This window comes from Geotrypetes seraphini, chromosome 7 (assembly GCF_902459505.1).
Source record: "Geotrypetes seraphini chromosome 7, aGeoSer1.1, whole genome shotgun sequence".
Taxonomy (NCBI): Eukaryota; Metazoa; Chordata; class Amphibia; order Gymnophiona; family Dermophiidae; genus Geotrypetes; species Geotrypetes seraphini.
This window is the reverse complement of record NC_047090.1, coordinates 157025913-157602628: the sequence shown is the minus strand read 5'-3', so window position 1 is coordinate 157602628 and position 576716 is coordinate 157025913. Positions and strand designations below refer to the sequence as shown.

At 44.0% G+C, this 576716-nt stretch overlaps 4 protein-coding genes across 10 annotated transcripts in view; 2 read left to right on the top strand and 2 right to left on the bottom strand.

The window, feature by feature from the left end:
• Positions 1–12055, top strand: part of ZFYVE21 (zinc finger FYVE-type containing 21) — a 66165-nt gene extending 54110 nt beyond the window's left edge. Inside the window, 2 exon segments of the mRNA XM_033952246.1 lie at positions 9365–9507; positions 11242–12055. Coding sequence (XP_033808137.1) covers positions 9365–9507; positions 11242–11277 — 179 coding nt within the window. The 3' untranslated portion in view covers positions 11278–12055.
• PPP1R13B (protein phosphatase 1 regulatory subunit 13B) lies at positions 11588–211392 on the bottom strand. 5 transcript variants are annotated; one of them, XM_033952239.1, is made up of 18 exons: positions 210727–211392; positions 187090–187152; positions 164743–164890; positions 158891–159010; positions 153469–153545; positions 129849–129950; positions 100515–100689; positions 92016–92212; positions 79871–80035; positions 78669–78855; positions 64162–64328; positions 60872–61373; positions 44398–45149; positions 32296–32433; positions 32073–32206; positions 24806–24972; positions 16966–17165; positions 11588–14890 (listed from the first exon to the last, which is right to left on the bottom strand). In XM_033952239.1, the coding sequence occupies exons 1-18, from the start codon at positions 210733–210735 to the stop codon at positions 14849–14851; spliced, it is 3345 nt and encodes a 1114-aa protein (XP_033808130.1). In that variant the 5' UTR covers positions 210736–211392; the 3' UTR covers positions 11588–14848. The 5 variants fall into 5 exon arrangements, with proteins under 5 accessions (XP_033808130.1, XP_033808131.1, XP_033808127.1 ...); XM_033952240.1 differs by lacking the exon at positions 187090–187152; XM_033952236.1 differs by lacking the exons at positions 187090–187152; positions 210727–211392 and adding an exon at positions 186206–186397.
• Positions 211393–236671: 25279 nt separating this feature from the next.
• Positions 236672–554805, top strand: TDRD9 (tudor domain containing 9). Of its 3 annotated transcripts, XM_033952908.1 has the most exons (36): positions 236672–237115; positions 277103–277209; positions 278415–278512; positions 284737–284958; positions 296453–296575; positions 333452–333532; positions 341078–341242; positions 351070–351170; positions 357269–357330; positions 360312–360366; positions 363200–363284; positions 366352–366409; positions 371556–371660; positions 388384–388481; positions 392547–392678; positions 393784–393949; positions 394040–394103; positions 396072–396135; positions 399818–399862; positions 411485–411538; positions 413310–413426; positions 420187–420294; positions 429546–429646; positions 455073–455246; positions 457575–457683; positions 457911–458123; positions 473366–473455; positions 484150–484410; positions 492129–492281; positions 497378–497448; positions 509144–509253; positions 513977–514073; positions 514510–514648; positions 539089–539207; positions 551385–551457; positions 554342–554805. In XM_033952908.1, the coding sequence occupies exons 1-36, from the start codon at positions 236976–236978 to the stop codon at positions 554438–554440; spliced, it is 4059 nt and encodes a 1352-aa protein (XP_033808799.1). In that variant the 5' UTR covers positions 236672–236975; the 3' UTR covers positions 554441–554805. The 3 variants fall into 3 exon arrangements, with proteins under 3 accessions (XP_033808799.1, XP_033808800.1, XP_033808801.1); XM_033952909.1 differs by lacking the exon at positions 333452–333532; XM_033952910.1 differs by lacking the exon at positions 539089–539207.
• On the bottom strand, positions 255128–265756 carry RD3L (retinal degeneration 3 like). Its single transcript, XM_033952911.1, has 3 exons — positions 265694–265756; positions 261422–261727; positions 255128–256131 (listed from the first exon to the last, which is right to left on the bottom strand). Exons 2-3 carry the CDS (start codon positions 261718–261720, stop codon positions 255846–255848), a joined length of 585 nt encoding a protein of 194 aa, XP_033808802.1. The 5' UTR covers positions 261721–261727; positions 265694–265756; the 3' UTR covers positions 255128–255845.
• Positions 554806–576716: the final 21911 nt, after the last annotated feature.

Below are 576716 nucleotides of genomic sequence, written 5' to 3'. Positions count from 1 at the left end.
GTGGGTTCTCCTATATGGTTTTCCCTGGGAGAGCTACACACTTCTGAGCATATGCGAGTTTGAAATTTCTTTTTTTAATATTAAAATTTGTTTTAATTGAAATTTTAAGAGCAAACATATACATACATGTACAGCAACAAATTACAAATACAACTAAGCACTTTAATCAACAAGAACATTCTCTATAAAAGCTGACAATCAATGCAATTTTCACCCCTAAGCCATCCTACCCCACCCTCCCCACCCGACAAGTATAACATGCATAACCATATATCCACCAAATCCCCCACAGCCCCCCCCCCCCACAAGCAGACAGAGAAGACCAGACCCCTAGGCACCCATCAAAGAGAATTCAGAATGGCCCCAACTTTGTGCCAGCTGGAGGTGTGTGACCCATATTAGAAACGGCGTTTTGCCACTGCCATCTCCATCCTCCCCAAGGACACCAAGTGAGAAAGCAAATCCGCATGGGATGAAGCCACCTGATTTTTCCAACGATTAGTTATTAAACATTTTGCAGCCGCCATCCCCCAGCGGAGTAACCTGGTCTGCCAGGTATGTTCCTGAACATTGGCTAAGCCTATCAAGCAATTCTGAGGTGTCATCCCCACAGACATCCCGAGAAGGGCGGTCAACTTTTGTACCACAGAATTCCAAAAGGGGCGTATGAGTAAACAATCCCACCAAATATGCAAAAAGACCCCACAGACATGCCGCACCTCCAGCATCTATCAGTCACCCCAGGGAACATTCTATGCAGCCTCTCCGGCGTATAATACAACCAGGTCAAGACCTTATATGCATTCTCCTGCACCAAAGCACAGCTTGAAGCCCTATAAACTTCCGCACATATAACTCCCCAGGCTTTAGCCGTGAGGGTCACCCCCAGATCCCGTTCCCAATACTTCTGAAAAGAAAACTGCTTGGGAGAGAAACCCCTCCAGTACTGGTACACCACCGAAAGCGGTCGAGGCACCTTCTGGAGGAGCAACCACAGATTCTCTATATGTTCCATCTCCATAGGAGGCTGAGAGTCCCAACCATGGGCTAGCATAAAGTGTCGGACCTGAAAATATGCCAGATAGTCACCATTAGGCAATTCAAAGCGTGGCAAAAGACAAGATCCTAGTGGTCCCCAACAAGTCTCTAAAGGTGAGCAGCCCCTTGTGGGTCCACTGAGGAAAACCCGATGTTTCCATCCCGCCATAAAGTAGGGCTCCTCTTGTATAAACGCCAAAGAAGACACCGAGGCCCCAGATCCCAATTTAACCCGGAACCGGGCCCACACCTGCGCCAAATGTCTAACAAATGGATTAGCAATGCGCCAGAGCCAATTGTGTGGAGACCCAGACCCCCAGAGTTTGTGTTTCAGTAATCCCTTACCCCCATAATCTTGCTCCAACTTCACCCCCCATTTCCCAATCCAGCACCAGCTTCAACTGTGTTGACTGATAGTACCACCATAAATTGGGCACCCCTCTACCCCCTACTTCTCTAGCTGCCCACATAAGAGATTGGGACAATCAGGGAGGTTTCCTCTGCTAAATAAATCTCCGGAGGTCTGCTCCCAGCCTACGCAACTCCCCCAAAGGCACCAGTACCGGCAACGTTTGAAAGAGAAATAACCGGGGAGCACATTCGTGAGTTTGAAATTTCACTAGTTTAATTATTGTTAATGTGAAATGGCTGAGCACATGGTATAGATCAGGGATCTCAAAGTCCCTCCTTGAGGGCCGCAATCCAGTCGGGTTTTCAGGATTTCCCCAATGATTATGCATTGAAAGCAGTGCATGCACATAGATCTCATGCATATTCATTGAGGGAATCCTGAAAACCCGACTGGATTGCGGGCCTCAAGGAGGGACTTTGAGACCTTTGATAGAGATAAAGTATTGCCCTAGATAATGGTTACTGTGGATGGGCAGACTGGATGGGCTATTTGGCCTTTATCTGCTGCCATCATGATTCTATTTAGATAAGGGATTTGTTATATCTGAATTCTAATACTGTATGTCACCTTGAGCTTAATTTTTGAAAGAGGCTTAAAATACAATAATGAACCATATGCTCTGATATACCTTTAATTTTATAAATCAGCAAGTCATGCGTAATAAAACATTCTTACATGACGTAGTATAGACTGACTTTATATAGCAGATTGAATAACAAGAATGATGATGTTTGACAACCTTTCTATTAGAAAATGACACGGTGGCTGTTACCCGCAAAAACGGTGGGAGAAAAAAAAGTGGTCGCCACGGTGAATGGCCTTGTCTCCACAGTTAAGGGAGGGAACGCGTGCGGTCACCGATCGCACAGTCCAGCAGCCCCCTCCCTCTTTTTGTAAATCCGGGTTCAGACCGGATCCTAATGTAATGGATGTAAACCGCCTAGAACTCTTTGGGTATGGCGGGATATAAGAACATAATAATAATAATAATAATAATAATGATTGCCGCTGTCTAGGCATCTCCCTCCCTTCTCACCTTCGTAGCGATTTTTTTATTTTCTCTCAACAAGCAGTCGCATATAGCTTCCAGAAAGTTTTCCTCTGTTGCAACTGGAAACAGGCAGTTGCGTCAGAGGAGAAGTTTCCAGCAGCCACACGAAACTTCAAGGTTCCAGCTGCTTATTGAGAGAAAAATAAAAATCACCAGCAAAGGTAAGGGGGAGAGAGGGAGGGAGATATTCAGACTTCTCTGTGGCTGAGAATGGGGTGGTAAGCGAAGAGAAGTCAGCTTCCCAAATGAACGGCAAACCTGGAAATAGCAGGGCTTCCAAGCCCTTGAGTAATGGCTCTAAAATGTGCAATACAAATCCTCGCATAAATGCACTAAATGTAGACGTTTGCCTTAAAGATGACACTCTTGAGGCTGTTGTCTTAAAAAAAAGAGTGGGGAGAAGACAGAAAAGCACAGTTACTTACCGTAACAGGTGTTATCCAGGGACAGCAGGCAGATATTCTTGACTGATGGGTGACGGCACCGACGGAGCCCCGGTACGGACAATTTTAGAGTGATTGCACTCTAAGAACTTGGAAAGTTCTAGCAGGCCGCACCGCACACGCGCGAGTGCCTTCCCGCCCGACGGAGGCGCGCGGTCCCCAGTTAGGATAAGCCAGCTAAGAAGCCAACCCGGGGAGGTGGGTGGGACGCAAGAATATCTGCCTGCTGTCCCTGGATAACACCTGTTACGGTAAGTAACTGTGCTTTATCCCAGGACAAGCAGGCAGCATATTCTTGACTGATGGGTGACCTCCAAGCTAACAAAAAGAGGGATGGAGGGAAGGTTGGCCATTAAGAAAACAAATTTTGCAAAACAGATTGGCCGAAGAGTCCATCCCGTCTGGAGAAAGCATCCAGACAATAATGAAATGTAAAAGTATGAACTGAGGACCAAGTAGCAGCCTTGCAGATTTCCTCAATAGGAGTGGAACGGAGGAAAGCTACAGATTCATGCCATAGCTCGAACTTTATGGGCCGTGACAGAACCTTCCAGTGATAGTCCGGTCTGAGCATAACAGAATGAAATGCACGCTTCCAGCCAATTAGACAACGTACGTTTAGAAACAGGACGCCCCAATTTATTCGGATCAAAGGATAGAAAGAGTTGGGGAGATGATCTGTGGGGCTTAGTACGCTCTAAATAGTAAGCTAGAGCCCGCTTACAGTCCAAAGTATGCAGAGCCTGTTCTCCAGAATGAGAGTGAGGTTTCGGAAAGAAGACAGGCAGAACAATGGATTGGTTGAGATGGAATTCAGAGACAACCTTAGGGAGAAACTGGATGTGTACGCAGAACCACCTTGTCATGATGAAAGACTGTAAAAGGTGGATCAGAAACTAGTGCGTGGAGCTCACTGACCCTCCTGGCAGAGGTGAGAGCAATAAGGAAGAGAACCTTCCAAGTGAGAAACTTGAAAGAAGCCATGGCCAAAGGTTCAAACGGAGGCTTCATTAAGGCGGAGAGAACCACATTAAGATCCCAGATTACAGGGGGAGGTTTAAGAGGTGGTTTCACATTAAAAAGACCTCGCATGAATCTGGAGAACAAGGGATGAGCTGAAAGGAGTTTTCCATGGACTGGTTCATGAAAAGCAGCAATAGCACTGAGGTAGACTCTGATGGAGGTAGACTTGAGACCAGAGTCAGACAAAGAAAGAAGATAATCCAACAAAGTCTCCACTGCCAGGGAAGTGGGATTATGATGATGGATAAGACACCAGGAAGAAAATCGAGTCCACTTCTGATGGTAGCACTGCAAAGTGGCCGGTTTTCTAGAAGCATCCAGAATGGAACGAACTGGCTGAGACAGAAGAGAATCATGTGAAGTCAGCCAGAGAGATACCAAGCTGTCAGGTGCAGAGACTGGAGGTTGGGATGCAGAAGGGTCTCCTGATGCTGCATAAGCAGAGAAGGAAACAGTGGAAGAAGAATAGGTTCCCTGGAACTGAGCTGAAGTAGAAGGGAGAACCAATGTTGCCTGGGCCACCGTGGAGCAATCAGAATCATGGTGGCTCGTTCCCTCTTGATCTTGAACAAGGTTCATAACATGAGAGGCAGAGGAGGGAAAGCATAGAGGAACAGATTGGACCAATCCAGAAGAAATGCATCTGCTGCCAGACGTTGGGGAGTGTAGAGTCTGGAGCAGAAGAGGGGCAGCTGGTGATTGTGAGGAGCTGCAAAAAGGTCTATCTGAGGAGTGCCCCACTGAGTGAAGATGGACTGTAGAGTCAAAGGATCGAGTGTCCACTCGTGAGGTTGGAGAATTCTGCTGAGTTTGTCCGCTAAAGAATTCTGCTCTCCCTGAATGTAGACAGCCTTCAGGAACAATTGGTGATCTGTGGCCCAAGCCCAAATCTTCTGGGCTTCCTGGCACAAGAGGCGAGAGCCTGTCCCACCCTGTTTGTTGATGTAGTACATTGCAACTTGATTGTCTGTGCATAGCAGAAGGACCTGAGGAAAGAGAAGATGTTGGAAGGCCTTGAGGGCATAAAACATCGCTCTGAGTTCCAGGAAATTGATGTGATGCTTCATTTCCTGGGCTGTCCAAAGGCCTTGAGTTTGGAACTCATTCAAATGAGCTCCCCAGGCATAAGGGGAGGCATCGGTGGTGATGACAAGTTGATGAGGAGGTAGATGGAACAGAAGACCTCTGGAGAGATTTGAGGATATCAACCACCATTGTAGAGACTGACGCAGAGATGATGTCACAGATATGTGTCGTGAGCAAGGATCCGTCGCTTGGGACCACTGGGTAGCTAGGGTCCATTGAGGAGTGCGCAGGTGAAGACGTGCGAAGGGTGTGACATGGACTGTAGAGGTCATGTGACCCAAGAGTATCATCATTTGCTTGGCAGAGATGGAACGTTGTGGAAGTACCTGCTGACATAGAGATTGAAGAGTTTGAAGACGGTTGGACGGCAGGAACGCTCTCATCAGGACTGTGTCCAGCACCGCTCCAATGAATTGAAGTCTCTGAGTGGGGATGAGATGAGATTTGGGTAGATTGATCTCGAACCCCAGAAGTCGAAGAAACAGGATGGTTTGGTTGGTGGCCTGGAGTACTGTCTGAGAAGAATTGGCCTTTATCAACCAATCGTCCAGGTAAGGAAACACCTGAAGGTGGTGAGAGCGTAGAAAAGCAGCTACCACAATCAGACATTTGGTGAACACTCTTGGAGAGGAGGCAAGACCGAAGGGTAGCACCTTGTATTGGTAATGACGATGGTTGATCATGAAGCGGAGATACTGTCTGGAGGCCAGATTGACCGGAATGTGAGTATATGCTTCTTTGAGATCTAGGGAGCATAGCCAGTCGCCGTGATTGAGAAGAGGATAAAGAGTGGCTAGAGAAAGCATCCTGAATTTCTCTGTGACCAAACATTTGTTGAGATCGCGAAGATCTAGGATGGGTCTGAGATCTCCTGTTTTTTTGTGGACTAGAAAATAACGGGAGTAGAATCCCTGCCCCTTTTGATCTAGAGGAACTTCCTCTATGGCGTTCAGAAGAAGGAGGGATTGAACCTCTTGAAGAAGGAGGGAAGACTGAGGAGTGTTCAAAGCAGACTCTCTTGGCAGACTTTGGGCAGGAAGAGTCTGGAAATTGAGAGAGTAGCCGTGGCGGATGATGTTGAGGACCCACTGATCCGAGGTGATGATTTCCCAACGGCTTATGAAATGAGTAAGGCGTCCTCCTATGGGCTGTGGGAGGTGGACAGAAGGAGGAAGACTGGCTACGTCCTGGAGAACCAAGTCAAAAGGGTTGAGTGGATTTTTGTGAAGGAGGAGGTTTCACTTGTTGTTGCTGCTGTGCAGGTCTAGCAGCCTGCCTTTGCTGTTGCCTCTGACGCCTGGGTTGTTGCTGGGCCTGTGGTAAAGGACGAGCCACAAATCTACGTTGATAGGCCGACTGCTGGCGAAAAGGCCTGGTAGGTGGGGTCTTTTTCTTTGTCTTAAGGAGAGTGTCCCATCGAGTCTCATGAGCTGAGAGTTTTTGAGTAGTGGAGTCCATGGATTCTCCAAACAGCTCATCCCCTAAGCAAGGTGCATTGGCCAGTCGATCTTGGTGATTGACGTCGAGTTCTGAAACTCTAAGCCATGCCAGCCTCCGCATGGCCACCGACATAGCCGTGGCCCTAGAGGTCAGCTCAAATGTGTCATAGATTGATCTGACCATGAACTTGCGCAGTTGTAAGAGCGATGCAGAAGTCTGGCGGAAGGCGGATCTCTTACGATCAGGGAGGTATTTCTCAAAAGATGACAAAGTCTGAATGAGATGCTTGAGGTAGAATGAAAAATGGAAAGCATAGTTCCCTGATCTGTTTGCCAGCATCGCATTTTGATACAACCTCTTGCCAAACTTATCCATGGCCTTACCTTCTCTGCCAGGAGGGATAGAAGCGTACACACTAGCCCCCGTGGTGGATTCCACCAACAATGATTCATGAGGGAGTTGTGGTTTGTCAAAGCCCGGAATAGGTATGACCTTATATAAGGAGTCCAGTTTGCGGGGAGCTCCTGGGATGGTCAAGGGTGTCTCCAGATTTTTGTAAAAAGTCTCTCGCAAAATATCATGGAGAGGCAGTTTGAGAAATTCCCTTGGAGGCTGGTCAAAGTCCAGTGCATCGAGAAATGCCTTGGACTTTTTGGATTCAGCCTCCAAGGGAATAGAGAGAGAGTCGCACATCTCTTTGAGAAAAGAGGTGAAAGAAGTTGCATCAGGTTTGGAGGATGGATCTAAACCAGAAGGATCCTCGTCCCCTGACGAACACTCTCCCTCAGAGAGGAAAGGCTCCTCTGAATCACCCCACAGATCAGGGTCCCTCACTTGAAAGCTACGGTCCCGTGACTCCGGTGTGGAGGGTTCTAGGTGTCGAGTTTTGTGAGTCGACTTACCAGACCTCTGAGAAACGGTACCGGGAGATGTCATCGGGCGTGCCGGTGCCGAAGTTTGCACCACCAGGTGTAAAGACCTCGGTTCCGGAGCTAAAACTGGCATGGATACCGAGGAAGCTGTTTGTACCGGTACTGACAAAGTGGATGCCGATAAAAGAGGCTGTTCCACTGCTGGTACCGGTAGCTCAGACCGGACCGGGACTGGAAGGCTCGGTGTCAGAAGAGCAGGCAGGAGCTGCTGCAATTGCTCTTTGAGCTGTACTTGCAGGACGGCAGCAATTCGATCGTCCAGCGAAGGCACCGGTACCGCTTTTTTCTTCTGCGGTACCTTTGGTGCCGCTCTACACTCCAAAGAGGAACCCGAGGTCGAAGGGCTAATCTCAATCGGAGCGGAGCGCTTCCGCGGGCGCCTCGAGGTCGGCAGGATTGGGCTCGCTGCCACTGAGACCGGAGGACGCTCCAGCGGGGAAGGCTTCTTAGCCGGCTTACCTGAGGGATGCGACGCCGATGAGGTAGGTGCCGACTGCGTCGGGGCCGAAGTTGGGACCGGTGCCGCCGAATCCGACATCTCGGTACCAAATAAAAGTTGCTGTTGGATCTGGCGGTTTTTTAACGTTCTCTTTTTTAGAGTGGCACAGCGGGTGCAGGTGGATGCCCGATGGTCAGAACCCAGGCACTGTAAGCACCAGTTGTGCGGGTCAGTGAGGGAAATAGGCCTTGCGCACTGCTGGCACTTCTTAAAACCGGGTTGGGGGGGCATGAATGTGAAAACGGCTTCTGCCAAATCGAAGGCCGAGGCCTCGATGGTGGCAGCAGGCCCCGCCGGGGTGAACCTGAAAAAGAGAGGAAAAAAAAAGAGAATTTTTTTTTTTTTAAATATTATAAAAAAAGAAAAGAAAAAAGGGAAATACAAATTCCGAAAAGGTTTACGTGAGCGGGAAGGCGAATGAGAAAAAAGTTTTCAACAGCCGTTGAAAGTGCGTCTTCTTAGCTCCGCGGAAACTAAGAAACTGGGGACCGCGCGCCTCCGTCGGGCGGGAAGGCACTCGCGCGTGCACGGTGCGGCCTGCTAGAACTTTCCAAGTTCTTAGAGTGCAATCACTCTAAAATTGTCCGTACCGGGGCTCCGTCGGTGCCGTCACCCATCAGTCAAGAATATGCTGCCTGCTTGTCCTGGGATAAGTTAGAGAATCACTCAGAGTGCTCATTTTAATAGTAATGACCTTGTACTACATTTGCAAAGTACAGTCGGAGCCTGCTAGGAAGCATGGAAAAGACCACTGAGCCATTCTGAGAATTGGCAGGTAAAATACTTGGACGCTAAACCAGCAAGGACAGTTTTAGCTCCATTGTTAAAAATATGGTGGGTTTTGAGAATCTGGCCCTTAATATTTATTTGCAGCTAACCAGCCCCTTGGGCAGGGGCCATATACTGGGGCTGCTCCTAGAACCCTGCAATAGTGGGCCTTGAATTGGGGCACCAAGTATCACCCTTAAGCAACAACCCTACCTTCCCATTATTGGTGCTGTGAATAGAGGATCCCCAGCTAGTTCAGAAAGATTGAATTGAGCATCATCTACATACATTCTTGGCACCTGAGCTGCCAGCCCTTTTCCTATATCTATGCATAGGAACATGATCTTTAGGTACAATTGTCTACTATAACTGGCCCATCCAGATTGCTTAGTTATTCTGAGGTAATAATCACAGGTGTTGGAGACATCCATTAGAGGAAGGCAACATGTTTTCAGATGCAAGGAGTGGTTATCTGGGATCTAATAGAGGCTTGATTGATTTCCTCCTCTAATAGATTTCAAAAGAGATTTAGCTCAAAACTGATCTGGGCACTAGACTGCTGATTATATTACAGTATCTCCCTCTCTTCTAAATAGTTCATGTGGTTATGATCATACATCCAGAAAGCTGAATGTTTTAACATCTAGTTTATACTGATGTCTCTTTTTTCAGGTGGCAGTACTCGTGCTACTGGTATGCTTCTGCAGTACAAAGTGCCAGAGTCAGATGAACTTAAACAGATGAAGTTTACTACTTGTGAAAATTTGAACAGTAACAAAAAACTGTCAGCAACATGGCTTGTAGCCATGCACAAGGTAACAAAGAACATCTTCAGTGTGCTAAACTCAAATGTTTGTACCCTGTTTTTGGGGAGCTACTAATATATAGGTAGTAGAGCTAAAGAAAAATTGACTCATTACAGAACTACACACATGTAGTATGCTGAGTTATTTTGTGGAGTATATATCAGGTTACCTATAATAGTTTTTAAAGTGTAAAGTTTGGTTTATAAGGTTTTTCATAATTAAGCTAGATCTGAATTGAACTGATTGTTACAATGGTTTAATCCCAGAACCCAGTGCTTGCTGCGTTACTCAATGTATTTAAAAGATGAAGGACTTTTTTTCTGTTATAATCTTCAGTAATAGAATGAGTTGCCTTTAGATTTGTGATTAATGTTTTTAGGAACAAGGTTCCATTTTATTTGCTTGATCGCCTAAAGCAAAGCCATCAAGGTGGTGTATAAGCCAAAATTTACAACAAGGAGAAAAATACAATTAATAAAACTCTTGCTTATTTATAAAGGCATTTGAATGATTTACTTTCTCATTTTTTCCTATTGTTCTCAATTATATGTGATTTTATTAGTAATATGAATATAACACCTAGTAATTTATATATTAAAGATCAGATTTTTTTTTTCTTTTAATATGTAAACTGATTGGTTTTAGAATGTTTTATATGTTAGTTTTAATGTCAGGGTTTTGATTTTGTGTGTTCTCTTATCTGCATAGATTGCTAGGGCAAATAAAAATTTGCCCTAGCACAATACCTTGCAAATAATGCCACTGCCTTTCCTCACTAACTGTGGGCACCTTCCTTTTTCTACATTAGTTTCTTAGCAAGCAAGGACTGTCACTATTCTATCCTTAGTAGACAACCCCACTACAGGATTTCTGTTCTATCTATATCCAGGAGGAATCGGGAAACCGGGTGATGGGGTAGCTGAGAAGAGAGTATTGCTTGTAATTGATTGCTTCTTCCAACATACAGTCACAGCTGCTGCTCTGTATATGTTCCTTATATCTAGCTCAGCCTTGAGATAAGAAAAGCCAAATGCATATAGGAAGAAATGTTGATCGTGGTGTTTGCTGCACAAAACAGGGCCTAGCTATCCAGCCTGTTAATCCCCACACTACATTTGCTCAGAAAGGAGTTCCTGCAACTTTTAAAAGTCACCACTGGTACCTCCTGTTGGTCTGGACTTGTGTGACAGGCAGTTGTGACTTTTCAGGAAACATTCAAAGTAATATGCACCATTCAATGTCCTGTATCTTCTTTTCTTACTTTTTCTAAGTTTTTCAGGGCTTCAGACATGCCATTTGGTCACCACTCATTCTTTATGGCTGCCAAATATTTATTTATGGCTAGGGCTTCTTCACGAGCCCCTCTATATACTTATTTTTCCATGTTTTTTATTTTTCAAACCTTTAATGTGGTATATGTTAATATCAATAACTTAATGTCAATAACTTAATCTTTTAAAACTTATCTTAAATATTTCCGTTTGTCATATATGATAGGTCCCTTCCCGATAGGATAAGAAAAACAGACAAACGGAAATATTTAAGATAATGGCATGTCTGAAGCCCTGAAAAACTTAGAAAAAGTAAGAAAAGAAGATATAGGACATTGAATGGTGCATATTACTTTGAATGAATTATCAATGTCTCACTGCTGACTGCGTTGGTTACTGTTTTCAGGAAACATGGCATGGAAAACTATTCTCTACAACCAATATCAGTGTTCTCCTTTCTTTTTAACCACAGGCTGCAAAACTCCTTTATGAATCTCGGGACCAATAATCACAGCGATTCAAGAAGTGAAACACAAAGGCCAGCTCATTAACAACATCTTTTTGTACGAGTCATATTGAGATACTGTTTGTATAATAAACTTGTTCTCTTCCCCTTTATATTACAAAAGATAAACATTTTCAATTGCAGTTTGAATATTTTTCATATTACAAGGATAAATTTACCTAGTGTGCAATACAGATACTTTATTAATGCTTTGCTTTACTTTTTGGCTTACATTAAGAAATTTTGTATATTACTTTGTTATATCTTCTCAAAGTACAGAAGTCTCTGAGCTGTATTAGATGCTGTGTATCTGTTCAGTACAAGCAACAACCATTGTGTGTGTGTGTTTAGCTGCAGCAGACTACATGGGTTATGTTCCATTATCAAAAATTTGACAATTTAATCAAACATGTAAATAATTGTCTACTTTTATTTGTACTACCTTAACATTTGCCAATTTAAAGTGAAATAACTAATATATTTGAAGATATTTTTATGTATGGAAGATAGTTGAACTTATTTTGAATGTTAATCATTAATTCCAGCTTGCTTTGTAAACATAGATACATGCATTTAAACTGTATTAAAGAGATTCACAAAACAAAAATAGCTTTAAGATCCCCGTGATCTATATCGAGAAGAATATCTTCAGACAGAAAAAGAGCTTAGTGAAAGTTGTGTGATACAGTTTTTAAGAGTGGAATAGGCATAGGTTAAGATTTCAGAGCAATGTACACCCAGTTTTGACACTAAGCTGTAAATAAAACAGTTTGCTACTCCATGGATGTTTCTAGTGTATTTTATTATGCACATTTACAAAGTGTTAGATTAGCAGTATTCTAGAGGTTTTACAAGAACAGCTGTCACATTCATGTAGCAAATGCTTTAAACAATACTTTACTTTTCATCATAACCATACTATGTACAAGTAATGCAAACGTGATAAGCCAAGATATCGCATATAAATTATACACAAAACATTTTCATGAAAACACAGCCAAGTGGCTTAAGTTTTCCATGAGAGAATAAACACTTTTCAAGCACAAACTTATGAGAAGGAAATATTACTTCCAGTTCCGATAAAAACAATGTACAATTAAAACTCCAGTGAAGTGCTTTTTTGGTTTTAAATTACAATGTAAAAGTTTATTGCACAACTCTCACACTGGCTTTAAGGGGATAGTCAACCTACACCTGACCTTTCCACACAACAAACTGACTTCAAACTCTTTTTTCCAAAAATCAATCAATTCTGTGTTCACAACTCTCTAATGGCAGTTTCCAATTTTCTAAAACCTTGTTCAAAAGGTATGGTGAAAAATCAAGAGAACATTTTTCACAGAAGCATATACTAATGGATGTGAAAATCAGAAATATCTACACCAAAAGACAGTTACAATACTTTTTTCTATTCTAGAATGGCCCATTGCCTAGATACTGTAATCCATGAGGGTGGATCAGGTTAAGAGCTTTTAGTTATAAAATAGATGCTATATTTAATCTGAAACACAAATCATGAGATACTGACGGAAGTACAAGTAAAATCCAATAAGTGAAATATGATCATTGGGGAAATATACTTCTAAACAATTTCAGATAAGGGATTTAAAAATTGGATCATGCAGAAACTGCGACAAATCAAATCTGACAAAGCAACAATCCCACATAGCTTCAAATTTATTGTACTGGCAGGGATCTCTCTCCATAGCCTATCAGCACTGTGTGGCTACATGAAAGTGTCCTTACATGGCACAGGAGTTCATGCATAAACTACAAGTAAGGAAAGGTTGGAAGATCAGCATCTCTCATGGACTAATAGTGTTGGGGGGGGAGGGGGAAGTAAGACTGTAGGAGATAAAGGACTAACAACTGCAGTAAGTTCTTGGCATTTGCAACAAAAAATGGATCATAGTAAATTTAAGTGAAAAATGGATTTTTCCACAATCCATAACCACTAAGGAACATTTTATAGGGCCTCTAATTGTAAAAGATTATTGCTGAATGTACTTTTCCTTACTGTAAGGGATACATTTTTAATTATCTAGGACCTGGTATTCAGGGCAGCTGGCAAATATAGTAAAGCATTGGCACCTAACTTTATACTTTTAGCAGCCATCACTGCCACTTGGCCTGCAAAGTAGCACCCCTAATTTACACGGATAAGTTATCAGAACAGCTGAATTCACTTTCAGCCCCTACCCTGCCCCCAGCATATGGATAAATTTTATCCATAAAGTTATTCATATATCCTATGGAAACTGCATTTTTTTGTAAACAAGACTCTTGATTACTAGGCCTGAACATTTTACGTCTTCTGTATCTGAATTTATTCTATTGTAGAGAATATCTTCTGAAATCCACTTCATGAGTAATCTCACTCATCTCCCTTCACATATCATAACCTACATTCGGGTAGCTTCAAAACACACCTTATCAACAAAATAATCAATTTTTCTCCTTGTCTTACTTTTCTCCTTTCATCTTCCTTTCTCAACAATTGCACTTTCATTCTGATAAACACACAAAAACCTTCAATAATTTAACTTGAAAGACAAAAATCATGCCATGAACAGAACAGTAACAAATATTTAATGCAGCAGCTCAACTGCTGAAATTCTCAACCACACTTCATATCTTTAAACTCGTATCTATAGCATTTGCCATTGATTCACCACCCAGGCTCAAGGGGAAAAGACTGAAGCACTATCCTTCAGGCTCTTTGCTTGCCTCTGAAATTCGACATTGTAGCTGGCGTTGGCTTGCTCAGCTAGGTCTCACCATGCAGTAAGATAGTACAGGACTCCAAAGGCAGACATGGATTGGCACTTTTCCTTTATCTCTAAAAACTGTTTCAATGAATAAAATGGGTAGCTGATACCTGCTCTACTTTCAAAAACTTCTGACAGGACCACAAAGGCAAATTATTTTTTTCTTGGTGACCAAGTTAATGAACCTGCAGAATATCAGTACAGATATACGTTTGTTCTAAAACAGAGTTTCACAACTCAGTTCACAGGACAAACCCAGCCAGCCAGTCAGGTTTTTAGGATATCCATAATCAATGTGCAGGAGTCAAATTTTCATGCATTACCTATTCATTGTGGGTATCCTGAACATCTATATGGCTGAGTGTGTTCTAAGAACTTTGTTATAAAGTAAATCAAATCAGACATGACAGTTTATGGTTTACTCTGGCATCAAAACATACTGGAAAGCGTTTTCTGAACCTTGTATATGAGATAACAAGTAGCAGCTTTTAACACTTCCACCCTCTTCTAATATATGGCCAAGTCATTAGTGATTTTTAGGCTGACTGACCCCCTTAGCGATATGTCCTAGTGGCAAGCACCTTGCAAATTCACTAGTGTTTTATTTTAAAAAGTTGTAATGTAGCATGTAATCTGCAAATTTTTCAATTTAAATGTCATTTGAGAGGGAGAAAAAAAAGCACCATAGAAACAAAATTACAGCTTGAAATATTCTGCTGAAATGTTCTTCTGAAGTCTCCATTGTATCTTCATTTCCAATTACTGGCAAGATATTGCACAGCCAAAATATAGGCAGGGCTTGAAAATCAAGCAAGAGTTCTCTGTCTAGGCTTTATTCTTGGATATAGCTGTAAAATATTAAATCCAAAGTTACTGAAATTTGAACCACCACTAGGAAAAAATGTTCCAAGCACACTAAGCAGTATAATAGCATATGTTTTAGTTCAATCAGTTTTGAGAGGGAGCATAATCCATCTGAGCTCACAGAACAGATGATGAGAAGCAAAGGTTGACAGTTACCACTTCGAAAGCAAACTTACACATACTAAGAGAATCTCCCAGACTTCTGGTTTCTAGGTAAGAAGATCTAAGCTGGCATCATCACATGTAATCATCTATGGGTGGCTGCCTTATTCAACATCAGTTCAATCAATTGTGATGAATTTTTTTTGGACTTGTTTCCTGCTCTTTTTATACTTCCAACTCAATCGCACCCAGGTCTGGAACTTGTTGCTGAGCTTTTATTCACCGCTACTGATGGATTTTTTTCCTCCTGTCATGGACACTGAATCCAGCCTATAGGTGTCACCTATGCTTATTCCCCAGAGCTTGAGAATGCTATCTCCAGAGTTACTCCTAGCTAACTTCTGCACAAAATTTTTGAAAATTCACACAATATTTCAAAATTCTACAGTTTATTTGTAGTGTTTTGCATAGAATTCTATCCTGAGGTCTGGAATTCCTTCCTGTCTTTTTCTTTCTCAGGTTCCAGCCTCTTCAGTTCCCTCTCTCACCTATCTCTCTCTAAAACCTCTCTCATTTGCACCCTGAATCCCTTCCTTGGCCCCCCTCTCTCCACTGGCTAAGAATCTCTTCCTCCTTTCCCATCCCCTTTCTGGTCTTGGTCACTCTCTCTTCCTCTCTCTACTTCCCCCACTCCCACTTGCGGGTCTAGCATCTATGTTCCTTCACCCTACCAACCTCTCGCTTGTATCCTGAATCCCTTCTCTACTCCACATGGTCTGGCATCTCTCCCTCTATGGTCAAGCATCTCTTCCTTCTCACCCCCCACTTTCTGGCCTGGGTTTCCTTCTCACCCCCTTTCCCCTCTATGGGTCCAAGATCCATGTCTCCTCCTCCTCCTCCCCCCTACTTGAAGTCCAGGATCCATGTCCCCTCCTCTCCTCCCCCCACCCCCACCATAGGCCTAGCATCCATGTCCCCATCCCCTCCTCACCCATGCAGATCTGGCCTCTCTCCCTCTGACCAACCCCTCCCCTCCCATGGTGAGATCAGACATACCTGCGGGCCTTCCAGAGCAGCAGCAGCCGGCCAGCAGAGACAGCGCTGTGAATAGGCTGCCATGTTCTCTTATCCACAGAAAGTGATGCAGCAGAGGGAAGAGTCCAGCCAAATGCACCACGTTCATGGCGCTGCTTCTGCTGGCCAACTAACACCACTGCTGCTTCCTTGGGAGGCCCGCAGGTATGTCTCATTTCACTAGGGTAGGGGGGGTTAGAGCTGGTCAGAGGGAGATAAATCAGACCTGTACGGGAGAGAAGGAGGGGGCAGAATGGAAGGTTTGCACAGAATCCCGCCAGGAGTACAGAGTATCCCCAGTCCCAGCTGGCACAAAGAGTGGAAGGTTTGCTGGGGAGACTAAACCAAGGACTTTCTGTGTGACTGCACAACAGTTGCCATGGGGCTAGCTGAACTTTGATGTTTGTATTCAATGTTTTTTGTTTTGCGAAACTGCAGTGTTGCAAGCCACTTAAATCAATCAGCAGATTAATTTTCATAGAACCTTTGTATGTTAAAGCTAAACTTAACTTAAACTTGAGCTTGTTTAAACTATAAACACTGAGTAAGCTGTGCCATATTGTAACTTTTTAACAGGTTCTACAGGACTGACATAGCAAGATAAGAAAGCAAACAGGGAGCATTCACCTTTCTAGTATTTTACCAAATATTTTATATAGTGAATTCAGATCAACCACTTACTTAAACTGTATTAATTTAATAATCTTCATAGAAAATGTCCACTAATGCTAATATAAACCCAAATACTGAAGTTAAAGGAATCCAAAGGCAGTCTACATAAATATACAACATGAGAACTGCCATACTGGATCAGACCAAAGGTCTAACTAGTCCAATATCTCACAATTGTCTGCAAAGACAGACTTTCATGTAAAAGACTTACCCCCACTAGATTTTTGGGCACATAGCCTTCTTTATCATTCAGACGAGCCCACCACCAGTCAGTCTCCTTATCATCTTTGCGCCTCAGGATGGTAATGGTGTCTCCCTCATTAAATGACAACTCGTCACTGTTTTGGGCTTCATACTCCCACAGTGCATACACAGTTCCCTTGTTCATAACACCCAGCTTTTCTTGAACACCTGTTTAAAAGACAGAGCATGAAAAAATATGTCAGATGACTTGGAATACAGACAATTCAAACTTTGCAGTAATGGAAACTACATTTTTTTAAGTACTCAGGGCCAAGCAATCTTAAGATGATGATATACATTAATAAATTTGCACAATAAGAAGGAAGAGGCACAAAGCCCTAGCTCTGCCCTGCTAAGCAAGAACACTCTGCGGTAAATCACATTTCTAAGAAAAGCAAATTTTTCTAAGCATTCATTTGCTACTCTGGCAATCTATTTTATTTCCAAATCTATTTTATAAAAATGTTTGGAAGTTGCCAAGTTGGAATATGATGCTTAGAAAAGTTCATTTTCCTTGAAAATTATATATATATATAATTTTTTTTTTTTTTTGCAAATACACTCTTAGCAGGGCAGACCTATAGGATGATAAGGAGGACCCAGTTCCTGCTTCTTGCAGGAAACAATCTACACAGCTCATGAGAGGCATGCAGCATGCCTGGCTGTGCTTCTCAGCTAAAGATTTATGAGAATATGATGTCTACATGGCCTCTGAGAATCTAAAGTGCAACCAAATTGTTATAGGAAAGGGGAAAGAGAAAAAAAATGATTATTCTATGATTCAGTAGGAGAGTTGAGAGTGAGGAGTATGCTGTGTGAGGTGGTGTAACATAGTTTTGTTTTTTTTCCAATTCTTTATTCATTTTTCATCTTACTTCAAGTACACAATATTACATCAATTGAATCATACACATCACTTGAAATTCTTTCAATTGTCATCTTAAATATATAAATTATTTCCCTCCCCCACCCACCCTTTTCACAAATATTGTAATCAAAAAATATCATACATGCGTTATATTCATAGAATTAATTAAACCTATATTATAACTATATACCACACCCTTTCCCATAATTATAATTATACTTTCAGTGTTAATGTGAAGACATCCATCCAGTTATGGAGGAAAAGCTTATATGAAATAACGGATTTTAAGGAGGGCTTTAACTCTGCATGGAGTTCTAGGAAAAAAGCATTTCAGAGATGGTGAGCTGCGCTGAACCGTGAATCTCTAGTAGAAGTCAAAAGGATCTGTAAATGAGAGGGAATAATCAGTAAATCATGTGAAGAGGAATAGAGAAGAGAACAAGAAAAAAGAAGGTTGGTCTGAATGGAAAATCTAATGTGCAAGAATCAAAATTTTAAATGATATATATATAAAAATATGGGAAGCCTATGTCCTATTAAAAGTGGCACAAAAAATAACCCTTTGAACTATTGAAGCCAATAAGTCCAATCACAAATCCAACATACAATTGGCTAACATTCTTAATCCCTTGGGGAGAATGCTTGAACTGAAAACCTACTATGGTTACTGAAACTCTTTAAATAATGGACATCAGTATGAGCCCTTAGTATATAAATGAGGGAATGTGGGCTCGGGTAGTAACTCATAGGTAACTAACACCAGACATAAATCTAAATGAGAACTGCCCCATACATCATTTAGTCCTTTTTGTTATTATCAATCTAATCTTATTCAAAAAACATAATCAAACATTCACACCAAGGAAAAAATGAAAAAATACAGGATCAATAAAGGGCAGGATCTGCTCCCAGGCAATGGCTTGGGTTTACGATCCTGAACACTAGCTATAAGGTCACCCAGACCATGACTGAACAGGAGCTGATCCTTGTATGGCAACTGGCTCAATGTAGTCTTAGAAAATGAATCACCAGATCATTGCCAGATCTAGAGCATCCTGCGAGTCGAAACAGAATAGGCGTCAAGCTTGGTGAAAACGTTCAAGATGTCGAACAGGGCATCAGCCTTGTAATCCACTCCGGAGATGAGAAAATCTAAATCCCGAAGCACCACAGTGTTAGGATCATGGCGCTGCTTGGAGTGGCATGCCAGAGCCACAAAAGAGGAGGCCGTTGCTGCTTTGAACCCAGCCACGGCTGACTCAAACAGACACTTAAAGATAAAATCCACGCGTCAGTCCTGGACATCCTTCAGGACCCTCCCCCCCAAATGATAGGGAGAGATGTGCGCTTGGTGATATATGCCATCGAAGAATCTACCTTCAGAGAAGTAAAGCACTTGTTAAAGCCATCCGCCATGGGATAAAGCAGCGCCATGGCTCAAGCAAATTTCAAAGGACCTTCAGAAGTCTCCCAGATATCCATAAGAATCCAGACAACATCAGGATGATCAGGAAAAGAGGCAGACTGTGGCCCCTGGTCACTCATAAAGGAACATTCAGCAGCTTCAATTCCTACAGAGAATCAGAGATTAAATCCACAAGGTGTGCAAGTTTGAAGAACCTGCAGACAGTGGGGTCTTCCCCCAAATCACAGGCTCCACACCAGTCCAGATTCTGGAGATCCGCCAGATTCGCCATGTCCATGGCTGCCGCAGAGCTGCCCTGTGAAAGCAGAGGAATGGAAAGAGTGTTTGGCACAACTATGTGCACAGTCAACTTACTCCCTGGTACACTTGAAGGAAGACAAGAAGAAAGACCCTGGGGTCCCTTGGAGCAAGGGGTCCCTGTGACCAACACAGAAGCCGGTGGAAGGGAAACAGGCAGGGACTTTTTAACTACGTATGCATTATATAGCATGTGCACAAATTCCGGGAGAAAACCAGCCTCTGCGGCGGGAGCCAACTTCTGCACCTCAGATTTATGAGGTTTTTCGCTGGAGCTGTGCTTACAGTTCATCCCAGGGCCCCCTAACGCCAATTTTGCAGGAGTCAGGGCATAAGACACTTGAAGATCCTCCCCGGAGGTCAAAGGCACCACATTCAAGCAAATCTTGCCCTCCTCGCGGGTCGCAGCACACATTGAGCATGGCTGAACAACTGACAGCCATCCACCACAAATGGGGAGGTTATCTATGTGGTTTTCTTTCAAAAATGAAGCTGGCAAGTATGAAAAATAACTTTAAAATCAAATCTGGAAAAATCCAAAATGACCACTGAGGCCCTGTTTTGACTAAAAATAGCCCAGGAAAGCCAGAGAGAACTCGTGGGGGGCATAGGACATGCAGGGAAACCACCTAAAACCCCCATTTTAAAGACCCCCCAAATCTCTGATTTAAGCTGTTAGAATGCTCTCATATAACCATGTGTTCACAGGAAAACCTGAAACATTTTACTCACTGTGCTGAATTAGAGAAACTGCAAGCCGCTGAACACAACTTGCAGGGAGATCCTTTGCCTCAGTGAACTGGAAAACTGGATTTCAAGTCTTCTGACTGCCCCATCACTGATCACCACAGCCGGAGACCTCCACCACCCATGGACATGCCACGGAAATGCCTGGTAGAGAGACGCAGTCTGGGTCCCGCACCTTCACAGAACCATCTTAGCCTGTGCTATACCCACTAGCAGACGAACCTGGGGTGAGCTAGCTCCCAAGGGAAAGGTCTCGAAGCACCTATCTGATGTGCAGGCTGTCCAGGGGGCTTACTGCTGAGCAGGGAACCCCCCCCAGAAGCAGACATTCTCCAACAGTCTGCAATCTCCTGCAGTCAAGATGTCCCCGCAGGGAACCTCCACAGCACGAGGGCGAGAACCACAAACAAAAAATACTGAAATATCTTGAGGAAGCATTTCACTGGTTCAGAAATTTTTTTTTTCTTATCAAAGAAGAATAGAAAAGGAAAGTCCAAATGAAAATACAGTGGTGCCTCGCATAACGGACGCCTCGCACAGCGAACGCTGCGCACAACGAACTTTATGTCTTGATCCGTACAACGAACTTCGTTTCACACAACGAAGTCGCCCGAGCTGCATCCTTCCGCGCAGGCACTGCGCTTAACTGCCCTCTCTCCGCCTGGTTCCCTCTTGCCCCCCCGACTCCCCGACACGATCGGGGCAAGAGGGAGCTCAAGCCCTCTTGCCCCCCCGACTCCCCGACACGATCGGGGCAAGAGGGAGCTCAAGCCCTCTTGCCCCCCCGACTCCCCGACACGATCGGGGCAAAAGGGAGCCCAAGCCCTCTTGCCCCGCCGATTCCCCGACACGATCGGGGCAAAAGGGAGCCCAAGCCCTCTTGCCCCGCCGATTCCCCAACTCCCCGACAATATCGGGCCAGGAGGGAGCCCAAGTCCTCCTGGCCACGGCGACCCCCTAACCCCACCCTGCACTACATTACGGGCAGGAGGGATCCCAGGCCCTCCTGCCCTCGACGCAAACCCCCCCTCCCCCCACCGACCGCCCCCCCCCCCCAAGAACCTCCGACCGACCCCCAGCCGACCCGCGACCCCCCTGGCCGACCCCCTCGACACCCCCAACCCCCTTCCCCGTACCTTTCTGTAGTTGGCCGGACAGACGGGAGCCAAACCCGCCTGTCCGGCAGGCAGCCATCGACGGAATGAGGCCGGATTGGCCCATCCGTCCCAAAGCTCCGCCTACTGGTGGGGCCTAAGGCGCCTGGGCCAATCAGAATAGGCCCGGGAGCCTTAGGTCCCTCCTGGGGGCGGGGCCTGAGGCACATGGGCCCAACCCGACCATGTGCCTCAGGCCCTGCCCCCAGGAGGGACCTAAGGCTCCCGGGCCTATTCTGATTGGCCCAGGCGCCTTAGGCCCCACCAGTAGGCGGAGCTTTGGGACGGATGGGCCAATCCGGCCTCATTCCGTCGATGGCTGCCTGCCGGACAGGCGGGTTTGGCTCCCGTCTGTCCGGCCAACTACAGAAAGGTACGGGGAAGGGGGTTGGGGGTGTCGTGGGGGTCGGCCAGGGGGGTCGCGGGTCGGCTGGGGGTCGGTCGGAGGTTCTTGGGGGGGGGCGGTCGTTGGGGGGAGGGGGGGTTTGCGTCGAGGGCAGGAGGGCCTGGGATCCCTCCTGCCCGTAATGTAGTGCAGGGTGGGGTTAGGGGGTCGCCGTGGCCAGGAGGACTTGGGCTCCCTCCTGGCCCGATATTGTCGGGGAGTTGGGGAATCGGCGGGGCAAGAGGGCTTGGGCTCCCTTTTGCCCGATCGTGTCGGGGAGTCGGGGGGGCAAGAGGGCTTGAGCTCCCTCTTGCCCCGATCGTGTCGGGGAGTCGGGGGGGCAAGAGGGCTTGAGCTCCCTCTTGCCCCGATCGTGTCGGGGAGTCGGGGGGGGGGCAAGAGGGCTTGAGCTCCCTCTTGCCCCGATCGTGTCGGGGAGTCGGGGGGGCAAGAGGGCTTGAGCTCCCTCTTGCCCCGATCGTGTCGGGGAGTCGGGGGGGCAAGAGGGCTTGAGCTCCCTCTTGCCCCGATCGTGTCGGGGGTGCCAGGGACTACACGGAGTCACCCACCGTACCACCCGATTCGGGTAAGCGCAGGTATCGGTGGGTGGCTTATTTGCGGGGGGGTGCCTTATTTTACATTTTTTTCTTATTTGATGGCCCTGCCTTATCATCGGGGAAACACGGTAGAAAAAAAAAAATGAACAGTTAAGTCCCAGTTTTTGCCGCTGAGACTCTGCCCTCTCACTGTAAAATTAGACTCTACTTAGTCTGTCTTTAAATTTAAAAAATGTGTGTTGTTTTAAAAAACAATTATGTTTTTAGATGTATCTAAATAAAAATAATAACCAAAAATTTATCTTTTTTATGTCATCTTAGCATATTTTATGCTGCAGAACGAATTATTTTTTTTTACATGTATTCCTATGGGAAAACGCGTTTCACATAACGAACGTTTCACATAACAAACTTGCTCCTGGAACCAATTAAGTTCGTTGTGTGAGGCACCACTGTAGATTGATGTCGCATAGTCTGAACTGAAGATATAGAAAAAGCAACAAATTTTAGTATCTTTTATATTAGAATCTGACAGAGGCCTAGTAATGATTTTTACTTTTGACGGCATAATGTTTCTTTTCTGAGCCAATGCGTATGGATCCTTTGTAATGATGCGCCCCCACAATGCACCATAGGTCCTGGATCCAATGCCCTCAGAGGAGGTTCAACATGAAGTGAATTTAATGAGAGACAGACAGCTTAAAATATATTGTGTAGAAATGGCTTAATATTACAGAGATGCAATGCTTAGAGGACAGATATATCATATATATGCTTGGTACTAAAGTTCAAAAAAATACTGTATTCTATTTTAGAGGTAGAAATAGGCTTTTACAAGTACAGTTAGTTTTAGAGGCTGCTTCTCTGTGTGTAAATGAGAGAGAAAGAACAGTTTACCTGCATGAATGTGTGTCTCTGAATAGGTGAGAAGTGGTGGTGTGAGGGGCTAAGAGGGGAAAGAGAGGCAGAGAAAGCCAAGGGCCAAGAATTAAGAAAGCAAGAATCCAGAGAGAGAAAGAGAGAGAAACGCTCAGAGAGAGGGGTAAGCAAGGCTCCACAGAGACAGTTAAGGATTTGAACCTTCTACATTTTTAAGCTTGAGATGTGTTCAAAAAATAGCATCTATTGTTGTTACAATGGTAAGGGAAGGTGTGTGAGGTGTTAAAGACTGAAGGAGAAAAGAGAGAAATTGTCCCTTCTTGTACAATCACACTTTATTCTGGGACCAGTGGGTTATTTCCCTCTACTCGCCAGAGTCTGTAGGAAGCCTCAAAACTTCAGAGGCTTTCCCCCCCCCACCCCACCCCTTACATACCTCCTCCCCGAGTATGCTCCCCACTCTTTTCTTCCTAAAAGCCAAGGCTGTAGGGAAAAGGTCAAAGTCTGGTGGACTCATATCTGGACTGTAGGGAGCATGAGGTAACACCTCCCAGCCTTATTTGCGTAGTTTTTCAATGATGACATTCCCTATGTGTGGACAAGCATTGTCATGAAGAATGAGTGGCCCAGCCAAGAACAACTGAGGTCGGGTTTTGTGCATTTTTCTGCACATTTTTTGCAAAAAATTACGATAATACACTGCTGTGACACTTCTTCCAATGCTGTGATAATGATGCCTTCTTGATCACAAGCAAAAATCATTTGTTTGACTTTTGATTGAGCTCATCAAAATTTTTTTGGTCATGCGGAAGATGGAGCTCTCCATTCATCATTGAAAAACTGTGCAAATACGGCTGGGAGATGTTACCTCATGCTCCCTACAGTCCAGACATGAGTCCACCAGACTTTGACCTTTTTCCAAAGTTGAAACAACCTATGTGTGGGCATTGTTTTGCATCTCTGAAGAGCTTTCTTCCGCTGGTATCCGAGCCATTCAGCAACTGAACAAAAACGGTGTCTTCGAAGGAATAATGAAGCTTTCTGGACGTTGGGACTCGGTCATTGCAAAACAGGGAGACTATATTGAAGGATTGTAAAGAAATACTTTGAAAAACAAACAAACGTAAATAAAAAAAAATAAGTGTGCATTATTTATAAAATGACCCTCATATAAAGAATTTTAATAAACAAACATTATTTATTTGTTTAAACAATAAATAGCAGTTTAAAAAAACAAATAAGAAATCCTAATTAACTGGAGAGCTCTGCTCTTGCCCTCTGTTCACAGAGTAGAAAAAACATGAGGGACTTAGAAAACCACTGTGCACAGTAAAGGCTAGGCATGTTCAGAACTTTGCACCTAGTCCTAAACTGGGAGAGGTGTTCCATTCCAGCATCATGCAATGTCATATCCTATTTGTGTATTCAACTCAATCCTGCTTGTTGAAAGAACAGACTTCTCCTAAATACAGTTCTTTACTTTCGTCCAACATACCGTACAAGAACTGTGAACACTGAATATAGCCCTCCTCCATCTCTTCACACTTGTCAGCAGCAGTTTCTATGTCACTTATAGTTGTGGCAAAAAGAGCTGCCCCGGATTCCACCAGCAGTTTACAGAGATGAACACTGTTGCAAGAGGCAGCACAATGTAACGGAGTCCTGCAACAAAAAATAAAACAAAAAACCTTTGGTCAGTTTAACAGATTGAAAATCAATTATTTTACCTTTCTTCCACTAATGCCACACAACTACCTCATCCTCTATAATAAAACCCTAAGTGCGCATGCACACTTAGGAGGCCGTGTTCCCTGCCACCGTGATGTGTGTTTCCGTGGTCGTGTTCCATTCGCGCCATGTGCGGCTGTTTGCGACACGCAGCACATGGCGCACGTGGCAGTTTCAATGGCGGTTTGTCTCTTGCGGGTGCTGCAAGACGTTGGGCTGTCAGAAGAGGGAGTTAGTTGTTGATGAGCTAGTAAGAATTACACGATGTGCTACTGCTCCACAGGGAAGTTGAGGGGGAGAGGGAAAGGGGGCTGCTTTGGGGGGAGGGGTGTGCTGGGGGGCAGGCAGCAATCTGGGTTTGCTCTGGGGGGGAAACAGAAGGGGGCCACGGAGAGACAGGCAGGCATGGCGCAACAGAGAGACAGACAGGTAGGGGGCCAGGGAGAGAGACAGACAGACAGAAAAACAGACAGACAGACAACGGCCAAGGAGAGAGAAAGAATGACAGGCAGACAGGGGGCCAAAGAGACAGACATACAGTCAGCGGCAAAAGAGAGAGAGACAAAGAAAAAAAAAAAGACAGACAGCGGCCAAGGAGAGAGAAAGAAAGACAGACAGACAGACAGACAGACAGACAGACAGGGGGCCAGGGAGAGACAGACAGACAGACACAGCCAGCGGCAAAAGAGAGAGAGAGAGACAAAGAAAAAAAAAACAGACAGACAGCAGCCAAGGAAAGAGAAAGAAAGACAGACAGGGGGCCAGGGAGAGAGACAGACAGAGGCTTACGAGAGAGAGAGAGAGAGAGAGAGAGAAAGAAAGAAAGAAAGAAAGAAAGAAAGAAAGAAAGAAAGAAAGAAAGACAGACAGAGAGGGGGCCAGGGAGAGACAGAAAGAATGACAGACAGGGAGCCACAGAGACAGACAGACAGCGGCCAAGGAGAGAGAGAGAAAGAAAAAAAGACAGACAGCTCACATGGTAAGTTTTCATTAAATGTTGTGATCTGTTAAGTCTACACATCTATTCTAGCACCTGTTAATCACATTAGTAAACAGATATTCTTCCTGCTAAAGAATCTGAACCAAAAAGATAAATTAGATAAATAGGTAGAAAGCCAAAATAGATCAGTCAAAATAGAGATATCCAAGTGTTCACTGCTTTAGTGTCTCAGCAGAACGACACGCCGAAATGAGACACAGATGCAAGAAAGGAGTACTTAAAAACAGGGCTGGATGGGTTTTACATAAATGCATATTTAAAGGGCCATACCAACTAAAAATGCTTGGCATAGACATTTGATATGGAAGCAAAAACAAACAAAAAAAAAAAACACCTTTATAAAGCTATATTTATGAAATTATGATATCTTTCTCAACAGCTTAATCTCTATACAAAAAGTGGCTTGTATTATGTAAATAACTAAAATGCAAGTGAACTGATGGCAGACAAAAACCATTTATAATATATAAAATTAAAATAGGGCATTTGTTTAACTAAATATAAAGGTGAATAGGATAATACAGAGGATGGATACATTTGAAACATAGAAATATGATGCCAGATAAAGGCCAAATGGCCCATCTAGTCTGCCCATCCGCAATAACCATTATCTCTTTCTCTCTCCGAGAGATCCTATGTGCCTATCCCAGGCCCTCTTGAATTCAGATACAGTCTCTGTCTCCACCACCTCTTCTGGAAGACTGTTCCATGCAGTTACCACCCTTTCTGTAAAAAGTATTTCCTTATATTACTCCAGAGTCTATCACCTCTTAACTTCATCCTATGCCCTCTCATTGCAGTTTTCTTTCAAATGAAAGAGACTCGATTCATGCGCATTGACATTACATAGGTATTTAAACGTCTCTATCGTGATCTTATGTTATATCTCCCCTTTCCCACCTTTCCTCCAAAGTATATAGATTGAGATCTTTAACTCTGTCCCCATATGCCTTATCATGAAGACACCATTTTAGTAGCCTTTCTCTGGACTGACTCCATCCTTTTTATATCTTTTTGAAGGTGCGACCTCCAGAATTGTACACAAAATTCTAAATGAGGTCTCACCAGAGTATTATACAGGGGCATCAATACCTCCTTTTTCCTACTGGCCATACTTCTTCCCTATGCACCCTAGCATCCTTCTAGTTTTCACCATCACCTTTTCAACTTGTTTGGCCACCTTAAGATCATCACATACAATCACTCCCAAGTCCTGCTCTTCTGTCATGTACATAAGTTCTTCACCCCCTAAACTGTACCATTCCCTCAGGGTTTTGCAGCCCAAATGCATGACCTTGCATTTCTTAGCATTAAATTTTAGTTGCCAAATTTCAGACCATTCTTCAAGCTTTTCCAGGTACTTTCTTCATGTTATTCACACCATCTGGCATGTCTAATCTATTGCAGATTTTGGTATCATCCATAAAATTTTAAAGAAATACACTATAGTCTACTTCAGTATTAAGACCTATAGGATGGAGAGTATTTAAATCATGAATGATCCATTGTTCAACTTGTAGAAGTACAGGATCAATATCATCCCCTCTTGCACTAGATTGGATTATTCTGAAAACAAAAAACTTCAAATCATCAATCTCATGCTTAGCCATCAATCCAATGCCCTACTAATGGAGCTGAGATGATCTGTCTACTAATGTTACTGCAGTGTTCGATGATGCCGGTCTTAAGTCTCTTTGCTTTTCCAACATACAGTAATTTATATGAGTATTGTATTATATATATGACACTAGTGGAGTTAAAATTGGAAGAATGATGTAAATTGTAGTGCTGACTAGTTATTGGATGTATAAATTCTTTAATTTCCAAACTAAGAGGACAAACTGTACATTTGCCACACCTCTGGTGATCTAGAAGGAACTAATTTCTCTCGTAAATTTTTGTCTTTTGAGAATACAATGACAATGTATTTATTTTCCAGATAGATCTAATAATTTTTGGGATATCCTCTGATAAATATGTATGTCTCAGAGTACAAACAGTATCCGGTTGTGGTCTGATAGTAGGCTGGAGATGCTCTTCGGGGAGTGTGTGGTGCAATGGTTAGAGCTACAGCCCTAGCACCCTGGGGTTGTGGGTTCAAATCCTGCACTGCTCCTTGTAACCCTGGGCAAGTCACTTAGGCAAGAAAGGACTGGGTAGAGACAGCACAAACAGAAGACATTTAAAGTCCCGATTCAGATAAGTTTTTTGCAATTGCAATTGTGATGTTTTTTTGAATAATTTGAACAGCTACTATAAATGATTTGAATAGCTAGTATAAGCAGTACACATCGATGTTTACATTATAAGCAGTCAGGTTAGGACAGGAGGTTTTTGAGCCAGTGAGATTGTTACCCTTTCTAGCATGTCTGCTTAATACAATATATGCAGCATATGGGGTTATGAGGCTCTTTTCCTCCTTTAGTAAATTGATTTTGAAGCAAGACAAGGTAAACAAGATTCACCACACTTCAAAGTTCATAACAACTTTAAATTGACCAAAGAGAGCTATTGGCAGCGAATATTACTCTCTTTTTTTCTGTATATTTTGTTGCAAGTCACTTAATCCCCCAGTGCCCCAGGTACATTAGATTGAGTGTGAGCCCGCCAGAACAGATAGGGAAAAATGCTTGAGTACCTGAATACTTTGTAATCCATACAGAATTGTAGGATTATGCGGAATATAAATAATAAATAAATCTCTTAAAAGTGTTTTATTATAACAATTTTGAATAGTAGAGATGGGATATCCAAGTTGCTCAAATCTCCTTGCCATTACAATTGCATTCTCTTCAAAATCTGAAATATTTGTACAGATCCTTTTAAATCTTAAAAATTGTGAATACAGTAGATTCTTCTTGAGGGATGGGTTACGATTGCTATGCATTCCGATCTGTTTACCTCTATCATTTATGCTCTACTCACTTCCAAATTAGACTATTGTAACATTGTTTATGTTGGTTTGCCATAAGTTTCAATTAAGAAATGCAAACTATCCAAAATATTGCTATCAGAGTCCTTATTGATGCTCGAAGATATGATCACATTTCTCTTTATTTAAAGGAATTTTGCCTTATGCATAAGGCTTTAACGCTTGCATATAAAGCATTACAATCAGGTCAACCAGACTATTGAGGAAAATTATTAATTCCCTATAAGCCTTCTCGTAGCCTATGTTCATTGACTGCTCACCAACTTGCTTTACCTGCTGTTCATTTGGAACGTCTAGCATCTACACAGAAGTCTGCCTTTTTTGCTGCAATTTCTCGCCTGTGGAATTCCCTCCCAGCTATAATTGGTTCTGAATTATCTTATTTAAAATTCAGATCAATGGTTAAGACGCACCTTTTTGGTTCAACATTTTTATGAGAGGATTGGTGACTTAGGATCCTGTTTCTTTTTGGAAACTATTTAAACAACATTGGATTAAGATTAGAATAATCTTCATGACCACATTGAACTCATTAAGTCTCAGACCAGGGGAATGGTTCTTCTCATACGCAGATGTCATCTTTCTACTAATCCCTGTAAGTCTGAACCAAGCAAGTATGACTACAATATTGTCCAGAACACTAACTAAAGTGCCAGAATTAGCGGGGAAGTATCATCTCAAACGAAACACTGAAAAAACCAAACTATTATGATATTGTGATATACACACCTAATCCCATCTACTACTACTCTGACAACTGAAACCAGCTTCAACACTGAAAAAACCTCCAAAGTATTGGGAGTCACTAAATAGCTTAAGTTTTGAAGATCATGTTAACAACTTAGGGCTAGATTCACTAAGCAAACCGATTGTGTACTGATCGGTTTGCAACCCTGACCCGATTCACTAACCACGTGACCGATCTGATTCTGAACTGTGCATGCAAAATGAGGGTAAATGGCATGCAAAGTAGGAAGGAATGCAATTCACTAAACTTTTCCAGGAACACTGACTGGACCAGCTGATCCAAAAAGAAGCGACTGGTGGGGACCAGTCGCTCACAACCTTTTCTGCTCTCTGCCAACTTCTCCTGCCCTTTTTCAGCCCTGATTCTCCTCTTGCCACCCTGCTCTCTGATCCAACTTGCCACCCTGCACCCCGAATCTTGTCTTTCTGCCTCAACTCTCCTGCCCTTTCCTCGCAGTGCGAGCCTGTGGTTTTAACCCGCGGGTTAAAACCACAGGCTCGCAAAGTAGTAAAAACAGAAAAAAAGCAGCTCTTAGCTTCGTAAGCATGTGCAGACCATCTACAGATGGTCTACACATGCTTCAGGATCGCTCACTAGCAATCCATGTGGTCAGTGGGGGACGTTCCTCCGATCGCTCCCATTTGCATGCTGGACTTTAGAGAATTCGTCGGCCTGCCTGCAATCACCCATGGAAAGGAAGGTTAATGAATCTAGGCCTAAGTCCAAAAATCCTTTTTAACACTACAAAAACTAAGAAGGGTAAGACCCTACTTCTTCCAAAAGAATTACAGGATACTAGTGCAGTCAATAAGTCACTACTAGACTACTACAATGCTCTACTCTTAGGTATCTCCTTGAAATTAATGAAAAGAAACCCCCAACTCCAACTGATACAAAACACAGCAGCAAAACTCTTACTACAAATCAAGATTTGACCATGTCACACTACTGCTTATAGAACTACTCTGGTTACCAATAGAGACAGAATAGAATTAAAACTATGCTGCGTAGTATTTAAGCTGTTAGTTCACCCTTTCAACCTTGTGTCTAAAGGACAGTATAACATTATATTTTCAAACCCTCAGAGACGCCACCAGAAGATCACATCATCATGTCCCCTGGCTTTACGCACCTGATCCTCATCGGGTCTATATAGACCCGATGAGGATCAGGTGCGTAAAGCCAGGGGACATGATGATGTGATCTTCTGGTGGCGTCTCTGAGGGTTTGAAAATATAATGTTATACTGTCCTTTAGACACAAGGTTGAAAGGGTGAACTAACAGCTTCACCTTGGATAAATTAGTGATATTGCCTTGTGGAAATACAAGCCAGATATATCAATTGGCGTAGTATTTAAGAACATAAATGGTGATGTCCCTAATAGCTTCCCCAGATTTACTTAATTGTTAGGTAGATCTGCAGACCAATGTAACTCTATAAGCCTGACCCTATCATTCCCAACTCTGAAAGATATAAAATTCAAGACATCTCACAGCAAATCGTTCAACTACCAAAAAGCAAAAGTGTGGAATTCACTTCCCATCGAAATTCACACAACTACAGTATACACAGTGTTTTGCAAAAATATAAAAACAGGGCTTTTAAAGAAATCTCTGCTAGGGGTCCAAAGAAATTCAGACTAATAATACAAGTCACCTGAACCAAACACAGTGTTAGATTAAAGGAGTACAGTATAAATGACAGCTCAACTTCTCTTATGCTGTCATTACAATTTGGAATAATCTACCTGTTTACATTAGGACTGATAACAATTAAAGTTTTGTAAAAATTTGCAAATTTTATATGACTTCTTGTAATATTCATGTTATGATGATATTTTAATTATTGACTGCCTCTTTGAATGTAAATCGTCTTGAACCTTTTTTGTATAGTGCGATTAATAAATTGAGTATTAGATTAGATTAGATTAATGGTCAGCTGTTGTTTTTAACAATTAAATCACAGCTCTATTTCAAGTCAAACGACTGTTTGAAAATGAAGTGTTCTAACCAAATGTTCAATAATTCAGTGTTCAAACTCGCTGGGGGGAAAAATTGGGACCAAGTTGTTTATGACATATTACCTCATATGTTGTTTATGACATATTACCTCATATGTTGTTTATGACATATTACCTCAGACTGTATATATAATTTGATAACTTTATTGTAGCATGTATAATTCTTTGTAACATATTTAATTCTATACAAAATTCTATGTGACAATATGTTGCTCGTAACCCACCTAGAACTCTAAAGAGGATATGATGTGACAAGATTGTACATAGCATAACAAAATGTACTGTTTTAATTACAATTTGTTATTGCACAGCAAATGCTAGGATAATCTTACCACCCATCACTGTCAGCTGCATTCACATTCACACCAAAATCAAGCAGGAATTTCACAATATGATGATGGCCGGCACACACTGCATTATGAAGAGGAGTGATTCCTTCATCATTAGGTTTGCTGGGATCATCAACCTAATTAAGGATCAGAGTTTGTAAAAACATTACTTTTCATTAATAGTAAATCAATGTTTTTGAATATGCTGACTATCCTTGAGGTGTACCTCATATATGATCCGTTGTACCAAGTCAAATTCCCCTTCCAAAGAAGCATCAAGAAGAAGAGCCAAGGGACTGAATTTTACCCTCAGCCCATGTCCAGTTCGTTCAGAATTAGGTTTTTTCAAATTTGTGCGTTTGGTCTAGTTTGAAAGCAAAAAAAAAAAAAAAAAAATAAATAGTTTGACTGCATATTCTTAGGTAATATGAATATCCTGTACAATACATAAAATAGATCCAAGCAGTATCATGTTCCAACTGATAGCACAGGCCAGGATCAGAAATTATAAGACAAGATGTATTACAAAACAATTTAAATATCACAATGTATCTGAACAATATTTAGCATCATATAAAATTTAGATTTAGTAAGATGTTATGCTGGAGATGAGTACAGTATTCTGATACACTCTCCTATGAGTATCCAGATATCTGTATCCCTCCTAAGTCACACCAAGATCCTTGTTCACTATCGCCGAATGGCATGGTAAATGATGCTTCTCAAATCTGGATGTCTTCTAGACTCAGACTTTTTGTTAACCAGTTATACAAAAAGGGAGGTCTCCTATATTCTCAACCATGCTTTCTGAAAGGGAAGGTCCTGAGAAATTAATTTCTCTGACTAAATTGGTGAAGGAGAAGTGTTATTGTTTCTTGTACAGGACAGGGGTCTGAAGGGAAAGCAGTTTTCAGATTTGTAAACAGCTAACAATGGGCTAGATTCACTAAGCAAACCAATCGTGTACCACTTGGTTTGCGCTCACTTTCCGACTCCAGCTCGATTCACTAACCTTCCTCCAGACCCGATCCAATCTGTGCATGCAAATGAGTAAAAAGGCATGTAAATTTCTTTAACGCGTCGATTCATGAAACCATTTCGTCCAAATCGATTGGCCTTTCCTGTCCAAAAAGTTACAACTGCTGAGGACCAGTAGTTTATATCCTCGCTGACTATTTCTGCCTAGCAACTGATGCATGCATGTTAAGAACCCCATTAAATATATATATTTACCCGTCCAAAAATCCAAAATATATCAAAACTTTTAAATATATGTAAACATTCATGTACATAAGCATTAGAAATATTTTTTATTTTCTTTTTTTGGAATGCGCACAGCGAGCGCAGGAGTGAATCTTGGATTTGTAATGCGCATGGCAAGAAAATCACGGATTAACCCCATGCTCTCCTTGCGCATTGTACATTTCAAATATCAATGCCAAATAACAAAAAAAATTCAAAATCAAATAAAATTTTTATGGGCCAGCTATCCCTCCCCCCTTCCTTCCAGCTGGATTGTCGCGTGCATGTGACGTCAGGGTGTCGCTAGTGGTTGGTACTTGCTTCACGGCTGATAAAGCTTCACAGTCTCCTAGGATTCATAGGCTATATATAACAGTGCGTGATCCCAGCGCATTCAACAGCTGTTAACTATTATGCCTTCTAGCAACTTAACAGTATTTTTCCAGAGAGAAATGGATGGCGTTCGTCAGCTACACTATCTGCTTCTTTTGGAACACGAGTATGCCCAGGAAGATGAGGCTACAGCTAGAGAAATGAGAAGGCGAGCACTTCCCTGTAGGCGCATTCGGAGCCCGCTAATGACATCCGTGATTAAATCATGTCCCATTTCTACGCAGTGAAGTCCTAAAGAGCTAACGCATGCGTTATGAGCTTCAAAACCAACAAGGATACAGTGCGCAAGCGCGTCGATCGATCTTTCAGTGCTAATAGTGGCGTGTTTACGATTGGATCATTTGCATGGACAAGCTTTACAGAATCGATTGCCTACAATGACTCGGAAACGGATAGGACTCGAAGCGGATAGATTTTGGGATTTTAGTGAATCCTGCCTAATGTTATACGCCCTCTGGCCCAAAAAACATTTTTCACTAGGAGATAATTGAGTTATTGTGCGATCACTGCCCCCACCCCCAATTTGGTTATAGAGGTGAGATAAAGGCTGTCATTGAAACTGAATTAATTCCCTTTAATGAGATAATGCCTTTGAACTATATCTTATACAAGCATGACTCATTTCCTACATTAATCTGTTGAAGGAGATTAAAAATTAGTTGATACAAGGTACACACACACACAGCAGATGCTTCTAATTACATACGGACATGACAGTAACCTAACTTTAAATTAGCTGCTGATTTAACCACGAGGCTATACTACTCTCAGAAAATTCAGGCACAGGATCCTAGAAAAAGGGTAAAGTTAAATTTACATGACTAGTAGATTATTAGAAGAGCTCTATCATTATGCTGAACCCAGGTGATGATGCTGGCAAAATGTTTATTATTAATTCAACAATGTCTAAAAAATAGTACTGAGGATTTAGTTACCCCTCTGGACCTTTTATCCAAATTCAGACTTTTGCTTTTTCAATGGAAGATTAGGTCTTCACCTTCGATAATCTTTTTTCTGTTAGTCCCTGGAGGATTCAGTACGCTAGGTGTTCAATCCCTTCCTGCAATCCAGAAGTTGCAGAAATCCAAACACTTTTCTGAGCACATGCTCCACCCACCTTAGAGAGAGTTCAGTCCCAAAGCTAAGCAACATACCTGAATAAATCCATTTCAAGGAAGGGGGTACTGGGAAAGCTTCCCAGCAACATAAACAATTTGTGAACTAGGATGCTCTGCATGCAAGCCTCCTGGCCCAAGGGAGCGCTTCTTGTGCCCACTTGATGAATTATATACACCACTGCCGTGGTGTTGTCTGAGAATACTCACGTTGCTTTTCCTTCCAGAGTGGGCTGGAGAGTAAAGCAAGGGCAATTACCTGAAGCTCCAAGCAATTAATCGACTAACACCACTGATGAGCAGACCACTGCCCCTGAATGGAGTGGTCCACGTAGTGATCACCCCGACCTGAAAGGCTGGCATGAGTCATAAGGGTTAACCACTCTAAGATCTGAAGAAGCTTGTCCTGGTACAGAGCCTCCCCCAGAAGCCACCAGCGCAAGCTTCTGCATGCTGGTTCTGTCCAGGGGAGCGGCATTGGAAGGGGATGACGTTGCAGAGACCACTGAAAGAGGAGGGACTCCTGTAGAGGGCACATGTGCAGAGTGGCCCAGGGGACTGCCTACAATGAGACAGCCATGGACCCCAGAACCTGCAGATAATACCAGAGTGTGGGAGCTGAAAGGTTCAGGAGATTTCTGATCTGCTGCTGAAGTGGCTTGGGAAGATACTCCAAGATCTGTGACAGCATCTACTGGCTCTTCTTATCAACCCAAGCCCTGTAGCAGACACACCACCATCTCCACCACATGGGCACACTCGTGTCAAGATGGAGCCCGGATCAACCAGTTGTCCAAGAAAGGATGGACCTGAAAGCCCTGCCTGCAGAGAGAAACTGCTACAACTACCATCACCTTGGAGAAAGTGCAAGGAGCTGTCACAAGCCCAAAGGAAGAGTCACAAATTGTAAATGCTGTTGCAGAATATGGAAACGCAGGAACCTGCGATATTGTGGAAATATTGGAATATGGAGGTAAGCCTCCATGAGCTCCAAGGACGCTAGAATCTCCCCAGGAGAGACAGCAGTAATGACTGCACACAGTTTCAATTCAGAAATGAGGAATCCACAGGAAGCAAATGATTGACTCGAGATCCAGAATGGGCCTCCAGGCATCTGAGCCATTCTTTGGCATGATGAAGTATAAGGAGTATTTGCAGAAGCCCAATTTGTGTTCTAGAATGGGTTCTAGTGCTCAGATGTCCAAAAGACGCTGCAAAGTAGTGTGGACCTTTGACTCCTTTTCCGGCCAACCTGTCGACGAGTCCAGAAACAAATCCAGAGGTAGGCAAAATAAAACTATCTTGTGCCCCTCACTGATGATGCCCAGCACTCATTTATCTGAGGACATGAAAGTCCACTCCTGGTAAAACTGAGAAGTCGGCCCAATGGTGGGGCTGTTTAGGAGCAGTAGCTGCCTGGGATCTGGATGCCTGAGGATGTCTGGAATTGGAAGTGTTGTCACGAGGATTGTATCCATGGGAATATTTCTGGGAAGAAAAGCCTGAGGCTCCCTGATGAAAACGGTGGGAGGGACAACAATTACGACTGTCCCCTCCGAAAGTCCAGCGAGACTTGTTCACAGGGAAAAACTTGGGGTAATGATAAGCAACACTAGCCATGAGGTCACCAAGACCTTTCCCAAAAAGAAGCTGACCTAAGAAAGGAAGTCTGCTTAAAATGGCCTTAAAGGCAGCGTCCCCAGCCCAATGATGGATCCAAAGACATCAGCCCGCAGACACCGCATAAGCGGTAAGAACTCTAATGAGATTATAAAAGGCATCCATCATATAATCCACAGTCATCCACTTCTGCTGAGGGCACCCTGCACAATTTTGTGTGACAGGCAAGTGCCTCAAAGGTGGCTGCCATCACCTTGATGCCTGAAGAAGCCACTTCAAAAAGCTTTTATTTTTTTTTTTTTATATATAATATTCAATCTGCGATCCTAGGTGTCCTTAAACACTACTCCTCCATCACTAGGGAGGTACATGCACCTGGTACCCAGCACTTCGGTGGAATCCACCTTAGGTTGCACAAAAACTGCTATAAAGTAAGAGCCAGCAGATAAAACTTAGACATAAGTAGAGAGAGCCAGAAAGAGCAGTCTGGAGTACATAAGAACATAAGAAGTTGCCTCCGCTGAGGCAGACCAGAGGTCCATCTTGCCCAGCGGTCCGCTCCCGCAGCGGCCCATCAGGCCTATTGCCTGAACAGTGGTCTCTGACTAATTTTATAAATTACCTCTAATCCTATCCCTATAACCTACCTCTACTCCTATCTGTACCCCTAAATCCCTTTGTCCTCCAGGTACCTGTCCAGACCTTCTTTGAAGCCCTGTAGCGTGCTTCTGCTTATCACATCCTCCGGTAGCGCGTTCCATGTATCCACCACCCTCTGGGTGAAAAAGAACTTCCTGGCGTTTGTTCTAAACCTTTCCCCTTTCAATTTCTCTGAGTGCCCCCTTGTACTTGTGGTTTCCCATAATTTGAAAAATCTGTCCCTGTCCACTTTTTCTATGCCCTTCACAATCTTGAAGGTTTCTATCATTTCTCCTCTAAGTCGCCGCTTTTCCAGGGAGAAAAGCCCTAGCTTTTTCAGTCTGTCAGTATAAGAGAGGTCCCCCATACCCTTTATTAGCTTAGTTGCTCTTCTCTGGACTCTCTCAAGTACCGCCATGTCCTTCTTGAGGTACGGCGACCAGTACTGGACACAGTACTCCAGGTGCGGGCGCACCATTGCACGATACAGTGGCAGGATGACTTCCTTCGTCCTGGTCGTGATACCTTTCTTAATGATACCCAACATTTTGTTCGCTTTCCTTGAGGCTGTGGCGCACTGCACTGACGCCTTCAATGTTGTGTCTACCATCACTCCCAGGTCTCTTTCAAGGTTGCTCACCCCTAGCGGTGATCCCCCCATCTTGTAAGTGAACATCGGGTTCTTTTTCCCTACATGCATGACCTTGCATTTCCCTATGTTGAAGCTCATTTGCCACTTTTTGGCCCACTCTTCCAGTGTTGTCAGATCTTTTTGGAGATCTTCGCAGTCCTCCATGTTTTTGACCCTGCTGTATAGATTAGTGTCATCCGCAAATTTAATAACCTTACATTTTGTTCCCATTTTTCTGTAACCAGACCAAGAAGCTGTGGATGGGATGGAAAAAAAAGAGGACAGCACATTAGAACGGTCCTTGACAAAACACTGTGATGTGGAAAGTGGAGATTCCAATTTTAGCTCTTTCCATGTTTTTGACCCTGCTGTATAGATTAGTGTCATCCGCAAATTTAATAACCTTACATTTTGTTCCCATTTTTCTGTAACCAGACCAAGAAGCTGTGGATGGGATGGAAAAAAAAGAGGACAGCACATTAGAACGGTCCTTGACAAAACACTGTGATGTGGAAAGTGGAGATTCCAATTTTAGCTCTTTAGAACCTCAGCAATAAAATGGTGGACAGAGCCATGTTTAAAAGGTCTGCTGATGGAGGGGTGCTCACACAAATCTGGACTCTCAGTGTAACCGTGTTGACTAGTCCCAGCAGTGTTAGGAGACAAAAGCAGCATAATATCTGTATGGCATAATGCAATCAAGCTTTGCAATACCCAGACGAGAGGGCTCCTGAAAAAGGATCTCTGCAACTGGCACAACCGGTTTAGAAGAAACCAACACACCCACCGGCTGCATTCAATGAGCTGGGTCTCAAACCTAAAGTGAACCAGTCTTTGGACAACCATGTTTTATTGCTTCTAATAAAAGACTTGGCACTTTGTACATCACTTCTGCAGTTCCTTTTGGTTTTTGTTTTCCGGAAGGATGTAACAGAACTGCAGTTGTTGAAAGAAAAACCGTAAATGTTCTATCCTGTCAACAGTGATGAAATTCTTGGTTGTTGACTTCATTTTAAAAAGAAAAACCACACATTTGATACATATTAATCATGATATTCTTTTGTCTCACCTATTAAATCTAGCCATTTTTCCAAAGGTCTTGCAGTGGGTTTATTCTAACTGGAAAAATTCAGCAAGTATGATTCATGCCTCGTATCTTCATAGCTCCCACTAACCCACTTGTATACCACTCTGCCCTGTCTGCCACATTATTTAATATCTATCTCTGTCCAATATCTAAAGTAAATGATAATCTAGGAGTTATCTGTCATCTTTATGTTGACTGACTCCCAGAATTTTTAGTCCCAGTAACAACATTGCTGTGAAGCTAGTATCTAGATGAATACAGTCCATCGGTCAATAGATGATTTCAGATTAGCTTTTAACATTGTGAAGACCTAACTGACGGTACTGAGTTTAAGTCTTATCCATGAATATTCCTATTAACTATAAAGAGATTATGTACTTACCCTGGTAAGCTCTTTTTAGTAGATAGGCGAGACATTCCAGACAGATGGATAATATCCCCATAGCTGCGTGCATCTGCAGAAGGAATCCATTCCGGAGTTTTCCTTTTGTCTCTGCTGTACTTAACTGGACTTCTTAGCTCCACCTACAGTTAGTACCCAAGCACTGAAAGCACTGAAAGCCACCCAATACATGTGAAGCAGAGGCACCTATAGCAAAAAGTTTAGAAACAAACTGTTCTGCCAAGAAGTAAATCAAACAGTAATGGCAACTGCCAACAAAGGCTTCAAAGGAACTCAGAAACTACTCCCAGTCAACAGAGGGAGAAGCTAAGATGGCGGATGGTATATGACGTTGTTCTGACTGCTCTGAACATCGTTGTGGCTTTAGTTTGTTTTCTTACAGACAAATTACCTGAAAATGTTCTCATTGCACATGCCCCATACAAAGAGGAAGGGAATGGTTAAAGCTGCGATGTCGCAGGCTCTTTCCTCCTCTCCAATTCAGATGACACTTCCCCAAGTCATAGAGCGGCAGTCGGGGGCAGGAGTTCGCTGTGGAGTCAAGCGTGGGAACGCTTGACTCACTGGAACTGAACATCTCAGTATAGCCCTTGACAGTTGCTGTGCCTCCTTATCCTGAGGAGGTACGGAGCTTTGAGTCGTGCTCCGGGCAAGATCCAGGTGGAGCTTCATTTGCAGGAGGACTGCTGAGGGAGAAGAATGCCAAGGAGGTTGGAGAGCCAGCAGCAACATCAGCAGTTACATTGGAGATGTTTCTGGTAGCCATAAAGGCCTTGGATTTAATGGTGGGGAAAACAGCAAAGGTTATGGAGGTACTAGTAGCTAAAGTTGAAGCATTTTCCTTAAATATTTAAAATGTGCAGCAAGACACTATGGAAAAGATTCAATTGAAAACTGTGCCATTGAAAGAATCAAATATCAATAGTTATTAAAGAATATAAACTGTTTCAAGAAAGATTGAGCAAATAGAGAATTTTAACAGACATCTGAATCTTAGGGTATTAAATTGCCCAAAAATTATGGCTATTGAAAGCAGTGCATGCAAATAGATCTCATACATATTCATTGAGGAAATCCTGAAAACATGACTGGATTGCAGCCCTCAAGGACTGACATTTGACACCCGTGGTCTAAAATGTCTCACCTACTGAGCTGTAAAATAATTTCTTCCCATGTTAAGAACCTAGGCATCACGGTAGGTACAGCTCTTCTCTTGCTACTTTTACAAGTTAAAGGAATTATTAGATGCTTTTTTTATCTAGTTTGTAAACTTAAACCATTTTTGAATGCCCCCAATTTATGCCCTTCCTTTAACTGGGATCATGCTGTCTATCCATCTCTCGTTTATTCTGTACTTTTTACACTGGCTATCCATTCACTGGAATATTAAATTTAAAATTTTAGCTTTAACACATTATGTGCTAAATGGCAAATCAAAGTTAAGAGCTTATTTTTTCAATAAGAATTTAAACACTTATGAAGTGTGAGTTTATGTACCTGAAAAATAAAAGTCAGGGATGTTGAGATGCCATATAAATAATTATTCTATCAGTAATGGATTATTTGTAATTGATGAGACAGCCTTTTGTTTTGTGCATATTATGTTATTTTATGTATGTATCTGTTCCCACTTTGAATTGTGGAATAGATAGGAAATTCATATTTTAAATAACTTGATGCAAGAATAAATAAGAAATAAGAAGTCTTCTTAATGTTGATGCATCCCCAGGTATCCTAGGAGTCAATGCACATGAGCTTCTCCTTCTACTCTTGATGACTATAAAAACATAGGCATCCTCTTCTGACAGATGGCATAGCTAAGGATGCTGTGTTTGGGCTCATGGCATTTGGGGCACAGTTTGTGGGAATTGGTGATAAACATTATCTCAATGCACCATTCATACTTCTTGAAGTTTTTGGGTTGTTTTCTGCTTCTTAGATGTCAGTAAAATAGCAACAGTAAAATCAAATTGCCTGATAGCAATGCTCCCTCTTAAGGACTGACTTGACGTGAGCAAAAATTTTTCTTTGTGAGCGAAGAGCTTAGTTGACAAGAGCGATAAAATTTCCGCTACATTCCACTACAATGGTTATCACAAAACCAGAAGTGAGCGACCATGTAAAATCTGTGAGTGATGCTCCAAAAATGTATGAGCTATTGCTCACATGCTCAGCTTAGAGGGAATATAGCATGATAGTAACAAACAATCTCAGTCAACATTGCTGAATATATCAAAGCCAATGCAGATCACAGCTATGTCCACAAAAAACAACAACCAGTGGAATTTTAAAAATGACTGAAAAACCTAACTAGAGATTTCAAAGAGTACGGTAAGTTAAGGGTAGTGAAGAGTGGCTTGAGGTTGTGGGATTGAATTCCAATGCTTCTCTTTGTGACCATGGGCAAATCACTTAATCCTCCATTGCCCCAGATACAAAATAAGTATCTGTATATATGTAAACCACTTTGAATGTGTAACCCCAAAAAAAGAGGTATACAAGCCCATTCCCTTAAACTGCATTGCAAGATATTTTAATATTTTTAAGAAGAAAAATACAGAGATGAAAACAAATGTTCAGTGGGTTCTGCAGAAAATATGTACTGTGGTACCCTCTATATTGAAACCAGCTCAAGAGGGTTTGCACGTGTACGGTTCACCAATCTAGAAAGTTTTTTTTGTTTCCTACCATTTGGGTTCCGTCAGATGATAATCATCCATGTGTAAGGACCACATATTCTACTTGCTCCTGGAGAAAAACATGTCTATCTCAACAAAATCATTAAGATATGGAATACATTCACTTATAGGGGAACATTATATATAAAAAAAATCTTATGTTAGTTTATATCTTCCTTAGGTTAGTACTGACTTGGGTGTTGGTTGACTAAATGCTAGAGGGCAGTTTTGGTTAGCTGGGGTCATTCCTACAATACAGCAGATGTCCTCCAATGACCACAGTGCATCATCTCAGTGACAATGGAATAGAAGAGTGGCCTAGTGTTTAAAGCAATAACCTGAGGACCAAGAAAGCCATGGCTCAAATTTCACTTGCAGAAATTGAAACTGCAGGGGACTAATTCTCTCTCTAGGGTAGGAGAAACACATGCTCAGAAAAGTGTTTGGATTTCTGCAACTCTCGGATTGCGGGAAGGGATTGAACACCTAGAGTATGGAATCCGGAAGGGATGTAACAGAGCACTCTCCTTGTGACACTGGATAAGTCACTTTTTATCCTCCACTACCTTAGGAACCAATTTAGATTGTAAGCTCTGTGTGTAAATACCTATTGACCTGAAGTGTATGTTGCATGAAGCAAAGATTTGACAAGATGTGCCATTAAATCCATTTTGAGCAAAGTACTGATTACTGTGATAGACAATTTGGATATATGGAAATAAAGAGTCAACCACCATAATTTTAGGTAATATATTAGTTCAATAAAAAGGTATAGCTACAAGTTGGTCGTTAGCCCTTATTTCCACTAAATCCAAAAATCCAAGCACAAGTAGGTTCAACCTCAATGGACCTAAGCTTGAATATATTATAGTACAGGGGTGCCCATACTTTTTGGGCTTGCAAGCTACTTTTAAAATGACCAAGCCAAAATGATCTACCAACAATAAAATTTGAAAACCACAAAGCACACTGTATGCAGAGAAAATGTTAATATCATTTATATTCCGCGGGTTTTCAAAGAGGTCAAGGCAGATGACTTTATGCAATGTCACCTCAGGAACAACTATACAAAAATAGACAAATATACCCCCTCCTTTTTTACTAAACTGTGATAGTGGTTTTTAGCATTGAGCTGCACTGCACTGTATTGGTTTTTAGCATGGAGCTGCACTGAATGCCCCGCGCTACTCTCGATGCTCATAGGCTCCTTGCGCTAAAAAAACGCTACTGTGGTTTAGTAAAGGGGGACCATAGTGCAAAATATAGACTGCAGATATAAATTCTCAAAAAACTGACACATTTTGATCACTAAATTGATAATAAAATCATTTTTCCTACCTTTGTGGTCTGGTGATTTCATGAGTCTCTGGTTGCACTTTATTCTTCTGACTGTGCATCCAATATTTCTTTCCTTCTTTCAGCCTGCTGTATGCTTCCAGACCTCATTCCCTCCACCAACTTTATCTTCCTCTTTCCCTGCCCCCTCCCCTTTATTTCTTTCTGTCTTCCTGCCCCCCTTTCTTTCTGTCTTTCTCTCCCATGCCCCCTTTCTTTCTGTCTTCTTGTCCCCCTTTCTTTCTTTATGTCTCCCTGCCTGCTCCCAAGCCACTGCTGGGTCATCGGGGAACAGGCCTCCAAACCACCACCGCCCCAAGCTCTCCCTGCTTCCCCACACAGAAGCGTCGGGCCGACCAGATTTCATCTCCCCAACGTCATTTCTGAAATCAGAGAGGAAGTTCCTGGCCAGCCAGGCAGTGATTGGCTGGCCCAGAACTTCCTCTCTTGATGTCAGAATTGACGTCAGGTGGGGGAAGTTAGTCGGCTCGGCACTTCTGAGTTGGGAAGCAAGTAGAATGCGAAGGCAACACAATCGACTCGCGCTGCCTTTGCGATCGACCTTTTGGACACCCCTGTTATAGTACATATGAAGCCATTACAATTTCTTGAACTTAGGGCCTGTTTTACAAAGCCGCACAGCAACAGCCCCAAAGCCCTTTAAATCTCTATGGGCTTCAGGGCCGTTACCGTGCAGCAGCCACTAGCGCGGCTTTGTAAAAAAGGCCCTTAATATCAAAGAGCAGTCCCAACTGAAATTCAGTTAGAACTAAAGCATTCTATTTCTCGGGATCATTTTAAGATTGTAAATATGTTACATATTATATAATTGCAAAATAGAATTACATGCTCTTCATAATGGAACTGATACCTAGTTAATGACATCACTGAATATCACCCAGTGTAGAAATCAACTTGTATCATCATCAGAATTCAACAATGCAATCTTTTCTATAGTGTGATCTTTAGTAATACAGAATTACAACAGATGGAGGTGGGGGGAGGGGGGTGTCTAAATTATAAAAAAAAATTCTATGCTGTTCTTAAAAAAAATAAATTAGGATAAAATGGTCAAATAAGGTCCCACAGAGAATTAGGTAAATAAAATGGTCAAATAAGGTCCCACAGAGAATTAGGTAAATAAAATGAAGACTCTCAAAAATTTGATTACAATAATTAACTTACTGAAGGAACAGAGGGAAGGACAACTGGCAGTGAAGGTACTTCATCTTCTACTGGAGAAATAACCTCTGGTATGGGACTTGGGATTTCGGTAACGGGTGGCACAAAAGCAGGGTTGTTATTACTGTCTTCAGTTGTTTCAGGGGATTCAATAAGAATTTCAGTGCTGATCAATTCTTCAGTGGCTGGTGAAGGTAATTGATTATCATTGTCATCTGAGGAAGACTGCGGTTCTGGGAGAAGAGAAAGCCCAGGTTGCACAGATACAGCCTCCTCAGTATTGCCATTGGTGTTAGTATTGCCATTATCAACATCTGCCAAGATGCCCATAAAATCTGGTGGGTTGCTTGGTTGATAAAATGGTGGGGTCTCTATCCCTCCAGCAAGTGTATTAAAGCGTTGATAAAGCAATTTCTGTATATTGGGCCCACTTGGCCCTTCAGGTTCTGTAATTGAATTGCGTTTCTTCAAAGGGCGAGGAGCATTGGCCAGTTTCCTTCTAAGAATCTCTAGATCTGCATCGCTTTGATACCGCAGGGGTGAATGCACAATAGGTGTAAGTTTAGTAGGACTGAGAGGTCGAGGAATATTTTCTACTGTGCTGTTTTCAGTAGATAGTGGGATGTTTTCTAATCCTTGGTCATTCTCAGTACTTTCATTCTGAAGTTGTGGCAAGGGTGACGGCAACGATCCATGAAGGAAGGGCAAAGGTGACGAAGTAGCTGAGCCAGACTGTAACACAGGTTTTCCATATACTAGGGAAAAAATACAGAGGATACAATAATTAAGCATTTCTCTAAAATGTCATTTTCAATTAGACTGATCATTTTTCATAAACTCCATGGGAGATCTGCTACCCAGAAAAAAATGGCATCAGGAACCTGAATGATGCTTAAAGTCTGTAGCTGCAATGTATAATGGAAGATTAGGTTTTCACCTTCGATAATCTTCTTTATGTTAGTCCCTGGAGGATGCAGTACACTAGGTGTTCAACTGCAATCCAGGAGTTGCAGAAATCCTAACACTTTATCGAGCACATGCTCCTCCCATCTTAGAGAGAGAGTTAAACCAATGTTCCCTCTAAGCTGAGCGCATGAGCGATCGCTCACTATTTTCAGTGGCGTCGCTCATACTTTTTATCATGTCGCTCAATCGAGCGCAGGCGGAGGTGAGAGGAAGCAGCGGCACCGGTCTGCCCTGCTTACGCAGGACCGGCGAGATCAACATCAACAATTTCCTGCCAGTCTGCGCAGGACCGGCAAGATCAACGAGCTGTAGTTCGCACAGTCCGATAGTGTGCTCTCTCCCCTCCCAGTGGCTCTCCTTACTTACAAGCGCAGCGATTCAGGAAGGAAGCCTTGGGGCTTTTGCTGAGTCGCAGCCGTCTCTGATGATGCAACTTCCGCTTTCCTCAGAGGCGGTGCGACCCAACAAAGGACCCAAGGCTGCCTTCCTGAATCGCTGGACTGGCAAGTAAGGAGAGTTGCTGGGAGGGGAGAAAGCCACTGTTAGAGGCTAGGAAGCTGCTGGGCATGGTGAGAAAAAAAGGGACAGCTGCTACTGTGCCTGGAGAGGGATAAGGAGAGATGCTTCTGGGAGGGGAGGAGGGAAAGGAGTCTGGGAAGCTGCTGGGCAAGGGGAAAAAGGGACAGCTGCTATTGGACTTGGAGAGGGATAAGGAGAGATGCTGCTGGGAGGGGAGGAGGGAAAGGAGTCTGGGAAGCTGCTGGGCAAGGGGAAAAAGGGACAGCTGCTACTGGACCTGGAGAGGGATAAGGAGAGATGCTGCTGGGAGGGGAGGAGGGAAAGGAGTCTGGGAAGCTACTGGGCAAGGGGAAAAAGGGACAGCTGCTACTGGACCTGGAGAGGGATAAGGAGAGATGCTGCTGGGAGGGGAGGAGGGAAAGGAGTCTGGGGAAGCTGCTGGGCAAGGGGAAAAAGAGACAGCTATTACTGGACCTGGAGAGGGATAAGGAGAGATGCTGCTGCGAAGGGAGGAGGGAAAGGAGTCTGGGAAGCTGCTGGGCAAGGGGAAAAAGGGACAGCTGCTACTGGACCTGGAGAGGGATAAGGAGAGATGCTGCTGGGAGGGGAGGAGGGAAAGGAGTCTGAGAAGCTACTGGGCAAGGGGGAAAAGGGACAGCTGCTATTGGACCTGGAGAGGGATAAGGAGAGATGCTTCTGGGAGGGGAGGAGGGAAAGGGAAAGGAAGAGAGTTACTGCTTGGCAGAGGGAAGGGAGAAGAAAAAAGGAAGGAAACAGCTGGCAGGGAGATTAGAGGAGGGGAAGGGGAGAGACAGGAATGAGATGGGAAGGGGGGTCAGCAGAGAAATTGAGAGGGACAAAGATGTTAGATCTGGTGTAGGAGAGATAAAAATGAAGAGAGCAGTGAATCTTGAATGAATCATGTAAAAACGAGAGAGGGGCATATGCTGGATGGAAAGGGGAGAGGGGCATAGAAAGAAGACAAATACCATATGGAAGGGGGAGAGGTCAGACAGTAGATGGAAGGGGCAGATGCTGGATTGAAGAGACAGAGAAGGCAGACGCTGGAAGGAAGAGAGTGAAAAGAAGATGAAAGCAGAAACCAGAGACAACAAAAGGTAGAAACAAATAATTTTATTTCTATTTTGTGATTTGAATATATCAGATTTGAAATATATATCCTGCTAGAGCTGGTGTTAGACATAATTTGGGGACTGCAAAGTCCAGGTAGTGGCTTAGGGCTCTCTCTGACCAGGGGGGCAGTTGCCCTAGTTGCACTCCCCTAACCCTATTCCTGCTATGTGTGACTGTGGTATTCTGTTAGCATGATATTTCTGTGTAGCATTCTGTAATAATTTGGCTTATTCAGTTTTCTTGATAGTAGAGGGGATATATGTGAAGGGGAGGGGAGACAAGGGTTTTGTTGATCCTTGCTCTGTATTATTTTTATTTATAAAATGACAATTGTACAGAATATTGTTTCTTTTTATACTTTAATAAAATACATTCAGTATAAAATCATAACTGAGGCTTGTGCGGATGGGATCATATGGTTTGTGAGGACCGAGCTCATGGAGACGGGGCGGAAACGGGTTTTTGGAAAACTGAAAAGAATCGAAGAGAATATTTGTGAAGATTGAAGAACTAATGATATTACGTAATTTAAAAAACTTTAAGTAAATTGTTTTTCTTCTAAGTTTTGAGTATTTAACCCTCCCACAATCTCACAGGCACTCGTCCTCCACACCTGCTCATAAATTTGTGGAGTATGTAACTTGTCGCTCATGCATATTTTTTTTCGCACACACCTCATCAATCCTTAGAGGGAACATTGGTTAGAGCCCCTTGCAGTTCAGTCCCAAAGCCAAGCAACATACTTGAATAAATCCATGACATGGAAGGGGATACTGGGGAAGCTCCCCAACAACATAAACAATTTCTGGTCTGCTCTGCAAAACATGAAAATAAACAAAAAACTGGCTCAAAGGCAACACAGAAAAACACCAAGGAACAATGTAGAACTAACCTGCTGCGTGCAACGAGCACCCACATGAAACAGCCTTCGGCAATACGCATACTCACAAAAGAGTGAACTCCCCACAGGATCCGTCTTACTGGTTGGAAGATCTGCAAACCTGTAAGGAGAACAACCGAGGTAGAAAACAGGTGATTCAGAACAACTGAACTTACACAGAGAGGGCGGGCCATACTGAATCCTCCAGGACTAACAGAAAGAAGATTATCGAAGGTGAAAACCTAAACTTCCATTCTGTTATGTCCCTTCCAGATTCAGTATGCTATGTGAGTACCAAAGCAATGGCAGCGTCTGCCCGCAACACCAAGGTCCCAAAAGTGGCATCAGAGCAAGCCGCCACATCCACCTGGTAAAACCAGGTAAAGATATGAAGAGAGGACCAAGTAGCAGCCCTGTAAATTTCATCTGAATGAATCGCACGAGACTCCGCCCAAGAAGCAGCAACACTTCTAGTCAAGGGGACCTTAAGGGAAACTGGCGGCTGCTTGCCACGGGGTGATACAAGATGTGGAAATGGTCATACAAATCCATTGAGTGATCGAGGTCTTAGATGTCTACTGACCATATCAAGGTAGAACAGTAAGGACAAAGAGATGATCAGACAGCCAAAAATCATTAGTCCTCTCCATGTCCAGCTTGCGCAAGATCTGATCCTTTCACTTGGAGCCTGTGGGGTGAAACGCAGGCAAATGAACCTCTTGGTTGACATGGAAGGCGGAAACCACCTTCGGTAGAAAAGAAGGTACAGTACGGAGAACAATTCCCACATCTGTGATTCAGAGAAAGAGTTCCCTGCATGAGAGAGCTTGAAGCTCCAAAATACACCATGCCGAGACAATGATGACTAGAAAGACAGTCTTGATCGTTAGATCCAAAAGAGTACAATCCTTTAAAGCAGGGGTGTCAAAGTCCCTCCTCGAGGGCCAGAATCCAGTTGGATTTTCAGGATTTCCCTAATGAATATGCATGAGATCTATTAGCATATAATGAAAGCAGCGTTTCTTATGTCCCCTTTATGATTTACATGTCTACCACCATGGCATTGTCTGAGAACACTCGCACTGCTTCTCCTTCCAGAGTAGGCTGGAGAGCGAGAAACTGCAGGCAAATTGCCCAAAGCTCCAGATGATTGATCGACAAAGGCCTCTGACAAGGAGTCCACTGCCCCAGAATGGAGCTGTCCCCACAGTGAGCACCCCCAACCTGACAGGATGGCATCCATCATAAGCGTTATCCACTCTGAAATCTGAAAAAACTTGCCCTGGTAGAGCGCCTCCCCCTGAAGCCACCAGCGCAAACTGCTGCATGCTGGTTCTGTCCAAGGGAGCAGCACCTGAAGGTGATGATGTTGCAGAGACCACCGAGAGAGAAGGGACTCCTGCAGAAGGCACATAAATACTCTGGCCCAGGGGACTGCCTCCAAGGAGGCTACCATGGACCATAGCAACTGCAAATAATGCCAGGTAGTGGGGGCTGGAAGGTCCAGATCTCTGATCTGCTGCTGATTTTTCTGTCTGTGTGGCTTGGGAAGAAACACATGAACCTGCAGATTGTCAAAGAGAAGGCCTAGATACTCCAAAGCAGGGCTGCCCAATTCCAGTCCTCGAGATCTACTGGCAGGCCAGGTTTTCTGGATATCCACAATGAATATGCATGAGAGAGTTTTACCTGAACTGCCTTCTTGGTATGCAAATCTCTCTCATGCATGTTCATTGTGGATATCCTGAAAACCTGGCCTGCCAGTAGATCTCGAGGACTGGAACTGGGCAGCCCTGCTCCAAGGTCTATGACGGCATCAACTGGGTCTTCCTGAAGTTGACAAACCATCCGAAGTCCAGTAGATACCACCGTCTCCACCACATGTTCACACTCCTGTCAAGATGGAGCTCAGATCATTCAGTTGTCCAAGTTAAGGATGGACCTGGACACCCTGCCTGCAGAGAAAAGCCACTACAACTACCATCATCTTGGTGAAACTGTCGTGAGGAGCTGTCGTGAGCACAAAGGGAAGAGATATGAACTGGAAATGCTGTTGCAGAACATGGAAATGCAGAAACCTGTGATGCTCCAGAAATATTGGAATATTGAGGTAAGCCTCCATGAGATCCAAGGATGCTAGAAACTCTCCTGGAGAGACAGCAGCAATGTGTGTGCACGGTTTCTATTCAGAAATAAGGAATCCATAGGAAACGATTGACTGACTTGAGATCCAGAATGGACTTCCAGTCCTCTGAGCCTTTCTTTGGCATGATGAAGTATAAGGAGTATCTGCCGAAACTAGATCCATGTTCTGGAAGAGGTTCTAAGGCTCGGATGTCCAAGAGATACTGCAGGATAGTGCAGACCTTTGATTCCTTCTCCAGCCAACCTGCCGGCAAGTCCAGAAACAAATCCAGAGGCAAGACAAAATAAATCTACCATGCCCCTCCCGAATGATGTCCACCACCCATTGATCTGAGGATATGCGAGTCCACTCCTGGTAAAACTGAGAGTCAGCTCTTGATATGAGGAAGCCCCAACTGAAATCTGGCGTCATTGGGGCTCTTTAGCAGTAACTTCCTGGGATCTGGATACCTGAGGATGTCTGGAATTGGAATTGTTGTAACGGGGATCGTATCCCTGGAAATATCTCTGGAAGGACGAGCCTGAGGATCCCTGACGAAATCGACATGAGGAACGAAAATTACTACAGTCACTTCCCGAAGTCCAGCAAGACTTGTTCACAGGGAGTGACTTAGGGCAGCGATCAGAAACATTGGCCTTGAGGTCAAGACCTTTGCCAAAAAGAGGCTGACCCTTGAATGGAAGTCTGCTTAAATTGGCTTTGAAGGCAACGTTCTAAGTCCAATGACAGATCCAAAGAATCCGGTGCACAGACACCACATAAGCTGAGACTTTACTAAAAACTTGAATGAGATCATAAAGGGTGAACACCACATAATCCATATCGTCCATCACTAGCTGGGGACAAGCATCCACGTCTACAGAGGAGATGAGACCTTACTAAGAACTCAAATGAGATCATAAAGGGCGAACGCCATATAATCTACATCGTCCATCACCAGCTGGGGACAAGCATCCATGTCTACAGAGGGCACATTGCGCAATCTCATGTGACAGGCATGCACCGCAAAACAAGCTGCAGCCGCCACCTTGATATCTGAAGAACAAACTTCAAAAAGCTTTTTTTTAAATATAGCATCCACTCTGTGATCCAGGGAGTCCTTTAGCACTACTCCCCCATCGCTAGGGAGGAGTAATCTGTGCCACAACAGAATCCACCTTAGGTTGCTCAAAAAACTACTGAAAATCAGAAGCCAGAGGATAAAGCTTAGTCAGAGCTTTAGAGAGCCAGAAAGAGCTTTTTGATGTATCCCATTGTTCTGTAATCAGACCAAGAAGCTAAGGATGGGATGAAAAAAAGGAGAACAGCACATTAGAATGGTCCATGACCGAACAATGAGACGTGGAAGGTGGAGATTCCAATTGGAGCTCTTTCAGAACCTCAGCAATAAAATAGTGTACAGAGTCATGCTTAAAAAGTCTGTGGACGGAGAGATCCTCATCTAAATCCAGACTCTCAGGGCGACTGTGTTGACTAGTCCCAGCAAGGGTATCAGCCGGATCCAAAATAGAAGCAGTGTCAAGAGACACAAGAGGCATAGTATCTGCATGGCAAACAATGCAATCAAGCCCTGCCATATCTGAATGAGAGGGCACATGAAAAGGGAGCTCTGCTACTGGCGCAACCAGCGGAGAAGAAACAGATGTGCCCGCAGGCTACTTCAAACTAGCTGGGTCTGAAGAATACGCTTTCCAGAGGAACAGAACAAAATCCAGTGAAAATTCACACCCCTTGTCCATTGGAGGGCTTTGCTGAGGCGCCCGCATTGCACCAAAAGAGTTCCCAGACTTGTAACGCCGGCGTTTAGCGCCAGAATCCAGAATGGCCTCATAGCAGGATTTTTACCCAAAATCATGGACACACGCCAGTTCCCCAACCCTGGAGGACCCAAAGGAGGCAAAGCCAGAAGCTCCCGCCCCCTCCCTCAGCGTACTGCAGTATGTATGTACACAGTCACTGATCTGGTGCCAATTCAGCACAATCAATGCACACATTCAACAGATTAGGGGCTGGGGAGTCCATCCCAAATTATTTTTAATCAAAGCGAGGGGTTTTGAGGCAGAAATAAAACTTTGAAAAAAAGATTAATACAAATCTAAAATGGCTGCAACCAGAGAATTCACGCCAACAATGGCAGAAACAAACAAAATCTGAAAATTAAAAATAGTGATTTGGGGTTTGGGAAGGTGGGACCTGAACTATGCCCTCTGAAACTGTCAAAAATGAGTTTTAGAGAGTTTCACAGATCATCCATGAAATTCCCATAGGAAATAATGGAGGTGTATTCACAGTCTCTAAAGTGCTTGCCTGTCTGTACACTGCAGCTGAATGAAGGAAAAGGATTTTCTGCCTCAGAGCAGTTCCAAAATAAGCAGACTTGATCTTCAGACTGCCAGTCGGCCAGACAAAGACTGTAACACCTGCCCCCATGGATTCTCACCACGTGCCTAAGGGGCAGGAAATGCAGCCTACACCCAGAAACCCAGACAAGGTCAGAGGGCAAGTGAGCTCCCCCAGGGGAATGGACCCTAAATCCAGGAAGGGTGATACACAGCAGGCTCCACCGAAATTTCTCAGTGAAGCAGCAGTCTGGCTCTATGGGACTGTATCTTTTCCTCTAACAGAGGACTACCACAAAGGGGTCTCAAGGCACTCAAGTCATCGAAAAAGATGAACTTTAAGACTCAAGCTATTGAAAAAGATGAACTTTAAGTGAAAAAATAAGAAAAATATGCAGAGCAGAAGACTTCTGCATGGATTGCTTGCAGAAATTGAAAACTGCAGGGGGCTCTAACTCTCTCTCTAAGGTGGTAGGAGCATGTGCTCAGAAAGATTTCTGCAACTCCTGGATTGTGGGAAGGGATTGAACACCTAGGATACTGAATCTGGAAGGGAGTTAACAGAATGTCACTTGTAATTCCAGACTAGATGGCATCCCACTTTAAAAATCACAAATAAGCCACTGAAAAAAATCTGTTCGATAACTTAGGCTAGATTGATCAATCTTCCTAATTTGAATATTGAGAACAGGTGCCTGGAAAGCCATTCCCTTCTACAATGTAAGTCACATGCTAATCAGGGACATTATGGCATGTATGATTTAAAAGGTAAATTACATCTGCAGAAGTATGATTATCCAATTCCTACCAAGTGTACAGACTAGGAAATATTTTTGTCTCTGATATAACTTTCCATGAAAACATTTTCTTTTGTTGTTTGTTTTTTTAAACTAAATTTGGTATGGTACTTTCTTCTTGCTCCTTTGGGCTTCCAGGTCAAGTTACAATTATATGTATCTCTTCTCATTCTTAAACATTTGCAGCTATATTTATAATTATGATGAAAGAAGTGGAAAGAATAAGGAAAAAGGAAACTATTAATAGGTAATTTTAATGTGCCAGATGCTGATTGGGGTAACCCTATTGCTAGGGTCTCCCTAGAAGTAGGGAGATACTAGATTCTCTACAGGAAGAGCTGTTGCAGCAGTTGGTATAAAGAAACCCAAATTGGATGAAGCTATTACTGGACTTACCCCAAATTCTCTATATGTCGACCATATGTTGCAACACAAATCAATGTGCACAGTCCAATTGCATGTGCCAAACTTGTTTAAACAAGACCAAGAAAAGATAACATAGCTGGTTTTAGAAAGGTTTGGACATGTTCCTGTAGGAAAAGTCCATAGTCTTATTGAGAAAGACAGGGGGAAGCCACTGCTGCCCTGTATCGGTAGCATGGAATATTGCTACACCTTGGGTTTTTGGCCAGGTGCTAGTGACCTGGATTGACCACCGTGATGAACGGGCTACTGAGGCTTGAGGCCATTGGTCTGATCCAGTAAGATTATTCTTATGTTCTTAATCAGCACTGATAATTGGCAATTAACACAATATCTGATGCTAAAAGGCAATAATTAAAGTTACGCGCACAACTTGGTAGGTGCATTCTATAAAGCGATGCACATCATTTCTAGTGTGGGGAGGAGCACGAGTGTTCCTAAAAGGCGCACTTACAGAATACACCCGATCCGCACACAACTTAAGCACAGGCATTTTGGCCTGGTTTTTTCGTTGACCTAAGTGAGTATGCCTAGATGTTATGCCATGTATGGCCGCTAAGCAAAATTCTATATATAGCAGGAGCTTTTTATAGAATCATGCCAAGTGTTGTGTTGACATATGCTTATTATTTTGGCACCATTTATAGAATTTGGAAATTAGCGCTTATGAATAGGGCGTTTCTGATGTTATAGTAGGTGATCATCTGGCATCCAGTGATCACTGCATGGTGTGGTTTAAAAACAAGTATAAAGAGGGTTCATTCAAAAGCAAAGGTTCTAGACTTCAAGAAACTAACTTTGTTCAGATAAAAACTTAAAACTTAAGTTTTATTTAAAATTTGATATTCCGCTTATCAAACTTCTAAGCGGTATACAATAAAAAGTATAAAAACAGGGTTACATAGATTAAGACTTTCCATCCCTATCCATCCCTGACACCAATAGACTATTAGCAAAACTAGCCTTACGAAGCAGCCCCTTTGACAACTGTCCTCCATACCTTCTTTCTGCAGCTCCACATCATATCATTAACTGGCTCACCAACCTACTAAATAGTTCCCTGAAACAAGGGCATCTACCCAAAGAAATGGACAAAATAGCCTTAACCCCTATACCGAAAACAGCCCAAGCAGACCTCTCTATAGCATTCAACTACAGACCGATTGCTGGCATTCCGATTCTTACTAAAATCCTTGAGTCCCATGTCAGCAAGCAGCTAGCCTCGTACATAGAGCAACACTCATGCCTCCATACATCCCAATTCGGCTTCCGGAAAAAGCACAGCACCAAGCTCCTCCTCATCACTCTAATCACTAAAATCAAACAATTGCTAAGCTCGGGTCATCAGGCAATACTGCTTCAACTTCGACTCAGCACACCACCAATTACTCCTAACCAAACTCTCGGAAATCGGAACAGGACTGTACTAAAATGGTTTGCCGACTTCCTAAAAAATTGCGAATACTTGGTCAAAAGGCAAGAAACATACTCCAACCCTTGGAAGGCATTCTGTGGCGTCCCACAAGGCTCCCCATTATCCCTAATCCTATTCAATTTATTCATGAGCTCGCTGGGACACATCAAAATGGAAGATGAAACTGTATTATCTTATGCCAATGACATTCTCCTCCTCATCCCCATAACCAAAAACTATCCTATTATTGCCAAAAAATCTAAAAAAATATAGATAAAATTCAAACCTGGGCAACGAACAACAAGCTGAAACTGAACGCCACTAAGACCAAAGCCATTGGTTTCCGCACCGCACAACAGAATGTCATTTCTAACCTCTTCTCATCAAGGAAAAATCCACCAAGGTACTAGGATGCATCTGGGACAATACTCTCACAATGGAACCACAAATTTCTAACCTTCGGAAAAAGACCATCTACACTATGTGTCAACTGCGACTCACAAGACCATACTTCCACCCACACCATTTAGCTCTGATCTTTCAGATGATGGTCCTACCTCAACTGGACTATTCCAACTCTGCCTACCTTGGCATCAATACTACTCTCATCCACAAACTGCAACTCATCCAGAACACAGCTGTTAGACTAATCTACAAATTAAAGAAATTTGATTCAATCACAACCTTCATCAGGCAACTACATTGGCTCCCAATTTCATCTCAGATAATTATCAAATCATCATGTATCCTACACTAGATTCTATATGGAAACTCAGCTGCCTCTCTCATTCAACTATTCTCTACTGCTTGGTCAACATCAAAAAGAATCCTTAACAGGATCCAACTAAACCTGCCATCCACAAAATCCCTCCACTACAAACGAATTTTCCACTCTATGCTAACTTATCTGGGTGTAAAAACCTGAAATCACCTACCAGAAACCATCAGGAAAGAAACAAACTACACTATATTCAGAAAAAACCTGAAGACTCACCTCTTTGACAATTAACTGTCTTCAATTCTATATAGAACCCCCTACTTCTAGGTTCCTCCTCTTTCTTCTCCATGCCCCCTTCCCCCACTACTTTCCCCTTCCTCTTTGATCTGTCACTTTGAGCCTGTATAGGTATGTGCAACACACAAATAAGACTTATGGACCTACTGGTGCAGGGGGATAGCTGGGGAGAACTACATTTCAAATTAGGACAGAGAGCTATTTATGGGTAGTACAATAGGAGGGGGACCAGTCTGTAAATTATAGTTGTAAAAAAGTTTAAATTAGAGGTTGAAGGCGTCTTTGAATAGAAATGTTTTAAATTTTATTTTAAAGTGCTCTAGTATTGATTCTTCTCGCAGTTCTGTGGGCATAGAATTACAGAGTGTAGGGGCGGTGACTGAGAAGATGGTTGAACGCATTATGCTAATAAGACGCATTGATGGGATGGATAGGAGATGTTGGGTATTTGATCTTAATAATAATAATAACTTTATTTTTATATACCGCAATACCACAAACAGTTCAGAGCAGTTTACAGAGGAAGAGACTGTATACAAACAGTGATATTACAAAAAAACTTTCAAAATTACATTAACATGGTAAGATCAATCAATTTTTCCTGGAAGTGTTTTAGAAATACATCATGGTAGAAATGGAGTCAGAGAAATTTGTCAAACAGATAAGTTTTGATTGACTTCCTAAAAGTTTGGTAAGAAAGAGTGTTTGAGATAAAGTTGGTTAAACATTTATTCCATTTGCCTGCTTGGAATGATAATGTTCTATCGAGGAATCTCTTGTAGATACAGCCCTTCAAGGATGGGAAAGCGAATAAGTAGGCATTATGGCCCCGATCTCAAAGTGCGTCCCAATTGTAGGCAGCTGTAGGCGTTTTCTAAAAAAATGCTCCCCAGGCAGGCCACCTATATTGAAGGTGACTCCGGGAGTCTAGGGAGGGCCGCAAGCCCGCCTAAGCTCGCCTAAGGCTAGGCGGTAGCCTTAGGCAAACCTAGGCAGCCCTACGTTTCTCACTAGTAGGGCGGGAGACACTTACAATGTAGGCCAGCAAAATGCCAGTCTCCCCTTTCCTAGTGTTCGATCAAGGAATCTCTTGTAGATGCAGCCCTTCAAGGATGGAAAGGCAAACAAGTAAGCACTACATGTACAGGTTGTGCCTGGAAATTCGAAATGGTGAGACAGGTAGATTGGGGATGAACCTGTTATAGTTTTGAAGCAAAGGCAAGCAAACTTAAATATGACCCTTGCTTCCACAGGCAGCCAGTGTAGTTTTTTGTAATATGAGCTTATATGATACGATTTCTTGAGGCCAAAGACGAGACGGACTGCAGCGTTCTGGACAATTCTCAGTCGTTTGATGGTTTTCTTAAAAGATCTCAAGTATATGATATTGCAATAGTAGAGTACTTAAGATTAAAGATTGAACCAATAGTCGAAAAGAGGAAATCAAAGTAATGTTTAATGGTACGAAGTTTCCATAAGGTGAAAAAACATTTTTTAACCTGAGTGTTGGTGTGATCTTCAAAAGTCAGGCTTCGGTCCAAGATGACACCAAGGATTTTGATTGTAGAGTTAATTGGGTAGTCTGATCCATTTAATCTCAAAGATGTATTTGTGATCTTGTTATTGGGACTTGCCCAAAAAAACTTAGTTTTTACGAATTCAGTTTTAGTTTAAATTGTGTAGTCCTTTGTTCTACCTTGGTAAGGACAGATGAGATGAATTGTTTTGTCTCTTGGGTCAGTGAGGTTATGGGAATAATTATTTTGATGTCATCCACATATATATGATTTCAATTTTAAATCGTATAGCATATTTCCTAATGTTGCCATGTAGATATTGAAAAGTGAAGGGGAGAGTGGGGAGCTTTGAGGGGGTGAAGAACTTATGAGCATTATCGAAGAGCAGGACTTGGGTGTGATTGTATGTGATGATCTCAAGGTGGCCAAACAGATTGAAAAGGTGATGGCAAAAGCTAGAAGGATACTAGGGTGCATAGGAAGAAGTAAAGCCAATAGGAAAAGGGAGGCATTGATGACCCTTTATAAGACTCTGGTGAGACCTCATTTAGAATGTTATGTACAATTCTGGAAGCCGCACCTTCAAAAAGATATAAAAAGGATGGAGTTGGTCCAGAGGAAGGCTACTAAAATGGTGCATGTTCTTCGTCATAAGGCATATAGTGACAGACTTAAAGATCTCAATCTGTATACTTTAGAGCAGTGTTTCTCAACTCAGTCCTGGAGTTACCCCCTTGCCAGTCAGATTTTCAGGATATCCGTAATGAATTTGCATAAACTTGATTTGCATACACTGCCTCCATTATATGCAAATTTCTTTTATGCATATTCATTGTAGATATCCTGAAAACCTGACTGACAAGGGGGAAAGCATTACCAACATTAATTAACTAGCAATCTAATTTTAAATGTTTAAAAAAAAAAAAGACAGACCTAAAAGACCTCCTATCTTTTTGAAGAATTTGTTACGAATGATTCCTAAATATTGTAATACTTGTTTTTAATTTGTGAACTTCTTGGAGGTATTGACGGTATACAAATAAAGATTGTATTGTACACACACAAATCAGCACCCCATTCCAAGCAACCTCCCACAATCCCATCCCCTCTCACCCTCCCACCAAATCAGATAACCTTCTCACTTTCCTACCACACCACAACATATGAAGTAATGTCTGGTTATCTCTCCAGCCACACCTTCTAATTCAGTGCCTCTCAAACTTTTTTAGTTCCAGCACACTAAACGGAGCAAATGTTTTTCACGGCACATTAGAATTAAAATTTAAGATTGCAAAACCAACAAAAAAATTAAATTTGAGCATTATTTGTTTAAAGTTCTTTAAGCTATGTATGGGTAATTGTAACCACGGTGAAACTAAAGTGGATAGAATTGCTAATCAATGTGATGGATGTGCTTGTTTTTAAGTGCAAATTAACTCAAAATGCGGCTCGATAGTCAGCTGTTCTCTTTTTCTCAATTTAATTTCTGTCAAAGATGAAAATCCAAGTTTGCAAAGATAAGAAGATCCAAACAATAACAAAGCCTTAATTGTTTTGTTGCTCAAGTTAGGATAACTAGTTTTCAAGGACCAATCACATTAAAGGGATTCAAGACAAAGTTAGACAAGTTCCTGCTGAACCAGAACGTACGCAGGTAAGGCTAGTCTCAGTTAGGGCACTGGTCTTTGACCTAAGGGCCGCCGCGTGAGCGGACTGCTGGGCACGATGGACCGCTGTCTGACCCAGAAGAAGCAAATTCTTATGCTCTTATGTTGTATCCTTACACACAATGACACTCATTACATTGACAGACTTTTCCGTATACAATGTATATGTCATCTATTCTAGTGTATATTTATGAAGTGAATTTTTAAAAATAAAGTAAAATTCTGGAATCTCTCATGGCACACAACTGTGAGAGACACTGTTCTAGTTCTTGGAGATTGATACACCCTGTCCCTCTCCATTCTATTCTTTGCCAGTGAAACTCAGCCAACTGTTGGCAGACATCCACTCTCCCAGAGCCAAGTTCAGTCCCACTCAGGACATCCACCCCTGCCTTCTGCAGCACTTCCTTAGCTTCAGACAGGATGGACACCCTAGAATTGACTCTATTAACCATCACAACCAATCCAAAAGGGAAAGTCCAGCGTTATCTCAGATTAGTGCATATCAAGACTTTGATCACATCTTGGAAAGTTCTGCATCTCTGTGGTGTAGCAATCATCAAATCCTCAAACAATTCCACATAGACCCCATTCCAGTCCACATCTCCCATAGACTGTGCTCATTGTAGCAGTCGATCTTTCAAATTGAAGCTTTAGAAGCATTTAGAAGTATTTAATGGTCTGTCCTGCATACGATTGTATTTATGTTCTTATTTGTCATGTTACTATTATGCAGTTAACAAAATTGTATATTTTATGTCAAGTTATATCTGTTCACTGCCTTGGGTGAATCTCTTCATAAAAAGCAGTTAATAAATCCTAGTCAAATAAAAACTTTTGTTAACATTGCCATAAATAAAATATTCTATATCAGTAAACAAAATTTTGTTTTCAAAACTGGCAAACTGTTTTGGACACAATTTCTCCAGTTTCAATTTGCCAGAAGTATGCATTATTTCATTACAATGTGATCCATCTTCTCTCACATTTGTTCTGCATCTCTTCACAGTCTTACAAACTTGCTTTTAATGCTGTGATGCTAAAGCATAGAGCTTCCCACCCACCCAAAACCTCTCTCTGTAGTGTCCCACTTGGAAACAGGAAGTTCATTCACAGGAGGCAAGCAACTTTAAAAGCCAGTTCAGGGGACTGCAAGGGAAGGTAGAGAAAGAGAGATGATAGAGTGCAGAGGAGGGGGGGCATAAAAGAGAAAGAGATGCTGGAGTAGGGGGAAAAAGGAAAGGCACAGAGGTGCTGGGACCTGCAGGAGATGAAGTAAAGGGAGGGAGAGATTTAGGAAAAAGAACAGGGAACCCAATGTGTTGATCACATTAATAAATTTAATACAAGTTACATTTTTAATGCGTTAATAATATGTTAAAGGTGCAACCCTAGTATTTATATACAAAGTAAGAGTACAAACATTCATAGACCATTGCATAGTTTCCTTCTTTTCTACTGACTGTTCTGATATTAGCACCAATCAAACTAAAATTATTAACAAACTAAACCAATGTTTGTTCCTTCCCCTAGCAATGGGACGCATCTCTCCTGATTTCTCTAAGGGCCCAAATACATCAACTCTGCAAACATAATCCCCCTGCCCAGATAACCATGCTCCAGACAACGTTGCTTAGAAGGAAAAAAAAGCATACTCTACCTGCTTTAACAGACTTGTTTAATGTATTGTATCCAGCCTGTGGATAGTTCTTTGGTGGAGTTGCTTGCTGAAGATACATAGAATAAATGGAACTGGAGTTAACAGTCTGAGGTCCTTTTCTAGGTGACTGAGGCCTTGACCCTTTGTCAGTCAGAAAAGGTCTTATTGCCACAGTTAATGGAGGGTCAGACCTGCTGTCTCCACCTGGGAAAACAGGGGAACCAGTGTGCTGATATGTGGGGCTTGGCGGTACTGAAATTCTCTGCTGTATCTGTTGTGAGGAACTAGGCTGATGTACATTGTCTGAAGCAGGGAGTGGTTGAGGTCTTTGACGGTTTATCATACTGCTCCCAGTTCTCGGGAGACTGCTGTCCTTCCTTCTTTCAAGTGAGTTTGTACAGCTTGTTCCCAAAGAGACAGCACTTGGGTATGTCCCATAGTTATGTGGTAGCTGCTTACTTAAACCAGACATTGGTGGAGGTATTCTCCCCATATCAGGGCCCTAAACAAACAGAATAATTTAAATGAAAACTAAGAACCAGTAGGTCATGTTTTTAACATTCAGTTACATCTATTTGTTTTTTTAAATCTTACAGATATTATACCACAACAATGACATTGATGACTATGCTGAAATTTAGTCCCAGAAGATAAACAAAATGTCCACATTAACCTCGCTTTTAGACATCACACAATACTGCAAACACACGAATCTGAATCTGGAGCCATGTGAGAGCCTGCAGATAAGATCAGAAATATACTAAGCTGGCAATACAATTCTCCTTACAAATTCATGGCCAACTAATTTGGCATTGTCTATGAACATTTCTTTCTGAAACGTGCAACAGAAGGGTGTATATATTACTTCACTCTTAATACAGAATTCTGGAATGACTGGAACAACAGGTATTTATGTTGCTACACTCACTGAATCAATATGCTACTGCCAAAAGAAGATTTTTGTTACAGTGTCATCCTAAAGCCACATTTTCAAAACTATAAGTTGTGACCCAAATGGGTTTGCAAGTCCTCTACTGGGATCATGGCTATCTGAACTTGCAGCATTAGGTAAAAAAATGCAAGCACTGCAGCATCCTGTGGCCACAAAGTAAAGCATAAGAACTTATGAATAGCCATACTGGGTCAGATCAGTGATCCATCTAGCCCAGTATCCTGCTTCTAAAAGTGGCCAATCCAAGTTACAAGTATCTGGCAGAAACCCAAATAGGAGAAACATTCTATGCTACCGATCTCAAGGCAGACAGTGGCTTCCCCCATGTCTATATAGCAGACTATGAACTTTCTCCAGGGAGATGATGCGCAGGGATGGGGCCTAAGGCCACGATTGCGTAGCACCCCTCCTGTTCCCGAAGATGGGAGGATTGTCGAAGGAGCAGAAGGGACCAGGCATCCCTCCTGCTCCCAACTATTTTCAAGGCATAGGGGGGGGGGGGTGGACCCGACCGCCTGGGCCGACCATGGGTGGAAGACCTAGGAACAGGAGGGACTGAGCACCCCTCCTGCTCCCAATTTTAACATGGTCGTGCCGTTCATGTGTGGGTGGGCCGTGCCATGTCGGGCCATGCAGTGGGGGGGGAGTTAGTTGGTGGCAGGAGGGAGTGGGCATCCCTCCTTCTATATGTGGGTCACTGGGGGGGCCCTCGCGTTTGTTGGGGGGGGCAAAAATGAATAAAAAAAGACAGGCAGGCCTGTCAAAATACCTGCAGACCTGACGGTAACTCAGTTACCGACAGGTCTGCAGGAGTCGGGTTTGCCAATAGTAAAACCTGACTCAAAATAGCTAAGCAATTGTAAGTGAATCAATCGCTTGGCTATTTTGCATGGGGTTTTACTAATTTGAATAGGACAATTGGGATCAGATCACTACAGGCGTTAGTGAATAGTGCAGGAGGGAAATCTGGTCTTAAAGGGCTCGCAAATCGATCGGTACACGATCGGTTTGCTTAGTAAATCTAGCCCATAGTGGGGAACAACCTGGGGGTGCAAGAGAAAGAGAATGAACCAGGAGCAGGTTTGGCTGAGTCGGAGAGAGGACTCAAAGTTGGGTGGGTAAGAAAGAAAGTGAGCTGGAAGGGGAAATGGTAAAGACAAGAGAGGAAGGAAAGAAACAAGAAGGATGAGAGCAGATAGAGGAGAAGGGTGAAGCTGGCAGAAAGAGGAAAACAGGGGTACTTCAGACTATCTCCACCCTTCTGCTCAGTCTATGTAATAGAAGAGGTGCACCCAGTTAATTGATATTTATGCAGTCACATACCCGCCCCATTCACTCACACACACAGACAGACCCCAGCAGTATGATTGTTTACAACCCGCCACCCTCTCTAACATATTGTTCCCATGTACTCGTTACACATGCAGTCAAATGCTTACTTATTTACAACCTTTACAACCAAATCTACTTACTCACAGACATACATTTGAAGGCAAAGACCCCCAAATACACAACTGTAGACACTTTCCCAGTCTATCTACCCACAGCTTTCAACTAAAGAGAGACAAGCTGGTTAGATGGCTCAGTGGTTGTGCCGTGCCATAATCAGTTTAGGAAGCTGTGCACAGCTTGCAATCCCATGTCTGAGGAGTTCTGAAAGAAGAGAAAATTTCTCTGGGTAATTGAATATTATCTTGTTCTGTGCTTTGAGATTTAAAGACTAGGATAAAAGAGAAACTGTAGGCTTGGAAACACTTTTAAAAGAAATAAAAGGAAATATTTTTCCACTTAAGCTCTGGAACTTGTTGCCAGAGGATGTGGTTACAATGATTAACATATCTGGCTTTAAAAAAGGTTTGGACAAGGTCCTGGAGAAAGTTCATAGTCTGCTATTGAGATACATAGGAGGAAAGTCACTGCTTGTCCTAGGATCAGTAGCATGGAATCTTGCTATTATATGGGCTTCTGTCAGGTACTTGTGACTTAGATTGGCTACTTTTGGCCACAAGATACTGGACTAGATGGACCACTGGGCTGACCCAGTATGCCTCTTCTTACGTTCTTATATTATCACCTACTTTGCATTTTCAGAAAAGCTGAAGTGGGTTTAATAAAATGCATTAAACAAGTAGTTTACCACCACTTAAAAAATAACACAATCAACCTTATAAAAATGATTTTATAATTCAACAAATTAATCTAAATAAGCATAACTTTAGCAATCCATAAACCAGTTTCATAATGAAAACTGATCACAGTAGCATCCACTCAAATATAAGCAAAACCTGCACAGAAGTCATAATGTAGAGTAGCTAAACAAAAACTGCACGATGCATACCAGCTTATCGATAGTTCCTACCACTGAAGGCATAGGCTGATTGGAGATGGCCAAAGGTTTTAAAGCACTATCCATGCTAGACTCCTTCCAATCTGTATTAGAGATCAGAGATGGTTTCATTGAAGATGTTGCTCCTTGTTTAAGTGTTGGCCAATTTCCATCATTAGCTAAAAGAAAACATGATATATAGATATATATATATATATATAAGGCTAAAAAGGCTTAAAAAGTTCAGCTAACAGGCCCTGATATCAGTTACTTACCATAACAGGTGTTATCCAGGGACAGTAGGCAGATATTCTGATGGGTGACGGCACCGACGGAGCTCCAGTACGGACACTTTAGAGTGAATTGTACTCTAAGAACTTAGAAAGTTCTGGCTAGCCCGCACCGTGCATGTGTGAGTGCCTTACTGCCCGACGTAGGCGCGCAGTCCCTCAGTTAAGATAAGCCAGCTAAGAAGCCAACCTGGGGAGGTGGGTGGGTTGTGAGAATATCTGCCTGCTGTCCCTGGATAATACCTGTTATGGTAAGTAACTGTGCTTTATCCCAGGACAAGCAGGCAGCATATTCTCACTGATGAGTGACCTCCAAGCTAACAGAGATGGGATGGTAGGAGTGTTGGCCAAAGAAAATATAATGTGAAATACAAAATGGCCAAAGTGCCCATCCCGTCTAGAGAAAAAATCCAGACAGTAGTGAGAAGGGTAGATATGAATTGAGGACCCAGTGGCAGCTTTACAGAGTTCCTCAAAGAAGTAGGTAAAAGGAAAAACAACAAAAGCTGCCAGAACTCAAACTCAGGGGACTGGGACACGATATCCCGGTGCCAGTTCAGTCTGAGCATAGCAGAACGAAAGGCAGGCAATCAGCCAGGTGAAAATCGTTCTCATAAAAGCATCCCTTTTTGTGGAGCGGGATAACGTTGGCAGTTTTCCAGTCCAAGGGAACTTTTCCCTTGCTTAGGGAAAGATTGAAGAGCTCGGCTAACGGTTCTGCCAGGACATCTCTCAATTCTCGAAGTACTCTAGGGTGTAGATTATCTGGGCCCATAGCCTTGTTTACTTTTAGTTTTGATAGCTCGTGGTAGACGTTGCTCGTGGTAAATTCCATATCCCGGAATGGATCCTCCGAGCTCCCCATTGTCTGTAGCTGAGGTCCGGATCCTGGCACTTCGCAGGTGAAGATTGAGCAGAAGTATTATTGAATAGTTCTGCTTTGTCTGCGTCCGAGTCCGTAAAGTTACCGTCAGGTTTCTTTAGGTGACCAATACCGCTTGTGTTCTTCTTCCTGTCGCTAATGTATTTAAAAAAGGATTTCTTCCCTTTCTTAACCTGCCTAGCTATGTTTTCTTCCATCCGGAGTTTGGTCTCTCTGACTGTCGTTTTAACTTTTCTAGATTTTGCCAGATAGGTTTCTTTAGCTTCCGGTCATTGTGGTTGTTTGTAGGTTACGAAAGCTTTTTTCTTTTGCTTTACTAGTTCTGAGATCTCCGCGGAGAACCACTGTGGTTTATTTTTCCTGCGTCGTTTGCTCACGGTTTTTATGTATATGTTGGTTGCTTCTTGCAGGGTAGATTTCAGAGCCGACCATAGTACCTCTACATTGTCCGTCGTGCTTTGGTTTTGGTTCTGCTCATTCAGAATGACACACCTATTACACTAGAATAAGAGTTAGGAACAAAAAAATGTTATTGAAACAAAAATATTTTTAAAAAAGGAACTGATAATCTCCAAGGGGAAGCCATAATTATACATGTAAAAAACCACCGAGGTGAGAGAACACTAAGATGTATCCTCTCTGACCTGCAGAAAAACGAAGACTGAGGGACCAGCACTTACACGTTGGAAAGGAAGGCACCTGCACATGCACGATGCAGCACTGCTAGAAACTGCATAAATTTTGCTTGCAAGCATCTGTGCTGGGCTCCACTGGATGACATCACCCAGCTGTGAGAATATGAAGGCCTGCTTATCCTCAGCGAATGTGAAAGACATTTGGAAAATTCAACAGTGGCAAATTCAACAAGCTTTGCAATAATGTTTGCTGTCAAAAATATAATCTGTGTTAAGTTACATTTCATTATACTAAAAGGTATATTTAACTAGTAAAATAGAAATAACTGGGGAGGGGCACCCGAGTTGGCTCAGAGTACCACCTAGAGAGTCAATAATGTTCATATACAGCAACTATGAAGAAAGCTATACTGTTCAGTTACTAACTTTCATATTAGAATTTACAACAAACAAAATGAAATACAGTATACATCTGAGTCACTAAGAGCCAGCCCAGCAAGAAAAGGGGTATGGCAGCTGTGGGGGTTGGAGATGATAATGCACAGTGGGAAAGCATGTAAAGCATATCACATGGAATTATTTCCAATATTCTGTGCATCAGCATTTTGTTTGTGTGAGCATGTGTTTTCCTGTGACTAGGAAAAAAAGGGAAGAGGGGAGAAACAATCTAAAGGGAGCAATTCTCTAACTGCTATGTGTCTGTCATGATTGCATATTTATCCTTTGAAACAGCAACATATAAGTGTTTATCTTGTAAACGCAGAGAACCACATTACCTTATACATTATTTTTGGGCACATGTGTTATTATGATAAATACTAAAGTGAACTGCCAATGCTGAGTTATGCTCACAATTTGATTTTTTTCTGACCTAAAAAGACTAACTGAGGTCTTTTTCTCCATACTATTATTAAGTTTGTGTGCAGCACAGGCTTTTTAGGTAGTGAAGCTCCTGCCTTCATCTCATGAGTAGTGAATGTGATTGAAGTAGCACACAGTCTTCCTGTTTTTTTTGTAGTATAGCCAGACCAATTTTGAGGGCACCCAAGGGTGGACTGGGAAGGGTCAACATATTCTTCCAACTCCCCACCCCACATGCCCAAATGATACTTTTGTTGGCAGGGATGCCGAAGCCCCAACAGCCAATTCCTGAGTCACTTCCCTCCTCCTGGCTCTGTTTTTTTAACGCAAAAGTCAGCAGCATGACTCCAGCAACCGCCAGCTAATGCATTAAAGAAACAGTACCAGGAGGAAGGGAGTATGCCCAAAAGATACCTTTGTTGGCAGGGATGCTAAAGCCCCAACAGCCAGTTCCTGAGTCACTTCCCTCCTCCTAGCTCTGCTTTTTTTTAAAAAAAATTCTTTATTCAGTTTTAAAACACATACAATAAGTGGAATACAGAATAAATTAATCATTTTACAATATAGATATCACTTAAATTTTTCAAGAATCATACATATTAATACCCTTCCCTTCCCCAACCCAATCTTTTCCAACCTTGTTTACCTCCCACCCATCCCTCCTCCCTGGATGTGCATATTATCTAATAACAACCCATAACTATAGGGATTCTACAAAGGATGTCAATGGGCCCCAAATTAATTTAAAATTTTCACTATTCCCTAATATAAAAGCATTCATTTTCTAATATTTATATATTAGACATATACTTGCCCACCAGAATGTAAAGTTGAGACGATCCCAGTTTTTCCAGTTTCGTGTAATCAATTGTATAGCTGTACTTGTCATAATTAAAAAGAGACATCTTTTATGTTTATCTAGGGGATCTTTGATATGCAAAATGGTACCACAAATTATTATTTCATAAGTTAAAGGAATCTCAGAATTTAAAATATTAATATGTCCCCAAACTGATTTCCAAAAAATCAGAATTCTAGGGCAATAAAACAATAGATGGTCTAATGTTCCTATGTCTAGGTGACAATGCTAGCAACTATTAGATCTAGAATTATCTAACTTATTCAACCTAACTGGGGTCCAAAAAGAACAATGTAATAAAAAGAACCAAGTTTGTTTCATAGATGCTGATGCTGTACACCTCATCCTCCAAGACCAAGTACGTGGTCATCGAGATGCAGAAATATATTGCTTAATCTCAATGCTCCAAATATTTCTAAGAGCATTTTTGGGTTTCTTATTCATAAGTTCAGATACTAATTTATACCACTTGGCGGCTTGATGCCCTAACATATCTGCCTGGAAACAGGAATTGCAGACTATAAAATTTTTTTTAAATTATGCCATTCAGGGAACCCTTTCTGAATAGCCTGCTTCAGTTGCAACCATTTATAAAATTGAAATTTTGAGATACCAAAAGATTGTTGCAACCGTGAAAAATCCAGCAGTTTCCCATTTGAAATAACATCCTCTAATGTTGTTATGCCTGCTTGCATCCAATCTTTCCATGCAATTTTTGATCCGCCTATTTGTATCCTGTTTTTTAAAAAAAATCTTTATTTATTTTCATATCTTACAACAAGTGTATAATAATCAATCAGAAAAATTTTTAACAAATCACTTGACAATCTTACTTATAATCATTAAAATATAAAAGAATCCCTTCCCACCCACCCATTTATTAATAATAAAACAATTAGCAATTATTATCTTTCCCAATCCCACCCCACCTATATCTTATATAATTTCAAGGTGTTTAAGATGTCTGATCATTAGAATAAGTAATCAAAGGCCCCCAAATCTTTTTAAAATTATGATAAGCTGGGACTTTAGATCATTTAATTTTTTTTCTGTCCCTATATAAATGCCTTTTGGAAGTTAATTTGGTCCCAAATTAATTCATTGTTAGAAAATCATGTTGCCCTTTCATATGATACTATACTATTTGGTACATCTATGAGATTTAAAAGCCCAATTTCAGCAAATAATAATAAACTTTTATTAATATAGACCGGGGTTGCCATTCAACATATTACTGGAAACTGGAAAGATTATACTAAACTTAATTATACCTTTTGGTGGAATTCAGTATGTCATATTTACATAATGGAGAGAGTGCTTGCCTATTTGTATCTTGGAGTTCAGCCATAGTGATTGACATAAAGACTGTTCTATAGAAATTTCAGTTAATTTATTTATACATCTCAGGGTCTCCCAAGTATCCAAAATAATGTTATTATCCTTAGCATAACTGGGTAGTTTAATGTCTAATACATGAGATAAGCACATTGGGGATATAATTTTCCATTCCAAAATTAACCACTCTGGGTAATGTTCAATGAGGTCAGGCAGGATCCAGTACATACTCTGATGTAGAATATAGGCCTGATGATACCTATAGAAATTTGGAAAATTTACCCCTCCCTCCTCAATTGATTTTTGTAAAAATACTAAAGCTATTCTAGTAGTTTTGTCCATCCAACGAAAAAGTCAGCGGCATGCCTCCAGCAACCGCCAGCTAATGCATAAAAAAAAAAAAACAGTGCCAGGAGGAAGAAAGTGGCCCTGGAACTGGCTGGTGGGGCTTTGGCATCCTCATTAGCCATTTAAAGGGGGTGCTACAGGTCCAGAGGGGGCCCAAGTGCAATATGGGGGGGCTCAGGTCCCCAAGGCCCCCCCTGTAGCTAAGCCAATGAGCAGTTTATCAATATTTCTTATCATGCAGAAACTGAAATTGTTTTTCCCACAAAAATACATTGGGCCACTTTTTTTGTGGGGGGAAGCTTATTTTTGTTGAACTCCCGTCTGATCTAGCCCACTGAGACTGGAACTGGTTAGATTTGGGCATGCTGCAGAAAGAAAAGCGGACTGTCCTTGCCAGCTAGTAACAGCACTGATGTTGAGTCTCTTTAGCACTTGGATCAAAAAACATTTGCTAGATCTGCTCTGCCAGAGTGGGTTTAGGACAAGTGAAGGTGACATTAAAAGGAGTTAATGATGCAGGGAACATGTATGTGGGGGGGGGATGAACACAAGCATTTCTCAGATCCAACAACAGCTGTGTTTGTCTTAGACATGAAGGTTTTTATTTAATCTTGTTAATCGCCAGTCAAGATTTGGTTTCCATGGCCAGGCACCGATGGCTCTGTCCAGATTGGAAATGGAAGCCAACAACTGCTACATATAATACGGATTTAACATCAAAAGTCTCAAATTTATTCCCATTAGATGAGTTTCCATGTGTCATTTCACCCAGAATACCATGACATTAAATAGCAAAGATTTATCATTATCAACTTAGGCCAGGTGTAATCTCATGGCCTAGAAGCAGAAAGCTATTAATTTTGTTGATTGGATGCAATGCTGAAATTAAAACCTTAAACACAAACGCTTCAATTCCTTTAAGCTGCAACTAATATAGTGCAATTAGTAGTTTTTTTTCAAAGCAACTAATTACTGTGTGTAAATCTGTAAAAAGATAAAATTTAAGTTCACTAATGTGTTACTTAAAACTTCACTATAATGACAAAAACAAAAACCTTGTTTATAGATGTCTTTCTGGATGAGGAACGTCAGTCACTGACTGGTTAAATTATGTTTACTATTCTTTTAAACTATGTATAAAACATTTTTATTTGTATTTTTATTGTAAGGGAAATTCAGTAGAGGGAACCAATAAAGCACAGTTACTTACCGTAACAGGTGTTATCCAGGGACAGCAGGCATATATTCTCACACATGGGTGACGTCATCTACGGAGCCCCGGCGCGGACAGCTTTTCAAGCAAACTTGATAGAAGTTCAAGTTTGCACACTGCACCACGCATGTGCTAGCCTTCTTGCCCACTAGAGGGCGCATCTCCACCTCGTGGTCCTCAGTTCCATATCAAGCAAAGAAAGCCATCCCCGGGGAGGTGGGCGGGTTGTGAGAATATATGCCTGCTGTCCCTGGATAACACCTGTTACGGTAAGTAACTGTGCTTTATCCCAGGACAAGCAGGCATGATATTCTCACACATGGGTGACCTCCAAGCCAACCAGAAAAAAGGGCAGGTGGGAGGATGGCAATTTAGGAAAATAGGTTACGTAACACCGACTGGCCAAACCGGCCGTCGCTTCTGGACAAGGTGTCCAGGCAGTAGTGGGAGGTGAACGTATGAACCGAAGACCAGGTGGCAGCTTTACATATGTCCTCCATAGGAGTGGATCGGAGGAAAGCAACCGAAGCTGCCATCGCTCGGACCTTATGCCCCGTGACTCGACCCGAGAGCGGGAGACCAGCCTGAGCGTAGCAAAAAGAGATACAAGCAGCTAACCAGTTGGACAAGGTACGCTTGGAAACCGGATGTCCTACCCGATTAGGATCAAAGGACAAAAACAATTGAGGAACCTTCCGATGAGACTTAGTACGTTGGAGATAAAAAGCCAACGCCCTCTTACAGTCAAGCGAGTGAAGCGCCGCCTCACCAGGATGAGAGTGGGGCTTCGGGAAAAACACCGGAAGAACAATAGACTGATTGAGGTGGAAATCAGAGACAACCTTAGGTAGAAATTTGGGATGGGTGCGAAGAACCACCTTGTCATGATGAAACACCGTGAAAGGAGGGTCCGCAACCAAAGCTTGCAACTCACTAATCCTACGGGCGGACGTGAGTGCAATCAAGAAGACCACTTTCCAAGTGAGAAACTTAAGAGAAGATTTGTCGATCGGCTCAAAAGGGGGTTTCATCAGGTGAGCCAAGACCACATTAAGATCCCACACCACATGAGGAGGTTTCAGAGGAGGATGAACGTTCACAAGGCCCCTCATGAAACGAGATACCAGAGGATGCAAAGAGAGGAAACGCCCCTCGAGATGCCTATGAAACGCTGCAATGGCACTGAGATGCACTCTAACGGAAGTCGTCTTCAGACCAGAATTCGACAGATGCAACAGATAGTCCAGCACCGAAGACACGGGGACCGAAATCGGGTCCAGATGATTCGAGAAGCACCAGGATGAAAATCTGGTCCACTTCTGGGAATAACACAGCCTAGTCGAGACCTTCCGCGAGGCCTCCAAAATCTCCCGCACTGGCTGAGAGACCGGGACCGAAGTCAGGGAGAAAGGAACCAAGCCGTCAGATGTAAGGACTGAAGATTGGGATGTAACAGCGAACCCCAACTCTGAGAAAGCAGAGAGGGAAAGACCGGCAGAAGCAGAGGTTCCCTGGTGCTGAGTTGAAGCAGCAGGGAAAACCAATGTTGCCTGGGTCACCGAGGAGCAATGAGAATCATAGTGGCTCCCGTCGATTTGAGATGCACCAACGTTCTCAAGATCAGAGGAAAAGGAGGGAACGCATAAAGGAACCTCCCTTCCCAGTCGAGAAGAAAGGCATCGGCCTCGAGACGATCCCGGGAGTACATCCGAGAGCAGTAAAGGGGCAGTTTGTGAGTCTCGGGCGAGGCAAACAGATCCACCTGAGGCAGTCCCCAACGGTCGAAGACCTCGCGCAACACCCGGGAATTCAGTGACCACTCGTGCGGTTGCAGCAGACGACTGAGTTTGTCTGCCAGACAATTCATCTCTCCTTGAATGTAAACCGCACGGAAGAATATGTTCTGAGAGACAGCCCATTTCCAAAGGCGCAGGGCTTCCTGGCACAGAGGCCACGAGCCCGTCCCCCCCTGCTTGTTGACGTAATACATGGCCACTTGGTTGTCTGTCCGGACGAGCACCACTTGATCTCGCAGGAGATGACAGAAGGCCCGAGCAGCCAGAAAAATGGCACGAAGCTCCAGCACGTTGATGTGACATCGTCGATCCGCAGCCGACCATAGGCCCTGCGTTCGAAGACCGTCGAGATGAGCCCCCCACGCATACTCCGAAGAGTCCGTCGTCAGGACCTTGCGATGCGGAGGAACGCGAAAGAGCAAGCCCCCGGACAGATTGGTAGAGTTGGTCCACCAACGGAGCGAGCGTCTGAAAGACGGAGTCACAGTCAAGCGTCGAGATACTGGGTCGCGGTCCTGACGCCATTGCGAGGCCAAAGTCCACTGAGGTATCCTCAGATGCAACCGGGCAAATGGGGTCACTTGGACCGTAGATGCCATGTGCCCCAAAAGCACCATCATGCGTTGAGCCGACACTACCTGCAGTTGCGAAACCTGCCGGCCCAAGTGAAGCAGTGCCTCCAGCCGTGGAGAAGGAAGGAAGGCACGGAGGAGAACAGTGTCCAGCACGGCTCCTATAAACTGGAGGGACTGAGTCGGGCGCAAGTGAGACTTGGGAAAGTTCACCTCGAACCCTAGACCCTGAAGAAGCGTGATAGTCTGTTGGGTCGCTGAAATAACTCCTTCCCTGGTCGGGGCCTTGATCAGCCAATCGTCCAGATAGGGAAAGACCTGTAACCCCCGGGAGCGTAGAGCAGCCGCGACCACCACCATACACTTCGTGAACACCCGAGGGGACGAAGCCAGACCGAAGGGTAGTACTCGGTACTGCAGGTGCAACTCCCCGACTTGAAATCTTAAAAACTTCCGAAAGTCGGGATGTACCGGAACATGGGTGTACGCTTCCTTTAAATCTAGGGAGCACATCCAGTCCCCCTCGTCCAATAGGGGATACAGGATCGGAAGCGATAACATACGGAACTTCTCCCTGACCAGGAACTTGTTGAGCTTCCGGAGGTCCAAAATGGGGCGCAAGTCCCCGGTCTTCTTTGGGACCAAAAAGTAACGGGAGTAAAACCCCCTGCCCTTCTGATCGCGGGGAACCAATTCGACTGCCCGGAGGCTCAACAAGGCCCTGGCTTCGTCTCGGAGAAGGGCCAGCTGGCTCCGATTGGGCGGGCACGCCCCGGGAGGCATGTCTGGAGGCTGCCTGGAGAAGTTGAGTGAATAGCCCTCTGAGACGGTCCGGAGCACCCATGCGTCTGACGTAATCCCTGACCAAGCCCTGGCAAAAGCCGTGAGCCGACCCCCGATGGGGAGGGGGTTGGACGACATCGCGGCGGGGGCCAGCCCCCAGCCGCCCATCCCGTCAAAAGGACGGCGCTGGCTTGGATGCCCCCTGCGCAGCGGGCTTGGAGGGACCCCCCCTACCCTGTTGGGGTGGACGTCGGGATGGAGGTCTCGAAAAGGCCGGTGTCGATTTTTGAGGATACCGCCTAGGTGGTTGTCTAAATGGTCTCTGAGGCGACGGCTTAGGCTTCGGGCGCACCAGAGACGCTAGAGAACGCTCTTGGTCAGAAAGCCGCTTGGTAGCCGCCTCCAAGGAGTCGTCGAATAACTCCGACCCGATGCAGGGAAGATTGGCCAATCGCTCCTGCAGGTTGGGGTCCATCTCGAGGGTACGCAGCCACGCCAACCGGCGCATGGCTACCGCACATGCCGATACCCTCGAGGCAAGCTCAAATGCGTCATATACCGCATGAAACAGATAGAGACGCAGTTGGGACAGGTTTGACACAAAAGTGGCAAACCTATCCCTGTGCGAATCCGGGATCACCTCCTGAAAGTCTGGCAGATCCTTCACCATTGATCTGAGGTAAGAAGAATAGGCGAAAGCATAGTTGAGGACCCTCGTGGCCATCTGGGAATTAGCATATAGACGACGGCCGAATTTATCGAGGGTCCGACCCTCTCTCCCAGGGGGGACCGCAGCAGAGACCCTAGAAGGCTGCGAACGCTTGAGAGCCGACTCCACCAGGAGCGACTGATGGGAGAGCTGCCCCTTGTCAAAACCTTTAGGGGGAAGTGTCCGGTATTTTGATTCCATCTTGGTGGGCACTACCGCAACTGTAAGAGGGGTCTCAAGGTTCCGCAGCAAGGTCTGAAGGAGGACCTTGTTCAGCGGCAAGCGGGGGGACTCCCGCGGAGGGGCAGGAAGATCCTGCTCCTCCAAAAATTCTTTTGTATAGTGTGACCCCGCTAACAGGTCCACCCCCAGAGCCTTCGCCATGTCATGGACAAATTTTGAAAAAGAAGATGTCCGTGCGGGCGGAGAGGGTGTCCGAGACTTCCCAACGGAGCCGAAAGGAGAGGCTTGGCGAGAATACCTCATCTCCACACCGGATCCCGATCCCCACGAGGCACGGTCCCGTGACCTCGAAGGGGTTGGGGACACATCCCGCCTGAAAGACCCCTTGGGGGAACCCCCCGGGGTACGGGGTATGGAGGCCCGTCCCTTCGGCCCCAGCGAGGAGGCACGGGAAGTCTCCCGGAACGGGGACCGCAAGAGATCGGGGTTGTCGAGGCGGAGTTCCTCGACCCGCAAAGCCCCGCCCTCGGGCATCGTCGACCGACGACGCCTACGAGGCGAGGCCCGAGACCGTTTGGCCTTCTTCAGGCGGTGCTTCGCCCGAGGCTTGCTCGAGGGCGAGGAACCCCGGGAAGACCTCGCGGACGAGGACGAGGAAATCCGGCGTACCCGGCGCTGCTTGTCTCGGGGCCGCACACTAACCTCAGGCTGTCTCATCGAGGTCGGGTCCGAGGGGAGCGTCGAGGTCGAGGGAGCTTCGGCCGCTGAAAGGCCGGTGCCCGAGGCCGAGGTCGCCAACTGCGGGGCCACGGAGACCGAGGGCGTCGAGGCCGAAGCCTGCTGCAGGGTCTCAATGGCCCCGGACAGCTCCGAGGAAATTAACGCTCGGAGCAAGTCCTGGAATGCCGGGATCGTCAGACCCGGCAGCAACACCTGGGGATGCTCCTCAGAGGGCGACCTCGGTCTCGAGTATTCCCTCGGGGCTATCCCCTTAGACACCTTGGGTTGGGCAGAGGTCAGCGGTCCCGCCGACGAAGAGCCCGAGGATGGCTTCCTGATCGATCCTGAAACTGAGGAAGGAAGCGGAGACTTACCCGAGGCTTGTTTCTGCGAGGCAACCGGCTTCGAGGTAGCCGAGGGACCCGATGCCGGGGTCGAGGCCGAGGTCGAGGCCGGGGCCGGAGCCGAGGCCGAGCTCGAGGCCTTCCCCGTCGGGGTCTCGACGGCAAACAGATCCGCCATACGGGCCTTGCGACGTGTAAGGGCCCGTTTCTGGAAGGTGGCACACTTAGGGCATGATGCTGTCGGGTGTTGGGGCCCCAAGCACCTAAGGCAGCACCTGTGAGGGTCAGTGATCGACAAAAGCCGGTCACACCTACCACACTTTTTAAATCCCGTTACGGGCCGGGACATGGGCCCAAAACAAGGCCGGGAACAACCGAGGTTCCTCGGCCACGGCTACCGGGAGCCCCCGGAGCGAACGGAGGAAATTAATTTTTTTTTTTTTTTTTGAGAAAAGAAGAAAACAAAGAAAGAAAACACAGAAAACGCAGCGACCGCGTCGAAATTCCGCACACAGCCGCGGCGACAGAAGGCAAAATACGAGCACAATTATCCACAGGGCTTCTGGCTCCGCGGATGAAATTGAACTGAGGACCACGAGGTGGAGATGCGCCCTCTAGTGGGCAAGAAGGCTAGCACATGCGTGGTGCAGTGTGCAAACTTGAACTTCTATCAAGTTTGCTTGAAAAGCTGTCCGCGCCGGGGCTCCGTAGATGACGTCACCCATGTGTGAGAATATCATGCCTGCTTGTCCTGGGATAATAATGATGTACCACATTTGCCAATTACATCAATCCATTAAGACTATTTTCTGCTGGCAAGTCAGCAAATTTAAAATAAATTTAACTTTTTCAAAATTCAGTCCACTGTATTGTCCACCTATAGGTCAATTTTAACTTATTCAGCAGATCTGCACTAATTTGGAAGACTTTCAAACAGAAGCAGAGTTTTTGAAATCTAAATTGGTGAAGAGAGGTTATTCAAAAACAGTGATTCACAAAGCATATTTGCGTACTTTGTATGCCAACCGTGACTTACTTTTGAACAATACCAAAGCTCTTTTTTTTTTTTTTTAATTCTTTATTCATTTTAAAACTTTCATCAAGTGTACAAAAATTTATAATAAATAAAATAAATCTAAGCACTTGTGCATCTTATCATTATATCTTATAATTATAAATATGACCCTCCCCCTCCCACCCTCGAATCCCTCTATTTATTATATTTTCATATAATGGAAACCCACCCCCCACCCAACCCTAAATCTTACATAATTAATAGAAAAATATTAGAAAAATGGCAAACAATACCAAAGCTCTAATCAACAAGGTTGTTTATTGTCATACTCAACACATGCTTAGGCCATCGCAAAAATTATTCATCAACACTAGCATGTCCTTCAATTACATTATATCTTTCAAGAAAAACCATGCATTGCTTAAAACGCGGGAAGAATTTGGCTAATTATCTAGTCAAATCTACGTTTCATTCCACTCAGTCCCCTCAACAGGTTTTAGACAATCATACAGCTTGTGGCAGTTGCAACATGTGTAATATTACCTTAGAAGGGTGCACATGGACCCATCCCACTACTAACAGGGTTTATACATTGAGGAAGGTTACCACATGTGCCTACACTTATGTTTTACTGTATACATGACAGTATGTCCATGCAAACTGATATATATTGGTTGCACTATATGGGCTATTTGCACCAGACTTACTGAACACAAAAGTTGTCTTAAAACCAAAAGGCTTACAGCACCTATGGTCTCTAATCATATACAATTGAACCATCAGTTTTCTGACTTAAGATAGTGCATTTTGGAGCAGGTTTCCAAAACGTTTACGGGGGATACAGAATCTTTACTTTTAACACGTGAACAACGTTGAATATTTTATTTGAAATCATATTATCCTTATGGGTTGAACAAAAAAGTAGAGTGGTTGATCAAATAATGTTTCTACAAAGTTAGTTTTTGAATTTGCAAATTGATGTATGTAAAATATATATATATATATCTTCCCTTATTTCTTTAATTTTTTCATATATTTATTTACTGTTTTGTGCATATATAATAAAGTTTATTGTGCCAATGACGTCAACATGCTTTTCACAGGGAGTACACTGCCACGAACTTCCGTTTAAGGCAGGACGGTCAAGGAAGCCACTATAATTTTCTGATGCGAGACCAACTTAATTGCAGGACACATTGCAGTCAAATTGAAATACAAACTTTTGCTGGACAGTGGGATTAGTGTCTACCCTTGATGAAGAGACAAAACAGAGCACTCTGGCCCAGATGCACTACTAAAGCCAGCGATAAGACACTAAACCTGTTTTAACAGCTTTAGCGGTGATCGCATTTGCTGACCCAATGCAGGAAACGGCTCACCACGTGGTTTTCTGCACGATTGCTCATTCTCCGATCCGACCATACAAATAAGCTCATTAATATCAAAATGCCATGTAAACTAGTAGATTGATGCTCTAACATGGCTTCCTGATGCACCAAAAAAAAAAAAGTGGTCGGGGTAGCCATTCAGTGAGCAGCTCAGCACCGGGCAGGAGCGAGGAAAGTTCGCTCATGCCCGGTACACCATAGGGCTGCGAGCATGTGAGGCAGCCATTCAGGGAAGGGCTCAGCAAGGAAAGCTTGCTCTTGCCCGGTACACCGCTGGACCACCAGGGATTCTGGTAGGCCCAGCGGAGGCCTGCATCAAGTCCGAGAGGGGGGCAGGTGGGTGATGACCCAAATATAAGCTGAGTCCCCCATTTTTGGGCCATTTTGTGGGCCCAAAAATCTGTTTATATTCGAGTATATATGGTAGTCTGTTTTAAAAAAATAATTAGCTTCTTAAAATTAGCAGAACATTGATGTAATTGTGTCGCATCCATATTATATTCAAATGCCACTCTTCTAAGAGAATAGCTCATTTTAACCAAAAGGAAACCTAACCACCCATAAGACGAATATACAATTGCTTACCAGATTTTGTTCGGCTCTGAGATGCACTGGAGGCAATAGTAAGAGACTGTGGTTTTACAGGGTCTCCAGGTATAGAGTAGTTACTAGTATTGGGAACTTGTATGTAAGGCCCTACAGCTGCCACTGCAACTCTTCCAGATGCATTCAGGGTAGACTGAGGTGATGGTGTCCCATTAATGCGATTTAACTAAAAACAAGAAAACAAAAAAATGAATTTGTTTGATCTTGCAAAATAACAGCAAATCTTTGTTCATGGTTTCTATTATACGCTATAGTTAACAGTCATGTCCTTAATATACCAACATTAAAAAATGCTAACACTGTTTGGACAGCCAGTTTGATGTAAACCATTTAGCTACTCCCATTCATATTCCATCCAACAACTAAACACGTATAAAAAGTTAGACTAGCCTTCTGTACACTGACAGAGGTCCCCAAATCAATTCCTGATTGTGCCTTCTGTTCCCCAGTCAACTAGGGTTGCTTTGGAAACAGCATTCACAGCTCCTAATAGGTGAGAAAGAGTGATGCTCATTGCTAAAGTGATAAGTAATATCATGGGGTAGGTCACTAAGGTTATAGCCCCTCCAACAAAGCATCAGCAAATAGAGAATATAGGGCAGCGAACCAATCGGGTTTTCAGGATTTCCCCAATGAATATGCATGAGATCTATTTGCATGCACTGCTTTCATTGTATGCTAAAAGATCTCATGCATATTCATTGGGGAAATCCTGAAAACCCAACTGGATTGTGGCCCTCGAGGAGAAACTTTCATACCCCTGGTATAGGGGAAGGATTGGAAAGTGGTTTGTTTGGCCCCTCCAACCAAAAGCGTAGTGTTCCAATGCCCTTGTAAAAGGGTCATAATATGACCAGATTCAATGGCCATGATTGCAGCATCTCAGAAGGAGCCTTCAAGTTCAGGACCACCACTGAAATGAGTGCTGCTGATTAGGTAAGCTGAGGTAGGTAATGGAAGAGAAACTAGGGAAAAATCTTTGGGTAAATAACTAATGAAAACTCATATTGCCAGATTTTACCCCTGATTCTCACTGATCTGGAATTGCAAACAAAGCAAGAAAAAACAGATAAGAAAAAAAATTCTTGATCTCTTTATAAAATGCTATGACAAAGTTGTGCTGACATGTTATAGAAACCAGTATAATGTGAATTGTGGGCCCTTTAAACAGGTTATCTTACAGGAATGTTTTCTTTTTGACGTGCCTCAGCTTTTTTTTTGTACAGTCGCTCACGTAGTTCATTGATGCGCTTGTCCATCATAGACACCTCCATATTGCGTTTGTTAAGAAGTTCTTTCTGTTGCTGAAGTTTGGCATTCTGTTCTTGGTTAAGTCTGTTACGTATCTAAGGAGAAAGATTTTTTAAACATAGTAAAGCACTTTTATATTACAATTTAAGTTGCTGTTTTCAAATTTGAATATGTGCCACTGGGTTCAGTTACCAATTCAGGCTTCTGCCTCTTGAGCAATATTTGCTACAATAATTCCCATAGAAACATGTATAAAGCCCATACATGTCTAGAGCAGGGGTGCCCAAAAGGTCGATCGCTATCAACCAGTAGATTGCCTGGCTGGCCTGGAACTTCCCCTCTGACGTCAGAAATGACATCGGGGAGAGGAATGCTGGTCGACCCAACGCTTCTGCGTGGAGAAGCAGGGAAAGCTTGGGGCGGCGGTGGTTTGGAGGCCTGTTCCCCGATGGTGGCGGCAGTGGCTTGGGGGAGAGCAGGGAGAAAGAAAGAAAGGGGACAAACAGGGAAACAGAAAGAAAGGGGAGCAGGAAGACAGAAAGAAAGAAGGGAAAAATAAAGAAAGGGGGCATGGAGAAAAACAGACAGAAAGAAAGAAGAGGCAGGGAGAAAGAAAGAAAGGGGAGGGGGGCAGGGTGAAAGGAAGAAAAAGTTGGCAGAGGGAATGAGGTCTGCAAGCATACAGCAGGCTGAAAGAAGCGAAGAAATATTGGATGTACAGTTAGAAGAAGAAAGTGCAACCAGAGACTCGTGAAATCACCAGACAATAAAGGTAAGAAAAATGATTTTATTTTCAACTTAGTGATCAAAATGCGTCCGTTTTGAGAATTTATATCTGCTGTCTATATTTTGCACTATGGTCCCCTTTTATTAAACCGCAATAGTGGGTTTTAGCACAGGGAGCCTATGAGTGTTGAGAGCAGCGCAGGGCATTCAGCGCAGCTTCCTGCGCTAAAAACTGCTATTGCAGTTTAGTAAAAAGGGAGGGGTATATTTGTCTATTTTTGTATATTTGTTACTGAGGTGACATTGCATAGAATCATCTGCCTTGACCTCTTTGAAAAAATCCCGGAATATAAATGATAATTAACATTTTCTCTGCGTACAGTGTGTGACTTGTGTTTTTTAAAAATTTTATTGTTGGTAGATCATTTTGAATAGGTCATTTTAAAAGTAGCTCGCAAGCCCAAAAGTGTGGGCACCCCTGGTCTAGACATACAAAGGCAGATAATCAAAAACATTAAGCTGGCAACACTCATGTTTCCCCAACCATTTTGAAACACTGCCCAACTATGTTTCTCAACAGAGCACCTTGCCTAACCAGTTCTGGTTCTATAGTTTAGACAAAACCCAAAAAACTCTGTGGAGTGACGATGTTCCTAAATGGACTTTATTTGAAAGTGTCAAAGTTCCAAATGTACACTGAAATCATCCACATAAAATAATTCCATCCACATAAAAATAAATCATTCACAAAAGGACTTAGTCCGCTAGGGATACAGGACCCAACACGGTCCGCGTTTCGACAAAAAGTCTTCTTCAGGGGTCCCTGGGGGTCCTATAAAGGTGAGTACATGGGAAACAATTGTGTGGTGAGCCAGAAATGAGACACTGCTTGCATTTGCTATGCCTTCTCCAACATGGTCTAGAAAGAAGCCGGCAAGGATGGATCCGCATCTGAAACCGGACCCCTGCTTTGGCTGGAGATTCCACCGAGGCAGTGTAAATGTGCTTTGACTTGGAAGTCTTAGGCACTTTAAGCACCACTGCTGGAACTTTCTGCTGAGCTATCTGACCTGAGACAACAGGGAAAGATACAGCAGATGTCATTGAAGAAAGAGCCGCTGCAAACGATGAAGGTCTGATGAGGCTCGAGGTGGAAGCAGTAGAAGCAGGAGGAGTCTCCGTCGAAGGTGAGGCCGAGGACACCTTCGAAGTCGAGGGATCGGAGGAAGAATCCATCCCGAAGAGCTTCTCCACGAAAAGACGATGACGTTTAAGGGCTCGAGGTTGAAGAGTAGCACAGCGCTCGCACAACTTCGGTTGATGATCCGGCCCAAGGCACTTGAGGCACCGATGGTGTGGGTCCGTAAGGGAAATCGCACACTGGCACTGGCTACACTTCTTGAAGCCCGTTAAGGGCCGGGACATAGAAGGAAAAACAGCCGCTGGGTGGGAAGGCACTCACGCAGTGCAGTCGACTCGAAACTTCTAGCTTCTTCAAACAAGTCTGCTTGCGAGCTTCTGCATCCAAGCTCCGCTGATGACGTCACCCATATGTAAGAATAGCCTGCCTGCTTGCCCTGGGGTAATACTAAATCTAGGCATGATCACTGGAGTATGTTGGATCCCTCCCTCATTACAAGTATACTTGCAATTCAAGTGTTCAATCAAAATTTAAACTTCCAGCCCTGTATTAGTAATTATTAACAGCAACATAGAAAATGAAGTCAAAGGTGCATGTGGCTCGATGCAAAAGTAGTATCCTTATTTCAGTAGATAGAAGTACTTATTTTCCTTTTAGTTGCTATTACATTTTAACGGGGATGGGGAGAGAGAGAGAGAGAGAGAATCGTTCCCACTCCCTCTACTGCCATATCCAACATTTTTCCCTCTCTCTTCCCCTAGATCATGTACAGCATTTTTCACTATTGCCCACCAGCCCCATGCCCAACATTTCTCCTTCTATCACCCCTCTCCAGCACCATGGCAAACCTCTCCCTCCATCACTATGTCCAACATTCCTCCCCCTTGCATCCCCTTCAATCTGTCCCTCTGTTCCCTCTCCACTACCATATCCAACATTTCTCCCTCTCATCCTTCTCTTCCCCATGTATCTCTACCTCACTCCTCTTTCTCTCTCTCTATGCCCAACAATTTTCCTCTTTCTTCCTTTCCCCATGTGCACCATCTTTCCATCTTACTTACATACTCATCCCCAACAATTCCCCCTTTCTATACCCTCCCTTGTGTCCCAAGTTCATGCCTCCTCCCTTCCTTCTGTGTCCTGGGTTTGTGTCCCCCCTTCCTGCCTTCCAACCTTTATCCCAAATTCATGTCCCAACTTGCTCCTCCCCACCCCCTCTTTTCTCCCTTTGTAAAGAGAGTTGCAATAGTCAAATTTACTGATAACCAAAGAATATTTAAGGCTGGTGGATCAAGTATTTTTGTCAGAGATCTAATCATTCTTAGCTTATAGTTTTTAACAACTAAACTGATCTGGTCATGGTACAATAATTTTTGATCCAGTATAACTCCTAAGATCTTAACAGAGGATACTGATTGCAGGGTTATGTTATCTATTTGAATTGGAGAATGTACTGTTAGTCCTTCCTTCCATGGGATCAGCATTGTTTTTGTTTTGTTGATATTGAGGGCTAACATGTTGTCCTCTAACCATCGGCTAATTTGTCCTAGTTTGTAATTGAAATCAGAAATCGCGCTAGGGTTCTCAAGTGTCGCATGGATACAGGATTTGTATGTCATCAGCATATGCGTAAAGTGACAGACCGATGGATTGACCAAGCGTTATCAGAGGAGAAAGAAAAATGTTAAACAAAAGTGGGGACAATACTGATCCCTGCGGAATGCCAATATTTTTGGGCAGATAGTTAGAGACTGAATTATTAAAGATCACCTTCAACTTGCAATCAGTGAAATAGGTCAAAACATGATCTGAGACTCCGAATGAAGCAAGACTTTTGAGTAGTAATGAGTGGTTTATCGTGCCAAACACGGTTGAGAGATCTAGGGAAATAAGCATGATAGATTTATGATGATCCAAAAAAAATACAGTATATTGGAAGTTAAGCCTATCCTAGAGTGTTCGGTTGAATAGTTGATTCTAAATCCTGTTTGATTAGGATGTAATACTTGTGTTTTTTCAATTAAATCTGCCATTTGATTAAATACTAACTTTTCCGTTATTTTAGTGAGGAATGGAAGATTGGCTACTGGCCGGTAATTGGATTCATCATTTAGCAGGGCTGCATTATCATTCACAATTGCTGGAAAAATAATGGAAGTGTTGTTGAAAGAAAGGATAGTGAACTTTCTAGAATCTAATGGGTTACAGGATCCAAGACAACATGGCTTTACTAAAGGTAAATCGTGCCAAATGAACCTGATTGAATTTTTTGATTGGGTGACCAGAGAAATGGATAGAGGACATATGCTAGATGTAATTTACTTGGATTTCAGCAAAGCCTTTGACATGGTTCCTCATAGGAGGCTCTTGAACAAACTTGAATGACTGAAGTTAGGACCCAAAGTGGTGAACTGGATTAGAAACTAGTTATCGGGACAGACGCCAGAGGGTGGTGGTTAATGGAAATCGCTCAGAGGAAGGAAAGGTGAGTAGTGGAGTCCCTCAGGGTTCGGTGCTGAGGCCAAAAGTTAGAGGAATAATCTAATATCTGGCAACTAAAATTTAATGCAAATAAATGCAGAGTAATGCATTTGGGGATTAATAATCAGAAGGAACTGTATGTACTGGGAGGTGAGAGGCTGATATGCACGAATGGGGAGAGGGACCTAGGGTGATAGTGTCCGAAGATCTAAAGGCAAAAAACAGTGCGACAAGGTGGTGGCTGCTCCGAGAAGGATGCTGGACTGTATAAAGAGAGGCGTAACCAGTAGAAGAAAGAAGGTGTTGATTCCCCTGTACAAGTTGTAGGTGAGGCCCCATTGTGTTCAGTTTTGGAGACCGTATCTGGCGAAGGACATAAGACTTGAAGCGGTCCAGAGGAGGACGATGAAAATGATAGGAGGTTTGCATTAAAAGATGTATGAGGAGAGACTGGAAGCCCTGAATATGTATACCCTAGAGCAGGGGTGTCCAAGTCCCTCCTCGAGGGCCACAATCTAGTCAGCTTTCCAGGATTTCCCCAATGAATATGCATGAGATAAATTAGCATACAATGAAAGCAGTGCATGCAAATAGATCTCATGCATATTCATTGGGGAAATCCTGAAAACCCAACTGGATTGCGGCCCTCGAGGAGGGACTTTGACACCCCTGCCCTAGAGGAAATGAGGAATAGGAGAGATATGATTCAGACGTTCAAATACTTGAAAGGTATTAACATAGAACAAAATCTTTTCCAGAGAAAGGAAAATGGTAAAACCAGAGGACATAATTTGAGGTTGAGGGTTGGTAGACTCAAGAGCAATATAAGGAAATTCTTCTTTACGGAGAGGGTGGTGGATGGCTGGAATGCGCTCTCAAGAGAGGTGGTGGAGAAGAAAACAATGACGGAGATAAATAAAAAAAAAGCGTGGGATGAACACAGAAGATCTAGAATCAGAAAATAATAATAAATAGTAAAGAACTAAGGCCAGTACTTGACAGACTTGCACGGTCTGAGTCTGTATATGGCTATTTGGTTGAGGATGGGCTGGGGAGGGCATCAATGGATAGGATGGTGTAGATGTGCTGGAGTGAGCTTTGATGGAGACTTCAGTAGTTGAAACCTAAGCACAGTACTGGGCAGAACTTTGGATTCTTGCCCAGAAATAGCTAAGAAGAAAAAAAATAAAAAATTTTAGATTGAAATCAGGTTGGGCAGACTGGATGGATCAATCAGGTCTTTATCTGCCGTCATCTACTATGTTACTATGTTTTTAATTTATTTTTATAGATTGAAATGTATTTTTATTTTATCTTTTATTTGATTATTTTGCTATGTCAACTTTTTGCCATTCTGTTTTTTTTCTTTTCTTTTATATTCTTTACTCTGTATTATAAATTTCATATTCTTTCTTCCTCAGGCACTTAGCTTAGATTGTGAGCCTATTTGGGACAGAGAGGGAAGCTTAATGTGCCTTTAAAGCAGTTACTTACCGTAACAGATGTTATCCAGGACAGCATGCAGATATTCTCACAAATGGGTGATGTCACTGCCGGAGCCCCGGTGCAGACCACTTCAAAAGAGCAATGCCACTTTAAGACTTTCAGAAAGTTCGCGATAGCCCGCACTACAATATACATAAATTGATTGATTGTTATAATCCTATTATTATTTGTGTCCTTATATAACCCGCGCAGAACTGTAGATGCAGCAAGCTTTAAATCTTTAAATAAATAAATCAATCGGTAGTCCAATGCGAAGAGCCCCTGTAAGAAATTTGATAACGTCAGGGTGAAACACCAAAGACGAAGGGCGACACCGGACATGAAAACAAGACAGCCCAGCCACATGGACCCAAAGGGATGCTGCAGTGAGGCCCTGATCAAGACCAACATGGAGAAAAGTCAGCACTACCAAAAGTGGATCGGAAAACGGCTCAGCGTGGTCCTGAGCGCACCAATGTTGGAAAGTCTCCCACGTTGCAGCGTAAGCAGATAGAGCAGATAACTGCTTAGACATAAGCAGAGTGCCAAGGACCACAGTAGAAGAGCCCTTGCAAACTAAGGCTGCACGCTCAAGAGCCAAGCCGGAAGAGCAAAACAACCCAGGTCCTCCACGCAGATCGGACCCTGCTTATGTAGGACAGGAGAGACGCACAACCAAACGCCACTACTCTAGCAAAGACACAGCAGAGCTGTATACATTGGCCTGTGAGGCCAGTCTGGAGCCACTAGAATGACATGGCCCAGATGGACCTCGATCTACCAAAAGACTCAGCTTAGAATAGACTAACGAGGAAAGACATAAATAAGAATTTCCTGAGGCCGTGGCTACACCAGAGCATCGAAACCCTCGCTTCTGAGCTCAGGCCTTTGACTAAAGAATCGAGCTGCTTGCATGTGTCTCACCATGGCCATGAGGTCATAGTGGGACTGACCCCAGCTCCACAAAAGATTTTGGAATTCCGCCAAGGTCAGCGCCCATGCATCCTGAAGCAAGGGCTGTCTGCTGAAGAAGTAGGCCTGAACAATGTCAACTCCCACTACATGTGCTACTAAGAGCACCTGGAGGCGGCTTTCTGCACACAGAAAGAGAAGGCAGGCCTACAGAGTCAAAGAACTGCTGCTGGCACCTCCCTGGCAATTGACATAGGCTACTGTCGTTGCATTGTCAGAAAAAACTCTAACCGCTTGTCCCTCCAGAGTCTTCTGCTAGTGTACTAGTGCCAACTGAAGGCTCTGAGCTCCAACCAGTTGAGCAATCATTTCCATTGAGAAGGTGTCCAATACCACTGAATGGGATGCTGAGTGCAGCAGACTCCCCAGCCAGAAGACTGGTATCTGTCAGCACCATGACACAGGAGGTGATCCGCAGGGGTAAGTCCTTGCATAGCGATTGTGGGAGAAGCCATCAATAAAGCTGGCCTGAGCCTCCAGAGTCCACGGAACACTGGTCTGTAACATATTCCAGTGCGGAGCCCAGCAAAAGAGTAAGACAAGCTGGAAAGGATGAATGTGTGCTCTCATCCAAGGAACCACATCCAACATGGTAGCCAAGGATCTCATGACCTGAAGATAATCCCACGCTGAAGGAGCTGGAGAAGGGAAAAAAATTTGGGAATGCAGAATCAGTCCATGTCCCTGGAAGAAAGATGTGGCCCACAACCATGTCAAAGAGAACACCCAGGTATTCCAAGACTACTTGGGTGAGAGATTGCCCTATCTATAATACACAATCAACCAAGACAAGATGTACTTGAGGATCCATGGTACTTAAATAAGCCGCTAAGACCGCCATCACCTCAGCGAAGGCATGAGGAGTCATTGCTAGTCCAAAGAGCAGAGCCAACAATTGGCAATGATTGTGCAAGACGTGAAACCACAAGTAACTGCGGTGGGCTGGAAAAATCAGAATGTGCAAGCATACCTCCATGAATCCAGAGAGTCAAGGAACTCTCCAAGGGCCACTGCTGCTATAACAGATCGCACTGTTTCCATGTGAGAGTGCGGAAACTTGAGAACCTCATGTACATGCTGCAGCTCCAGAATAGGCCCCCAGTCGTCGGAGCCATTCAGTGGCACAAAAAAACAAATTTGGAGCATATGCCGGAGCCCGAAAGATCAGACGGCACCCGCTCTAGAACTTGAATATCCAGCAAGCACTGTTCAGTGGCCTGCACTTGGAGTGCCTTGTCTAGGTGCCCTGCGAGAGATTACACTAACCAATTGGTCAGAGGCCAGGTGAATTCCAACTGCAGCCCAACCAAATAAAGTCCAGAACCCACAGGTTGGACGTAATGAAAACCCAAGCTAGCAGGAACGCTGACAGCCCACCTCCTATCTGTAGAGGGGGATCCCCCAATCTGGTGCAGAGTTTGCCTTCTTGGCAGGGGGCACAGGATGGGATCCAGATGGCTGGGCATGTCTGTAGCCGGAGTACCGCTGCCAGGAGCTCTGGTCTCAGACGTGGCACTGGAATATGAGTGGGAATGCCTGGAGCTATGAAAATTAGAATGACCAGAATCCCTAGAGGGTGTGGGTCTGCTATCAGGCAGTGTCTTAGGGCAATTGAATATCACAGAATCCATGAGGTCAATCGGTTCTTGCCAAACAACTGCCCTGAAAGGAAAATCTCACCAAAGAAACCTTTGGAGGTGGAATCATTACATTACATTAGTGTCTTCTATTCCGCCAATACCTTTCGGTTCTAGGTGGATTACAAAAGAATGACATGGACTGAAGCTAAGGGGAGACAAGTCTTGGACAAATATCAGGAAGTTCTGCTTCACGCAACAAGTGGTGGACACCTGGAATGCTCTCCCAGAGGAGGTTATTGCGGAATCCACCTTTCTAGGATTTAAAAGCAAACTAGATGCACATCTCCTTACGAGAGGCATAGAGGGATATGGGTGACTAAAATTACGCCAGGTATACACCTGGCTGAGCCTCCGCATGTGCAGATCGACAGACTTGATGGAACGAAGGTCTGATCCGGAGATGGCAGTTCTTATGTTCTTATGAATTGGTCTGGGCATACCCAGTAAAATTACAAGATAGATAATTAGAAGAAGCATTAGGGTCCGGGGATATATTGAGAATATTAGTTTAACTTGACAAATTTCCTGAATAACTTGGTTTTTAATTCTCTCCTGAATCACCAACCCATTCTGTGGGCAGAAATGGAAAAAGCATAAGGTATATAAAGTGGCAGTCACATAAGCTGACCCAACCAAAAGAAGCTGAGGAGGATAATCTACAGCCTCACTCTCCAGGATGTGCAGGCAAAACAGATAGGCGCAAAGCAGCCTCCTGAAAGCCTGCTGCATCAAAAAGCCTCCGAATGACAACATCCACATGGCAGTCCTGCATATCTCTAAGAACTACATCACTTTCCTTGGGTAGAGAGGCGCAGTCATGCACCTGTGTAACCAAAGAATTCACTCTATGCTGATCCAGACCCTGCAGGCACTCCAGAGGGATTGGTACAAGTGAGACATGGTCCTTGCTAACATAAGAGCACATTCCAGATAGCCACATTGCTCTGATATTAACATGCTCTTATCAGGGTGCCAGAGAAAGGTGGAAGATTGTGAGCGCGCACCACAAAGCCTTGAGGAAGAAGAGGACTGAGCTGGCTGAATGACCAAATGCAATTCCTGCAGACTCATAAATAAGAATCAGCAAAGCCATAGACTGAAATAAATGAGGAACTGTGGGATCAACCCCAGGTCCTAAAGCCCCTGAAGGATTCGAAGATCCAGTATACAGTCCCTGGTCCCCCATCCTTGGAAGTGCTACACTTTGAAATAAGGGGTCAGCAAACTGATCACAGAATAAAAACCAGGATCAGGCAGATCAGGAATAGGGCATGTCCTGACTGAGAGTGGGGGAGTTTTTTGATTTACAACACGTCATTCTTTTGCTTTTCAAGCAGTTCCCCACTTCAGCTGACTTGGGAGTCAAGTGTGTGTTTCTTCCATCCAATTACATCTGTAGGTCTGCAGTTTAAATTGATGGTGTTCTGTTCGGTTCAGCGCCATTTCCTGCTTTGTCAATCCATGCTGTGCCGGATGATTGAGTCAGTCTCAGCGCAGTCCAGCTGTTCCTGAAGAAGGGGGTGTGCACCCCCAAAACGGAGTCCCGTTGGACGAATAATATCTTTGCTGGCTATTTGTTTCCACGGAGGAGCTAAGTACTTCCTGTTGGTATTCTTTGCTTTGCTGGATTTGGACGTTTTGGCCCCCTGGACAAGGGGCAGAGACAATTGTAGTGAATGGTAAAGTGTGTTTTTTTTATTTATTTATATCTTTTTTCACACTTAGCACTGTTGGGTGCACTTTATTGAAAAAAACACGGAGTAGAGCCCAGGGATGTTTCACAGTTAACACTCTTCTGAGTGTAAGCCAAGTGACAGCCTGTTCCACTGTGCTTTTCAGTGGGTGGCTGTGTGACTGAGGGCTCTCCCGTGTATTAAAAACTATTTGTAGATTGTAGTGTGTAGTGGTGTTGGTCCTACTCTTGTCTCTCTCCCTTGTCCAGTTACTATTCTTGGGGTTTGGGAGGTTTTTGCTTTTGTATTATTTGGTTTACCTTCCATTTTTTCGGGTTTTCTTGACTTCTTCTGACTGAGACAAGGACATGCCCAGAGAAGTAATACCACTGGATGCAAGGAAAGAACACCTGCTTTGAAACATTTCTTCTTTTTTTTTTTTTTTACAACTGTTTCAGAAACTTTGAGAAAGTCTCCGGTTCCTGGGGCACATAGTCACCCTCCAATGACTTAACCATGCGTTTCAGAGGCTGCAGATGGACTGCAGCTGTGCGCATGGAACTATAAGCCGTGCCAAACCCCCAAAATAAAGGCGGCTGCCCCTTTGGGTTAGCTGAGCATTTTATCACCTGCTTGACCAGGGGAGTCCCACGTGATACGTGGAGCAAGAATTCTCCTGAAGCACCTAATTTGTCCAATACTGGCAAGAATTCACATTAGGAGAGCCTAAGGACTCCATCCCAACAAGATTTGAGGCAAGAATTGCAGTATTGGAGAAGCAGGGAGCTTTTGATAAAAAGATCGCTACAATCCAAGAAGGTTGCCACTGTATTATGGTAACATAGTAGATGACGGCAGATAAAGACCCAAATGGTCCATCCAGTCTGCCCAACCTGATTCAATTTAAATTTTTTCTTCTTAGCTATTTCTAGGCAAGAATCTAAAGCTCTACCCGGTACTGTGCTTGGGTTCCCACTGCTGAAATCTCCATCAAAACTTACTCCAGCCCTTCCAGCCATTGTAGCCCTCTCCAGCCCATCCTCCCCCAAGCGGCCATATACAGACCATGCAAGTCTGCACAGTACTGGGCTTAGTTCAATCAAAAACACAATATTTTCCACACTTAGCAAAGTTAAAGAATGGCAATTTTAGGATTTTTAAGGTGGGGGAACACAGGGGGACATGCGGAAACCTTGAAAAACCCACTTTTCAGACCTCCCCCGATCCATCTCACAGGCCTTAACAGCCTATACTCACTGTGACTTGTTTGAGGCTGTGCTGCAGCCTGCCTCAGCTCTCTTACAATAGTTGAATTAGAGAATCACTGCAACATGCTGGGAAAGACTCTGCAAAGCTGATCTTCGGGCTGCCAGTCAGACCCCATGCCTGACAGCACCTCACCCCTGCGGACTGACGGACACACACACCAGGACGGGCAGAAGCGAGAAGATGTGGCCGGCACCCTGCAAGACACCGCTGAGCCTCCTAAGGGTGCCTAACAGCATGTGCTCAAGCTCTGCTTAACAGTAGGTGAGACAACTTCAGGGATGGCCCAGAGTTCCAAAGAAACTAAGCAGGCTGGCTAACAGGTATCCACTGGGATTGGCCCGTCAGCTACAGACAGAAGTCTGTGTGTTCTCAATGCAGGCAAAGTGAAAGAAACGCGCTAAGCATATGCTAAGCACAAGAATCCTGAAGTAAAAAGGACTAAAAAAAACAACACTGAATAAAATAATAAAATGTGAAGAGCAGAACAAACACACTCCTGCAGGCACGTGTGCAGAAGGGAAAAATTGTAGGTGGAGTTAAGGAGCTCAGTGAAGTACAGAAGAGGCACAGAAAAAAAATCCAAACTGGATTTCTTCTGTAGAAGGCCACACCAACAGTCTGCACCAGTGAATTCAAAACAGTTTGCTATTCTGAAAGGTTTTATCAGATGACAATGTTAATGGTTTACCTGTAGCTCTTGGTACAATTTTTTCAGTTCTAGTGCTGCAGGACCTGTCATCTGTCCATTGTAAGACTGGAATCCATTCAGTTTCCCTTTCCTTAAATCCTCTAACTGCTGAGTCAGTTGATCCACTTTTAGCACTGCAGCTTGAAGTTCCTGCTGCTTTTCCTGAAACAGGTCACTGATGTGCTCGATTTCTGTAGCTAAAATTCACAGAACTATTAATATAAGTATCAACGTCTGCCCAAAAATATGGTTTAACTACATACCACCATCAAATTAAGTAAATGTCTCATTTTATGTTTAAATATAAGTTAACACATGCAGTGAGGGATGTCTTTATTAAATATAAAATTAATTCTACGCATAGGATTACTTTCTAAGAGGCATGTTTCAGAGGACACAATAACAAGTTGCCTGGACAGTCCTGTAAAATAAAATGGGTGACTACAAATTCATAACTGATGTCACAATATATTATGACATCAGTACTCAACTGTACTCAGCGCCTTATAATTTGGCGCCTTATAATTTTGAAACTTAAACATATTAACTGTTTAAGTTCTACACATCCTCCATTATAAATAGTGGAAAACTATACATGATCCAATGTATAAAGCAGTGGGAGAATGTGCCACACTTATAATAGCATTCTTTGACAACAAAACTGTACCATCTAAGCCAGGGGTGTCAAAGTCCCTCCTCGAGGGCTGCAATCTAGTCGGGTTTTCAGGATTTCCCCAATGATATGCATGAGATCTATTAGTATACAATGAAAGCAGTGCATGCAAATAGATCTCATGCATATTCATTGGTGAACTTCTGAAAACCCAACTGGATTGCGGCCCTCAAGGAGGGGACTTTGACACCCCTGATCTAAGCAATATGTAATATTTCAGACATACAGGACATGTAGGGAAGTTACCCCATAACAGGTGCTCTTTGAAAACAGCAGTTCAGCCAAACCGAGTGAGTCATATGACTATGCATGATATTAAGTGGAACAAAATGTCATAGCTTTCTAGAAAGACTAGAAGTGTTTTCTATGCATTTATGGAGCTTCTCTAACTAAACATCCCCCCTTAATAACAAAAACCAAAAAGAAGAACCATCAACAAAAATCCTTTGGTATTTTATAAGTTTTCTTTTTCTAATAGGGAAAAAATAACCTGAAACCTTGAAATGAGCTATCCACCTCAAAAGGCCACAGAAAATGCTGTGCATACTGCCTACTTAAATTTAATGAATTTTCTCTTACTGAATATAAACCAAGATTTTTGGACCAAAAACATGGTCCAAAAATGGGGGGGGGTCTTGGTTTATATGCAGGTTAGCGCAGACCTGTCCCCCTCCCGAACCTATTTGCAGGCCTCTGACGAGCCTGCCGTGAGATCTGATTATCCAGTGGTGACCTGGATAGGAGTGATCCCTCCTGTCCCAGCTGATTCTAATTATTGTTATCTCCCTCTCGCCTCCCCCGCGTACCTTTAGTTTTCCTGGTGGTCCAGCGGTAAATTGCGGCAGAAGCAACCTTCCGTCACTCCTGCCTGTGCAAAACCACTAGCGGCTTTGATCGCCCCCTTTAGTATCCCTAGTGGTCCAGCGGTAAATCGCGGCAGGAGCATCTTCCTTCGCTCCTGTTCATGCAGAGCTGCTAATTGGCTGCTGCGAGTTCTCACGGGAGGCGGGAGGGAGATAACAATAATCAGAATCGGCTGGGACAGGAGGCAGGAGGGATTTCTCCTGTCCTGGCCACTGCTGGACCACCAGGTCTTACAACAGGCCCAGCAGAGGCCTGCAAGGCATCATGAGGGAGGGAGAGAGAGTACAGAATCTGGCAGGGAGAAAGGGAGGGAGTGAGTCAGGGGGCTAGATGCAAAGCAGCAAGGGAGGGAGAACAGGGTGCAGAGCCTGGCAGGGCACTGAACTTGAATACAACACGCCCCCCACTCCTTATATTTAAGTCAACCTTTTTTTCTCCTTTTTGGGGAAGGGGGGGTTACCTCGGTTTATATTCAGTTCAGTTTATATTCAAGTACATACAGTATATCAATATGGTGAGTGAATCTTCCTCTTAATAGGAGAACTAGTTAGGTCTTATTATGTTTGTGTTACTAATTGGTTGTAGGGATTCAATAACGTGTTTATACTGGTTAATGGTAAACAACCTTCACATAACAGGAGTTTATCTTGTATTAATATTTGAAAGCAAATACAGAGTCAAAGATAAATAAGTTTTTCAAGTATCTTTAAGCTATGGTGTAGTCACAGAGGCCAACCCCCCCCCCCAAGTTGGGCTCAGGGTCCCTCCAACACTATGGCAGCTAGTATTTGGCTGACAGGGGTGCTCAAGCACCAACAGCTCCCCACTAGAGCCCAGCCTGCGCTGCATGCGCAGCAGAAGTCAGCAGAGTACGTCCACGCTTGCTCAATTCATTTATGAACTGAACATGCATGTAAGTGCTGGGGGTCAGAGACCAGAGCAGCCTAACAATTTCTGCTGCTTAAACCACACTGGCTGGGGTCCATCAAGAGAACTTTGGCTGAAGGAGCTTGAGCATACCCGCCATCAAAAGTATGAGTTGGGTGGGAGGTTCGGCAATGGCGGTAGCAGCAGTGAAGCGAGAGGCTGCAATGAGAGGAGATGCTTGATCCCTCCAGTCTTTCCTCAGGAGACTCCAAAAATCAGCTTCTGGCTATGCTGCTGCTTTAAGCATTGCCTGCCCTCCTAAATATCATCAACCTTTAAATTAATAATCACATTTCACAGATCACAGGAAATGGTGGGGAGTGGGGGGAGGTAGATCAAAGCTGTGACTACCCTGGTTTTATAATGGAAGTATATAAGCAAAAAGCTACGTACTTCTAATGACAAGGTTACTGTTCTTATTGTAGGCCCAGAATTTACAAGGTAGGTACACTTAGTAAGTAGAAAACATGAGCCAAGGGTCAGGGACAGAGACAGAGAATACTGCCTGCATATGGAAAGGGAGAGCAAACAGTGAAAAACACAGAGGACTTTAATAGATGGCTCAAAGCCTGGTGTCATCAAGAAGGCTTCAGGTACATAGGAGGATGGGGAAATACATGGAAGGACAAGAAGCTACATTGCACTGATAGGCTACATATTACTACAGCAGGAAAAAGAAACCTTGCAGAGAAATTTAGACAATATGTTTCTAGGCATTTAAACTAGAAGGTGGGGGTGGTGTATGTATGAAGGACAATTATAGAGACCACCCCCGGCAAAAGAAAAGATGTGACAGTAGTAAAGATTCCAACATAAACAATATCAGAAACTCATTTCTTAGTATTGCAACGGAAAGTGAAAAGAAACAAAAATCCATACGAAAAAGGAGATTACCGCTGAAAAATAGCTGAAAAGTGATGACCACAAATGCTCGCAGTCTAAGCAACAAAGTTCATGATCTGTAAGCCCTGATATTAGAGGCAGAGGTAGATATTGTCGCTATCACAGAGACATGGTTCAGTGAATCCCATGGATGGGATGCAAACATACCGAGATATAATCTTTTTAGGAAGGACAGAGATGGTCAAAAAGGTGGAGGAGTAGCTCTCTATGTAAAGATCAATATCCAAGCGACCGAAAAGCAAAGGGACCTGGGGAAAGGAAGAAGCGATATGGATCGCTCTGAAAGGAGAAGATGGAACTTCTATCTACGTGGGTGTAGTCTACAGACCGCCGACTCAATCGCAGCAAATTGATAAGGATCTGATTGTGGATATCCAAAAGTTTGGAAGGAAAGAGGAGGTTCTGCTGTTGGGAGATTTCAACCTGCCAAATGCAGACTGGAATGTTCCGTCAGCGGAATCGGAAAGAAGTAGGGAGATTATGGATGCCTTTCAAGAGGCTCTGCTCAGACAAATGGTGATGGAACTCACAAGGGAAAAAGCGATATTGGATCTGTTCCTCACAAATGGAGAGAGTATCTCTAATGTTCGAGCGGGTGCTCACCTGGGAAGTAGCAATCATCAAATGGTTTGGTTTGATATAACGGCTAAAGTGGAGAGTGGCCGCACGTTACTTAAAGTCCTAGATTTCAAACGTACGGACTTTAATGCAATGGGAGAGTACCTGAAGAAAGAGATATTAGGATGGGAGGACATAAGAGAAGTGGAAAGACAGTGGTCTAAGCTGAAAGGAGTGATAAAAATTGCTACGGACCTTTATGTGAAGAAAATCAATAAAAACAAGAGAAAAAGGAAGCCGATATGGTTTTCCAAACTAGTGGCGGAGAAAATAAAGGCGAAAGAGTTGGCATTCATGAAATATAAAAAAACCCAAGAAGAGGAGTGCAGAAAGGACTACAGGGTGAAACTGAAAGAAGCCAAGAGAGGGATACGTCTGGCGAAAGCACAGGCGGAAGAACAAATGGCTAAAAATGTAAAAAAGGGAGACAAAAATTTTTTCAGATATATTAATAATGAAAAGGAGGAAGATGAAAAATGGAATTGCTAAACTGAAAGATGCTGGGAACCGATATGTGGAGAGTGATGAGGAAAAAGCAGATGTGCTAAACAAATACTTCTGTTCTGTGTTCACAGAAGAAAATCCTGGAGAAGGACCGAGATTGTCTGGCAAAGTTACATGAGGAAATGGAGTAGATTCTGTGCCGTTCACGGAGGAGAGTGTTTATGAGCAACTTGAAAAACTGAAGGTGGACAAAGCGATGGGACCAGATGGGATCCATCCCAGGATATTAAGGGAGCTCAGAGAGGTTCTGGCAAGTCCTATTAAAGAATTGTTCAACAAATCTCTGGAGACGGGAGTGATTCCTGGGGATTGGAAGAGAGCAGATGTGGTCCCTATTCATAAAAGTGGTCACAGGGATGAAGCAGGAAACTACAGGCCGGTGAACCTCACTTCAGTTGTTGGAAAAATAATGGAAGTGTTTCTGAAAGAAAGGATAGTGTACTTCCTTGAATCTAATGGGTTACAGGATCCGAGGCAACATGGCTTTACAAAAGGTAAATCGTGCCAAACGAACCTGATTGAATTTTTGATTGGGTGACCAGAGAGCTGGATCGATGACATATGCTAGTTGTAATTTACTTAGATTTCAGCAAAGCCTTTGATACAGTTCTTCATAGGAGGCTGTTGAACAAACTTGAAGGGCTGAAGTTAGGACCCAAAGTGGTGAACCGGATTAGAATCTGGCTGTCGGACAGACTCCAGAGGGTGGTGATTAATGGAAGTCGCTCGGAGGAAGGAAAGGTGAGTAGTGGAGTCCCTCAGGGTTCGGTGCTGGGGCCAATCCTGTTCAATATGTTTGTGAGTGACATTGCTGAAGGGTTAGAGATGATACCAAGATTTGTAATATAGACACCGAAGAGGGAGTGGAAAATATGAAAAAGGATCTGCAAAAGTTAGTGGAATGGTCTAATGCTGGCAACTAAAATTCAATGCAAAGAAATGCAGAGTAATGCATTTGGGGATTAATAATCGGAAGGAACCTTATATGCTAGGAGAGAAGCTGATATGCACGGACGGGGAGAAGGACCTTGGGGTGATAGTGTCCGAAGATCTAAAGGCGAAAAAACAGTGTGACAAGGCAGTGGCTGCTGCTAGAAAGATGCTGGGCTGTATAAAGAGAGGCATAGCGCCTGTAAAGGTCATTGGTAAGGCCCCACTTGGAGAATTGTGTTCAGTTTTAGAGACCGTATCTGGCGAAGGATGTAAGAAGACTTGAAGCGGTCCAGAAGAGGGCGACCTGATTTTACTCCAGGCTAATTCACTTACCTCTGCCGATCCGATTCCGATCTGCGCATGCAAATGAGGGTAACGGCATGCAAAGTAAGCAGGGACCCGGTTCACTAAAGAAATCTAGTAAACGACAACACAAGAAGCAACTGCTGGGGACCGACCCAGAAGAGAAGAAAACGGTTTCTTATTTTGAGACCACAGGTTAGGGGCAACTTTTGTTCTGAGATATCCCTGTAAGTGTATTTTGGTATATAAAGAGAATATTTATGTTTTCTATGAGCCACAGCAGTTATCCAAATTAATTTATCTCAGGATAATAAGTAATTACTTATTCAGCTTCTTTCAAATCCGTTCAGAGAATAGTTCAAGGGCAGTCTAGCCTCCTTCTAGTTTTCCTTATTATCTTTTTGATGGTTAATTTCAACAAACTTTTAGCTCCATCTCCATTAATTGTGGACTAACTATACTATGTAATGTAATATTTACCTTAGTATTATGATTTAGTATGTAATGTATGAACATATTTTTGTTTTACATGGTATTTTTTCCTTTGTTTTGACGGAGAATGTCAAAAATTATAAAATAAAAAAATAAAGAATTTTTTAAAAAGAGACATATAAGAGCACACTGAAACAGAAAAAGGAGAATGAGACACCATGGAAGTAAAAGAAAAAAGTAACAGTAAATAATGGCAGAAAAAGGTCTACATAATCTATCCAGTCTGCCCAACAACGAGGCCAGAGCCATGCCCACTACTCTGTATGGGCCCCAGTCACCCATATTAAAAAGCTGGTTGTCAAGTATCCACTAGAGGTGCTGCCTAATTCAGGGAAATTTTTTTTGATTCAATTCAGCTTACTGAATCAATTCAATTCTCCCTCCTAGCCCCCTGTGCAGCAGCTTTCTATACCTCCCATCCCCCTGTGCAGCACTTTACGACTGACACCCCCTCCCAGTGAACAGCCCTCCTCCACTGGTGAAGCCTGACATACCTCCAGGGCCTCCTAAAGCAGCAGCAGCAGTAGACTGCTAGCAAACACAGGATCTGAACAGGCTTGTTCAAGGCCTACCTCGCTAAGCTTCCCTCTGCTGTGTCAGTGATGTCATCAATGACATGGCAGAGGGAAGGCCTTAGCGAGGTAGGCCACGAACAAGCCTGTTCAGAGTCTGTATCTGCTAGCCATCTACCACTGCCACTGCTGCTTTAGGAGGCCCTGGAGGCCTCACTGGGGAGAGCAGCTGTTCATTGAACCGGCGAGTCCCATTTTGGGGGGAAACAAATTGATTCTCCAGTGAATCGATTCAAATTGGCAAATCGGACAGCACTAGTATCCACTATGTCAACCACATAGGCAGCAAAACATGATGAGGATGATACATGGTTATAACTAAGATTCCAATTATTACAGATAGTACCCAACTTACCAGTCTTTCCCTCCCACTGAGCTGCAGAGCACCCCCACTTGCAGTAAGTGACAATAATGATCTAAAAAGCTGGAGTTACTGAAGCTTCACCTGTCTTTTGCCATTCAGAAGATATAAATCAAAATATAGACCTCCAGATTGGAAATTTTTTTGAATTCTGGCAAGAATTTCCTGTCCCCACCAGATAACTAGTCTACAGTAAGGTTCTTCCAGAGGTAAAGAAAACAACTCTTATCTTTCTTTCTCATTCATCCTTTAAAAAATGTTGCATCTTGACAATTTTTGTACCTTGTAAGCATGCTGTGAGATGAAAAAGGTTGAAGCTCATTGTTCTATAAGAATAGGCCTTCAATAATTTTGAAAATGTCAATATACTTGATCCATATTATTCATTCTAGTATATGTTATATGTATTTTGATAATATTGTGCATTTTTCTTCTAAAAAATAAGTCATGGGACAATTTCCACAAGCTGCACTAAGGTGACAAAGTTCTAGTATTTGATATACAGTGGTACCTTGGTTTGCGAGCATAATTTGTTCCAGAAGCATGCTCGCAATCCAAAGTACTCGTATAGCAAAGCAACTTTCCCCATAGGCCGTAATGACAACTCGGATGATTCGTTCCACCCAACCCCCAAGCCGACACCCGAGCCAACCCCAGGAACCGGCAGTATTGCTCACCCCGAGGCCACCGGCGCTGCTCCCTCCCTTTGCGATCGCCTCCCCCCCCCACCCACTAGCCGGCCCTGTCCTTACCCGTGCGCTGCCGGTGTTAGAAAGTGTCTGCCGCTGATTTTCTGATGGGCTGCTGCTGGGCCTTGAGCATCTGCGCATACTCAAGGCCTTCTGGATCTCACCCTCTCCCAGATTCTCATGAGATCTCGAATATCATGAGAATCTCGAAGAGGGTGAGATCCAGAAGGCCTTGAACATGCGCAGATGCTCAAGGCCCAGCAGCAGCCCAGCAGAAAACCGGCGGCAGGCACTTTCTAATACCAGCAGCACACGGGTAAGGACAGGGTCGGTCAGTTGGGGAGGGGGGGGAGAGAGGTGATCACGAAGGGAGGGAACAGCGCCGGTGGCCACGGGGGGAGCAATACTGCCGGTTCCCAGGGTCAGATTGGGGCTCGCAAATCAAGTCAATGCTTGGTTTGCGAGTTACAATTTGCTCAAGTGTTTTGCTCATCTTGCAAAACATTCGCAAACCGCGTTACTCACAAACCGAGGTTTGACTGTACTTTATAATGCTGTATACAGTCAAGACAGTGGATATTTTTTTTTTTCACTTACAAATTCAATACATTTAAAATGTCCCAATGATTTTTACAGAAAAGACAAACAAAGGCTACGTACAAAGATTGCCATTCATAACTTTGCTGTAATCTACTTGTCCTCTCATGGCCCGTATTTTCTTCAGTTTGGACTCCTGGGTCTCTACACGTTCTTTAAGCTTCTGAAGTTTTTCACTTTCAGAGACAGACTGCAGTTGACGCCGTTCCTGTTGTTTGAGGTACCTTAAACGTTGCTCCTGTTGCAAAAGCAAGAAAGACTCATTTAAGACTATTAATTCAAGTCCAAGAATTCTTAAGCTTGCATGACTTCACATCAGCTTGCTTCTTCAGTGTAATCATCAGAATGCTGTCCTGCCTGATTAGAGCTTCCAATCTGACTACAGTGGAAGAACTCTGGATACCATAATAACAAAAACAAATGAAATCTTTTATAGACAAAAATCAAATCACTAGTTGAAAATAGTACTATAGCCCATTTCAACTTTTCTGAAAAATTTAAATTGCTTCTTTATTCAGAAATGCTTCTATGGTTGTTGCAAGAATTAATATTTTAGAAATGGTAGCTAGCTAAACAATTCCAGTTTGCACACTCAGCCCAACACATGCAAAACTTCCTTGACTACATTTCCTGCTGCAAACAACATTCTTCCTGCTGTTGCAGAATGGCTCCTATTAACCATTAACCAATTTCCCAAAGGAAACTAACAATGAACAGCAGAGGACTTTAGCCATGCTCAGATAAAAATCCATGAAATAAATATTTAATTTGCTCAAAAAACAGAACCAGTTAACAAAAGAAGTCAGAAATATCCATAATATTCTAATACTATTCCTATACCTGTTTGTTCACCACAGTAACGCACATGGACAAACGCATTCATGTAACAATTCAATACTCTTTACTCATGTTATTTGTACTATTAAATCTTTGTTACCATTATGTACTATTGTAGTACTATTTGTACAGCTTGGTTTGCGAGCATAATTCATTCCAGAAGCATGCTTGTAATCCAAAGCACTCATATAGCAAAGCGCATTTCCCTATAGGAAGTAATAGAAACTCAGACGATTCGTTCCACAACTCAAAAACTTTAATACAAAATATATACATACCGTATTTGCCGGCGTATAAGACGACTGGGCGTATAAGACGACCCCCCAACTTTTACAGTTAAAATATAGAGTTTGTTATATACTCGCCATATAAGACTACCCCTTCTTCCGCACACCTTCTGCACAACAAATAAAACTTAAAAGAACATCAGAATTAAGAGTTCTCTTTTTTAAAGTTGCACAGCGGGTGCAGGTCGACGCTCGATGGTCGGGACCAAGACACTGGAGACACCAATTATGAGGATCAGTTAGTGAAATTGGTCATGCACACCGCTGGCACTTTTTGAAGCCGGGTTGGGGGGGCATGAATGTAAAAACGGCTTCAGCCAAATCGAAGGCCGAGGCCTCGATGGTGGCTAAACTGAAAAGAAGGGAAAAAAACAAAATGTTTGTTTTTTTTTTTTTAAGAAAGAAAATAAAGAAAAAAGGAAAGGAAATAATATTTCCTCAACAAGTTTTCGCGAGCGGGAAGTTTCACAAAAATTCTCTCACAACGGCCGTTGAGAGAGACGCGTCTTCTTAGCTCCACGGAAACTAAGAAACTGGGGACCGCGCGCCTCTGTCGGGCGGGAAGGCACTCGCGCGTGCGCGGTGCGGCCTACCAGAACTTTCTAAGTTCTTAGAGTGCAATCACTCTAAAATTGTCCGTACCGGGGCTCCGTCGGTGCCGTCACCCATCAGTCAAGAATATGCTGCCTGCTTGTCCTGGGATAATAATTAATTCACTAAAGCTGAATAGAACAATAAACCCATGGGAGCTGCCATGCTATTTGTTTTCTAAACTGTTAACCAAACTGAAACTGTCAATGATAGAAGGAAGATAACACATAGAGAGAGAGAGCAAGTGCCGGGCAAGTCCCTAGCAAGTTTGCTGGCATGACAGTTTCCCTTTAAAAGCCTTCAAAAGCCTCCTGTTCGCCCCCGCAACTTCCTTAAGGGCTAGACTCCACACACGGCCGCATGTGCGAGAGACGTAGTATAAGAGAAAAGGGGGTGGGGCCAGAGCGCCGCTGCTTCCCGCTGCGCAGGAATGAAGGAGCTGGCACCCTTGTCCACACTGATGTCCCGCCATGGCCCCGCTGATGTCCCGGCAGGTTTACTAGTACCGTAAGCACCGTAAGGAGGTAAGGAAGGAGATGTTAGGGCATGTAAAGTAGAGAGGTGCGCGGGGACAGAAATCCCACCTGTCCCTTGCCAAAGTCCCACCCGTCCCCGTGAGGAATCCCTCCGTCCCCACCCGTCCCGCGCGAGGAATCCCCTACCGTCCCACCCGTCCCCCGCGAGGAATCCCTCCGACCCCGCCCGTGCCCTATAAATTTCAGAAATAGTTTATTTCATTTAATTATGCTACTGAATTAAAGGCTCTGGTAGAAACCCATTTACAAATAAGCAAAAAAGACTTTATTAATTTGAAAATATTAATTGGGAAGAATACATTACTTTGTAAACGGGTTTTCTACCAGAGCCTCTAATGGTTTATAAATTTTTATCAACACAACTAATATACTACTTTATCCTGAAGCAAAAAAAAAAAAAAAAGAAATAGAATTCTTTTCCTACCTTTGGTTGCCTGGTTTCTGCTTTCCTCATGTTCTCATTCAATTCCTTCCATCCACTATCTCTCTTCCTTCTGCATCTTCCATTTGCTCTGTTACTGTGCCTCTCCCTTTCTTCCCCCTTCCAAATTGGTCTGGCACCATCTCTTCTCTCCGCTCCACCATAGTCAGGCATCTGTCTTCTTCCCTGCCAGCGTCTTCTCCCTACTCTCTCTTCCTCAATTTACTTTGTGTCCTTCTCCCCCCCATCTTCCCCATGTCCTTTCAGCATCCTTCTCCCTCTCTGTCTTCCCCATGGCCTTTCAGCGTCCTTCTCCACCCCTTTGTCTTCCCCATGTGCTTTCGCATCCTTCTCCCCCCTCTGTCTTCCACAAGTGGCTTTCAGAGTTCTTCCCCCCCCCCCCCCGCCCTTCCCATGGCCTTTCAGCGTCCTTCTCCACCCCTTTGTATTCCCCCATGTGCTTTCAGCGTCCTTCTCCCTCCTCTGTCTTCAAGTGCTTTCAGAGTCCTTTCCCCCCCCTCCTGTCTTCACCATGGCCTTTCAGCGTCCTTCTCCCCCCCTCCTTCTCTACCCGCCCCGGGTGCAGCACAGCCGGCCAGGTCCCCTTACTTTGTTGGCACTTACCCCGACCGACAGACAACAGCCCCGGTCCGACAAACCTCCTGCCTTACCGCGAATCTAAATACCTTCTTACAGCTGCTGTAAGAAGGTAATTTAGATTCGCGGCTACAGGGCAGGGAGGAATAGTCGGACCCGGGCTGTTATCGGTCGTGTCGGCGAAGTGCCACAAAAGTAAGGGAACCTGGCCGGCTGTGCTGCAAACCGGGGCGGGGCGGGGCGGGCCGCCCCTCTCCCTTGGTAGCCACTCGAACTGCGAGGCTACTCTCCTTCTCCGTATCTGCCTGCCTGCAGCACAGAGCCGAACGGAAGTCTTTCCCGACGTCAGCGCTGACGTCGGAGGGAGGGGGGGCTTTGTTTAAGCTTTGTTTAAGCCCTCCCTCCCCTCCGACGTCAGCGCTGACGTCGGGAAGACTTCCGTTCGGCTCTGTGCTGCAAGCAGAGAAGGTAGGGAGAAGAAGAGCCGCGTACATCCAGAAGACTGAGTACATCCAGCCCCGCAGGAGCCCCGCGACCCTCGAGAGGCGTACCCCATGGGATCCCCGCGACCCTAGGGGGCGTCCCCACGGGATCCCCGTGACCCTAGGGGGCGTCCCCGTGCAGCTCTCTAATGTAAAGTAAGGGCATGTAAACAGTACCCGGCGTATAAGACGACCCCCGACTTTGGGGAGGATTAAGGTACTGAAAAGTCGTCTTATACGCCGGCAAATACGGTACTTGTATTTCAAGACCTCATCATTTAGAACAGTCACTACATTCCTGCAGCGTCAGAGAGACAAAAACTATCGCTCAGGTGTGATAATGTGACGTGTGTATACTGTATGTACTCGTATTTCAAGACTTGGTTTTGTTTAGAACAGTCACTACACTCTTGCAGTGTCAGAGAGAAAAAACCATCGGCTCAGTTGTGATGATGTGACGTGTGCATGCTGTATGTAATCGTATTTCAAGACTTTGTTTGTTTTAGAACAGTCACTACAACTCTTGCAGCGTCAGAGAGAACCATCGGCTCATTTGTGATGTGTGAATACTGTATATACTTGTATTGCAAGAATTTGCTTGTATATCAAGTTAAAATTTAATCAAATGATTTGCTTGTCTTGCAAAAACACTCGCAAACCAAGTTACTTGCAATCCAAGGTTTTACTGTAACTTATATTTAAAAAACAATTTAAGCATCCAATTCCCTATCAGAGTCAATAGCAAACTGAACCAGTAAAGTAGCAAGAAGCTAGGATCTCAGTTTCCAACCACTTCTCCAAGAAATTAGACAAATCCAAACTACAGTACTTATTTTGTTACTATTTGTACTATTGAAATATAGTTTTTTTCATTCTTGTTTTATCAGCAGATTTTAAAGCAAGTATTATTGTAACTAGACTTGTGAGTGACCTCGCCATCAGAAGAACCCTGCGTACGTCCAGAGGCTACAACAGGCAGTCCTGAGTTGAGGAACCTGGTCAGCAGAAAGGCAGGCAAACACACTGCCCGAGCAACATGAAAAGCCGAAACAACAGTCTAGAGCAGTGTTCTTCAAACATTTTTATACCCGTGGACCGGCAAAAATAAAAGAATTATTTTGTGGGACTGCAAACTACTAAGACTAAAATTCAAAAACCCCGTTTACACCCCCATCCTCCGCGAGCTCGGTCCCCACAAACCATCTGATCTCATCTGCACAAGCCGCAATTATGATTTATATTGAACGTATTTATTAAAGTATAAAAAGAAAACAATATTCTGAACAATTGTGATTTTATAAATACGAATATACAGAGCACGGACCAGCAAAACCCCTATCTCCCCTCCCCTTCACATATATCCCCTCTAACTATCAAGAAAACTAAACAAGCCAAGTTATTATAGAATGCTACATAGAAATATCATGCTAACAGAATACTGCATTCCCCAGTTATGTCTCTAGGCAGGATATATATTTCAAATCTGATATATTCTAATGACAAAATAGAAATAAAATTATTTTTTCTACCTTTTGTTGTCTCTGGTTTCTGCTTTCATCTTCTTTTACTCTTTTTCCTTCCAGCATCTGCCGTTCCATCCAATGTCTGCCCTCTCCCCCTTCCATATGTATCTGACTTCTTTCTATGCCCCTCTTCCCTGTCCAAGCCAGCCTGTTCCTCCTCTCTCCTTTTTACATCATTCATTCCTGCTTCACTGCCTTCTTCATTTTTATCTCTCCTACACCAGATCTAGCATCTTTATCCCTCTTTCATTTCTCTGCCAACCCCCTTTCCAGCATCAATGTCTCTCTACTTTCTCATTCCTCTCTCTCCCCTTTCCCTCATCTGATCTCTCCATTCCACCCTGACCCCCTTCCCCTCCTGTAATCTGCCTGCCAGCTGTTTCCTTCCTTTTTTCTTTCTCCCTTCCCTCCTTCCTTTTTTTCCTTCTCCCTTCCCTCCTACCTCTATCCAACATTAACTCTCTTCCATCCCTTTCCCTCCTTCCCTCCCAGCAGCATCTCTACCTTCTTCTCCCTTCCCTCCTCCCTCTATCCAACATTAACTCTCTTCCCATCCCTTTCCCTCCTCCCCCTCCAGCAGCATCTCTCCTTCTTCTCCTTCCCTCCTCCCTCTATCCAACATTAACTCTCTTCTCTTCCCATCCCTTTCCCTCCTCCCCTCCCAGCAGCATCTCTCCTTCTAACTCTCTCTAAGTCCAGTAACAGCTCTCTCCTTTATCCAGCAGCTTCCCTGCCTCCTACAGTGGCTGTCTCCCCTTCCAGCAGCTCTCAGTACTTGCCTGCAGGAAGTTGCAGGTAAATCACTGCCCTGGCAAGTAGGAGAGCTGGTGGGAGGGGAGGAAGTCACTGTGAAGGCTCCCCAGGATCTTGCTCGCACAAGCTGACCATCTCCCTCCACCTGCACCAGTATCTGCAGCTCTCTCCATTCTACTTGTAACTTCCCCGTGGCCCTCTTCAGCAACTCGGGCAGGGGCGGCGATCAAGACAGGCTGCCGACGTCGGGACCTTCACTCTCTGAGTCCCGCCTATTTTGTTTCAACTTCTATGTTTCCGAACAGGCGAGACTCGGAGAGGGAAGGCCCCGACGTCGGCAGAAATGTCTTAATTGCCTGAGGCTGGGAGGAACATTAGTGAGCAGGAACCGCAGTCAGCAGGAAATTTAACTGCCGACTTGATCTCGCCGGCCCTGTGCGGACCGACAGAAATTTTCTGCGGACCGACACCGGTCCGCGGACTGGTGGTGAAGAACTGTGGTCTAGAGCATCAAATCCAACAGAGAACATCTGAAAGAAGGCCAAAGAGAGCCTAGATAAAACTAGACAGCACCAGGCTAAGGTCCAAGGCAGGGATAGCAATGTTACTTACCGTAACAGTTGTTATCCAGGGACAGCAGGCAGCTATTCTCACTGGTGGGTGATGTCATCAGACAGAGCCCCGGTACGGACGTCTCACAAGCACGTGTTGCTTGTAGAAACTTAAAGTTTCTAGATGCCCGCACCGCGCATGCGCCGGTGCCTTCCTACCCGGAGATCCGGGCGTGTCATCCTCAGTTCAGGTAGCTAGCCTGAGAAGCCAACCCAGGGGAGGTTGGGTGGGACGTGAGAATAGCTGCCTGCTGTCCCTGGATAACAACTGTTACGGTAAGTAACATTGCTTTATCCCAGGACAAGCAGGCAGGTATTCTCACTAGTGGGTGACCTCCAAGCTAACCTCAGTGGGATGGAGGGGGGAGTTGGCGACTTAAGAGAATAAATTTTTCAATACTGTTTGGCCAAACTGTCCCATCCCGGTCTGGAGAGGGTATCCAGACAATAATGTGAGGTGAATGTGTGAACCGAGGACCAGGTGGCAGCCTTGCAAATTTCCTCGATTGGTGTTGATCTGAGGAATGCTACTGATGGCTGCCATTGCTCTGACCTATGGGCTGTGACCTTACAAGGAAGTGATAATCCAGCCTGGGCATAGCAGAAAGAGATACAAGCCGCCATCCAATTAGAGATGGTGCGCTTTGATACGGGTCTTCCCAACTTGTTAGGGTCGAAGGAGACAAAAAGTTGAGGAGTGGTTCTGTGTGGCTTGGTGCGATCCAGGTAGAAAGCCAAGGCACGTTTACAGTCTAGAGTGTGAAGGGCCGATTCTCCGTGGTGAGAATGAGGCTTAGGGAAGAATACTGGAAGTACAATGGATTGGTTGAGATGAAATTCGGAGACCACCTTAGGCAGGAATTTCGGGTGAGTGCGGAGGACCACCTTGTCATGGTGGAACACTGTGAATGGTGGGTCCGCCATCAATGCCTGGAGTTCGCTGACTCTGCGAGCGGACGTAAGGGCTACAAGGAAAAGCACTTTCCAGGTGAGATACTTCAGAGGGGCCCTGTTGAGTGGTTCAAACGGGGGCTTCATGAGATGGGAAAGGACTACATTGAGGTCCCAAACTACTGGGGGTGTTTGAGAGGAGGGTTAACATGGAAGAGTCCTTTCATAAATCTGGCGACCACCGATGGGCCGAGAGGGTTTTCCTTGTAGGGGCTGGTGGAACGCCGCAATAGCGCTCAGGTGGACTCGTATGGATGTGGACTTGAGCCCAGATTGAGATAGGTGTAGGAGATAGTCCAGCACGGAGGATAAGGAAGCTCGCTGAGGTTCCTTTGACTTAGAAACGCACCATGAGGAGAATCTGGTCCATTTCTGGGAGTAGCATTGTCGAGTGGCGGGCTTCCTGGAAGCTTCCAAGACCTCCCTCACTTCTTGTGGGAATTGGTGAGGGGTTACGTTGAGAGGAACCAAGCTGTCAGGTGGAGAGACTGCAGGTTGGGATGAAGTAGTGATCCTTGATGTTGAGTAAGTAGTAAGGAAACACTGGAAGTGGTACTGGTTCCCTGCTGCTGAGTTGAAGTAGGAGGGAGAACCAAGGTTGTCTGGGCCACCGAGGAGCTATTAGAATCATGGTGGCCCGTTCGAGTTTCAGCTATGACCAGAGTCTTCTGGATCAGCGGGAATGGTGGGAACGCATATAGAAATCGTTTCCCCCAGTTCAGTAGAAAAGCATCTGCCTCGAGGCGGTGAGGGTGTAGATCCTGGAGCAAAAACTGAGGCAGTTTGGCGTTTGTGGGGAGCCGCAAAAGAGGTCTATCTGAGGCGTCCCCCCATTGCGTGAAGATTTGGTGAAGGGGGCTGGAATTGGAGAGTCCATTCGTGCGTTTGTAGCAGGCGGGCTTAGTTTGTCTGCTAAGACGTTGTTCTCCCCCCTGGATGTATACTGCTCTGAGTAGGGTGTTGTGTGCGCACACGCCCAGGTCCCAGACATCGTAGAGCTTCCTGGCAAAGGAGGTGGGGGCCGAGCCCGGTGCCTCCTTGCTTGTTGATATAATACATGGCGGCCTGATTGTCTGTGCGAATGAGGATTACCATGTCGTGGAGTAGGTGTTGGAAAGCTTGGAGCGCATTGAAGATGGCTCTGAGTTCCAGTAGATTGATTTGGTGTAGTCTTTCTGCACTGGTCCAGAATCCTTGGGTGCGGAGACCCTCCAGGTGGGCCCCCCCATGCGTAATTCGACGAATCAGTTGTGAGAACTTTCTGATGGGGGGGAGAGTGCATCAGCAAACCTCTGGATAGATTCGAAGAGGTCATCCACCAAAGTAGAGACTGCCGAAGAGCAGGTGTGACTAAGATGCGTTTGGATATAGTGATCTGACGTCTGATTCCACTGTGATGCCAGGGTCCACTGGGGGATCCTGAGGTGGAGTCTGGCAAAGGGTGTCACATGTACTGTGGTAGGCCATATGGCCCAGGGAGCACCATCAGTTTGTCTCGCCGGTAGGGTTTGGCGAGTAGACACCGACTGGCAGAGATGAAGAAGAGACTCCATGCGTTGCCGAGGCAGGAATGCTCGGAGTCGGGTGGTGTCCAGGACCGCTCCGATTGAAGGGGAGGGACTGGGTGGGTTGTAGATGAGACTTGGAGAAGTTGATCTCGAAGCCCAAATTCTGGAGGAAGTAGGTTGGTAGCCAAGGCCGCCGAAGTGACCTCTGGGCTGACGGGGCCTTGATGAGCCAGTCGTCGAGTATGGGAACACCTGTAGACCCCTGACCCGGAGTGCTGCGGCCACTACCACCAGGCACTTTGTGAAGACTCTGGGGGATGAAGATAGGCCGAATGGTAGCACTCGATACTGTAGGTGCAGATTTCCCACCCGAATCTGAGGAACTTTCGGGAGGCCGGGTGAAATGGGGATGTGAGTGTAGGCCTCCTTGAGATCCAGGGAGCATAACCAGTCGTTCTGCTCAAGGAGGGGGTATAGAGAAGCCAAAGTCAACATGCGAAACTTCTCTTTGACCAGGAACTTGTTGAGGGCCCGAAGGTCTAAAAGAGTGGTCGCAGGAGTACCCCGTTTTCTTCGGGGACGAGGGAAGTACCGGGAGTAAAAACCCTCGGTTCAATTGGTCTGACGGGACCGGCTCGACAGCCCGAAGCTGAGATTAAAGGTTGGACTTCCTGAGAGAAGAAGGGCGGTCTGCGTCGAGTCTTGAAGGATACTCTCTTGGAGGATGGTCCGGGGGGACCCGGTGGAATTGAAGGAGAGTATCCTCTCTTATGATGGTTGAGGACCCATAGGTCCGTGGTTTATGGCCTCCCATCGATGGTAAAAAAGAATGGAGGCGGCCCCCTATGGTGAGAGGCCGAGGTATGCTCCCGGGGGGGGCGGTCAAAAGGGCTGGGGAGCCTTAGGTACAGCCGTGGCTGAGAGGTTTTTTGCTGTAGACTATCTGGGGAGGAGTTGTCTCTTCGCAGGCTGTCTCGCAGCAGGCGTTTGGCTGGGGCATGTAACGCCGCTGGTAAATCAGGGGTGGCCTTGGAAGGTCGAGACTGTTGAGGTTTGGGTTTGGGCCGCAGGATGGATTGAAAGGATTTTTCATGATCCGACAGCTTCTTGTAACAGTTTCGATAGACTCATCGAACAGGTCAGCTCCAGCACATGGTAACGTTGGCGAGTCATGTCCTGTAGGTTGGGATCCATATCGATGGTAACGGAGCCATGCCAGGCGACGCAATAGCTACCGGCGCTTGCGGCGGCGCGTGCCGAGAGTTCGAATGCATCGAAGGAGGATTGCATCAGCTGGAGGCGTAATTGGGGAGAGGGAGGCTACCACTTCCTCGAACTCGAATCGAGGCTTGGTTGTCTATGAACGGAGTGAAACTTAGCGGAGCACCGGCAAGAAGAACTACCAGATAGGAAGAGAAAAAAGAAGTTGTAGTTTAGCACCCGTGACGCCATCATGGAGTTTTGGTAGAATTTTCTACCAAATTTGTCCATTGTTCTCCCCTCTCGGCCCGGCGGTACAGAGGCGTAGACCTGGGAGGGATGAGAGCGTTTAAGGGAGGACTCGACCAGTAGGGATTGGTGGGGAGAGTTGAGGGCCCTCGAACCCCTTTATGGTGCACGATGCGGTATCGAGCATCGAGTTTGCTGGGGATCGCCGGTATGGAATACGGTGTTTCGAAGCACTGCATGAAGGTCTGGTCCAGTAATTTATGCAAGGGGAGCCGAAGCGACTCCGTTGGAGGGTTAGGTAAATGCATGGTGTCCAGATACTCTTTGGAGTATCGGGAGCCCGTGTCAAGGGTCACATCCAGATCATCCGCCATATTGTCGGAGGAATGATGAGAAGGACAATTGTTCCGCCAGCGTCGGTCATGTGGACGGGCTGGAGGAGGAGGGAGGCCTCCAGGTCCGTGGACATTGGGGAGTGACAAGGAGAATCGGGTACCGGTGTCTCCTCGTACTCCGGGCCCCTCGGGGGGACATCTCTGATGAGGAGTATCCCCTACGTTGCAGTTTTTTTCTGCGGTGACACCTCCGAATGGCGTGAGGAGTGCCAGGATGAGTGTCTCGATCGATGCCCGTCTCGGTGGCGGGACGGGGATCGGGATCGTCTGTGCATCGCATGGTCTCCCGAGGCCCCCAAGTGGATAGGGCTGGAAGCAGTGGATCGCAACTGGTTTGCGATGCGGGTTCTTGCGATGCTACCCAAGTCTGGTAAGGAGTACGGAAGAAGTCTTCCTGACTATGCCCAGGGCTTCGAGTATCGATCAGAGGTCTGGTCCCATGTTGGCGCGGGAGGCGTAATGGGTTCTAATGGCGGCATATCGGTAAGCGAGGCTTGCCGCACGGGCATCGCCGCCCTCCCCCGTTCGTCCTCGTCGGTTGTCGAGGTCGAACGGGGTGTGGGGGAGGGGGAGGGGTCGGACCGCCCCTTTGGACCGGTACCGGGAGGTCACCCTGTATGGCAGCGATGAGCCCGGGTCCGATGGTCTGCATGAGCTCAACGAATTGAGCTTCCAGCACGGACCGTAGCGAAGCCTGATAAGGAGGGATCCGCACCGAAAGGGGGTCCTCCTGCACGGACATCGCGCTCCTTCGAGGCCGAGTGCTTCTGCTTAGTAGCTTTCGGCACTTTGATGACCATTGGTGGCACTGTGGAAGGAAGAGGTACCTGAACCGAGGAGACCGTGGCAGGCACCGACGTCGAGCTCGTGGATGGTGTCGGGGTGAGCGATGCCGGTTTTCACCGCACTCGATGCAGGAGGGGTCGATGCCGGTTTCGCCCGAACCGGTGGAGGTAATCAGATGAAGTGGAGGCTGAGGGATTACCTTAGCTGCGTCCATCTTGAACATCGATTCCCACAATAGGCAACGCCGCTTGAATGAGCGTGCCGTAAGGGTAGAGCAAGGCCTGGACGATTTCGGGATGTGGTCAGGGCCCAAACACTGCAAACAGCGCCAGTGAGGGTCCGTGAGTGAAATCGCGCGTTGGCACTTGCTGCACTTTTAAACCCGTGATTGCCGGGACATAGGCCGGAAAATCTCCGCCGCGAGTTCGAAGCCAGTGGGCCTGAGCCACGTGGCGCGGGCCCGTTCGACCCGCCGGAGGAAATAAATCTTTCTTTTTTTTTTTTTTTTTTACTGAAAAAGAAAAGAACTGTTAACTGTAATTAAAAGAAAGCGAAAACGCGGACAAGGAAGGCAAATTTAACTGAATTCAGCTAGCGCATGAAGAAGTTGAACTTCTCAGCTCCGCGGAAAAGAAAGAACTGAGGAGACACGCCCGGATCTCCGGGTAGGAAGGCACCGGCGCATGCGCGGTGCGGGCATCTAGAAACTTTAAGTTTCTACAAGCAACACGTGCTTGTGAGACGTCCGTACCGGGGCTCTGTCTGATGACATGCACCCACTAGTGAGAATACCTGCCTGCTTGTCCTGGATAAAGGATGGACAACTGGCCATCTGACATGACAAACCACTGCAAGAATTGAGCGATATTTGGATGAGCTGCCAAAGAGGACCAACTGTCCTGGGATCTGAGTAAGAGAGTCTGGCTACTGGGATCCGCAGAGAAGCCACCATATGGCCAATATCTTTCCCTTGGGAAGAAAGGCAAGTATCAGCGAGATCAGAGCTGAATACGGATCCCCTGGTCTTAGACGCACCAATATTGGAAGGCCTTCCACACCTTAGCGTAAGCTGACCCCCTGGATGACTTCTTAGACTTTAGAAGAGCCTCAACAACAAGGGCAGAACATCTCATATGCCCAAAAGTCATGTGCTCAAGAGCCATGCCGGAAGAGCAAAAGCCCTGGAACTAGCATGGTAACTGGACCCTACATGAAAGGGACTGAAGAAGCGCTCAGCCCTAAGGCTGTGTACCACACGCCTGGGCGAACTAGCTGAAGCCACCAGCAAAACGCGGGCCAAGAAGAACCAAAATCCTCTGAAGGACACGGTCAACCAACGGCCCAGGAGTAAAAATATACAGGAGAAAACTCCTGCTGCCAGAACTGTACCAGCACGTTGAGCCATCCACTTCCGGACACGGAACTTTGACAGAAGAAGTAAAGCGTCTTCCTGTATCATGATGTGACCATGAGATGACATGGGAACTCCCCCAGCACTCCACAATCATCTGAAATGCCACTCACCTGATCCAGAGACCATCTGCTGAGGACGTCTGCTTGCACATTGTCCACTCTCACCACATACACTGCTTTCAGCGTCCAGGAGATGTTCCACTCAAGAAAAGAAGGTGGGCTTCCTGAGTCAGAGGAGCGCTCTTGGTCCCTCCCTGGCAACTGACATAGGCTACCTGCCCCCACATAGTTGGAGAAGACCTTGACAGCTCAGTCCTCATGGAGTCTTCTGCAACCTCATCTGAGCCAAACAAATGGCCCTGAGCTCCACCGGGCAAGATGGACCACTTTCTCTGTGAGGGTGTCCAACCCATAAACAACGACTGCAATGAGTACTCCAGCCTCAAAGGCTGGCAACTGCCATCACCATGATCCAGGAGACAATGAGGAGCGGTATGCCCTGCAAAGGGATTGTGGGCGAATCCACCAGTTCATGCTTGCCAGATCCTCTAGAGGCCATGGCAGACAAATCTTCAAGGCATCTCAGTGTGGCACCCAGCGAGAGCACAATGCATATTGAAGAGGACACATGTGCGCCCTCGCCCAAGAAGCCACATCCACTGTAGCAACCATGAAGCCTAGAACTTGAAGATAATCCCACGCCAAAGGAGCCGGTTCACTCCAAAAAGTGCAGAAATCTGGGCAAACAGTTTCTGTCTGCGAGTCTCGGACAGTTAGACACAACCCGGAACTGTATCGAAGAGGACTCCCAAGTATGCCAATGACTGCGTGGGCTGCAGACAACTCTTTTTGAGAATGACAATCCAGCCCAAGTACTCCAGCATCTGAAACACTTGCTCCACTATGCGATGTCCCTCGGCCAATGAGGAAGCTCTGATCAACCAGTCGTCTAGATAAGGATAAACTTACAGACCCATCTTCCTCAGGTAAGCTGCCACCACCACCACCATCACCTTGGTGAAGGTCCGAGGTGCTGTCGTCAGCCCATAGGGCAGGGCCAAAAACTGGTAATGCTGCTCCAGAACATGAAATGACAGAAAGTTGTGGTGGACCAGAAATATGGGCATGTATAAGTACACCTCCATAAGATCCAGGGAGGCCTTAAATTCCACCAGAGCTACTGCTGCAATGACCAACCGCACAGTCTCCATTCAGAAGTGGGGAATCCCGAGAGCTGCATTCACATGATGAAGATCTAGAATAGGCCTCCAATCTTCTAGCCTTTCTTTGACATGAGAAAGTATACAAAGTAATCTGCCACGAGTCTGAGAGGTCGCACGACACTGGCTCTCTAGCTTGAATATTCAGAAAGCGCTGAACAGTAGCTTGGACTCTGAGCAACTTGTCCAGTCATCTAGATGGAAAATCCACAAACCAATCTGACAGAGGCTGAGCAAATTCCACTTTGTATCCTGATCGAATAATGTCCAAGATCCACTGCTGTAATGCACATCCATGCAGGCAGAAACTTGAGAGCCGGCCCCCTATCCACAGAGGGGCATTCAGTGTCCTGGCGTCATTGTGTCTTTCTGGCAGGGTGTGCAGGATGGGCTGCGGAAGGTTGGTAACACCTGTAGCCCACATACCAACCTCAGAAGCTCTGGGAAAATCTCTGCAACATAGAATGTGCATACTGACTGGAGCATCTGGAGCCCCGAAAATTAGAACAACCAAAACCCCTGGTCTGAGTCTACTATCAGGCAGGGTCTTTGGGCGACAGTCCAATACCGAATCCATGAGGACATCCAGGCCTTTGCCAAACATTAACTGCCCCTTAAAAAGCAGCCTCGCTAAAGTCGCCTTGGAGAGTGGAATCACCAGTCCACTGTCTGACCTAGAGAATTCGGCAGGTTGAAATGGAGTATGCTGACACTTTTGCCAGCACTTTCAAAAGGCCATAAAGGCATCCACTATATAATCTGTCCCAGCCATCAGCAGCTGAGGAGGAAGCTCCACCACATCAGTCTCTAGCATGCGCAGCAGAGACAGGTGTGTGCGACAAAAGACGTCGCCACAGCAGCTTTCCTCAAATTGGCTGTTTCAAAAGTTTCCTGAAGACCACATCCATATGGCAGTCCTCCATATCAACACAACTCCCCCGTCACTGAGAAGAGAAGTGCACTTAATCATTAATAATAATAATAATTTTATTCTTATAAACTGCCAAAGCCATAGTAGTTCGAGGCGGTTTACAATAAGAGGAGCTGGACAATCAGCGAAGATAGGTACAAAGAAGGTTTTAAAGTACATGAAGCAGATACAGGAATAAAGAGCAGGAACCTGCTGCAACAATCAGCGAGAGTGAGGCACTAGGACAGACATCAATACAAGAAGGCCGAGAGTAGAGCGGGAATGAGAGATCGTGGTAAAAATCAGATGGAGTAAAGCGATAGGACAAAGGTGAGCAATTAGGATACAAATCGGTTGAACAAGTTTGTTTTTACTAGTTTTCTAAAAAGATCCACCTTGGGCTGCCCTCAAAAGCTGCTGACACTACTGCGCCAGTGAATACAAGTGGGAAATAGCTCTAGCACTCTTCAAAGTACCTTCCGGAGAGGTCAAACTGCTCAGAGGCCATAAAACTCACATCCAGATGCCAGGGAAAGGTCGGTGAGTGGTGAACACCCACTAAAAAGCCAGGAAGAAGTAGACGGAACCAGCTGAGTCAGTAACTTCAATTCCTGCGATGATTCAGCAGGAAGATAAGGCAGAGCCATAAACTTAATTAAGGGCAGGCCAGTAGGATCATTACCAGGATCCAGATCCCCAAAGGATCCGCGCATCCAGCACACAAGACCAGATCCCCACACAAGAGCTGTACTGTCAAACAATGGATCAGAGAGGTCAGGATCAGAATCCGGATCCCCCAAATCATGAGCAGGCAGATTAGCCAGATTCAGGCGGAGGCGAGGACTTGCCCGAAGGCATCACATCCTAGGGGGACAGGAGGCTGCTCAGAAGAATATGCTTTCTCTTTTTTTTTTTTTTTAACTCAGACTACAAAACATTACGATTTTAGAGAAGGTATCCGGCTCCTAGGGCTTAGAGTCACCCTTAGATGACTAAAAATCTGCATGTCTTAGGCAGTGGAGGGTCCACAGCCAGGCTGCCCAAAGAACTAGCCGTACTGAGCCCCAAAAGCAATGGAAAGCTGCCCCGCCGGACTGGCTGAGCATCTGATCACTAGCTTCTGTGGGGGGAAAGCTTAACCCAGTCACTACAGCTCCCCCACCAGATGCATCACAAAGCACATGGCGTAAGAACACTCTAAAAGCGCTAAAATTTGTGCAATCCTGGCATGGAATTCACAAGAGGAGACCCCAAGTAACTCCTTCCCAGCAGTTTTCCAGGCAAAAAAAATCAAAGTTTGAAGAAGCAGGAAGAAGAAGAAAAAAGATCGCTAAACATCCAAGATGGCCACCAGCACCAAATTCATGCCAAAAAATGCAACATTTTTCACACTTTCCAAAATCCAAAAAACGGTGATTTTAGTATTTTTCATGGAGGGGGAACACAAGGGAACATGCAGAAACTCAGATTGTAATCTTTCCCCGCCATCTCTCACAAGCTGCAGGATCCTTGTACTCACTGTGACCTGATACACTGGACTCCACCTGCTCACAGCTCTTTCTCAGTAGCTGTAGAAGAATTCACTGTCACAAATGCTGGGAATGCTCTCACAAAGTTGATTTTCGGGCTGCCCGTCAAACCTCCACTGTCTATGCCTCCACCCCAGCGGACCACCAGATAGGCACCAGGACAAGCGGAGGCCCAAAAACGCAGCTAGAGCACCCTGGCAGAACACCGCGAGCCACCTAAGCGTGCCTAACAGTCCGCTCAATCCCTGCTTAACAGAAGGTGAGACTAGTTTAGGGACGATCCTGAGCTCCAAGGAAAACTATGCATACTGGCTAACAAGTACCTCATAAGAGATCAGCCTGTTAGCTACAGACCGGTCTGTGAATTCTCAAGAAGACAAAGCTCCAAAATTGCTTCAAACACGAAATAACCTGAAAAGGGGACGGACATTACATCGAATTCAAAACAATAAAATGGGGAGAGCAGAACACACACAGCTGTAGACATGCTTGCAGAAGGAAAGACTGTAGAGAGCGCTAAAGCGATCAGTGGAGTACTACAGAGGCAGAGTGAAAAATCCAGAATGGATTTCTTCTGCAGAGCATATGAGTATGGGGAAATAACCCTATTGTCTAGAATGTCTCACCTATCGCACTGGAAATTATACTTTGATTACACAGTTGAATATTAACCTCTGCGTGTTTAATACTATTCACATTCACTATGCTCTAGCTATACTATTTTAGTAAAATGGGGTAGTCGGAGCTCTTTTTTAAAATTCTTTATTAATTTTCAAGCTTTGACAGTGTATTACAATCAGTGTTCCCTCTAAGCGGGCAGGTGTTGTGAGCAAACTTTTTTCACTTTGAGCTAAAAATATCGGGCGCCAGCAAGTTATGAGCCAAATAAATATGTTGTCAAAGTTGCTGATACATGAGGACGAGGTATTCAAAGGAATTTTAGGCCTACACGCTAAATTAAATAACGTTAAATAATATTTTTAAGAACACAAAACAACGCATTAATTCTTGAAAGTACAAAATTCTTTATTAAGATTGTTCTCTTCTGCCTTTTTCTGATTTCCAAAAATTGTAAACACTGTCTATGTTTACATTATTTCCTGTGGCTAAATAAAGTTTGATTCTAATTAGGCATTCCAAATGTTCTACTCTTAACTTATTACGAGTCTTTGTCTTTATAGCATTCATCAAGCTAAATCCTCTCTCATAATCGGCACTTGAAGCCTGAAAGGTGCCACACACGTCTAATAGAGCATTTAGTCCACTGAACTGTTTATGCTGCTGAGCAAAATTGTACATTTCCTGAAGCGTTTGTATAGCTCCTGCTTTTACTTTTTCAGCAATAATATATTTGAACTCCGAATATTCTGAAATAAGCTGCCTTTTGAAACAATGTTCATCATCTTTGTTCATTAACAGAAAATAACGGTTAGATAATCGTGAAAATTGTTCGTTTCCAAATGTAAATTTCTCTAAGTTGGACGGATTTGAGATACAGTCTTTGTCGAAAACACGCCAGTCCTCTAATTCATTGTCAGGAAATCTTTTGTCCATATGATCACAAGTTTGTGTAATAAATGTAAGAATATGATCTGTTTTAATTACAGAATTACAAGATGAAATGAGAGTTTCAACATTTTCATTGAAATGTGGTTTTTCTCCCAGATATTGAGATCTGAGTTTCCTTAATTTGGCTTTAGTGAACTGGAATGCATCCAAAGGTGCCAAACAACTCTTCTGAAGAAGCTTACACAGTGATCCAAGCTCCTCAAGAACATCGCAGAGAATAAATAGCGCAACTTTAAATTCCAGATTACTCAATTTAGTAAGGCAGTATTTGTGCACGGGATCATTGTCTTCTTCCACCTGTTCTTGACAATATTCTAACAGGATGTCATAATTTCTAACCACTGCACTTACAGCAAAGTGCCGAGACAGCCACCTAACATCATGTATAGCTTTAAATGAAATGACATCTGAGTCTGCAGCATTAGCAATATCCTCCAGTTTGGCTTTTCGTACGCTCGATCTACTGAAAATCGTATACACGGTGCGTATTAGAGTTTCGATCTCTTTCATGAATGGGATCGTTTTCCATGCATCGTCTATGCCTAGATCTTCGCGGTGAGCTACACAGTGTTGCTCTAGAAGATGAGGAACTGATTGACGTAACTTTGCAGCTACACCATTATGCTTCCCAAGCATGACTGATGCTCCATCGGACGTGAACATGACCATACGACTGAAATCTAAATCGTTCTCACTATAAAACTGCTTTATAGCATCAACTATAGCTGTGCTGTCACAAGCAGTTAGATGTTTGATGCCAGCAAAAACTGTCTCATGAATGTTGCTGCCACTTCTTCTAAATTTAATGTATATTATGAGCATTTTCGAAACAGAAATATCAGTACTTTCATCAATTATTAGGGTATGAAAAGGAGACCTCCGGATTTCTGTAAATGTTTCCCGTTTAACAATGGCATTTATGCAGTCAAGGAACTCGAAAGCATAGTTTTTGCTTCTCCAGCTATCAGGTATTTTTACGTATTTAGCCATGTGATTGTGAATTTCCTGGACGGATAGCATGGACGAATTCAACTTTACCGCTAGCAATATATTATCAATTAAAATGTTAACTCCCTCTGGACTTGATTTATATCTCTGTGCGTATTCGATTCTGTTGTTCCGACTATCGGGAGTTTCTTTCAAGAAATTCATTAGAAAACCTCGGCTTTGATTGTGAAGCTTTTGAACTGCTTCTAAATGAGAATTATGATTCAGATGACGCTTTAAATAATCAATTTTCCACTCAGACCAAGTCTTCCCTGTGCTCCATTCTCCGTTAACACCTGCTTTTCGGCATAGGGAGCAAATTAATGCGTTGTCCGTGTCGCTATATTCGAATATTTCTTTCATCGCCACTGTTTTCCGTCCACTCGCGTGCGGCAACGTGGTGTCAACCAAAAACTCGGTCAGCCATTCCTTCTTAAATTGGCTGCGCTTTTTCTTTGTGCTGCTACCAAACTCTTCATTCTCTTTACGCTTCGACATTTTCGAATGGATTTAAAAATTATTTGACTGAATCTATGGAAGATCGCAAAAGAAAGTTTATGCACACGCTTCAAACGATCGAAACTTGAAAAGAACTTGCTTCATGCATGTATAGATAAACAATGGCGCTCGTGCGGCCTCAGTTTTGTAGCGCATTACTAATTTACTAGTAGTAGTACCGTGTTTCCCCCGATGATAAGGCAGGGCCATCAAATAAGACAGCCCCCCCTTTTTAGACAAAAATATAAAATAAGGCACCCCCGCAAATAAGCCACCCACCGATACCTGCGCTTACCCGAATCGAGTGGTACGGTGGGTGACTTCATGTGGTGCCTAGTGCAGGAAATCACTCGCGTCTGCTCTGACCGCCTCTTCTTGCACGAAGTCGGGCCTTATCCAATCAGGAGCTGCATGTCAAAGCAGCTCCTGATTGAATAAGACCCGGCTTCTTGCAAGAAGAGGCGGTCGGAGCGTACGCGAGTCCGGCTGCCTCTCCTTGTTGGCGAGCTGAGTGGACCGTCGGGATCGACCCCCCGCACCCCCTAGGTACGCCTCTGCAAGTCTTGCCTTGCCCGGCTTTGCCGCTCTCTTCCGGTGTTACTCCCCCCCCCCCCCACCCGACTCTCCTCTCGCCGCCCTGCCATCTGCCGTACGCCTCTTCCGATCACCCCCCTCCCTGCTCGCACCCCCACCCCGATGTCCGATTCCTCCCCCAGCCTCCCCTTACCTTTGCGACGCGTTACATGGACTGCCAGCTCGCTGGGGCCAGCTGAGCCTGCCTGCAAGCACGTGTGTGCGCTGTGACGAGAAACTTGTGCGCTGCGATGTAATATTTTGTGCGCCAGCGCACGCCAGCGCAGCTTAGCGGGAACACTGATTACAATTAATATAACTTTAACAGATTGCATAAAATACACCATATTACACACATTATTAAAGAAAACATCCACTTCCCCCTCCTCCCAATTATTAATATATTAAATCATATTATTTATTACAATATTATATTTAAATATTTTTAAACTCTTCCAAATACTTTCCCCTCCCCTCCCCCCCCACCCTGGATATGTAAGAAAATATAAGAAATAAAAGATATATCTCTATTATTGTATGTTAACAAATGCAGTCAATAGGCTCCATACTTTATTAAACGTATTGCTAAGACCCAAGCATTCCGCATTCATTCTTTCATATTTATATGTATATTTATACACACTTGCCCACCAGAATGTGTAGTTAAGTCTGTCATAACATTTCCAGTTCCTTGTGATCATTTGAATGGCTATTCCTGTCATGATCAATAAAAGACGGCTCTTGTATTTATCCAAAAAGCAATGTTACTTACCGTAACAGTTGTTATCCAGGGACAGCAGGCAGCTATTCTCACTAGTGGGTGATGTCATCCGACAGAGCCCCGATACGGACATCTTGCAAGCATGTTTTGCTTGAAGAAACTCAGAAGTTTCGAGATGCCCGCACCGCGCATGCGCCAGTGCCTTCCCGCCCGATGCTCCGGGCGTGTCTCCTCAGTTCAGGTAGCTAGCAGAGAAGCCAACCCAGGGGAGGTGGGTGGGACGTGAGAATAGCTGCCTGCTGTCCCTGGATAACAACTGTTACGGTAAGTAACATTGCTTTATCCCAGGACAAGCAGGCAGGTATTCTCACTAGTGGGTGACCCCCAAGCTAACCTCAATGGGATGGAGGGAGAGTTGGCAACTTAGGAGAACAAATTTTGTAACACAGTTTGGCCAAACTGCCCATCCCGTCTGGAGAAAGTATCCAGACAATAATGAGAGGTGAACGTATGAACCGAGGACCAAGTGGCAGCCCTACAAATCTCCCCAATCGGTGTCGATCTGAGGAAGGCTACAGAGGCTGCCATTGCTCTGACCTTATGGGCTGTGACCTTACAGGGAAGGGGTAATCCAGCCTGGGCATAGCAGAAAGAGATACAAGCCGCCATCCAGTTGGAGATGGTGCGCTTCGATACAGGTCGTCCCAACTTGTTTGGATCAAAGGAGACGAAAAGTTGAGGAGCAGTTCTGTGTGATTTGGTGCGATCCAAGTAGAAAGCTAAAGCACGTTTACAGTCCAGAGTGTGAAAAGCTGATTCTCCAGGATGAGAATGAGGCTTTGGAAAAAACACTGGAAGCACAATGGATTGGTTGAGGTGAAATTCAGAGACCACTTTAGGCAGGAATTTCGGGTGAGTGCGGAGGACCACCTTGTCATGATGGAATACTGTGAAAGGTGGGTCCGCCACCAAGGCCTGAAGCTCACTGACCCTGCGAGCAGATGTGAGGGCCACCAGAAAAACCACTTTCCAAGTGAGAAACTTTAGTGGAGCCTTGCTCAGAGGCTCAAAAGGAGGTTTCATAAGCTGAGAAAGGACAACATTTAGATCCCAAACCACTGGAGGCGGTTTGAGAGGAGGATTGACATGAAAAAGTCCTTTCATAAATCTGGAAACCACAGGATGAGAAGAGAGAGGTTTCCCTTGTAGAGGCTGATGGAAAGCCGCAATAGCACTCAGGTGGACTCGTATAGATGTCGACTTGAGACCAGACTGAGACAGATGTAAAAGATAGTCCAAAACAGAGGATAGGGAGGCTCGCTGAGGCTCCTTAGAAATGGAAATACACCATGAAGAAAATCTAGTCCATTTTTGGGAGTAGCATTGACGAGTAGCAGGCTTCCTGGAAGCCTCCAAGACATCCCTCACCGCCTGGGAAAACTGGTGCGGAGTTACGTTGAGAGGAACCAAGCTGTCAGGTGGAGAGACTGCAGGTTGGGATGAAACAGAGACCCCTGATGCTGAGTAAGCAGTGAAGGAAACACTGGAAGTAGGTACGGTTCCCTGCTGCTGAGTTGAAGTAGAAGAGAGAACCAAGGTTGCCTGGGCCACCGAGGAGCTATCAAAATCATGGTGGCATGGTCGGACTTCAGCTTGACCAGAGTCTTTTGAATGAGAGGGAATGGCGGAAACGCATACAGAAAGCGATTCCCCCAATCCAGCAGAAAAGCATCTGCCTCGAGGCGATGAGGAGCGTAGATCCTGGAGCAAAACTGAGGCAGCTTGAAATTGTGGGGAGCCGCAAAGAGGTCTATCTGAGGCGTTCCCCACTGAGCAAAGATCTGATGAAGGGGCTTGGAGTGGAGTGTCCATTCGTGAGGCTGGAGAAGACGACTCAGTTTGTCCGCCAAGACATTGTCCTTCCCCTGAATGTAGACAGCTTTGAGGAAGGTGTTGTGGCGAACCGCCCAATCCCAGACTCTGAGAGCTTCCTGGCAGAGAGAGGCCGAGCCCGTGCCCCCTTGCTTGTTGACATAATACATGGCTACCTGATTGTCGGTGCGAATGAGGACCACCATGTCGTGAAGCAGATGTTGAAAAGCTTGAAGAGCATTGAAGATGGCTCTGAGCTCCAGAAGATTGATTTGATGGAGTCGGTCCGCACAGGTCCAGAATCCCTGAGTGCGAAGCCCATCCAGATGAGCCCCCCAGGCATAGGTCGAGGAATCGGTAGTGAGAACCTTCTGATGAGGAGGAGTGTGAAACAGCAAACCTCTGGATAGATTCGAAGAGGTCATCCACCAAAGTAGAGACTGACGAAGAGCAGGAATGACTATGATGTGTCGAGTCAACGGGTCTGACACTTTAGTCCATTGAGAAGCTAGGGTCCACTGAGGAATTCTGAGATGGAGCCTGGCAAAGGGCGACACATGATCTGTAGAGGCCATGTGGCCCAGGAGGACCATCATGTGTCTCGCTGAGATGGACTGGCGAGAAGATACAGACTGGCAGAGACGAAGAAGAGCATCCATGCGCTGAGGAGGAAGGAATGCTCGAAGCTGGATGGTGTCCAGTACCGCCCCGATGAAGGGAAGGGACTGGGTAGGCTGCAGATGAGATTTGGTAAAATTGATCTCGAAGCCTAGGCTCTGTAGGAAGCAGATCGTGGTCAAGGTCGCCGAAATGACCTTTGGAGCTGACGGGGCCTTGATGAGCCAGTCGTCGAGGTATGGAAATACCTGAAGACCCCTGTTCCGGAGTGCAGCGGCCACCACCACCAGACACTTCGTGAAGACTCTGGGAGACGAGGACAGGCCGAATGGAAGCACTCGATACTGCAGATGTAGATGTCCCACACGAAATCTGAGGAACTTGCGGGAGGCCGGATGAATGGGAATGTGAGTGTAGGCCTCCTTGAGATCCAGAGAGCATAACCAGTCGTTCTGCTCGAGGAGAGGGTAGAGAGAAGCAAGTGTCAGCATGCGAAACCTCTCCTTGACTAGGAATTTGTTGAGGGCCTTGAGGTCCAAAATGGGTCGCAGGTCGCCCATCTTCTTCGGAACAAGGAAGTACCGGGAGTAAAACCCCTGGTTCAGTTGGTCCGTCGGGACCGGCTCCACGGCAGGAAGCCGGAGCAAAGCCTGAGCTTCCTGGAGAAGAAGGGCGGTCTGAGTCAAGTTGGAAGGATACTCTCTTGGAGGGTGGTCCGGAGGGACCCGATGGAAATGAAGAGAGTATCCTTCCCTGATGATAGTAAGGACCCAGAGGTCGGTTGTTATGGCCTCCCAGCGATGATAAAAATGATGGTGGTGCCCTCCGATGGGAAAAACAGGGGGAGGCAGAACGAGGTTGGTTATGCCCTCGACGAGACAGTCAAAAAGGCTGAGTGGTCTTAGGGACAGCAGGCAATTGAGACTTAGGCTGACCCTTTTGGGGAGGCTGACGCTTCGCCGGTTGCCTCGCAGGAGGAGTTTGCCTCGGCTGATAACGCCTCTGATAAATCAACGGCGGACGAGAAGGTCGAGACTGCTGAGGCTTAGGCTTCGGCCGAAGGATAGATTGGAAGGACTTTTCGTGGTCAGACAACTTCTTCGTGACAGTCTCGATGGATTCGTCAAAAAGATCCGCCCCAGCACACGGGACGTTCGCCAGGCGGTCCTGAAGATTCGGGTCCATATCAATGGTCCGCAACCAGGCCAACCGGCGCATCGCCACTGAGCAGGCCGCCGCTCGGGCGGAGAGCTCGAACGCATCATAGGCAGATTGCATTAACTGAAGCCGAAGTTGGGACAGCGAAGCAACCACTTCCTCAAACTCAAACCTAGCCTGGGATTCGATGTATGGTGTGAACTTCCGAAGCACAGGTAGAAAAAATTCCAAGTAGGCTGCAAAGTGGAAATTGTAATTCAGGACTCGAGACGCCATCATCGAATTCTGATAGATGCGTTGACCAAACTTATCCATGGTTCTGCCCTCGCGGCCCGGAGGCACTGAAGCATAGACCTGGCCAGGATGAGACCGCTTGAGCGAGGATTCGACCAGGAGGGACTGGTGAGAAAGCTGAGGACCCTCGAAGCCTTTATGATGCACCGTGCGGTACCGCGCATCCAATTTGCCAGGGACCGCAGGGATAGAGTAAGGAGACTCAAAGCATCGCATGAAGGTCTGGTCGAGGAGCTTGTGCAGGGGAAGCCGCAAGGACTCTGCCGGAGGACGAGGCAAGTGCATGGTATCGAGATACTCCTTGGAATATCGAGACCCAGCATCGAGAGTAATGTCCATGTCATCCGCCATCTGCCTGAGGAACGATGAAAAGGTCAGTTGGTCTGCCGTCGCCGGTCTGCGAGACGGACTAGAAGAAGAAGAGGCTTCAGGCTCCAGAGAAGCCTGCGAGCAACAGGACGAGTAGAAAACCTCGGGGTCCTCGAACTCCGGGCCCGGAGGAGGAGACCCAGTCGAAGCAGCATACCCCAACCGAGGCAATTTCTTCTGAGGCAAGACGGTCGAGTGTCGAGAGGAATGCTTCGAAGAATATCTGGATCGATGCCCCTCCCGATGCCTGGAAGGGGATCGAGCCCGTCTGTGAGAAACTGGCTCAGACGCCTCCAAGGAGCAGATTGGACTCAAGGCCGTCGATCGCAGAGGCGGCAGAGTCGGAGGCTCCCCCGACGACGCCCAGGTTTGATAGGGGGTTCGGAAGAACTCGTCCTGCTTCCTGCTATGCCTAGGACTGGGTGGCCCCGAAGGTGGACGCCACACTGAGTCATGGGGCGGAGTAATCGGTTCCAAGGGAGGCAGGTCACTAAACGAGGCTTTCCTCGAGGGGATGGGCTCCAAGGGAGGCATATCACTAAGGGAGGCCCTCCTCGAGGGAATCGGTTCCAAAGGAGGTACAGCGCTAACGGAGATCCTCCTCGAGGACCCGGACACCGCTCGCCGCTCCTCCTCGCCGAGTAACGAGGTAGTGCGGCGAGGAGGAGGAGGAGGGGGCGGTCCGCCCCTCGAAGCCGAAGCTGGAAGGTCACCCTGGATGATGGCAATCAGCCGAGGCCCCATGGTCTGCATGAGCTCCACCAACTGAGCCTCCAGGATGGACCGCAACGAAGCCGATATGGAGGGATCCGCACCAAAAGGGGGCCCTTCCGCATGGTCTCCGCGCTCCTTGGGTGCTACGTGCTTCTGCTTGCCAGTCTTCGGCACCTTGAGCACCACCGGAGGAACTGTCGTGGTCGATACCTGCTCCGAGGAGACGGATGAAGGCACCGGCGCCGAGGCCGGGGCCGAAACCGGTGTGAACGACGCCGGTTTCAGGAGGCCCTAAGCAGCCGGGGAGGCAGAGGGCTTCGCAGAAGGAGTCGAAGCACCTGTCGATGTCGATGTCGAAGCTGCAGGATCCGATGAAGCTTCCATCTTGAACATGGACTCCCACAGCAGACAGCGACGCTTAAACGCTCTCGCTGTCAGAGTGGAGCAAGGCCGGCACGATTTCGGGAAGTGATCCGGTCCCAGACACTGTAAGCAGCGTCGATGAGGGTCCGTGAGCGAAATCGCGCGCTGGCACTTGCTACACTTTTTAAAACCGTTGATCGGCCGGGACAAAGGCCGGAAAAGCTCCGCCGCAAGGTCGAAGGCGCGGGGCCCCAGCCACGCGGCCGACCCGGGATCGGAAGGAAAAATTTATTTTTTTTTTTTGAAAAAGAAATCAAAGAAAGAAATAAATGCACAGGAGAGCCAAAAGAACTCAACCCGCGGCAAAAAAGAAGGCAAAAAAAGAGATTCAATGGGCGCAAATTGAAGATAGACTTCTCAGCTCCGCGGAAGAAAAAGAACTGAGGAGACACGCCCGGAGCATCGGGCGGGAAGGCACTGGTGCATGCGCGGTGCGGGCATCTCGAAACTTCTGAGTTTCTTCAAGCAAGACATGCTTGCAAGATGTCCGTATCGGGGCTCTGTCGGATGACATCACCCACTAGTGAGAATACCTGCCTGCTTGTCCTGGGATAACAGGCTTTACCTGTAACAACGTACCACAAATTATGGTTTCATAAGATAAAGGAATAGATGATTCAAGAATAATATTTATCTGTCCCCAAACTGACCTCCAGAAATTAAGTATCAGTGGACAAATATATAACATATGATCAAGGGTCCCAATATTAATATGACAATGTTAGCATCTATTAGACTTAGAATTATCTATTTTTTTGTAATCTAACTAGGGTCCAAAAAATCCTATGTAATAAAAATAACCATGTTTGTCTCATAGATGCCGACGCTGTACATTTCAACCTCCAAGTCCAAATTTGTGGCCATTGAGATACAGAAATGTACTGTTTTATCTCGATGCTCCAAATGTCTAAGACTATTTTGCGGTTTTTTATTCAAGAATTGAGAAATTAATTTGTACCACTGGACAGCCTGATGTCCTACTAGATCTGTTTGGTAGCAAAGGATCTGCAAGCTATAATAATTTTTTAAGTTTTTCCATTCAATGAACCCACTCTGGATGGCCTGCTTCAGCTGCAACCCCCAATATTGTTGAGATTGTAGAATGCCAAATAATTGCTGCAGCCGTGAAAAATCAAGCAATTTCCCATTAGACATAGCACCATCTAATGTCCAAATTCCTGCCTGCATCCAATTCTTCCAGGCGATCCCAGCACCGCCTACTTGAATCTGGGAGTTTAACCATAAAGACTGTAAAGTAGATTTAATTATAGGAACATCTGTAAATTTGTCAAGAAATTTAATTGTTTTCCATGTATCCAATAGAATTACATTGTCCTTAGCATATCTGGGTAATCTGATACTTAATACATGGGATAATCACATAGGGGACATAATTTTCCATTCCAAATATAGCCAGTCTGGGAGATGCTCCATGAGCTCAGGCAAGATCCAATACATTCCCTGACACATAATGTAGGCCTGAAGATACCTAAAAAAAATTGGGAAAATTTACCCCACCCTCCGTAATCGGCGTTTGTAATGATACCATAGCAATTCTAGCATTTTTTATCCAGCCAAATAAATTTAGTAAGAATACTATTTAATTTTTTATAAAAAGACCTCTGAAAGTAAACTGGTAACATACCCATTTGGTAACAAATTACAGGCATAATCATCATTTTTACTGTCTGAACTCTCCCCCATCAAGATAAATGTAGTGTGTTCCAATGCTCACACATTTCTGAGACCTTTAGCAGTATGGCTTTCTCATTTACTTGCATCGTTTCTTCCAATGTTCTCTGAATCCAAATACCTAAATATTTTATACCTCCTTCCTTCCACAGGAAAGAAAACTTTTCAAATAATCCCTTGGAACAGTGAACATTTAAAGGAAGGACCTCTGATTTACTCCAATTTATTTTATATCCTAAAAATTTCCCAAATCTCTCAATCAGCTCAAATAAATGTGGAATGGTTATTTCCGGATTCCTCAAATGAAGCAAAATATCATCTGCATAAGCAGAGACTTTGTATTCCCAACCTGCATAAGGAATACCCTGATCACGTAACACCCCTTTTAAAAGACGCGCACTGGCTCCCATTCTCCCACCAGATAACATATAAGCTATGCATACTCACCTTCAAAACCCTTCTTAATAAAACCCCAGCGTTTATTTACAAATTATTGATACCATATTCTCCAATCAGAACCCTGAGATCTAATGAACAGAATTTACTAACTATTCCATCCCTTAAGGTCATCAATACAAGACGACAATTTATTTTTTCTGTTACGGCACCTCAGTTATGGAACGCCCTTCCAATTTATTTAAGGGAAGAGCAGAATCTTGAGAAATTCAAAAGTAACTTAAAAACATTTCTCTTTAAAGACGCTTTTGATAATTAACGAAACTTACTGCAGCTCAGAATATTTTATTGTACTATATTACACTGTTTTTTGTTATTCATTTTGTATTTTTCCTTTTTTGTTCTACTTTCCTATAATGATTTGTATTTCATCTCCCCCCTTTCCTTGTGTTTTTAAGTTTGTAATCGTAATTTTTTTTTAATATTGTAAGTTAATATGTATTGTTTTGTTTTGTATTGCTTCCCAGAGATTGTAATTTTAATTTGTTCATCGCTTTGAAATACGATTAAGCGATTAATCAAAACAATTATTAAACTTGAAACTTAATTATTAAACTTGAAACTTTGTTGAATAGCTAATAACAAGGGCTCCAAAACAATATCAAATAGCCCAAACTGAGCAGTATACTGTCTTTCTGTTATAAACCATTTTACCTTGGCAACCAACATTTGTTGCTGATTTTCTATCTGCTGCTGTTGTCTTGTAGCCATGTCCTGGAGCTCTGATAGCGTAAGTTCAACACGTGGATTGCCAACCTAAAAAGAAAGCAAAGTGCTAATTTAAAACAATTGTGTGTGCCGTTAATTGCTGAAAGAACTAGGAGTCATGTATTAGCATCCCAAAGCCACTAGAGCAATAGTATCAGAAAAAGGAAGTGGTCTGAGTTTCTATTTCTTAGTTTAAACATCCCATATAATGTTAGAAATTTGGCAACTGCAGAACTCTTTAAAAATTGTTATGTTGGCTATTTTCCAATCTTTAGGTACCACAGACAATTCAACAGTAAGTTAAAGGTTACTAATAGTAGATAGTATACCTTCTGGTTCAGGTGATTTGCTGCTCTTTAGCTTGTTGAGTTTTGCCTATTACATCATCCAGATTTACCAAGTTTTTTTTCAGTTACTCTGAATAGTCACCTTTAAACACCATTTTTCACCTAGGTAACTGCCTTACATCCTCCCAATAAAGACTACCATATTTCCCCATATATAGGCCACCCCCATGTATAGGCCGCAGAAAAGGGCGACCTGTGTTTTAAAACCGGTAGATAAGCTGCCCCATGGTATTAGCCGCGGCTTATCTTATCGGTAATTTACCTGCTGGACAGCTGCCAGCTGCCTCCTTGAATCTCCAGCGGTGCAGGGCAGTTGCGATCTTTTCGTCATCCAGCCTGGCCCTGCACCGCTTGCTGAATGGCTGCCGTCAGTTCTGCACTAATGTTGATGACTCAGAGCCTGAAATGGTCCTATTACATCAAGAGCATTTTTAAAGCCGTTTTGGTACCGATTTTGACATGATGGCCAATATAAAGTCTAAGAGCTCAATGGCCCAGGAAGCTTGAGTGGAACAAAGCCTAAAAATAATTGATGTTCGTTGGATGAAAAAATGCTCAGAGTGGCCATAAAAAGTTGACAAAATAAACCAATAAAGAATCATAATAAAAAAATAATTATGACTAAAACTAAGAAAATGTAAAGGTTTGGTGTGCTGAAGAGAACACTGAAGACGCAGCTTTTCAACTCTGTAGAAAATGAAGAACTGCACATCCTGCAAGCAGACATCAGATAGGAAGGCACGCGCATAATATGGGCGCTGCCTTAAATTTAAAATGACAGTACACTTGTATATGTCCGTACTGAGTTCCATGAATGACATCACCACATGTAAGAATATGATGTCTGCTGACTATACTGTAGCTTTTTTCCTTTCAGTTGGATGTCACAGCATATTAGTTGAATTGATGAGCCTCTATTATTTCTCTTAATGATATTACTGCTACTACGACTACTAATCATTTCTATAGTGCTACCAGACATACACATCTGTACTGTACACATCATATGCAGGTACTTTTTCTGTCCCTAGTGGGCTCACAATCTAAGTATCAATACTTGGAGCAATGGAGGGTTAAGTGACTTGCTCAGGGTAACCAGAAACTAGGGTGGATAAAAATCAATTTAAATTTTAAAAAATCAGTTTAAAAAAAAAATTAATTTGGATTTCTTTTTAATAAAATGCTTTTATCTATCTAAAGATAGTTCTCTATTTAAGATGAATTATAGTTGGAGTAGTAAGATAGCGACGGGAAGGTCAGATGCTATCTGAGCTCTCGGGAAGATGGGCAAGAAAAGAAAGGATCAGGTCAAAGCACCTCACCCACCCACCCGGGAATAGCGTTGGCTCAGCCTTAGCCCAAACTTCCATTAGAAACATTTTGGCATCTATGGCTGGAGTTGAGAGTTCGGGAGACTCTACAGTGGTGGTTGGAGAGACCGCTCTAACAATGTTGGAAACTACACTGAGTCCCGAACAATGCGAGACCCCTCTGAGACCAGGTTTTGCGGATGTGTTGAAGGGAGCACCACGGAGTTCTGATGCAAAAGTGCATGAAGGGGCTTCTTGGTTGTGGCGGGATCCAATCGCCGCCAGGTGCGTCGACCTCACAGAGTTCCCCCCTGTAGTCTCTTGAAGAGAATCAGACAGTTTCTGGGGCTTGTCCAGGCACCCTAACAGCCGAAGATATGAGGTCGGATGGAATATCAAGCACATTAAAGAGGTATGATCAAGACATTGTCTCCCTAGGAGAGTTTTGTAAAGCCATTAAAAGAATGGAACGTTCAGTGAATTAACAATTAGATAAAATTGGTGAAGGGTTACTTCTCGTTCAAAACCAGGTTGGGAAACATCAAGAGCAACTAGATAAACATTCTGGGAGTCTACAAAAATTGGAAAAAGATCAAGAGAAATTTTTAGATTATCAGCAAGAACTAGTTAAACATAAAGTATGGAGACAATTGGAGACAACTGAGAACTTTAATAGAAGAATTTCAGACTGGTGAATTTTCTCAAAACTCCTCTCTTATCACTGATAAATGTGGTTAAAAATTACTTTGAAGAAATTTTGCAGATTCCTAAGGATTCTGTACCACCTGTAACCAGGGCTTTTTATCTAACCTCTGGTTTGATGGAGAAGGAAAAGAATGAAATGAAGAATGGGACGTCTAATTTAGACTTGAGGGGTTTTCTTGAAAACTCTCAGTCTTTGATTATAACTGCTAGGCTAACATTGATAGTGACTTATGCTCTAGAACCCGATATTGGATTTTGAGAATGTATTTTCGACATAAGGATGTTAAATTCTGTGGTTTAAATGTATTGGTTTTTCCTGATCTAGGAGGCAGCCAGCAGCTGTCCAGCAGGCAGACGTAAGGCCTTTTTGGGTCTATGTCAACAAGTTGTATCTTTGGGGGCTACTTATTTCCTTCAACTTCCTTGTAAGTGTATTGTGAAGTATCAAAGTCATACTTTTGTCTTTTTAGAACCAACACAATTGAAACATTTTCTGGAAGCTAAAATTGCTCCAATTTCAATTGCCATTTCCTCTCCTTTAGGTTAGTTCATATTGGATTGATAAGCACTCACTATATGTGAATTATCAGCTAGTCCTCTCTTTTACTTTTTATATTTATTCCTTTTTGAAAAGATTATCTCCTTTGTTCTTTTCATTTTCAACATTTTGCTTCTCTATTGTGGACTCAGACAAGCATTGGTATTTAATTGCTGATATGATTGTTTTCCTTTAAAGGTTTCATTGATGTATTGTCTTAATTCAGGTGTATACCTATGTATTTTCTTTTGGAAATTTGCAAAATAATAATAATAAAAACATGAATTATAGTCCAAAAATTATTCCTCATGAAATAAGGATTATTTTGTAATTATGTAGCAAGAGGCAGTATATTCATGAAATGTTTAAATTTCTTGGTTAAGTCTTGATGGGTGGAGTAATGTCCACAAAGATCCTGTTGTATGTGCTTGTATAACAGAAGGGAATGTCTTTCTTGCACAAACAATTGATACCTCAGCAAATGCACATACAGCAGAATACTTATCGGAAGTAACAGCAAAAAGCTATAATAAATGTGAACAAAAATTAAAATATATAGTGCACAGTTTAGTCACAGACAATGCTGCAAATGTATCCGAGAAGAAAAGAAATTTAGAAGAGCTTGATGAGAATACCAAGCTAATAACATATGGCTGCAGTATTCATTTGCTGCACCTCCTAGCCAAAGATTCCAGTGTCCCAGAAATAAAGACTAATGTTGTTGAAATTGCAATGAGGGGCATTCAATAATTTATCTACCTCAGTAGGAAAGAAAAGAGTTTTGAAAAAATTTTTGTTTTATTTTTCAATATAGTCCCCATGATAGCTTCATACACTTCATCCACTCTTCCTGCAATGACTTTAACCTCTCTGGAAAAGAATTATTTTATTTGACCTTCAAACTAAGACATCACAGCTTCCTTAACGTCTTCATCACTTGAAAAACCACTGTCCACAGAGAGATTTCTTCAAAATTCGGAACAGGAAACAATCCAAGGGAGCTAGGTCAGGACTGTAGGGTGGATGGCTCAGCTGCTGAAACTCACATTTTCGGATGGCAGCCTGTGATTGACAAGACAGGTGTACTGACACATTGTCATAAAGAAGCAGCATGCCTGCTGTGATTTTTCCTCTTCTTTTCTCCTTGACTCCCGCAAAGCAATCATTGTGTTGGCATAACTCTCCGCGGTTATGGTTGTCTTGTGTGGCATAAACTCCAGAAGCAAAAGCCCTTCATCATCCTAGAAGACAGTTGCCATGACTTTGCCTGCAGATTTATCTGTCTTGAACTCCATTTTGGACTCAGGATCTTCGTAATAGACCCAAGTTTCGTCTCCAGTCACCAAACGATGAAAAAAAAACTTCACTTGGTGTTCACAGAGCATCTCCAAGTTCTCCTGACAGCACTGGAGCCTCGTGGCCTTCTGACATGACCTCAGCATTCTTGGAATATATCTTGTACTAACATTGCACATGCCCAACTTCCCATTAATTATTTTCCAAATTGTACTTGTCGAGATATCCATTTCTTTAGCTATTCGGGAAATCTTAATTCGTCTGTCTGCCAAAATTAAATCCTCCACTTTCTTGCACATTTTTTCTGAAGTTGCTTTCACAGGCTGTCCAATGTGCTCCAACTACTTGCTTGTAGGATGATGAGGTAGACTCACCATAAACTGCAGTCATGTATTTATGAGATCTCTTTCACTTTTTCCCTTCTTTTGTGAGAAATTTTATCACTAAACGATGCTCCAAAACTAGCAGTTTCATACTTGATTCGCAAAAGGACTCTTCTGACATCCTGTTTCTTAGAATTTTAGAATGTTAAGAACATAAGAATTGCCGCTGCTGGGTCAGACTAGTGGTCCATCATGCCCAGCAGTCCGCTCACGCGGCAGCCCTCTGGTCAAAGACCAGCACCCTAAAAGACACTAGCCCTACCAGCGTACGTCCTTGTTCAGCAGGAACTTGTCTAACTTTGTACTGAATCCTTGGAGGGTGTGTTCCCTTATGACAGACTCCGGAAGAGCGTTCCAGTTTTCTACCACTCTCTGGGTGAAGAAGAACTTCCTTATGTTTGTACGAAATCTATCCCCTTTCAATTTGAGAGTGCCCTCTCGTTCTCCCTACCTTGGAGAGGGTGAATAACCTATCCTTATCTACTAAGTCTAAACCCTTCAGTACCTTGAATGTTTCGATCATGTCCCCTCTCAATCTCCTCTTTTCGAGAGAGAAGAGGCCCAGTTTCTCTAATCTTTTGCTGAACGGCAGCTCCTCCAACCCCTTAACCATCTTAGTCACTCTTCTCTGGACTCTTTGAGTAGTATCGTGTCCTTCTTCATGTACGGCAACCAGTGCTGGATGCAGTTCTCAAGGTGAGGGCGCACGGTACAGCGGCATGATAATCTTCTCTGATCTATTTGTGATCCCCTTCTTTATTATTCCTAGCATTCTGTTCGCCCTTTTTGCCGCCACCGCACATTGCACAGATAGCTTTATTGACTTGTCGATCAGAACTCCCAAGCCCTTTTACTGGGAGGTCTCTCCAAGTACCGCCCCGGACATCCTGTATTTGTGCCTGAGATTTTTGTTACCAACATGCATCACTTTACACTTGTCCACATTGAACCTCATCTGCCATGTCACAGCCCATTCCTCGAGCCTGATTATGTCACGTTGTAGATCTTCGCAATTCCCCTGTGTCTTCACTACTCTGAATAACTTTGTATCATCCACAAATTTTATCACCTCACTCGTCATACCTATGTCCAGATCGTTTATGAAGATGTTGAAGAGCCCGGGTCCATGCACCGAGCTCTGCGGCACTCCACTGGTGACGTTCTTCCAGTCCGAATATTGTCCATTTACCCCCACTCTCTGTTTCCTATGCTCCAGCCAGTTTTTAATCCACGTGAGTATTTCACCCTCAATTCCATTGCTCGCAATTTTCCGAAGTAATCGTTCATGTGGAACCTTGTCAAACGCCTTCTGAAAATCCAGATATACAATGTCGACTGGTTCGCCCTTGTCTATCTGCCTGTTTACTCCCTCGAAGAAGTGCAGCAAGTTTGTCAAACAAGATCTGCCTTTGCTGAAACTGTGCTGGCTGTTCCTCATCAGCCTGTGATCAATGATGCGGTCCTTTATCAGCGCCTCTACCATCTTTCCCAGTACTGAGGTCAGACTCACCGGCCTGTAGTTTCCCGGGTCTCCCCTCGAACCTTTTTTGAAGATCGGCGTAGCATTCGCCACCTTCCAGTCTTCCGGAGTCTTTCCCGTTTTGATTGACAGATTGGCTATTAGTTGAAGCAGTTCAGCTATGGTCCCTTTCAGTTCCTTGATGACCCTTGGATGGATGCCATCCAGTCCCTGGATCTATCGCTCTTGAGCCTATCAATCTGCCTGCATACCTCTTCTAGACTGACCGTTTTCACTTCCAGCATATAGCCTGATGGGTTCCGGTATGCTGTGTTATCCTCTTCGGTAAATAAAGACGAAAAAAATGTGTTCAGTTTGTTGGCGATTGTATTGTCCTCCTTTAGCGCTCCCTTTATTCCATGGTCATCCAACAGTCCCACCGCTTCCTTCGCAGGTCGTTTCCCCTTGATACATCGAAAGAACGGCTTGAAGTTTTTCGCCTCCTTGTCTATTTTTTCCTTGTAGTCTCCTTTGGCCCCTTTTACCGCCTTATGGCACTGAGCTGCAACTATGCATAAGTAACCTTGAGACATGTCACAACATGCACAGACTTATTTCAACACACTTGATACTTCCTTTCATACTCAGGTAGATAAATTATTGAATGTCCCTCGTAAATACTTCCATAATAATAATTTTGCTACAGCAGCTCTGAAAAGAAAGCACAGTTACTTACTGTAACGGGTGTTATCCAGGGACATCAGGCAGATATTCTCACATGTGGGTGACTTAATCCACGGAGCCCGATACGGACAGTGCTAAAGTGTACGGTCACTTTAAGCTTTTGTGAAGCTTCAAGACTGCCTGCACCGCACATGTGCAAGTGCCTTCCTGCCCGATGTCAGCTTGCAATTTAGTTCCATAAGCAAGCTAAGAAGTCAACCAGGGGAGGGATGTAATAATATCTGCCTGCTGTTCCTGGATAACACCTGTGATATACGTAATTGTGTTTTATCCTAGGTTAAGCAGTCAGCATATTCTCACATGTGGGTCTCCCTAGCTTACTAAACGGGATGGAGAGACAGTTGGCCATCAGGAAGAAAATGAATTATGTAACACTGCTTGGCTGAAATGATTATCTTGTCTGGAATAGGATTCTAGACAGTAGTGGGATGTAAATGTGTGAATTGAGGAATAAGTAGCTGCTTTGTGAATATATTCAATGGAAGTGGTGCAAAAAATATACCGATGCTGCCATAGTTCGAACCTTGTGTGCTATAACACGTTCCTCGAGCTGCAGCCCAGCCTGAGAATAGCAGAAAGAAATGCAGGCCACTAACCATGTGGAAATAGTTTGTTTGGTTACAGGCAGCACAATCTGTTACAGTCAAGAGATAAACAGTTGAGAAGACCTGTGGCTTAGTTATCTTATAGTAGTAAGCCAAGGCACGTTTACAGTCCGATGTACGAAGAGCAGTTTCTCCAGGGTGAGAATGAAGCTTTGGAAAGAACACAGGTAGCACAATGGATTGATTCAGGTGAAATTCCGTAACAACTTTCAGAAGGAATTTTGGATGAATTCTAAGAACCAATTAAACTTAACCCTGAAAAAAACAATATTTTTTGGCCAGTCCTTCTGGTAACATCAATGAAAAGGTACTCTACCTGAATGGTCAAACTTTCTCAATATCCACCACTATTAAAATTTAAGGAATTATTTTGGATCGTCACCTAACTTTGGATGACCACACAAATCTATTAACAAAAAAAAATGCTTTTCAATTTTGTGGAAACTTCGAACGATAAAGAAATTCTTTGACAGCGTATCTTTCAAGTTAGTGGTACAATCTTCCATCTTATCTGTTCTAGATTATTGTAATATAATATTTGGGATCTCACAAAAAAACTTTTAAAGAGATTAAAACTTATTCAGAACACAGCGGTTCATTTGAGTTTTGGCCTGAAAAAAAATGACCATGTTACTTCATTTTACAAACAGTTGCATTGGTTACCTTTCGAGGCAAGAATATTGTTCAAGTTTGGTTGTATTTGTTTTAAGACCTTATTTGGTCTGGCCCCTGTTTATCTGTCTTCGTGTTTCGAAGGATCACTCAAGGACATTATTTGTTTGTTTATCCAACCATAAAAACCTGCTGATAAAAGATCCACCTGCCTCTTATTATTCCGGTGTGACCGGTTTTCAAGATCTTCCACTTTGGCTTCCAGTTCAAGGAGACGTGAGGCTGTAGCTTGCGAATCTGTGGCGAGTACGTGTACCGTATCTTCCACCGAGTCAACTCGTTGTTGCACTTCCTGCAGATCTTTAGTAATAACTGTAACCGCTGATCCATACATCTAGTTTGTCTAGGATATGTTGAAGTTGTTTGCCCGTGTGTTCTTGCACAACTTGAACCTCAGTAGTGACCTCCACTACCCACGTGGAACTAAGCAAACGGAGTGGGAGAAGCCAGCATTGCTACATCTGCCATCTTAAGATCTAAGGCCTTCCCCTTCTCCCGATCCTTGCACGTTAATTTGGTCGCCATCTAGCCATAGGTATTGCGCGTAGAAAAGTTGCATGCTTCCCAGAGCCTCAGTGAACTCACCCAGATGAAATAATGGGGTGATGCTAAAAATGCAGGGTAATCTGGAGCCGATGCGACTCACGTCCTCACAGCTCCATGGCTCAACCGGAAGTCTTGCGATTGCAGTTTTAATTCCTGCAGAGATTCCGCAATGAGGTCTTCAAGATGAGCGGGATTTGAAAAATCTTCGCATTGTGAGATTGTCTGCCAGATCCCAGGACCCACTTGGATCTTAATTGCTAAGCTTTACCAGATTTGGCACATCTGTGGATGCTGCAGAACCTCCCTGCAAAAGCAGAGGAATCAAGAGATTACCTGATTCAAATGCAGGCAACACCCTCCTGTGCTCTGGGGTCCCTGCCAGAGAACAAATTGAAAGACCCGAGTCCAGCAGAGGCATAGTCCCCACAGACGGCCCAGATGCAGGTGGAGTGACAACAGGCATAGACTTCTTAAACAAGCATGCCTGATAGAGCATATGCCCAAAATCAGGGGGAAAAAAGGCTTCCTTGATAGGATCCACCCTGTGCAACCCAGAGTTGGAGCACTTGGAAGAATTCTGAGGCTTTTCGCCAGAAACGCGCTTGCGTTTCATTGATACACCGCCAGCGCTCTCCCCAGGGCTCCCGGACATGAGATTTGAAGGAATTGGGGGCAGAAGGTGCAAGCAGAGCCCCCCTTGAGGCGAAAGGCACCGCATCCGTGCAAACTTCACACACACCCATCGCGGGCTGAAGTGCTCATGGAGCATGGCTGCGCATCCGACAGCCATCCACCACAAATAAGGCATGAATCCATCCCATCCTGTCCTGTGGAGGACATCTGGGAAGTTTGGAGCAAAAACAAAGCTCTAACTATAGAAAATATAGCTTTATTCAAATCAGGAAAAATCCAAGATGGTCGGCTCGGGTGCCAAGTTTACACTAAAATAGCCCAGGAAAGGAACAGGAATCTCTAAAACAGTGATTTGGGGATTTTAGAGATGTGGAGGAGGAAGGCATGCAAGGAAACCACCCAAAAGCCCCTTTTTAAGACCCCCCCAAAATCGCTAAAACATGCCGTCAGTCTGTTCACTGTTTCATGTGCTGTATGAGAGAAGCTGCAGGCAATGCAGGAAACAGCATATAAAGAGATCTAAAGCCTCATGAAGCTGGAAAGCTGGATTTCAAGTCTTCTGACTGCCCCACATGCCCGACCACCTCTGTCGGTGACCTCCGCCATCCTCAGATACCTTGCTCAAATGCCTGGCGGAGGCACACAGTCCGGCTCCGATCCTGGTCGCACCTCCACAGAACCACTCAACCTGTGCTACACCCACTAGCGGACGAACCTTGGGTGAGCTAGCTCCTGATCCCAGGCACGAATAATATTCAAGTTCTCTTGCATATGTTTCAAGCTGATTCAGGGACTAGCTCCTACATACCTGCTTTCTCACTTCATTCTATACAGCCCTACGAGACAAACCAGAAACAGCAACCTATTTGCATACCCAAGCATTACCTTCCTGGATAGAACTTTTATGTACCAAGCAAACAAACAACAACACTGGTTAGACAGCTACATAAATGGAGCAAGACTGACATATAATGCCTTTAGAAAAGCCATAAAAACTGCCTTATTCAACAGAATTATCACCTAAAAAAAATATCTACACCGAACACTACATATGTCCACTCCTGCTTTTAAGTCTGAAATGTCTAACATTATATTTTGCTGCCTTTAAGATTCTGTTTGCTGTATTTCACTGCCTTTTGTAAGATTCTATATGCTGTATCTCTCTGCTTTTTTGTAAGACTATATATGCTCTTTGTAAGATTCTATATGCTGTTTCCCGGACTTTTTGTAAGATTCTATATGCTTTCTGTAAGTTTCTATATACTGTATCCCGGACTTCAACATATTGTAACTCGCTGAATGTCTAGCTCTCTTCAGTGTGAACCGCCTAGAAGTCTCACGACTATGGCAGTCTAGAAGAATAAAGTTATTATTATTATTATTATTACTGCCGAGCAGGGAACCCTCCAGAAGAGACGTTCTCCAACAGTCTGCGATCTCCCGCCACAAGGACGTCCCCTCAGGGAACCTCCACAGAACGAGGGCAAATCCGTGAAAGAAAACACAGAAAAAGAATACTGAAAAAAATACCAAAAGAAACACGAGCAGAAAAGATAAGCTCCTACAGGCTGGCTTGTAGGAAGACAAGACTGGTGTCCAGAGGGCATGCTCCAGGGTATACTATCAGAGAGAGAAGTTAAGGTTTCAATCATCTGAGGCATCCTACCGTTCCTGGCGAAAAGGGATGCACAATCCACTGGTCCTGGAATAAAGGGGGATTGTACAAGAGCTTGTGGTTGTGAGGAGACTCAAACAGGTCTATCTGAGGAGCCCCCCCAAAGCGAGAAGATATGGCTCAAGACTTTGGGAGTTGAGAGTCACTTGTGCAGCTGAAGAAATCTGCTGAGCTTGTCGGCCAGAGCATTCTGCTTCCCTTGCACATATATTGCCCTAAGAAACACATTTTGAGAAATTGCCCATTGCCAAATGTATACGGCATCTTGACAAAAAGGAAGAGAGCTCATGTTCCCTTGTTTGGCCACTGTTGGAAACAGGATATTGGGCTTGAAAGACCTTCGTTACGTTCCAGTATGATAATTCTTATGTTCTTAAAAAAAATTTTCAGGTGCTAAAAAAAAAGTTAGTTCAGCTATTAGATTTTCTAAAATATATTTTCAACTACTAATCCAAAGATTACTTTTCTTTTGCAATCACTGGTAGTATTCTGCTAAGAAGCAGACGTAGGTTAAGTTTTAGGAAAACTATAAAAGTACATAAAAACATAAGAATTGCCATACTGGGACAGACCAAAGGTCCATTAAGCCCAGTATCCTGTTTCTAACAGTGGCCACCACGTCCCACGTACCTAGTTAGATCTCAAGTAGTAAAAAGCACAGTTACTTACCGTAACAGGTATTATCCAGGGACAGCAGGCAGATATTCTTAACTGATGGGCGACGGCACTGACGGAGCCCCGGTACGGACAATTTTAGAGTGATTGCACTCTAAGAACTTAGAAAGTTCCAGTAGGCTGCACCGCGCACGTGCGAGTGGCTTCCCGCCCGACGGAGGCGCGCGGTCCCCAGTTAAGATAAGCCAGCTAAGAAGCCAACCCGGGGAGGTGGGTGGGACGTAAGAATATCTGCCTGCTGTCCCTGGATAACACCTGTTACGGTAAGTAACTGTGCTTTATCCCAGGACAAGCAGGCAGCATATTCTTAACTGATGGGTGACCTCCAAGCTAAGAAAAAGAGGGATGGAGGGAAGGTTGGCCATTAGGAAAATAAATTTTGTAAAACAGATTGGCCGAAGTGTCCATCCCATCTGGAGAATGCATCCAGACAATAATGAGATGTGAAAGTATGAACTGAGGACCAAGTAACAGCCTTGCAGATTTCCTCAATAGGAGTTGTTCTGAGGAAAGCTACAGACGCTGCCATAGCTCTAACCTTATGTGCCGTGACAGAACCTTCCAGTGTCAGTCCGGTCTGAGCATAACAGAACGAGATGCAAGCAGCAAGCCAATTGGATAACGTACGTTTAGAAACAGGATGTCCCAACTTATTTGGATCAAAGGATAGGAAAAGTTGATCAGACAATCTGTGAGGTTTAGTGCGCTCTAAATAATAAGCCAAAGCACGCTTACAGTCCAAAGTATGCAAAGCCTTTTCTCCAGGATGAGAATGAGGTTTCGGGAAGAATATAGGCAGGACAATGGACTGGTTAAGATGGAAGTCAGATACAACCTTAGGAAGGAACTTTGGATGTGTATGGAGAACCACCTTGTCATGGTGAAAGATTGTGAAAGGTGGATCAGCAACTAGTGCATGCAATTCATTGACCCTCCTGGCAGAGGTGAGAGCAATAAGGAAGACCACTTTCCAAGTGAGAAATTTGAAATGAGCTGTGGCCAATGGTTCAAAAGGAGGCTTCATTAAGGCGGAAAGAACCACATTAAGATCCCAGACCACCGGAGGGGGCTTGAGAGGTGGTTTCACATTGAAAAGTCCCCGCATGAATCTGGAAACCAAAGGATGAGCAGTAAGAGATTTTCCGTGAACTGGCTCATGAAAAGCAGTAATGGCACTGAGGTGGACTCTGATAGAAGTAAATTTGAGACCAGAGTTAGACAAAGAAAGGAGATAATCAAACACTAGTTCTACTGCTAGCGAAGTTGGATCATGATGATGCAGAAGGCACCAGGAAGAAAACCGGGTCCACTTCTGTTGATAGCATTGAAGAGTGGCCGGCTTCCTGGAAGCATCAAGAATAGAACGGACAAGCTGAGAAAGAAGTGAATGAGCCGAGGTCAGCCCGAGAGATACCAAGCTGTCAGGTGCAGAGACGGTAGGTTGGGATGTAGGAGGGACTGCTGATGCTGAGTAAGCAGAGAAGGAAACAGTGGAAGAAGTATGGGCTCCCTGGAACTGAGTTGAAGTAGAAGGGAGAACCAATGTTGCCTGGGCCACCGTGGAGCAATGAGAATCATGGTGGCGTGTTCCCTCTTGAGCTTGAACAAGATCCTCAACATGAGAGGCAGAGGAGGAAATGCATAAAGGAATAGATTGGTCCAATCCAGGAGAAACGCATCTGCCGCCAGACGGAGAGAGAGTACAGTCTGGAGCAAAATTGGGGCAGTTGATGATTGTGAGGAGCCGCAAATAGGTCCACCTGAGGAGTGCCCCATTGATCGAAAATGGATTGGATGGTCAGGGGATCGAGAGTCCATTCGTGTGGTTGGAGAATTCGGCTGAGATTGTCTGCCAAGGAATTCTGTTCTCCCTGAATGTAGACTGTTTTCAGGAATAAATGACGAGCTGTTGCCCAAGACCAAATCTTCTGGGCCTCCTGACACAACAGGTGAGAGCCCGTCCCACCTTGTTTGTTGATGTAGAACATTGCAACTTGATTGTTTGTGCAAAGTAGTAGAACTTGAGGAAAGAGGAGATGCTGGAAAGCCTTGAGGGCATAAAACATCGCTTGAAGTTCCAGGAAATTGATGTGATGTTTCTTTTCCTGTCCAAAGACCCTGAGTTTGGAATTTGTTCAAGTGAGCTCCCCAAGCATAGGACGCGTCTGTGGTGATGACTAGATGATGAGGAGGCAGATGGAACAGAAGGCCCCTGGATAGATTGTAAGATTTCAACCACCATTGCAAAGATTGTCGAAGAGACGATATCACAGATATGTGTTGCGAACAAGGATCCATCGCCTGGGACCACTGGGTAGCTAGGGTCCATTGAGGAGTGCGCAGGTGAAGACGTGCGAAGGGGGTGACATGAACTGTCGAGGCCATGTGACCCAAGAGTATCATCATTTGTTTTGCAGAGATGGACAGCTGTGAAAGCACCTGCTGACAAAGATGAAGAATTGTTTGAAGGCGATTGGGAGGAAGAAACGCCCTCATGAGAACAGTGTCCAAGATCGCTCCGATGAACTGAAGCCGCTGAGTGGGGATGAGGTGCGACTTGGGCAGATTGATCTCGAAACCCAGAAGTTGGAGAAAAAGGATAGTCTGGTTGATGGCTTGAAGGACTTCCTGAGATGAAGGAGCCTTGATCAACCAGTCGTCCAGGTAAGGGAAGACTTGAAGATGGTGAGAGCGTAGGAAAGCGGCCACCACAATGAGACACTTTGTGAATACCCTTGGAGAGGAGGCTAGACCGAAGGGTAACACTTTGTACTGGTAATGACAGCGATTGATCATGAAGCGGAGATACTGTCTGGAGGCCAGATTGACTGGGATGTGAGTGTAGGCCTCTTTGAGATCGAGGGAGCATAGCCAGTCGCCCTGAGTGAGAAGAGGATAAAGTGTGGCCAGAGAAAGCATTTTGAACTTTTCCTTGACCAAGCATTTGTTGAGATCTCGGAGATCTAGTATGGGTCTGAGGTCCCCGGTTTTTTTGGGAACCAGAAAGTAGCGGGAGTAGAATCCCTGCCCCTTCTGATCTAGAGGAACTTCCTCTATGGCGTTCAGAAGAAGAAGGGATTAGACCTCCTGAAGGAGGAGGGAGGACTGAGATGTGTTCAAAGCAAACTCTTTTGGAGGACTTTGGGAGGGAAGAGTCTGAAAATTGAGAGAATAGCCATGGCGAATGATGTTTAGAACCCACTGGTCTGAAGTGATGAGTTCCCAACGGCTGATGAAAAGGGAAAGACGTCCTCCTGTGGGTTGAGACAGAAGGGAAGATGATGGAAGACTGGCTAGGCCCTGGAGAATGGAGTCAAAAGGGTTGAGTTGACTTCGGTTGCACAGCAGGCTTTATTTGCTGCTGCTGCTGAACCCGAGGTTGATGACGTTGCTGCTGACGTGGACGCCTAGGCTGCTGAGGAGCAGATGGTAAGGGTCTAGCAGAGTATCGGCGCTGATAAGAAGATTGTGGACGAAAGGGTCGCGCAGGTGGAGGCTTCTTGTTCTTGAGAAGAGTGTCCCAGCGAGTCTCATGAGCCGACAGTTTCTGTGTGGTAGAATCGAGAGATTCACCAAATAACTCATCTCCAAGGCAAGGAGCATTGGCAAGGTGATCCTGGTGGTTGATGTCAAGCTCCGAAACCCTAAGCCAAGCAAGACAGCGCATAGCCACAGCCATCGCAGTAGCCCTCGAGGTGAGTTCAAAGGTGTCGTAAATTGAACGTACCATAAATTTCCGAAGCTGCAATAGGCTGGAAGTGCAGTGTTGGAAAGAGGAGAGTTTACGGTCAGGCAATTACTTCTCAAAGGAAGCCAGTTGTTGAATAAGGTGCTTCAAATAGAAGGAAAAATTAAATGCATAATTGCCTGAGCGGTTGGCAAGCAGAGCATTTTGGTATAAACGTTTGCCAAACTTGTCCATGGCCTTCCCCTCTCTGCCAGGAGGGACAGAAGCATAGACACTAGTGCCTGCAAATTTTTTAAGGGTGGACTCAACCAATAAAGATCCATGTGGTAATTGTGGTGTATCAAAACCTGGAATGGGAATTACCTTGTATAAGGTATCCAACTTGCGAGGAGCACCCGGGATTGTTAAGGGTGTCTCTAGATTTTTATAAAAAGTCTCCCTCAAAATGTCATGAAGGGGCAATTTAAGGAATTCCTTTGGAGGCTGATCAAAGTCCAAAGCTTCAAGAAATGCCTTAGATTTTTTGGATTCAGCCTCCAAAGGAGTTGAAAGAGAGTCACACATCTCCTTTAGAAAAGATGTAAAGGAGGAATGGTCCGGCTTAGAGGAAGGGTCCTGTAGAGAGGGGTCCTCCTCACCCGAAGAACCCTCATCCTCAGAGAGCAAGGGCTCTTCAGAATCATCCCAGAGATCAGGATCTCTTATCTGGGAACCTCGACCTCAGGAATCCGGCATCGAAGGCTCAGTATGTCGGGTCTTACGTGTTGACTTCCCGGACCGTAAGGAGGCCGCACCGGGAGAAGTCAAAGGTTGTCGATGCCAGGATTGATCAGAGATAGGCAATGACTCAGATGTTTGAACAGCCCGATGAAGACCTCTCAGTTCCGCAGTAAGTATCGGCATGGAAGCCGAAGAGGCAGAATGGACCGGTACCGACAGAGTGGAAGCCGACAATAGGGGCTGCTCCACAGCCGGTACTGGTGGCTCAGACCGGACCGGGGCAGGAAGGTTCGGCGCCAATAGAGAAGGAAGGAGTTGCTTCAACTGCTCTTTAAGTTGGACTTGAAGGACAGCCGCAATACGGTCATCCAAGGAAGGCACCGGTATCGCTTTCTTTTTCTGCGGTACCTGTGGTGCCGCTCGACGCCCAGAGGATGAGGAGGCTGAGGAGGATGCACTCACCTCTATAGGGGCGGAGCATTTACGGGGATGCCTCGAGGTCGGCAGGACTGGACTCTCTGCCACAGCGACCGGAGGACGCTCCAAGGAGGAAGGCTTCTTAGCCGGCTTACCTGTCGGGTGCGACGCCGGTGCGGTGTCATGCGGCGTCGATGAAGTGGCCGCCGGTTGAGAAGCAGTCGACACTGGTATCGATGGACCGAAAAGGAGTTCTTGTTAAATTTTCCTGTTTTTTAAAGTGCGCTTTTTTAAAGTAGCACAACGGGTGCAGGTGGAAGCCCTGTGATCCGGACCCAAGCACTGAAGACACCAATTGTGCGGGTCGGTCACCGAGATGGGCCTAGCACACCGTTGGCACTTTTTAAAACCAGGCTGAGGGGTCATGAAGGTGAACACGGCCTCCGCTAAATCGAAAGCAGAGGACTCGATGGTGACACCAGGCCCCGCCGGGGCGAACCCGAGAAAAACAAAAGAAATGAAAAGTTTTCTTCTTTTTTTTAAAAAGAAACAAATAAGAAGAAAAAAATAAAAGTTTTCTGAAGAAAAATACGCAAGCGGGAAGGCAAGGAAAAAATTCAACGGCCGTTAAAAAACACGCGTCTTCTTAGCTCCGCGGTAACTAAGAAACTGGGGACCGCGCGCCTCCGTCGGGCGGGAAGGCACTCGCGCGTGCGCAGTGCGGCCTACTGGAACTTTCCATACCGGGGCTCCGTCGGTGCCGTCGCCCATTAGTTAAGAATATGCTACCTGCTTGTCCTGGGATAACAAATTTTATGCTGCTTATCCTAGGAATAAGCAGTGGATTTCCCCAAGCCATCTCAATAATGGCCTATGGACTTCTCTTTTAGGAAATTATCCAAGCCTTTTTTAAACCCCGCTAAGCTAACTGATTTCACCACATTCTCTGGTGACAAAAAAGACAGCTGTCTCATTTCAAAGATGTACTGCATACAACCAATCTTTTCAAAAGTTGGCAGGTCTGTGTGCTTCTTGCAAAGAAGAGTAGTTTACAATGGAAATAATCTGTGACATGTACTTACTCAGCTGGGAAAGTTGCTGTGAGAATGTGCCACTCCCTGCATTTAGCACAGGCTTGCAATATTGGCAAAGAGCAAACAGAAGCTCTCTTGGTGTATACCAATCATTAAGGAAAATAACCATTAATTAAAAGGGTTATGATCTGTTTTAAAATGCAAGTAAAGCTATATTTTAGCATTACACACCTAGATACAGTGAAAATTGCAGTCTCTCTCTTCAGCTTAATAGTTTTTATTTTAACCAGGATTAGAATCAGATTCCATGAGCCTTCATCTACAACTACCTGGGAGATTATCCACAGTTGCCTCTCCTGCTAGTTTACTTAGTCCATTCATTACAGTAACAGTGCTTAGCTTAAGGCTATGCACCAATGGGCCCATGCACAAAAGATTTGCAGTAAAAAAACTCTACCACAAACCCAGTGTTAAAAAATCAGTGCGGTATGCTCAAAGTAATCAGCATGCAAATTCATGCTGCTTTAAAAATTGCAGCAGTAATTTGCTGCTCATTACTCTGAGCTAACTTTCCTTTCAGTACCTAAATACTGATTGGCTCAGACACTGAGGAGCTAGCTAAATTAAAGGTAGACAAATTTTAAAGCCACAGCACACTAAATGCGGGGCTGCAGATGGCGGGCATCCGGATGTGCACAGACGTCAACGTGATAACATCACGCGCATGTGGGAGGTCATCATGTAGACTTCCGAACATGCACAGATGTGCTCCAGTAATGGCCATGAGACTCCTATTGTCGCCGGTGGTTCTGGAGAGAGAAAGATGTGGGTAGGAGAGGTGCTGGCTGACTGCCTATAGGACATGCCTCTCACTGCAAGAGGCGCATCCTGTAAGCAGTCATCCAGTACCTCTCCTCATCAGGCGTCTTGAGACACACCTGGAATCTGCCGCGGCACACAGTTTGCATTACAAAAAAGAAAGTAAGGAAGAAGTAGGGAATTACAGGCCGGTAAGTCTGGCTTCTGTGGTAAGCAATTAATGGAAACGCTTTTAAAACAGAGAATGGTGAAGTTTCTGGAATCCGGTGGATTACAGGACCAGAGGCAACATGGATTCAAATCTGATCAACTGCTTTGACTGGATGGAGATCACTCTGGTAACATCCCTTTACTCAGTGGTGTGACTCAGGTTGTGTTCTTGGGCCTGTTCTTTTTAACATTTTTATAAGCAATATTGCTGAAGGGTTGTCAGGTAAAATTTGCCTCTTTGTGGATGATAGCAAAATCTGCAATAAAGTAGACTCCCCGAATGGTGTGAATAACATGAAGAAAGACCTAGCGAAGCTTGAAAATTGGTCTGAAATTTGGCAGCTAAAATTTAATGCTAAAAAATGGAAGATCATGTGGGAAATCACATGATCGACACTGGTATGGACACTTAAAGACACCCTCTCTGTTCGGCTTTGATATTATTGAGCACTTAATTGTCTATTTTCCAGCAGATTTTGTACTTTATTACCATAGGTACACATGCCTGTAGTCCTATGGCATCTAAATCAGCTAAATTTGATTCTTCTTTCACAATTCAATCGGCGACAAAATATCTGCCTATTTCTGGGAAGGCCCTGCGCAAGCTACTGCCGCCTGAGATCTGAACGACCTCTTCTGACTCCATCATGGCTGACATTAATTTACTCAAAGATCTCATGCAACAAAATTTACAGCATACCTCCAATATTAAGATTGAATTTGTTGCTGTAACCACCCAGCTTGCACAGTTCAAAGCTAGAATTGAACTTCTAGAAGAAAGGGCCACAGTGCACGATGAACAGCACATGTCCATACAGCGGAAACTAAATAAAATAGATATTCTTCAGTCAGAGTTGGAAGATATGAATAATCGGATGAGGAAGAAAAATGTCAGGCTGCTAGGATTACTTAAACTAGCTGAAGGTAAAGATCCCATCTCCTTTTTGCAAACTTTTCATCCTAATTTAATGAAACTTTCTTTAAATCTACCGCTCAAGACTGAACGAGTACATAGAGTGCCCGCTAAGATTGCAACAGGCAATCCAAGACCGTTAGGTGTTTCAATTGCTGCATTATTCTCATACCCTGCAAATACTACAAGCTGCAAAATCAATCTCTACTTGCATTATGAGGGTAAGAAGGTGTTTGTTTTTTGTCCCAATTTATCTAAAGCCACAGTAAAAAGCGCAAAATATTTTTGGATCTGCATTCAAAATTAAAAGCACTGGAAGTGCAATATGGTCTCTTACCAGGCCAGAATGCGTGTTGCCTGCCACAATGTTACCAAAACCTTTGAAGACCCTGCACTGCTGCAGAAATTCCTCCAAGACCACTCTGGTTGCTAATTTGGGTCTTTATCTTAGTAGTTCCTGCATAACCAATTTCTCTCTGAGCCACCTTCTTCTGTTTTATTTTTCTTTTCTTTTATTATTACAATTATTTTATTTTTGCTTAGCTGCATTATTTGCAGCTAAGTCTTTATTTTTCTCACCTATTTTGGTACTGTTGCAATTTTGAGCAGTGATCTTCAATATTTCTTGCTTGGACTAAACATCTTATATATAATAATGACTGTCCATTTTGCCTTCATCTTTCTACATACTTCCTCTGCGTATAAATCTAACTTTATTGAATGTTCAAGGATTTACTAATCCCATAAAAAGGAAAAAGAATCCTTTACTTGAAAAAATTGAAATCAGATATTTGCTTCCTTCAGGAATCACACCTAAATGACTCTGAAGCTGCAAAATTTACAAGTTGTTTCTATGTCAATATTATGCTTCTCCAGCAAAAGGCAAGAAAAATATTATGCTCATCTGTAAAGGATTCCCTTTCCAGCTAATATCCTACCACTGCAACGCAGATAGTCCATGTTAACTGGTCAATTTAAGGGGTCTTCCTAGACACTTATTAATGTTTATGCTCCTAACTCTGATGACCCTAATTTTTTTCAGAACCTGAACACTGCCTTACCTACATCACTAACAACTCATGTGCTTTTGGGAGGTGGCTAACTTCCCGCATTAATTCAATTCTGGATAGATCTTCCCAAAGCAGACCCAATAAATTGTGCATCGGATCCATCTTGAAAAGATATCACTATAAAAGGGAAGACAGAGCATCCTGAAAATGAGATTGCAATACAGGCCGCAGTAGACCAGGTTTCCTTAAATTCAGAAAAGGCTAATTTTAAAGGTTACAAATTATCTATGACAACTGCTGAGCAAATTATAAATAGATATAACAAACACTGTTTGAAATGTCTGTATGCAAATGCCAGAAGTCACCTAAAGAATATAATAAGCATCTCTGAAACCTGATGGAAGAAAGATAATCAATGGGACACTGTCATACCGGGGTACAAGTTATATCGTAGTGATAGGGTGGATTTATTCGGTGGAGGCATAGCGTTATATGTTAAGGAGGGTCTTAAATAGAACAGACTAGAAATTCTACAGCAACAGAAACACACCTTGGAATCCCTATTGGTAGAAATTCCATGTGTAAGGGGGAAAAAAAAATAGTGATAGGAGTGTAATATGATTCATCTTTCCACTCTTCTTTTTCTTCTTTTCCCTTTTCTCCTTCTGTGATTTGCTATTGTTTGCAAATTGCCTAGCAGTATCCTGGGGTGATGAGCAGTATATAAAATTCTTATAATAAATAAAATGCACATTTATTTATTTTTGGTTATGGACAATCTAGCATTTTGCATTTAAGGCTCTATGTTTCAATTTGTCTTTTTGTTTTTAGAAACAAAAAATAAAAATACGGCATAAAATTTCAGTACTAATAGTATTATAACATCTAGAAGCACAATACCAGCCAAGATTAAATTTTAGTAAAATCAAAGATAAATTAAGTTCTATGATCAATATTTAGTACTTGCTTTATTATATTAGCACGCTAACTAAATAATTTCTTTACCCTTTTTATCACTAACAATTTGCATGTTCAAGTCAAAAAGTAGGGACTGGATTATATGTATCTATTTGTAAACAGGTACAGTAGACTCTTAACCAGAACTCAGTTAAGTTTCAAGTTTAATTAATTTTAATATACGACCATTGACGTGCACCTGGCCAGTTTACAATGCTAAAAATGAAAGGTTAAAATAAATTTTAGTAGGGGGGGAAATGTGAACATTAAATAGACAAATTTCAAATATGAACATGAGCTTGAGGGGAAGTTAATAATTGCATCATTAAAAGCAAATTAATTAAAGGGAAGAGGGGTGGGGGGGATAAAACACCAGAACTCTAAAGCAACCAGGAAAAAAAAAAATCTAAGAAATACTGTAATCTAATATAATAAAACGTTAGGCCGCGCATGCACAGTTCCATCGCGTGGGTCCGTTTTCCGTGAGATGTACAGCATCTCAGATAGGAATGGCATGCGCCCGAAACACTCTCTCTCCTCCCCCGAGACGGATGTCGGACATGGCAGCTGTCGTCCCGTGCTGTTTTTTTAGATCTGCCCTGCTCCTTGCCTGAAGTCCTCTCTCCTCCCCCGAAGCTGATGTCGGACACGACGTTTGTCTCCCCCGAGGCGGATGATCTTATGGGAATCAATGTTCTTCGCTCTGCCCTGCTCCTTGCCTTACAATATTTTTAAGTTGAAAGACCAGGCAGCGGCTCCTCTCAGGATCCCCACCTGCATCGGAAGTCCAATGCAGTCGGGGATCTTGAGAGGAGCCGCCGCCGCCGTGTCTTTCAACTTAAAAATATACTAAGGCAAGGAGCAGGGCAGAACGATCTTCAAAATGGCGGCAAATCGATCTCCATTCCTCCGGGGGGGGGGGGGGTCTGGGAGGAGAGGGATCGCGGCCACACCGAGGAGCCCAGCAACTTTCCGCTGTCCGGGACCCGATTCATTTGCCGCCCCCCCCCCCCCCCTCTTCCCTTACCGCGGGCCCAACTGGCGATTTAAGCAGCGTGTCAGCACTCTTCACACGCTGCTTCGGGCCCTTCTACTGCCCTGATTTACTCTGGCACGTCCGGAGCAAATCAGGGCAGTAGAAGGGCCCGAAGCAGCGTGTGAAGAGTGCTGACACGTTGCTTGAATCGCCATGTGTAGTCGGGCCCGCGGGAAGGGACGCAGGCGGGGATCATGAGAGGAGCCACCGCCACGTCTTTCAACTAAAAAAAAAACAAAAAACAAGGCGGATGTCGGCCCGATGGCTGGAGTTCACCGCCGAGTCCGGTGAAAAGTGCTTCCCTCAACAGGAAACGTCGGGTCTAATTCAAATACTCCCGGCAGATCGGGAGGGGGCGGAGCAGGCTCACACGACTGGCGGGGACCGGACAGGAACTAGACTCCCTGCAAGAGCCAGCCTGATGGCTGGAGATCACCGGACTGGACAGGGGGAGCAGGTAAGGGGGTGCTGCAGTACAGGAGGAGCAGGGAAGAGGTGATTCTGGACAGGGGGGAGGTAACAGGAAGGGAGGCCTACTGCTGGATAGGGGAAGCAGGGAAGAGGTGCTGCTAGATGGGGGGGAGGTAAAAGGAAGGGAGAAGGGCTCCTGCAAAGGAGAAGAGCTACTGCTGGATATGGGGAGCTGGAAATGGGGTGATGCTGAACAGGGGGAGATAAAAGGAGAAGGGCTACTGCTATATAGGGGGAGCAGGGAATGGGTGGGGGTGCTGCTGGACAGGGAGGAGGTAAAAGTAAGGGAGAAGGGCTGCTAGCACCCGTTAATGTAACGGGCTAAACAACTAGTACTTTAAATAAAAATGGAATTTCTAGTGGAAATTTAAGTGTAAACCTGGCAAGCCACACCTGAGTATGCCTATGTTTTGTCTACCACATGTCCGGTAGTATGTCTGGAACAGTTTATGGTATGGCATAGTATGGAGTATAGTATTAGTTATGCCTATATATATATATATTTATTTTTTTTTATTTTTTTTTTAATCTTTATTTTGAAACAGCACTAATAGTAACTCTCAAGAAACCAAAAACTACATTTATCCAGCATCTATCAATCCCTATGCATGCCGGTAAAAGAGTCTACTGTCATTTGGGGTACAACAAACAAAACTTATCTCTGCTCAAACACATTTAAAAAATTCACATATTCATTGCATACCCCATTTTCAATCCATTTCTCTGCAGGTACATTTACTCCATTTTTTTGATTTCTTTGATCTTGGTTCTGGTTTCCACCTAAAAAAAAAAAAAAACTTACAATTTTTTTATGACCCAACATATTTTCAAGTTTAGAAAACCCGTTGCGGTTAAGTAATATTTTTTTATATTTTCACAGAATGCGCAATCAAGCTGTGAAATTTGTTACCAAAAGATGTGATTAAAATATTTAGCATATCTGAATTTGGAATAGGTTTGAACAAGTTCCTGGAAGAAAAGGACATAAGCAATTTTTTTTCAAGTTCTTTATTAACTTTTAAAAAGAAAACCAAGATTACAATAACAGAATGACCTCCAATAACCACTGTTGACAAAGTATCATTCATGAACAGCTCCACATTAATATATACCTTCCCCTCCCAATTCCACACTGCAAATCACTTCAACTAATTAGGTAATCTTGAGAAAAGATATCACTTAAACCTGAATCACATAAGAACATAAGCAGTGCCTCCGCCGGGTCAGACCATAGGTCCATCCTGCCCAGCAGTCCGCTCCCGCGGCGGCCCAAACAGGTCACGACCTGTCTGAATCATCAGAAGGGGCTCCCTTGCCACCTTGGTTTCTCAATGGGACTGGGAGAGACGTTAACTACATGGGTCGGTGATTGGCTAAACAGTAGACTTCAGAGAGTGGTGGTAAATGGTGCCCCTTCAAAAACGTCGGAGGTGATCAGTGGAGTGCCTCAGGGCTCGGTCTTGGGCCCGATCCTCTTCAACATATTTGTGGGAGAACTGACTCAGGGGCTTCAGGGTAAAATCACATTATTCGCCGATGACGCCAAACTATGCAACATAGTAAGTGAGAACACTTTACCAGACAGTATGACGCAGGACCTACTTCTATTGGAACATTGGTCCTCGACTTGGCAGCTAAACTTCAATGCTAGAAAATGTAAGGTCATGCACCTCGGCAGCAGGAATCCATGCAAAACTTACACACTAAATGGTGAAACCTTAGTTAGGACCAAGGCGGAACGTGATTTGGGGGTGATCATTAGCGAAGACATGAAGACTGCCAATCAAGTGGAGAAGGCTTCATCAAAGGCAAGACAAATGATGGGTTGCATCCGAAGAAGTTTTATCAGCCGGAAGCCCGAAGTTATAATGCCATTGTACAGATCCATGGTGAGGCCTCATCTGGAGTATTGTGTACAATTCTGGAGGCCACATTATCAAAAGGATGTGCTGAGAGTTGAGTCAGTTCAAAGAATGGCCACCAAAATGGTCTCGGGACTCAAAGACCTCCCGTATGAAGAAAGGCTGAATAAATTGCAGCTATATTCACTTGAAGAACGTAGAGAGAGAGGAGACATGATAGAGACGTTTAAATATATCACCGGCCGTATTGAGGTGGAAGATGATATCTTCTTTTTTAAAGGCCCCTCTGTCACAAGAGGCCATCCGCTGAAAATCAGGGGTGGGAAATTTCATGGCGACACCAGGAAGTTCTTCTTCACCGAAAGGAGTGGTCGATCGTTGGAATGATCCTTCCACCTCAGGTGATTCAGGCCAGCAGCGTGAAGGATTTTAAAAGGATATGGGATACCACTCTGTGGGACTCTCTAGGGGGGTAAATTCAAGGGGGTGGTAGGGTTGTTGGAGTGGGCAGACTTGATGGGCTGTGGCCCTTTTCTGCCGTCATCTTCTATGTTTCTATGTTTCTATCTTCCCATCGAAGTCCTAACCCTCCGGTCTTGCACATGCACGACCTGGTTGGGTTTCTATACTTATTACCTGGTTAGCTTTCTATACTTGTGTTACATCCCAGCTCCTCCCTCGGTATCCCACGATCCCTTTATCCCTCAGGAATCCGTCCAATCCCTGTTGAATCCCTGTACCGTACTCTGCCTGATCACTTCCTCCGGTAGCGCATTCCAAGTGTCCACGACCCCTTTGGGTAAAAAAAACTTCCTTGCATTTGTTTTGAACCTATCTCCCTTCAGTTTCTCCGAATGCCCCCTCGTACTTGTTGTCCACTTTATGGACCTGCCAGAGGATGCGGTATATAAGCTTAAGGTTTAGTTTAGTTTTAGATACAACTTAGTGAAGAAACTTGCCATCATCAGAAACAGGATGCTGGACTTGATTGGTGATATAGCATGGCACTTCAAAAAAAGTTTTCTATTTTGCAAAACCTTCTGTATAGGTTAGAAACATCATAGAAACATGATGGCAGATAAAGGTCAAATAATCCATCTAGTCTGCCCATCCGCAGTAAACCATTATCTCTTTATCTCTCTGAGAGATCCCACATTACCTATCCCAGGCTCTTTTGAATTCAGACAGTCTCTGTTTCCACCACCTCTTCTGGGAGGACTGTTCCATGCACTCTACCACCCCAAAAGTCTGAAGTCATACTGCCATTGTACAGATCCATGGTGAGACCTCACCTGGAGTACTGTGTCCAGTTCTGGAGTGGCCCGACATTATCGGAAAGATGTGAATGCGACTGGAGTCGATCCAAAGTAATGCCCACCAGGATGGTCTAGGAACTAAGGGATCCTCCTTTATGAGGAATGTCTGACCAGACTGTGCCTATATTCTCTCGGAGGAGCGCATGAGAAAGGGGGGACATGATTGAAACATTTAAATACATCACGGGCCTGCATCGAAGTGGAGGAAGATATCTTTTTTTCTTAAGGGTCCCACGGCGACAAGAGGGCATCCACTAAAACTTAAAGGGGGGAAGATTTCATGGGGACACCAGGAAATACTTCTTCACCGAAAGGGTGATTGATCGATGGAATGGCCTTCCACGCCAAGTGGTCGAGGTCAGCGGCGTGCTCAACTTCAAGAGACGATGGGACAGACAAGTGGGGTCGCTACAGGGTTCTTGAGTAGGCATACTCTATGTTTCTTTCTGTAAAAAAGTATTTCCTTAGATTACTCCAGAGCCTATCACCTCTTAACTTCATTCCTATGCCCTCTCATTGCAGTTTTTCCTTTCAAATGAAAAAGACTCAACTCATTGCGCATTTACATTACATAGATATTTAAACGTCTCTATCATACTCTCCCCTCTCCCGCCTTTCCTCCAAAGTATACAGATTGAGATCTTTAAGCCTGTCCCCATACACCTTATGATGAAGACCACATACCATTTTAGTAGCCTTCCTCTGCGTACCGACTTCATTCTTTTTATATCTTTTAGAAAGTGTGGCCTCCAGAATTGTACACAATATTCTAAATGAGGTCTCACCAAAGGGGCATCAATACCTCCATTTTTCCTACTGGTTATATCTCTCCCTATGCAACCTAGCATCCTACCTAGCTTTTGCCGTCACCTTTTCAACCTGTTTGACCACCTTAAGATCATCACAATACAATCACCCCAAATCTCGCTCTTTTTGTCGTGCACATAAGTTCTATCACCCCCTAAACTGTACCGTTCTCTTGGATTTTACAGCCCAAATGCATGACCTTGCATTTCTTTACCATTAAATTTTAGCTGCCAAATTTCAGACCATTCTTTAGCATCTCCAGGTCTTTCTTCATGTTATTCACACCATCCGGCGTGTCTACTCTATTGCAGATTGTGTTATCATCTGCAAAGAGGCAAATCTTACCCAACAACCCTTCAGCAATATCGTTTAAAAAAATGTTAAAAAGAACAGGCCCAAGAACAGAACCTTGAGGCCACCACTGGTAACATCCCTTTCCTCAGCAGCGATCTCCATTGATCACTACCTCTGTCGCCTTCCACTCAACCAGTTCTTAACCCAACCCGTCACTCTTTGGGGCACATCCCGTGGGCACTCAGTTTATTTATTAGACGTCTGTGTCGGAACATCTGTCAAAGATTTTGCTAAAATCTAAATACGCCACATCTAGTGTACATCCTCTATCCAATTCTCTGGTCACCCAGTCAAAGAAATTGATCAGATTTGTCTGACAAGACCTACCTCTAGTGAATCCATGTTGCCTCCAGATCTGACCATTCTCTGTTTTAAAAGTATTTCCATTAATTTGCTTACCACAGAAGTCACTTACTGGCCTGTAATTCCCTACTTCTTTCTTACTTCTACTTTTGTGGAGAGGGACCAAAACCGCCCTTCGCCACTCTGCCTGTACCACTCCTGACTCTAGAGACTCATTGAAAAGGTCAGTCAGCAGAGCTACCAGAACTTCCCTAAGTTCCTTCAGCACCCTAGGATGTGGCCCATTATTGTCACAGGGAAGTCTTCCGGGACAGCGGACCACATATACGAGCCACCGATCATGTCATTGCAAAGACAGGGGACCACGTGCTGGAGCTACTGCTAGCGGCTTTGACAACAGAAGTGCAGTTGGGAGGAGGGAGCCAGCAAGAGGAGGTAAATACGGGAGGCACAAATTTGGGACATGGAACAGAGGGGGATGATGAGGACACAGAAGGGAAGAGGTGGGTCACGTTGGGACAGGAAGGGAGGAAGAAGGGGCGTGTTAGCACAGGAATGAATTGGCAGTACCCCAGTTCGTAAGTATGAGTTTGACATAAGACTGCCTGTATTGTTGAACATCACTGTATTCCAATACTAAAAACACCAAGAGTAAATAAGAACAGAGGATCCTTAGTTCTAAGGTAAGTAAGGAATAAAATCAGAGATCAAATGAGGTCTGCAGTCTTGCAGGAAGTACATCACATTGAGCATGCAGTCTGCTTTCATATTCATAACTTGTGATATTACTAGCTTAAAGGCATTTGATGGCAAATAGTACAGCAGCAGCATAACAACTACCTTAGATCCAGGATGGTGATTGGCAATTCAGTATAATATAATTAAGTTTATACTGCATCTTTCTGCAGCTACAATGCATGAGAAACATATCTAGAGTCCCTTCTAGAGATGAATTAAAATTATTTTCTGGCATCTAAATTACCCTAAGACTTTCCAATTATACATTCTTAACTGTGAATCTAAATTTTTTAAAAATATAAACAGAAAACAAAAGGTATGTTAATGAGACTTATTAAAAAAAATATCTTATAGTAATACTTTAGGGCTACTTTGACAGATAGGGCTCCTTTTATGAAGCCGTTAGCGGTTTTAGCGCACGCAGATTTTAAGCGCGCACTAAAACCGCGCTAAGTGGCAAGAACTAACGCCAGCTCAATGCTGACTTTAGCATCTAGCGCACTATTACGCGTGTTAAACCGCTAACGCAGCTTTGTAAAAGGAGCCCATAGTGTGTATATCTTTTAGGTATGGACTTACCAGGATTAAACATGTGCCCTATCAAACTGAGAAGTTTGAACATCAATCTAACATGTTTAGGAGAAAATATATTAACATTTGTTCTGCCATCTTAAATTAACAAAAGATATGTCTGCTCTCTCCATAAAATTATTGAGCAATTCTTCAATGAAATACAGATACTTGCCCTGCTCATTGTTTTCAGCTGGTGAATCTTCATGCCGAAGAAAAAATTTGACCTCTTCCTTGCGGGGACCCCATTTCTGAAGATGTTCATACATCATGTGATCATAAGGTATAGGGCGTTCTAGACAAATTAAGAAATTGTTTTAAGCTTTTGTACTTTCACTGACATGATAAACATAGAAACATGACAGCAGATAAAAGTCTGCCCATCCACAGTACCATTATAAAGAGAGCTGAGATCTCTAAAGCTATTCATAGATGTATATTGTTTGTCTGAAAAAAATCAATTCCAACTATTACTTGTTTGTTTATCTTTACATCTGGCATCTAGTGATCACCATTCTGCAAAGAATGGCCACCCGGATGGTCTCGGGACTCAAGGATCTACCATACGAAAAACGGCTTGACAAATTACAGCTATACTCGCTCGAGGAGCGCAGAGAGAGGGGAGACATGATCGAGACGTTCAAGTATCTTACGGGCCGCATCGAGGCGGAGGAAGATATCTTCTTTTTCAAGGGTCCCACGACAACAAGAGGGCATCTGTTGAAAATCAGGGGCGGAAAACTACGAGTGACACCAGGAAATTCTTTTTACACTGAAGAGTGGTTGATCGCTGGAATAGTCTTCCACTACAGGTGATTGAGGCCAGCAGCGTGCCTGATTTTAAGGCAAAATGGGATCGGCACATGGGATCTATTCACAGGGCAAAGGTAGGGGAGGGACATTAAGGTGGGCAGACTAGATGGGCCGTGGGCCCTTATCTGCCGTCTATTTCTATGTTTCTATGTTTCTATTCTGTAAGGAAAGTAAGCAAAAGAGGAAAAGGCAGCCCCTTTGGTTCTCACATGTAGTAGCTTAAAAGGTCAGGAATAAGAGGCTAGGCTTCATAAACTACAAAAGATAATAGAAAGAGAAAGACAGGCAAAAATATCTGGAAAAGTTAAGAGAAGGTGGTAGAGTAGTCAGGAAAGCAAAGATGCAAATGAAAGAAAAAATAGCCAACATGGTAAAATGAGGAGGAGGGCAATACTTTTTTTTAGATACGTTAGTGATAGAAGAAGTGCAAAAGTGATATTGTAAGACTCAAAGATGAAGATGAGAACTATGTAGAAGCTGATAAAGATAAGGCTAAAATTGCTTAGCAAATATTTCTGTTCTGTGTTCTCTGTTTCTATTTGCCACCAGAACTTCAGAGTACATAATTTAAAAATCTGTCTGTTTTTGACCTGGTCTTCAGCTACATTCTTTCACTTCCCATAATCTCTAACATTCTTTTGTAATCATGTCCTTATAATTTTTCATTCACTACAAGCAAGTACTAAAGGGTCGCTATCTGCTGACTGCTATCAGCATCTTTGCAGTTTTGCTGACTCTATTTATAGGGAAAAGGCAGCCAGAAAAGGAGTGCAACTCAGCCTTCTGCTCCAACTCCTGCTATTTCCGGACCAATTGATTCCTTTGTATTGAAATCAAGGAAAACAATTGATTGGAGCAATCCCCCGCTGGAAGTTGCCCAGTTAGGTGGAGGCCAAGAACACTCCTTGGGACAAGATAAGATTACTTTGAGCCTGGAGCTAAGATTACTCCCTCCTCAACTGGTAGCAACAAGCTTCTTGGTCTACAATATGTAACATAACATAACAATTCATTTATATGCAACTCTTAGTGGAAACTTTGTGAGGGGTTGCAGGATATGAAGGAAACTTGCTTAGGCAAGGTAGCTGACGAATAAACCTGTAGGACTGACTCTTGAATCTATCTGGATTTCTATTTCTGGCTTGGTGTAAAGTATTACTCCCGTGACAAATCATCTAATCGGCTTGCCACTGCAAGGAGGGTATTATGTGGCAACGGGAGAGAATGAGCATCTCTCCCGCTGCTGTGGGGGGGAACTTCTCAAAATGGCTTTTCTAGCAGTCTCTGACATTGCTATGCCAGGGTTTTCACTGTACTGGCACCTCTGGACCAGTCGCTGATTTTTGTCGCCAAAAGCCAATGCCACTCTTGGAAAATGGCTCAGCAATTTTAAAGAATCCACCAAAATGTTCATTTTAATACTGAAGAGCCCATTTGCATGTCAGTGTTGGAGACTGCTACAAACCTCGCTAAAAACAGAGATAAGCCACTTTGACAATCCGCCTCTAAAATGTGTGCAGGCTACACCGTTAGAAAACAGTTTAGCGACACCATTAAACTTTTGAGAATCTGGGCCTAACACCCAACATCCAAATTGCAAATACTAGAGAAGTGTACAATTCCAAATGAATATACAAAATCACTTCCTTGAACACATTATTGAAAACCAGCAAAATTGTTTATGCCATGCCTCAGAGACTGAGTATTCAGGCAACAACTGCTAGATACTTGTTTCAGTCAGAGTCTCAATCACTGGCAAATGGCATGTAGTATAAGTACTAAATTTTTGTTTTTATCAACTTTTTTAAACTTTTAAGTTTTTCTTTCAATAAATTATTGTATGAGATTTTTTAAAGCAGATGTAATAACATCTTTTTGGACATCAAATATCATGAGAATTACATCCAATAGTGCATATATTTTAAAACAAAAGCACTTATCTTTTAGTGGTGTTTGCACTGTTTTAATCCCAACGGGGCCACCGTTTCACCTGGAATGGCTTCATCAGGGGAAAGAAGTGGACAATGCCTGTAACAGATAACAAATCATTAAAGTTTAACATTATCAGGATATTTGAAAGTAAACTACGTTATTAAACTTTATGTATTAAATTCATCAGCAAACTTACGGAACCGAGGTTAACCTTAGCGTATAATTCTCAAAGATGGCGTCGGTACAAACCAACGCTGAGCCATTTAAATTACCCGCTGAACAGGTGCCGGTACGACGTCATTTGCGTGCAAGACGTCAAGAATGTCATGATGTAAACAAGGCAGGAGAAATGCAAAAAAAAATTTTTATCTTCAGCCTCCAAAGGCCAAACGTGCTGCACAGACCAGTCAAAAAAACAAAGCAAAAAGTAAAAATTGCATTGATATACGTTGATATTGAAAATCAATAGTAAGCAGACCAGTCGATCTTGTCATTCAAGCCCATGGGATGTAAGGATTGTAAGGTGAATATCCAATAGGTTTCACGCCGTTTAAGTGCTGCAACTCTGTCGCCTCCTCTATTCTTCTTCTTAATGACATCAATGACTAGTCCTTTGAGATTATGAAAAGAATGAGAGGCATCCTTACAGTGTTGCACTAATGGTTCCTTGTACTGCATTCTTTTAATGTTGGATTTGTGTTCGGCAAGACGAGTTCTAAATGGTCTTGTGGTCATGCCAACATAGATCTTTGGGCAGGAGCACATAATGACGTAGACAACATGATCTGACTGGCATGTGCTAAAATGTTTAATTTTATAACTGATCTGGTTGAGAGGATTAACAAATTCTTTTGTTGAAATGGAAAAATCACAGTAGGTGCAATGGCCACATTTGTAGTGACCTGATGAAACAGGTGTGATACCTTGTTCTTGGATCCCAGTAATATTTAAAAATTCCTTCAGATTTTTTCCCCTGGAGTAAGCAAAACGTATTCTGTTTGTACTGAAGCTTGGGAGCGATTGTACGATTCCCCAGTGTTTCCTGATGATTTTTGTCAATTGTGAACTATTTGACGAGTGTTTTAAAACACACGTAGTGCAAGGATCATCTAAAGAAACATCTTGTTTATAATCATTCAATAGCAAGTCTCTGTTATTATACTTGGCCCTTCTATACGCATTTTTTATAATGCGTGAAGGATAGCCTCTAGCTTTCAACTTGTTGCTCAGATATTTGGCTTGAATTTTAAATTCAGACTGTAATGTACAATTACGTCGCAATCTGAGCATCTGTGAAAAAGGAAGACTGTTTTTTAAATGTTTGGGGTGACAGCTCGAATATTCTAAAAACGTATTTTTAGCCAAAGGTTTCTCATAAGTGCGTGTAATAAATGTTTGATGTTCAATGATGACTTCAATATCAAGATAGTGAATCCGTGTCAGTGAATATGAAAAAGTAAATTGAATATTCATATTGCATGTATTGAGCCAAACCACAAAAGCTTTTAATTGAATCTCTGAGCCCTTCCATAAAAGAAAGACGTCATCAATATATCTCCACCAGATGTAAATGAGTTGTTCAAAGGGAGATTGTTCGATCCAATTTTTTTCGAATGATATCATGAACAGATTGGCCACCGAAGGGGCAAAAGTCGCCCCCATGGCCACACCTTGTATTTGTTTGAAGAGAGTCCCCTCAAAATCAAAAAAATTTTCACGCATAGCTAAAGTAGCTAGGGAGACTAGAAATTCGGTGGGAACAAGTTGTGGTTTAATACATTTTTGATGACATCAATGGCATCTTGTTGTGGGATGGAAGTGTATAATGAAGATACATCCAAAGTTGCCATGATAAACGGTCCTTCATTGAAATCAACAGAGTCTAATTTTTTGAGAAAATCTTTGGAATCTCTTATATACGATTTGCACTTTGGAATTTCAAATTTTAGGAATTGGTCAATTTTTTTTGCATTTCTCCTGCCTTGTTTACATCATGACGTTCTTGACGTTTTTCACGCAAATGATGTCGTACCGGCACCTGTTCAGCGGGTAATTTAAATGGCTCAGCGTTGGTTTGTACCGATGCCATCTTTGAGAATTATACGCTAAGGTTAACCTCGGTTCCGTAAGTTTGCTGATGAATTTAACACATAAAGTTTAATAACGTAGTTTACTTTCAAATATCCTGATAATGTTTAAACTTTAATGATTTGTTATCTGTTACAGGCATTGTCCACTTCTTTCCCCTGATGAAGCCATTCCAGGTGAAACGGTGGCCCCGTTGGGATTAAAACAGTGCAAACACCACTAAAAGATAAGTGCTTTTGTTTTAAAATATATGCACTATCGGATGTAATTCTCATGATATTTGATGTCCAAAAAGATGTTATTACATCTGCTTTAAAAAATCTCATACAATAATTTATTGAAAGAAAAACTTAAAAGTTTAAAAAAAGTTGATAAAAACAAAAATTTAGTACTTATACTACATGCCATTTGCCAGTGATTGAGACTCTGACCGAAACAAGTATCTAGCAGTTGTTGCCTGAATACTCGGTCTCTGAGGCATGGCATAAACAATTTTGCTGGTTTTCAGTAATGTGTTCAAGGAAGTGATTTTGCCTAACACCCAACATCACATCTAGTATGCCCTGGAAAGGGAGGGTGGTAGAAGTGGGGAGGTTGAGAATGGCAATCTATTTGTTGTAGGAGGCTCATGATTGGTTTGATAGCTTTGTATATATTTTTTTAATACATCGAGTTCCTTCTGGATTTGTTTGCTTATCCCCTTTTCTTCAAGTTAAAAAAAAATAATAGAGATAAAAATTAGATCACAACATGGTTCAAAACTCAACAGCAACCATCACTCCAGTGAGCTTTTAGTGCACCATTTTAATGCTCTATAAAACAAAAATAAAAAAAATAATCAATTTATGATTTATGGCATGAATTATATTACTCATTTTTTAAACTATTTTTAAAAAATTTTAATACAACCAAACAAGGAATGAATTGGTTAAGAGTAATGTAATGTAATGTAATTTATTTCTTATATACCGCTACATCCGTTACTTCGTACCATGATATGTTCTTTATAAAGCCCACAGTGTTTTCTTTTTAATCTGTGCAGTTGACTTCCAGACAATATGTACCTCACTCCAAATTGGTGAAATGAATCGTAAGCAGTAGTGCCTGCACAATATTTATTTCTTAAGCTTAATTATCAAACCCACCACACAAATACGCAAAAGCCTAAACAGGATTTGAAATAATGGTCCTTACCATTTCCACGCCACACTTCTGCTAGATGGCAACCTGTTTCACCGGGTTCTCTGCAGAACTCAACTACATCTCGACAAGTAGTTTCTGGTGTGATAGGAACCTCTGTCAAAATTTGTTCATTGTTACTTAGGAACACAGTTAATATCATCTGTAAAAGAAGAATACAGCAACACTTAAAGCCAAAGATAGCTTCCACAGTATTCAGCTGAATATAAAGAACAGTTACATCTTTCTGTCATGATTAGATGCCATTTTTCTATTAATTATACATCATTCAGTATTGGGTGGGGGGAGGGTTTCAAATATATGATCTTATAATGAATAGAGGGATTTGAGGGAGGGTGGGGTGAGGGTTACATTTCTACTTATAAGTTATAATGATAAGATGTTCAAGTGCTCAGACTAATTGTGTTTATTATGAATATTTGTACACTTGATGAAAGTTTTAAAATGAATAAAGAATTATTAAAAAAAAAAAAAAAAGAACAGTTACTTACCTGTAACAGGTATTATCCAGGGACAGCAGACACATATTCTCACAGATGGGTGACGTCATCCACGGAGCATGGTACAGATGGTCTAAAAGTGTACTATCACTTTAACTCTTGAACAGTCTCAAGAAGGCCATACTGCGCATGCACAATGCCTTTTCACTGACGTCGGCTCACAACTCTCCCTCCTCCCCTAGTTGGCAGTTTAGTTAAAAAAAAAAAAAAAAAAAAAAGCGAAGAAGCCAACTAGGGGAGGAGGGAGAGTTGTGAGAATATGCTGTCCCTGGATAACACCTGGTTACAGGTAAGTAACTGTGCTTTATCCCAAGAAAGCATATTCTCACAGATGGGACTTCCAAGCTACTGTGAAAGGGATGGAGGGAAGTTGGTACTTATGTAGAAAACAAATTTTGAAGAACTGCTTGGCCGAACCAACTGTCCTAAGAACATAAGAATTGCCACTGCTGAGTCAGACCAGTGGTCCATCATGCCCAGCAGTCCGCTCACGCGGCGGCCCTCTGGTCTAAGACCAGCACCCTAACTGAGACTAGCCCTACCAGCGCACGTTCTTGTTCAACAGAAACTTGTCTAACTTTGTCTTGAATCCTTGGAGGGTGTTTTCCCCTATAACAGCTTCTGGAAGGATGTTCCAGCTTTCTACCACTCTCTGGGTGAAGAAGAACTTCCTTACGTTTGTACAGAATCTATCCCCTTTCAACTTTAGAGAGTGCCCTCTTGTTCTCCCTACCTTGGAGAGGGTGAACAACCTGTCTTTATCTACTAAGTCTATCCCCCTTCAGTACCTTGAATGTTTCGATCATGTCCCCTCTCAATCTCCTCTGTTCGAGAGAGAAGAGGCCCAGTTTCTCTAATCTTTCGCTGTACGGCAGCTCCTCCAGCCCCTTAACCATCTTAGTCGCTCTTCTCTGGACCCTTTCGAGTAGTACCGTGTCCTTCTTCAGGTATAGCGACCAGTGCTGGATGCAGTACTCCAGGTGAGGGCGTACCATGGCCCAGTACAGCGGCATGATAACCTTCTCTGATCTGTTCATGATCCCCTTCTTTATCATTCCTAGCATTCTGTTTGCCCTTTTTGCTGCCGCCGTACATTGTGTGGACGGCTTCATCGACTTGTTGATCAGAACTCCCAAGTCCTTTTCCTGGGAGGTCTCTCCAAGTACCACCCCAGACATCCTGTCTAGAATGAGACTCCAAACAGTAATGGGATGTGAAAGTGTGTATAGAAAAACAGGTGGCAGCCTTACAGATGTCTTCACCAGAAGTGGAACGGAGGAAAACAACTGAGGCTGCTATTGCTCAAACCTTGTGTGCTGTGTCTCAACCTTACAAAGGTAGCCCAGTCCAAGCATAGCAAATCTAGGGGAGTAAGTAATATTATCGCAAAAAAGATACAGCTAGAATGCAAAAAAGGTTATTCGGAATACTGAGGGTAGATTTATAATTCTGGTGTCCAAGATTGCGTGCAACTGGTTTACCTTGGTTAATGTGTATGCGCCCAATGAAAATCAGAGGGCATTTCTTCAAAAACTTGAACTTTGTATCCAGAAGAATTTAGAAGAACCTTTACTAATGGGTGGAGATTTTAATTTAACTCTGGAACCTAAATTAGATAACTCCACTCCTAAGGTTCATTATGGGAAATCGGATAGGTACAGCCTTTGATCTCTCTTGTGCCATTGGGATCTTTGTGATTTATGGAGAAGGGTCCACCCTACTGAACGGATCTATACGTATTTTTCGCAGGTGCATGTTTCCTATTCGTGAATTGATCTGTGTTTGGGAAAGCGATCGTTTTGGGGTGATTTTGTCTGAGGATCTAAAAGCATCTAGACAATGTGATAAGGCGGTGGTTGTAGCCAGAAGGATGCTAGGCTGTATAGAAAGAGGAATCACCAACAGAAGAAGGAAGGTGTTGATGTCCCTGTATAGGTCGTTGGTGAGGCCGCACTTGGAGTAATGCATTCAGTTTTGGAGGCCGTATCTGGTGAAGGATATAAAAAGACTTGAAGAGGTCCAGAAGAAGGCAACGAAAATGGTAAGGGGTTTGAACCAAAAGAAGTATGAGAAGAGACTGGAAGACCTAAATATGTATACTCTGGAGGAGAGGAGGGACAGGGGGAGATATGATACAGACATTTAAATACTTGAAAGGTATTAATATAGAATCAAATCTTTTCCAGAGAAGAGAAAGTGGTAAAACTAGAGGGCATAATTTCAGGTTGCGGGGAAGAAGAAGCAATATTAGGAAATTCTTTTTCACAGAGAGGGTGGTAGATGCCTGGAATGCCCTTCCGAGGGAAGTGGTGGAGAAGAAAACGGTGATGGAATTAAAAAAAGCGTGGGATAAACATAGAGGACCTCTAATTAGAAAACAAAGAATGTAAATTAAAGAGCCAAGGCTGGAACTGGACAGACTTGTATGGTCTATGTCCCATACGTGATGATTTGGTGTAGGATTGGGCTGGGGATGGCATCAATGGGAACTCCACTAACTTGGAACATGAGGATGTTACTGGCCAGAATTTATGGTAGATATCCTGCAAACAGGATGGTTGGATAGGCTGGAGTGAGCTTGGACAGCAACTCAGCATTTGGAACCTAGGACAATACCAGGTGGACTTTACAGTCTAAGACCCAGAAATATCAAAGAGACAAGTTAAATTAATCATGTATTTTTAATGGGTATAACTAATGGGCAGACTGGATGGACCGTTCTGGACTTTATCTGCCGTCATTTACTATGTTACTAGGATACGATCCTATCAAATAGTGAGCAGTACTCTGTCAGACCATTGTCCTGTGTTATTGGTATTGTGAGGCATGGGAGAATTGTGTCTGAAGCCTCCCTGGAGATTCAATGATGCTCGAGTGGACTGCTGGGCGCGAGGGACCACTGGTCTGACCCAGCAGCGGCATCTCTTATGTTCTTATGTTATCTGGCTAATGTGGAAGCATTATCTAAAGCTATTACAGAATATTTGGAATTTAATGATATAGATATTAAGGAGGCATTAAAAGCAGTAGTGCAGGGCAAAATTATCGATTATCGGTACAAGCGTTTGAGATCATTGAAGGAGCGGGGTATTAGGGAGGCCCTTGAGGACTTGGAGGGGATCGGAAGGAGTCAACTGTTGACGCACATTGAGCAGGATAAGAAGCATGATTTTTAAAGATACAATTGCAGGCCTTGGAATTAGTGGATGTGACTTTGGTGCTTCAGAAAACCAAGCAAATATATTTCGAATTCGGTAATAAAGCTGGCCATCTTCTAGCTCAGAAACTTAAAAAACAAGCCCTCCATAACCAAATATCTTATATAAAAACAGCTGTTGGCTTTTGATAGTCAGTTGGAAATTCCTGTTTGGGGTTCTAGAGAAAATAGGATTTGGAGAACAATTCTTAAAATGGATTTCTTTATTATTACTACTACTATTTATTGTTTCTAAAGCGCTGAAAAGTGTACGCAGCACTGTGCATTTAAACATACAATAGACATTTCGGGGTTGGGGAGATTATGGTAGAGGAAATGATACAGTAGGTATAGGTATCTAACAGCAGTGAGTGGGAGTTAGGAATTGAAAACAGATTCAAAAAAGTAGGCTCTTAGCTTGGATTTGAACGCTGCCAGGGAAGGAGCATGACGTATGAATTCAGGTAGCCTGTTCCAGGCATACGGCACCACAAGAAAGAAGGGACGGAGTCTGGAGTTGGCAGTGGAAGAGAAGGGTACAGATAAGAGGGGCTTGCCCGACGAACGGAGATCACGGGGAGGAGCACAGAGATAAGTGAAGAGAGATATGGGAGGGGCTTCAGAGCGAGCACACTTATAAGTCAGCAAGAGGAGTTTAAACTGTATTCAGAGATGAACAGGGAGCCAATGAAGTGACTTGAGGAGAGGGGTAATGTGAGAATAGCGGCTCTCACGGAATATGAGTTGCACAGCAGCATTTTGAACAGACTGAAGAGGCGAGGGGTGGGCAAGCGGGAGGCCCGAGAGAAGTACGCTGCAGTAGTCTAAGTGCGAGGTGACGAGAGCATTGGCAAGGGTTTTGGTTGTATGTTCAGAGAGAAGAGGATGGATTTTGGTAATATTATAGAGGAGAAAGCGACAGGATTTGGCGGTCTGTTGGATATGAGCAGAGAAGGAGAGAGAGAGGAGTCAAAGATCACCCCAAGGTTGCGAGCTGATGAGACAGGGAGGAGGATAGCTTTATTCACTGAAATAGATAATGGCAGGAGGTGGGAGGAGAGTTTAGGTAGAAAGATAAGGAGTTCAGTTTTAGCCATATTCAGTTTGAGCTGACAGCGAGACATCCAAGCAGCAATGTCGGATGGGCAGGCTGAAATTCGGGCCGGAACTCCCGTAGAGATATCCGGCGTGGAGAGGTAGATCTGGGAGTCATCAGCATAGAGGTGATATTGAAAACCATGAGAGGAGATCAGCATACCAAGAGAGCAGGTATATATGGAAAAGAGGAGAGGGCCCAGGACAGAGCCTTGGGGTAACCAGATAGACAGCAGGATGGCAGCAGAGGAGGATCCACTGTAACATACGCTGAAGGTACAAGAGAGATAAGAAGAAAACCAGGAGAGAGCAGAACCCCGAAATCCCAGCGAGGACAACACTTCGAGGAGGAGGCGGTAATCAACAGTGTCGAAGGCAGCAGACAGATCGAGAAGAATGAGGATAGATTATAGTCCATTAGATTTGGCCAGGAGCAGGTAGTTAGAGACTTTAGCAACAGCAGTTTCAGTAGAGTGAAGAGGGCGAAAGCTCGATTGAAGCGGGTCAAGAATATTATGAGAGGAAAGGAAGTCCAAGCAACGGTGGTGAACAGCACGTTCGAGTAGTTTGGATAGAAAGGGGAGGAGAGAGATAGGGCGGTAGTTGAAGTGGGATCCAGGGTCAAGTGAGGGCTTTTTAAATAGAGGCGTAACTACAGCATGTTTGAAGACATCAGGAACTGTAGAAGTGGCGAGTGAAAGGTTGAAGATGTGACAGATGTGAGGGATCACAGCGGGAGCGATGGATCCGAGTAGGCAGGTAGGAATCAGATCAGAACCCTGACATTGTTGAGGGGTACCAGACAGGGAAGTCCCAAGTCCCCGCTACAATTTGCCATAGCAATGAAACCTTCGGCTTGCTTGATTCATGCTAATCCGGCTATCCAGGGCTTGCAGGTGCAGAACATGTCCTATAAGCTCTTACTTTTTGCAGAAGATGTTTTATTGTTTATGAGCGACCCAACAAAATTTTTGACTGAGTTGATGCAGGTCTTATCAATGTATGGCATTGGGTTTCTATATTAACATGGAAAAATCGGAGATCTTAAACCTTACATTAAGTGTGCAGCAGGTTCAAGAGTTGCAATCCCTATTCCCTTTTTGCTGGATGCATAAATCTATCAAATATCTAGGGGTTCAGTTAATGGCAGATCTTGTCTACTTATTTAGTGCTAATTTTCCAGCTCTGCAGAATCAATTGTTTCAGGAATTAAATTGATGGGAGGGGATGACAATTGGATGGATGGGGGAGAATTACAGCTGTAAAAATGCTGTTATCACCTAAATTGCTGTATTATTTCATGGCATTGCCTATTGCAATTCCCAGGGCATTTTTTCGCCAGTTGTCTAGAAAAGTGTTTGCCTATATTTGGAGACATAAGCCTCCTGAGGTACGACGGGTCATTTTATTTCAAGCAAAACAGAGGGGAAGGATGGGAGTTCCAAAACTTTTTCTTTATTATCAGGCTGCCTTACCACCAGAAGTTGCAGCATGGGTGGGAACATAAGAACATAAGCAATGCCTCTGCTGGGTCAGACCTGAGGTCCATTGTGCCCAGCAGTCCGCTCATGCGGCAGCCCAACAGGTCCATGACCTGTGCAGTAATCCTCTATCTATTGTTGGGGTGGTGTTGCTAATTTTACTATATGGTCTTTTGGATTATATTATGAAAAAAATTTCAATAAAAGTGATCTTATTTAAAAAAAGAAATTGTCCTCTTGGTAACCAGAATTCTGAATCTGTTAGGATCAAATGAGAGGAAAAGCTGAGTTGAGGTTATATAAGGCTTTGTTTGATCCAGGTAGTAAGCTGTAAGCTAAAGCACATTTACAGTCCAATGTACAAAGAGCAACTTTACCCAGATGTGCATATGGTCTTAAAAGAAGATAGGCAGAACTATAGAATGGTTGAGGTGAAATTCCAATATGACTTTTGGGAGGAATTTGGGATGAGTATGGAGAACCACTCTGTCAGAGTAGAAAATCGTATAAGGTGGGTCTGAAACTAGTGCTTGAAGTTCATGGACATGTCGAGCTGAAGTGAAGCAGACTAGAAAAAACACTTTCCACATGAGATATTTGAGTGACGAAGAAGTTAATGGCTCAAACAGTGGCTTCATGAGAGTGGAAAGTATAACAACAAGGTCCCAAGAAACTGGAGGAGCTTCGATTGGTGGTTGTGTGTGCATCAGTCCCATCATCAACTTGTAAACTAATGGGTGTGTAGCCAAAGATTTATCTTGCACTCTAATTGAAGTAGTCTTTAGCCCTGAGTCTGAAAGTTGTAAAAATTAATCCAGAACTGAAGACAAGGTACACATATCTGGAAGCAGAGCTTGCCGAGCACACCATGAAGAAAAATGAGACCACTTAAAATGATAGCAGCATTGACTGGAAGGTTTACTGGCAGCATCAATAATAGCTGAAACTGGAGCGGAAAGATGAATATCATTTAGTCTGTGGGAGAAAAGTACCAGGCTGTTAAAGCTAACGAACGTAGATTGGAGTGAAGTAGGGACCTTGCTCTGATTTAAAGTAGAAGAGGGAACTAGGGCTGTCTTGGCCATCTCAGAGTAATGAGAATCATTGTAGCTGGCTCCCGTTTGAGGGATTAGGGTCCAACGATGATGATAGAGTCAGGCAACCTCCAATCTATCAGGAAGGCATCAGATTCTAGATGATGTGGCAAGTGTAACTTGGAACAAATCTGTGGAAGCTTTTTATTTTAGGGAGTTGCAAACAGATTTATCTGAGGGATTCTCCATGCTGAGATTCGTTGAACTGTCCTTCATGTTCAAGGACTACTCGTGAGGTTGAACGTATCTTCTTAATTTGTCAGCCTGTACATTCTGATTGCCTGCCAGATATACTGCCTTGAAGAAGATGTTTTGTGGAATGGCCCAATTCCAGATTTGAGTCGTTTCCTGACATAGGGGTCGAGAACCCATGCCCCCTTGCTTGTTGATGTGGAGGGGCATAAACAAGACCCTGAAAACCGATCGATACAGACGGTCTGTTGAGAGGCTGAGAAGAGCCTGAAGGTCCTGAACTGAAAATAAATTAAAATTCTATAATTTTAAGGAAGGAAAAAAAAAATTAAGTAAATGAAATGAAAAAAGTATGGGAAGGCAAAAAAATTGCATGTTTGGAGACACTCGAAAACACAACTGTTTAGCTCTGCAGAAGACTACAAACTGATGGTCCAACGAGTCGACATCGGGTAGGAAGGCACTCGCTCATGTACGGTATGAGTCATTTTAAGACTTTTCAAGAGTTAAAAGTGATACTATACTTTTAGACTGTCCGTAATGGGTTCTGTGGATGACATCACCCATCTGTGAGAATGATGTCCGCTTGTCCTAGGATAAAACAAAATTTTTCATAATTTTTTGAATGGTTGTTTAAATCCATATACAGTAGACTCTCTCTCTATTAACCGGAACTCAAGCAACCAGGAAAAAAAAAAGAAAAAAGAATCAAAGAAATACTATAATACTTATATAAAAATGAAAATAAAATAAATTTCTGGCAGAAATTTGTGTGTAAACTTGGCACACCACACCCAAGTATGCCCATGCTTTGCCTATCACATCCAGTAGTTTGTCTGGAACAGTTTATGGTATGGCATAGTATGAAGTAAAGTATTAGTTAGGCCTATTTTTATAGTAACATAGTAACATAGTAGATGACGGCAGATAAAGACCCAAATGGTCCATCCAGTCTGCCCAACCTGATTCAATTTAAATTTTTTTTTTTTTTTTTCTTCTTAGCTATTTCTGGGCGAGAATCCAAAGCTTTACCCGGTACTGTGCTTGGGTTCCAACTGCCGAAATCTCTGTTAAGTAACTCTCAAGCAACCAGAAACTACATTTATCCAGCATCTACCAATCCCCATGGATGCCAGTTAACTGAGTGTCTGCTGTAATTAGTAGATCAAATAGGCAGTTGCCCAAATCCCCTAACCCTTTTTTCTCCAAGCAGTGTTCCACAGAATTTTCTACAGAAAACTGAATTACTAGTTATCATTCCTTGGAATAAAATGTTTACCACTGTCTCTTTTGATAATATACTGTATCTGATGCACCTCTAAAGCCGAAATCTAATCATGGAGCTTGTTGCTCCTGCAAGTGTTTGGAATGAGTAGCAAACTAAGGGGGAAAGAAAATAGAAATATTTGGAATAAACCTAGAGATGAAATCTCAGTTTGAACTGATTCTCCAAAAATATAAGTAGTGTAGCAACAGCTTCTAGTTTAGAAGAGTACCCAGTGTGTGGCTTAGCCCTTGTAAGAGAAGAAGGAAAAACTACAGCACACCATGGAAATTTCCACATACTTAAGGGGCTCTTTTGCTGAGGTGCAACAAAAAGTAGCCTTACCACACCCTTGCATGGATTTTTTCCACATGCTGAGGCCATATTTCCTACAGCTGTAAAATGCCTATACACTGTGGCCATTAGCACGCAGCCATTACTAAATATTACTATGTGAGCACTTACCACCACCAATTTTGCAGGCAGTATAGGCTCAGATGATAATTCTGCACTAACCAGTTAATGCATTATTGTAGCATAGGAATGCCCTCTGATATGCCCCCTATCCTCCCGCCAAAAAAAAAAAAAAAATCCCACATTTTTTTGCATGTGGATTAGCACATGCTAACATGGAACTTACTGCAAGATACCTGACCACATCTTCTAGTTTGCTATTTTAAGATGCATTAGGGACACATTACTAACCCAACTTAGTAAAAGGACCCCTAACTACAGTTCCAACTTTAGATTTTAATGACCAGATTAATAAAAGGCCATGCTATAAATGCTTTCCTCTTCCTAAAACTCAAGAAGTTGCATTAATTTAAAGTACCTTATATATGCAAACATAAACCAATCTGCATATAAACCGAGGTGAGCCTTTTCTCCAAAAAAGAGGAGGAAAAAAGGTGGGCTCAAATATAAACTGAGATTAGACATTTGGATGATCCTGGTGAGCCAGCCTACTTCACAAGCCAAGCTCAAACAAAGCCACAGCAGCAAGCAACACACCATATAATTATTTCTAATCACTGCTTGACTCTTAAAAAAAACAACAAAAAAACCCTAACATCCACAAAATATGTCATCTCAAAAAATAAAGCAGTGTGAAAACCACCTTAATTATATACAGTATGTATATACATTAAATACACTTGGGGCAGATTCTCAGAACTAAAATCTGCCCGATACTGCCATGCAAATGTAGTACAAGGTCATTAATGTTAAAATGATCACTCCGAGCGATTCTCTAACCTCGTTGTGCCACATTTGCAGCCATAATTTATTGGACTGCAGCCATAATTTACCGACAGGTCTGAGCCGTCGTTGCCTTACTTTCTGATTGGCTTAGGCACTGATAGGAAAGTAAGGTTTGACTGCTCAGAACCCCACCCCCCACCCCACGCAAAGTAAAATAATAATAAGAAAACAAAAACAAAAAGAAGATCGGCAGGAGAGATTCCCATTCTCTCCCACCACCACGCAACCTCCCCCCACTCCCGTGCTTCCGACGACCCCACCCTATCCCCCTTACCTTATTTACACATGGCTTGCCAGAGGGGTGCCTACTCCCTCCAGCCAGCTGGTCCGCCTCTTCAAAATGGCAGGCCTTCCCCTCCCTGGTTCCTCCTCCTATGGGAGGGGTCTTATGCACCTGGGACAATCAGAGCCTTAGCTACCCCCCTCCATGAATCGGAGAGGAGCCTAAGGCTCTGATTAGTCTAGATGCCTAAGTCTCCAGCCATCTAAGTAAGGGGGAGATGGTGGGGGTCATTAGAATCACTGATGCAGGATGATTGAATGGCAGAGGAGCATAAGGCTCTAACTGGCCCAGATACCTAAGGCCTCAGCTATCTAAGTAAGGGGGAGATGGCGGGGGTCATCAGAGTCACTGGGGGGGTTGCATGGTGGCGGGAGAGAGTGGGCATCTCTCTCGCCGCTAAGGTATTCAGGGGGTGTTACTTGGTGGCAGGAGTGATTGGGCATTTCTCCCACTGCCGGCGGGGAGTGTTTGGGGGGAGGGTTTGCTTGGTGATGGGAGAGAGTGGGCATCTCTCCCGCTATCGGGTGGAAAGTTGCCCAACCAGCGGCTTGATGGGGTTTTGGGGGGTTTATGCGTTTATTCTATGTATATGCCCATCGCTATCACCAGTGATAGACACATGCAAATTTAGAAAATCTTCGCTACTCTCCACCAACCTTATTTGCATGATCGATTTTTGGAGAATGACTTGCTTTTTTTAAAATCTCTACTATAACAGCTTTGAAAGCAGCCCATCAGTTTTTAATGCACATTTTTTAGAATCTAGCTCTCTGTCCCTTGCCTGACAATGCAATCTTCCACCCCATACAGTACTTGAAAACTCCTCTAACTTCACCAGCTTTCTCAGGGAGGGTGAGGGTATATAAATCTTACAAGGGAAGAACAAGCAAAAGCAAAATGTAAATTGTCAAGCTTCTTAAAATTGTTAGTGAAAAAAACCTGTGCAGTAGATCCTTAAATAGTTTATGATGCGACACTATTTAGAGAGATCCGGTGAACTTGATAACAGGTTTCTGTAATGACTGTGTAACAAACAACCAAGATTTAAAAGCCTCAGCTAAAGATATTGCTTGACTATTTCTCCACCAGTGCAAGAGGATATTAGTGTTGCTGCTCATTAGTCGACTTCCGACCAAGAAAAGACTCTCTTATAATTAAGTTGCTTAAAGTAAAAAATTCAGCAGATCTAGAAGATCAGCTTGATGCTATACAGATCCCTTTCTTATCCCCTCCCCCCCAGCAAGGATCGCACATACCGTTCAGTACTGAAGAAAACTGCTGCTGACTTCGTATGCTCCAGCCTTCTCTGAGAATCTCAGAGGAGGCAGAAGCCAGTAGGACCTGAGCAAGTACAAATGCTCAAGGCCCCAAACTGGATCAGCATACAGCAGATCAGCAGCGGTACCAAAGAGTAATCGTGATGCTGGAGGGGGTATATGGAGGATAGAAGCTCCAAGGGGCATATATAATAATAATAATAACTTTATTTTTGTATACCGCCATACCCGGAAGAGTTCTAGGCGGTTCACATCAATTAAACAAGGTTACAAGTGGTTTACATTAGTTGAGCGGGGTTATAAGGGGTTCAATAACAGATTGATCAAAGTTGCCAGGGGGGGTGAGGGAAGGATGTAGAGGGGAGAGGGGTTGTTAGATAGAAGGGGCGTTGGGATCCTGGTCTTGGAACAGGCGGGTTTTGAGTAGTTTTCTAAAGCCGAGGTAGTTGGGGGCCTTGAGGGCCATTTGGGATAACCATGGGTTTAGCTTAGTGGCTTGGAAGGCAAGGGTTTTGTCGAGGAATTTTTTAGAGTGGCAAAGTTTAAGGGAGGGGTAGGCGAAGAGTTGGATTCTGCGGGAGTCCTTGATGCTGTGATTCAGGGCAAAGTGAGGGATGATGTAGCTTGGGGATAAACCAAATACTGTTTTATAGCAGAAGCAGGCGAATTTGAATAGGACTCTGGATTCTAATGGCAGCCAATGGAGTTTGTGGTAGAAAGGGGTGATGTGTTCCCATTTTTTCAGGCCGAATATGAGGCAGACAGCAGTGTTCTGGATCATTTTGAGTCTCCTGATGTTTTTTTTTGTGGAGCTTAAGTAAATGATATTGCAGTAGTCCAATATGCTAAGGATGGAGGATTGTACTAGCAGGCGGAATGAAGTGTCGTCAAAGTATTTTTTTATGGTGCGGAGTTTCCAAAGCACCGAGATACTTTTTCTGACGGTATTGTCCGTGTGTTTGTCAAGGGATAGATGTTTGTCTAGTGTGACGCCCAGTATTTTTAGGTTTTGTTCAAGGGGGAAAACGGATCCTTTTACTTGAATTGTGGTGTCTTTGATTTTATCTTTGGGGGTTGCTAGGAAGAATTTTGTTTTATCCGGGTTCAGTTTTAGTCTGTATGATAACATCCAGTGTTCTATCTGATTGAGTATGCTTGAGAGGGAGGTAAGGAGCTCTGATGTGAAACTGGTTAGCGGGATGACTATAGTGATGTCATCTGCGTAGATAAAAAATTTGAGCTTGAGGTTTTGCAGAAGGTTTCCTAGGGAGGCGAGGTAGACGTTGAACAGGGTGGGAGACAGGGGGGAGCCCTGTGGCACGCCGCAGGAGTTCTCCCAGCTATATGAGAAGGCGTCATTTTTGAATACCCTGTATGATCTGTTCCGTAAGAACCCGTGGAACCAGTTAAGGACCTGGCCCGAGATGCCTATGTAGGCGAGGCAGTCAAGGAGAATGTTGTGGTCGACCAGGTCGAATGCACTGCTCAGGTCTAGTTGTACAATCAAGGCGCTGGAGCTTTGGCTGAAGAGTGTGTGAAGGTGGTCTAGGAGAGAGGCTATAATGGTTTCGGTGCTGTGGTCGGAGCGAAAGCCTGATTGATTGTCATTTAGGATATTGAATTTATCAAGGTATGTGGTAAGTTCGGCATTAACCAGCCCTTCTGCTATTTTGGTGAATAGCGGGATGCTTGCGATCGGTCTGTAGTTGGACGGGATATTGGGTGGTTCTTTTGTGTTTTTTATGATTGGGGTGATCGAGATGTGGCCTTGTTTTGCTGGGAAGCTTCCGGTAGATAGTAGGAGGTTAACCCATGCCAGCATATTTGCTTTGAAGTGGATTGGAGCCGTTTTCATAACGTTAGGGGGGCAGGTGTCTAGTCTACAGAAGGAGTTGGTATATTTGTTATAGAATTTGTTGAAGGATTGCCAATCGATAGTAGTGAATTGATCCCAGTTTAGGTCTGCTCTGGACCCCGGGTCTGGTTTGGAACTGTTGTTGTCTTGGAGGGTTGGAAAGTCCCCGTGGGGATTGGCAGGGGCAGTTATCGAAGATCTTAGTTTCAGTATTTTGGAGTTGAAGAAGTCGGCTAGGGAGTTGGCGGTTAGTGGATAGTGGCTCCAGGGGGGCCTGCCCAATCAGTGAACGGCTTTCCAGCCTCTCGGGTGAGGCTGTGGGGCTTACCTGGGGATGGAAGCATGTATGCAGGATAGTGGCGCCGGTGTTCAACAGGGAGCAGGAGGAGGACAAGACAGGGGGTGCCGGTGTTCAACGGGGAGCAGGAGGAGGACAAAACAGGGGCGCCGGATTGCAACAGGGATCAGGAGAAGGACAAAACAGGGGCGCCAGTGTTCAATGAGAAGCAGGAGGAGGACAAGATAGCAGGGCCAGTCTTCAAGGACCAGAAGGAGGACAAGATAGCGGCGCCAGTGTTCAGGGAATTGGAGGAAGACAAGATAGCGGCACCAGTGTTCAGGGAATAGGAGGAAGACAAGATAGCGGCACCAGTGTTCAGGGAATAGGAGAAAGACAAGATAGCTGTGCTGGTGTTCGGGTGGTAGCTCAAAATTAAAACTGAGATACTCATTTCTGGGCCATTTTTTTGGCCCAAAAATCTCGGTTTATGTTTGAGTATATATGGTTACAGTCTTAATCTCATTACTAGGATATCTCAAAATTCAATAAATCAGACCAGAAAAATAAATCTTGCTTACTAACTGGATCCCTTAAAATAAAATAGAAAAAAGGATTCTACAGCTTGACTTATCTATCAGCAGACATGTAAGTTGATTTCAACTCTTATCAATCAGTTAATCAGCAACAGATAGGGTAGAATATTTTTATTCCACATTCCTCACCTTTTAACACCCAGTGCAAGATTGTTTTCAGTTTAATATCCTCTTTAAATACAAGTGCTACATTTGGTTCAGAAATATTTCATGGAAAAGTTAGGCATTCTGGAGACCATGGCAAAAATTTGGGAGAGAGTTCTAAAGCCAACTGAAGACTGCACTTTCTTCTACTTCAGGCAAGTTTATGGGCCACCTGAGGCATGAAGATCCAGGGCAATCAACCTATTTGTACCCCCCTAACATTGGCCAAGAAGTAAGGAGTTCCAACCAAAGAAAAGCTATAGATCTCTTCTTACAATGATCTGATAAAGCAAACATTTTCTTTCCTTAGCCTGAGAAGATTAACAGCTTTCTGCGACCTTCCACCATGAAAGAAATCATTAACAAATACTATATATATAAAGCTAGAGTGGTACCACCAGAGCACTGAGGAAAGAAGAAATCAAAGGAAAATTCACCCCTTTTAAGGCATTGTTACAGAAAGCACAGTTACTTACCGTAACAGTTGTTATCCAGGGACAGCAGGCAGATATTCCCACACATGGGTGACGTCACCGACGGAGCCCCGCAGCGGACAGCCTCGAAAGCAAACTTGCTTGAAGATCTCGAACTTTCGAGCACTGCACCGCGCCTGCGCACGTGCCTTCCCGCCCGAACTAGGGGGCGCATCTCCTGAGAGGATCCTCAGTTCAGATACCTAGCCAAGAAGCCAACCAGGGGAGGTGGGAGGGTTGTGGGAATATCTGCCTGCTGTCCATGGATAACAACTGTTACGGTAAGTAACTGTGCTTTATCCCAGGACAAGCAGGCAGCATATTCCCACACATGGGTGACCTCCAAGCTAAATAGAAAGGGATGGAGGGAAGTTGGCATATTACGAAAAAAGATTTTGCAAAACAGATTGGCCAAAATGGCCATCCCTCCTGGATAAGGTATCCAAACAATAATGAGAGGTGAAAGTATGAACCGAGGACCAAGTGGCAGCCTTGCAGATTTCCTCAATAGGAGTTGATCGGAGGAAAGCTACAGACGCCGCCATAGCTCTAACTTTGTGGCCCGTCACTCGACCTTGCAAGGAAAGACCAGCCTGAGCATAGCAGAATGAAATGCAAGCAGCCATCCAGTTGGAGATTGTGCGTTTTGATATAGGACGTCCCAACCTGTTCGGATCAAAAGATATGAAAAGTTGAGGAGATGTTCTGTGAAGTTGAGTGCGTTGAAGGTAGAAAGCCAAAGCACGTTTACAGTCCAATGTATGAAGAGCCGCCTCTCCTGGATGAGAATGAGGCTTTGGAAAAAATACAGGCAAAACAATAGACTGATTGATATGAAATTCTGAAACAACTTTAGGTAAGAATTTAGGATGAGTACGTAGAACAACCTTGTCATGGTGAAAAACTGTGAAAGGTGGATCAGCCACTAGCGCTTGTAACTCACTGACACGTCGAGCAGAAGTGAGGGCGATCAGGAAAACAGTTTTCCAAGTGAGATACTTGAGATGAGCTTTGTCAAGTGGTTCAAAAGGAGATTTCATAACTTGAGCTAAAACAACGTTGAGATCCCAAATCACAGGAGGTGGTTTAATAGGAGGATGGAGATTGAGAAGTCCTTTCATAAAACGAGAAATCATAGGATGTGCAGAAAGGGATTTTCCATCCAAAGGCTGATGAAAAGCAGCTATAGCACTAAGGTGGACTCGGATAGATGTAGTCTGAAGTCCAGATTGTGATAAATGAAGTAAATAGTCCAGAATTGATGTCAAGGAAGCAGATCTGGGAAGTAAATTACGTGTAGAACACCAAGCAGAGAATCTTGTCCACTTTTGACCATAACATTGTCTAGTTGATGGTTTTCTGGAAGCAAGTAAAATATCTTGAACAGACGGAGAAAATTGAGAAAAGTCTGTTATATAGAAAGGTACCAAGCTGTCAAATGTAGAGACTGTAGATTGGGATGAAGCAAAGATCCTTGATTCTGCGTGAGAAGAGAAGGAAATATTGGCAGAAGAAGAGGCTCCCTGGTGCTGAGTTGAAGTAGAAGGGAGAACCAAGGTTGCCTGGGCCACCGAGGAGCTATCAGAATCATGGTGGCCCGGTCTGATTTCAACTTGACTAGAGTCTTGAGAATCAGAGGAAACGGAGGAAAAGCATAAAGGAATTGATTCCTCCAGTCCAGTAGAAACGCATCCGCTTCGAGACGCTGAGGAGTATGGATGCGAGAGCAAAATTGAGGCAGTTTGAAGTTGAGAGGTGACGCAAACAGATCTATCTGTGGAGTCCCCCATCGAGCAAAAATTTGGCGAAGAGTAGGAGAATTGATTGTCCATTCGTGAGGTTGTAGAAGACGACTCAATTTGTCCGCCAAACAATTTTGTTGACCCTGAATATAAACCGCTCTGAGGAAGATGTTGTGAAGAATCGCCCATTGCCACAATTTCAGAGCCTCTTGACAGAGGGAGTGAGATCCCGTCCCTCCCTGTTTGTTGACATAATACATGGCTACTTGGTTGTCGGTACGTACTAGAATCACCATGTCGTGAAGTAGATGCTGAAAAGCTTTGAGAGCATAGAATATCGCTCTGAGTTCCAACAGATTTATAGAACACCACCGGTCCGCTTGGGTCCAGAGCCCTTGAGTGCAAAGACCGTCCACATGAGCTCCCCATGCATACATTGACGAGTCGGTTGTGAGGACCTTCTGATGAGGAAGAGGATAAAACAGTAAACCTCTTGAAAGATTCAAAGAGAGCATCCACCAGCGGAGAGACTTCTTTAATGAAGGCGTGATGGAAATTAGTCGAGTTGGTGGATCCACTGATTGTTGCCATTGAGATGCCAGTGTCCATTGAGGAATGCGAAGGTGAAGTCTGGCAAAGGGAACCACATGAACTGTAGAAGCCATGTGACCAAGCAGAACCATCATTTTCCTTGCTGGAACAGAGGAAAGTTGGCAGAATTGGTGGGACAGTTGAAGGAGTGCATCCTGACGTGGTTGTGGAAGATATGCTCTCAGATTGATAGTGTCCAGAGTAGCTCCTATGAACTGGAGGGACTGAGAAGGAGTCAGCTGAGATTTGGGAAAATTGATGTGAAATCCCAAACTTTGCAGAAAAAGAATAGTCTGTTGGGTCGCTGCAATAACCCCTGAAAAAGAGGGAGCCTTGATGAGCCAGTCGTCTAGGTATGGAAATACTTGAAGACCTTGGTTGCGAAGAGCTGCAGCTACAACCACTAGGCATTTGGTGAAAACTCTGGGAGAAGAAGCCAGTCCGAAGGGGAGAACTCTGTACTGAAGATGAAGATTTCCTACCTGGAATCTGAGATACTTGCGAAAGTCTGGATGAATAGGGATATGAGTATAGGCCTCTTTGAGATCGAGAGAGCACATCCAATCCCCTTGATCCATCAAGGAATATAGAGTTGGCAGAGTGAGCATTCGAAATTTCTCTTTGACTATATATTTGTTGAGAGCTCTGAGATCCAAAATCGGTCGCAAATCCCCCGTCTTTTTGGGAACTAGAAAATAACGGGAATAAAATCCCAAGTTCCTTTGTGGAAGAGGAACTTCCTCCACTGCTCGCAGGAGAAGAAGAGCTCGAGCTTTTTGAAGAAGAAGGGGAAAATGCGACTGATTTGAAAGACACTCTCTTGGATGGCGATCTGGAGGTGCCTGAAGGAGTCGAAGAGAGTATCCCTCTCGTATGATGGTAAGTACCCAGAGGTCTGAAGTAATGAGCTCCCATTGGTGATAAAAAGTGGACAGGCGACCTCCTATGGGGAGGGGAGAATTTGGAAACAGAGAAATTTGAATGCTCAGGTCGAGATTGTCAAAAAGACTGAGCAGGCTTGGTGGCAGCAGGAGTCTGAGATTTTTGTTGCCTTTGTTGTGGAGGAGGCCGACGAGCAGGAGGTCTAGAAAAAGCAGGAGTTGTTTTCTGCGGATAGCGACGTGGAGTTTGTTTGAAACCTCTAGTTGGTACAGGTTTAGGTTTTGGACGAATGAGGGAAGCAAAAGAGCGCTCATGTTCTGAAAGACGCTTTGTAGCTGCCTCAATAGAGTCATCGAATAATTCATTTCCTTGACAAGGAAGATTAGCCAATCTATCCTGAAGGTTAGGATCCATGTCCACTATCCGTAACCATGCTAATCTACGCATGGCTACTGCAAATGCCGACACTCTAGACGAGAGTTCAAAGGCATCATAGGAAGCTTGTAGCATGAAAAGTCTCAACTGAGAAAGAGTCTTAAGGATATTTTTAAATTCTGATAGGCGATTGGTAGAGATGTCCGGGTAAAATGAAGATAAAATCTTTAAAAAATGGTTGAAGTAGGACGTAAATATGTAATTATAATTAAGAACTCTATTTGCCATCATAGAGTTCTGGTATAAACGACGTCCAAACTTATCCATGGTACGGCCTTCCCTACCAGGAGGAACCGAAGCATAGATTTTGGAGGGATGTGCTTTCTTCAATGATGATTCTACAACTAGAGATTGATGAGAAAGTTGAGACTTTTCATATCCTTTACAGGGGACCGTTCTATAACGAGATTCTAATTTGGATGGGATAGCAGTGATAGAATAAGGAGTTTCCATATTGCGAGTGAAGGTCTGCTGTAGAACAGGAGTCATAGGTAATCTGAGTGACTCTTTTGGAGGATGGGGAAGCTCCATATCCGCTAAGTATTCAGGAGTATATTTTGAGTCTGAATGAAGGTCTATCTTGAGAGCTTGGCCCATGTCAAAGATAAATTTGGCAAAAGAAATTGATTTTGGATCAGATGTTTCCTCAGGAGAACCACTGCGAGATTTATGTTGAACTGAGTAGGATGGAGAAGCCTCTCTAGAATATGGTGAAAGGTCTGATTCCAGACGCAGAGTGACCGAAGAAGCTGCACTGTGAGTTGGAGTAAGAGAATGCTTTCTTTTCAAACTCCTGGAAGGAGAAGTAGCAGGTGTACGTGTTACAGAATGAGTCGAGGTATGTGTAGGACTGTCTCGACGGACTGGCTTCGACGGTGTTCTGGATCGAGAAGGGCTTCGAGTCGAGGCTCGTCGAGATCCATGCTTCGACTTTGACTTCGAAAAACAAGGTAAAGAAGCCTCGGTATCCAAATTCGAAGACTCCCTCCGAAGCTTAGAAGGAACAGGTCTTGAATGCTTCGATCGATGCTTCGGAGGAGGTGAGCCCGGAGAAGACTCTGATGAAGAAATGTTCTTCGGTGTCCGGGATCGGCCTCGGGAGACTGGAAGCTCTGGTTGAATGACAGGCTGATCAGTCCGAGGCAAGGTCGAGGACGGGACCAATTGAGCTACCAAGGAGGAAATCTGAGTTGTGAGTATAGATTTCAACATGTCCTCTAGCATCGGCACCGAGACAGAAGATTCTGACCTCGTAGGTGCAGCAGTACGCTCCGAAGAGGGCGACCTCGAAGGTGAGTATTCCCTTATCTTGGAGGTACGCTTCGAAGGTGGACGTGCCGAGGACTCTGGTGGCTTCTTGGATACGGCACCTGAAAGGGAACTCGGAGACTTACCCCCCGTAGAAGACTTCGTGGATGGCGTCGTCTTCGAGGCAACCGAGGCAGAATAGGTCGAGGCCTTCGAGACCGAAACTCCAGCCGGAGTCTGGGTCGAGGCCTTCGAGACCACAGGTGTCGAGGTCGTCGGAGTGGAAGCCTTCGAGACCGGAGCAGCCGCTACGGTCGAGGCCGGATCCGAAGATTGCTCCATGCCGAAAAGTTGAAAAAATTGAGCACAACGTCGTCGAAAGGCCCGTGGAGTAAGGGTGAAGCAGCGATGACAATCTTCTGGAGAATGAGAAGAACCCAGGCACTGTAAACAACGGCAGTGGGGATCGGTGACAGAAATCACCCGATTACACTGTCGACAACGTTTAAACCCGGTAAGAGGCCGGGACATGGAAAAAATAAAGTCCGTGTCGAACGAAGGAGCCTAGGCCTAGGCCCAAAGCTCGACGGCCGAACAAAAAAAGAAAAATATATTTTTTTTTTTTTTTTTTTTTTTATGAAAAGAAAAAGAAAGGAATAAAAAACAAGCACAGCGACCGACTTTAAGAAAGAAACAGCCGCGGTGATGAGAAGGCAATTGCTGCAGAGAAAGAGAACGTGTCTTCTTGTCTCCGCGGAAATAAACGAACTGAGGATCCTCTCAGGAGATGCGCCCCCTAGTTCGGGCGGGAAGGCACGCGCGCAGGCGCGGTGCAGTGCTCGAAAGTTCCAGATCTTCAAGCAAGTTTGCTTTCGAGGCTGTCCGCTGCGGGGCTCCGTCGGTGACGTCACCCATGTGTGGGAATATGCTGCCTGCTTGTCCTGGGATAAACAGTTTTACAGCTATTGAAATACTAGTCTCTAATGATCATGTTTTAAGTAACAGATAAATGCACTGATTCACCATGAACATAATTTATTTTTACAAAAAAGTTCATGACCATTAAGTCTTAATGGCAGATTATGATTACAAGAAAAACCTTAATACACTGTAAACACTGAAAAATTATTTTACATGAGTAAACAGAGTATGAAATATCACATTATCACCCAAAGAAAATATGAACATGGTTACTCAATGCTTTTGGCGAGACCCAGAAAATGAAAGAAACCCAAAGCCAAATATAATCCCAAGATGCAATTAAAATACTGTCTTGTGAACTCAGATAATAAGTTAATCAATTGTTTACATCTGCAAGCTACATTAGAGTAAGATTAAAATGTCCGTATAGAAAATGTTGGGTTCAAACCCTAAGGATGGATTTAGCAACAAATATACTTGAATCAGTGGGCTTCATACAAATTATAGCTATATTCACGATACTAAATAGAACAATTAAAGAGTCCAAAGATAGCATCAAGACAAATTCCTTTATCAATTATAAAACTATCACAAGAGAAATTAAAGGTAAAAACACAGTTGCTATTCCTTCAAAATTTAACTTCATCCCACCTTTTTGTGAATTAATATGTCCTTTTTCCTACCATTAGGCTTTGATTCAGTTCTATCCAATAGCCATAGTTTCTGTTTCTTCTTTACAATACTTTGTAGAATCATCTTAAAATAATCCCTCATGTATAAATGCACTAAACTACAATATACATAAAATAAAAAATGTAGAACATAGGACTCCAATCCTCACAGAGTTTATCTGTGTACTAGTTACAACTGAGACTCAGCTTAGATGAACATACTGTACTTTTAAATCTACTTTTAAATCCCCCTGTCATTAAGGGCAGTGATAAGACGTTCTATTGAAATAAGGCAGAGCAGAGCTGTGACAGCCAGTTGATATGATGGGTCAAGTTTCTCCAAATTAGGAATACTGTGCTATGCAGCTTTTGCTGTTACAGCATTGTGCAATGCTAATCTACTGCTTATACCATCATTTAGAAACTGTTAGTTAAAAGAAAAGCTTACTCCAAATAAGCCATTTTTAGCTCTGCTAAATATAGATGTTATTGATCTTGCTTTCCAAAACTTAACATTTCAAGTTATATATCCTTACTTTTAAGTTTATAAATGTTTGCCTTCATAATTCTTCCAATTAGCTTACACAATTCACATATGAACTCGGTCAGAAATGGAAAAATCCTATGGAATTCATTGCCCAAATGACAAATTCTGTCATTAATGTCTCCCTGATATGGGTCCCTTTGGCTTGATACTGCTGAAAGAATGCTGAAGGAATAACCATAACATTACATTACATTACATTACGGATTTCTATTCCGCCTATACCTTGCAGTTCAAGGCGGATTACAAAAGATTTGACTGGACATTTTCCAGTGAAGATTAGACCTGTCTACTGCTAACAAAGGTTTAGTTATGCTTACTTGAGAATTGCTTTCTTTGAGTCTTTCCATAGTAGTCCACATTAATGGGTTATGTACAGTCATCTGAAAAAACACCCCATGAAATATTCAGTTCTTAAGAAATGTTCACATATCAATGTCAAATCTTTTTTATTATTTATCTCTAGAAAAGAAAGTGATGTACTTGAAGGTAAACAACAAAAATTTTCCTTGCTTTACTCATGAAACAAAAGATATCCACAAAAATGTGTATTCTAACTGAGGAATAAATTAGGACACCCTAATAGCTAGTGTTACACCCTTTGGATGAAATAACTGCAATGAGACGTTTCTTGTAGCCATCTACCAGTCTCTGATATCTGTCTGAGGAAAGTTTGGCACACTCCTCAATGCAGAATTCTTTCAGCTGTGAGATGTTTGAGAGGTTTCTTGCATGCACAGCCCATTTCAAATCACCCCACAGCATCTCAATGGGATTAAGATCAGGGCTTTGACTCGACCACTCAAGGACTCTCCATGTCTTAGTTTTCAGCCAGTTCTTGGTGGATTTACTGGCATATTTTGGGTCATTGTCATGTTGCAGGGTCCAGTTCTGCTTCAGATTTAATTTTCTTACAGATGGTCTCACATGTTCCTCAAGCACCCTCTGATACAAAGTAAAATATGTTGGTGGATTCTATGATGGTGAGCTAGCCAGGTCCTGCTGCAGCAAAGCATCCCCAAACCATGACACTTCCACCTCCATGCTTCACAGTTGGTATGAGGTTCTTTTCCTGGAATGCTATATTTGGTGTCGAAATAATTCAATTTTAGACTCATCTGTCCATAGAACACTTCCAGAAGTCCTGGTATTTGTCTATATTCTCTCTGGCAAACTTCAGTCTGGCTTGATGTTTCTCTTAGAGAGCAAAGGTTTCCTCCTTGCACACCTCCCATGCAAATTAAATTTGTATAGTCTCTTTCCGATTGTAGAAGCATGCACTTTCACATCAAAAGTAGCAAGAGCCTGCTGTAGGTCCCGTGATGACATTTTAGGGTTTTTGGAGACTTCTTTTAGCATCTTGCAGTTTGCTGTAGGGGTCAGCTTGCTTGGACGGCCAGACCTGGGCACGTTGGCAGTTGCTTGGAAAGTCTTCCACTTGTACACTATTTTCTGGACCATGGCTAATGTCAAATTCTTTCGAGATCTTTTTAAATCCCTTACCAGACTTATATTCAAATATATTTTATTGAGCTCAATAGAAAAACCAGAAATAGGCACACAAGACAGCAAAACAAGCTCAAGATATATGAAATATCTCACAACATCCAACTACCCATCCCCCCAACAGTTCCCCCCCACCGTCCACCCCACCCCCAGTCCTCCTTCCAAGTACAAGCCCTAGGATAAACTGTAGTACAATATAAAAGGGGCAAAGTCATACATAAATGGAAGACAACAATATAAAAGAGCCTTAACAGTTAAGTAAGCAGCTACGTGCCACAGGTGTCATGGTAGCCCAAAAGGGTTCCCAAGTGCGCTGAAAAGAGCACCCCGGGAGAGAGGAAAAACCTAACATATCAGAATAGTAAACATCCAGCATCGCCATAGAGAGTAGTCAGGCACATCCTGATCAAGCCATTTAAGTAGGATACATTTCAATGCAAGAAGAACTGTCCACTTGAGAAAGGCAGCAGCCCCACTGATACGGGGGAATAGTGGGGGGACAGCTCCAAATAAAACTAAAAGGGGAGCGGCGGATAGTTATGTTCCAAATGTGCTCCACAAAGAGAAAAATTGCATCCCAAAAAAGAAATAATAGCGGGGCAAGTCCAAAACATGATGCTGAGTAAAATGGCTGTTCAGGTTCTGGCTCAAACAAAACCCTGGGGCAGATATCACTGCAGCACCATTTGGAATTCATATAAAGAAGAGCAGAGAAGGTCAAAGGAGGAGGAACACCCAATTGTTACCTAGGATAACCTTGGCCAAGTATTTAACATTATATCATCTGATGATTTCACTACAGAAAAGAATGAAAGGGCAGAAAACACCAAATGGGAACCATGGTTTCTTTATCTACTACCTACTGTGGTTTTCTTCAAAGTTCCTTTATGCCATGTAAATCTCCATGTATAACTTAATTTCAATTACACACCAAGCTAAAACAAATTGGTACCCAGTGAGAAGCAAAAAAAAAAAAAAAAAAAGGCAATGAAACAATTTCCAGAGAATAAGAAAACGTGAAGAAATAAGATCATAATACTTAGTTTTGCAACACATATAAAATTTCTCTCCCTTTCTCCCCTTCCCACTAACTTAACAGAACACAACAGAAACGGGCAGTTGCTAAATATTCTAACATTGAGAAATTATTTGACAAAGTATATTTTTAGGGACCTTCCCTTCCTAACATGTGTTCCCTCCATGTCTTATTATGGGTCCTAAATCTTCTGAAATAGTCAGATTACCTCTTTTCATAGCAGTTTTGACATCAAATAACTCTACAAGGTTTTGAGCTCTGGGAGAGTTATTCTATCATAGCATCTGATGACATCACACACTTAAAACATGCCTGATTTAAATCATACTGGTTACAGGGAACACCTGTTAACAGGAAGCAATTTTGCTCTCCCTGAAAGGCCTGATTAATGATAGCTTTTGTTCTGATTCGTCTTCCTGTTTTCCAAGTTCCTTAGGCCTTGACAGCCCTGTTACATTTAGCATACTAGTATTCCTTCTCATGTAGTAATCAAATTTACTATACATTAGGTTAACAGGTAATTGTGTGTGGGGGTAGGGGTTTATACTATTTGCTTTTTTTTTTTTTCTATCTTTCCTTCTTGATGTGGGCTTGTTTTTTTTCTTTTTCTTGGTATTTAGTGAAGATACTAAAATTAGACTTTATAAAATAGCCATACTCAAGCCACCAATTGGCATTTGAACTTATGAAATCTTCATCTCTCTAAACTGTTAACTAGAAGTCTACTTTTCCAAAGCTTTCATATGCTAGCTTTGGAACAAAATATCATTCAAGGTACATATGCTTTTTCTTACTGTCCATGCCAGACTAGTCTAAGTGGCGTATGTCACATCATAGAGAACTAGGTTCAATTCCCATTGCAGCTCCTTGTTACCCTGGGCAAGTCGCTTAACACCATAATTTGAGAGAAACATTTTTTGTCCTTATGTTTTGGGTCCAAGGTGAGGGGAGGTTAATGACTGGTGCATGGCAGAGAAGTGATTCTAGGCACTTCTTTGATTGGATCCTCCATATTGCCTGGTCAGAGCTAGTTCAAGTCCCCAGTGTATCTTGGAAGCTTTTAATGGGTTAAGCATTTTTCATCCTCTGTAAGAGTTTACTGTCTTTTGACAAGGTTCTGGAATTTTAGGGGCAAGAATTCATAGGCTGGCAGAAAGCACTTATGGGAGATCCTTACCTCATGCGTCTTCTCCCAACACTGGTCATTGTTGTCAACATTCAGAGGCTAACAACAAAACTATTTTGGTAGCTCCCTCCCTTCCTCAGGAAGATAGTTCTGGATAGAAGGTTTGACTTGGATGAGACCCTCATTGCTGCAAACTACTTTGATCTGGCTGTACTCACTCCTTCAAGGAAACATGTGAAGTCTTCTCAGTGATGAGAACAAAAAACAAACTGTGGATATGGATGTTCTAAACAATGATTTTATTAGTCACTTCACAATAAAAACATATAAATACAAATATAAATCCAAGTTTATAGTCCACACATAATTGTCCTACCGGACCCTACATGGTCCGTGTTTCGGCAAACACACCTTCCCCAGGAGTCCTAAAAGAAATGGGTGTCTAATGGTATAAATGAGAATTTCTAAAATGAATGAAAGTGACTGTGGTTCCAACCTTGTGCATGCTAATTAATGGCAAACCTTGATCGAAATGTGAAATATGTGCCAAATGTAATAACCATGCTGTTTAAAGTGGTGGCAAAAGACTTGGGAGGATGAAGGATGTGAGGATATGGATAGATCCTAAAGCAGCCAATGAAGAAAGAGAAACCGGAATACCATAGTGCATAGTGTGCACACTATAAATATTAAAATTTTGAAAATTAAATATTAAAAACAAGCACTGGTGAATATCATGGTGGCAGTTAAAACTTATTAAGAATGACCGTCTACATACCAGCTGATGTAGGAATCACAGACTAAAAACAATGTATGTGTCTTTAAGCTGTAAGTAAAATAGGTCATACAAAAAATATATAACCAAAGGGGTTACAAAGACACATAATAAGCTCATAAACAATTTCAAAAGTATAGAAATTACACACTCATGAACAAATCATATGTTCATGAGCATAAACACATCATAAGCTCATGAACAAATTCTGAAATATGAAAACTGTACACTCCTAAGAAGCACTTAAAAACATTGAATAACAGTTAAAATGAATCAATTTTGACAGAAAAAGGGGGCCCAAGCTTGAAACAATTAAAAAAAATTAAAATAAAACAATCATGTTCTCATCGCTTGGATTGCTTTCACTGTAGAATACTAAGTCTTCTCAGTGAACAGATGGATACGGATACTATTCAGGGGGCTCTCCCTTCACTCTTTGCGGAAAATCCAGTCACTTAACCAAAAACGGAAAAAAGGAGCTCACTAAAGAAACAATTTTGTTTTTACAAACCTTTTATATCACATTTCTTCTCTTTTCATAATATTTTCTTTGCCATTTCAACTTTTAAAGCAGATGTTCACTTTAAACAAGTGTAAGATAAATATTTATTGTTAAGTTTCACACCATACCCAAACATTTTGTTAATTCCAACAGCTCCTTCAGAAAATATCTGTTTTACCAGTGCAAAAGGAAAGCTATATCTCAACAGCTACAGCAGGTTTACATTCAATATGGCTATCATATTTCCAATTTCTCCTAACAAAATTAATTTTCATAGGTGCAGACCAATATTATACAACCTAACTTCTAACATCATCTGTGACCATCACAAGAAAGGCAATCAAATTACTAACAATGTTCAATAATGCAAGTCTTTACTTTTTTTGAAGTCTTCCCTAGGATGCTGAAACTCAGTTAATTCTAACCACACATTTACCGTATTCCTTATGACTGAAGAAATTCCTCTACTAGGGAGTCTAGTATATATATACCAGTCTCTCAAATTTCTCCTCCATTGAAAAGTAAATTTAGGCATAACCCGATAAACTTGTAGCTTTTAAATAATCTTCTTGATGAGCAACACTTCAGAAGAATATGGTAACACTTTCCCAGACCCAGCACAGAATAACCACTCTCGATCTGCATCTCTCAAGCTCTTATAAGCTTATGTACAGCTATAACCCCTTTCAGTTCCTTGATTACCCTCGAATGGATGCTATCCGGTCCAGGGGATTTATCGTTTTTAAGCCTATCAATCTGCCTGCATACCTCTTCTAGGCTGACCGTCAATTCTGTCAGTTTCCCATCCTTATTTCCTGCGTATAGCCTGTCAGCTTCTGGTATGTTGTGTATATCCTCTTCAGTAAATACAGACGCAAAAAATGTGTTCAGTTTGTCGGCAATGACTTTGTCCTCCTTTAGCACTCCTTTTATTCCATGTTCATCCAACAGCCTCACCGCTTCCTTCGAAGGTCGTTTCCCCTTAATATATCGAAAGAGTGGCTTGAAGTTTTTCGCCTCCTTGGTTATTTTTTCCTCATAGTCTCTTTTGGCCCTTCTTACCGCCTTGTGGCACCTGCTTTGATGTTGTTTGTACTTTTTCCAGTTTTTGTCCATTTTTTTACCTTTTCCATTCCTTAAAAGAAGTCTTCTTGTCTCTAATCGCTTCCTTCACTGCTACAGTGAGCCACACTGGTTCCTTGTTCTCTTAGATCCCTTGGTGTTACGCGGTATATATAGATTTTGCGCCTCGGTGATCGTGTCCTTGAAAAAGGGACCATACTTGATCTAGTGTTTTTAAAGTGATTATCCTCTTATTAATCTTCTTCCCCCACCATTAGTCTCATCCCTTCGTAATTCCCTTTTCGGAAGTTCAGTGCTATGGTCGACGTTCTGGATCAATGTTTTGCCCTCGTGTCCAGGTCGAAGCGGTTCATATTGTGATCACTGCTTCCCAGCGTCCCTTCTACTTCTACACCTTACGCTGGTCCTCGTAGTCCATTTAGAATTAAGTCCATAATTGCATTTCCTCTAGTATTTTCCTTGTCAAGTTGTTCCAGGAAGCAATCGTCTACAGCATCCAAGAACTTGGTCTCTCTAGCGCAGCCAAAGTTGCCTAGGTTCCAGTCTATCCCCAGATAATTGAAGTTATCCATGATAACTGCGTTGCCTCCCTTGCAGTTGTGTTTAATCTCATCCATCATCTCTCCATCAATTTCTTTGGACTGCCCTGGGGGTCGGTAGTAGATGCCAATCTTCATTTCCATTCCTTTTGTCCCTGGAATTTTGGCCCATAGAGACTATCTTATTTTTCGTTTCCAGCGTGTTCTCTCAAGTAGACTCAATTCCTTCTTTGATGTATAGGGCAATACCCCCACCTTTTTGACCTACTCTGTCTCTGCGGTATAGCTTGTATCCCAGTAGCACAGTGTCCCAGGTGTTTCCCTCGTTCCACCATGTTTCCGTGACGCCGATAATGTCAAGGTTATCTTTTTGTGCCATAGCTTCCAATTCCCCCATCTTGTTTCTTAGGCTTCTTACATTTGTGTACATACACTTGAGATTGCTACCTGTTATTTTCTTGCAAATTCTTCCTCCTTGTGTCCTTTTCGATCCATCAGGATTTCTAGCCTATGATCCGGTGAGTCTTCCCCTTTGTCTTCCAGCACGGTATCCTCTGGGTATACCGGTTCCCAAACCATCGACTCCTGGTCAACTTTCCCCTTCTTCTTAGTTTAAAAACTTCTCAATTTCTCTCTTGATGTTGCTTGCAAATAGCCTCGTTCCATCTCCGCTGAGATGGAGTCCATCCTTCCTGAATAGCTTGCTCTTCCCCCAGAATGTTGTCCAGTTGTGCACGAAGTGGAATCCTTCTTCCTCACACCAGTGCCTCATCCATGCATTGACTGCTTGCAGCTCCATCTGCCTCTTCTCATCGGCCCTGGGTACCAGCAGGATCTCCGCGAACGCTACCCTCAGCGTTCTAGTCTTCAGCTTCCCTCCTAGTCTGTTGTCTGCTGTGGCTGTCCTCTGTGTCTGCTGTAGTTGCAAAAGGTTCACATGGAGGCTTCATTAGAATGGCAAGGACTACATTCATATCCCAAACAATCAGAGGTGGTTTTAATGCAGGTTTTGAATTTAGGAGTCCTTTCATAAACCAGGAAACAAGCGAATGAGTTGCTAGGCAATTTATCATATTTTTAATAAAACTTGGAAACTTAGAAACCAAGTTTCCAAGTTTATTAATTTTTTTAATATCCCGACCATCAAATGAATATCTGGCCGGTTTACAAAATATAGTAAAAGTAAATAATAGTTAAATACAATGAAGTGAACGAAAATGACATTAACTAGACTAACTGGAAAGTGAGGATAGGAGGGGAAGGAAGGGAGAAGTTACATATAATAGTTAAGATAAGAAGGGTGGGGGAAGGGTTGAACAAGTGGGGTATGGTAGCGTTGTTGGAGCGATTACTTACTCATATTAAAAAGCGAAGTAAAAAAAGAGAGAAAGGGATCTAGGGGCGGTCATAAGCGTCTTGGAATAGGAAGGTCTTTAAGCCAGTCTTGAAATTATTTAGATTTTGTTCATCCCGAAGGTATTGTGGAAGAGAGTTCCATAGTGTAGGAGCGGTTACTGCAAAATTAGTTTTTCGGGTGTAGTAGGAATCTTTAAGAGAAGGAATGAAAAGGAGTTTTTGGTCAGTAGATCTAAGTGTGCGAGGGGAACATTGTGGAATCAGTAATTTATCGAGGAATAGTGGTTGATGGGAATGTTTAATTTTAAATGAGAGTAGAATGATTTTGTAGGTTATGCGGTGAGTGATAGGGAGCCAGGGAAACTAAGGCCCCGATTCTATAAAGGGAGCCTAAGTTATGCCTAAAGTTAGGTGTGCTTTAGGCGTCCAATCTAAGTAGTTAATGAGCCAATTAAGAGTCTTAACAAGTGATAATTGGTACTTAGGCGTCCAAGGACATAGATGCTACTTTGTGGACGCAGCCACAATTTCTTGGACGCCCAAGTTTAAAACTCGTGCTTAACTAAATGGGTGTAGGTGTAGAATGGGCATAGTTTGGGCAATGACTCAATTTGGCGTCCTTTGATTCATTTACATAACACTTAGCAACCTAGGGCGTTCATATGATGCCTATATTGTAGGTGAATGAAAACCAGGTCTACTTTTGATCTTAGTTTGGGCTTCAAATAGATCCGAGTTCTGCATACGGAACTTAGGCACTCTTTGGATGTTCTTAATGCGATCTGCTAAATAGCTCTCTGGGATTTATTTTTGCTTTATTTAGCTCAAAATACATTTAATAAGGCACCACATAAACGGAGCACATCAAAACATATATATGCATGCAAAATGTTCTATTTTTATGGACAAACAGCAATGCTATTTGCTAATTAGAGGAAAAGATCCATTAATTGAAGCACAGCACATGAAAAACATAGTTTTAGTTTTCTTGCTAAAAAGCTACCCTTTTTTCTGACTAAACGACAAAAGAAAAAGGGTTGAAATGTCCAAGAAAAACCTGGTGAACTCAATCTTCATAAAAAGTCCTTTATTCATCCAGAAAATCAATGCATTGCTGAGTAGGTGGTTTTCTGGAAGAAGCTATAATGATTTGAAATGGGGCAGAGAGGTTAAAATATGCTGAGGCAAGTTGAGAGATACCAAGCTGTTAGGTGTAGAGACTGCAGGCTGTGATGTAAGAGAACCTTGACTCTAAGTGAGCAGAGATGGAATGATCTGTAATGGAACTGGATCCTTGACACTCAGTTGTAGCAGAAGGAAGAACCAAAGTTGTCTGGGCCAAAGAGCTATGAGAATCATGGTGGTTGGTTCTTGCTTGAGTTTTGACTAACGTCTTCAGAACTAGAGGGATTGGCGAAAATGAATACAGGAACTTGTGTGACCAATCCAGAAGAAATGCATCTGCTTCCAGGTGATGAGGAGAGAGCTGTCTGAAGCAGAATTGAGGTAACTTGCGATTGAGAGGAGTCCCCCAAACTGAGAAGATGTGGGGCAAGACTTTGGAGTTGAGAGTCTATTTCCTTGTGCAGCTGAAGAAATCTGCTGAGTTTGTCGGCCAGAGCATTCTGCTTCCATTGCACATATATTCCATTGAGAAATATATTTCAAGAAATTGCCCATTTCCAAATATGAAGGGCTTCCTGACATAGAAGAGAGCCCATTCCCCCTTGTTTGTAGATATAGTACATTGCAACTTGATTATCGGTTCTGACAACTATTCCGGTATGTTTTCAGAGCACTGTGGCTTGCCCGAAGCTCTAACAGGTTAATGTGGAATGCTCTCTCCCGAGTAGATCACAGGCCTTGAGTCTGCAAACCGTCTAGGAGAGCTCCCTATGCATTAATGATGCATCCATCATGAGTACTCACTGAAGTGGAGGGATGTGGAACAGAAAACCTCTAGATAGATTTGCTGGTTGCAACCACCATTGGAGAGATTGACAAAGAGGCAAGGAGACTGTGATCCACTGGGATAGTGGATTTGTGGCTTGAGACCACTGAGACGCAAGCGCAAGGTTCCATTGAGCTGATCTGAGATGGAGTCAGACAAAAGAGGTCACGAATTGTGGATGCCACGTGATCCATGAGACACATCATTTGTCTTGCTGAAATTTTGTGCAGAGTAGACACATGATTGTAAAGCTTAAGTAAGGTGTTTTGTCTCTACTGGGGCAAGAAAGCTAATAAAAGATTGGTGCTGAGTACGGTTCCTATAAACTCCAATATTTGAGATGGTTGAAGATGAGACTTTGGATAAATGACTTTTGAATCCCAGCAGTTCTATAAGAGAATTATAGTCGCCTGTGTAGCTGACTGGACTGCTTGAGGCGAAGGAACTTTGATCAACCAGTTGTCCAGGTAAGGAAACACTTGAAACCCATGCATAAGAAGGGTTGCCACTACCACCACTAGGCATATTGTGAATACCCTTGGAGAGAAAGCAAGGCCAAATGGTAGAACTTTGTAATGAAGATTATGGTGACCTGCACAAGAACAAAGGAACTTTCTGTGGCCTGGATATATGGAAATGTGTGTGTATGCCTCTTTAAAGTCTAGAGAGCACAGCCAATCATTTTGTTCTAGAAGCAAGAGTATAGAGTTCCAAGGGATAGCATGCAAAACGTTTGACTAAATATTTGTTGAGAACTTGGAGGTCGAGAATGGGACAGAGAGCTCCCATCTTCTTTGGAATTAGGAAATACCTTGAGTAGAACCCATGATTTTCTGGCAAGGAGGTACTGACTCTATGGCATTTACTTGAAGTAGAGCTTTGATTTCCTGAAGAAGAAGGGGCATCTGTTGAGATGTGAAAGAGGACTCTCTTGGAGGGTTGTTTGGAGGAATGGTGATGAAACGAAGAAAGTAACCTTCCTGTATGACTTTGAGGACTCAAGTGTCCATTGTAATGAGTCCAGCGTTGATGATAGAAAAGAAGACGGCCTCCAATGGGTTGGGGAGATGGCTGAGTTAGAAGATTTGTGGCTATGCTCTCTAACAGCATGTCAAAAAGATTGAGTTAATTTCTGTGGAGCAGAAATCTAAGCCTTCTGAGGCTTCTGTGTTTTTTGTCTCTTCTGTGGTGGAGGTTTAGAAGGGGGTATCGCCTTTTATAAGAATAAGGTTTCTGGAAGACTAAGATGGTTGCGTCTTAGACCCCGCTAAAGTAGCCCATAACTGCTCATGTTAAGTAAATCTTTGTGTCGCATCCTCAACTTTATCCCCAAACAATTCTTCTCCTAAACAAGGAATATTGGCTAAGCAATCTTGGACGCTTATATCAAGGTCAGAGACCCAAAATCAGGCCAGTCATCTCATGGCAATAGACATAGCTGATGCTCTAGATCAGTGTTCTTCAATCGCCAATCCACAGACTGGTGCCAGTCCACAGAAATTTCTTGCTGATCCGCAGTGCCAGCACGTGCATTGGGCCTGAGATAGTGTTCTTCAGCCACCAGTCTGCGGTGCGATTGATACAGCGTTATCTTCAGGTCGGCTCCTTCTTCTTCACTTCTGCAGTGCACAAAGCTGCGGGCAATGGCTCCTACGTGCGCCCTGCACCTGAACTGGAAGCCTTCTCTCTGACATCGCAACGTCAGAGGGAATGCATCTGGATGAGGCGCAGGACGCACGAGGAGCCTCTGCCCGCGCCTTTGTGCACTGCGTCACTGAGGAAGAGGGAGCCGGCCTGAAGATAACACCAGGGATGGCATAAAATGGCCAGGAGGGAGCAGGCAAGAAATTAAGGCACAGCATGGAGGGAGGGAGGGAGACAATAAAGGTAGGGGGAATGATTTTAGTTTTGAATTAGTGATTGATTTACATCTGCTGTCTGTATTTTGCACTGTTACGGAAGAAATGCATTTGTTTCTTTTTCTCTGGGGTTGTACTGCATGCAGAGTCTTGAATCTTGGGCTTTCATTTGTACATATTAGTACTTTTAGTTTTTAGTCCCGGCACCAAAATGAGGCTTACCAGTCTGTAATTTCCCAGATCTCCCCCTGGAGCCCTTTTTAAAAATCGGCATAACATTGGCCACCCTCCAATCTTCAGGTACTACAGACGATTTTAGCAACAGGTTACAGATCACTAACAGCAGGTCAGCAATTTCATGTTTGAATTCTTTTAGTACCCTGGGATGTATACCATCCGGTCCTGGTGATTTATCACTTTTTAACTTGTCAATTTGGCTCAGTACATCTTCCAGATTCACCGAGATTTCTTTCAGTTCTTCCACATCATCACCCTTGAATACCATTTCCGGTTCAGGTAGATCTCTTACATCTTCTTCAATAAAACCTGAAGCAAAGAATTCAGTCTTTCTGCTATGGCCTTATCCTCCCTGAGCACCCCTTTCGCTCCTTGATCATCCAACGGTCCCACAGATTCCCTCACAGGTTTTCTGCTTCTGATGTACCTAAAAAAATTGCTGAGTTTTTGCCTCTTTTGCAAGTTTCTCTTCATATTCTTTCTTAGCTGTCTTTATCAATGCTTTGCATCTAACTTGCCAATGCTTGTGTTTCTTCTTATTTTCTTCATTCGGATCCTTTTTCCATTCTTTAAATTATTTTTTTTGCTCTAACAGCCTCTTTCACTTCACTTTTTAACCACACCGGCTCTCGTTTCCACCTTTGCCGATACGTGGACTTCCACGACGGTATTGTTAAATGACATCCATGCGTGGTTTACAATCCTAACCTTTGCAACTGATCCTTTTAGCTTCTTTATAACCATTTTCCTCATTTTCTCATTGTCACCCTTTCAAAAATTAAATGCACCTACAGTAGATTTCTTTTATGACGTTACTCCCAGTATCAGCTTAAATTTGATCACGTTATGATCACTGTTTCCCAGCGGACCCAACACAGTTAACTCCTGTACTATGTCTTGCATTCCACTAAGGACCAAATCTAAAACATCACTCCCTCTTGTCGATTCCCGCACCAGTTGCTCCAAGAAGCAGTCATTTATGACGTCTAGGAATTTCACCTCCCTAGCACTCCCTGATGTAACATTTAACCAGTCAATAATGGGGCAATTGAAATCACCAATTATTATAGTGTTGCTCATTTCTCCATTTTTCTTAATTTCTGAAAATATTTCTTCATCTTTCTTAATTTCTGAAAATATTTCTTCATCTGTCTGCTCATTTTGTCCCAACCTTTATATTCCTTCCCTTCACACATGGAATGTCTATCCTTAAGGATTCCAAACTGCCATCTATGTCATGCAGAATGTTTATTTTATTTGATTCAATTCCCTCTTTAACGTATAGCGCAACCCCCCCTCCAATTTGATCTACTCTATCCTTGCGATATAATTTGTACCCAGGTAACACAGTATCCCATTGATTGTCCTCCTTCCACTAGGTCTCCAAGATGCCTATTATATCTCTCTCATCATTCAGTGCTATATACTCTTAACTCTCCTATTTTATTTTTTAGGCTTCTAGCATTTGCATATAGACACTTCAAACTGTGTTTTTTCCTTGCAACTACAGGGAAGACAAGGAAAATTTGAGTCTTTTACTTTGCCTTCCTCTTAAACCCTCCTGGCTTTCTTTCACCATTATTGGAACTTCTCTACTGAGACTCCCTAAATATCCTGTTTCAATAATATCCTACAAGGATACCTCACACAGAACCATCTGCTCCTGGGCGAGTTGGCTTTCCCCCACATCTCATTTTAAAAGCTGCTCTATCTCCTTTTTAAACATTAGCGCCAGCAGCCTGGTTCCATCCCAGTTAAGGTAGAGTCCGTCCTTTTGGAACAAGCTCCCCCTTTCCCAGAAGGTTGCCCAGTTCTTAACAAATCTAAATCCCTTATCCCTGCATCATCGTCTCAACCATGCATTGAGACTTTGGAGCTCTACCAGCCTCTTGGGTCCTGCGCGTGGAACTGGGAGCATTTCTAAAAATCTGGATTTCAGCTTTCTACCTAAGAGTCTAAATTTGGCTTCCAGAAACTCCCTCCCACATTTTCCTATGTCATTGATACCTACATGTACCACGACAGCTGTCTCCTCCCCAGCACTATCTAAAATCCTATCAATGTGACGCATGAGGTCTGCCACCTTCACACTAGGCAGGCAAGTGACCAGGCAATCCTCACGCCCACCAGCCATCCAGCTATCTACATGCCTAATAATCGAATCATCAACTACGACCGCTGTCCTAACTTTTCCCTCCTGGGTAGAAGCCCCTGGAGACACATCCTCGGTGCGAGAGGATATTGCATTCTTTGGTGGGCAGGTCCTAACTACAGGATTATTTCCTACTTCACCACAGTGATGCTTTCCTTCAAAGAGACTTCTATCCTCCAAGGCAGCACAGGGGCTACCAGACTGGAGGTGGGACTTCTCTACAACATCCCTGTAGGTCTCCTCTATGTACCTCTCTGTCTCCCTCAGCTCCTCCAAGTCTACCACTCTAGCCTCAAGGGAACGTACTCGTTCTCTGAGATCTAAGAGCTCTTTGCAGCGAGCACACACATATAACTTCTCGCCAAGGGGGAGAAAGTCATACATGTGACATTCAATGCAAAAGATTGGATAGCACTACACTAACACTATCCATACCGGGCTCCATGGATAACATCGCCCACATGCTGCCTGCTTGTCCTAGGAGAATAATAATAATAATAACAGTTTATATCCCGCAAGACCGTGAAGTTCTATGCAGTTTACAATGATTAGAAAGATGCTACAAATTGAGTGGAACTTACATAGTTGGAGATTAGTGGCTAACAGTTTAAGAGACTAATTCTGGCACAGAGTGCCACCACTTGCACGTAGCTGAGGCCGAAAAATAGCAGGGAATACCAGGCTAGTCCTAGAAAAGGACAAATTAGCATCTGCTAAGAAATCCATTTTTCCTATGGACCCAGTTAAGAAGGCCCTATGACCAAGCAGGTATTCTGTCTTGTAAATGCTACAGCTGTGGATAATTGTTATTAAAAATAAGGAAAATGCCAGCAGTTCAGATTTTTTTAGGGGGGGCCACCCTCATTACTGTATATAGAGGCCCTAAAAGATGGGCAGTAGCTGTCCTTTATAGTATTAGTTATTTAATAAACCTTTATGTGGGAAGATGTCCATATTTGTGTTTTGGTCATAAGAACATAATTGCCATACTGGGGAAGATTTCAAAAGTTCATCTAAACCAAAATCCTGTTCCCAACAGTGGCTAATCAAGGCCACAAATAGAATATCCCCCTAAAGTAGCAATATTCCATGCAGCTTTCCCAGGTTGTCAGATGCTTGTTATTGTATTTACTGTATATCACAAGTATAAACTTGTTAAAAAACACATGAACAGAAATATTTTCATATACATAATTAAAAAACAATATCAGTTCTCCTTAGACCACAAAAGTGAGGGGGAGGAAAGGGAACAAAAGGAGTATATCAAAGAAAACAACCTTATAAGTAAAGGCAATAATATGAGATAAATCCTTTAACTAGTTGCTAACAGCTCTTATTTCAGACCCAACTTAAATCTTCTTCAAATCTAGGAACACCTTCAATTATTCTGCAGGAAAGAAAACATACTTTATTCCAGCACAGAGGACCAAACATTTACAGGGATAGCAACAAGAAAGTTTTGTTTCCTGCCTTAAGACCAAAAAGCACAGTTACTTACCGTAACAGGTGTTATCCAGGGACAGCAGGCAGCTATTCTCACATGTGGGTGATGTCATCCACGGAGCCCGGATGCAGACAGCCTCGCAAGCAAACTTGCTTGAAGAAACTCAGAAGTTTCGATTCTGCTGCATCACGCATGCGCAAGTGCCTTCCCACCCAGCACAGGGTGCATATCCTCAGTTCAGATAGCTAGCAGAGAAACCAACCAGAGGAGGTGGGTAGGTTGTGAGAATAGCTGCCTGCTGTCCCTGGATAACATCTGTTGCGGTAAGTAACTGTGCTTTATCCCAGGACAAGCAGGCAGCCTATTATCACATGTGGGTGACCTCCAAGCTAACCAGAATGGGATGGTGGGAATGTTGGAAATTTAGGAGAATACATTTTGTAATACTGCCTGGCCAAAATGGCCATCCCGTCTGGAGAAAACATCCAGATAATAATGAGAGGTGAAAGTATGAACCGAGAACATGTGGCAGCTTTGCAAATTTTCTCAATAGAAGTAGATCTGAGGAAGCTACTGAAGATGCCATGGCTCTGACTTTGTGGGCTGTGACTCAACTCTGTAGATTCAGTCCAGCCTGAGCATAGCAGGAGATACAAACAGCCATCCAGTTGGAGATGGTACGCTTAGAAATCGGGTGTCCCAACTTGTTCATATCAAAGGAGACAAAAAGTTGAGGAACAGATCTATGTGGTTGAGTGCGTTGCAAGTAAAAAGCTAAAGCACGTTTACAGTCCAGAGTATGCAGAGCTGTTTCTCCAGGATGAGAATGAAGCTTTGGGAAAACACTGGAAGTACAATGGATTGGTTGAGATAAAATTCTGAAACAATTTTAGGCAAGAATTTAGGATGAGTACGGAGGACCACCTTGTCATGATGGAATACTGTGAAAGGTGGGTCCTCTACTAAAGCTTGTAGCTCCCTGACCCTGCGAGCAGACGTAAGAGCATGGTTCCTTAGAGATGCTGCTACCACTACCAGGCACTTGGTGAACACTCTGGGAGATGAAGCCAGGCCGAAGGGCAGCACTCTGTATTGATAATGCAGATTCTCCACCCAAAATCTGAGATATTAACGGAGGCCGGATATGAGTGTAGGCCTCCTTGAGATCCAGAGAGCATAACCAGTCGTTCTGCTCGAGAAGGGGATAAAAGGATGCCAGGGATAACATTCAAAACTGGTTGAGAGCCCTGAGATCCAGAATGGGCCGCAGATCGCCCGTCTTCTTCGGAACAAGGAAGTAACGGGAGTAAAAACCCCTGTTCTGCTGTTCCAAAGGAACTGGTTCGATGGCATGGAGATGAAGCAGAGCTTGAGCTTCCTAAAGAAGAAGGGCGGTCTGGGAAGGATTGGAAGGATACTCTCTCGGAGGAAACTCTGATGGAACCTGAGTGAAATGAAGAGAGTATCCTTCCTTGATGATAGTCAGCACCCAGAGATCGGATGTAATGGTCATCCATCGGTGGTAAAAATGATGGAGACGAACTCCTATAGGGAGAAGAGAAGTCAGAGGCAGAACAGTAGAGGTTATGCTCTGTTTTAAACAGTCAAAAAGGCTGAGTAGCCTTAGGTGCAGCAGAAGGGGTTCATAGACAGTGGAGCGCAAGACATCAGCGCGCTGACAATCCAGCGCCGACAATTTGGCGCAAGACAAAAGCGTGCGGGGGGAAAAAGTAATTTTTAAAGAGCTCTGACGGGGGTTTGGGGTGACACCCCTCCACTTTATTGGTTAGTGTTCGCGCTGCTGTTGGAGGGGGGTTGGGGGGTTTGGAAGAGAAGACATGGAACCGTAGATTTTGAAAAGAAAGCACAAAAATTGAATATTAAGTTAATGCCAAAGATGGATGCAAAGCAGAAAGTGAAGACGGAGAGAAAAACAGTCAAAGGACAAGAAGGTCCTGGAAACATAGTTACAAACACAGAAAAATAAAGTCACCAGCCAACAAAGGTAGGGAAAATGATTTTATTTTCAATATAGTGATTGAAATGTGTCAGTTTTGAGAAAGGAAAGACATTAAACTTTAAATGTGAGGGCTGCAGAAAAAATAGGGTACTTGGAGGGCCGCAGAAAAAAATAGTTAATGTCTTATTAAAGAAATGACAATTTTGCATAAGGTAAAACTCTTTATAGTTTAGAAATCTTTCCTTTAGCTGTTAAAGGAAAGATTTAGAAACTATAAAGAGTTTTACCTCATGCAAAACTGTCATTTCTTTAATAAAACATTAACTATTTTTTCTTTGTGGCCCCACAAAGAGTTTGAATTTGAGACCACTGAACTATACTATACCATTTTAGGTGAATCAATTTAAAAAAGTGGTTAAGTGGGGAGAAGCTTAGGCAAGATGGTGCCTTGAAGTCTCCACAACACCGTCATGCTAACTAACGGAGCAATGGTAAAAAGGAAGTCAAAGACCCAGGGTTTTCCATCTGAAAACGGGACTGAAAATTTACCTGGTCCGATGGATCATTATGTGGAGCATGGACCCTCAATAATTCAGGAGGAAAATGCTTCAGCGCGAGGAGGGAATCAGATCTCCAGGCCTCTTTTGAAGCTATCAGCCTCTCTCCTGAAGCTTAAAACCCTCCGACGCAGCCGCAATTGCACTCGTCACCAGATTTGGTGCCAGGAAGTGAGAGTGAGGAATCTTTGCCTGGTGGTAGTGGCCGACGGAAGGATTTCGCGGCTCCAGCAAAGCCTCTATTATCATCGGGGAACGGTTTTAACATCAGGGGAAGACCGAAAGGGAATTCTACCTGCTATTCCCTAAAATTTGAACTCAGTGAGTAGAGAAGTTTGGGTTCACAAGTTCTATTAACTATATTACCAAGACCAGTTGTGGTTAATTTGGATACAATTTGGGACATGATAGGAGCATTACAGTTATCTTTGGGGGACCCTAATCCAACAAATTTCTTCCCAGTGTAAAGAAATACTGACTGATTCAGGTGTAACAAAAGAAAGAATTAATGCCTTGGAGAACAAAGTTAATGAACAACTATCCAATTAGAAATGGTTGAAGCCCAAGGTCACACTTGGAGTAAAGACAGTGGAAACATTCATTATAAATTAGAGACTAGATGTCAGATGACACAATTTAAGACTAATAAATTTTCCTAAAATGATATCTGTACCAGCTATTGACATGTTTAAGAGGTGTTAAAAATTCCTGAAACCTCATACCCACCGATCTCAAAAATATATTACATCCCTTTGGGGAAGAAGAAAAGTTCCTCAGCCCAGCAGGGTCTATCAATAGACAGTCTGGACTTAACAAATTTTCTAGAAAGATCAGAGGCTGAGGCAGTGTCACTAGCAACATTGTTAATACAACTGGCACTGGACTCTGACAGGTAATGGTTACTAAAATTATTTTTCAAGTATCAGAAAGTTTTGTTTCTAAATCAGAAAATCCGCATGTATCCTGATGTGGCTAAGGTCACCCAAAAGAAGAGATGACAATTTTTGTTGTTATGTCCTCAAGTAGTACAGCTGGGTGCAAAATATTTTCTACAATATCCCTGTAAATGTTTAATTATATTTCAGGGTTCAAGATATGTGTTTTTTGAACCCTCACAATTGTCTAAATTTATTTCTGGAAAAGCAGTAGTATCCTCAAGTACTCCCTCTAATGTTCAACCGAGTACTTCAACTTAATATGGAAGGATCCATGACAGACGCCTTCTTTCTTTTCCTTATGATATGATTTAAAACTACAGTACTCCCCCAATATTCACGGGGGTTCCGTTCCAGGAACCCCCAAGAATCTTGAAAAACCGCGAATACAGTTTTAACCTGGGGAGACAGGAGAGGGCAGCTCCTGATTGGTGAGGCCCGACTTTAGTGCAGGAAGAGGCGGTCAGAGTATACCGCGTGTGATTTCCTTCACTCGCCAGCTCTCCGGCTGCTCTCTCCTGCCTCTCCAGCTGTCCTCTCCTGCCCGGTCATTCACGGTTGGAAAATACCATGAATGACTGGGACTGCGAATCGTCGACCGCGAATGACCGGGGGAGCACTGTAATTCCGTTCTTTTAAATTTTAGCACTCCCCAAGTATTGTGGACTAATTAGCAACGTGTGTACAGTTGAAATTTATTGTCTGTATTGTTTTTCTTTTTCTTCTGAAATTTTTCTTGTACCTTGCTAATTTCTGAATGATTGTTTATTTCATCATGTAAAATTAAAATTTCAATAAATAATAAAGTTTTAAAAAAGTGCTTAAGTCTTTAAAAAAAAAAAACCCCCACAAATACATAAACCAGATAGCCTGCTAGCCTTTATCAACTGTTAATCCCCCTGTACTTCATGCACATAACCTCTTCCATAATGAAGTCATGTGCCAACATGAAATGAGGAAACAGGTAAAACAACAACAACATTTAAAGCAAAAATACTAAGAGGGGTATAATCAAAAGAAACGTCTAAGTCCACTTTGGATGTAGGGCGCTAGTCGCCCAAAGTCGGCAGTGGCAAAATGTCCATGCTCAAAAAGTACATCCAAATATTCAAAAATCATCTATCTATATACTGTATGTCCATGCATTTGATCATCCAGACCGCCACTACGTCTATCTTTATACCATATTCTCGACCAAAAATTTGTCCAAGTCCCAAAAGACAAGAACAAGACCTTTTGGACATGGGAGAAGCCAGCATTGATATGAACAGGCCACCCCAGACATGGCAAGAGAGCAGTGGGGCATTTTACAAGGCACTGCTGTGAACTTCACAAAAAGGGTGCCACATAAACATCTCACCAGAACTCCCTTATTGAGTTGATTGCAGGGATCTTTTAGCCGGGTTGATTGAAAATCCTGTTAGTCAATGAATCAAAAGAGAGAAGATATGTATGTAGAGTAGTTGAAAGCCCTAATTAAAAAGAAGAGATGAATGGGGCTATATAAACCTTTAAAGGTTCCTCTCCAGTGAGCTGGGAGGAGGGATTTTGGCAGGGAGTGAGTTGATTGCCAGGAGGTATAAAGCCGAGTTGGGTGAAAACCCTGTCAGTCAATGAATCAAAAGACAGAAGTGTATATTAGATCAAATGATAGCCCTACTGAAACAGAATGGATAAATGGGGCTATATAAACCTTTAAAGGTACCGCCCCACTGAGCTGAGAACAGAGATTTTAGCAGGGAGTGAGTTGATCGCAGGGATGTTTAAGCCGGGTATGGTGAGCCCCCTAAAACCCACTAAACGCACTTGTCTATAACCCCAATAGCCCTTATGTGTTACAGGTGCCACCTATATGGCAGCAGAGTAGGGTTTTGGGGGGGTTTGGTGGGCTCACATGTTCCACCATGAATGTAGTGGTTAGAGTGGCTTATGAGCCTGGGTCCTCCTCTCTGTGGTTCACTAGCCCACCCCCCAGACTACTTTAGCCACCTCTGTGCAGCTCTACTAGGCTTTCTTATGCCAAGTGCTGATGTTCCGGAGCCAGGTATGTACGTTTTTATTCTGAACTTTGTGGGGTGCGACAGGGTCAGTGATCATAGGAGGGGGGATCTTTCCTTTGTCCCTGCAGTGGTTCTCTGGTCACCTTTTGGGCACATATACGTGTCTTTACATCATCTAAATCACAACGTATAAGTTCCATCTAGGCAGTCTTGTCAAACCTTTGATTATCCCTGCAGGACGACCAAGTCTAGTTCGGCCCACATCCCACCCTAACCACTCCTCCAAAAATACCCCTTTCAGTTCTGGGCGCACAGTGGGATTCAGCGGCCTAAAAAGTCCCTGGATACAACAGACCAACCATCCAACTACAGACCCATTGCCTCAATACCTCTATATGTCAAACTGACAGAAGGACTAGTAGCCAAACACCTCACCAACTATCTAGATCAGTGATTCCTAACCCTGTCCTGGAAGACCACCAGGCCAATCGGGTTTTCAGGATAGCCCTAATGAATATGCATGAAGCAGATTTGCATGCCTGTCACTTTCATTATATGCAAATCTCTCTCATTCATATTCTTTAGGGCTAGCCTGAAAACCCGATTGGCCTGGTGGTCCTCCAGGACAGGGTTGGGAACCACTGATCTAGATGACCATAATATACTTAACCCACGCAATCTGGCTTCAGATCCAACTTCAGCACCGAGACATTACTAGGCTCCCTCATTGACACAGCCGGACAACACCTCAGCACAGGAAAAAAAAATGCTTCTCATACAACTAGACCTTACCGCAGCATTTGACCTGGTATACCATAACATCCTACTGCAAATTTTGGATGCAATAGGCATCTCAGATAAAGTATACTCTTGGTTTGAAGGCTTCCTAAAATCCAGAACATACAGAGTAAAATCAGATAAAGAAAAATCTGAACCTTGGTCCAACCCTTGCGGCGTACCACAAGGATCGCCGCTATCCCCTACTCTCTTCAACCTACACACTGCATCTCTCAGAACATACCTAGATAATCTAGGCATCACCACCTACAGTTATGCAGATGACATTACCATTCTCATACCTTTTGATCAACCAAAGATCGCAATGACAAACACACTACACCGAACACTAGAAAGAGTAGCAACCTGGATGAAAGATCACAAACTGAAACAACACAGACAAAACTAAATTCATCCTCCCAACCAAACCAAAGTCCCAACCATAACCAATATAGAAATTAACACAATCAACTATCCCATTCAAACTACCATAAAACTACTAGGAATGACTATAGACCGATGCTGCACCATGCAACCGCAAATAAATAAAACAATACAGAAATCCTTCGCAATGATGAGAAACCTAAGACAAGTCAGGAAATTCTTCAAAAAAACACAATTCCAGCTTATAGTACAATCCCTAATCCTAAATCTACTAAATTACTGCAACATCCTCTACCTCCCCTGCCCTGCTACAATGATTAAACAACTACAAACAATCCAAAATACAGCTCTGAGACTCATCTACTCATTGAGAAAACACAACCATATTACAGAAGCATACATCAACTCACATTGGCTACCAATCCAAGAAAGAATACTATTTAAATTCTACTGTATGTTATTTAAAGACTTAAACGGAGACTGTCCAACCTACCTGTACAACCGCCTCATCCAAACCACCTCAATCAGACATAGAAAAACACACACCCCATTCACACACCCCTCGATCAAAGAAGTAAAATGGAAAAAAATATACGATGGCCTCCTGGCCACTCAAGCAGCTAAACTAGATAACCAAATCTCCAATCTACTGATAACGACACCAGACTACAAGATGTTCAGAAAAGAAATAAAAACTACACTCTTCAAGAAATTCCTGAAACAGCCCTAACTTCAAACTTACCGTCCTTCCCCCTCCCTCTTCCCGCCACACAGAAACTACATAACCTACTCTTTACCTCTCTAGAAAGGACAAATGTTCTTCCATTGTAACCCTCCGTTTTTTTATCTCTTTTGTAATCCGCCTTGAACCGCAAGGTAATGGCGGAATAGAAATCTCTAATGTAATGTACATCTAAAATGCCATTTTGATTATTGGCACTTGGATGACCTGTCTTTTAGATCATCCAAATGCCAACTTGGGTGGGTTTTTAGACATATTTAACTTTCAATTATGAGCCCATAACTGCTTTATCTCCTGTCAGCTGTCTTTTAATATGATAAATAAAAAAAATAAATTCCCAAGTTTCATGATAACTTGTTTTGATAAATACAAATGTATCACAAAGCAAAATCAAGCTTGCTCTACAAAACTACAGGCCAAATGTATCCTGAAGCTAGCTATATTTAACTGACTGCACTTTACAAAACTTACAGAAGACACCAAGGACACCTATTCATAAAGAATACTTTTAACAAAGTTAGTACTTCATTGTACTTTCATAATTCGAAGGCACAGCAACAATGGGACAACAAATGCCACCTGATTTTTTGTTTATATATGTGTGTTTTTAAAAGTAAAAATAATAATAATCGAGACTAGTTCTCTGAAAGCAAACCCAACCCAACCCTTTCCTGCCCGTTTTTCAATAACAGAAGTGCCCTAGACTTCATGTTTTTTTCACAAACCTAACGGGATCATGAATGTTCATTTTGCAAAATCAATAAACCGTTTATGTTTCTTAACTACTAAAGACCACCGATTTATGATACGGAGTAAAGACTGCTTCAACAGAGAATATTGCAGAGACTTCATTCAGCTTTGTAGTTAAAAAAAAAAAAACAAAAAACAAAAAACCCACACATACAAAAATAAAGGATAAATAAGATAAACCGGAAAATAGATATTCCAGTGAGTTTTCCTGACGAGAATTAGATAGTAGACTGTTCTAATCGCCTATAAAATTAGGTGTTTTGTAAGGATTATCCGCCAGACTTACCGGCATCATGTCGGGAGCTGTGGCGGTCCCTGCCGGTGTCTGGCGCCCAGCTTCGCTCCGGTTCGTAGCACTTCCTCGCTCCTCGGCCGGAGTCAGCCGCCGACAGCGCCGGTCCTCCCCTCCTTATCGCTGCCTAGTCGCCACTCCCAAGCTGCGAAGCGGCGAGCTCTGGGGCCCCCCGGGTTTACCACACTCGGCCGCTAGGCCTTCAACTCCCCTCGCGCGACAAGCAGGTAAGGAAAGGACGCAACGCTCGCGGACACCAAGCGTAAGCTCCGCCCTCTCCTCTCCGGGCGCCCTGCTCAGTGGGGCCCGCCTCCCACCTCCAGTCCGGGAAGGAGGAGAAGGACGAGCGCTAGGCGCCCAGGCAAAAACACCTGACAGCTAAGGGCTGGTGTTTTCAGACAGGGGGAAACGAAATCATCGCCGAGCTTCTTGTTCGTCTCCTTATTCCCGGGTCCTAGCGTGTGTGGGGGCGTTAGGAGGGAGGATGGGGGTCGACTTCCCTTCCTAAATGGCTCCAACAATGGCCGAAAGCTGCTAGGCGGAAAACGCCGTCTTTCCCGTTCCAACTGTCAATCCTGTCGTGACGTCAGCACAGCACTGGCGGAATGTCTGGAATGCGGACAGAACGTTCGGTGCGCCTTATCCCGCCCCTTTTCTTGTTGCAAGAGGTGGTGGAGGGGGAAGCAGCATCGGCAGCAGGGATGGCCACGTGCGCGGGGGCGGAGCTGTACACCTGTAAATACCCGCGGGACAGGCAGGATCGTTATGTTAAGTTACTCTAATGGTAATTACAGGATGAATGCGTCAGATTTCTTTCGCTTAACAGTTGTCACATTAATTGTGTGTTGCTGACAATCTTCTTGGATATGTATGGGTCATAAATTCCAAGTCCCTAAAAAGGGTTTATAATTCTGATTCAGTCTTCTACCCCGGAGGGTTACGGTGTCACTATGAAGCGTCCCATAGTACATAGAGGGGACCTGGAAGACTCATTGTTTAAAGGCACACATGAATAAACCTGCCACTGACAGGGCACATAAATTAATAACAATATTAAACACACACTTTAACACTAACAGCCTGCTCCCATGAATATAGGGGCAGAACACTCTCCATCTCTGTACCAGAAAAACATGATTTACTTGACACTGGTTTTTATTATAGAACATGCAGAAAATAGAAAACAAACTTGTAGGTGATAATATTAGACTGTTTCAAATACACGTTAAGCAAATTTTCAATATTTTTTAAAGCATCAGCCTTTTCTATTACTTCTTGCAGAAAGCACATTACACTGTCCTTGTAAAAAAAATAAAAATTGCCCTGAATAGAGAAAAAGATTCATTATGCAGGTTTGTTTTTCAAAAATATGTACACTATTTTGTATTATTTTTATGACAATTTTGTGACAATCTGTAAATATTTACATATTATTTTCTGTCACTTGGTGAGAGATGCATACATGGATGATTGAGCACATGGCTTCTATTGCCAGCAGGGCAGGATTAATTATTCCAGGGCTCCTAGGCACACAAGTACACTGGGCCCTCTAGCCTTGCCCTACCCCCTTGCCCTGCCCCCATTCATTTACCTGTTTTATGTACTTCTTTATTTCCAATTGCATTTCTTTTTATCTTTTATTTTACAATTCAAAACAAACAAAGATTACCATACCAATGTCAGTGTAGCTTTAGTTCTATGCAAGCCTCAAACATCTCTGAACAAATCCCCCCTTCCTTCCCTTCCCATCTACTTACCCAGGACTTTCTTTGAATCCTTTCCATCAATAATAATACAATCCTAGAGCGCGCATGCGCTCTTGAAAATTCGTGAGTCCTAGCGCCGTGAGGTGTGCTTCTGTGGCAGTATTCTAATTCACACCTCACGGCGCTTGCAGGGGCTGGAGGCGCGCGCGGTGGCTGAAGGCGCGTGACTGTGGAGCTTTGTCAGCGCGGTCATCTTCAGGCGCATTTGGCGGTTTGTGGACCAGCAGGAGAGTGGCAGTGGCGGTTTTAAGCAGCAGCACCGACATTTTCTCTCCTGTTAGTGGAGAGTGTCGGTTCCAGGGTGTGCAGCCGCTGTTACAAGGTAAAAAAATAAAATAAAAAAATACAGCTCAGGGAAGTGAAGGGGGAGAGGGAAAGGGGGCTACTTTGGAGGGAGGGGTGTGCTGGGAGGCCGACAGAAAGAAGGGGGCCAGAAGAGACAGAGAAATTCAGGCAGGGGGCCAGGCAGAGAGACAGACAGAAAGAAAAACAGGGAGCCAGGCAGAGAGACAGAGAGAAATAAAAACAGGGAGCCAGGCAGAAAGACAGAGAGACAAACAAAAAATGGGGGCCAGGGAGAGAGACAGCCAGAAAGATAAATAGGGGGCCAGACAGAAAGAAAGACAGCCATCCATACAGTGGCCAAGGAAAGAGAGAGAGACAGAAAGAAAGGCAGGGGTCAGGTAGAACGACAGAGAGAGAAAAACAGGGGGCCAGGCAGAGAGACAGAGAGAAGAAAAACAGGGAGCCAGGCAGAGAGACATACAAACAAAAACTGGGGGCCTGGGAGAGAGACAGCCAGAAAGATAAACAGGGGGCCAGGCAGAAAGACAGACAGAAAGAAAGACAGCCATCCACACAGCGGCCAAGGAAAGAGAGAGAGAAAGAAAGAAAGAATGACAGACAGACAGTGGGCCAGAAAGACAGACAGACAGCAGCCAAGGACAGAGAGAGAAAGAAAAAAAACTAGACAGATAGACAGCGGCCAAGGAGACAGAGAGAAAGAAAGAATGACAGACACAAAGTCAAACAAACAAGGAGCCAGAGAGACAGACAGAAAAGGAGAAAGACAGACAGAAGGAAAGACAAACAGACAAGGGGCCAGAGAGACAGACAGAAAAGGAGAAAGACAGACAGAAGGAAAGACAAACAGACAAGGGTCCAGAGAGACAGATAGAAAGAAAGACAGACAGCCATCCAGACAGCGGCCAAGGAGAGAGAGAGAATGAAACAATGACAGACAGACAGGGTGCCAGAAAGACAGACAGACAGAAAAACAGACAGCCAGCAGCCAAGGAGAGAGAGAGAGAGAGAGAAAGAAAAGAAATACAGAGAGACATACAGCAGCCAAGGAGAGAGAGAAAGAAAAAAATACATACAGACGGCCAGCGGCCAAGGAGAGAGAGAAAAAGAAATAAAGACAGACAGACAGAAGCCAAGAAAATAAAGAGAGAAACAAAACAAAAAAAAAAGACCGACAGTGGTCAAGGGAGAGAGACAGAAAGAAAAGGGCCAGGGAGAGAGAAAGAAAGACATACATCTATAATAATAAAACCCTAGAGCGCGCATGCGCTCTTGAAAATTCGTTATTCCTGGCGCCGTGAGGTGTGCTTCTGTGGCAGTATTCTATTTGACACCTCACGGCGCTTGCAGGGGCTGGAGGCGTGTGCGGTGGTTGAAGGTGCGCGACTGTGCTCTCTCCCTGCCCGCGTCCTCGGCAGGGAACACACCTCCCGTCCTCACTCGCCGCTGCCGCCACCACCACTACCGCTGATCCTCCTCTTCAGAGCAGCCTGCGATCATGGCCGGCTGTAAAGAACCTCGCAGGCCGCTCTCCAACCTCAGTAGCACGCTCCCTCTGACGCACGGGATCGCGTCAGAGGGAACGTGCTACCGAGTTGGAGAGCGGCCTGCTAGGTTCGCTAAAGCCGGCCACCAAGATCATAGGCTGCTTTGAAGAGGAGCAGGCCAGAAGATGCAGGGATGGAGGGAGGGTAAGAAGGGGATCAATACCAGGAGCCAGGGGGAGAGGGAAAGGGAAAGGGGGCTGCTTTGGGGGGGAGGGGTGTGCTGGGGGGAGACAGAAGGGGCCATGGAGAGACAGGGAAAGGGGCTGCTTTGGGGGGGAGGTGTGCTGGGGACAGACAGCTTTGCTCTGGGAGGAGACAGAAGGGGCCATGGAGAGATAGGGAAAGGGGCTGCTTTGGGGGGAGGTGTGCTGGGGACAGACAGCTTTGCTCTGGGGGGAAGACAGAAGGGGCCCTGGAGAGACAGGGAGAGGGAAAGGGGGCTGCTTAGGAGGGGGAGGAGTGTGCTTGGGGAAACATATTTGCTCTGGGGGGGAGACAGAAGGGGCCATGGAGAGACGGAGAGAGAGGAAAGGGGGCTGCTTTGGGGGGGAGGTGTGCTGGGGACATACAGCTTTGCTCTGGGGGGGAAGACAGAAGAGGGCCATGGAGAGACAGTTAGGGAGAGGGAAAGGGGGCTGCTTTGGGGGGGGAGGTGTGCTGGGGGCAGACAGCTTTGCTCTGGGGGGAAGACAGAAGAGGGCCATGGAGAGACAGGGAGAGGGAAAGGGGGCTGCTTTGGGGGGGAGGTGTGTGCTGGGGGCAGACAGCTTTGCTAGGGGGGGAGGGGAGGAGGGGGGAAGACAGAACGATACAGACAGCGACCAAGGAGAGAGAGAGAGAGATAAAGAAACACAGACAGATAGACACATCTATTCTAGCACCCGTTAATGTAACGGGCTTAAAGACTAGTAAGTATATAAAAGTGTTCAAATGTATTGTAAAGCAGTAACACTATCCGAAACATAAGTCTATATTAATAACCAAGTTTGCAACTCCTCTCAACTGCCTCACTCTATATTGTCCAACTGTAACCCATATATATGTATAAACAACCAAATCTGTAATTCCTCTAGTACGTTCAATTCCATGTATGTTAATTTGCAACAAAACAAGGCAAGCAGTTAAAACCCCTAGTGATATTGAGCTGCTTTACCACAGAGAAGGGAGGTGCACTGGAGCCGACACGAGGTAGAAACAGGTAAAAGAAAAGGGCAAAAACTGCATCGATTCAAGCCATACACACCTATGATGTGGATTGCAAATCTAGCCCATTGAGGGAGAGCTGAGCTGTGAAGTTTGCGATCCTTGCTCAGGGAAAACTTGGCGCCAGCTAGCACAAGCAGGAGCACTCCAATGCAGAGTAAACATTGGTGGTATGATCGCTGCACTACAGAGTGAGCAAAAAGAACAGAGAGCTCAGGGTCCAAACACAATGTCCCCATCCACCACCCGTCTGCAGCCAGCATTCCCCAGGCAGGAGGAGCACCTACCTGCCTGCAGCTCCTGCCCTCCCTGGATCCTGTGACACAATCCCCGGGCAGAGGCTCTCTTACCTGCAGCTCGCCTTGATCTCTGGGCGGGATTCACTTTATAATCTGGTCCTCCCCAGAGCAGCCCACGGAACTGCGCCCTGTGCCACTCCCAGCCACCGCCTCCTTCTCCTGCCCTGCACAGGAGCCGCCACCACCACCGCCCCTTCTCAATACTGCTTAATGGTGGTATGAGGTTCATTCACTGTATGAGCATACAATAGGGACATCCAATGATGGTGTGGGTAAAAACGTGGATTTTTTTTTTTTTTTTTGCCTAAGGCTTATGTAAACAATTGAGTGGGTCTCTGTACCCTCTCTTCTGAGCTTATTACCTCACATTGAGGGCTCCCACGTTCACTATTAATTATTTTGTAATTATTGTGGTATTTAGTGGTTGCGAGTATAGAAAGTTTTTGCCCCAATCCTGTTTTGTTCCCCTAATAAGCAATTATTTGTTTTCTTTGAAGTAGCATTAGGGGTTAAGAAGTCTATCTGGAGTAACTTGAAATCCTAACCATATAGTGAACCACACTGTAAGAGTGCAGTTTTACCACAGTATGTTACATGCATATGCAAATTGCTTCAAGCCGTAGTCTGGATTCCAAATCGCTGAAACTTAGAAATGCTGGTGCATGGGGTCGATAGTATAGAATGTTGCTACTAAAAAAAACAAAAAAAAATGCTGGTGCAAGCACACTACCAACATTTTTATCAAGTTCTTCCCTTGCTTTAAGATCATATCCAAATATACTTAAAAAAATGTGTAAGTGTGTACAGCCAGCTTTTGTGTCAGGTCTTGGACTCATTTTAAAACATATGCAAATCGATAGTTCCACTGATTCTCTACAAAGACCCTGTGCAGTGCTCAGCTTCCCCCACAGCCCTTCCATTCCTTTATGCAAGTCTGGGGCATGTTCACTGATCTCTGTATATTTGGTTTCTTCTCACATTCTCAGTGAGTCAATGGCAAGTCACTACAGCTCATGGCCCACACATTCATATGCATTTAGTGTATCTAGTTACATCATGCTTAGTGCATTGGGCAAGGCTTTCATTTTGGTTGACTGACATTATTCCTCTGGGCTCAGCAGCGGAGTATCCTCATGGTTATCCTGATCCACTAGTGAAGCACAGAGCCAGTGTCCAAAAATTACTAGCTGTTATATAGCCATTATCAGTGTTTTTAGAAGTTTTGATCTTGATGCCTATTTAAGCTGGACTTCTAAAAGCTTTTCTCTCAGTTTATTTGTTATTACTACCCTTAAATATATCCTGGTGAACATGCTGCTAGGTGTCCACCCTTGTTAATGAGTGTAAATAATAAACTAAGGTGTTTAATAAAACTTATAGACAGGGGGTGTTGAATTAGTTGAACCAGGATGTGCTGGTGCAGGCTCCCAGAACTCTTTTGTAATAAACCATTTCTCACTAATGCTGCAGAGATAGTGAGAGTCTTAGCATAACACATTTGATAGCAGATTGCTTGGAATTCTTAAATTACATAAATTGTGACTTTTTTTTAGAGGATTTACTTTTAGAGATGAAAAGATGTCATGATGACACAGAGATCAACTTTGTTTCTGAAAATCAAATCATCATGAATTTGTATCCTCAAAGTTCACAAACGTTTCTAAGACAAAACATCACCAATATTGTTTTCCTTGTCTGCAGTACTGTTTAATCTGTTTACCTGAAAAGTGTGTGATTATCCCCTTTATACTATGTTTAGCTTATTCAGTAAGAAAGATGAAATCATCTACCAGAAATAGCAAGATGAAATGAATCACCAGACCTGGTTGCCCAGAAAATGTAATCACAGTTCACTCATCTTTCAAACATTTCTTTGCATCATCATAAAGATATAAGAGGTCTCAATCTTAACATTCAAATGCTTGCAGGACAAAAACAATCGCCATACTGTTTGTTAAAAAAGTAAATCTCTCTTAATGCTACTCAGCCACAGTTGGGGGTGGCAGGGTGTGGTTAGGTCTGTGTTTTGTTTTTATGTTCTGTTTTCTAGACTGGTACCTGATGCTATGCTAAAAAGGATAAAGTATTTATAAAGTTTTCATGACAGAAAAAGAAAGAACATGGAATATTAATGGAAATCTGTTGCAAGTTGAGGGGGTTAATTGCAGAAGAAATCCTCAATTGTCTGCACATGCTGCAACACTTGATAGCTTAAAATGGAGTAACACCGGACACACTCAAACATCCTGTGGTAAGTGCCAAATATGCATGCACTAAATGCATGATAATAAAAAAACACACCACATTTATTTTGAGGAGGTGTTCCTGTGCTAATCAGTTAGCACAACTCCAATACCATGCACTAACTGATTTGTGCAGAAATAGTGCTTGAGCCCTTACCACCTACAACAGGGGTACCCAAAAGGCCAATCACGATCTACCAGATCACAAAGGCAACGCAAGTTGATCGCGGAGCCCATCCCAGGCTCTGCAATAGACTCGCGTTGCCTTTGTGTTCTCCCTGCTTCCCCAACGCTGCATCAGGCCAGGTGCGTGCAGCGACTACACAAGCACTGGGCCCACAAGCCTTCCTCCCCCCCCCCCGACGTCAATTCTGATGTCGCAGAGGAAGTTCCATGCCAGATGGCCTGGAACTTCCTCTCCAACGTCAGAATTTACATCGGGGGGGGGGGGGAAGGGGGATTTGTGGTCCGGCGCTTGTGCAGTCACTGCACGTGCCTGGCCTATTGCGGCGTTGGGGGAAGCAGGGTGTGTAATATCAGCTAAATCCACGGCAGTAGCTGGGGGGGCAGGGAGAGAGAAGACAGAAAGAAAGGGGGGACAGGGAGAGAAAAGACAGAAGGGGGGGGCAGGGAGAAAGGAAGAAAAAGTTGGACTCATGGAGGAACAGAGAAAGATGTTGGTTGGGGAATGGAATGAGGTCTGGAGGAGAGGAAGCATGCAGGAGGCAGAAAGAAGGAAATAAATAGTGGATGCACAGTCAGAAGGAAGTGCAACCATGAAATCACCAGACAACGAAGGTAGGAAAAATGATTTTATTTTCAATTTAGTGATCAAAATGTGTCCGTTTTGAGAATTTATATCTGCTGTCCCTATTTTGCACTATGGCCCCCTTTTATTAAACTACTATCATAGTTTAATAAAAGGGGAGAGGGTATATGTGTCTATTTTTGTATAGTTGTTACTGAGGTGACATTGCATATTTTAAAGTCATCTGCCATGACCTCTGAAAAAAAAACCCCAAATGATAATTAACATTTTCTCCGTGTACAGTGTGCTTTGTGTTGTTTTTTTTAAATTTTATTGTTGGTAGATAATTTGGCTTGGTCATTTTAAAAGTAACTCGCAAGCCAAAAAAGTGTGGGCACCCTTGTTTTAACCCAATGCTGACCCAGCCTTTTTGACTGACTCCTCTGTCCCCTCGCCCTTTTGTTTTTCTCCTGTATTCTTTCCTATCCAAACTATTCAAGGGAGCAATTTAGGAGAACCTCACTACAGTGAGTGTGGATTTGGACCAGATATACTATCAGATTGACAAACTGAAAAGTGACAAATCCCCTGGACCAGACGGAATCCACCCGAGAGTATTAAAGGAGCTAAAGGTAGAAATTGGAGAACTACTGCAAACCCTGGTTAACATGTTGATTAAAACCAGACAGATACCAGACGACTGGAAGATAACAAACGTCATCCCAATATTAAAAAAAGGATCAAGGGGAGAACCGGGCAACTATAGACCTGTGAGTCTTACATCGGTCCCTGGGAAGATGGTTGAAGCACTAATTAAGGATAGCATAGTCCAACACCTGGATACTCATGACCTGATGAGAGCCAGTCAACATGGCTTCAGGAAGGGGAAGTCCTGTTTGACAAATCTACTTCAATTCTTTGAAATGGTGAACAAACATATCGATAGCGGAGATCCGGTTGATATAATATACTTGGACTTCCAGAAAGCGTTCAACAAAGTTCCACACGAAAGACTTCTCAGAAAATTACAAAGCCACAGAATAGAAAGAGATATACTGAGATGGATAAGCAAATGGCTGGAGAACAGAATGCAGAGGATGTGCATAAAAGGGAAGTTATTGGACTGGGAAAAAGTAACTACCGCTGTGCCACAGGGCTCGGTTCTTGGGCCCATCTTATTTAATATTTTTATAAATGACCTGGAAGAAGAAACGACCAGTAAAATCATCAAGTTTGCAGATGACACCAAGCTAAGTCGGGCAATCAGGTCACAAAAGGACAGCGAAGAGCTCCAGAGAGATTTGAACCAATTAGAAAGATGGGCAGAAAACTGGCAGATGAAGTTTAATATAGAGAAATGCAAAGTGATGCACCTGGGCAGAAAAAACAAGGAGCACGAATATAAAATGTTAGGTGTAAAATTGGAAAAGTGCAAGCAAGAAAAGGACCTGGGGATACTAATAGACTGGACCCTGAAACTGTCGGCTCAATGTGCAGCGGCGGCTAAGAAGGCAAACAGGATGTTGGGCATGATAAAGAAGGGAATCACGAGTAGATCAGAGGATGTCATAATGCCACTCTATAGAGCAATGGTCAGACCACACTTGGAATACTGTGTCCAACACTGGTCTCCCTACTTAAAGAAGGATATAGCAATACTGGAGAGGGTGCAGAGGACAGCGACGAAGCTAGTTAAAAATATGGAGAACTTGAGCTACAATGAACACCTTGGAAACTGGGATTGTTCACCCTCGAGAAGAGAAGAATGCGTGGGGATCTGATAGAGACTTTTAAAATACTAAAAAGAATCAACAAAATAGAGCAAGAAACGTTATTCATGCTGTCAAATGTGACTCGGACATAGAGGTCATCGGACTGAAACTGAAGGGACACAGGATCAGGACAAATGTCAGAAAATACTATTTCACACAGCGAGTGGTGGACGCTTGGAACGCACTCCCGAAAGAGGTTGTGGCAGAAACTACCATTCTAGGATTTAAGGGCAAGTTGGACGCACATCTTCTTGCAAGACACATTTGAGGGATCCTCGTCGGGGAACACCTAGCTTTGCCTCCACGGGTGCGGACCACCGGACTAGATAGTCTGATCCGGTGCAGGCATTTCTTATGTTCTTACCTTGTTCCTTTTGTGCCTGTCTGTCAAGTTAGTCCTGTATGCCTGCTTTTCTGTGTTGTATGTTTCTTTGTGCTATCTTGATGTTGGTTGTTTACCCAATTTATTTTAACCTTTTGTAAAACCGCCTTGAATTTTGATAAGGCGAGATAACAATTTTTAATAAACTTGAATTGTTCTTCAATCCTTGCATTTCATTTTAATGAGAACATTTGCCAAGGAAGTCCCTGACCATGACTACAAGTACTGAGAAAATGTATGTGAGCATGAGAATAATAATGAGAATTACAAGTTTTTAAACCAGCCTTTTCTTATGCAATGAAAGAGTGTAAATTAAGTAACTTAATTTTGAGACAACAACATAAAAGGTAAGAGTATCACCCTCAACAATGGTGATGGAAGTTAGCAGGCTTGGGGGCTGCTTTGCAGCATATGGCCCAGGTTAACTGTCATTGATGGAATAATGAATGATAGATTGTTTCAGAACATCCGCTATAATAAAACCCTTAGCGCGCATGCGCATTTCAAACTTCATGCGTCCATGCTCCGTGCCGCCACATGCGCAGCATGGTTTTGTGCAGCGATTTCCGCATGCGCAGTGGGAAGAAGGAGCGTGTGGCGGTTTCCCCATCTCAACAACGAGCATTGGAGCCTGTGGTGGTTTAAACATTGCCTTCCCTCCATGACGCTGGACAGGGGGAGCAGGGAAGGAGTACTGCTGGACTGGGGGGAGGTGAAAGGAAGGGAGAAGGGCTACTGCTGGATAGGGGGAGCAGGGAAGGGGTACTGCTGGACAGGGGGCAGGTAAAAGTAAGGGAGAAGAGGTGATGCTGGACAGGGGGAGCAGGGAAGAGATAAGGGGTACTGCTGGACAAGGGGGGGGTAAGTAAAAGGAAGGGAGAAGATGGGGGAGGGAAGGAGGACCAGAGGAGAAGCATGCAGGAGGCCCTGGAAACATAGTTAAAAGCACAGAAAAATAGTCACCAGACAACAAAGGTAGGGAAAATGATTTTATCAATAATAAGCACGCTTGAGCACTTGAAACTCTGCGTCTCCGTTTGTCCGTGCCTTCGAAGAAAGATAGACAGGGAGCCAGGGAGAGAGAGACAGACAGACAGACAGACACACAGACAGACAGTGGGGCAGGGAAAGAGACAGACAGGGGGCCAGGGAGAGAGACAGAAAGGGGGGCAGGGAGAGAGACAGACAGAAAGAAAAAAGAAACACAGCACCCCATTGTGCTAAAGTTTACATATCTATTCTAGTACCCATTAATATAACGGGCTTAAACTCCTCCAGAACTGCCCAAAGGCTTAAACTAGCCTTCCCCTCTCCACGCGGCATCCACTATTCAGGCAAACTGGGAAAATCCCTTCTCTTCAAAATCACAGGTCTTTGGAACGACCTCACCACCCTGCTGCGGAACCTGAGCTCCCTTCAGTTATTCCGCAAACAACTGAAAACCTGGCTTTTCAGCAAATTGTAGCTCTATCCTTCCCCCCTTTCTCTCCCCCCCTTCTACACATAAGTTCATGTAATCCTTTTTCTTCTTCTCTACCCACTATTTTAAGTTCTTGTAAACCGTGTCGAGCTCCATTCTCATGGAGATGATGCGGTATATAAACTTAAGGTTTAGATTAGATTAGATTAGATTAAACACTAGTTCTAAATAAAATTATCAGGCTACCCAGGCATAAACTGAAACCAATAGTGACCCTGAATATTCAAGTGAATTTACTGCACAATGGCTGAGAGATTTTAGAAAGGATAGCCATGTTAGTCTAGAGCAGGGGTATCCAACCTTGGCTCTCACCAGGTTGGGTTTTCAGGAATATGCATGAGATCTATTTGCATATAAAGGAAGCAGCACATGCAAATTCATGGGGGAAATCCTGAAAACCCAACTGGACTGCAGCCCTCAAGGCCTGATGTTGGACAACCCTGGTCTAGAGTAACAAAACTGACACAAAGCAAGTAGCACCATATAGGTTAGCCAATTTATTGACACTTGGAGCTTTCAAGGACTAGATTTCACATCAGATACTGAAAACTTGTGTTTTAATTGGCCAAGTCAATGTCCTTACTCCTTTTGTAATATGGAAAGACTTGCAGCAAGCTACTCATGCAAGGAAGTCCTCAAGTGCCAGAGAGCCGAAATACTTCTCTAGGAGGACTAGGTCAAAATACCTCAAAAGGTAGCAGCTGTTGTGCTAGCCTAAGTAGCCTGAATATTGCCACTATCTGGGACAGTCACTAATGATTTTCAACAGCACTATGTGAATAGTGCAAGACAAAAACTTTTGGATAGCTCCAGCTGGCAGCACTTACAAGGATACAGAGATACTAGGTTACCCTGTTCCATGCTGCTGACCTTTTGGTCAGTCCTAGTTTTAACCTTACATCCCAAGGCAGTTTGGGATTTGGCATGTCTAATCTTGCCCACTGAAACCAGCTCTTCAAGTCCCATAATGTACCAGGAGAATGGTGGTCAGAAATCCAGCACTGTCCAGCCTGAAACTGGTTAACCTGGGCGCTCGGAGGATAGCTCATACAAGATTTGATACTAGTATTTACATATGTTACTAAAGTAATACATTTGAGTGTTAAAGAAAAAAATAGTAAAGTTAAATATTAGACATAATTTGTAATGGTTACCATAGTTTCACAGCATATACCATTTTTTTATTGGTGAATTATCACTGGTGAAATTTGTCTCCTTCCACTTTTCTACCTTACTGGGTACTGCAAAGGACATGCAGCTGGAAGCCAGAAGCATGACATGGCAGTTGATAAATAGAGTGCCTTCAGCAGTGACATAGTAAGAGGGATGGGGATGGCCTGGCACTGCTGCTGCTCCCGCTCCTTTCCACTCCTCTCCTCACGCATGTCTTCACTTTCTTCCCAGTGTACCTCTATCTCTTCACTAGCGTGAGCAGCTGCTCATGCCAGAATAGTATTTCCCTACGATATCACTTCCGGTTCTCGAGTCGCGCCTAAGAAGTGACATCAGCGGGAGAGCCCACACCGACAGCGAGTTGGTGATACTGCTCCCACTGGGGAAGTTAAAAGAGGTATGGGGTAGGGAAAGTTGCAAGTGGGAGGCAGAGAAGAGGGTGGGGGAGGGGCACCACCACTCTAGCCACCTCTCATCCTCACTAAGGCACTAGCCTTTGGTATGGGCTTTAGCGTGACAAACTGGATTAAATGCTGCTTTAGTGAAAGGAGACAAAGGGTAGTGGCAAATGGCATTTGCTCAGAATAGGTTGTTGTTAGTGGAGTGCAACAGGGATCTGTCCTTGGGCTAGCTCTTTTTGACATTTTTGCAAAGAATAGGGCAGAAGGACTGTTTGGTAAAGTTTGTCTTTTTGCGGATGATACCAAACTGTAATACTGTAGATAACATGAGGCAGGATCTAGCAAAGCTTGAAGAATAGTCCAGTAAGGTACTGAAGGGGATAGACTTAGTAGATAAGGACAGGTTGTTCACCTTCTCCAAGGTAGGGAAAATGAGGGCACTCTTTAAAGTTGAAAGGGGATAGATTCAGTACAAACGTAAGGAAGTTCTTCTTCACTCAGAGAGTGGTAGAAAACTAGAACGCTCTCCCGGAGTCTGTCATAGGGGAAAACATCCTCCAGGGATTCAAGACAAAGTTAGAGAAGTTCCTGCTGAACCGGAACATACACAGGTAGGGCGTCTGTTAGGGTGCTGGTCTTTGACCAAAAGGGCCGCCGTGTGAGCGGACTGCTGGGCATGATGGACCACTGGTCTGACCCAGCAGCGGCACTTATGTTCTTAATGCTGTTCTATAATGTTGCCCAAGTAAGACCTGGGCTTCAGTGTCTCTCTTATATTTTTAAGTTTCTAGTTCTATTTAGTTGGTTTCTATTTTATTTTGTTCCTTTCACCTACCTTGTTCATAGTTTTACAGGGTTGAAACATAGAAATAGACGGCAGATAAGGGCCATGGCCCATCTAGTCTGCCCACCCTAATGACCCTCCCCTACCTTTCTCTGTACTTTCTTTTAATTTTTACTCAGGCGAGTCAGAAAACATTTTGGATAGTTTGAGTTATAGAATCAAAACTGTCTACTAACCTAAAGGCCTGGAATAGTTCATTTTCAGCAGAGGTCCTTCCTACCTATGTGTGGCGATTATAGATCGTTGCTGGAAGCGGGGCCAGTGGAAGCATAGTGGATCACTGCTGGTGGTTGCCTAGGATGAGGTGGCATCTGCTCTCTCATTGGGGAAGAACTGGTGGTGTCTCCAGATCCGGGGAGTGGGACCGTGCTGTGGACTCCTCCTCTCGGTTGTCCGATGGAGTCAGAATCTGTATTCTTCGGGAGTTGCCCATGAGCATCCACCGAGAGCAATGCGGGCCGGCACTGGATTATTCTATCTCTGTGCATCTTCTGCCTGGAAGCGATGAGTCGGGGCTGCAGCATCTGGAAAGCCTGAGCTGATATCTGTTCTGTCTGGACTTTTGCCATTGGGATTATTTAAAATATGCTGAGGCAACAGAGCTGCTTCAAGATATTGGACTTCTGCCAGACTTATTTGATTTTGTTTTTAATTTTTTCTTCCAGTTTATGAATTATTTTACATTTTATTCCTTTGTTTTTACCCCTATTCTTTTTATTTTAACTGAATTCTATTGTTTAACGGTTCCTCCCTTCTATTCCTTTTTACATATTCCTTTAATTCATTTAGATATCATTTACATATGTGGTGCTCCTATCTGTAAAATATTCTACATACTTCTCTCCTCTCCACTCCTTCCTGCCCTCCATAGTCCTCCCTACCCTCTTCTAACCCTTTAATCTGTAATGTCACCTAGAGCTTGTATAGGTATGTGTGACGCACAAATGGAAGAAATAAATAAATAAATGCTAAAAAATAGAGTCATGTATTTAGTCTGCAAAAATCCAGACTAGTATAGTATAGGAGGCAAAGTACTTCTGTGTAAAACAAGAGTGGGACTCGGGGATGATTATGTCTAATGATCTCAGGGTGGCAAAACAGGTAGAAAAAGTGACAGTCAAAGCTAGAATGAAGCATGGGGGGCGTAAGGAGAGAAATGGACCAACAGGAAAAGGGAAGCAATAGTGCCATTGTGTCTCTGGTGGGGCCCCATTTGGAATACTATGTGTCATTCTGGATTCTACACCTTCAAAAAGATATAAATAGGATGAAGTCAGTCCAGAAGGCTGCTACAAAATTGGTTAGTGGTCTTTATCATAGTGTATGGGGGACAGACTTAGAGACCTTAATCCAGGGGTGTCCAATGTCGGTCCTCGAGGGCCGCAGTCCAGTCGGATTTTCAGGATTTCCCCAATGAATATACATGAGGTCTATTTGCATGCACTGCTTTCATTGTATGCTAATAGATCTCATGCATATTCATTGGGGAAATCCTGAAAACCCGATTGGATTGCGGCCCTCGAGGACCGACATTGGACACCCCTGCCTTAATCTGTATAATCTGGAAGAAGAGACAGGAGAGCAAGGCATTAATGTACAAAAGGTGAGTCTTTTTCTAATGAAGGAAAAGGCATAAGATAAAGTTAAGAGGTGATAGGCTCAGGAGTAATACAAGGAAATACTTTTTTACAAAAAGGGTGGTAGATGCATGAAACAGTCTCCCAGAAGAGGTTTAGACCAGTGTTTCTCAACTCAGTCCAGTCAGGTTTTCAGGATAACCACAATGAATATGCATTAAATAAATTTGAATATAATGGGAGGCAGTTTATGCATATCCATTGTGAATATCTTGAAAACCTGACTGGCCAAGGAGGTACTACAGGACTGAGGGCTAGATTCACTAATCTGCCTGATCGGGCACGATCAGGCAGATCCGACGAATTCACAAAACTGCAACATGCAGATGAGGGTGATCGGAGGCACGGATCGCTCTATAGCGATCCCCGCTAATGTGCAGACCATCGTTAGATAGTCTGCGCATGCGCTGGACCTCCGGCCCGGAACTTTTTAAAAATTTTCTTCAACTTTTTTTTATAGCACATGGTTTTAACCCACTTAAAGTTTGCGGGTTAAAACCATGGGCTTACACTGTGGGGAAGGGTGGGAGAGTTGGGGCAAACAAGCAATGAGGGAAGCTCAGGGCTGGCAGGTGATGAGGGCAGCGTCGGGGCGGACAGGCAGATTGGGGCAGCTACAGCCGGGGCAGGCAGGCAGATCTGGGAAGCAGAAGATCAGGGCAGTCGGAAAGGGCTTCAGCGACTGGTCCTCAGCGGTCACTTTTTGGGTTTATCAGCCAGCCTAATCGGATTGGGAAATTTGTTTAGTGAATCGCGTCCTTACCTACTTTGCATGCAGTTCCCCTCATTTGCATGCACGGATCGGAATCGGATCGCAAAACAGGTTAGTGAATACTGCAGGAGGGAAATCGGGTTGCAAAGGGCTTGCAAACTGATTGGTACACAATTGGTTTGCTTAGTGAATCTAGCCCTAAGTTGAGAAACACTGGTTTAGATTGTAAGCTCCTTTAAGCAGGCACTGTCGTCACTGTGATTCTGTACAGTGCTGCAGAAATAATTAATAATAGTAGTAGAGGTGGTGGAGACAAAGACTATCTGAATTAAAGAAAGTGTAGGACAGGCGCATTGCTCGCTTAGGGAAAGAAGATAGTGGATGCTGCAGATGGGCCATTTGGCCTTTATCTGCCATCATGTTTCTATGGAGAGAAGAGGTAGAATGACACCACAATATGTCGTTAATTCTTCTTTAAATAACATGTACCGGTAGTCTCTCTTCAGCACAGCTACTTGAGACAAAAATAAATTTTTCCTCTCCATCTTTTTAACACTGGTGCTGCTACTTATTGCAAAAGTTAGCAGTAAAGGGTTGCAGTTGGCAACGTGTAAAGCAGTAGTTACAGTAGTTTCATAACAGAATCTAAGCAATGTTCAAAACTGGAGCCCCATACAGGATTAGCAGTGGGTAGGCTCGAGCCAAAAGTAGTCAGGCATCTCTATTTTCTCTTCTCGCCCCCAGCAGCATCGCTGTTTCTCTTCAGGTCAGTGTCAGCAGTTCCTACATGCTGCCAATAGCTGATCCAGAAGCCTTCCCTCTAAATAAAACACAAATGCATTAGAGGGAAGACTTCTGGGGCACCTGCCAGCAGCTTATAGAAACTGCTGCCGGTGGCCTTTGGGTGCTGGGCCTGAGCCCAAACTGGGCAGGGTGGCTACACCTCTGGTTAGTAGTAAGTAGATGCACAACACCCCACAATGCTGCACTTTAATAAATGTAACCTAAAGTCTGACAGTACATCTTACAAATATGAGATGTATATTATACTAGCTTACTTATAAACATACTGAAAGGAAGAAAAACAAACCACACTACTTTCCCAAAACTACATGGATATGCCAGTTATTTTATTTTACCCTATAATTTAAACAGCTACCCTTGAACACATTGTAGAAAACACATTCCTTTACTATACAATACAGGAAGCTAGCAGTACAGTTCAAATGTATTACAGCTGCACAGGGACAGTTTCCTTTGTGGTTGATCGCCATTTCAATACTTCATTAGAAAAAGGAAAACTATCCTCATTAATGATGGCCAGGAGCTGCAGGTTCTGAAAATACAGAAAAGAAGTCTGTAAATTAAGTAAATATTTTTGTATTTCAATAAAATATGACAAAAAATTGAGATACTTAGAGAAAGTTCTCAGACTACATGAGAGAGAGAACACCTAGTTTCAATGGGTGAAGTACTATTATTTATTTTAAAAAAATTCTATTGTGCCTATCAACTTGGCAGATTACAAATGAATGGACATAAAATGAGACCTACAAAAAATACAAATTCAAATAAAAAAATACTAAAATACAAACTCAATAAAATTAAATTCAGCATATAAAATGATCCTAGAAAAAAGTACAAAGTAGGAATTTCTTATTCACAGAAGGCTTTTACAAATAAGTGAGTTTTCAATAGTTTTTTTGAATGATACAAAGTTAGAACATAATCTTAGTGGTCTATTCAATGCATTCCACAATTTTGGGCCAGCTAAAGAAATAGCTGACATCCAGGTCTTTTTATAATGCACATCCCGGACACATTTGAGGCAGACCTGTTCACTGTCTAGAGATTTAATCTGGCTTGCTTGCATGCCTTTCCAGGTAGCTTAAATAGCTAATTAATCTCACTTAGCTTATTACTTATCCCAAAGCTTTTTTCTTTGGGCTAATATTACCCAATGCTATTGGCAAAAGAGACCAACTAGGAAAGACGACAACTTTTGTAATCCCTTCCTGCTTGTTATAATATATAGCTTCTATCCACTCATCACAAATTAAATGCTAAAGTAATATGTATAATTTTATTCTCCTTACAATTTATAATTACCTAGATGCTATGACTTTTGGAAAGTGTTTACAGATTCTGAGACTTAGCCCTACATAATGCAGAAAAATTAAATCCTAAGCATTAAGACTTATCTGTACACATTTGCTCAATAAATTATACAAACCCCCCACTAATCCCTTAAAGTTGAACAATAATAACATCAAGTTTCAATCACTAAACAAAATTAAATGTTGAATATTGTTCTGAAAATGATTGTTAAGCATACTCCTTAAAAAGTAAACGATAGGCAAAGGTTTGCCTTCATCTCAGGATTGTAATTTAACAGGGAACCCTCCCCCCAAACCCCCCCCCCAACAACTTAGATTAAATTTCTCCCTATTTCAATTCAGAGGGAAATAAATAAAAGTTTAACGCAAAGGCTGATTAAACTTAGGGGCTCTTTTACTAAGTTGCTTTGGCATTGGAGTTTTGCAAGTCATTTGAGGTTAATTGGGCTTATGTGTATCTCTTATTTGTAGAATATTTTTAATGCAATAAAATAAATTATCATGGACTATAAGTAAAAAATTTGACTGATTGTGGATTTGGTTGGCATTGCAATTTTAGGCCTTTGCTGTTCAAAATCCAAATACCAATTGTTAAGGAGTCAGATTTCTATCCATTAAAAAAAAAAAGTGTCAGATATCTATACTGTTTTCTCCTTTTGACATCTGTTGTATTCTTGTTTATTTTTTATCAGATATGTATTCACTCAATCTGTATCATCTCTTAAACCGCATAGAACGTCACGGTCCTGCGGTATATAAACTGTTATTATTATTATTCACTCACCACAGCTTCAATATTATGTTAAGTACTTACTGTCTTTCACTGCTTTTTTCCCTAAAAATAAAAGAAGTTTAAATTTCACATTATAAATTAATCCAAAACAATATAGCATGTACATTATTTCACATCACCCCACAAAGTCAGCTGAACAGACTAAAACTTACAAAATGATAAAAACAAAGTTAAACACATCATAATTGTCTCTTATCTTTACTTTTTGTAAATTTCTACACACATCCAGGGTTGGGTGGGGAGGGTTATTTCTTTGTTGTAATATATATAAGTGATTACTGACTGCGATGGTTAATGTATGTGTGTATATATATATATATATAATATATATCTATATCTATATCTATCTGAAATAATAAAACGCTAGCCGCGCATGCGCACTCAACTGTGTGCTTCCGTTTTCCCTGATCCGATATGTAGGTCCGTGGCCTTGCAGGAGTGCGCATGCGCGACTCCCCAGCCTTACTTGGCCAACAAGAGTGTGGATGCGGCGGCAACACAAATCGGAAAACGCTGGGCCGACAACCCCTGCCCTCTCCAAGCCGGGACCGCAGCCAGCCAACGATCGCCTCCACAGCCTGACGACTCCCCCCTCCCGCACCAACCGCTGCCGCTCCTGTTTGAAGCGGCCTGATGAGGTTCGCGGCCAGCTCTAGCGAACCTCGCAGGCCGCTCTCCACATGAAGCACGTTCCCTCTAACGCGATCGCGTCAGAAGCAACATGCTACCATATGGAGAGCGGCCTGCGAGGTTCAATACAGCCGCCCATGAACCTAAGCAGGCCGCTTTGAACAGGAGCGGCAGCGGTGGCAGGAACCATGGATGGATGGACGGAGGTAAGAACGGGAGGGGAAGCCAAAAAAGAAGGGCTATGGAGCAGGCAGAAAAGGGAGCCGTTTTGGTGGGAGGGTTGTGCTGAGTGCACGAAGCAGGCAGGCAGGCATTGCACAACAGGGGGAGAGGCAAAGGGGACTGCTTTGGGGGGATGGTTGTGCTGGGGGCCGACAGCAATCATGGGGGGAACATAAAAGGGCCACGGAGCAGGCAGGCATGGCACAACAGGGGGCCAGAGGGAGAGCGAAAGGGGGCTACTTTGGGGGGAGGGGTGTGCTGGGGGCAGACAGCAATCAGGGAGGGGGGAGGAACAGAAGGGGGGCCACGAAGCAGACAGGCATTGCACAACAGGGGGAGAGGCAAAGGGGGCTGATTTGGGGGGATGGTTGTTCTGGGGGCAGAAAGCAATCATGGGGGGGAGGAATAGAAGGGGGCCATGGAGCAAACAGGCATTGCACAACAGGGGGATAGGGGGCTGCTTTGGGAGGAGAGATGTGCTGTGGGCAGACAGCAATTATGGGGGAGAACAGAAGGGGGCCACGGAGCAGGCAGGCATTGCACAACAGGGGGAGAGGGAAAGGGGGCTGCTTTGGGGGGATAGTTGTTCTGGGGGCAGAAAGCAATCATGGGGGGGAATAAGGGGGCCACAGAGCAGGCAGGCATGGCACAACTGGGGGCCAGGGGGGGAGGGAAAGGGGGCTGCTTTGGGGGGATGGTTGTTCTGGGGGCAGACAGCAATCATGGGGGGAACAGAAGGGGGCCAAGAAGCAGGCAGGCATTGCACAACAGGGGGAGAGGGAAAGGAGGCTGCTTTGGCAAGCAGGGGGGCCAGGGAGACAGACAGAAAGAAAGACGCACAGACAGGGGACCAGGGAGAGACACACACACAAAGAATGACAGACAGACAGCGTCCAGGGAGAGAGAGAGAGACAAATAAAAAACAAAAAACAGACATACAGACATCTACTCTGGCACCCGTTATTGTAACGGGCTTAAACACTAGTGTATATATATATATATATACACTAGTGCGTCTTTCTTTCTGTCTGTCTCCCTGGCCCCCCTGCTTGCCAAAGCAGCCTCCTTTCCCTCTCCCCCTGTTGTGCAATGCCTGCCTGCTTCTTGGCCCCCTTCTGTTCCCCCCATGATTGCTGTCTGCCCCCAGAACAACCATCCCCCCAAAGCAGCCCCCTTTCCCTCCCCCCTGGCCCCCAGTTGTGCCATGCCTGCCTGCTCTGTGGCCCCCTTATTCCCCCCCCATGATTGCTTTCTGCCCCCATTAATCATCACAGTCAGTAATCACTTATATTTAGTGTTCTGGCACTTTTTACTGATTTGAAAATTAATAGAGATTAATAAAAAACAAACAAAAAAACTGTCCAAAAAAACCCCTGCAATACAATTGTCTTTATAGTGATGCAAAATTAAAATGACATATGATGGTTGAAATGGGGTAATTTTTAAAACATTTGACTCATTTTCCTATGAGATGTAGTGTTTTATACCCATTCTTGCACATTACATTTGCTTAAACTGCTCAGGCTCTGTCTTCCATAAAATAATTTTCTGTGGGTAAGTTACTTTAATACTAGCACACTAAAGTTTATAAATAAAGCTAATCTGCGTTTTTCAAACTGTGCTAAGGGCTGGACTGGGCTGGCACATAAGTGTCACAGACGATCTGGTATCTTAGCATGAAGGATGCATTACTTTGGCAGTGTGACAAGTGTCTTAGCAGTGGTGGTGAAGATGGTTATGGTCCTGGGGACACCTGTATGTTCATACTAGTGAAAACTATTAACCATCTAGGAGCCAGCGCACATTGATCCAGACCTTGCCAGCTATTGTAACGTGTCTAATATAGCTATGAAAGACCTTATCAGTCAGTCAAGCTGTAGCACAGACTGTGATGAATTCATTAATGCAAGACAACCAGATGTGGATCAATGGAAATTTAAAATATACAGAACAGACAAATGTCTCGACACATTCCTGAAAAGCTTCAAAGTAAAGCACAGTAGATGGAAAAAAATGCACACACTTACCACCATATGAAATTTTGTAGTATATAAAGCCCATAAGGCCAATGCCAACCCACAGTTCTTGATAAGCCTTAGTATAGTATGGCTTCATTAAGGTCCACCAAGCAACAAGTTCAGGTGCTGCCATCTGAAATATGGAAGAAAATAGATTGTAGTTTTCCTCCTTTGCAGTCATTAACAGCTTTTTTAACTCCTTGGACAAGTGACAATACTACACTTCTCCCTCCTAATTTGCAGGTTTATAACTTGTGACCAGTTATTTGCAAGTTTCTAAACCCTGACCCACTCCCGTCTCCAGGACCTCTCCACACTGTACCTGGTGGCCTAGAGGTGAAGTGGGGCAGGAGCGTAGAAGAACCTCCTGCTTCCCAGACCTCCCCACACCTTACCTGGTGGTTTAACAGTGAAGTGGGACAGGAGCAGAGGCCAGCTCTGCCCCCAACCCCCGTGAATATGGAGGGAGACGTGTACTTCAATACAAAAAATTCACAAAGCCTAAATTTTGTTTAGTATACATAAAAACTATAACACATGTGATTTCTAACACAGGGCTTAACAAACTGGTTGAAATGGTGACTAGAAAACTGGACTTTGTACTTATGTCTTGTGTGCAGAGGCAGCAGCCTATGTGAAGGACAGCATCAGTGGCCCCACATAGCCTTTGAAGGGTAGTGTTCAAAGGGAAGCACCGATCGATGTTAATGTTCCTCCAGTTGGCACCAACTGAGGACAGAGATGTGTTGAACTCTCAGCTTTTCTGACAAGTTAGCAGTCACATCAGTGACTCACATGGAACATTATCAGGTCCAACAAGGCTATTGTGTTTTAGGATATCTAGCACTGTGGGTATGAGTAATGGCACAAATTTGAAAGAAGATTTTTTTTTTGTGGAGAGGAAGCAAAAGCCTATGAGATGCCTGCTGGGACAAGTGGGTGTGAAAAAAAAATTATTGTATGGCAAAAGTGGGGTGCAGAGGCACAAAACTCAAAACTACTGGATTTCAGACATGCTGATTTTGGTTAACACAGGGAGGGGGAGGGGGGAATATACCTGAAGGAGCTGATGGCTTTGGAGAAATGGTAGGGAAGTGGTCCAAGCCAAAAGCTGCTATCAATTTGGCAAACAGATTTTTATACAAGGAAAGTAAATAAAAACCAAGAGAAAAAAAGCATATATGGTTCTCCAAACAAGTGGTCAAAAAAATAAAGGGCAAAAGAGGCTGCATTTAAGAAATACAGAAAAAGGCAACAAGATGATCATGGAAAAGATTATTAAACTACAAAAAGCAAAAGGAGAGAAATGCAGGTAGCAAACACACAAGTGGAAGAAAAAATGGCTAAATGTAAAGAAGAAAAATTATTGCTTACCTGATAATTTTCTTTCCTTTAGCTTAGATGCAGCACAATGAATATGCACAATATTGATTTGCATACAATGGAAGCAGTCCATGCAAATTAATCTCATGCATATTCATTGTAGAAATCTAAAAAATCCTGGGAGCTAGATGCACTAAACAGGATCCGCTCTGATCCGATTTTTGGCCGAGTTTAAAAGAGCTATTAATGCACTAAAAATTTTGCATGCAAATGATTCACGCGGAGGCTCATCGTAATCCCTGTCTCTCCCGTCCGATTGATCGCTGTGAGAGTGACTCTCACACATGCACAGAGATGACAGGCAGGGGAAGCTTCCTGCCTCTCGTGTTTGGGGCAGGAAACTTTTTTTTTTTTTTTTAAAGGACACAGATGTGTGTGTATGTTACACACGCACAATATCTGCCTCATTAAAAAAAAGAAAATAAATAAATAACACCACCACTGATGACAGCCTTCACCGACATCCCGCCAATGAACTGGCACTGGGGACAGATCCCCAATCCAACAAAAATTGGCAGGAGGGATTCCCACTTCTGCCAAAGGAGGCTCTCCCCCCCAAAAAAAAAAGGCAAGCGGGATGCTCACTCCCTCCTGCTACTGGATACTCCCCCAAATCCTCCCCACCCCGATACTTTTTTCAGAAGTTAGGAGCAGGAGGGCAGCATGGTCTCTCCAGCTCTAAGGCCCACCGATCCAAAATGGCAGACTTTCCCTCCTTGGTATATCATGTGATGCACAGGGAGGGGCATCTGTCCCAGTGCTGGTTTGTCGGGGGGGATTTTTTTTCTTTAAATGGGCCAGATAGTGCGCATGTGTAACACACACACAGCATCTGTGCCCATTTTAAAAAAAACCAAAAAGGTTTGGCATATTATAAATATTTTTGTATTGGACAGGTCAACGATTGGTCTTGACCAGTTGCTTTTTTTAGGATTGGTAAATCCTTTTTTTTTTTTTTTGGGGGGGGGGGGCATTGGAAAGCCATGTTAGAGTATCAATTGCTCTGCTAGTTTAGATGGAATTTTAATATGAGTGAGCTCATTTGCAAGGTTGGATTGGAGAATGAGCAATCGTGCAGAAAACCATGCGGCGAGCTGTTTTCTGCATCGGGTTGGTAAATCCGATCATCCCCAAAGTTGTTTTTCAAAATGTACAGCTATCTTCAGGTTGCCTTCTTCACCTGGTTCCTTCAATCTTCCCAAACATGATGTCCTTCTCCAGTGATCTTTCTCTTCTGACAGTATGACCAACATAAGACAGTCATGATTTAATCATTTGAGCTTCAAGTGATAGCCAGTTTGATCTCTTTTAGAATAATTACTATTTGAGAAAAATGTGGAGATGGGGGTCAGACTGAGCTTTTAAGGACAGAGCTCACACCTCATTCTCTAATACTATTCACAACTTGAATGGTTTTTATATAACTCATAGGGAGAGCTCCATTGTTGAGAAAGGATGGTTTTACTGGGTAGCTAATCTGGCTTGGGGGGGGGGTCTTAAAAGAAGGTCCTGGCCTGTTATATTACTAATTTAAAACAGGTGGGGGGGGAGAGGTCTTTGCTATAAAATATAATTTTGGCTTACCACTCCCATACCCAACTTACCCCCCCCCCAATAAATCTGTCTACACCAAAATAAACCCCCCCCCCAAAAAAAAACCCTTTTCTGGCGGGATGTCAATATCCCCGTCCCCCGCGAATTCTTTCCTCGTCTTCTTCATGTCTGCATATTGTCTGCCTCAACCGCATAAGTCTCGAACCACTTACGATTTTAAAGCGTTCGAGGCTTGTGCAGATGAGGACGGAGCTTGCAGGGATAGGAACGGGGATAGAGAGATCCCGCGGAGACGGGGAAAATTTGTCCTCCTATCGTTCCCTACATAGTATGGGGAAAAACTATGAACTCATCTCGAACGGTTAATTATCTTTTCATCTATAATACAGGGATTGCAACAGAAAGCTTCACCGGATCCTAGGTATATAGGATCAGAGTATAGGGATGCACACTGCCTGGGATCATTTTATCAAATAAGGAAAGATGAATGTGCTTTTATTGTATTACTATGAGTTGCATTGTTTGTATTGCACTGTTGTAGTTTTGGAAAATTAAAAAAAACAAACCAAAACTTCACCTGATCCTAGGAAGAACACGAGTCACACCCAGGCCTTCCTACGACATTATTCTACCAAGCAATCTGATCCTCCCCTCTCAAACACTACCCTTGATAAAAGAACCCCTTCTCGAGTGCCACGAGCAAAAAGCGTTTGCATGCTCACCGTTACAAGCTCAACCGCTCCTGGCGTTACACGGCGATTTGCCCCAAGCTATAACTAGCCCACGAAGGTCACCGGAACCGCTAGCGGAGGCCGTCACCAGTTCCGGAAACCAAGGGAAAGGAAACCGACTTTCAGAAGAGCGGCTAGCAAGCTCCGCAGCTATCCTACGCGCTTTAGAGCGCCCCCTAGCTTGGAGAAGCGCGCCATAAGCTTCGTCGGCACGACGAGGTGATGAGAAGCACGTGCTGAGGGGTTGCAGGTTTTGGAACTTGCGGGCTCGGAGCATAGAGGAAGATGTTGAAGAAGCTTAGCGTCGAGCAGATCAATGATTGGTTCACCATCGGTAAAAACGTTACTAATATTCAGCTGCTGGGAGAACTGTCCCGGCCGCCCTATGCTCTGGTTAAGGCAGATTCTATCGCCGAGCAGAGCCAGTAAGTAGCCGCTAAAGAAGGTTTAGCACCACCAGTTATTCTGACCAGTCTGCTGAAATCCATACAAATCACTTAAACTATTGGAAAATTGTACTATCCTTGAAGCAAAGTTTCGATCCAGTAAGGGGGGGGGGGAAATCGAGCTATAAAAAATATTGTGTATACATGTGCTGACATTTTTATAGTCACAGATTTTAGATAAAATTAGCAACGAGGACAGATTTATATTGTGGGCCCTAAATTGTAATCCTGAGAGCCCCCCCCCTCGATAAAGTAGGAAGTAAATTTTAGGTCTAATAGTTTTCTATGCTAGTGACGCAAAGCAAGCACCATGTTAGAATGCCACACTAAGCTTTTAGCTTGTCCTGTTCTTGTAATGTGAGGCCTTAAGCTGTATAGTTCGCTTAGTTTAAATCTGTGTAAATCTAATCTTGGGGTGGTAAGAATGAGCAGCAAAAAGGTTAGTATATTGGAGATCTGGGTAGAATATGGATTCTGCGGACTTTGTGGATCCTGGGGGGTCCAAAGCGTAATAGTCCTGCCATGAATAGCAAACACGTTAGAATGCTACACTAAGTGTTAGCATATAGTGTTCTAATGAAAACAAATGTTTACTTCCAAGGTAGTAAACTAATGGTAATGTAAATTGCCACTTCATTAAAAGTGTGAACTAGCAGAATAAACAGTGGCATGCTGTAGAGATAAGATGAAGGGAGATGGAACACAGTAGAAGCCTTATACCACCACTCCCTGCACATACAAACCAGACTCTATTTCTTTTCTGTTCCCCTCTTCAACATTCCCAATTTGACCCTCCCTCCAGCCACCTCTAATTTGGGAGGTATAATGATGCCCACTTGTTCCTGTGTCTGTGCTGCCATTTTGATTAGTGGCTGTCTCTGACTCTGCATAGACATAGAGTATAGGGATGCACACTGCCTGGGTCATTTTATCAAATAAGGCAGTACATTGTAGGATGACCCTACTACAACTGCTTTTTATTTCTGTAGAACTACTAGACATATGCAGCGCTGTGGCAGAGCTTACGATCTAATCAAGACAGACAAACAGGACAAATAAGGGATTATGGAATTACTTATGTTGGGAATGATTAAAACAGACATGGGTACTGAACAAGTGCTTAGATTTCAAAAGAACTTATGTAAACTATAGATTTTTTCACCTATTTATGTAGATGTCCGCTTTGTTCAATCTTTGCCCTTGTAAAATGCCCGCTAGCACACTACAGAGCATTGATTCTAAGCACATGCTTGCAGTTGAGGAAAAGAGCCCATTTATGAGTGTATATGACTGCATACACTAATAATATTGCGTGGGGGAGTGAAACCAATACCAGATAGACTTCTATGGTCTGTGCCCCATATGTGGTAAGACAGATTGGGATGGGTTGTAGAAGGTTTTGACGGCACCTCGGTAACTGGGATGTAGCCAGTGCAGGATATACTTTTTTATGGTTTTAGCTCTGAAAATAGCAAGAATGGATAAGAAACAAGTATACAACATTCATATCACCTAAGTAAGGTCTTGCATATCTCATGGGGAGGGGAAAAATCTTATAGTGTAACTTGGTAAGTAAAGTGTAATAATAAAATGGATTGTTGATTCAACATAGCCTTGATAATGAACATGACTGTTTGGCAGAGTGGGTGGACCACGCAGGTTCTATCTGCTGTTATTTACTATGTTACTATGCAACAAAGGAAATCGCAGAGGACGAGGGACTTCAAGAGATCGAAATCAACAAAGGCGTCCCACCACAAGATCACAAAGGAACAAGTCAGTGGGGATCAACAATAGGACAATGTAGTGGTAAATCTATTTAAATACACATTAACACCCTGTGAGTTACCCGTTTTATCCAAGGAATTGACATTCATCCCTGTTCAACCTATTCAATTTTTCCATCTGAGAGTAGATCTAGGAAGATTTGTTTTCATTAATTGCATGCAAAATAATATCTTGCACAACACTTGAAGATCAGAGCCAATTCTGTCATCCGGAAATGATCCCAGTTGGTACCACCTACATGCACCAGGCCTCATTTAACAACGTTCAAAGACCTGATAGAGATTTGAAAAGTCTCATTAAAAAGAAGCGTTTCTGTTGCATATACACAGTACTGTACTTGAGCTGTGGAATTTCACTTCTGTGAACTGCAGGAGGATATCTCTTTAAGAACTTGAGGACTCCTCCCCTTCTGCAGTGGAGTATAGCACCCTCCTTGGTTATTTCTTCTGCAAGCAAACTCAGAAGGTGTGTTTTGCTCTACTCTGCTTTTCTTTTTCCACTGGAAATTTGCATTTTTTTATGGCTTCGGTGCTTGAAGGTCCCCTGCTCGGGCATACTCCACCAGGGAAAGGATGCAGTCCCGTGTAGGTGAACTGCTGCTCTCAGAACACCTCTGTGTTCCTGGAGCCAGTCTGCTTTGGGTCTTTCAGGAGCTCAGCCTGTTTTTGGTGGGGGCCATTTTAGATTTTAGCAATCTGATTTTAAACTCCTTTTTTCTTCAAAACTGCTTGTTTTGACAAGTCCCTAGCTCTGATGGATGTCCCAGCCCTTCTATCCTCGGATCCTGTATCAGTTGCTTAGAGTTGCCAGTTAAGGAGTGGCCATTTACTGTGGGACATAGGAGGAAGGGGCGGGAGTTTCAGGCTCGACCCCCCCCCCCCAGTCATTCCTCCAAAGCCTTGCAACCCTCAAAATCCTGGAAAAAATGGTCCCAAGGGGAAGAGATCCTGCTCAGATGAACCAAGCAGCGATGGGGCAAAACGCAAGCGTGTGGTGACAGAAGATGCATCTCCTCTTCTCCAGTCTGGAGTTAAACAAGGAGCTTAAGGTCTCTCGATGCAAGGCTTATTATATTTTGTCAGCCTTTATTGAAAGCCTATTTAATGGGACTGGGAAGCGCTGCACTGCTTACGGGCACACCTATTCTGACGAAAGGGGATTCTGCTCCCCGTCTCATATCACACCAGTTCCCAGTGTCTGTGACCCGACAGAGCAGGACTGGGATGAATGGAAGTCCCTTTCCCTGCATTTGTCTTTGCTGGACTCTTCTGTGATTGTGGATGATGTGGGATCCCTTTCGGGGTCCAGTGTCAAGGGGGCAGATGAGGCGGCAGATCACGGTGATAATTCCTCTATGTGTAGTCTTTTCAAGCCGCCTCAGTATCCCATGTCCTTTTTGACGCTCTGTCTTTACTGAAGCTTGATGCCCAGCAGCCTTCCATCTCGCAGTGCTCTGTCATGTGTGGCACTAATGCACAGACAAACTTTTTCTAGCTCACCCAAATCTTACCTCTTTGGTCACTGACCAGTAAGAAAATTCTGAAGCTCACTTAAGATATCCAAAGTTATGTCTTGGCTCTATCCTATGACTCCGGATTTCCAGCAACTGTCCAATCAAAGGTAGACTCCGGAGTGGTGCAGGTGACAAAACGTACCTCCCTTCCTAGTTAAGGTGGGAATGATGCTGAAAGATGCACAGGACCATCAAGTGGATGCGGTTGTGAAAAGACAGTTTGAGGTGCTGGCTTTGGATATCAAGGCTGCAGCAGCTGCCTCTTTTGTGGCATGCGCTTATAACAATAGACTGCAGATTAGTCCCTTGGAGCTGGGGGACTCCTGCCCACACATGTTTAAGGAAGGAGTGGTTTATGTGGCCGATGCTCTTTATGACATCATTAGAGTCCTGTGTAAGGTTTCAGCTTACTCCATTTCAGCCTGTTGGATGATCTGGATTAGACAATGGGTGGTGACTTGGCTTCCAAGGCCACCCTAAACAAGAGACAGATGCTGTTTGGCAAAGGGCTAGACGACCTCATGACCTGTGTGGTGATTCGCTGCTCCATATTCCTCCCGGATAGTAGGAGCTGTCGACCTGCTGGAGGCAATAGAAGCATTTTTCGCGCCTCCAGGAGAGCTTGCCAATTTTCCTTTGACTACTCCTCTCAGAGGTTCTTTCAGGGGTACAGACAAAGATTTGGTGGTTTTCGGCGCCAGCAATCCTTGGGTTCCAGTGGTGGCTTGGTCTCCAAGAAGCAGCAATGACATCATAAGGATGGCCGGTCCTCATATCAAAGGGTGGCTGTCAGCATTCAGGGACAAATGGGAACAGATCTCCTCTGACCATTGGGTGCTGGAGTGTTATTTTTGTAACCCACATAGATTTTGGATATGTGGGATATAAATGTTTTAAATAAATAATCAGGGAGGGGTACATGATTGAGTTTTATCGGCCCCCTCCAGATGTTCCTCGACTTCCCAGCTGGATGGCTGGAGAAGTAGACCAGAGTCCGAGTGACAGTGCAACGACTCTTAGACATTTGGGCCATAGAACCAGTTCTCAAAGAAGAATCAGGCTCTGGCAGATACTCTTTTTATTTCATAATGCCCAAGAAAGGCACAGAAGATTGGAGGCTAATTCTAGATTTGAAGTCTGTAAACGAGACCCTGAAAGTACCCCACTTTTGCATGGAAATGGTCCGCTTTGTCAGAGGTGGTGGCTCTGAGATAGTTCCTTGCCTGGCTGGATTTGATGGAGGCATATCTTCACATCCCCATCTTTCCAGCTACAGGAAGTATCTGAGATTTCATGTGCTTTGTGGTGCTCTCCTTTGGTTTGGCCACAGTTCCCTGCACCTTTACTAAGGTGATGGTGGTTGTAGTGGCCTACTTTTGCTGGATGGGGTCCAGGTGCATCCTTACCTGGACGATTGGCTGATCAGAGCCCCCTCGCTGGTGGACTGCGAGTGTGCGGTCCAGCAGGTGGTGAGCCTCTCACAGGACCTGGGCTGGATAGTCTACTTCCAGAAAAGTCATTTTCAGCTGACTCAGTGTGAGGAGTATCTGGGAGTCCTCTTCAATATGACACAAGGCCATGTTGTATTTCCCGAGCCACACAAACAGAAGCTCAGGACACAGATTCTTGTGATCTTGGTCCTTCCGAGCACCACAGCCAGGCAATATCTGCAGGTGCTGGGTTCGATGGCTGCCTCCTTGGAAGTGGTAACCTGGGTAAGAGCTCATATGCACCCATCTCTAGCACTCCCTATTGTCCAGATGGTCCCTGCAGCATCACTCCCTGCAGATGCGGCTCCCCTGGACTTCGGAGGTGACATGCAGCATGTGTTGGTGTCTCCAGGCAGAGAACTTGTTGAGGGGCATACCTCTCCGAATTGAAGCATGGGCGACCCTCATGACTGATGCCAGTCTCAGTGGCTTGGGGCCCTCTGCTGTGATCGCCCTCTCCAGGGCAAGTGGTCTCCATTGGAGAGCAAATAATCCATCAATCATGTGGACCTGAGAGCCATTCGGTTGACATTGCTACAGTTGCAGTCTTTCCTGACACGGAAAGCAGTCAGTGTGCTTTTGGACAGCACTACCGCTTTGGCTTATGTAAACAGACCAGGGGAGAGGAGCACCAGAAGCACGGCCCTCCGCTTGGAGGCTCAAATGCAGTTCAAGTGGGCGGAAATTCACTTGCAGACCCTCTCAGCAGCCCATCCAAGCCGACTTTCTCAGCTGGCAGACTCTGGACCGCAGAGAGTGTTTTCCCTTATAGTCCAGATCTGGGGCACACCAGGCATGGATTTCATGGCCACAGCCAAGAATTTGAAGGCAGCCCACTTTTACAGTTGCAGAGTTGAGCTGGGAAGCGCAGGGTTGGATTGCCTGGTTCAACCTTGGTCAACAGATCATGGACCATGGTGGGTCGGGTCATCCACAGGATAGTAAAGATGTTCAGATGTTTTATATGTTTTTGATGTGTTTTGCTATTGTACTTTGTTGTTTGTCACTTGTTGACTTTGTATGTTTGTATTATTCCCTGCCTAGATTTTTGTAGGTAGGCGGGCTAGTGGTCCTGGTGGTCCCGGGCTGTTCTCTTGGTATGTGGACCTGGTGTATCTACAGAAAGACAGACTCCTGAAGATGCCTATTCATCTGGGACTTCTCGGGCAAGATCCAGTTCCGATGGAGACGCTGGAACGCTTTGGTCTTATGGCTCTTGAGCATGTGGCCTTGATTTGGAAGTTGTGATTACTACTCTTCTTAGAGCTAAGCCTGTGACTGTTTTAACCTATGCTAAGTTGTGGAAGTCATGGTGTGCCAAGGAGCAAGTGGATCCAGAGAGCGCTCCTGTTCTGGTAATTCTTGTCTTCCTGCAAGCTGGCCTTGGAAAGGGACTTGTAGTTTCATCGCTCAAAGGGAAGATAACTGGTATCTTGTACTTTCGGGTTCAAGAGTGACCTTTGTTTTTTGCCTTCTCACCCGGACATTGCTTGGTTTCTGAGGGGGGCTGTAAGGCTGAAACCCCCATTGCGAAGACCGCTCCCGTCTTGGGACCTCAATGTGGTCTTGGCAGGGCTTAGCCCATGCTTTGTACGAGCCTCTTTCGGAGGCTTCTCTGCTAGACCTCACAGACAAAACAGCGTTTGTGGTTGCTATAGTCTTTGGCTAGAAGGATTTCAGAATTGCAATTTCTCTCCTGCATGGAGCCATTTCTCCGTTTCACAGAATCGGGATACTCTCTGCGTACAGTTCCTTCCTTTACTTCTGAAGGTGGTTTCCGCCTTCCATGTCAGTTGGGAACTCCATTTGCCTGCCTTTCAGCTCATGGGTTCTGCCAAGCAGGGTGACTAGCGGAGTGCCGCAGGGATCGGTCCTGGGACCATCCCTTTTCAATATATTCATAAGGGACTTGACCCGGGGGCTTCAGGGTAAAGTAGCACTGTTTGCCGACGACGCCAAACTGTGTAATACAGTAAGTGAAAGCAATCTCAAGGATAGTATGAAGCAGGATCTGATCACGTTTGAAAACTGGTCCTCGACATGGCAGCTGGGCTTCAACGCTAAGAAGTGTAAGGTCATGCATCTCGGCAGCAGAAATCCATGCAGAACATACACCTTGAATGGAGAAGCACTGGCTAGGACTTCAGAAGAACGGGACTTGGGAGTAATCATCAGTGCAGACATGAAGGCTGCCAAACAGGTAGAGAAGGCCTCATCCAAGGCAAGGCAAATGATGGGATGTATCAAGAGAAGCTTCGTCAGCCGCAAACCTGAAGTCATAATGCCACTTTACAGAACCATGGTGAGACCTCATCTGGAATACTGTGTGCAATTCTGGAGGCCACAATACCGTAAAGATGTGCTTCGAGCCGAGTCGGTCCAGCGGATGGCCACTAGAATGGTCTCCGGACTCAAGGGTCTCTCATACGAAGAAAGACTGGGCAAATTGCAGCTCTATACTCTAGAGGAACGCAGGGAAAGGGGTGACATGATTGAGACATTTAAATACGTCACAGGTCTTATCGAGCTGGAAGACAACATATTCGTTCCCAAAGGAAACTCGGTCACAAGGGGGCACCCGCTTAAACTCAGAGGAGGGAAATTTAGTAGTGACACCAGGAAGTACTTCTTTACAGAAAGGGTGGTGGATCATTGGAACAAACTTCCGGTGCAGGTGATCGAGGCCACCAGCGTGCTCGACTTTAAGAATAAATGGGATATCCACGTGGGATCCCTATGAAGGTCGAGCTAAGGAACTAAGTCATCAGCACTCAGACTTAATGGGGTGGGTCAGTAGAATGGGCAGACTTGATGGGCTGTAGCCCTTTTCTGCCGTCATCTTTCTATCTTTCTATGTTTCTATGTTTCTATGATAAGCTTTTGTGCAAACTGGATGTGCGTGGGTCCCAGTTCATATACCTGGAGTGGACTAATGACTCCAGACTTTTTGATCATCTTTTTGTACTGACCAGTCAGCTCGAGACAGGGCAATGGCAATTTCTTCTACCTATATTTCCATGTGGAAACAGCCGCCTCTTCCCTGGCAGCGTATTTCACCAGACCTCGGGCAGACTCCCAGGCCATTTCGCCTGATGAAATCTACAGAGCTGCTACTTGGGCTACTCTTCACACTTACTAAGTTCTACAGAGTAGATGTGGTGGCTCAGTAGGATACCGCTTTTGGGTCCTCAGTGCTACAGGCAGGCTCATCTGTCCCTCCTTAGATATATGACACTGCTTTGGTACGTCAGCTCAAGTATGGACTCCTACGTATCCGCAACAGAATGACAGATTAGGTTCTTTCTTCTCAGAAATCTGGGTTCTCTTAGGATACACAGGAGTCCATGTAATGTAGTCTACTCACTTCCCTTATGTAGCATGTTTTGTCTGTACTGTCCATGTAGTCTGTTTTCTCCCATTTATATATTTTTAAAATATTAAAAAAATCTCTATATAATTGTAAACCGCTTTGAACTTAAAAGTGGTATATTACGACCAAATAAACTTGAAACTTGATACTGCCCTCCCTGTGTGGACTCGTTTTGCCTGGTTTCTGCCTCAGACATTACCCTGAAGAAAGCCACAGCACGGGGGTTGAAACATCGGTTTCTACCTGACAAAGACACAGCGAGACCTGGAAACCTGCAACAAACACAATGCCAGCCGCGGAAACTCTGAGAGAACATCTAACCCAGCTCCATGGGAAGAACATCTTTAAACCTACCAGAGACTTTTCCATTCTATGGACTTTCATAGCAAAACTCAAATTTTGCCCCAACTGACTTTACCGCCAAAATTCAAATTGGTGAACTACCCTGTCCCAGATCAAGTCAATGAACCCACTATTTACAAAGTCACACTGCAGACTTCAGAGCTACCCTGAAGAAAGCCACAGCATGGTGTCTGAAGTGTCGTTTTTTACCTGACAAAGACGCACTGAGACCCGGAAACCTGCAACAAGCACAGTGCCAGCTGTGAGAACATTGCCAATGTCCGTCTCAAACCCTCTATTATTTTACCTAAGATAAAGGTATTGAGAGGGGGGGGGTCTCTTATCTCTCCTCCTGGGGAAGAGTCCCATAGTTCCTGCGTGTTACCTTTAGCAGGTTGGATCTGAGTTACCGTACTCATGAGAGTGTTTGTTGTTCTCTGTTTACTTGTTGAATATTTATTAATCATTGTTATTTTCTAAGTTTCAGAGCAGAGCAGAATGTGTTTCTTGCCGGGGAAGTTCCCTGTGCCTCTCTTTTTCTTATGTTTGAGTGGAGTTTGATTATTTTCGTATCTTCCTCTAGGGTTATCCAGTGTGCTATCCTTTTTCTTCTTTGTGTGCTGTGGCTAAACAGCCTTCTACTGGAAATTTATTTCTAAATGGCATTTTCTTCCTAGGACTACAATGGCCAATAAAGCAGAAGTAAAGTTTCACAGATTTTACTTATTGTGATCCCCTTCCTGTAGTGGAAGTTTGTAATGATGGAGGGATATTTCAGTAGTGAGGGTGGTTTTTAAAGTTATTTTACATAGCAACAGAAATGTAACAGTAGAGGAGGACTAAGTAGCCTATCTAGTCTGCCCATTTCACATTAACTGTTTGGCTCGGCAGACCCTTTCTTTCCATCACAGATCCTCTCTGCTTGTCTAATGCTTCTTGAATTCTGATAAGCCTTGCGATGCATCATACATGCACCAATCTTGCTGCCTTTATTCTTCTGGTGCTAGAATGTACCCCAAGGTCCACTTTTCAATGATACCAGAGTGACCTTTCTTCTGTAGACCTGTGTATTGCAGCCTTCATCAGAAGGCTTTTCCAGTTGCTTGTAATTACTTGTTTTCAGCTGTTGCTCATCCACCTTCCTCTTCACTGCAGCTGCCTTTCAGCCCCATCCCACAGTTACCTACTGTATTTTCACGCATATAACGCGTGCGTTATACACAATTTTACAAACCGAGCATAACCATGTGCGTTATATGCGTGAGCGCATTTTACAATTTGTTTTTTACATTGCTGATTCCCCCCCCGACGTCCGATTCATCCCCCAGCCTCCCCCAGCACCGTTTGCGGTGGAGAAGCAGCCTACTGTGGGTTCACGATGCCAGTGAGCCCTGCGCTGCTTCCTCTGCCGCGGTCCCGCTCCTTTGTCAGAGAAAGGGTGGGACCACGGCAGAGGAAGCAGCGCAGGGCTCAGAGAAGGGGCGGGACTGCCGGCAGAGGAAGCAGCAGGGCTCACTGGCATTGCGAACCCACGGTAGGCTGCTTCTCCACCGCAAACAGTGCGGGGGGGCTGGGGGATGAATTGGACGTCGGGGAGGGGGTGCGAGCGGTCCTTCAGGGTGGGGGTGCGAGCGGTCCTTCAGGGTGGGGGGGCCAGCGGTCCTTCAGGGTTGGGCATCAGGCTTTCAGGGTGGGGACAGGACTTCAAGGGGGACAGGCAGCGAGAGGAGAGTCGGGACGGCAAGGCAGGAGCAGGGCGGCGATTCGGGGCAGAGCGGCAAGAGGAGAGTCGGGACGGCAAGGCAGGAGGAGGTTTTAATTTAATGAGCAGCATGTGCGGTGTATGCGTGTGCGCGCTATCTGTTTATTTACATAAATTTCGGTTTCCCGCGCGCTATACTCGTGTGCGCGTTTTACACGGGTGCGCGTTATATGCGTGAAAATACGGTATATTTCTAGCTTGCATTTTTAAGCAGTCATTCCTCTGACTCACACTTCCTTCGGTTTTATTTGTTCCTTTTCAAATAACAGGACAACCTCACAAAAGTACACACAGTTTGTGGACATACTATCACTCTTTAGTATGAGACCATATGTAACTTAACATATAATATTACATTATTTTGATAACCCCTCCCTCCCTCCCCTTCCTTCCTTCCCCCTCCCCTCTCCCTAAATGTCCAAACCAACTTTTTGGGGTCATAATCCAGTTACATAAATCTAAGAAGAATAGGCTGACAAAGAGGTATTACTTGGAAGGAATCTCCAACCAGGAAATATAGTCCTTCCAAAGTTTTTTTGAAGTTCGAGGGTCTGTTTCTTTCAGGATGGATTAAAAAAAATGATTTTTAAAAAAATCTGATTTTTAAAAATAGATTTTTCCTCAAAAAATATTTTATCTAAAGATACATTATAATCCAAAAGTTATCATAAAATAAGGATTAGTTTAATTATGTAGCATGAGGCTGCATATTCATGCAATGTTTAAATCTTTTGGTAAGTCTTGAGGGGTAGAGTAATGTCCACAATGATCCTGTTGTATGCGCTTGTATAACAGAAGAAGGGAATGTCTTTCTTCAGAAATGCACACACAGCAGAATACTTACAGGAAATAGCATCAAAAGCTATAATAAAATGTGAACAAAAATTCAAATGTCTAGTACCAGTTTAGTCACAGACAATGCTGCAAATGTATCCAAGATGAGAAGTTTAGAGGAGCATGAAGAGAATATCAAACTAATAACATGGATGCAGTGCTCATTTACTGTACCTCTTAGCCAAAGACTTCATTGTCCCTGAAATAAAGACTAATGTCATTGAAATTTCTAAATACTTCTGTAACCATCAATTTGCCCCAGCAGCTCTGAAAAGAATGGGCGACATCAGGCAAATGATCCCACAAGATATTAGATGGAACTCTATAGTGGACTGTTTTGAGCAGTATATCAAGAACTGGCCTATTCTGATATCTGCTTATAAAGATTATATCAGCAAGAATGAGTCTATAGAAACCATGACAAACCATGATTTAAATTGTCTTTCTGAGTAGTGATTTAAATCGTGGTCGGAATTGGTTTGATTTAAAATCAAATCTACCCTGATTTCTTATTGCTGTAAATTTGGATGTTGTGCAGATATAATTCACTTTCGCCTGTACCACTGGTAGTTCAGGTATATCAATACATTTCCTCTGACCTACACTTCCAACAGTCTCTTTTGTGTCTTGCCACCAAACTGGCTGTCCTTCCTTGGTTTCCTCTCACATTGCTGCTGCCATCATTCTTTGGCTGCCTTCCAAGCCACTGCTATTCTCTGACCCCTCACCTCCCTCTTGCTGCTTCTGGGGTTTTCACGCTACTATTTGTGGGGCTCCTTCACTGGTATCATTCTTGCTTTTCCACTCGCTTTTTCATAATGTTGACTTAATTTCTTGGGTGTATTTATTTGGTTTGTTTATCTTGATTAAATTAAATGTTCACCAGAGATAGAATTTGTGTGCATCTGTACAGTTCTATGTATATCTAATAGCATTTTAGAAATAGAAATAGCAGCTAGATAGTCCTCTTACCTTCTCCCAGAACTGGCGGGAATTTTTGCCCATCTTGTTTGTTCTTGGCAACAGCCCCAGCCTATTCCTGCTAGACTACAGATAGCACTGGTCTTTCTCCTGCAGGAGGTTCTCTGTATAGACTCAGAATTCTGTGTAGTGGTTTATGAACTCATCAGGCACTGTGACACCGCTTTTACCCAACAACCTTTGCTGTAGAGCTTATAGTGAAATGAAGACAGCAATTTGATTGGGTGTACAGAAAATGACTTGTATAGCATTTTAGCTGGCTAAGCACATCATCTCGAAAATAGAAATGGCAGATTCCAGATAACACTTCACCATTGGTATTGCATGTTAGAAAATAAATTCAGTATATATCTAATATAATAAAATGCTAGGCCACGCATGCGCACTCAAAAGTCGTGTTCCCTGATCCGTCGCGGAAACACGAGTGCGCATGCGCGCGTTTTACGTCACCACAGCCTCCCTGCTCTCCACCTCGCGGCGCTGCTTTGGGAGTGGGAGTGTGAGCTACTGGAGGGCCTGGTAGAGGTCGGAGTCGCTCCGGGGGAGGAGGCGGCTGCCACAGCAGGATGAAGGCGGTGTGGAGCAGCGCTGGCGGCGGCAGTGTCCGGTACGGAACACGTCGACGACTCCCCCCTCCCGCTCCAACCGGGGGGGGGAAGAGAGCTTCGACGGAGCCGGCTGTCGGCGGAGGGCAGATGCAGGCCCAGGATGGACTTGCTCCAGCTCGCGCCACCTTTCTTTTCTTTTTCTCCGTCCCCTTCTGTCCCTCTAAGCTGCACAAGCTGTACAATCCTGTCCCTTAAACTCCCTGGCCTAAGTTATTTTAATTTGAAATCTGCCGCCGTCGCCGCGGCTCCTCTCTCATCTTCCGACATAATATAAGTGCAGCTCATGAGAGGAGCTGCGGTGGCGGCTTTGAAAACGGCTCCCTTAGTTCTTTGCTGGATTTTTTTTTAAGTTTAAAGCTACCACCGTGGCTCCTCTCACGATCCCGGCCTGTGTCGGAGAAGGCTTCCGACGCAGGCGGGATCGTGAGATGAGCCGCGTCGGCATCTTTAAACTTAAAATAGAAATCCAGCAAAGAAGTAAGGGAACCATTTTATCTGCATGCTGTTACGAAGGAACAGGTGAGGGGGAGGGAAATGCTGATGCACAGGGAGCAGGCAGGGGGAGAGGGAAAGGGGCTGCATTGGGGGTAGGGGTGTGCTGGGGGCACACAGCAATCATGGGCAGGGGAATCACAGAGCAGGCAGGCATGGCTCAACAAGGGTAGAGGGAAAGGGGGCTGCTTTGGGGTGAGGGGTTTGCTGGGCCAGACAGCAATCATAAGGGGGAAACAGAAGGGGGCCACGGAGCAGGCAGGCATGGCACAAAAGGGGGCAGGGGCATTGGGAAACGGGGCTGCTTTGGGAGGAAGGGTGTGCTGGGGACATACACCAATCATGGCGGGGAAGAGAAGGGGGCCACAGAGAGATAGGCAGGCATGGCGCAATGGAGAAATACAGGCAGGCAGGGGGCAAGGGAGAGACACAGACAGAAAGAATGACAGACAGACAGCATCCAAGCACAGAGAGAGAAAGGAAAAAAAAAACAGTCGTCTACTCTAGCACCCGTTGGACAGGGGGAGAATGAAAGAGGTGCTGCTGGACAGGGTGGAGGTAAAACAAAGGGAGAAGGGCTGCTGCTGCATAAGGAGAGCAGTGAAGGGGTGGTGGTGGACACAGGGGAGGTAAAAGGAAGGGAAAATGGACAGGGGGAGCAGGCAAGGGGTGGTGATGGACATCCAAGGAAAAAGAAAGGCAGAAAGAAAAAAAAGCGGCTAAGGAGAGAGAGAGAAAGAAATAAAGACAGACACACACACATATGTTCTAGCACCCGTTAATGTAAACGGGCTTAAAGACTAGTATATAATATTTATTTATTGCTATTATAGTATTACAGTATGTTCAAAGCAGTTTACAACACAAAAAAATGAAAATAATCACTTGGGAATTAGCTAAAATTACAAGTATAAAAAATGAACATATTATAAAATTACTGTTGAAAACATGAAAATATTTTCTGAACAATATTTTTATATTTTTCCTAGAACTTAGATGTGAATTTGAGCATTCCAAACATAAGACCTTTTCCTATGTGGGTTGTGAACACAATGAAACATTATTTGTGTTTTTGTTCTGTAAGTATATTGGTTGAAAGGCAAATGATACAGGAGATGTGGTAGAAGGAACAGGCTAATTGCAGATTTTGGAGAATCTGGCTAGTCATTTGGCTGCAAATTAATCCTGTTTAGAAATTCTGACACTTCGTTCGGGAAGAGCTGAGAGAAGCTTCTCTGCTGCATGAGAAGCTTGCTTAGAGCACCGAAACCACATATTTTAATAAATGTTTTTCTTGTACCTATTATGCAGTAAGAAAGAAATCTGACTTTTTTCCACTGTCCTGGCCTTTCAGCTATAACCGTGTTCAGCAGCTAGAACAGAACGGGTTTACAATTATACAGAGACTTTAAAAAAAATATTTTAAAAAATATAAAAATGGGAGAAAAACAGACTTACATGAACAGTACAGACAAAACATGCTACATAAGGGAAGTGGGTAGGATACATTACATGGACTCCTGTGTATCCTAAGAGAACCCAGATTTCTGAGAAGAAAGAACCTAATCTGTCATTCTGTTGCGGATATGCAGGAGTCCATACTTGAGCTGATGTACCAAAACAGTGTCATATACAGTGGAGACAGTGAATGCAAATATCTCTTAGCAGGAGCATCTAATTTAGATACACAAGTCTAAAATATCAATAGGTCAAAATAAGCACATAAACATTTATATGCCCGAACTTGAACATTAACATTAGCTGTTCTAGAAATACAAGTATATCTTTTCCGTAAGCTGTCACAGAACTTAGTATCCCTTGCCAGGTTCACTCAGGGGACTTCACCAAAGGATTAAGGGGGAGACTTCCTTGAATCCCTCCAGTGGAGCACTGCTCAATATCAGCACTTTCCCTGTCTTCAGTAGCAGAGAAATCCAGACACATTGGTTAAGTCTATCCAACAGCAGGCGGCGATAGAGAACACCAAAGCTGTGAACCTTTACCTCGGATGGCATGCTCCTTGAGACTCCAGTGTTCTCTGTCTCCAGTAAGCATATGTGGTCCTCTGGTTGAGTTGGGTGCCTAGGGAGATATACCTGTGGGAGCTAGGTCAATACCCCCCTATATTCTGCTGCTGCCCTCTCAGTGCTCCTTCCTCACCAAAAAAAAAAAAAAATAATAATTGGAGGTACTGAATTTATTGGAGCCAAAATCCAATTTAAAAAGGCAAGATAGAAGCAAAGGAAAGTGATGGTGAATTTTTTTCATTTAGAACGCTCTGGATCTGGCAGCAAGGGAGCTGTCCTCTTCAGTTTTTCAGCTGATATTAGGACTTCCAGTTCTGAACCTAATGGTGATTCCCCTCAATGCCAAGGTTCCACAATTATTCAGCAGGGAAAGAGAGCCGGGGTCTGAAGGAATAGTCGCTGTGTCCCAGACCTTGCTGCAGGCTCATAAGATGTCTATGTTGGGAGCTTATGTCAGGGTGTGGCGTTTGTTCGAGTCCTGGTGCTCCCAGAGAGGAATGTTGCCATTTAGTGCTTCCTTGCCTCAGATTTTATCTTGTAGGATGGAAGCGAGAGAGGATTAATGGTCAGCCCACTGCAGGTGGTGGCACTGGCGTGTTTTCAGGATGACTACAGAATTCATCCTTGGTGGCCCACCTAGATGTTGTGTGTTTTCTAAAAGGGGTGACCCACCTGAGGCCTCCACTGAGGATGCCTTATCTGGGCTGGAACCTTAACCTAGTTCTGCGGGCATTGCCTCTCAGGCAAGCTATGGTGAAAGATCTCACTTGCATAATCGTGTTTCTTGTGGCAATCACATCGGATCGGCAGGTGTCTGAGATTCAGGTACTTTCTTGCTGTGACCATTTTCTTGCTGTGACCAGTACTGCAGAGGCTGGGGTCGTAGTCCATACATTTCTATCTTTTTGCCTAAGGCCTTTAGAGAGGACTATCTTGACCAATTTCACAAGCTCCACCTCTTGAATGTTTGCATTATTTGCAATTCATGAATGAGTTTCACTGCTTGGACCACATTCATTCTCTTTGGGGGTCTAGTGAGGGATACTATGGCCTTTAAGGTGATGGTAGCTCAGTAGCTTCTGGAGGCCATGTCTTCGGCCTGTATCTTGGCAGGGAAGCCTTCGTTTTTATCTCTTGAGGGTTCATTCTACTAGGGCGCTAATGGCGTCCTGGGCTCAGTTAAGGTCATTTTCTTTGGAAGATATTTGCCAAGTGGCTACTTGGTTTTTAGTGTCTGACAAAAAGTATGTACCATCAAGTGGATGTGAAGGTACAGTTGGAAGCCTCTTTTGGAGCATTGGTGATTTCTGCTGCATTGGCCCACACTGTTCAAGGGCTGCTTTGCTACATCCTATGGGGGTAATAATAAAAAACAAAAACAAAAACGTCTAAAAAGTGGCCTAAATGGCTACTTGGACGATCAGGCTTTTTGATCGTCCAAGTACCCATAACCAAAGCTGGTTTTTAGACGTATCTAAAAACAGCTTAGGCCTTTCCCCTGCCTCTAGACGCACAGAGAGAAAAGAGGTGTGTTTAGAGGAGGGGAAAGGGCGGGCAGTGGGCGGGAGGTGGGCCGACCTACATCTAGGCGTACAACAGGTATAACCAAAACATTTACAGGTTGCCTAGTGGGCACTTAGACCTTTTTGACTTAGACGTAGTCAAACCAGGTCTAAGTGCCGAAAAAAGGGCCGCTGAGCTGATGGCCGCTGGCGCCATCAGTTCAGCGGCCCGGCAACCTACCCACAGCAACCATTGCGGCAGGAGAGATGCCTCATCTTCCCTACCGCAATGCCATCACTCCTCTACCCGAACTGCTGCGACTCAGGAGAGATGCCCATAGGAGGGGCCTAAGGCTCCCGGGCCTATTCTGATTGGCCCAGGCACCTTAGGCCCCACCTGTGGGCGGGGCTTTGGGATGGCTGTGCCAATCCGGCTCCATTCTGCCGTCGGCTGCCTGCCGGACAGGCGGGTTTGGCACCCGTCTGTCCGGCCAACTTGAAAAAAGGTACGGGGAAGGGGGGTGGGGGGGGGTCGTGGGGTCAGCCGGGGGGTCGCGGGTCGGCTGGGGGGGGCCAATCGGGGGTTCTGGGGGGGGCGGTTGTTGGGGGGAGGGGGGGTTGCGTCGAGGGCAGAAGGGCCTGGGATCCCTCCTGCCCGTAATATAGTGGGGGGTGGGGGTATGGGGTCGCCGGGGCCAGGAGGGCTTGGGCTCCCTCCTGGCCCGAACGAGTCACGGAGCGGGTGGTCACCGGGGCCAGGAGGACTTGGGCTCCCTCCTGGCCATATCGAGTCGGGGAGGGGGCACAATCGCCGGGGCAAGAGGGCTTGGGCTCCCTCTTGCCCCGATATCGTCGGGGAGTCGGCGGGGCAAGAGGGATTGGGCTCCCTCTTGCCCCGTTGTTGTGGGGGGGGGGTCGCGGTTCGACATGGCAGGAGGGCTTGGGCACCTTCCTGCCTGGATCGTTGTGTGTGTGGGGGGGTTCTGTACCTGGTGTTGTTTTTGACGGACACCGGTTACAGAATCCAGCTTTTAGGCGAAGGACTGGCTCCTCTTTCGCCTAAAAGCCCTTCTGTTGGACGTTTGGGGCTTAGGCGTTTTTTTGTTTCATTATGGCTAAAAAGTGTAGATTTTGTGTGGGTGTACTTTTAGAATTAGTGGAGATTGGGCGTTTAGGCAGAGGAAGGCCATAATCAAAACAAGGACTTTTGTTTTGGTTATGGACACTTTCTCTGCTTCTGCGTTGAATGTTTAAGGACTTAGGCCAAAAGGGGACTTAGACGCTTTTTTTGATTATGCCCCTCCACGTGTCTGGATTTGTCTACTGCTGATGACAGGGAAGATAAAATAATGTCATACCTGATAATTTTTTTTCTCTTAATCACAGCAGACAAATCCGGAGCCCTGCCCTTTTTGTGATGGGTCTCTATCTATCTCTGTGCAATGTTGTCTTTGCCTTGATGTTCTGCAGGGTGACAAGTTCCATCTGGATGTTTCTGGCTCGTAATGAAATGGTGAGGAGGTGGCTCGGTGTCTGTTAGCTCCTTTTTTCGGCTTGGCTAAAGAAACCTGGAGTCTCAAGGAGCATGCCATCCAAGGTAATGGTTCACAGCTTTGGTGTTCTCTGTCTCTGCCTACTGATGAATGGATTTAACCCAAGCATCTGGATTCATCTGCTGTGAATAAGGGAAAGAAAATTATCAGGTAAGACATATAATTTTACCTTTCAGAAACCTAGATATCCTAGGTAGCAGGTTTAAATCCTGAAATTGATCTTTTGCATTCCCTTTCTGAAATGGGAAATATATGTATATAGTTTAGGCATGCCCTAGTCTCAATCAAAACAGACCCAGGCCACACCCCCTTGCACATTTTTCAGTTTTAGACTTATGTAGCTTGGCTTTGTAAAATGGGGATTTAGACATTAAACATATAAATGCTGGTTTATGCATGTCTAAAACCCACATAGCATTTCTAAAATAAGCGCCTTAAACTTGGTGGCTAATAGTAAGGAAGGTTCCAGATTCGGTGAGAGAAGGTCTGAAGTGCGCTGTGTGTGTGTTTATCAACGTAGCTGGAGACTGTGGGGATCTCATCTTTGCAGGTCTGACAGGTACTCTCTCCGGGTGCTGTGATATGCAGTGAGTACCTGGCACGCCATTCATCGATCAGCTTTACCTCTTGGTTTCCTATCTCTGTCGTGGCGAGAAATTCCTTCAGTACTTGTTTGAATATATAAACAATCTCCCAAGGCAAGATATTATTTTCTGCCAAAACTTCGCGAAATCTGAAGAAAAAAATGAAACATTTGCATTCATGATGAAAATTAATCCTTGTACAAGTATATCCATCTGTGCTCACACCAGTTCACTTTTCGTGGTCTAGGATGAAATTGTTTTGGTAATGACTTGGGGTTCCTTTTACTAAGCTGCGCTAGCAGTTTTAGCACGCGCTACAATGCCGGGCGCACTAGACGCTAACGCCCCATTGAGCTGGGTGTTAGTTTTTCCGCTTAGCTTGGGGGGGTTAGCGCGCGCTAATCTGCAGCGCGTGCTAAAAACGCTACCGCAGCTTAGTAAAAGGAGCCCTTAGTAGTTTACATCTAGTTGAATTTTAAATCGGAAATTAAGTCAGTGCCTGTATTATAAATTAGGCTTAAATCAATTATGCCATAGACTAAAAATATCAAAAGAATCGAACCCTGACAATCGGTCCAATTTCAAACATCAAAACTTAATGAATGTTTGTGCCCCTCATGTCCAAAAATATATTAGAAAATGTGGAGGAAAAAGAGAGACCTCAGTGACTGAGGGAACAAATAATTCATCTCAAAAACAGCCTAAAAACCATTACAGGTCTCCCCAAAAACTCCACAAATCTCACACCGTCAGGGGCACTTTCAGCATTCATACAGTATTTACTGTGCTGTATAATTTCTGGAAAAATTACATATAAGATCCATTTATCTGGTGTAGGGACTCGTATCCAAAACAGTCCACTCTTCACTCTTCCATTATCCATCTTCAGTAATTAAAGTGGACTTTTTGGTTATTGCCATTTTTGTTGGGACACAAAAATTCATTCAAAATTCTGTGCTCCAGTGTAACAATTGCAGCTTGTTTTCAAGTCCATCTCATTTAAGAGACGCTCTAGTTACTTGGATGACCCCTGATGCAGATGTTGTATTCTGAAACATGGCTCTTAATGGGTAAGTAAAGACTAGCCCCTATTATTGAGACCCTTTTGTGCTATTTATTTAGATAGTGAGCCCACCAGGACAGACGGGGAAAAATGCTTGCATACCTAAATTAATTTATATAAACTGTTCTGAGCGCCTCTGGGAGGACAGTATAAAAAATTGAATAAATATTTGTGTAATAAAACATTTTATCATGCACCCAACATTTCGTTATGTACTGTTATATCCTTTTTTTTGTTTTGTTTTGTGGGGTCGCATTAGCATTCATTAAGTTTTTGATGTTTGAAATTAAATCATATCTATATTAGTCCTAAACTGCATTGTTCAAAAGCAAGTACAGTGGAACCTCAATTATTTAACACTGACTCTTTGAAAATTCTCATCCATTCTCTCGTTATATCGAAATTAGATTACTGCAACGCTTTGTTTAAGGGTATAGCACAAAAAGAAATCAAACGTCTACAGATCATACAAAATACAGCTATTAGACTTATTTCAAAAGCTAATAAATTTGATCATATAACCCCTCTTCTTAAGGAAGCCCATTGGCTCCCTGTGGCCCACAGAATAATATATAAACTTTGCTTACTCACATTTAAATCCCTCCTATTTAAAACTCCGGCTTTTATTCATAAATTACTAATCCCTTACTCCTCTAATAGAACTTTAAGATCAGATGAACAGCATTTATTAACAATTCCCTCGCTAAAAATAATCAATACGCGTCGGCAGTATATCTTCTCAGTTACAGCTCCCCAAACTTGGAATTCTCTCCCCAATTATCTACGTGAAGAACTCAACTTAGAAAAATTTAAAAGTAAACTGAAAACTTTCTTATTTAACGACGCCTTTGTAATTTAATACTATTTGGTCTCATTTAAAAATATTTTTACAAGTCTTGGAACCAATCTATTCTCCTCTCCATAACATTTATTCAATTATCCCTATTCTTATCCCATCCATATGTGTTTTCCATTATTTGTTTCCCACTCTGCTTAAATATATTGTAATTTCTCCCCCTACTTATCCCAATGTTTCCAGTTCGTCTCGTAACTGTCTATGTCTTGTTTGTCTTTAACTATTTCAAAATTTCTTTTATATTGTAATTTTAATCATGTGTAAATCGCTTTGAAAACTGATAAAGCGATTAATCAAATATATATTAAACTTGAAACTTGAAACCTTGGTTTACAAGCATAATTCGTTCCAGAAGCATGCTCGTAAACCAAATTACTCGTATATCAAACTGAGTTTCCCCATAGGAAGTAAGGGAAACTCTCTTGATTCGTTCCCACCCACCCCTCGAGGCCAGTAGCGCTGATCCACCCCCCCCCCCAAGAACCGGCATCGCTCCCCCTCCTGAACTGGCATCCCCCGTCAGCCCTAACAGAAGCCTTACCCTATCTGGCACCGGTACGCAGCCCACAGGATGTGCTGGTGAATGAAGATCCTTGCTGTTGCCTGGGCCTTGAGCATCTGCGCATGCTCAAGACCTTCTGGCTCTCACTCTCTCCGAGAATCTTGGAGACAGCGAGAGCCAGAAGGTCTTGAGCACGCGCAGATGATCAAGGCTTAGGCAACAGCAAGGATCTTCGTTCACTGGCACATCCTGTGGGCTGTGTGCCGGTGCCAGATGGGGGGTAAGGCTTCTGTTCGGGCGGGCAGGGGTGCAGGTTTGCGTGGGTGGGGGGGAGTGCTTGCAAATCGAGTCAACGCTTGGTTTGTGAGTCACGATTTGCGAGAATGTTTTGCTCATCTTGCAAAACACTCGCAAACCGCGTTACTCACAAACTGAGGTTTGACTGTAGTTGATTTGCTTCCCAGTTTGACTGGAGCTGGTTATGCTACAGAGATATCAAGAATCATTGGAGGAGAGTGAATCATGGCAGTTTCATAAGCAACTTCATTGTGAAGAACAGCATTTTATACACTTAAATAGATGCTTCTAAAATTGCCTGGGGGGTATATGCATATAGCAGGTACTAAGATACATAAAGACAATTCTGTATGCTAGAAGAAGGCACCTCTTATGTTTATGCATTAAAAGTGCCATTGATTGACAGGTGCCTATGTGGACTACTAGGCGATATTCTATATCAGTGTATCGCAAACTGTGTGCCTCCTGAGATTTCAGGTGTGCCGCGGTACACTGGGGAAGAGGAGAGATGCCGGCACCAGATGACCGTCTTGGAAGCAATCTCCCAATGCCGGCACCTCTTCTCTCTGCTGGCCCTCCTCTCCAACGTGGATCTTTCTGTCGGCGCAAGGCCAGATAGCGTGTCAAAGCAGCTCCTGATTGGTGTAGCCTAACTTTAGTACCAGGAAGAGGTAGTCGGAAAATACTAAGCATGATCCTGCCAGCACCCCAGCTGCCCTCTCCTGCCTTCGATATGCTACTAAACCGCATGTGTGGTTTTTCAAAATTTGTGGGTGTTCCTGGAATTTTATAGAATTGTTACTTTATTTGATATACAGTACTCCCCTTTATAAAAAAGGATAAGCAAATTAAGTAACTGTAAGTGCTTAGTTTTAATGCATCAATTTATAGAATTGTTACTTAATTTGCTTATCCTTTTTTATAAGGGCCAACATGTGCACTTATGTGCCTTTTTTGCTTTCCCTGTAGATAGTTTGCCTGCGCATGCGTTTTGGTGTTCGTTTTAGCTGGGTTTTTATTTTTGCAAGCCCATGGTTTTAACCCGCTTTAAGCCTGCAGGTTAAAATCACAGGCTTACACTGCGGGGAAGGGCAGGAGAGTCGGGGCTGAGAGCAGGAGATTGGGGTAGAGAAGCAGAGCAGAGAGCAGGGCGGCAGGCAGGAGAACCGGGGCGGAAAGCAGGGCAGCCAGAGCTGGAGAATCGGGACAGACAGCAGGGTTTTAGCACAAGCGACTGGTCCTCACCAGTCACTTGTTTTTTGATCGGCCAGCCAGTTGGAAAGTGTAGTGAATTGCGTCCTTTCTGCTTTGCATGCTGATTCTTCTCATTTGCATGCACGGATCGGAGGATGATCAGGGCACAGGTTAGTGAATCAGATTGGAAGGAAATCGGGTTGCAAAGTGCTCGCAAACCGATCAGTACACGATCGGTTTGCTTAGTGAATCTAGCTCTTAGTGACTTATTCAGAGCTCTTGTTTGCAGAATAGACGTCAGAATGGGGGGGGGGGCCAAGGCCTCCCCAAAAATTCTCGGTCGCTTTTTTTTTTCTCCCGCCCACCCTTCTCCTGGTGGTGTTGCTTAGATCTTTGGGCAGTTGCCGTGCAGCGTCAGACAGCAGGCTTGCCCTGGAACCCATCATTCTACTTCCGGGGGCAGGCCTGCTTGAGGATGATGCACGGCAGCTGCTGAAGATTTAACTAAAGCGCTGGAAGGAGGTGGGTGGGGGATTCGGCAGCTGTTTAGAGGTCGTGTGCCAGGGCAGAGCTCCTAGGGCTCCCCAAACAAACCAGCGTTCTGCTGCCTATGGTTTGCAAGGTTCCAAAAGAAGCCCAGATCTATATTGGCCCCTGGCCGAGGGCTGTTACTGTATTTCCCCATGTATAGGCCGCCCCTTTGTATAGGCCGCAGGAAATTCTGATGTAGGTTTTGAAACTCTTAGATAAGCCGCCCCATGTTACTAGCCACGGCTTATCTAAGAGTTTTAAAACCTACATCGGCCTATACATTATCCCCCCCTTAAAACCTCCCTCACCGGTAAATACGTCCTGGAAGGCTGCCGGCTGCCTCCTGCAATGTCACGGCCAGCGATGCAAGGCAGGAGCGATCTTTTCAGGATCCAGCCTGGCCCTGTGCTGCTTCCTCAATGCCTGCCATCAGTTCTCTCTCGACTCGCGAGAACTGATGGCAGGCATTGAGGAAGCAGCGTGAGGCCAGTCTGGATGCTGAAAATATCGCTCCTGCTCTGCACCGCTAGCCGCAACATTGCGGGAGGCAGCCATCCAGCGAGCGAGCTACGGTATTTTAAAAGGTACGGGGGACTTCACTAGCGCAGTGGCTGATCTACTAATGGGGCAGCTTATCTACGATGTCTTAGATAGGCTGCCCCATATAAGGAAGCTGCACCCATTGCATCAGATTGTAAAACCCATGTATAGACCGCGGCCTATCCATGGGGAAATATGGTACTGTAGCGATTAGACTGTGATGGTGCTGGGTTGTTAAAGAAAATACCTCAGGTAGTGTTGATTAAAGCCTCATGGTGACAGGATCCTGAAGGTCACTGTTTAATAATCAAGAATTAACAGTGTACCTAGGTGGGGTGGTTTTGGGTTTTTTTTTGCATCACGAACTACTTTTAGATGTGTTTTTTAGAGCTGAACTAAGCCAATAAATTAGCATGTATTTTTCCTGAATTAAGATGGGGAAAAGACTCATGGCACCTGCTGAGAACTATTCCAGTGTGATCAGGCTGGATCTGGGCACAGAGAGATTCCAGCTGCCTCTGTTCAGTTACTGGGATGCTGGGTTTCAGGCTTGAGTAGTTTCTCAGCCAGTTGTAATCCACGTCTGCTTTCTGCGCCATCTGCTCATGTTCCATCTCTTGTATCAGTCTCCCACGCTCCTTCAGGTGCCATTCTAGCTCCCTGAGCAAAGTCTTTGTCACTGTGTCTGAATCAGGATATTGTGTGACTTTGTCGGATGCGCTCTTTGACCATTTAATCCAGCTGAAAAATGGCATGTTTGAGCTGTTAGAAGAAAGTCAAAATTAATCAGCTCATTTTGATATAAATCAGTATCGATTAAGTTTCTTGTCAACTTAGACCTAGTAAGAGTATTGACCATTGTACGGTAGCTTTGAACACATTTCACACACACCCTCCTCCCATCCCGCCCAAATTCCTTATAGGTTTCCAAAGCTGGGCACACAGGGTAGATAGATGCATGTGCAAATTTAATGAGTTAGAGGTGCCAATAATCAATAATTGGAGTTAATTGGTATCATACAACTGACATAGTCGCTATTCTAGAACATCCATGCCTAAATTTTATAGTGCACAACTCAAAAGGGGACATGAGCGGTCAGGGGTGTTCTCAGGAATTAGGTGCAATGTTACCGAATACTATTATCAGTTTGGAGTGAGGTTTTACCGTATTTTCATGCATATAATGCGCGCGTTATACACGATTTTACAAACCTAGTATAACCATGCGCGTTATATGTGTGAGCGCGTTATACAAATTTTTTTTTTTCAGTGCGATCAGGCATCCCCCCCAGCACCGCAACCAATGCACAGTGCCCAATCGGGTAAGCGACCAATGTCTTTGCAGTGCTGGGGGAGATGTAGGATCGCGGGGGAGGGGGGGTGACGCAAGCGGGGGGGAGGATGCTGGTTCACAGGCCAGAAGAAGGAGTAAGCGGGGGTGGCGGGAGGAAGTTTTAGCAGCATGTGTGGTATACGTGTGTGCGTGCTATATAAAAATTTTTTTACACAAATGGTTTGGACCCGCACGCTATACGCGTATGCGTGTTATACACTTATGTGTGTTATATGCGTGAAAATACGGTACACCAGATTTCAGCAGGCAAAAGTCCTCATACTCAAAGATGGGTACGGGAATTTGTCCTAAGCACTATTCTATAAAAGTTGCATAGCGCTAAGTGACCTGTACAGAATTGGCACTTAACATGGATATCTTAACAGCGCCTAAATTCGGTCGCCATTTACTGACTCCAGTTCTTCGTCATTCAGAGGCTTTGATAAGTTTTATGAGCTGTGGCATCTTAAATAGCTGCTGTTTGCTAAAAATATCAACTTGCTGAAAATCAACTGTTTTAGTTGTTTAGTAATTTTCTTTATCGAACACAGAGAAACATATAAAAATAAAAACAGTTTCATATTTAACTCTACATTTCATCCCTTTTTCTTAATATCACTATTAAACCATAGTACTCTGCCACAAACCAGTGAGTTTTAAGTAATCAGAAAATAGTAATACTGGGCAGACTTGCATGGTCTTTGTCTGTATATCGCCATTTGGTGGAGGATGGGCCGGAGAGGGCTTCAATGGCTGGGAGGGTGTAGATCAGTGGTCTCAAACTCAAACCCTTTGCAGGGCCACATTTTGGATTTGTAGGTACTTGGAGGGCCTCAGAAAAAATAGTGAATGTCTTATTAAAGAAATAACAATTTTGCATAAGGTAAAACTCGTTCTAGTTTATAAATCTTTCCTTTTAGCTAAGTCTTAATAATAATATTGTAATTTATAGCTAAAGAGACATATGATCAAGAAACTCTTTTATTTTACTTTTGTGATTATGATAAACGTACCAAGGGCCTCAAAATAGTATCTGGCGGGCTGCATGTGGCTCCCGGGCCAAGAGTTTGAGACCACTGGTGTAGATGGACTGGAGTGAGCTTTGACGGAGACTTCAGTAGTTGGAACCTAAGAACAGTACCGGGCAGAGCTTTGGATTCTTGCCCAGAAATAGCTAAGAAGAATCCCCCCCCCCCAAAAAAAAAAAAAACCAACAAATTTTTAAATTGAATCAGGTTGGGCAGACTAGATGGACCATTCGGGTCTTTATCTGCCGTCATCTACTATGTTGTGTTATGTAGAGGAGATGATTTCTTCAGTGCTTTATGGCAGCAAAGTACCTAATTTAGTTTGTGTCTGAGAATTTGCTAAGGTATGAAGGTACAGAGGTGCGCCCTGCTGGTTTATGTGTGGAGATAGGTGGGCAAACTCACATGTGCGCATTGAAATGTTCAACAAAGGCCTGTAAGTTTTCTCTTCAATTAAGTTAACCCTCTTCCCTTGCACACCTGTGTTTACAGTGCTGCACCGTTCAAACAAGGGATCTACATGTGATAGGTGGCAATTGCTCGCTGAAGGGATAATTTTTACCACAAAGCATGTGAAATGTTAAAAATAAGCACGTATTATAAGTTCAGATACTTTATTGAAAAGCTTGCATTTAAACAAAAACATCCTTCGAAAAAGAAAAAAAAGCAGAACACAGACTTAAAATGCTATCTGAAATCCAATCCCTAAAGGATAAGCACCTATTTTATATTTCTTTTATAGAGATAACATAGGGTGCTTTTCTAAAATAAGAAGCCAGAGCTTAACCCCTGCCGTGCACAAATTCCCTCTCACTGTGAATGGATAAATCAGACACATACATTACAGTTTTGCATATAAGTATAAATGTATTGGCATACATACTTGTATGTGTATATATCCTCACATTATTTTATAATAGCTACTCCCAAGTGTAAAACATGCTTTACATTTAGAAAGTCCTTTATAGTATTACCTCTAGCTCCCCCTCCCAAATATCTATTGTGTAATGACTTTTATAACAATTATTTTTAAGTAGTGTAGGATTGCATTAATTAGTAAAACAAGTTTGATCCTTTCTGCAATGGTTAATCCTGTTGCTCTTCAGGAATACTACTCCATGTTTTGACATGCATCAGCAGTTAACTTGAACGCATTCAGAAAAGTACCCCAACAAAGCCAAATTGCGGCGAAACAGGTCACGTCGGGCTCTTATCAGCATTAAAAGATTAGTGCATGAATGTCATAACTGATCGTTTTTTGAAAAGTGAAAAGAAATAAAAAATATTGTTGACTGAATTAAAAAGTTTTTTTTTCGATCAGTTCAAAGAGATTTTTGACCGACGATAGAAATCCTTTCCCTGCTTTTTACCACCTTTGAGTTTATCTTCTTCGGTGGTGCAGGTGTCTGAGGTGTTTTCCTCTTAATAACAGTTATTTACATAGTTGTATGTGGAAACCTTTTTGTATTTGTCTGTGCTCTTCAGGAATAGCCTTGATATTTGCTTGTTATATGAAATCTCTGTTTATTAAATGAAAAGTTACAGGTATTTATGTAATTTTCTAGATTGTTCTCCCCAGGGAGCTTGGAACGGTTTACATGAGTTTATTCAGGTACTCAAGCATTTTTCCCAGTCTGTCCCAGTGGGCTCACAATCTAATGTACCTGGGTCAGTGGGGGGATTAAGTGACTTGCCCAGGGTCACAAGGAGCAGCGTGGGTTTGAACCCACAACCTCAGGGTTCCGAGGCTGTAACTTTAACTACTGTGCCACACTCTCCCCCATGAACAGTGAAGACTCTTACACTTCTTGTAATATTTGTGCAGCTGAAATTATAGTTTAATTATGTCAGTAATTAAGAATTTATAGCATTCTAAAGGGTTATTTCTGTTTTCTGTAGACTTCTGTTTAATCAGCCATTAATGTAGGTTTTCTTTGTTTTCCAAGTTCTGTTACAGGGTCATAATAGTTTATACTGTTGCTTATATTCTGCTTTTATTCAAAGTGCATTACAACAATACATACATAATAAAAACAATACAAACTTATCATTCATACATTATATATACATATATATATCTATATCAATACTTCATTAAGTCTCCCTTTTATGAAACTGCGTTGGTGTTTTTTTTAGTGCTTGTGGTTGCAATAAAAAAAATTTCCAATGCTCATATGAGTGTTGGGAATTTTTATTGCAGCCGCCGGCGCTAAAAACACACTAACGCAGCTTCATAAAAGGGAGTCTAAACATAGCATATAATAACGCTTCATAGATTTGTCTAAAATTAGACGTCATTTAAAATAGATACGTTATTTAAGGGATGTTCTCTTAAAGCTATAATTATTAATGAATAAAGCAACTTACTTTGAATGTTATCCTCCTATTTCTGCAATATATAGTTTTTCTGGACTTGACAATTAAAAAACAAAAACAAAAAAAAAGTAGGATAGCCTATTCAGCGTCCACTGTTGAGGACTGAAGTGTTCTCCCCTCCTGCGGATGGATCCTTTGAACTGTGAAGCAGCTTTCAGAAAGATGCTTGATTTCTTGGGCAGGAAGAGCAAGTGATGGAAAGGCAGGTTTGACTCCAATCCGTTGAAGGTCCTCTTCCTATAAGCTTTGTTCTGCCTACGGCAGAGGCATAAATCCGGATAGGAAGAGTTATGTGGACTTATCATTGGTAGCAGAAAGGAAGCTACTTTGAGTCGGCTACAGATGAACAGCAGCTGCAAATGACTGTAGGTTGTCATTTGATAGGAGCTTTGCTGTGCCCCGGGTCACGCTTTAGTGATGTTTGTTGGTGTGTGTGGAATTTTTTTTTTTTTTTTTTTTGTAATGGCTGCAGAGTGCTAAAAATAACCACCTTGTTTACATATTTTGTCTAAACTTTCTGGCTCTTTCTTTTTTCCTACAGCCCTGTAAAGCAAATTGCATGCACACAGCTGTGTTAAAAAGTTACAGATGGGTATATAACACAAGGCTTGTATTAAGCAGACAGTAAGAGCTCCTTTTACAAAGGTGCGCTAGCGTTTTTAGCACACGCACCGGATTAGCGTGTGCTATAGCGTGTGCTACCCGAAAAACTACCGCCTGCTCACTAGGAGGCAGTAGCAGCTAGCGTGCGGGGCATTTTAGCGCGCGTTAAGGCCCTAACGCACCTTTGTAAAAGGAGCCCTAAATGTGGCGAGTAGCCAAGAGACATAACCCAATTTTGGTTAGATTTTGTTTATTATTATGAGAAAAGCACATGATATTTTCTTTGCGTTGAAGTGAATGGTGTAGAGGGCAGCAGGAGGATAGGGTGATGATGATTTAAAAAAAAGAACAAATTTTGCACAGTGCATAGAACTGGGAAAGAGTATAAAGATGATTTTGAGTGTTTAGGAACTGGTTGAGTGGAAGGTGACAGAGGGTAGTGGCCAATGGAGATCACTCTGAGGAAAGGGATATTACCAGTGGTGTGCCTCAAGGCTTGGTTCTTGGGCCTGATTTTTAAAACATTTTTATAAACGATATTGCTGAAGGGCTGTTGGGTAAGATTTGCCTCTTTGCAGATAATACCAAAATCTGCAATAGAGTAGACACGCCAGATGGTGTGAATAACATGAAGAAAGACCTAGTGAAGCTTGAAGAATGGTCTGAAATTTGGCAGCTAAAATTTAATGCTAAGAAATGCAAGGTCATGCATTTAGGCTGCAAAAACCCAAGGGAACGATACAGTTTAGTGGGTGAAGAACTTATGTGCACGACAGAAAGCGGGACTTGGGTGTGATTGTATGTGATGATCTTAAGGTGGCCAAACAGGTGGAAAAGGTGACAGAGAAAGCTAGAAGGATGCTAGGTTGCGTAGGGAGAGGTATGACCAGTAGGAAACAGGAGATATTGATGCCCCTGTATAAGACTTTGGTGAGACTTCATTTAGAATATTGTGTACAATTCTGGTGGCCGCACCTACAAAAAGATATAAAAAGAATGAAGTCGGTCCAGAGGAAGGCTTCTAAAATGGTACGTGGTCTTCATCATAAGGCGTATGGGGACAGACTTAAAGATCTCAATCTGTATGCTTTGGAGGAAAGGCAGGAGAGGGGAGAGATGATAGAGACATTTAAATACCTACATAATGTAAATGTGCATGATAGAAGTCTCTTTAATTTTAAAGGAAACTCTACAATGAGAGAGCATAGGATGAAGTTAACGTGCTAGGCTCAGGAGTAAAATGAGGAAATATTTTTTTTACAGAAAGGGTGGTAGATGTATGGAACAGTCTCCTGGAAGAGGTGGTGGAGACAGAGACTATGTCTGAATTCAAGAGGACCTGGGATAGGCGCGTAAGATCTCTCGGAGAGAGAAAGAAATAATGTTTACTGCGGATGGGCAGACTAGATGGGCCATTTGGCCTTTATCTACCATCATGTTTCTATGTTTCCTTCCTGGGCAGATGCTCCTGGAAACACATCTTCAGGGGCTGCCAGACTGGAAGTGGGACTTCTCTTCAACATCTCTGTAGGCCTCCACAACATCCCTGTAGGTAGAACAAACTATTTATACTAACGATCCAAACTTAATCATATTATGTGATAGATAAAGCTACAGAAGTTCAAACGTATTTTCAGACTTCTTATGGACCCACAACATGAAAAATTGTCTATTCTCAACTTTGTGGATCTGTTGCTTTAATCATCTCTTTCCCCCGAGATAGTCATAAATGTGGTCAAAATTAGGTTCTTCTGTGGGAGGTCCAAATCTTCAATTAGATAGCCTTAGGTATCCGTTTCTAGTTTCCAAGAGTAAGCAATATGTAATAGTTTTCCTATTTGGGTTCTAAAAGGTTCTCACACGGAGGTCACTAACAAACAGGATCCAGGGCTCAATGGACCAATGATGTAGCTTAGTTTGGCACTGTTCTTAGTTTTAAAATTATTTTTACTGTGATGTTTGATTAGTATTTTTTCAGCTCCAATTCACATGCCTGTACCTAGCCATTCTTACTGGCTCTTTGCAGTACTCTTGATTAGAAAATGCACTCCTTACAATCTAACCCAAATTGTCTACTATCTGTGGTATAACCAACATATGAATTCAAGACATCTTCTTGCCAAACTCCATGACTGTCCTAAGTTTGTAGATTTTCTTTGTGCAACTAAAGAATAAAAATGCCATGGATTGCTATGCATGAACTACTGGGGCTCAAAATAAATCTGTGCAAACTTTTATTGGGATTTATTTACTGTCTTTTTCACAGAGATTCACCCAAAGCGGTTTATAATACACTGACTAGTACTTAGGTACTCTTGAGCACTTTCTCTAGCAGGATTACCATCTAAATGTGGTACCTGTGTCAATGGAAGGATTGAGCAACGTGCCCAGAGTCACAAGGAGCCGGGTGGATCGAACTCGCATCCTCAGGGTGCCGAGGCAGCAGTTCTAATCAATAGGTCACACTAATTACTAGTTCTACAGTGGAAATTTTAGAGATCATGTATTCCAGGGGTGTCAAAGTACCTCCTCGAGGGCCGCAATCCAGTCTTGTTTTCAGGATTTCCCCAATGAATATGCATGAGCTCTATTAGCCTACAATGAAAGCACTGCATGCAAATAGATCTCATTCATATTCATTGGGGAAATCCTGAAAACCCGACTGGTTTGTGGCCCTTAAGGAGGGACTTTGATACCTCTGATGTATTCACAGTGGGTCAGACCACTGTATTTACACATGTGGTGAACCAGGTGCCTATGAATCTCTCGTAATGCAGCCGTCTCCAAGAGCCTTTAGATGCCTTGGACCTAGAACAGGGATCTCAAAGTCCCTCCTTGAGGGCCACAATCCAGTCGGGTTTTCAGGATTTCCCCAATGAATATGCATGAGATCTTTGCGCATGCACTGCTTTCAATGCATATTCATTGAGGAAATCCTGAAAACCCGACTGGATTGCGGCCCTCAAGGAGAGACTTTGAGATCCCTGACCTAGAACATCATTACAAGTAAATCCTATGTTGTATCATTTTCTCAGGATAGCAAGGAGCCAAATCCCATGAAAGCACCGGCTGGAAAGAAAGAGAAAATCAGAAGTAACCCTTGTCCAGAAACTTCTTAAAACTTGAGGTTTCCCAGTTATAGTTGATATGCCACCATGGTTCATAGACAACCCCGCGAAAGACAAAGGCGCGCGCCGATAACTGAGCGCAAGACGGAGGTGCGTGCCACAGAAAATTACAGTTTTTAAGGGCTCCGATGGGGGGTTTTGTTGGGGAGCCTCCCCATTTTACTTAATAGACATCGCGCTGGCGTTGTGGGGGGTTTTGGGGGGTTGTAACCCTCCACATTTTACTGTAAACTTAACTTTTTCCCTAAAAACAGGGAAAAAGTGAAGTTTTCAGTAAAATGTGGGGAGTTACAACCTCCCACACCCCCCACAACGCGGTGCGATCTCTATTAAGTAAAGTGCCCGTCGTAGCCGTAAAAACTGTAATTTTCTGCGGCACGCGCCTCCGCGCTGCACTCAATTGTCTGCGCGCACCTTTGTCCCGGCGCGCTTTTGACCTGCCACCTGCCACCACAGTGGATCTCTGAGACCTTAAGGGTACCAACTCATGAACACATTAAAAGCTATATAAGAGACAGAATTGCCTCTGTTACTAACATTCGACTTCCGTAGTGTACTGCAAGCACTGATCCTGAGTAGGGTAGATACCTGGGAGTTGCTAAAGTGAAGATGAGGGCACTGCAGATGCCCTGTTGATTAACTCTGCAGCAAGATTGATTGCTGGTGTCCCAAGAATGACTTGCAGCACAGAGTTCACTTTAAGATTCTTTCAACTATACATCAGATTTTGTATCATGTGTCTCTGGTTGTTTTACAAGGATTTTTTTGAAATTTTATCAGTCTAGAGAAAGTGTCTGAGATAAGCAAATAGTATGAAACTGAGCTTAGAAAGTAAGATGTCAATCCCTCATGTTAGGACTGGGGCAGCGATGCTGTCTATGGCAGGTGCTAAGCTTTGGAATGTTGTGGCCTGGAATTTTGCGATACTCTGCTGGGAGGATGAATTTTAAGAAATTACTGAAAAATCAATTGTTAGCGCTTTCCTGTGTTAGGTTTTTTTGTTTTTTTTTTAATGAGAGCTGTTCTGTATGTGGTGTTTAACTTGTTATGATTGTAAGTTTTGTAAACCATATAGTTAATATGTGGTATATACATTTTTAAATAAATAAATTAAATTAGTGTGATCCTTCATGATATTATCTATGTTTAAATATTTTGTTATAAATTACACATTTAAATACCTTGAAAGTAAACGGTAAGACATTCCAGAAACAGAATTAAAGTAATCGTTAGAACAAGCTAATATCGATCTGAATGTAACAAACATAGGATTCTCTCTCTTACGGACTGTCTGCCAAACCTGTTACCAAAGAGTGAAAGGATGGGAACAATTAGGGGAAAGAGGGGATGCCGCCCACCTTCTCAGTTATGGGATCTTCCTTGACACATCTTATGTTCTTATGGGGGAAGGGAAAATATTATGGAGACTCAAGTGGAAGCCTGCACAAAACCATTCCCCCACCCCAAAGACCCACTTTGGTTACAATTCTTATTTTTTTATTGAAATTTGTAAACGTATACAGGATATGGTAATTTTATACAAAGAATATAGAAATAATAATTTTTCTTAATACAACTTAAATCAATCATAGAAATCAGAAATCCTATCAAGCCCACATCATTGAGGAGAAAGAATTGCATTACATAACAAATATAAAACTTTTGGTAATCAATAAGGGATAACCATACCCTTAATTTTTATAGAGGCATTTAACTATTTAAACTCCTATTTTCATTGAAATTATCATAACCAAGAAAGGAAAATTCTACCCCAGTTTATAAAAAGGAGGTTACTAAGAATGTACAATTCTTCCTCTACTCCAGAGGGACAACTTTCTGGCAGTACACCAGACTTTTAGGAACAGTCTGAAGCTCCAGGGAAAAGGTAGCAGTCAGAGGAGATAAGTATACAAAAACATTTTAGAAATTAAATTTAGTGGCTCTGGCCCCTCTCAGAGTGACAATTCCATCTCTTATGAATTTCTTCCTTTTTTTTTTTTTTTTTTTAGTAAAAACATCATAGTATCTGTTCCTTTCGTACGTGGAAAGATTACTTAAGTGAGCTATGTATAAAATTAACGCTTTTGCTTTGGTGGAGGGAGGAAGGAATGAGAAAATCTTTTCTTGCTTGCACCATACACCTGGAACAAACTGCCTGAGTGAGTATGTCCAGCTCCGTCCCTAGCAGGACAGTACTCCCCCCACCCGAAATTCACAGGGGTTCCTTTCCAGGAGCACCCGTGAATTTTGAAAAACTGCAAATGCGATTTAGGAGGTGGGAGAGGGCTGCAGGGGCGGCGGCAGGTGCTGAAAAAAAGGCTGATGTCCAGCGGGATCATTCTTAGTATTTTCTAACCGCCTCTTCCGGGAACTAAAGTCAGGCTACACCAGGGATCTCAAAGTCCCTCCTTGAGGGCCGCAATCCAGTCGGGTTTTCCCCAATGAATATGCATTGAAAGCAGTGCATGCACATAGATCTCATGCATATTAATTGAGGAAATCCTGAAAACCCGACTGGATTGCGGCCCTCAAAGAGGGACTTTGAGATCCCTGGGCTACACCAATCAGGAGCTGCTTTGACACGCTATCTGGCGTGTCAAAGCAGCTCCCGATTGGTGTAGCCTGACTTTAGTTCCCGGAAGAGGCGGTCAGAAAATTCCGCGAATGACTGAATTCGCGGGGGTTTACTGTACTCAAATACAGGCTAAAAGTCACTTTCTCAAGGTTGTTTTTAACTCCTAATCCCCACTTGCATGTAAAGTACCCATGCCTGATAAACTTCCTAGCCCCCTACTTGTCCTGTTTGATTCGATTGTAAGCTTTTCTGGACAGGGACTGTCTCTTGAATGTTTTAATATACAGCGCAACTGCGTATGTCTAGCAGTGCTATATTAATGATAAGTAGTAGTAAAATCAGCAACACAGGAGGCGGCAAGAGAACCCTAGATTTCAATTTCATCCTTAAATCTACAAGGACAGTTGTGACATTATGAGCCTGGCTCCCTTTGTCTTTCATAGTACCATATACAATGCAATGTGAAAACCCACCCGCTTGATGCTAATTAATCCTGACATCTTATTTTTTTCCAGCGTATATAAGATCAGTATTTGGAGCTGCCATGCTTATCATTCTTTATGTTGTAAGACATCTAAACATATTAGAAAGAACTTCCATCCTGCAGTTCAGAGCAAAAATTTTTAAAAAAAGAAGAAGAAATTGTGCTTAAATGGAAGCTTCTCGTTAGCAATATAATGAACTGAGGTTCAGTGTCATTTGTGTCCGCTTATGTCCAGTTTAGATTTAACCAGGAGTAATGAGACAACTCAAAGGGAAAGAGAGAGGCTATTTCAGCAACTGTTATATGCAAGTACATTATTACTGTGCATGAATTTAAGAATTACGGTAACTTTTCCCTAAACAATCAAGGGACAATACATACAGACTGCTAGGGAATTACTACTGTTTATTTCTATAGCACTATTAAGATGTCCACAGCACTATACGCTAATCACATATCAGTCCATCCTTGCTCCACAGAGCTTATAATCTATTTGAGACAAACAGAACAAATAAGAGATTAGGGAATTACTTATTGTGGGGCTGATTAAACATAGAAACATGAAGGCAGATAAAGATCAAATGGCCCATCCACAGCATCAACCTTCTCCTCTGCTAAGAGATCCCACATGCCTGACCCACACTTTCTTGAACTCAGACACAGTCTTTGTCTCTACCAGGAGACTATTCCATGAATCTATTACCCTTTCTGTAAAAAGATATTCCCTTAGATTACCCCTGAGCCTATCACCTCTTAACTTCATTCTATGCTCTCTCATTCCAGAGCTTCCTTCCTCCAAAGTCTACATATTGAGATCTTTAAGTCTGTCCCCACTTGATGATGACCACTGACCATTTTAGTATCCTTTCTCTGGACTGATTCCATCCTTTTTATATCTTTTTGAAGGTGCGGTCTCCAGGTTTGAATGCAATAGCCATATCTCTCTATATCCACCCTAGCATCCTAATAGCTTTTGCTGTCACTTTTGCAACTTGTTTGGCCACTTAAAAACATCACATACTATCACACCCAAGTCCCATAGAAACACAGAAACATGATGACAGATAAAGGTCAAATAGCCCATCTAGTCTGTCCATCCGCAGTAACAATTATCTCTTTCTCTCTCTGAGAGATCCAATGTGCCTATCCGAGGCCCTTTTGAATTCAGACATAGTCTCTGTCTCCACCACCTCTTCTGGGAGACTGTCCCATGCATCTATCACCCTTTCGGTAAAAAAAGTATTTCCTTACATTACTCTGGAGCCTATCACCTCTTAACTTCATCCTATGCCCTCTCATTGCAGAGTTTCCTTTCAAATGAAAGAGATTCGACTCATGCACATTTACGCCACCATGTAAGTATTTAAACGTCTATCATATCTCCCCTCTCCCGCCTTTCCTCCAAAGTATACAGATTGAGATCTTTAAGTCTGTCCCTATATGCCTTATGATGAAGACCACATACCATTTTAGTAGCCTTCCTCTGGACCGACTCCATTCTTTTTATATCTTTTTGAAGGTGTGGCCTCCAGAATTGCACACAATATTCTAAATGAGGTCTCACCAGAGTCTTATACAGGGGCATCAATACCTTGTTTTTCCTACTGGCCATACCTCTCCCTATGCAACCTAGCATCCTTCTAGCTTTCGCCATCACCTTTTCAACCTGTTTGGCCACCTTAAGATCATCACATACAATCACACCCAAGTCCTGCTCTTCTGTTGTGCACATAAGTTCTTCACTCCCTAAACTGCACCGTTCCCTCGAGTTTTTGCAGCCCAAATGCATGACCTTGATTTCCTAGCATTAAATTTTAGCTGCCAAATTTCAGACCATTTTTCAAACTTTGCCAGATCTTTCTTCATGTTATTCACACCATTCATTGTGTCTACTCTATTGCAGATGTTGGTATCATCCACAAAGAGGCAAATTTTACCCGACAACCCTTCAGCAATATCATTTATAAAAATGTTAGAAAGAACAGACCCAAGAACACAAACTTGAGTCACACCACTGGTAACATCCCTTTCCTCAGAGCGATCTCCATGATCACTACCCTCTGTCACCTTCCACTCAGCCAGTTCTTGACCCAGCCCGTCACTTTGGGACCCATCCTGAGGGCACTCAGTTTATTTATTAGACATCTGTGTGGAACACTGTCAAAGGTTTTGCTAAAATCTAAATACACCACATCTAGCGCACATCCTCTATCCAATTCTCTGGTCACCCAGTCAAAGAAATTGATCAGATTTGTCTGACAAGACCTACCTGCTGCGTTCCCTCTCCACTTCCATTCACAAAAGTTCATTTGTTCTTCCTTGTGCAATAGTGGAACGAATGTTAATGTATCAAAATCCAAAAATATTCAAATGTGTATTAAAACAAAAAATAAATATAAAATATAGAATATTGCAACTCTGGTCTTTCTCTGAACACACATTTTTGCTAAAACAGATACCTACTGTATATACCAGTGGTCTTGAACTCAAATCCTTTGCAGGGCAACATTTTGGATTTGTAGGTATTTGGAGGGCCTCAGAAAAAATAGTTAATGTCTTATTAAAGAAATTACAATTTTGCATGAGGTAAAACTCTTTATAATGTATAAATATTTCCTTTTGGCTAAGTCTTAATAATAATATTGTAATTTATAGCTAAAGAGAGATATGATCAAGAAACTTTTATTTTACTTTTGTGATTATGATAAACATACCGAGGGCCTCAAAATAGTACCTGGCGGGCCGCATGTAGCCCCTGGGCCGCGAGTTTGAGACCACTGGTCTATACCATACTAATACATATCAAAAATTTTTGCAGTTTTTATGGGTTTCCATTCATTTTATAGCTGTTCATATATATGTGGAGGTGTCATTGAGATTTTATTTTTTATTGGTTGTATGTTTTGTTGTGCAATGATGATATTTATATATGTATTTTTATTATTTGAGATTTTTATCATTTTATATGTATTTATTTTAGACCCCCAATGGGTACATTATACCAAATCGTGGCTGCATCAAGATGTCCTTTCAATAAACTTAGATGAATCCGTAACTGCCTCTCCAGGCTGGTTTGGTTCTTTTATCACTGTGTTCCCTTATTTGCTGCCTGTCCTGCTCTCGCTGCTTATTTACTTACTCTCCTCTTTTACAAAGCTGTGCTAGTGGCTGCTGTGTGGCCAAAGCCCTGACACCCTTGAAATTCCTCTGGGCTTTGGTGGAGTTACTGTAGCGGCAGCCGGCTTTGTAAAAAGAGGGGGGGGGATGGGATTAGGTATATAAAATGCATAAAACAGCAGAGGTCCTAGTTGAGCAAAGATTTGCTTTGCCTCCCATCAAAACGTGTGAAGAACTGTCGAAAATATGTAACTTTTGTGGCAGTGGTTCCATTAATCTTCCTTTTTTCCTTTCTCTTGTCAGATATCATGCCTGTACCAGGCTGTTGACGCACCTCATTAGTCTGCACCAATAAATCAGACCTTCCTGAAAAAAAACAATCAAAAGTATGTTTGCTGGAGTTGAATGTTACTCACCCGCAGGACCAAATGCAAACATTTCTCTCTCGTAATACCTGTGTTGCTCAGCTTTGTTCAGACTTGTTGCCTTAATATTTCATCGCTCGCTCTTCCCTCCTTAAAACTTTTGGTTGGTGTTCTTGCTTTTTCAAGACTGGACTTTAGGGAGTTACTTCTCCCTGCTGGCCCTTTCCCATCTTCTGCCTCTCCAGTTTTATTCTCGGTTGCGTTTGCATCCCCTCTTTCTTCCTGTTCACGTGCCACATACTAATTTAGTCCCTTTTGATCCCTGTTCCTGATGCATTACTTGCCCTGTATATATTCTATGTCTTGACCCTTTTGTACCTCCAGTTTGTTCTCAAAGGCCTTATTTTTATTTTCCTTGTGCTCTTATCTCCTGCTTATCCTTTCCCCTTAGCTTTCTCTTGGTTTGCAGCTTGGTTGAGCTCCTTACCAGCGGTTGGACCATACCACTGCAGGTCGCAAGGAATGTTTCCCTCACCCCCCCTCCTATGGTATATTTCTTCACACATAAACATTCCTGGTTTATTGTCAGGCATGTAAAAATGTGAAACCTATGGACATTTCATACTAAGTTAATATACAATTGTTAACTAGGGTGCTGAATGATCTGGATGCATCCTGGAAACTTTAACTTTCATGTGGTTTCATTCTTAAAATCAAGAAATACCCGAAGTAAGACCTGTAGATCTTCCAGCATTCTGAGACTCCATGAACGAATTGCATCATAAATTTGATCACCTTTCTCTGTCACTATGTCTACAGGGAAGAGCACTTGGATTATTTTCATGTCAAATCAAGTGCTTAATTGTCTGTTAAAACCCAGGGAACTAAAACTGAAACTGGCTGTTAGGAACAGCTGCCATGGAAATTATTTTGTCATTTCCAGTACCGGTAACCTTTTTTTTAAATCTTTTTTTTTTTTTCTTTCTGAGTGAGATCAACCATAATTTAAAGTGTAGATCATTTCTTGTGTCAGGCAATTTTCCCAATGATATAACTTCCCCCTCCTCCATTAATTGTTTAAACATACTGTTATTGTCTAATCCTTCCTTGTTTTGCCTTTCTTTTTAGGATACAGCTCAGAAACAATGCAGGCAATGAATATGTTGAGAAGTACAAACTCCTGGAAGAGCAAGAACTGGGTGCATGCAGTATCCCTGAGACTGAAAAGAAATCAGGTAACACCCCAGGCACTTCAGAGAGGCTGTGTAAGAAGGTTGTAGACCAGAGGTTCTCAACATGTGTTACGTGTACCTTGGGGGGTTTGCGCCCCATTGTCAAGGGGTACATGGCGCGGTGCTGTAGGTCTCCCACCCTTCACCATCATTTGCTCTCAGCCCTCCTAAACTAGCAGCAGCAGCTCACTGTGCTTTCACCTTCTACATACAGCTGCCGCTAGTTTAATGATTTCCATTAGGCGGTTCCCCCACTCGGGGCCTTTGCTGGGCCTGCCCACCTCCAATGATGCAACTTCCTCTTTCTTGGGAGTAGCCTAAGGCACCTGGCCAATCAGAGTCCTAGGCCACTCCTAGTGTATCCCAGAATACACTGGGAGAGAGGCCTAATATTGCTCAGTGGCAACCCGATTCTCTAACTGGTGCTTGTGACATGTACGCTGGTTAGAGAATCGTGGTGTTAGGTGAGCTTAAGTGTCTGTCCATGAGGACAGATGCAATTCTATATAGGATGCCCGTGTGTGATTCTCAAAAGCCGCTTAGGTGGCTTCTGAGATGGGGCGTCCTTTGTTCCCCATCAAGTGCCCCTATCCAGTGCCTCCTTTTTCCTCTTTCTCTTTCTCTCCCCCCCTCTTTCCTGATCAAGCATCTCCACTCTCCCCCTTTTTTATTAGAAACTCTGCCTTTCTTCTCCTTGAAACTGCATTCTGCCCCTGTCCTCCATCTGCTATTCCATTTCCTTATCAGGATACCTGTTCTCCCTCATCAAGCCCTGCTTCTCACCCTCCTTTTTATTCTTTTCCCCATTAGGTCCCCTCTCCTGTCCTCCTTCCATAAGACACTCATTCTCATCTTTCCCATCAAGCATATAATACTTTTTAACCATCGGGATCCCTCTTCCTCCAGCTGGGTCCCCCACTTCCCCTCCCCTCCTTCCTTCTCAGTCAGCCACTTTTCCTCAAAGCTCATATCATAGCATAAAACCCTTGCATCTTTGAAAGGTTTCTTCTCTCACAAAACATCTGCAGTAACTTTTAAGTAACCCATGGTATTAAAGTTAACATAGTTTTAGAGTGGCCTCTGTAACATTCCCCTGTAAACCTCCCTCTTTTGTAGATGCAATGCGTCCATTTAGTTACTTTGAGGGAAATTTTGATACAGAATACTTTGTTTATTGATGATATCTTTTTTGTGTGTGTGTGTTTTAGCTGCTAGACATATTCCAACTGGATTCAGTGATGAAACTTGTTTGCTGAATAAAAGCTATCGGTATCCTGACTTGCCTGTAACAAAGTGTAAGGAAGAGGTAATGGCAGTGTGTCTTTGTAGTTATAAAATATTTGTACAATGTTAATCTTGGTCAGGCTGAATGTTTGTTTTGTTGACAAAAACAAAGTAAGTACACTTCTCCCTCCATATTCGCGGGGATGCGGGCAGAACATAGCCGTGAATACCGAAAAACTGCGAATAACTTTTTTCAGGTTATTCACGGTTTTTCGGTAAAATAGACCTGAAAAAGATAATAAACCGTGAATTACCCAACCTGCAATTTGCTCCGTACAACGCCGAGAACAGCGATTTCCTTCAGGAACCACCGGGAGCAGCGATTTTCAATGTGAAACACTGGGTTCAGTGATGAAAATTAGGGGGGCGGAGTCAGTAGCCAAAAAATCATGAAAAAGAAATTAGGGGGGCGGAGTCAGCAGCCAAAAAATCACGAAAAAGCGAATCCGCAGATACGGAAACCGCGGATACAGAGGGAGAAGTGTAGTATTTTTCTGATAGTAACCATATACAGAAGATAGCAGCAAAAAAATCTTATTTGAGGCAGAGCATCTCAGCAAATGCTGTCTTTATACCAAAGATAATCAGTTTGTGCTTGGGAACCACATATTAAGGATTTCCAGTGATGCTTTTTTTTTTTAACTTTTATTAAATTTTTGTATCACCTGATGCGCCAGGTGGTATACAATAATATTTATACTCTTTCCTTAAGTTTCCAGCTCAATCATAACTGAACTTTACTATTAATTATTTATTTCTAGAGTTCTAGCAGACATATGCAGTACTGTACAAAGTCACCATACTGTAGCTGTGGTGGTATGAAGCTTTATTCAGACCACTAAGACTTGCTTCTTTCTTTGCCACCTCTTTTTCCTAAGCTCCTCCCCACATACTTTTAGTAAATTGGTCAGTCATTACAAGAACCATTCTAACCTGGGGGTCTCATTTCTTTACTAGAACTGGTATGTATGAACCTAGGTTTGGCCAGCAGTAGTCACTATTGAGCAATGTCTGAGGTGTCCTTGTCCCTGCTCTGACGTGTAAATTCTACCTTTTCAGCATCTCTAGCTATCACAAGGAACAGAAGCTGGCTTCTAATCAGAGTTTAATTTATAGAGAAAAAGGAACTGGAGCTGAGTGGAGGGGAGTTGTATGGACCAACCAGGAGCAGGCTGCCTGGAAGGGAAGGGCTGGGATGGAACATACATGTTGCTCTGGAGTCTGAAAAGTGGCAGAATTGTAATCTACCGTATTTTCACGCAAATAACACGCACCCGTATAAAACGCGCACACGTGTATAGCGCGCAGAAATCACGATGATAAGCACAAAAACTTTGGTATAACGCGCTCACGATTATACCGCGCATGCTGCCCGACTCTCCGTTCACCCCCCTGACTTCCGTGCACTGCCCCGCCTCTCCGTGCGCTGTCCCGACTCTCCGTTCACCCCCCCTGACTTCCGTGCACTGCCCCGCCTCTCCGTGCGCTGTCCCGACTCTCCGTTCACCCCCCCCTGACTTCCATGCACTGCCCTGACTTTCCGTGCGCTGTCCCGACTCTCCGTTCACCCCCCCCTGACTTCCGTGCACTGCCCTGACTTTCCGTGCGCTGTCCCGACTCTCCGTTCACCCCCCTGACTTCCGTGCACTGCCCCGCCTCTCCGTGCGCTGTCCCGACTCTCCGTTCACCCCCCCCCGACGTCCGATTCATCCCCCCCCCCCGGCAGGACCATTCGCACCCCCACCCCGAAGGACCGCCGACTCCCCGACAATATCGGGCCAGGAGGGAGCCCAAACCCTCCTGGCCACGGCGACCCCCTACCCCCACCCCGCACTACATTACGGGCAGGAGGGATCCCAGGCCCTCCTGCCCTCGACGCAAACCCCCCTCCCCCCCAACGACCGCCCCCCCCAAGAACCTCCGACCGCTCCCCCAGCCGACCCGCGACCCCCCCTGGCGACCCCACGACCCCCCCACCCCCCTTCCCCGTACCTTTGGTAGTTGGGCCAGAAGGGAGCCCAAACCCTCCTGGCCACGGCGACCCCCTAACCCCACCCCGCACTACATTACGGGCAGGAGGGATCCCAGGCCCTCCTGCCCTCGACGCAAACCCCCCTCCCCCCCAACGACCGCCCCCCCCCAAGAACCTCCGACCGCTCCCCCAGCCGACCCGCGACCCCCCTGGCGACCCCCACGACCCCCCCACCCCCCTTCCCCGTACCTTTGGAAGTTGGCCGGACAGACGGGAGCCAAACCCGCCTGTCCGGCAGGCAGCCAACGAAGGAATGAGGCCGGATTGGCCCATCCGTCCTAAAGCTCCGCCTACTGGTGGGGCCTAAGGCGCGTGGGCCAATCAGAATAGGCCCTGGAGCCTTAGGTCCCACCTGGGGGCGCGGCCTGAGGCACATGGGCCCAACCCGACCATGTGCCTCAGGCCGCGCCCCCAGGTGGGACCTAAGGCTCCAGGGCCTATTCTGATTGGCCCACGCGCCTTAGGCCCCACCAGTAGGCGGAGCTTTAGGACGGATGGGCCAATCCGGCCTCATTCCTTCGTTGGCTGCCTGCCGGACAGGCGGGTTTGGCTCCCGTCTGTCCGGCCAACTTCCAAAGGTACGGGGAAGGGGGGTGGGGGGGTCGTGGGGGTCGGCCAGGGGGGTCGCGGGTCGGCTGGGGGGGCGGTCGGAGGTTCTTGGGGGGGGACGGTCGTTGGGGGGGAGGGGGGTTTGCGTCGAGGGCAGGAGGGCCTGGGATCCCTCCTGCCCGTAATGTAGTGCGGGGTGGGGTTAGGGGGTCGCCGTGGCCAGGAGGGTTTGGGCTCCCTTCTGGCCCGATATTGTCGGGAAGTCGGCGGTCCTTCGGGGTGGGGGTGCGAGTGGTCCTGCCGGGGGGGGGGGGGATGTATCGGACGTCGGGGAGTCGGCCGGGCAAGAGGGCTTGGGCTCCCTCTTGCTCCGATCGTGGATGCGGGTGCGGGTGGGAGCGCGTGCGAGTGGTCGTTCGGGGTGGGGGTGCGAGTGGTCCTGCTGGGGGGGTGAATCGGGCGTCGGGCGGGGTGGGAACTATGTTTGAAAACTTTCGTATACCGCGCTCACGCATATAACGCGCGAGGGGTATGCGCGGTAGGTAAAAACGCGTATAACGCGCGCGTTATATGCGTGAAAATACGGTAGGCCATTCCCTTAGAAACTGCGAAATGACAGATGAAATTTATGTATCAACGGTTTTTATTGATGACAAATACAGAACAATAAACAAACATAACAGCAATATTCTAGTTATCCATTTTGTTAACTTAAAGAAACTCCCACCTCCCACCCAGAAATGTACAATCTTGGTTTTTAGAGCAGGTCAGATCAAAGAAAACAAAGGAACCCAAGTATAAACCAAGATGATCCATAATAAGATGACGGGGTGGTCGAACTCTTAAGACACCCCCCTCACCGTATAACATAAAAGACAGTGCCACTGAAAGACAGGCTAGATTCTCATCCCCTAGAGGAACCCCCCATCTCACCCTTCCCACCCTTCAAAATTCCCCGGCAGATGAAATTTAATGTGGACATATGCAAACTGATGCACATTGGGAAGAATAATTCAAATCATAGCTACTTAATGGTAGGGTCCACCTTGGGAGTTATCACCCAAGAAAAAGTTCTAGGTGCCATTGGAGGCAATACCCCAAAATCACCTACCCAGTGTGCAGTGTTTGCTAAAAAGCAAACAGGGTGCTAGGAGTTATTAGGAAAGAGATAATAATAATAATAACTTTATTCTTTTATACCGCCATTACCAAAAGTTCTAGGCGGTTTACAGCAAAAAGAGCTGGACAATCAACAGAGTACAATCATACCATAGAAATACAATTAGTAGAATAGGATATAAAATACAGTCAATAAGAGAATCCCAATGTTAAGTAATAAATTTGTCAAACAGAGTGGTCTTAACTAATTTATGGAAAGAACAGTAATTCAAAGCTTGATGAATACATTCACCTAACCACGATTGTAATTTACCGGCCTGAAAACGCTAAAGATCTATCCCCAAAAGTCTTGTATCGACAACCATTTATCTTGGGATAAGCAAATATATGAGAGCTTCTGGTTTCCCTCAATGGTTTATATGGTAAATAAGACCAAGAATACTATAATGCCTCTGTATTGTTCCATGGCGCAGCCCCAGTTTAAATATTGCGTTCTGCCAGGTACTTGTGACTTGGATTGGCTGATGTTGGCAACGCGATACTGGGCTAGGTGAACCATTGGTCTGACCCAGTATGGCTATTCTTATGTTCTAACTGGACCCCCCCCCCCTAATCATACCCTGCTTTTTGTGCAGCAGTTCTTTGCCTGTTGAATTCTTTCCCAGTTTTGCAGAGTTATCCTTTGTAAAATTCAGATCAATGGTTAAGACACATCTTTTTGGTTTAGCATTCTTATTTGGAAGATTGGTGTATTGGGATCCTGTATTTTTTGGCAACTATTTAAACAAGATTTAAACAAAATTATTTGCCGTTTTTAGATTATTTAGATTTAATAAATTAATTTTTTTTAAATTGAATTTGTCCTTTTTATTGTCCTCTTTTCTTTTGCTTTCCTATTTTACATGGCGTTCCTTTCTTTTCTTGTTTTTTAAAAATATATTTTGTACACCGTGCTATTGATAAAGCGAAGTGCAGTTAAAACTTTTAATAAACATAAACATGTCCCATGTGGCAGCATACACTGCTGCCATTAATGTAAAGGATTAAAATCAGCATTTGTTCTTTTTAATGTACAGTAGACTTTCTGTTAACCAGACCTAAATTACTCAGAATTCTCAAGCAACCAGAAAAATGAAAATAAAATCAACTTCTGGTAGAAGTTTGTATGTAAACTTGGCATGCCACACTTGAGTATGCCCATGCTTTGCTTACCACATGTCCAATAGTTTGTCTGGAACAGTTTATGGTATAGTATGGCATAGTATGGGGTATAGTATTAGGTCTATTTTTAATAGTAACTCTTAAGCAACCAGAAACTACATTAATCCAGCATGTTATCAATCTCCATGGGTACCAGTTAACTGAGAGTCTACTTTACTTGGTTGTAAGTTGAAAGAATGGTAGACTTAGGTGTGGCTTAAATAATACATGTTAGATGTTGGAAAAATGTCATTGGAATGTTGTACAGTGGTTCAATCTTACAAGTACCTTTTGGAGAGAGTTATTGCACAGTAAGAAAATGTTTATCTTTTTTTTTTTTTTGCTCCTGTAAATAAAAAGAGGATTTTTCCAATCATAAGATCCATCAGGTAATTGTTTAAAAGCAATCTACTAGAGAACTAGACCAAGGAAAATGGGAGGTTTTAAAAGCTGGTGCTTGGTCATTCTGATGCTTTGGAAGTGTAGTATTACAGGTGTGCTCCATGTTCTCTCAGTTCCACTACCATAGCAATAATTTTAAGAAAATAGTTTCTCTTCCCCCCTCATTTTTGGTAATTTAGGACTCAATATTCAAGGGATATATGTGTTTCTAACTTTTTAGAGTTATGCTCTTAAACTGGCCTCCTTGAAAACGTATGTATATCTTTGTTCTTAATTTCATTAAAGTCCTAAATTTAGGAGCATAAAAACTGGATGGCAACAGAAGTGAATTTAGGGAGGGGAGGGGGAAGAAATTAGGTTAGTACTGATTTTCAGCACAGGGCTCAGAAGTTAGGCTCATAAATCTAGGCAAATGAATGGAGGGCCTAAATTTATGAGCCCAACTAAGCTCCTAAATTAAGATGGATTTTCAACTGAAAACAGAGTCTCATGAGACTGCTGCTGGGAGTCTCCTGGGGAGCCATTTTCAGCCCAAGAGCAGGGCAGGAGCGAGTGAGAATTTCTCCTGCCCCGACATCCTGCTAGACCACCATGGAAGCACGGTAAGCCTGGGAATCCTGCTGCTGGGTCTAGGAGAGGATGGGCCGTCACTCGGAGAAGAAGGTGGGATGTGCTGACAGCGGGGAAATTGCTAGGTCATAGGTGGGCCTGATGGGGGAACTGCAGGTTCGGGGGGGGGCTGACAGGGGTGGCGACGGAGAACGGAGAAGGGATGCCACTAGGAGGGAGGGCAAACACATGCGCCTGCATTGGTTTCAGTGTATCGAGGAAACTGACTACTTCCAGTTCGCATCCAATTTGTTTTCCGAATTTAGGATAGAGGATCTTTTACCTGCATTAAATGTGATATGTTTTTGTTTGTTTGTTTTGCTTTGTAACTGCAGCTGGTTTCCCTGATTGAGACCAATTCTGTTGTGATTGTGCGTGGGGCCACTGGCAGTGGTAAAAGTACTCAACTTCCGCAAATCATCTTGGACGACTATACTCGGAACTCTTCCTACTGCAACATTGTGGTTACTCAGCCTCGAAAAATAGGTGCGAGCAGCATTGCAAGGTGGATCAGCGAAGAGCGGCACTGGAAATTAGGTGGCATTATAGGATATCAGGTAATGCTCCCCCTTCAAATTTTGCTACTCTCATCGGCCCCTTTTATCAAGCTGCGCTAGGGGTTTTTAGCGCGGTCTGATGCGGTAAATGCTCCAACGCTCGTAGAATCCCTATGAGCATCGGAGCATTTACCTCGCTGGCCCACGCTATAAACCTCTAGCACAGCATGATAAAAGAAGGGGGTATGTTTGATGTTTTATGTCAATGCTTTTTTTCTTTAAAAAAAAATTGCTTGTGTGTTTGCTTGCTCTGTGCATTTGTTATCTGATAAGAGCATAAGAATAACCTTACTGGGTCAGACCAATGGTCCATCCAGCCCAGTAGCTGGTCTCACGGTGGCCAATCCAGGTCACTAGTACCTGGCCAAAACCCAAGGTGTAGCAATATTCCATGCTACCGATATAGGGCAAAGATTTTCTCTGAGGCATGTCTTCCTCATTTGCTCTGGTGAGGCATTAATAAAAGAGATCCTGACAAGAAGGCTCCTGAAGAAGGGAATTACCGTATTTTCTCGCATATAACGCGCACATTATACGTGGTTTTTACATACTGCGCATACCCTTGCACGTTATACGCGTGAGCGCGTTGTACAAATTTTTTTTTACATAGTTCCCCCCCCCCGACGTCCGATTCACCCCCCTGCAGGACCGCTCCCACCCCACAGCCTCCCGACCCCCCCCCCATCATGTAGAAGCTCCTACCGGTGTCCTGCTGCTTCCTCTTGGCGGTCCCGACTCCCCGACACGATCGGGGCAAGAGGGAGCTCAAGCCCTCTTGCCCCAGCCAACCGCGGCACCCCCGACACGATCGGGGCAAGAGGGAGCTCAAGCCCTCTTGCCCTTCCCGACTCCCCGACACGATCGGGGCAAAAGGGAGCCCAAGCCTTCTTGCCCCGCCGACTCCCCAACTATCCGACAATATCGGGCCAGGAGGGAGCCCAAGTCCTCCTGGCCCTGGCGACCCCCCCCCCCCCGCTTGTTGTTCGGGCCAGGAGGGAGCCCAAACCCTCCTGGCCATGGCGACCCCCCCCCCCCGCTTGTTGTTCGGGCCAGGAGGGAGCCCAAACCCTCCTGGCCATGGCGACCCCCTACCCCCACCCCGCACTACATTACGGGCAGGAGGGATCCCAGGCCCTCCTACCCTCGACGCAAACCCCCCTCCCCCCAACGACCGCCCCCCCCCCCAAGAACCTCTGACCGCCTCTCCAGCCGACCCGCGACCCCTCTGGCCGACCCCCACGACACCCCCACCCCCCTTCCCCATACCTTTGTGTAGTTGGCCGGACAGACGGGAGCCAAACCCGCCTGTCCGGCAGGCAGCCAACGACGGAATGATGGCGGATTGGCCCATCCGTCCCAAAGCTCCGCCTACTGGTGGGGCCTAAGGCGCCTGGGCCAATCAGAATAGGCCCGGGAGCCTTAGGTCCCACCTGGGGGCGGGACCTGAGGCACATGGGCCCAACCCGACCATGTGCCCAAGGCCCCGCCCCCAGGATGGACCTAAGGCTCCCGGGCCTATTCTGATTGGCCCAGGCGCCTTAGGCCCCACCAGTAGGTGGAACTTTGGGACGGATGGGCCAATCCGCCCTCATTCCGTCGTTGGCTGCCTGCCGGACAGGCGGGTTTGGCTCCCGTCTGTCCGGCAAACTACACAAAGGTACGGGGAAGGGGGGTGGGGGTGTCGTGGGGGTCGACCAGGGGGGTCGCGGGTCGGCTGGGGGGGCGGTCGGAGGTTCTTGGGGGGGGGGCGGGCGTTGGGGGGAGGGGGGTTTGCGTCGAGGGTAGGAGGGCCTGGGATCCCTCCTGCCCGTAATGTAGTGCGGGGTGGGGGTAGGGGGTCACCGTGGCCAGGAGGGTTTGGGCTCCCTCCTGGCCCGAACAACAAGCGGGGGGGTGGGGGGTCGCCAGGGCCAGGAGGACTTGGGCTCCCTCCTGGCCCGATATTGTCGGGGAGTTGGGGAGTCGGCGGGGCAAGAGGGCTTGGGCTCCCTTTTGCCCCGATCGTGTCGGGGGGGCAAGAGGGCTTGAGCTCCCTCTTGCCCCGATCGTGTCGGGGGTGCCCCGGTTGGCTGGGGCAAGAGGGCTTGAGCTCCCTCTTGCCCCGATCGTGTCCTGCGGGGTGGGGGGGGTGAATCGGACGTCGGGGGGGGCTTCAGGCTTTCAGGGTGGGGACAGGACTTCAAGGGGGAGAGGAGAGTTGGGGCAGGCGAAAGGAGAGTCGGGGCGGGTGAAAGGAGAGTCGGGCGACGACGGGAGAGTCGGGCAGCATGCGCGGTATACGGGTGTGTGCGGTATACAAAATTTTTTTTTACATATATGTCTGTTTTCCGCGCGCTAAACCCATGTGCGCGTTTTACACGGGTGCGGGTTATCTACGTGAAAATATGGTATCCTGAAACTGGGCACAGTAGAGCCACAACACCTGGCTGTGAATTTAAGCCAGGGACAAGCACAGGAAAGTCTCCACTTGAAGGAACGCTATGAATTTGAGGAATGCCTTGAGGTAAGTACTATGAAATCGCCAGTTTGAACACCTATTTAGTTTGGTGGATTTCAATTTTGTAAGTCAATTAATGGTCACTGAAACACTTATTAGTGGGTTCACTATTATTATTTGTAAGCACAAGATGTATGCCTGTGATGGTGCTAAAGATGCTTGAGATAGGGCCTCTCAGATATAGGTTAAAGCCTGGAATTCTGGTTTTCCTGAGTCCCAATAGCTTTTACTCTTGCACTGAGGGTATATTTACACACAAAAAATTTAAGTTTTTAGAGTAAGACACAGGGGCTATTGGACCCCAGTGTGGCTATGCAACCTTGTTATCCATCATTCTAAATTGGAATAGAGGGATTGTTAACATTTCATCGATACAAGCAGTGACTTCCCCTGTGTCTTTCTCAATAACAGACTGGCCTTTTCCTACAGGAACTTGTCCAAACCTTTCTTAAAACCAGCTACGCTATCCGCTCCTACCACATCCTCTCGCAATGCGTTCCAGATCTTAACTATTCTCTGAGTGAAAAAAAAAAAAAAAGTCCTCCTGTTGGTTTTAAAAGTATTTCCCTGTAACTTCATCGAGCGCCCCCTAGTCTTTGTAATTTCTGACAGAGTGAAAAATCGATCTACTTGTACCCGTTCTACTCCACTCAAGATTTTGTAGACTTCAATCATATCTCCCCTCAGCCATCTCTTTTCCAAGCTGAAGAGCCCTAACTGTTTTAGTCTCCCAAACCATTTAACATAACAACCACCAAATTTTCAGGATAGGCACATTTCTATAAAATATAGAAACTAAAATTAAATATTTTGGATCTAACCCCAAATTGAAAGAAAGTCTGGAAATTAGCAACCTTTTGCATCCAGTGGTGATTCTCAGTTTACTCAACCTCGGTGAATATTTTCCTCATAAATTACTGTGTAAAATTGGAATTTCTGAATTTGAGACAAAGAAGCTTATTCATGTAACCTGACAGTATAATTCTGGTCAGGAACTGTGTTCCAAAGGCAAGGTTGACCCGAGGAGGATGCGGGATTGGGGGCCATTTCTGAAAGGTTCTATGAGACATAGAAGAACGTGGAAAGGGTAGCTTGGCTTGAAGAGCATGGGATGGAAGATTTCAGACACTGTATCTTATACTCCTGTGCAGATGTTTCTACACTTGGCCCACTGCAGCTCTTGGCCTACTGGTACTTCAGCAGAGCATGCTGATGGGAAGAGCAGTGGTGTAGCGAGGGGGGGGGGGCAGACCACCCCAGGTGTTGTTTTGGTAGGTGCTCCAGCACATCTCATCTCCGCCCACTCACCTCATCAAAATGTTTGCTGGCAGCAAGCAGCATCCCCTAGCTGCTGCTCGTTCTGGCCTCGAATCTCCTACTGATGTAACTTCCTGGTTGCGGACTTGCCTGTCTCTCAATATTGAAAACAGCATCCTCTACTGGCAGGACTGTACGTGTAGGACTCCTGCTCGGCTTAGAAGGAACAGTGGGGAGTAGTTCAGGACTAGTGCAGCACCACCACCCCCTAACCCTCCCCCCCACAAGAAAAAAAATAAAATAAAGACAATTGATATTCTAAAACTTTAACCAACTTTAATATCATATTTGTTTTTCTCAGGTGCTGATAGGAACTATTCTGCCATTTTATTTTCTTTGTTGTGTGTTCCTACTTTATCCCAGGACAAGCAGGCATGATATTCTCACATGTGGGTGACGTCATCTACGGAGCCCCGATGCGGAAGCATTTTCAAGCAAACTTGATTGAAGATTTAAGTTTGCTCTGCTGGTCCACGCATGCGTGCCTTCCTGCTCCACTAGGGGGCGCATCCCCTCGTGGTCTCCAGTTCAAAATTTTCCGCTGAGCCTAGAAGTCATGTTTTTTCAGGCTCTGCCCCAACTGCCTTCTAGCACCGCGATTTTTTCTTGTTTTTCTCGATTTAGTCGCTGTGCGCGAGTTTTTTTCTTGTTTCAACTGTTCCTGCTTCGTTTTTCACCGACCCGGAGGCTTCCGGGTCCCCGTGGCCGCGTGGCTATTCGAGCCGCGGCCAGTTTCGATTCTATGTCCCGGCCTTTGACGGACTTTAAAAAGTGCTCCCGGTGCGAGCGGCTTCTTTCCATCACAGACCCGCATCGCCAGTGCATCCTCTGCCTGGGGGCCGCTCATCCAATCGACTCCTGCCCCCAGTGCGCTACTTTCCAGAACCGGGCCCTCCGTCGAAGGAAAGCCCGCATGGCGGACCTTTTCGCCCCGGACCAACCCTCTACCTCGGCCTCGAGGTCGGCCCCGGCCTCGGCCCCGGCCTTGACCTCGGCCCCGAATACCTCGGCATCGCCTCGAGACTCGAACCCGAAGTCCTCGGGACAACAGAAGACCTCGGCTCCGGGTAAGTCCCCTCTTCCCTCTTCAGGTTCCGTACCAGCAAAGAAACCAGCCTCGGGGACGCCGGCGACGCATGGCGGAAGTCCCATGCTTACAGCCCCGGCGAAGCCCTCCAAGCCTTCGGGCCGTGCCTCCACCACACGGGAATACTCTGATACGAGGTCGCCCCCGGTGGAGTGCACCGAGGCAGTGGACATGCCCTCGATGCTGTCCGTGCCCGTTTTCCAGGACCTACTCCGAGCGATGATCTCGTCGGAGCTATCCGCTGCAATGGCCCATTTGCAACCGGCCTCAACCTCGACCCCGCATGTGCCAGACCAGCCTGAGCCTCGCGTCGAGCCACCTCGAAGAAAAGCGCGCAAGCTTCGCCGCATTCCATCCTCCTCGGACTCCTCACCGAGGCACCCGAGGCGCTCTCCCTCCACAGACCACCGCGGTGCAAAACGTAGTGCTAAAACGACAGACACCTCGAACCGCCGTACCTCCAAGAAGGCCCGGGGTTCCCCCACTCTATGAGGCCGTTCACCTACACCTCGTACGGGACCGCTAAGGGTGGCTGAGTTATCACTCTCCAACCCGCGCATCCTCCGAACTCCCCCTCGGCCCGGGACTCCGACCCGAGGTTGCAGGTTGTCACCGAGGGAGTCCGGGTCGAGGTCACCGATTCGACATCGATCGGTACCTCGAACCCCGACATCGTCTCCGAGGGGCTCCTCGAGACGTCGGAGATCTATGACACCGGAACACTTTCACAGTACTTCCCCGGTCTCGGAGCGTGGATCGGAGCAGGAACCTCGATACTCGAGGGAAGCCTCCCCATCCTTCTCCACCCGGGATTCGAACAACCACAGCTCTCCCACCAGTCGCTGCTAGTAGAATCCTCCTTAAAAAAGGCCCACCCATCCCGGGTCTCAGCCGCGGTCCCCCCAGGCCGAGAAGGCCGAACCCTAGACAAGTTCGGCAGGAGACTATATCAGAACGCCATGATGGCCTCTAGGGTGCAAAGCTACACTTTCACCTTCACATCCTACCTCAAACACCTCATTGGACTATTGAGAGCCTTTGAGACTGACCTACCGGCCTCCCGCCAAGGAGCGTTTGGCATGCTTTTAGAGTCCCTCTCCAACCTGCGCCTCCATCTATTCCACGCGGCCTACGATGGCTTCGAACTCTCCTCCAGAGAGGCAGCCTTTGCTATCGCCATGCGCCGACTAGCTTGGCTGCGCCTGGTCGACATGGACCCCAACTTACAGGACCGGTTGGCTAACCTACCCTACGTAGGAAAAGAACTGTTCGATGACACGATCGAGGCGGCCACAAAACGCCTCTCCGAACACGAACGCTCGTTTGCCTCCCTCGTCCGGCAAAAACCTAAACCGCCCGCGCCCAGGCCGTTCAGGGCCCCTCCACGCCGCTACCCACAAAAATCCACCCCTCCCTTCTCGCGGCCTCCACCCAGGCATCCGCAAGCCCACCACCGGGCCATGCCCAAGTCCCAACCGCCTGCGACTTCCAAACCATCCCCGTCCTTTTGACGGGATTCGCGGAAGGGGGCGGGCCCCCTCCGCCATAGTCCAAGGCCTCCTTCCCATCGGGGGTCGCCTCAAAGCCTTTTACCCTCGCTGGGAACAAGTCACGTTGGACGCATGGGTCCTTGGCGTGATCTCATCAGGATACTCTCTCAACTTTCGGGTCATTTCTCCAGACAACCCCCCAAGGAATTGCCCTCCCAACCGGACGCATTTACCCCTACTCCTCTCCGAGGCTCGAGACCTGCTTCGCTCAGGGCAGTGGAGGAGGTTCCCCCCGACCAACGGGGGAAGGGCTTCTATTCCCGTTACTTCCTGGTACCGAAAAAAACGGGAGACCTACGCCCAATACTAGACTTGAGACGCCTCAACAAATTTCTAGTACGGGAAAAATTTTGGATGCTTTCCTTACCGACCCTCTACCCCCTGATCGACGAGGGCGACTGGCTCTGCTCCCTCGATCTGAAGGAGGCGTACACACATGTCCCAGTACACCCCGCTCACCGCAAGTTCTTGCGTTTTCAGGTAGGGGACTGGCACCTACAATACCGAGTCCTCCCTTTCGGCCTAGCATCATCACCTCGGGTCTTCACCAAGTGCCTCGTGGTGGTCGCAGCAACCTTACGCTCCCAGGGCCTCCAGGTTTTCCCATACCTGTACGACTGGCTGATCAAAGCCCCGTCCAGGGAAGGGGTTATCTCAGCGACCCAACAGACTATTACCTACCTACAAAGTCTGGGGTTCGAAATAAACTTCCCAAAATCCCAACTACGCCCCTCGCAGTCCCTACAGTTCATCGGGGCCACGCTGGATACGGTTCGCCTCCGTTCCTTCCTCCCTCCTCCGCGCCTAGAGGCGTTAGTAAGTCTGAGTCGAAGGATCTCCCTGCTGACCTCGGTATCAGCTCGACAGATGATGACTCTTCTAGGCCACATGGCCTCCACCGTCCATGTCACACCCTTTGCCCGTCTCCATCTGAGAATCCCTCAATGGACCCTGGCCTCTCAATGGCGTCAAGACCGGGACCCGATCGACCGTCCCGTGACAGTGACTCCTTCCTTGCAAAGATCGCTCCGCTGGTGGGCCGACTCTTCAAATCTTTCCAAAGGTTTACTCTTCCTCCCCCCTCATCACAGCAAGGTACTCACCACGGACTCGTCAGAGTACGCTTGGGGAGCCCATCTGGACGGCCTACGCACGCAGGGGATGTGGTCAGCGGAAGACCGCCGCTGTCACATCAACGTGCTAGAGCTCCGGGCCATCTATCTCGCAGCTGTAGCCTTTCAACATCTGCTCCACGACCGGGTGGTCCTCATCCGAACCGACAACCAGGTAGCAATGTACTATATAAACAAACAAGGAGGAACAGGGTCTTGGTCCCTCTGTCGGGAAGCCCTGTGCCTCTGGAAATGGGCAATCTCCAACAACACCTTCCTTCGAGCGGTGTACATACAAGGAGAACAAAACTGTCTGGCGGACAGACTCAGCCGCCTCCTCCAGCCACACGAGTGGTCACTGCACTCTCAAACCCTACGACAGGTGTTCAAACAGTGGGGGACACCTCAAATAGATCTGTTCGCATCCCCCCACAATCACAAACTGCCTCTCTTCTGCTCCCGGATGTACTTCCCGAACCGGCTCGAGGCCGACGCCTTCCTCCTCGACTGGGAGGGAAGGTTCCTGTACGCGTTCCCGCCATTTCCTCTGATCCTGCGGACGCTTGTCCACCTGAAAACAGTACAAGCCACCCTGATCCTGATTGCTCCTCGCTGGCCACGCCAGCCTTGGTTTTCCCTTCTACTTCAACTCAGTGTCAGAGATCCACTGCCTCTGCCTCAGTTTCCCTCTCTACTATCACAGGGTCAGGGTTCGCTGTTACATCCCAATCTTCAATCTCTTCATCTGAATGCTTGGTTTCTTTCCCCCTGACTTCTCTCCCCGTGTCTCAATCAGTCAAGGAGATATTGGAGGCCTCTAGAAAGACCTCAACGAGAACCTGCTGCTCCCAAAAGTGGACCAGATTCTCAGCCTGGTGCTCCTCTCACAGCCAGGACCCGGTGTCGGTCCCCGTCCCCCTGGTCCTTGACTATTTACTTCAATTATCTCACTCCGGCCTAAAGACCAACTCCATTTGAGTACACCTCAGTGCGATTGCAGCCTTCCATCAGCCCCTGGAAGGGAAAGCCTTCTTGCTCCACCCCCTAGTCTCTCGCTTCATGAAGGGTCTTCTGAATGTCCACCCTCCTCTCAAACCTCCTCCGGTGGTTTGGGACCTTAACGTGGTTCTGGCTCAACTAATGAAACCTCCATTTGAGCCCTTAGACAAATGCCATCCAAAATTCCTCACTTGGAAGGTGATTTTCCTGCTTGCGCTCACTTCCGCTCGGCGGGTTAGTGAGCTACAAGCTCTAGTGGCGGACCCATCCTTCACGGTATTCCATCACGACAAGGTGGTACTCCGCACTCATCCAAAGTTCTTGCCTAAAGTAGTGTCTGATTTTCATCTCAATCAGTCCATTGTCTTACCTGTGTTTTTTCCCAAGCCCCACTCTCATCCCGGAGAGGTGGCGCTCCACACTCTTGACTGTAAGAGAGCGTTGGCCTTCTACCTCCAATGCACTCAACCACACCGGAAAGTCCCACAATTGTTTTTGTCCTTCGACCCAAACCGGTTAGGTCACCCAGTCTCCAAGTGCACCTTGTCCAACTGGTTGGCCGATTGCATCTCCTTCTGCTACGCTCAGGCTGGTCTCGCACTGCATGGTCGAGTAACGGGACACAAGGTCCGAGTGATGGCAGCCTCCATAGCGTTCCTCAGGTCCACACCTATTGAGGAAATCTGCAAGGCTGCCACGTGGTCTTCGGTTCATACTTTCACCTCCCATTACTGTCTGGACTCACTGTCCAGGAGCGATGGCCGGTTCGGCCAATCGGTTTTGCGAAATCTATTTGCTTAAATTGACAACTTCCCTCCATCCCTTTTCAGTTAGCTTGGAGGTCACCCACATGTGAGAATATCATGCCTGCTTGTCCTGGGATAAAGCACAGTTATTTACCGTAACAGGTGTTATCCATGGACAGCAGGCATATATTCTCACAACCCGCCCACCTCCCCGAGGTTGGCTTCTTTGCTAGTTAAGTGAACTGGAGACCACGAGGGGATGCGCCCCCTAGTGGAGCAGGAAGGCACGCATGCGTGGAGCAGCAGAGCAAACTTAAATCTTCAATCAAGTTTGCTTGAAAATGCTTCCGCATCGGGTCTCCGTAGATGACATCACCCACATGTGAGAATATATGCCTGCTGTCCATGGATAACACCTGTTACGGTAAGTAACTGTGCTATATTGCTCACTGTAATTTGTTACTAAGAACCATGGAAATTCAGCCTTCCAGCAATTGTATATTATTTTTATAGCGTAAGATGCTTCCTGGTTGTTGTTTTGTCATTTCAACCCTGTGTGTGTTGCCAGGTTTAAACATTTACTGCTAAGATTTGGTGGTTGATTTTGTTTTAACTAACAAAAACGAAAAAGGAAACAAAAAACAAAATGAAAATGCCTTTAAACCTCGAAGGTGCTCAGAACCAATACATGGTAAGAAAGTGACCAAACCAGGGCAGCAACCCCTGTAAGGAATTTCAAAGAGTCTATCATTGCACCATCCTCAAATGGTAGAAAGGTATTTAAATTTTGGTGAGTGTCTTTTTATACTATTTTTCTTCTTTGTTCTATTAAATGTCCATTTAAAATGTCCAATGCTTAAGTGAAAGCTATGATCCTCAAAATAGGCAAAACTTAACTGTGAGAGTTTAGGAAGCCAACTTGCTACAGCAGGTACAGGTGGGTCCTAATGCGTTTCACCGACAGGCTTCTTCAGAGAACCCCCATGCTGGATGGAACATCAAGTTCAACAACTTCCTGAATCTTCACTTCTAAACTGATTGCATTTCCTGTTGAAATGTTGAAGTTTTGCCTATTTTGAGGATCATAGTTTTCACTTAAGCATTGGACATTTTAAATGGACATTTAATAGAACAAAGAAGAAAAATAGTATAAAAAGACACTCACCAAAATTTAAATACCTTTCTACCGTTTGAGGATGGTGCAATGATAGACTCTTTGAAAGTCCTTACAGGGGTTGCTGCCCTGGTTTGGTCACTTTCTTACCATATATTGGTTCTGAGCACCTTCGAGGTTTACAGGCATTTTCATTTTGTTTTTTGTTTCCTTTTTCGTTTTTGTTAGTTCACAGTCCTTTGGGAACTTTTTCTGTTTGAATTTCACCCAGTTGTTATATTGGTTGATTTTGTTTGTCATTTGTTAGTCCTGTGTATATAAGTTGAAGGGTATTGGTGAATAAAATACATAGGGCGTGATATTCAGCTTAAAACAGTCAGCATTGTCCCCGGAAATTCAGTGTCAGGCTGTCCAGCTCCGGCATTGAATTTCCAGGTATATGAGGGCAGCAAAAACATAGCCAATAAAGTGTGATATTCAGCACTTAATCGGCTATGGTAAACCACATAGAGATAGGACAGACTTTTATGCAGTTTCCATGGCTGGGGACATGCTGAATATTGGCACTTAACTGACCAAGTGGCGATTGACACCCCCCTCCCCAGCCGGAACGCCCACAATGTAGCCAATTTTGGCTTGGGTGCTCACCAGATATTTTCAGGGGCACTATCCAGTTAGTACCTCTGAAAATGCCTGGTTAGTCTTGGACAGGCGATTTAAACAGCCAGGAGCCTCTCTTGGTCATTTAAATATCAAGCCCATAATGTCTTAACCTGCATAACTATAAAAATTTGTGTTTATACTGATATTATAACTGGTCCTGGAAGATGCATGCAAGAAATCAGTAGGGGCTGCAGCTCAGGTTTTGTTGCTTTCTGCAAATGCACAGATACCACTGCTCTGTTCTGAATGACATGAGTTGCTTTATAGCTTTTTATAATTCTGTTCAATTAGGGGGAAGACGGAAGAATAAACAATCCACTAAAAACCTTTTGAGGCAGTAGGATTCTTTTATACCATACTAAAACAAAGGTTTGGTAGCATATTATAAACTGTTGTTTTCTTTTTCTAGGTTGGTTTGGATAAATTTGCCACCAAAGACACAAGGCTAATCTACATGACTACTGGCGTCCTCCTCCAGAAAATTGTTTCTGCCAAAAGTCTTTCAGAGTTCACACACATTTTCATAGATGAAGTGAGCAAATTCTTTCCTTTCTTTATATCTAATAAAACCACTGTGTGAAGTTATTAGCCAACCATGGTTTGTAATCTATACCAGTGTTTCTCAACTCGGTCCTGGAGTACCCTCTTGCCAGTCAGGTTTTAAAGATATCCACAATGAATATGCATGAAAGACATTTGCATATAATGGAGGCAGTGTATGCAAATCAAGTTTATGCAGATTCAATGTGGATATCCTGAAAACCTGACTGGCAAGGGGGTACTCCGCAACCGAGTTGAGAAACACTGAGATATAGCATCTGAGAAGCTTGCCGCTTAAAGGAAGAAAAAGCAATAAATCACATACAGCCTTAGGGGTCTGTTCACTAAGATGCACTAACTGATTTAGTGCACATTAAATGCCAAGACACCTATTATATTCCTATGGACAACTTAGCATTTAGAGCACTAAATCAGTTAGCACACCTTAGTAAAAGGACCCCTTAGTCTTCATTTCAAATCTTTGAGGGCTGCCAATAGATTTTCTTCAAACATTATTAAGAACACAACAAATAGAACAATATATAGGCAAATTTACACAGTTATTTTTGATGACAACCCGACCTGTACCTCCCCCCCAAAAGAGGTCAAAAGTCCCCAGACCTGGTGTACTCTTATCCAAATCTGAGAGCAATCACAGTCATGGGTGAGTCAGAAATATTATAAACTACAATTTAGAATCTAGCCTTGTGCCCAGTGATCTAGTGAGGGGGAGAGAGGTGTGATGCCCTGAACTCCGACTTGGTGGGAGACACTGGCATTTCTCACCCCCTGCAATGGGATGGGTCTCTGAGAGGCACCCCCCCTGCTACCTGTTCAAATCCTTGCTAGCAGCAAGTGGGCTGTCCTGCGCGCTGCTTGTGCTTGCCTGATGTCACCTCTTGTTTGAGGAACCAGGAAGTGATGTCAGAAGAGAGGATCAGCTGGCCCAAGCAGTGGGTATTCCAGCCTGCTTGCTGCCAGTGAAGATATAAGGAGTGTACTATGGGGAGAGATGTCATGTTAGGGCTGTAGGGGAAGGTGCATGTGGTGGTGATGCCAGGCGCCTCCGTCTCTGCATCAACCTCCTTCGCTACGCCACTGCTTTGTGGCATGACGTTCCATAGTGGTTCCCATATCTGTTGCAACATCTTCCATTATGCAGGGGGTGCTATTCTCGTTTTGTACCTTTCTAAGATCATAGCAGCATATAGGAAATTAAGCCACTGAGTCATATTTGGTGCAGTGTTTTTGGTGTGCTTCAAAAACCATAGAGTGCAACAAAATATACTTAGTTGGCTTAGGTACAATGGTTCCATACACAAAAACAGAGGAACAAAATCCACTGCAAACAAAGTCCAGCATAAAGAAACAACGATGGAGACAAACAGACTGGATGGTAAAAGTCAAGTTAAAATGCCTTTATTATAGAAGCTAATGGGTGACATAAAAAAGACTCGTCCTGCATCAGGAGTAACAGCTTGAAATGTTGTAGATTAGTACTTGATCCAAATGCCTACACATAGCCAGCCAGCTAAACGCTCAGTATTGTTACTCTTGATGCAGGCCTTAAAGGCCAAAACACGAATCGTGTCAAGTTTTTTTAACGTCAACCATTGGCTTCTATAATAAAGACATTTGAACTTGACTTTCATCATCTAGTCTTGTTGTCTGTTTGGTGCAATGGTATCATAATTGTCAAACTAGAAAATCTGTGCTTTTAACAGAAGATGTAATCTGAAAATATGAAAAACCTATTAGATACGTCCCCCTAGAAGTGTTAAACAAAGAGGACAATGGATCAGATTTTAAGATAAACCTAATAAATATGCATGAGGGAAATTTGTACAGAATGGAGGTACTTGACCAGGTGTTGGCAACCTCTTTACAGCAAAGAGCCAATTTATCCAAAATGTTTATGTTTATGTTACAAATATAAGAAAATGAATTCAGAAATGTGCAAAATATTTGATCTAAGATTTACAAAGAGCCACAAGGTATAGCTTCTCTCCCCTCCAATCCCTTGCAGGTTTCTGTACCTCTCATCCCTCCCATGCCTCTCCCCCCCAACCCATAGTAAAGGTTCTCTCCCCTCTCCAGGCCCTGACACTTTTAATCTTCTTCCCAGTCCCACTATTCCCTGCCCTCTCGATCTACCAAGGTACCTGGTGGTCCAGTGGGAAGTCCTTGTAGCAGGAGCATGGCCGCCTTCTAAAATGGCTGCCGCAGCAGCTTGCGGTACTACAAAAAATATTGCAATCTACGAGAGGTTGAAGCAGCTATTATCCCAGGACAAGCAGGCAGCATATTCAGCCGAAAGCCTGAAGTCATAATGCCGTTGTACAGGGCCATGGTGAGACCTCATCTGGAGTACTGTGTGCAATTCTGGAGGCCACATTACAGTAAAGATGTGCACAGAATTGAATTGGTTCAACGGACGGCCACCAAGATGATCTCGGGGCTCAAGGGTCTCTCATACGAAGAGAGACTGAACAAATTGCAGCTCTACACTCTTGAGGAACGTAGGGAGAGGGGAGACATGATCGAAACATTTAAGTACCTCACGGGACGTGTCGAAGTGGAAGATGATATTTTCTTTCTCAAGGGACCCTCGGCCACAAGAGGGCACCCGCTCAAACTCAGGGGCGGAAAATTTCATGGCGACACCAGAAAGTATTTCTTCACAGAGAGAGTGGTTGATCATTGGAACAAGCTTCCAGTGCAGGTGATCGAGGAAGACAGCGTGCCAGACTTTAAGAATAAATGGGATACCCATGTGGGATCCCTACGAGGGTCAAGATAAGGAAATTGGGTCATTAGGGCATAGACAGGGGGTGGGTAAGCAGAGTGGGCAGACTTGATGGGCTGTGGCCCTTTTCTGCCGTCATCTTCTATGTTTCTATGTTTCATATTCTTAACGTATGGGTGATGTCACCGACGGAGCCCCGGTACGGACACTTTTAACTAGAAAGTTCTAGTTGACCGCACCGCACATGCGCGGGTGCCTTCCCGCTCGACGGAGGAGACGTGGTCCCCAGTTTCTTCGTTTCCGCGGAGCGAAGAAGACGCATGTGCTTTCAACGGCTGTTGAAATATCCTATTTTGCCTTCCCGCTCGCTTAATTTTCTTCCTTTTTTGCTTTTTTCCCTTCGGGTTTCTATTTCGTCTTAAAAAAAAAAAAAATCTTAAATTTGTTTTTTCCTTTATTTTTCTGGCCGGCCCCGGCGGGGCCTGTTGCCAACATACAGGCCTCCGGGTTTGATTTTGCGGAGGCTGTGTTTCCATTCATGCCCCCTCAGCCGGGTTTTAAGAAGTGCCAGCGGTGTGCATGCCCGATCTCTCTCACTGACCCGCACAATTGGTGCTTACAGTGCCTGGGCCCAGAGCATCGGGCTGACACCTGCACCCGCTGTGCCACTCTTAAAAAACGTACGTTAAAAAATAGGCAGATCCAGCAGAACATCCTTTTCGGTACCGGATCTGCCATGGAGTCTGCCACACCATCGACGGCGCCGCTAAAGTCGGCACCGACTACCTCGACACCGCCTGATCCTTCCTCGGGGTCGATAGCGTCAGGTAAGCCGGCTAAGAAGCCTCCCACTACCCTTGAGCGCCCTCCTGCCACAGTGGCGACACCGGTCCTCCCGGCATCAAGCCGACCCCGTAAACGCTCCGCCCCGATTTCGGTGAGTGCCTCGTCATCGGCCTCCTCATCGCCGGGGCGTAGAGCAGCACCTATGGTACCGAAAAAGAAAAAAGCGGTACCGGTGCCTCCTTTGGACGACCGCATAGCGGCCATACTCCAAACTCAATTACAGGAGCAACTACAGCAACAACTACAACACCTGTTGCCAACAATATTGGCCCCGCTCCTTCCGGTACCGGACCGGCCCGAGCCTCGCACCATACCACCGGAGTCTACTCCATCGGTACCATTAAACACGTCTATGCCGGTGCTCTCGGCGGAACCAATTAATCCTCTCGCGCAACTACACTCTGATGCCGATCCTCTCCGACATCGGGACCGGCACCAAGTCCCCCGAGACCGAGACCGGCACCGCTCTTCTTCCCCCGGTACCGTCTCCATGCGTTCTGGCAAATCTCTCTCTAAGACTCGCCACGCAGAACCATCCACACCACCGTCCCATCCTATACACACCGACGTCAGGGACCCGGACCTCTGGGAAGAATCCCAACCCGGTACCGACAATGAGGCTTCTTCATCCGACGAGGAACCCTCCACAATCGATACCGGTTCCAAGCCTGAACAATCCTCGTTCACCAAATTTCTTCGGGAAATGTCAGCAGCTCTCTCTATCCCGTTAGAATCTGACTCTAAGAAGTCACAGGCTTTCTTAGATGCCCTAGACTTTGAGCAACCCCCCAAAGAATTTTTAAAGTTACCCATCCACGACATCTTACGGGAAACTTTCTACAAGAATTGGGAAAACCCTCTCTCGGTACCGGGGGCCCCTAGAAAACTGGATAGTCTCTACAGGGTCATCCCTATCCCGGGGTTTGACAAACCCCAACTGCCCCATGAATCTCTTCTTGTCGAGTCCACCTTGAAGAAAACCCAGGGATCCAGTGTTTATGCTTCTACCCCTCCTGGCAGAGAGGGCAAAACGATGGATAAATTTGGCAAGCGCCTTTATCAAAATGCAATGCTTGCAAACAGAGCTAATAATTACACCTTTCACTTCTCCTTCTACATGAAGCATCTGGTTCAACAACTCTCTTCATTACAAAAGTACCTTCCTGAACGTAAGGTCCCTCTTTTCCAACAACACATTTCCAGTCTGCTCCAACTCCGCAAATTCATGGTGCGCTCCATTTATGATTCTTTCGAACTCACCTCTCGAGCATCTGCCATGGCGGTCGCCATGAGACGTCTGGCCTGGCTGAGAGTTTCCGACCTCGACGTTAACCACCAAGACCGCCTAGCTAACGCACCTTGTCTTGGTGATGAACTTATCGGAGAGTCCCTAGACTCCACCACCCAGAAACTCTCGGCTCACGAGACCAGGTGGGATACTCTCATCAAACCGAAGAAGACTCCGCCTGCTCGCCCCTATAGACAGCAGTCTTCCTACCAACGCAGATTCTCAGCTAGACCTCTTCACCCACCTCCGCAACAACCTCACCGACCTCGTCAGCAACAGCAATCTTAGGCTCGCTCCCAATCTCATCAACCTGCCAAGCCTCTCCCTCAGTCAAAACCTTCTCAGCCCTTTTGACTCCTTTCTCCAGGGCATAGCCAGTCTCTCACCAGCGTTACCTCTTCCTCAACCTATCAGAGGATGCCTACAACTTTTTCTCAGCCGTTGGGAGGTCATCACATCAGACCAGTGGGTCCTCGCCATCATTCGCCACGGCTACTCTCTCAACTTCCAGACTCTTCCACCAGACAATCCTCCCGTAGAGTCTGCTTCTCACTCCTCTCAAACCCTCCTCCTTCTCAAGGAGGTCCAATCCCTCCTTCTTCTCAATGCCATCAAAGAAGTCCCCCAAGACCAAAGGGGTCAGGGATTCTACTCCCGCTACTTCCTGGTTCCCAAGAAGACAGGAGACCTCCGTCCCATCCTCGATCTCCGGGACCTCAACAAGTGTCTGGTCAAGGAAAAGTTCAGAATGCTCTCCCTTGCCACGCTTTACCCACTTCTCTCTCAACACGACTGGCTATGTTCCCTAGACCTCAAAGAGGCCTACACTCACATTCCCATTCATCTGTCTTCTCGTCGCTACCTCCGCTTTCAGATACAGCACCGCCACTATCAGTACAAGGTCTTTGGCCTCCCTTTGGCCTCGCATCATCGCCCAGGGTGTTCACCAAATGCCTGATTGTGGTGGCGGCCTTTCTCAGATCTCACAACCTCCAGGTGTTCCCCTATTTGGACGACTGGTTGATCAAAGCACCTACGTCTCCACTTGTGCTGCAAGCCACTCGACACACCATCTCCTTCCTCCATCTCCTAGGGTTCGAGATCAACTACCCCAAGTCGCATCTGCTTCCCACACAGCGACTTCAGTTCATTGGAGCCATTCTCGACACCACTCTGATGAGGGCGTTCCTCCCCTCCGACCGTCAACGGACCCTGCTCCATCTTTGCCGTCAGGTGCTCCTTCATCACTCCATTCCAGCTCGGCAGATGATGGTCCTCCTGGGCCACATGGCCTCGACGGTCCATGTGCTTCCTCTGGCGCGACTCCACCTCAGGACACCTCAATGGACTCTGGCCAACCAATGGTCTCAGACCACGGACCTTCTTTCTCATCCCATCTGTGTGACATCGTCTCTTCAGCGATCTCTTCAATGGTGGTTGAACTCCTCCAATCTTTCCAGGGGTCTGCTTCACCACGGATGCCTCCCCCTACGCATGGGGAGCCCACCTGGGAGAACTTCGCACACAGGATCTCTGGACCCCTCAGGAGCGTCAACATCATATCAACTTCCTGGAACTCAGGGCCATGTTCTATGCACTCAAGGCTTTCCAACACCTTCTCTACCCTCAGGTTCTTCTCCTGTGCACAGACAACCAAGTCGCCATGTACTACATAAACAAGCAAGGCGGCACCGGATCTCCCCTCCTCTGTCAGGAGGCCATCCGCATCTGGACCTGGGCCACGGCCCACAGTCTCTTCCTCAAGGCTGTCTATATCCAGGGCGAACAGAATTCCCTGGCCGACAATTCAGCCTCATCCTTCAACCTCACGAGTGGACCCTGGACCCTCCCACGCTCCGCTCCATCTTTGCTCGCTGGGGCACTCCGCAAGTGGACCTCTTTGCAGCTCCTCACAACCATCAGCTGCCCCAGTTCTGTTCCAGACTCTTCTCCCCTCATCGTCTAACCCCGGATGCATTCCTGCTCGACTGGACGGATCGGTTCCTATATGCCTTTCCTCCGCTGCCTCTGATGTTGCGGATGTTGTCCAAACTCCGCAGGGACAGAGCTACCATGATTCTCATCGCTCCTCGGTGGCCTCGCCAACACTGGTTCTCCCTCCTGCTTCAGCTCAGCTCCAGGGAGCCCATTCCTCTTCCTGTGTTTCCTACTCTACTTACACAGCAGCATCATTCTCTACTACATCCCAATCTGTCCTCGCTCCACCTGACAGCTTGGTTTCTCTCGGGCTGACCTCTCCAGAGAATCTGTCTCAGCCTGTCCGTCGTATTTTGGATGCTTCCAGGAAACCGGCCACCCTCCAATGTTACCATCAGAAGTGGACCCGGTTCTCCTCTTGGTGTTTCCAAGTTTCCAAGTTTATTAGTTTTTGATATCCCGACCATATCTCCTTCATCATCACGATCCCACGGTGGAAACTGTACTGGACTATTTGCTCTCTCTCTCCGACGCTGGCCTCAAGTCGACCTCAATCAGAGTCCACCTCAGTGCCATCACTGCGTTTCATGAGCCTATCCTCGGAAAACCTCTTACGGCTCATCCCCTGGTTTCTCGGTTCATGAGAGGCCTCTTCAATGTCAAACCACCTCTGAAGCCTCCTCCAGTCGTCTGGGACCTGAATGTGGTTCTATCAGCCCTCATGAAACCTCCGTTTGAGCCTCTTGCCACAACTTCACTCAAATTTCTTACGTGGAAGGTGCTTTTCCTCATTGCCATCACCTCTGCCAGGAGGGATAGTGAGCTGCATGCACAGGTTGCCGACCCACCTTTCACTGTTTTTCACCATGACAAGGTGGTTCTGCGTACCCATCCTAAATTTCTGCCTAAAGTGGTCTCGGACTTCCACCTCAACCAGTCCATTGTATTGCCTGTCTTCTTCCCTAAGCCCCATTCCCATCCTGGGGAACAGGCGTTACACACGCTGGATTGTAAGCGTGCCCTTGCTTACTACCTTGACCGTACCAGGGCTCACCGCTCGTCTCCTCAGCTTTTTCTGACCTTCGATCCTAACCGTCTAGGTCGTCCTGTCTCTAAACGGACGCTTTCCAACTGGCTTGCTGCCTGCATTGCGTTCTGTTATGCTCGGGCCGGTCTCTCACTGGAAGGTGCTATCACGGCCCACAGGGTCAGAGCTATGGCTGCTTCTGTGGCTTTCCTCCGCTCCACGCCCATCGAGGAAATCTGCAAGGCTGCCACTTGGTCCTCAGTTCACACGTTCACTACTCACTACTGTCTGGATGCCTTCTCCAGACGGGATGGACTCTTCGGCCGATCTGTGTTACAAAATTTATTTTCCTAATGGCCAACCATCCCTCCTCCCCCTCTGTTAGCTTGGAGGTCACCCATACGTTAAGAATATGTTGCCTGCTTGTCCTGGGATAAAGCACAGTTACTTACCGTAACAGGTGTTATCCAGGGACAGCAGGCAGATATTCTTAGGACCCGCCCTCCTCCCGGGTTGGCTTCTTAGCTGGCTTATCTTAACTGGGGACCACGCTCTCCTCCGTCGAGCGGGAAGGCACCCGCGCATGCGCGGTGCGGTCAACTAGAACTTTCTAGTTAAAAGTGTCCGTACCGGGGCTCCGTCGGTGACGTCACCCATACGTTAAGAATATCTGCCTGCTGTCCCTGGATAACACCTGTTACGGTAAGTAACTGTGCTTTTTTGAAGGCAACTGTGAGGAAGCAGGAGCGAAAGTGCCGCATTCCTTCCACAAAGACTCCCACTGGACCACCAGGTACCTCGGTAGGCCTGGGGGAGGGGGTATTGTGGGACTGAGAGGGAGATTAAAGGGTTGGGGCCTGGAGAGCCACAGCCACATGTAAGAAAAGCCACATGTGGCTTGCGAGCTGTAGGTTGCTGACCCCTGTGCTAGACATACAAATCTCCTTCAAGTTTAATCATTAGGGATATCCTGAAAACCTAATCCATCGGCAGTTTTGAGGACTGGAATTGAAGACCAAAGATCTTTAGAGAGCTGCCATGCAGCTGGTTAGGGTCTAGACTTCTAGAAAATCCATTTGCCACGCCCTCATCACCTTGCGCATAGACTACTGCAACTCGCTACTCTCAGTCCTTCCGCTTAGTCATCTCGCTTCCCTCCAATCCATCCAAAATTCGGCTGCACGACTCATATTCCAGGAGAGCCGCTTTACTCACATTACCCCTCTCCTAAAGTCACTTCATTGGCTTCCCATCCGTTTCCAAATACAATTCAAACTCATCTTACTTACCTACAAATGCACTCAGCTATCCTTCACTATCTTTCTTTTCTTATCTCCCCCCTATGATTCCCCCCCCTCCCCCGGTGAGCTCCGCTGAGATAAGTCCCTCCTTTCTGTGCCCTTCTCTTCGGCTTCCTCCAGACTCCTTCCCCTCTGCCTTGCTGCGAAGTATGCTTTGAGCAAGCTGCCCATCTCTGACAGTGTTCAATGCCCAGTTAAAAGCCCACCTCTTCGAGAGTGCTTTCAACTCCTAACTTCTCTCACCTTGGGTTCTGCAACCCGAACCCTATATGTCATGTCTATCCAAGTTAGATTGTAAGCTCTTCTGTGCAGGGACCGTCTATAAATGTCAAAATGTACAGCGCTGCATATGCCTTTCAGCGAATATAAGTGATAAGTAGCAGTAGTAGTAGAAAGTATTTCATCTGCGGTGCTCAGGGCTTTGTTTGTTTTTTGGTTTGTTGTAAGTGTGGTGCAGCTATGCAGGAAAGAGGATGCTTGCCATTTACTGCTGCTGGAGTGATTTGATTCAAAAGGAAGAAAGAGTAAGCTTCCTTTTACAATTGTCCCTTCAATTTAAAAAAACTGATGTCATGGTTGGCACAAATGATACAGATGTGTTGTTTTGTCCCTGATGCTCTGACATACTCTGCTATGCTGAAAAATTGATTGAGAAGGATAAATCTACTTCTAAAGATATTCTAATAACACAGGAAGGGAGGAAGTGGAAGGGTTATATTTAGACACAATTAAGGTATGTTTTCATTTCAGATTTAGTTGCCTTTATAGGGTAAGCTTCATTAAAAATGTGATGGAAACCCCCACCCCTACCCCCACACACAGACACTGGGTTAACTCAATTTTCCAGTAGTTGACTTTTTCCTCACAAGTAGATTTAGCTTTAGGAAAATATTTTTATAGAGTGAGTTTGTTCTAGTATATTCAAGAGCTGTGTTAAGAATTGAAACAGGACTTTATTTAGTCTATAGGGATTTTCAGCTCGTTACAGCCTGAGACAGGAGTTAGTGGCATCTGAACAGTGAAATATCGGTAAGAACAGATAGCTGAACCTCCCAGTGACTTTTTACATAGATTTTGCTTGCAGTAGTATTCACTGGCTGTCCTCGAGGGCAGGGCAGGATACCCCTAATGTATATGTACTGTATGCAGATCTGTCGTATTAGAGAGAGTCTGAAAATCTGATCTGTTTGTGGCCATATTGGACTGTCTGTAACGTAAGGCTGTTGTACACCTCAGCGTTTCTGACCTATTTTTCTGCAGTGTTCCCTACCCTTTGTCCAAATGTTGTCTTTCATTCTGTGTCCCTTCCTAGAGCATGTGCTACCCTTGAATTAAGGTAGCAGCCCTGCTGGAGGAAGCTGTTGAGCGAGGGCTTGCTCCATAGGCACCAAAGTGAAGGGTAAAAGGTGAATGAATGGTGGTGATGTTTCACTGAGGTAACAGGACTTGCTCGCCAGTCTTTCAGCTGCTCCCACTATTACCTGAGTTCATAATCTTCTGTTTCTAAAATTAGTTTGTTTCCCTGGCACTGGCTTTGATTCCATAATCGCAGGATTATTACCTCAGAAGAAGAGAAAAATAAATAAAATCAGAAATTTTATGTACAAAGGGTTGAAGTTTGAACGGGATACACAATTTCAGTGCAGTTGGTGAAGCAGACAGAGCTCTTGAAATGGAAATATTGAATGGTACTGCCATTCTCTTATTTTTGATTGGCTTCCACCTTTTAACTATTACCTTGCACACTGTCTCTTGCAGTAGTGAAAGCAGTGAGACAAGCTTGTCTCTATTCTGAGTGTGAAACAAATGTGATTCTGTATGTATAAAGAAGCTGGTTTACTTTCCTTTACCGCCTGGCATTGTAGAGCTGAGCTTTGCATCTCAACCTTCTCTTAGGTCATGCCACTTTGAGTTATGTTTTAGGATGTTTCTAGAGTTCTAGGTATCTTTTCCCTCTTAAGTCAGTCAGCACTAAGGAAATGATGCTAAACATTTTTTTTTTCTTGTCAATTTTGATTTTTTGGCCGGTCCTATAGGGATAGCATTTTCATAAGAAGTCCAGCTTGGTGTTTTAACATTGTTATCCTGCATGATTTGTTAGGGTCACATAGGGGTCCTCTGTTGCAAATAAATGGTGAACGCTAAGGTTTATGTAGGGGTTGGGTATCGTGTATGCAGAAGCTTCATTCTGAGTTTGGTGGAGAGCTGCATTGGATGCAAGTACATCCACTCCTATTACCAGGATTTTAAGATGGACATCAGCCGATGGAGCCCAGTGCAGGAAATGCTCCTCGGCGTCTCTTCCAAAAGCTTTTGGAAGTGGTTCACTCTGCAAGTGCATGCCTTCTTGCCTGCCATTGCACAGGATCAGAACAGTGTAGTTTTCCAGGGAGCAGAGAGATACTCCAACACAACTTGTGTCGCTAAACTCTTCGTCATACATGGGGTGTGTGTTTCTTGAGTTTTCAATTGTGTAAGTTCAGGCGTGCAGGGCCACTATCCATACCTTCCTTCTACTTAATCTGGGTTTTTTTTCTTCATCACTTTCAAGTTTTTCAATTTCCTGTTCTTTGGCTCACTGTACTTCCTTTAGGCCTTACATGCCTGGTTGGGGATTTTTGTCACCATTGAGATGTTTCATTTCCCCTCAGCTATTTTTCCTTATATTTAGGGTTACCAGATGTCCAGATTTACCCGGACATGCCCTCTTTTTAGAGGGCATGTCTGGGCATCCGGATAGCTTTTCAAAACCTGGCACGACCGAGACAAGCAGGCTGAGAGGGGCGGGGCTAGGGGAGAAGCTGGGGTGTGGCATGGGTATAACAGGGTGGGGATGGGTGGAACTGGGTGGCCTGGGGGCGGGTCTAGGGGTCTGGATTTTACATACATAAAGTCTGGTAACCCTATATAAGTTCCATGAAACTCCCAGTGGTTTTAACAAGTGCTGCAGGTGCAACAGTACCATGTCCCTCACAGATGCTCATAACTGGTACCCACAGTGCTTGGGGCCCTATCATACCTTTTCTTGTAGATGCTATTCGTAGTTGTCAAGGAGAGGTATTTGGGGTTGAGAGAAGCAACACAAATGAAATTTTAGCAACCAGAAGTCCAGTCTTTTGGAGGTATCGATTTCTATGGCACTACAAGCTGCAAGGGACACTGGGAATGCATCAGCATCAAGAGAGCTTCCTACCTTCCTCAACTTCGTGCATCAAGAGTAGCCCTCAGAATCAGGTGTCCTGATGCCTCCTCCTAAAGATGAGGAAGGATTTATCATCCTCGACGCTGATGCCAAGGAACAATGACACTGATCCCCCTTGAGGCATGTTGTTCAACAAAGGTTTGGACAATTTCCTGGAGTAAAAGTCCATAATCTGTTATTGGGAGAAGCCACTGCTTGCCCTGGATCCTTGGGGTTTGGCCAGGTACTAGTGACCAGGATTAGCCACCTTGAGAACGGACTACTGGGCTTGATGGACCATTGGTCTGATCCAGTAAGGCTATTGTTATCAGTCACCGATATTTTTGAAGTGCCCCCAATGTGAGGACTGCTCACCCTCCTGGTTACCAATGAGTTGTCACAGTCTCCATCAAACTAAGACCAGGTCACCAATACTCTCCAAATGACTTTGAAGGGCGCAATTAAGGGAATGAAATTCTCTTATATGAGGAAAGGATAAAGAGGTTAGGCCTCTTCAGCTTGGAAAAGAGATGGTTGAGGGGGGATAAGATTGAAGTCTACAAAATTCTGAGTGGTGTAGAATGGGTAAAAATGAATCATATAAATACTAGGAGACACTCGATGATTTTACATGGAAATAATTAACAAAGTCTTTCTGATACATAGGGACATTTCAATAATTTATCTACCTGAGTATGAAAGAAAGTAGCAAGAGTGTTGAAGCAAGTCTGTGTGTGTTGACATGGCTCAGGTTACTGATGCACAGTTGCAGCTCAGTGTGAGTTTAACATTCCAAGAGACAGGATGTCAGGAGAGTCCTCATGTGAATCAAGTAAAAAAAACCTGCTAGATATGGAACACCATTCAGTGATAAAATTTTTCACAAAAGGACAAAAGACGAAGGAGATCCATGAACGCAGTTTATGGTGAGTCTGCTCCATCATCCTACAAAGTAAAATTTTGGAGCAAGCAGTTTAAGTGGGGTATTGAATCCATTGAAGATGACCCTCACATGGTTCATGGACAGTAACGTGGAAGACAAAGGTGCGCGCCGAAGAAAAAGACTGTTTTTAGGGGCTGCGGCGGGGGTTTTTGTTGGGGAGCCCTCCCACTTAATACAGATCGCGGCGGCGTTGTGGGGGTTTGGGGGGTTGTAATCCCCCACATTTTAGTGAAAACGTAACTTTTTCCCTAAAAACAGGGAAAAAATTAAGTTTTCAGTAAAATGTGGGGGATTACAACCCCTCAAACCCCCCACAATGCCCCCACAACACGGCGCGATCTGTATAAAGTAAAGTGGGGGGTTCCCCCCCACACTCCCCGTCGTAGCCCCTAAAAACAGTCTTTTTCTTCAGCGTGCACCTCCACGCTGCGCTCAGTTGTCTGCTTGCGCCTTTGTCCCGGCGCGCTTTTGACCTGACACCCCCTCACATAGATGGCCTGTGGAAGCAACGTCCACAGAAATGTGCAAGAAAGTCAAGGATTTAATTTTGTCAGAAGATGAATTAAAGTTTCCTGACTAGCTGAAGAAATGGGCATCTTGGCAGGTACAGTTTGGAAAATAATTCTTAAAAAGTTGGGAATGTCCAAGGTTAGTGCAAGATAGGTTCCAAAAATGCTGACGCCATGTCAGAAGGCCACAAGGCTCCAGTGCTGTCAGGAGAACTTGTAGATGCTCCATGAAGACCAAGTGAATTTTTTTCATCGTTTGGCGACTAGAGATGAGATTTAGGTCTATCACAGAGATCCTGAGTCCAAAATGGAGTCTATGCAGTGGAAGGAACAAGTCATGTCTCACCTCAAAAAAGTTAAAGACGAAAAAATCTGCAGGCATAGTCCATGACAACTGTCTTCTGGAGTTCAGACCACAGAAGACAACCATAACCAGAGAGAGTTCTGCCAACACAATGATCGCTTTGCGGGAATCAACCAAGGAGAAAAGACAAGGAAAACTCACAGCTGCTTCTTAATGAAAAATGCGCCTGTGCACATGTCACAACAATCGCAGACTGCCATCTGAGAATGTGGGTCCATCCACCCTACAGTCCTGACCTTGCTCCCTCTGATTATTTCCTATTTCGAGTTTTGAAGAAATCTCTCCATGGACAGTGATTTTCAAGTGATGAAGAAGTAAAGGAAGCTGCGACACCCTGGTTTGAAGGTTAAACAGCAGAATTCTTTTCAAAGGTGTTAAGTCATTGCAGGAAAAATGGATGTCTCCACATAGACAGAAGAGACCGATCGGCTGGACGGAGACATCATGCAGGAACTAAGGAGCCTCAGGGAGGAGGTAAAACGCCTGAGAAGTATCCGAGAGGATGAGGCCTACATCGACGGAGTCGTCCAGGAGTTGTCCCAAATCAAGCAGGCCCATGACAAGTCCATCCTTGAGACGCCCAAATCATCAGCTTTGAAACCAACAATTGGGATACAGGAAATGGCTGGTGACGCTGACTCCTGGCAGCTGGTGACCTCCTCTATGGGCAAACACAGGAGACCCCACCCCCTTTTTTCAACCTCTTCATCTTCTTCTCTTTCTTATCAACAGGGAACTTTACATCAACCCCTCAACTCTCCCTGAGGAACAGATTCCAGATCTTTCAGGAAGGGACTGCTGACGAGGAACAGGAGCAGGTCCAATACATTGCTCCATCTCCAGAGACAACAGATTGACTCCCCCCGAAAAAGCGCAGAGTAATAGTCATTGGGGACTCCATGCTGAGGGGCACCGAGGGACCAATTTGCAGACCGGATATGCAGTCGAGAGAGGTTTGCTGTCTGCCTGGAGCCAGGATCCGAGATGTCACCGCCTGTCTTGATAGACTACTTAAGCCCCAAGACCACTTCCCCATGCTTCTCGTCCACGTAGGAACGAACGACACTGCAAGGAACACCCTGGACAACATTGCCAAAGACTTTGGAGCCCTGGGTGAGAGGCTGAAGCGGACACGAGCACAGGTGGTCTTCTCCTCAATCCTCCCAGTTAGAGGCAAGGGAAGAGCCAGGGATGAGCGAATCCTGAGGACTAACGAGTGGCTACAGGGATGGTGCCGGGATATGAACTTCGGATTCCTAAACCATGGAGAGGCGCTACAGGGACATCAGGGACCAGACGGACTCCATCTGACCAGTAGAGGTATGAACGTCTTCGGACACCGACTAGCCCGCCTGCTTCGTAGGGCTTTAAACTAGGTAAGTTGGGGGAGGGTACCCACTCACAAACCAGTGCAGTAAGAAACTATCCTGATGAGGTGCGTTGAAGCTCCGCTTCCAAGTCCGAGGTAAGTACCCACATTGCAAACAGTTCTTTAGGAGTCACACTAACTCAGGTAGGTAACGCCTCACAGGGTCTCAGCAAACACAAGGTATGGAAAGCTATGTATGTTAATGCACACAGTTTAGGCAATAAAATTCTGGAATTGGAGACCGAAATAATGAATGCCGATCTAGACGTGGTGGCGATATCCGAAACTTGGTTCACGGACTCTTATGGGTGGGATATGGCTATACCGGGCTACAACTTGCTTCGTCAAGACAGAGAGGGCAGGTTAGGTGGAGGGGTAGCGCTATACATTAAAGAGGACATCAAAACCACCAGAATCACAGATGTTAAGTATACCGGGGAATCCTTAAAATGCCTGTATCTTGGTGTGGTATACAGGCCTCCAAGACAACAGGAAGACAAGGACACAGAATTAATTGAAGACATAGAGAATATCACACTACGGGGGGGACACTATACTACTAGGGGACTTCAATATGCTTGATGCAGACTGGAACACACTTTCAGCGGCAACCGGTGGCAGCAGGAGGATATTAACCTCCATTAAGGGAGCACGTCTCAAACAAATGGTCATAGAGCCCACTAGGGCCCAGGCAATCCTCGACCTTGTACTCACCAACGGGGAAAGCGTCTCGGAGGTCTCGCTAGGAGACACGCTAGCCTCCAGAGATCACAACATGGTATGGTTCAACCTTAGGAAAGGTTTCCCTAGATCGAACACTAAAACAAAGGTACTCAACTTCCGAGGCACTGACTTCGCACGCATGGGAGATTTCGTCCATCGGGCACTGCAGGGCCAAGCTGAGACCGGTAATGTGGAGGCTATGGGTTCAACCCTGAAATCCGCCATTCACGAAGCAACTAGCCGCTATATAAAATCAGTAAATAAATGACAAAGAAACAATAAACCCCAATGGTTCACCGCAGAGATCTCGTACCTCGTTAAAGAGAAGAAAAGAGCATTTCCTACAAACGTACAAAGAAAAGAGAAGCTAAAATAGAATATCGGACCAGGTCTACAGCGGTCAAAATGGCGGTTAGGGAGGCCAAACTTCGAGTGGAAGAATCTCTAGCAAAGAAAATTAAGAAGGAGGACAAATCCTTCTTCAGGTATATTAGTGACAGGAAAAGGAACACAGACTGGATAGTACGCCTTAGAAAATCGGATGGGAATTACGTGGAATCAGACTCTGATAAAGCCGAACTACTGAATGAATACTTCTGCTCAGTCTTCACCAGCAAGGCACCAGGGCACGGTCCACAGTTGATGACAAAAAACCGAGCACGGAAGACCCGTTTTGGAATTTCGAGTTCACACCCGGTGACGTTTACAGCGAACTGACTAGAATCAAGGTGAACAAAACCATGGGACCGGACAATCTGCACCCCAGAGTGCTCAGGGAGCTGTGTGATGTCCTGGTGGAACCATTAGCCGTCCTCTTAAATCTCTCCCTAAGTACGGGGAGAGTCCCCTTGGACTGGAAAACAGCTAACGTCGTTCCTCTGTATAAAAAGAGCTGCAGGGCAGAGGCTGCGAATTACAGACCGGTGAGCCTCACATCAATAGTGTGTAAGCTCATGGAAACACTAATTAAGCGAAAATTAGACACGATCCTGAACGAGGGGAATCTACGAGATCCCAGTCAACATGGATTCACCAGGGGTAGGTCCTGCCAATCTAATCTCTGACTGGGTAACAAGAAAGCTGGACTTGGGAGAGTCCTTGGACGTCGTGTACCTGGACTTCAGTAAAGCTTTTGATAGCGTCCCACACCGCAGGCTGTTGAGCAAGATGAAATCGATGGGGTTAGGAGAGAGACTAACTGCATGGGTCAATGATTGGCTGAGAGGCAGACTTCAGAGGGTGGTACCCTCTAAAACATCGGAGGTGACCAGCGGAGTACCACAGAGCTCAGTCCTGGGCCCGTTCCTTTTCAACATATTCATAGGGGATCTGACTCAAGGGCTTCAAGGTAAAATAACATTATTTGCCGATGATGCCAAACTATGTAATATAGTAAGCGAATGTAATTTGCAGGATAGTATGGCACAGGACCTGCTTATATTGGAACATTGGTCCTCGACCTGGCAGCTGGGCTTCAACGCTAAGAAATGTAAGGTCATGCACCTTGGTAGCAGAAATCCACGCAGAACTTACACCTTGAATGGTGAGACTTTAGCAAGGACTTCAGCAGAACGAGATTTAGGGGTAATCATCAGTGCAGACATGAAAACTGCCAATCAAGTGGAAAAGGCTTCATCTAAGGCAAGGCAGATGATGGGATGTATCCGTAGAAGTTTCGTCAGCCGGAAGCCTGAAGTCATAATGCCATTGTACAGAACCATGGTTAGACCTCATCTGGAATACTGTGTGCAATTCTGGAGGCCGCATTACCATAAAGATGTGCTAAGAGTTAAGTCAGTTCAACGGATGGCCACCAGGATGGTCTCGGGGCTCAAGGGTCTCTCGTACGAAGCAAGATTGAACAAATTGCAGCTCTACACTCTCGAAGAACACAGGGAGAGGGGTGACATGATTGAGACATTTAAATACATCACCGGACGTGTCGAGGTGGAAGATGATATGTTCTTTCTCAAAGGACCCTCGGCCACAAGAGGGCATCCGCTCAAACTCAGGGGCGGGAAATTTCATGGCGACACCAGGAAGTATTTCTTCACAGAAAGAGTGGTTGATCATTGGAACAAGCTTCCAGTACAGGTGATCGAGGCCAACAGAGTGCCAGATTTTAAGAATAAATGGGATGCCTATGTTGGATCCCTACGAGGGTCGAGTTAAGGAATTGGGTCATTAGGTGTGATCTCTAGAAGAGTAGACTTAGGGAGGTGGGTCAGTAGAGTGGGCAGACTTGATGGGCTATGGCCCTTTTCTGCCGTCATCTTCTATGTTTCTATGACTTGTATGGAGCTATCAGGACTATATTGGGAAAACAAATTTTTTTATGAAAACTCATTTCTACTGAAGTGGATAAATTATTAAACTCATAAATACAGAGTTTTTATTTTGTTATACAGAGGCACAGTCATTCCCTCCTTCTACCCTCCCATTCATCTATGATAGATAAATATTCTTTGTGAACAATAAAATAGAACAGATATAGAACAATAACTAAAATTGGAAAATTGTATATAATCATTCCCTACACCCACCTTGCCCTTTTCAAACCCCCTTCCTCTTCCTATTTAAGAGACAAGAAAAACTAAAGAACAGTCATCAAGAAGTCCAACCGGAAGTGTCAAGGACCCACTAAACCCCGGCAGCTGTCCTTCCTATCCTAACTACCTTCACCTCCCGAATGGGACTCCCAGGTGTTGAATCAAGTATGGAGTAAATATGGTGAGGAGGAGAAGGAAAGAAACATAGAAATAATTTTAAAACAAATTAGGAAATATTTTATCACTCAGCAAATGGTTAAGCTCTGGAACTCATTACCAGAGAATTTGGAAACAGTGGTGAGCGTATCTGGATTTAAAAAAGGTTTGGACAAGTTCCTAGAGGTAAAGCCCATGGTCTGCTGTTGAGACAAACAATGGGGGAAGCCACTGCGTGCCCTGGAACCGACCAGAAAACAATTCCAACTCAACAGAAAACAATTCCAATTCTTGGTACAATCTCTAATCCAAGACCTAATAGACTACTGCAACATACTATATCTCCCCTGCCCAACTATCACGATAAAACAACTACAAACAATACAAAACACAGCCCTAAGACTCATCTATTCGCTGAAAAAATATGACCACATCACAGAGGCATACCATGACTCACACTGGCTCTCAATACAAGCCAGAGTACACTTCAAATTCTACTGCCTACTATTTAAAGCTATAAACAGAGACAGCCCAACCTATTGGAACAACCGACTAATTCAGTCCACCTCAACCAGACACAGGAGAACCTACACACTATTCACACACCCGCCAACCAAAAATGTCAAACGAAGACAACCTACTGGCCACCAGAGCAGCGAAACTGGACAGGCAACTCACCAATCTGCTGATTTCAACCACCAACTACAAAACGTTTAAAAAGGAAACAAAAACCCTACTCTTTAAAAAATACATAAAACCAATATACCAACCAGATCTGTCCCAAGCTTCACCTGCAATACTATACACTCCTTAGCAAATTAGAAAATGTTCAAACTATTCCTTATGTATTTCTTAATATCATGACAATTCTTATGTAATCCGCCTTGAACCGCAAGGTAATGGCGGAATAGAAATCACTAATGTAGTGTAATGTAATATTAAATGTTGCTGCTGTTTGGGTTTTTTGCCAGTTACTTGTGAACTGGATTGGCAACTGTTGAAAACAGGATATTAGGCTAGATGGATCATTGGCCTAGCCCACTAAGGCTGTTCTTATGTTCTAAGTGGGACGCATGTTCAATAATGGGAAATTCAGAAGGAGGGGAAAAGCTTTTTTTAACATCACTGTAGTTTGGTTTATTCTTCTGTATGCAATTCATTTTATACTTGTCGGTAATAAATTCATGTTCTAGACCAGTGTTCTTAAACCTTTTGACATCTATGGACTGGCGGAAATAAAATAATTATTTTGTGGACTGGCACCGGTCTGTGGACCGACAGTTGAAAAGCACTGGGCTAAGTCGTGCCTATCTCCACCCAATCTCTGCCCCAGACCCCGCCCCATAATAGTACTAATTGTAACACCATTTTTATCCATTCATTTTTCATATGTATACACACACACTATAATCGTATTAACAACACATAATGGTTAACCACACAATTAAAATACACAAAGCACACTGTATGCTTTTCAACATTCATTCCTACCAGAAAACAGATAACCACATTCAAATGCAGCACCAAAAACTAAAAGTACTAATATTTACAAACAAACCCTAAGATGCAAGACTCTCTGCAAGCAGTACAACTCCAGAGGAAAAGAAACAAATGTATTTCTTCCTGAACAGACAGCAGATGTAAATCAATCACTAAATAAAAAGATAAAAGCATTCCCCCTACCATTGTTGTCTCTCTCCCTCCATGCTGTGCCTTGTCTTCTGGCCTGCCCCCCGGTGGTATCTTCAGATCGGTCCACGGTACGATGAACGTGGTGTCTTAGGGCCGGCTCCCTAGTGCTGCATTGCACAAAGCAAAAAACAAAAATATCAAGACTTAAATTGTATGTACACTAACGCAAGAAGCCTGAAGAACAAAATGGGTGAACTAGAAATCATGGCCAAAGATGAGAACCTGGACATCGTAGCAATTACGGAAACATGGTGGAACGAAGAAAACAAATGGGACATAGTACTACCGAAGAGACAGGACGCATCAAAAAGGGGGAGGAGTAGCACTTTATAGAAAGGATACCATTCACTCAACCGGAGTGGATGCAGCAGTGACAAAGGACCAACCGGAATCAATATGGGTTAAAATACCAGGAAGAAAGGGAACCGAGATAAAGATGGGACTGTACTATCGCCCACCTGGACAAACAGAAGCAATGGATGAAGAACTGAGGGCTGAATTGAGACGAGAATGTAGAAACGAAAACACCATAATTATGGGAGATTTTAATTATCTCGGGATAGACTGGAGCCATGGAGACTCAAGATGTTCAAGGGAAATGGAGTTCCTGGAGGCAGTACGGGACTGTTTCTTGGAGCAGCTTGTCAAGGAACCAACAAGAGGGACAGCTATACTAGATTTAATCCTCAGCGGGTTGAAAGGACCTACCCAAGAAGTGGAAGTAGTAGGACCATTAGGAAACAGTGATCATAACATGATCCGATTCAAAGTGGAAATAGAAATGCCAAAGGGGAAGAGAACCATTGCAACAGCGTTTAACTTCAAGAAAGGGAACTATGACGCTATGAGGCAAATGGTAAGGAGAAAACTCAAGAACAGCTCCAGGAAAACACAGACGGTGGAGCAAGCCTGGACCTTATTCAAGGACACGGTAAATGAGACGCAAAACCTGTATATACCCAGATTTAGAAAAGGGAGCAAAAAGAATCAAACAAAAGACCCAGCATGGATAACCAATGAAGTTAAGAAGGTGATAGGGAACAAGAAAAAAATCATTCAAGAAGTGGAAAAAGGATAAAACTGAGGAAAACTGGAAAGAGCACAGGAAACATCAAAAAGAATGTCACTGTGTGGTTAGAACAGCGAAAAGAGAGTACGAGGAGAGACTTGCCAAGGAGGCACGAAATTTAAACCATTCTTTCGATATGTGAAAGGAAAACAACCGGCAAGGGAGGAAGTGGGACCCCTGGATGAGGGAGGCAGAAAAGGAGTAGTAAAGGAGGAAAAGGAGGTAGCAGACAGAATAAACACGTTCTTCTCGTCAGTCTTCACAAAAGAGGACAGAACCAACGTGCCAGAACCGGAAAAAACCTTCAGGGGGGATCAAGAGGAAAAATTATTATCAATAGAGGTGAGCCTCGAGGACGTACTCAAAAAGATAGATAGACTAAAAACTGACAAATCGCCGGGACCTGATGGAATCCACCCGAGAATATTGAAGGAGCTCAGAGACGAAATAGCGGAGTTACTACAGAAGATCTGCAACCTATCCTTGAAAACAGGGGTAGTCCCGGAGGATTGGAGGAAAGCGAATGTTACACCTATCTTCAAAAAGGGATCCAGAGGTGACCTGGGAACTACAGGCCGGTGAGCTTGACCTCAGTCCCGGGAAAGATGGCCAAATCATTAATCAAAGACAGCATAAATGAACATATAGAAAGAAATAATCTGATGAGAACCAGTCAGCATGGTTTCTGTAAAGGGAGATCCTGCCAAACGAACCTACTGCACTTCTTCGAGGGGATTAACGAACAATTGGACAAAGGTGACCCCATAGACATCATATATCTGGACTTTCAAAAAGCCTTCGACAAGGTACCCCATGAACGCCTGCTAAGGAAACTGTGGAACCATGGGGTGGAGGGGGAAGTGCACAGATGGATCTGTAATTGGTTGGCGGACAGGAAGCAGAGGGTAGGAGTAAAAGGACACTACTCTGACTGGGAAGCAGTCACGAGTGGTGTCCCTCAGGGGTCAGTGCTGGGACCACTGCTGTTCAATATATTCATTAATGTCCTGGAAGTGGTGACGAAGTGCGAAGTCATAAAATTTGCGGACGACACAAAACTCTCCAGTAGAGTTAGAACTGTTGAAGAATGTAAAGAACTACAAAGGGACTTGAACAAACTGAGTGAATGGGCAAATAAATGGCAAATGTGTTTCAATGTAGAGAAATGCAAAGTCTTGCACATAGGGAAAGGAAACCCGATGTTCAGCTACAAGATGGGGGGATGGTATTGGGGAAGAGCAACCTAGAAAGGGACTTGGGGGTCTTAGTGGACCAATCAATGAAGTCGGGAGCACAATGCGCAGCGGCCTCCAAGAAGGCGAACAGAATGTTGGGAATTATTAAAAAAATGAATCACTACCAGAACCAAAGAAGTTATCCTGCCGCTGTATCGGGCGATGGTACGCCCGCATCTGGAATACTGCGTTCAATACTGGTCGCTGTACCTTAAGAAGGATATGGCGACACTCGAGAGGGTCCAGAGAAGAGCAACAAAAATGATAAGGGGCATGGAAGGCCTCTCATATGCTGAGAGGCTGGAGAAACTGGGGCTCTTTTCTCTGGAAAAACGGAGACTTAGAGGGGACATGATAGAAACTTACAAGATCATAAAGGGTATAGAGAAGGTGGAGAGGGGCAGATTCTTCAGACTGGCGGGGGAAACAAAAACAAGAGGGCACGCAAGAAAACTGAAGGCAGACAGATTCAGAACAAATGCTAGGAAGTTCTTCTTCAGCCAGCGGGTGGTGGATACCTGGAATGCGCTTCCGGGGGAGGTGGTAGAGCAGAGTACGATTTTGGGTTTCAAAAAGGGGTTGGACATGTTCCTAAAGGAAAAGGGGATTGAGGGGTATAGCTAGAGGGGTACTATAAAGGATAAAATGTCTTAAGTGAAAGAACACTACAGGTCATGGACCTGGGGGGCCACCGCGAGTGTGGACTGCTGAGCAGGATGGACCTATGGTCTGACTCGGCAGAGGCGATGCTTATGTTCTTATGTTAAAGCTGTGGGCAGCGGCTCCTCGCGCGTGTCCCGCGCCTCATCTGGAAGCCTTCCCTCAAACATTGCAACGTTAGAGAGAAGGCTTCCGGTTCAGGCGCAGGATGCGCGGCGGAGCCTTTTCCCACGACTTTGTGCACTGCAGCACTCAGGGAGCCGGCACGAAGACGCCGCGTTGATCGCACCGTAGACTGGCGGCTGAAGAACGCTATCTTGGCCCGATGGAAGTGCTGGCCCTGTGGACTGGCAGAAAATTTGTGTGGCTGACACCGGTCCACGGACCAGCGGTTGAAGAACACTGTTCTAGACTGCTAAGATCCTCCTGCAATTTTTCACAGTTCATTTCTGATTTAATGATTTTGAATAAATAGTGTTGTCTGCAAATTTTATCCCTTCACTGTTGATGTTTCCAGATTGTTTATAAATGTTCAAAAGCACTGGTCCCATTGGAGAAGCATTTTCAGATTGTCGTATGTGTTCCACTTATAAATGCAGAATCGCTTACAAACCTGATTAATACTGTATTTTCTCCTACACACCTTCCTATCTTTCCTTCCTTCCTTCAGATCTTTTTATAGCTAGTTTGGACTCCTCCGTTCTCGAAATAATGTAAGAAATATTCACTGAGGTGTTTCAGGAGCTTATGGCTCAGGAAGACACTAACAGCCTCTGCACCCTGTAAGCCCTGCATTTGCAAGTCAGAGTACTTGCTGATTGATTTTCTTTGTTTGACTGAACTTGAGAGGTTCAAGCTTCAGGTTTCTTGCACGTCCATTTTAATGTAATTTATTATTTTTCCTTAACTTGATTTCAGATGATTATAACATCTACATCATTATTAGCTTGAGTGGTGGTGTCATTCTAATGTAGGTCACACCAGCAGAGATAATGGAAGTTTCTGCCAGCACCTTAACTAGGTAGATCGGGGGGACCACAAATTCAATACTTGATGTATTGTGAGTGATTAAAGAGACTATAGCAAATCTGATGCAAAATCACTCCCATTTAGTCAATAGTATTTCTTGGAAATCATATCAACTTATAGAGAAGCCAGTGCTCAGAGACGTGGAGGTGAAAATAAGGGGCGAACCCCAAAACTATCACCTCACCACCCGATCGTCGCATATTCAATATATTTAGTTGAAATTGAAAATTCTTCATGCATCTGTGTACCCACAGGTTGTCATTTTCTCATACAATAATTAATTAGAAGTTGTTTGTTTTATTTTTAAAATGGAACGTTTCATGGCCATACAGCAGGGACGTTACAGGAATTTTATGGATCTTTAGGAGCCATTGGCTAAATTTTGTAAGGAATGATAACTGATTTTATTTCATTGACCTGCAAACATACACATCCAGGGTGGGTGGGTGGGAGGGATGGGGAAGGGAGTTGTACTGGAATTTGATTAAGGGAATTTATGGATAGTTTCTTGAAGGTTTTTATTTATTTGAATATTAGGTGGGAGGTAAATATAATTGTACATTAATGTATGAAAAGTTTATTGTGCTTTTCTTGTAATATTATATATATATGAATTACTTGTTGCACAATTGTAGTTTGAAAATTCAATAAAGATACAAGTTCAAAAGTTATTCAAAAGGCAAACTTATCTTGAATAACTTTTGAACAACTTCTAATTAATTATTGTATGAGAAAATGACAACCTGTGGGTACACAGCTGCACAAAGATTTTTCAATATCAACTAAATATATTGAATATGCGATGATTGGGTGGTGAGGTGATAGTTTTGAGGTTCACCCCTTGTTTTCACCTCCACGTCTCTGAGCACTGACTTCTCTATAAGTTGATATGATTTCCAAGAAGCACCTTAACTAGGGCTAGATCTCATTAATAAGCACATGTAATATAAAGTATACAATAAATCCACAACTACACCACATGATCTGTTTTCATCAACATTGATTAAAAGATTCAGTGATGTTTTACTTCTATATATTTTAACTATATTATGATTGTGAAAAGCTTCATTAGTGGAATTGTCTCAAAAAGATGTGGAAATCCTCTGTAATTTGTCCACTTCAGGAAGACCCTCACTTTAACAGGGATATACGTCTGACTTCCACCATATTGCAAATCATCCATTTGTTTTGAGTATCAGATCATTTAATAACCTTTATAGAACACTTCAACTATTCTGCATCCTAATCAGATTGGTTTCTGTAGAAATCATAATACTTTTACAGTTCTCATCAGTATGCTAGCATCTTTTTAGAAGGCTTTAGACCAGGACAAAACTGTACTGTTTTTACTTGATCTCTCAGCCGCTTCCGATTAAAGAAAATAGAAATAACTTACAGGAATAGAACTATATCCATGTCCTCTCTTTCTTATACTAATACTACTACTACTTATCACTTATATAGCACTGAAAGGCATATGCAGCGCTGTACATTTTGTCATTTATAGACTGTCCCTGCTCGGAAGAGCTTGCAATCTAACTTGGACAGGCAGACATGACATGTAGGGTTGGGGATACAGAACCCAAGGTGAGAGGAGTTAGGAGTCGAAAGCACTCTCGTAGAGGTGGGCTTTTAACTGGGCCTTGAAAACTGCCTGAGACGGAGCCCACCGTAGGGATTTGGGCAGCTTGTTCCGAATGGAGACTGTGAGGTCGGTGATTGGGTCTGGGGGAATTTCTTGCCTTCCTGGATTTTGATGGAGGCCTATCTGCACCTTCCCATTTTTTTTTTCAGAGCACAGGAAGTTTTTGCAATTCCATGTGCCGGAGCAACACTTCCAGTTCGTGGCCTTGCCCTTTGGGCTGGCCACACTGCCACAGACCTTCACAAAAGTAATGGTGATTGTTGCAACACACCTGCACAGAGCGGACATACAAGTTCATCTGTATCAGGATGATTGGCTAATTTTATTTATTTATTTGGTTAATTTTATATCCCGTCCTCCCCAGCGAGCTCAGAACAGGTAACAAGATTGACTACATAAAGCATAGACAAATTATGAATTTACATTTGTACAGTAATGTTAGATATACAGAGTCAAGTTTAGCATACAATTTGGTCTTTAAGTTAACATATCGGTTATTTCCATCTTCTGAAGGCAGAGTAGCAATTCAGAGTGATTTAGCTGCTTCAGAAGCTGGGCTGCGTGGTCAACTTTCGGAAAAGCCATCTGGAGCTGGTGCAGATCTTGGAGTATCTGGGAGTCTGGTTTGACACAAGAGAGCACAAAAAAACAGAGGTGGAGACTAAAAGTCAGGATAGCCAAATTACATTAAAAAATTTATTATGCAACAAATGGATGACACTTGTGTGACAGACAAATGACTCAACACGTTTCGTGTTTTGTCTTTTAAGGCCTGCATCAGAAATCTAAAAGCAATAAATAAAATAAAAGTATAAAAAAGATTAAATAATAATTATACTAAAATAATCTGGAATATATAAAATAAAGTATGTTAAAACTTTGAAACAGAAAAATGATATGGAACAATAATCAATGTGATTTATGAAATTTCATTAGAAAAATATACATAATGAATAAAATAAAATGCATATTAAATATGTACATATGTTACACAAATGCAAGTAAGAATATAAGAATGTAAGAATGCAAAAGCAAACGCAAGAGACAAAGATATAGAGAGCAACAACGTTACTCAATCTGTATTCAGATATTCTTTGTCTATAAAGATTTGAGAATGACATGGGGGGAAAAATTTGTCCTCGTCACTGCGACCACCATCCTTGTCACTTCCCTGTCCCTGCTACCACTGTCCCTGTTGCGTCCCCGCAACCACTGTCCCTGCCCTGTCCCCGCAGCATCCATACAAGCCTCAGTACTGCAATGTTTAGCTTATTCCTTCCTTATAAATCAAAGTTCTGGCTGCTGAACTAGAGAAAGAGATGTTCAGCTGGCAGGGCTTTGTTTATAAAGTTTTATCAATACAACTAATATACTACTTTATTCTAAACTAAAGCAAGAAAATAAATATAAATTTTTCTTTCTACCTTTCTTGTCTGGTATCTGCTTTTCTCATCTTCTCATTCAATTCCTTCCACCCACTGTCTGTCTTCTCTCTGCATCTTCCATTTGCTCTGTTACTGTGCCTCTCCATTCCATCTCTCCCTCCACCCCCCAACCTCCAATTGGTCTGGCACCCATTTTCTTCCCTCCGCTCCCCCCATAGTCTGGCATCTCTGTTTTCTTCCCTTCCAGCGTCTTCTCCCCACTCTCTGTTCCCCATTTCCCTTTCAGCGTCTTTTCCCCACTCTCTGTCCCCATTTCTCTTTCAGCGTCTTCTCCCCACTCTCTGTTCCCCATTTCCCTTTCAGCGTCTTCTCCCCACTCTCTGTTCCCCATTTCTCTTTCAGCGTCTTCTCCCCACTCTCTCTTCTCCATTTCCCTTTCAGCGTCTTCTCCCCACTCTCTCTTCTCCATTTCCCTTTCAGCGTCTTCTCCCCACTCTCTCTTCCCCATTTCCCTTTCAGCGTCTTCTCCCCACTTTCTCTTCCCCATTTCCCTTTCAGCGTCTGTTCCTCTCCACCCCCCTTCAGCATCTGTTCTTTTCTAGATTACTGCAACATCGCCTATCTGGGCATCCCAAATAAAACAATACAAAAATTAAGATTAGTGCAAAACACTGCAGTTCACTTGATCTTCGGACTGAGAAAAAAAGACCACATTAGCCCCTACTACAAGAAATTACATTGGCTACCTGTGGAGGCGCGAATATTGTTTAAATTTGCTTGTATCTGCTTCAAGCAAGTCTGGGGCCTAGCACCTTCCTACCTGAAAACACACTTCACTCTACACAACCCCACACGTACAACCAGAAACAAAAACATCTTTGCATACCCAAAGATCACAGGCTGCAAATACAAATCCTTCCTAGACAGAACCTTCATGTTCCAAGCAAACAGACAGCAATCCTGGCTGGGAAACCACATAAATAAAGCCAGGCAAACCTACAACACATTCCGAAAATCAATTAAAACCGTTCTATTTGACAAATTCCTTGCTTAATGAGATCACCTTATAACCCCATTGTATTATGTAACATCTTTCTTCTCTCATGTATTCTTTCACCATGTTTCTCCAATTCATGATGTAACTTCCTTCTTCTTGCATTTTGTAATTCGCTGATTGTCCAGCCTTCTTTCTATGTGAACCGCCTAGAAGTCAGTTTGACTATGGCGGTATAGAAAAATAAAGTTATTATTATTATTATTATTTACACCACCACCCTTCAGCGTCTGTTCCTTTCCACTGCCATTCAGCACCCCTCTTACAGTCTGAGCATCTCTCTCCCTCCCCCTTACCTTTGCAGCGCATTTTAAGTTTACAGAATAACTTGTTCAAGCCGCCGGAGCCTGCCTGAAGTCGTGTGTGTCTGTGGGCGGAAGCTTCTCATCTGACGCAACTGGGAGGGGGCACCAAGAGTGCTGCTCTATGTTTGGAAGCCCAGATGCTGTTTCAATGGGCAGAGGCTCATCTCTTGGCACTCTCAGCAGCACATGTGAAAGGAGTGGATAATATGCAAGCGGATTTCCTCAGCCGGAAGACCCTAGTTCCTGGGGAGTGGTCACTGTCTCAGGGAGCCTTCACCTGCATTGTTAATCGCCCAACATTTGATCTGATGGCATCAGCAGTCAACAAGAAGGTGTTTCGGTTCTTCAGTCGAAGATATGAGCCAGAAAGAGAAGGCGTGGATACCCTGATGCAACACTGGCCAAAGGCAGGTAATCTTTATGTCTTCCCTCCATGGCCCATGATAGGCAAACTTCTGTGCAGGATCAAGTCCTCCTTGTTCGCACAGATAATCAAGTAGCCATGTACTACATCAACAAGAAGGGAGGAACAGACTCTTTCTCTGTGTCAAGAAGCCGAATACATTTGGAATTGGGCAATTCCTTGGAACATATTTCTCAAAGCCATATATGTACAAATGAAACAGAATGCTGTAGCTGACAAGCTCAGCAGATTTCTTCAGTCCCCACAAGTGGACTCTCAACTCCAAAGTCTTACATCACATCTTCTCACTATGGGGATGCCTCAGATAGACTCACAACCACAAGTTGCCTCGATTCTGCTCTAGACAGTACTCTCATTGTCTGGAGGCAGATGCTTTTCTTCTGGATTGGTTACAAAAATCCTTGTATGCCTTTCTGCCAATCCCTCTAGTTCTGAAGACATTAGTCAAATTCAAACAAGAGTCAACCACCATGATCCTAATAGCTCCTCAGTGGCCCAGACAGCCTTAGATTTTCCTTCTACTTCTACCGCAAACTAATGACTATGAAGTCAATTCAGAGCAGTTTACATGAGCAGTTTTGATGGACATATGAACATTCTGAGGGAGAAGAGATGGAAAGATCTGCAATTGAGGATCTCTGTTACATCCCAGTTTGCAATCTCTACACCTAACAGTTTGGTACGTCTGATGTGACATTTGAAGAAAGGATTTCTCTGATGATAATAAAATAATAATAACTTTATTCTTTTATACTGTCATAACCAAAAGTTCTAGGCGGTTTACACTAAAAAGAGCTGGACAATCAGCGAAATACAATAATACAGTAAAAAAATACAAATATTTATAAAATAGAATTTCAATAATAAAACTCAATAAGTAATAAACTTATCGAACAAAATGGTCTTAATTAATTTCCGAAATCAGCAATAGGCTAACATAGCTTGCTGAATACATTTACCTAACCAAGATTGTTGCGTACCAGCTTGAAATGCTAGGGTCCTATCTAAGAAGGTCTTATATCTACACCCATTAATTTTTGGATAAGAAAATAAGTAGAAGTTTCTAGTTTCTCATGATTGCCAAAATTTTTGTTAGATTATTTGCATGATGATCCATCCAAGAATCTTGTGCTAAAAGGCAATTTTTAGTGTTGGATAAGTTCCTACTGGAACAGAATATACGCAAGTAAGGCTAGACTCAAATAGGGCACTGGTCTTTGACCTAAAGGCTGCCGCGTGAGCGGACTGCTAGGCATGATGGACCACTGGTCTGACCCAGCAGCAGCAATTCTTTTGTGTTCTATATAAAATTTATTTTGTGTTAAAGAGAGAGTTGGTGAAGAAGTAAATCTTTTTGTGAAAACAAGGAATGCCTCACCACCGAAACGGAGCCGGTGAGAGCCCCTTGATAAGAAATTGGCAGCATAACGCTGCTCATGTGAGGAATCAAGTCAGTTTGGTATATTCCCTTGGCTCTTCCATTATATTTGATGCTGATTTTTTGAATTGTCCCCAAAAGCCCATCAGAATCTTGGTAACACTAGTATCATTCTTATAACTGTGCTCGAAGAAGGGCAAGATAGGCAAGGGGTGAGACAGTGGTATGGGCCTGAGTCCTGTGTTCCAGTGCTGCTAGCAACACTTGGCCTTCATAGATAAGGTTAAGATGTAGAAAAGGGGGGAGGCATAGGTTTAGTGCTGTGTTGCCAAACTCCATCGGGGCATTGAAATTATTTTTTTTTTGAAAAGTATATTTTATTGATTTTTCAGAATAAAACACAAACTTCCTGAATGTAAGTGTACAACTGAAAAAAATGAGCACCAGAACACTGCTCTTCTTCACCTGACATTCAGTGAATTCTCCCCCCACCGCCCTGCCCTCCCCTCCCCCCCCCCAACCTACCCAAACTTCAGCAAAACACAAAATCCATTCCAGTATGGTCTCCTCTATAAGCTCAAACATTCAACAATTTACTACGAGCTCTAGGCATCAGTGTATCACAGAATGGTGTCCAACGAGAACAAAATAATCTGCCTTGTTCAGAATCCAAAGAAGAAAAGCACAATCTCTCCATAGAAGCTTGATGAATCATCAAGGTTCTCCACCGGGATAGTGTTGGAGACTCCACAGAGATCCAGCAATGTAAGACTGCCTTCTTCCCAAGCAACACCGCTCTGGCCAAAAAGCTGCGGAAGCCCTTCGGAGCAGACAAAGGAATATAAGTCAAAGTAAACAACATCACCGGGTTCAGTGCAAATTTGTAATTCCACATTGCTTGAATATGAGTACCAAGCCACTGCCAAAAGGTAAAAATCCTAGGGCAAGTCCAAAACTGGTGACCCAAGGTAGATGGAGAGTGTGCACATTTAAGGCATTGGTCAGAAGTGCACATTTTTGCCCTAAATTGATATGAAGTAGATCTGTAGAGCCGATGGTGAAATTTGTATTCCATTTCAAACAGAGTCACACTATGAGTCACTCGAGCCGCCCGAAACGTGCCCCTACGGATCATGAAGGAGGTCACCTCACAGGAAAGTTCCTGAGTCCATTTAAGTGCAATAGACTCATAAGAGGGCTCACCTAATTGTTCCTGAAGGTGACGATGATGAAATCGCAATGGGATCTGAACTTGTGCTGTTAAACTCAACGCTTCCGAGAGGGACTCCATACAGCTGTTAGTGATGGCGTTGCGGGGCAAAAAAGTCACATATGAAGACAGTTGAAGGTAAGACAACCAGTCAGTGGGCCGCCAGCCGTTATCACGTCGCAGCTCCTCAAACGTCTTCAGAGCCCCCGAGGAATGCACTAATTGAAACACATATTGATTAGGTTGTAATGTCCACACAGCAGAGGACACCGAATCCAGGCCCGCTGTAAAGGCGCCGTTACCTCAGAGAGGCAGATAAGGAGTCACCGTGAAGGAGATATGAAGTTGTTTACATAGTATCTTCCATAAACGTCGTAAAGGCATCAAAAATAGGTCCCTTGCAGAAGAAGTTTTCCGTGGTAAGTGAGGAACATGGAGTAGGTAGCTGAAATGATATGGAGAACAAAGTAATAGTTCCTGAGAAGTTGCCGAGAAATGTTCAGTGCCCCTGAACCAGTCATTGAGATGACGCATTTGACACGCCCAAGATAACATGCGGAGGCTACGAAGACCAAAACCACCACAGTCTCTAGGGCGTGCCAGTCCAGACAAAGATATTCGTGCTCTCTTTCCATTCCACAGGAAGCGTTGTAGGATTCTACCAAGTTGCTTTTCATGTCGTGCACTTAATAAAACAGGAATCATTTGAAATATATAAAGCCATTGAGGCACCAAAACCATATTATACAATGCTATTTTACCCAGTAATGAGAGTGGATAAACCCTCCAGTTCTCCAACCTTTGAGCAGAAGTAAGAACCAGAGGGTCTATGTTAAGTTTGTACAGTTCAGCAGGATCAGGTGTTATAATGATACCCAAATATGTAAGGTGACCCGACGCCCAGACCAGGGGAAAAACTCCCTGCCATTGCGTCTGGACCTCCACAGTCAAAGGCAATACCATAGATTTTGATTTGTTCAACTGCATGCCCGAATACATACTAAATTCATCCAACAGTTCCAGGGCCCTAGGGAGTGATGTTGCAGGAGATCCCAATGTTAATAAAAGGTCATCGGCATAAGCCAGTACTCGTAAATGGGAATCCCCCTCTGGTAACCCTATCAGGATGTCATCCCGTAGTATAGTGCGCAGAAAGGGGTCTAGGTATAGTAAGAAAAGAAGTGGAGAAAGCGGATTTCCTTGCCTCGTCCCACGTGCTATCTGAAAGACAGGGGAACGCGTACCATTAACCAAAATACAAGCCGTGGGATCTTTATATAGCAAGTAGAGCATGTCTAGGAACCACCCATCGAAGCCCATATATGTTAGTACATTAAAAAGGTACTCCCAATTAACTTGGTCAAAAGCCTTAGCTGCGTCCAAGCCCACCAATATCCCCTGATATGCAGAGTCTTTGGAACGTTGTAATGCGGTAAGTAGTCTGCGAACATTGAGAACTGAGTGACGATGTTGTACGAAGCCTACTTGTTCCGGAACTATCAAGCGGGGCAATAAAGTTGCAAGTCTATTAGCCAATATTTTGTCCAATATTTTAATATCCACATTAATTAGGGATATCGGTCGGTAAGATTTAATGTCCGTCTCCAGTTTACCCGGTTTAGGTATTAAAGTTATGAAGGCCTGATTTGCCCCCTGGGGAAAGGAGCCACCCTCTAAAGCAGCGTTATAGTAGGCCTCCAGAGGTCCACAGAGAGATGGAAAAAGAAGTTTGTAGAACTCTGGGGAAAAACCATCTGGGCCTGGTGATGTACCCCCTTTAAGCTGTTTAACCGCTCCCTGTAACTCCTTGCCCTGGATGGGATGATTCAGCATGAAACGATCAGGTGAGGTTAGTCTGGGTACCCCTGCATCCGACAGATAATCCTCCACCTCTGGACCCTCCCCTGGCCATCTCTGGATGCGTAAAAATCTTTATAGTACTGGAGAAATCCATCCACTATGTCCGGCGTTGTAGTAAGTTCTCTACCTGAACTAAGAAGAATGCGAGAAATGTGACGATTGGGACGTTTAGGTTTAGTCAAGTTAGCCAGTAGATGCCCTGCTTTGTTCCCAAATCTGTAAAATTTAAACTTGCAATAATGAAAATAGTGTTGAGTGCGTTCATGCAATAAAGTATTTAGGGCATGCTGGGATGCCGCCAACGCCTCCTGTGACTGTTGGGATGGATGTGCAATATGAGCCCTCTTTAGACGTTTATACTCGTCCTCCAAATGTAGAATTCCCCGAGAAAGCCGAAGTCTGTGTGCACTAACATAGGAAATAATGTCTCCCCGAAGCACGGATTTAGCCGCTTCCCAAAATAATAACGGTTGAACCTGATGCTGAGAATTGAAGGTAACATAATCGTCCCATTTCTGAGTTAGATATTTCTGAAAATGCAAGTTTCTAAATAAATAGGACGGGAACCTCCAGGTTCCCCCATGTACTGGATCGGTACCAGTCAGTATGTCAAGCCAAATGGGGCAATGATCAGACACAGAAAGAGGACCCACTTCTGAAGCCTGTATGTTAGGTAAATATGCTGACGATGTCAATATGTAATCTATGCGGGAAAAGGTATGATGTGCACGAGATTGATGTGTAAAATCCCGGTTGGTAGGGTGTAACAGACGCCATGGATCAATAAGGTCTAATGTATCACATAAATATGGTATACCCTTAGTAAGACCGAATGACTGAGAAGAACCCGGGCCCGTTCTATCCATGCTAGGGTCCAGTACCTGATTAAAATCACCCAAAAGTATCAACGGGTTATTAGGGTCCCGGACGCCAAGCCCTGCCAATGCGGTAAAAAATGTATGATCATATTGGTTAGGTGCATAAATCATAAGCAAGTTAAGTGTAGAGCCTGACATTTTAACCTTACATAATAAAGTCCTCCCCAAAGTATCGTGATAGATTTGTTCTACTGTTCCCGGAAATCCCTTTCTCACCAACAAAACCACACCTGCCTTCCCATTAGTGGAGGAAGAATAACAAACCTGTCCCACCCAGCCTCGCAGAAGTTTAGCATGTTCAGCATCTGAGAGCCTGGTCTCCTGAAGACAGGCCAAGTCAGCTTTATGGTGCTGGAGACGCTGTAAGATTTTACTGCGCTTTATTGGAGAGGTAATCCCACATACATTCCAGGACAAAATGCGAACTGTTTTAGTATTCACAAGAAATCAAGCAGAATGTACATTTCACAATACCTCTTACCCATATCCCCCGGCTCCCAGCCATACCAGAGGGACAATGCAGGCAACCAAAGCAGTAAAGCTAAACAGAAGATTGTATATGGAACACTCTCAGAGACCACACTGGAAGGAAAAACATGAAAGATAACAGATAATACCAAATTCACATCTACAGATCCCCCTTGCCCTCCATCCCTACCCACCCCATCCCGTTCCCCCATACTCCCCCTTATCCCATCTATTCCCCAACCTTCTGGAATCTGTACTGACCCAAAACCCTCCAGGTTTTAGGAAAGCAGATCACATCTTAGAGGCTATCAGAGCCTTCCTTCTGTAATCATTGTATAATATATGCACAATAAAACTTATAACTCTCAATCTAAAATGTAGAGACCCCCAATACCAGGCATACAAGAACTGATAATCATGTTAGTCAAGTTGCTCCAGAAGTGAAATCCGGACGGTTAATAAATTCTCCAGCTGAGTCCGCAGAATCAAATTTATGCCACTTTCCATTATGATGTATTTTGAGGATTGCAGGGTAGAGAAACATAAACCTCCGCTTTTGGTCCACAAGTTTAGAGCAGAGAGGATGGAAAATCTTGCGTTTTTCAGTCAGTGCTGCAGAGTAATCTTGACCTATGCGTACAGGTAATGTTTCATATGTCAGAGGCTCCCTTTTAGTGCGAAATGCCCGCAGCAGTTCTACTTTGTGTCTATAATTGTGGAGTTTACCAATTACAACTCTGGGTCTCTGATCTGTTCCCGAGCGAGGCCCCACTCTGTGTACACGCTCAAATCGCGCAGGGCCCAGGGAGGACGGCATAGGAAGCTCACTTGCCAGCCATGATTCCACCACTGAAAGTAGCACCGAGTCAGATATTGTCTCAGGTAAGCCGATGAAACGCAGGTTTCCCCGACGAGACCTGTTTTCCAAATCTTCAATTTTTTCTTGGCAAAAACGGAGCTGTGTAGATAAGGTGGACACCGTGGTATCCCGCGCTGTGGCCCCGTCCTCCACTGCTGAAACCCGACCCTCTAGCTCAGTCACTTGCTTCGCATTGTCCTCTAAGAGGGATTCGAGTTTAGTTAGTTGTGAGGAAATCGTTTCCATTCGCGGCCCCAACGCTTGCAAAATTACCTGTTGCAGCTCCATAATCATTTCAGGGGTAAAAGCAGGTGCCGGTGTGTCTACTCGAGGTGCGGCTGCCATTTTGTCTTCGCTGGGCCGCACCTTCTCCCGATCTTTTTTCCCCGATTTAGTAGCCATTTGAGACGCCGAAGGTGAAAGGAACCTGTCCATACAAGGAGCACGTTTTTCGCGGTTGCGGGGGTCAAAAATTTTTCGTGCCGATTAGCAAATTTGTGCCGGATGAAGCGCAGGGCTCCGGAGCCGAACGGAAACACAGCCGCTCAGCTCACAGCATCACGTGATCTTGCATTGAAATTATTTAAACCTTGGTTAGATTGGGTGGATTAAATATCTTGGGAAAATAAAACTGCAAAACAAAAAAAATCCATGGTTCCTGTTTTTGTGTGCAGTGACTGGTTGCATCATGGTGTCTGTCTAAGCATTCTGTATGTAGATCGTGAAAAATAATTTGCTGGACCAGAACCTTATGGAGAAGCTTGTGTTATTTTGCAGGTGCATGAGCGCACTGTGGACTTGGATTTCTTGTTGGTGGTGGTCCGTAAACTGCTGCGTACAAACTCACGCTTCGTAAAGGTAGGTACATGCGTTTTGAAGTGAGTAGAAAGTTTTTGCTACATTCTGCTACTATTTATTAAAAAGTGCTTCTTTATTGTAAGACATTTTCTTGTACAATCCCTCTGGAGCCTGAACTATCGGGCTGCAGAATCTAAAACTAACACCAACCCCCCTCTGCGAGTTTACCTGTGCGGCCACTCCCTCTGAAGTTCAGTTTGGTTTTGCAGCCTTGCTGAGAACTTCTAGTTTTCTTCTGCTCGTGATTTATTTCTCAATTCCTAGTCTTTTATTTTCTTCGGTACCACAGGTTTGCCCTCGTGCTGCGGATCAACTCTGTGCGAGTGATCCTTCGGTGGGAGATTGCAGACATTTTAAAGTTTGTCTGCTTCTGGAGGGTGCTCTGTAAGCCTGAAACTGCAGTAAGCCCTCTGGACAGCCTGCAGATTAAATCGGGTCTCCAGGTTCGGGAGCCATCGCTCCCCTGGTTTGTCCGCAAAGGGGTGGAGCGCAGGCTGCTGCGGTTCCGAGGAGGTACGCCGGGATTGGAACTACTCCGCGTGTCTTCTCTGATTTCCCTGAGGGGTCCTGGTGGTCGTGATCTTGCTCACATTCAGAGCTTAAGCACTTACAAAAAACACTTGCTGAAACCACACAGGCCAGATGTTGTTTTGATGTATAACTATAATCATTTTTTACAAAACAACAGGACAAAAAATTATAAGAATAGCATCATTGCTGGGGTTCTTTACTTGAGAGAAAAGGGAAAGCACAAATGAGTAGCTCATATAAGTCACTGATACCCTTAATAAAAATCTGAATCACGTTATCAGATTTCTTCAAATTAGGTTTCACTAATCCTTTTCAGCCATGATAATAATGCTGTGTTGTCATAGGCACGGCTTCTCTGACCAGGATTTCCTTCCTTCCTCTGGCTTTTTCCATTAGCCAAGCCCACGAAAGAGCAAGATTCTCTTACAAATAACAACTTTTTTTTAATATGGAAAACAGGAGTTGTCTTCTGGTGATTTCATGTACAGGACTGTTTAAGAACACCACCTTTCTTTCTTTTTTTGCCCCCAAAAATATTTTATTGAAAATTTTTTTAAAAAATATTCTTTATTCATTTTTAAAACTTAAAATAAGTGCAACATAAGATAAAATCATTTTACACTTTAACATCACTTAATAATCTATCAAAATTTAAATCAGATCCAGTATCCCCCCTCCCTCATATTCAACAACTTTCTTTAAATATATGAAAACGTAGAATAATCCCCCTCCCAACATTATTTGCGCTCATAAGAAAACAAAAAAGTACCCTTTCCCCTACCTTGGACGTGCATATTCAAGGGGAAAAAATGAAATTCATTCTATACAATACAGTCAAACCTCGGTTTGCGAGTAACCCGGTTTGTGAGTGTTTTGCAAGACGAGCAAAACACTCGGCAAACTTTTGATTGGCAAACTGAGTGTTGACTCGATTTGAGAGCACCCCCCCCCCGATAACCGGCATCGCTCCCCCCGCTCGCAAAGGCCCCCTTGCTCCAACTGACACCCCCCCCGCGCAAACCGGCACCCCCACCCGAACAACTTAAACTTACCCCCCCCTCCCCCCGTCTAGCGCAGGCACAGATTGTGTGCCTAGAAGATCTTCCGGCTTCTGCCTGCCTGCCTTGAGCATTCTCAAGGACTTCTAATTCTCCCTCTCGCTGAAAACTTTCCCTCCATCCCCTTTTGGTTAGCTTGGAAGTCACCCACATGTAGAGAATATGCTGCCTGCTTGTCCTGGGATAAAGCACAGTTACTTACCGTAACAGGTGTTATCCAGGGACAGCAGGCAGATATTCTCACAACCCTCTCACCTCCCTGAGGTTGGCTTCTTTGCTAGCTATCTGAACTGAAGACCACGAGGAGGGGATGCGCCCTCTAGTGGAGCAGGAAGGTACGCATGTGTGGACAGCACTAGCAAACTTTGAGATCTTCAATCATATTTGCTTGACAAGCTGTCCGCGACGGGACTTCATGGATGACGTCACCCACATGTAGAGAATATCTGCCTGCTGTCCCTGGATAACACCTGTTACGGTAAGTAACTGTGCTTTTTGCGAATGAGTTTTCATGTCCTTAGATAAGCCGCCCCATTTAAGCAAGCCGCACCCAATATACAGGTTTGTAAAACCCATGTATAAGATACGGCCTATATGTGGGGAAATACGGTATTTCTGGATGAATTGATTCAGTTCCTTTGCTTTATGTAATCTGTCCTGGAACTATATAGGTACAGACGGAATATACCGTGTTTCCCTGAAAATAAAGATGCTGTCTTATTTTAATTTTAGGCCTAAAAAAGGTACTAGGCCTTATTTTTGGGTAGGGCTTACTTTTTTCATGTACATGATCATCTCTCCCTTCCTCTCCTTATCCCCAATTCTTCCTCTTTCCTTTCTCTCCCCCACATGTGCAACGTCTTTCCTCCCCTCTCACCCATCCCCTTGTGCCTTCCCTCTGCAGCATCTTTCTATCCCTCCCATCCCCTGTGCAGCAGAACCCTTGCCCAGCTTCTATACTTCCATCCTTTCCTCCCTCCCATCCCTCGTGCAGCAGAACCCTTTGCCCAGCTTCCATCCTTCCATCCTTCCATCCTCATGCAGCAGAACCCTTTGCCCAGCTTCCATCCTTCCATCCCTCGTGCAGCAGAACCCTTTGCCCAGCTTCCATCCTTCCCTCCCTTCCATCCCTCGTGCAGCAGAACCCTTTGCCCAGCTTCCATCCTTCCCTCCCTTCCATCCCTTGTGCAGCAGAACCCTTTGTCTAGCTTCCATCCTTCCCTCCCTCCCATCTCTCGTGCAGCAGAACCCTTTGCCTAGCTTCCATCCTTCCCTCCCTCCCATCCCTCGTGCAGCAGAACCCTTGAGCACCCGCCGCCACCTCCGCCGTGCAGCCGAACCCCTGCTGACCTTCCGTCCTTCCCTCCCAACCAAACCCCACTGACCGTGACCATAAATACTTTCCGGCAGAGCAGCGTCGGGCCAGCAGCACTCCAAAGAGACTGCTTTGCGGCCTCGCCAGGACCTTCTGTAAGCCACATTACTAATGACATCATCAGTGACTTGGCAGAGGGAATTCCCCAACTGGGGAGAAGGCCGCAAAGCAGCCTGTTTAGAGTGCTGCTGGCCTGACGCTGCTCTGCCGAAAGGTATTTATGATCGTGGTCGGTGGTTTCGGTTGGGAGGGAAGGATGGAGGGTCAGCGGGGGTTCGGCGCAGCGGGGGCGGGGGAAGCGCGGCTGCCAATGACTATGGCTTATATTAAGACCTACCTTGAAAATCTTGCTAGGGCTTACTTTTGGGGTAGGTCTTATTTTCGGGGAAACATGGTAATTATCAGCGTAATATAACATAACTGGAGTGAGCTTTGACGGCAGCTTCAGAGGTTGGGAAGTAAGTCTAATGCTGGGCAGACTTCTATGGTCAGTGCTCCAAAATTAAGAACATAACATAAGAACAGCCGCTGTTGGGTCAGACCAGTGGTCCATCGCACCCAGCAGTCCGCTCACGCGGCGGCCCCCAGGTCAAAGACCAGTGCCCTAATCGAGACCAGCCCTACCTGCGTTCATTCTGATTCAGCAGGAACTTGTCCAACCTTGCCTTGAATCCCTGGTGGGTGTTTTCCCTTATGACAGACTCTGGAAGAGCATTCCAGTTCTTTACCACTCTCTGGGTGAAGAAGAACTTCCTTACGTTTGTACGGAATCTATCCCCTTTTAACTTTGGCAGGAAGTATTACCAGTGTTTAATCATGAAGTGGAACCGTGCAGAGTGCTGAATTGAACTGTGGCCACTTTGTTGCGCAGACTGGATGGACTGTGCATGTCTTTTATCTGCTGACATTTGCTGTATTACAATGCAAAAACCCAGGCTATTTTCTTGTGTGGCACGTGAGTCTAATAGGTGAGCACAGTACATGATAGTGGAAATGTATATGTTTTGTTTAACCTAAGTATAAAACACCTGCCACATCCATAAAAAGGGAGATTAGCTTTTGCTAGGCTCAGGAACTTCTGCTTGGGTTGAAACTGAGTACCAGAAAATGGTGACTTTGTAAAGGGAATCACTCAAGGTTAACAAAACAGAAGTTTATATATTGTTGAGAGAGAAATTTGGCAGCTTGCCCATTGGCTGTTCAGCTGCAGTGCCTTCTCCTTTGGTCCATTATCCATTTTAATCCTTGTAGTGGCAGATTTGATTGTTGTAGAAGTGCAATATGCCATTCAACAATGATTTTTGAGGTACAGGAGCAGTGATAAATTGGTTTTCTGTTGCAATATTTCAGCAACTGGCTCAGCAGGACGAGCCAGTACTGGTTCCTTCTAATTACTTTTACTCCTGAGAGACAATTGTGTATAAACACCTAACTTTTGCCAATCCAAATGACATTCCTCTATCATTACTCTTTAATATAGTAGTACAACCATTCTGCAAAAGTGGAGCATACTGTCTCCTTTGGCTATAGGTCATTCATCTGTAGCAAGTGTAATGCATTTTGATTAGAGTCTTTCATATGTTCAGTTGCATTAATATCTGAGAGATGCTCAGGGCTAAAAAAGCCCTAGTGAGACAGTTTGTCTATAATTGAGCCACTGTTTTCCTATTTTATCTGAAAATACATTAATTAGCACACAGCTTGTTTAATACATGCCTTTAACATCTGGATTCACGCACATACCAAGCAAAAGAGCTACGAAAGTTAAGATGCAGTGCTCATGGGTTAGGTGGCCATCTTCTTGGTTTTGCCATCATCTTGCCCCCAAAACCATATCCTAACAACATAGGGCTTAAAAAAGAAAAAAACAAATGTCTGCACAATTTTGCATGGAAAATAAATGCATCATTGTTTCCCTTGTAATCATTTAGACAAAGGATTTTCTTAAAACAGCAGTAGTGAAGACACAGGGGGGATTACAAAGATCTGCAACGTGACATAATCAAGCTCGAGAAATTGGCATCGACATGGCAAATGAGGTTCAATGTGGATAAGTGTAAAGTGATGCATGTTGGTAACAAAAATCTCATGCATGAATACAGGATGTCTGGGGCGGTTCTTGGAGAGACCTCCCAGGAAAGAGACTTGGGAGTTCTGATCGACAAGTCGATGAAGCCGTCCGCGCAATGTGCGGTGAAAAGGGCGAACAGAATGGTAGGAATGATAAAGAAGGGGATCACGAACAGATCGGAGAAGATTATCATGCAGCTGTACCGGGCCATGGTGCACCCTCATCTGGAGTACTGCGTCCAGCACTGGTCGCCGTACATGAAGAAGGACACGGTACTTCTCAAAATGGTCCAGATAAGAGTGACTAAAATGGTTAAGGGGCTGGAAGAGTTGCCGTACAGTGAGAGATTGGAGAAACTGGGCCTCTTCTCCCTTGAAAAGAGGAGACACAGGGGACATGATCGAAACATTCAAGATACAGAAGGGAATATACTTAGTAGATAAAGACAGATTGTTCACCCTCTCCAAGGTAGGGAGAACGAGAGGGCACTCTCTAAAGCTGAAAGGGGATTGATTCCGTACAAACGTGAGGAAGTTCTTCTTCACCCAGAGAGTGGTGGAAAACTGGAACGCACTTCCAGAATCTGTAATAGGGGAAAACACCCTCCAGGAATTCAAGACAAAGTTGGACAGGTTCCTGCTAAACTGGAACGTATGCAGTGAACTCATTTAGAGCACTGGTCTTTGACCTAAGGGCCGCCGCATGAGCGGACTGCTGGGTATGATGGACCTCTGATCTGACCCAGCAGCGGCAATTCTTATGTTCTTATGAATCTCTGTTTTGGAAAATGGCAGAGGATCATAGTAAAAATTCTGGAGCGTACTGAAGAACACCAGCCTGGAATTTGATTTAATGCAAATGAAAAGGCCACTGCATCTTAACTCCAAAGGTCAGCCACAGAGGGAAGGGGAGAAGCTATAATGTGAACCAACAGAGCCGGTAGACTCCAACAAGAATGAAGAAAATGAAAAATGAAGTTTGAGTTCATGTGGTTGACAACAAGATTGATAAAGGCACAACACTGTACTTAGCAGGTAGAGCTGTGAGAGAAAGCAGGCCAGAGAGATGGACGCATATAGGTGATTCCAGGTTCTACTTGGTAGTGCTGGACAATGACAAATTAGAGATGAGCAAGCCATGGGAGAGCAGCTGTGAGAGAGTATTACCTGCAAGTTAGCAGTACCCAACAAGAGGGAAGATGAATGCTAATTTATTGCTGTATCTCCATCTGTGACCAGACAGCTGTGGAGCAACTGAGGTGCGATGAGAGCCTGGCATTAGAAACCAGAGAAATTTTAAAAGACTGGAAAAAATTAAAATATTAAAAAAACTGAAAAATTCTGGTCAGTGACGAATGTTGAGCTTACTATATAAGTTGAGACCCGGATTCTCGGCAGCCACCGATCACGTGTCAGTCACACGACTACGCCAGGTGCAGAATTGTGCCTCCAGCAAAGGTAGGCCTGCTTTTCCGGTGCCTACTTTTGATGTGAATCGCTCATCCATAGGCGCTTTAGGCTGCCTAATGCCACTTCCGATGTTAGCCATGCCTGCAGTGGCATTAGGCGGCCTAAATTGCCTATAGAGGTGCAATTCCGGTGCCGAATCTTTAGGGATCTTGAAAGTCAGTTAAAAATATTGTTAAACGGCATTTTTTTGTTTAACTGAGCTTTGGTTTCCCTAAAAAATCAACGTTGGTTAGAGAATCCAGGCCTTAGTGCTTTAGGGATATTTGCTCCCTTCTCCAATAGTTCTAACAAAAAATATTTTTTATATAATTTAGGGTGGGTTGCTATAAATTTAGTGATATGTGCTGCTTCTATGTTTGAAATATAAAGTGACCTGTAATTTTTTTGAGCTTCGTGGTTTCATTAGAGCCATAATTTCTGCAGGATCTGTGCTACTATTTTATAAAGACACGTAGGCACCGGCGAGTCTTTTTAAAACAAGTCCAAAATAGATGCCCTCGTGGTCTTTCATTTCCAGCAGAAGACCTGTTTATCCCACACTTTTTTGAATTCCAGTTTGAACTTTCATTTCTGTGCACTCAAGTAGACTAAAACCGTAGCCATACTAATTCAGTTTTTTTTAAAGGCACATACCAGATGTGTGCAGCATTCATCTTGTGAACCAACTGGCTCTTCGACGGATATTCTCTTTTTCTGATAATGCATTACTTTCATTATATGGGTCTGGGTTGCCTTTCTGTGGTACATCTATAGTGCTTTTCGTAATCTATACAGGTACTCTGTCCCTAGTGGACTCACAATCTGTTGAAACACAGAAAAATGAAGGCAGAGCTGAAAATTCAAAATAGGATCTAATTGTTCGAAGTCTCCTAAAGTAAAATAACTTTTACGTACAACAGCATCTATCTGGGTTTTCATAGTAAGATGTTTATCTAATATGATTTCTAAAATTTTAATTGTTGGATGGATTGTATAAGATGTTAAATATTGAACTGCAAGGCAATGGCGGAATAGAAATCATTAATGCAATTTTCAAAACAGGTGATTCTGATGTCTGCCACCATAAACTGTGCGGAATTTGCAAATTATTTTGCGGTGCCTGTTCTCAACAAAGTGACCCCAGCACACGTATTTGAGGTGGAAGGGAAGCCGTACGCTGTTGAAGAATATTATCTTGATGATTTGAAGCACATTAGTCACATTAAGGTATGACTGTTTTTTTGCTACTTATTTTAGTACTGATTGGCTCCTTTGTTGCTGCTGCTTTAAGTGGATGTAGTACATTATAAAGGCATAAATTGAATTCTGCACACGGAATGAAGAAGAGGGATTTTCCTAATTTTCCCGCAGAGAGGATACCTTTTAGCGAGGGGAAGGATAGTTTAAGTTTTTGGGTGGGCTTGGAGGTGTCAGGACTTGAAGAGTTCCAAGATAGTGAGATTAGGGGAGGGAGGATGTCGTGTAGGATCTTAAAAGCTAGGCAGGCACATTTAAAATGAACCCTGAAAATTACTGGGAGCCAGTGGAGTTTGGACAGAAGTGGGGAAACATGGTCAAATTTGCTTTTTGCAAGGAATGAAAATTGTTGCACCTTCAGCATTTCTAAACCTTCTAACTGCCAAGTCCAAGCTCTTAATTCTTTTAATTTTTGAGCAACATTGTAAGAGGACTAACATAGCTTTAAAATGTGTTACCACCTACTCAAATTTACATTTTTAAAATTAGAATTTCTGATGTAGAACTTCCTTCTAGGTACTTTATACATAGTTGAAATCCTAGGCACAGGATTTTGCAATAGATCCCTTCATTTGAGAGAAATGTCCCTTTACTCCCCCCTTCTCAGCAAAGCCATTACCTGTGGCAGGAGATATCCACCTCCAACATCGGCAGGAGGGATTCCCACTCCTTCCTGCTGGACCCCCCGAAGCACCCTCCGTAGCCGCGATAGGCAGGAGGGATGCCCAATCCCTCTTGCCTGCATGCCCCCCCAAAGCCATGACCTGCCCTAACTGAAAGTACTGGGATTTCCTAAGATATGATATTTTGGTGTTTTGTACAAAACACTTCTGTGAGACTCTTAAAAAATCTTAGTCCTTTTGATCATGTCTCTCTAGCTTTAACCACTGTGTACTGGCTCCCAATCAAGAAAATATGTATTTTCAAGGCTTTCAAGGTCTTTCATGACATGATTTCAAATTATATGTTGGAAAAGTTATCCATATATTTTCCAAAACACTCCCTATATTCATAACAGGAGAGATGTCTTTGTGCTCCCCCTTTAAAAATGTTTCATTTGGAATATGTTTGTAAACGAGCTGATTCCTAGTTTGTGACCAAGTTATGGAATCCGCTTCCTTCAGAGTCTGACATTAGATCTTTAAATAGACTATTATCTTTTTGTAAAGCTGTGAAAACTTGTTTAGGTTTTAGACTAGATTTTTAAATGGCTTATTGCTTTTGTAAGCTCTAAAACTTACCTGCAGAACGATGTTAAGATTCCACGAAGGAAAAAGAAAATGCAAGGAGGGTCGCAAATGAAGTGCTCCTCCCAGAAACCTGGACACAGTGGGATGAGCAGTAGGTGAACTAGCACCTCTGCACGCTCTAAAAGGCCTGCAACCTGAACTGTAAGGGAGACCACTGCTAAACTTGTTTCTAAACCCGCCTGAAGAAAAACCAGGACCACTGAATAGGGAGCCCTCTCAGGCTGCACATGATTCTTAGCACATCAATATTGGAAAGCCTTCCAGACTTTGGCCTAAGATGCGATAGTAGAGGGTGCCATCAAGCGCAAAATAAAAATTGAGATAACTATATCCGAAAAACTGCACTTCCTCTAAGCTATGACCCCCTTCCGACGTCCAGTGAAACTTGTTCACAGGGAACGACTTAGGGCGGCGCTCGGCAAACCTGTGTAGAGGTCATCCAGACCTATTCCAACAAAAAGTTTCCCCTTGAAAAGACATCCGCTTAAGGTGATCCTTGAGGCAGCGTCCCCAGTCCAAAAACGGATCCAAAGAGTCCAGTGCGCAGACATTGCACCAGTAGAGATTGTAATAAGAACTCGAATGAGATCATAAAGGGCGCCCAGAACCTAATCCATACCAACCATCACCAGCAGAGGACAGGCATGCACCTCCACAGAGGACGCATTGCGCAGGCTGGAATGACAGGCACACGCCACAAAGGAAGTGGCCACCACCACTTGGCTACCTGAAGATAACACTAGAAAAGAATGTTTTCTAACATAATATTCACCCTGCGATCCTGAGAGTCCTTAAACATAATTAAACTAAACCTTAAGTTTATATACCGCACATCCTCTCCATAATTATAGAGCTCGGCACGGTTTACAAGAGCTTGATATAGGAAGGAATAACATAATGGGTTTGGAGGTTGAGAACAGGGGAGAGGAGAGCATTACATTTTTGTGAAAAGCCTAGTTTTCAGATGCTTATGGAATAGTTGGAAGGAGCTCTGATTCTGTAGTGGGGCAGTAAGATTATTCCAAATTCCTGTGATTCTGAAGAAGAGGGATTTTCCTAATTTTCCCGCAGAGAGGATACCTTTTAGCGAGGGGAAGGATAGTTTAAGTTTTTGGGTGGGCCTGGAGGTGTCAGGACTTGAAGAGTTCCAAGATAGTGAGATTAGGGGAGGGAGGATGCCGTGTAGGATCTTAAAAGCTAGGCAGGCACATTTAAAATGAACCCTGAAAATTACTGGGAGCCAGTGGAGTTTGGACAGAAGTGGGGAAACATGGTCAAATTTGCTTTTTGCAAGGATCAACTTGGCCACAGTGTTCTGAATTAGTTGAAATATTTTTAAAGTTAGATTTAGATAGATGGAATTACAATAGTCTAGTCTGGAGAGGATGATGGGTTGAACAAGGACGGCAAAATGTTGTTGGCGGAAGCAGGATCTCACTTTCCTCAGCATGTGGAGGCTAAAAAAGCATGTTTTTACCAAGGAGTTGAGGTGGTCGTTGAAGGAAAGAGAAGAGTCGATAATTGATGCCTAGAACTTTGCTTGAGAACTCAAGCTGCAGTGTGGCGCCAGAGGGCAGTGCGAAGAGGGTAGGCAGCTGTTCTGATTTTGGGCCAAGCCAGAGTAGTTTCGTTTTAGACTCGTTCAGTTTCATTTGAACTGAGAGGGACCAGGATTGGAGTTTCGATATGCAAGCTGTTATATTTTCAGAGAGATTGGTAAGGTTCGAGTCTGTCTCTAGAAGGACAAGGATGTCATCAGTATATGTATAGATTGTTTCAAGGGGAGATAGATGGAAGAGTTTCAGGGAAGACATGTAGATGTTGAAGAGATTAGGGGAGGGCTGCACGCTGGATAATTTGTGCCATGCTGGAATCTACCTCAGGCTATTCAAACCTGCTGAAAATCAGGATCCAGGTGATAAAACATAGACATAGCTTTAGAAGGTCGGAAAGAGCTTTCTGGGATATCACATTGTTCTGAAACCAGACCAAGGAGCTGTGGACTGAATGGTAAAAAGGGCACAGGAGAACGAGCGAGGACTGAAGCCTGAAAAATGAAAGGTGGAAAATCCAAATGGAGCTCTTTCAGAACATCATACATAAAGAGGCGGACAGAAGCCTGAAAAATCTGTGAAGAAAGGTCAGCATCCAAATCTGGACGCTTAAGGCAACCGAGGAGACTAGTCTCTGCAAAGGCATCAGCTGGATCGAAAATAAAGACTGGCAGGAGACAGAAGAATCATAATATCTGCAAGCAGTGGCGTACCTAGGGTATGTGGCACCCGGGGCCCATCATTTTTTGACACCCCCCCCCCCCCCCCTCATGTAAAATTTTATTTTTTTTTTTTTTGCAATAACCATGAAATGGAATAAATGGTCAGAATAGAAACAGGCAGTGAAAATTTTCTTTTTTTTTTTTTTCCAAAGTATTTTTATTGAGAATGGCAAAAGGTCCAGACAAGCAACCATGGTCTGTACAGAAACTTATACATTATCAAAAAGAACACAGAATGAGAGTAACAGCAACAACAAGCATGAACAAGCCTCTCCCAAGAGAAAATTGCCAATGAGAGGCATAGCAATACACAACAAAAGGCCAAAACTTGGGGCAAGCAAACAAATCCCACCCCAGAACCCACAAGAATAATAAGCCGGACTAGACCCTCAGCCATATTTTATAATGAAAAAAACCCCCACAAGCAACAACACCCAGACCGCTCACCAGACACACCAATCCGCACAACAAGCACCCAAGAAACACCCAGCCACCACCCAGACAAAACTACCAGACACACCTACCCCACCAAGCCCAGACCCAACCCCCCCTCCCCAGAGAGTGCAAGCGCAAAGTGGACCGTGAAAAGGGCAGCTGCAGAAGTGGAAAGCCCCAGATAAGTAGGTTAGCTAAAGAAAGCCCACAGATAGAAGAAATCAGGATAACAGAAGTTCCAACAAATGCTCCCACAGAAAATTTTCTTTTATTGAACCTCATTTATGTAACCATTATTCCAAACATAACATAACATAAATTATGTCTGAATTGTCATGACATCAGAAGTACATATGGAGTAGTTGCAGGTGATGCTTGGGACAGTTCTGATTATGTTAGTTTGGTTTTATGTGTTTTTTTAATAGAAGGGTTTTTATTTCTTTTTTTAAGGTTTTGTAGTTTGTGGTCGAGGTCAATAGGTTGTAGAGTTGGGGGTCAAGTGTTGCAGCTCGAATGGCTAGGAGGTTGTCGAACAGTTTTTTTCTTTTGACGTTTTTGGTTGGAGGGTGTGTGAATGGTGCGTGAGTTCTCCTATGTCTGTTTGAAGTGGATTGAATTATTTAGCTGAAGAAATTAGTTACCCCCCCCCATTCCACACACATTAATTCTCTTCCATTTTTGTTCCCATTATAAAAAAACACTGATAAGTTCCCAGGAAAAAAATACATTAAAATAAGAAGTGAAAACAAAGGCCCCTACAGATGAGAACATAACATAAGAATAGCCTAACTGGGTCACACCAATGGTCCATCATGCCCAGTAGCCCATTCTCATGGTAGCCAATAGTGCTGCCCGATTCAGAGAAAAATATTTCATTCGATCCGATTCACCCTGTTGAATCGATTTTTCGATTAGATTCACTGTTAATGACACCGCTTTTTAAGTTTAAACAAAGTATAACAATAAATTTCACAACAACAATAAATTTCACAAAGTACTTAAAAAAAAAAAAATCACATTTTTCCATTAAAGCAGTTCTGGAGACATTTGCTTGAACAGTCTTTTTTCCCAGTCCATAAGCAAGCAATATGAAAAAGATTTCCTTAATTATCTACTCAAACATTTTTGCTATTTACTTTCATTGTACCTATACTATTATTCAGTAGAAAAAATGGACTTAACTGTGCAGGAAATGAATCTCCTCATACACCCACCATATAGTGCAAAAATGTGCAAAGGTCTGTTTTTTTCTTTCGATCACTACATAGCCTAATGCCACACAAGCAGCGCTGTTACAAACATATTCTGAAGGTCAATGCTAAGGTTGACAAAGTTTCCTTCCTTGGACCAGAAGGAGATACTGACAAACCACTGGAAGAGATTCTAAAACAACTACCCAGAAATAACACCCAAAGACCCACTCAGTGTGTGAACCAGTTGAGTGGAGTGGACTAACTGGGGGTGGAAATGGGCCCAGAGTTTGCTCAGCAGAATTTCCCAGACTACCTCTTCCTCTCAACACACTGACATGCTACCACCACCACCAACACTAGGAACACCTCACCGAGTATGCCAGCAATGCTTATAAACTTTATAAAACACATTATTATATTTTCTTATAAAGCATATATTTTAACTGAACTCAGCCTTGCCATTCACAAAAATAGAAAAGTTCCCATTTCAAGCTGTCTCATGTACACTTTTCAAATCTAACATATTGTAATCACAAAACAGAAAATAAAATTATTTTTTCTACCTTTTGTTCTCTGATCAATATTCAAATCTTGTTGGTCCCAGGCTCTTGTTGTCTTGCTTGCCAGGGTCTCCTTTCTCCGTGCTAACCATCCGTCTGCCATCTCTGTTCTCCCCTTCCGTTTCCCTTCCCTCTCCCGGAGATCTGGCATCTTTCCTTTTTTTTGTCTCCATCCACAGATTCACCTTTTCTCAACTCCCCACCACCCCAGGATCCACCATCTCTCCCTTTCTGTTCCCAACTATCCTCCTATCCACTATCTCTATCCCCCCTCCACACCATCCCCTGTTTCCAAGTTCTCTCCCTTTCTGTTCCTTCCCTCCCTAAATCCCATTATGCACCATCTCTCTCCCACTCCTCTGTTTTTAGACCCATTATTTCTAACCCCCAAAGTCTGGCATATGCATGTATCTTTGAACCCCCCCTTCCCTCTCTCCCTCTGTGTACTTTTACACCAGGACCCCCCTCCCCCGAAGGTCTGTCCCCCCTCCGAAGGGCTACACCCCACCCCTGAAGACCTGCACCCCCCGAAGGACTTTACCTCCCACCCGAAGGTCTGTCCCCCTCTGAAGGCCTAAACCCCACCCCTGAAGGACTGCACCCCCCCCCCGAAGGCCTGCACTCCCTTGAAGGTCTGCACCCCCCCGAAGGCCTGTCCCCCCCTTGAAGGCCTGTCCCACCCCCTTGTAGGCCTGTCCCCCCTTTAAGGCCTGCCTGCCTGCCTTTCCCCCCCTTGAAGGCCTGTCTCCCCCTTGAAGGCCTGCACCCCCCTTGAAGGCCTGCACCCCCCCCTTGAAGGCCTGTCCCCCCCCTTGTAGGCCTGTCCCCCCCCTTGTAGGCCTGTCCCCCCCCTTGTAGGCCTGTCCCCCCCCCTTGTAGGCCTGTCCCCCCCTTGAAGGCCTGCCTGCCTTTCCCCCCTTGAAGGCCTGCACCCCCTTGAAGGTCTGCACCCCCCCAAAGGCCTACACCCCCCCCCGAAGGTCTGCACCCCCCTGAAGGCCTGCCTGCCCCCCTTGAAGGCCTGCACCCCTTGAATGTCTGCACCCCCCCCCCCCGAAGGCCTGTCCCCCCTTGAAGGCCTGCCTGCCTGCCTGTCACCCCCTCCCCCTTGAAAGCCTGCTTGCCTGCCCGCCCGCCCCACCCTGAAGGCCTGATGCCCCGACCCACCCCGAAGGACCGCTCGCCCCCCTGGCCTCCCCGCACCACCTATGAACAGCCGCAGCAGGATCGCGAAGTCAGCGTCGGGTACCAGCCCTAAGGGGGTGTTCCCGGCCTTGCCGTTCAGTCCCCCGCCACCCCCGAAGGACCGCTCGCCCCCCTGGCCTCCCCGCACCACCTATGAACAGCCGCAGCAGGATCGCGAAGTCAGCGTCAGCGATCCCTGCTGCTTCCTGCGCCACGGTCCCGCCCCTCCTCTGACATCAGAGGAGGGGCGGGATCGCGTCGTAGGAAGCAGCGCAGGGATGCTGACGCTGACTTCGCGATCCTGCTGCGGCTGTTCATAGGTGGTGCGGGGAGGCCAGGGGGGCGAGCGGTCCTTCGGGGGTGGCGGGGGACTGAACGGCAAGGCCGGGAACACCCCCTTAGGGCTGGTACCCGGGGCGGCCCGCCCCCCCCGCCCCCCCCTAGGTACGCCACTGTCTGCAAGGCAACTACTGCAATCGAGGTCTGGCACAGTCAGACGAGAGTGTTCTTAAACAAGAAACTTTGCCACAGGCGCAAAAGACTGTTAAAGCCCGACGCACCTGTCAGCTGCAGGAATACGCCTTTCAGAGGAGCCAAATAAAATCCGGTGAAAAGGCCTACTCTGCAACCATGGCAGGGCTCTGTTGAGGTACATGTGCTGCGCCAAAAGAGTCCCCAGATTTGGAACACCTGATGTTTTGCATCAGACTTCAGGATGGCCTCTGGGTGAGATTTTCTTCAGACAGCACAGACCCAAGCTGGATCTCTATCCCAAGATTACTTGGAGGAGGCAAAGTTCAAAGCTCCCACCCCCTCCCCCAGCATGGTATACAATCACTGATCGGCACAATCAGTGTCCACATTCAACACATTAGGGGCTGGGGAATTCATCTCACATGATTTTGTATCAAATTGAGGGTTTTTTGAGGCAGAAATAAGTTAGAAAAAAATAAGATTGATTTTAAAATCCAAGATGGCCACCGTCATAAATTTGTGCCAAAAATGGCAAAAATAAAAACTGAAAATAAAAATAGCGATTTGGGGTTTGGGGAGGTGGGGGACCTGAACCCTACCCTCAGAAACTGTGAAAACAACTTGAATCGTTTTACAAGCCACCCCCAAAGTTCCCATAGTAAATAATGGAGGTTTACTCACAGTTATGCAGTTCCAGACTGTCAGCAGCTTTAAACAGCTTTAGAGTGGAAGAAAAGGATTTTCTGCCTCAGAAACAGCTCCAAATGGATCCAGACTTGAAATTTTCAGACTGCCAGCCAGCCAGACATTGACTACGATTTCCACCTCCATTGATCCTCGTCCACGTGGTCGAGGATGGGAAAAGCAGCCTATGCCTTGAAACCCGTGCTTGAAACCCATGGTAAAGTCACCGGCAAGCAGACTCCTAGGGGAAGGGACCTGAGTCTAGAAATTATGATACACAGCAGGCTGACTCCACAGATCCACCAGAGTTTCTCTATGATGCAGCAGTCCGGCACCGTGGGACTGCGTCCTTTCCTCCGACAGGGGACCACCTGGAAAGGTTTCAAGGCACTGAAGCTACCGAAAAAAATAAGAAAAAGGCAGAGCAACTGCAGAAATTGTAACTGGATATGTTTGCTAGCTCTTAGGCTAAGGGGTGGATCATGTGCTCAGAAAAGTTTGTGAACTTTTGCAACTCCTGGATTGCGGGTTGGGATTGAACATGTGGAGGAGCATAATCAAAAGAAACGTCCAAGTCTGTTTTGGGCCTAAGTCACTAGTCACCCAAAGTCGGCAGTGTTAAAAGGCCATTCCCGAAAAATACATTAAAAATATTTTTCTTTTTCGAAAATCGTCTTAAGTATACATACATTCAGCCGTTTTGGTTGGCCAGACCACTAAGTCGTCTAACTTTATACCCCATTCTCGTCCAAAAATTTGTCGAAGTCAAAAACACCTAGAAAAAGACCTTTTAGATGTGGGAGAGGCCAGCAAAGTGATGGACTGGACATCCAGACATGGCAACACAGTAGTGGGGCACCTTACAGGGCACTACTGCAAACTTCACAAAAAAGGGTGCCATCTACACATCTCACCAGAACTCCCTTTTAGGTCATGGTGAGCCCCGCAAAACACCCCTAAACACTACTAGAGCCACCTGTCTACAACCCCAATAGCTTCAGACTACTTAAGCCACTGCTATTAGGCTTTCCTATGCCAGGTGCTGATGTTCTGGAGGCAGATATGTAAAGTATGTATTACGATTTTTATGGTGTTGTGGGGGGGTGTCTGTGATCACTGGGGGAGTGTGTGGGGGTCTGTACTTTGTGTTTGCAGTGGTTATCTGGTCACTTTGGATACCTTCTGGGCACTTAGACCTGGTTTTCAATTGTCTAAGTCACAACGTACAAGTTCCGTCTAGGGAGCCTCATTAAACTTTTGGTTATACTTGCAGTACGACTAAGTCTAGGTCGGCCCACATCCTGCACAAACCCCGCCCTTACCACTCCTCGTATATCGCCCCTTTTAGCTCTGGGCATACAGCAGCATTGAAAGGGCCTAAGTCATTTTGAGATACGTCTAAAACCCTGTTTGGTTAACGGCACTTGGATGACTTGTCTTACTGATCGTCCATGTGCCGATTTAGGCCGGTTTTTAGACATATTTCCGTTTTGATTATGAGCCCCCTAGCGTATGGAATCTGGAAAGGATGTAACAGAATTGTATTTTCCACAGTATTATGTACACGAGTACCTACTGCCAAGTTCGCACTTAACACAGCAGTGAATTTTATTATCTCATTCTGAATCCTTTACTCATGGAGCTTTTTCGTCCCAGTACAATTTTAAATTGTATTTCTATATAGCACTGTCAGTATAATGTAAAATTGTAATTTTTAACATTGCACATTTGCTTTTTCCAGCTTCCAGTTCTGTGCTTTGATGAACCAGTCATTTCTAAAGAAATGTATGAGGTTGCAATCTCCTTGATCCAGCTGTTTGATGACATGGAGAAGGAGAATAGGTAAGGATGGTGTTATGATACAGATGCTAGTAATGAAGACCTCAAGGAGTTTCAGAAATTTCTGTATTATGTTTTAAATTTCAGACCATATGGGAGAATAATTATCACTCACTGTTGAAATTATAATCCTGGATATTAATATTTATATCCACTGCTCATACATGTATCCAGGGCAAAAATAAATATGTGCTTCCCAAGATGGATCCACATTTTGCCTTTCTGGTTTCCACAGGGGATTCTTCCAAAGATACATATTTTAAGAAATAGAATATGGCATTGTGATCTTGCCTTGAGGGATGATCCAGCCCCTTTTGGGAGTTTGAGATTGTACCTAGACAATAACTTTTTTACATCATGATTACTTTGGATTAATAGCAGTTTGAGCTGGATATCTCACTTTTGGATTGAGTGAAACACCTGCATTGCCTGGATTCAGTGCAGCGAATTCTATTTTTGAGTTTGATTATGCACTGTTGTGACTTATCTGAATCTCCAAATAATGTGCGATGATAGAGAATAATCATATCCCTATTGTGTGGTCATATTTTGCGAGAACTTACAGCAGCCATTCAGAGAGTGGCGCGTACCAGGTAGGAAGCGAAAAGCTCACGCTCCTGGTCTATGCGCCGCTCTGTAGCAAGAAAGGCAGCCATCCAGCGAGGAAGGTACAGGAGTGCGGAAAGCTCCTGCCGAGACCGCACTGGACCACCGGCATTTAAAAAAAGGTACCGGGAAGCTGTGGGCTGCCTACCACCAGACGCACCAGACCACCAGAGGCACCTACGTATAGAGGAGCAAAATCCAAGAAAAAAAAAATTCTGAAAAAAAATTTTGGTGCGTCTTATAAACCGAAAAATACGGTAAATGTCTTGTTGCAATTGGAATTTCAGGTCATGTGTTAAATTGGTTTAAAGGTTTTTTGAAAAAATTGAACCTATCAGGTTTACAGTGAAGAAGTATATTCTCAGGTTTGGAGTAACACCTGTGGAGCCCCTTGGGGTTCTTCACTTTCTCCTTCCCTCTTTAACTTTTATATGACGTCACTGGCTATAAAGTTGTAAAAGTTGAGCTTGAAGTTATATAGTTATGCAGATGATATTACCATCGTGATTCCTATTTCTTCTTTGTCTCTAGACACAAAATATTTTATATCATCTATACTGGGCTTGTGGAACAATGGGCTAAAGAATTTAGACTAAAATTAAATTCGGAAAACCCAAAAGTTTTCTTGGCAAGTTCAACTAATAAATTTAAAAAGACATTTTTGAAATTGAATGGAACTGAATATCCTATTGATACTACCAGAAGATCAGTGAAAAAACTTACTTATTTGATAAATTTGTTTAATTATATTCTCGATGGTGTATTTATCAGAAAAGTTTTGATGTAATTTCATTGTGTTTTCACAACTTCTCGTGAACCACTCTGAAATGTAAAGTATTGTGGGAAAGCTTCCGGGTCAGTTGCAGATCACCTGCAAGACCCACAGTTGCAGCTTTGAGAAGAGATGTATGGCAGGGAGGAGGTAACACCCGTGGGAGGGAGGCAAATGAGGATGAGGGGTGGGTTGGGACATGGGCGGAAGAGGGGCACATTAGGACAGGAAGGGAAGGCTTCCGAGTCATCTGCAACTCACATATATGAACCATGGCCGTGGCTTTTTGATGAGAAGTATGGCAGGGAAGAGGGAGCTGGCTATAGGAGGTAACACCCACGGGAAGGAGGCAAGTGAGAAAGAGGACAAGGGGTGCGTTGGAACAGGAAGGGAGGAAGAGGGTTGTGTTGGCACACGATGGGAGAAGCAGGACCCCAGTTTGTAAGTACAAGTCTGACAAAAGTCGGGCGTTCTAAAACCTATACTTAAATATTCTTGCTGCTACTACCACCATTTATTTCTACAGCACTATTGTATACAGTGCTGTACAAAAACACACAAAAGAGACAATCCCTGTTCTATTCAAAACAGACGACCAGGTTCAGGTGTTTGAGGGCCACAGACGATCTAATTTTCAGGATTTCCACATGTGAAAATATCTCTCATGTGTTTATTTGAAATATTCTTTTAGTTCACTAGTATTAGTTATTTGAAAAGTATATCATTACTCTCTCCGCTGCTGTCTCATCCCCCTCCTCAACTACTATTTCACTATGTCAACAAGCCATCCTCTCTTATAATACCATTCTTTCCTCTGCTTAACATTTAACCCTTGCTCCTCCAATCTCATGTCCTTTTAGGCGTGCCAAATCCCAGTCCTTGCTCACCCCCCACATCTGCTTCCTGCGCTCATGTGCCGGTTATGCTGAATGTCTCTGGCTTAAATCCTGTGCGCACCCCATCAGACATGATGCCTAACTGCACCTCCACTTCGAGTGTCCCCCCTAGTCTTTGTGAATCTTGATGCAATAAAAAATTGATCCACTTGTTCTACATCATTCAGGATTTTGTAGACTTCAATCATATTTCCCCTCAGCCATCTCTTTTCCAAGCTGAAGAGACCTTTTTAGTTTTTCCTCGTATGAGAAGAGTTCCATCCCCTTTATCATCTTGGTCGCTCTTCTTTGAACCTTTTCTAATGCAGCTATATCTTTCTTGAGATAAGGAGCCTGGATTGAATGCAGTACTCCAGGTGAGGTCGCACCATGGAGCGATACAGAGGCATTATAACATTCTTAGCTTTGTTAACCATCCCTTTTCTAATAATCCCTAGCATCTTGTTTGCTTTCTTTACTGCCGCCGCCACCACACATTAGGTGGAAGGTTTCAGCTTATTGTCCATGATGACACCCAAATTTTTTCTTGAGTGCAGCTGGTTGAGGATGTGGTGAAGCACAGCAGGAGATTGTATGAGGATGTTAGGGCAAGGATCTTAGAGGTGAAGGAGTTGGAGAGGTCATCGACATGGATGTTGAAGAGTCCGAGGATGAGGGAAGGGGATGAGGGCTCAAGGAAGAAGGAGAGCCAGAAGTCAGTCGGTAAGGAAGGAAGAGTAGGACATATTGGGGGTTGGTAGATGACTGCTACTCAGAGAGATAGGGGAGCAAAAAGACAGATGGAATGGACCTCAAAGGAGGAAGAGTGTTGAGATTGGGGTGGGAGAAGGAGAATGACACGTGGACAAATTTGTCCTTGTCCCCGCAGGAGCTAAGTTTCTCTGTCCTCTCCCTGTGAGTTTTTTTCGCTGTCCCTGCTCCTGCTCCATTCCTGTAAACTCTTGCCTTAACAGCACAAGCCTCGAACACTTATGATATTAAACTGTTTGAGGCTTGTGCAGATGAGGATGGAGCTTGCAGGAATGGGGCATGGACAGGAAAAGAACTCGTGGGGACAGGATGGGAAAATGAGTTTCCGCAGGGACGGGGAAAAATTTGTCCCCTTGTCAATCTCTAGGTGAGAATAGTAGCCTCTTCCTTGACCAACCAGGTTAGGTATGTGGGAGAAAAGGTAGCTTCCATGATACAGGGCAGCAGCTGAGGCAGTCATCAGGGCAGAGGTCATATGTAGGCAAGCTTGTTGGGAATGGAGTGGAGAGATCTGTAGTTGACGGCGTCCCAGCTGTTGGGAGCAGCTGCTGTTGGGCCCTGTGGATGTTTTGGTGCCGAGGATTGCCCCCTCAATGTTGCTGGCTCACCTCATCTGTCTTGCTTGAACTGCTTTGAGACTTTGAGGGTCGAATCTGAAAAACCAGTGAAATTGAAAAAGAACTGAACTTTTATTTTGCATCTTTTTCCTTTTTAATTTTTTTCCTTACATTCTGCTTCCCATTCTATTTATCTTCTATTGGGATCTAATACTGTTTCTTTTTTCCCCTCAACATTCTTTGAATTTTGTGTTATCTTTTTTTTTCTTCTTTATATTAATAATTGTTTGTTTGGGTACTTCAGCTAGATTGTGAGCCTTTGGGACAGATAGTGAAGTTTTTAAGTACCTGTATTTTATTGTAACTGCTTAGATATGTAATATGCTTAAGTGATATATCAAATATTAATAAGCATAAACATAAGGCACAAGAGAAGGATAGGGAGTTCATCTCGTACTTTAAGATCTACAAATCAAAATCTCCTTTTGATCCCCTCTATAAAACACTTTTACTACACACGGAAAATAAATTTTTCTGTCTCTGCTCCAACATTGTGGAACTCTTTACCACAACCTCTTTGCGACGAGGAACAACTGGATAAATTTAAGATAGGCCTAAAGACTTTTCTATTTCGCGACGCATTCACTTCAGTTTAGTCTCTACTTTTCCTGATATTTTCAATCATTTACCTTCAAAAATTATATTTAAAAAGACTTTTCCCCACCCAAATGTTTATTCCCATTCCCTCTTTCTCCCTTTTCTCTCTACAATGTAACTTTACCCTCCCATAAACCTCTCTCCTCACTATCAAGTTTGTCTTGTTTATGTTTTAATATACACTATATGTACTTTTAAATATTTATTATATTAATTTTTTTTCTTTCTTGCCTATATTTTTTTTTTATTGTAATGTAAACCTGCCAGATATTTATTTGATGGTCGGTATATTAAAACCTAATAAACTTGAAACTTGAAATAAGGTTGGTGGTTTTGTGGGTTGGCCCATAGGAGTAAAAGGTGGACTATTAAGAGTTGGGTGGGAGTTATTTGGGAGTCCCCTCCTCTTCCCTCCCTTATCCGCCCCACTTGCACTCTAGGATCTGTGTCTCCTCCTCTCCCTCCCCATTTGCAGTCCAAGATCCATGTAGCATCCATGTTCCCTCTTCACCCCCACCCCCCAAATTGTAGTCTAGCATCCATTCCCCCTCCCCCATGTAAGTCTGGCCTCTCTATCCTACTGACCCCCCCACACACACATGCTGTGAACAAGCTGCTTGTGGCCGGCTATGTTGGGGTCTTCCCTCTGCCGCATCATCCATTTACAGGAAGTGATGCAGCAGAGGGAAAGCCCCGGTCTTTGTCGACTTGCTGCTTCTTTGGGAAGCTGTAGGTATGTCGGATCTCATGTTGGGGGGGGGGCAGTTGGAGGGAGAGAGGCTAGACCCACACAGGAGAGGAGACAGGACCAGGGGCAGAATGGAAGGTTTGTACAGAATTCTGCACAAATTCGGTGCTGCACAGTTGTATAGAATTCCACCAGGAGTAAGTTATGTATTCACTGGTAGGCAAAATTATACATTTGTCACCAATCTGGATATATAAAAAAAATTGATCCAGATAAACTCAGGCTGTTTGAAATTGTTAAATGGACAAATGCTATTCACATAATAGCTGAGTTAGGAGGGGGGCAGAAATAGTGATAGAATATCTGTTTAGCGGACATTTTCAGCTGCAAAAAAAGGATAGTGCTGTTGCAGTCACTACTTAATATGAATATTTAGTGCTGTTGCATGTATGGATATTAATATACTTATTAAGTGCCAATGTTGCATTGGTTGAAAATTCTGACTCTTCCTGGTTTCTGTAGGAAATTTGTAGGTTCCTAAAATCAAGATGTCCTTGTTCTGACATGGTTGTTTATGGTTTATAGTTAAGGTCTAATTTGTGCTTTGTCTTTTAGGTACTAAAAGAAACAATGTTTTGGTAATGTTCTACTTCCTGTTTTTTTCAAAGTTAACTATGTTCACCGTGCTCAGTGGCGTAGCAAGGGTAGGAGGCACTCGGTAGTGGCTCCCCCCCCTTTTTCCCCGCTCCTTCTGCACCACACTCGTGCCCACCCTTCCCACCCACATACCTCTTTAAATCTTCAGCAGTGCAAGCAGCTTCTCCAGCCTGCTGCTTATGTTGGCTTTCCCTCTGATGTCACTTCCTTTCTCTACAACACGGAAGTGATTTCAGAAGGAGCCAGGCTAGTGCGAGCAGCAGGCTACAGTACTTGCTTGCGCTAGCAAAGATTTTAAAGAGGTATTGGGGAGGGGGGTGCGTGGAAGGGATGGCACAAGCGTGGCATGGGGTGGTGGAGAAATACCAGCTCCCCCCATCAAGATGGCACATGGGGTGGTCCGTCCCCCCTTATTATGCCACTAACTGTGCAGTTCTTTTGAGCTAACTTGCAGTTATTATACAATAATGTAAAGAGGAGAGCAGACACTACCATAAAATATGATACTCTTTAAACAGGAATGAGGAGCAGTACAAGCGCAGTAAGACAGAGCCTAACAGTGTCTTGATTTTCTTACCCGGTACGTATCTTTTTATTGTGTAAAAATAATCCTGGTGAATGTTTTCTTTCCAAACCTTGTTGACATAGTTTTCTTATTACTGTAGTAATTTTCATGTCTTCTAAAGACAGCATAGAAATGTATATTCAGAAGAGAAGGTAGTTCATGGTTTTGCTAGGATGGAGATCCTCAAGGGTTCCATTGGTTAATTGCTATATGACTAGGAAGCTGTTATGGATCTGACTGTACAAGTAGTCACATGTGAAAGATTGTATCAGTAGCACTGTGCAGTCATATTTTATGGATAAATATTGAATGTAATGCTTTCCTGTACAGTTCAACCAACTGGGAGACACCAGTAGACATATAAGACCTGATTCTGTAAGTGGCACCTGGAAAACTGGCTCCTGCTGTGTATCAATTATAGGCAGGCAAAGCTTACAGAATTATGACTAGAAAGGATTAGTGCTGCCCGATTTACGATTCAAATCAATTCACCGATTCACTTTAGGTGAATCGATTCGAATCGATTCGTTAAAAAAAAAAAAAGAAATTGGCCTTGCTGATTCGGTGGGGTCAGTCGGGAAGTGCATGAGGCTATGCCAGTATTCTTCAATTCAAGACCGCGCACCTGTCCGGAGCTCTATTCCACCCTCCTGCGGGATCCAGTACTTACCCTGCTAGCTTCCCAGCAGAATTGCACGTGTTCACTGTCGGGGCCGTGGGCAGCGTTATAAACATGCTGCCTTCGTGAGCCCCAGAAGATTTTCCTCTGCTACAGCGTCTGACCATGGAGAAGGCTGCCTTTCGAGTGTTAGGGCGGGGTTTGGTTTCCTGGCACAGATTACGCGCTGTGGAAGTCGAAATTTGTGTGCTGTGCAGAGTGAGGAGCAGGTTCGGGTAGGGCGGAACAGCAGCTAATGGAGAAATCAGTATTCCACCAACAGCTGTCATAGGATCGGAATGGATGAAAGACTTCCCATTTTGTGCATCTTTGGGAGAATTCTCGCCTATGCAGGGACAGGAAACTGTAGCTGAGTGATAGGCTTTTGGGGCTGCTGAAAGCATCGTGTTTGCTTCACTCATGCTGCCCGTGCGACCTCAAGAGTGAAAGCACAGCGAGCAAGTAGAGGATCCTGCGGGGGATGGGAGAATAGAGTTCTGGACGTGTGAACGGGCCCAAGTGAGTGGGACAGGCTGGAGGGAGAGAGATTGACCTGTGGGAAGCTAGTCAGAGAAACTGCTGGAGTTTGGTGGGGGAAGAATAAATGTTAAAAAGAGACAGCAAGAGAAACTAGTGAGAACAGGACGGGAACAAAGAGCAGAGTACTGGATAAAAATCTGGATCGCTTGCTTCCTGGAAAACGATGAAGGATCTGACTGGGAGAGAGATGGTAGATAATGGAATTTAGGGAGGGAAGGAACAGAAAAGGAGAAAAGTTGGACACAAGGGATGGTGTGGAGAGGGGGTGGGGGATATAAATATTGGATAGGAGAGTAGTTGGAAAGAGAAAGGGAGAGCTGGTGGACCCTGGGGTGGTGGGAAAGGAGTGAGAGATGCTGGATGAAAGGGTAGTTGAAAAAAGGAGAGATGGTGGATCTGGGAATGGTGGGGTCCATCGCTGCAGCTTCGGGGATAGAGATGAAAAAAGGAAAGATGCCAGACCTCCGGGGGAGGGAAGGGGAGGACAGAGATGGAAGATGGATGGTTAGCACGGAGAAAGAAGGAAACAACAAATAGGCAGGAAACCCTGGCAAGTGAGTTATCAGAAGACAACCAGAGCCTGGGACCAACTTGATTTCAATAAAGATCAGACAACAAAAGGTAGAAAAATAATTTTATTTTCTGTTTTTTGACTACAATATGTCAGATTTGAAATGTGTATCTGAGTGGAGTGGAAAGGGTAAATGTGAATCTCTTGTTTATTCTTTCCAAAAATACTAGGTCTAAGGGGCATGCAATGAAGCTATTAAGTAGTAGATTTAAAACAAACCAGAGAAAATATTTCTTCATACGACATATGATTAAAATCAGCAATTCATTGCTGGAAAATATGGTGAAAACAGCTTAGCAAAGTTTAAAAAAATGGTTTGGATATTTCCTAAAAGAGAAGTCCATAGGCCATTATTGAGATAGCTTGGGGAAATCCACTGATGCTACTACTATTACTAACCATTCAGTCATGTCCAACCCTTGGATATTCTGTAGGCCAATCCTCACCATTCTTTCCTGTTTTCCGTGGCTTCTTTCAATTGCTTGATGTTCATTCCCATGTCATTCTTGATGGTATCCAGCCATTGAGCCTTTGTTCTGTCCTCCTTCCTTTTACCACTGACCATTCTGGGTGACCTCCTTTTCTAGTGAATTCGCCCTCATCGCATGTCCAAAATAGGCTTTTTATCGCTCCCATGGGCTGTTTCTTACAGACATTTTAGAAAACAGCTAAAAACCTATCTTTTTTCCAAATACCTGACTAGCTGACTCATTTAAATTTATGATTATGTTTATAATCTTTTGTAAACTGCGTAGAACTTTTTGGTAACGCGGTTAAGTATAATGTTATATTATGTAAAAGGCTTTGTTCCAATTCCCATGGTAAACTGGCTGCAATTTTTCCCATTTCCATGGATTTGCCGCTGGAACCCGTCCCTTGTCATTCTCTAAGGTGCATCTTTCCTGGTAAAGTAGCTATTAAAATTAACCCAGCAGGGCTTTTTAGTTTCCTATAATTGGATCAAAGATCTCTCTGGCATTGAAGGGATGATACAATACAGTACCAGCTTGAGGCCAAAGTGGGGCCACCTAAATCCTTGATGCACGACTGCATCCCATGCTGCTGCTGTTGTGCGTTTCATATTGCTTTGTGAAAATCTCAAGCTCGGATCTTCAGTGTTTTCCCTGAAAACCCTTTTAGAACGCGAGAAATCTAACCCTTTGTTTATAATTTTTCCTTTCTTTAAAATGTGATTTAGATTTTAATTTTAGTGTTTTTTTCCTTCAGGTTTGGCTGAGATAAATTTTATGCATGAACTTCTTATCGATATGGTTCTTAAGAGGTGAGTTGGATTAAGTGATGCAAACTGACAACACTTTAAATTCTAAAACATGCATATACCAGTGCTCCCCAAATTCTTTCCAATGTTACTCCATTTAGCCATTGAGAATTCACATGACCCAGGATGATAAACAGTCAATTATTAATCAAATAAGCAGCACATTCATTGTGTTTCTTAAAGATTCAGTAAAATACAAGAAAAACAAGATTCAATAACATATAACATATAATTGATTGTCTCCAGGTTACCTTTTTTCTCATTTTGTGTTGCATAAACCATCAAGAGAAACTAGAAACTTCTACTTATTTGCTTATCCAAAAATTAATGGGTGTAGAGATAAGACCTTCTTAGATAGGACCCTAACATTTCAAGCTGGTAGGCAACAATCTTGGTTAGGTAAATGTATTCAGCAAGCTATGTTATCCTATTGAAGTTTTCAGAAATTAATTAAGACCACTTTGTTCAATAAGTTTATTACTTAGTGAGTTTTATTATTGAAATTCTATTTTATAAATATTTGTATTTTTTACTGTATTATTGTATTTCGCTGATTGTCCAGCTTTTTTAGTGTAAATTGCCTGGAACTTTTGGTTATGGCAGTATAAAAAAATAAAGTTATTATTATTATTATTATTATGTATGTGTCTTATGTTGCCAAGCCTGAGACACAGGCGTGCAAACACAGAGGTTCGGTTTTTCAGACTTACCCACAACACAGCCATTGATTAGGCAAGCTTTCCTTTTTTTTTTTTAGGTGTAGACTGTTGGTGGTGGGAGGGAGGAAATAAATAGCTGCGGCCTTTATGTGCGTGTGTATGTGAATGAATAGAAGATATGTGTGTATGTATGATTGAGTATGTGACACTGTCAGTGAGGTTGAGTGAGTGAGCAAATATCTACAAGTTTGTATTTGGGATCTTTGTATGAAGCAATAGATTTTCATTTATTTAGACAGGCATATCAAACATTTATTTTAGAATTGGTATTCAGGTTATAGTATGATTTTGGTCATGGTATGTTTTGAACCAGTTTTACATTGATCTGGTAACACATTTAATTGTATTTGGTTGGTTTTTTTTTTAAATATTGCACATGTTATTATTAGTCACCTAGATTTATGGATCGGCAGGCTGGTTTCATTGGTAGTAAATGAGTGACTAGATCCAGTGTGTGTCACCTATTCTCTCTCCTCTGTTCTCGCCCTTCTTCCTCCTCTTCCTCATTTTGTTTTGCTTCCCTTACCTCTCTTCTCTCATTTATTTATTTGATTTTTATATCCCGTCCTCCCAGAAGAGCTCAGAACAAGTTTACATACATAAACGTATTTATACGAAGTGATGGCAAGCATAGTATGGTAAAGGAGAGCATGGCAAATATTGACAAAAATAGCAAAACATAGTTAACAAAGCATGGAAAAACATAATATGACACATCATAAGAACATAAGAATTGCCGCTGCTGGGTCAGACTAGTGGTCCATCGTGCCCAGCAGTACGCTCACGCGGCAGCCCTTAGGTCAAAGACCAGTGCCCTAACTGAGACTAGCCTTACCTGTGTACGTTCTGGTTCTGCAGGAACTTGTCTAACTTTGTCTTGAATCCCTGGAGGGTGTTTTCTCCTGTAACAGCCTCAGGAAGAGCATTCCAGCTTTCCACCACTCTCTGGGTGAAGAAGAACTTCCTTATGTTTGTACGGAATCGATCCCCTTTCAACTTTAGAGAGTGCCCTCTCGTTCTCCCTACCTTGGAGAGGGTGAACAACCTGGGGAGCATAGTGTGGCAAAACATAGCACGGAAAGCATAGTATTAAAAAGCATGGCTAACATAGTATGACACGACATAGCAAAAATAGTAGGCAAGTGTAGCATGACAAACCTAGCATGGTAGACATGGAGTGGCAGACATTGTATGGTAAACATAGCATGAGAAATTGTAGCATGGCAGACATAGTATGGAAGTACAATGTATAGTACAGTATGACAGAAATGGTGAACAGTATAACAAAGTATGGCAAAACATTGGATGACAAAACATAGCATGGTCAGAATTTGCACTGTGGGACCATGCATGTCATGGAGGGGGCTTGCTAAGGTAGAACATTATATGACAGGCAATGGCCCAGTAGGATTGAGGCTTGAGAGAGTGGAGAGTGGGTGGCCACCTTCTTTTCCATCCATCCTGTACATCATATCCTTCTTGCTCTCCCACCATAAGCTCACCTTCTCCCAAGCTTGATCACTCATCTACTTTCAATCCAACGTGACACTTCTCACGAACACCCCAAGTTCACACCAACAAGTTCAGCCCCTCATTCTCGAGCTTTTCAAGCTCAATCTGGGAGTAGGGGGAGGGTGGGTGTTTTCAAATGCATTGTTGGGATCTGAGTATGCAAGGTTGTGTGGAGGGGAATGAATGCAAGGAAGTGTGGAGGGAAAAGTGACCGCATGGAGAGTGTCTGGCTGTGGTGGTGTTTGGATGCTGTGTGTGTTTTGAGTCACTGGGAGCAGTCTACTAGTGGGGTTGATGTATGCATGTGCTATGAGTGCATGGAGATGGGTCTTTCTTTTTAATAGATTAGGGTTGGAGTGGAGGAGTAGCCTAGTGGTTAGAGCTTTGGGCTGACAGCCAGAGGAGCCCAGTTCAAATTATGCTGCTGTTCCTTGTGATCTTTGGCAAGTCACTTAACCCTACATTGTCTCAGGCAGAGTTTTAGATTGTAAGCCCTCCGGGGACCAGAAAATACTTTTATGTACCCGAATGTAACTCACCTAAAGGTACTAAAAAAAGGTGTGAGGTAAATCTAAATAAATAAATTGAATCATACAATTCTATAGGTTGCATGTGTATCCTCTCCATTCAAGCATCACTCTGGAAGAACAGAACAATGTATTTGTGACTCCAGTCATTGGCTACAGAAAGGTAAGTACCAACTTGCATGTAGTAGGTTGTCTTAAATGTTTTGTTGATTAGTACTTTATAACTAGAAGCATCCCTGTTGACTGCAGTCTTAATAAAAGGATTTAGTGAAACTTCCTTTTCAAAACAAAATTCTGCAGGATAATAATTACTCTGTTATAGTCTGATTGGGATATCTGAGCCCAAGTAACTTGAATTGCTTGAAATGTGGGCATTTAATTCTTTAGAATTTGCCGTTTTTCATCGACTTGATCTGAATTTTTAAGATCTTCCACTCAAATTTTGATGTTTTTCCAAGTTAATTAAAAACTTCTGAACAAATGTAACGTGTGATGATGACATCCTTTCTGGAAATATAATTTACTCTGTTGAAGGTTTCAAATAATGCTTTAGGCTATCAGTTATTCAGTCCCATCTACTCCGAATTCCGTACGTATGGTGATTTATCCCTTCCCATGACCTGGACTTACAGAATGAGAATACTTATAGATTTGAGCAGAGCTCTAGTCCACACCTCAGTTTTTTCTCTGCAAGCAAACTGTACAGAGGTGTTCTGATCTGCTCTGCTTACCTCTTTTGCTTCCTTGCGTTTAAAGTTGGTTTTTTTTCTGAGGCTTCAGTGCCCTGAGACCCCATTCTTAGGGATTCTCTGCCTGGGAAAGGATACAGATACGCTCTGCCAGTCTGCAGCTCTGTAGGGCAAGCTGTCAGGTGGACCTGGTGAGCCAACCTGCTGTATTTTTTTCTGGGCTTGGGGTCTGTTCTCCTAGGAGCTGGCTTGCCACCTGAGGTTTTCAGTGGCTTGAGCGCAGGCTGTGCCCTGAGTAAGAACTCTTGGGGTATCAGGGTGCCGGCTGCGTATTTACTCACCCTGTCGCTCTCGGAGGTCCCCGGGGTGGGGGAGAGGGAGGGCATTGAATTTCGGTCCATTTGGCTTGCAACCCGTAGATTCTGAGGTCTGGAAGAGTTGCTAGAAGTATCTGAGGCAGAAAAGTCCTTTCAGCTGTATTGAACAAGCTTCAGGCAAGCAGCAGAAGAGAATTGTGAGTAAACCCATTCATTTCTAGGGGAGAATTGGTTGGTTAGAAAATCATAATTTGAGAGTTCCTGGGGTTAGAGTTCAGGTCTCCCCCTATATCTGCTTTTTGAACTTTTCAAAAAGTCTTCACAGGCTGTTTTTGGCATGATCTTACTGCTGACAGCCATCTTATATTTCAAACGATTCTTTTTTTTTTTTTTTTTTTTTTCAAATGCCATCTCTGCCTAACACCCCCCCTCCCCCTGAGTTTGCTCCCACCAAGTTACTGGCGGAACATGGTCCATGTACCGCATGCCATAATGCACACAAGAGAGGGGGCTAGTCCTCCAGGGCTAGTGAACCACTATGGGTCCAGAATATGGGTTAAAAAATATTGCCCAGGACCTTTTTTATTTTTAAAATGTATTTTATTAAAAGTAATGCAGATAACCAGGCATGGAAATAAGACCATCATAGACAACAACAACCACATTGTATAAGAAAATAAGCAGATACAATCACATTTTTATGTTTCCTCCTCCCCTCCCACCCCCTTCCTCACCCATGATATCCAAAAGAATGATCATGCTTGCTCTAAAAAAAAGAAAATCAGGACAATATAAACTGGTCACAAGTAGAGTTACCTGCTTCGGGCAGTTGGTGTTAAAAGAGTTCCAAAATGGTTCCCAAGTAAACTGTAGCCATCTTCCTCCAGGAGTGTCTAAATTAGGCATTCTCCGCCGTACCATCTGCAAATGCTATATAAGGAGTGCCCTCCACTGTGCCAAAATGGAAGTCTCTGGGGTTAACCAACACAGCAATATAGTTTGCCCAGGACCTTTTTCTGGCGTTGATGCAAAGCAGAGACGCATGGTGTCTGGAGATCCCATAAGCGCCCAGTTGGAGGACTTGCAGGCTTCCTTTACTTCCCCTGCATCAGGCTTTTCCCCAGAATTTATAAATCTCATATGGAGAGCCTTTATGACATGCCCAGGACAGGGAGTGCAGCCTTTGACCCCCCCCTGGCTCCAGCAATCAGTCATTTTTCAGGTAAAATGATGGAAGCTACTCCTGGGGAGAATTCATCCTATATAATAAAACCCTAAGCGCACTTACAATGCCATGATCCTTGCCACTGTGATGTGTGCTTCCGTGGCCATATTCTATTTGCGGTGCGTGCGACGGTTTCAGCGGCGGTTGGAAGCTGGCCTCAACAACAAAAAAAATAAACAATGCCGGCGTACACGGAAAAAAAAGAAACGCTGCCCACGTAGACAAACAGGAAGCGAAGGACCGCCACACGCAGTCACACAATCAACTCTAACGTCCGTTTTGGTGTGTGTGGGGGGGAATCGAGCATCCTGAAGCAAGAGGACAGGAAGAGAGTGTGAGCATTGGAGATAGATCCACATAAGGTGCTGCTGCAGGCACTCCGGCAACGGGAAGAGGAGGAGAGGGCCCGATGATAGGGAGAGACCATTGGAATTTGGAACAAATGGTGCTGCAGGACAGGGGGAAGGTAAAAGGAAGGTATAATGGCTATTGTTGGACAGGGGGAGCAGGGAAGGGGGCTTTTGAACAGGGGGGAGGTAAAAGTTAGGGAGAAGTGCTACTGCTGGACAGGGGGAGCAGGGAAGAGGTGCTTCTGGAAAAGGGGGGAAGTAAAACCAATGGAGAAGGGCTACTGCTGAACAGGGGGAGCAATGAAGGGATGCTGCTAGACAGGGGGGAGGTAAAAGTAAGGGAAAAGGCCTACTTCCAGACAGTGGGAGCAGAGAAGGTGGGGGGTGTTGCTGGACAGGGGGGAGAAAAAAGTAGGGAAGAAGGGCTGCTAGCACCCGTTAATGTAACGGGCTAAAAAACTAGTTTTATATAACTTTCTTTTAAAATTCTACTTATATGTAAATTTCACACTGTATATTTTATAGGTCAGAAAGTGTTGCGCTTGTATTTAGTTTGACTGAGTCTTGTGAAAGTGCTTTAAATTGAACCTTAGATGTTTTTGAAAGCATTTTTTTGTCCTTCTGTTCCTTTTATTTCCTTTTGTTCTAGATCATTTTGTCTACAAACATTGCTGAAAGCTCCCTAACTGTTCCTGATGTCAAATATGGTAAGGTTCTTCATCTGTTGCTATAAAGATTATAATGGAAATAATAGATTAAATAAAATACAATTTATTTACAAACTGATTTTTTTTTTGTTTGCTAGGGTTGCCATGTAATTATTAACATTTAACAAAAACCTTAAGGGCCACTAAAATTTTTCCAGGTAATCTGCTGAAGAGAACAAAACACTCCAAGGCTTAATTAACCAACAACAAATTAAACAAACATAATAACGATATGTAGGCTATCAAAAAAGAAAATTTTTTAAAGAGACCAACTGAAACCAAAACTTCAGCCAAAACCTATCACCTGGTTTTTGGCCAAAACCAAAAACTCAAGTTTGTGTGAATATGAACCAGTGAGGGTTGCTGTCATTGTTTGCAGTTTGCATCCCTCAGCTAAACCCACAGTATCTATGCCAGATTATAATAATTTAAATAATGAAAGAATAGCCTTCAACACATGGACCACACAGCTGTTGAAAACTGAGGATTGTTTGTGTGTTTGTCTTACGTTTTTTATAATTTTATATATGTAAATCAGCGGTCTCAAACATGCGGCCCATGGGCCGCATGCGGCTCTCCAGGTGCTATTTTGTGGCCCGCAGTCTGGATGTGATAATCAACTGCTCCCTTGCTGCAGTTGATTTTTCCAGTCAAAGCTGTGGCCGGCGGCGGCTCCTGGCGCCATCCACATCAGCATTTCTCTTCCCCCTTCCCTTCTTTGTGGAGCAGCAGCATGTCTGGCTGGCTCAGTTGATCGTTCAGTTCAAAACCGCGGGTGGCGGCTCCTCGCGCTATCCACTCCTGCATCGGAAGCCTCTCTGGAAGGGGTAAGGGGTAAGAGAAATGCTGCTGCATAGGAAAGGGGGACCCTAGGGAAATGCTGCTGCTGTACAGGGAAAGGGAGAGGGAGGGAAGGGGGAAGAGAAATGCCTCTGCTACACAGGAAAGGGGGAAGAGAAATGCTGCTGCTGCTGCTGTACAGGGAGAGGGAGGGAAGGGGGAAGAGAAATGCCTCTGCTGTACAGGAAAGGGGGAAGGGAAATGTTGCTGCACCCAATTGGGGAAAGAGAGGGAAGGAAGGAGAAGGATGACAAGGGAGAGGAGAGGAACAAGAGGTGCCAAGTTCATGGGAGGGAGGGAAGGAAAGGAGATACCAGACCATGGAGGGGGAGGGAGAGATGCCAGGACATGGGGGGAGGAAGGAGACAAATGCTAGACCAGGGGAAAGGAAGGAAGGAGGGAGGGAGAGAAAGGAAGGAAAGAGATATCAGACCATGGAAATAGGACGGAAGAAGAGAGAGATAGGAAGGGAAGGTAAGACATGGAAACGTAGATTTTGAAAAGAAAGCAGAAAAATTGAATATTAAGTTAATGCCAAAGATGGATGCAAAGCAGAAAGTGAAGACGGAGAGAAAAACAGTCAAAGGACAAGAAGGCCCTGGAAACATAGTTAAAAGCACAGAAAACTAAAGTCACCAGCCAACAAAGGTAGGGAAAATGATTTTATTTTCAATATAGTGATTGAAATGTGTCAATTTTGAGAAAGAAAAGATATTAAACTTTAAATGTGAGGCCTGCAGAAAAAAAATAGAGTACTTGGAGGGCCACAGAAAAAAATAGTTAATGTCTTATTAAAGAAATGACAATTTTGCATAAGGTAAAACTCTTTATAATTTATATATCTTTCCTTTTAACTGTTAAAGGAAAGTTTTATAAACTATAAAGAGTTTTACCTCATGCAAAATTGTCATTTCTTTAATAAGACATTAACTATTTTTTCTGTGGCCCTCCAAGTACCTACAAATCCAAAATGTGGCCCTGCAAAAGGTTTGAGTTTGAGACCACTGATATAAATTATGTAAACTGTTTAGTGCTAAACGTTATAGAAATTTTTAAAATAAATAAATTTTTACAGTGGCTGACTTTGTACTACATTCGGGGTGCATAACTTCCTAGAGAAGTTAATCCCTAAGGAATTTATCATCCTAAATTTAATACTTAAATTCAGCTAAAATTGTGTATCAAAAACATTTATTTGGGGTACTCTGTTTACCATATAAACGATTGTGCAAAATCATAACTGCATTACTTGCAATTGCAGTCCAAAAAAAGGAATACAAAGAATATCTCCCTCACCCCTCCAGGACTAATTTATAATCCCTGATGGACTAGGGATGTAGGCAAGGCAGGAGTGATGCCATTTTGAAAGAAGAGTTGGAATGGGTAGGAACAATTGGGGACTGATCCTACCCCAACTACAAGGATAAATCAAAAGTAAAGGCAAAATATATTTAGCGGCTTTAATAGAAGTAACTGAGCAATTGAACATACCACTTTTCTACATAGTCCCTATGCAAGATGACATATTTGTTATATCATTCAACTAGTTTCTGAATTCCTGCAGAGAAAAAGGTTTTCAGCTGCTCCCGAAGCCAGGTGAGCACCACTTCCTTCATCAGAGGTGAATCTGCAGCCTTGCAACATCTCCTTCAGTGGACCAAAGATGTGCTAATCGCTAGGTGCTAAATCTGGGCTTTAAGGAGGATGTGGAAGAAGTTCGAACCCAAGCTGTTGCACTATATCTTCTGTAAATGCTGCTGTATGAGATAAGACTAGAACTGAACCTTACCATATCATCTTCTGAAGAAAACTGATCTGTTCGATACTTGATCTCCTTTATCCTCTCTTCTCTTCCTTTCCCTTCCTCCCTTCTTCCTCTCTCCCCTCTTTTTCTCTCCCCTTCCTCTCTCTCCTACCTATACACCTCCTCTCTCCCTCCTCTCTTACCTCTCTTTACAGTTGCCTTGAGCCTGTATAGGTTTGAGCGACACACAAAGAGAAGATTAGATTAGATGTGTGTTGTCATGGTGCAGCAAGACTGTTTTGGACAACATTCCTCTTCTTTTGGTGCAAGTTGCAGATTTAAGTTCATTTCACTGTTTGCCCGTGCACTTGGAAATGTGCCAGAATATGCACCTTGCTATCCCAAAAGGTTAACATGATTTTCTTGGAGAAAGGCTGACGTTTGAATTTCTTCTTCGCTGGAGAAGATGGATGTCTCCATTCCATGCTTTGCTTTTTGCTCTTTGGGTCATAGTGATGCACTCATGTCTCGTTGTCAGTGCCAATTCTCTCCATAATACTTGGATCTTCTTCATACAGTCTCAGGAACTGGGTCACAACCTCCAAATGCTGTTGTTTGTGCAGATCAGTAAGCTGTTTGGGAACCCATCGTGTGCAGACTTTCCTGTATCCTAAGTCATTATGCATTATGGCAAATGCAGATCCATAGCTGATATCTAATTTTGCAGCCAATTGAGACACCATTATCCATTGGTCTTCTCTAATCAAGGCTTCCACCCTGTCAATGTGCTCTTATATGCATGATGTTGATGGGTGACCAAAATGAGCTTAATCAGTTACACCTGTTGTTCCTGCTTTAAACCTTTTTACCCACTCATAAACCTTTCATTGATTCATGGCGCTGTGTCCATACTGAATCAATATCAGATGGTGAATTTCCACAGGTATCACTCCCTCTGCCCAAAGAAAGCGCACTACTGCAAGTTGTTCTTTGATGGTACAATCTTGCAGTGGTGCATCTATGTTTCTGACCTTTTAGTTGCCACACGAGGCTGAGTGCTGCACTGTGCATGGACAAACTATCCAACAGGCAATGTACGAGTACATATATTGCATTTTGCTAGCTCCGTTCCGGTTATCATGTAATTTAACAATTGCCTTTAATTTTTGATTTGCCCTCGTATATCCCCATGCACCCAGGGATTAGAAGATAGGCCTAGGAGACATTTGATGAGAGGGGATGGAAGGAGGAAAACAAAACACATAATTTTGGCTTTCACCAAAAACACACGGTGATTGACAGCCAAAACCAAAAACATGATTTAAGATTAAAATAACCCTTTGGCCAAAAATGAAACAGCATAAAATGGATTTTGAGCTGGTTTTGGTGCTGTAACCGAAATTCTATCGGCATCTAATTCTTTTTATAAGACTAGATATTTGTATATAAACATTCTAAAACATATTTATCATCTACTTTGTATAAATGCTGATGCTTGACATTGTTAAAACTCAAGGTAAATTTTGGTGGTGGTGGGGGGGTGCGAACTGCCTCAGGTGCTGTCTTGACTGGAGTGCCAGCACCTCTCCTCCTCTTTGCCCTCCCACCTCTTCAAATATTTGCCAGCAGCATCTTCTATCTGCTGCTCTCTCGAGTCTCGGCTCTCCTTCTGATTTCACTTCCTGGTTGCGGGACCAGGAGGTGACACCAGAGGGAGAGCTGGGGCCAGTGTAGGAGATGCTGTTGGCTGCCCTCAAAGATTTGAAGAGGTACTTGAAGCGTGGGAGTGTACAGTGCGGTGATGCTAGGCACCACTATTCCAGACACCTCCTTCCCTCGCTATGCTGCTTTTCTTAATTGAATGGAAGAGGAGGTAGAAAGTGGAGAATGTGAAATATGAGTATCTATATACACAAGGAGGACAATTTTCAAAGCCATTCCAACATGAACAAGAGCGTTTAAAATTTATCACCCTGTACATGTGTAGTTCTACAGTGTATGTACATACTTTTGACCGCCTTTAATAGAAGTTTTCCTAATGATTATCACTCCTTGATGGAACTTGCTGGAAAACTTCTATTGTCATGCTATAAAATCTGTTGCAATAAAAATGAAATTCATTTTCCTATTCTTATACTGTCCCAAAGTTGGAGAACAAACACCTACCACTTATACCCAGTAATATATTTGTACGGATGGAAATGGTTTTCAGGCGCTCAAACGGCAAAATTCTGGAATTGTATGAATTTGGAAATCAACTGCTATTTCTATATTAGTAGGTTGGTTTTAGAAAAATGCCAGAAATTGTGTTGTGATGGATTTAGATGAAAGAGAATAAAAAGAGAAATATCACTTGGTCACCCTTTCTATTCCAACATTTCATCTCCTTTCCATGTCCTAATGTACTTATATTGATAAGATTATTTGCTGTTAAATGTTACGTGGACATATAAAGCTATGACTGTGTGCGCATAGTTTCAGATTTGGCATATTTCCATTAAATTTGGAAACAGAAGGGCTAATTGTAGCTCTTAAGTAATATTTCTACTGTTGCATTTGCAGTGATAGACTTTTGTCTAACCAGGACTTTGATTTCTGATGAGGACACAAACTATCAGAGCCTGAGATTGAACTGGGCCTCAAAGACAAACTGCAATCAGAGAAAAGGTATATTCAAATGAAGTAACAAGGGTCTTCGTGTTTAAACCCCAGTATCATGACATTTTGTTTAGTGAAATACAGCTCAGAGTGTGTTACAGCATGCTACGTTATACATCAAAAGTGTATCTATTAAATCATTCATGTTGGGTAATTTCTAAAACATAATAAGATACATTTTGGAGGAAAAACGGGTAATGTGGTAGAGTAACACAAAAGAAAAGACTTCTTAGGAAAAAGGATCACAAAAACAATTTTGAAATAAAGTTCAATTGCCATAGAATACATTTAAGCATACACTCAGAATATGTGTAATCCGACCAAGAGCCGAAACTCCTATAGCCGAACCCACCGTACCATCACTGTGGTATTAAGTGATAAGATAAAGTGTTCTTCTGAAATATCTAACTGAATTTTTCGATGGCAGAAGAGGATGTATAAATCCTACTTAGCTTGAACGTGTTACAAGGTCCCGAGAGTTGGTTAGAATTCAAATGCCAAAGAAAAGCAGGGTGATGTAGACAAATAGATAATTCATAAGTAGAAGAGACAACTTCGTGGCTTGATGCCGAAATTTCTAATGCTTTAGATGAAAGAGAAATTTTTGCTTTTGAAGCATTAGAAATTTCGGCATCAAGCCACGAAGTTGTCTCTTCTACTTATGAATTATCTATTTGTCTACATCACCCTGCTTTTCTTTGGCATTTGAATTCTAACCAACTCTCGGAACCTTGTAACACGTTCAAGCTAAGTAGGATTTATACATCCTCTTCTGCCATCGAAAAATTCAGTTAGATATTTCAGAAGAACACTTTATCTTATCACTTAATAGCCATACAGAGTGATGGTACGGTGGGTTCGGCTATAGGAGTTTCGGCTCTTGGTCGGATTACACATATTCTGAGTGTATGCTTAAGTGTATTCTATGGCAATTGAACTTTATTTCAAAACTGTTTTTGTGATCATTTTTCCTGAGAAGTCTTTTCTTTTGTGTTTCATATATGTATTTTGACCTCTCAGCCCTTAAAAACCTTTTCGAATAATCATCCTCACCTCCACTTATTTTTGACTTAATGTGGTAGAGTAGCCATTTTAGCACCGTTTTAATAGTAACATACAGAAATAAAACAAAAAAAATAAGATGATACCGGTCATCACCTGAAATGGCAGATTAGCTGTTAACTCCGGCTACCTCCTTCAAATATCAGCAAACATTGACAGTTCCTCTGGGGGCTTTTGTTCCTCTGGGGGCTGACAAGTTGTGTTTACGGATATGAGCATCAATCCCCAGCATGTCGATCTTAAGATGTTTGCTTGCTTGGGAGGTTTTACCATAGATCGTGTGACAGGCCCAGATATGGTGGCATCTTTTCACCCTTCCCAACCGGTAAGAGACTTTATCACCTCCCTTTTCCTCAGATCTCTTTGGAGGAAAGGAATCTGCTTCTGGAGAGGGGAGTGATCCTTTGCTGGAGATATGTGCTTGATTCGACAAGCTCAAAATTGATTTAAAAGCAATCTGAGTGGAGATTATACTGGGTATGGATCTCCATAGTGAGATAGGTGAGCTCAGCTATCGGGTTGAGGATGCGGAGCTGTGCCTCAATTAAAATAAAAAGGCAATTAGCTCAGTGGATAAACAATTGCAAGACTATAAGGCACTGAGTACAAAACTTAAAGAGAAATGAGAAGATCTCAAAAATAGGAGTTGTCACCAAAACCTTCAGTTCCGTGAAGGACCAGAGAGGCAGGCCTATGGACTGTGAGCATATAATACAGCAGATTGCCACCCAGCTGTCTTGAGGAACAACCCTTGGTGGATGTGGCCTCTGTTTAATTTGATAGAGTGTATTGGGCCATGGGACTGCAAAAATCAATAAGCCTCAGGATATTGTAGCTTGTTTTTCCAGCTGTTCTGTTACATTTACTCAGGTGTCCATATGTTAGGTATTAAACTATTCCCATGAACCGGGTTTTGCTGAAGTATTACTCACATACTTTCAGCACCTCCCATATAGCCAATGGAGTATAGTGTCCTCTTCAGTTTTTCCTTCTGAAAGTGAACTATACAGAGGCATTTCTGCTCTTCTCTGCTTAGTTTTTCTTATAATAAGTTCGTTTTTTTCTGAGGCTTTGGTGCCCCGAGACCCTATATTTGGGGATTCTCTGCCTGAGAAAGCATGCAGGTTCCGCAGAATTGGACTGCAGCTTACAGGGCAAACCTTTGGGTAGACCTGTGGAGCCAGCCTGCTGTGTGCCACTTCAAGGCTCAGGATCCATTCCCCTGGGAGCCAGCTTGCCTTCTGAATTTTTCAAAGGCTTGAGTGAAGACTGTGGGCGCCATGAGTAAGAACCCTTGGGGTATCAGGGAGCTGATTGCGTATTTGCCCCCCCCCTCCTCGGTTACACTCTGAGGTTCCATGGGGGTGGATGTCTCAGACAGGGTCAGTCCATCTGGTAACCCAAAGATTTCCTGGTTTGGAGTTGTTTATTTGAAGTTTCTGAAGCAGAAAGTCTTTTCCATCCTCTCTAGCTGAAAGGAGAGCTGACGGGCAGGTACTTTCACAGAACTGTAAGTACAGCTCCATTCTCTCCTATGGGAAAATCTTGAGGAGGAGGGGGGGGAGATGTGGGTTCTGGGACAGGATTCAGATCTTCTACCTCCAAAACCCCAATTTCAAGCATTTTATTTTTCAAAAAAATCTCCACAGGCCATTTTTGTTGCGATTTTCTGACAACAGCCATCTTGGATTTTAAACAGTCTATTTTTCTGAAGTCTCTATCTGCCTCAAAACTCCTCGATTTTTACAAAACTCAATAGGGTGGACTCTTCAGGGTGTGTTGACACCATTTCATGTGTAGTTTGTGCCAGATGGCTGGCAGAGTATCCATATACTGTGTGCTGAAGTGCATGTGTGAGAGGAGCGGGAGCCTTGAACTTAGCCCCATCCATGTCCTCCAGAGCTGGGGAACTTCTGTGGGTCTGGAAAATGGGTAGAAAATCTTGTCTATAGTCTGAATTTAGTGAAGGCACAAAGCGCAGATGTGTGGAATCTGTGAAACCTATAAAAGCCCAGTCGGAAGTCCTGCAGGGTCCGTTTATCTCTCCTGCACAAAGTTTCTCCCCAGAATTTGTAAATCTCATGTAGAGAGCATTTTTAATGGGGCCAGGATGTGCAGCACCGCCAAAAAATGCATCACCATTAGTCCAAAAATGCATCACCATTAGTCCAGGGAGCATCTTTGCTTCCTGTGATTTCTCCGCAGATAAATAAGCTGGCCTACAGTTCCAGCGGCCACTCAGAGCCAGATTAGCAGGATTGGAGATCAAGCCTCTTATCTCAGGGCTCAGAGAGAATCCTGGAGGAATCTGGTTCCCTGTTTGGATCCGGCAGCTAAGATGCCTCTCTGGCACTCGCCCAAGGGGGGACGATCCTTTGGTCCGCCGACTATTCAAGTTGGTCTCTGTCCACCATTTTATAGCGGATGCAAATAAAGAATTGAAGCTAGAGCTGTAGCCTTCACTTTCCAGTGCACAATCATGAATGACTCTAATGCTCAGACTTCCTTTTTTCCAGTGCATCTGGACATTACTTTCAAGTTTATTAAAATTTGTTATCCCGCTTATCAAACTTCTAAGCGGCATACAAAAATAAAAATATAAAATCTGAGTTGTACATACCGATACATTTTCAATAATGCACATACTATTCAGGACAAAAGGTTAAGGGGTAGTTACTGAGCAGTGGGAGATTCTAGAAGGCTCTTTAAGGATTGCAAAATCTATGCCCAGGCTCTACCCAATGGCATCAGAGTTCCAGCAGCTGCTTAATCAGCTGTAAGTGAATTCTGTGGTGTTCCTGGTGGTGATCGTCTTGGCCAGGCAAATCTCAGAATTGCAATCTCTCTATTGTAGAGATCCCTTTCTCAGGATCACAGACGTGGGTGTAGCTCTCCATACTGTTCCTTCCTTTCTTCCGAAAGTTGTATCAGATTTTCACATCAACCAGGTGGTTTGTCTGCCTGTTTTTCAACCCACAGGCTTGGACAAGCAGGATAGGATATTGCAGAAAATGAATGTGCAAAGAGTTCTACTTCACTACTTGGAAAAGACCAGTGACTTTCGCCTTTCTGACCATTTGTGCTAACCAGCTAGTCCAGGTGCAGCAGACCGGTGGCCAATGCCTCTATAGCCAGATGGATTCACATGGTCATTTTGTCAACATATATCAGCTGTGGCAAGGTGCTGCCGGTTTCCCTCAAGGTGCACTCGACCAGAAGTGTTGCATCTTGGGTGGAATCTTCAGCAGTTCCTCTTGCAAAGATTTTTAGAATAGCTACCTGGTCTACTCTTCATACCTTTAAAAGTTTTTACAGAGTGAATATGGTGGCTAGAAAGGATGCCGCCTTTGGGTCCTCAGTCTTACGGGTAAGTAAGGCACACACATTTTCTTTATTACTGATGGGGGAGGTGATTTACAAGAGAAAGGAAAATGGTAGAACCAGAGGGCATAATTTGAGGCTGAGGGGTGGGAGACTCAAGAGCAATGTAAGGAAATTCTTCTTTACGGAAAGGGTGGTAGATGCCTGGAATGCGCTCCCGAGAGAGGTGGTGGAGATGAAAACGGTGATGGAGTTCAAAAAAGCGTGGGATGAACACAGATGATGTAGAATCAGAAAATAATAGTAAATATTGAAGAACTAAGGCCATACTGGACAGACTTGCATGGTCTGTGTCTGTATATGGCCGTTTGGTGGAGGATGGGCTGGGGAGGGCTTCAATGGCTGGGAGAGTGTAGATGGACTGGAGTGAGCTTTGATGGAGATTTCAGTAGTTGGAACCTAAGCACAGTACTGGGCAGAGCTTTGGATTCTTGCCCAGAAATAGCTAAGAAGAAGAAAAAAAAAATTAAATTGAATCAGGTTGGGCAGACTGGATGGACCATTCGGGTTTTATCTGCTGTCATCTACTATATTTATACTGTTATATTAGCAATTCATGATGTCTTCTTAGGTTATTATAAGACATTATATAGCTGTGATTGCTTTCCAATCAAGCATTTAATATCTGTAGGGCATACCTCTGCCTTAGTTGGCAGAAACAGTGGTTCAAGCGTTGTCTGCTCCCATAGACAAGGAGGAAGTCCTCTAGGCCAGTGTTCTTCAACCTTTTTACACCTATGGACCGGCGGAAATAAAATAATTATTTCGTGGACCGGCAAACTAATAAGACTGAAATTTAAAAAAACCCCATTGCCACCCCATCCCCGCGAGCTCGGTCCCGTTAACCATCTAATCCCATCCGCACAAGCCTCAAATAGTTATGATTTTATATTGAACATATTTTATTAAAGTATAAAAAGAAACAATATTCTGTACAATTGTCATTTTATAAATATAAATAATACAGGGCAAGGATCAACAAAACCCCCGTCTCCCCTCCCCTTCACATATATCCCCTCTACTATCAAGAAAATTGAATAAGCCAAATTATTACAGAATGCTACACAAATATCATGCTAACAGAATACCACAGTCACACATGGCAGGAATGGTGTTAGGGGAGTGGAACTAGGGCAACTGCCTCCTGGTCAGAGAGAGCCCTAAGCCAGCTGGAAGCTAAAGACACACTGCCTGGGCTTTGCACTCCCCAGTTATGTCTAACATCAGCTCTAGCAGGATACATATTTTAAATCTGATATATTCTAATCACAAGATAGAAATAAAATTATTTTTTTCTACCTTTTGTCGTCTCTGGTTTCTGCTTTCATCTTCTTTTCACTCTCTTCCATCCAGCGTCTGCCCTCTGTCTCTTCAATCCAGCATCTGCCTCTTCCATCCACTGTCTGCCCTCTACCCCTCCCCCTTCCATATGGTATCTGCATTCTTTCTATGCCCCTCTCTCCTACACCAGATCTAGCATCTTTGTCCTTCTTTCCTTATTTTTCATCTGACCCCCCTTCCCAGCATCAATCTCTTTCTACTTTGTCATTCCTCTGTCTCTTCCCTTTCTCTCATCTGATCTCTCCATTCCATCCTGACTCCTTCCCCTCCTCTAATCTCCCTGTCAGCTGTTTCCTTCCAATGTTCCTCCTCCCCTGTCCAGCAGTACCTTCTCCCTTTCTTCCTCCCCTTATCCAACAGTAATTCTCGGCCCTTCCCCTTCTCCCCTGTCAGCAGTACCCCCTTCCCCTCCCTTGTCCAGGAGTACCCCTTCTCCCTTTCCTCCTCCTCTTATCCAACAGTAATTCTCGTCCCTTCCCTTTCCCTTCTCTCCTGTCAGCAGTAACCCCTTCCCCTCCCTTGTCCAGGAGTACCCCTTCTCCCTTTCCTCCTCCCCTTATCCAACAGTAATTCTCGTCCCTTCCCTTTCCCTTCTCCCCTGTCAGCAGTAGTCTCTTCCCCTCCCTTGTCCAGGAGTACCCCTTCTCCCTTTTCTCCTCCCCTTATCCAACAGTAATTCTCATCCCTTCCCTTTCCCTTCTCCCCTGTCAGCAGTAGCCCCTTCCCCTCCCTTGTCCAGGAGCACCCCTACTCCCTTCCCTCCTTCCCTCTCCAGCAAATTTTTCCTCTATGTAGGCTAGCGGCAGCTCTGTGTACTTTTAACTTTGGTACACAGCTGCCCCTAAGCAGTATTTTAGCCGCAGTTTCATGAGGCAGCCTCGGGGCCTTTGGTAGGCCGGCCCACATCGCATCATCGAAACGAGCCGGCCTACCAAAGACCCTGAGGCTGCCTCATGAAACCGCAGCTAAAATACTGCTTAGGGGCAGCTGTGTGCCGAAGTTAAAAGTACACAGAGCTGCCCCTGCTTGTCTGGGGGTGCGGAGACACGCGGCAGGAGTAGGAGGTGGAAGGCAGGAGTGCCGGCATAGTGACGGCAACAGGAAGTTGCAAGTCAGCTGATGCCGGCACTTTTTGCTGCGGCAGGGACCTGAATCCTTCGCGGACCGGCAATATTTTTTTGCGGACTGGCACCGGTCCGTGGACCGGCGGTTTAAGAACTGTGCTCTAGGCTATCCATGACCTGCCAAATGGCAAAGCCCCAGGCCTTGATGGCTGCTTCAATAAATTTTATAAATGCTTTGCCACTCATTTGGCTCCTTTGTTATGTATAGTTTTGAAGGAACTTAAGACTGAGACTGAACTTCCATATTACTTGCGCTTTACTACAGTTGCATTCCTCTAAAAACCAAGCAACCTCCTCTGTAGTTCTTATAGGCCTAGTTCACTTTTGGACACAGGCTATAAATATTCTTACTAAAATATTAGTAAGCTTGCAGCACATTTTGTCTACCTTGGTTCATGAGGACCAAGCTGGTTTTGTGAATGGGAGGCATCCATTTGATATTAGTTGCACTTGCCATCAGGCTTGGGTAAGGGGTAGACCTATGTTGTTGCTGTCATTAGATGCAGAGAAAGCATTTGTCTCTGTCTCCTAGCCCTTTCTGTTTAGTGTTTTGAACAAGTTGGGCTTTTAGAGCCCTTTTTGCATTGGGTTCATTTGCTTTACACTGATCCTCTAGCCCAGTGGTTCCCAACTCTGTCCCGGAGAACCACCAGGCCAATCGGGTTTTCAGGATTGCCCTAATGAATATGCATGGAGCGGATTTGCATGTCTCTCACTTCCATTATATGCAAATCTCTCTCATGCATATTTATTAAGGCTAACCTGAAAACCTGATTCACCTGGTGGTCCTCCAGGACAGGGTTGGGAACTACTGCTCTAGCCTATCTTAAAATTAATGGCACTTCCCATTCACACTTCATAGAGGCACAAGGCAGGGCTGCGCTCTGTCTCCTCTACTTTTTGTTCTTACCATGGAACCTTTGGCACAGGTTGTTCACAGCTACGCACGGGTTGTGGATGTTCCCTGTGGTCCATCTGGGTCAAAGATTTTGCTTTTTGTGGATGATAATCTTTTTATCCTGATAGACCCTGAGGATCTTTGGCTCAACAATCTTGGCTGACTGTAGGCGAGTTTCATATATCTGATATAAAAAAGAAAGTTTACCTTCGAAATCTCATCACAAGATGTATTTAGTCCAATAAAGAGGTACTATTTTCTTTTCTTTTTTGTTTTATTTCTGTTTATTACCTTATGGAGGAAAAATGTAATGTGGTGAATCCAGTATTTAAAACTACCTCTTGTTCTGTGAATTTTTTTTTGCTTTTGTTTGTTTGGGGGGGAGGGAATCTGGCTCATGTATTTGGTAGTAGTTCAGGGCAAGTTCCATTTGGGTATTGTAAATACTTCTCTGTCCTCCCAGAAGGCTTAGTCTAATTTTATATCTGGGGCATTGAATGGCTAAGTTACTCACTGCTGCTTTAACCACTAAACTCCACCTCTCTGTTGTATCTGGTGTAAGAGATACAGGATTGTGTAGTTTTGAAGATTATTACACAGCTGTGAAGGCTACCTATGATGCCAGAGAGATCCCTGACCTTAGTGGGACATAAACGTTTCTGAAATGACTACAAAAGAAAATAAATTTGAAGTCTAGCAGTGCTTTCATTTTATGATCTTTGCAATGGCTTTCATCAGTCAGCTGGATTAGCTTCTAATCTTCTTTGATGGATGTTTCTTTAAAGGTGGAATGGAAGTTCTTAAGTTACTTCTTTCTGGTTGGATTTAGTAAAGGGTTTTCTCTGTTTTCAGCCAGGTTTAGCAAGATTTATCTTTAATGAGGATTTGCTTTATCTCGGGTTCTGTTTGTCTTTCCTGGTTCCCAGCTTTTATTCCAGAGCGGTACCTAGCGAGTCTTACTTTCAGGAAATTTGTAATGAGTCTGAACAAGAGAGATTTATTATACACAGGACATCCAGTGTATATGTCTTGTGTATTTATTATGTCAAAAGCCATGCAAGTTGCACTGCTTTTTGCTTTTAGGGTTGTAACTTCCACCCCTTGCAGGATATGCCATTCTTTACCTTTTCTTAAAGTATGAAAATCACTTACATTTTTGCTTTGAGTGGAAATACTCTTTACTTTTATGCTATCCTCTTGCCATACAGGGGTCATCCATGTTTTGCATACCTTTTTGAATTCTGTTATTATTTTTGTCACCTTCGCCTCCTCAGAAGAGCACTCTAGATATCTACCACCCTTTCCCTCCATTTACTTTCATTTCATGCCCTCTAGTTCTGTGTAGGCTCCCATTTTCAGGAAAGGTTGGTTTGTTCATTAATGTGATACAGAATTTAAATATTTGAAAGATGTCTCCCTGTCTTGTCATCTCCTCTAGGGTATACACTTTCTTCAGGTCTATTCTGTCTCTTCTGGTGCAGACACCATACCAATTTAGCCACTTTCCTCTGAACAGCCTCAAGTCTTTTTATATTGCTGGCAAGATACAGTCTCCAAACCTGAACACAGTACACCATGTGAGGTCTCACTAAGGACATATAGAGGAGCATTATCACCTCTTTTCTGCTGGTTTTGCCCCTCTCTGTGCAACCAAACCTTTCTGGCCTTGACACATTAGTTTGCCACCTTGAGATTATCCAGGTATTGTCACTCCAAGGTCTTATTCTGTTACGTCCCTTCCGGATTCCATACGATAGGTGTTACAAGAAATTACACTGGCTACCTGTAGAGGCGCGAATACTGTTCAAATTTGCTTGTATCTGCTTCAAACAAGTCTGGGGCCTAGCACCTTCCTACCTGCAAACACACTTCACTCTACACAACCCCACACGTACAACCAGAAACAAAAACATCTTTGCATACCCAAAGATCACAGGCTGCAAATACAGATCCTTCCCAGACAGAACCTTCATGTTCCAAGCAAACAGACAGCAATACTGGCTGGGAAACCACATAAATAAAGCCAGACAGACCTACAACACATTCCGAAAATCAATTAAAACCGTTCTATTTGGCAAATTCCTTGCTTAATTAGATCACCTCTCAGGTATTTTTTTTTTCTTCCCCTTATAACCCCATTGTATTATGTAACATCTTTCTTCTCTCATGTATTCTTTCCCCATGCTTCTCCAATTCATGATGTAACTTCCTTCTTGCATTTTGTAATTCGCTGATTGTCCAGCCTTCTTTCTATGTGAACCGCCTAGAAGTCAGTTTGACTATGGCGGTATAGAAAAATAAAGTTGTTATTATTATTATTATTATTCAGTCCCAACCCGCAATCCAGGAGTTGCAGAAATCCAACACTTTTCTGAGCACATGCTCCTCCCCCTTTGAAACATCCACATGCTCCTCCCCCTAGAAACATCCAGTTTCAATTTCTGCAAGCAATCCATGCAGAAGTTTTTAAAATGATAATAGTTCTGCTTTTCTTATTTTTTTTCGCTTCCAAGTTTGTTTTGTTTGGTGGCTTCAATGCCTTGAGACCTCTTCCGGTTGTCCCCTGTCGGAGAAAAGGATGTAGTCCCGCAGAGCCGTACTGCTGCTTCACAGGGAAACTCTGGTGGATCTGTGGAGCCTGCCTATTGTGTTCCACCCTTTTTAGACTCAGAGTTCCTTCCCCTGGGAGTTTGTATGCCCACTGACCTTGTCACGGGTTTTAAGCGCAGGCTGAATGCTTATGGAGCGAAACACCCCCTCCCCCCCAGAAGTTTCAAGGCACAGGCTACTTCCCCAACCGCGTGTCAAAGATCCATGGGGGCGGAGGTCACAGTTGGTGTTCGACTGACTGGCAGTCCAAAGATCTTCAAACTGGTCCATTTGGAGCTGTTTCTGAAATGCAGAATCCTTTTCCTCCTTTCTACTGCTGTTAAAACTGACAGGCAAGGCACTGCAGAACTGTGAGTAAACCTCCATTATTTCCTATGGGAACTTCAGGTGTACTTCAGGGGATGGTTTGTTAAACGATTTAAAAGTAGTTTTTCACAGTTTCTGAGGGTAGGGTTTAGGTCTCCCTCTTCCCCAGACCCCAAATCGCTGTTTTTTTAGGTTTTGTTTATTTTTGCCTGCTTTTCATTCCACAGGCTTGGAACGGAAGGATCAGATCTTGCGCAAGTTGGATGTCAGGAGAGTCTTGCTTCACTATTTGGAGAGGATTAATGATTTCAGGCAGTCTGATCACCTTTTTGTCCTGACTGCTGTGCCTCGCCTTGGTCGTCTGGCATCCAAGTCCTCGATCACTTGATAGATTTCAAAGGCTATTTCAGTGACTTACATCACATGTGGCGAGCAGCAGCTGGTTTCACTTAAAGCCCACTTGACTAGAAGTGTTGCTGTGTCATGAGCAGAGTCTCACATGATTCATCCCAATGAAATTTGCAGGGCGGCTACTTGGTCCTCTCTTCATACCTCTTTTGGGACCTCTGTTTTGAGGGCAGACTCTTCTGTCCCTCCCTAGATGCTACCATTGCTTTGGTATGTCACCTAGCATATGGAATCCAGAAGGGATGTAACAGAATGGAAGATTAGGTTTTTACTTTCGATAATCTTTCTGTTAGCCCCTGTAGGATTCCAAACGACCCGCCCTCTCTGTGTACACTCAGTGGTTTGGAATAGCCTGCTTCTTTCTGCCTCGATTATTATTCTTATAGGCTTGAAGATTTTCCAGCCAGTTGCCAGATTCTGTGGGGAGTTTTCCACTTCTGTGAGTATGCTTAACTGAAGGCTGTCTCCTGTGGGTGCTCATTGCACAGAGCAGATTAATTCTACATTGTTCCTCAATGCTTTTTCTAGGTTTCCTTTGTGCCTGTTTATCGCTTGTTCATGTTTTGCGGAGCAGACCAGTTCAGAAATTGTTTATGTTGCTGGGGATCTTTCCCCATACCCCCTTGTTCTGGATTTGTTTAGGTATGTTGCTTGGCTTTTGGACTCACCTGGATATGTTTCTAGCTCTCAGTCTAAAGGGGAGGTGTTTCAGTCTAAAGGGGAGGAGAAAAGTGTTGGATTTCTGCAACTCCTGGATTGCAGGTTGGGATTGAACACTTAGAGGCTTATTTTCAAGACACAAAAAGTACCATTAAAACCTATGGTCAAGATGGATATGGCAACGAAGGCAGAGGGGCTGGAATCGCTATGGGTCAAATTGCCGAGAAACAAGGGTGCAGGCATAAAACTGGGGCTGTACTATCGCCCACCTGGTACGCCAGAAGGAGTCGGAGACGACTTGGAAGCTGAACTGAGACAGGAATGCAGGACTGGAAGTGTAACAGTGATGGGGGACTTCAACTACCCGGGGATAGACTGGAGTACGGGTCACTCCAACTGCACTAGGGAAACAGGATTTGTAGAAGCTGTGAGGGACTGCTTCATGGAGCAACTGGTCACGGAACCAACACGAGGGGGTGCTACTCTTGACCTCATCCTAAACGGATTGGGGGGGCCTGCAAGAGGGGTAGAAGTGGGAGGACCACTAGGCAACAGTGACCACAGCGCGATCAGATTCACATTAGAAAGGGGGACACCCATAGTAAGGAGGACCGCTACAACCACGCTCAACTTCAGGAAAGGGAACTATGTTGCTATGAGGGAAATGGTGGGGAGGAAGCTCAGAAACATCTTTAGGATGGAGACTGTAGGAAGCGCCTGGACCCTATTCAGGGACACCCTGCAGGAAGCACAAAGAATGTACGTCCCCAGTTTCAGGAAAGGCTGCAAGAACAAGCGGTCAAAGGACCCGGTTTGGATGTCAGCTGAAGTAAAGAGGGCAATAAATGACAAAAAAGTATCCTTCCGGAGATGGAAAAAGGACCCAACGGAGGAAAATCACCAGACGCACAGGAAATGCCAAAAGGAATGCCACCGAGAGGTTAGAAAAGCAAAAGGGGAATACGAAGAGGGGCTGGCCAGGGAGGCGAAAAACTTCAAGGCATTCTTCAGTTACGTAAAGGGGAAGCGACCAGCGAGAGAGGAGGTAGGGCCGTTGGACGATGGGGATAGGAAGGGAGTGATTAAGGAGGATAAAGAGGTAGCTGAGAGGTTGAACGCGTTCTTCTCGTCGGTTTTCACGAGAGAAGACACATCTAATATACCGGACTCAGAGGAGCTCACGAGTGGGGAACAGGCCGAAAAATTGGAGCACATAGAGGTAAGTAAGGAGGATGTCCTCAAACTGATAGACAGGTTAATATGCGGCAAATCACCGGGCCCGGACGGGATCCACCCAAGGGTTCTGAAGGAACTAAGACAAGAAATAGCGGGCACAATCCAGCATGTTTGCAACCTATCCTTGAAAACTGGAGAGGTACCAGAGGACTGGAAATTGGCGAATGTCACACCTATCTTCAAGAAGGGATCGAGGGGTGACCCCGGGAACTACAGGCCGGTGAGCCTGACTTCTATTATAGGGAAGATGGTGGAAGCTATGATCAAGGACGGCATTTGTGAGCACATCGAGAGAAATGGCCTACTGAGAACAAGCCAGCACGGATTCTGTAAGGGAAGGTCGTGCTTAACGAACCTTCTGTACTTCTTTGAGGGAATAAGCAGTCGGGTGGACAATGGGGAACCCATTGACATCATTTACCTCGATTTTCAAAAGGCTTTCGACAAGGTGCCACATGAAAGGCTGCTTAGGAAGCTGTGGAACCACGGGGTGGGAGGGGATGTGCACAGATGGATCAAGCACTGGTTGTCGGGTAGACTGCAGAGGGTTGGAGTAAAGGGCCAATATTCTGACTGGTGGGGAGTCACAAGCGGTGTGCCACAGGGATCAGTGCTGGGGCCGTTACTCTTCAACATATTTATCAATGACCTGGAAACGGAGGCAAAGTGCGAGGTTATAAAATTTGCAGATGATACCAAACTGTGCGGCAGAGTTAGGTCCAGGGAGGAGTGTGAGGACCTGCAAAGGGACCTGGAGAAGCTGGAAGACTGGGCAAACAAATGGCAAATGCGCTTTAACGTGGAAAAATGCAAGGTCATGCATATAGGGAAAAAGAACCTGTTGTTCAACTACAAATTCGGGGGGGCATTATTGGGAGACAGCAGACTTGAGAGAGACTTGGGTGTGCTGGTGGATGCATCACTGAAGCCATCTGCACAGTGCGCAGCAGCCTCGAAAAAAGCCAACAGGATGCTGGGCATCATAAAGAGGGGCATCACAACCAGGACGCGGGAAGTCATCATGCCATTGTATTGAGCGATGGTGCGTCCACATCTGGAATACTGCGTTCAGTATTGGTCGCCATACCTCAAGAAGGACATGGCGGTACTTGAGAGAGTCCAAAGGAGAGCAACGAAACTGATAAGAGGGCTGGAACACTGCCCATACGCCGAGAGGTTGGATAGGCTGGGGCTCTTCTCTCTGGAAAAAAGGAGGCTCAGGGGAGATATGATAGAGACCTTCAAGATCATGAGGGGCATAGAGAGGGTGGATAGGGACAGATTCTTCAGACTAAAGTGGACAACAGGTACGAGGGGGCATTCGGAGAAACTGAAGGGAGACAGGTTCAAGACAAATGCAAGGAAGTTTTTTTTCACCCAAAGGGTCGTGGACACTTGGAATGCGCTACCGGAGGAAGTGGTCAGGCAGAGTACGGTACAGGGATTCAAACAGGGATTGGACGGATTCCTGAAGGATAAAGGGATCGTGGGATACTGAGAGAAGTATCCAGGAAATAAGTATAGAAACCCGACCAGGTCGTGCATGTGCAAGACCGGAGGGTTAGGACTTCGATGGGAAGATAGGACTTCAATGGGAAAGGTGCACCAAGGTGGCAAGGGGGCCCCTTCTGGTGATTCAGACAGGTTTGGGCCGCCGCGGGAGCGGACTGCTGGGCATGATGGACCTATGGTCTGACCCGGCGGAGGCACTGCTTATGTTCTTATGTTCTTATATGTGTCTTAAGTGCTTTGAAAATGAGCCCCCTAGCATATGGAATCCTACAGGGACTAACAGAAAGAAGATTACCAAAGGTATGAACCTAATCTTCCATTCAGCTTCTTGCCTCCGATCGCATACAGCTCATTTGGATTTCTGCACTCCAAATATCATTCTACATTTCTTCACATTAAAACCTTAATTTAACTGCCAAGCATTAGCCCAAGTTTCTGAATTCTGAATGCTTTTCTTTCTCTCTGTGGTGCCAACTAATCTTTGCATCATCTGCAAAAAGGCAAGTCACCTAACCTTCCATTACCTCAGCTACAAACCTAGACTGTGAGTTTTCCATGGACAGAAAAATTCCCTACTGTACCCAAGTGTACTGTGCTTTGAAAACTTATGGGGTTGCAGGTTACATGTAAGAAAATTAAAATAAAATTTCATATCAAAGCAAACTAGATGCACATCTCCTTACAAGAGGCATAGAAGGATATGGGTGACTAAAAATTACACCAGGTGTACACCTGGCAGGGCCTCCGTGTATGCGGATCGCTGGACATGATGGACCGAGGATCTGATATACTGAGTGAGCAAGACATGTCTCTGCTGAGCTCCAGGGTCCTGAACCCCATCAGCCCCCATTGGATCCTCTAATATCCATCAGGAGATCTATAGCCCCAGCACAATATATAGAAACATATGTCCTGCATTCTCCATCCGCTCACTTCTTAACACATTGCTGTGCTTTCTTCTGCTTAGTACAGGCCTTGGAACCCCGATTTGTCCAACTCTCTGGCCAGTTATATAATCTTGAGTTGCTGCTTGCTGAAATGATACAACGAACTGTAGAAATGGAATCTCACGTAGCAACGGTCGAGGAAGTAACAGGCACAGCATCGACGGATTTATCCACCTTGTGAGAGCAGCTTCAGTTATAGGCCGAGAAGCTTGAAGACGTAGAAAATTGCTCTCGCAGGGACAATCTGCGCTTCATCGGCCTGCCCGAAACTGTCTTGGATGCAAAGCTACTACCAACCCTAGATCACTGCCTAAGGATGGAACTGCCTCTCCCTGATGGTGAGTTTTGAATGAACCCACCTCTTGGGTAAAAAACAAGAGGATTGGCAATGTCCACGTGCTGTAATTACTAAAATCCACAACTACGCCCAGGCAGCATTATTGAAGATGCATTAACAAAAGAAAGACTCCCTTTGAAGGTGACACTGTACACATATTTCAAGACTATTCGATGACGCTGTTGGAAAAGCGGCACCAGTTTACTCCAATTTGTGCTGAACTCTAACAACCGAAAACAACGCTTTGTGCTGCTCTACCCTGTATAGAAAATATTAGACCATTTCAGGTACCTTTGCCCTCCCGTTTGTCTGGGTGGGCATAGCGGCTGGTCCACATGTAGTAAAGGAATGGGGGCCCGTGTATTCGGGTGACTTGGGTAGCTATTTAAATGACTACAGTTTGCGCTAACATATGCACTCTCCTAGACTATGCAGCTTGTCTGCAAATGTAGGTTACTACGCAGCATGAGTATTAGCTCGACCCACTTATTTGTGGGGAAGCAATTTGCTCCCATACAGAGCTACTTAACAGATACAAATATATGACTGGAGGTGTTTGTCTTATAGGAAACTATACTGTTGGATGTTGGGGTCTTCTGGAAAGTGTGTGTCTGCTGGGTAATTTGGGGAGTTGGGCCACTAACATCCAATCGTGACTTGGACGTCCTCAACCTCGCATTTGAGGCTGCACCTACTCAATTTGGTGGGATAGGTGATTTTGACAGGAGGAATGGTGGGGAAGAGATCTGTGGGACTCCTACAGGTATTCTCTTACTGTACTGTTTGTTTGCAGTCCATTGAGAATTAAAAAATATAATGCTATTATTGTGTTATCAGATTTATGTTTAAGTACCTAGTTGGCTGTTGCTGAACAAATTAGCTTATACAAAGCTTATGTTTTTGTATTTAGGGCGTGCTGGACGTGTCTCTAAGGGATACTGCTATAGGCTTGTATCAAAGGCCTTCTGGAGGGACTACATACCAGAGAATATGGTGCCTGAGATGTTGGTTGGTATCTAGCTCCATAATAAATGTTTGCTTACAGCATTAGAAGTGCTTACAGCATTAGAAGTGCTTTAGGGTTTTATGATTGATGACGATTTAGAACATCGGTGAGTCTTCCCTGGAGTGCCCCCCCCCCAACAGAAGAATTACTCCAAGGACACAGACAACTTATCTGGGTAGTCACAAAACATCTTAGAGGAGCATCGAAAGAACTGTAGGCTTCTCTAGCCTCAATTAAAGTATATGTTCATGAATCCACAATAAGAGAGAGAATGGGCAAAATAGGATTCATGGAAGAGTAGAAATGCGGAAACCGATGCTGTCCAAGAGTAACGGCAGTGCTGGTTTCACATTTGCAGAAACACATATGGATGATCATCCAAACCTTTTGGAATGCTGATCTATTGGAACTTTTTGGATGACAGAGATCCTACTACATGTAGCATGAAGTAAATTCAGCATTCCACAGTAATCACATAATATCAACAGTCCAAACAAGGTATTGGTAGTGTGGTGTAGGGTTATTTTGTTGCCTTGGAAACATGACAATTTACCATTATTGAAGAAACCAGAAAATTCTTAGGAAGGTCTACTCATCTCTGTATAGTCTGAAGTGGAACCTGAAGCATAATTGGGTTATGCAGTAAGACGAGGCTTCAAAACAAAAAATCAAATCTACGAGGGTCATTTCATAAATAATGCACACTATATTTTTAAAAAAACTTTTACATGTTTTATTTTTTTTCAAGTATTTCTTTACAATCCTTCAATATAGTCTCCCTGCTTTGTAATGACTGAGTCCAAACATCCAGGAAGCTTCATTATTCCATCCAAGACACTGTTTCTGTTCAGTTGCCGAATGGCTCGGGTTCCGGCGGAAGAAAGCTCTTCCACAGATGCAAAACGATGTTCACACATAGGTGGTTTTAACTTTGGAAAAAAGTTGAAGTCTGGTGGACTCATGTCTGGATTGTAGGGAGCATGAGGTAACACCTCCCAGCCGTATTCATGTAGTTTTTCAATGACGACATTCCCTATGTGTGGGCGAGCGCTGTCGTGAAGAATGAGTGGCCCAGCCAAGAGCAACTGAGGTCAGGTTTTGTGCATTTTTGTGCATATTTTTTGCAAAAAATCATGATGATACACTGCTGTGACACTTCTTCCACATGGAACTTTGTCTGTGATGATGATGCCTTCATGATCATAAGCAAAAATCATCATTTGTTTGTCTTTTGATTGAGCTCATTGAAATGTTTTTGGTTGTGGGGAAGATGGAGCTCTCCACTCGTCATTGAAAAACTATGCAAATACGGCTGGAAGGTGTTACCTCATGTTCCCTACAGTCCAGACACGAGTCCACCATACTTCGACCTTTTTCCAAAGTTGGAACAACCAATGCGTGGACATCGTTTTGCATCTCTGAAGAGCTTTCTTCCGCCGGTACCTGAGCCATTCGGCAACTGAACAAAGACGGTGTCTTGGATGGATAAATGAAGTTTCCCGGACATTGGGACTCAGTCATTGCAAAACAGGGAGACTATATTGAAGGATTGTAAAGAAATGGTGTCGGGTCAAAAGCGCGCCGGGACAAAGGCGCGCCCAGACAATTGAGCGCAGCGCGGAGGCGCACGCCGCTCTAAATTACTGTTTTTAGGGCTCCGATGGGGGTGTGTGGGGGGAACCCCCCCACTTTACTTAATAGACATCGCGCTGCGTTGTGGGGGCGTTGTGGGGGGGTTTGGGGGGTTGTAACCCCTGTTTTTAGGGAAAAAGTTAAGTTTACAGTAAAATGTGGAGGGTTACAAACCCCCAAACCCCCCATAACGCCGGCGCGATGTCTATTAAGTAAAGTGGGGGGGTTCCCCCCCACGCCCCCCTTCGGAGCCCTAAAAACAGTCATTTAGAGCGGCGCGCGCCTCCGCGCTGCGCTCAATTGTCCGGGCGCGCCTTTGTCTTTCGCGCCGTTGTCTATGAACCAAAGAAATACTTGGAAAAAAAGCCCACGTAAATAAAATAGTGTGCATTATTTATGAAATGACCCTCATATATCTCAGTGGATGAGGAGAAACAAAACAGGTTTTGGACTGGCCTAGTCAAAGTCCTGTCTTGCACACAGTAGAAATGTTATTTCAGAACCTTTGAATGTATATGCCTTAAAGTAGTTCTGCAAAGAAGAGTGGGCTAACTTCAAATTATAAGATGTGTTTTATTGCAATTATTGTTGCTAAGAGTGGGCAACTTAATTATTAAATTTGGGGAGCAATTACTTTTTCGCATGGGTGCTAGCTTTGTTCCTTAAGTGATGTAGTAATGTATAACTATAGTGCTACTAGACATATGCAGCGCTGTACATCAGAACATAGATGAGACTGTCCCTGCTCAGAAGAGCTTGTAATCTAGTCAAAGACAAACTGGACAAGAAGGGGCATCAATACACTGTGCTCAGGTAGGGGAATTACAGAAGGAATGATAAGGCAGATATTGGTGCTTAGCATAAGAATAGCCTTACTGGGTCAGACCATCAAGCCCAGTAGCCCGGTCTCACGGTGGCCAATCCAGGTCACTAGTACCTGGCCAAAACCCAAGATGTAGCAATATTCCATGCTACTGATACAGGGCAAGCAGTGGCTTCCCCTGTGTCTTTCTCAATAACAGACTATGGACTTTTCCTCCAGGAACTTATCCAAACCTTTCTAAAAACCAGCTACGCTATCCGCTCTTACCACATCCTCTGGCAACGCGTTCCAGAGCTTAACTATTCTCTGAGTGAAAAAACATTTCCTCCAATTGATGGGTGGGTATAAACTGTAAAGATCAGAAACCAGGGGATATCAGGAAAGGGAGCAGTCAGTATCCTAACCCACTCTTTAATCATTCAACAAATAGATTACTGTAATTCCTTATACACAGGTGTTAGGCAGAAAGATCTTTGCAGACTACAACTAATTCAAAATACAGCTAACGCTAAAAATTTGATCACATCATCCCTTGGCTCACTGGTTCCCTGTATCCCACAGGGATTACATATAAAATACTGTTTTTGACTTTTTAAAACTCTCAGCTGAGAACCCACATACCTTAACCACTGCCTCGTTCCTTACATCCCCTAAGGATCTCTCAGATAATTAAATTGGTAACAATTTCTCATCCCTACTTACTGTGATTATTGTACATGAACACAACGGGCAATCAGCTTTCTCTGTCCAAGGCCCACAACTATGGAATTTCCTCCCGATATCCCTTCAACTCATAACAGTGCTTGAATACTTTAAGGCAGAACTAAAGACTTTTCTTTTTGAGGACACATTTACATAACTTATCTCTGTTGTTCTCCCACCTTTGATTGTAGCAGGCTTAACACAGAACAATCCTTATGTAGTTTACCTCCTCTCTATCCTGTCAGGAATATTGTAGTTCTAACCCCTTTCCTCACACTTTTATGTCCTTTTCTCACAGACAGCCCTCCTGCAATAGTATGTAAACCGCTTAGAAAGTCTCTACCCATAGTGCAGTATGGTAGATTTATAATAAACTTGGAGCCAAAATCTTACATCCAGTATTAATTGCATTTTGAATATGCCAGTGTGAAATGGTCTCTGCAAAATCTGGCCCTTAACATTCAGTCCCCTGGGAAGAGGATCAGTTTAGTTCTCCTGTTTCTGGTGACCCAGCAAAAACAGCATTGGATGTGGCATTGAGGCTCATCAGTACCCCATTTTCATCCCTGGAGGTCATGGCATAACTTGGCTTTTGGTTTGGGAATTGGAAACCACTAAATACTGTGTTGACTTCTTATGAGTTTCCAATGAGACAGGACCTAGGAAAGAGGCCCTAGAGAGCGAGAGTTGTGTATAGAATTGAAAGCCAACATTTGTAAATTCAAGGAAATACTGGGGAAAATAATAAACCTGAAATATATTTTTTGTACTTTAACGTGGGGGGGGATTGAATAGTCCATGTGTCTTGAGAGTGACTTAAAAAAAAAAAAGGAAACTAAAAATATGAAGGTATGTGTTCTGAGGAATTTGAGGAATTTGTATGTTAAATGTGACTATTTTTATTTTTCAGCGTTGCCCACTTGGAAGTGTGATCTTGAAAGTAAAACTGCTGGATATGGGGGAACCAAGAGCTTTGTTAGCCACTGCTCTTTCTCCCCCACGCAGTAGTGACATTGAACATACCATCCTTCTGCTGAAAGAGGTAACGTATTGATCTTTCATTTTGGTGACTTTATTCAAGAAGTCTCTGCCTCTATTAGGATGTATGAAAATAAGTATCGCTATGAAAATATATTATTCAGATAATCCTAGTGAAGAACATGCTATATATTGAGTCATAGTGGGATCAGCAAAATGTAATTATATTTTGGTTCTAGCAAGGCTCTGATTGGCCCAGGCTGTTTAAGGCCCCGCCTATCACAGCTTTAGGTCCCTCCCCAGATGCTTTGTCAAGGAGCCTAAGGTTCTCATTGGTCCGGAAGCCTAAAGCCCCACCCATAGGAGGGGCCTTAAACAAACTGGGCCAGTCAGAGCCTCAGGCTCCTCCCCGATGCATCCCTAGATGCACTAGGGAGGGGGAAGGCCCATTTTGAAGAGGTAAGCCAGCTGGCCGAAATAGGCATCCCTCTGGTCAGCCATCTAGATCAAAGATTGAGAGGGTGCTGGTTGTTGGAGTCACGCTGGGGAGAGGGGTTGCGTGACGGTGGGAGAGAATATGCATCTGTCCTGCTGCTGGGGGGTGGGGGTCACTTGGTGGCGGGTGAGAGTGGAGATCTCTCCCGCTGCTGGTGGGGGAGTCACTTGGTGGCAGGAGAGAGTGGGCATCTCTCCTGCTGTTGTGTTTTTTGTTTTGTTTTTTCTCTTTGCATTTATTCTGTGCATGTGCCATTGCTATCACCAGCGATGGGCACATGCAAATTTAGCGAGTCTTCGCTACTCTCCGCCAACCTCATTTACATGGATGTTTTTTGGAGAATGACTCACTTTTTTATTTTTTTTTAAATCACTACCCAATTTTTTTTTACATGACTTTTTGAGATTCTAGGCCTAAGAGTCCAAAGGTAATCAAGAATTTTCTAAGGGGGGAAGGGATCAAAGACGGAGTATACTAAAGCTTGGGAGTCAAGGGAATGAGGACACCTGTTATGGTTGATTGTGTTTGTATTTATTTGGAGTTTGTATTTTGAAGTTGAAAATCTAATAAAACAATTTTCATGGAAAAAAGAGAATTGACAGATGTTGCTTTAGAAAAAGGTAAGTTTGAAATCTAGTCCAACCTGCTGTAACCCTGACTGTGTTTTGTGTAGGTGGGAGCCCTTGCTGTAAGCGGGACTAGTCAAGACTACAATCACTATGATGGAGAGCTGACCTTCCTAGGAAGAGTGCTGGCACAGCTACCTGTAGATCTGTATCTCGGTAAACTTATCGTTCTAGGACATGTCTTTGGATGTTTGGAAGAATGCCTTATCATAGGTAAAGTGGGAAATACAACTTAATAATATTCTGAATAATATATCCCTTGAATAGTATCCAGTCTTATTTTTTTATCATTTCTTTCTCTAGCTGCAGCCCTGTCTCTGAAGAATTTTTTTGCAATGCCTTACAGGCAGTATCTTGATGGATATAGGTATGATATATTAACTAATTGATCATTTATTAATATCCATTATCAGTGGAGTAGTAAGGGGTGAGGGTGCAGGCCCTATCCTCCTCTACGCCATCCCGCTCCTTCCCCATCCCCCCACTGCCGCATATGCCTAGTCTAGTCTAATCTTCGATTTATATACCAGGTCATCTCCCAACGGAGCTTGACTCGGTTCACATGTAATTAAGACTAGAGTACATAAGAAGAGGAGCATGAGAGAAGCCGTTTAAATATTGTGTGAACAGCAGAGTTTTCAGGGCTTTACGAAATAGTTGAAGCTGGCCTATCAGTCTAATAGAGTCGGGAAGTCCATTCCAAATCTCTACCAGCTTGAGGACAAGAGATTAACTAAGCTTCCCAACAGATTTAGGAGGGGAAAGATAACTTATATCTCTGTGTATTTCTCGAATGACAAGATCTAAAGGTATTCCAGTATAAGGGGACTAAAGGATCAAATATTCCATAGAGAAGCTTGAAGATTATGCATGCACATTTAAATGCTGCTTCCCTTCCCCGTACCTCTGTAACGTTCCTGGCGCGAGCAGCAATCCCCAACCTACTGTCGAGCCAGCATCGGCTCCTCTTCTGATGTCACTTCCTAGACCCGTGTCTAGGAAGTGGTGTCAAAGGAAGAGCCGATGCTGGCGTGCCAGCAGGTTGGGGGTTGCTGTTCGCACCAGGAACCTTACAGAGTTATGGAAGAAGGGAAGCGGTGCGTGCATGGCAGGTGGGGGCAGAGATTGGGGGTGGAGAAGAGCAGGGGAGGGGTGCCACCGCCCAGGCACCTCTCACCTTCGCTACACCGCAGTGATGTGGCCGTGGCTTAATTTGTGGGGGAATGGCTTGGAGCACAGTTTTAGCACTTATTTTCAGGCATTCTGCTCTGTCCCCTCCCTTACAAGCACTCTGCAAAGAGGAGGAAGGGGGGTAATGTGCCTTGAGCAGAGAGAGAACAGTTACTACTCCCTAAGCCAGCTCCTGGCCTACCTAAGCTGCTCCCAGCTTCACAGTCCCACTTCCTTTCTATCTATAAATTACCCCCCCCCCTTTTACTAAGCCGTGGTAGATATTTAGATATTTCTACCACGGCCCAGAGCGTTAAATGCTCCGACACTCATAGGAATTCTATGAACATCAGAGCATTTAGCCCTACTGGCCGCAGTAGAAATCTCTACTGCGGCTTAGTAAAAGGGGGGAAGGGTATGCCCTGGATGTGGCCCTTCCACGCTTAATAGTATGTATTAATTATGCTAAAAGTAAAATATTTCAGTTAGGGAGCATAAGATTCAGATACATAAAAAGTAACTTTTCTAAGATATCGGTGGTAGCTAGGCCTAGAACAAGGAAATGGGAAGTGATCTGTCCCTGTAAAACACCAGGTTAGAAACCTGATCATAGATGTCATTTGCCTACTACTTGAAAGGATCCAGAGAAGGGCGACTAAAATGGTTAAGGGGCTGGAGGAGTTGCCGTACAGCAAGAGATTAGAGAAACTGGGCCTCTTCTCCTTTGAAAAGAGGAGACTGAGAGGGGACATGATCGAAACATTCAAGATAATGAAGGGAATAGACTTAGTAGATAAAGATAGGTTGTTCACCCTCTCCAAGGTAGGGAGAATGAGAGGGCACTCTCTAAAGTTAAAAGGAGATGGATTCTGTACAAACGTAAGGAAGTTCTTCTTCACCCAGAGAGTGGTAGAAATCTGGAATGCTCTTACACCCTCCAGGGATTCAAGACAAAGTTAGACAAGTTCCTGCTGAACCAGAACGTACGCAGGTAAGGCTAGACTCAGTTAAGGCACTGGTCTGACCCAGCAGCAGCAATTCTTATGTTCTTTCTTTAGAGAAGGCATAGAATAAGGAAGTCTTATAGGCAATGTTGGGGTGGAGGCACCACTCTTCTATGTCCTCCCCCAGACTATACCTGAAGTATTTCTTTATGTGCACACAGGAACAAAATGTCTTTTTCAGGGAGCAGCAGGAGTGACTGCATTGCACTTGTGAATGCTTTTAAGGTAAATATTGAAAAAATGTAGTGGTAAAATATATCTGGGTGGCGGCATTCACCTTATTAGATAGTTTGATGGTATATCGTCACAGAAAGAAGAAAAAAATAATTAGAGAACTTTGCCTCGTAGCTGTCCTAATGACTCTGAAGCTAGTTGAGCCTTCAGAGAACACAATGATTAAATGTGAGATAAATTTGCATGTGCTGGGTCTTCCTAGATTATAATTCTTTTGGATTTCTCTTGTGACCCATTGGCTGTGATCAGCTGTTAGGGAATGGGGGGAATAGAAGTCTTGTTTTCTTCTGGGCTTCCTTCTGCAGTGGTATAGCCAGACAGCCAATTTTGGGTGGGTCTGAGCTCAGAGTGGGCAGGCATCTCTTCCCCTCCCTTCCCAAACCCCCCCCCCCCCCCCAGCCTGTGCAGCATTTCTATTTTTTCTTCAGGTCGCCAGCAGCGGTCCATACATGCTGCAGGTGGCTGACCTGGATGCCTTCCTCTGATGCAAAACGCATCGGAGGGAAGGCTTTCAGTTAGTCACCGACAGCATGTAGGAATCACTGCCGGCAGCCTGAGCCCAAACTGTACGGGCCAGGCCTCTGCTGCCATGATCTGTTTATTAGGAAACAAGTAGTGAATACTACCGGCAGTAGTTTCATCTGGCAGTGGAGGCATGATATGGGCTGTGGTAAGGGTGGGGCTTGTGAGGCCGCTGCTTTCCTTTGACCTACAAAGGCTGAACATGTTGTTTTCACCTCTGGCAGTTTTAACAGCTAGTTGCAGATGTAACAGTATTCCAGAGTGTTCAAAAATGAATTTAAGCCCTGGTCTTCAATATGTGCAGATTCCTCCCATAAGTCTTTCTAAAGAGAGCATGATGCTGGAGGGTTGTACATGCCATTGTTATTGCATCTGCCACAAGCAGGGCTGTGGATTTGGAAGCAATTCTAGAGTTACTGAAGTCAGGGTCAGGAAAAATGTACCGATGCCGACTAAATATAAATGGTAATGTATTAATAATTCCATTTTCACAGATACTAATTTGATTAACCTATCATTTCTTTTAAAATGGGCATTTTTTAAACCTTCCTGTAAAACTTCTTAGCCTCTTTTTTATTTTGTAAGTTTTTGTCTTATGTTTAACTTCTTTAGTAAATAATATTTTAAAAAGCCACAACGGCATAGCTATAGTCTTTAAACTAAAACTTTAACAGGTTAGGGTGTTACAAAGAAGCTTGATGATTAACATTGGCAGTGATGATATTGCATGTTGTGTGCTTTCAGTCTGCATAGGAAATCTTTAATTTATTGATGTGATATGCAAATCTCTCATGTATATTCAATAGAGCTATCCCCAAATATCCAACTGGCTGGTGGTCCTCCAGGAAAGGTTTGGGAACCACTGACTTAGACACGTTATTGAAAATGCCCCTCTCCATGGAACAGAAACCTAAGTCTATAGATTCAGACTCAACACAGATCTTTATTTCAGCTATTGAAGCTGCCCTCAGGAGTGTCGAGATTTAGAAACATAAATAATAAACATATAAAACATCAATAATAAAATAACTTCTATAAGTATATAAATAAATTAAAACACATAAATTGTCACAGAATTAAAATACAGGGTGCCTACAAAAACTATACTTGATTTTAAATGGTTACAAAACCAAAATTTATTGGAATATTCTTTCACCTTTGAAGCTACAGTTTCATCAACTTATAAAGTTTCATATGTTATCTGTTGATTACATACACTTAATGTGCGCCCCACCTGTTAACATTGATGCGATAATTGAGCTTGGACGAGACTCTCCAAAGCATATCCGGCGTGATCGCATTTATAGCATACAACACTAATTCTACTGCACCCTATTCAAAGCTCTAAATGGAAATGGACCAAGCTATCTGAACAACCGCCTAATCTGGAAAAACACATCCAGACCATGGAGAACTCAAGCACACTTTACCCACCCCCCAATCAAAGGCATACAAAGCAAAAAAATATATGATGGTCTACTAGCCACCAGACCAGCAAAAATAGACCACCACCTCTCAAATCTGCTGACCACGATGCCCAACTACAAAACATTCAGGAAAAAACTGAAAACCATACTATTCAAGAAATTTGTCAAATGATCTAACCAAACCGTATCAACCATTCCCAGATCCCGACGCATACTATGGCTATCAACCTTGTAATTTCCCTGGGAATGCCCAGGCTAATTTCTTGTTGTAAACTGCCTAGAACTGAAAGGTATCGGCGGGATAGAAGACATCAATGTAATGTAATGATGTGTTCCTGCAGATCATCCATAGTTGCGGGTAGTGAAGGTAAGTACACTCTGTCTTTTACGTACCCCCAAAGGAAAAAATTACAAACAGTAATGTCCGGTGATCTCGGGGGCCACTTGAGGAATACCTGGTCATTTTGTCGCGTTGTATTGTCTGAAGGTTGTAACTTCTGCAAGATATGTATTGGAGCGAGTGAAGTGGATACAGATAGTATATATGATTTATTTTCACAGAAAAGGTGGTGGAGAAAAGTGGAATATCTTAAGCCCTGAAGAAACAGTCCTAGACCGTGAAACGTTGGCTATAATTGAAATAACACTTGTTTCCTCACAAATGGAAGCAATAGCGAGTTCAGTCCTGCACTTAGAGGAGACTGTGGTAATAGGCACATTCTCTCCGGAAGTTTTTTTGCCGATGATGTTGGTGGAGGAGGTTTGAGCATTTATGCCCTACCTAGAAAACCTGAGGCTTTTTCTTCCGTTGAGAGTGGGCTCTCTAAATTTAAATAGTGGAGTAAATTTGAGTATTGAATATTGATCACTCACTAGTACCAAGATTTTGATTAAACATATTCCAATAAATTTTGATTTTGTAACAATTTAAAATCAAGGCGTGTTTTTGTGGGCACCCTGTAATATAATAACTAGTCTATAATAATAAAACCCTAGAGTACGCATGCGCTGTCGAAAGTCCGTGAGTCCTGGTGGCGTGAGGTGTGCTTCTGTGCCAGTCCTCACAGCGCCTGCGTATGCCAGCGACTCCTCCCTCCCGCTACCGGTCCTCTTCAAAGCGGCCTGCTGAGGTTCGCCAGCCGCTGTAGCGAACCTTGCAGGCCGCTTTCCAAAGGATCGGTGAAGAAAACTATAAGAAGGCGAAGGCGGGTCAGAGGCTGTGATCGGCAGCGGCTGCTGCTACTCCTCCAGCCGCCTAGCTCCTCTCCGTCGGCCCCGGCCGGCAGCCCCCTCCGCCCCGTCCTCTCTGCTCCGGTGGCCCGCGCAGGAGAAGGAGCGGATGATGCAAGGGGGTTGGAAAAGCGGGACGGGAAGGGGAAAGGGAGGGGGAGGAAGTCTAAAATGAAAAAAAAACCCCCAAAAAACAACTTTATACAGGAAAAGGAGTCTCTAGCACCCGTTAATGTAACGGGCTTAAAGACTAGTATATGATAAATGGGTAATGACTTGTGTGAATTAGAATAGTAATCCTATATATAGGAGGATAGGATATAAAACCAAATAAATAAATATCACATTACAAATATATCTTGATTAAACTGAACATTAAACACAAAACATAGATGTTAGTATCAGGGTAAACATGAGAATATATACTCCATTCTAAGAAAAAAAGGTCTATATCTAAAGTTATATGTAATTGTAACTGTCTCTTGTTTACTTAGACATGGCAGACCTGCAGAGAGAGTGGAGAATTGAGGCGTCCTAAGGTTGGTTGTGAATTGAAAGTAATTTTTCTTTGAACCTGTCACGTTGATGTATGCCACTCCGATGTCTGTGCTTGTCTTTCAACTCGGGAAGTTGGTTCTTCTCCAAAGAACTCTATCTTGAAAGCTGATGAAACCAGGGGCCCCTTAGAGTTCTGATGACAGTTTAGATAATCTAGGAGGCGAGGCCAAAGACAATTACAGGCACATCATTTAAGGAAAGAAAATATCCCATGATTATTTGGGAAATATGTGTTCTTTAGCATCCCTCCAGACTGGTACAGAATGAATGGGTTTATGCATATTGACTTTTGGCAGTAGTACAAGTGGGCTGTGCAGTCCCATCTACAATCAGTGTGTTCTCAATCTCCAGCAGGTGGAGGTGGTAAGCTTGTGCAGTCTTTCCTTGCGCAAGGAGGGCATTCTGGTTCATCCCTATCTGGACAACTGGTTGATTGGAGCGAAGTCGTTTCAGGAGAGCTCCTGGGTCACGTCTGCAGCCACTAGGCTGGGTGGTCAACTTGTCCAAAAACCAGTTGATTCAGTCTCAGTGCTTAGAGTATCTGGGAGTTCTCTTTGACACAGGCTTGGGGAGAGTCTTCCTTCCTGAGTCCCAGGTGTTGAAATTACAGTTGCAGATTTGTTCCCTTATGGATTGTCGTTGCCCTTTGGCACAGGATTTTCTGCAGGTCTTGGGGTCGATGGCAGCCTCCCTGGAAGTGGCTAGGTGGGTTCGGGCTCACATGCATTCTCTTCAGTATGCTCTTCTTTGGCGGTGGTTGTCAGCCTTAGCATTTTTGGTTGGCCTAACCAATGTTAGCAAAGGCCTATGGGAGATCATATCATTCATGTCTGATCTTAGGGCATGAATGAGGTAATTGGAAACCAAATAGTGTCCAAAAATATAAATGTTGAAATTAATCAAATGTGATGGAACACCAATGGTGTATATGATGCAATTTAAATCGAGGGAAAAAAGAACTCAAAATACCCCAAGAATGCAATCAATGAGTCACAATCATATTAGGGTTGGGTATCATCATAGGTCAAAAAACCTTGAATTTTTAATTTTAATTCATTAATAATTTTGATTTTATGTGATAATTTTATATTATTTTTATAATTGACTTTTCATTATCATGATTAACTTTTCATTATCTCAACTTTCTTCTTGCCAATGAGCATTGAAAACCCAGCAGTTGTATATTCAAGATTTTTAACTGGCTTATCCAAGAAAATATCAATAAGCACTTATCTTAGTAACCCGACGGAGGCCCGGTCCGTTTCGCAGCGTGAGGCTTCTTCAAGGGTAATGATAGGGCTTAATAATTCGCCAGTGGGAATTCAAAACGGCTCATTGCTCTTAAATGAAAGAAGAAATAGAAATAAAAGCATTATATCAATGTTTTACTAGACAAATCTTTGGAATAATATTTAAAATTGAGATAGCTACAAACTAGCTGCTCAACTATTGGATTACAATATACTGGTAAGACAAACTGTTTATTTAGTGCCCATTGCCTAGTACAACATATAAAGTGTATCATAATTTTAACTAGATATGCTACCTGCCTTGCATAAAACCAAAGCCTTTTGTTAAAAAAACAATCTTTTATTTCAAAAGGACATTCTAAATTACTTTTTATGTAGAGTACTGACCATTCAACAATCTGCTGCTCCTTTAGCTGTCGTGAAATGCTGAACAAGATGGCGCTCGCATTTATACCGAACGCCGAGGTTGTTCAGCCTATCGGAACATTGGTAACGTCAGAGTGAATGATGTAATTTTGATATGCTAACGCAAATATATCACACATAAAAGTTTAACCATTTATGTGCTGCTTGCCAATCATCAAATTAGAACATTTTGTTAAATATAGATAGCCCCATTCATTTGAAGTTACTTTTAATAGGTCAAACTGTTTGTTCGAACCTCAGTTGCCTGAAAAGATATATGCAGTCTGTCATAATCTTAGCTTAATGTATTCCCTGCATTTTATATGAACCAAAGTCTTGTGTTAAACGACGTTCTAGTATTTTAAAAAGTTTAAATCATTCTTTACTGCTTTTTATGTAAAGTACTTGCCATTTCGCAGACTACTGCTCCTTTTGCTGTCATGAAATGCTAACTAAAATGGCGCTCACGTTTATACTGAACGCTGAAGTTGTTCAGCCAATCGGAACTTTATGACGTCAGAATAAATAATGTGACTTTGATGTATTATCGCAAATGTCTTTCCCATAAAGGTTTAACAGTTGTTGTACTGCTTGCCTGTCATGTGACTAAATGCGGATGAAAAACATTTTCAAGATGACAAATTTTTTAAGGACTGCTTTTATATTGATTATGCTTTCCACTCGGCATACTACTATTCATTTTACTGTCAAACATATATTGATTAAAATTGCACTGATTGCGAACTGAAGCTATAACAAAATGTTTTAAATTAACTCAAAGTCCATGCACGACTGTTCTACCTACACTATGCTGAATGTGTGAATGGGAACCTAAAGAGTGATCAAACCTACTAGCATTGTAATGAATCTATGATTGATAACCTAAAAGTAATGACGAAACTTCATATTCAAAAACATCACTGAAAAGAACAAAATAACATTGAAAATGTAAAATGTGTCAAAAAAAAAATAAATAAAAAAAAATCAGAATAAAACATGCCAGTCTATCTGATTGTTAAGTCCATGCCGCCCCACTGAGCTAGCTGAGCATTTGGTCACCTGCTTCCTCAGGGGAGAAGCTAAGTTGGACACTAAATTTGTGCAATCCTAGCAAGAATCCACATGAGAAGAGCAGCAGATTTCCAGGCAAAATTTGTATTTTTGAAGAAGCAGGGAACTGTAGGAAAAAAAAAATCACTAAAAATTCAAGATGACTGCCATCAAAAAATTTGCTCTAAAATTGTGATATTTTTCACACTTCCCAAACTGTAAAAACAGCGATTTTAGGATTTTTCAGGAGGGGCACATAGGGGAATATCTAGAAACCTTCAAAACCCCACTTTTCCAACCTCCCCTGATGTCTCTCACAGGCTATCAGCCTGTGTACTCACTGTGCCCTGACAGGATCTGTGCTTCAACCTGCTTTCAGCTCTCTCATAGTAGCTGGATGAGAAAATTCACTGCTACAATGCTGGGAATGGTTCTGCAAAGCTGATCTTCAGGCTGCCTGTCAGATTCCTATGTCTGACTACACCTCTATCCCTGCTGACCGGTATGGGCATCGTGTGAGATGCCGCCGAGCCTCCTAAGGGTGCCTAGTAGCCTGCGCTCAACCCCTGTTAACAGTAGGTGAGACCACCTCAGGGATGGCCCTGAGCTCCAGAGAAAACTATGCAGCTGGCTAACAGGTACCCAGTGGGATTGGCCTGTCAACTACAAACCGAAGTCTGCAAATTGTCAAGCAGGCAGAGCTATAAGAGCATAAGAATAGCCTTACTGGGTCAAACAAATGGTCCATCAAGCCCAGTAGCCCATTCTCACGGTGGTCAATCCAGGTCCCTAGTACCTGGCCAAAAACCAAAGAGTAGCAACCGATCCAGGGCAAGCAATGGCTTCCCGCATGTCTTTCTCAATAACTGACTATGGACTTTTCCTCCAGGAAATTGTCCAAACCTTTCTTAAAACCAGCTACGCTATCCACTCTTACCACAACCTCTGGCAATGTGTTCCAGAGCTTACCTAGTCTCTGAGTGAAAAAAATATTTCTTCCTATTAGTTTAAAAGTATTTCCCTGTAACTTCGAGTATCCCCTAGTCTTTGAAATTTTTGACGGCGTGAAAAATCGATCCACTTGTACCCATTTTACTCCACTCAGGATTTTGTAGACTTCAATCATATCTCCCCTCAGCCGTCTGTTTTCCAAGCCCTAACCTTTTTAGTCTTTCCTCATACGAGAGCAGTTCCATCCCCTTTATCCCAGGACAAGCAGGCAGCATATTCTTAACGCATGGGTGACGTCACCGACGGAGCCCCGGTACGGACACTTTTAACTAGAAAGTTCTAGTTGGCCGCATCGCGCATGCACGAGTGCCTTCCCGCCCGACGGAGGAGAGCGTGGTCCCCAGTTTCTTCGTTTCCGCGGAGCGAAGAAGACGCATGTGTTTTCAACAGCTGTTGAAATATCTGATTTTGCCTTCCCGCTCGCGAAATTGTCTTCCTTTTTCTTCTTTTTCCTTCGGGTTTCTTTTCCGTTCTAACTTGCAAAAAAAAACAACTTTGTTTTTTCTTTATTTTTCAGGCCGTCCCCGGCGGGGCCTGTTGCCACCATACAGGCCTCCGGTTTTCATTTTGCGGAGGCCATGTTTCCCTTCATGCCCCCTCAGCCGGGCTTTAAGAAGTGCCAGCGGTGTGCACGCCCGATATCTCTCACTGACCCGCACAATTGGTGCCTACAGTGCCTGGGTCCAGAGCATCGGGCTGATACCTGCACCCGCTGTGCTACTCTTAAAAAACGTACATTAAAAAATAGACAGATCCAACAGAATATCCTTTTCGGTACCGGATCTGCCATGGAATCGGCCGCGCCGTCAACGGCACCGCAAAAGTCGGCACCGACTACTTTGACGCCATCTGATCCTTCCTCGGGGTCGCTGGCACCAGGTAAGCCGGCTAAGAAGCCTCACTTCCCTTGAGCGCCCTCCTGCCACACTGGCGACGCCGGTCCTCCCGGCATCACGCCGACCCCGCAAACGCTCCGCCCCGATTTTGGTGAGTGCCTCGTTATTGGCATCCTCATCGCCGGGGCATGGAGCGGCACCTATGGTGCCGAAAAAGAAAAAGAAAAAAGCGATACCGGTGCCCCCTCTGGACGACCTCATTGCGGCCATACTCCAAAGCCAATTGCAGGAGCAACTACAACAACAACTCCAGCACTTGTTGCCCGCAATTTTGGCCCCACTCCTTCCGGTACCGGACCGGCCCGAGCCTCGCACCATACCACCGGTGTTGACACCATCGGTACCGTTGAACACCTCCATGCCGGTACTCGCGGCTGAAACACTTAATCCTCCAGTGCAAACACGCTCTGATGCCGACCCTCCCCGACGTCGAGACCGACATCAGTCCCCCCGAGACCAGGACCGGCACCGGTCTTCCTCCCCCCAGTACCGTCTCGATGCGCTCTGGCAAATCTCTCTCTAAGACTCGCCACACTGAGCCGTCCGCACCACTATCCCGTCCTGCGCACACCGACGTCAGGGACCCGGACTTATGGGAAGAATCCCCACCCGGTACCGATGATGAGGCTTCATCAACGGACGAGGACCCATCGATGGTCGATACCAGTTCCAAACCTGAACAGTCCTCATTCACAAAATTTCTAAGGGAAATGTCGGCGGCTCTGTCTATCCCTTTGGAATCCGACTCTAAGAAGTCCCAGGCTTTCCTTGACGCCCTGGACTTCAAACAACCCCCCAAAGAATTTTTAAAGTTACCCGTCCATGACATCTTACGGGAAACTTTTTACAAAAATTGGGAAAACCCTCTCACGGTACCGGGTGCCCCTCGAAAACTGGATAGTTTGTACAGGGTCATTCCTATCCCGGGGTTCGACAAACCTCAACTACCCCATGAATCCCTTCTAGTGGAGTCCACCTTAAAGAAAACCCAGTGCTCCAGTGTTTATGCCTCCACCCCTCCTGGCAGAGAGGATAGAACGATGGATAAATTTGGCAAACGCCTTTATCAGAATTCCATGCTTGCCAACAGGGCTAATAATTACACCTTCCACTTCTCCTTCTATATGAAGCATTTAGTGCAACAACTTTCCTCCTTACAAAAGTACATCCCTGAGCGTAAGGTCCCGGTTTTCCAACAACAAATTTCCAATTTGCTCCAACTCCGGAAATTTATGGTGCGATCCATTTATGACTCTTTTGAGCTGACCTCTCGAGCATCTGCCATGGCTGTTGCCATGAGGCGCTTGGCCTGGCTGAGAGTTTCTGACCTCGACATTAATCACCAAGACCGCCTGGCTAACGCACCTTGTCTTGGTGATGAACTCTTCGGGGGGTCCCTGGACTCAACTACCCAGAAACTCTCGGCACACGAGACCAGGTGGGATACCCTGATCAAACCCAAAAAGAAGACTCCACCTGCTCGTCCCTACAAACAGCAGTCTTCCTACCAACGCAGGTTCTCGGCCAGACCTCTCAACCTGCCTCAACAACAACAACCTCGCTGGCCTCGCCAGCAGCACCACACTCAGGCACGTCCACAGTCTCACCAACCTACCAAGCCTCTCCCGCAGTCAAAACCGTCTCAGCCCTTTTGACTCTTTTCTCCAGGGCATAGCCAGTCTCCCACCATCCTTGCCTCTGCCTCAGCCGATAGGAGGACGTCTTCAACTCTTCCTCAACCGTTGGGAGGTCATCACATCAGACCTGTGGGTCCTCAACATCATTCGCCACGGCTACTCTCTCAACTTCCAGACTCTTCCACCAGACAATCCTCCCATAGAGTCTGTTTCTCACTCCTCTCAATCCTCCCTCCTCCTGAGGGAGGTCCAATCCCTCCTTCTTCTCAATGCCATCAAAGAGGTACCCCCAGACCAAAGGGGTCAGGGATTCTACTCCCGCTACTTCCTGGTTCCCAAGAAGACAGGAGACCTCCGTCCCATCCTCGATCTCCGGAACCTCAACAAGTGTCTGGTCAAGGAAAAGTTCAGGATGCTCTCCCTTGCCACGCTTTACCCTCTTCTCTCTCATCACGACTGGCTATGTTCCCTAGACCTCAAAGAGGCCTACACTCACATTCCAATCCATCTGACTTCCCGTCGCTACCTCCGATTTCAGGTTCAGCACCGCCACTATCAGTACACAGTGCTACCCTTTGGCCTCGCATCATCGCCCAGGGTGTTCACCAAGTGCCTTATTGTGGTGGCGGCTTTCCTAAGGTCTCACAACCTCCAGGTGTTCCCCTACTTGGACGATTGGTTGGTGAAAGCACCTACGTCTCCGCTTGTGCTACAAGCCACTAAACACACCATCTCTTTCCTCCATCTCCTGGGGTTCGAGATCAACTACCCCAAGTCACACCTGCTTCCCACACAGCGACTTCAGTTCATTGGTGCGGTTCTCAACACCACTCAGATGAGGGCGTTTTTCCCCTCAGACCGCCAACGGACCCTGCTCCATCTCTGCCGTCAGGTGCTCCTTTGTCGCTCTATTCCCGCTCGGAAAATGATGGTCCTCCTGGGCCACATGGCCTCGACGGTCCATGTGCTTCCTCTGGCATGACTCCACCTCCGGACACCTCAATGGACTCTGGCCAACCAATGGTCACAGACCACGGATCCTCTTTCTCATCCCATCTCTGTGACATCGTCTCTTCAGCAATCTCTTCAATGGTGGTTGAACTCCTCAAATCTTTCCAGGGGTCTACTCTTTCATCTGCCCTCTCATTCCATGACCATCACCACGGATGCCTCCCCCTATGCGTGGGGAGCTCACCTGGGAGATCTGCGCACCCAGGGTCTCTGGACCCCTCAGGAGCGTCTACATCACATCAATTTCCTGGAACTCAGAGCCATGTTCTATGCTCTCAAGGCCTTCCAGCACCTTCTCTACCCTCAGGTTCTTCTCCTGTGCACAGACAACCAAGTCGCCTTGTACTACATAAACAAGCAAGGCGGCACCGGATCTCCCCTCCTCTGTCAGGAGGCCATCCGCATCTGGACCTGGGCCACGGCCCGCAGTCTCTTCCTCAAGGCCGTCTATATCCAGGGCGAACAGAACTCCCTGGCCGACAGTCTCAGCCGCATCCTTCAACCCCACGAGTGGACCTTGGATCCTCCCACACTCCACTCCATCTTTGCTCTCTGGGGCACTCCTCAGGTGGACCTCTTTGCAGCTCCTCACAACCATCAGCTGCCCCAGTTCTGCTCCAGACTCTACTCTCCTCATCGTCTGACCCCGGATGCATTCCTGCTCGACTGGACGGATCGGTTCCTCTATGCCTTTCCTCCACTGCCTCTGATGTTGCGGATGCTATTCAAACTCCGCAGGGACAGAGCCACCATGATTCTCATCGCTCCTCGGTGGCCTCGCCAACACTGGTTCTCCCTCCTGCTCCAGCTCAGCTCCAGGGAGCCCATTCCTCTTCCTGTATTTCCTACTCTACTTACGCAGCAGCATCAGTCTCTACTACATCCCAATCTGTCCTCGCTCCACCTGACAGCTTGGTTTCTCTCGGGCTGACCTCTCCAGAGAATCTGTCTCAGCCTGTCCGTCGCATTTTGGATGCCTCCAGGAAACCGGCCACCCTCCAATGTTACCATCAGAAATGGACCAGGTTCTCCTCTTGGTGTCTCTTGCATCACCACGATCCCACCTCGTTGGCGGTGGAAACTGTACTGGACTATTTGCTCTCTCTGTCCGACGCTGGCCTCAAGTCTACCTCAATCAGAGTCCACCTCAGTGCCATCACTGCGTTTCATGAGCCTATCCTCGGAAAACCTCTCACGGCTCATCCACTGGTTTCCCGGTTCATGAGAGGCCTCTTCAATGTCAAACCACCTCTGAAGCCTCCTCCAGTCGTCTGGGACCTGAATGTGGTTTTATCCGCCCTCATGAAACCTCCTTTTGAGCCTCTTGCCACTACTTCACTCAAATTTCTGACGTGGAAGGTGCTTTTCCTCATAGCCATCACCTCTGCCAGGAGGGTTAGTGAACTGCACGCACTGGTTGCCGACCCACCTTTTACTGTTTTTCACCATGACAAGGTGGTTCTGCGTACCCACCCTAAATTCCTTCCCAAGGTGGTCTCGGACTTCCACCTCAACCAGTCCATTGTATTGCCTGTCTTTTTCCCTAAACCCCATGCTCATTCTGGGGAACAGGCGTTACACACGCTAGACTGTAAGCGGGCCCTTGCATACTACCTTGACCGTACCAGGGCTCACCGCTCTTCACCTCAGCTCTTTTTGTCCTTTGGCCCTAACCGTCTGGGGCGCCCTGTCTCTAAACGGACGCTTTCTAACTGGCTTGCTGCCTGCATTGCGTTCTGTTATGCTCGGGCCGGTCTCTCACTGGAAGGTGCTGTCACGGCCCACAGGGTCAGAGCTATGGCTGCTTCTGTGGCTTTCCTCCGTTTCATGCCCATCGAGGAAATCTGCAAGGCTGCCACTTGGTCCTCAGTTCACACGTTCACTACTCACTATTGTCTGGATGCCTTCTCCAGACGGGATGGACACTTCGGCCAATCTGTGTTACAAAATTTATTTTCCTAATGGCCAACCATCCCTCCTCCCTCTCTGTTAGCTTGGAGGTCACCCATGCGTTAAAAATATGCTGCCTGCTTGTCCTGGGATAAAGCACAGTTACTTACCGTAACAGGTGTTATCCAGGGACAGCAGGCAGATATTCTTACGACCCACCCACCTCCCCGGGTTGGCTTCTTAGCTGGCTTATCTTAACTGGGGACCACGCTCTCCTCCGTCGGGCGGGAAGGCACTCGTGCATGTGCGGTGCGGCCAACTAGAACTTTCTAGTTAAAAGTGTCCGTACCGGGGCTCCGTCGGTGATGTCACTCATGCGTTAAGAATATCTGCCTGCTGTCCCTGGATAACACCTGTTACGGTAAGTAACTGTGCTTTATCGTCTTGGTCGTTCTTTGAACCTTTTCTAGTACTGCTATATCTTTATTGAGATAAGGAGACCAGAATTGAACACAATACTCCAGGTGAGGTCGCACCATGGAACAATATAGGGGCATTATAACATTCTTAGTCTTGTTAACAATCCCTTTTTTAAATAATTCCCAGCATCTTGTTTGCTTTTTTGGCTGCTGCTGCACATTGGGTGGAAGGTTTCATTTAATTGTCTTCAATGACACCCGGATCTTTTTCTTGGGCGCTAACCCCCAAGGTGGATCCTAGCATCTAGTAACTGTGATTTGGGTTATTTTTCCCAATGTGCATCAGTTTGCATTTGTCAACATTAAATTTCATCTGTCACTTGGACGCCCAGTCTTCCAAATTCGCTCTAAGCACTAAATTACCCAAAAAGAGGACAAAATTTATTTTGAATTAAAAATAATAAAATGGGGAGAGCAGAGCAAACACTCCTGTAGGCACGCTTGCAGAAGGAAAGAACTGAAGGTGGAGCTAGAGAGCCCAGTGAAGTATAACAGAGGCAGAGTGAAAAATCCGGAGTGGATTCCTTCTGCAGCAGCATGCAGCTAAAGGGAAATAACCCCACTGTCTAGAATGTCTCACCTATTGCACTGGAAATAATGATTTGGTGTTTTTATGATAGCTGCTATGTCTTTGATTCCATGGGAGGTGTTCGCTCCTGCCTTTTGCAAGTATGACCTCAAAATGGCCACCATGATCCCTAGTGGCAGTCTTCCCATTTATTTAAGAGGAGAAAACAATTTAGATAAATTTAAGAGCAAACTAAAAAGCTTTCTTTTCAAGGATGCTTTTGATACGTAAAAAGCTTGACTAAGAATTTCATTTCATTTCCATAACCTTGTTAAGGTTCATTGTTTATTCCCTCCCTATTGTTTTTTACCATAATTGTCTTCTTTTCTATCAGCAATTTGTATTTATCTACCCATCCTTTCCTCTCGTTTTTACATGTTTGTAATATTAGTCTTTAACACGTTACATACGTTTAGTTTTTGCTTGTTTTGCTGCTCCCTTAATTGTATGTAATTTTAATGATATGTTCATTGTTTAGAAATTTGAGTAAGCGATTAATCAAATACACAATAAACTTGAAACTTGAACTTGAAACTTGCAAATACTGCAAGACTGCACTAGGAGTCACAGCAGCCATTTTGAAGTCTCTCAGCCACAAACAGGGGCTTTTGGGTTATGTGATATTTTATGTATAAATGTAATTTATCTCTTGTTTAAATGTCTTGAGGTCTGTCCTATTTTAATTGGAGTTCTTTCCTACATTTTATAGTTATTGTAAACCGTTTGGACCTGTCGTATGAATGAGCGGTATAACAAGATTTAATAAAACATAAAACTCTCCTGCTTATATGACTCCCTAGCTCACCAGGGAGATTCCAGGGAGGCCCGGGTATGGGGGCTCAGGCTGGGCCTGTTGTTCTCTTTGAGAATGGAGGAAGGGGGAATTGAGGCAAGGGGCACCCAAACGTCCTCTTGCCACTATCCGGAAGTTAAGTGGACCCCAGCCAATATTCAGATTGGTGCCTGGTTAGCTCTGTAGCTGAAGTTAGGATAACTTTTTTTGCTTTGCTAACTTTAGTCAATTACCTAACCAGTTAGCAGGCTGAATATTGCCGCTAACCAAAGAAGTACCAGCTCCTCTCAGGCTCCACCCATGGAATATCCCGGCACTAACTGGATAGTGTAGGGGTGGTTAGTGATGATATTCAGCGATGCTGTCCAGTTAAGAGGTGCTGAATATCAATGCTTAGGTGATGGCAAACAATTTAATTGGACAGCAACCTTTGAATATTGGGCAGTAATAGTTTTTTGCAGTTATTAAAAATTTGAGTGATGGCATGGTGACATTTAATGAAGCTTGCTAAGTGAGGCTACAGAGAGATGTTACAGTAAAGATACAGTTTCTGATGTATTTGTCATTTCCTTTGGTTCTTCGCATCAGTTTCATTTATTCCACATCTCAACAGGATGAACTGGAGTGGGGGCGATCAAATTACTTCCAAATCAAGAGAGTTCGAGAGGTGGGTTTAAAGAGAGGTGCATTTCAATCTGTTTGTATATGTGTGAAGTTCTTGTGGCTTCACGTTTTGGACATCGAGCTCAACTAGTATCATAAAACTTCATTTGCACCTATCTAGTAACCATCACATAGTCTCGGTATTACAGCAACAATGCTAGGCCAGAGGCTTCAAGATGAGGATCCCTCCACAATCTTGTTCATGTACACACTTGATTCAGCCAGGTGCTCGCTAAACATTGAGATGACAATCCTACCTGAGGCAAAACACAGGGCCCAGATTCAAACTTGAGTCTTTGTCATGGCAATGTGAAGCACTGCTGCCTGCTCTGTTTCTTGTTTAACCTGTGGGATTAAGGCTACCAAGGACATTATTAATACTATAACCATTCACCATAACACCTTTTTCTATGTTGAATTAAATAATCATATTGTAAAAAAAAGAAAAAACATTTTAATAATAAAAATGAAACACTTGTGAATTAAGCACAGTATAAGTCCTCAATTTAGAAATCCAAGGTGGCGATATATAACCAATAATAGTAGCATCAAAAAACAAACAGCAGACCTAAACGTGTACCCATGCTAAGCCTGTCTGATCAACAGAAACTTCCAAAGACAATTCAGAATCTAAATTACCGATATCTAAGGCATGTTTCTGCAGATGGTAAACAAAAAAACCCAACAACTGATAATGACTCTGATTCAGATAAACAGATACCTCTTCTCCTAACATATCACTATAAAGTTACAAGAATAATGCAAAAAAAAAAAAAAAGACTCATAGCTATGACCTCTGATTTTTCTGCTAAAAACTTCATTCTACAATTTTGAATCTTCATCATGTCTGGATAGATCCTTACATTATGTTCAAAAATGTCTTAACAAGTCAGGGTAAAAAAACATAAGGGAGTAAGTTATCAACATTAAGACCTGTTAATTTTATGATTTCCAGGAATTTCATGCTCACTGTAAAACTCCCAAAGTTCTTCTTGTCAATGCAGGGATGCATCTCCCAAGAGAATCCACCAACTCCAAATGTTTCTGTGAATTCATTACAAACAGTAAAGGGGAGCCTAAAAAGTCTTAGGGCTAGATGTTACTTTGCATGGGGGTTTTACTAATTTGCATGGATTGGATTGGAAAACACGCGGTAGGCAGTTTTGTGCATTGGGGAATTGGATCCGATCGATTGCTAAACTGGTCAAACCGGTTTAGTGACGATCAGGACATGATTGGTAAGTTTTGTATATCCCCCAGTTAATCCAGTAAAAAATGATTATTTTGTTAATCTGTAGCAACTTTATACGTTTTTTTTCACAGTGTGAAAACTGACTCATCATAGTATTTTCAGTGAATTCACCAGCTTCTAGCACAAATGCATTATATTAGGACATCCCAAAATATTTTTCTCATTACAAACAAGGTGCCAGTGTGAAAAGCCCAGAAAAGTGCCTACTGTATAAAGGCTTCAAGATGAGGATCCCTCCACAATCTTGTGCATATACACACTTGATTCAGCCAGGTGCTCGCTAAACATTGACTCTCAAGCAACCAGAAAAAAAAAATCAAAGGAGGCTTATTTGTTCAGGAAATCTTTGGGGATTTGAGTTATTTGGTTATGTTATAGGTGACTATTATAGGCTGTGATGGATTTATACTTTCTAGAAGTATGTAGTTTTATCTTATTGTAGTCTGCATTAGATTCGTGAATAACTTGCATAATATAAATTTGATTTGCCTTTGTAATTGCTTTGAATTGTTCCACTGTGTAGGTGGCTGAACTTTATCAGGAGCTAAGGAACAGGGTCCAGAGGTTTGGCATGTTTGTTAACACACAACAGCCTGCCTTGGATAGTGAGTATATCTACAAGCAGCGCTTTATTTTACAGGTAAGACTGGAGGCAGGTAGATTGAACTACAGTGTTATAGGCTTATTTGTGTGGTTGTGCTTGGGGGTAAAATTCTATTGGTTGATCTGTTTCACCATCCCAAAAGTTCTTACAGGATATACACTTTTATGGAGTCCTCTCCACCTGCAAAGAGCTAAAGATAATTAGTATTCCTTAGCATCCAGCTACATTATTCTGCACAAGTGGGTGCTGTCCCCTCCTACTAGCAGATGGAGATGGAGGTAAAAGCTGAGCTTTACCATGACCTCACTGGTATTAGCTGGTTGTGCTCCCTGGAAAGATCCTGTATTTTCTCTATCTCAGTAGATGGTAAGTTGTACTGTCTGATGTTCCCGGTCCCTGGCCTATCTCCGACTGTGCTAGCCACGACCGCACAGCATGGTTGATCCTAAGGCCGCTCGCAGGTTATCCAGTGTCTGGACTAGACATGGTGGTTTTTAGCATTCATTAGGTGAAGCTTGTGCTTTAGCCCTGTGAGACCCTACCTAGGTGTGTGGGTCCCCACTCTCGCCCTATTTGGGTATAATCATCCCAGGTTTCCCTGCAGCTCCTAGGCATAGAAAAATAACCTAATTGGCTTTGTCTAGCTTTACTTTATTTCCTGGTTCATAGAAACATGATGGCAGATAAAGGCCAAATGGCCCATCCAGTCTGCCCATCTGCAGTAATCATTATCTCTTTCTCTCTCAAAGAGATCCCACATGTCTATCCCAGGCTTTCTTGAAATCAAATACAGTCTCTGTCTCCACCACCTCTACCGGAAGACTGTTCCATGCATCTACCACCCTTTCTATAAAAAAAGTATTTACTTAGATTACTATCGCCTATCACCTCTTAACTTCATCCTATGCCCTCTCATTCAAGAGCTTCCTTTCAAATGAAAGAGACTCGACTCGTGCGCATTTACGCCACGTAGATATTTAAACGTCTTTATCATATCTCCCCTCTCCCGCCTTTCCTCCAAAGTATACAGATTGAGATCTTTAAGTCTGTCCCCATACGCCTTATGACGAAGACCATTCACCATTTTAGTAGCCTTCCTCTGGACCGACTCCATCCTTTTTTATATTTTTTTGAAGGTGTGACCTCCAGAATTGTACACAGTATTCTAAATGAGGTCTCACCAGAGTTTTATACAGGGGCATCAATACCTCCTTTTTCCTACTAGCCATACCTCTTCCTATGCACCCTAGCATCCTTCTAGCTGTCACCGTCACCTTTTCAACCTGTTTGGCTACCTTAAGATCATCACATACAATCACACCCAAGTCCTGCTTTTCTGTCGTGCATACAAGTTCTTCACACCCTAAACTGTACCGTTCCCTTGGGTTTTTGCTGCCCAAATGCATGACTTTGCATTACTTAGCATTACATTTTAGCTGCCAAATTTCAGACCATTCTTTAAAGTTTTGCCAGGTCTTTCTTCATGTTATTCACACCATCTGGCATGTCTACTCTATTGCAGATTTTGGTATCATCTGCAAAGAGACAAATCTTAACCCGACATCCCTGTAGCAATATTGTTTATTTTTTATTTATTTGCATTTCAAATTAAATTACAAGAATCCTCTTGTTACAGCAATACAGAGCACTGTTCAATGAAGTATACATATGATTTATCAACATATAATCATATTAATAACTAACCACCAATTAAAAGAAAATCAAAGGAAACAATAAATCATATGAAGATTAACAATTTATCTAAACTCTTCCTTAGACCACCAACTGTCCTAAGGAGAAACAAGAAAGTAAGATAAGGAGATCTCTTTTAATAACAAAATTAAATTACAGGAATAGGCTTAACGTAATTACTACCAGCCCATTTCTATTTATAGCTCTATTTCAAACTTGCATTAACTTTTTTTGCAACCTAAAAGGTTCGGAGTGCGGAACTGCTCCGGTACAAAAAACATATATTTTGTACCAGCATATTTTATCTGACACTTGCATGGATAACTTAACAAGAAATTAGCTCCCATTTTTACTGCTTTTTCTCGCTTAGTTAGAAATAATTTTCTGCGGTCCTGAGCTACTTTTGTAACATCTGGGAATATTCTGATTTTTTTGTCCCATAAATAAGCTTTGGAGAAATCGAAAAAAAGTGTTCATGATTAAATTCAAATCCTGTTCAAAAACTAGTGAAATCACCAAAGTTCCTCGATATTCGATTTCCTCCTGGGAATTTTCTAATAATTCAGTTAGATTGTTCAAATCAATTCGCTGTTCTATTTACTGTTGACTATCAAGTGAGTTATCTCTTTTCTTTGGTAGGTAATATATTCTGTTTGTTGGAGGAATTATTTCGGAGGTAAATTGCAAATTTTCCTTTAAATATTTTTTAAACAGATCTAAAGGATTTGGGGAAATTTAGTACACGTAAATTGAGCCTCCTATTATGATTCATCAGTTGCTCAATTTTTCTTTGAAAAAAGACTCTATCTTTAACCAGATTAGCAGATATATTTTGTAAGGATGAGATTTCCGTACTCATTTGCTCAAATTTAGAGTCTGTCTCAATTTTAACATTTTGTACGGAGGCAGAAAGTTCATCCAATTTACTCACTACTCTGGAGATTTTGCCGGCTGATTGAATTGCTGCAGCTTCTAGTTTTTGGAGCCGTCTCCAGATATTAGGTAAAGTTGCCAGCGAGGAGTCGGTTCTCTCCGCTCCTCCACTCGATGTTGCCTCGGCTCCCAGGATTATGTGAGGCTCCCCTCCGGTTAGCATTGGGCACATCAGGTCATCGGCATTTCCACCTTCAGCGTCTTCCTGAGCTGGATTAGGCAGTAAATGAGCTTCTTGGGGGGGGGGGGGAATAAAGATGTTTCCAGCCCTAAGGCTCTGATGGCTCCCTCCACCGGAGCAACAGCAAGGATTATTCCCCTTATTTCTATAGCTGTGAGCTTGAAAAACTGCCTGAGTGTATGTAGGAAGGTCCACCCAAACATCACAGTCATGGTTCTCCATGATCACCACTATATCCAACTCATCTTCTTCCATCACAGCTTCTAAATCCAGAATATTGTTTCTCATACTTCGAGCATTAGTATATTGAAATTTCACATGAAGGCATCTATACGGGAGCATTCTGAGCTGGTCTTTACGTCTCACTTGTCTTCTGTCCTGTCTTAGCCTCCCTTGTTTGATTTCCTCAGTTAGATTTATTTTTTTGAAATTCTTAAAGGTGAATGGGTTCTTTGCACTGTACTGATTTGTGCCAGAGTATCTTGGTGTAATGCCCTTTACAGGTTCAGAAGAAAAGGAAGTGCCCTATAGTGATAACTTGGTTTGTTTTGTTCTAATCTGTTTAAGATGGGGGAGTCAAACTGCGTTCCTAGAGGACTGCACACCAGTTAGGTTTTCAGGATATCCCTAATTAATTATAATATTAATGTAGACTGGAGATAGTGCATGCAAATTTATCTCATAAATTTATCCATATCCTCATGACGGGTGGGGGGTGGAGAATATGATGAGGTGTAAAAGGGTAAAAGAAAATCCTGAGTGGTATAAAAGTGAATTGATTTTTTTTTTTTTTAATTCTTTCAAAAAGTACAAAAACCTAGGGGATACTCATTGAAGTTACATGGAAATATTTTTTAACTCAACGAATAGTTAAGCTGTGGAACTTGTTGCCAGAGGATGTGGTAACAGCAGTTAGTGTGACTTGGGTTTAAAAAAGATTTGGATTAGTTCTTAGAGGAGAAGCCCTTAGTCTGATTTTTGCTGTTGTCCGGGTGTTGCCATGTCTGGGTAGGTAGAACTGATGTTTAACATAGAAACATAGAAATAGACGGCAGATAAGGGCCACGGCCCATCTAGTCTGCCCACCCCAATGACCCTCCCTTACCTTTCTCTGTGAATAGATCCCACGTGTCTATCCCATTTGGCCTTAAAATCAGGCACGCTGCTGGTCTCAATAACCTGAAGTGGAAGACTATTCCAGCGATCAACCACCCTTTCAGTGAAAAAGAATTTCCTGGTGTCCCCGTGCAGTTTCAGTCATCATGCTGCGGCTTTCTTCAGAGTATGCTGCGAAGTCTGCAGTTTGTCTTTATATATAATGGGTCCACGGACCTGATTGTAAACAGGGAGGACCATTGGTCATGAACTTGAATTTTGTTGGGAAAGTTCATTGGTAACACAAATCTGAATTTTGATGGTGACATCTGTTGAGCACAATTTTAAATTTTGATGGGAAAGTCTGTGGGTCACACTTTTAAAATTCTGTCAGGAAAAAAAGGGGGAGAGGAGGGGTGGAAACTTTTAGATAGAGGGAGAAGCCATTTGTCCTTGGCCCCACTCCTTTTTATGCTAAATTTCTTTTTGATGAGCAGTTTCCATGCTTTGTTTATGAAGAGCCCTTTATCTCCATTGAAATTATTGGGGTGTCTTTCTATCTCTATTGCCTCCTTTGATTCTTCTCGGTCACCAGTGATCTTTCTCCAGGACTTTTGTGTTCTCATATTTAATTGTAGGACCAGTTTCCTTGCCATGAAGAGCTGCAGCTGATTTTTCTGTGTTGCATATCTTGTGGTGTGTCTTTTGCTCTTTCAGCCTTTCCTCTATACTAGAGTCTATAGTGTGTCCAGTTTCACCAATGTAGGATTAGTCACAGCTGCAAAGGATTTTATACACCCCAGGGATTTGGAGCAGAGGTAACCAGTCTGTCACATATGCAAGAGTAGATGCGAGTTTTATGGTACACAGTAGGCTGTTTTTATGTTATTTTTCTTTAGTAGTTTCCCTATGCGATCTGTTACTCCTTGGACATAGGGAAGCGCTACTATTTTTTGTTCTGTCACAGCATTGTCCTCTAATGGTTGCCAGCTGTTGCTGATTTTCTGAGTTGGGCTGTTCATGAGTTTTAGGGCTTGAGAGGTAGCCTTTCTGCTGTAGCTATTAGCGAGAAATGTGTCCTGGAGGGGGTCCTTTTCTTTCTGAAGGCTGCCTGGATCACAAGCTCTTAGTGCTCTGTTCACTAGTGTGCGTAGAACCCCTCTTTGTGGATCGGTGGTGATGGACTCTTTATGTAGATAACGGTTAGTAAGGGTGGGTTTCCTATATACTGTGTGTCCCAGGCTTCCATCTGACTGCTTTCTGATCATTACATTCAGAAAGGGAAGGCATCCATTGGTCTTTTGTCTCCATGGTGAATTTTATGTTGGAGTGGCCGTTGGTTCAGATGGTTTAGAAATTTACAGAGGTTTCCCTGTTCATGGGGCCATATGACGAAAGTGTCATTTACATAGCGGATCCACTATTTAGGTTTGAGCTTAGCACTCTCAAGCAGGGTGGTTTCAAGAGACTCCATGAATATGTTGGCTACCACCGGGAGATGAGAGCCCATCGCTGTGCCTTCTGTTTGGGCATAATACTGTTCACAGTACTGAAAGAAAGTTGTCTTTAAAAAGAAAGTTTCCACCCACCACCCCCTTTTTTTGACAGAATTTTAAAAATGTGACCACATACTTCCCCACCAGAATTTAAAATTCTGTCCGACAGAAGTTCCCACCAAAATTCAAATTTGTGTTACCAACAAACTTTCATTCCAAAATTCAAATCTGAGACCAAGAAACTTTCCTGCCACATTTCAAATTTGTGACCATCGATCCTCCATGTTCTCAATCAGGTTAGTGGACCTACTAGATATATAAAGACAAACTGCAGACCTTGCAGCATGATGGCTGAAACGTTGGTTCGACCTACTCAGACGTGGCGAGACTCGGACAACAGCATCAGTCATGATACCAGCTGCGGAAGCCTAAGAAAACATATGTCCATAGTCTGCTATCAAAATAGACCTGAGGAAATCCACTGCTTTCCCTGGGATCAATATCATGGAATGTTGCTGCTATTTGGGTTTCTGCCAGGTATGTGACCTGGATTGGCCATTGTTGGAAACAGGTTACTAGGCTAGATTTATTTATTTAAAAAATTTCTATCCCGCTTATCTACAAAGTGGGTAACAAATTACTACATGCATAAAATAAAACAAACTCCATACATGGACCATTGGTCTGGCCCAGTTTGGCTATTCTTATATTATTAACCTGAATACCAGACTAGTTTGTGGCCCTCCAGGATTGCAATTTGACACCCCTTGTGTTGCTGTTGTCTTAACAGTATGGCTATAAGGCTTTCTTTTAGGTCTGCAAATGCTTTTATTTCTATTTCCGAGCAGTTGGACTAGAATAATGTTTTTATTTATTTAATGATTAAAAAAAATAAAACCCCAAACCATGCCTGTAAAACCTTTCATTGTGATCATCTTTAATGCATGCACATAAGAACATAAGAATAGCCTTACTTGATGAGACCAATGGTTCATCAAGCCCAGTAGCTCGTTCTCACGGTGGCCAATCCAGGTCACTAGTACCTGGCCAAAACCCAAGGTATAGCAATATTCCATACTACCGATACAGGGCAAGCAGTGACTTCCCCCATGTCTTTCTCAGTAACAGACTATGGACTTTTCCTCCAGGAACTTGTCCAAACCTTTCTTAAAACCAGCTACGCTATCCGCTCTTACCACATCCTTTGACAATGCGTTCCAGAGCTTAACTATTCTATGAGTGAAAAAAAAGTCCTCCAATTGATTTTAAAGTAAATTTTTTTCACTCAGAGAATAGTTAAGCTTTGGAACGCATTGCCAAAGGATGTGGTAAGAGCGGGTAGCTCAGCTAGGATTTTTGTTTGTTTAATATTTTAATTGCATGTATTTTATGTGTTAAGGTTGTAATGGCTGGTGCTTTCTACCCAAACTACTTTACTTTTGGACAAAGCGATGAAGAAATGGCTGTGAAAGACCTGGCTGGAAGAGATCCTAAAACAACTGTTATGGTCTGTAGCTGCCAATGACTGTCTTATACTTGAGTGACTGACTTGGAGATGCTGATGGTCATGAAACCTTGTAGACAAAAAGGGAGTACAACTGTGAAGTAGATTGGGAGGGATGGTGCAGGGGCAACAGAAGAGTGACTGTTACTGGGCCTGGGTGCAGACCAGATAACTTTCTTGTAGGCTGCCTGGAAGAGAGGGTCTGGAGCAGATCATTCCTGTGACTTTGGAGCCTGAAAAGTGGCAGACCTTCGTTCCAGGCAGTTCCCCCAGAAAATGAGCCCTGTTCTCTTCTGAGATAGCATAAGAAACTGCCTCAGAACCTTTGCTGAGTGTGTGCAGCAGTTAGACTGTTAAGCATACTTTCCCTTGGGAAAAATGTCCTAAGAAAGAGCACTCGCAGAGATTTGAGCTGCTTTCTTTCTATGAGGGTATTTCTTTCTTCAGCAAAATTGTTTTGAGCTGTGACCCAAGTCCATATACTTTTTTTGTCTGGGTAAGAAACTATGCAGCTTGTTGGCCTTCTCTACACACACTTTTATCTGGAGACGGAATGGACAGCTTTCAAAATCCAGCTTATCCAAATAAATCAGTAAGGCATTAGGGAACTAATTCTCTTTCTCTCTCATATTATGGGACAGTTTATATGGTAAGGTAGCATTTGTTAATCTGGTAAGTTGCAGGCTTTTTGTCTTTCTCAGAAGTCAATAAAAACTTATCTCTTTGACAAATATCTCTTACCCCATTTCAACGAGATGTACTTCCAAAATACTTCCAGATAAACCTGACTAAACTTAGCATGCCAATGTAATTTCGAAAGTTCTCTGTAATGCCACTGTGTATACAGTCTCTTCCCTTGTAAACTGCTTAGAACTGTTTGTGGTATGGCAGAATATAAAAATAAAGTTATTATTATTTTTGGTCTGTATATACTAGAGCAGGGGTTTTAACCAGTTCTCGGGACACACCATGCCATTCTGGTTTTTAAGATACCCACAATGAATATGCCCAAGAGAGGTCTGTATACAATGGAGGCAGCACATGCATATTTATCTCATGTATATTCATTGTGGGTATTTTGGAAACCTGAGTGGGTTGAAAACCCTTGCACTAGACCTTTTATTTATTAAAAACATTTATAATTCACTCCATCTACAATTCTGGGTGGAGGACAGAAAACACTCACATTCACACCCCCCAACACCCTTCTGTAATATTCCATAAAACTAAACAATCTTCATAGTTTGACCTGCAAACATCCCGCTGTGGTAACCTAAGCTAACATTTGCTTTGGTGCCCCATGCCTTATCTTCTCCGGATTTCCCTCTCTGGGGGACATTTTCCCTCTAACTCCTATGTCTTCATGTCCAATATCTCCCTTTCCATTGCAATAGGTGAGAAATTCTAGACAGTTGGGTTGTGTCCCAATGGCCACATGCCATCTGCAGAAGGAATCCACTCCGGATTTTTTTTTCTCTGTGCCTCCATAGCTCCATCTACAGTTTTTCCTTGTGAACAAGTGCCATCAGGAGTGTGTTTGTTCTGCTTTCCCCATTTTATTATTTTATTCAATGTTTTTTCATCCCATTGTCGGGGTTTCTTGTGCTCAGAGCGTTTATTCAGCTCTGCCTGCATTGCGATCACGTAGGCTTCGGTCTGCAGCTAACAGGCCAGTCCCTGGTGGTACCTGTTAGCCATCCTGCATTTACTTCACAGGCGCTCAGGGTCATCCCCATCTTTCTCCTTCTGCTGAACAAAGGTTCGAGCGCAATCTGTTGAACATCTGTAGGAGACTTGGCGGTGTTTTGCATGGTGCTGGCTGCATCTTCTCACCTCTACCCGTCCCTGAGCACATTCGTCAGGCCGAAAGGGTGGAGGTGCAGTCAGGCATAGGGTCTGACTGGTGGCCCTAAGATCAGCATTGAAGAAGCATTCCCAGCATGAGGCAATGATTCTCTAATTCCAGCTACTGATAGAGCTGGAGTGGAGGCGAAGGAGGGAGTATGCTGGATATGGGGAGGAACAAAGGGAGATCAAAGAGATGTTTGACATGGGTGGAGGGGAATAAAAGGTGCACAGAAGGTAGATGCTGAATTAAGGGGAGGTTATAAAAAGAGATTATGCACTTACCCTGGTAAGCTCTTTTCTAATAGATAGGTGAGCCATTCTAGACAGATGGGTTGTGTCTCCATGGCTGCGTGCCATCTGCAGAAGGAATCCATTCTGGATTTTTTCTCTGTGCCTCTGCTGTACTTCACCGTGCTCTCCAGCTCCATCTACAATTAGAACCTAAGCACCAAGAGCCACCAAATCAACGTGAAGTAGACACCCATGGCAATCAAGCTCAGCAACAACAGTTCTGCTCAAGAATTAACATTAGAACATCAACTGCAAATAGCCAACAAAGGCTTCAAAGGAGCTCAGAAACTACTCCCGCAGAAAAAGTAACATATAGACAGTATTCTTCCCAGTCTCCAAGGGCTGACAGGCATCCAAGAAACAACTTGGAGAAGCATAAACAGACTGAGACAATAGGCAGACGCAGGAAGGGTAAGGTGGGAGTCTAGAATGTCTCACCTATCTACTGGAAAAAGGCTTACCAGGGTAAGTACATAATCTCTTTTTCCAGTGCAATAGGTGAGTCATTCTAGACAGATGGGACGTACAAAAGCAGGCACCAAAAAGGTAGGGCAAGCTTGCTGTACTGGCCCATAAGATCAAGGACCCAAAGACAGAGTCCTGTCTCACCACCACATCCAATCTGTAAAACTTGGAGGAGACAGGGGAGACAGCTCTAGCTTCGGCCCATGACAAAGCCATATTTCTGGTAGAACACACTTTGATGGAAATAGGAGACTGTTTCCCTAGAAATAATATAGGCTGATGAAATGTCCCTATGGATCCATCTGGAAATCATGCCCTGCTGAACAGAATGAGTCATAAAAGATATACAGGGGTGACCAATTCAAACCGTTGGTATTATGGAGTGACTAAAGTAGTCAATAGAAGAAAATAAAGTCACTTCTGAATCATTAAACAGTATACTTTGTGCATTCAAAAACTTATTTTGTACTTAGAACTCTGCTCAGAGACATGAAGGCTGATTACTCCGCCTCACCCACCAATCATTGCAGTGTTCAAAAAATAGTTTTTGTAAGATTTTCAATAAATAAAGTGCTAGCCTTGACAGCTATGCTAACACTACAAACACTTCCATAATTTTTGTATTTGTAAAGTGTAACTTAACTTTGAATAGTGACTGGTTCCGACGTGCACGTTTCGTTGCTGCGTCAGGGAACCGACAGTGCAGCTAGATTTAAAGCTGGAGGTGAAGTCACTGAAAGCAAGAAATGAATACAGTAAACGTCCACACTTTTAGATTAAGTATAAATTATAAAAGCTTAAATAGAATTACTAGGTGCACTATCTTAGGACTATGAACTGGAAAAACACACTCACCATGAGATAGAAAAAATGGTTCACTCAACAATACGTTTCTTCTGAAATGTCTCGAACCAAGCAAGCACAGTACAGACGCTATTTAAGGCTAATACAGTGCCGGTGAGACTGTTACGTCAGAACGTAAAACCCGACCTGCTGAGAGGTATTGCATCATTATATTACGTGATTACGATGTTAAAGAATCACTGAACTACATTCACTCACCATCACAAAGTACAACTGAAAAGTGAAATAAAAAATACCTGCAGTACTATATACTACACTCTAGGAACTAATCATGGTAAAGAGCTTATACCCGAACTGAAAATGTGCGGGCAAGCTCATATGAAATTGTAAGTGATTACAGAAAGGCTCTCCACTCGACTTCGCTATTTAACCCCTGAGGGGACAGAGTGCCCAAATTATAAATCCATTTCTGCTCTAAGGCATACAATTTGGCTTTCATGTCACCTCTAGGGAGCTTAGGAGCGTCCAGGATTGAAAAACGTAAGGAGGACACAGGATGTTTTGCCTTAAGCCAATGTGGTGTGAGAGGAGCTTCTAAAATTTCTTTAACTATCCTACTCACATGTTCTCCAATTCTTACACGGATGTTTCTAACAGTGTGCCCTATATACAACATCTGACAGGGGCATTGGATGACGTATACTACACTTCTTGTATTACAATTAGTGGATTTTAAGGATTTTCGCTTAATCACCCATTCAGGAAGTTGTAAATCATCTAACTTGACACTGTACTGACACATGGAGCATGTGGAGCATGGTGAGTGCACTCCTCTCTCACTCTGGCTAACTACCTCGGAGCGGAAGAGGGCTTTTGTAAGATGTTGTTTTAGATTCCATCCCCGTGAGTACGCAAATCTTGGAAAAGTATCAAAGCATTCGTGATATTGCAGAATACTCCAATGTTGTTGTATGATGTGCTTAATCTGGAATGCATGCTGAGAATATGGAAGCACACATACTGTCTCAGCTTCAGTGGACTTAGCAGCGGGAGATAACAACACTTCTCTGTTTGACCAATATGCTCTTTTATAGGCTTTCTTGATAACGGAAGCGGGATATCCCCTTTCTCTAAACCGCTCCTTCATGTCTTCAGCTTTGTGTACAAATTCATCTCTAGATGTACATAACCTTCTTAATCTTAAAAATTGACTCGTGGGGATATTTTTACGTAAATGTCTTGGGTGATAGTTTTCATATCTAAGAAGGTTATTGCGATCTGTTGGTTTCCTGTAAATAGAAGTGTTGAATTTACCATTTACGATAGAAATATTGATGTCTAGAAAAGGCAAGGACTGAATATTAGATTGAGCCGTAAATTGTAAAGTGGGGTCTTGTTGATTCAACCACACAAAAAAATTTTTTAATTCAATTTCTGTGCCTAGCCAGACAGCAAATACATCATCTATGTATCTTTTCCATAATAGGAGCTTGGAAAAAAACTGTGAAGAGTATAGATGTTCATCTTCAAATGCTGCCACATAGAGGCATGCAATAGTGGGAGCCATCTTAGCTCCCATTGCAGTGCCGCGAATTTGAAAGAAGTGTCCATCGAACTCAAAGTAATTTTTACTCAATGCCATGCGCGCGATGGTAACTAGAAAATCAGTACGCTTTGAAGAAAGTTCCTGTCGGGCCAAATGTTGCTGTATGACCCGAATAGCCGCCTCTTGTGGAATATTTGTATATAGAGCAGCAATGTCAAGGGTGATTAAAATAGCATGATCAGGTATATCTTGATAAGTGTTCAAAACGTTTATCATAGAGGCAGTGTCTTTAACGTAGGAGGCGCTTAAAGGAACTTGATCTTTAAGCTGAAGGTCCAAGAATTCTGATAATGGTTCTAAAATTGAGCCAATGCCCGCTACTATAGGGCGCCCTGGAGGATCCGTCAGGGATTTATGAACTTTTGGTACAAAGTATATAACAGGTGTAATTGGACTTTGACATTTGAGAAATTTATATTCACCCTCAGTAAGGATCCCTGACTCTAAAGCATGTACAAGTAGAAAGGAAATTACCTCTTGTAACTCTTCTATGGGGTCATGATCAATAGGTTGATAGTAGGTGGTATCTGACAACTGTTTCCATGCTTCACATGTATATGCACTGGCATCCATGACCACTTCGCCCCCACCTTTATCTGCAGATCGGATTATTATACTAGTATCCGATGTCAAAGAATATAATGCCTTCCTCTGTGCTAGTGTTAGGTTGTCTCTGACCAAGGTAAGTTGCTTTTCTAGGATGGCAAGGTCACGTTCCACCAACTGTTCGAAAACTTTGATATGGGGATCAACAGTGCCAGGAGGGCACCACTTAGACCTAAGTCTTGGAGTTGTTAATGATATTTGGCTCCCCCCCCCCCCATCTTCACTATCAAATTCAACACTATCTTCATTTTTGCTGTCAAAAAAATATTTCATGAAAGCCAAATTGTATGCCTTAGAGCAGAAATGGATTTATACTTTGGGCACTCTGTCCCCTCAGGGGTTAAATAGCGAAGTCGAGTGGAGAGCCTTTCTGTAATCACTTACAATTTCATATGAGCTTGCCTGCACATTTTCAGTTCGGGTTTAAGCTCTTTAACATGATTAGTTCCTAGAGTGTAGTATATAGTACTGCAGGTATTTTTTATTTCACTTTTCAGTTGTACTTTGTGATGGTGAGTGAATGTAGTTCAGTGATTCTTTAACATCGTAATCACGTAATATAATGATGCAATACCTCTCAGCAGGTCGGGACAGTTACGTTTTGTAACTGACGTTTTGTAACTGACGTAACAGTCTCACCGGCACTGTATTAGCCTTAAATAGCGTCTGTACTATGCTTGCTTGGTTCGAGACATTTCAGAAGAAACGTATTGTTGAGTGAACCATTTTTTCTATCTCATGGTGAGTGTGCTTTTCCAGTTCATAGTCATAAGATAGTGCACCTAGTAATTCTATTTAAGCTTTTATAATTTATACTTAATCTAAAAGTGTGGACGTTTACTGTATTCATTTCTTGCTTTCAGTGACTTCACCTCCAGCTTTAAATCTAGCTGCACTGTCGGTTCCCTGACGCAGCAACGAAACGTGCACGTCGGAACCAGTCACTATTCAAAGTTAAATACAAAAATTATGGAAGTGTTTGTAGTGTTAGCATAGCTGTCAAGGCTAGCACTTTATTTATTGAAAATCTTACAAAAACTATTTTTTGAACACTGCAATGATTGGTGGGTGAGGCGGAGTAATCAGCCTTCATGTCTCTGAGCAGAGTTCTAAGTACAAAATAAGTTTTTGAACAGAATGAGTCAGCAAAAACAGATGATCAGAGAGAAGAAATTTGTTAGTGACCTCCAGGTAGCAAAAAAGCACTCTGCACACATCATGTTTCTTCAAAAGGCGATCTTGTGTACTGGAACCAGTAGGCTCAAAAACAGGCAAATGTACTTCCTGATTAACGTGGAAAGCTGAAATGACCAGCAAGAAGGAAAGAACTGTATGTAGGGAAACCCTAATCTCCAAAATGTGGAGGAATGGTTCCCTATATGAAAGAACCTGGAGTTCCAAGACACGCCGTGCTGAGGTAATAGTGACCAGAAAACACGGTCTTGAACGTCAAGAATAGTTAAGCTCTGGAACGCATTGCCAGAGGTTGTGTTAAGAGTAGATAGCATAGCTGGTTTTAAGAAAGGTTTAGACTAAGTATGGAATCCTATAAGGACTAAGAGAAAGAAGATTATTGAAGGTAAAAACCTAATCTTCTAGTATTAGGACAATCATTGTTGGCTCCTAATAAAGTTCACCATTGGCATTTTTGGAATTTCAGTTTTTAAATCTAGTACTAGAGGCAGAACATTCTTTTCGTTTATCTAGTGCAGGGGTCCTCAAACCTTTTAAACAGGGGGCCAGTTCACTGTCACTCAGACCGTTGGAGGGCCGGACTATAGTTTAAAAAAAAACTATGAACAAATTCCTATGCACTTCAGAAAAAAAAAGGACCCCCTTAACCGCAAAAAAAGGCCCTACTAATTGCAAGATAAAAAAAAAAATAGACCTCCTAACTTAAAAAAAAAAAAATCCTAACTTGTTCTTACCTCGGTCCTCAGGCAGCAGCAGGCTCTGCACAGGCAAGCTCGTGACTCGTCCGATCACACTCGAGACTGAGAGGAGGAGTCGAGAGACAGAGAGAAGGAGGGGAGTCGGAGAGTGCAGCGCACATTCCACACATGCGTATTGCGGGCCCAGGACGAGTTGGCTGCTAAGCAGGACAGGCAGCGGCGGCAAAAACACCCGGAGGACTGGATAAATGTTTTCGGCGGGCCACATGTGGCCCGCAGGCCATAGTTTGAGGACCCCTGATCTAGTGCATCATTTCCAGACTTCTCCAATCTTCAGCTATGCTTAAAATAAATGGCTAGCTTGTTCACCCATCATAAACTAGTCCTTAACCCAGATAAAACCACATCTTGCTGGCTGGCTGGTTGATCTCTTCATCTGACGATTACTCCAGTATTATTCGACTCTTCCATCACCGTGGTAGATTGCATAAAATATCTAGGAGTCTTATTTCAATAGAGCCCTTTTCTTTCACAACCAGGTATCCCTTGCCCTCAAGTCTGGTTTCCTGGCTTTACATCATCTAAGACCGCTGAAAAACATCCTTGAGCATTCCACTTTACACATTCTTTTACATGCTTTTATCATTTCCCACCTTGATTATTGCAATGCCATCCACTCAGGGTTCTTCCAAACAGAATTAAAATGCCTTCAAACTCTACAGAAATCAGCCACCAGACTCCTGTGTAGTGCATTGCATGCCTCTCTAAAAATACCTCGATTGGCTTCCAATCTCATTCTGTTTTCAATTCAAGATTCTTTGTCTGGCCTACAAAGCACTCTACCAAGGCATTTCTTCCTGTCTCTTTAATCTGATATTTCCTTACACCCCCGTGAGATCTCTCCACTCTTTAGACACCAACCAGCTGACTCTCTATCCCCCTTCTAGGGCTATCATGAGACAACCAGACACACAGCTTTTTCTTTGTTGCCCCAAAGCTTTGGAATGCCTTGCTCCAATTCACCAGGAGTCTCCCAACTCTTTCTGGCTTCAAGAAACATTTAAAAGCCTACTTGGTTGAGCAAGCCTTTAACTAACTTTTCCTGTAAGTGGCTCTTCAGGCCTCTGTGTGGTGAGCACGGTACTTTTTCTGAATGAATGTGCGCTGATTGTCCACTGTTCTATTTGAATATGGAGTTCCTTTCTACCTGTATGAAATTTAGATTGTATTCCGCTTTGACCTTTGGAATTGCAGTATAGTAAGTACCAAATAAATAAATATACACAACATTGCAGTTCATTCCAGTTTACTTAATTTCCATGTCAACCAGCTTGGTCTGTGCGATCGGTCATCACCTGTGTAATCACTGCAATTTTTGTCCACAAATATTTTCTTATGTTGAATAGATTAATCCAGTAACTCATGGAAAATACTCATTGAAACATATTACTACATGCTCATTGAGTTTTCCCTTCTGCGTTCCAGCTGGCAAGGTTCATAAAAGTAGTTTTAGTGCCATGTGGGGCCTGGGGGCTGAGCTGTCAGCTACTAGTCACTAAACTGGACTGTAAACGAGAAATACTGTTGTCTCTGAAAGACACTGCAGGTAAACGCTAAACTTGGTTTGGCATGTGAGTATCAGGAGATAAGATAAACATGCTAGTACGGGAATAGTAAGTTTATTATTCCTTTTTTATCCAGGTATTCTAATTAACCTTGCTTTTTTTTTTTTTTTTTAACAGCTGAAAAACATTCCTCCCTATGGATTCCTGTATCATAAACAGATCCAGTCTCTTTTTAGACAGTGTGGTCAAGTCAAATCCATCGTGTTTGATGGATCCAAGTAAGACTTTGGTTGATTGTTTTTTTCTTTTCTAACGGAAGTTTGTACTGAATGGCTGTCTCTCTTTAGTCTGTTAAGCTTACATACGAGAAACTAATGACTTTGCTTGTTGTTATTGATTTTGGTTAATTTTTTTGCAAGGTACTAAGTATGCACTGTCCTTTTGTCAGTCTTTGATTTTGACCTTACGCTGATGGGAAATCTAAACACACAACCATTGTTCTCTTTAAGTTGCGCAGAGCCCTCCACCTGCAATCCTGCCAGTGGATGGTACTGTTTTACTATCACAGTTTCAATAGCAAGGGACAGAGAAGCTCTGCAGGAGTCCAGGGAACCTGCCTGTCTGAAGAGATTGAAAACACTGAGCACTACCCCCATTGGCAGCAATGCAGTTGAAGGACTATTGTTCAGCTTAGAGGGAGCAATGCACACAAAGCTCTATTTCAGTGTTTCTCAACATGCGGTATGTGAGCCGCTTGTTGGGGGTACATGGCACTGGCCGCCGCTGAGAATATTGCCTGTCCACCCGCTGAAGCCACCGGCGGGAAACCCTCCTTCCTGTCCATCCCCCTCCACCGAAGCCGACCCGGAGGGTTTCCCTCAGATGTCAGAGCTGACGTCAGAGGAAAGACTTCCAGGTCAGCTGAGGGTGTGTGTTTGTCCCAGTTATCTCGTTTGAGCTGCACTTGCTCCTTCTGCCTTCAGCAGCAATTGTTGTACAGCAGCGGTTCACAAGCTGCACGTAGAGAATCACATGGGGAAAAAATTTGTCCCCGTTATCGCCCCATCCCCACGACCACTGTCCCTGCCACACCCTGTCCCCATGACCACTGTCCCTACCCCATCCCCGCAACCACTGTCCCCGCCCTGTCCCCACGACCACTGTCCCTGCCCCGCCCCCACGACTACTATCCCCGCAGCATCCATACAAGCCTCAGTACTGCAATATTTAGCATATTCCTTCCTTATAAATCAAAGTTCTGGCTGCTAAACTAGAGAAAGAGATGTTCAACTGGCAGGGTTTTGTTTATAAATTTTTATAAACACAACTAATAAACTACTTTATCCTAAAGCAAAAAAAAATAAATAGAAATTTTTTTTTCTACCTTTTGTTGTCTGGTTTCTGCTTTCCTCATCTTCTCATTCAATTCCTTTCATCCACTGTCTGTCTTCTCTCTGCATCATCCATTTGCTCCAGTCTATTATTGTGTCACTTCCTTCACCCCCCTCAGTTGGTCTGGCACCCATCTTCTTCCCTCCGATCCCCCCATAGTCTGGCATCTCTGTCTTCTTCCCTTCCAGCGTCTTCTCCCCTCTCTCTGTTCCCCATTTCCCTTTAGCGTGAGAGAGAGAGGGAGACATATTGCCAAGGGGGGTGGAGGAGGGGGAGGAAATTTGGACTCATGGAGGGACAGAGAGAGATATTGGTTGGGGAAGGGAATGAGGATCGGAGGAGAGGAAGCGTGCAGGAGGTAGAAAGAAATATGGGATGCACAGTCAGAAGGAAGTGTAACCAGAGACTCATGAAATAACCAGACAACAAAGGTAGGAAAAATAATTTTATTTTCAATTTAGTGATTGAAATGTGTCCATTTTGAGAATTTATATCTGCTGCCTATATTTTGCACTATATTTGTCTATTTTTCTATAGTTGTTACTGAGGTGACATTGCATATTTTAAAATCATCTGCCTTGACCTCTTTGAAAAAAAATCTGAAAATAAATGGTAATTGATTTTCTGTGTGTACAATGTTCTTTGTGTTTTTTTTAGTTTTGTGGTTACCATTATGTATTAATAAGATTATATTGTGTGTATATGAAAAATAGATAGAAGAAATTGCATTACAGTTAGTACTATTATTATGGGGGTGGGGTCTGGGGTGGAGCCTGGGCGGGCCTGAGGCAGAGCTTGGGTGGGTGTACTTAGTTGATATTTATTAGACTTACCCCCCTTTTACTGAACCGCGATAGCGATTATTAGCAAAGGGAGCCGTACTGAATGCTCGGCGCTGCTCCTGATGCTTATAGAGTTCCTGTAAGCATCGGGAGCAGCACCGAGCATTCAGCGCGACTCCCTGCATTAATAAGCACTATCGCGGTTTAGTAAAAGAGGGGAGTTAATAATAATAGCTTTATTTATATCCCGCTATACCTTGCGGTTCAGAGCTGTTCACATCAAGATAAACTGCATAATATGCAGCGAGAATGCATCGAAACACTTAACAAATCACATTGCAAAAAAGTACACCAGTGTAGGTAGAGATAGTCAAACCAGTAAGAAATTCAAACAAATCTGCTAAATAAGTGAGTCTTCAAGGATCATCTAAATGTTAGATATGAAAATGAATTCAGAAATAGATCACTTAAGGTTTTATTCCAAACACCTGCCTGAAAAGATAATGTTTTATCAAGGTATCTTTTATACTGGCAGCCTTTAAAAATTGGAAATGAAAACAAAGTCATTCTACGTGAGAAACGAGTTTTATCTAAAAGGACAAAATGTTTCCAGAGGTAGCTAACAACCAACCAGCCAAATTTGAATATTATTCTAGCTTCTACTGGTAACCAATGTAATTTTTTTTTATTTTTATTTATAAATTTTGAATACATTTACAATATCCAATAATTCCAAAGGAAAAAAAAGGATAAATACATAAATCAATACATAATCAAATCATACATACATAATTCCTTTTAAGCCCACCCAATGTAATTTTTTATAGTATGGTGTAATATGTTCAAATTTCTTCAAACCGAAAATCGGACGATCAGCTGTGTTTTGAATGATTCTCAACCCTTTGGGGGTACTTGGCTTTAAGAAGTTGAGAAACTGCTCTATTTCAGAAGGAACAGATGAATCCATCACTTCTGCTTCTTCTGCTATTGGTACTGTGGTTTTTCTCTTGTTGTTGACTTTAATCAGCAGTAAGAAAGAGTGCAATTGGAAATCCAGAAGGGAAGGGTTGGGGGAGAAGGAGAAGAGTAGCCCTTAACGTCGAGGATGCTTGAGCACCCATGAAACTAGTATGTGTACATAGTGTTCTTCTGCTACTGTTTATCATTTCTCTAATGCTGAAAAGCGTAGGCAGGGCTGTATAACAGTTTCTTTGCCTCACCCTATCCCCATCTGTCTATTCCTTCCATCTCTTTCTGCCTCTCTCATTTTCTCCCTGAATCACATTTTATGTCTTGCTGTAAAGCCTGGGCTGCCATGGGTGGGGGTTATTATGGAGAACAAGAGACAGCTGCCCAGTTATACATTAAATCCATTGAAACTAAAATTTTACTTTTATCTAATCAGTTATATCCCTTGCAGTTACTTAATTCAGTTAAGTTTGATGATACTGAGATGCAATTTCATCAGAGTGTAAGGCCCAAATTCACTAAGCTCACCGATCGTGTCCTGACCAGTTTGCGAGCCTTCTCTGACCCCGACCCGATTCACTAACCTTCTGCCCAATCTGATTTGCACCCGATCCGATCCATACATGCAAATGAGGGGAAATGGCATGCAAAGTAGGAAGGCAGCGATTCACTAAACATAAGCAGGAACACTGATTGGGCTGGCCGATCCAAAAAGAAGCAACTGCTGAGGACCAGTTGCTCACATCCTTGCTGACTGTCCTGTTCTCTGCCGCCCTGAAATCCCAGCCCTGCAGCCCTGATACCATCACAATAAAACATCTCCCTTGTTCAAAAAGCACCCTGCTTTCTGCTCTCTGCCACACTGCCTCTCTGTCAGCCTGTGGTTTTAACCCATGGGTTTAAAGCGTGTTCTGTTCTGTAATCTGGCTGCAAAGCGAAAGTCCTAAAACAACAGTAATTTGAGTTGTTGGGCAAGCAATTTTTAATTAGCAAAGCCCTGAAGATGTCAATCAAATAACTGCTAGCATATAATGAAGTGCCTTTGACAGTGTTCCACACAGACGTCTAATAAACAAACTGAGTGTTCTCGGGATGGGTCCCAAAGTGGTGGGCTAGGTCAAGAACTGGTTGAGTAGAAGACGAGAGGGTAGTGGTTAATGGAGATTTGTCTGAGGAAAGGGATGTTACCAGTGGTGTGCCTCAAAGTTCTGTTCTTGGGCCTGAATATGTATACCCTAGAGGAATATGTATACCCTAGGCCCTGAATATGTATACCCTAGAGGAAAGGAGAGACAGGGGAGATATGATTCAGACGTTCAAATACTTGAAGGGTATTAACGTAGAACAAAATCTTTTCCAGAGAAAGGAAAATGGTAAAACCAGAGGACATAATTTGAGGTTGAGGGGTGGTAGATTCAGGGGCAATGTTAGGAAATTCTACTTTACGGAGAGGGTAGTGGATGCCTGGAATGCGCTCCCGAGAGAGGTGGTGGAGAGTAAAACTGTGACTGAGTTCAAAAAAGTGTGGGATGAACACAGAGGATTTAGAATCGGAAAATAACAATAAATATTGAACTAAGGCCAGTATTGGGCAGACTTGCACGGTCTGTGTCTGTATATGGCCGTTTGGTGGAGGATGGGCTGGGGAGGGCTTCAATGGCTGGGAGGGTGTAGATGGGCTGGAGTAAGTAATAACAGAGATTTCGGCAGTTAGAACCCAAGCACAGTACAGGGTAAAGCTTTGGATTCTTGCCCAGAAATAGCTAAGAAGAAAAAATTTAAATTGAATCAGGTTGGGCAGACTGGATGGACCATTCGGGTCTTTATCTGCCGTCATCTACTATGTTACTATGTATGTTACTATTTCACTTTGCAACCGTCCCTCTTTAGCGCTGATTGGGTGGACATTATAGAGAGTGGGTGGGGCTTCCCTGGGTCCCTGCCTAAACATAGAGCGGGAGCGGGGCTCATGAAGTTGAAATGCTTCCAGTGTATGTGTCTCGATCGCTCTACAGCAATCCATGGGATCGCTTGTGGCGTGCGTCCAATCAGATCATTTGCATGCGGACTTTTAGTGAATCAGTCGCCCGGCAAGACTAGGCCATGGATTGGATCGGAAAGGTGAGTAAAATAAAGATAAAGGACAACTATTGAAACTCTTGAAAAAATACTGCTATCTATGGAGAGTTTTCATATAGTGTTAACAGGCAATGGTTTTATCAGTGCTAGACTATTATAATTTACTTTATTTTGGCCTTCCTAAGATTAAGGTTCATTCACTGCATCTTGTTCAAACTTTTGTTGCCAGATTACTACTGGGCTTATCAAGATCCTGAACATACTTTGCTTGCACCAAAGGAGTTACATTGCCTGCCAATTTATTGGCATATTTGATTTAAAGTACTTGTATGATTTCTAAAGCAGTAATGAGGTCCCACTTGCTTTGGCATCAATACTTAGGGTTTCTCATCCTACCTGAGATCATCTGAGAAATTTATTAGACATTCCATCATTTAAACAAGTGAGATTAGAAATGAATCTTATTTCTATGATTCAAATTGAGGTCACACAAATCTGAAATGGATTACCAATTGAATTGCGCAAGATGATATCAATACACCAATTCAAGAAACATCTGAAGTTTTTTTTCTCTCTCAGGCTTTCTCAGAATAGCAATATATCGGTGATTATGTGATTATTTATTTATTCCATTTGTGTGTCGCACATACCTCTACAAGCTCTTGGCGACATTACAGAGGAAGGGGTTAGAAGAGGGCAATGGAGGGCAGGGAGATACAGGAAGAGAAGAGGATACAAGTGATAGGTGTCAAATAGATGAGTTTTCAGTTTCTTCCAGAATTTGGTGTGGTTAGGTTCCGTCCTGGTCATTTCAGTAAGGTCATTCCAAGTTTTTACGTCTAGAAAGATGAGCATGGAGTGGAAAACACGTTTGCATTGCAGATTTTTTGTGGAAGGGAGATGTAAAAGTATTCTGTTGAGTGTTCTGTGGGCAGTAGACCATGCCTTGGAGAAGAGCTTGATGAGAGATTTGGATTCTTTCAATGTTATGTGAAACTTTGTTGGTGATGTCCGAGTGATTGTTGGTTATGGGAATAAGGAGAAAGATGTCATCTGCGTATGATAATATGCTTTTGTCTTCAAACTTGATGTTACTGAGAGAGCTCATATAAAGATTGGGGGTTTTTTTTGTATACTGTTCTGTTTTTATGAAATTATGCATGTACAATTTGTACACCAACTAGAACAATTGGATAGAGTGGTTTATAAATATTTTAAATTACATTACATTAGTGATTTCTATTCCGCCATTACCTTGCGGTTCAAGGCGGATTACATCCAAACTAAAATAAGAATTACTTTCCAAATTTGAAGTAATAGAATAAGCAATGAGATAAAATTTAAGGTAATAAAAAAAAACAAAAAAAAAAAACAATTGGGTAGAGAGTTACCAACGGTAAGTAGAAGTCTTTAGGAGATAAGAATAGGGTGATTTATGGGGTTTTAGATAATGTTTGGTAAATAGAAGAATATTAGAGAGTACTAAGGGTGTAGAGAGTGTTGGATGTTGGGTTGGGATTGGTTGTGCTGGATAGGTTTTATGTGTTTTTTAAAGATTATGGTTTTAATATCTTTCTTGAAGTCTGTGGTTGAAGATAACAGATTGGTGAATTGTCTGTCCAGCTTAGCTGCTTTGGAGGCTATTAGGTTGCCATAAAGTTTTTTTCGTTTGACATTTTTGGATGATGGGTAAGAGAATAGTGAATGGGTTCTTCTGTGTCTGGTTGAGAAGGATTGATTTAGTCGGTTATTCCAGTAGGTTGGGCTTTCTCCGTTGATAGCCTTGTAAAGTAAGCAGTAGAATTTGAAGTGCACTCTCGCTTCTATTGGAAGCCAGTGCGAGTCATGGTATGCCTCTGTGATATGGTCATATTTTTTTAGTGAATAGACAAGTCTCAGGGCTGTATTCTGTACTGTCTGCAATTGCTTCATCATGGTCGTGGGACATGGTAGGTATATTATGTTGCAGTAGTCAATCATTCCAAGGATAAGAGATTGTACCAATAGTAGGAATTGTTTCTTTTTGAAGAATGTTCGGATTCTTCTTAGATTTCTCATGGTCATGAACGATGCCTTTATTATTTTAAATAACACCATCAGTAGAATAAACCATAAAAAGATTGGTATTTCTATTCTGCCTATTTCTCAAGGATTACAGGTCCAAGTGTTGTCCACAATGTCGCAGCAGTAGAGTATGTCAGCCACCAGAGAGGCACCAATAATTGTCAGCTCAAGAAATGGCTGATCTCATGGGCTCGGTGAAGCAAGACATCTTCACCTACTACTACTATTTATTATTTCTTTATCAGTTGTATGCAGCGCTGTACATTAAACACTCGAGAGACATCCCCTGCTTGAAAGATCTTATAATCTAAGTTATGATAGATACACAGGACATAGGGTAGATCAATATATGGTGCTCAAAGAGACAAGCAAGAAAAGAAGAGGTAAGGAGGGTAGGGGCTACAGAGGGAATGAGAACAGATATAGTGTATTACAAGCTGCAAGAATTAGGACCTAAACACAGCTTTGGAAAAATGAGCTTTTTGCCTGGATTTGAATACTGCTAGGGATGGAGCCTTTCTGCGGCCCACTTGGCAGAGATAGGCAGTGTGGAGATGGATTATCTCAGCGGGAATACTCTGGACCCAGGAGAGTAGGCTCTGTCAGACGCTGCCTTTCAAAGAGGCTTTCTTTTTCGCTTACTTTTACTTACTTGCCTCACAACAAGTTTTGTCACTCTTACAATTACTACTTTCAGTTTTTCCCACTGCAGATAGTATGTGATGATCTTAAAGTGACCAAACAGGTTGAAAAGGTGACAGTGAAAGCTGAAAGGATGCTAGGGTGCATGGGGAGAGGTATGACCAGTAGGAAAAAGGAGGTATTGATACCCCTGTATAAGACTCATTTAGAATATTGTGTACAATTCTGGAGGCTGCACCTTCAAAAAGATATAAAAAGGATGCAGTCGGTCCAGAGGAAGGCTACTAAAATGGTATATAGTCTTCATCATAAGGAGTATGGGGAGAGACTTAAAGATCTCAATATGTATACTTTAGAGGAAAGGCGGGAGAGATATGATAGAGATGTTTAAATACCTGCGTAATGTAAATACGCATGAGTCGAGTCTTTTTCATTTGAAAGGAAGCTCTGGAATGAGAGGGCATAGGATGAAGTTAAGAGGCGATAGGCTCCGGAGTAATCTAAAGAAATACTTTTTTACAGAAAGGGTGGTAGATGCATGGAACAGTCTCCCGGAAGAGGTGGTGGGGGACAGGGACTGTGTCTGAATTCAAGAAAGCCTAGGATAGTCACGTAGGATCTCTTGGAGAGAGGAAGAGATAATGGTTACTGCGGATGGGCAGACTGGATGGGCCATCATGTTTCTATGTTCTAGTAGTGACTATTGGGAGTGTCCTGTGAGGTATCTCATAGCCATGGCAGGCAATGCAAAGGTCTAAAGGTTCTTTAGCCATAGAAAGCACAATTTATCTGGAAGAATAGATGCGTTGTTACAGAATTGGTCTGGTTGGGGGGGGGTCTTCTGTACATAGTCCCCCCCCAATAGCCATTGATAGGTCTTCAGAAGATCAGTAAAGCCAGGATTTTGTTACATGACCTCTGATATGTGGAGTATTTGAGTTTGCAATCATATTGCCCCCCTATTGTTTTTTTCCATGGCTCTGTCTTTATTTCTAAGCATTGAATTGTATCTTTATCCCTCCATGCCTCGTGTATCAGTTAGTTTGTAAACTTGTCTGTCTAACCTACTACTGTTAATTTTAATTCATATGTCTAATTATATATTTACTTTTTTATGCTGTAGCTCGCTTAGTAATTTGAATAAGCGATTTATCAAATCAAAATAAAAACTTGAAACTTGAAGGCCCATGTGACAAAAACCCAGATGTCATTGTGGATGGAATGTTGTTTTGATTTGGTTTGTATTCAGAAGTCTATCAAACAAATAAATCAATCATGTTAAAGCAGTTCACAACTTAAAATAAACATGACATACTCATAACATTATAAAAAATAATTACAATATACACAATTTCCCACAAACCAATACAAACAATTGTTAGACTGCAAATTCCCACAAGTACCAATATAACAATATATGCACTTAAAACAGCAATTTCTTCAAACCTAATCCTATCTCTGTCATCATTGCATTTATCCTAAAACATCAGATCAAGGTTAAGACAGCCCAAAACTCTAAAAAACCAAGTTTTCAAAGCTTTGTGAAAAACAATGTAACTGGAAATTACATGAAAACCAATTGGCAACCTATTCCAAAGATAGGTTCCAATTTAACAAAATGCTCTGTGTCTAATAGTTGTCAGTGTAAGAACACTCAATGATGGATGTTGTGATCTTCTCAAAATAGTTTATTACAAGGTATGAGAGGGTACATATTCCATTTCTCTGCCAAATATTTAAGCAACCCCAATCAAAAGCCTTATATACAAGGCAGAGACTGTTCCACACATCTACCACCCTTTTTTATGGAAAGGGTGGTAGATGCTTGGAACAGTCTCCCGGAAGAGGTGGTGGAAACAGAGACTGTGTCTGAATTCAAAAGGGCCTGGGATAGGCATGTGAGATCTCTCGGAGAGAGAAAGAGATAATGGTTACTGCGGATGGGCATTTAGCCTTTATTTGCCATCATGTTTCTATGTCTCTATTAAAGAAACTCTAGCAGTAATAAGCAACCAATAAAGATCAATCAAGGCTGGTGATATAAGATCCTAGCTACCAACTTTGTGGCATTTGGATCACGTGCAATCTCTTTAGGCTGTTTTTTAGACTGGAAATCAGTGCATGAATCACTTTAAATTCTGTTTTGACAATAAAAGGACTCAACTATTTAATTTCAACTGAGAAAAACAAGATTTCACCACTGCATTTATTTGTGAGCTATATGCTAATAACTTGTTGCAGTAAAACCCTAAGATTTTATCTCATTCAAAAGAATTATCTTGAAGTTTTGGAAGAAAGACTAAAAGGGTTCTCTTTGAAAGACAACCACATGACAGAATATTTGCAAACATTCAACACTAACCCCTTCTACAAAGCCGCATGGTAATGGACCCGAAGCCCATAGAGATTTAAAGGGCTTTGGGGCTGTTGCTGCGCGGCTTTGTAGAAGAGGGGGTAAATCTTGAGAACAAAGCCAGTTGTACAATTGATCCAGTTTAATATTTAGAATATACTGTATATGACTTTTCTGATTGATCATCTTTCACAAAAAAGATTAATTGAAAGTAAGCAACAAAAAAAAAATGGAATTCAGCTTCCCAGAATCCAACTTCCCAGCTTCTCAGAATCAAGACCAGTGATGAAAGATATAAATTGAGGATAACAATGATGTTTGTGGTACCCCTCTGGCATGGACTCTATTCAGGCCATTCGATGCAAGGGGCATTCAGTAATTTATCTACCTCAGTAGGAAAGAAAAGAGTTTTCAAAAAAGTTTTATTTTATTTTTTAATATAGTCCCTTGATAGCTCTATCTTAATCCAGTTTTCCTGCAATGACTTTAACCGCTTTGAAAAAAATTCTTCTGTTTGACTTTCAGACCAGGGTGTCGCAGCTTCCTTTACTTCATCACTTGAAAACCGCTATCCACGGAGAGATTTCTTCAAACTCGGAGCAGGAAATCATCTGAGAGAGCCACGAGCAGGACTGTAGGTTGGATGGTCCAGCTGCTGAAACCCACATTCTCAGATGGCAGCCTGTGATTGTTGTGACATGTGTGCCAGCTTATTGTCATAAAGAAGCAGCACACCTGCTGTGAGTTTTTTAAAATCTTTTCTCCTTGATTGACTCCCGCAAAGCAATCATTATGTTGGCGTAACTCTTCCCAGTTATGGTTGTCTTGTGTGGCATGAACTCCAGAAGCAAAAGTCCATCATCATCCCAGAAGACAGTTGCCTTGACTTTACCTGCAGATTTTTCTGTCTTGAACATTTTTGGGGTGGAGGATGACTTGTTCTTCCACTGCATTGGCTCCATTTTGGACTCAGAATCTCTGTGATAGATCCAAGTCTCATCTCTAGTCACTAAACGATGAAAAAAAAATCACTTGGTCTTCACAGAGCATCTCCAAGTTCTCAGAGCCTCGTGGCATTCAGCATTCTTGGAACCCATCTTGCACTAACCATGCCCAACTTTTCATGACTTATTTTCCAAATTTTACCTGCCAAGATGCCCATTTCTTCAGCTATTTGGCAAACTTTAATTTGTCTTTGTGACGAAATTAAATCCTTGACTTGTTTGCACATTTCCATGGAAGTTGATTCCACAGGCTGTCCAGTGTGAGGGTCATCTTCAGTGGACTCTCTTCTTCACTTAAACTGCTTGCTCCAAAATTGTACTTTGTAGGATAATGGGGCAGACTCACCGTAAACTGCATTCATGCATTCATGGATCTCCTTTGGCTTTTTCCCTTCTTATGTGAGAAATTTTATGACTGAATGGTGCTCCAAATATAGCAGTTTCTTACTTGATTCACATGAGAACTCTCCTGACATCCTGTGTCCTCGCACTGAGCCACAACTGTGCATGGTTAACCTTGAGACATGTCACAATATGCATAGACTTGTTTCAACATGCTTGCTACTTTCTTTCATATTCAGGTAGATAAATTATTGAACACCCCTCCTAACTTTTGTCCGATGTCAAATAAGAGGCAAACCATGCTAACACAGTTGAACCTAAGCTCACATTCTATAATATAAAAGTGTTAATAGGTTAATATAAAAAAAAACTATGGAATGCAGCTGTTAAATCTAACTGAATCCACAGCGCATCAAATTCTTGATCTGCTTTAACCAAAATACTATCTGTTGTTGCCAAAAGCAAAGATTCAGTTCTATGATATCTATAATCTGGTGCTTGTGCAATATCTGATTTAATTCAACATACTCAGCCAATGGGTGAAGCATAGCTCTCTCTAATACCTTAGTTACTACAGCCAAATTAGAAATAGGTCAATTAATTAATCACCTGAAACAATATGAGCCATCTTTGGAATTTGTGTAACCAAAGCTCTTTTTTTTTTTTTTTAATTTGTCAGGTACTAAACCAGACTCTAATGATAAATTTATAAGATGCACTATAAACAGTAAGACAGCTTTTTTCCTTTGTGACAAATATCTGTCAGGAACCTGGTCCAATAGACATGCAGAAGAATGAATAGCTGTTAGATGTTTCTTAAAGATTTGACATCCAAGAAAAATCATTCCAATCATTGCTATTCAAACTGCTTTCCATGCCTTCATTTTTATTAATATTTGAATCAACCTCAATACATCTGCATCAAGCTCAAAATGTCCTGATTTTCAAAGAAATCAGCAAAACCCTCACTTATTAACTGATCATTTATAGTCTGGTCTCTAATTTGATGCAGTAAGACATTGGTCTTCATTGCAAGACCCACAGTACAATCGCGGCTCATGGGGACCTCTTTGGCGGCTCACACTGTCGAGGCTGGATTAAAGGGTAGTCAGTACCTCGGGCCCGAAAATTTGAGGACCAGATTAAAGGGTAGGCTATGCCTCTCGCTGAAAACTTATTGGGGGGGGGGGGCGCCAATGTGCACGCTGATGCATTACAATGATGTCAACGAACACTGGCCATTCTGATCCGAGTTCTGGAGTCCTGCACAGCATCAGCCCTACTCTCACATGTGTAGTCTTTGGTAGCAGCAAGTGGCTCTTTGTTTTTGCTGCATTGGGCCAGAGTTTGGCTGCTCAGACAGACTCGTCTCATCCTCCCTCAGCAGCAGATAGCTTCGCAGTTGTCTCTCTCCTTGACCCCAGGGCAGGATTAACCAATAGGCCAAGTAGGCACGTGCCTAGGGCCCAAAATGGTCAGGGGGGGCCTGATGAAGGAGGGCATCAACATTGTTTTTTCCAAACGGCAATGAGCCCCTCCAGCATCGATCGGCAACGTGGGCCTTCCCAATCGGCAACGCGGACCCCACCCCAATCGGCAACGCAGCCCCCCCCCATCGACGGAAAGTAAGACAAGAAAGCAACGCGGGTAAGAAAGGCAACGGGAACTGTAATTGTGCAAGCGGTGCTGCTTACTCAAAGCTTCTCTTTGACGCAACTTCCTGTTTCCGTCTGGGCGCATATTGGGGTGGGGTGGGGCAGGGGGCCCAGTGTACTTGTGTGCCTAGGGGCTCTCAATGAATTAATCCTTCCCTGCTTGACCCCGTGGCTAAGATTGATAGGCAGGCAGCATTCCCATGACAAATCTCTCTCCCCGTGGCTGTTATTTTCCCGCAGCAGCTTCGCAGTTGTACTGCTCGAGCATGCTCCCTTATTTGGAGAAAAAGATCTACCCAGAAAGGAGAAGCCAGACCAAAAACAAAATCCAATCCAGGTGCGTTTTTTATCTTTATAAGAGCAGTTGACATCACCGTTTCCATTTTCTCGCAGAGTGTTTTTGGAACTGTGCAAGAGGTGAGTTAATGGAACCTCTTTGACTGTTTGGCATTGCAAGTTTGGTGCTTAATTCACGGAATTGTGGGCATTTGTACTCATTGAAGATGGCCTGTTAATCTTGTAAGGTGCATGTGAATGCTCTTTGAATAAAAATTACTGGCATTGCTGTTCTGTTTGCCGCTGAAATCAAAGCTGTCATATAGTTATGGGCATTTTTGCTACTTTTATCATGGTTTTATTCACCTTTTTTCTCTTTGGAAATTCTCTTTGATATGCCTAATAGTGTGTCCCCAGCATATTAGAGTAGTTGATTCTAGCCCTTTTGCTGGCAGCAAAGATGATCTTTGCAAGAACATGGTTTTCCCATGTATGATAAATAGCTTCACCTGACCAATATTCCTAAATTAAAGAATGGTGTTTTGCAGGATCACTCATTTTCCACAAATGATACATACACATTCTGCCAGGAGAATGTAAACTTATGAGCATAATTGTAAAAGACAGGCAAAAACTTTTGGCATTTTGAGTTTTGATTATGTACTTTGCAGTTCATTAATTGGAGTTGAAATTTTTGCAAGTAATGATTATTTTGTAGTTCTTTATTGTCATCTGTAACACATGTGAAGATTTTTATTCTGGTACCATGTTCAGTGGCGTACCAAGGGGGGGGGGGAAGTCCGCCCCGGGTGCAGCCTTATGGGGGGTGTACAGCCGGCCTGGTCCCTATTGCGCTCCCACCCTCCCAGCGAGAGCAGCAAACCTCCCTCCAGTAGCATCGACTGCCTCGTGGCTTTCTCCTTCCTCTGCCGCGTCACTGATGATGTCATCAGTGACGCTTCACTGGCAGGAGAAAGCCGTGAAGCAGCCGATGCTACTGGAGGGAGGTTTGCTGCTCTCGCTGGGAGGGTCGTAAAGGTTCACTTGGGGGGGGGAGAGATAGGAGGGTCAGCAGGGGTTCGGCTGGGAGGGGGGAGAAGCGGTCTACCTCAGTGCTCCAAGGCCTGGCGCCATTACCTTCTTCGGGCAGCAGCAGCTTTTACAATTCGTTGCTGTTGCCGGCTTCAGGCCTTCCTCTCTGCCGGGTCCTGCCTACTTCCTGTTTTCATGAAGACAGGACTGGACAGAGAGGAAGGCCTGAAGTGGGCAACAGCAGTGAAGTTCAGGACACCAGGCCTTGGGTGACAGAAGGAGGAAAGGGAGCAGAGGGGGAGAGAATTGGGGAGAGTGTTGCTGTACCCAACTGGAGGGAAAGAAAGGAGATGCCAGGGCTTGGAGGGAAGAAGAGACGCCAGGGCATGGAGGGAAGGAGGAAGGTATGCCAGCTCAAGGGAAAATGAAAGGGGAATGGAAGGAGGAGATGTCAGAGCATGGAGTGGGAGGGAGAGATGGAAGAAAAGGAAAGGAGAGAGATGTTGGGAATCAGGGAAGGGATGATGCCAGACCTTGAGGTGGGAAGGAAAGAAAGGAGAAGAGAGAGATGCCAGAGCATAGGGGAGGGGGTAGTGACAGAGAGAGAAAAACGGAGAGGTGACAGAGTTGAAATCAATCATGTACAAAGGAGAGAAGGGGCACGAGATAGATAGTTTATGGAAGGAGCATAGAAAGAGGGAAGATGCCATATGGAAGAGAGAGAGAGAGGGTGCACACTGGATAGAAAGAGCACAGAGGGCAGTGAATGGAAGGGGCGAGATAGAGGGTGAACAGTAGGTGGAAGGGGTAGAGAGAGGGAAACAGATGCTGAATGGAAGTGTGGGGGAGAGGAAGGACAGCTGCTGAATGGAAGTGTGAGGGAAAGGGGGAGCAGATGCTGAAAGGAAGTGGGGAGGAGAAAGAAAAAAAGGGCACATGCAGGATTGAGGGAAGAGGATAGAGTTAGTTACTGGAAGGGGTGATGGAAAGAGGTGGCAAGCTATAGGTAGACACAGTGAAAGAGGGAAATTGAGGACTGAATAGTAAAAAAGAATTTAGATAGAGGCAGAAAATAAATTGAGAAGGAAGACTAGGGAAGAACAGGAGGAAGGGAGCAGAGAGAGAGATGCCAGAGCAGGGGGGAAGGAGAGGAGACAGATATCAGACCAATGGGGGTGAAAGGAAAGATGAAAGGGGGAGGCATACAGTTTCTGGAAGGGGCATAGAAGGAGAGAAGATGCCCACATAGGGGCAGAGAGATGGCAGACAGTGGATGGAAGGAAGAGAGTAACAAGAAGATGAGGAAAGCAGAAACCAGAGAAGACAAAGGTAGAACAAAACTTTTCTATTTATTTATTGCTTTAGGAGACATGCGTCACTGTTTCTGTGGTATTGCATTGTATGCAGAGTCCAGCTTCTTGCTGGTTCAATTTAACCTTTGTCTATGTATTTCTATTTTATCCCCCCTTTTACAAAACTGTGGAGCGTTTTTTTAGCGCCAGCTGTGGTGGTAGCTGCTCTGATGCTCAGAATTCTTTGAGCGTCAGAGCTGTTACCACCTTGGCTAAAATACACACTACAGTTTTGTAAAAGGGGGAGGGGTAAGTTTGTGATGACATTCCATACTAGGCGAAGGTGTTTTCTGTGTTCGAAAGACATGGTTTTCTGTTAGGATTGACTGCAGAATTGATCTGTACTAGTCTGGCTTGTTTAGTTTTACAATGGGTGTATTGCTGTTGTACTGCTCACTGCAGTATGTAAGATGCTACTTTTTCCTAGGTACTCATGTGTGACATGTGGCTTGTTAATAAAAATCATGTTTTTCGTACAGATGGGGGGGTGCCAAAAAATGATGGGCCCCGGGTGTCACACATGCTAGGTACGCCACTGACCATGTTAAATGGTTTTTGGGTTTTTTTTCTTCTAATAAAAGATGTATCAATATATACTTTTGGTTTTATTACAAGTTGGGGATTGAGAGTAACTGAATCAGACAAGGAATTTGAGGTAGATAGGTGGTACACAGGTACAGGGTGTGGAAAGTTTGGTAGAGTTGTGGTGTAAGGCTTGGTATAGGTTTGCTTTTGAGAGAGATGTAGGCTAGTGAGGCTGGATGTCATTGACACACACTGGTCAGCAGTATTGCAATCCTGTGTGGGAAAATACTTGGCAGCTTTCCTTGGGCTCATTTAGATCCAAAGTGGTCCCTGCTCAAAAATTAACGAAGACCACTGACTTAACTGGTCATGTGCTAACCCAGTGGTCTTCATTGCAAGGCCCGCAAACCAATGGCGGCCCACGGAGACCAGCTGGGTGGCTCACGCTGCAGTCTGGGGTTTCATCCCCCCCCCCCAATATATTAAAAAATGGTAAGAAACCCAACAATAGCTTTCAGCACAAATGCTAATGATTTCTAATATTAGTAATTAATGTGTCCCATACCTTGAAAAGGAAATTATCCCAAAAAGAGAGGGAAAATAATCTCAGAAACCTGTTCAGAACTAATTGTACAAGGAATAAATCTGAGACTTTTAGGTTCCAGATTTCAATCAGAGATTGTTAAAAAAAACCTCTTGTATGTATGTATGTGCACAAAAAAGGGGCTAATTGCCAAATAAACCAGTTACCGGTAATCGAATTGCCAAATAAACCACTTAATCAAAAATCAGTGCAAAATCCCACAATTGAAGAAATAACATTCACAATCATCAAAATTAACACATATATATGCACAATCTTCCATTTAACAAATATCAAAATGATATTTCAACCATAATTGTTAATTTAACATTGAAAGACCTTTAAACAAAGGAGATTGGGATTTGGCTGTGATAAGATAAGTGCATATATCCAATCTCCTTTGTTTAAAGGTCTTTCAATGTTAAATTAACAATTATGGTTGAAAGACAAGAGTGATGCCAGACTACAAAGGGGGGGAGGAGGGAAGGGAAGGAGGAGAGAGAGATGCCAGATTATGGGAAGGAGAGGAGAAAGAGGTGGAGAGAGAGAGAGGAGAAGTTGCATAAGGATAGAGAGGGAGATATGATGCACAGGGATGGGAGGGGTGGGGAAGGGAAGGGAGATGGGAACAATGCTGTCTGTGGTTCTGTATTTGCATAGTGTTTATCTGTGTTCTGCATGTGTGATCAAAGCCAGGTGTTCTGGTAGGAATTAGAGAATGACACGGGGAAAAATCTGTCCCCGTCACCACCCCGTCCCCGGCCCACCATCCTTTGCACCGTCCCGTCACTGCTGTTCCCTTCACCGCCCCGTCACCGTCATCCCTTTCACCGACCTATCACCACCACTGCCATCCCATTCACCGCCCCGTCACCGTCCCCGCTGCATCCATATAAGCCTTAGTACTGTAATATTTAGCTTATTCCTTTCTTATAAATCAAAGTTCCTGCTGCTGAACTAGAGAAAGAGATTTTCAGCTGGCAGGGCTTTGTTTATAAATTTTTATCAACACAACTAATATACTATTTTATCCTAAAGCAAAAAATAAATAAATAAATATAATTTTTTTTATCCCAGGACAAGCAGGCATGATATTCTCACACATGGGTGACGTCATCTACGGAGCCCCAGCGCGGACAGCTTTTTTGCTAGAAGTTTCAAGTTTGCACACTGCACCACGCATGTGCTAGCCTTCTTGCCCACTAGAGGGCGCATCTCCACCTCGTGGTCCTCAGTTCAATTTCATCCGCGGAGCCAGAAGCCCTGTGGATAATTGTGCTCGTATTTGCCTTCTGTCGCCGCGGCTGTGTGCGGAATTTCGACGCGGTCGCTGCGTTATCTGTGTTTTCTTTCTTTGTTTTCTTCTTTTTTCAAAAAAAAAAAATAAAAAATTTAACTTCATCCGTTCGCTCCGGGGGCTCCCGGTAGCCGTGGCCGAGGAACCTCGTTTGTTCCCGGCCTTGTTTTGGGCCCATGTCCCGGCCCGTAACGGGATTTAAGAAGTGTGGTAGGTGTGATAGGCTTTTGTCGATCACTGACCCTCACAGGTGCTGCCTAAGGTGCTTGGGGCCCCATCACCCGACAGCATCGTGCCCTAAGTGTGCCACCTTCCAGAAACGGGCCCTTACTCGTCGCAAGGCCCGTATGGCGGATCTCTTTGCCGTCGAGACCCCGACGGGGAAGGCCTCGAGCTCGGCCTCGACCTCGGCATTGGACCCTTCGGCTACCTCGAAGTCGGTTGCCTCGCAGAAGCAAGCCCCGGGTAAGTCTCCGCTTCCTTCCTCAGTTTCATCGACCAGGAAGCCATCCTCGGGCTCTTCGTCGGCGGGACCGTCGACCTCTGCCCAGTCCAAGGTGTCTAAAGGGTTAGCCTCGAGGGAATACTCGAGACCGAGGTCGCCCTCTGCGGAGCGCCCCCAGGTGTTGCCTCCGGGTCTCACGATCCCGGCATTCCAGGAATTGCTTCGAGCTTTAATTTCCTCGGAGCTCTCCGGGGCCATTGAGACCCTGCAGCAGGCTTCGGCCTCGACGCCTTCGGTCTCCGCGGCCCCGCAGTTGGCGACCTCGGCCTCGGGCACCGGCCTTTCAGCGGCCGAAGCTCCCTCGGCCTCGACCTCGACGCTTCCCTCGGATCCGACCTCGGTGAGACAGCCTGAGGTCAGTGTGCGGTCCCGAGACAAGCAGCGCCGGGTACGTCGGATCTCCTCGTCCTCGTCCCCGAGGTCTTCCCGGGGTTCGTCGCCCTCGAGCAAGCCTCGGGCGAAGCACCGCCTAAAAAAGGCCAAGCGGTCTCGGGCCTCGCCTCGGAGGAGTCATCGCTCGACGACGCCCGAGGGCGGGGCTTTGCGGGTCGAGGAACTCCGCCTCGACAACCCCGATCTCTTGCGGTCCCCGATCCGGGAGAGTTCCTGTGCCTCCTCGCCGGGGCGGAAGGGACGGGCCTCCGTACCCCGTACTCCGGGGGGTTCCCCCAGGGGGTCTCTTCGGCGGGCTGTGTCCCCAACCCCTTCGAGGTCAAGGGATCGTGCCTCGTGGGGTTCGGGATCCGGTGTGGGGATCGGGTATTCTCGCCAGGCCTCTCCTTTCGGCTCCGTTGAGAAGTCTCGGTCACCCTCTCCGCCCGCACGGACATCTTCTTTTTCAAAATTTGTCCATGACATGGCGAAGGCTCTGGGGGTGGACCTGTTGGCGGGGTCACACTATACCAAAGAATTTTTGGAGGAACAGGATTCTCCTGCCCCTCAGCAGGAATCCCCCCGCCTGCCGCTGAACAAGGTCCTCCTTCAGACCTTGCTGCGGAACCTTGAGACCCCTCTTACAGTTGCGGTAGTGCCCACCAAGATGGAATCCAAATACCGGACACTTCCCCCTAAGGGGTTTGACAAGGGGCAGCTCTCCCATCAGTCGCTCCTGGTGGAGTCGGCTCTTAAGCGTTCGCAGCCTTCTAGGGTCTCTGCGGCGGTCCCCCCTGGGAGAGAGGGTCGGACCCTCGATAAATTCGGCCGTCGTCTATATGCTAATTCCCAGATGGCCACGAGGGTCCTCAACTATGCTTTCGCCTATTCTTCCTACCTCAGATCAATGGTGAAGGATCTGCCAGACTTTCAGGGGGTGATCCCGGATTCGCACAGGGATAGGTTTGCCACTTTTGTGTCGAACCTGTCCCAACTACGTTTCTATCTGTTTCATGCGGTTTACAACGCATTTGAGCTTGCCTCGAGGGTAGCCATGCGCCGGTTGGCGTGGCTGCGGACCCTCGAGATGGACCCCAACCTGCAGGAGCGATTGGCCAATCTACCCTGCGTCGGGTCGGAGTTGTTCGACGACTCCTTAGAGGCGGCTACCAAGCGGCTTTCTGACCAAGAGCGCTCTTTGGCGTCTCTGGTTCGCCCGAAGCCTAAGCCGTCGCCTCAGAGGCCATTTAGACAGCCTCCTAGGCGGTATCCTCAAAAATCGACACCGGCCTTTTCAAGACCTCCACCCCGACGTCCAACCCAACAGGGTAGGGGGGGCCCTCCAAGCCCGCTGCGCAGGGGGCATCCAAGCCAGCGCCGTCCTTTTGACGGGATGAGCGGCTGGGGGCTGGCCCCCGCCGCGAGGTCGCCCAACCCCCTCCCCATTGGGGGTCAGCTCACGGCTTTTGCCAGGGCTTGGTCAGGGATTACGTCAGACGCATGGGTGCTCCGGACCGTCTCAGAGGGCTATTCGTTAAACTTCTCCAGGCAGCCTACAGACATGCCTCCCGGGGCGTGCCCGTCCAATCGGAGCCAGTTGGCCCTTCTCCGAGAAGAAGCCAGGGCCTTGTTGAGCCTCTGGGCGGTCGAATTGGTGCCTCTCGATCAGCAGGGCCGGGGATTTTATTCCCGTTACTTTTTGGTCCCAAAGAAGTCCGGGGACTTGCGCCCCATTTTGGACCTCCGGAAGCTCAACAAGTTCCTGGTCAGGGAGAAGTTCCGTATGTTATCGCTTCCGATTCTGTATCCTCTATTGGACGAGGGGGACTGGATGTGCTCCCTAGATTTGAAGGAAGCGTACACCCATGTTCCGGTGCATCCCGACTTTCGGAAGTTTTTAAGATTTCAGGTCGGGGAGTTGCACCTGCAGTACCGTGTACTACCCTTCGGTCTGGCTTCGTCCCCTCGGGTGTTCACGAAATGTATGGTGGTGGTCGCGGCTGCTCTGCGCTCCCGGGGGTTGCAGGTCTTCCCCTATCTGGACGATTGGCTGATCAAGGCCCCGACAAGGGAGGGAGTTATTTCAGCGACCCAACAGACTATCACGCTTCTTCAGGGTCTAGGGTTCGAGGTGAACTTTCCCAAGTCTCACTTGCGCCCGACTCAATCCCTCCAGTTTATAGGAGCCGTGCTGGACACTGTTCTCCTCCGTGCCTTCCTCCCTTCTCCACGGCTGGAGGCACTGCTTCGCTTGGGCCGGCAGGTTTCACAACTGCAGGTAGTGTCGGCTCAACGTATGATGGTGCTTTTGGGGCACATGGCATCGACGGTCCAAGTGACCCCATTTGCCCGGTTGCATCTGAGGATACCTCAGTGGACCTTGGCCTCGCAATGGCGTCAGGACCGCGACCCAGTATCTCGACGCTTGACTGTGACTCCGTCTTTCAGACGCTCGCTCCGTTGGTGGACCAACTCTACCAATCTGTCCGGGGGTTTGCTCTTTCGCGTCCCTCCGCATCGCAAGGTCCTGACGACGGACTCTTCGGAGTATGCGTGGGGGGCTCATCTAGACGGTCTGCGAACGCAGGGCCTATGGTCGGCTGCGGATCGTCGGTGTCACATCAACGTGTTGGAGCTTCGTGCCATTTATCTGGCTGCTCGGGCCTTCGGTCACCTCCTGCGCGATCAAGTGGTTCTCGTTCGGACAGACAACCAGGTGGCCATGTATTACGTAAACAAGCAAGGGGGGACGGGCTCTTGGCCTCTGTGCCAGGAAGCCCTGCGCCTTTGGACATGGGCCGTCTCTCAGAACATCTTCTTGCGGGCGGTTTACATTCAGGGGGAGCTGAATTGTCTGGCAGACAAACTCAGTCGTCTTCTCCAGCCGCACGAGTGGTCCCTGAACTCCCGGGTTCTACGCGAAGTCTTCGACCACTGGGGGACTCCTCAGGTGGATCTGTTTGCTTCACCCGAGACTCACAAACTACCCCTCTACTGTTCTCGGGTGTACTCCCGGGACCGTCTCGAGGCCGATGCATTTCTTCTCGACTGGGAGGGGAGGTTCCTTTATGCGTTCCCTCCTTTTCCTCTGATTTTGAGAACGCTGGTTCATCTAAAATCGACCAAAGCTACTATGATTCTCATTGCGCCTCGTTGGCCAAGACAGCACTGGTTCTCCCTGCTTCTTCAACTCAGTGTCAGGGAGCCTCTGCTTCTGCCTGTCTTTCCCTCTCTGCTGTCTCAGAGTCGGGGTTCGCTGTTACATCCCAATCTTCAGTCTTTACATCTGACGGCTTGGTTCCTTTCCCCTTGACTTCGGTTCCTGTTTCTCAGTCAGTACGGGAAATTTTGGAGGCCTCTCGGAAGGTCTCGACTAGGCTTTGTTATTCCCAGAAGTGGACCAGATTTTCATCCTGGTGCTCCTCGAACCACCTGGACCCGAGTTCGGTGCCTGTGTCTTCGGTGCTGGAATATCTGTTGCATCTGTCGAATTCTGGTCTGAAGACGACTTCCATTCGAGTGCATCTTAGTGCCATTGCTGCATTCCATCAACATCTCGAGGGTCGTTCCCTCTCTCTGCATCCTCTGGTTTCTCGTTTCATGAGGGGTCTTGTGAATGTTCATCCTCCTCTCAAGCCTCCTCCTGTGGTGTGGGATCTTAATGTGGTCTTGGCTCAACTGATGAAACTGCCTTTTGAGCCTATCGACAAATCTCTTCTTAAGTTTCTTACTTGGAAAGTGGTCTTTTTGATTGCGCTCACGTCCGCTCGTCGGATTAGCGAGCTACAGGCTTTGGTTGCGGATCCTCCTTTCACTGTGTTTCATCATGACAAGGTGGTTCTTCGCACCCATCCCAAATTTTTGCCTAAGGTTGTGTCTGATTTCCACCTCAATCAGTCCATTGTTCTTCCGGTATTTTTCCCGAAGCCCCATTCTCATCCTGGTGAGGCAGCGCTTCACACGCTTGACTGTAAGAGGGCGTTGGCTTTTTATCTCCAACGTACTAAGTCTCATCGGAAGGTTCCTCAATTGTTTTTGTCCTTTGATCCTAATCGGGTAGGACATCCGGTTTCCAAGCGTACCTTGTCCAACTGGTTAGCTGCTTGTATCTCTTTTTGCTACCCTCAGGCTGGTCTCCCGCTCTCGGGTCGAGTCACGGGGCATAAGGTCCGGGCGATGGCAGCTTCGGTTGCTTTCCTCCGTTCTACTCCTATGGAGGACATATGTAAAGCTGCCACCTGGTCTTCGGTTCATACGTTCACCTCCCACTACTGTCTGGACTCCTTGTCCAGGAGTGACGGCCGGTTTGGCCAGTCGGTGTTACGTAACCTGTTTTCCTAAATTGCCATCCTCCCACCTACCCTCTTTCTGGTTGGCTTGGAGGTCACCCATGTGTGAGAATATCATGCCTGCTTGTCCTGGGATAAAGCACAGTTACTTACCGTAACAGGTGTTATCCAGGGACAGCAGGCATATATTCTCACAACCCGCCCACCTCCCCGGGGATGGCTTTTCTTTGCTTGATATGGAACTGAGGACCACAAGGTGGAGATGCGCCCTCTAGTGGGCAAGAAGGCTAGCACATGCGTGGTGCAGTGTGCAAACTTGAAACTTCTAGCAAGTTTGCTTGAAAAGCTGTCCGCGCTGGGGCTCCGTAGATGACGTCACCCATGTGTGAGAATATATGCCTGCTGTCCCTGGATAACACCTGTTACGGTAAGTAACTGTGCTTTTTCTACCTTTGTTGTCTGGTTTCTGCTTTCCACATCTTCTCATTCAATTCCTTCCATCCACTGTGTGTCTTCTCTCTGCGTCTTCCATTTCCCCCCCCAATTGGTCTAGCACCCATCTTCTTCCCTCCGCTCCCCCATAGTCTGGCATCTCTTCTCCCCACTCTGTCTTCCACATTTCCCTTCAGGGTCTGTTCCTCTCCACCCTCCTTCAATGTCTGTTCTATTCCTTTCCACCACCACCCTTCCCTTCCTCCTTTACCATCTGTTCTTTTCTACTACCCTTCAGCTCCTCTCGCGTGGCCTATCTATCTACCTTCCTCCCTCTTATTTTCATGGCAGGTTACAATGTAATTTGTGCAAGCCACTGGAGCCTGCGAGCTCGGTCCCTGTCCCACGCGCGGCTGCTCAGTTTTCAATCTTCTGCTCTGCTACAACTTGCTGTTTCCGGTTGCGTCAGAGCAGAAGATTGAACACTGAGCAGCCGCGGGTGCGCGGCTCTTTGATAGTGTGCGGGTCGCCGAAAAAGAAAGCCTACAAACTAAGGTGAGGAGAAGGGAGAGAGCTGGCTAAACACTAGAATCGATTGGGCAGGCGGGTGGGGGCTGCGGGGACTGCGCGATCCTTGATGCCTTACTGCGGAGACAAGACCATTCACCGCTCCACGGGGCGGTGAATGGCCTTGTCCCCGTCCCTGCAGCAACTGCTATTTTTCTTTCCCCGTTTCGGCGGGTTACCCACGGCTAAACGCGGCTAGCCGCGGGTAACCGCCACCGTGTCATTCTCTAGTAGGAATGAATGTCGAAAAGTGTTATTGGTGCCATGGTCCAAAGTAGAAACATATTTGTCGGCTCTCCTTAACCTCTTTTGGACCCAAAATGGCCCTTGCTTAAAAATTAGCGAAGACCACTGCAGTAAGATCTTAAATGATCTTAAAGAGCTGTTGAGAATCATCAGATTCTGCAAGCTTTTTATTTAAAAAAAAAAAAAAATCCGTCTTACTCTTTCTTTGTATTGGAGATATGCAGGGCAGCAACTTGGTCAACATTGCATTCCTTTACAAAGCATTACAGATTAGATGTGTAGAAACAACAGAATACAGCATTCAGAACAAAGTGTTGGTGACTGACTTGTTGGTGTCCCGTCCTCACTGAGTATTGCTTTGGTACTTCCCACTCATCAGGACTAGTCTGGAGAGATAAGGAAAGAGAAATCAGATCTTGACTGCTAAGTTTTCTTTCCATAAATCTCTCCAGGCCAGTCCCAAACTCACTTTATTTGGGTACCAGTCTGTTCTAGAGGTTATGGTATATATTTCAGAAGAAGAGTTTTTGAGGTTCTCTGTTACTAGAGGGTTACTTGATTGTGGATTGTACAAAAAAGTGAGGGGCAGAAAATAATTCTATAGTCTGTGAGTTCAGTATGAAATTAATTCTTAGTTGGTTGCTCTCCCTTAGTTTTAGGAGGATTTTGAGTTCTACTATTTTGCTTAGCTGTCTCAGGGCTGCACAGAACCCATAAAGGGATGATGTTACACATTGAGTGGTTCTTAGTTTCCAATCTGCTGGTAGGAGAGCATATGCCCACTCATCAGGACTAATCTGGAGAGACTCAAGAAAAAAAAAAAATTAGCACAGAAGACCTAATTTCTCCTTTTTGTATAAGTGGGGTGGCCTTCCTTGATGTATATGATATGGCAGCTTGAAATACTGATTCACTTTCTTGTATCCCATTCTTATATCTTGGACAGAGCCTTTGTGGAGTTTTCAAGGAATCCCACAGAACGGTTTAAAACGCTACCTGCAGTGTACATGGCTCTTAAAATGTCTCAACTGAGGCTTCCCCTTGAACTACATGTTAATTCTGCAGATGAAATTGAAGGGAAGACTGAAGAAGAGAAGATTTCTTTACTAAGACAGGCGAGGTATATAAAGGTTTTCCCTGTGTACATGTGGAAAAGGGTTTTTTAAAAATTAGACCTTACACACACTTTATCTAGATCATATGTAGACATTCCCGAGGGCCTAGATTGGGCAGAGCAGGGATAGAGTTGCAGTTGTATGCATGCTATTAAGTTAGTTCTGAAAGCATATAAGGCCTTTTTATTGCCTTTGTAAAATAGACTTTAAATGAGTGTCGATGGATTACAAAGAAATGTAAATGTATATTGGTACTAGATCACATTAGGATAAAAACGTATTGCTAAATCTTACATGGTAACTGTCAAATCTAACCTGTAAACTATATATTATATATGTTATCCTGTAACCCATTCTGAGCTGTTTGGGGAGAATGGGATAGAAAATGAATTAAATTAAAAATAAAGCTCTGAAAATTGCTTCCTCCTTCTAGGAATAAGTGTGTGCATGGTTTCACAGCAAGCATGTTTCTACTGCATTAAGAGGAGGTGTTTTCCAGATATGTTTTTGGTCTAAGGAAAAAAAATTGCATGCAAATTGGATTTTCAAGTTTACATGTGTTATTTTCAGTTGAAGTACAGGTGGCAGTTTTCCAAAATACACCTGTACTTACTCTCTGAAAGGGAATGCGAAGTCTGTAGGTAAACAACCTCAGCAGAATTGATTTTGATGGAGACAATTTGAAAATCTGACTGCACCCGTTTGCTGCTTCAGTGACGGTGATTCACAGATGTTTGCAATTACTGAGTAACGCTTAGAATACACTTATAGAAGTATGATTAGGTTTTAGAAAATAGCATTTGTTTTATTCGGTTACCTATTTTGTTTTGTTTCATAAGTTTTACTTTTATTGTGTTTGTTTTACTTTTGTACCCCACCTAGCACTATTGGAAAGCTGGGGTAGTGCTGCCCAATTTGAATTGATTCACCGATTCACTTTGGCGAATTGATTCGTTATCCGAGAAAATCACACTCACCAATTCAGCGACATCCCCCTCCCCTTGTGAGACCTGACTTACCTCCGAGGCCTCCTAAAGCAGCAGCAGTGGCGGCAGTGCTCTGAATGGGCTGCTTTGTGGCCTTCCCCGCCAAGACCTTCCCTCTGCCATGTCACTGATGACATTATCAGTGATGCATCAGAGGGAAGCTCTAGTAGGGCAGGCTGCAAAGCAGCTCATTCAGAGCACTGCCACTGCTGCTGTTCTAGGAGGCCTCAGAGGTATGTCGGGTCTTATGGTGGGAGGGTTAGTGAGGTACTGCTGCACAGGAGAATTGGAGGGAAGGGATGGAAAACTCCTTCACATGAAAATGGGTGGGTGGGGAGGAAAGCTGCTGATCCAGGGGGATGGGAGGGGAGGAAAGATGCTGCACAAGGGGGGACAAAGCAAGAGGAAAAATTGTTGGGGATAGGAAGGGAGAGATGAAACAAAGAGGTAGAAAGAGGTGAGAGGGCAAAATCCTTTATATGATGGAGGGAAGGGAGACATGAATAGAGAAGAGAGAGGGAGAAATGTTGGACATAGGGTGGAGAGCAGGGAAAAATGGTGCATGGGGAGAGAGAAAGAAATGTTGCATGTTATAACGGAGGGGAGGAGAAGAGAGATGTTGCATGGAGGGGAATAGAGAGATTTGACCCAGGGCACAAGGCAGGGAGAGAGAGAGATGGTAGACAGTGGGAAAGAAACAAATATTGGATATGACAGTGTAGGTAGAAAAAATAGAAAATAATTTTATTTTCTATTTTGTGATTATAATATGTCAGATTTGAAATGTGTATCCTGCCAGAGCTGGTGTTAGATAGCGAGCATGAGCTAGGAAAGGATTTTTTTAATTTTGTTTATACCATTGCGCCAGCATGGGTTTGGCGAGGGCAAAAGGGGGTGGGGTGGGTGGAAAGACTACAAAATAAACCTGCCAGAACGTTTAAAAAAAAATGCCCAATTGGGCAGGAAAAGCAAATCAAATAAAAAAATTGATTCAATAGGCTGAATCGAAAATTTTTTCTCTGAATCAGGCAGCACTAAGCGGGGGTAATAAATATTTAAATGAATAAATAAAATACTGTTGATCATTGGAATTACATGAACCTATCTTACAATAACATTTTCATTTTAACCATAGGTTTAAGGTATTGGCTCTATTTTATGCAGTTTGCTTAAAACAAAGATTTTTCTTATAAAATGTTCACACTAAGACCCCTGAAGAACCACTAGTAGAGTATTCCAATGTCTTAGGTAATGTTAATGTTGGATCCACATCTCTTAGCTTCACTGGATAAATATCTGATGGCAGCTACCAGTTTTTCAAATGACTTAAGATTGATTATTTTACAGAGTTAGTGTGGACTTCCAGAAACAGACTGTTGATCTTGTACAAGTTTCATTTAGTAGCTTTGAACAATCTCTGATCATCAAAAGTCATCTATCCATCAATGTCACAGAAGTGAGTTTCTTCCATAAAATTGATGCCTATTTTGCCCTCTTTGGGGGAGAAATAATTATAAATTTCATTCCCAGTGTTCTATCTCATCATCACCCAAAGTTAATATAGTAAAGTACATAATTTAATTTAAAAAACCATATCAACACTGTAACAGACAATGCAAATAAAAAATATGCTTACCCTCTAAATATTGAAATGAATGTAATATTTCTTTCCCTTATTGTTAGGTTGTGGAAGTTGGCCATTTCTGGGGTTTTAGAATTGATGAGAGGAACTTGCATATACTGAGAAATCTTACTGGTGAGATCAACCAGCAGCAACTCCTGCCTCTTCCTAAACGTCCACATCCAGATTTAATGTGCTTGGCTCCTTTCACAGATTTAGAGAACCAGAGATACTACAGAGCACAAATTCTGTACATTTCTGGAGATTATGCAGAGGTACTTATATATTTGTAACTTGCTGAGGATATATGTTTGTATAATAAATTATTTAATAAACATATTCTGTTGCAAAGACATAGGATTCTGCTTCCCCCTAGTCATGAACTTTACAGAAGAGGGTCACTCAAATCTTCTCCTCTTCTGCACTGGAGAACAGCTCCCTCTTCAGTTTTTCCTTCTGCAAGTGAACTGAAAAGGTGTGTTCTGATCTGCCCTGCATTCTTATTTTGGGGTATTTTTGTCATCTGTTTCCTATTTTTCTGTGTGACTTCAATGCTCAGAGGTCCCCTTCTTGGGCTTTCTCTGCTGGGGAAAGGACGCAGTTACACATGAGTGGATTGCTGCTTGCAGGCCAATCTCACACTGAGTACCTGTGGAGACAGCCTGCTTTGTGTCCCTTCAGGAGCTTGGGATCCATTCCCTGGGAACTTGTTTACCTTCTGATTTATCAAAGGCTTGAGCACAGGCTGAGTGACGTGGATTTTTAGGGGTTGACATCCATGGTCACGGTCCGCCTGACCAGCAGCCAGAAGTTTCCAGTAGTGGATATATTCCTTGTACTCTCTGAGTCAGAAATCCTTTCCCTGCAGGCAGACTACTGCACGCTGACAGGCACCAAGTCACAGTGAATACTCCCATTATTCCCTATGAGGAAAATTGAGGTTTTGAAAAACCCAGATTTGAGGGTTTCTGGGGATAGGTTCCCCCACCTACAAAACCCCTTTTTCAGTATTTTTTGTTTTTCAGTTAAGCTCCCATGGCTGTTTTTGGTAAAATTTTCTGGCTGAGCGCTTTGGTCTTACGGGCTGGTTCTCAAGTGCATGGCTCTAACTTGAAAGGGTTATTCGGAGGTAGTTGTCTCAACCCTCAGAGCAAAGAAGCCCACGATGTTTGTGGCTTATGCTAAGACCTGGAAGGATTTCCTGTTATGGTGTGCCAAGGTGGAGCCTTAGAGGGTTCCTATCCCGGTGATTCTAGCATTCTTGCAAGCTGGTCTAGAAAAAGGCTTAACAGTTTTGTCTCTCAAGGTACAAATAGCCGGCCTCTCATGCTGTAGGGCTCAAAGAGGTATGCAGTTGATGGCATTTCATCCAAATGTCACTTGTTTTTTGAAGGGGGCAATCAGATTGTGTCCTCTGCTGCGTAAGCTGTTTCCATCTTGGGACCTTAACGTTGTTCTCAAGGGTGTATTTCATGCTCCATATGAGCCCCTGCCAGAAGCATCCCTCTTGGATTTTAGAGTCAAGCCCGTGTTCTTTGTTGCCAGTCTCAGCAAGGCAGATCTTAGAGTTATAGGCCCTCTCCTGTAGAGAGCCATTCCCCAGGTGTATGGAGTCTGGTGTTTCTCTATAGATGGTACCTTCCTTTCTGCCAAAGGTAGTTTCTCCCTTCCACTTCAATCAGGAGATCTGCATACCCACCTTTCACACAACTGGTTTGGCGAAGCAGAACAGGATTTTGCAGAGGCTGGATGTGCGCAGAGTCCTGCTCCACTACCTGGAGAGGACTAATGATTCGAGCCTCTCTAACCACCTCTTTGTGCTGACCAGCCAATTGAGACGGGGTAAACCAGCTTCCAAGGCTTCGATTGCTAGATGGATTTATATAGCAATTTCTTCTTCCTACTTAAACAACCTCCTATCTCCATTGCAGCTCATTCGACAAGAGTCATGGCTGCTTCCTGGACAGAGTCCCGTGCTTTTTCTCCTGATGAAATCTGTAGAGCAGCTACTTGGTCTACTCTCTTTACTTTTACAAGGTTCTACAGAGTGGATGTGGCACCTCAGGAGGATGCCTCTTTTGGGTCTTTGGGTTTTGCGAGCAGGGTCATTTGTCTCTCCCTAGACATCTGCCACTGCTTTGGTACGTCAGCTATAGTACAGAATCCTACGTCTTTGCATCAGAATGGAAGATTAGGTTCTTACTCGTTAATCTTCTTTCTGTTATAAGACATAGGATTCTTTATGGCCCCTCTGTACAGTTTTTTGATTCGCCTGATTTCTGCCTCAGACATTGCCTTACTGGGCTTCTCCTGTTTTTAATATTCAGAAATAACTAAACAGGATCATGGGGGTTCCTATTCCCTTTATCCTTTCGGTTTCTTATGGGTCCCCCTTGTTGCACATAGCAGGTTCCTAGCTACTCGAGCTTAATTTATTGTTCACTGTTAATTGGTGTTAATCATGGTTCTCTTCTCACAAATTACAAAGCAGAACAGAATATGGTTTGTCTCCAGGGAAGTTCTCCATGCTGCTTCTCCCCCTCACTTTTGTTTCAGTGGAGTTTGATTGCTTTGGTACTAATTGAAGAGGGAGCTGCTCTCCAGTGCAGAAGGGGAGGAGTTGGAAGATTTGCATGATACCCTTCTATATCTTATAACAGAAAGAAGATTAATGAGGTAAGAACCTAATCTTCCACCATACACTGTTCTAGGTATGATACAAAAATTTCATACATAATAAAACAATGAACAGATAATATCATATGATATTATTAACCTTCAAAATCCTTAGGGGCATAGAGAGAGTAAATAAGGACAGATTCTTCAAACTGAGAGGAGCCACAAGCACTAGGGGTCACTCGGAGAAATTGAAAGGGGACAGGTTTAGAACAAATGCTAGAAAATTCTTTTTTACACAGAGGGTGGTAGACACATGGAACGCGCTTCCGGAGGAAGTGATAGGCCAGAACTCTGTACAAGGATTCAAGAAGGGTTTGGATAGGTTCCTGGAGGATAAGGGGATAGAGGGGTACAGATAGAACTTGAGGTAGGTTATAGAAGTGGTCAGAAACCACTTCACAGGTCGCAGACCTGATGGGCCGCCGCGGGAGCGGACCGCTGGGCGAGATGGACCTCGGTCTGACCCAGTGGAGGCAACTTCTTATGTTCTTATGTTCTTATGATATTTAAAAACATCATAGCATTATACACTATCATCAGTATAAGAACATAGATGCCTGAGCAAAATGCTTTAGATTGGTGAGATGTAAATCTGTGTTAAAATAAAGTACACTGGCAAAGAATTCTGCATCATATTATCACAATTATTCAACATTTAACTGAAAGAAGCTTACTGTTTTGAGGAAAAGTTGAGAAACTTGAGCCAAACAATGGATATTTTCTTGGCCTAATTGAACTACTTGCAAAACTTGGCCCTGTTTTGGAGGAACATACCTGATGCATTTGAGTCAGACATTTGACCATTACTTAGGGAAACACATTCCAAGTAAAATAATTTCCTTGCTGGCAAAAAAAAAAAATCCATTTTACAACAAATCATTAGTTCAAATAGTCCAAATACTTCTGCGTAATGTTGTATTGCACAACTGATATAAGTTGAATATAACAAATGTCAGATATGTCAGTTTAACAGAATGAGAAATATAAATCAAAGAAAATTTCCTAGGCTTTTTGAGTGGAAGTAAAATAACATGAAAGTGTTCAAGTGAAATAATTTCTGAATCAAAATTCTTCAGATACACAAGATTGCAGACATCAGTGTTATGATAATGATAGTAATATGAAGGGCAAAAGTGGCATACATGCAAGAATGTTGAACATAAACAAATCTAATCTAATCTTCCATTTGTGAGTCGCACAAACCTATACAAGCTCAAGGCGACAGATCAAAGAGGAAGGGTAAGTTAGAGGGGAGGAACATGGAGAAGTAAGGGGAGGGGCCTAGAAGTAGGGGGTGCAATACAGAAGCTGAAACAGTTAAATGTCAAAGAGGTGGGTCTTTAGGTTTTTCCTGAATGCAGTGTAGTTTGTCTCTTTCCTGATTGCTTCTGGGAGGTGATTCCAGGTTTTTACACCCAGATAAGTTAACATAGAGTGGAAAATTCGCTTGTAGTGGAGGTATTTTGTGGATGGCAGGTTTAGTTGAATTCTGTTAAGGATTCTTCTTGATGTCGACCAAACAGTAGAGAATAGTTGGATGAGAGGGGCTGCTGAGTTTCCGTACAGAATCTGGTGTTTGATACATGAAATTTTGAAAGTTATTTGGGATGATATTGGGAGCCAGTGTAGTTGCCTGATGAAGGTTGTGATTGAGTCATATTTATTTAATTTGTAGATTAGTCTAACGGCTGTGTTCTGGATGAGCTGCAGTTTGTGGATAAGAGTGGTGTTGATGCCAAGGTAAGCGGAGTTGCAATAGTCCAGTTGAGGTAAGACCATCATCTGAACGATCAGAGCAAAGTGATGTGGATGGAAGTATGGTCTTGTGAGACGCATAGTATAGATGGTCTTTTTTCGAAGGTTAGAGATTTGTGGTTCCATTGTGAGCTTTTACCTGTCTTGAGGTAACCATAGCATAAATCTACTGTGTGGTAAGGTTTGCCTCTTTGTAGAAGAGAGACTCAGACCCACTTACATTCTCACATAACTTACCATATTCCCAGGATAGCACACACAAAGAAGACAAGGCACTCATTCAGCAAGAAATACCAATCAGACACTGAAATACTTTTCCTTCTTTATCCTGTGTACAGGCAGTCCCTGGTTTAAGAATGCCCGACTTGTTAAACTCGTACTTATGGATCGGGGTCCTGCCTCTCCCTTCCTGTGTCAACGCACCCATTCTTCCTCCCTTCCATGTCCCATTGTGCCCCTCGTCATCTTTCCCTCCGTTCTGCTTCCCAAATTCATGCCTCCCGCGGGTGTTTACCTCCTCTGGCCAGCTCCCTCCTCCCATTGCAGTTCTCTTTGCAAAGCCGCAGCTCGTGGCTGACCCTTTATGCCTCCTGCAGGTGTTTACCTCCTCTGATTGGCTCTCTCCTCCCAGTGGCACTTCACGAAGCCTCCCTCATGAGGGAAGGCTTCCGGGTCAGGCGTGAGTCTCATGCTGGAACCAGCGGCCGTGGCTTTGCAAAGGGAAGTGCCACTGGGAGGAGAGAGCCGGCCAGATAAGGTAAACACTTGCGGGAGGCATGAACGGTCAGGCTGCTGGATCATCCGCATGCAGGAACTATGGCTGCGACTTTGTGAAGAGGACTGCGAGGAGGGAGCCGGCCAGAGGAAGTAAACACCCGCAGGAGACACGAATTTGGGACGCAGAACGGAGGGAAAGATGATGAGGGGCACATTGGGACTCGGAAGGGAGGAGGAGGAGGGTCGCGTTTGGACAGGAAAGGAAGGAAGACGGGGTGTGTTGGCACATGAAGGGAGAAGCAGGGTCGCATTGGGACACAGAAGAAAGGGATGGAGCACAAACTTCAGACAAAGGATGGAAGGAAGAAAGGAGGGCGGGAACATGAACTTGGCGGATAGGATAGAACAATGGAGAGAGTAAGGGAAAGAGATGCTGAGGTAGGGGAGGGAATAGAATGGGTGATTTGTTAGGCATGGGTGTCTGAGTGAGAGGGAAAGAGAGACAGTGCACATGGGGAAATGAAGAAAGAGGTGAATTGTTGGGCATAGGGAGGGAGAAAGAAATATTGGACATGGTGGGAGAGGCGTAAGGTACAGATGCATGGGGAAAAGAGAGATGAAAGGGAGAAATTTTGGATGTGGTGGTGGAGAGGGAACAGTGGGTTGGATGAAGAACAAAATAAGTGTAAACCTTTCATTTTTTTCATTTTAAACTACAGTACTTTGTTTTGAGGACTGGGTTTTTTTAAATGTTTGATAAGTTTTTGTAGATTGTGTACTGTATAAGATCCGAGTTATATACAAATTCAACTTAAGAACGGTTTAAAAAATGGAACTCGTTCTTGACACGGGGACTGCTGGTAAAGCAAGAAAACACACATTTTTTAAGCACTTGCCCTAGTTCCCACAATCTTTCATCTATCATAGCACAGAAGTCACAAAAGACAGACATGTGGACAAGGGGGGCACACTCAAAAAATAAATATCTTTGCCAGAAGAGATGTAAATCCCTGCCTTGCCTGGGTCCTGTTATAGGTTATATACCTTTCAAGCTGTAAGCCAATATTAATATTCATAAGTTACAGTAAGCCTTGCTTTTCAGGGTTCAAACTGGTATGTTCCTTAGTGTTTTTTTCTCTTATTAAGGTATGATAGAAAACTAGCTAAGTGATAATATACCTCTAATGGGAGGGGAAAGGAGTTCACGTTTTCTAGCATTGTGTCTCAACATAAAACAACTTTTTCTATATCTCAATTAGAGAAATTGAAAAAGTGAAAAATTTTTGGATTAACCACAACAAATCCATCTCCACACAAGGTTAATCATACAAAGATTAGGTAACTAAATGAGGGAAAGAATCTCAGAATTGCCACTTGAAGGATCATAGTAATATTATCCTTATAGGAATTGAGGCATGGGTTATCTTTCATCGATTCAAAAACCTTCATATACTAAAGTGATTTTTTTATTAAATCCAATAAATTATTACTACTCAAAAAAAAATTTATTTTTGTCATTTTTTCAAAATTTTTACTGATACCAATCTACTTGTGCATACTGCACCACATCACACAATTTATAGTCTCAACCATATACATCAATGCTGATACTGTATAGCTAAATCTCAATATGAGAAAAAAATCAACATCATATTGTGAAGTATGGAACCACAACCAGCATTAACAGTAAAGCACTTATCTTCTGCTTCAACCTATGTTAGTAAGGCTGCATGAAGTGTGCCGCAATAGCCCCAATCAGTTTCTGTCCAACGGGGACGTGTTTCACCACTAAGAAGCGGCTTCCTCAAGGTTTACAAATCGGGCTACAGTTTTAGCATTTTAAGATATTAAGGCCCCACCTGTGGGCGGGGTTTGAGCCGTCTGGGCCAATCAGGCCCTAAGGCCAGCCATTCAAGGGATGGCTGGACGGACGGACGGACGGACGGGCTTGGTACCTGTCCATCTGGCCAATGATTTTAAGGTACGGGGAGGGGGATTGGGGGGATCGAGGGGTTGGCGGGGGGGTCTCATGGGTCGGTGGGAGGGGCTGATCAGGGGTTCGGGGGGATGATCATGGGGGAGGGCTTGGTCTCCCTCTTGCCCCGATCTTCTTGGGGAGGGTCGTGGCTCGCGGGGCAAGAGGGCTTGGGCTCCCTCTTGCCCCGATCATCGGGGGAGGGAGGGTGTCGCCGGGCAGGAGGGGTTGGGCTCCCTTCTGCCCAGATCTTCATCCAAAAAGGTTGGGCTGGCTGGGCAAGAGGGCTTGGGCTCCCTCTTGCCCCGATCTTCATGGGGAAGGTCGCGGCTCGTGGGGCAAGAAGGCTTGGGCTCCCTCTTGCCCCGATTGTTGTAGGAGGGGGGGGGGGTGGATTCTTTAACCGGCGTTGTTTTTGACAGACAACTGGTTACAGAATCCAGCTTTTAGGCGAAGGACTGGCTCCTCCTTCGCCTAAAAGCCCTTGTTTTGGGCGTTTGGGACTTAGGCATTTTTTAGGTTGATTATATGGTGTAAGTTTAGACATAGTGGTGGTCTGGGCGTTTAAAAAGCTGAAAGTAGAGGCAGGCTATTATTTAAAAAAAACCACCTCATTTTGGACGTTTTTTTTTTATAATGAACATTTTCCCTGCTTCTACTTTCAACGTTTAAGGCCTTAGACCAAAAGGGGACTTAGATGTGTTTTTTTTTTATTATGCCCCTCCACGTTTTTATCTTTGTTTTGGTATCATTTAATAAATGCAAGTTTCTGTATGTGACCTTTGAAGAACATAATTGTATAGTTTCTAAATGGCATTTTACCAAGGTCACTGTTTACTCTTCAGTACTTATAAGCAGTTTCAGGGCCATTGTGAATAATTAATTGAACATTGATGTTGAGCACCATTTGAAGATTAGATTGTCATCTTTGGAAGCAGCACTTATGTGGCATTTTGGTTATAGGATGTGTATTTGATATAACTTAGTTACATGACCTTTAGCGGGTTATGACTCTGGCATTTTGTGGTTAGTTATCAGTCCTTTTTCAGGACTCATTGGCTTTTATACTGATTATTTTAATGGCATTTTATGTTCTCCTGTGTTGACTGTAAGCATTCTTCAAACATTTCCTATGTGATCACTCACAGGTAAATGGTGAGGTATTTAGTTATATCTCTAACCCAAGACACTTAAAAGTATGGACTTGGTAAAATAGTGAACATGTACTATGCTGTATGTTTGAATTATCAGTCAGAGAATGCCCAAAAAATTTTGATGAAAAACCATTTTTGTTACTGTTTTTATTAAGTTCTTCAGTTTTTAGGTTTTCATATTTTAGTTTGAATTGGAGGTTCACACAATCTGGCTAATTGTTCATCCCATTTGAAGTTGGTAAATCATTTCATATTTTACAGTCATTGACCACATAGGTCACTTTTTGAAATTTGTTGAGTTTCATTTGATTCATTATTTTGATATATATACTCTTTTAATGTTTGTTGACTTGTTTATTCATTATTTATTACTATTTCATATTTTAAGAATGTATATATGTACTTTTTAAAGTCATACATATGTTTTTATGACTTTTTTTATTATATATGTGAAATTTTGTATTCTATTATTTTATATAGGATTGTTGAAGTTTATCATTTATGTGTTTTTCAGTATGGACCCCTGATGCAGGCACTGCTTTCCGAAACACGGCCTGTGTAGGGTCTGTCAATAAAGTGAACTCTGCTATCCCAATCTGCAAGGCCTTTGGTGCGGTTTTTTGTCCATTATAATGTGATAGGAAATCCAGATCCTTTCTGGTGGGTGTCAAAATATTTAATCTTTTTAACTTCAAAGGTTTCACATTCCTGGATGGTTTTGAAATTCCTTTTAGTATTCTCACCATAGTCATTAATGTAGTGCCCTGGTCTAGCAAAATGCTGTCCTAAAGAGGTGTCATTCTGGTTAGCACTATGGTGTTTAGTGTACCTATTTTATGCTATCAGATATTGGTTTGATTGTGATGTAGACATGATAGAAGGAGATCAGTGGGCAATAAGAATAGAAACATAGAAAAAAGCAGCAGAAAAGGGCTATAGCCCACCAAGTCTGCCCATTCCAAGTATCCCCTCCCCTGAATTTACTCCCTTAAAGATCCCACGTGAGTATCCCATTTTCTCTTAAAATCCGTCACGCTGCTGGCCTTTATCACCTGGAGTGGGAGTCTGTTCCAATGATCCACTACTCTTTCGGTGAAGAAGTACTTCCTGGAGTCGCCATGAAACTTCCCTCCCCTGATTTTCAGCGGATGCCCTCTGGTGGTCGAGGGTCCCATGAGCCAGAAGATATCATCTTCTGACTCGATGTGTCCCGTGATGTACTTATATGTTTCAATCATATCTCCCCGTTCTCTTCTTTCCTCAAGTGAGTACAGCCGCAATTTTTTTAATCTTTCTTCATACGTGAGATCCTTGAGCCCCAAGACCATCCTGGTGGCCGTTCGCTGAACCGACTCGATCCTCAGCACGTCCTTTCGGTAGTGTGGTCTCCAAAACTGAACACAGTACTCCAAGTGAGGCCTCACCATGGCTCTGTACAACGGCATCATAACTTCAGGTCTCCTGCTGACGAAACCTCTGCGGATACACCCCATCATTTGTCTTGCCCTGGAGGAAGCCTTCTCCACTTGATTGGCAACCTTCATGTCCTCACTAATGATCACCCCTAGGTCGCGTTCCGCCGTGGTCCTAACCAAGGTCTCACCATTTAGTACATAAGTTCTACGCGGGTTTCTCTTACCCAGATGCATTATCTTGCATTTTTGTGAAGGAAGTATGTGGAATTAGATACCCAGAAGCTCTTTGGAACTGCAGTGTCAGCCAAAAGCCGAGGAGATTTTTCCCTTTTTTTTTAGTTCCAAAATTTTATTGAAATTTTGATTAGTAAACATACATTCAAATAGGAAAGGAATATAAATTCTGAAAAGTCTGCTCACAAACTATATAATCACAAAGCATAGGATATTCATAAAATTTCTAGAATGAATCTAATTTAATCTTCTATTTCTGCGTCGCATATACCTAGGCAGGCTCAAGGCTACTTACAAAGAGAAGTGGAGAGGGAAGGGAAGGAGAAAAAGGGGGAATATTTGGATAGGGGAAGATCTGAGAAGTTCAAGTGTCAAAGAGGTTGGCTTTCAGTTTTTTCCGGAATGTGGGTTCTGTTCTGGTCGTTTCAGTGAGGTCATTCCAAGTTTTCACTCCTAGGAAGGTAAGCATGGAAAAATTTGCTGGTATTGGAGATTCTTTGTTGAGGGAAGGTTTAGTAGTATCCTGTTAGGGTTCTGTGATAGGTAGACCATGCCTTTGAGAAGAGTTAGATGAGTGGAGCTGCTGAGTTTCCATGAATGAATTATTTGGTATAAGATGCATGAAGTTTTAAATTTTATGCGTGATGGGATGGGTAACCTGATGAAGGCTGATAGTGAGTCATATTTTTTCAGGTTGAAAATTAGTCTTACAGCTGTGTTTTGTACGAGTTGCATTTTATGGATCAGTGTGCTGTTGATTCCCATGTAGGCAGAGTTAGAGTAGTCAAGCTGAGGTAGGATCATCTACTGTACAATCAGAGTAAAGTGATGTTGATGAAAGTATGGTCTGAGTCTTAGTTGCCTCATGGTGAAGAGGGACTTTTTCTGAATATTAGAGATTTGAGCTTCCATGGTTAGTGTGGAATCAAGAATGCAGCCTAGGATTTTGGAGGTTTTATCGACAGCGAGGATGTGGCCCGAATGGAGAGTGATGCTTGTCGGTGCTGTCTTTTGGGCTGTTGGAAGTATAGGACTTTGGTTTTGGTTTGGTTTAGTTTTAGCTTGTTGATTGTTACCCAATTTTGGATTCTTTCAATATTGTTTGAGACTTTGTTGGTGACATCTGATTGGTTGTTGATTATGGGGATGAGGAGCAGAATGTCATCTGCGTAGGACATTATGCTTTCATCATCAAATCTGATGTTTCCGAGGAGCTCATGAAGAAGTTAAACAGGTTGGGGGAAAGTGGAGAGCCTTGAGGCACCCCACAGAAGGCTTTTCAGGGGTTGAAGATCTCTTCATTTTTGTTTGACAATGTATTCTCTGTTTTATAAGAAGTCAGAGAACCATTTTAGCACTGTTCCAGTTATACCGATTTCTGACAGTTTTGTTAGTAGAAGGTGATGATCCACAGAGTCAAAGGCAGCTGAAATGTCAAATTACAGGAGTATTGCTTGGCGTCCTGTACTGAGTAGTTGTTTGGTTTTTGTGATTAAAGTGAAGATGAGAAGTTCAGTGCTGTGTTGTTGATGGAATCAGAATTGGGTCGGGTGGAGACATGTATGTTGCTCGATGTAGGTTGCAAGTTGTTTACTTACGTGGGTCTAAATGATTTTTGTTAGAATAGATATGCCAGCGATGGTTCTGTAGTTGGAGGACATGGAGAGATCTGCCTTTGGATTTTTTGGTATGGGAGTAAGTAACTATCCCCAGACCCACCCACCCCTCCCTCATATGCAGAGAGTGAAAAACCATATCAACATCATTACATATGCATACATACATGTCCATTCTTTCAATAACACTCAACCATTGTCCACATATTCTTGTGTAGGTGACCACAGTCTTTTAAATATAGCCTTCTTGCCTCTCTTTTCCATTGTGGTTGCCTCATATTTCCCAATTAAGCAAACTGAGTTCCAGCAATAAATAACAGATGCATTTTTCCATGTTTTCAAAATAGTTTGAATCGCAACAGCAGTAAGTATTGCTATTAACCTTTTATAATCATTAGTCATGTCGACAAAAGCATCAGCGAGATTGAAAATTACTCCAGCATATGTTAAGGAAACATCTATATGTAACAATGTTTAAACATGACTACACACCTGTTGTCAAAAGACTTGAACCATGGGACAGTAAAATAACATATGTGCCTTTTTCATAACCACAAAACCAGCACAAAGGGGAATATTCAGAATTAAGCTTGTTTAATTTAACAGGAGTTCAGTGGTTTGGGATGGGTGGGTAGGGAAGGGTTACATTCTACTAGACCTGTTATGCCTTGTTGACTGTTTCTTGATTAATCTCGACTCTGTTGTTTGTATTATCTATTTTGTTTATAATAAAACAGATTTGAACATAATTTAACAGGAGTCCATGCTAGGTGCATAACCACAAAAAATAGAGATTGTTTTATAGAAGCAGATTGACAACATTGGAGGCGCTTGAGGAATATGAATTTCCATTGATCATCAGATATAGACACATTTAATTCACGCGACCATATGTCACGTAAACCATCTATATTTTGTTTTCGTTGCTCCAGTTGTACTAGTTTGATGCTTCATGACTTAATCCCATAATCCTTTTACATAGTGAAAAAGATGCTTGGTTTAGATGATTCCACTGGGATTTTTGATGAAACAATAGCATGACGAAGTTGTAACTTAAGCTATGCAAAAAGCTGACATGATGACTTGCACGCAGTTTTGAAAAGGATTTCAAACTATCTGATTGTAATATATCTGCATTGTATGTATACCCAGTTTCATCCATTCTTTCCATATAATTCGTTTTCCATCAATGCAGATATTCCCATTTCCCCAAAGAGGGCATAGATTTGATCTTACATAAGAAGTTGCCTCCGCTGGGGCAGACCAGAGGTCCATCCTGCCCAGCGGTCCGCTCCCGAGGCGGCCCATCAGGCCCACTGCCTGAACAGTGGTCTCTGACTAATTTTGTAATTTACCGCTAATCCTGTCCCTATAACCTTATCTCTACTCCTATCTGTACCCCTCAATCCCTTTGTCCTCCAGGTACCTGTCCAGACCTTCTTTGAAGCCCTGTAGCGTACTTCTGCCTATCACATCCTCCGGCAGCGCGTTCCATGTATCCACCACCCTCTGGGTGAAAAAGAACTTCCTGGCGTTTGTTCTAAACCTTTCTCCTTTCAATTTCTCCGAGTGTCCCCTTGTACCTGTGGTTCCCCTTAGTTTGAAAAATCTGTCCCTATCCACTTTTTCTATGCCCTTCATGATCTTGAAGGTCTCTATCATGTCTCCCCTGAGTCGTCGCTTTTCCAGGGAGAAAAGCCCCAGCTTTTTCAGCCTGTCAGTATATGAGAGGTCCCCCATACCTTTTATTAGCTTAGTTGCTCTTCTCTGGACTCTCTCAAGTACCGCCATGTCTTTCTTGAGGTACGGTGACCAGTACTGGACACAGTACTCCAGGTGCGGGCGCACCATTGCACGATACAGTGGCAGGATGACTTCCTTCGTCCTGGTTGTGATACCTTTCTTAATGATACCCAACATTTTGTTCGCTTTCCTTGAGGCTGTGGCGCACTGCGCCGACGCCTTCAATGTTGTGTCCACCATCACTCCCAGGTCTCTTTCAAGGTTGCTCACCCCTAGCGGTGATCCCCCCATCTTGTAAGTGAACATCGGGTTCTTTTTCCCAATATGCATGACCTTGCATTTCCCTATGTTGAAGCTCAATTGCCACTTTTTGGCCCACTCTTCCAGTGTTGTCAGATCTTTTTGGAGGTCTTCGCAGTCCTCCATGGTTATGACCCTGCTGTATAATTTAGTGTCATCCGCAAATTTAATAACCTCACATTTTGTTCCCGCCTCCAGGTCGTTAATAAATATATTGAACATGAGCGGTCCCAGCACCGACCCCTGTGGAACTCCGCTCGTGACCCTTTGCCAATCTGAGTAATGGCCCTTTACTCCAACCCTCTGTTTCCTGTCCGCCAGCCAGTTTTTGATCCATCGGTGGACCTCCCCTTGCACCCCGTGGTACCTTGTCGAAGGCTTTTTGGAAGTCAAGGTAAATGATGTCTATGGATTCCCCTCTATCCACCTGGCTGTTTACCCCCTCAAAGAAGTATAATAAATTCGTGAGGCATGACCTGCTCTTGCAGAAGCCATGTTGGCTCGACTTTAGCTGCCCATTTTTTTCGATGTGTTCCCAAATGCTGTCTTTAATCAGCGCTTCCATCATCTTTCCAGGGACCGAGGTCAAGCTCACCGGCCTGTAGTTTCCTGGGTCTCCCCTTGAGCCTTTCTTGAAGATGAGCGTGACATTTGCTATTTTCCAGTCCTCTGGGATCTCTCCAGTTTTTAGGGATAGGTTGCATATTTGTCAAAGTGGCTCAGCTATTTCGTTCCTTAGTTCCTTGAGTACCCTTGGGTGAATGCTGTCCGGACCTGGCAATTTGTCGCACTTTAGCCTGTCTATCTGCCTGAGGACATCAGTCTTCCTCACCTCTAGTTAGACCAGATTTTCATCCTGATCTCCTTTTCCGATCTCCTCGGGTTCCGGATGTTGGTTGTGTCCTCCATTGTGAAAACTGACGTGAAGAACTCATTTAACCTGTCCGCTATCTCCTTTTCCTCTTTTACCACTCCCTTTCTGTCTCCATCATCCAAGGGTCCTACTTCCTCCCTAGCTGGTTGCTTCCCCTTGACATACCTGAAGAATATCCAGCTGAGAGTCAATTTCAACAAGCGCCCTTTGAGTAGATCTTATAATTCTGCAGTGAAACTGTTGAAACTCTGAGCTGGTATTGCTGTGTTCTCTGTTTGTTGTTCTTGTTGGGCTCAATAAAATATATATGACGATAATTCTGCAGTGAGAGTTGGGGAAGGGAGAAGAAACCATGGAATATTTTGTTACTGCCTTGATCTTGGGGCCTTGAATCAGGAATAGGGAGAGTGGGAAGGGGAGGCCAGATGAACCGATAGAGCTGCATCCATTCTCTGGAACTGCACCTGTAATAGGGAGAGAGAGGCAAATGCTCTAGGCAGTACTCCCATTCAGATCCAAGCTGGTGAGAGGAGCAATAGCTGTGGAGGCCAATCTTAAACCTAATTAGGAAGAAGCTAGGGAGGGGGAAGATGAAAGGAGAAGGAAGAAGATGAGAGGGAAGATTAAAGGCAGCAGAGCTGGTGGGGAGAAGAAAGTTTAGACTTCACTTTCTAAATTGGCATGCCGATCTAGAGTGTGTTTGCTCCTGTTTTAGGCTTGTCACTTGGATCAGTGATGTTCTTTTCTGTAAATTACATGACTTAAAAATTATTTTTGAATGACTTCCTTGGCATACCAGGCTCGAAAGCAGCCTATGCTCTGAGTCCCTGCATATGTGCCCGTGTTCTCTCCTGTTTTATAGTAGCATATGTTTTGGATGTGGAGGGCAGGTAATCATTACTGCTCTAGCTTTTTCTAAATGAGTTTGATTATTGGTATGTTACATCTGATGAACCTTTTCTTACTCATAAATTTGTGATCCAGTAAATATACAGAAGCTCATTAATTAGAGCCTCCCGTTACTGTCTCTTAAATTTCAATTTTTTTAAAACTAGGTTTTCTTTGTGGATTATGGCAACAGAGCAAAGGTGAGCATGAGTCTTCTAAGGAGCATTCCAAGTTATCTACTAGAGCTCCCTTTTCAGGTGAGAAAATAATGGAATATATGATTTTTATAACCCGAGGTTAATGTCTATTTTTAAGTGAATATTAATGTTGCTCTGGTTCAAAAATCAAAAGTTATTGGTGCCTTTTAAGCTGTAGGCTGTTTAATAATTTTGCAAAGTAACATTCCAGTGCAGTAGGGATGGTACGCTGAACCAAGGGTCTTGCATCTACTCCTGTGTGTCTGTTGCAGGAGATACTGATCACTGTTTTCAGAACCTCCTCCTTCTTCCTGCTTTTTGCTGCCCCCAGTCAGTTATTTCTTCAGCAAGCCAGCCTGTAGGAGCAGCTTTGATCTGCTTGGTCTTCTTTTTTTTGTTTTTGTGTATTTTTGGTAGTTTTTTTTGCAGGATTTTGTGTTCCTATTCAGTTCCAGTGACTGCCTAGCCTGCGTGAGAAGAGCAGACTTCAGTCTCCAGCTGACAGGTGGATCCTGCGGGAACCTGCTTAGCCAGCCTGCTTTAATCTGTTTGCTCACTCCTTGACTTGATCAGGAGTGCTAGCACAGGCTGTACAGGCACCAATTGCATTTATTTGGAGCGCACACAGTATTGGCTGTACTTTCCTCCCTCCTCTTCGTGACACTTAGATTCTGGTCCTGAGAATTGAGGCTCAGTCCAGCTGTGGCCTGACTGGCAGCTGAAGAGTCAGAAAAGGCAGCTTTTCTAGTTGCAGAGGTCCTTTCCTAATTCCAGCTACCCTGAGAGGATCTGTAGCAAGCTGCAGCACATCTTCCCAGCGTCTGGTCTGTGAGTAGGGCTGTCACAGCCCACAGGACAGTTCGGGGGAGTCTGAAATTGTGATTTTTGGGGTTACATCTTATTGTAGCCTTGTTCCCCTACCTCAGAAATCCTATAGTCGCTGGTGTTTGAGGTCCTCTGGTGGAGTTACAGCTATTTTTTCAGTGGGAAATTCTGAAGGTGGCCATCTTGGACTTTTCTCAATTTAAATTCTAAGTTCTCAAACTTTTCCAAAAAGCCTCGGTTTTGCTTCTAACCACCAGGGATAGAATCCTCATGCTCCAATGACATGAATTCATGTGAAGTTTGTGCCGGTTGGGCACCCGAACAGTGCCCTTGTGCACTGCATATTCCGCTGCGCATGCTGGGGAGGTGGGAACCTTAGGTTCAGCCTCTGACTACTTTATTAATGCTGCCAAATGACTGTTGGGATGAATAGGGAATTATTTTACCCTCTTAGGATCTTATGAGATGGCGCCAGTGCCTAATAAAGGTTCTGATGCCCCCAAAACAAAAGGAAAGCACTCTAACCCTCCTCTTAAAGGTTTTTTTTGGTCCTCTATGCCTTTACACCTGATGTTTTGAACTTTCTGTGGCAAGCCTCTGTGGGCAATCCTGCAATGCCTTCTGGATCAGCTAGAGAGCAATCACCTATGCAGCTTCCCTGTGTACCAACAGCTTTTCCATGAAGGCCCATGTCACCCCTGGATACCGACAGCTGGTTGGACAGGGTTCCTTTAGATCTGGATGCTTTTCCTCTCTCCCAGGGAGATTGCCTTGGTCAGAGATGATGCAAAACTGAGTGAAGTGGATCAGGGTCTGAGTGCTTCTGCAGACCAGGGTGAGGACCCTTCAGTTTGCAGGTTGTTCAAGTCTGCTGCTCTGATGGATCTGCTCATTGAGTCTCTGAAGGAGTTCAAAATTGATCCTCCTCAGCCTACTTCCCACTGTTCCATGTTAAGCAGTTCCTTAGGTGAGAGTCCATATGTGCCCCCTGCAGCACACTCTTCTCTCTGGTCTCTGCAGAGGGATCCTCTGCATGTTTGATTGCCCTGGACGATGGAGGCTCATGACAGCATGTCCTGGTGGCTTCCCCCTCAGTTACTGTCTTCCATGTTGCCGCTAAGGATCAACTCTTGTACCACATTGACAATGGATGCCAGCCTACTGGGCTGGGAGCGCACTGCAAGGATCACCCAGTGCAGGGGTGATGGTTCCCAATGTAGCGCCGTTAGTCCATCAACAGGCTGGAACTCCGGGCCATCCAGTTGGCGCTGATTCAGTTTTCAGCTCCAGTTATCGAACAAAGCGATCAGAGTGTTTTCTATCAATGCAACAGCAGTGGCTTACATCAACAGGCAAGGAGGCACCAGGAGTGTCGGCTTCCAGAAGGAGGCAAAAGCTCTTTTCCGCTGGGCGGAGACTCATCTTCTGGCTATCACTGTAACTTACGTCACCGGAGTGCATAATGTGCAGGCAGATTTCTTCAGTAGGCAGATTCTGGACCTGGAAGAGAGTGGTCCTTCCTGCCTCAGGCATTTCAGAGCATTGTCAACCATTGGGGCTCCTCTATGCTCGATCTCATGGGGATGGCGAGCAACAAACAGTGCATTTCTACAGTTGCAGATACAGGCAAAGAAGCACTGGGATTGATGTGCTGGTTTAGCCTTTGCCAATGGACCAACTCTTGTACATATACTCTCCCTGGCTCACGGTAGGGAGAGTCCTGAAAAGAGTGGCCAGGTATCAGGGACAGGTTATCCTAGTGGTCCTGGACCCCAGAATAGGAATGATACTTAACATTTTCTCAGCGTACAGTGTGCTTTGTGGGTTTTTTAAAAATTTTATTGTTGATAGATCATTTTGACTTGGTCATTTTAAAAGTAGCTCGCAAGCCCAAAAAGTGTGGGCACCCCTGAGCTAGAGCGTTGAAGCTGCTTTGACACCCCTGATACGCAGACCTAGTATGTCTTCAGATTGGGCACCCTCTGAGACTTCAGCTGCTCATGGAACTCATCTCTCAAGGTCCGATTGTCCTGCAAGATCCTGAGCGCTTTGGTCTCACGGCATGACTTTTGAACACTCAGCTTTGCGTCGGGCTACTCGAATCTGTTTTGAAAGCCAAGAAGCCTAGCACATTCACGGCATATGCCAAGACATGGGATGCCTTCCAATGTTGGTGCCGCAAGGAGCAGTTGGATCCTGCTTTGACTTCGGTATCTGCTGTCCTGTCTGTCCTTTCTTTAAAAAGGTCTGGATATGGGGCTGGCGGTTTCTTCACTGAAAGTTCAAGTGGCTGGAATTTCCTATTTCAGGCTCAGAGTGCCAGATGTTCTCTTTCTGCACATCCAGATGTTGTCAGGTACTAAGGCTAAGGCTGCGGTCCCTGGTTTGCCAGCCCTGTCCATCCTGGAATCTGAACATCATGTTGCAAAGATTCTGTTGTAGCCCTTACAGGATGCCGCCCTAATGGACTTAACTATCAAGACAGTGTTTCTGGTTGCCATCACTTCTGTGAAGCGTGTCTCTGAACTGCAAACCTTGTCAATGCAGGGACCCTTACCTGCATATCACAGAAGCCGTAGTTTCCTTGAGGGACTATTCCCTCTTTCTTGCTAAAGGTGGTCTTAGCATTTCACATCAACCAAGAAATCAGTTTTCCAGCCCTCGGGTTCTAAGAAGGAGGACAAGGTCCTGAATCTGCTGGATGTCCTTGGGGCTGTCTTGTGTTACCTGAAGGTTTTGAATAACTTTTGTCTCTCGGACCACCTCTTTGTGTTGACGAATCCAGCTTAGAAGGGGAGGCCGGTTTCCAAGGCTACCATTTCAAGATGGATCATGTCAGTTATTTCGTATATTGCTTACGATAGGCAGCCTCCATTTGCACGTTGAGTGCATTCAACAAGAGGGATTGCCTCTTCTTGGGCTGAAGCCAGGACCATTCCTCCAGATGAGATTTGCCATGTGGCGACTGGTCATCCCTTCATACTTTCACCAAGTTTTATATGATGAATATTGCAGTTCAAGAGGACTTCTCTTTTGGAGCCTTTGTTTTGAAGGCAGGCTTTGCTCTGCCATCTGGGGTTTTCTGAGACTGCTTAGGTACATCCCTTGGTTCAGCATACCATCCCTATTGCACTGGAAAAAGAGATTAAGTTCTTACCTTGATAATATATTTTCCAGGAGATAGAGATGGTATGCTGATCCTCCCATCCATCATTGACAATGCACCTGCCTGGACCTCCTGCTGCTTGAAGACTGCATCTCTGATCTTTCTTTCATCTATAGTATATTGAAACACATTGTATATTGCCTGTATATAGTTACTTGGAGTTTCCCCAGAGCTCCACAGTTCCTTATGGACTTTTGCTAATAAAGTTTATTTTGTCCCTTTCCTCTCCATGGTGTGTTTGAGCTATGTGTTTATATTTATGAGCAGATCAAAGTTTTGTTGGAGGGGGGGTCTCCCTGTTCTCCTATTCTCTCTTGTAGGACTGTCTCCGGCTTTGAAACTAACTGACTGGCAGAGAGCAGGGAGAAGGAGGAGGTACTGAAAACAGTGATCAGTATCACCTACAACAGACTCGCAGGAGTAGATACAAGATCCTTGGTTCAGCATACCTTCCCTATCTACTGGAAAATATTTTATCAATGTAAGAACCTAATTTCTTTTTGTGCTTTAAAAAAATTGACAGCATTTATGCAGATTATATTTGATCTTTTTACTCACTATATGGCCAAAAGTAATATAGTTGAAGTGAGGTGGGCCAAGAGTAGGGCTTAAAGTTATACAGAGAAATTCACTCATTCTCCAGGTAACTTATGCATTCATCTGAATGCAGAAATGGCAGGAATAGCACAGTTACTTAGCAGTAACAGGTGTTATCCAGGGACAGCAGGCAGATGAGTAATGTCATCCACAGATGAGTAATGTCATCCACAGAGCCTGTTATGGACGGTCTAAAAGTGTAGTATCACTTTAACTCTTCAGAAGTCTTGAGACCCATACTGCACTTTCGTGAGCACCTTCCTGCCTGACATTGGCTTGCAGGACCATCAGTTCAGTCAAAAAGCTGAGAAGTCAACAAGGGGAAGTGGGAGGGTTGTGAGAATATCTGCCTGCTGTCCCTGATTAACACCTGTTACAAGTAAGTAGCTATGCTGTATCCCAGGACAAACAGGCAGCATATTCTCACATATGGTGCTCCCTAGCTATGATGTATGGGATGGAGGGAGTTGGCGATAAAACAGAGAAGTAGTTAAGTGTTTTTTGTTTATGTTTTGGTTTGGGTTTTGTTTGTTTTTTTAATTATTTGCTAAACCATCCAACTCATCTGGAAAACAACTCCAGACAAACATGGAATGGGAAAAATGATGTGGGAACTTAAGTCTGCTTCAGAAGTAGGTACAGTGATAGTGAAATGGAGCAACTACTAATGCTGGTGACGTTGCTTAGTTATGAGGTGACACATCTTTGCCCAGTGGCAGCCCCCCTGAGCATGGCAGCAGGATATGCAGTGCATTGACTGTGGTCACTGAAGATCACAGACTGTTGGGTTGAAGACCAGTAGTAAATGAAATGCTGTTTGGACAAGGTGTAGCTCGATGCAGGCCACAAGCCAAGACAGGTTGAAATGCAATTAATAAATATTTTGGTCCTAGGAAGATAATGTAGGCTGGAGAAGTTTAGTGCTTCTTTAGAGTGAATGGGAGGAACGTGGGTGTGAAAATGCTTGAGGAAAAGAAAAAATACTGCCCAGAAGGGAGACCAATGGAAAATTGCACTACATAAGTATCATACTGCAGTGAATGAAGGCAGAAGGTGTAGAAATAAGGAGTTTAACTTTTGAGAAGGAAGATGGAGGTTGTGACTTCTTGAGGTCCTGTATGAAGTGAGAAAGCGATGGACATGTATCCAGATGTTAGGGGTCCTTAGATACTACTGTGGAAACTGATAGAGGCAAGGTAAGACGGATTCTTGTGTTATGGAATTATGTCTTTTCAAAGTCTGAATGTAATCCAGTTCATGTTAGTATTAATTTTTTTTTAAATCCAAAAATAAGGTAATGCAGTACTGATGATAGGATAATGGTTTGGAGTCCTGTCCTTTAGAGCACAGTTCTTCAACCGCCAGTCCGTGGACCGGTGCCGGTCCGCAGGAAATTTATGCCGGTCCGCGCAGGGCCGGCAAGGTTGATTCCCTTCAATTTCCTGCCGGTCCGCGCAGGGCCGGCAAGATCAACAGCTGAAGTCTGCGCTGGGCCAGAGAAATCTTGGGGAGCCTCCGACAGTGGCTTTCTCCCCTCTCTGCAGCTCTCCTTTACTTCCCAGCGCAGCGATTCACGAAGGCAGCCTCGGGGCTTTTGCTGAGTTGCGGCTGCTTCTGATGATGCAACTTCCTCTTTCCTCAGAGGTGGCGCGACCCAACAAAGGACCCGAGACTGCCTTCCTGAATCGCTGTGCTGGGAAGTAAGGGGAGGGGAGAAAGCCACTATTGGAGTCTAGGAAGCTGCTGGGCAAGGGGAAACAGGGACAGCTGCTACTGGAGAGGGAGAGGAAAGATGCTGCTGGGAGGGGAGGAGGGAAAGGAATCTGGGAAACTGCTGGGCAAGGGGAAAAAAGGGACAGCTGCTACTGGAGAGGGAGAAGGAGAGATGCTGCTGTGAGGGGAGGAGGGAAAGGAGTCTGGGAAGCTGCTGGGCAAGGGAAAAAAAGGGGCAGCTGCTAGGGAAGCTGCTACTGGACCTGGAGGGAAGCTTGTGGGCAAGGGAAAAAAAAGGGGCAGCTGCTACTGGAGAGGGAGAAGGAGAGATGCTGCTGGGAGGGGAGGAAGGGAAGAGAGTTACTGCTGGACAGGAGGAGGAGGGAAGGAAGAATGAAAAAAGGAAGGAAACAGCTGGCAGAGAGATTAGAGGAGGGGAAGGGGAGACACAGAGAGATTGATGATAGGAAGGGGTCAGCAGAAAAATAAGCAGAGAGGGGCAACGATGATAGATCTGGTGTAGGAGAGATAAAAATGAAGAGAGCAGTGAAGCTGGAATGAATCATGTAAAAAGGAGAGAGGGGGCACAAGCTGGATGGAAAGGGGAGAGGTGCATAGAAAGAAGACAGATACCATATGGAAGGGGGAGAGGACAGACAGTGGATGGAAGGGGCAGATGCTGGATTGAAGAGACAGAGAGGGCAGACGCTGGAAGGAAGAGAGTGAAAAGAAGATTGAAAGCAGAAACCAGAGACGAGAAAAGGTAGAAAAAAATAATTTTATTTCTATTTTGTGATTAGAATATATCAGATTTGAAATATATATCCTGCTAGAGCTGATGTTAGACTGGGGACTGCAAAACCCAGGCAGTGCTTCTTTAGCTTCCAGCTGGCTTAGGGCGCTCTCTGACCAGGGGGCAGTTGCCCTAATTGCACTCCCCTAAAACTATTCCTGTCATGTGTGACTGCAGTATTCTGTTAGCATGATATTTCTGTGTAGCATTCTGTAATAATTTGGCTTGTTCGGTTTTCATGATAGTAGAGGGGATATATGTGAAGGGGAGAGGAGACAGGGGTTTTGTTGGTCCTTGCTATGAATATTTATATTTATGAAATGACAATTGTACAGAATATTGTTTCTTTTTATACTTTAATAAAATACATTCAATATAAAATCATAACTGAGGCTTGTGTGGATGGGATCAGATGATTTGTGGGGACTGAGCTTGCGGAGATGGGGCGGAAACAGGGTTTTTAAATTTTAGTCCTAGTAGTTTGCCGGTCCACAAAATAATTCTTTTTTTTCTGCCGGTCCATGGGTGTAAAAAGGTTGAAGAACACTGCTTTAGAGGGTAACAGCAAAGAAAATGTCCATATGAAGCATTAGAAGTCTCTTGTGGAGAGTTTATCAAGAAGGTACAGATAACCCTGGAACAGAGAATTAGAAGTTATCATGGAAGTGGAGCCACACTAGCAAAGGTTTATAAGTAAATGAAAACTTTGAAGTCGGAGATAAGACAACTGAATGTTTTAAGAGGGATTTGTTAATTTAAACTGAACTAAAGAAGAAAAGGGAATGAGAAACATGGTGGTCCAATGTTGCTGCAATGGATATTGACTTCTTTGTCTATAAGATGTTGTCATCAACAGTAAAATTCAAAGATGATAAAAACTGTATTTTTGTAATGTCAGTAATTTTAGCAAACACAAGTAGTGCATGGGGTTCTCTTGCAAAGGATATAGCAACACCAACCAACCCCCTGCTAGTTGGACCCTTTTATGGCTAGGCCTTTGTAGTGTTGTATTCATAGGAGCATATATTTGATAAAGCATCCCAAAAGTTTCTGTTCTTGGCTGGGTTTAGAAATACAGCCATTACAGGAGCAGAAAATGGATTCTGCCTTTGTGCCATTAGATAGTGTCAGACAGTTTTAATTGTAGTATCAACCTGTTTTCATATCCAGAGCCTTTGATCTTGGCAAACACCTGTCTTTAAATAAATGCTCGCCAAGCTTGCCTAACAAGATTTCAATCTCCGTTAGCCTGATTGCTTATTTCCCTTCATTTTGCTATAATATGGGGACAGTACTGAAAGAAACTATAAAACTGAACCCTTCTTTTAGCTGCAGGGGATCAATCAGGGAAGTTAAGAGAAAATTAATAATACCAGTGGTTTTCCAAAGAACGGGAACCTGAAGGCCTTGAGCATGTGCAGATGCTCAAGGCCCAGCGCGAAGGAGGCAGATCTTCAGGCACCGGCATGTCCTGTGCATTGGTGCCGGTGCCAAATGGGGGTAAGGAATGCGATCGGGTGGATGGGTGGGTGCCTGGGGCATGCCGGATCGCGGCGGGGTGGGGGTGCGACATGAGCAGGGGGTGCCGGATCGCGGGGGGGGGGGGGGGGGGGGGGGTGCTCGTAAATCGAGGCATGCTTGGTTTCCGAGGCGCTGATTTTGCGGATGTTTTGCTCGTCTTGAAAAACACTCGCAAACCGGTGCACTCATAAACCGAGGTACCACTGTATTTAAAAAACCCACCTGTTTGTGGTAGAATCTTCTTCCTTAGTGAAGGGCATTGTTTCAGTGGAGAGGGGTGAAAAAGGGAGAAATCTTGCATATGGCTTGGAGGTGAAGGGGGAGATGCATTGAGAAGAGGGAGAGGGAGAAATGTTAGACTTAGGGGTAGAGGGGAGGGAGAGAGACTGCATGGAGAGGAAGAAATGTTGGACATGATGATGGAGGAGAAGAAATGAAATGCATTGGGAGGATAGAGATATTTAAACCAGGGCACAAAGCAGGGGAGAGAGAGATGGTGGACAGTAGGAAAGAAACAGAAATGTTGTAAAAGGCATGGAAGGGAGAGAATGCTGCATGGAGGGAGGGGGAAGAGAGATATTGGACCCAAGGTGAAAAGAAGGGAGGCAGATGTTGGACATGGGGTGGGTAAGAAGGAGGGGGAGTTGTTGGATCCAGGAGCCAGAAGGGAGTGCAGGAAGAGAATGGGAGAAATGCCGGACCATGGGGGGAGAGTACAAGAGGGAAGATAGAAGGAACAGGGAGAAGGAGGAAGAGGGAACAGATGCTGGACTGTAAGGATGGAGGAAAGAAGATGCTGAGAATGATAGGACCTTGAGGGAGAAGCCAGGAGGGGTTGGCAAAGAAATGACTAAGAGGACAGTTATTATAGATGGTAGAAACATAGTAATGGGGAGTATGTTGAAGATGAAAGGGAATGGAGGGCTGAGGAATGAGTGAGATGGGGAAATAGTAGAGAAGATGGAAATTTGATAGGTAGATGAAAAGTAAAAAGGAGGAGAAGGGTGAGAGAGGTAGAAAAGAGCTAAAAAGGAATGAGCAATATGTCAGAGGTAGGTGTAGTGAAGGAGTAGACAGGAGAGGGAAAAGACAAATGGACAGCAGCTGCTTGAAGGAGAATTAGCAGAAAAGAGAAACTGGAACCAACATGATGGAAAAATAGATAAGATAAGTTTACTTTGTTGCAAGTGTTTGGTGAATTGCTACAATGTAGCTGGTAAAATGAGTATTGTTGACCCTTGCATAGAGATTAACAGATTTACATTTTTGGACTAAGAGTAGTATTGAAGAAAAACTTTAAATAAGAAAAGGAGATTATTAACCCCCCTCTTCTATTAAACTGCACTAGCAGTTTCTAGTGTGGGGAGCCGCGCTGAATGCCTGCACTGCTCCTGATGCTTATAGGAACTCAATGAGCGTCGGGAGCAGAGCGCGCCATTCAGCGCGGCTCTATGCACTAGAAGCTGCTATTGAAGTTTCGTAGAAGAGGGGGGTAAGTATTTTAAAAGAAAAAAAGAAGATTGTTGTTGTTTTTTTTGCCAATGAGTGTATGAGCCAAAATCAGCAGTGTTTTGCTGATTCGTCTGACATGGATTGAACGTTCAAGAGGCTTGGTATTCTAAGGCTTCCCCCCCCCATGTTAAAATTATAGAAATACTGATAAACTCATTTTTGAGATAATAAACAAGGATTGGTTCTACTCACTAGTGGGTTTGCATATCTTGACTTATATTAGGAAAAATAAAAAGTTCAGAGAACAAATGTACTGTAGTAAAAAATCACCTTATTTTGAGTTTTAAATGGAATATTGATAGTAATTAGGAATAATATTGTTTAAATTTTGACAAACTTGCTGAATTTGCTAATTTTGTACAGAGAATTATTTTTTTGCACAGAATTCTATTAAGAGTAAATGATGATCCATCAAGCCAATGTTACAGTGGATGATTTAACTTAAAGCATTTGTGATTTGTTTTTGAAGATCTATGGTTCCCTTCCCCTGATCAATGCAACACACTGTGTCCAATAAAAAGGTGTCACCTTCAGTTTGTTCATTGACCTTTATTTCTACACGTCTAACTCTGCTACTTTATTTTAAAAAGAGGATTTAACATTGTTGCTTTGCAAAATGTATTTTAGGCTTTAGAGTTCAAGATCTGTAAGATGCGACCTTCAGCTAAGTCCCTTATGTGTGGAGAGAAGTGGAGCTCTGCAGCCAGCCAACGCTTCACATCGCTGGTCAATGGCTGTGCTCTGGTTGTAAAAGTTTATTCTGTGGTTCACAACATTCTAAATGTGGATGTTTACCGCCACTCTGGAAATCAAGAGGATTGGAGCATCCGAGACATACTAATTGCAGAAGGCTTTGCTGAACCGGCTGAGGAATCTTATGAATCCAAGGTACTTGTCCAAAAGTTGTTCTGCATAGTTTTTGTAGTGTTATTGTACAGGATTCCCTCACCTTAAGGCCTGAAGTTCCCCTCCTGCCTTTTCCCTCCGCAGGCTTCAGCTTCCCCTGTTCATCTCACTCCATCTGTAGATCTCTCACCCTCTAACTCCCAGCAAGACTCTTCTCCGTCTTCTATTGCATGCATTCCCCAACCTTCAAGCACACACCCTCACTTCTCATTCTTTTTCCTGCCCTGCCCCTAAAGCTTGATCTCCCCCCATATCTGATGCATACTCTTGACTTGTTCTGCCCCATACCATGAAACAATCTCATCTTTTTTGAGTCTTACTCCACCTCATGTTGTTCTCAGCATTCTCTGCCCTCCTCCTATTCCCATGGCATGCTTGCAACCTTGCTCTGCCTGTTCTTCCCATCCCCAAGGCACACTCAGCCAGCATCACCCCTTGTAGAGTATGTTCTCAAAGTGATTGGTTGTAATTTACTACACCCAATATACACTGAAGCAATAGCTGCATCAATCTACCTGGAACTAGAAGCCTCAGTCTGTCATTCCCAGGCTGCTAGGACTCATTAACACAAAAATGAACCTAGAGGTGAAAATCATTTGTCACCTTTAGGCAACAGAGAAGAAATATCTTACCATCCAGCAATGCCAAAGATTTGTCTTTTTTTTTTTTTTAAGTATTATGCGAACCCGTGGGAAGAAAACTGGGTAATCGGACTTCCTCATTTTATGTGGTGGTGTGAGACTGCTTTGGCAGAAGGAAGGAACTGTATTGAGGGAGATCCCTGCCTTTGTAAACTTAAGGAAAGGATCTGCAAGACGGAGCTTGTAGCTCCGAAACACTTCCTGCTGGAGCAATAATTACTAGAAAAAAAGTTTTAATGGTAAGATCCATCAGACACGTCTCTCGTAAAGGCTCACATGAAGCCTTATTGATGACTTGCAAAACCAAGTTATGATTCCACATCAGAAATGGCTGTTGCAGAGGAGGATGTAGTCACAATGCTCCTTTCAAAAATCTGGTGATATCTGGATCTTTTCTACTCAAATCTGAAAACACGAGAGTCTTGACACTTGTACTTTGAGGGAGCCAACGGCCAAGCCCCTCTCAAGACCATCCTGGAGAAACTCTAGGACATTGGAGCCTTCGTTGGTTCCACATTCTCCTTAGCACACCAATGCTAAAACATCTTCCAAACCTTAGCATAAGCTGCAACAGTTGCTGGTTTTATAGATCTGAGGAAGGTAGCAATAACCACCTCTGAGAAGCTCTTCCACGTTAAGACCGCTTGCCTTCAAGGGCCTTGACGGAAGCCCAAAACATTCCTGCCCTGTGAGAGCAGTTGGATTCAGTGGCAGTTTTGAGACACTTGTCCCTCTATAGATGAACCAGATATGGATACCACAGCCAACTCAGCCAATCTGGGGCAACCAGGAATACCAACCACGGATGGTTCATTATTCTTCGAATGGCCCAGCCCACCATGGGCCAAGGGGATGAAAATGTACAACAGCCCTGTGTCTGGGCACTGTTGTACTAGAGCAGGGGTCAGTAACCTGCAGCTCACAAGCCACATGCGGCTCTTCTCTTGCTTCAGGGGGTTAGCGACAGCAATTCCTACAGCTGCTTGCAGCTAATCTGAAAGCAGGTCCGGCGTTAAGAGGAGGACAAACAGGGCCCCCTGTGGGCCAACATGCCCTCCCCCTTCTTTTGGTGTCGGTCTGATGTTGTTCTCGCTTTCTCCATCCCACTGACAATCTGACCACTGCAGCAATTCTGAAGTGCTGCCTGCAGCCTCCTCCCTGCTTTCCTTCTGCCACTGTCTGCCTAAGAGGAAACAGGAAGTTGCGTCATTGGGGGTGAACCACAGCAGAAAGAAAACAGGAAGAAGGCTGCAGGCCTTCAGAATCTCAGACACGGTCAGTTGTCAGTGGGACAGAGAGGGTGAGGGTGACATCAGACCAGCGCCAAAAGAAAGGGAAAGATATGCCGGCCCAAGGAAACCCTCTGGCTCAGCTGGCAATTTTTTAAAAATGGAACTGGAGTGGCAGGGCTGGTTTAATCATAATGGGGTCCAGGGTAAAAATTAAGGAAGGGGCTACCTATCCATCTTCCAATTTCCCCACCCGCCTTTAAATGACTTCACACACAAAACACAGACAGACGTGCACCAAATATAGAACAATGGATCACAAATTAGAAATAGAAATATTAATACCAAAACTGAACTGGAAACCCAAAAAGTTAAACTCTGCAAGTAGTTCATTTTGTACTGAACACAATCATAAGCAGTGCCTCTGCTGGGTCAGACCAGAGGTCCATCATGCCCAGCAGTCCGCTCATGCGGCGGCCCATCAGGTCCAGAACCTGTATAGCAATCCTCTATCTATATCCTTCAATCCCCTTTTCCTTCAGTAAATCATCTAATCTCTTCTTGAACCCCCCAATACCATACTCTGTCCTATTACACCCTCTGGAAGCGCATTCCAGGTGTCCACAACCTTTGGGTGAAGAAGAACTTCCTAGCATTGGTCCTGAATCTGTCCCCTCTTAATTTTTCCGAATGCCCTCTCGTTCTTGTAGTTTTCGAAAGTTTGAAGAATCTGTCCCTCTCCACTTTCTCTATGCCCTTCATGATCTTGTAAGTCTCTATCATGTCCCCTCTAAGTCTCCGCTTTTTCAGGGGAAAGAGCCCCAGTTTCTCTAATCTTTCAGCATATGAAAGGTTTCCCATACCTTTTATCAATCGCGGCGCTCTTTTCTGGACCCTCTCGAGTTTCGCCATATCCTTCTTAAGGTATGGCGACCAATACTGGATGCAGTACTCCAGATGCGGGCGCACCATCGCCCGATACAACGGCAGGATAACTTCTTTCGTTCTGGTTGTAATACCTTTCTTGATAATACCTAGCATTCTATTCGCCTTCTTAGAGGCTGCTGCACATTGTGCCGACGGCTTCATTGTCTTGTCCTCTATTACCTACAAGTCCTTTTCTAGGGTACTTTCACCCATTACCAGCCCTCCCATCATATAGCTGTACTTCGGGTTTCTGTTTCCTACATGCAAGACTTTACATTTCTCTACATTAAACTTCATCTGCCATCTCGTCACCCACTCTTCTAGTTTGTTCAGGTCCCTTTGTAAATCCTCACAGTCCTCTTTAGTCCTAACTCCACTAAATAGTTTGGTGTCATCTGCAAATTTTATTACTTTGCACTTCGTCCCTGTTTCTAGATCATTTATAAATACATTGAACAGCAGCGGTCCGAGTACCGACCCCTGTGGAACACCACTCGTGACCCTCCTCCAATCAGAGTAGTGGCCCTTTACTCCTACCTTTTGCTTTCTACCCGCCAACCAATTTTTGACCCATCTATGTACGTCTCCTTCCACCCCATGGTTCTTTAGTTTCCGTAGTAGGTGTTCATCAGTTTATTCCTTTGTAGATGCTCATCGATGCTGTCTTTTATCAGCGCTTCCGCCATTTTTCCCGGAACCGAAGTCAGACAGTAGTTCCCCGGGTCACCTCTCGATCCTTTTTTAAAGATGGGTGTAACATTAGCTATCTTCCAATCCTCCAGGATCACGCCTGTTTTCAGGGATAGATTACAAACCTGCTGTAGTAGTTCCGCTATTTCTTCCTTTAGTTCTTTCAATACCCTAGGGTGGATTCCATCCAGGCCCGGAGATTTGTCAGTTTTTAATCTATCTATCTGTTTATGTACGTCTTCAAGGCTTACCTCCATGGATGTTAATTTTTCTGCTTGATCTCCTTTGAAGATTTTTTCAGGTTCCGGCACGTTGGATGTGTCCTCTTTTGTAAATACTGACGAAAAGAACATGTTTAGTCTATCCGCCACTTCTTTTTCCTCCTTCACCTCTCCTTTCCTGTCTCCGTCATCCAGCGGTCCCACCTCCTCCCTTGCCAGCTGCTTCCCTTTAACATATCTGAAGAATGGTTTGAAATTTCGTGCTTCCCTGGCTAGCCTCTCTTCATATTCTCTCTTTGCTCTTCTAATCACACGGTGACATTCTTTTTGATGCTTCCTGTGCTCTTTCAAGTTTTCCCCGGTTTTGTACTTTTTCCACATCCGGAATGATTTTTTCTTATCTCCTATCGCTTTCTTTACTTCTTTAGTTAACCACTCCAGATCTTTTGTACGGCTCTTTTTGCATCCTTTTCTAAATCTGGGGATATATAGATTTTGCGCCTCGCTCACCATGTCCTTGAATAAAGACCAGGCTTGCTCTACAGTCTGTGATTTCTTTGAGCTGTTCCTAAGTTTCTTCCTTACATTACTCTCATCGCTTCGTAGTTTCCTTTCTTGAAGTTAAAAGTTGTCGCTGTGGTTCTCTTTCCCTTCGATATTCCTACTTCAACTTTGAACTTGATCGTATTGTGATCGCTGTTTCCCAATGGTTCCACTACTTCCATGAGAGGGGGCTGGGCCTCCCACTTAGACCTTAGGCCCCCTCAAAATGAACACATCCCTTGATGGTGAGAATCCCCAAGCCTCATCAGCTAATGGCCACATCCTTCCCCTCCTTAGGTCTAGTGACCGGAACTTTCAGAGTTCTTACAGAGCCGCTGCTTTCCCTCCTCCCTCTCTTCACCCCACCTACGCTTTGTTCTCATGTATGCATGAAAGTACTGGTCCTGAGGTTGGCCCATTTCAATGAAAGAGGAAGTTGCATCATTGTAATGGGCCGACCTAGCAAAGGCCCCAAAGCAGTTGCTGAAAACTGCATCTAAATTAATCCTTGCGGCAGCTCTGTGGCCAATTTAAAAGCATACTGAGCTGCCGCTAGACAGAAGAAGTACTGCTTGGCTGGGAAGGAGGGAAAGGTAAGGGAAAAGGGGAACTGCTGGACATGGGGAGAGAAAGAGAGCTGGACAGGGGAAAGGGGAGGGAAAGGAAAAATGCTACACACTGGATGGGGAGGGTGAAATGGTGGATGGGGAGAGAGCAAATTAGCTGTGAGTGGGGTTGGGGGGAGGGAAGGAAGGAAAATTATTACAGGAGGAGTGAGAGTGATGAGAGGGAAGGAAGGGGGAGAGGGCAGAGAGTGAAAAGTTGAACTCATAGCAGGGAGAGAGGGAGATGTTGGTTAGGGGAGGGAAGGAGGACCAGAGGAGAAGCATGTAGGAGGAAAAGAGAAAAAAATGTTAGACTGGTGGAAAGGAGGGAGAAATGTTGGACTGGGAGGGGGCCAGAAAGGAGGAAGGGAAGGGATATGGACTGCAGGGAGGCAGAAAGGAGAAGGGGGGGAGGAGAGAAGACTAAAGGAATGGAGAGATATCAGACCATGGAATAGAAGGGAAGGAGGGGAGTCTAGTAGCGCTATAGAAATAATAATAATAATAGTAGTAAAGAAAGATGCCAGATTATGGGATCGAGAGGAGAGAGATGCCAGACTGGGAAGGGTGGAACGGAAGGCGAGAGATGTCGGACCATGGAAATAGGGAAGGAAGGAGAGAGAGATAGGAATGGTAGACATGGAAAAGTAGATTTTGAGTAGATTTAAGTACAAATTGAAAAATTGAATGTTAATGCCAAAGATGGATGCAAGGCAGAAAGTGAAGATGGAGAGAAAAACAGTCAATGGATAAGGAGGCCCTGGAAACATAGTTAAAAGCACAAAAAATTAAAGTCAGCAGACAATAAAGGTAGGGAAAATGATTTTATTTTCAATTGAAATGTATCAGTTTTGAGAATTTAGATCTGCTGTGTATATTGTGTGCATATGAAAAATGAATAGAAAAAATTGCATTACAATTAGTAAAGGGGGCGGGATCTGGGGAAGAGCTTGGGAGGTCTGTGGTTGGGGGTACTCAGTTGATATTTGTTAGACTTCCCTACTGGCACGCCCTACTGGCATTTCAGGGCCTGTCTGGAGGGCTTCTGTGCATGCGTGGATGTCAATGTGATGATGTCATGCATGCGTGTGATGTCATCACAGCGACATCCATGCACTTAAGGGTTCCTCGAGCCATGGCCACTACCTTTAGTGTGCCCCGGCTTGAGAGACTGCCATATACCTTACGATGAAGACCATTGACCATTTTAGTATCATTTTCTGGACCAACTATATCTTGTTTATCTTTTTGAAGGTTGTGGTCTCCATAATTGTACACAGTACTCTAAATGAGGTCTCACCAGAGTCTTATACAGGGGCATCAATACCTCCTTTTTCCTACAGGCCATTCCTCTTTCTATGCACCCTAGCATTCTTCTAATTTTTGCCATTGCCTTTTGAACACGTTTGGCCACCTTAAGGTCATCACGTACTATCACACCCAAGTCCCGCTCTTCATGTGTGCACAAAAGATTGTACACTTTCTAAACTGTACTGGTTCCTTCTGGTGTTTGCAGCCCAAATGCATGGCCTTGCATTTCTTACCATAAAATTTTAGATGCCAGTTTTCAGACCATTATTCAAGCTTCGTTAGATCCTTCCTCATGTTATCCACACCATCAAGAGTGTCTACTCTATTACAGATTTTTGTAACCTCTGCAACGAGGCAAATCTTACCTGACAGACTTTCAGCAATATCGCTTACAAAAATGTTAAAAGAACAGGTCCAAGAACTGAACCTTGAGGCACACCACTGGTAACATCCCTTTCCTCCAAGCGATTTCCATTGACAACTACCTGCTATCTCCTTCCACTTAACCAGTTCCTCACTCAGTCCATCACTTTGGGGCCCATGCTCAGGGCACTCAGTTTATTTATTAGATTTCTGTGTGGAACATTGTCAAAGGCTTTGCTAAAATCTATATACACCATATCTAGTGCTTTCCCTCTATCCAGTTCTCTGGTCACCCAGTCAAAGAAGTTGATAAGATTTGTCCAACAAGTCCTACCTCTAGTGAATCCATGTTGCCTCCGGTCCTGTAATCCACTCCAGAAACGTCACTATTCTGTTTTAAAAAGTTTCCATTAATTTATTTTCCACAGAAGTTAGATTTACTGGCCTGTAGTTCTCCCCTTGTTTCTTATTTCCACTTTTGTGGAGAGGGACCATATCCACCCTTCTTCAGCCTCCGGTACCACTCCTGATTCTAGAGATGCATTGTAAAGATTAGCCAGTACAGCTGCTAGAACTTCCCTAAGTTCGTTCAGTACCTCAGATGCACATTGTCTGGCCTCATCGCTTTGTCCATTTTTAGTTTAGCTAACTTCTCATGATCACAATCCTCTGAAAATCAATCGGGGTCTACCACACCTTCATCTGCGTTGTCTTCTGCAGTTTTGTTCTTGGCGCTTCAGCTGTGAACACAGAACAGAAATATTAGTTAAGCAATTCAGCCATATCTTTATCAGTTTCTACAGATTTCTCCCCTTCATCGTTTGAGTCTCACAATTATACTTTTGCACTTCTTTCTATCACTAATATAATTAAAAAAAAGTCTTGTCCCCCTGTTTTACATTGCCTACTATTTTTTCTTCCATTTGCTTCTTTGCTTTTCTGACTACTCAACCTGCCTCCCTTAACTTTTCCAGATATTTTTGCCCATCTTCCTCTTTCTGCGATCTTTGGGCTATAGGAGTTACACCTAAGTAATTGGCTCAGAAAGATATAAGAAACAATGGGGTGTGATCTTCTAATTTCAACCAGTATAAAAATTTAAGCAAAATACTTGCATATTGTATCTGTTAAAATATTTTCTAATTATGGCCTACCAAATTTTTTCTAAAGCAAAATCATGAACTGTTGAAGGAAATGTCTTCATCTGCAATGAAAAGTGACAATACGTTAGCATTGGGTGGCCTAAGGAAGAACAAAAAGTATCTCCTTGATTATCTGTTGGACAACTTTTCAGCAAATAAGCTTGGCAATCCAAACTGCAAGGTACAGTAATCTCAGAACCTTTAAAGCTGGTCAGCTTTAGGCATTACTACTGTGGACTCTCTCTCGTTCTCTAATTTTCTTTCTATAATATGAAGTTTTCCTCTTCATACTGTAATACATATATTCTGTAAAATGTTCTTAAGGGCTATCCTTGAACCCTGAAATTTGAAAGCCAGTACAGTGCAGTCTCGATTATTGGATGTCAGTGGGTCAGACCCATTGTCAAATAAGTGAAAAGTTGGATATTCATAAAGAAAGGCAGTAAAAGCAGGGTCCGGGGCCAAAACAAATTGTCTGATAGAAACATGATGGCAGATAAAGGGCAGATGGCCCATCCAATCTGCCCATCCACATCTCAGGTTGGAAACTTCCCTCTATGCCAGGAGTAGGGAACTCCGGTCCTCGAGAGCCGAATTCCAGTCGGGTTTTCAGGATTTCCCCAATGAATATGCATGAGATCTATTTGCATGCACTGCTTTCAATGCATATTCATTGGGGAAATCCTGAAAACCTGACTGGAATACGGCTCTCGAGGACCGGAGTTCTCTACCCCTGCTCTATGCTATGCGGGAAAACAGAAAGAGAAGCCATTCTTCTTAACAGCAATGTGATGATGTCACCAGGGGAGGGGGTGTCGGGTATGCTGGATGCTCAGATTAGCTAAGGTCAGATAATCGAGACTGTACTATATAAACATAGCTACTGATTTTCTTCCCTATTTGGCTGCTTGTAGCAGAGATAGAAGTGAGAGGAAGTCAACTGACAGGGGTTTTAGTTATGTTGATCTGTAACTAGTGCTCTAACCACATAGCAAGCTGAACATAAGAATATAAGAATAGTCATACTGGGTCAAACCAATGGTCTATCTAGCCCAGTATCCTGCTTCCTACAGTGACCAATGCAGGATACAAGTATTTGGCAGAAACCCAAATAACAGTGCTCCCCCGCAAATTCGTGGTCTGCGATCCTGGTCATTCGTGGTATTTTCCGACCGCGAATGACCAGGCAGGAGAGGGCAACCGGAGCGCAGGCGCTCCGGCTGCCCTTTTCTGTCTCCCCTGCTAAAAAACATATTCACGGTTTTTCAACATTTGCGGGGGTTCCTAAAACAGAATCCCCGCGAATATCGGGGGAGTACTGTACTAGCAATCCCAGGGCAAGCAGTGACTTCCCTCATGTCTCTCAATAGCAGACTATGGACTTTTCCTCAACGATCTCGTCTAAACCTTTTCTAAAACCAATATGCTAAGAGCTGTAACCATATCCTTTGGCATTGAGTTCCAGAGCTTAACTATTCCTCCTATCTGTTTTAAAAGTATTACCATGTGACTTCATTGAGTGTCCCCTAGTTTTTGTACTTTCTGAAAATGTAAAAAATTGATTCACCAGTTGAACGCCAATCAGGATTTTGTAGACCTACTACTACTAACTATCATTTCTATCAAGATGTACGCAGTACTGTACACTAAACACGTAAAAGACAGTCCCTCTGTCATATCCCCCTCATCTCTTTCTCTTCCAAGCTGAAGAGCCCTAATCTCTTTCGCCTTGCCTCATATGAGAGAAATTCCATCCTGTTATCATTTCAGTTGCCCTTTATTGAACCTTTTCTAATTCTGCTATATCTTTTTTGAGATATGGTGACCAGAATTTCAGACAATACTCAAGATGAGGCTGCACCATAGCATGATACATAGGCGTTATAATAAGCTTGGTCTTATTTTCCATCCCTTTCCTAATAATACCTAACATTCCGTTTGCTTTTTTGACTGCCACCGCACACTGAGCAGAGGATTTCAGCATATTGTCTACAATGACACCTAGATCTTTTTCTTGGGTGCGAACTTCTAAAGTGGACCCTAGTATTAGGTAATTATAATTTGGAGTATTCTTCCCAATGTCTTCTTTGTATTTGCCTACATTAAATTTCAGCTGCTATTTGGATGCTTTGTCGTCCAGTTTCCTAAGAACTTTCTGCAATTTTTCATAGTCCACATGTGTTTTAACAACTTTGAAGAGTTTTGTATCATCTGCAAATATGATCACCTCGCTTGTTCTGATTTCCAGATCATTTATGAATACAGTATGTTAAATAACACTGGTCCCAGTACAGACCTCTACAGCATTCCATTATTCATCCTCCTCCACTGAGAAAAATGGCCATTTAACCTTGCCCCTCTTTTTTCTATTAACCAGTTCCTAATCCGCAACAGAACACTGCCTCCTTTCCCATGGCTTTTCATTTTTCTCAGGAATTTCTTATGAGGGATTTCACACAGATACCCTACATCAACTGGCTCACCTTTAGCCACATGTTTATTCACACCTTTAAAGAAATCAAGCAAATTGGTGAGGCAAGACCTCCACTAGCTAAACCCAAGTTGACTCTGTTCCATTAAACCAAGTGTTCCATAATTTTATTTTTTTATAATAGTTTCCAATATTTTGCCCAGCACTGAAATCAGTCTTACCAGTCTGTTATTTCTTGGATCAATCCTGTTTAAAAATCTGCCTAACATTGGCTATCCTCCAATGTTATAGTGCCATGGATGATTTTAGTGACAGGTTAAAGATCGCTAACAGTAAATCAGCAATTTCATGTTTGAATTCTTTCAGTACCTTGGATGTATACCATCTGGACCAGGTGATTTAATCACTCTTTCAGTTCCTCCACATTATAACCTTTGAAAACCATCTCTCCTTCCATAAAGACCAAAGTAAATACAGTGGAACCTTGGTTTACGAGCATAATTTGTTCCAGAAGTATGCTCGTAAACCAAATTGCTCGTATATCAAAGTGAGTTTCCCCATAGGAATGAATGGAAACTCACTTTGATTCATTCCACCCCCCCCCCCCCAAGGCTACCGGCGCAGCTCCATACTCCCCCCCCCCCGCGATCCGGCATCCCCCCCCTCAAGTCATCCCCCCCCCTCCGTGATCTTACATGCTCCCCCGAGCACCAAAACAATATCCCTTACCCCGATTGGGCACCAGCACCAATGCACAGGACATGCCAGTGCCCGAAGATCCTCCCTCTTCTGTTCTGGGCTGGGCGGTGCATCGGCGATCCTTCCTCTTGCTTGTGCTGGGCTGGACTGGGCCTTGAGCATTTGCGCATGCTCAAGGCCTTCTGGTCTCGCTCTCTCTGAGATTCAGAATCTGAGAATCTCGGAGAGAGCGAGACCAGAAGGCCTTGAGCATTTGCGCATGCTCAAGGCCCAGTCCAGCCCAGCACAAGCAAGAGGAAGGATCGCCGATGCACCGCCCAGCCCAGCACAGAAGGGGGAGGATCTTCCGGCACCGGCATGACCTGTGCGTTGGTGCTGGTGCCGGAGCCCAATCGGGATAAGGGATATCGTTTTGGTGTTCAGGGGAGCATGTAAGATCGGGGGGGGACGACTCGAGTGGGGGGGATGCCAGATCGCGGGGGGTGGCACTTGTAAATCGAGTCAAACTCGCTTTCTGAGGCACTGATTTTGCGAATGTTTTGCTCGTCTTGCAAAACACTCGCAAACCGGTGCACTCGTAAACCGAGGTTTGACTGTAATTCATTCTGTCTCTCTACTATAGCTATATCCTCCCTGAGTAGCCTTTTTGCTCCTCGATGAACAAGCGGTCCCACGAATTCTCCCATAGGTTTTCTGCTTTTGATGTACCTGAAAAAGTTGTTACTATGAGATTTTGCCTCTGTGGCAAGTTTCTCTTCATATTGTTTTTTAGTCTTCTTTATTAATGCTTTGCATATAACTTGCCAGTGTTTGTTACTTCTTATTTTCTTCATTTGTATTCTTTTTCCATTCTTTAAAAGGGTGTACTTTTGTCTCTAATAATCTCTTTCACTTCACCTTTTAATCATGCCAATTCTCTCTTTCTCCTCTTTCCACATTTAATACGTGGATTATATAATGACATGGGGACAAATTTTTCCCCATCCCTGTGGGAACTCATTTTCCTGTCCCGGCAAGTTCTTTTCCTGTCCCTGCTCCATTCCTGTAAGCTCTGTCCTCTGCATACTTTAAATTCATAAGTGTTTGAAGTTTGTGCGGTGAAGGCTGAGCTTACAGAAATGAGACAGGGACAGCAACAAAACTCGTGGGAACAGGACAGGGAAATCGAGTTCCTGTGGGGACGGGGACAAATTTGTTCTCATGTCATTCTCTAACGTGGATTACATCTGCTCTGGACTTTCACGATGGTATTTTAAAATAATGTTCACATCTGATTTAAAGTCCTAACCTTTTCCACCAATTCTTTTAGCTTCTTTTTAACCATTTTCCTCATTTTATTGTAGTTGCTCTTTCAAATATTCAATGTTACTACAGAGATTTCTTTAGTGATATCACTTTGCATCCTGTTTGACTATATATTATGTATGTTATCCTTATAACCTGTTTTGCGCTCGTTGGGAAAGACGGGATATACAACAAAATAAATTAAATAATTTCTATCTCAGTGTCTTGCCTCAGCACTTTACCTTTCTCCTGTATATCCTGAAATTAAGAACTTCTTAAAAGATTACAGTTTTCTGCTAGTCTTGTTTTTTTTTTTCTTTTAAATATTTCCCATTTAGTTTTATATCTTTTCCTTCTGTATCTAAATACATTTTTATTAGCTCCTCTTATTATTTGAGTGGTAGTCTCTGATTTTTGCTTATTTGGTTGCCTTCCCTGCTTCTTTGTTTTTTCCTGACGATTTTGCCTATGGCATTTTTTAAAATAGGTTTTCTCAGTACTGACCTTTTTTTTTCTTAACATGTCTCTTTCCTTGGAGAATCATAGTGGTCTCTCGTTCTTCCCATTGTTGAGTCATTATCTTCTCTGTGATCCTAGTTGTTCATTGTTCCCTCTATCAGAAATCTAAAATCTGACAAATAATGGAGCAAACAGAAAGCAACAAATCTCTCTGCACAATCATTTTTGTTAAGTCAATCCTATTGAAGTTTGGGACTTTTATTTTGGTGTCTAGTTCAGTTGTTAGTGTTTTACTGAACCACACTGTACTGTGATATCTAAGCCTTAAATATTGAGTTGTGTTAAATAAATATGGCTAGTGATTTCATTGGTATTAATGTCCATAGTAAAATGTTTCTTTGCAGGTCATACTTCACGGTCCTTTAAATCCTTATGAGCTCCAGTTTCATAGCATGACACGGGTCTCAAGATTCAGGTATGATAGTTCTAGTTATAGCAGTGATTCCTGAACGTTTTGTTGACGTAATCCCATTTTTAGCAGGTGAAAATTTGTGGGACCAATCTTCCAATAAAATATACAGGACAAAGAAAGAAAAATATATCACTGTCAATACCCCTCTATAATCAATTTATTTCTCTTTATATTTTTGAATTGTGAAGAATCTTCTGTACTTTAATCTGCTTCAAAGTCAAAGGAAAAGAGCCTCAGAACCCCATATGCTGCTGCTATTTGTTTTAAGCAGACATACTAGAAAGGGTAGAAACCTGACTGGCTCAAGAAACCTCCTATCCCGACCTAAATACTTATGATGAGAATCAATTTGTCTTTAAGTCAGCTATTTAAACATTTATAATAACTGTCTTAATCATTCAAAAAAAACACTATGCAAAACAACTTCTCTAGATCGGGATTCTGATTTCTATTTGTGCTGTCTCTGTCCAGACCTGTTCTTGCTGACGAGAGCTAGCAGGTGTTTCGCTATTACAGCTGTGTCAGGGCAATGGACTTACTCGGTGGTATTTTCACTTGCTCACTGAGGCAAAATACAGTGGCAAAGTGCTTTTTTTTCCAGGCTCTTTCTCTTCCCCTTCTATTTTGGGCTCAACTTCCCAGATTGTTTATTTGAAAAAAGTTGTATCCTGCCTATGCTACAATTTTGGGCAGGTTACAAATAAACCATCCATAAAAAATCAAAACACAAAATAGACAATGAAATATCTATAATAATAAAATGTTAGCCGCGCATGCGCACTCTCGCTGCGTGTTCCCTGAGATCTGATCTGTCGTGCTGTGCCCGCGGTGAGAGTGCACATGCGTGCTTAATACGTCACCACACAGCAGGCGGAACATGGCGAAAGAGACAGCCGGGACCGAAGGAGCCAACGGCAGAAATCTCAGCTCGGGGAGCTGTAGCTCAGCCTCTTCAGACCCCGCCACTCTTCCTCTTCGGGCAGCAGGCTCCTCTCACGCATCCAGCGCCGCCGCTCGGAGGCCGCCGGGACAGAGCTGCGGCGCCAATCACCTCCACAAGCCCGCTCCGCTCCTCTGGTCTCCCCGGGCCCTTTTTTCCGGACGCGGCCGAAGTTCACCGCTAGCCAGGTCAGATTTTGAGCCCTCCTGCCTCTGCCCATAATTCGTTTCGGTTTTGAGTCCCGCGGACCAACCGACCAATAGAAGAGCCGTAAAATGCTGAGAGAGCCAATCAAAAATAAAGACGGAGGTCAAGGGCCGTTCCCGGACCCGCCAATCGGAACGCAGGGACGGCGACTGCGGCGCAGTTCGGGGGGTTTTCTCGGTTTGGGCAGAGCCGAGCGCGGGAGGCCGGTAGGTGGACGGTAGACCCATAGCGACCATCTGTCTATCTGCTCACAGCAGAGGAAAGACTCTGATGGATAGAGCAGCTTTCAGCTCTGTCTCTACTGAGATCCACCACAGCGTTTGGAGACCTGGGGAAGGGGGCACAACAAATACTGCACCCAGGGAGGGGGAGGGTGGAAAGATACAGGAGTGGGGGAGAAATGCTAGGCCTAAGGTTGGGGGAGCTGAGGAAAGGGAAAGAGAGAGAAATCTGGAGCATAAGAGAAGAGTGAAGAGAGGGGGCAGATGCTAGATTGGGGGGGCGAGTGGAGTTGCAGAAGGGAGAAATGCTGATCCAGTGGAGGGGAGGAGAGATAGATGTGTAGACTACAAAAGATGGGTGGGGGGTCAGGAGGAGGCAGGAGGAAGGGGAGGAACAAGGCAATAACGGAGCAGGCCAACCGCGGGAAGGGAAGGGGGGGGGGCCGAAGGCCAGACCGTGGGAAGAGGAGGAGTGGGGGAAATGCTGCTGCTGCACAGGGGCAGGGAAAGACACAGAAAGACAGACAAAGAAAGGGGCCAGAGAGAGAGACAGACAGAAAGAAAGACAGACAGACATATATATATTCTAGCACCCTTTAATGTAACGGGCTAAAAGACTAGTACATTAATAAAATACATAACAGATATAATCATGCTAATATTTTCTTGCCAATAATCACATCAATAAACATTCCAGTTAATCAACAAATCATCAAAACCTTATTGAGTAAAACAAGGAGAATGTAGCAATGAAGTCTCAGTTGATTTAGTGAAGATCCTTTCTTTACTTCATTCTACTGGAACATATGTAGTACTGTTAGTAGATTTTAAGTCAGTATATGCTGTCATGAATAAATGTGCTTTAATGATGTTCTAAAACTAGCATGAATAGACATTAGCCTTAACTCAAATGGCAGAGAGTTTCACAGAGCAGGTCCTGCCAAGTAGCATATGGATGCATGATATCTTTCCAGTCTTGTTTGCTTACATGAAGCTGTTTCAAGTAAAAATATGTTCACTGATTACAAAGCTCTGGCTAGGCAGTATAAACATAATAATGATGTAAGTGGCAATTACATTTCCTCATGTCAAGTCTTTGTCAATGAGGGAAAGATTATAGTTTATTTACATTTTTTATACTACCTTAATCAAGGAGTGCTGAAAAATTCTTAGCCCAACCAAGAAGGGAGTGAGGTGGAACAATGAAACTTACAAGTTATTCCACATATTCACCCCTAAGATCAACACACTTGGCATATAGTATCTGAAGTTTCTGTAACCCTTCCCAAAAATACTCTGATGTTTAAGAACATAAGAATAAGCCTTACTGAGTCAGACCAATGGTCCATCAAGCTCAGTAGCCCGTTCTCACAGTGGCCAATCCAGGTCACTAGTAGTACCTGGCCAAAACTCAAGGTGTAGCAATATTCCATGCTACCGATCCAGGGCAAGCAGAGACCTCCCCCATGTTTTTCTCAATAACAGACTATGGACTTTTCCTCCAGGAACTTGTCCCAACCTTTCTTAAAACCAGCTATATTATCCATTCTTACCACAACCTCTGGCAACGCGTTCCAGAGCTTAACTATTCTCTGAGTGAAAAAAAATTTCCTCCTATTGGTTTTTAAAGTATTTCTGTGTAACTTTATCAAGTGTCCCCTAATCTTTGTAATTTTTGATGGAACGAAATACTGAAATACTGTTCCACTGCTGCAATTGCCTCCGAATCACTCGAAAGTTGTCACCCTTTCAATTTTAATAATAATAACAACTTTATTTTTGTATACCGCAATACCACAAGCAGTTCAGAGCAGTTTACATAGGAAGAGCCTGTACACAGACAGCGATGTTACAGGAAAAAAACTTTCAAATTACATTGGTAAGCCGAGTTACATTACATTTTAAGGTTTGGAAGCAGAAAATAGTCAGATGGAACAAGATCTGGTGAGTAGGGTGGATGGTCTATGCACTGAAACCCCCCAACTGCGTCAAAACATTCATTGTTTTGCTAGCCTTGTGAGCAGGTGCATTGTCTTGCAAAAAGAGAACTCCTTTATGCAGCTTCTGTCTCCTTTTTTTCTTTCAATGCTTTCTTTAATTGGCACAGCAAGTTATAGTAGTATTCGGCATTAACTGTTTGGCCCCTTGGAAGATAGTCATTACAACACCTTCCTGATCCCAAAAGACTGTGGCCATGACCTTTCCTGCTGACTTTTGGGTCTTGAATTTCCTTGGCTTGAAGAGCCTGAGAGCCGCCATTGCATGGATTGTTGTTTTGTCCCAGGATCATAGTGGTTTAACCATGTTTCATCGACAGTTTGTTTATTGAAAGCTTCTGTAATGCTACTAATGACACGGGAGTCAATTCAGAGCAGTTTACATGAGCTTCTGTAATGGTGTTACAACACATTTCCTAGATATCTGTAGTGTCTCAGCAATTGTTTTAGCTGATATTTGCCAATCTGCCCAAATCAGGTCATAGATTTGGTCAATAATTTTGGTGTCAGGTCAAAAGCGCGCCGGGACAAAGGCGCGCCCAGACAATTGAGCGCAGTGCGGAGGCGCGAGCTGCTCTAAATTACTGTTTTTAGGGCTCCGACGGGGGAGCGTGGAGGGGAACCCCCCACTTTACTTAATAGACATCGCGCCGCATTGTGGTGGGTTTGGGGGGTTGTAACCCCCCACATTTTACTGAAAACTTCACTTTTTCCCTGTTTTTAGGGAAAAAGTTAAGTTTACAGTAAAATGTGGAGGGTTACAACCCCCCAAACCCCCCATAACGCCGGCGCGATGTCTATTAAGTAAAGTGGGGGTTTCCCCCCACGCCTCCCCGTCGGAGCCCTAAAAACAGTAATTTAGAGCGGCGTGTGCCTCCGCGCTGCGCTCAATTGTCCGGGCGCGCCTTTGTCTTTCGCGCCGTTGTCTATGAACCAATAATTTCAGGAGTTGACACCATTTGAGGCCTCCCAGATCTTGCTGTATCTTCAGTCATTCTGAAAGTTTGCACACCACTTCTTCACTGTGGAGTATGATGGGCATTTGTCACTCAATGTTTGCATCATACATTCATGGATTTCCTTTGGAAATTTTCTTCTGCAGAAATAGGAACTTTATGACAGCTTGGAGTTCCACACTTTAAAATTCTATACTTTCAATGCCAAAACATAGCATTATGATTCTGCAAATTGTCATGTTGCAAAATAACACTCTTTTCAGTTCTCTTTTCAGCTACAGTGGCAAAATAATATTCAGAATTTGATTGGGCTGAGAATTTTTCTTCACCCCCTTGTACTGACTTTCAGATGACACAACACTCGTAAGCAGCAGCAGCAAAGAAGACGTGCTGTATCTACTGAGAAAAGTAAAGAAGAAAGTCATAACATGGGATTACAACTGAACATAAACAAGACAAAGATCATGAACATAGAAAATTATGAAGATTTTGAGCTTGAAGATGACAGAATAGAAATTGTAAAGGATTTCAATCTAGGCTTTTTCGTAAACAAAGAAGCAACTAACAGAGAAGAAATACTCCGCAGAAGAGCACCAGGCTACTCTTCAATTAAGGCTCTTGAGAAAGTATTCAAAGGCAAGGAAATAACACTCCAAATGAAGATCAGACTTGTCCATGTACTCATTTTCTCAGTGGTCAATTACGGATGCGAAAGTTGGACACTACGGAATGTGACCAACCTGTAGCCAGCTTTGTCCCTGTAATAGATCAAAGCAGAGCACGGTCCCTGGTCAGGAGAGCTGACCAGGTTAAAAGTAAGGATATTGAAGTGGCTGACTACCCCTCAGACAGTGAGGTAGAGCAGGAAAGATATGAGCCCAAGAATATCCAGCAGAGAGTGCCATACCAGAATAAGTTCAGCAGAAAGTCTGTTAGGACTTTTACTGAGAAGTGGAGACCTAGTTCTGCAAGGTATTCACATTATCAGCCTAGGAGAAACCAGAGTTATTTCCCTAGGGATTTCATCCCAACCCTCCTGCTCCTAGGAGAGAGGGGGGAGGGCTATGACACACGTAAAAGCAGAGCCCTGGATCACAGAGAGGGAAGCAGGAACGGAGACACAGATGACAGACAAACAGCAAGGAGGAGCAGCAGAGGAAGCAGGAAGGTGAGAAGAGAAGTCTCCCTCCTCAGTCCCACAGCAGGGAGGACGTGGATATGGCAGAGGACTTCCCAAGCCTGAGCCCAACTGCTGAGAAAACTGAGGCCAAGGACACTACTGAATTGTGTCTGAAAGCTGACTATAACCCAGAGGAAATGGAGGTTATCCATAAGGTGAAGTGAAGCCAGGAAACTGCCTTTCTAAGCTGCGTTTGTGTGATGGCTCTCTGTAACCAGAGACCAGGTGTCACTGATTAGGGAGAGAAGGAAAACCACTCCGTTTTACTCTGGGACTGCCCGGAGATTGTTGTTTGATAAGGAACTGCATCTTTGATCGTGTGAAGCCTCTGTGTTAAAGCCTCTGTAAATTAACAACTTATCTAAAGCCCTGCTGTGCTCAGTCGGCTGGAAAGCTCAGCTGATGCTGATGAGCTCTTTTGGAAGGCAGAGCTCTGAACGGAGTCTGAGCTGGAAACTGGACATTTTACCCAGCAAGAGTAGCTGGGAAGCTTGTGACTTTATTTGCAAAGGTTGCTGTTTTACTTACCTGCTTAGTTTATGCAGTTTTGCTTTCATTGTTTGAAGTTTATTTTCACAGCATTTGTGTTTATTTTGAACCCTGGTGAAGAAGACTATCTTTAAAGCAGAGAAAGCCCAGAGAAATGCCTTTGTATGCCATACTTGGGCCTTAAGCCATTCTGACAACTGAATGATATATATTTCATTTTTACTTTTTGCCTGACATGCATGTCTTGAAGGGTGGCTGACGGTGTTCAGACCCCCTATCAAATAAAACCTGAGAATGAGATTTTGACCATACCTGAATTGTGTCTCCCTTTCTTGGCAAGCATATCTCAGTGTGTGGCCTGGGCAGACTAGGCAGGCGCCTAGGTCTGTTGTACTTGAAAAGCCTTCCTCTTTCCTGAGGAAGCCACGCCGACAGATCAGAGTACAGCCCAGCTAAACCGCCTGCCGGTCAGGGCAGGGGATAGTTGTGTGATAGGAAACAAGACAGAAAGAAGATTGACCTGTTTGATCTTTGGTGCGTAAGAAGGATTTTACATGTTTGTGGACTGCCAGAAGAACTAACAAGTCTTTTCTGGAAGAGATCAAACTGGCTATGTCACTCGAAGCCCAAATGATGAAGTTATGGTCACACTTGTCAGAAGAGAAAGATCATTAAAGAAGGACATCATGTTTGGGAAGATCGAAGGAACCAGGCAAAGAGGGAGATCTGCAACCAGATGGCTAGACACGTTGGGGATTAAGCTGGAGGATCTTACTGGACTAGCACTAAACTGATCTCTTTTTAGATCTGAAATTCATCAAGTGGCTAGGACTCAAAAACGAGTCGATGGCACTAACTAACTTAAACTTTAATGGTGCTGCAGTATTTATGGCCTCGCCAAGAATAGAGTTCCAAGATACTTGGTCCCCTAATGACTGAAAAGTAAAATCAGAAGGGAATAAAGAAGAAGAAGGTGAAAGAGTTTTGGGGTCCAATCTTGTTCAATGACTGGTACTTTGGAAGGAGAGGATATAAGTTTATTTAAAATATTTCTATCCCGCAAATCCAATAATGCTAAGCGGGTTAAAATAAATCTACTACATTTCTTTGAAGGGGTGAATAAACATCTGGATAAAAGTGAGCCAGTCGATATTGTGTATCTGAATTTTCAAAAGGTATTTGACAAAGTATATCATGAAAGCTGAAGAAATTAGAGTCATGGGATAGAAGATAATGTCCTGTTATGGATTAAGAACTGGTTAAAAGAGAAGGTGTTAGAACCAAGATGGCATCCTGAGCAGATGCTTGAATGCGAGCTTTGCAAGTCCTATCTGTTGGAAGCTGCTTTATTTGCGCCCTGATCCAGCTCTGACCTCTGCTCCGATTATGAAGCAGCCTATTTTGGAGGACCTTCAGGCTCTGATTCATTTAGAGAAGACACTGTCTTCTGCCCTACCAAGGAATGAGTCTATCTGTAGCAATAGTGACGGGGTTCTTTTGAGCCCTGCATCTGTATCAGCTCCACTGCAGCCCTGATCTTCTGCTAATGCTGGTTTGAGAAGCAAGAGATTCAGAACTGTATTCTCATCAGAATCCCACGTAGAGAGTCTCCCAGCTTTTGAATGCTCCCCTGCAGTTATTGGAAATGGAGGGGAAGACTTCAGAGCACAGGAACTACTGGCAGTGAGTACCCACTTATCCTTGGGGGAAGAACTTCATTAGGCATGGTGGCTGTGCATCCTAATATAGTCACTTTAGATTCTCTATGGAACGCCATGCTAACTTTAAATTTGTCTTTGGTTCAAGTGTTTGGGAATTTTTCTGCATAATTAACTAATGTTTCTGGAACACTGAGGCCCTCATTCTGCAAAGTACGTCCCGATTGTAGGTAGCTGTAGGCATCCTACAACTGTCTAATCAGCCAATCGGGAGGTACATTTTCTAAGAAAATGCTCCCCAGGCAGACCGCCTATATTGAAGGCACCTCTGGGAGCCTAGGGAGGCTCACAAGCTCGTCTAAGCTGCGTATCTCCCTAGCAGAGCAGGAGACGCTTACAATGTAGGCTAGCAAAATGGGCAAGGGATCTCCCTGCCACGATTAGTATAGCGGCCGCAGCTACGGCCGCCAGTCTCCCCAGCATCCCCCCCCCCGACGTTCGTGGCAGGAGGGTGCCCAACCCCTCCTGCCAAAAGAACCCGCCCCCCCCAAAGATCGCTGACAGGAGGGTACCCAACCCCTCCTGCCGGACCCCCTCCCAACGACACCCCCAAACAAAATGCCCTAACCGTCTTCCCCGGACCCCCCCAACGGCCTCCCCGAAGATCGCCGTCAGGAGGTTGCCCAAGTGCCTAAGGCCCCTCCTATAGCGGGAGGGGCCTTAGGTGCTTGGGCCAATCAGGCCCTAGGATCCTGTGGGTTAGGCACAGGAGGGGCGGGCCTGCCTCATTTGTACAGAGGTGGACCTGCTGACCGGACGGTAGGAAGACTCGTCCGGCCAACTTGGCGGTAAGCTTGAGGGGGGTTTCGTTGGGAGGATCTGGCAGGAGGGGTTGGGCACCCTCCTGCCGGCGATCTTCGGGGAGGCCGTTAAGGGGTCCGGGGAGGGCAATTAGGGCATTTTGTTAGGGGGGTGTTGGGGGTCCAGTGGGAGGGATTGGGCCCCCTCCTGCCGTGAACGTCGGGGGGGGGGGGGTTGGGGAGACTGGCGGCCGTAGTTGTGGCCGCTATACTAATCCTTGCCGCGATAAAGTATAGCGGCCGTGTCTAAATAAAAACCCGATTCTGTAACCGGCGTCTGCAACATGGACGTCGGTTATAGAATCGGGTTTACTTTAGGCGGGTTTTGTTCCAATTCTGTATAGGACGCCTGGGACGGGCCTGTATGCTCAGCTCCAGGTAGCAAATCAGCAAGGACTTAAAATGGCTACTCCTAAGGTTTCTGAATTATAGGAACTATGCAGTACCTTAATTAAAGATGAGATTTTCACTGCAAGGAAGATGGAATATTTGGAAAATCAGACTAGGAAAAATGTTTTGAGATTTTAAAACTTCCCTAAGTCATACTTATTTACATCTGTTGGTATGGTGAGGAAATATTTGAGGGAAGTATTGTTAATGCCACCTGAAATGTTGCCACTTATTGTGAGAGCTCAGTACTTGTCTATATCAAGATAAAGAGAAGAAGTCACGCATGAAACATCAGTGAGTGGGTTAAATCTGACAAGAGTTTTTGGAATCATTTTTTGGAAATAGTGATCCAGTGAATCACTTTATTCGTAACTTTTAAAATGGAGATGGACAGGAATATAGATCTTGAGATGTTTTTCCGTCATATGGATCAGATATTTTTAGTTTCCAAAATTAGAATATTTCTTAACATTTCTACATATACCCAGAAATGCTGGCAGGAATTCCTAGCTTTGTGCCATTGGGTGCAGTCTCTGTGAATTAATTTTTTGTTGAGATTTCCTTGTTTATGTTGTATTACTTGTGATGGTAAAGCTTTTGTCTTTATTGATCCTAAACACTTAGTAGATTTTTTGATTTCTAATGAGGACTTGAAGATGTTAGAGTGATAATCCCTTAGCGTTAGGGTAGAGTGTATAAGCAGGCTGATATGCTTCCCTAATTTCCCCCTGTTCTCCTTTTACTAAGCCGCGGTAGAGGTTTCTACCACGGCCAGGAGTGTGTAATGCTGTGAAGCTGCTCTGACACTCATAGAATTCCTATGAGCTTCGGAGCATTTAGGGCTCCTTTTACGAAGGCGCATTAGGGCCTTAACGCATGAAATAGCATGCGCTAAAATGTGCGCACTAGCCACTACCACCTCCTCTCAAGCAGGCGGTAGTTTTTTGTCTATAGCGCGCGCTAATCTGGTGCGTGCGCTAAAAACGCTAGCGCACCTTCGTAAAAGGAGCCCTTAGTGTCCTGGGCCGTGGTAGAAACCTCTACCACGACTTAGTAAAAGAGGGCCTTAGCTTTCTGCTCATTATGTATTAATTTTTCTTTTTGCTATATTTCTTTATCTTGGTTCTTCTTTTCCTTTAATGTGGACAAAGATTGTTGGTGACTAGGTTTTCTTGTTTTTTGCATTTGATTTTTCCAATAATTACATTGTTGATTTGATTGTATAATTGAAAATCTTTAAATAAATAAATAAAAAGAACAGGTTAAAAGATAGAAAACAAATGGTCAATATTCTCAATGGAGAAGTGAGGTTCTCCAGAGGTCTGTGCTGGACTGCTGCTTTCAGTGTTGTTGAGATGGGAATAAGTAGTGAGATAATTAAATTTATTAATGACACAAAGTTATAGTTATTCATAGTTGTTAAATTGCTAGAGGATTGTGAAAAATTGCAAGAGGATATTGGGAGACTGGGCATCAAAATGGCAGATGACGTTTAACATTATTTATTTATTTATTTAAAAATGTATATACTGCTAGAGGACTTCAGGTGGGGGAATGCAGCTGCTCACAACTCTCCTCATATAATCTGCTTTTGATTAGTGGCATAGATACTGACTCAATACCCGATATTGAGTAGGGTGACTACCTTCATCCACAGCAGCGATATTTGGCTGTGCAAGTGTCCAGATGGCAGCAAAATTTTCAAAGAAAGGTCAGACCAAGCACTCGATGGGAGATACCAAGATGGTGGAGGTCTCTCCATTGTTTCTGTCACCAAATTTAGAGTGGACAGCAGAAATCACGGCGGAGGTTAAATCCGCCATGGAGCTTACAGTTGGTTGGCAACTGCAACAAATCTTATATAAATTCGATGCAATGGACCAGTGCTTTATTACTTTCACCTTGGATATGAAAGAAGTACAAGAGAGAGTTAGCACAATGAAGGACAATATACAACCATTGGCGGAGGATAGCAAACAAACCAAAAAGAGATTGGATGCTGTGGAGGCGAAACTAGATGATTTAGAGAGCTGATCTCACCAAAATAACTTAAGATTAATTGGTTACTGGAATCTATTGTAGATAAAGACCTTACATGGTTGGAGTCCTCTTTGGGTCTCTCCTATTTTGCTATGCTAAATCTGCTAGAGTTGAGCACAGAGGCAGTTTAGTTGATCCATTCCTTCTTAGTCCCTGAATGAAGATGCAGCTGTGCGTCTAAATTTTTGATTTGAAAAAATCGGATAATGTTACTCCATACTACAGACAACTCCTTTGGTTGCCTTTTGAGGCCAGGGTTTGGTTTAAATTTGGGATGCTTTGTTATAAAGCTGTACATGGTCAGGCACCTGGTTATTTACTAGAACAATTTACATTTTTTTAAGGCGGTTTGTCCACTAAGGATAATTTCATTGTTTGTGTTCCCTCCAGTATGAGGATGTCTTTATAAGATGTTTTTGCATAGAACAATTGCGTATCAGGCTGCTAGTTGGGATTCGGAACTGCGTATTTTGTTTGCTTCTTTGATTTCATATATGCATTTCCTAAAACTATTAGACATCTCTTTTTGTAAAATTCTTAGGAAAGTAAGGAAGATAATATTTCTCTTGTATTTCACTGTGATGTACATTCTTGATGATGTAAACCACATCAATCTGGAAGGTATTGTGGTCTAGAAATGTATTTTAATGTAATGTAACACTGAATAGGCGTTTAAGAATGATTCTTGTGATCCATCTGTTTAGTTAGTTATTAATGTGACTGAAGATCTTTTTTGTTTGTCCATGCTTGTTTGTCCTAGATGCATTTGCATAGAAAAGGAGAGCATCAACTCTGTCCTGGTCAATGATTCGCCTGAAGATATTTACCAGAGAATGCTCGTGGCAGCATCCCTGTCAGTAAATGCATCTGGTAATTCCATTCAGCTTCTTTGTAAAGTGTAGCCTCCACGGATTTCATGTGTTTGCTGGTTTCACTCTAGTTGTTGCCCAGCAGAAATGAGTATTTCCTTAGTCTTAGTAGGTAAGTATACAGTCTATTTCCATTGGATATATAGTCAAAGAGTCAATACATTTCCTGACATTGATTTTTACAGAGGCTGAGTTTAATAAAGCTAATTTTCTTTTCCCATTTTCATCAATGTTTATATATATTCACTAGCAGATGTCTGTAAAACACTTGCAAGGGTGTCAGCACTTGCACCTCTGATGGTACAGTGTAGCTGTCCCTGCTGCTGTTGTACTCCCACCATTGTTCCTTCATTCACTGAATTGGAGGATCCAGAGAACTGCTGAATTGTGCATGAGACATTGATGCTATTGAGCAGGGCAGAGTTCAAATTCTAGGGTTGCTGTAAGTGTACATGTCTCATGATCCCTGTATTATAGGGGCAGTTCCATAGTGGAGTGCACATGGTATCCTGCTTGTCAACAAATGAATACGTATACATATGCAGGGATTTTACGGGTATCTGCTAGTGGTGATATATAGATAAACAATAGTGATCATGTGAAAAATAAATTAGCCTTTTCTTACCATGACTTTTAAAATTGTTCTCTCTGAAAAGCAATAGTGAGAACTCTTTAACTATACAGGCTATGGAAATACACTTCCCCCTCCGTATTTGTGGTTTCCATATCTACGGATTCGCTTATTCGTGGTTTTAGACTGCATTTTCATTGTTTGGGCTATTTTAAGCCCTGTAAGCCCCCCCTTAAGCCATACCTGGTTGTCTAGCAGGTTTTTGGGGCAGGAGCGATCTTCCCATTCTCCTGCCCCTTGCAGATCGTCTCTCAAGACTACGATGGGAGCACAAGGCAGCCATTTCGTGTGAGCGATCTGCACGGGGCAGAAGTGTGGGAAGATCGCTCCTGCCAGAAAACCTGCTAGACCACCAGGAAAGGCTTAAGGGGGCTTAAAATAGCTGGGGGGAAGTGGGGGTTTTGGGCAGAACTGGCCCAAATATTATTCGCGGTTTTTTAATATTCACGGGCCGACTCTGCCCCTAACCACCGCGAATACGGAGGGGGAAGTGTAGTGTGCTGCATACTTGTACAATATGTGTTATGGGTGAAATGAGGCATCTGGATAATGTAAACATTACCAGCCAGATGATATTCCCTATCAAAAGCAGTTTCCGCTTTCTTTTATCTTTCACCTTTGTATTTCACTTCCTGAAGAAAAGAACCTGTAAGTTTCCTTGTTTAATTTACTCCCACGCCCCTCTCTTCCCATATTACCACTACGGGGAATGGTTAATCAGCGGGCTGGGTTGGAAGGCAGAGGAGTAGGGTTAAGGATTGATAGCTATATCAAAAAGATGGGTTTTCAGTCTGCTTTTAAACAAGGGAAGGGGCTTTATGGGCAAACTCAGGTAATTTATTCCAGGCATAGGGGGCAGCTAGATGAAAGGAACGAAATCTGGAATTGGCAGAGGAGGAGAAGAGTAATGCTAAGAGTGACTTATCTGAGGAACAGAGTTCTCTGGGAGGTGTATAAGGAGAGAGAATCGAGGAAAGATATTAAGGGGCAGCAGAATGAACACATTTATAGGTCAGCCATAAGATCTTGAACTGTATGCGATGGCAGATAGGGAGCCAATGAAGTAACTTAAGGAGATGGGTGACATAAGCGTAGCGAGGTTGGAAAAAGATGAGTTACGCAGCAGAATTTTGCACAGATTGCAAGGGGGAGAGGTGACACTGAGGGATACCAGTTATGAGTAGATTGCAGTAATCTAAGCGTGAGGTTATGAGAGCTTGGTCAAGGGTCCGGGTAGTGTGCTCTGAGAGGAAGGGGCAAATTTTGGTGATATTGAAGAGATAGAAGCGACAGATCTTAGCAGCTTGTTGGATATATGTAGAAAATGAGGTCAGAATGGAAGACCATTCCGAGATTTCGAGCAGAGGAGACTGGAACAATGACAGTATTATTTACAGAGATGGAGAAAGGAGGAGGAGGAGCAAAGGAAAGAGGAGCAGCTCAGTCTTGGACATATTTAGTTTCAGATAATGGCAGGACATCCAGGCAGCAAAGTCAGCCAAACAAGCAGAGACTTTTTCTTGGACTTTAGGTGAAATTTCAGGTGTAGAGAGGTAGATCTGGGAGTCATCAGCATATAGGTGATACTGGAAGCCATGGGAGGAGATCAGGACACCAAGGGAAGAGGTGTAGAGAGAGAAGAGGTCCTAAGACAGAACCCTGGGGGTACACCAATAGCTAGTGGGGTAGCAGCAGAAGAGGACCCATCAACACATACACTAAAGGTGCTTTGGGAAAGGTAGAAGGAGGCAAACCAGGAGAGGACAGATTCACAGAATCCAAACGAGAACAGCATATCAAGGACTAAGCTGTGATTTACAGTATCAAAGGCAGCAGACAGGTCAAGAAGGATAAGGATAGAGTAAAGGTCCTTAGATCTGGCCATGAACAAGTCACTGCAGACCTTAGTTAGGGCAGTGTCTGTGGAGTGTTGGGGATGGAAACCAGATTGTAGAGGATCGAGAATCTGTCGAGTTGAAAGGAAGTCCAGGCAGCGAGGGAGAATAGCACGCTCGAGTATCTTGGATAGGAACGGAAGAAGGGAGACAGGGCGATAGTTGGACGGGCAGGAGGGGTCCAGTGAGGGTTTTTTGAGAAGTGGTTTAACCACTGCATGTTTGAAGGCAACAGGGACAGTTGCAGTGGAAAGAGATAGATTGAGAATATAACATATAGGAGGGATAACAGTATGTGAGATGGGGTCGAATAGAGAGGTAGGAATAGGCTTGGCTGAAGACAGTTGTGCAGTTTCTTCCTCTGTGATTACAGAGAAGGCAGAAAAGTCAGCAGTAGTTGATGGAGGACCATACAGAAGAAGCTTCCTGAGCTGTTTGGGTGAAGGATGAAGGGGAGGTGTGAGGTTGAAGTTCAGGAGAGTGAATGGTGGGTAAGGGAGAAGGATGTGACTTTGTAGTAAACTCAAGGGCTATGTTGCGGACCTTATGGAAGTAATCAGCCATAATCTGGGGAGAGAGATAAGGAGGAGTCAGAGGAGGGGGCGCTTTGAGGAAGTGGTTAAGCGTGGCAAAGAGATGACGAGGGTTTGAAGAAAAGGGAGAGAGTTAGCTGGATGTAGTAGTCTTGCTTGACCCATGTAGGTGAAGAATTATAGGAGGTCAACATAAATTTAAAGTGAAGAAAGTCAGCACATGTGCAAGATTTGAACCAAAGGCGCTCAGCACAGTGGGTGCAGGAACGTAAGTAATGGACACTGGGGAGTGAGCCAAGGTTGAGGTTTGGTACACCTGACAGAATGAGAAACGGGGAGCAAGGGTGTCCAGAGGAGAGAATAGAGTTGTACGACGAGACAGCTTCATGGACAGACTTAGATAACATAGTGGAGGCAAGGAAAGGTGAAACAGTGGATGAGAATGTGGAAGGATTGAGGGCTTGAAGATTTCAAAACCTCTTGGAGGTGACTGGGCATGGCGGAGGGGGAGGGTGAGTAATGGTGAAGGATATTAGACGGTGATCAGAGATGGGGAGCAGTGAGGTAGAGAAGTTAGAGAGCAGTTGGAGAAAAAGACAAGGTCAAGGCAGTGCCATCCTGATGAGTGGGGGTTGTGGAGAAAAACTGGAGATCAAATGAGGTGGTTAAGGCAAGAAACTTAGCAGCATACTTGTCAGTGGGATCATCACGGTGAGAGTTAAAGTCCCCAAGAATGAGGGAAGGAGAAGATGAATCAAGGAAGCCCAAAAGCCAGGAGTCAAATTCAGAGAGAAAGGAGGAAGGGGACTTTGTGGGGGGGGGGGGCAATAAATGACCACTATCCAGAGGTAGAGGAATGAATAGGCAGTAGAGTGGACTTCAAATGGGGAAAGGCTGTGGGATAGAGGGAGAAGAGGTTGGAATCTGCAAAAAGGAGAGAGAAGAAGCCCAATACCTCTGCCTCAACCAGTAGGGCGAGGTGTATGGGAGAAGTGGTAGCCACCATGGGAGAGGGCAGCAGCTGCAGTAGTGTCCTCAGGGCAAATTCATGTTTCAGTTAGAGCAAGCAGGTGAAGGGACTGGGAGATAAAGAGGTCATGAATGTAGGGCAGTTTGTTGGAGGCAGAATGAGCATTCAACTAAACTTCATACAGGTGCTAATTAGCCTTGTCAGTCCCTATGGCAGGGGTGTCAAAGTCCCTCCTCGAGGGCCACAATCCAGTTGGGTTTTCAGGATTTCCCTAATGAATATGCATGAAATCTATTTGCATGCACTGCTTTCAATGTATGCAAATAGATCTCATGCATATTCATTGGGGAAATCCTGAAAACCCGACTGGATTGCGGCCCTCGAGGAGGGACTTTGACACCCCTGCCCTATGGTCTTTCCAGAGACTACCCTTGTAGCCCAATCTGCTCCACTGACCTGACATGAAGTTTGTATAGCCTGCCAGACACAAGCTACTAGTTATTGCTAAGTGCTTTTAAAAGTAATGCTTGCAACCTGTCAGACTAACAGAGCTCTTAGTTAATTTTTATCATTTAAATAAAAACCATGTTCTTCAATGAACATAAGTCTGCTGCAGTAATTTCAAATTGATACAATTAAAGTTTCTTAAATTAGATTTTGGTGTAGTTTGTTGACTTTGATCTCATTTTAATCAGGCTCTACAGTGCTATTGAAGGAGACGTCATTGATGCCAAGCATTCCTGGCCTCCCTGCTCTCATCAGCATGTTGTTTGCTCCTGTGATGGAACTAAGGTACGTGACAGCTGAAATCTGTTTTACTATTATCCTAGCCACAGTTCTAAGCAGATAACAGTTTACATACAGAATCAATAAAAATAACATAAATGTGAGTATATGGACTACAAAAACCATGAACTTCCTTGCAGACCATCATCATCCTGCAGTGAGCTTGTCACTCCAGTCTACTGGATGTCTCTATGCCAGGTACAATATATCAGATTGAAGACTCCTATGATAGAAACAAGTAACTAAAAAGATTCTCAGCAAATACCATGATACACAAATAATGTGATGCACTGCTGCTTAGCTTTCAGATTGTTTAATATATGTTGAATTAACATTTAAATCAACAGGTACAACATTTTTGAGATTTGCTGATTTCAGATATCACATAGTTCTGCAGCCTACAGGACACTTTGGTTTGTCATATTCCTCTTTTCTGTCTCAGGATGGATCACACTGGAAGAGAATTCACTGGTTGCTTGTGTGGCTTGGGCTATAATGCCAAAAATGGGACTCCAGTTTTTCCAGAACATAATCTTGAATTGGCATTTGACGTGCGTATCGATGTAGAGGACCTCTATGAGGTAAAATGGATGAAAAGTTTTCCCTTATTCTATCAGCAGAATCTGTATCTGAGAGCTGCTGGCTCAATCTTTTCTTTTAAATTATGGGAGGTCTGAAAATGTTTGATTGAAACTTGGAAACTGATTGACATTTGTTTTTGAAGGAGGGTAGGCTTATAGTTAAATCACTTGCCTTGTAAAATCAAAATTTCAAAAAGACAAGCAAAAAAAGCATATTAAGATTCTATTACTAATTATCATTTTTATAGTGCTGCTAGATGCATGGAGGGCTTTGGGGGTAGAAGGAAATATTGAGAGTATACTGAAGGGCTGACCTTAAGGTATCTTTTCTGTTGCAAATAAATAAACTTGTTTCCCAATGAGGGAAGGATATGACATGAAATCGCTTCTATGATGTTAATTGCTGTTGTAGAACATATTTGTATTTTACATAATTACATGTATGAATGTGTTACTAGGCAATTCTGCATGTGAACATGTATGTTCCTATTTTAGATATGAAACAATATAAATTAAATCATCTCTTGCAGTAGTTTTTTTGTATTTAAAGAAGGTCTTAAGACTAATCAAATAGTAACAGAACAAGCAAAGGTAACTTAGATGTACAAAACCAAAATATCAGCAAAGTGTGCCAATCTCAAAGAACTTGTGGTACAAAACAAGGCAATCCAAAACCTCATCTTTATATTTTAATCATTAAATAGTCCCTCTAGAATATTTCCAATGAATAGCATTTCATGAATCCCCGTTCAGGTATTTATCCCAGGACAAGCAGGCAGCATATTCTTAACTGATGGGTGACGGCACCGACGGAGCCCTGGTACGGACAATTTTAGAGTGATTGCACTCTAAGAACTTAGAAAGTTCTAGTTAGGCCGCACCGCGCATGCGCGAGTGCCTTCCCGCCCGACGGAGGCACGCGGTCCCCAGTTTCTTAGTTTCCGCGGAGCTAAGAAGACGCGTTTTTTTCAATGGCCATTGAAAAACTTTTTTCGCCTTCCCGCTCGCTCAGTTTTTGTTTGGAAGTTTCTCTTCCTTCTTGTTTCTTTTCTTGTATATTTTTATTTTTCTTGGGTTCGCCCCGGCGGGGCCTGCTGTAATCATCGAGTCCTCCGCTTTCGATTTAGCAGAGGCCGTGTTCACCTTCATGCCCCCTCAGCCTGGATTCAAAAAGTGCCAACGGTGTGCTAGGCCCATCTCGTTGACCGACCCGCACATTTGGTGTCTCTAGTGCTTGAGTCCGGATCACAGGGTTTCCACCTGCACCCGTTGTGCTACTTTAAAAAAGCGTACTTTGAAGAACAGGTAAATTCAACAAAAACTCCTGTTCGGTACCGCGATGGCTGATCCTGCGGCATCGACACCAGCATCGACTGTTTCTCAGCCGGCGCTCACTTCCTCGACGCCGCGTGACACCGTACCGGCGTCGCACCCTACAGGTAAGCCGGCTAAGAAACCTTCTTCTTTGGAGTGTCCTCCGGTCGCTGTGGCAGAGAGTCCAATCCTGCCGACCTCGAGGCGCCCCCATAAACGCTCCGCCCCTATAGAGGTGAATGCATCCTCCTCGGCCTCCTCATCCTCTGGGCATCGAGCGGCACCACAGGTACCGCAGAAAAAGAAAGCGGTACCGGTGCCCTCCCTGGACGACCGTATTGAGGCCGTCCTTCAGGTGCAGCTTAAAGAGCAGTTGCAACAGCTCCTTTCTACTCTCTTGGCTCTCTTCCAGTCCCGGTCCGGTCTGAGCCACCGGTACTGCTTGTGGAGCAACCGTTATTGTCGGCTTCCACTCTGTCGGTACTGGTCCACTCCACTTCTTCGGCTTCCATGCCAATATTGTCTGCGGAACCGAGAGGTCGCACAAATTTCTGTCTCCCGGCACCGGCAACCATTGACTTCTCTAGGTACTGCATCCCTCCGTTCTGGGAAGTCGTTGCGTAAGTCCAGGCATCTTGAATCCTCGACGCCAGACTCTCGGGGCCGTAGTTCACAAGTCAGAGACCCTGATCTTTGGGATGATTCTGAAGAGCCTCTATTATCTGATGCACAGGCCTCTTCTGCTGCGGAAGATCCTTTTCCTCAGGATCCTTCTGTTAAACCTGATTCTTCTTCTTTCACTTCTTTCCTGAAAGAAATGTGTGAGTCTCTCTCCATTCCTTTAGAGGCTGAATCTAAAAAGTCCAAGGCTTTTCTTGAAGCTTTGCACTTTGACCAACCTCCCAAAGAATTTCTCAAACTATCACTCCATGATATTTTAAGAGAGACTTTCTATAAAAACTTGGAGAACCCTTTAACAATTCCTGGGGCTCCAAGGAAATTGGACACTCTATACCGAGTAATTCCTATTCCAAGCTTTGAAAAGCCTCAGTTACCACATGAGTCTTTACTTGTGGAATCCACCTTGAAGAAGACTGCGGGCTCTAGTGTCTATGCTTCTGTCCCTCCTGGCAGAGAAGGCAAAGCTATGGATAAATTTGGCAAACGCCTTTACCAAAATGCAATGCTTGCCAACCATTCAGGTAACTATTCTTTTCACTTTTCTTTTTACCTGAAACAGCTTATCCAACAGCTTTCCACCTTTGAGAAGTACCTCCCAGACAGGAAACTTTCCTCATTCCGTCACTCCACATCAAGTTTATTACAACTTCGTAAGTTCATGGTGCGATCCATCTATGACACCTTTGAACTTACCTCCAGGGCTACAGCAATGGCGGTTGCTATGAGACGTCTCGCTTGGCTTCGAGTCTCTGAACTCGATGTCAACCACCAGGACCATCTTGCCAACGCCCCCTGTTTAGGTTGTTTGGCGATGAGTTGTTTGGCGAGTCCATGGACTCTACTACTCAAAAGCTTTCTGCGCATGAGACTCGTTGGGACACTCTTCTCAAGAACAAGAAAAAGCCTCCACCTGCCCGACCTTTTCGCCAGCAGTCAGCTTATCAACGTCGATATTCTGCTAGACCTTTATCATCTGCTCCTCAGCAGCCAAGACGTCAGCGTCCACAGCAACGCCAACCACCTCGTGCACAACAACAACACCACCTCCACCACCGAAGTCAACTCAACCCTTTTTACTCCATTCTCCAGAGCCTCGCCAGCCTTCTTCCATCAGCCCTGCAGTCTCAGCCTATAGGAGGACGTCTATCTTTTTTTCTCAGCCGTTGGGAGACCATCACCTCAGACAAGTGGGTTCTCAACATCATCCGCCACGGCTATTCTCTCAACTTTCAGACTTCCCATCCCAAGTCCTCCAAAAGAGTCTGCTTTGAACACATCTCAGTCCTCCCTCCTCCTTCAGGAGGTACAATCCCTTCTTCTGAACGCCATAGAGGAAGTTCCTCTAGATCAGAAGGGGCAGGGATTCTACTCCCGCTATTTTCTGGTCCCCCAAAAAACCGGAGACCTCAGACCCATACTAGATCTCCGAGATCTCAACAAATGCTTGGTCAAAGAAAAGTTCAAAATGCTTTCTCTGGCCACACTTTATCCTCTTCTCACTCAGGGCGACTGGCTATGCTCCCTCGATCTCAAGGAGGCCTACACTCACATTCCGGTCAACCTAGCCTCCAGACAGTATCTCCGCTTCATGATCAATCGCTGCCATTACCAGTACAAGGTGTTACCCTTCAGTCTTGCCTCCTCTCCCAGGGTATTCACAAAGTTCTCATTGTGATGTCCGCTTTTCTACGCTTTCACAATCTTCAAGTCTTCCCCTACCTGGACGACTGGTTAATCAAGGCTCCTTCATCTGAGGAAGTGCTTTATGCCACCAATCAGACCATCCTATTTCTCCAACTTCTGGGTTTCGAAATCAATCTACCCAAGTCGCATCTCATCCCCACTCAAGGACTTCGTTCATCGGAGCGATCTTGGACACTGTTCTCATGAGGGAGTTCCTTCCATCCAACCGCCTTCAGACTCTTCTTCATCTCTGTCAACAAGTGCTCCCACTACTTTCCATCTCTACAAAACAAATGATGATACTCTTGGGTCACATGGCCTCGACAGTTCATGTCACCCCCTTCGCACGTCTTCACCTGCGCACTCCTCAATGGACCCTAGCTACCCAGTGGTCCCAGGTGACGGATCCTTGTTCGCGACACATATCTGTGACATCGTCTCTTCGACAATCTCTACAATGGTGGTTGAAATCTTACAATCTCTCCAGAGGTCTTCTGTTCCATCTGCCTCCTCATCAACTAGTCATCACCACAGATGCATCCCCATATGCCTGGGGAGCCCACTTGAACGATTTTCGAACTCAAGGTCTTTGGACTGCCCAGGAAAAGAAGCATCACATCAATTTCCTGGAACTCAGAGCGATGTTTTATGCCCTCAAGGCTTTTCAGCACCTTCTCTTTCCTCAAGTTCTACTACTTTGCACAGACAATCAAGTTGCAATGTACTACATCAACAAACAGGGTGGGACGGGCTCTCGCCTGTTGTGTCAAGAAGCCCAAAAGATTTGGTCTTGGGCGACAGCTCACCATTTATTCCTCAAAGCTGTTTACATTCATCGAGAGCAGAATTCTTTAGCAGACAATCTCAGCAGAATTCTCCAACCCCACGAATGGACTCTCGATCCCATGACTCTCCAGTCCATTTTCACTCAATGGGGACATCCTCAAGTGCAGTGTTTATCAACCTTTTTTGGGCAAAGGCACACTTGTTTCATGAAAAAAATCACGAGGCACACCACCATTAGAAAATGTTAAAAAATTTAACTCTGTGCCTATATTGACTATATATAAAGTAATTCTCTTGAATAGGAATCAAATAAACACAAAGAAAGTATTTTATAATGCTGCCACCGCCAACAACACCGTTGGCGGCGGTGGCACTCAAGTGGCTAAAGAGCCGCAGTTTGCCGGCCTAGGGACAACACTGGAGGGTGGCCAGCTGTGCACCCCCTTGGGACATAAACCCGGGGTGGGGCAGACTGCCCCCCCCACCCTGGTATGCCACTATCTGTACCTCACTCCCTCCCTATGACCAAAAATTCTCCTTTCTTCTATTCCCCGTGTACACAACCATCTCTTTCCCTCCCTTCCTCTCTCCCAAGTCCATGCCTTCTGTGTCCAAAAACCCATTCCCTCCCCCACCGCAGCATCTCTTTCCCTCCCTTCCTCTCTCCCAAGTTCATGCCTTGTGTCCAAAATGCACTCCCTCCCCCCTTTTGTGTTCCGTGTTTGCCTCCCAGCCCATCTTTGCAACTTTCTCAGCAAAACGAAGCTCAAGCCGTGAGGCTTGTCTTCTGCTTCCTGCCTGTCCTGCCGCGCACAAATAGCCGAACGGAAGTATTTTCCGACGTCAGTGCTGACGTCGGAGGGCAGGCTTTGCTTAAGCCCTCCCTCCGACGTCAGCGCTGACATCGGGGAACGCTTGCGATCGGCTATATGTTAGTTGCAGGGCAGGCAGGAACAGAAGACGAGCCTCGCGGCTCGAGATGTATTGAACTCTGCGGGTCCCCCGTCCAGCTCTCTCCTGTCCACGTGGGGCGGACCGCCCCCTCTCCCTAGACTGGTGGTACTGCCCTGATGGTGGCCCTGACCGTACGGCACACCAGGCAACATCTCGCGGCACACTAGTGTGCCGCGGAACAGCGGTTGAAAAACACTGCTCAAGTGGACCTTTTTGCAGCTCCTCACAATCATCAACTGCCCCACTTTTGCTCCAGACTCTACTCCCCTCACCGTCTGGCAGCGGATGCGTTTCTCCTGGACTGGACCAATGTATTCCTTTATGCATTTCCTCCTCTGCCTCTCATGTTGAGAATCTTGTTCAACTCAAGAGGGAACACGCCACCATGATTCTCATCGCTCCACGGTGGCCCAGGCAACATTGGTTCTCCCTTCTGCTTCAACTCAGTTCCAGGGAGCCCATACTTCTTCCACTGTTTCCTTCTCTGCTCACTCAGCATCAGCAGTCCCTCCTTCATCCCAACCTGCAGTCTCTGCACCTGACAGCTTGGTATCTCTCGGGCTGACCTCAGCTCATTCACTTCTTTCTCAGCCTGTTAGTTCTATTCTTGATGCTTCCAGGAAACCAGCTACTCTTCAATGTTACCACCAGAAATGGACTCGGTTTTCTTCCTGGTGTCTTCTGCATCATCATAATCCAACTTCGCTAGCAGTAAAACTAGTGTTGGATTATCTCCTTTCTTTGTCTAACTCTGGTCTCAAATCTACTTCTATCAGAGTCCACCTCAGTGCCATTACTGCTTTTCATGAGCCAGTTCACGGAAAACCTCTCACTGCTCATCCTTTGGTTTCCAGATTCATGCGGGGTCTTTTCAATGTGAAACTACCTCTCAAGCCCCCTCCTGTGGTCTGGGATCTTAATGTGGTTCTTTCCGCCTTAATGAAGCCTCCTTTTGAACCCCTAGCCACAGCTCATTTCAAATTTCTCACTTGGAAAGTGGTCTTCCTTATTGCTCTCACCTCTGCCAGGAGGGTCAGTGAGCTGCATGCACTAGTTGCCGATCCACCTTTCACAGTCTTTCACCATGACAAGGTGGTTCTGCGTACACATCCAAAGTTTCTCCCTAAGGTTGTCTCTGACTTTCATCTTAACCAGTCCATTGTCCTGCCTGTATCCTTCCTGAAACCTCATTCTCATCCTGGAGAATAGGCTTTGCATATTTTGGACTGTAAGCATGCTTTGGCTTACTACTTAGAGCGCACTACACCTTACAGATCATCTCCCCAACTTTTTCTCTCTTTTGATCCTAATAAGTTGGGTCATCCTGTTTCTAAACGTACGTTATCCAATTGGCTTGCTGCTTGCATATCATTCTGTTATGCTCAGACCGGACTGACACTGGAAGGTTTTGTCACGGCCCATGAGGTTAGAGCTATGGCAGTGTCTGTAGCTTTCCTCAGATCAACTCCTATTGAGGAAATCTGCAAGGCTGCTACTTGGTCCTCAGTTCATACTTTCACATCTCATTATTGTCTGGATGCATTCTCCAGATGGGATGGACACTTCGGCCAATCTGTTTTGCAAAATTTATTTTCCTAATGGCCAACCTTCCCTCCATCCCTCTTTTTGTTAGCTTGGAGGTCACCCATCAGTTAAGAATATGCTGCCTGCTTGTCCTGGGATAAAGCACAGTTACTTACCGTAACAGGTGTTATCCAGGGACAACAGGCAGATATTCTTGCATCCCACCCTCCTCCCCGGGTTGGCTTCTTAGCTGGCTTATCCTAACTGGGGACCGCGTGCCTCCGTCGGGCGGGAAGGCACTCGCGCATATGCAGTGCGGCCTAACTAGAACTTTCTAAGTTCTTAGAGTGCAATCACTCTAAAATTGTCCGTACCGGGGCTCCGTCGGTGCCGTCACCCAGGGCCGCCATCAGGGCAGTACTACCAGTCCTGCATTCAGGAGCCCGGGCTCCCCCAGGGTCCTAGGCAGTGTTCTAAGGCAGGGGCGCCAGTAGCTCGCCAAGGCAAAGTGAGTCGATCACCAGGACTCACTTTGTCTTGGTGATCTAATCTATCGGGCCGATCAGTCTTCCTCTCCCCGACATCAATTCTGCAGTCGGAGAGGAAGTTCGGGACAGCCAATCGCTGCCTGGCTGGGCGGAACTTCCTCTCCGACGGCAGAATTGACATCGGGGAGAGGAAGACTGATCGGCCCGAAGCAGGGAGAGCATGCGTCGGCGTCGGCTTTGGGGCCTGTTATCCATTGGTGGGTCCTGTTCCCCGATGGCAGCGGCAGTGGCTTGGGGAATGGCAGGGAGAAAGAAAGAAAGGGGGCAGGCAGGGAAACAGAAGGAAAGAAGAGAAACAGAAAAAAAGAAAGAAAGGCCAGGGAGAGAAGAAGAAAAAGTTGGGGGAGGGAATGAGGTGTGGAGGAGAGAAAGCATACAGGCTGATAGAAGGGAAGAAAGATTGGATGCACAGTCAGAAGAAGAAAGTGCAACCAGAGACTCATGAAATCACCAGACAAGGTAGGAAAAATGATTTTATTTTAAATTTAGCAAAGTGGAGGCAGTATTACCACAGTTTTCAAAGGAATTTGCCCAAATAACTTAATAGTTAACTGGGTAAATTCCCAGAGATGAAAACTTCCCTTCACTTACTATGCACAGTTCTGAATTTATATCTGCTATCTATATTTTACAATATGGTCCCCTTTTACTAAACCGCAATAGTGGTTTTTAGCGCAGGGAGCCTATGAGCGTCAAGAGCAGCGCTGGGCATTCAGCAAAAACTGCTATTGTGGTTTAATAAAAAGGATGGAGGGTATATTTGTCTATTTTTGTATGGTTGTTACTGAGGTGACAATGCATAGAGTCATCTGCCTTGACCTCTTTGAAAAAAACCCAGAATAGGAATGATAATTAACATTTTCTCAGCGTATAGTGTGCTTCGTGTTTTTTAATTTTATTGTTGGTAGATCATTTTGACTTGGTCATTTTAAAGTAGCTCACAAGCTCAAAAAGTTTGGGCACCTCTGAGCTAGAGCTTTGAAACTGTCTATTTCTATTTTATCCCCCCTTTTACAAAACTGTGGAGCGTTTATTAGCGCCAGCCGTGGTGGTAGCAGCTCTGATGCTCAGAATTCTATGAGCGTCAGGGCTGTTACCACTGTGGCTAAAATCCACACTACAGTTTTGTAAAAGAGTGAGGGGTTAGTTTGTGATGACATATTCCATACTAGGCGAAGGTGTTTTCTGTGTTCTGTGTGTTCGAAAGACATGGTTTTCTGTTAGGATTGACGGTGTAGGATTGATCTGTGCTGGTCTGGCTTGTTTAGTTTTACAATGGGTGTATTGATGTACTGCTCACTGCAATATGTAAGATGCTGCCTTTTCCTAGGTACTCATGTGTGACGTGTGGTTTGTTACTAAAAATCATGTTTTTCTTACAGATGGGGGGTGCCAAAAAATGATGGGCCCCGGGTGTTAAATATGCTACGTACGCCACTGTATGTAAAGATACCAGAAAGCTGGCGTTGCAAAAACTTTAAGTAAATTGTTATTCTTCTAAGTTTTGAGTATTTAACCCTCCCACAATCTCACGGGCACTCGTTTCAAGTTTATTGAGATTTTGATTTAAACGCAATATCAAATATTTTCAATGCGTATAACAAAAATAAATTTTGGGAAATAAATAAAACCATTTGAACAATAAACATACAAACATATCCATAGATGATTAAAATTACATAAGGAGTACGAGGATAAACTACATTTGTTTAAAAATGCGTTCTCCGCGCCTGCTCATAAATTTGTTGACTGGAAGGATCCAGCAATGTGGCCAGATGTCATTCAGGACAAAGACAGAGAAAGAATTGTGCAATTTGGATTAATGATGGAAGATGATTTAAAGCAAATGGCACAGTCTATGAGTAAAGATCTTGACGGACATTCTTTTTATGAATATCTCCTCTATACCAAATCACCCAATGGACGTGAGAAGATTTTACGGGACTAGCTTAGGTGGAGCATTAGCAGAAAAGTATGTGTGTATTCGGCCCATGGAAGAAGGGGGGGCGTCGGGGGGGGGGGGAAGGGGTGCGTGGGGTGCCCAATAGGATTGCTCAGTAAGGGGCCCAGAAATTTCTGATGGCGGCCCTGCCGTCACCCATCAGTTAAGAATATCTGCCTGCTGTCCCTGGATAACACCTGTTACGGTAAGTAATTGTGCTTTATCAAACCTATAAAGCTTAAACCATTTGTGTGATCTCCAGAGGACACATCACTCCCAAGATAGTACCCCACTCCTATAATGAAGCACACACTTTAACAAAACCAAAATCCCTCCAAAATTATAAAATTACCACATTAAATTAACTGAAAGCTCTTAATGGATCCCCAGATTTTCTTCAATGTGCTATGACAACATGAACTTTTCCATTCTATACATATAGCTGAACTTAACTTTCCAGATTTGTATGTCAGACGGCTGCACTCTCTCCCAGCTAGCTGCCACTATCAATTTGGCTGCATTCAAAAAATGTCTCTCAAAGGTCATCTGAGGCCGCTTCAGTCCAGGGATGTCTCTGTTGAATAGAAACATTCCTGAGTTCCATAGTACCCAGTGACCAGTACATCTGCAAATTTGTTATTCTGTTATCTCCCTTCTGGATTCCATATGCTAGGTGTTCAGTCCCAACCTGCAGTCCGGGTATTGCAGAAATCCACAACTTTTCTGAGCACATGCTCTACCTCCTTAGCCTAAGAGCTGGTAAACAAACCCAGTTTAATTTTCTGCAAGCAGTCCAGCCAGAAGTCTTTTGCAGTTGCTCTGCTTTTATTTCTTATTTTTTCGCTTAAAAATTAATTTCTCGGTGGCTTCAGTGCCTTGAGACCCCTTCTCGGTGGTGCCCTATTGGAGGAAAGGATGCAGTCCTGTGGTGCCAGACTGCAGCTTCACAGAGAAGCTCTGGTGGATCTGTGGAGCCAGCCTGCTGTGTGCCACTATTTATAGATTTGGGGTCCCTTCCCCTGGGAGTCTGCTGGCCAGTGACCTTGTCACAGGTTTCAAGCGCAGGCTGTATGCGTCTGGAGCGAAACCCACTCGGGTTGCAGGGTGCAGGCTGCCTTTCCCGCCCCCGACCGTGAGGACGAAGATCCTTGGGGGCAGAGGCCATAGTCGGTGTCTGGCTGCCTAGCAATCCAAAGATCTTCCACTCTGGTCATTTGGAGAAGTTTCTGATGCAGAAAGTCCTCTCTCTCCATTCAGCTGCTGTTAAAATTGCTGAGAGGCAAGGCACTGCAGAGACTGTGAGTACCTCCATTATTTCTTATGGGAATTTCATGGATGGCTTATAAAACGATTTAAAAGTTGTTTTTCACAGTTTCTGAGGGTAATGTTCAGGTCACCCTCCTCCCCAGACTCCAAATCATTATTTTTTTATTTTTGCCGCTTTTGGTGCAAAATTGATTTTTTTTTTTTCCTCTAAAACCCCTGCATTTGACTCAAAATCAATTAGGATGGACTCCGCAACCTCTAATCTATTGAATATGGATATTGTTTGCACTGGATGGGTGTCGGATCAGCAATTGTGTACCGCATGATATAGTGTGATGGGGAGGGGGCAGGATCTTCAGACTATGCCTCCTCTGTGTCCTCTTGAGCTGGGGAGCTGTCCTGGGTCCATGCCTTCTGAAGAAAATTCCACCCAGAGGCCGTCTAGAGTCTGGCACAGTATAGCTGTTTTCCAAGTCTGCAGACTCTTGACGCGATGCATGTTACTCAACAGAGCCCTGCCATGGTTGTAGAGTGGGCCTTTTCACTGGATTTTATTCGGTTCCTCTGAACGGCTATCCTCAGACCCTGCTTGTTTGATGGAGCCAGCAGGCATGTTAGGGCTTTTTTGGTCTATGGCATCTGTGGCAAAGATTCCTGTTCGGGAGCTCTCTTGTCTGGTCATGCCTGACCTCGATTGCAGAAGTTGCCATGCAGTTTTTACTTTTCTTCTGTCTCCTGTGTAGGGGTGTTTCCTTATTTGCACCTGAAGGTTAGGCCTCTCTGACATCATCAAGCCTGAACCATTATTTGCAAGAAATCATTCCAGCCTGAACCTAGCAAGAAGAGAAAGAAGAACACATCTTTGCTGTTTCTATCTGATGCATTCTGGGTATGTACCAGAACTGTATTCTAGTCAAGGACAGCCATCTATGCCTTCATACTCTGCCTATGCGAATCTTGGGGGAGGAATTACTCCTGTACTTCTTATCTAACGAAGGCGCCTCTGTCTCCCAGATTGTACGAGACCCTATACAGAAAGGCTATTCATCTAAGTTCTGTTTCTGGATTGGTCCGGAGAAGTCATCTGACGAGATCCAAGTGAAAACGTGCTAATTATAATTTAGTCTGTGCCAGGATGTGAGGGAACTCGCATCTTATCATAGGTTACTCTGCATTCTCTATAATAATTAAGACCTGAAAAGTTACCTGTGGTGACTCTGCCTGAGAGAGAGAGACCTGGACCTTTAAACAGACCTGGTTTTCATATCACATAAAGGAAACCTTTGCTGCCAAACAGCTTCTCCAGTGGCTGACGAACTCTTGTTCCGGTACCAAAAGAATACTTATCTTCAGTGCTGAGTAGAGGACGACTTCCCTTTCACCTGATTTTGAGCCAAGGCCTAATTGGATGGTGAGAATACGGAATTCTATTATCTTATCATCTGGGGTTAGATAAATGAATCCTATTGTGGTTCGGGATAAGGAGAAGTGAAGCTACTCTTGGTGATAAGCGATATATTTAGTTTGCTGCTAATCAGGAATTATTATTATAAGGAATTATAGTGTAAGAATTAGTTTTACTTATTTATCTAACAAGTGTGTTGTAAGAATTGTGTACTGAGTTTCATATATGTAATCGGATCTTTTGTGAACAATAATTAGTTATTGCTGCTGGCTTATGAAGTATATTTTTCTATTTTCATAATAAAAGTATTTCTCATTAGCCTGGATCTGGTGTCATGTAAGTAGGCAAAGAAAGCTGAACCTGGATGAGATATTATGATCTTCCCTAGAAACTAACAGGCACGTATTTGTTTATGTAACCATTTAGTTTTTGGTGGACTATAAATCTTCCTACACCTGCCACTGTATTTAATTTGGATCCGGCTGATGCCTTTGCTGAGACTGAAATAAGCCCTAGCATGATTTTCAGGGTAGGTCCTAATATAAGCCCTACCCCCCGAAAATAAGCCCTAGTCGTCGGCAGCAGCGCACCCCCTGCTGACCTTTCCATCTCTCCCTCCCATCCGAACCCCAACCGCAAGACCGAAATACCTGGTAACAAATGGCAGCGTCGGCAGTACAGGCTGCATTGCAGCCTGCCTTTCTCACGCTCAGCCGTTCAGTGCCGTGTTGCTGTTGACATCATCAGTGATACAGCAGAGGAATTCCCGGACGTAAGAAGGGCATGCTGCGATGCGGCCTGTGCTGCCGATGCTGCTATTTCCAGGTATTTCGGCTCGTGACCCGGGTTCGGATGGGAGGGAGAGATAGAAGGGTCGGGGGGTTGCAGGGATAGAAAGATGCTGCACAGAGGGATGGGAGGAAGAGAGGGATAGAAGCTTCAAGGATTCTGCTGCACAAGGGATGGGAGGAAGGGATGGGAAGGATAGAAGTTGCAAGGGTTCTACTGCACAAAGGGAGGGATAGAAGTTGCAAGGGTTTTGCACAGGGGGATGAGAGGGAGGGGAGGAAAGATGCTGCGAGAGAACGGAAATAGGAATTGGGGTGGAGGAGAGGAAGGGAGAGATGATCATTGTATGTGAAAAAAAAATAAGACTCACGGTGGGGAAGAAGATTAAGAAGAGGATAAGCACTGTAAAAACGCTAGTGCAAGCATGGTCCCTTTTTAAGGACATGGTCACCAAGGCGCAAAATTTATATGTACCGCGTATCACCAAGGGATCCAAGAGGAAAAAAAAAAAGGGAACTAGTGTGACTCACTGTAGCAGTGAAGGAAGCGATCAGAGACAAGAAGATCTCATTTAAGGAATGGAAAAGGTCAAAAACGGATGAAAACTGGAACAACCACAAACAACATCAAAGCAAGTGCTACAAGGCGATAAGAAGGGCCAAAAAAGACTATGAGGAAAAATAGCCAAGGAGGCGAAAAACTTCTAGCCATTCTTTTGATATATTAAGGGGAAACGAGCAGCGAAGAAAATGGTGGGGCTGTTGGATGACCATGGAATAAAGGGAGCGCTAAAGGAGGACAAAGCCATTGCTGACAAACTGAACACATTTTTTGCATCTGTCTTTACCAAAGAGGATATACACAACTGTTCCGCCACTTATTTCTGTCAGATGGGATGATCAGTGACACTCAGAAAAGCACACAGACAATATAAATGCATAGACAAAGACCCTTTATTATATATATATATATATATATATATATATATATATATATATATATATATGTATGTATGTATGTATGTATATGAATATAAAAATAGAAAAACATCACCATAGCCTCCGGCACCACTCCTCACAATCCCTCACGATCGATGGATGGATGGGCCACAGGACTCCCCCGTAGTTGCAACTATATATAGATTCTGATTCTGTGGGAAAGTCCGGTTGCTTATATAGGGTGAAAACTGCTGAGTTCATAATTACACAAGCTGAGTTCCTGCAGTAACCAGCTCCCTTCACTATGACTCAGGCACACCTGGTACTGTTCTTTGTTTTGGCAACACCCAGGTCATATTCGGTCAGGATAGCAGATAAGCAGACTTGAGGAGACATGTCACGTATGCTGAGTTTCAGTTATCCACTGGCCATAGGCATAACAGTAACATAACGGAAGCCGACAGACTATACGTAGGAAACGAGGATGGGAAACTGACAGGGATGATGGCCAGTATAGAAGAGGTATGCAGGCAGATTGATAGGCTTAAAACGATAAATCCCCGGGACCGGATGGCATCCATCCGAGGGTGATCAAGGAACTGAAAGGGGCTATAGCTGAACTGCTACAACTAATAGCCAATCTGTCGATCAAATCGGAAAGGATTCTGGAAGACTGGAAAGTGGCGAATGTCACGCCGATCTTCAAGAAAGGTTCGAGGAGAGATCCGGGAAACTACAGACCGGTGAGTTTGACCTCGGTACTGGGAAAGATGGTAGAAGCGCTGATAAAGGACAGCATCATTGATCACCTTGGCGGACACGAGCTGATGAGAACCAGCCAGCATGGCTTCAGCAAGAGAAGATCTTGCTTAATGAACTTGCTGCACTTCTTCGAGGGAGTAAACGGGCAGATAGATAAGGGCGAGACGGTCGATATTGTATAGCTGGATTTTCAGAAGGCGCTCAATAAGGTCCCGCATGAACGACTACTTCGAAAAATTGTGAACCATGGAATCAAGGGCAAAATCCTCATGTGGATTAAAAACTGGTTGGCAGATAGGAAACGGAGAGTGGAGGTAAATGGACAATACTCGGACTGGAGAAGCGTCATGAGTGGAGTGCAGTAGGGTTCGGTGCTTGGGCCCGTACTCTTCAACCTATTTATAAACGACCTGGAAACTGGTACGACGAGTGAAGTGATTAAATTTGCGGACGATATGAAGTTATTCAGAGTGGTGAAGACGAAGAAGGATTTTGAAGACCTGCAACGTGACATAAACATGCTCCAGAAATGGGCCGCCACAAGGCAAATGAGATTTAACATAGATAAGTGCAAGGTGATGCCTGTTGGTAACAAAAATCTTATTCACGAATACAGGATGTCTGGTATGGTACTCGGAGAGACCCCCCAGGAAAGGGACTTGTGGGCACTGGTCGACAAGTCGATGAAGCCGTCAGTGCAATGAGCGGCAGCTGCAAAAAGGGCGAACAGAATGCTAGGAATGATTAAGAAGGGGATCATGAGCAGATCGGAGAAGGTTATCATGCTGCTGTACCAGGCCATGGTACGCCCCCACCTGGAATACTGCATCCAGCACTGGTCGCTGTACATGAAGAAGGACACGATACTACTCGAAAGGGTCCAGAGAAGAGCAACTAAAATGGTTAAAGGGCTGGAGGAGCTGCTGTACAGGAAGAGATTAGAGAAACTGGGCCTCTTCTCTCTTGAAAAGAGTGGACTGAGAAGGCACATGATCGAAACATTCAAGATAATGAAGGGAATATACTTAGTAGATAAAGACAGGTTGTTCACCTTTTCCAAGGTAGAGAGAATGAGAAGGCACTCTCTAAAGTTAAAAGGGGATAGATTCCGTACAAACAAGGAAGTTCTTCTTCACCCAGAGAGTGGTGGAAAACTGGAACGCTCTTCCAGAGGATGTTATAGGCGAAAACACCCTCCAGGGATTCAAGACAAAGTTAGACAAGTTCCTGCTGAACCAGAATGTACGCAGGTAAGGCTAGTCTCAGGGCACTGGTGTTTGACCTAAGGGCTGCCGCGTGAACGGACTGCTGGGCACTATGGACCACTGGTCTGACCCAGCAGCGTCAATTCTTATGTTCTTATGTTCTACCCGAAAATAAGACCTAGTGCCTTTTTTGGGCCCAAAATTAATATAAGACGGTGTACTATTTTTGGAAAATAACGATATGCCCTTTCCAGTTCAAACATTCATCAAAACAATAAATAGGAGCACTATAAACTTAAAACCACTTTATAAACTGCCTGAAGGGGCTCAGACCCATGAGATGGTGTAATGAACACGACCAGGGTAAAACCCTGATTAGTGTTTCAAATGTCTATCATTGCTCCCTTTTGGAGTTGTTTATAAAGTTGTTTCATATAGTGGTGTAAAAAAATGAATGACAGCTCAGTTTGATGATAAGTCGGGACTACAGCTGTGAGTGTTGTCACATGAACCGGATATTAGAGAAGTCAAGAAAGCTTTGAAGGTGGCGCTGTAAGTTGGCTTTGTTACATTTTTACCTTTTAAATAGTAAGAAGCACTTTTTCTCTTTTTTTTCAGAATACAATTCTCTTTTTGATTGTCAACTTGTTGAAGCGGGTTCTCTGAGGAAGCCGTCTTGGCGAAACGCGTCAGATCCGTTTTAGCAAGATAAGATTCTGCTTCAGAAAGACTACTTTCACTTACCTTGAGTTTTTCTAAAAAAACTAAGTTCAAAATTTAAAATATAAGAAAGCTGTTGTGAATCAGTGAAACACTTTTGCAGTTCTACTTTAATTTTTTTTACACTATATGAAACAACTTTATAAATAACTCCAAAAGGGAGCAATGATAAACATTTGAAACACTAATCAGGGTTTTACCCTGGTCATGTTCATTACACCATATGGTTCTGAGCTCCTTCAGGCAGTTTATAAAATGGTTTTAAGTTTATAGTGCTCCTATTTATTGTTTTGATGAATGTTTCACCATTTTGGGACACTAGTTTGTAAATTTATTACCCAATAGTGATTTAAAGGGGATCCAGCAACTTTCAGTGTTGGGATTTAAAACATGGAGTCTACTGGATGGGATACCGTGCTCTCGTTTACTGAAGAACAAGCTGATGATATAGTATCCACTTTCAGTTTGTTTACTCCCAAGGATGTTTCACCTACTAGTGCAGAAATATACGAGCTGAATTACATGCTGCCACACTGGCTGAATATTGTCGTGCTAAACGAATCCCTAGAGGTCTTAGAATGCGGGCGGAACCTAGATTATTTTTGGACAATACAACCTTTCTGGAAAAATGGAACGCTGTTTGAATAAATGCTCTCAAGATCTGATGCTATTGATTATTGATTCGACTAGGACTGAATTAATAAATTATCAGAAAGAATATCAAGAAAAATGTCTGTAGTACAAAGTCACGAACCTCCAGAAATTTTCTCTAAGTTAGAAAATTTCAAAAAACAGATGGAGGATTTCAAAAACGACATCAGGAAAACTAAAATCGGCAAATTCAAACGAGATGAAGGAGACTACAGCGGGGGATTTGTATATCCCTGGATGGATTGAAACAGATGTACCCGGAAGATCAAAAAACCTACTTATGCTCAGTCATCGAGCGGTTCCACGGGAGATGATCACTGTTCAACCGATTCAAGTAGCTGTATAGCCTCTGAATCTGTCACAACTAGACCAACCGCATCAGTAAATTTTCAAGGGCTAGCCTCCAGCAGAGGCAGCAACATACGAACAACCAGGGGGAGACGGCCCCTGAAGCCATAACAGTAAGTACCAATATCTTTAATTTATCCAGCAGAGAATTATCCCCCACCGAAGAATCGATTTTGTCCAAAGGACTTGCATTTGTCCCATTTACGAATTATAACACTCTGGACACGAGGGTCAGCATATATAAGTTAAATCTTAAATTGTACTTTCAGGATGTGAGTACGGAAAGCAATGTTCCAACTGGCTTACATAGATCATCTACATGGAACCCCCCAGGGCCTTTAGACCCGCATTTACAGGTTTCTCAAAATCTAGTTGAACAGGATATCGGACAATTGGAGGCGTCGCCTACCTGCAGTAAACGAAATGTGTCTGTGCAGCAGATGCAGTCCATATATGATTTATCTAAAGATCCTTCCATCATTATCCACCCAGCAGATAAGGGGGGTGGGATAGTCATTCAGGACACAGAAGCTTATGTTGAGGAATCTATGCGTCAGTTGTGCGATTTACAATACTGAGAGATTGCCTCATAATCACACTAAGGAAATTTCTGAAGGCATTCAGCACATCTTACTGCAGGCTTTAGAACAATGAGTGATTACTGATAAAGAATTCCGTTTTTTGCGCCAGGAACATCCTGTAATATCTGTAATATACTTTGTTCCCAAAATACATAAGAGCATTACATCTCATCCAGGACGTCCTATTGTGTCGAGCATTGGCTCGCTTTTGGAGCCATTATCTGATTTTGTGGACTTTTATTTAAAAGATCTGGTATCTAAATCTTGATCATATGTTAAAGATACAACAGATATGCTTACTTTTTTGCAATCATTTGAAAATGTCCCTAATGGAATTTTACTGATCACACTTGATATTACATCTTTATATATAAATATTCCACAGGAGGCAGCGGTTCGAGTTATCTGGAAACATCTTGTGAATTTGTCTTTATCAACAGCTAGAGTTGAATTTTTAGTAACATTAGCACGCATTGCACTTGGGAAAAATTATTTTCAGTTTGATCAAGAGTTCTACTTGCAAATCAAAGGCACGGCCATGGGGGCCACTATGGCCCCCTCAGTGGCGTGTTTGTATGTGAGTGATTTCGAAGATCAATTTTTGTATCCATCTGACCATTATCAGAATATATTAGCATGGAAACGTTTCATAGACAATATGTTCCTTATATGGTCTAGCACTGAACAACAGTTTAACTATTTTTTACAGTGGCTAAATGCGTGTGATGTTAACTTGAAATTCACAGCTACAGTGGCAACAGTAGAAATAGCGTTTTTAGACATGGATAACTTTGTACCAGGGTCATTTTCAAACGACCATATATCGCAAAGCAACGGGTAGGAATAATCTTTTGAACTATAATAGTCACCATCCAAGACACCTATGGGTTAATTTACCAGTAGGACAATTTTTAAGGCTGCGTCGTCTGTATAGCACAGTTGAGGAATACAAAAATAGAGCTGTGGATATGTGGCTCAAATTTGCTGAGAAGAGCTATCCGAAGGCAGTTATCAAAAAGGCATACAAGAGGGCCCTATATGCCCAGCGGGAGCATCTTCTGCAGGGTTCGAGTAGATCTACTGAGCCCAACATGGCATGTACCATCCCATATTCCCACATGGCATTTGAAATTAAAATCATTAAAACTCACTGGCACATTTTACAATACCATCCCAGCTTAGCTCAGTTGCCTACTTTTGCATACTCTAGGGGGCATAACCTGCGTGAGCGGGTTAGTTCGTCCTAATTTTTGAATATAGACCAGAGCCAGCAATCAAATTCTGGGGGACATCATCCTTGTGATAGGTGCAGTGTTTGTTCTCACACCATGGAAGTTCAAGAAATTAAACATCCGCGCTTGCAAAAATCTCATCTTTTAAGACATCAAACAGATTGCAATACTGAGGGAGTTGTTTATATGATCATCTGCCCTTGTCAGTTGTTTTACATTGGTCACACAATAAGGTCTATAAAAGTCCGGATTATAGAACATCTAAGCAGAAACCGAAGGGGGGACATGGGAGCTCCCCTTTCTCAACACTGTCATGCTCAGTCACATATCTTGGACGATCTTAAGTTTGTGGTCTTGGAAGCACCAAAATTGAAAAGAGGAGGGAATTTAACAACTTGCCTATGGAAAAAGGAACAATCATGGATATACCATTGGCAAACGGTCATCCCAACCGGTTTGAACGTGGAAGTGGAGTGGTGGGCATTCCTTCACAAATGAATGACAGCTCAGTTTGATGATAAGTCGGGACTACAGCTGTGAGTGTTGTCACATGAACCGGATATTAGAGAAGTCAGGAGAGCTTTGAAGGTATCCACCAGTAGCGCTGTAAGTTGGCTTTGTTACATTTTTACCTTTTAAATAGTAACAAGCATTTTTTCTCTTTTTTTTCAGAATGCAGTTCTCTTTTTGATTGTCAACTTGTTGAAGCGGGTTCTCTGAGGAAGCCATCTTGACAAAATTTGTCAGACCCAGCTTTAGCAAGATAAGATTCTGCTTCAGAAAGACTACTTTCACTTACCTTGAGTTTTTCTAAAAAACTAAGTTCAAAGTTTAAAATAAAAGAAAGCTGTTGTGAATCAGTGAAACACTTTTGCATTTCTACAAAATTTTTTTTTTACACTATATGAAACAACTTTATAAACCACTCCAAAAGGGAGCAATGATAGACATTTGAAACACTAATCAGGGTTTTACCCTGGTCGTGTTCATTACACCATCTCATGGTTCTGAGCTCTTTCAGGCAGTTTATAAATGTGGTTTTAAGTTTATAGTGCTCCTATTTATTGTTTTGATGAATGTTTCACCATTTTGGGACACTAGTTTGTAAATTTATTACCCAATAGTGATTTAAAGGCTTTCCAGTTCAAAGTCAGGCAGTTGTTCAATACTCATTCTCTCTTAGCAGCTGCTTACAGAACAAATGCACAATAAGATCTCCACTCTCCAGAACTTCTCAGATTCATAAGTTTTTCTTTCTACCTCTATTTTCTATGTCATCAAACTTATAAATTAACTTTGTATTTTGAGAGGCAAGCTCGTCATGTCTTTCTTGCAACTCCAACAGAGAATCAGTGTATTCGACTTGGTTTTCAAGGCCCTCAACCCGGGCCCTAAGTCCTTTAGATCCATAGTAACATAATAGATGATGGCAGATTAAGACCCAAATGGTCCATCCAGTCTGCCCAACCTGATTCAATTTAAATTTTTTTTATTTTTTCTTCTTAGCTATTTCTGGGCAAGAATCCAAAGCTCTACCCGGTACTGTGCTTGGGTTCCAACTGCCAAAATCTCCATCAAAACCTACTCCAGCCCATCTACACCCTCCCAGCCATTGAAGCCTTCCCCAGCCCATCCTCCCCCAAACGGCCATATACAGACACAGACCGTGCATGTCTGCCCAGTACTGGCCTTAGTTCAATATTTAATATTATTTTCTGATTCTAGATCCTCTGTGTTCATCCCACGCTTCTTTGAACTCCGTCACCGTTTTCCTCTCTACCACCTCACTCGGGAACGCATTCCAGGTACCACCACCCTCTCCGTAAAGTAGAATTTCCTAACATTGCTCTTAAATCTACCACCCCTCAATCTCAAATTACGTCCTCTGGTTTTAACATTTTCATTTCTCTGAAAAGATTTTGTTCTATGTTAATACCCTTCAAGTATTTGAACGTCTGAATTATATCTACCCTGTCCCACCGTTCCTCTAGGGTATATATATTCAGGGCTTCCAGTCTCTCCTCATATGTCTTCTGGTGCAAGCCTCCTATCATTTTCATCGCCCTTCTCTGGACCGCTTCAAGTCTTCTTACGTCTTTTGCCAGATACGTTCTCCAAAACTGAACACAATACTCCAAGTGGGGCCTCACCAACGACCTGTACAGGGGCATCAACACCTTCTTCCTTCTACTGGCTATGCCTCTCTTTATACAGCCCAGCATCCTTCTGGCAGCAGCCACCGCCTTGTCACACTGTTTTTTCGCCTTTAGATTTTCGGACACTATCACCCCAAGGTCCCGCTCCCCGTCAGTGCATATCAGCTTCTCACTTCCCAGCACATACGGTTCCTTTTGATTATTAATTCCCAAATGCATTACTCTGCATTTCTTTGCATTGAATTTTAGTTGCTAGGCATTAGACCATTCCTCTAACTTTTGCAGATCTTTTTTCATATTTTCCACTCCCTCTTTGGTGTCTACTCTGTTACAGATCTTGGTATCATCCACAAAAAGGCAAACTTTTCCTTCTAACCCTTCAGCAATGTCACTCACAAACATATTGAACAGGATTGGCCCCAGCACCGAACCCTGAGGGATTCCATTACTCACCTTTCCTTCCTCTGAGCGACTTCCATTAACCACCACCTTTGGAGTCTGTCCGACAGCCAGTTTCTAACCAGTTCACCACTTCATAACTTCAGCCCTTCAAGTTTGTTCAAGAGCCTCCTATGAGGAACTGTATCAAAGGCTTTGCTCAAATTTAAATAAATTACATCCTCGATCCAGCTCTCTGGTCACCCAATCAAAAAATTCAATGAGGTTCGTTTGGCACGATTTACCTTTTGTAAAACCATGTTGCCTCGGATCCTGTAACCCATTAGATTCAAGGAAGCACACTATCCTTTCTTTTAGCAACACTTCCGTTATTTTTCCAACAACCGAAGTGAGGCTCACCGGCCTGCAATTTCCCGCTTCAACACTATGACCATTTTTGTGAATAGGGACCACATCTGCTCTCCTCCAATCCCCAGGAACCACTCCCGTCTCCAGAGATTTGTTGAACAAGTCTTTAATAGGACCAGCCAGAACCTCTCTGAGCTCCCTCAGTATCACTTTGTCCACCTTCAGTTTTTCAAGTTGCTCATAAACACTCTCCTCCGTGAACGGCACAGAATCTACTCCATTTTCTCGAGTTGCTTTGCCAATCTCGGTACTTCTCCAGGATTTTCTTCTGTGAACACAGAACAGAAGTATTTGTTTAGCACGTTTGCTTTTTCCTCATCACTCTCCACATCGGTTCCTAGTATCTTTTAGTTTAGCAATTCCATTTTTCATCTTCCTCCTTTCACTAATATATCTGAAAAAATTTTTGTCTCCCTTTTTTACATTTTTAGCCATTTGTTCTTCCACCTGCGCTTTCGCCAAACGTAGCTCTCTCTTGGCTTCTTTCAGTTTCACCCTGTAGTCCTTTCTACACTCTTCTTCTTGGGGTTTTTTTTTATATTTCATGAATGCCAACTCTTTCCCTTTTATTTTCTCCGCCACTAGTTTGGAGAATCATATCGGTTTCCTTTTTCTCTTGTTTTTATTTATTTTCTTCACATAAAGGTCCATAGCCATTTTTATCGCTCCTTTCAGCTTATACCATTGTCTTTCCACTTCTCTTATGTCCTTCCATCCTAACAGCTCTTTCTTCAGGTACTCTCCCATTTCAGCAAAGTTTGTACGTTTAAAATCTATGACTTTAAGTATCGTGCAGCTGCTATCCACTTTAGCCTTTATATCAAACCAAACCATTTGATGATCACTACTTCCTAGGTGAGCACCCACTCGAACATTAGAGATACTCTCTCCATTTGTGAGGACCAGATCCAATATCGATTTTTCTCTCGTGGGTTCCATCACCATTTATCTGAGCAGAGCCTCTTGAAAGGCATCCACAATCTCCCTACTTCTTTCCGATTCCGCAGACAGAAATTTCCAGTCCGCATCCGGCAGGTTGAAATCTCCTTATGCAGTGAGTCAGTTTTGACTGTAATATCTGCCCAAATGTCTTTGAATTCTTTTTAAATCCTTCATCAACTGTTTGAGCTCAGGAGAGATACTGCAGTCTCTCTAAGCGACTTCCGTGTGTCTGCCTGAGCTGTCCGCCATCTCCAACTCCATGTGGTGCTCGGAAGAAGCAAACTGTACTACCCACTCGGTGAAACTGTCGCTTCCTTTGCTAAAGTTCCTTTGCTCTCTTGTGACATGGCATGATACAATTAATGTTCATTTTCTATGAAAAATCACTCAAATAATAGTGGATTAATGCTTATAATTAAGGATGAGGAGCTTAGATTCAGACATCCATGCTGGAAGGATTACATCATTTTCTCCTCTTCGAGTAGATTTTAATTTGTAATTGTATAATTCTTCAAGAGAAATCTACTGGTCAGATTTGAAACAGAACAACAATGAAAAAAACAAAAACAACCTTGATCTGAATCAGTGTCTTGTGCATAAACAAAGCTGGGTTGGTTTTTTTTTTTAATAAATGCTCCACTATTTTCAGAATCTATCCTCCAAAGTGCAAAGTACATGGTTAACAACTTGGGCCTTCCTTAAGGAAGCCCATTTTGAAGCCAACTGTGTATGTGTGGGGGTCTAACCTTGGTAAGGGTTGTTGATACAGGTAGGGGGTTGATTTTGGGTACTAAACAGGGTATCATGAGGAGGTTATCAGAGTAAAAACACTGTTGCTTAGACTATATTTTTAGTTTTTATATATGGATGGGAGACTGGGTAGGATAGGGGAAAGGGGGTGGTTTGGATGAGGGCAAGTCGTTATTTACTACTTTGTTGTAGTTTGTGCATTTCAGTTGTTTATCAGATAGTATCTTTTCTTGACTGGTACTTGTACAAGCTCTTTATAATAGGGATGGGGTAGATGAAGAGATTGGAAGATTGAAAAATGAATGACTTCAGTGTTTGAAAGTTTAATGTATCTTTATTTTAATGTTCAATTTAAAAAAAACATTTAAACATAAATGCTTGATTTAAACTTTAAATGCCACATCTCAGCCAGCAATTTTTGAAGTAGCATTTTTAATGTGTAAATTTTGTTTACAGATAAATCTCATACGGACAGCTATTAACAACTTGGTCTGTAGGAGGACAAATGACTTGTCCAATGTGTGTCAAGAGAGGACTGCAAAGCTTCAAGAGGAAGCCCGTCAGAAACTTCTGAAGTAAGCTGTCTTTTGTTGGCTTTCTGCAGATGAAGCTAGTTGTTTGGTCTGGACTAGGGGCTGTACATCTGAACTACATAAACCCAGAATTCAACTTCCATGATATCTTTACCCCTATGCAGTGGGGGCATCACAAAAATCTACATGTGTGTTGGAAAAACATTTCCCCATCTGGTTTTTCACCAGTTTAAAGGCATAAAGGGCTCCTTTAAGCCAATGCTTTATAGCACAGTTACTTTCTGTAACAGGTGATATTCTGGGACATCAGGCAGATACCAAGGATGGTATGGTAGAGGCAGGAAGTAGAGGCGCTGATAAAGGATTGCATTATTGATCACGTTGATGGACACAATCTGATGAGGACCAGCCAGCACGGCTTCAGCAAGGGAAGATCTTGCTTGACAAACTTGCTGCACTTCTTTGAGGGAGTAAACAAGAAGATAGACAAGGGCGAGATGGTCGACATTGTATATCTGGATTTTCAGAAGGCGTTCAATAAGGTCCCGCATGAACGACTACTTTGAAAAATTGCGAGCCATGGAATCGAGGGTGAAATCCTCATGTGGATTAAAAACTGGTTGGCGGATAGGAAATAGAGAGTGGGGGTAAATGGACAATACTCGGACTGGAAAAGAGTCACGAGTGGAGTGCCGCAGGGCTTGGTGCTTGGGCCCGTGCTCTTCAACATATTTATAAATGACATGGAAATTGGTACGACGCGCGAGGTGATTATATTTGTGGACGATACAAAGCTATTCAGAGTAGTGAAGACACAGAAGGATTGTGAAGACCTGCAACGTGATATAAACGTGCTCAAGAAATGGGCTGCGACATGGCAAATGAGGTTTGACATGGATAAGTGTAAGGTGATGCATGTCGGTAACAAAAATCTTATACACAAATACAGGATGTCTGGTGCAGTACTCAGAGAGACCCCCCAGGAAACAGACTTGGGAGTACTGGTTGACAAGTCGATGAAGCCGTCCGCTCAATGCGTGGCGGCTGCAAAAAGGGCAAACAGAATACTAGGAATGATTAAGAAGGGGATCACGAACAGATCAGAGAAGGTTATCATGCCGCTGTACCGGGCCATGGTACGCCCCCACCTGGAATACTGCGTCCAGCACTGGTCACTGTACATGAAAAAGGACACGGTACTACTCGAAAGGGTCCAGAGAAGAGTGACTAAAATGGTTAAAGGGCTGGAGGAACATAAGAATTGTCGCTGCTGGGTCAGACCAGTGGTCCATCGTGCCCAGTAGTTCGCTCACGCGGCAGCCTCCAGGTCAAAGACCAGTGCTCTAGATGAGCCCAGCCTCACATGTGTACTTTCCAGTTGAGCAGGAACTTGTCTAACTTTATCTTGAATCCCTGGAGGGTGTTTTCCCTTATGACAGACTCCAGAAGGGCATTCCAGTTTTCTACCACTCTCTGGGTGAAGAAGAACTTCTTTACGTTCGTACGGAATATATCCCCTTTCAACTTTAGGAGTTGCCGTACAGTGAGAGGTTAGAGAAACTAGGCCTCTTCTCCCTTGAAAAGAGGAGACTGAGAGGGGACAGATCGAAACATTTAAGATAATGAAGGGAATAGAATTAGTAGATAGAGGCAGGTTGTTCACCCTCTCCAAGGTAGAGAGAATGAGAAGGCACTCTAAAGTTAAAAGGGAATAGATTCCGTACAAACATAAGGAAGTTCTTCTTCACCCAGAGAGTGGTGGAAAACTGGAACGCTCTTCCGGAGGCTGTTCTAGGGTAAAATACCCTTCAGGGATTCAAGACAAAGTTAGACAAGTTCCTGCTGAACTGGAACGTATGCAGAAAAGGCTAGTCTGTTAGGGGAATGGTCTTTGACCTAAGGGCCACCGCGGGAGCGGACTGCTGGGCACGATGGACCACTGGTTTGACCCAATAGTGGCAATTCTTATGTTCTGATGACCCCTGGTAATGGCTCATTAGAAGCTGGGGAATCAAAATATATAAAATGATAGATGTGGTCCCTAATATAAGTGCCACATGAAACGTAAGTATCTACGAAGGTGACAGGAAAATCAATGTAATAATCTTATGTCATTGAACTACCCAATCAAAAAGGAAACATGGGTAACCTGAGCTTAGCCATGTGGTACCCCAAAAAATTGAATAATTTACTCCTGAGCCAGTGGCATCAACTAAAGGTAAGGAGATATGCCATAGAGTTGAGTGTGACATAACTAACCAAAGAGGCAATATGTCTGCAGAGTTAAGGCGCTGAATAGAATCTTAGAAAAAAAGGTCACCAACAGCAGAATGGTAACCTTGATGTATTCTCATGAGGAAAAAAACTCAATGTTTTCTCTTTTTTTTTTAAGAAAAAAACAGCAATGTTGCATAGAGAAGTACACAATGGAGAAAAACAAACAGTAACTTAGTAGATGACAGCAGATAAAGACCCAAATGGTCCATCCAGTCTGCCCAACCTGATTCAATGAGGAGAAATAAAATTGCTGGTCTGAAGCTAATGCTAGAGGATCAGCAAGAACCAATAGAGACTCAGAATAAAAACCTGTGTGTGGATTTTGAGAAGTACAACCCAGAGAAAACGTGTGAGAACAGTTCCTGCACTCAAACCCATTGAAGGAAATATGAGTAGGAAGAAAAGCAGACCATGACCTTTCCTACAGAAATATAGAAGCATAATGGCAGAAAAAGTCAACAGACCAACCACTCTGCCCTTCTGCAGTAGTCCTGAACTCTTCTTATCTTAGTAAAACCAAGAAGTAAAATAATTCTGCGAGACCATTAAGAAATGGTCATAGTAGAAGACTACATAAGGTCAGCAACCAAGAAAAATCTGTCTTTTTAAAAAATATTTTTCAAGTAAAGACCTCCAGGTAACTTAAAAAGATTTCAATGGTGAATCAAAAGTACAAGTTTTTCACACCACCATGGAGGAGTTTCGAACCTTCACATGAGAAGTAGAGAAATTTCAAAAGAGGAATGAGTCTTACAAAGATGTTACTGTATTACGTTAGCAAGAACGAATATACCATAAGAGAGATAAAAAGGAGATGATTTAGGAGTAGTCTAGAGGTCACAACATGTAAATTATCGTATACAAGATCTCGGCATACTGCAGAGAAGTGTAAGAGGTAGAAATAGTAACACACTGAATGAAGATAGATACAAAAACCAAGGATCTGCAACAAAGGTGCTGCTTGATTTCAGTATTGGAACCATACCCAGTAGTACTAAGAGATGCTGGCATAAAAGGAAAAACATCCTAAAAAGGATGTAGTGGCTTCCTCCTCTCCTACAGCCATTCCCAAACCTCCAGGTTCCTTTAGAATAAAAATGGAGATGGAGTATAGAGTGTGGTGGGTAATGTCCATTAAACAATAGGAGACACGTGCAAGGAAGAATGTTTCTGAGCAAATTTATGAGCCTCCTGAAAAGTACTGTATAAACATTGATGGTATAGTGGAAGGCATGTTTCAGAAAAAAAAACCTGGTTGATCCTGCTTTGAAGATAAAGCAGAGAACCATGCCACTTCAATGGTTAATATAGAGAATGTCCATTAATAACGCAGAAGTACAAAAGTAAACACTGCTTGTTTGCTTACTGTGTTTTTGTTTTTTATATAGTAAGGAATCTAACTTACAAACTCCACACCCATGTTAGATGCTGCCATTTGTCTTTGCATGTTTGTATCCAGACAACCGGAAAAAACCCCCACCTTACAGTCTCTACCCCCCACATGGTGGATTCCTGAAGCAATATAGAAAGGTCGTTTAAACTTAGATCAATGCTGGCTAATCCTGGTCAGAGGATAAAACAGAAAATCAGGCAGTGTTCATTACATTGTTTGTGTAAAACCATGGTAAAGAATCTAATTGAACAAGCTCTACATCCATGTTAGATTCCCCCACTAGTCTGCAAGTTCAAGTCCTCCTTTGGACCTATACTGATGCTCCAAGATAATAGCAATGCCAAATGTGATTAACATGAATTTCTGTTCTCATGCTAGTTTGCACAGTGGAATCCATAGGAAGATAAGTACAAAACTGCTGGAAATTAAAAAACTTAAGATCACTCACAAGAGGTGCAAAAGTGATGGAGATGAAAAATACCACTTTCTAAGTAAGATGAGTACAAAACATTGGCCCAACCCACTGGAGGTGATCGGAGAGATGGGTTAATATTGAAAAGTCCTTTCTTAAACTGGGAAACAAGAGGATGCACAGTCAAGAGATTTATTGTGAACCTGAACATTTCTGAAGTGCATACAGACGATGAGGCTCCAATGATGCTCGATGCTCCGATGAAGATGATCGCTGATGTTGGAATTGGGAGTGATATCCTCGAGATATATACCTACACTCTGAAAATGAACGGCAATGATGACTTGAAGAATAAAAGCTGAAATGTAACCGATGTCTTTAGTACCCCTCCGATGAAAGCTCTGTCCAGTACATAAAGTCATGAACACTGGAATCTATGTCCCTCACTGATAGCTAAAATTGAGCAGGTATCAATGGTGCCTTAGGGATATCCTGCACCAATACCTGAGACTGAATTGGTAGCAATGGCGCCGCAGGGTGTCAAGAGATAGAAGACCTCAACGAGGATGTACACCCAAGAGGAGACATAACCTGCATAGAAGGAGACATTGGTAGCAATGTGGAATTAATCCACAATGATGTATCTCTGAGAAATACCATCAATGTAGACATCGTAGTATTGAAGAAAATCTGCAACATGCAAGGCAATACTGCATACAGGTTCTATAATCATTGATGCTACAATGTAAGAAGATCCTGAAGAAAGTACTGCTTTAAAGGAGCATATAGTTCAATCCAAAAATACTTAACCACGTCTTCATGCTCTCATTCCCTCCATAAACAGGTGATTGTGGTAACACACCTTCCTAAATTTGTAGTATGATTTCAATTACTCCAATATTGATTGGGTAAATATATTATCAGGGCATGCTAGAGAGATAGAATTCCTTGATGAAATCAAGGACTACTTTATGGAGCAGCAGGTTACATTACATTACATTTGGGATTTCTATTCCGCCATTACCTTGCGGTTTAAGGCGGCTTACAAAAGATTTATAAACGGGGGTTACAAAGGGAGAACAATTGATTTACTAGAGTAGTAAAGAGTAGGTCTTTTGACAATTCTTGGATTGTTAAGATTAAAGGTGGTTTACAGGAGATTTATGAAAGGGGGTTATAATGGAAGCAAAATTATCATAACTAGGGTAGTAAAGAGTAGATCCTTTGTCAGTGTTTGCGTTGTTAAGAGTACGTGAAGTTAGGGTTGTTTCAGGAATTTCTTGAAAAGTATTGTTTTTATTTCTTTTTTGAATGACTTGTAGTCTGGGGTGGTCATCAGAAGGTTGGAGATCTGGTTGTCTAGCCTTGTGGCTTGAGTGGCTAGGAGGCCGTCGTGTAGTTTAGATCATTTTACTTCTTTGATCGGGGGAGGTATGAATGGGGAATGCGTTTTTCTGTGTCTGGTTGTAGATGCTTGGATGAGGCGATTGTTCAGATAGGATGGGCTGTCTCCGTTTAGTGTTTTAAATAACATGCAGTAGAATTTAAATTGAATTCTTTCTTGGATTGGTAGCCAATGTGATTTGATGTAAGCTTCTGTGATATGGTCATGTTTTCTTAATGAGTAGATGAGTCTCAAAGCTGTATTTTGGATTGTTTGTAGTTGTTTGGTCATAGTAGCAGGGCATGGAAGGAAGAGGATGTTGCAGTAGTCCAGCATAGGATTAGGGATTGTACTATAAGTTGGAATTGTGTCCTTTCAAAGAATTTCCGGACTAGTCTCAGGTTTCTCATGATTGCGAAGGATTTCTGTATTGTCTTATTTATTTGCGGTTGCATGGTACAGCATTTGTCTATAGTCATTCCTAGTAGTTTTATGGTGGTTTGGATGGGGTAGTTGATTGAGTTTAGTTCTAAGTTGGTTATGGTTTGGACTTTGTCATTTTCGAGGAGGATGAATTTGGTTTTGTCTGGGTTGAGTTTAAGTTTGTGATCTTTCATCCAGGTCGTAACTGTTTCTAGTGTTCTATGTAGTATATTTGTGGCCTTTGGTTGATCGTATGGTATGAGAATGGTAATGTCATCCGCATAACTATAGGAGGTTATGCCTAGATTGTCCAGATGTGTTCCTAAGGAGGCGGTTTATAGGTTAAAGAGGGTAGGGGATAGAGGGGATCCCTGTGGTACTCCAGGGGTTTGACCAAGGTTCTGATTTTTCTTTGTTTGATTTTACACTGTAGGTTCTGGATTTTAGGAAGCCTTCAAACCAAGAGTATACTTTGTCTGAGATACCTATTGCATCCAGGATTTTCAAAAGGATATTATGGTCAACTAGGTCGAATGCTGCAGACAGGTCCAGTTGTATGAGAAGCATTTTTTTTCCCTGTGCTGAGGTGTTGTCTGATTGTGTCCATAAGGGAGCCTAGTAATGTCTCTGTGCTGAAGTTGGTTCTGAATCCAGATTGTATGGGGTGGAGTAGGTTATGGTCATCCAGATAATTGGAGAGGAGTTTGGCTACTAGGCCTTCTGTGAGTTTGACGTATAGCAGTATTGAAGCTATAGGTCTGAAATTGGATGGTTGGTCTAGTGGTCCTTTTGGGTCTTTTTGGATTGGGGTGATGATGATTTCGCTGAGGCAAGTAGGGAAGATGCCATCCGTGAGTGTGGTTTGAATCCATTGTAGAAGTAGAGTACGGAATTTTTCACTGGATGTAGTGAGGAGATATGAAGGGCAGTGGTTGAGGTCACAGGAGGCGTGGCTGTATTTCTTGTAGAGTCTATTGAATTCAGACCATTGTATATTGGGGAATTGAGCCCATGTTCTGTCTGCCGCAGTTGAATCTTTTTCTGTGGGGGGAATTGTGATTACATTTAGGTGGGATGGGGTACTATTGAGGGTGGCTCTGGCATTAGTGATTTTGTTCTTGAAGTGATCTGCTAGGAGGGTAGCTGAGGGGGGGTGGGGTATTGTTAGTGGTTGTATAGGGTTTAGTGTCTGTTAGATCTTTTAAGATTTGTAATAGTTTTTTGGAGTCTTGGGTTTCTGTGCCTATAAGATTTGTGTAATGTGTTTTTCTTTTGTCCTTTAGTAGAAGTTTGTATTATTTGTTGATTTTTTTCCAAGCTATTTTTGTTTGATCTAGGTTTGTTTTTCTCCATTTTCTTTCTAATCTTCTACACTGTCTTTTGAGTTGGAGCAATTCATTGTCAAACCATTGGTCTGATCTCCTGCTGGTTCTGGTTTTAGTCTGTAGTGGGGCTAGTTCATCAAGAGTGTTGGTGGACAGATTCTTCCAGATTCTTCCAGGTTCAGGAATTGACAAGAGGTAAAGCAATTCTAGACCTAATTCTTAGTGGAGTGCATGAATTTGTGCGGGAGGTAATGGTGCTGGGACAGCTTGATAAGTGATCATAACGATTACATTTCATATAATCTCTAGAATAACACCCTAGAATATAATCCCTAGAATTCCAAGTTTCCAAGTTTATTATTAATTTTATCAATTGTTTCAAGGCGATTCTACATTAAAAATTATACAGGAAGTATAATATAACAGCATTTAACTTTAAAAAAAAGAGATTATGGTAACATGAGAAGAATGGTAAAAAAGAGAGGAGAAGCTGCAAAGGTCGAAAATATACATCAGGCGTGGAAGTTATTCATAAATACCATCCTGGAAGCTCAGACTACATATATTCTATGTATTAAAAAAGGAGGAAGGAAGACCAAACAGCAATCAATGTGGTTAATGAGTGAGGTGAAGGAAACTATTAGAGCCAAAAGAGAATCTTTCAGAAAGTGGAAGAAGGATCTGACTGGAAATAATTGTAAACAGCATAAAGAACAGCAAGTCAAATACAAGGCGTTAATAAGGAAGGCAGAGGGAGATGTTGAAAACAAGATTGTGCTGGAAGCAAAAGCACACAGTAAAAACTTTTTTAGGTGTATTAAAAGCAAGAAGCCGGGAAGAGAATCAGTTGGACTGCTAGACAACTGAGGGATAAAAGGGGCTCTCAGGAAAGATTAAATTGATGCTTTGTTTCAGTGCCAGATGAACTGGAGAAACTCAGAACAAATCTCTGTAACACTTGAAGAAGTAATGGGTCAATTTGATAAACTGAACAGTAGCAAATCACCTGGACTGGATGGTATACATCCCAGAGTGCTGATAAAATTGAAAAATTAACTTGCAGAGAGTAAATTGTAATTTCTTTATAATCTATCATAGTACCTGAAGACTGGAGGGTGCTAAGAAATAGCCAGATTGCCCCGCTATCATGTCACACCCATACTAGCTGAACTTCATTGGTTGCCAGTTACATGGAGAATACAATTCAAAATAATAACATTGGTATTTAAATCTATATGTGACTTACTGCCTAAAGTGCTTGCCTCTTTATTGCAGGCATATGTGCTTTGCTGCCTACTATGATCACAGGTTGTTCCTCCAATTCGATCTATCACTAAAGCTATAAATCAGTCTCAAATGTTCCAGGTGGCTGGACCTCTTCTATGGAATTCTGTTCTTCTGATTTCTTGTCATTTCAGACTGGCCTTTTCAAATCTGGGCAGTTTGTAATTTAGCAAATATCTGACCTTATCTTTTTTAAGATATAGGTTCAAGGCTGCATATTGTCATTTTTTCATGATTTTTTGGGTCTTATTTTAATTATGTATGTATCACTGTTGCCCGCATAGATTTTTAAATAAATGACGCTGATTTTTAAAAAGGGTTCCAGAGGGGATCTAGGAAATTATAGACTGGTGAACCTGATGTTGGGGTCAGGTAAAATGGTAGAGACTATTATAAAAACCAAAATGACAGAATATATAAATAAGTATGGATTAATGAGAGAAAGCCAGTGTGGGTTTAATCAAGCTTCTAAAGTAGCTAGCTGCTCTTATATGCATTCATAGAGACATAATCAGGATGTTTTCACCATTCACATTCTTTAAGTCTCAACACTTCAAAGTTTTTAGCTCATCGGAAAATCAAGGAGCAACATGGTACATCAAATAGTTATTTCCTTCAAAGGTGCTACAATGTTTAAACATTCAGTAAGAGTTTCATACAAGCCAGCACTCCACAGCATCAGACTCTTCAAGCTGACTTAAAATATTCAGTCTAGGAAGCCATAGCTGTTAATTGTATTAAATCTATCTCTTCCCTAATTAAGAAAGAGGGGATTCTGAATTTCTGTTCTTTTTGAAGGTGGACTGGAATAGGAAGCTTAATCAGATAATGGTCAGACCATGGAACAGGTTCAGATACACTAGATAAATCAGCAGAGTTCAACATTAGTGAACTTACAAAGCGAAGATAGAATGCATAGTCTGCCTTGTGTGTAGGAGCTGAAACAATCTGAAATCAGCCTAAACCTTAAAGAACATTTAAAAAAATTTTGCAGCATAGAAATTAATAGCAACCTGATCTGCATGATTATTAAAATCCCCTAACAAAATAGTATGACCTGAATCAATTTCATTCTTGAGTAAAACACATCAAAGAAAGGTGCCATATCAGAATGCAACAATCCGGTGGGGGGGGGGGGGGGACAATAGCTTAACAGAATATTAACTCAGAGGTTAGTAACATAAATTCCATTCTATTATTATCATGCAAATCGATACAGAACAAACAACTCCTCTCTTGATGGATCGAGGTTTAGAAAAAGCTACATAATCCATCACACTCAATTGATTTAACAATACATCATCTGAATCCAGTAACCACGAATCTGTAATACACAGCACATCCTGAGAGGAAGTGTGAAGGAGGTCATCTGTAACTATGATCTTGTTCCTCACTGAGCGAGCATTAAATATCAGACTAGCTACGGCAATGGTCTCAAACTCAAACCCTTTGCAGGGCCACATTTTGGATTTGTAGGTACTTGGAGGGCCTCAGAAAAAATATTTAATGTCTTATTAAAGAAATGACAATTCTTTAGCACTCTCCAGACTGGTAGAGGTTAAATCTTACAAGTGGGTATATATCTCATCATGACCAGCAGGTGGAGACTGAAACAAAACTGTGGAATAGTACATAAGAGAGACTTTCCCCTATTCCTATCAGTCTTCTTTCAGTCTCCAGCAGGTGTTGAGTGAGTGGTAACCATCTTCCTTGGTAGGGCTGTTGGGAATTTGTTTAGGGGTTTCTAGTCCCTGTTTTTGGCTGGATTGGGCTTAGGTGGGCCCTGTTTGGCGGTTCGTCTGACCTCGGGGGTGTCGAAGCCGGTGGGTCTCGTGCTGGGTCCCTCCCCCCATTTCCTCCACCTCCCCCCATTTTTTTTAGAGCAACCTCAGCAGTAAGCTAAGTTTGGAAATAGAATTTTTTAAGGCACAACCAGCCCAAATGCAGACTGTAAGACTGAAAAGGACTAAGAATTTTGGATCATTGTCAATTATTTTCCATAACTTCAGTCTTCACTATCCCTTGCAGATTCCAAGTATAAATTATTTTTTCAGTTAATACAGCGTTTCATGTACTCAACCACATGAGTAGATATTTTATTACTATAATTCATTTTATTTTGAGCCTTTTTCAGGCCATATTGTTAGTGAAGCACACTCAGGTAGAAGAATCGGGAGTCCTGATGAATAAAGGACCTTGGTCTCTTGTTGCTTATAACTTGTATATCAGGGGTACCCAAAAGGTCGATCGCAATTGACCAGTAAATCGCAAAGGCAACGCGAGTCAATCGCGGAGCCCATCCGTGATAGACTCGTGTTGCTTTCGCGTTCTACCTGCATCCCGACACCGTACACAGGATGCAGAAGCTCCGGGCCGATCAGCCTTCCTCTCCCGATGTCAATTCTGACATCGGAGAGGAAGTTCTGGGCCAGCCAATCGCTGCCTGGCTGGCCTGTAACTTCCTCTCCAATGTCAGAATTGACGTCGGGGAGAGGAATGTTGGTCGTCCTGACGCTTCTACATCGGGAAGCAGGGAGAGCTTGGGGCAGCAGTGGCTTGGGGGCCTGTTCCCCAATGGTGGCAGCAGTGGCTTGGGGAGGGCAGGGGGGCAGGAAGACAAACAGAAAGAAGGGAAACAGAAAGAAAGAAAGGGGGGGACAGGGAAACAGAAAGAAAGGGGGCATGGAGAGAGAAAGAAAGGGGGTAGGAGGCCAAAGACAGAAAGAAAGAAGGGGGCAGGGAGAGAAGAAGGAAAAGTTGGTGGAGGGAATGAGGTCTGGAGGAGAGGAAGCATACAGTAGGCTGAAAGAAGGGAAGAAATATTGGGTACACAGTCAGAAGAAGAAAGTGCAACCAGAGACTCATGAAATCACCAGACAATAAAGATAGGAAAAATGATTTTATTTTCAATTTAGTGATCAAAATGTGTCCGTTTTGAGAATTTATATCTGCTGTCTATATTTTGCACTATGGCCCCCTTTTACTAAACTGCAATAGCAGTTTTTAGCACAGGGAGCCTATGAGCGTCGAGAGCAGCGCGGGGCATTCAGCACTGCTCCCTGCGCTAAAAACTGCTATTGCGGTTTAGTAAAAAGGGAGCGGGTACATTTGTCTATTTTTGTATCGTTGTTACTGAGGTGACATTGCATAGTCATCTGCCTTGACCTCTTTAAATGACAATTAACATTTTCTCTGCATACAGTGTGCTTTGTGGTGTTGTTTTTTTTTTAATTTTATTGTTGGTAGATCATTTTGACTTGGTCATTTTAAAAGTAGCTCGGAAATCCAAAAAGTGTGGGCACTCCTGTTGTATATAATTCTTAATGTAGACTAATTGAAAGTTAATGTCCTCTTCCACTTTGCTGATCCTGGTGTGTACTATCAGAATTGCTAAAGATCAGTCCTTTCATTGATATTCCAAGGTATATCCTGAAAGTAGAATTTTATATATACTAGGATGGGAGTGGGAGAAAACTGGCATAGGTTCACATTTCTAGTTTATCACAATAACCCAGCACACTGTTGAATTTCAGCAGCTTGGCAGCTTCACCTGTGGGACAAGAATTCTGCAGAGTAAACATTATGAATCCTATGTAGCAGTTTGGTTGAGGTTTTTATCACATTCTTTGATTTACTGTTGCAGTTGAAACTACCGGTAATTGTGTGTGTGTGTGTGTGTGTGCATATATGTGTGTTTAACTTGATGGCTTGCTTATTTCAGTTTGATCTGCAAACAGAAACCCAGAGAAATCATTGTTCCTAAATGGTATGAGAAACAATATGAGTGGAACCAGGTAAGATTGGGCCATTGAATTTTCATTTGATAGTTCATTGTTTTGAATGGTTTTAAGCTGTAAATTAGAAATACTATAATTGTTTTCTCCCTATTGCCTCACCTGTCAGAAGGAACTGACATATTAGGTTGGTACGTGGGTTGGGGGTGGGGGAGAGAGAGTGGTGGAACAGATTTTGGTTTTTTGAAAGCAATTGCTTAGTTCTGTCTCATGTGTAGATAGTGCACTGAGGAAATAAGTAGGCCAAGTCATCAAATTAGAATGAAGAATAAAGGTTTTGGAATAATGCTTCTAATTCTCTGCCACTACTGTGTACTAATCAGGGCTTCATGTGAAAACTATTAAAATTATGCTGGGGGATGCATATAGAGTCATGGATTTTGATATGCCACCTTTCTGTGTGTGGTACAACCAAAGCAATTTATATATATGCAGATACTTTCTCTGTCCCTAGTAGCGTCAGAGTCTAAGGTTTTTTTTTACCTGGAGCAATCACTCTGTACATTGACCATATCTGGCTTGATTATTCTTGCCAGAAGGGGGTGTATGGGAAGGAATAGACAAATATGCCTTACAGTATTAGCCCAGAAGCCTAGTTTTTGTACATCCTAGTAATTTTATGAACTGAAATGGAATTGGTTTGGAAATCTCAGTCTAAGTGATCTAAACTGAGCAAACCAAGAAGTGTAAAAATGGGTATAATGATTATTTCCAGAGTAATAAGGATGGTAAGCTGAATCGCTGAATCAAAGGTCTTGCATCCGCTCCCACAAGTCTTTTGCAAGAGATACTGATCATCTGTTTTCAGTACCTCCTCCTCTCTGCTGCCCCCAGTCAGTTATTTCTTGTGCAAGCGAGCCTGCAGGAGCAACTTTGATCTGCTCGGTCTTCTTTTTTGTTCTTTTGTACATTTTTGGCAGGTTTTTGTTTTTGTTTTTTTTGCAGGATTTTGTGTTCCTATTCAGCTCCAGTGACTGCCTAGCTTGCATGAGAAGAGCAGACTTTGGTCTGTAGCTGACAGGTGGATCATACAGGTTCCTGCTGAGCCAGCCTGCTTGAACTGTGGAGCTCAGGGGTTTCCCATGCTATTTGCTCACTCCTTGACTTAATCAGGAGTGCTAGTGCAAGGCTGTATAGGCACCAATTGCATTTCTTCAGAGTGCACATGGTGTCGGCTGCCCTTTCCTCCCCCCTCTTTACAGTGCTTGGATTTTGGTCCCGGGGGTTGAGGCTCAGTCCAGCTGTGGCCTGACTGTCAGCTGAAGAGTCAGAAGAGGCAGCTTTACTGGTGACAGAGGTCCTCTCCTAATTCCAGCAACCGAGAGGAGCTGTGGCAGACTGCAGCACATCTTAATAGTAATAATAACAGTTTATATACCGCAGGACCGTGAAGTTCTATGCAGTTTACAATGATTAAAAAGTATTACAGATTGAGTGGAATAAACAAAGATCAGAGTTAGTGAATAACAGTTCTAAAGATCATTTGTTGAGGACTAAGATTGTATAGGTCAGTTACCTAAGTACTGCAGGAACAGATGTGTTTTTAGGCGTTTCCTGAATTCTCTATAAGTAGTAGGCACGAGTAGTTGTTCCAGGTCTTTACTCCATAATGCTGCTTGATGTCTGGTCTGGAAGAATATCTGTCACAGCCCACAGGACAGTTTGGGGGAGGGGGGTGGTATGAAAAGGTGGTTTTTATTTTATTTATTCATTCCTTTTCTGTACTGTTGTCTCATGGGAGCTCAGAACTGTTTACATGAATTTATTCAGGTACTCAAGCATTTTTCCCTGTCTTTCCCAGTGGGATCACAGTCTATCTATTTTTGAGGTTATATCTTATTGTAGCTTTGTTTCCCCACCCCAGAAATCCTAAAATTACTGGGTTTTTAGGTCCTTCAGTAGAGTTACACCATTTTTTTCAGTGGAAAATCCTGAAATATGGCCATATTGGACTTTACTGATTAAAATTTTAAGTTCTTAAACTTCTTCAAAAAGCCTTGTTTTTGCTTCTGACCACTAGAGATAGAATCCTCATGCTCCAATGACGTGAAGTTTGAGCCAATTGGGCACCCGAAGAGCGCCCTTGTGCGGCATGTTCTGCCGCTCATGCTGGGGAGGCAGGAACCTTGGGTTCAGCCTCTGACTACTTTATTAATGCAGCCAGATGACTGTTGGGATGGATGACCTCATGGCTAATGTCCAGGATTGCCACCTGAAGTTGCTCCTGGACTGCACGCCTAGGATCTCTAAAGGGCAATCCTGGGGGTCCTTTTTTTGGCTTCCGCCGTTCCCGTCTTTTCTCCTCTGGGTCTTCATCCCAGAGATCTTTTCAGAGCCCAAGACAGAGAATCTCCAGAAATACAAAATCCCAGGGCTTCACCTTCTGCCCAGTGGAGCAACCCAAGAAGTCACAATCATGCCAGGCCCCCAGCCTCCCCAAACAAGATCAGAGGCAGCCAGCTTTGACAATTTTATATGTCATTAGTAACGTGGCAGAGTGAAATCCCCAACAGACAAGGCCAAGCAGCCTGTTTAGAGTGCTGCCGGCCCAATGCTGTTTTAGTTGAAGGTAGAGTTTAAGGTATGCTTTATTTCAAGACCCTTTTGCACATTCCATTTGACATCTTTCTGTATCCCTTAGGGATGTGAGCACCACTGGTTAAGAACCCCTGTCCTAATAGTTTAATGCAAGAGAACATGCTCTTGACCCCTGTGGAGTTTATAAGAATTTTAAGCCATATATACCTTTTGCATGTGATATTACTTAATCCAGCAGTTTAAAAAGCTGCAATTCAGTACTGCTATTCTATGGCAAAGAAGTACACAATTGTCTTTATTTGTGTTATTATTTCTGGATTTCATTATGTATATTTTTTATTTTTAGGTGGATCCTAAGTTTCTCATTGATCAGTATCCAGACAAGAAAGGAGAAAGAAATGATTGTCTTTACCAACTGCACAAGCTAGTCATGTTAAATCCATAATACTGATTTATTAGCACTAAAGAAAATGCAGCAAATTTGAAAGAGGAGTGGATTGGATTGGGATGTTTGGGTGGCAACTGTTTCAGCTTTTATACAGCAAAATACTAGTTCATATTTTAAGATTAGAATTGAAGAAACTTAAAAATGGAATTATTGTAATAAGGTAAAATAGATCATTGTGAAGTATTCCACAGATCAGGACAATCCTGGCTTCATGAAGTGCTAAGACACAAATGAGCAGGCAGCTGCACTGAGTTTGTTTTTATTTTTTATGCAATGGGATTGGAATTGTGGAAAAAAACATGTGGCTGAGTATTGTAAATGTTAATTTCTATGGTTTGTAACTGGTATTTTGAATTCAAATAAAGGGGCTTTTGCCTTAAATGTCTCTATAGCCTGCTAATGAAGGTTGGAAGAAATAATTTCTACTTTTCTGGATTACTGACCCATGCTGGCATAAGATGATCTGCCAGCTGGAAGTGTGTCTTAGATGATTAGAAAATGCAATCCATTGTATCAGGATTTGTGATTTTCCCCCACCTTGGGTTGTGAATTCTCATGTTCATTCTCCCCAATTTTATAAAATGTAGATCTCAGCAGATTCTGTGCTGAGAGTTCAGCATTGTAAACTTTCAGTCTTAAAACTATAACTCTGATAAAACATCAGAAAAGGGACAGGAGTATTTGGGTATGTGGCATTTCTTCAATATACTCGGTGGGACCAGTGGCACTTCAGGACTCAACATTTCACCAAGGACAGGTTTTACCATGGCTAAAACCTAATGAGCAGAAATAAGGGCTTTCTAAGAGGATCTGCTATGCACATATCCACACAGATTTATTGGGGAGGGGGGGGGTGTGGCTAAGGTTATCCTGGGGGACATTAGGAATACAGATTTGGACTGTCCTAGTTATTGTATACTCATCAAGAAACTAGAAAAAATATTTCTTCACTCAGCGTGGAATTAAGCTCTGGAATTTGTTGCCAGAGAATGTTGTAAAAGTTTAGCAGGGTTTAAAAAGGTTTAAATAACTTTGTAAAAGACCATAAGCCATTATTAAGACGGATTTGGGGAAATCCACTGCTTATTCCTTATTGGAATCAGAATACTGGGTTTGATGGACCTATGGTCTGTCCCAGTATGGCAACTCTTATGCATTTGACAGTGGCTTTCCAAGCACTCTGCAAAAGCTTTCATGGTTCATAGGTAACAATTTAAAGCTGGTTTGACCAAGTTCAAGATCAGTCCTTGGGAATGGGGGGGGGGGGGGGGGGGGGCTGTAAACTGGCCAGATTTTCAGGACATCCCTAATGAGTAAGATTTGAATGGTCACTTCCTCCACTTTAAGCAAATCTCTCTCGTTTGGATTCATTAGGGATATCCTGAAATTTTGACTTATTTGTGGCCTTCAAAGACTGAAACTGGACAAGCATGATTTAAAATATTTAAAACTCAGTTATTTCAAGTACTTACCAATACATGAGCTGGGGCTATCTTTTATGCTACTCTGTGTGAATTATTACTGTGCTGTCCCCCTCCCCAGTGGAGCCCTTCACAAGCTTCACTTTTGTCTGAACAGCAGTGGAGTTGGAATAAGGGAACCAGATTTCTATGTGACTTCCCTCCACTTACAACTCTCAGTTATATCATGAAGTAATACAAACCTCATTTAGAACCTATAACAGCAGGGCCAAGAATCACACAACACCAAACCTATCTATGAAAAATTAACACTATGGTGAGTATATTGGTCCCAAGCATAGCAATATATGCTCTATTGGAAAAATAGAACAAGCAAGACAGCGACAGATCTCTACACAGCAAGTAACATTAGCAGAACATTACACCTCACCCCAAACAACAAGGGACCACAAATAAGAAATATAAGGGTGAATCAAAAATTAAAGACAATTGTTAAATTACGTGATAACCAGAATGGAGCTAGCAAAATGTAACATAAGTACTCGTACAATGTCTGTTGGATGGTTCATCCATGCACAGTGCAGCACTTGGCCTTTAGTCATGTGGCAGCCACAAGGTAGAAACATAGATGCTCCATTGCAAGATTGCACCATCAAAGAACAATGTGCAGTAGTACGTTTTCTTTGGGCATAGGGAGTGAAACCTGTAGAAATTCACCATCTGATATTGACTCAGTATGAACATAGCACGGGCAAACAGTGAAAATGACTGCTTTGCTGTGAAATGAACTTAAACCTGCAATTTGCAGCAAAATAAGAGGAATGTTGTCCAAAACAGTTTTACTGCAACATGACAATGCACATCCTCATACAGCAGCATTTACAGAAGAGACAGTGCAAAAGCTTGGGTTCAAATGTCTTCCACATCTTCCTTACAGCCTAAATCTAGTGTCTAGTGATTATCACATCTTCGGTCCACTGAAGAAGATGCTGTGAGGTTGCAAATTCACCTCTGATGATAAAGTAAAGGAAACAGTGCTCACCTGGCTATGGGAGCAGCTGAAAAACTCTGCAGGAATGCAGAAGCTAGTTGAACGATACAACAAATGTGTTGTCTTGCATGGGGACTATATGAAAAAGTGATATAATAATAATTTTATTCTTATATACCGTCAAAGCCATGGAAGTTCGAGGGGGTTTACAGCAAGAAGTGCTGGACAATCAGCGAAGAGGTTACAATCAAAGTCAACAGTACAGTCTTACATAATGAAAGAATTGGAAAGCTATATAGTTCTTAGCATAACTGTGTAGATTCTTAGTTTACAAATCGATTGAACAAACTCGTTTTTACCAATTTTCTGAAATTGAAGTAGGATGAGGAGAGCCTGATAAAGTTACTAAGCCAATCGTTCCATTTGCCTGCCTGGAACGCAAGAGTTCTGTCCAAGAATCTTTTGTATTGGCAGGCTTAAATTGTCGGATAGGTGAACAGATGTATTCTTCGTGTGGGCCTAAAAGAACTTGCCAGATTAAAATGGGAAACTAGGTAAGTGGGGGCCAGACCAAATATTGATTTATAACACAGACAAGAGAGCTTAAATAGGATTCGTGCCTCCAGGGGCAGCCAATGGAGTTTTTGATAATAGGGGCTTATGTGTTCCCATTTCTTCAGCCCAAAAATTAGTCAAACTGCCGAATTTTGAATGAGACTTAGAATGTTTTTTTGAAGGATTCCAAGTAAATGATGTTGCAATAATCGAGCAAGCTTAGGATGGAATATTGAACCAGTAAGCGGAAGGATGTTGCATCAAAGTATTTTTTGATGGTTCTGAGTTTCCATAGTACCGAAAAGCATTTTTTAACCACTAAATCTGTGTGAGCATTTAGAGTGAGGTAGCGGTTCAGGGTTTTAATGGAGTAGTCAATAGGGAAGTCCTGAACATTCAAGGAGATCGCTGTGTCTTTGATTTTGTCGTTAGGGCTTGCAAGGAAAAATTTGGTTTTGTCAGTGTTGAGCTTCAATTTGAATTCGGTCATCCATAGCTCGATTTGCTTTAGAATGGATGATAGATGAATCTTAGTCTCGGGGGTCAGAGTAGTAAGGGGAATAACAATGGTGATATCGTCATCATAGATATAAAATTTAACTTTTAAGCTTTGTAGTAAGTTCCCAATGAGGAAAGATAGATGTTGAACAATGTAGGGGAAAGAGGAGAGCCTTGCGGGACTCCGCAAGAGTTTACCCAACTAAAGGATTTTTTATTGTCACTATAGACTTGATATGACCGTTTGCTCAAAAAACCCCAAAACCATTTTAACACGTTACCTGAAAGACCAATTGACTCTAGACAGTCAATCAGAATTGCATGGTCAACCAGATCGAAGGCACTACTTAGGTCTAGTTGCAGAATTAGAGCACTGGTACCCTGACTGAATAAGGTATGGAGGAAGTCCAGTAATGATGCCATGACAGTTTCAGTGCTGAATCCAGAACGAAAACCAGACTGATTGTCTTGGCAGTATGTTAAATTTGTCCAGATACATTACTAGTTCCTGGTTTACTAGTCCTTCCATTAGCTTAACGAACAAGGGAGTGCTCGCAATTGGTCTGTAGTTAGATGTCAGTTTGGTAGATTCTCTAGGGTTTTTGACGATTGGGGTGATCAAAATCTGGCCTAAATCCTCAGGGAAAGTACCAGTTAGTAAGAGAGAGGAGAGCCAGTTGCTCACAGTTACTTCTGTTAAAGCTGTTAAATGTATTTTTGCCTTTACCTTTTGATGTAACCTCGTAGAAATAAGCAGACAAATATATAATAGAAAATCCCAATTACTCATACTATATAGTGTGACACTGGAGAACTAGAAATGTATTTCCTCATACTATGTGAGGATGCATATTTCCCAAAGCTGATATATTGCAATAAATAAATTCAAAATAATATATATATATATATATATTTTTTTTTTTAAACCTTTTTTGTCTGGGCATTTTATTATTCAGTCATATCCTCAGCCTCTTCTGTTTTCCTGTCTGCTTTCTCTTAAATACTTTCTAGGGCCTACTGTCTGCCATTTCTTCTCAAATCTTCAATCCTTTCTCTTCAGCTCTTTCTGCCACTTATTTCTTTTATGACTATCCATCCCTGGCCAAGCACCCCTTCCTTTCCATGGCCTTTCCCACATGGTTCAATGTCTTAACCTCTCCCCTCCATACCCCTGCAGTCCAGAAATTCCCCTTCCTCCCCACAAACAGCCCAGATTGTCTCAGATCTTTCTCCTTACCAACAATCCAGCATCTCTTATTCCCTCTTCCCCCCCCCATTAGTCCAATATCTCTCCTTTCCTGATCATCCCTCTTACATAGTTTGGAGTTACCCATCTCCCCTTTCACCCATCAATTCAGCATCTTCCCTCTTCAGTGTGACCAAGCATTTTTGCCTATTTCAGTCTTGAGCTGTGTTACTTCATCTGATTGCAGCAACATGCAACTTTTCTTACAATTTCACTTCTGATGCATAGGGGCACAATGCAAGTTAAATCATAATAAGCACCCAGTGCTGCCGTATCCCAGTGGGAGTGCAACTCAGATCTAATTAGTTTAGGTAAAACTGCTGGGGCTATGTTTCATTGCGCCTCCTACAACTGAGCTTTCCTTGTGCCACTGCACCTCCTGCTGCTGCTGCCACCACCACCTTGGAGGCGCACTGCCAGTGAGTTGTGCTGGTCCTTGGCTTTTCAGGAGGCTGAGCCAAAATAGAGGGACTTGTTGACCTCCAGGACTCCCATAGTTATTATGCCCCTGAACGTAAGTGGAAAAGTTCTGCTTGTCCCTTACAGAGAGACTATTTTATAAAGGCATATACGAGGGGTGTTCAATAATCTAAATACCTCAGTAAGAAAGATTTTTCAAAATATTTTTATTTTTCAATATAGTCCCTGATAGCTCCATACACTTCATCCACTTTTCCTACAATTTTTAACCCTTTGAAAGAAATTCTTCTGTTTGACCTTCAAAACAGTCACAGATTCCTTGATGTCTTCATTACTTGAAAACCGCTGTCCACGGAGAGAATTCTTCAAAACTCAGAACAGGAAATAATCTGAGGGAGCCAGGTCAGGACTGTAGGGTGGATGGTTCAGATGCTGAAACCCACATTCTCAGATGGCAGCCTGTGATTGTCATAAAGAAGCAGTACGCCTGCTGTGAGTTTTTCTTGTCTTTTCTCCTTGATTAACTTCCACAAAGTGTAACTCTCCCCGCTTATGATTGTCTTGTGTGGCATGAACTGCAGAAAACAGTTGCCATGACTTTGCCTGCAGATTTTTCTGTCCTGAACTTTTTTGGGGTGGGAGTTGACTTGTGCATTTACTGCATTGACTCCATTTTGGACTCAGGATCTCTGTAATAGATCAAAGGCTCATCTCCAGTCACCAATTGATGAAAAAAAATTCACTTGGTCTTTATGAAGCATCTTCAAGTTCTCCTGACAGCACTGGAGCCTTGTGGCCTTCTGACATGGTGTCAGCATTCTTGGAACCCATTTTGCACTAACCTTGAACATGCCCAATGTTTCATGAATTATTTTCCAAACTGTACCTTCTGAGATGCCCATTTCTTCAGCTATTCGGGAAACCTTAATTTGTCTTGTCTGTCAAAATTAAATCCTTGACTTTCTGTGGAAGTTGCTTCCACAGGTTGTCCAGTTGAGGGTCAACTTCAGTGGACTCACTACGTCACTTAAACTGCTTGCTTCAAAATTTTACTTTATAGAATGATGGGGCAGACTCACCATAAAGCACAGTTACTTACCTTAACAGGTGTTATCCAGGGACAGCAGGCAGATATTCTCACGTATGAGTGACGTCACCAATGGAGCCCTGGTAAGGACCACTTTAAAAGTACATCGCCACTTTAAGATCTTAGAAAGTTCGCGATAACCCGAACCGCGCATCCGCAAGTATCTTCCCGCCTGACGTAGGGCGTGCGGTCCCTCGGTTAAGATAAGCCAGCTAAGAAGCCAACCTAGGGAGGTGGGCGGGTTGTGAGAATATCTGCCTGCTGTTCCTGGATAACCTGTTGCGGTAAGTAACTGTGCTTTATCCCAGGACAAGCAGGCAGCATATTCTCACGTATGGGTGACCTCCAAGCTAACAGAAATGGGATGGTGGGAGAGTTGGCCTTAAGAAAATAAATGTTGTAATACAGATTGGCCAAAATGCCCATCCCGTCTGGAAAAAGACTCCAGACAATAGTGAGAAGTGAATGTATGAACCGAGGACCAGGTGGCAGCTTTACAGATTTCCTCAATAAGAATAGATCTGAGGACAGGAGACACTGGAAAGAGAATTGGTAGAAGATAGACAAAAACAGAAAGAGAAACTGGGACCAAGATGATGGAAAACCAAAATGTCCAGACAACAAGGTAGAGAAAATTGTTTTATTTTGAATTTATTAACTGGAATATGTTAGTTTTGGGATATGTGCATCACAATTATTTTTGTATTGTATTCGTATTCAGTGGCAATGTGGTGTATTCAGCTGATTGGAGGGAGGGACTGAAATTCAAAATTAGTGGATGGGCACCAAAGTTTCTCCCCGCCTGAGTGCAATATATAAATACTTGAGCTAATGGGGATTCCCAAGCCCTACCAACTGAAGACATCTTCCTCCTGTCCGGCAACCAGAAATCTCCAAGCTTTGCAGCTAATGGCAGTACCTCAATCTGCCATTGCTTTAATGCATGCATGAAAGCCGGGCGGGAATGGGGAAAGACAGCAGCAGCAACTCTGTAATATTGCTGCCAGCTGCAGAACTTAGAAAGTTGAAGGGGGAGGAGAGATGGTTGTCAGTTGGTGAGGCTTTAAGAACATAAAAATTGCCGCTGCTGGGTCAGACCAGTGGTTCATCGTGCCCAGCAGTCCGCTCACGCAACGGCCCTTAAGTCAAAGACCAGTGCTCTAAATGAGTCCAGCCTCGCCTGCGTACGTTCTGGTTCAGCAGGAACTTGTCTAACTTTGTTTTGAATCCCTGGAGGGTGTTTTCTCCTACAACAAACTCCGGAAGAGCATTCCCATTTTCCACCACTCTCTGGGAGAAGAAGAACTTCCTTATGTTTGTACGGACTCTATCCCCTTTTAACTTTAGAGAGTGCTCTCTCATTCTCTCTACCTTGTAGAGGGTGAACAACCTGTCTTTATCTACTAAGTCTATTCCCTTCAGTATCTTGAATGTTTCGATCATGTCCCCTCTGTCACCTCTTTTCAAGGGAGAAGAGGCCCAGTTTCTCTAATCTCTCACTGTACAGCAACTCCTCCACCCCCTTAACCATTTTAGTCGCTCCTCTCTGGACCCTTTCGAGTAGTACCGTGTCCTTCTTCATGTAAGGCGGCCAGTGCTGGATGCAGTACTCCAGGTAAGGGCGCACCATGGCCAGGTACAGCGGCATGATAACCTTCTCTGATCTGTTCGTGATCCCCTTAATCATTCCTAGCATTCTGTTCGCCCTTTTCACTGCTGCCATGCTTTGCGCGGACAGCTTCATTGACTTGTTGACCAGTACTCCCAAGTCTCTCCAAGTACCGCCCCAGACATCCTGTATGTGTGTATGAGATTTTTGTTACCGACATGCATCACCTTATACTTATCCACGTTGAACCTCACTTGCCATGTCGCTGCCCATTTCTTGAGTGTGGTTATGTCACGTTGCAGGTCTTCGCAATCCCCCTGTCTTCTCACTACTCTGAATAACTTCGTATTGTCAGCAAATTTAATCACCTCACTTGTACCAATTTCCAGATCATTTATAACTATGTTGAAGAGCACGGGTCCAAGCACCGAGCCCTGCAGTTGCGCACGAAGTGGAATCCTTCTTCCTCACAATAGCGCCACAGTACCCAGTCCGAGTATTGTCCATTTACTCCCACTCTCTGTTTCCTGTCTGCCAGCCAGTTTTTAATCCACGTTAGTATTTCACCCTCGATTCCATTGCTCGCAATTTTCCGAAGTAGTCGGTCATGTGGAACCTTGTCAAACGCCTTCTGAAAATCCAGATATACAGTGTTGAGTTGGCCACCCTTTATCAGCCTGTTTACTTCCTCAAAGAAGTGCAGCAAGTTCATCAAGCAAATTCCTTTGCTGAAGCCGTGCTGGCTGATCCTCATCAGATTGTGTCCGTCAAGGTGATCATTGATGCATCCTTTATCAACGCCTCTACCATTTTTCCCAGTACTGAGGTCAAACTCACCAGTCTGTAATTTCCCGGATCTCCCCTCAAACCTTTTTTCAAGATCGGCGTAACATTCGCCACCTTCCAGTCGTCCAGAATCTTTCCTGATTTGATCGATAGATTGGCTATTAGTTGAAGCAGTTCAGCTATAGTCCCTTTCAGTTCCTTGATGAACCTCGGATGGATGCCATCCGGTCCCGGGGATTTATTGCTCTTAAGCCTATCAATCTGTCTGCATACCTCTTCTGGATTGACTGTCAACCCTGTCAGTTTCCCATCTTCGTTTCCAGTGTATAGCCTGTTGAGTTCCGGTATGTTGTGTATATCCTCTTGTTCAGTTTGTTGGCAATGGCTTTGTCCTTCTTTAGCACTCTATTTATTCCATGGTCATCCAACGGTCCCACCACTTCCTTCGCGGGTTGTTTCCCCTTAATATATCGAAAGAAAGGCTTGAAGTTTTTCACCTCCTTGGCTATTTTTTCCTCATAGTCTCTTTTGGCCCCTTTTACCGCCTTATGGCACCTGCGTTGATGTTTGTGCTTTTTCCAGTTTTCGTCCGTTTTTTACCTTTTCCATTCCTTAAACGAAGTTTTCTTGTCTGATCACTTCCATCACCACTACAGTGAGCCACGCCAGTTCTTTGTTCTTTTTCTTCTTGGATTCCTTGTTGATACGCAGTATATATAGATTTTGTGCCACAGTGATTGTCCTTAAAAAGGGACCATGCATGCTCTAGCGTTTTTACAGTGCTTATCCTCTTCTTAATCTTCTTCCCCATCATGAGTCTCATCTCTTTGTAGTTCCTTTTTTGGAAGTTCAGTGCCGTGGCTGTCGTAGTGAATTGATGTTTTGCCCCTGCATCCAGGTCGAAGCGATTCTCTCTCTCGGTCGACTGTCGGCTTTCCTCTTCTTCGTAGTTTAAAAACTTCTCAATTTATCTCTTGATGTTGCTTGCAAGTAACCTCGTTCCGTCTCTGCTGAGGTGGAGTCCGTCCTTCCTGAATAGCTTGCTCTTCCTCCAGAACGTCATCCAGTTGCGCACGAAGTGGAATCCTTCTTCCCCACACAAGTGCCGCATCCACGCGTTGACTACTTGCAGCTCCATCTGCTTCTTCTCGTCGGCCCTGGGTATCGACAGGATCTCTGAGAATGCTATCCTCTGCATTCTGGTCTTCATCTTCCTTCCTAGCATCCGGAACTGGTCCTTCAGTACTTTCCTGTTGTAGTTCCTGTTGCTCATGTTGTTTGTCCCCACATGGATCACCACTGCCGTATCTTCTTCTTCCACGCTGCCGATGATCCTGTCGATGCAGCTCACTATGTCTTCTACCTTGGCTCCTGGTAGGCAGGTCACCAGCCGATCCTGTCTTCCTCACGCTATGTGGCTGTCAACTTGTCTGATGATAGAGTCCCTCACGATGATTACAGTCCTCTCTATCTTCTCTTGCTTCTCCAGCCGCAGGTCCGTGTCTCCGGTGTATGTCCATCTCTCCAGCCGTAGGTCCGTGTCCTCCGTGCACATCCATCTTCCCTCATCCTGGCGTTGGCTTGCCCTGGACTCGTCTTCTTGTGGGTGCCCTCTGCTGTGTCCAGATCTCGCTGCTGTGTCACCCATTTCTTCCTTGTGGTTGTCCTTCAGGTGGTCCTCACTCTCTGTAGGTGTATCTTGGCAGTTCTACTGTTACTGGTGATTTTCCACGGCCTCCCTGTATGCCTCCTCTATGAACTTCTCCAGCTCTCCGACTTCTTCCTCGATGGTTTCCTCTGTCTTGATGTTCTCTGCATCCCTGCCCTCCTCCTCCACTGCTTGAAGTGCCTCCAATTCCAATATTGCGCCCTCCAGGAGTCTTGACTTTTTTCTTCAGACTCTCCAGTTCTCTGCATCGAGTGCATATGTAAGACCGCCTCCCAGAGGGGGAGGTAGTCAAACATATGGCAGACAGTGCTGAAAACTTCCATTGCTGCCCGCTTGCCGTCTGCTGTGGCTGTCCTCCATGTCTGCTGTGGATGTCCTCTGTGGCTGCTTGGTTGTGTGTCTTCTGTGCCTACAGCAGGGGAGTTGCACATTTTGAGGGAGCCTAAGCTCAAAGTGGGAGGCCCAGCCTCCTCTCATGGTTATGCCACTGATTGTATTCAAAATGAAGTAATTGCCAAGTTGTGGTTTCCAGTTCAGTTTTGGTATTCATAAACCACTTAGGCTATAAGTGGTATATAAATACTAAAAAATAAATAAATAAATACATATAACATAGTATGTGAATATGCTGCCACCTGCTGGGTATTATAAATATACAATTTGTTACTGTAGGAAAATGTACGAGCTTCATTGCTCCCGCCTATCCTCACCAGTCGTGCCTGGCTGAGTACAGTAGCTGAAAACCTGTAGAACAGGTTTAGTGCTTTCAGTGTGTTTCTTATGATTATAGCACCAGCCTGAGAACTAGCAAAGTCCAGTTCACATCCTGCTCCTGCTACTTGTGATATTGGCCAAAGTCATTTAACCCTCCAATGCATCAATTTCAAACTTAGACTGAGCCTTTCAGGCACAGGCAAATATCCATAATACCTGAATGTCACTCACCTTGCTTTTAACTCCTAACCCTCAGTTGCTTGTAAAGTAGCTATGCCTGAGAAACTCCCTACTCCCCCCCCCCCCACACACACAGACATATCCTTTTTCTCTGTTTGATTAGATTGTAAAGCCCTACGAGCAGGGACCATCTCTTGAAAGTTTTAATGTACAGTACTCATTTGTCTAGCAGCACTATAGAAATGAGTAGTCTTAGAGAATGACACGAGGACAAATTTGTCCCCTATGGGATCTTTCTCCATCCCTGATCCATTTCTATGAGTTCTGTCCCGTCAGCTCTGTCCTTTATCTGCTCAAGCCTTAAACACTTTAAGTGTTCGAGGCTTGTGCAGATGAGAACAGAACTTGCAGGGGTGGGACACAGACAGAACTTGTGGTGACGGGGATGGAAATAGATCCGTGGGGGATGGGGACAAATTTGTCCCCATGTCATTCTCTTAAGTAGTAGTACCACCTTGAGCTACTACTGAAAAAGGTGCAAGCTAAATGCAAAATCCCTTCTCTGCAGAAAAATATGCAGATAAAGAATGCTTAAGTGGATGGAGTGCACAATTTCAGCAGTTATTGCAGCATATGTAATCAAGCACTACGGTAGACATTACAAATCATCAGTAAATGATGCCACAAGGAGTTCTTAATTTGGATGTGAGGGTGCTAAGACATGCTCTGAAAATGAAAGAGGCCTTTTGGAAAAATTTGAATGGTGAATTACAAGCTCCTCCTTCACTGCTATCCCACTATCATAAGAACATAAAAGACTTACTGGGTCAGACAAATGGTCCATTTAGCTCAGTATCCTGTCTTCACGGTGGCGAATCCAGGCCACAAGTACCTGGCAAAAACCTAAATAGTAGCAACATTCAATGCTACCAATCCAGGGCAAGCAGTGGCTTCCCCCATGTCTGTGTCAATAGCAGACTATGAACTTTTCAAACAGGAAGTTGTCAAAATCTTTTTTTAAACCAGCTATGTTATCCACTCTTACCACATCCTCTGGCAATGTATGTGTGTACCTCAGGGCTCTGTCTTGTGACCTCTTTCTTCCATCTATACTCATTCCTTCAGTGCTCTGATCTCCCATGGTTTTCAGTATCACCTCTATGCTGATGACTCCCAGATCTACATGGTCCAGTCGCATTATTATGACCACCGCCTCCCTCTGACATTAGGGACGCAAAGCCAATGAACAAATGCACCTGTCACGTGCAGACTTCATGAGTATATAAGGTGGGATGTCGGCAAGTGGCTAATATAGCAACCATGGCTGTCTTGGGGAAAAAACATGATCTATCAGACATTGAAAAAGGCATGATCATAAGAACATAATAGCCTTACTGGGTCATGGTCCATCAAGCCCAGTAGCCCGTTCTCACGGCCAATCCAGGTCACTAGTACCTGGCCAAAACTCAAAGAGTAGCAACATTTCATGGTAAGGATCCAGGGCAAGCAGTGGCTTACCCCATGACTTTCTCAATAACAGACTATGGAAATTGTCCAAACCTTGCTTAAAACCAGCTACGCTATCCACTCTTACCACTACCTCTGGCAATGCATTCCAGAGCAAACTTGAGTGAAAAAATATTTCGTATTGGTTTTAAAATTATTTCCCTGTAACTTCGAGTGTCATCTAGTCTTTGTAATTTTTGATAGAGTGAAAAATCGATCCACTTGTACCCGCTCTACTCCACTCAGGATTTTGTAGACTTCAATCATATCTCCCCTCAGTCGTCTCTTTTCCAAGCTGAAGAGCCCTAACCTTTTTAGTTTTTCCTCATACAAGAGAAGTGTCGCTCTTCTTTGAACCTTGTCTAAGAACTTAAGAACTGCCATTTCTGGAACAGACCTTGGGTCCATCAAGTCCGGTGATCTGCTCATTCGGAGGCCCAGCCAGGTGTAACCTGGTGAAAACTTAGTCACCCGTATCGCTCTATGCTCCTTTCGAGGAGATGTGGATCTAACTTGCCCTTAAATCCTAGAACGGTGGTTTCCACAGCAATCTCCACCAGGAGAGCGTTCCAGGTGTCCACCACTCGCTGTGTGAAGCAGAATTCTGGCATTTGTCCTGGGCTTGCCCCCCTCAGCTTCAGTCCATCACCTCTTGTCCTAGTAAATAAGTTTTTGTCCTGCTCTATCTTGTCAATTCCTTTTATTATTTTAAAAGTCTCAATCAGATCCCCTCTCAGTTTCCTCTTCTTGAGGGAGAACAGTCCCAGTTTTCTAAGTCGTTCTTCGTAGCTCAAGTTCTCCATACATTTTACCAGCTTTGTTGCTCGCCTCTGCACCCTCTCGAGCAATTTCATATCCTTCTTTAGATAGGGAGACCAGTGTTGGACACAGTATTCCAAGTGTGGTCTGACCATTGCTCTATAAAGCGGCATTATGACCCTCTCCAATCTACTCATGACTCCCTTCTTTATCATGCCCAACATTCTATTTGCTTTCTTTGCCGCCGCCGCACATTGTGTTGATGGTTTCAGGGTCCTATCTATCAGTACCCCCAGGACTTTTTCTTGTTCACTCTTACTCAGAGTTGCACCTGACATGCTGTACCCGTACTCCTTGTTCTTTCTGCCCAAGTGCCTTGCACTTTTCCACATTAAACTTCATCTGCCATTTCTCTGCCCATCTCTCTAACTGGCTCAAGTCTCTCTGTAGTTCCTCGCTGTCCTTTTCTGATCTGATTGTCCGACATAGCTTGGTATCGTCTGCAAACTTGATGATTTCTCTGGACGTTCCTTCTTCTAGATCATTGATGACAATATTAAATAAGATGGGCCCAAGAACCGAGCCCTGGGGCACACGCTAGTCACTTTCTCCCAGCCTGAGAGCTTCCCATTTATGCCTACCCTCTGCATTCTGTTTTCCAGCCATTTGCCTATCCACCTTAGTATGTCTCCCTCTATTCCGTGGCTTTGTAATTTCCTGAGAAGTCTTTCGTGTGGAACTTTGTCGAACGCTTTCTGGAAGTCCAGGTATATTATGTTCACTGGTTCCCCGTTATCGATCTGTTTGTTTACTGTTTCAAAGAATTGTAGTAAATTCATCAAGCATGACTTCCCTTTCCTGAAGCCATGTTGACTGGCTCTCATCAGGTCGTGTGTATCCAAGTGCCGGACTATGCTATCTTTAATCAGTGCCTCATTCATCTTTCCAGGGACCGATGTAAGACTCACCGGTCTGTAGTTGCCCGGTTCTCCTCTTGATCCTTTTTTGAAAATTGGGGTGACGTTCGCTATCTTCCAGTTGTCCAGTATCTGTCCAGTTCTAATTGACAGGTTGGCGAGGTTTTGCAGTAGTTCACGAATTTCCACCTTCAGCTCCTTTAATACTCTTGGATGAATTCCATCCGGTTCAGGGGATTTGTCGCTTTTAAGTTTGTCGATCTGGTAGTATATCTGGTCCAAATCCACTTCTAATGTGGTGAGGCTGTCCTCTATTTCTCCCTTGAACACTTTCACTGCTTCAAGTATTGATGTAATGTCCTCCGTCGTAAAGACAGACGCAAAGAAGGAGTTTAGTCTGTCAGCAATTTGTTTGTCTTCTTTGATGCCACTATATCTTTCTTGAGATAAGGAGACCAGAATTGAATGCAATACTTCAGATGAGGTCGCACCATGGACCGATACAAGGGCATTATAGCATTCTTAGTCTTGTTAACCATCCCTTTTTTAATAATTCCTAGCATCCTGCTTGCTTTTTTGGCCGCTGCTGCACATTGGGTGGAAGGTTTCATCGTATTGTCTATGATGATGTCCAGATCCTTTTGTTGGGCGCTAATTCCCAAGGTGGACACTAGCATCCGGTAACTGTGATTCAGGTTATTCTTCCCAATGTGCATCACTTTGCATTTGTCCACATTAAATTTCATCTGCTACTTGGACGCCCAATCTTCCAATTTCCTAAAGTTTGCCTGCAATTTTTCACAATCTGCATGCATTTTAACAACTTTGAACTTTTTAGTGTCACCTGCAAATTTAATCACCTCAGTCGTTCCAATTTCCAGATCATTTATATACGTTAAATAGCAACGGTCCCAGTACAGATCCTTGCAGCCCTCCACTGTTTACTATCATCCATTGAGAAAAATGACTATTTATCCCTACCCTCTTTTCTATCCAATAACCAATTCCTAATCCAAAACTGAACTTTGCCTCCTACCCCATGACTCTTTAATTTTCTCAGGAACCTCTCATGAGGAACTTTGTCAAAAGCTTTCTGAAAATCTAGGTACACTACATCAACCGGCTCACCTTTATCTACAGGTTTATTCATACCTCGAAGTCAAGCAAATTAGTGAGGCAAGATCTCCCTCAGCTGAGCCAATCAGGGCCTTAGACTCCTCGCCCTTGTATTCCAGAGGGGCTTTAGGCCCCTCCCTGTGCATCACCTCCAGTGGCAGGAGGGGAGTGGGCATCCCTCCTGCCAATTTTCTTTTGCAGGGGGGGAGGTTCGGCATAGCAGGAGGAAGTGGGCATTCCTCTTGCCATTTTTGGTGTCACAGGATTGTGCTTTTCTTTTTTTTCTAATGAGGCAGATATTGTGGATATGTAATTTGCACTGTATTTCTATATAGCCAGTCTCTAATATTATCCACCACTCACAACTAATATTTATCAAGACAAACTTTTGTAATATTTTTCTATATATCTCTTCAGGTCTTCAGAAATGTCAGATTTAGCCAACCTTTTTCAAAGGCTAAGAAGTATCTTTTTTACTGGCCTCGTCATCAGACCCAGTTGAATGCTATTTTTTAATAATTTTTATATAAAACTGATTGTAAAGTGCTGTGTGATACATGCTACATGCTTTCATTTAATCACATAATATTTTTATATAATCTTGTCTTTTTTTTTTAAAGTTGCTCTTATTGGGAAGGGACCTGTTGCTTCAACATGTTTTGCCATTGGGCTGTGTCAAGAAGAGTCAGTCCCCCCTTAATAGTTTATTGTACCATCCCGAACTTGTAATTTCTCTCTCTTTCGGTTGTGTCAGAGGAGAAGCTTCCGTCCACAGACGCACGCGACTGCAGGCAGGCTCGGCCGGCTTCAGCAAGTTACTTTACTAATGCGCCGTGAAGGTAAAGGGGAGGGAGGGAGATTCTCGGGCCAGGCGAGGGGTGCTGAAAGGCGGTGAGGTAGCGAGAGGGAAGGGTGGTGGTTGGGAGAAGACGCAGAAGGGAAATGGGGAAGACAGAGTGGGCAGAAGATGCTGAAGGGAAATGGGGATGACAGAGTGGGGAGAAGATGCTGGAAGGGAAGGAAGACAGAGATGCCAGATTATGGGGGAGTGGAGGGAAGAAGGTGGGTGCCAGACCAATTTGGGGGGGGGGGTGAAGGGAGAGGCACAGTAACAGAGGAAATGGAAGATGCAGAGAGAAGACAGACAGTGAATGGAAGGAATTGAATGAGAAGATGAGGAAAGCAGAAATCAGACAACAAAGGTAGAAAAACATTAGTATATTAGTTGTGTTGATAAAAATTTATAAACAAAGCTCTGCCAGCTGAACATCTCTTTCTCTAGTTCAGCAGCCAGAACTTTGATTTATATGGAAGGAATAATCTAAATATTGCAGTACTGAGGCTTGTATGGATGCTGCGGGGATAGTAGTTGCGGAGATGGGGCGGGGACATTGGTTGCAGGGATGGGGACAGGGCAGTGACAGGGAAGGTGGTCATGGGGACAGGGTGGTGATGGGGCCAATTTTTTTCCCCGTGTCATTCTCTAATCTGAAGTATTGCATTCAATTCTGGTCTCATTATCTCAAGAAAGATATAGTGGCGCTGGAAAAGGTTCAAAGAAGAGTGACCAAGATGGTAAAGTGGATGGAACTTCTCTCGTATGAGGAAAGACTAAAACGGTCAGGGCTCTTCAGCTTGGAAAAGAGACGGCTGAGGGGAGATATGATTGAAGTCTACAAAATCCATAGTGGAGTAGAACGGGTACAAGTGGATCGATTTTTCACTCCGTCAAAAATTACAAAGATTAGGGGCACTCGATCAAAGTTTCAAAGTTTCAAAGTTTATTATTTTTCTTGATTAATCGCTTTATCTAATTCAAAGCGATGTACATAATAAAAAATAATTAAGAGAAAACATACAATACAAACTTTAAATACTTACAATACAAACTTTAAATACTTACAATGAATAATATAAACTACATTACATTGGGTAAAAGGGGTTTATGAAATACATTTGTCGAATAAAAGAGATACATAGGAGAAACACAAAAGGGGAAACATTAAAACGATTGGTACAAAAATCTTGGAATTATTGGTTTGAATATGATTAAATTAAGTATTAAAAGCATCATTGAATAAAAATGTTTTTAATTGTATTTTAAATTTTACCAAGTCTTGTTCGTTACGTAAAAAAATTGGAAGAGCGTTCCAGGTTTGTGGGGCTGTTACAGAAAATATAAATTGTCGTCTGGTGTTTATAAATTTTAATGAGGGAACCGTCAGTAAATTTTGATCAATAGATCTTAATGTTCTAGTTGGTTGGTACGGTATTAACAATTTATAAATGAAAGCAGGTGTCTTATATAGTAATGTCTTGAATGTAAGTAGACAAAGTTACAGGGAAATACATTTAAAACCAATGGGAGGAAAATTTTTATCACTCGGAGAATAGTTAAGCTCTGGAACGCGTTGCCAGAGGATGTGGTAAGAGTAGATAGCGTAGCTGGTTTTAAAAAAGGTTTGGACAAGTTCCTGGAGGAAAAGTCCATAGTCTGTTATTGAGAGACACAAGGGAAGACACTGCTTGCCCTGTATCGGTAGCATGGAATATTGCTACACCTTGGGTTTTGGCCAGGTACTAGTGACCTGGATTGGCCACCGTGAGAATGGGCTACTGGGCTTGATGGACCATTGATCTGACCCAGTAAGGCTGCTATTATGTTAATCTGCAGAAGGTGGTGAAACCTAAAAAGATTTATGGTCATGACTTGTTAATGTACGTCAGAGTCTAAATAGAGTATGACCTCCCCCATGATCCAAACAACCCCCTCCCTACCTTATTCAGGAAGTTTGGCCATAGAGACATCTACCCTGCTCCATCTGGCAGGCCCACCTTAACCAACCTGGGCAAATCAGAACCTTAGGCCCCTCCCCGGTGCATCCCAGGATGCACTGGGAAGGGGAAGACCGACCATTTTGTAAGAAGCAAACGTGCCAGTTGGAGTGGGGTAGGTTTCCCTCCAGCCAAACTTCCTGAATAAGGTAGGGCGGGGAGGGGGGTCATTGGGGGGATGGGGGAGGGTTGGGCAACTGCAGAAGGGGATGTACATCCGTTCTGCTGCGGAGTGGAGGGGGTAGAGTTGGGGCAGCAAAGGTAGATTGAGAGAAAATGCGTGCCCCCCCCCCTCAGTCTACCCTCACGCCCTCCCTCCCCTCAACATCTGGCTTCCCCCTGCTTAGCAAGGATCTATTTGTGTTTAATGTTTGTGACCACGTTTCTATTTAAGCATCTGAAATATTTTAACTTTTTCAGTTTCCCCAATAGGCATACAGTATAGCACAGTTACTTATTGTAACGGTTGTTATCCAGGGACAGCAGGCAGATATTCCCACACATGGGTGACGTTACCGACGGAGCCCCGCAGTGGACAGCCTTGAAAGCAAACTTGCTTGAAGATCTCGAGCTTTCGAGTGCTGCACCGCGGATGCGCGCGTGCCTTCCCGCCCGAACTTGGGGGGCGCATCTCCTGTGAGGATCCTCAGTTCAGATACCAAGCCAAGAAGCCAACCAGGGGAGGTGGGAATATCTGCCTGCTGTCCCTGGATAACAACCGTTACGGTAAGTAACTGTGCTTTATCCCAGGACAAGCAGGCAGCATATTCCCACACATTGGTGACCTCCAAGCTAAGTAAAAAGGGATGGAGGGAAGTTGGCAATTTAAGAAAAAAGATTTTGCAAAACAGATTGGCCAAAATGGCCATCCCTCCTGGAGAAAGTATCCAGACAGTAATGAGAAGTGAAAGTATGAACCGAGGACCTTGCAGCCAATGCTTGTTGCCATTGAGACGCCAGGGTCCACTGAGGAATGCGAAGGTGAAGTCTGGCCAGGGAAGTCACATGAACCGTGGACGCCATGTGACCGAGTAGAACCATCATCTGATGGGCAGTTGAAAGAGGGTTTCTTGACGATCCAGAGGAAGGAACGCCCTCATGTTGACAGAATCCAGAATCGCGCCAATAAACTGAAGCGACTGAGTTGGAACCAACTGAGATTTGGGAAAGTTGATTTGGAACCCCAGACTCTGAAGAAAAGAAATAGTTTGAAGGGTCGCTGTCACAACTCCTTGAAGAGAAGGTGCTTTGATCAGCCAATCGTCCAGATAAGGAAATACTTGAAGCCCTTGAGAGCGCAGGGCTGCAGCCACTACGACGAGACACTTGGTGAATACCCTGGGGGAGGCTGCTAAGCCGAAGGGAAGAACCCTGTATTCAAGGTGAAGGTTCCCCACCTTGAACCTTAGATATTTGCGAAAAGTGGGGTGCACAGGGATACGAGTATAAGCCTCCTTGAGATCCAGTGAGCACATCCAATCCCCCTGATCCATGAGGGAGTATAGGATCGGAAGTGAGAGTATGCGAAATTTCTCTTTGATGAGGGTTTTTGTTGAGGGCTTGAAGATCCAGAATGGGTCGCAAATCCCCCGTCTTCTTGGGTAACAGAAAATACCTGGAGTAGAACCCTAGATTGTGTTGAGAAGCAGGAATCTCCTCCACTGCTCTGAGGCAAAGTAGAGCTTGAGCCTCCTGAAGAAGAAGGGGGAGTTGAGAGGAACTGGAATGACACTCTCTTGGAGGGTGGTCTGGGAGCACCTGAAGCAGGCGCAGAGAGTATCCCTCGCGGATAGTTGTCAGCACCCAGAGGTCCGATGTAATAGTTTCCCAATGAGATGAAAACAGGGAAAAACGACCTCCAATGGGCAGAGGTGAATTCTGCAGGAAGGATGGAATGCTCAAGGCCGGAACATCAAAAAGACAGAGCCGGTTTGGTGACAGCAGGCGTCTGAGGTTTCTGAGAGCGTTGTTGCTGCTGAGGACGTCGAGGAGGAGGCCTGGAAAAGGCTGGAGTCGTCTTCATGGATAACGACGGGCAGGTGGTTTATACGCCTGAGCAGTAGGTGGTTTGGGCTTAGACCTGATCAACAACGCAAAAGAGCGTTCATGCTCTGAGAGTCTTTTAGTAGCAGCTTCAATCGAGTCGTCAAACTCATTACCTTGGCAAGGTAATTTGGCAAGGCGGTCTTGCAAATTAGGATCCATGTCTACTATGCGAAGCCAGGCAAGGCGACGCATAGCGACAGCAAAAGCAGACACCCTCGAAGAAAGCTCAAAAGCATCATAAGATGCCTGCAACATAAAAAGTCTCAACTGGGAAAGAGTTTGAAGGATCTGTTTAAATTCAGACAGACGGTGCTTGGACAAGTCTGGATAAAAGGATGGGAACAATTTCAAAAAATGATTAAAATAGGATGTAAAGACATAGTTGTAATTCAAGATCCTGTTCGCCATCATAGAATTTTGGTACAGTCTACGACCAAATTTGTCCATAGTACGTCCTTCACGACCAGGAGGGACAGTTGCAGACACCTTAGAAGGGTGGGCTTTCTTGAGAGAGGATTCCACCACCAAGGATTGATGGGAAAGTTGTGATTTCTCAAACCCCTTACAGGGTACAGTACGGTAGCGTGATTCCAGCTTTGATGGAATAGCTGTAACCGAATAAGGTGTCTCCATATTTCGGATGAAGGTCTGTTTGAGCACTGGTGTCATGGGCAGCCTCAAAGTCTCCTTAGGAGGATGTGGAAGCTCCATGTCTGCCAAATATTCCGGGGTATACTTGGAATCTGAATGTAAATCTAAATGAAGAGCTTGCCCCATGTCATAGACAAACTTGGCAAAGAAAGATGATTTGGAAGAAGAAGCTTCCTCAGGAGAGGCAGACCTGGAGCGAGGAGCTACAGAATAAGAAGGTGAAGCCTCACGTGAATATTGGGACACCGGCTCTGATTCTACCCGCAGCGTCACCGAAGAAGCCCCACTACCAGTTTGTGGCAGAGTAAAGGAATGCTTTCTTTTCAGGCTCCTCGAGATGTTCTCGGAGATGTTCTCAGAGTCCTAGGAGTGGAATGTCTCGAAGGCAGAGGAGAAACATCCCGAAGTAAAGACCTCGAGGGAGGAGTCCTCGACCTCGAATGCCTCGAAGAGACAGAAGAGGGAAGCTTCGGGTCAGAGCAAGGAAGGTGCCTTGAAGAAACCTCCGAAGTCCTCGACTTGGAAGGAAGGTGTCTCGACGGCCTCGACCTCTGTTTCGGACGAGGCAAAGAGGATCTCGAAGCAAGATCCGGTGAGGAATCAGATGAAGAGATTCTCTTACGAGACCTGCTCCGTGGACGGTGTAGCAGGGTCTCAGTCTGCTGCTCAGGCTGGTCTACTCGAGGCAAGGTCGAAGAAGGCACCAACTGAGCCACAATAGAAGAAATCTGCGTAGTCAAGATGGACTTTAGCATATCTTCAAACATTGGCACCGAGACCAAGGGAGTCTGTGGTACAGGTGCTGCCATGCGCTCCAAGGAGGGCGACCTCAATTTAGAGTATTCCCGAGACTTGGAGGCATGCTTTGCAGACGGTCTCGAGGATAGAGAGGCACCCGGAGCCCCGGGTAGCGTCAAGAGAGACTCTGGCGGCTTCTTGGCATGGTACCTGGAAAGGAAGCAGGAGACTTACCCCCAGAAGCAGACTTCGAGGACGAGAGCACCGGGGCCTTCGAGGCCGAGGACCCGGAGGTCTTCGAGGCCGAGGCAGGTGTCGAGGTCGAGCTTGTCCCAGAAGACGAGGCCTTTGGTCCCGCAGGCATCGAGACAGTCGAGGCCGAGGCTTTTTCAGGCTCCATTTTTAATAGCTGAAGAAACCTGTCACAGCAGCGGCAAAAAGCACGAGGCTGAAGGGTCAGACAGCGATCACAGTCCTCTGGACGATGAGTGCGACCCAAACAGACCATACACCGACTATGAGGGTCGGT

What these genes read in the sequence shown, in the direction of transcription:
- PPP1R13B (XM_033952236.1), bottom strand. Translation starts at nt 186,328, where the DNA reads ATGAGGGATTATTTTAAGATGATTCTACAAAGTATTGTAAAGAAGAAA. An exon ending in AGCTGAAAACAATGAGCAGG is followed by an intron (nt 153,546 to 158,890) that starts GCAAGTATCTGT and finishes TTTTTTTTTTAG; the next exon opens with GTGGAAACCAGAACCAAGAT. An exon ending in GCAGCTGACAGTGATGGGTG is followed by an intron (nt 24,973 to 32,072) that starts GTAAGATTATCC and finishes TTTTTGTTGCAG; the next exon opens with GACTCCGTTACATTGTGCTG.
- TDRD9 (XM_033952908.1), top strand. Translation starts at nt 236,976, where the DNA reads ATGTTGAAGAAGCTTAGCGTCGAGCAGATCAATGATTGGTTCACCATC. An exon ending in AAACTGCAATCAGAGAAAAG is followed by an intron (nt 371,661 to 388,383) that starts GTATATTCAAAT and finishes TTTTGTATTTAG; the next exon opens with GGCGTGCTGGACGTGTCTCT. An exon ending in AACAATATGAGTGGAACCAG is followed by an intron (nt 551,458 to 554,341) that starts GTAAGATTGGGC and finishes TTTTATTTTTAG; the next exon opens with GTGGATCCTAAGTTTCTCAT.
- RD3L (XM_033952911.1), bottom strand. Translation starts at nt 261,720, where the DNA reads ATGCCATTTTTCAGCTGGATTAAATGGTCAAAGAGCGCATCCGACAAA. An exon ending in ACTGGAATAGTTCTCAGCAG is followed by an intron (nt 256,132 to 261,421) that starts GTGCCATGAGTC and finishes TTTTTTCTTCAG; the next exon opens with ATTTCGCGAAGTTTTGGCAG.